The sequence below is a fragment of the Dromiciops gliroides genome, chromosome 1 (genome assembly GCF_019393635.1).
Source record: "Dromiciops gliroides isolate mDroGli1 chromosome 1, mDroGli1.pri, whole genome shotgun sequence".
NCBI classification, from domain to species: Eukaryota; Metazoa; Chordata; class Mammalia; order Microbiotheria; family Microbiotheriidae; genus Dromiciops; species Dromiciops gliroides.
This window is the reverse complement of record NC_057861.1, coordinates 596848864-597389827: the sequence shown is the minus strand read 5'-3', so window position 1 is coordinate 597389827 and position 540964 is coordinate 596848864. Positions and strand designations below refer to the sequence as shown.

The 540964-nt window shown below is 41.4% G+C and overlaps 14 protein-coding genes across 31 annotated transcripts; 6 read left to right on the top strand and 8 right to left on the bottom strand.

The window, feature by feature from the left end:
- Nucleotides 1-9585: 9585 nt before the first annotated feature.
- On the top strand, nt 9586-86961 carry C1H16orf96 (chromosome 1 C16orf96 homolog). The gene is made up of 21 exons (XM_043999284.1): nt 9586-10054; nt 37390-37494; nt 48100-48180; nt 48456-48542; nt 49063-49149; nt 49743-49815; nt 50101-51003; nt 51110-51213; nt 52553-52651; nt 64422-64496; nt 66348-66512; nt 71436-71554; nt 72838-72900; nt 74195-74287; nt 75913-76149; nt 76408-76463; nt 79316-79641; nt 79994-80093; nt 82978-83058; nt 85358-85556; nt 86857-86961. The coding sequence occupies exons 1-21, from the start codon at nt 9620-9622 to the stop codon at nt 86885-86887; spliced, it is 3519 nt and encodes a 1172-aa protein (XP_043855219.1). The 5' UTR covers nt 9586-9619; the 3' UTR covers nt 86888-86961.
- Nucleotides 86962-105652: 18691 nt separating this feature from the next.
- Nucleotides 105653-124884, bottom strand: UBALD1 (UBA like domain containing 1). Its single transcript, XM_043979417.1, is given in 5 exon segments — nt 105653-105994; nt 105997-106092; nt 106095-106229; nt 112056-112118; nt 124038-124884. Coding segments are annotated over 5 exon segments (531 nt in total). The 5' UTR covers nt 124158-124884; the 3' UTR covers nt 105653-105877.
- A 10568-nt stretch (nt 124885-135452) lies between these two features.
- Nucleotides 135453-251128, top strand: MGRN1 (mahogunin ring finger 1). 2 transcript variants are annotated; one of them, XM_043964028.1, is made up of 18 exons: nt 135453-135715; nt 165821-165939; nt 171380-171468; nt 173737-173883; nt 185700-185817; nt 197453-197519; nt 198854-198903; nt 202331-202378; nt 207645-207713; nt 209668-209827; nt 226905-227014; nt 228886-228951; nt 230890-231113; nt 231293-231416; nt 231772-231817; nt 236924-237028; nt 242139-242183; nt 247768-251128. In XM_043964028.1, exons 1-17 carry the CDS (start codon nt 135628-135630, stop codon nt 242177-242179), a joined length of 1671 nt encoding a protein of 556 aa, XP_043819963.1. In that variant the 5' UTR covers nt 135453-135627; the 3' UTR covers nt 242180-242183; nt 247768-251128. The 2 variants fall into 2 exon arrangements, with proteins under 2 accessions (XP_043819963.1, XP_043819969.1); XM_043964034.1 differs by lacking the exon at nt 228886-228951.
- Nucleotides 251129-259620: 8492 nt separating this feature from the next.
- NUDT16L1 (nudix hydrolase 16 like 1) lies at nt 259621-262782 on the top strand. 2 transcript variants are annotated; one of them, XM_043973937.1, is made up of 3 exons: nt 259621-259824; nt 260177-260437; nt 261530-262777. In XM_043973937.1, the coding sequence occupies exons 1-3, from the start codon at nt 259672-259674 to the stop codon at nt 261749-261751; spliced, it is 636 nt and encodes a 211-aa protein (XP_043829872.1). In that variant the 5' UTR covers nt 259621-259671; the 3' UTR covers nt 261752-262777. The 2 variants fall into 2 exon arrangements, with proteins under 2 accessions (XP_043829872.1, XP_043829935.1); XM_043974000.1 differs by having other exon boundaries at nt 259653-259766; nt 261530-262782.
- A 2224-nt stretch (nt 262783-265006) lies between these two features.
- Nucleotides 265007-311601, bottom strand: ANKS3 (ankyrin repeat and sterile alpha motif domain containing 3). Of its 4 annotated transcripts, none has more exons than XM_043987858.1 (17): nt 311462-311601; nt 305049-305220; nt 298443-298641; nt 298157-298278; nt 297053-297134; nt 290128-290263; nt 287096-287257; nt 285329-285460; nt 283909-284021; nt 283263-283439; nt 280427-280551; nt 278927-279068; nt 271824-271996; nt 269211-269296; nt 267180-267263; nt 265813-265904; nt 265007-265495 (listed from the first exon to the last, which is right to left on the bottom strand). In XM_043987858.1, exons 2-16 carry the CDS (start codon nt 305216-305218, stop codon nt 265825-265827), a joined length of 1983 nt encoding a protein of 660 aa, XP_043843793.1. In that variant the 5' UTR covers nt 305219-305220; nt 311462-311601; the 3' UTR covers nt 265007-265495; nt 265813-265824. The 4 variants fall into 4 exon arrangements, with proteins under 4 accessions (XP_043843793.1, XP_043843803.1, XP_043843811.1 ...); XM_043987868.1 differs by lacking the exon at nt 311462-311601 and adding an exon at nt 311093-311380; XM_043987876.1 differs by lacking the exons at nt 298443-298641; nt 311462-311601 and having other exon boundaries at nt 305049-305180.
- Nucleotides 311602-312120: 519 nt separating this feature from the next.
- Nucleotides 312121-348779, top strand: DNAAF8 (dynein axonemal assembly factor 8). Of its 4 annotated transcripts, XM_043987920.1 has the most exons (11): nt 312232-312247; nt 313887-313982; nt 318000-318189; nt 322145-322243; nt 326152-326673; nt 328549-328666; nt 330495-330636; nt 335182-335364; nt 338525-338614; nt 340698-341015; nt 345876-348779. In XM_043987920.1, the coding sequence occupies exons 3-11, from the start codon at nt 318055-318057 to the stop codon at nt 345889-345891; spliced, it is 1623 nt and encodes a 540-aa protein (XP_043843855.1). In that variant the 5' UTR covers nt 312232-312247; nt 313887-313982; nt 318000-318054; the 3' UTR covers nt 345892-348779. The 4 variants fall into 4 exon arrangements, with proteins under 4 accessions (XP_043843864.1, XP_043843869.1, XP_043843849.1 ...); XM_043987929.1 differs by lacking the exon at nt 313887-313982 and having other exon boundaries at nt 312121-312247; nt 326155-326673; XM_043987934.1 differs by lacking the exon at nt 313887-313982 and having other exon boundaries at nt 312121-312247; nt 345879-348779.
- Nucleotides 348780-348903: 124 nt separating this feature from the next.
- On the bottom strand, nt 348904-366732 carry ZNF500 (zinc finger protein 500). 2 transcript variants are annotated; one of them, XM_043987893.1, is made up of 7 exons: nt 366455-366732; nt 364587-365096; nt 357791-357965; nt 357083-357174; nt 355444-355537; nt 353484-353597; nt 348904-350791 (listed from the first exon to the last, which is right to left on the bottom strand). In XM_043987893.1, the coding sequence occupies exons 2-7, from the start codon at nt 364986-364988 to the stop codon at nt 350037-350039; spliced, it is 1632 nt and encodes a 543-aa protein (XP_043843828.1). In that variant the 5' UTR covers nt 364989-365096; nt 366455-366732; the 3' UTR covers nt 348904-350036. The 2 variants fall into 2 exon arrangements, with proteins under 2 accessions (XP_043843828.1, XP_043843837.1); XM_043987902.1 differs by having other exon boundaries at nt 357791-357905.
- Nucleotides 366733-377731: 10999 nt separating this feature from the next.
- Nucleotides 377732-387917, bottom strand: LOC122731060 (zinc finger protein OZF-like). Of its 3 annotated transcripts, none has more exons than XM_043970920.1 (4): nt 387425-387816; nt 385256-385345; nt 383049-383175; nt 377732-379672 (listed from the first exon to the last, which is right to left on the bottom strand). In XM_043970920.1, the coding sequence occupies exons 1-4, from the start codon at nt 387491-387493 to the stop codon at nt 378369-378371; spliced, it is 1590 nt and encodes a 529-aa protein (XP_043826855.1). In that variant the 5' UTR covers nt 387494-387816; the 3' UTR covers nt 377732-378368. The 3 variants fall into 3 exon arrangements, with proteins under 3 accessions (XP_043826855.1, XP_043827026.1, XP_043826940.1); XM_043971091.1 differs by lacking the exon at nt 387425-387816 and adding an exon at nt 387823-387917 and having other exon boundaries at nt 377733-379672; XM_043971005.1 differs by having other exon boundaries at nt 377733-379669.
- Nucleotides 387918-391335: 3418 nt separating this feature from the next.
- Nucleotides 391336-398865, bottom strand: SEPTIN12 (septin 12). The gene is made up of 9 exons (XM_043976761.1): nt 398700-398865; nt 398033-398158; nt 397788-397869; nt 396985-397122; nt 396638-396755; nt 396262-396357; nt 392073-392169; nt 391688-391739; nt 391336-391531 (listed from the first exon to the last, which is right to left on the bottom strand). Exons 1-9 carry the CDS (start codon nt 398863-398865, stop codon nt 391336-391338), a joined length of 1071 nt encoding a protein of 356 aa, XP_043832696.1.
- A 6898-nt stretch (nt 398866-405763) lies between these two features.
- On the top strand, nt 405764-406353 carry SMIM22 (small integral membrane protein 22). The gene is made up of 3 exons (XM_043999283.1): nt 405764-405899; nt 406068-406153; nt 406312-406353. The coding sequence occupies exons 1-3, from the start codon at nt 405764-405766 to the stop codon at nt 406351-406353; spliced, it is 264 nt and encodes an 87-aa protein (XP_043855218.1).
- A 455-nt stretch (nt 406354-406808) lies between these two features.
- On the bottom strand, nt 406809-414097 carry ROGDI (rogdi atypical leucine zipper). Its single transcript, XM_043977680.1, has 11 exons — nt 413969-414097; nt 413664-413735; nt 412692-412774; nt 412130-412184; nt 411190-411270; nt 410420-410515; nt 409631-409729; nt 408663-408776; nt 408410-408459; nt 408080-408206; nt 406809-407506 (listed from the first exon to the last, which is right to left on the bottom strand). Exons 1-11 carry the CDS (start codon nt 414011-414013, stop codon nt 407465-407467), a joined length of 864 nt encoding a protein of 287 aa, XP_043833615.1. The 5' UTR covers nt 414014-414097; the 3' UTR covers nt 406809-407464.
- Nucleotides 414098-416361: 2264 nt separating this feature from the next.
- Nucleotides 416362-454411, bottom strand: GLYR1 (glyoxylate reductase 1 homolog). 5 transcript variants are annotated; one of them, XM_044002144.1, is made up of 16 exons: nt 454176-454411; nt 453185-453221; nt 451868-451947; nt 438228-438366; nt 437696-437935; nt 430744-430830; nt 429979-430035; nt 429284-429334; nt 429117-429190; nt 423307-423406; nt 421719-421829; nt 420852-420950; nt 418225-418387; nt 417711-417890; nt 417197-417321; nt 416362-416822 (listed from the first exon to the last, which is right to left on the bottom strand). In XM_044002144.1, exons 1-16 carry the CDS (start codon nt 454211-454213, stop codon nt 416748-416750), a joined length of 1656 nt encoding a protein of 551 aa, XP_043858079.1. In that variant the 5' UTR covers nt 454214-454411; the 3' UTR covers nt 416362-416747. The 5 variants fall into 5 exon arrangements, with proteins under 5 accessions (XP_043858079.1, XP_043858094.1, XP_043858103.1 ...); XM_044002159.1 differs by having other exon boundaries at nt 421719-421811; XM_044002168.1 differs by lacking the exon at nt 454176-454411 and adding an exon at nt 453792-453943 and having other exon boundaries at nt 420852-420953.
- A 715-nt stretch (nt 454412-455126) lies between these two features.
- On the top strand, nt 455127-493698 carry UBN1 (ubinuclein 1). Of its 3 annotated transcripts, none has more exons than XM_043973985.1 (18): nt 455127-455517; nt 455986-456274; nt 464193-464279; nt 464929-465024; nt 465302-465436; nt 466336-466439; nt 467176-467614; nt 476657-476727; nt 478189-478318; nt 478527-478645; nt 478892-479020; nt 479205-479348; nt 480318-480368; nt 480461-480503; nt 482432-483661; nt 484456-484708; nt 484995-485084; nt 491212-493698. In XM_043973985.1, the coding sequence occupies exons 2-18, from the start codon at nt 456026-456028 to the stop codon at nt 491262-491264; spliced, it is 3423 nt and encodes a 1140-aa protein (XP_043829920.1). In that variant the 5' UTR covers nt 455127-455517; nt 455986-456025; the 3' UTR covers nt 491265-493698. The 3 variants fall into 3 exon arrangements, with proteins under 3 accessions (XP_043829920.1, XP_043829911.1, XP_043829931.1); XM_043973976.1 differs by lacking the exon at nt 491212-493698 and adding an exon at nt 485769-485904; XM_043973996.1 differs by lacking the exon at nt 484995-485084 and having other exon boundaries at nt 455134-455517.
- Nucleotides 493699-493873: 175 nt separating this feature from the next.
- Nucleotides 493874-540210, bottom strand: PPL (periplakin). Its single transcript, XM_043979096.1, has 22 exons — nt 539902-540210; nt 517019-517118; nt 512765-512919; nt 511530-511650; nt 510622-510747; nt 510485-510526; nt 510053-510214; nt 509341-509448; nt 508686-508781; nt 506891-507013; nt 506502-506648; nt 505945-506096; nt 505443-505540; nt 504484-504641; nt 503745-503923; nt 503500-503638; nt 502861-503054; nt 502534-502684; nt 499501-499584; nt 499230-499346; nt 497970-498062; nt 493874-497542 (listed from the first exon to the last, which is right to left on the bottom strand). Exons 1-22 carry the CDS (start codon nt 539961-539963, stop codon nt 494885-494887), a joined length of 5265 nt encoding a protein of 1754 aa, XP_043835031.1. The 5' UTR covers nt 539964-540210; the 3' UTR covers nt 493874-494884.
- Between the last annotated feature and the right edge of the window lie 754 nt (nt 540211-540964).

Genomic DNA, 540964 nt, shown 5'->3' with positions numbered 1-540964 from the left:
CAACCCTACATTCCTGGTATAAACCTACCCTGGTCATACTGTATGACCTTTTTTTTTTAACATGTTGCGGTAAGTTCTTTGATAATATTTTACTGGTCCATAATTTTCTTATTTTGTTTGTTGCTTTGCCTGTCTCTAAAGTAGGCCATATTTATTTCATAGAAGTACTTTGATAGAATCTCTTATTTTCTTGTGTTTTTTTTTCCAAACTGTTTATAATATTAAAATTGGGTTGGGGGCAGCTAGATGGTGCAGTGGATAGAGCTCTGGCCCTGGATTCAGGAGGACCTGAGTTCAAATGCGGCCTCAGACACTTAACAGTTACTAGCTGTGTGACCCTGGGCAAGTCACTTAACCCCAATTGCCTCACCAAAAAAAAAAAAAAGGGTTGGGTTTTTTCCTCTTTTCTGAATGTTTGAAAAGATTCACTTGTAAATCCAGTAAGTATTGGGGTTTTTTCTTTCTTTGGGAGTTCATTTATGGATTATTCAGTTTCTTTTTCTGATATTAGGCTATTTAAACCTCCTATTTTTTGTTTGGTTAATCTGGGTATTTATATTTTTGTAAATATTCATCCATTTAACTTTAAGATATTTGCTTTTTGTCATATAACTGAGTAGTTTCTAATAATGTATTTTGTTTTTTCTTAATTTATTAATTCTCTTTTTTCATTTTGAGTGCTTGGCTTTATCTCTTTCTGTCTCTCCGCCTCCCTCTCCTTCTCTTTCCCTCCCTTCCTCTTCTCTCTTCCTCCCTTTCACAGTCCCCCTCCCAGCCTATGTCTCTCCAGGCTTCCTTAGGACTGAATCCAGTGTGGACCATGTGTGGGTCCACAGCCCATTATAAATTCAGTAGACATTTTAATTGTTAGATTTTTATATGAAACATCAATATCCTTTGATTATTTATATCATAAAGTTGATATTATTACCAAAAAAAGTAAAAGCCAAGGATATTGTACATTTCACTACCTTGCCTGAAAAATAAATGAAATTCTCAAGCAGGGCTCTGAGTCCATGCATCCAAGAAATATCCTAAACATGTCAATACCCCTCGGGGGAGTCTCAAATACTGATGAGCCCCACTGAATGGTAACTTATACTAAGCCCTTCAGACTTTTTGAATTATGTTACTTATTTCAGATTTCAATTCAACCTTCAATTCCCTCCCAGGTTATGATATTTAGACCAAAATGGCAAAGTAGCTCTCTTTTTATTATCCATGGAAAAATATGTTCCCAGATAACTATTCTTATAGGAGATATTCAGAGAGTACAGTAAACACAATTTTCGTTCTTTACTCCTTTTCTAGTATTAAAAAGTATTTGCCTACACAAAGTGGGCAAGTGTCTCTTTACAGTTCTAATTTAGTTCTTAGATTCATCTGGGAAGAAAATAATTTGTTCATTTCCAATCATGTTAATTGGCTCCTGGCATTCAACCAGTCCTTTAGTATGTGAGGGATGACCTTTTCCAGCTAGAAAAAGTCACTCTGGAATACGAAATCTCCTACAAGGACTGAACCAGGGCCAAAACATTCCTATTTAAGTATACAGGGAGGAAAATCCTTCCCCAATCACATCATTAATCCTTGAAAGTATGGCATTGTCCTTCAGGGTCACAAGAGTCATTCCAACATAGTCTCTCACTCATAATAAGCTCCAAGACAAGGTCTATCTACTGAATAAGTACATGTCTTTTGTTCTGTTCAGCAGGGACCATATGAAACTAGTAAGGGACTATATTCTCCCTAGTGCTGAGGACTATCTGAATGTAGACCTTCAACATATATGAGACCTGTTTCTGATTCTGTTCTATTTTTTACATAGCATCTGGAGCTCTCTTCACACATGGGTTCCCTGAAATTTACCTCATGTTTGCAGCATTTTGTAGGTCAGCATCTATACAAGATCTCCATTAATGTGTTTCTTTTTTTTTTTTTTTTTTGGTGGGGCAATGAGGGTTAAGTGACTTGCTGAGGGTCACACAGCTAGTTAAGTGTCAAGTGTCTGAGGCTGGATTTGATCTCAGGTCCTCCTGAATCCAAGGCCAGTGCTTTATCCACTGCGCCACCTAGCTGCCCCCAATGTGTTTCTTTTTACCAACCAACAAGAGGAAACATTTTCTAGGTGGCTTGGTGGATAGAGCACAAAGCCTACAGTCAAGAAGACCTGAGTTCAAATCCAGCCTCAGACACTAGCTGTGTGACCCTAAAGGAAATGGCAAACCGCTTTGGTATCTTTGCCAAGAAATCCCCAAATGGGGTCACGAAGAGTTGGAGACAACTGAACAATAATAACAATAATAAATAACAATTAATAAATCAGTTTGTTAATTCTCTTTTTTTCACTTCATTTGGAAGACAGAGTAAGCTGTAGTCATTTTCAGATGCACTGATCTAAGTTAAACAGATATTTATGAATACTACTATGCTGGGTAACTAGATAAAAAGAGATATAAGGATTGCGAGAATCCCTTTTATAAGGGGCTATACTTCTGGATTCATCAGTCAGCATGGAGACCAGTGTCACTGGACGATGTGGAGGCAAGTAAAGTGCCAGAAGACTGGAAGCAATATAGGTCCTAATTACTCTTATCCATTTGCCATTCTGGACAGAACTTGTTTCTGTAAACTGCAGTGTGTGCTATTTTGCTTCTGAGAAACCAGATTAGACATCTGAGACTTAGGTGACCTATTGAAACGGATTAGCCCTTGTATAATATGGTTGTACTAGCCCCACTCTTCAGGGCCAGGCATATTACAATCTTACAATCCCACCAGGTTCTCCACTATGCTGAGAGGGTTGGAGAGTCTTTTTTTTTCTCTGCCGCTGGCTTGAGTCCCCACCAGCTTTGTTCCCTTCATTCATAGGGGCCCAGTGACTAGCACCTCAGTTCTATTTAACGACTAAGGGAAGGGAAAGTGTAGGGAATAAGCATTTATTGGGTATCTGCTATATGCCAGGCCCTGTGTTAAGCAATTTACAATTATTACCTCATTTGATTCCCACAATAACTATTTGAGGTAAGTACTATTATTATTCCTGTTAACAGTTGAGGAAATTGAGGTAGACAGAGGTTAAGTGACTTGCCCAGGCTAACACAGCTAGTAAGTGTGTGAGGTAGAATTTCAACTCAGGTCTTCCTGTCTCCAAGCTGCTTCTAACATTTAACATCAGATTAGCCTTGGGGCAGCTAGATGGCGCAGTGGATAGAGCACCGGCCCTGGAGTCAGGAGTACCTGAGTTCGGATCCGGCCTCAGACACTTAACACTTACTGGCTGTGTGACCCTGGGCAAGTCACTTAACCCCAATTGCCTAACCAAAAAACAAACAAAAAAAAATCAAAACATCAGATTAGCCTTCACAAAGAGATATTTACTTCAAATACATAGCAAGAAAAAACATAGAAACATTTACCTCAACATCTCAGTCTCTGGAGAAAGGAAGATTAGGCTCATAGCTAGCCCAGTTCCTATATAGCATTATTTCCACCAAGTTCAAATCCAAAATCCAACTGAGCAAGTATTCTTTAGGAAGTCCCTACTGGGCTGGCTGCAACATCCAGCATATACTTTTGGACTCCCCATCAGAGACTCCATTCCTTTCATCAAGACTAGATAAGAATGAAGGAAATGGTTAAAACCTCACTCCAATCTCTTGGGGCCATATGGCCTAAGGGAGGAAAGGAAGGGAGGCAGGAATGTGACCCTCAGATCCTCTGCCTTACTGCATGGTGTAGTAATCTGCTTTGACAAGTGAAGGAGTCTGCATCCCTCCCACAAATGCAAGAATAGTTGCTGAGTCAGCTTGTTTTAAAGATGTCACCAGTTCTGGTCAGTAAAAAAAGACTGCTCCCTAACATCTTACCATCTGGTAGGTTAACACAGAATGCCCACAGATGTGCCAGGCATCTAGTCTTCTAGAGTTAGGTCTCTCAGTCTTTTCCCCATGGGTGATGCTATAGTGCAAGGCTTCTTAAATTTTTTCCACTCATGACCCCTTTTTGCCAGAGAAATTTTTACCTGGTATATAGGTATATAAAGTAGGTATACATATCCTTTTACTGTTGCTAGATTTTTCAGGACCCCCACATTCAGTTACAGGACCCAATATGGGGTTGTGACCTACAGTGTTGTTTTTTTTAAGTGAGGCAATCGGGGTTAAGTGACTTACCCAGGGTCACACAGCTAGTAAGTGTTAAGTGTCTGAGGCCACATTTGAACTCAGGTACTCCTGCCTCCAGGGCCAGTGCTCTATCCACTTCGCCACCTAGCTGCCCCTGTGACTTACAGTTCAAGAAACTTTGTTCTAGTGGATGGTTTAGGCATGTCCCAAACCTGTGTTATACTTGTATCCTTTTATCCTTTTTTTGTGTGTGTGTGTAATAAACAGAATGGCCTCATCCATTCTCAGCTCCACCAACAATGCATTGATGTGTCTGTTTTCTCCTTTAATATTTGTCATTTTATGTTTTCGTCATCTTTAACAATCTAATGGGCATGAGTTGCTCCAATTTGCATGTCTCTAATTATCGGTTTGGAGAATTTTTTTCATATGGCTTTTGGTACCTTGTATTTCTTCCTTTGAAAACTGCTTTTCATCTCCTTTGATCATTGATCTATTTGAGAGTGACTTAGTCATAAATTTGAATCGATTCCTTATATATTTTGGATATGAGACCTTTATCAGAGAGATTTACACAAAGATTTTTTTCTAGTTACCTCTTTCCTTTCAAATGTTAACTGCATTAGATTTGAATGTGCACAAACGTTTCAATTTTATATAACCAAATGCTTTTTCTTAAGTCATGAACTCTTCCTCTATCTAAAGATAAAATCCAAAGGGTTAATATCTCTTAGGTAAATGATGGGATTATTCAAATCACCCTAGGTTATTACTTGTTGCTGCTAATTACTAGTCCCACAGAAGTATTTTCATTCTCTAAATTATCCTTCATTCCTTAGGGGATGCCTTGTAGTTTCATTTTGGGGAAAGAAGGAAAGGTCCTGACATCCAATCCAGGAATATCATATTGCCTAGTTTCATTAAAGGCTTGGCTCAGGCTCCACCTTCTACAAGAGCCTTTTTTCAATGGTTCCCCCTTTTCTAACACGTAGTATCTTCACATCCATGTCATTTTGTATCTATCTTTTATTGATGTTTCTTAACATGGACTGTTTAACTTTCATCTCTCTGTCTCTCTCTGTCTGTCTCTGTCTCTCACTCTGTCTCTGTCTCTGTCTCTCTCACACACACACACACACACACACACACACACACACTCCCCATCCCCCAACTTTCACTCCCAGTACCATGCCGGGCTTAATAAATTAATTTATTAATAAATTAATAAATTTTTGTGTTGTAGACCCCTTTGGTAGTCTGGTGAAACCTATGGACCCCTTCTTAGAATAATAATTTTAAATTCACAAAATAAAATATATAGGATTAAAAAAGAAACAATTTTTTTTAAAAAAATTATGCATATTGAAATATAGTTATCAAAATTTTTTTTTTTTGGTGAGGCAATTGGGGTTAAGTGACTTGCCCAGGGTCACACAGCTAGTTAAGTGTCAAGTGTCTGAGGCTGGATTTGAACTCAGGTCCTCCTGAATCCAGGACTGATGCTTTATCCACTGTGCCACCTACCTGCCACCTAGCTGCCCCCTTGTCTTTCTTTTAATCCTTAGCATTTAGCACAGTACCCAACACATTGTGAGCTCATAGTAAATGCTTGTTGATCGATTGTTTCAATCCATCAGTCAGCAGTCAATAAGCATTTATTGTCGCGAGCCTATCATCTTCCATTTGTTCTTCTATAAAATAAATTGTGATTAAGGTTTGCCTTCAAAGGAAAATGGAATTGGAAGTAAATGCAGATAATTTCCTCTACCTTACTTTGGTATTTTGGAATCATTTTGTTCAGACTCACCCTCCCTGTGTGTACTCTAAGGGTCATTGCTTTATAAGCATGAGTACACATAAGAAATAAATATGGGTTGGGCAGTTTTGGCATTTTGTGAATGCATATAGAAAGGCAGCATGACCTAGTTGGTAGAGAGCTGTATTTAGAATCAGGGAAGACTTGGGTTTGCCTGCTATCTACATGTCACATACTACCCATGTGACACTAGGCAAGTGATTTAACCTTTCACTCTTCCCAGACAATTCACTAAGACTATAAATTGCAGATCAGGGACCAATTTATACCAGTAGAAGGAGTTTCTACTCTAGAAATTCATTATGCCAGTGGTTTTCAAAATGTGGTTTTGGCCTTGTCCCCAAGGTAAATGGGATGGATGATGGATCACAGACCATCATTCCCACAATAGCCAATCATGAGTTTTGTCTACAACACAATACCACCTACCCTTGTCCCCCAGTTATTCCTCCATTCTCCTCCATCATTCTGTGGTATAAACTCCTAGATTCCCCACTGCTGAGCCTGTCATCAATCCCTTAGGGTAGTTATAACTTAATAAGTAGCCAAAGTAACAGCAACTCTGGTGTCATTTGAAAAATGTGTGTCCCTACATCCTGACTCCCAGGTCACCTGGGGCTGTGGCAGGAACCTCTTGGAGGGCAAGATCTGTGTACCACGGAAAGAGCCCTCTCCTCCCTTTTCATTTTGGGTGGCACAGAAGGAGTCACACACAGGATGAACAGGCATAGATGGGTTATGAGCTTTTTCACAGATCTCATTACATTATCTCCTTCCCTGCCCCGAAATAAACCCATCTTCTAAACTTCCCCACTATTGCTGTGGACACTGCCATACTTCCAGTGACCCAGGTTCCCCACTTTGGTGTCATCCTCCACATCTCCTCACTCTCCCTCACCTCACAGATCCCATGAGCCACCAAGTCTATCTCCACAACACCTTTCCCATCTGTCTCCTTTTTGCTCTTTCTTCTGAACTAGGTACCCACCCCCCTACCCCGAGTTCAGGCCCTTATCACCTTTAAACTGGTGCAATTGTCTCCTAATTGATCTCCCTGCTTCAAGTCTCTCCCCTTCACGCAGCTGCCAAAGAGATTTTCCTAAAGTACAAGTCTCAGCCAGAGGTGGGTGTACTGAAGTCAATTGTTAAATTTTCATTATGCATGTCAAAAATTGGCAGTGCTATAAGTCAGGGCTTGATTTATTGTTTTGTTGATTGTCTGGACTTAAGAAGGTCATGGAGAAATTGTTAATAATGCAGATTAAATTTAAAAGGGCATTTTAAGAGAACTGGTTGTTAAACATTGGCCAGCATACCAATGAGTTACTCTTTTACTCAGTAAATGGCCAGTGGTTTCCTATTAACACTAAGATTAAATCTTATTTGAATTTTATCTTATCCTTTAAAATGTTTTCCCTTTATGTTAGTTTTATGATGTATGTTATTGTGTGTGCATTTATAATGTTAATTAAATATGTGTACATTTATAGTGCACATATAATGCACATATAATAATATATGTACAGTATAATAAAACATGTACATAATTTATAAATAAGTTTATATGCATATTGGGGTAGTATGCTCAAAATGTGTTTACTCATTGGGATACATGACTAAAAATTTTGGGAGACTGCTCTATATCAATAAAATCTGATCTAAAACCCCCAAACATATGCTGTCATGGGTTTGTACCAAGATGGAGGATCTCATATCATTCATATTTGTCCAAGCTAAAAGTGAGCCGTTAAATAATGTTTAAAAAGCTGCTAGGTAGTGCAGTGGATAAAGCACTGGCCCTGGAGTCAGGAGGACCTGAGTTCAAATCTAGCCTTAGACAATGACTAACTGTGTGATCCTGGGCAAGTCACTTAACCCTGATTGCCTCCAAAATAATAACAATAATGTGTTTAGTTCTCCTCCCCTAGAGAGAATGAGTTATAATAATAAATGATATTATATACTTTAAAGTTTACAAAAAACTTTAGGATTATCTCATTTGATTGTTGTTGTTGTTTTGGTGGGGCAATGAGGGTTAAGTGACTTGCCCAGGGTCACACAGCTAGTAAGTGTCAAGTGTCTGAGGCTGGATTTGAATTCAGGTCCTCCTGAATCCAAGGCTGGTGCTTTATCCACTGCACCACCTAGCTTCCCCCATATCTCATTTGATCTTTACAACAATCCTAGGAGGGAAAGAGGTACCATTATTATCCTCATTTTGCAGATGAGGAAACTGAGGAATTCAAAGGTTAAGTGATTTGCCTGGGGTCACACTACTAGTGAGTGTCTGAGACTGGATCTCAGCTAATCTTCCTGATTCCAATTCCAAGTATCCACTGGGCTGCCTAGCTAGCTACCTCTGTGTACCTTTCTCATGCCCCAAGATGGGGAGCTACCAACAATGAGGAGTTAACTAATGTTAGGTATACTTGAGCATTCTCAAAGTGAGTTAAAGGCTACCTACCCTTCAACCACAACAGCATCAACCAGCATTTATTAAACACTTACTATAGATATAATACTGTGTACTGTGGGTACTGTGCTGCTTTTAAAGTAGAAAACATATTTTGTCAGTAATTTTAATGGTCAGTTGTTCAAGGGGAGGAGCTTTAAAAAAGGAGATCAGGAAATGGGAAGAAGACTGTTTTGTTTTGTTTTTTAAGTTTCTTTCTTTCTTTAGTGAGGCAATTGGGGTTAAGTGACTTGCCCAGGGTCACACAGCTGGTAAGTGTTAAGTGTCTGAGGTCGGATTTGAACTCAGGTACCCCTGACTACAGGGCCAGTGCTCTATCCACTGTACCACCTAGCTGCCCCCAGAAGACTGTTTGAAAACCACTTCAGCTCTAGAACAGGTACATCACCCTCCCAACAGTGATGAGGAAGTCCAGTTTTAGGAGTATATACACAGACATACATACATACATGTGTGTCTGTGTATATATATATATATGTGTATATGTATATGTATATTTAGAGTATATGTATTATATATATATATATGTATGTATTATGCTTGTATGAAAGGCATATTTTTGTCTTCTTCTGAATCTCAGTTCTCCTAGCAATGGAATCTGTAAGTGAATTGATAGGTTCCCTAGAAATCTTATGTGGATTATAAGGTTATTTTCCCTTCATCTACTTTCTCATAGATCCGTGCTTTCCATGTTCTGAGACGTACTTTCTTGTAGCCATTCTAGAGATCTCTGCTCCATTCTCTGCATCACTATCACCTTTATTGTGTACATAGAATCATAGAATGTCAGGGTTAAGAGGGCTTGCAAGGATGAACCTAATAATACCTCAGCATTTTACAAATGAAGAATTTGAGGCCTCTAGGGATTAAATGAGTTTCCCAGGGTCACTCAGGGAGTTGGCAGCAGAGTCGAGAGGAGGACTGAGGCTTTCTGATTCCCAGTCCTTTGCTCCTAATTGGCATGCAACCTGTAAAAGGGTTCCTAGGCTGTCTGTCTTGTAGACTTCCGAATGTTCCTTGGTATCCTAGCAACATGCAGAAACTTCCTCCCGGCAATGGCTATGGCTCACTAACCCCGGAAGCCTCCGAGGGTATGCTACTCTGGCTTTTGTAGGACAATTAGAATAGGTGAGAGTTTCCAGACTCCCACTGAGGCTGCCCAGAGAGTTTAGAGCAAGGAGCTCCCTTCAAACTAGGGACAGAATGAGCTTTTACATTAAATTCAAGGACCTCCTTAACCTCGCTTTAGGCACCCCAGACCCAGGGGTGGTGAATTTCAATGCCCTGCACATCTTGCTGAATAGCATCATAGAACACCTCCACCTGGAAGAGCAGCTGAAGGTGCTTCCAGGAAATGAGAAGGACTATCGTCCACCTGACCCCTTACAGGTTCCATCTAGGGAGAAGACAGAGGTGAATGAAGAGGATCTGTTGTGCCGTATAACATCCAACAACATCATCGGCACCCTTGAACAGAGGCTCTCTGTACTGGAAAGTCAGGTGGCATTTCTGAAGACGCTGCCCTCCACCGACCAGCTACTGGAAAGCAGTCAGACCTTCAGAAAACCAGCCCAAGAAATGTGGCAGATGCTGAAGCTCAAAAAACAGGTAGAAGGGAATGAAGAAGGAATGACAAAGGTAAGAACATCTCTCCACTGAAAGTTTTTCTTTCCTCTCCTTTCTTCCCCTATTATAGTCAGTTCAAGATCCAGGCCTCAATCATCTACTGGGTGGCACAGTTGGATATAGTGTTGGAGCTGGAATTAAGAAGACCTGAGTTCCAATCTGGCCTGAGGCATTTACTAGCTGTATGACCCAAGGAAAGTCACTTAACCTCTATCAACCTCAGTTTCCTCAACTGTAAAATGAGAATAATAGTACTGATGTTGCTGTGAGGATCAAATGAAATAATATCTATAAGTGCTTAGTAAAGCACTATATAAATGCTACCTATTATTACTCCATGCAAGGCACAAAGTAGATAGAAATAAACCACAGTGGGCAGCTAGGTGGCTCAGTAGATAAAGCACCGGCCCTGGATTCAGGAGGACCTGAGTTCAAATCCGGCTTCAGACACTTGACACTTACTAGCTGTGTGACCCTGGGCAAGTCACTTAACCCCCATTGCCCTGCAAAAAAAAAAAAAAGTACTGAAATAAACCACAGTCCCTACTGTCATAGAACTTATAACCGGGTTGGAAGGATAGGATAGGATACAAGTAACTATGAACCTAGCAGTGAAAAATACAAAAAAGTCGAGGCAAGTGCTATGAGAAGTGAAAAATCACTTTCAACTAGGGGGATCGGGGAAGATTTTTTGTAAGTGGCAACCGAATGCAGCCCTAGAAAGAAAGAGAGGAAATGTGAACAGGCAAAGATGGGAATGGGGAGTTCATTCCAGAAATGGAAGCTAGCACTGATTTGGGAGAGGGTAGAACTTGAAGAAAGAATGATTTACTAACCAGCTTCACTTTGGTCAGAACAGAGAGAGCATGAAGTATTATGTGAGAGAGGCTAGACTGGTATGTTGGAGCCAGCTTACACAAAGCCTTAAGGACCAGGTTGAGGAGTCTGTATTTTATCTAGTAGGTGTTGAAATCTTTTGATTTTTCAGCAAGCGACTGTAGTCAAAGTTATACTGTAGTTCAGTGGTGTCAAACTAAAAAAGAAACGGCTACTAATCCGTGTGTGTGTGTGTGTGTGTGTGTGTGTGTGATCCCCATGGGCCACATATTGTCTTAGTTTTCAAATCTAATATTACCTATGTTTTATTATATTTTAATTTATTTCATTAAATATTCTCCAATTACATTTTAAAATATCTGGTTCGGGCCACAATGGATGGTGTTGTGGGCTGCATATTAGGTATCTCTCTATAGTCCATTTACTCTGACTGACAGCAGGGAAGAGGGATCTGAGCCAAGAGAACAGGGAGACCAGTTAGGACACTATTACCATCCTCCAGAAGAGAGATAATGAGGCCTCACTAGCTTCTGTTCTAGGATGTTCACATTGAGCCAGCTGAGTATTTCTCACATAACATTATTTTCTGAAATTTGCTGTTTATCAGCTCTCTAGCTGAGCCAGTCAGTACTGCCAAGCACTGTGCTAAACACTGCAGATAACAGAGAAAGACAGTCCCTCTTTCAAGGAACCCACAGTCTAGATGACAGAGCCAATATGCAAACAGTTCCATACAAACAAGCTATATTGGAGATAAATAGAAAGAAGGCACCAGAATTAAGAGGGATTGGTAAAGTTTCCTATAGTAGGTAGGGTTTTAGCTGGGACTTGAAGGAAACTGAGGGAAGCCAGAAGAGAGAGATGAAGAAGGGAGGATATTCCTTCACAAACTCATCCTACAGTTCAATTCAAGTCAACAAGTATTTATTGAACATCTTATGTGTAAGTGGCATGTTGGGCATCATGAGGACATAAAAGAAATATATGGCATACATGATCCCTGCTCGCAAGGAACTTAAAATTTTGTTGGAGAGACCAAAATAACTAACATAAAAAATCAGGGAGGAATATAAGATAGAGACAAGACTTTTGAGAGAGAAGACCAGATTTAAGTACTGACTCTGGCATATACTGACTCTGTGACCATGGGCAAATCATTTAGTCCCTCAGTGTCCCCAGGCAATTCTTGCAGCATCTAAGTTACACACTGTTGATAAGCTTGATCAGAAGAAGAAATTTCCATACTAGAAGTTTCCCACAGTAATGAAATCATAGGTCTAAACCAAAAAAAAAAAAAAAAGCAAACAAAATCAAAGGATTGCATATAATTAAGCGCTAAACTGGATATGATTAACTGTCAAAATTGTGTGATATAGATCATATGGACATTCATGAAGACACAACTGTTATCTGTTATGCACACTCTTATCTACAGTTATCAAAAAGGATTTAATAGAAGAGATAGGACTTGAGTTGGAAAGAACCTCAGAGATCATCTCTTCCAACCTCCTTGTTTTACTGATGAGGAACCTGAGACCCAAGGAACTTAAGACATTTGCCCAAGAATTTGAACCTAGGACATCTGATTCTGAATCAATCCAACAATCCTTGTATTGTTTTTTGTTGTTGTTGTTGTTTGTTTGTTTTTTTAGTGAGGCAATTGGGGTTAAGTGACTTGCCCAGGGTCACACAGCTAGCAAGTGTTAAGTGTCTGAGGCCAGATTTGAACTCAGGTACTCGGGACTCCAGGGCCCATGCTCTATCCACTGCACCACCTAGCTGCCCCAATCCTTGTATTGTAACAAAACTGAGACAAATGAAATCATAATCACAGAACTGTAGAATTTCAGAGTTGGAAGGAATCTCAAATGGCCATCAGTCCAAACCATACCCCAAAGTTATTTCTACCTGACAAATAGTCATCCATCTTCTGCTTGAAGGCCTCTGAGGAGTCCATTCTATTTCAACTGCTTTAATTGTTAGGAAGCTTTTCTTGATATAAGGCCTAAATTTCCCTCTTTGCAACTCCTACCCTCTTATTCCTGGTTCTGTCTCTCTGGGGAGGGGCTGATCCCTTCACTACTAAACATCTCCTGTTCTTTCAGCTAATCCTCATATGTCATGGACTCAAGGCCCTTTACCATCTGTCTTGGTTGCCCATCTTTGAACACACTCAAGCCTTTCAATGTTCTTTTAAGATGAACTGACAGGGACAGCTAGGTGGCACAGTGGATAAAGCACTGGCCCTGGATTTAGGAGGACCTGAGTTCAAATCTGACCTCAGACACTTGACACTTACTAGCTGTGTGACCCTGGGCAAGTCACTTAACTCTCATTGCCCTGCCAAAAAAAAAAAAAAAAAGATGAACTGACCACAGAACAGACCTCAATACTCCAGATGCGTTCTGTTTCCTGGAAGCTATGCCAAACTTTATGTAGTCAAAGATAACACAGTCAGTTTTGCTATAGTTCAACATGTGTTTCTAAGAAATCATCATGCTATGGAAAATTGCACAATAAAAACCATATGACTTATGGAAAAAATGCAGCTAGGGGCACAATACTTATTTGTTAATGATACATAAAAAAATATAGGAGCCAAAAAATGGTAGCACAGGGTTTTGTTTTGTTTTGTTTTTACATGTTAAATGGTTAAGAAATACATAGGGACAGCTAGGTGGCACAGTGGATAGAGCACCAGCCCTGGAGTCAGGAGGACCTGAGTTCAAATCTGGCCTCAGACACTTGACACTTACTAGCTGTGTGACCCTGGGCAAGTCCCTTAACCCCAGTTGCCTCACAAGTTGCCTCACACATACACACAAAACAACAAAAAAAGAAATGCATAAATACTCTAGTAAATAATGGTGGTCTTGGTCTGCTGCTAAGCCTGTCCCCCAGTTCCAATAGAAGATAAGGGGAGAGTGGATATGTAAGCAAAAATCCTCAGCCCACAGCTTCTACTGTGTGTGTGCATGTATGTGTGTTGTGTATTCCTATGGGACTAGGTTCAACTGTGCAGTTTGCTTTATTCTCACTGTTGTTTTTTTGTTGTTGTTTTTTTAGTGAGGCAATTGGGGTTGTGACTTGCCCAGGGTCACACAGCTAGTAAGTGTTAAGTGTTTGAGGCCGGATTTGAACTCAGGCACTCCTGACTCCAGGGCTGGTGCTCTATCCACTGCGCCACCTAGCTGCCCCCCACTGTTTTTTATAGACAAAATTAAACATAAGCAAATATGAAATTGGCATTATGCTAGGTGGAGTAATGGATAGAGCACTAAGCCTAGAGTCAGGAGGACCTGAGTTCAAATATAGTCTCAGACTGTGTATTTGTTGTGTGACCCTGGGCAAGTCACCTAACTTCAGGTTCTTCATCTATAAAATGACCTGGAAAAGGAAATGGCAAACCACTCCTCATATGTCAAAGACTCAAGGCCCTTTACCATCTGTCTTGGTTTCCCATCTTTGCACACTCTCAAGCCTCTCAATGTCCTTTTAAAATGAACTGACCACAGAACAGACCTCAATACTCCAGATATGTTCTGTTTCCTGAAAGCTTCTGGCTATTCTTCTATAAAATGAGCTGGAGAAGGAAATGGCAAACCACTCCAGTATCTTTGCCAAGGAAACCCCAAATGGAGTCACAGAGAGTCAGACACAACTAAAATGACTCAACAACAACAAATATCAATGATACTGTAACAAATGAACATATTCAAAAGAAATGTTATAACAGAGCTAACTGTATTAGCTATTTTGGCTGCCACATCACACTGGTTACTGATATTTAGCTTGGAGTACACCCCAAATCTTTTTCAAACAAACTACTAGGTCTCTCCCCTCCCATACTTGTGAAATTTACTTTACACTAAAATTACTAGGCAGCTGAGTAGTCATGTTTGAGACAGACTTTTTAAAGATCTTTCTTTTATCTCCCTCTTTCCTCATTTATCCTATCGTCTGTAATAGTTTAAAAAGTATTTTTAACGGTGCTCAGTAGATACACAGCTGGCTGAGGTTTTGAGGTTTGAGAATTGGGATACTGATGACAAATATGTGAATATTGTTTCCCCATAACATTGTAAACTCCTTGGAGGTAGGGACAGATTAGGAAACATCCTAACAAAAAGCAAGATTGGGAAGAGATGGGTTGTATTTGATGGTGATACTGGCACTAGGGCATAGAACAGGGTTATTGTTAATATTCAGACTAAGTATAGGTAGAGGAGTTAGAGCAGGTAGTTGGAGTCCAGAGTTTTAATATGGTGAGTTATTTTCTACATTCTAAACCATCTGTCTGAGGATTCCATCCAGATAAGTATATGCAGATACTACTCGAGTCTTGACGTCTCCTAGAACAACCTAACTTAAAACTCTAAAAAAGTAAAAGCCAAGGATATTGTACATTTTACTACCTTGCCTGAAAAATAAATGAAATTCTCAAGCAGGGCTCTGAGTCCATGCATCCAAGAAATATCCTAAACATGTCAATACCCCTCGGGGGAGTCTCAAATACTGATGAGCCCCACTGAATGGTAACTTATACTAAGCCCTTCAGACTTTTTGAATTATGTTACTTATTTCAGATTTCAATTCAACCTTCAATTCCCTCCCAGGCTATGATATTTAGACCAAAATGGCAAAGTAGCTCTCTTTTTATTATCCATGGAAAAATATGTTCCCAGATAACTATTCTTATAGGAGATATTCAGAGAGTACAGTAAACACAATTTTCGTTCTTTACTCCTTTTCTAGTATTAAAAAGTATTTGCCTACACAAAGTGGGCAAGTGTCTCTTTACAGTTCTAATTTAGTTCTTAGATTCATCTGGGAAGAAAATAATTTGTTCATTTCCAATCATGTTAATTGGCTCCTGGCATTCAACCAGTCCTTTAGTATGTGAGGGATGACCTTTTCCAGCTAGAAAAAGTCACTCTGGAATACGAAATCTCCTACAAGGACTGAACCAGGGCCAAAACATTCCTATTTAAGTATACAGGGAGGAAAATCCTTCCCCAATCACATCATTAATCCTTGAAAGTATGGCATTGTCCTTCAGGGTCACAAGAGTCATTCCAACATAGTCTCTCACTCATAATAAGCTCCAAGACAAGGTCTATCTACTGAATAAGTACATGTCTTTTGTTCTGTTCAGCAGGGACCATATGAAACTAGTAAGGGACTATATTCTCCCTAGTGCTGAGGACTATCTGAATGTAGACCTTCAACATATATGAGACCTGTTTCTGATTCTGTTCTATTTTTTACATAGCATCTGGAGCTCTCTTCACACATGGGTTCCCTGAAATTTACCTCATGTTTGCAGCATTTTGTAGGTCAGCATCTATACAAGATCTCCATTAATGTGTTTCTTTTTTTTTTTTTTTTTTTGGTGGGGCAATGAGGGTTAAGTGACTTGCTGAGGGTCACACAGCTAGTTAAGTGTCAAGTGTCTGAGGCTGGATTTGATCTCAGGTCCTCCTGAATCCAAGGCCAGTGCTTTATCCACTGCGCCACCTAGCTGCCCCCAATGTGTTTCTTTTTACCAACCAACAAGAGGAAACATTTTCTAGGTGGCTTGGTGGATAGAGCACAAAGCCTACAGTCAAGAAGACCTGAGTTCAAATCCAGCCTCAGACACTAGCTGTGTGACCCTAAAGGAAATGGCAAACCGCTTTGGTATCTTTGCCAAGAAATCCCCAAATGGGGTCACGAAGAGTTGGAGACAACTGAACAATAATAACAATAATAAATAACAATTAATAAATCAGTTTGTTAATTCTCTTTTTTTCACTTCATTTGGAAGACAGAGTAAGCTGTAGTCATTTTCAGATGCACTGATCTAAGTTAAACAGATATTTATGAATACTACTATGCTGGGTAACTAGATAAAAAGAGATATAAGGATTGCGAGAATCCCTTTTATAAGGGGCTATACTTCTGGATTCATCAGTCAGCATGGAGACCAGTGTCACTGGACGATGTGGAGGCAAGTAAAGTGCCAGAAGACTGGAAGCAATATAGGTCCTAATTACTCTTATCCATTTGCCATTCTGGACAGAACTTGTTTCTGTAAACTGCAGTGTGTGCTATTTTGCTTCTGAGAAACCAGATTAGACATCTGAGACTTAGGTGACCTATTGAAACGGATTAGCCCTTGTATAATATGGTTGCACTAGCCCCACTCTTCAGGGCCAGGCATATTACAATCTTACAATCCCACCAGGTTCTCCACTATGCTGAGAGGGTTGGAGAGTCTTTTTTTTTCTCTGCCGCTGGCTTGAGTCCCCACCAGCTTTGTTCCCTTCATTCATAGGGGCCCAGTGACTAGCACCTCAGTTCTATTTAACGACTAAGGGAAGGGAAAGTGTAGGGAATAAGCATTTATTGGGTATCTGCTATATGCCAGGCCCTGTGTTAAGCAATTTACAATTATTACCTCATTTGATTCCCACAATAACTATTTGAGGTAAGTACTATTATTATTCCTGTTAACAGTTGAGGAAATTGAGGTAGACAGAGGTTAAGTGACTTGCCCAGGCTAACACAGCTAGTAAGTGTGTGAGGTAGAATTTCAACTCAGGTCTTCCTGTCTCCAAGCTGCTTCTAACATTTAACATCAGATTAGCCTTGGGGCAGCTAGATGGCGCAGTGGATAGAGCACCGGCCCTGGAGTCAGGAGTACCTGAGTTCGGATCCGGCCTCAGACACTTAACACTTACTGGCTGTGTGACCCTGGGCAAGTCACTTAACCCCAATTGCCTAACCAAAAAACAAACAAAAAAAAATCAAAACATCAGATTAGCCTTCACAAAGAGATATTTACTTCAAATACATAGCAAGAAAAAACATAGAAACATTTACCTCAACATCTCAGTCTCTGGAGAAAGGAAGATTAGGCTCATAGCTAGCCCAGTTCCTATATAGCATTATTTCCACCAAGTTCAAATCCAAAATCCAACTGAGCAAGTATTCTTTAGGAAGTCCCTACTGGGCTGGCTGCAACATCCAGCATATACTTTTGGACTCCCCATCAGAGACTCCATTCCTTTCATCAAGACTAGATAAGAATGAAGGAAATGGTTAAAACCTCACTCCAATCTCTTGGGGCCATATGGCCTAAGGGAGGAAAGGAAGGGAGGCAGGAATGTGACCCTCAGATCCTCTGCCTTACTGCATGGTGTAGTAATCTGCTTTGACAAGTGAAGGAGTCTGCATCCCTCCCACAAATGCAAGAATAGTTGCTGAGTCAGCTTGTTTTAAAGATGTCACCAGTTCTGGTCAGTAAAAAAAGACTGCTCCCTAACATCTTACCATCTGGTAGGTTAACACAGAATGCCCACAGATGTGCCAGGCATCTAGTCTTCTAGAGTTAGGTCTCTCAGTCTTTTCCCCATGGGTGATGCTATAGTGCAAGGCTTCTTAAATTTTTTCCACTCATGACCCCTTTTTGCCAGAGAAATTTTTACCTGGTATATAGGTATATAAAGTAGGTATACATATCCTTTTACTGTTGCTAGATTTTTCAGGACCCCCACATTCAGTTACAGGACCCAATATGGGGTTGTGACCTACAGTGTTGTTTTTTTTAAGTGAGGCAATCGGGGTTAAGTGACTTACCCAGGGTCACACAGCTAGTAAGTGTTAAGTGTCTGAGGCCACATTTGAACTCAGGTACTCCTGCCTCCAGGGCCAGTGCTCTATCCACTTCGCCACCTAGCTGCCCCTGTGACTTACAGTTCAAGAAACTTTGTTCTAGTGGATGGTTTAGGCATGTCCCAAACCTGTGTTATACTTGTATCCTTTTATCCTTTTTTTGTGTGTGTGTGTAATAAACAGAATGGCCTCATCCATTCTCAGCTCCACCAACAATGCATTGATGTGTCTGTTTTCTCCTTTAATATTTGTCATTTTATGTTTTCGTCATCTTTAACAATCTAATGGGCATGAGTTGCTCCAATTTGCATGTCTCTAATTATCGGTTTGGAGAATTTTTTTCATATGGCTTTTGGTACCTTGTATTTCTTCCTTTGAAAACTGCTTTTCATCTCCTTTGATCATTGATCTATTTGAGAGTGACTTAGTCATAAATTTGAATCGATTCCTTATATATTTTGGATATGAGACCTTTATCAGAGAGATTTACACAAAGATTTTTTTCTAGTTACCTCTTTCCTTTCAAATGTTAACTGCATTAGATTTGAATGTGCACAAACGTTTCAATTTTATATAACCAAATGCTTTTTCTTAAGTCATGAACTCTTCCTCTATCTAAAGATAAAATCCAAAGGGTTAATATCTCTTAGGTAAATGATGGGATTATTCAAATCACCCTAGGTTATTACTTGTTGCTGCTAATTACTAGTCCCACAGAAGTATTTTCATTCTCTAAATTATCCTTCATTCCTTAGGGGATGCCTTGTAGTTTCATTTTGGGGAAAGAAGGAAAGGTCCTGACATCCAATCCAGGAATATCATATTGCCTAGTTTCATTAAAGGCTTGGCTCAGGCTCCACCTTCTACAAGAGCCTTTTTTCAATGGTTCCCCCTTTTCTAACACGTAGTATCTTCACATCCATGTCATTTTGTATCTATCTTTTATTGATGTTTCTTAACATGGACTGTTTAACTTTCATCTCTCTGTCTCTCTCTGTCTGTCTCTGTCTCTCACTCTGTCTCTGTCTCTGTCTCTGTCTCTCTCACACACACACACACACACACACACACACACACACACACACACTCCCCATCCCCCAACTTTCACTCCCAGTACCATGCCGGGCTTAATAAATTAATTTATTAATAAATTAATAAATTTTTGTGTTGTAGACCCCTTTGGTAGTCTGGTGAAACCTATGGACCCCTTCTTAGAATAATAATTTTAAATTCACAAAATAAAATATATAGGATTAAAAAAGAAACAATTTTTTTTAAAAAAATTATGCATATTGAAATATAGTTATCAAAATTTTTTTTTTTTGGTGAGGCAATTGGGGTTAAGTGACTTGCCCAGGGTCACACAGCTAGTTAAGTGTCAAGTGTCTGAGGCTGGATTTGAACTCAGGTCCTCCTGAATCCAGGACTGATGCTTTATCCACTGTGCCACCTACCTGCCACCTAGCTGCCCCCTTGTCTTTCTTTTAATCCTTAGCATTTAGCACAGTACCCAACACATTGTGAGCTCATAGTAAATGCTTGTTGATCGATTGTTTCAATCCATCAGTCAGCAGTCAATAAGCATTTATTGTCGCGAGCCTATCATCTTCCATTTGTTCTTCTATAAAATAAATTGTGATTAAGGTTTGCCTTCAAAGGAAAATGGAATTGGAAGTAAATGCAGATAATTTCCTCTACCTTACTTTGGTATTTTGGAATCATTTTGTTCAGACTCACCCTCCCTGTGTGTACTCTAAGGGTCATTGCTTTATAAGCATGAGTACACATAAGAAATAAATATGGGTTGGGCAGTTTTGGCATTTTGTGAATGCATATAGAAAGGCAGCATGACCTAGTTGGTAGAGAGCTGTATTTAGAATCAGGGAAGACTTGGGTTTGCCTGCTATCTACATGTCACATACTACCCATGTGACACTAGGCAAGTGATTTAACCTTTCACTCTTCCCAGACAATTCACTAAGACTATAAATTGCAGATCAGGGACCAATTTATACCAGTAGAAGGAGTTTCTACTCTAGAAATTCATTATGCCAGTGGTTTTCAAAATGTGGTTTTGGCCTTGTCCCCAAGGTAAATGGGATGGATGATGGATCACAGACCATCATTCCCACAATAGCCAATCATGAGTTTTGTCTACAACACAATACCACCTACCCTTGTCCCCCAGTTATTCCTCCATTCTCCTCCATCATTCTGTGGTATAAACTCCTAGATTCCCCACTGCTGAGCCTGTCATCAATCCCTTAGGGTAGTTATAACTTAATAAGTAGCCAAAGTAACAGCAACTCTGGTGTCATTTGAAAAATGTGTGTCCCTACATCCTGACTCCCAGGTCACCTGGGGCTGTGGCAGGAACCTCTTGGAGGGCAAGATCTGTGTACCACGGAAAGAGCCCTCTCCTCCCTTTTCATTTTGGGTGGCACAGAAGGAGTCACACACAGGATGAACAGGCATAGATGGGTTATGAGCTTTTTCACAGATCTCATTACATTATCTCCTTCCCTGCCCCGAAATAAACCCATCTTCTAAACTTCCCCACTATTGCTGTGGACACTGCCATACTTCCAGTGACCCAGGTTCCCCACTTTGGTGTCATCCTCCACATCTCCTCACTCTCCCTCACCTCACAGATCCCATGAGCCACCAAGTCTATCTCCACAACACCTTTCCCATCTGTCTCCTTTTTGCTCTTTCTTCTGAACTAGGTACCCACCCCCCTACCCCGAGTTCAGGCCCTTATCACCTTTAAACTGGTGCAATTGTCTCCTAATTGATCTCCCTGCTTCAAGTCTCTCCCCTTCACGCAGCTGCCAAAGAGATTTTCCTAAAGTACAAGTCTCAGCCAGAGGTGGGTGTACTGAAGTCAATTGTTAAATTTTCATTATGCATGTCAAAAATTGGCAGTGCTATAAGTCAGGGCTTGATTTATTGTTTTGTTGATTGTCTGGACTTAAGAAGGTCATGGAGAAATTGTTAATAATGCAGATTAAATTTAAAAGGGCATTTTAAGAGAACTGGTTGTTAAACATTGGCCAGCATACCAATGAGTTACTCTTTTACTCAGTAAATGGCCAGTGGTTTCCTATTAACACTAAGATTAAATCTTATTTGAATTTTATCTTATCCTTTAAAATGTTTTCCCTTTATGTTAGTTTTATGATGTATGTTATTGTGTGTGCATTTATAATGTTAATTAAATATGTGTACATTTATAGTGCACATATAATGCACATATAATAATATATGTACAGTATAATAAAACATGTACATAATTTATAAATAAGTTTATATGCATATTGGGGTAGTATGCTCAAAATGTGTTTACTCATTGGGATACATGACTAAAAATTTTGGGAGACTGCTCTATATCAATAAAATCTGATCTAAAACCCCCAAACATATGCTGTCATGGGTTTGTACCAAGATGGAGGATCTCATATCATTCATATTTGTCCAAGCTAAAAGTGAGCCGTTAAATAATGTTTAAAAAGCTGCTAGGTAGTGCAGTGGATAAAGCACTGGCCCTGGAGTCAGGAGGACCTGAGTTCAAATCTAGTCTTAGACAATGACTAACTGTGTGATCCTGGGCAAGTCACTTAACCCTGATTGCCTCCAAAATAATAACAATAATGTGTTTAGTTCTCCTCCCCTAGAGAGAATGAGTTATAATAATAAATAATATTATATACTTTAAAGTTTACAAAAAACTTTAGGATTATCTCATTTGATTGTTGTTGTTGTTTTGGTGGGGCAATGAGGGTTAAGTGACTTGCCCAGGGTCACACAGCTAGTAAGTGTCAAGTGTCTGAGGCTGGATTTGAATTCAGGTCCTCCTGAATCCAAGGCTGGTGCTTTATCCACTGCACCACCTAGCTTCCCCCATATCTCATTTGATCTTTACAACAATCCTAGGAGGGAAAGAGGTACCATTATTATCCTCATTTTGCAGATGAGGAAACTGAGGAATTCAAAGGTTAAGTGATTTGCCTGGGGTCACACTACTAGTGAGTGTCTGAGACTGGATCTCAGCTAATCTTCCTGATTCCAATTCCAAGTATCCACTGGGCTGCCTAGCTAGCTACCTCTGTGTACCTTTCTCATGCCCCAAGATGGGGAGCTACCAACAATGAGGAGTTAACTAATGTTAGGTATACTTGAGCATTCTCAAAGTGAGTTAAAGGCTACCTACCCTTCAACCACAACAGCATCAACCAGCATTTATTAAACACTTACTATAGATATAATACTGTGTACTGTGGGTACTGTGCTGCTTTTAAAGTAGAAAACATATTTTGTCAGTAATTTTAATGGTCAGTTGTTCAAGGGGAGGAGCTTTAAAAAAGGAGATCAGGAAATGGGAAGAAGACTGTTTTGTTTTGTTTTTTAAGTTTCTTTCTTTCTTTAGTGAGGCAATTGGGGTTAAGTGACTTGCCCAGGGTCACACAGCTGGTAAGTGTTAAGTGTCTGAGGTCGGATTTGAACTCAGGTACCCCTGACTACAGGGCCAGTGCTCTATCCACTGTACCACCTAGCTGCCCCCAGAAGACTGTTTGAAAACCACTTCAGCTCTAGAACAGGTACATCACCCTCCCAACAGTGATGAGGAAGTCCAGTTTTAGGAGTATATACACAGACATACATACATACATGTGTGTCTGTGTATATATATATATATGTGTATATGTATATGTATATTTAGAGTATATGTATTATATATATATATATGTATGTATTATGCTTGTATGAAAGGCATATTTTTGTCTTCTTCTGAATCTCAGTTCTCCTAGCAATGGAATCTGTAAGTGAATTGATAGGTTCCCTAGAAATCTTATGTGGATTATAAGGTTATTTTCCCTTCATCTACTTTCTCATAGATCCGTGCTTTCCATGTTCTGAGACGTACTTTCTTGTAGCCATTCTAGAGATCTCTGCTCCATTCTCTGCATCACTATCACCTTTATTGTGTACATAGAATCATAGAATGTCAGGGTTAAGAGGGCTTGCAAGGATGAACCTAATAATACCTCAGCATTTTACAAATGAAGAATTTGAGGCCTCTAGGGATTAAATGAGTTTCCCAGGGTCACTCAGGGAGTTGGCAGCAGAGTCGAGAGGAGGACTGAGGCTTTCTGATTCCCAGTCCTTTGCTCCTAATTGGCATGCAACCTGTAAAAGGGTTCCTAGGCTGTCTGTCTTGTAGACTTCCGAATGTTCCTTGGTATCCTAGCAACATGCAGAAACTTCCTCCCGGCAATGGCTATGGCTCACTAACCCCGGAAGCCTCCGAGGGTATGCTACTCTGGCTTTTGTAGGACAATTAGAATAGGTGAGAGTTTCCAGACTCCCACTGAGGCTGCCCAGAGAGTTTAGAGCAAGGAGCTCCCTTCAAACTAGGGACAGAATGAGCTTTTACATTAAATTCAAGGACCTCCTTAACCTCGCTTTAGGCACCCCAGACCCAGGGGTGGTGAATTTCAATGCCCTGCACATCTTGCTGAATAGCATCATAGAACACCTCCACCTGGAAGAGCAGCTGAAGGTGCTTCCAGGAAATGAGAAGGACTATGTCCACCTGACCCCTTACAGGTTCCATCTAGGGAGAAGACAGAGGTGAATGAAGAGGATCTGTTGTGCCGTATAACATCCAACAACATCATCGGCACCCTTGAACAGAGGCTCTCTGTACTGGAAAGTCAGGTGGCATTTCTGGAGACGCTGCCCTCCACCGACCAGCTACTGGAAAGCAGTCAGACCTTCAGAAAACCAGCCCAAGAAATGTGGCAGATGCTGAAGCTCAAAAAACAGGTAGAAGGGAATGAAGAAGGAATGACAAAGGTAAGAACATCTCTCCACTGAAAGTTTTTCTTTCCTCTCCTTTCTTCCCCTATTATAGTCAGTTCAAGATCCAGGCCTCAATCATCTACTGGGTGGCACAGTTGGATATAGTGTTGGAGCTGGAATTAAGAAGACCTGAGTTCCAATCTGGCCTGAGGCATTTACTAGCTGTATGACCCAAGGAAAGTCACTTAACCTCTATCAACCTCAGTTTCCTCAACTGTAAAATGAGAATAATAGTACTGATGTTGCTGTGAGGATCAAATGAAATAATATCTATAAGTGCTTAGTAAAGCACTATATAAATGCTACCTATTATTACTCCATGCAAGGCACAAAGTAGATAGAAATAAACCACAGTGGGCAGCTAGGTGGCTCAGTAGATAAAGCACCGGCCCTGGATTCAGGAGGACCTGAGTTCAAATCCGGCTTCAGACACTTGACACTTACTAGCTGTGTGACCCTGGGCAAGTCACTTAACCCCCATTGCCCTGCAAAAAAAAAAAAAAGTACTGAAATAAACCACAGTCCCTACTGTCATAGAACTTATAACCGGGTTGGAAGGATAGGATAGGATACAAGTAACTATGAACCTAGCAGTGAAAAATACAAAAAAGTCGAGGCAAGTGCTATGAGAAGTGAAAAATCACTTTCAACTAGGGGGATCGGGGAAGATTTTTTGTAAGTGGCAACCGAATGCAGCCCTAGAAAGAAAGAGAGGAAATGTGAACAGGCAAAGATGGGAATGGGGAGTTCATTCCAGAAATGGAAGCTAGCACTGATTTGGGAGAGGGTAGAACTTGAAGAAAGAATGATTTACTAACCAGCTTCACTTTGGTCAGAACAGAGAGAGCATGAAGTATTATGTGAGAGAGGCTAGACTGGTATGTTGGAGCCAGCTTACACAAAGCCTTAAGGACCAGGTTGAGGAGTCTGTATTTTATCTAGTAGGTGTTGAAATCTTTTGATTTTTCAGCAAGCGACTGTAGTCAAAGTTATACTGTAGTTCAGTGGTGTCAAACTAAAAAAGAAACGGCTACTAATCCGTGTGTGTGTGTGTGTGTGTGTGTGTGTGTGTGATCCCCATGGGCCACATATTGTCTTAGTTTTCAAATCTAATATTACCTATGTTTTATTATATTTTAATTTATTTCATTAAATATTCTCCAATTACATTTTAAAATATCTGGTTCGGGCCACAATGGATGGTGTTGTGGGCTGCATATTAGGTATCTCTCTATAGTCCATTTACTCTGACTGACAGCAGGGAAAGAGGGATCTGAGCCAAGAGAACAGGGAGACCAGTTAGGACACTATTACCATCCTCCAGAAGAGAGATAATGAGGCCTCACTAGCTTCTGTTCTAGGATGTTCACATTGAGCCAGCTGAGTATTTCTCACATAACATTATTTTCTGAAATTTGCTGTTTATCAGCTCTCTAGCTGAGCCAGTCAGTACTGCCAAGCACTGTGCTAAACACTGCAGATAACAGAGAAAGACAGTCCCTCTTTCAAGGAACCCACAGTCTAGATGACAGAGCCAATATGCAAACAGTTCCATACAAACAAGCTATATTGGAGATAAATAGAAAGAAGGCACCAGAATTAAGAGGGATTGGTAAAGTTTCCTATAGTAGGTAGGGTTTTAGCTGGGACTTGAAGGAAACTGAGGGAAGCCAGAAGAGAGAGATGAAGAAGGGAGGATATTCCTTCACAAACTCATCCTACAGTTCAATTCAAGTCAACAAGTATTTATTGAACATCTTATGTGTAAGTGGCATGTTGGGCATCATGAGGACATAAAAGAAATATATGGCATACATGATCCCTGCTCGCAAGGAACTTAAAATTTTGTTGGAGAGACCAAAATAACTAACATAAAAAATCAGGGAGGAATATAAGATAGAGACAAGACTTTTGAGAGAGAAGACCAGATTTAAGCACTGACTCTGGCACATACTGACTCTGTGACCATGGGCAAATCATTTAGTCCCTCAGTGTCCCCAGGCAATTCTTGCAGCATCTAAGTTACACACTGTTGATAAGCTTGATCAGAAGAAGGAATTTCCATACTAGAAGTTTCCCACAGTAATGAAATCATAGGTCTAAACCAAAAAAAAAAAAAAAAGCAAACAAAATCAAAGGATTGCATATAATTAAGCGCTAAACTGGATATGATTAACTGTCAAAATTGTGTGATATAGATCATATGGACATTCATGAAGACACAACTGTTATCTGTTATGCACACTCTTATCTACAGTTATCAAAAAGGATTTAATAGAAGAGATAGGACTTGAGTTGGAAAGAACCTCAGAGATCATCTCTTCCAACCTCCTTGTTTTACTGATGAGGAACCTGAGACCCAAGGAACTTAAGACATTTGCCCAAGAATTTGAACCTAGGACATCTGATTCTGAATCAATCCAACAATCCTTGTATTGTTTTTTGTTGTTGTTGTTGTTTGTTTGTTTTTTTAGTGAGGCAATTGGGGTTAAGTGACTTGCCCAGGGTCACACAGCTAGCAAGTGTTAAGTGTCTGAGGCCAGATTTGAACTCAGGTACTCGGGACTCCAGGGCCCATGCTCTATCCACTGCACCACCTAGCTGCCCCAATCCTTGTATTGTAACAAAACTGAGACAAATGAAATCATAATCACAGAACTGTAGAATTTCAGAGTTGGAAGGAATCTCAAATGGCCATCAGTCCAAACCATACCCCAAAGTTATTTCTACCTGACAAATAGTCATCCATCTTCTGCTTGAAGGCCTCTGAGGAGTCCATTCTATTTCAACTGCTTTAATTGTTAGGAAGCTTTTCTTGATATAAGGCCTAAATTTCCCTCTTTGCAACTCCTACCCTCTTATTCCTGGTTCTGTCTCTCTGGGGAGGGGCTGATCCCTTCACTACTAAACATCTCCTGTTCTTTCAGCTAATCCTCATATGTCATGGACTCAAGGCCCTTTACCATCTGTCTTGGTTGCCCATCTTTGAACACACTCAAGCCTTTCAATGTTCTTTTAAGATGAACTGACAGGGACAGCTAGGTGGCACAGTGTATAAAGCACTGGCCCTGGATTTAGGAGGACCTGAGTTCAAATCTGACCTCAGACACTTGACACTTACTAGCTGTGTGACCCTGGGCAAGTCACTTAACTCTCATTGCCCTGCCAAAAAAAAAAAAAAAAAGATGAACTGACCACAGAACAGACCTCAATACTCCAGATGTGTTCTGTTTCCTGGAAGCTATGCCAAACTTTATGTAGTCAAAGATAACACAGTCAGTTTTGCTATAGTTCAACATGTGTTTCTAAGAAATCATCATGCTATGGAAAATTGCACAATAAAAACCATATGACTTATGGAAAAAATGCAGCTAGGGGCACAATACTTATTTGTTAATGATACATAAAAAAATATAGGAGCCAAAAAATGGTAGCACAGGGTTTTGTTTTGTTTTGTTTTTACATGTTAAATGGTTAAGAAATACATAGGGACAGCTAGGTGGCACAGTGGATAGAGCACCAGCCCTGGAGTCAGGAGGACCTGAGTTCAAATCTGGCCTCAGACACTTGACACTTACTAGCTGTGTGACCCTGGGCAAGTCCCTTAACCCCAGTTGCCTCACAAGTTGCCTCACACATACACACAAAACAACAAAAAAAGAAATGCATAAATACTCTAGTAAATAATGGTGGTCTTGGTCTGCTGCTAAGCCTGTCCCCCAGTTCCAATAGAAGATAAGGGGAGAGTGGATATGTAAGCAAAAATCCTCAGCCCACAGCTTCTACTGTGTGTGTGCATGTATGTGTGTTGTGTATTCCTATGGGACTAGGTTCAACTGTGCAGTTTGCTTTATTCTCACTGTTGTTTTTTTGTTGTTGTTTTTTTAGTGAGGCAATTGGGGTTGTGACTTGCCCAGGGTCACACAGCTAGTAAGTGTTAAGTGTTTGAGGCCGGATTTGAACTCAGGTACTCCTGACTCCAGGGCTGGTGCTCTATCCGCTGCGCCACCTAGCTGCCCCCCACTGTTTTTTATAGACAAAATTAAACATAAGCAAATATGAAATTGGCATTATGCTAGGTGGAGTAATGGATAGAGCACTAAGCCTAGAGTCAGGAGGACCTGAGTTCAAATATAGTCTCAGACTGTGTATTTGTTGTGTGACCCTGGGCAAGTCACCTAACTTCAGGTTCTTCATCTATAAAATGACCTGGAAAAGGAAATGGCAAACCACTCCTCATATGTCAAAGACTCAAGGCCCTTTACCATCTGTCTTGGTTTCCCATCTTTGCACACTCTCAAGCCTCTCAATGTCCTTTTAAAATGAACTGACCACAGAACAGACCTCAATACTCCAGATATGTTCTGTTTCCTGAAAGCTTCTGGCTATTCTTCTATAAAATGAGCTGGAGAAGGAAATGGCAAACCACTCCAGTATCTTTGCCAAGGAAACCCCAAATGGAGTCACAGAGAGTCAGACACAACTAAAATGACTCAACAACAACAAATATCAATGATACTGTAACAAATGAACATATTCAAAGAAATGTTATAACAGAGCTAACTGTATTAGCTATTTTGGCTGCCACATCACACTGGTTACTGATATTTAGCTTGGAGTACACCCCAAATCTTTTTCAAACAAACTACTAGGTCTCTCCCCTCCCATACTTGTGAAATTTACTTTACACTAAAATTACTAGGCAGCTGAGTAGTCATGTTTGAGACAGACTTTTTAAAGATCTTTCTTTTATCTCCCTCTTTCCTCGTTTATCCTATCGTCTGTAATAGTTTAAAAAGTATTTTTAATGGTGCTCAGTAGATACACAGCTGGCTGAGGTTTTGAGGTTTGAGAATTGGGATACTGATGACAAATATGTGAATATTGTTTCCCCGTAACATTGTAAACTCCTTGGAGGTAGGGACAGATTAGGAAACATCCTAACAAAAAGCAAGATTGGGAAGAGATGGGTTGTATTTGATGGTGATACTGGCACTAGGGCATAGAACAGGGTTATTGTTAATATTCAGACTAAGTATAGGTAGAGGAGTTAGAGCAGGTAGTTGGAGTCCAGAGTTTTAATATGGTGAGTTATTTTCTACATTCTAAACCATCTGTCTGAGGATTCCATCCAGATAAGTATATGCAGATACTACTCGAGTCTTGACGTCTCCTAGAACAACCTAACTTAAAACTCTTTATCATAGCTTGTTTTCACTATTAAGCCCAGGGCTGTCCTTGTTTCTGAGAGCTCATTAGTCAGAGAATTAGACCATTCTTTGAATAGAGTTGCTATCTGCTATCATTTTTATTTTTATCATCATCATTGTTGTTGTTATTGTAATTCCTCGAGCTTCTCATCTTTATGTTTGATGGGGTTCAGATAGAAATGATCCAGAGACAAATTGCAATTCTCCTATTCTTTTATGTTTAATGTTTGGCAGACTATGTGTAGGTAGATAAATCGTGTACATTTTATATTTGAATAAACATACTGGGACATATGATCATCTTATACTGGCATACAGTATCCCTGAAAGTATCATCAGGACAATTTCAGTAGCAAACAGTACGTGATTTTTATTTTTTTTTTCTGCTAAGTTTCATATTTTGAGAGCTTTTCATTCCGTATAGTTTGGAGATTGTGAGTATTCGATATAAGAATATCTATTAAGAAAGTTATTCCTCAACTGCAAAAGCTAAACTGAATCTTATGTAATTATAAAATGCAAGGCTGAACATAATGAATAGAGGAGAAAATGCACATCCCCACCTTTGTAGAGATAGAGAACTATGGGAATGGAATATTGCATATGCTGTTAGATATAGTTGATGTGTTTTGCTGAATTGCATTTTTCCTCTTTTTATTATTTTTTTCCTTTTTATGAGATGACTCTCAAAGAGTTGGAAATATATTTGAGGATGAAGGTGATATAAAACCAAAAATATTGATAGATTTTTTTAAAAAAGCATTGTTCTAAAGTTTTATGTATCAGTGTTATGTTCAACCAATTACAGTCAACAGTTTTGAGTTGTGTTGGTAATAATGTTCTGGTCATAGTATGGTTTATTTGTTGAATTCTTTAGGATACTTAATGGCTGTTGATGATGATGACAATGAAGATGATGATGATGAAGAAATGAATGGTTGGTAGTACTAGTAATGGTGGTTTTGATTAACTTAGGAATTTTTGTCAATCAGGGTGTATTTAATAGCTTTTCTATATGTTATCAAAACCACAAGGGCAGCCATTTCTATTTACTTCTAGAGAGAAGACGACATTAATTCTAGTACCTAGATATGTACCTATTACTGTAGAAGGATATAAAAAAAGTACAACATTTAGTTTTTACTCACAAAGAACTTAAAACATTATTGAGGAGGCATTATTTGGTTAAAAACAAAATAAATGGTTATAAGAAGTAAATACTGTAGGAGGTGAGAGAGTATCCAAAACACTTTCTCTTAGATGTAATCCTATAGGTCTTATTGGAGAAGTAGATTATCAAAAACTGTTTGCCTGAAGGACAGAGAAAAACATCTGGAAGTTGGTATGGTTCTGGTTCAAATGGGGAGCTACACAGATCACAGCATGTTCTTGAGACAATGAAAGGATTGAGTGGAGAGGGTTTATGTTGGGGAATAGGAGATGTTGTGGCTCTGTGAGTGGGAGAGTTGAGGGAATTATGATGGCCTCTGAAAGTCATTCAGAAGATCTTAAACTTGATATGACTCCAGAAAGCACACTTATCATACATCTTTTTTTTTTTTTAAGTGAGGCAATTGGGGTTAAGTGACTTGCCCAGGGTCACACAGCTAGTAAGTGTTAAGTGTCTGAGGCCGGATTTGAACTCAGGTACTCCTGACTCCAGGGCCGGTGCTCTATCCATTGCGCCACCTAGATGCCCCTTATCATACATCTTGAAATGTGCAAGGCTTAGCTGGGTAGCATTTAAATATGCCTATGAGTAAGGGGAGGCCATCAGTGTCCTTAAGCTCCTAGGTAGCTCTCCTTCCCTTGCCTTCCTAAAAAGTGCTTTTACCTGCCATGGTTGATTAGGTGAGAAATAGGAAGACCATTTACCCAATGGCAACTCTAACAGAAAAACAAAACAACTCAAGAAAAAGTCAAATGGACAAGCTTGGACATGGCTGCATAGCCCTTGAGGACTATTAGTCAGGAAAAGGAATGTTTTATTGTTAATGAATGTTGCCCCTGTAAGTACCTTGGTTGAGGTTGCTAAGGTTCAGTTTGAAGTGGGTTGTCATGGTTGCTAGATTCCAAGTTTGTTCAACAAGATTGGGTATTGCTGTATGTGCCTCCTAACCAATGAGAACACTACTGGCAATGTAAATTAACATTTTCACAGAATCACAGAATTTTATAATTGGAAGGCACTTCAGCAGTTATTCAGTCCAACTGAGTCCTGAAAAAGAATCCCTTCTACAACTTACACAAGTGGTCATTTAGCTTCTGCTTGGGGCAGCTCTAATTGTTGTAAAGTTTTGACTCTTATTAAACCTAAATTTGTCTCTTTCCAATTTTTATCCATTGCTCCTAGTTCTACCTTCTGGGACCAACCCCATCTCTTTGGGAGTGGGGAGAGGGAAGGATTACTGAGGAAATTTTGGTGATATAAAAGAAAAACAAATGATAGCAATGAAAATGCATTTTAAAAAAAGAAAAAAATCCAATCTCTCTTCTAGCCCTTTGATTAAAGCGAAGCTATCCATACTGTGCCCCTGAGGTTTTCTCTTTTATAGGTTACACATCCTGAGTTCCTTCATGTGGCATGAACTAAAAGCTTTTCACCATCTTATGTGTCTTCCACTGGACACTCTAGCTTTTCAGTGTACTTCCTAGAATGTGGCACCCATAACTGAACACAACACTTCAGGTATAGTTTGACTAAAACAAAATATAACAGAATCATTAGCCCTGCATTCTCTACCTTTTTTAGTGTAGTCTAAGATCACAAAATCTTCTTGACTGCCATATCACACTGTTAACACATATTGTAATCTGCTAAGCCCCCAATACCTTTCAGACAAAATGCTTTTTAACATGCCTCCCCCAGGCTGTACTTGTGAAGTTGATGTTTAGAACCCAAATATGAGACCTTACATTTATCTCAATTCAATCTCAAGTTATTTGATTTAGCCCAGTGCTGTAACCTATCAAAAACATTTTGGATCCAGATTCTGTTCATCTAGGTTGTTAGTTATCCCTTTCAGCTTCATGTATACATTTTCACAAACATGCTTTCTTCCATATTATTGATTTAAAACATTAAACGACATAAGATCAAACATAGATTCTCAGGACACTACAGTGGAGACTTCCCACTAAGGTGACCCGTAATCATTAATGATTACCCTTTGATAAAACAAGCCATTCAAGTGTTCAAGCCTTTCAGTACCCAAAGATGTATGTAGCACAGCTATGATAGGTGATAGGAGTTTGTTTTTCTTTTTCTTTAATTTCTTTGTGGGGCAGTGAGGGTTAAGTGACTTGACCAGGGATACACAGCTAGTAAGTGTCAAGTGTCTGAGGCCAGATTTGAACTCAGGTCCTCCTGAATCCAGGGCTGGTGCTTTATCCACTGCGCCACCTAGCTGCTCCCTAGGAGCTTTCTTAATCTCTACTTATAATGCTTTCTTTCTCTCTTCTTTGAGTATCAGTACTCTATTAATAACTTGCATCCTGAATTTGCCTAAACGTAACATAATCTAGCACACACCTCTTTCTTTTCCACAAGAATAGCATGAAAGCCTTTATCAAATGCTTTGTTCAAATCTAGACTATATCCACCCTCATCCAATAGGATATATCTACCCTCATCCAATAGTTAAAATGAGAGAAAAAATTAGTATGGCATATCCCATCCTTGATGAAGATTTAATGGCTTTTTGTGGTGACTGCTTACTTTTCTAGGTGTTCAAAATCCATCCCTTTTGTAATATTTTTGAATTTTGTCAAGTGAAACTCACTGGCCTATAGTTTGCAAAATTTATTCTCTTCCCCTTTTGGAAAATCAAATCAATGGCCCTGCTCCTGTCCTGTGGGTACATCACCCATTCTCCATGATTTTTCAAAAGTCATTGACAGTGCCTCGGGGGCAGCTAGATGGCGCAGTGGTTAAAGCGCTGGCCCTGGATTCAGGAGTACTCGAGTTCAAATCCAGCCTCAGACACTTAACACTTACTAGCTGTGTGACCCTGGGCAAGTCACTTAACCCCCATTGCCCCGCAAAACAAACAAACAAACAAACAAACAAAAAAAAAACAAGACAGTGCCTCTACTAGCAACCCGTCTGCCTATTCTTTCAGCACTCAAGGATGTAATGCATCTGGGCTAGATGACTTTCTGGCTTTCTCCATACTCAGATATAACACCCTATTAGTCATGTTTGTTCTCTCCAGTCCAAAGATTATTTCCTCTAGCAGAGAAAAAAACAGAAGTGAAATAAAGATAAGAAATAAACAACTCCAGGTTCTCAGTGCTATCATTTATCATCATCCCATCTCCTTTTAGTCCTATTGCTTCTGGGATCCTCTTCTTTTCCCACTATTATTTAAAAAAAAAAAAACCCAGCTTTTTTTTTTTTTTGTACTTAGCTTTTCTCCTCAGATTTAGCTTAAACAAAGATTTAATACCTCTGGCACTATTCTTTCAGGATCGTGCCATGCTCTTATATTCCTTCTCTATTACCTGTTCTTGCTTTCTTCTTCAGTACCTAACTTTTGTTAAGGCTAAAATTCTAGCTAGTCTGTCTAAAATATCTAATGAGTGGTCGCCAATAAATTATAAGCTTTAGCAAGAGTTAGACTTTTAAGCATTTATTAAGGAGAATAAGAATTTGGTAAAGAGAGAGAGAAAGGCCTACATTCATCTATCTATTAAAGGGAGAGCACATTTCTTGCTCCCTTCTCCACCAGTGTCCTCAGGAAAGAGAGAGAGAGTGCCCGGCTCCCCCTTCTTCCTCCCACCAACAAACGTCACTCATGGTCTTGCCCTCAAAGACCTTCACCTCATGGGTGGAGCTCTTCTACAGTAAGTCTCCAACGGGTGGCGTCATTCCAATCATTACACTTTAAACTCTAAGTTAATGGGGAATTTTTTTCAGTTTATTAAATATTGAATAAATTGGAGTGGGGAATCAGAGATAATTTTTTTATGTTTTAATTTTTTAATTTAAAATTTTTTTTTCTTTTGCAACAAACATTTATTTTATTCTTTCCAGTTACGTGTAAGGGTAGTTTTCAACATTCATTTTCATAAGATTTAGAGTTCCAAAATTTTCTCCCCTTTCCTCCCCCCTCCACAAGACATCAGCCAATCTGATATAGGTTATATATGTACAATCCACAGGTGCTCTTTTTTTCAGTTCTTTCTATGGGGTAAACTCTAAGTTGGTTGTTAAGTTCCCTATGCATCTTCATCAATCTCTTAGACACTTTCCCTATTCTTCCACATAGGAGTTGGTCAGTCAACAAATATTTATTACTCAACAGCATTTATTAAGTGTTTACACTGTGCCAGACACTGTGCTAAGTGTTGGGGAATTTTTTCTGTTAGTATCTTCATAATTTCTTTCTTGACACCCTTTAAAATAATTTGAGTTACCCTCGTGTATCATAGTATCAGAGCTAATGATCATTGTACCTGTTCCCTCAGGTCTTCCCAGTTTTTAGGATCCCTTTTATAAGACCTCTGTTGTTGATGTTGGGTAGGGGATTGTGGTTGGCAGGGAGGGAACTCCCAGGTATTACAATGCTCCTCCTCTCATCCTTCCTCTGGCCTGTCTTTCAGCATTGCTGAGGCCCAAGACACTCTTCAGAAAAAGAACTGCAAGTCTGGACATGTGCAGATTTCTAGCCACCCCAGATGTGACAACTGCGTGTTACATAAGAAATCCTCTTAAATAGACAGCTCCCTAAAACCCCAGGCCCCCTCTCTACCATGAAGTATTCATGCTGTATAGACCCACAAAACCTACAGGAGAGCCTAGTTGTCAAAGCAGTCCCAGAGAGTGTTGTGGGAGACACAGAGGGCCACTCTTTGCTATTGAGACATTTTTTTGTGTGTTTATGAAATAAAATATTAGGAGAGTTTCTTTCCTTCTTGCCTTTTGGTTTTATCTAATTAACTGTTTACTATAAGGGTCCCTAGCCTTTTTTTGTAAAGGACAACAGGTTTGCATTTTCCTGAAATAATAATAATAGCTAGCATTTATATATCATATAGGGTTTACAAAACACTTCACATGTTACCTCATTTGATTCTCACCAGAACCTTGGGAGATAGGTGCTATTATTATCCCCATTTTGCAGATGAAAAAACTGAGGCAAACAGAGGTTAAGTGACTTACCCAGGGGTCATACAGCTGGTAAGTGTCTGAGGTGGGATGTGAACCCAGGTCTTCTTGACCCCAAGTTCAGCACTCCATCCTATGCACCACCTAACTAACTGCCTCATCTTATGATCCTTTGGCATTAGAAAGGGGTCAAATGCTGAAAGGCCTTGAATGAATTTGGGGAGGGGGTATTGTTACTTGCTTTTGGCCTCTTTCTGCTAGTAATCCTGATAAATCAGGGGTGAGGAGGTGTGGTAGGAAACCAGATAAGACTTTGAAATCATCTGGTCTACTGGTTGGGGATCCCTGGGTAAATTTACCTAATTCTCCAGGAATCTTCCCCATCCTACTCCAACCCAGACTGTCATGGATTTGCCTATCTATGAGATAACGACAACAATAACACTTAAGCAGTTTAAGTTTTGCAAAGCACACTTTACACACCTTATCTCATTTGATCCTCACAATAACCCCACGAGGTAGAGGTTAGTAACATCCCCATTTTACATGTAACCCATGGCTGAAAGCCTATTTACATAAGACTGCCTTTATTGATATGACTGATCACTCAATGCTCTGCAGGGGAGTGATGAGTGAGGGGCAGAGTTGGCAAGAATTTAAGAGAAGAAATACCTTGGGCTTCTGGTATTCACCTTTGAGAAAGAAGACATGTGGCTCCAGAAACTCTTTAGGTCCCTGAAGAGAGGATGACTCCGGGAAGAAGCTGACATGTAGAAGAGCTGACGCCTCTATCATGTCTCTATCCCCAGCTTACTACATTAGAGTCTTTGGGGAATCTTCCCTTGGGTGGGATCTTTCTCTCCCTTGGTTGAGCAGAGATATCTGGCTCCCAATTGAAAAGCTCATTCACTCTATTGTCTGGTATAATTATCATCTGTATATTTGATTTTTGTTTGCTATCGGCTTGGATAAATAGTTTTATTTGCTGTTTTCTATATGTGTTCTTTGTGGAACTGGCATTTGATGGGAAAGGAGTTAAGCCTTGGAGATAGATGGATGGATGGATAGATGAGCGAGTCATTATTTCCTCATTAAGGCATATAAATTAGGAACTCAGCTTGAGCCTAAAAATTATCTCCCCCAGAATAACAATACTTAGGGGAGGCAGATAGATATGATATATATTCTTTCCCTGAGAAGAACATACTGGTTAGCCTCTGACCCCAAGTTCCTGCTTCCCCTCCAGTCAGGAATCATTTTCTCTTGGTCAAGGGTGAGTGGAAGAGATTCTAGAGATGTCCATTCATGCACCCCGGCAAGCCACATCTCATCAGATCTCTGTGGACACACATCACCTACATGTGGAAAACACAACACACACCATCCCCTACAGACAGATGAGGAAATTGAGCTTGAGAGAGTTTAAAGTAACTTACTCATGAGGTACTAAGTGGCTAAGCTAAGAATCAGCTTCAGTTATCCATCAGTAACCTCTGAGCATTACCCACCTAAGGCCTTGCCCTCACAATGCTAGTAGTTTTGGGGCAATCAGATCACCTACCTTTACTCACTCTTTCCTCAACAAGCATTTCTTCTCTCCTTTGTCCTCCTCCTCTATCTCCCATATCAAGTGGACCCTCTCCCTTTTTTCCTTTTATTCCCCTCTTCTCCAGGCCATGCAGACACTACAGGATTTGCTCAGCACTATTTCTAGCCTTCAGTCAGATACAGGCTACTTCAAGATGGAGCTGGATCAACTGAAGGAAAAGGTTGACAAGGTAAAAATCTCCCTGGTGTCTTCTGTACCAACTAAAGAGACCTCCTACCTCTTGTAGGAGGGCTTCAGGTATAAGGAAAACTGTCTAGGAACCTCTGTGTCCTTAAATGCTAAGAGTCCTTAGAGGAGAAGGAAAAGGGCTTCCTGAAGTCTTGTCCTCTGCCATTAGCCTTTGCCAAAAAGCAAGACTCCTGTCAGGATGGATCACAAGACAGGTAAATTTTCAATAATTATAGCTAATACTGATAAACTCCTGCTGGCTCAGGCTGGGCCTAAATAGCAATTATATCTTTTTTGGTCAGAAACCCTGAGGGTCGTCTTATTCCCACCCCTTTTACCTATAAATTAATTAATTTATTTTTACCAGGAAAAAGGTGCCTTTCTTTGCTTCCTTTCTTACTAGCCTTAAATCACTGAATGGGTGTTACCTCAAGCAAACTGAGACGTTTGAAAGGCCTTAGCTTAAAAGGCATCCAGTCCATCTTCAGTTGTCCTGATATATATCTTAATATATACTGATAATATATCTTGCCACTGGACCCAGATGGCTCTGGAGGAGAGAGTGAGGCTGGTGACTTTGCACGGCCCTGCCTCACTTAAATCCAATTCATTGCAAGTCATGACATCTGTCATGGCTGTCTTCAAAAATGAATGGCAAACAACAACAGAACTATAAGGTTTCCAAAGCACTCTATGCTACCTCATTTGATCTGCACAACAACCCTGGAAGGTAAGTACTTTATTATTCCCATTTTATAGATGAGGAAACTGAGGCAGAGAAAAGGCAAGTGACTTGCCAGGGATCTTGCAGCTAGTCTAAGACAGGATTTGAACTCAGGTCTTCCTGATTCCAAGTCCAGCACTCTACACATTTCACCAATAATGAGTTTTGTATTGACTCAATTACCTGAATTTTTTCCTACTGAACACTCTGGTGCTCTGAGCAATTGTTTCTGTTTAGCCATTCCACATGACAGCACCCTTTGCATTTCCTAGGGAGCACTTCCTTGCTAGGTTTGGCAAACTCTGCTCAAATCCCTTTTGTCTCCAGTCCATGCCTTAAAACCTATGAAATTAGTGAGAGGCAATTAGACAAAATTGTAAAGTCGTACAGTTTCTCTTTAACTCTCATCTGGACCTTTCTTGGTTTACATTCCCTTTCAATGGAAAATACTTTCCTCTTAAAACAGGAACTCCTTCATTTCTGACTTTGTAACCCCTGATATATAGTAGGTGCTTAAAAAATACTTTTTAGTTGATTGATTCTAGTACCTGCATACTGCTTTTCTGGCTACCTAGGACCCCATGTAACAGACCTTCCCCACACTCCTACAATATTTGCCTCTTTCCTGCCCATCCCATTAGGACTCTGGCTTTCTGCTTCCCAAAGTGACAAAAGGCTGATCCTAATGGGAGAGGGCTAGAACTCTGCCTTTTCTTTCACCTCTAAGGCAATATATTGGTATTTAAATGGTAACCTTCTGAATATAATACTTTAGTACCTGATGAGAATTTACCCAGTACAAATGTATTGTAATTATACTTTTTTCTCCTATTAGACAAAAAAGTAATCTTATACGTGTTGATGAGTATATGTTAATGTAAATTTTGAAGATATTAATTTTATAAAAAGACAGATGTGATTCACAAGAACATACACATTGACAAGACAAAATATAGGACTGGAAGCAGTTATGATAAAACAGGAAAATGATATTAAAATGATTAACATTGAAAATGGAAAAGCCAAAATAATGTTATTTGTAGATGACATAATAATGAATCTAGTCTCAACCAAAATATTAATGCTCACAAGATGTAAGGTTAACACAAAAACTGTATTCTTACTTATTAATATAGGTTAAGAAAACATCACAAAAAGAAATTCCATTTACAATAACAATTATGACTACAACAACAAAAAACTGGGAAATATCCTAACTAGAAATACATGCACACACATATATATGTATACATTTGGACAAGTATAAAATTATAATGGCCAAAATAAAGGAAGACCTAAATAATTGAATGGACATTCAGTATTCATGAATGGATCATATTAATATAATAAAAATAACATTCCCCAAATTAATCTATTTGTTTAATGCATAATCAATAAAAATGCCAATTCAGTTCTATGATAATTTATTAAGTGCTTGCTATATGACAAGCACTGGGCATTGTAGAGAGATACAAAGACAAAATGAAACATTCTCTATCCTCAAGGGGCTTACCTCCTATTATTTATATGCATGTATATAAGTAAGCATAAAATATTACAGAGTCGTTCTATGAAGAAACTAAGGGTTTAAACAAAAATTGTAATGAAATATATATATGGAAAGATCAAAGGATGAGTGGTATGATAAAAAATGCCAACAAAGGTGGCAATGGCTGGTAATGGGGAAATGGCCCGAAGCAGATCAGTGGAACAGAAAAAGGATATCAGACATCCACCCGGATTTATTATGTGACAGTTACTGTTTGACAAATCTATAGAGAGTGAAAATTGGGGAAAAGATTTGTCAACAAATGTATTTGTTAAAATTGGTTAGCAATTTTTTTCAGGTAGTGGATTTAAACTTGCATTTCATACCATATGACTTAGTGAATTCCACCTGCATGGAACATTTAAATATTTTTAAAACAGTATAAAATAGGAAAAAATATGGAATAATGTACTTTATCTGTGACTTTTGTCTATTCAACAAATAGAAAGAATCATTAGAGACAAGCTAGAAATGCTTGATTTCTGTAATATTCTCTCCAGGATATTTTCCTAGTTTCCTGTTTGGTATTGGGTCCTTAAAGGATATATGGACTCTACTAGGAGAGAAAAATTTCTGGACCTTGTAGTACTAGAATAGTGAGTAGCCTTGTCCATATGTGTTCCCTAAATGTGTACTTCACTCTGTATCCATTCTTCCCATAGATTCTATAGTATATTAATAGGAGAATATCCACCAGTATTATTGGAAGGAATTTCTGTAGCCAGTCATTCCTATGCCTTCTATTATTCCTATGTTTTTATTAAAAGGTAATTATGTAAAAAAAGGTAATTACCTAATTATTAATTATAATTACATAATTATGTCCTCTGGCTGACTTAGTGTAAAGTGTACTGGTGGGGACTCATGAGCTACCTGAGTGTTACAAATACAAGAAAAAAGAAAGACAGTCCTGGCCGTCAAGGAGCTTACATTCTGATAGGAGCTTGTATTCTGACACATTATCACCTTTTAAAATATTCAACCTCAGAATAAGAGTTATTCTTCAGTTGATAAATGGACAAAGGATATGAACAAGCATTTTTCAGAGGAAGAAATCAAAACTTTCAATAGGAAAAACTATCATATCAAAATTTTGATAGCTATCAAAATCTGTCAAAACTAACATATGAAAAAATGCTCTAAATCACTAATAATTAGAGAAATGCAAATTAAAACAACTCTGAAATACCACTTCACACCTACCAGATTGGCTACAGTGACAGAAAAGGAAAATGACAAATGCTGGAGAGGATGTGGGAAAAGAAATCCACTAATACACTGTTGATGGAGCTGTGAACTGATACAACAATTCTGGAAAGCAGTTTGGAACTATGCCCCCCAAATTATTAAACTATGCATACCTTTTGTTCCAGCAATACTGTATTTATACCCCAGAGATATCAAAGAAAGAAGAAAAGTACTCCTATGTACAAAAATGTTTATCACAGTTCTTTTTATGGTAGCAAGGAATTGAAAAGTGAGGGAATGCCTTTCAGTTGAGGAATGACTTGAACAATGAATTTGATTGAATACTATTATGTTATAAAAAATGGTAAGGAGAGTGGTTTCAGAAAAGCCTGGGAAAACTTGTATGAATGATGAAAAGTGAAATGAGTAGAACCATGTGAACAATTTACACAGTAGTAACAATATTGTAAAGATAATCAACTGTGGAAGATTTAGTAGCTAGGTCAACGCAATGACCCACTACAATTCTAATGGTGAAAAATGCTATCTACTTCTAGATAGAGGACTGATGGACTCAAAGTACAAATTGAAGCACTTTTTTTCTTTCTTCTTTCTTCTTGCTTTTTTTTTTTAATGGAACACATCTGATATGGACATTTGTTTTGCATGACTTCATATTTGTAATGATATTTCTATTTCTTGCCTTCTCACTGTAATGATTGGAATGACGCCACTTCCTGGAGACTTACTATAGGAAAGCTCCACCATGAGGAGGATGCCTCAGAGGGCAAGGCCATGCAGCTTTTCCTTGGCATCAAGAAGTAACATTTGCACATGGGTATTGTCCACCAAGGCTACCAGCCAATCAACTTGAGGAGCCTCCCATTTTCTGGGAGGGGACAGGAAGGAGGAAGGAGGGCCTGCGCAGAGAGGTCTGTTTCTTTTGGGTTCCTGACTTGATGGTGGTGGTGGCGGCAGAGGACTTCACAGGAAATTTGAGGAAAGATAGGAATGCCAGGCTGTTGGAATTCTGTTCTCAATCTTTCTCTTTCTATCTTTCAATAAACCCTTAAAAGCCTAAACTCATTTTATCAGTGATTTTAGTCAGTTTCCCCCAAAACTGGGGGAACAGATTAGAACCCACATTTAGAATCTTAAATTACACACAATAAGTAAAGGAGAGAGAATTTGGAACTGGAAATTTAAAAAAAATAAGTACAATTTTCAACCTCACAAACAACCAAAGAATGCAAATTAAAGCAAAATCAAAGGGCCATCTCATACTCATCAAATTGCAAAACAAATAAAAAGCCAGAAAGGTCATTGCTGGTAGGGGAAAGGAGAAACACATATATTTGCTCATTGTTGGTGGAATTATAAACTTGTAGAATCTTTTTGAAGAACAAATTGACAGCACATAGAAAAGATTAGAAAAATAATATCCTTTGGCCATAATTCTATTATGGGACCAACATACTTTATTGGGGAATGTAGCCTGGAAGTGTTATTGAGAGAGACAGAAAGAGACATAGAGAAACAGAGAGACACAGAGACAGTGAGAAAGAGACTTTCATAGTAGCACTCTGTGTGATATAAAGAAAAAAACCTGAAAACAACCTAAATTTATAACAATAAATAAATAAATTATAGTGTACTAATATAATGCAATTTTTCAAAGCAATTAAAATGGACAGATATGAAAAAACATAAGGAATAACAGAAACACCTCTGTTAAACAATGCAAAGTATAGAGGAAAACCAGAACAGAGTAAACACACTAAGTATGACCATGCCAGAAGAAAGGTCAATGGGAATGAATGGACAAATAAAGAATTCAGATAGAAACTTAGAGAGATTGCCTAAGAAAGTGGTCATGATATTTTATGTGTTGAATTAATTTAAGAATAAATCATTACAAAGTAAGCTAAGTTGATTGTATTGATTTTCCATATTGTTTATAGTAAATTTAAAAAAATTTCTATAAATTTAGCCATGTAGACAAAAATAGAGAAAAAAGAACTTATTTAGAAGGAGGGGATGAACTTTTGGGTCTTTTTCCCAAAGAGATCCTGGAAAGGGGAGAGGGACCGACATGTACAAAAATATTTATAGCTGCTCTGTACGTGGTGACAAGGAATTGGAAGTTGAGGGGATGCCCATCAATTGGGGAATGGCTGGACAAGTTGTGGTATATGAATGCAATGGAATACTATTGTGCTGTAAGAAACGATGTGCAGGAGGAGTTCAGAGAAACCTGGAGGGTCTTGTGTGGGCTGATGATGAGTGAGATGAGCAGAACCAGAAGAACATTGTACATAGTATCATCAACATTGTGTGTTGATCTACTGTGATGGACTATATTCTTCTCACCAATGCAATGGTACAGAAGAGTTCCAGGGAACTCATGATAGAAGAGGATCTCCAAATCCAAGGGGGAAAAAAAAAGAACTGTGGAGTATAGATGCTGAATGAACCATACTATTTCTTATTTTTTTATTTATTTTTTTTAGTAAGGCAATTGGGGTTAAGTGACTTGCCCAGGGTCACACAGTTAATAAGTGTTAAGTGTCTGAGGCTGGATTTGAACTCAGGTACTCCTGACTCCAGGGCTGGTGCTCTATCCACTGCACCACCTAGCTGCCCCTAACCATACTATTTCTTTTGGTTTTGGTGCTGTTGTTTTTCTATTTTGAGGTTTTTCATCATTGCTCTGATTTTTCTCTTATAACATGACTAATGCAGAAATATGTTTAATGTTATTATGTATGTATATATCTAGGGGAGGGGGGAGAGGGGGAGGGAGAAAAATATGAAATTAGAAAGCTTGTGTAACAAAAGTTGAGAACTACCTTTACATGTAACGGGGAAAAAAATAAAATACTCTTAAAAAAAAGAAGAAGGAGGAGGGGATGATTTGATCCAGGTTGGAGCATCTATCAGCTTTCGCAGCATTGAGAACATCACTACTGAGGCAGAAAAAGGCAAAAAAAAGACAACGGCTTATCAGTAAGAACATTCTCAGGCAGAGAGGTCCTAAGGAAAAAGACTTGCCAGAAAATTTCTGAGCAAAGAATACGTGACAACTTCTAGATCAGAGTTAAGATGACTACTAAGAGGGTAAATTGCATCCCTTGTGTCAGAGATACAGGGATACTTTGAGAGAGTTTCTCAGCTCTCTTGGTTTATAGTCCCCACCTAAGAAACTTAGGAAGATATATGCATGATACCTGAGAGCAACATGAGACCTAGCATAGCACTTGTGAGCATGCCATTCACAGTGTTGTGGTGGGTGGGGAAAGGGAGGGAAGAAATTTTATTTAAAAGGAAGAAAACAAACTGGAAAACCTAGAATGAATAACCCAGACATCAGTAGCAAAGATAGATGTAATAAATTTCTGGAGTCACTTTAGTCCCTAATATTAGGGTTTCCCTGGTAGAGGCCCTTTTCTATAAGCCTTTCTTTCTTTCTTTTTTTTTTTTTTGCAGGGCAATGGGGGTTAAGTGACTTGCCCAGGGTCACAAAGCTAGTAAGTGTCAAGTGTCTGAGGCCGGATTTGAACTCAGGTACTCCTGAATCCAGGGCCGGTGCTTTATCCACTGCGCCATCTAGTTGTCCCGTCTATAAGCCTTTCTTACGGCCTCTTTGTTCACTTGCTGCTCCAAAAGTGGGGAGATGATAGCATTTCTCTGTTTATTTTCTTTCTATTCCTCTTAATTTTTCCATAACATGGCCACCCACACCTCCCAGTTTCTCAGGCTCGATTGGTGAGTTTTTATGAAATCTACCAGTCATTAAGTGCCATCTCCCCATAGCAAAATCAGAACAACAAAACCAACTTTGGGCATCCTCCTCCCTTACCATAGATCCTTCTTCCCTTTCTTACTCAAGTCTCTTAGTTACTAGCACCATCAATCACCATGAATATCCTTGGAGGCCACCATACATTATTTTCCCCTTTATTTGCACAAATGAGAAAAGGAGAAGGAAGAGGCAAATGTCCCATATGGAACACAAATGGGAAGGACAGAGTTACACAGGATCATTCAGCCATAAGTAGGTGACCAACTTGAAGGAAAAGATGATCACCTTTATACCTACCTATATATTTTGTATCTCAAGATTTCCTTATACTATATAAACTGTTCAATTCTACTTTTAACATTTGTCATTTAAGGAATTTTTTTCTTATATAGTCAGATCCATTCTTTATTTTTTTTATTTTTTTTATTTTTTAGTGAGGCAATTGGGGTTAAGTGACTTGCCCAGGGTCACACAGCTAGTAAGTGTTAAGTGTCTGAGGCCAGATTTGAACTCAGGTACTCCTGACTCCAGGGCCGGTGCTCTATCCATTGCACCATCTAGCTGCCCTAGATCCATTCTTTATATACCATGTCCCAAAAGTCTTCATGTAATTTTGAGCTTTATTACCTTTAAGAATATTCAAGCTATTAAAGTTTAAAACAACACTAATACTTTTGGGACACCCTATTAGATATCAGCTTATTAAATATAAGCTGAACCTTGCTGCAAAGATTTTTGCCCACCTCCCCACCTCCATTTTACTTCTAACTCTTATTGCATTAATTTTGTTTGTGCAAAATGCTCTCAATTTTATTTCATCAAAATTGTTCATTAATCTTCTATGATCCTTTCTATTCCTTGTTTGGTTATGAATTCTTCCTCTATAGTTGTGATTGGTGTTTCCTTCCTTGCTCTTTTAATTTGTTTGTGATATGAACTTTTATATCTAAGTCATGGTTCCATTTGGAATTTATCTTGGTATATGGTCTGAGATGTTGTTCTAAATTTAATTTCCTTTAGAGTAGAATTACCCCAGCAGCTGGTGTCTTTAATTTTATCGGATACTTTAATTTTATCGAATATCTACTACGTAAGATTGTAAAAACAGGACAGCATGATATATTAGAAAGAATCCTGCAGGGGACAGCTAGGTGGCGCGGTGGATAAAACACCAGCAGTGGATTCAGGAAGACAACATCAGACACTTGACACTTACTAGTTTTGTGATCCTGGGCAAGTCACTTAACCCTCATTACCCTGGGAAAAAAAAAAAAAAAGAATCCTGCAACTGGAATCGGTAACAACCTGAAAGAGAATTCTCTGATACTAGTTGTGTCACCATGGTCGAATCTCTTAATGTCTCAGAGCCTCAGTTTCCTCACTGAGGAATGGGGATAAGAATGCCTATAGTACCTCTTTCATAGAGGTACTGGCATAGTGAATAAGAGGGCTGGCCTTTGAGTCAGGAAGACCCAGATTAAAAGTCTGTCTCTGACATAAACTTTATGTGTAAGCACAGATAAATCACTTAACTTCTCAATGGTCCAGAAAACCCTCAAAAACTTTTTTTGGGGGGGGGTATAAACAGGGTAAGTGACTTGCCCAGGGTCACACAGCTAGTAAGTGTCGGAGGTTGGATGTGAACTCAGGTGCTCTATTCACTGGGCCACCTGGTGGACCCCCTCAAAGACTCTTAAGCTAGAGACAGGCTGCTCCCTACATCCGTGTAGGGAGTTTCCCCTTACCAAGAATTCCCTATACCAGTGAAAACACTGATCCAAACAAACACAATAAAAGACAACCTCATAGGGTTTTTGTGAGGCTAAATTAAGGTTTTGTATGTAAACTGCTTTGCAAACCTTAATTCATTAAAACATTTTTTGATTGTTTACTATGTTGTTAGCTATATACTAGGCATTGTGGTCACAAAGACAACAAGGAAAGTGTCAGTCTTCAAAGAGTTTGCATTCTAGCAGGGATTAATTGACATGCACACAGAGGTACAGTAGAAAGAACCCTGAATTTGGAAGCAGAGGACCTGGGTTCAAATCCTCTCTCCGCTGCTTATTTATGTTTTTATGTACATATAGGGTCCAAACCTGTGAAGTCCCTGGAATCAGGGTGAACCCCACTCCTGTGCAAATCATAATTGTTCTGCAGTTTACAGTCTTAGAGGGGAGCTCTGGGCATCTAGGGTTTATGTGGAAGGCCTGAGGCCACTCAGGCTTAGTTAGGCAGGACTTAAACCCATCTTCCAGAATCGGTTTATATCATTATTACAGCCACTCAAGTTCCAACTCCAAGAGCATGAGTCTACAATTCTCACCTAGCAAGTCTTCATTGATGAAAAAATTTATTTTTTTTATCTTCCCACACCAAAGTATGCTTTAATACAATTTAATTCTATTCAATATTTAGCATATCCTCACATAAAAAGTTGAAACATACTCTGAGTTAAGTTTTAGTATCTTTCGGAAAGAAGGCAATAGCAATACATACATAGAGAAGAGGAAAATTGAGGGCTTTGGCTCAGTCATCTCTATTTTAGATGAAAATATTTTGGCATGAATTAGCCATGTAATTTTCTCAATTTTCTAATTCACTTTGCATGGCATAAATTTTATATTATGGGTTTTAATCTACCCTTTTAGAATGCAAAGAAACAGCTTTTTTTATTTTGATATTTTATTTATTTATTTATTTTTGAGGGCAATGAGGGTTAAGTGACTTGCCCAGGGTCACACAGTTAGTAAGGGGAGCCTTCTTTTGAGAGCACTATGGTTAGTTTATCACTGGAAATACTTTGGGGTAAGGCTTGTGCTATCCCTCACATCAGAATACAAGCAAGCTTTTACTTTTCCTACTTCTAAGGCAGGCTCCTCCATCCTTGGCTGGAGCTTAATCAGGAAGAAAGATAGGGTAGAGTCAGATGAAAGAAAGGAGGACTAATGGTAGACCAGGAAAAGTGGTCATGGCTGAGGATAGGCCTTCCTCCTCAAGGGGGGTGGGGAGGCTGGCCTTCTATCTCAAATCCTTAACTGCTAGAATATCATGATTAGAATGCAAACTCTTCTAGTCTAGGACAGGAAGCTGGTGGGGTTGGGTGAAAACAAACTCACCCATTCCTATCAAGAAGGAAAGGCTAGCAAGAATCACCCAGAGCATACTTTTTGGGGGAGGGGGGCAATGAGGGCTAAGTGACTTGTCCAAGGTCACACAACTAGTAAGTGTCAAGTGTCTGAGGCTGGATTTGAACTCAGGTACTCCTGAATCCAGGGCCAGTGCTTTATCTACTTCGCCACCTAGCTGCCCCCAGAGCCTACTCTTTTGCCTTGTTTGATAGATCAGCCTAGATGAAGTAAATCAACACTCCCAAGAATTGAAAGATCAACAGGAACAGGTGAAAAGTCTTCAGCTCGACATGGTAAGATTCTATTTCTAGAACAGTTTTCCCTTCCTCCTTTCCAGACTCCCTCCAGAACCACTTGGCCTTATTCTTTTCTACTTATGGCAAGGAAGAAAAAAAAAAATCACCCAAAGACCTGAGGAGGTAGAGTGTAGGGGGTGTGGGGTGGAAGGTCTGGATAGATTCAAGTTCAGGAATGACAATGTCTGCTATGAACCCCTGAGTATACCACAGAGAAGACCCCACTGTGACTGTTGCACCTTACAGTACTCCTCCTCTCCAAACCTCTACAGGAAGATGTCAAGAATAAGCTTTGCTCCTTCCCTGATGGAAGTGATATCATGCAGTGGACCGCCTTACACGATGCCATGTATTCTCATGTAAGTGACTGGAACTTGGCACAGGAGGATGTGCTAGGGAGGGGAGCAAGGGAGGGTGTTAAGGGCTGGGGTCATATGGTATGAAATAATATAGAGATTAGGCAAGGGCAGCTAGGTGGCGCAGTGGATAAAGCACTGGCCCTGAATTCAGGAGTACCTGAGTTCAAATCCGGCCTTAGACACTTGACACTTACTAGCTGTGTGACCCTGGGCAAGTCACTTAACCCCTCATTGCCTTGCAAAAAAAAAAAGAGAGAGAGATTAGGCAAAGACTGGGGTAGAAAGAAGACAAGGGTTGTTCTATTACCAACGGCCCATTCTTTTCTTCTTGTGGCAGGGAAGAAAAGAAAATCACCTAAAGGCCTGAGGAGGTTGGGTGAAGGGGGTGTGGGGTGGAGAGGGTCATTGAATGTCTGGAGAGACTCAAGTTCAGGAATGATGATGTCTGCTGCAAGCCCCTGAGTATGCTACAAAGACCCTACCATGACATATAGCACCCTTCCTCCCCAATCCTATGTAGGAAGATGACCAAAATAACCTGAGCCCCTCCCCTGATCAAAGTGATATCGTGCAGCAGACCACCTCACAGGATGCCATGTATTCTCATGTAAGCGACTGGGACTTGGGACAGGGGGATGTGTTAGGGAGGGGAGCACAGGAAGGTGTTAAGGGCTGGGGTCATATGGTAGGAAATAATATATAGATTAGGCAAGGACTGGGGTAGAAAGAAGACGAGGATCCAGAACTGAATGGGAGGAACATAGGGGATTACATCATTAAGGTTGAGAGGGATCCATTGGAGACCATTAACAAAGAGGGAGAGGGGGGCAGCTAGGTGGCGCAGTGGATAGAGCACCTGCCCTGGAGTCAGGAGTACCTAAATTCAAATTTGGCCTCAGACACTTAACACTTATTAGCTGTGTGACCCTGGGCAAGTCACTTAACCCCAATTGCCTCACTAAAAAAAACCCCCAAAAACAAAAAAACAAAAAACAAAGAGGGAGAGAGTGACACTGGGACCAGAAAAAGGAGAGGACAAGGGCAGTAACAGGTAAAGAAGTTGTCTGCCCCTGTCCCTTTCCTGTCCTGATGCCCCAGCCTGTGTTCTACCTAGCTCGACTTCCCTCATTACAGATTTATTCCCCTCATCTCCTCTCTTCCTGGTCCACTTTGCTCTCCCCTGTGATACCACTATTCTAGGTTGACACCAAAGAGACTCCTGAAAAGGCAGAGGGTGAGACCTCTGCAGTTACCCCTGAAGTTACCTCTGAAGTTACCCCTGAAGTTACCTCTGAAGTTACCTCTGAAGTTACCTCTGCAGTTACCTCTGCAGTTACCTCTGCAGTTACCTCTGCAGTTACCCTTGAAGTTACTTCTGAAGTTACCCCTGCAGTTACCCCTGAAGTTACCTCTGCAGTTACCCCTGAAGTTACCCCTGAAGTGACCTCTGAAGTGACCCCTGAAGTGACCCCTGAAGTGACCCCTGAAGTGACCCCTGAAGTGACCCCTGAAGTGACCTCTGAAGTGACCTCTGAAGTGACCTCTGAAGAAACTCCTAAAACTCCTAAACCTCCTAAAACTCCTAAAACCCCAGAGACCAGAATGCCATCTGTCAAGACTGTCCAACCAAGATCAGGTACTACAACCCAAAAATCAGATCCCAAGGCATCCCCCCTTGGTAAGGCCCTTGTTGCCATGGGCATCACTGTTGGTCCAGAAACTCTTACTTCCATGGGCATCGCCATTGATCCTGGCATCCTCTCTGCCATGGGCATCACCACTGATCCACAAACCCTTGCTGCTATGGGCATCAATCCTGTCTTAGGTGCTGGCTTGGGGACGGCTAGAAAGCCAGGTGTTACCACTGGACCATTTTCATTCACTGGCCCAACAACATCCACTGGCCCATCAGCATCTACTGCAGAACCACAGGGCATTCCCCCAGGAGTCACTTGGAATGCCTCGTCTTTCCTTGATGCTTTGGGTGTCACCCCCAATGAAACCACCCTTCGTGCCATGGGCATTGATACTAATGCAGACAGCCTCAGTAATTTGGGCTCCATGGTTGATCCAGCCACCCTTGTTGCACTAGCAATCCTCACTGGCAAAGAGTTGCCCCCTCACCTCTATTCTTCAGCTCCACTTCCAACTTTGCCAGAGGTCCCAGACACCACTACTGAATCAAAACCCGCTGTTGTTCCGGAGTTCTTCACCAGTCCAGATACCACAGCTGGTGAGGGCACTTCAGCAGCAGTAACCTCTCAGGCGTCCGAAGGAATTTTACCCTCAACCAGGTCCCTTAAGCAGCTGCCGACAGGTCCATCTTTAAGTGCGGAGGGAAAAAGACTAACTGCAAAGAGGTCTGTGGGAAGCTTGATCAATTTACCAATAGAGTATGATAGCCTAAAGGAACAGTTAGCCAAGTTGGAAGATAAGGTACAGCAGCAGGCTAACAGTCTAGGTGAGTGCCAGCTCCAAGCTGGACTTGAATCTCCCTTCCAGATTTCCTTCCCTCTCTATTTTCCTCCAGCCTGCCTTTAAGAACTATCCCTAATTTCTGCTTTTAGCAAATCTTCAATTTCTAAGTTCTCTTGGGCTCACACCCAAGCTAGAGACTGAGATGAGCACCCTGCAGGACAAGATAACCATTCTCCAGGAAACAGGACAAAAGGTTAGTGCCCTGATCCAGAGGATGCCCTCTGATGATATAATATGGCAGGGGTGGGGGTTGGAGGTGGGGCTTTACCTATGGGGAAAAATGATTTTGCAGGGCTAATGTGAATTTCCTACTGGAGAGAGTTGGGGCAGTCACCCCAAAGCAGTTTCCTTTATATAGTTAATGCCTCTCCCTGTGTAATCCTACAGTATAACAATTAACTTCCTCAAGGCCAATCTTATTCTGTTTTGGGATTGGAGTTTGGGTATCTGTGTGTAAAGGTGAGGCGTTGTGGACATTCCCGATAGGCAAAAGCCTAACTAGAGGGAAGGAAGGTTATTGTTTGCTTTGTGAGCAGTCACCCTTTTAAGAAGGTAAAGGGGAGTGTAAGGGCTAAAATTCTAGCTGTACTATCTAAAATCTAATGAGTGGTCGCCAATAAATTATAAGCTTTAGCAAGAGTATTTAAATGTTTACGTATTTATTAAAGAGCATTAGCGGGGCAGCTAGGTGGCGCAGTGGATAAAGCATCGGCCTTGGATTCAGGAGTACCTGAGTTCAAATCCGGCCTCAGACACTTGACACTTACTAGCTTTGTGACCCTGGGCAAGTCACTTAACCCCCATTGCCCTGAAAAAAAAAAAAAAGAGCATTAGGATCAGAGAGAAAGGTAAAAATCTAACTATTTCTAAGAGACCCTATCATCCGATCTACCATGGCAAGGCCAGGAACCAAAAAGAGACCACACCCCTCTGCCAGTGTCCGCTTCCTACTTCATGTCCCCCTCCCAGAAATGGGAGGCTCCTCAAGTTGATTGGCTGGTAGCCTTGATAGACAGTACCCATGAGCAAATGTTACTTCCTGATGCTAAGGACCTTGACCACATGGCTTGCCCTCAGAGGCCTTCACCTCATGGTGGAGCTTTTCCATAGTAAGTCTCCAGCAGGTAGCATCTTTCCAATTGTTACAGGAGACAGCACTGGGGGGGGGGGGGGCCACTGGATTTGCCCAGTTTGTTGAATACCAATTTAGTTCAGGTCCTTCCTAAGTAAGGCTTCAGAAGCACGGGGAAGGGACCTTAGAGAGTAGGGATTTCAACTCCTTCATTTTACATATGGGGAGGGGGGGAGTATAGAGACGGTAAATGACTTACCCAAGGTCACGGGACCAATCAGTCACAGAGCAGAAACTCTGAAGAAGAAGAAAAAGAAAACAGATCTCTTAACTTTCTATCTCTGCCTGTGGCTCTTCAAGGCGATGATCCATGGTTGTCCACGACTGGCGGAAGCCTACTACTACTACCACCTTAGACATATGGCACTGAGTTGTATCTCACCTTCTTTCTTTCTTTCAGAATAAGACTTATGAGCAGCATTTGGAAAAGGTGCAGCAACACTGTAACCTGTTGGAAAAGGTCACCGAAACTCTGCAGGATAAAATGGAGGACATCAAGGTGAAATGGGGTCCTGGGAGGAGATAGGTGGGAAGAGAGAGCAAGTCCCCATTTGGTTCTATCAGATTGTCTCCAAGGGCTTCTGATTATGAGGAGTTCAGAAACCTCGTCCCACTTAGGCGGGAAAGTGTCTTAGGAGGAGAATATTGAAACGAGAACACAGAATATTTGACTCTATCCTAAGCTCTGCCACAATCCTTTTGGGGGAATAATCCTATTCAGCTCCTCAGTCTCACAGTTTGTACAAGGGGAAAACTAACACCTCAGATCCAACACAAGACAGATATCTGATACTATTTTATGAAATTTGCTATATATAAATGTGAAATACAATTTAACTCTATAAAACAGACAGCCTTAAAATTAGGTGCTTTCCTAGGTTGTGTGCAGTGGTTAGAGCACCAGGCCTGGAGTCAGGAAGACTTATCTTCCTGAGTTCACATCTGGCTTCAGACACTTACTAGCTGTTTGACCCTGGGCAAGTCATTCTTAGCCCAGTTTGCCTCATTTTCCTCATCTCTAAAATGAGCTAGAGATGAAAATGGCAAACCACTCCAGTACCTTTGCCAAGAAAACATGAAATGGGGTCACAAAGAGTCAGGCACAACTGAACACAACTAAATGAGACTGGCTTTAAGCAGACCATAAAGAACCTCCTATTTAGTTGGGCTTGTCTAAGATGCTACTTGTTCTCATGACTTGTTTAGGCAGCGCCATCACTCATTTCCAAAGGTCCAAATGCCAGGATATTAGCAATCACTGTTTGGGGTGGGAATTGGGTGTTGGAGAGGGGGTGCCAGACGATCTTGGAAAGAACTAACTTGTTTTCTAAGTGCAAAGAAATAGCCTTCACAGAAGTAAGCTACCTAGAAAACCTTGGTGTAGTGAGAGATCATTGGCTTTAGAGTCAGAGAGCCTACCTGTGACACTATGATCCTATGATTTTTCTCTAAGAGGTCTTGATCCAATGGACTTAGTTTAGGAAGTATTCAGAAAATATACAAACTCTTCCAGGGCCTTGGATCATCCATAGGAATGTGCAACTGGGCAGATTTTGGGATGAGTTCCTCTCATCAACTGCCAAACATTTTCCCATGAAATCAGGTTGAAATAAATAATGGCAGTCTTGGGGGCAGAAAAGAAGCCAATAATCACAGCCCAGAGAAGGTATATAGCTGTCAGGACATGGGTAATATGGATTGTCATTGGTTACCTGCAGTCATAGTTAATCATTCCATTGACCAAAGTTCTTAAGTCTTTCAAAGTTTTGTCTTTAGAGTATTGTTATTGTACAAATTATTCTCCTAGTTCTGTTTGCTCCATAGCTGATTGTAAAAGTCTTCCCAGGTTTCTCCGAAATGGCTTCACCTTTCATTATTTCTTATACACAATAATATTTTATTATATTCATCCACCATAAATTGCTCATTTATTCATCAGTTTCCCAATTGATGGATACTCATTTGTTTTCTAGTTCTTTGATCCCATAGAGAGTTTATTGTGGAAGTTATTACTGAACCTCTGCTCTCTGACCCAAATCTTATTGCAATAGTTACTGATCCTGAACACCTAAAACTAGGTTTTCTTTCTCAGGTTACTACATTCCTGACAACCATTTCCACTGGTGACAACCCCTCCACTCTCAATGACTCTTTTCAGGGCTGGAGTGAAGGGCTCAAAATACTCCTTGCTCTTCACTACCATTTCCAGCTTTCACTCTGCTACCATCTTTCAACTCCTTTGAATTTCATTCTTTCCACAGATACCACCCCACCCTTGTCTCCATCATTTACTAGCCTCCGGGACACCAGTATGCCTTTCTTAATTCATTTATTCATTCAACAAACATTCATTAAGCAACCATCATGTATAAAACACTTTTAGCTGCTGATGGAAATACAAAGATTAAAGAATAATTCTAGCCCTTGCGGATTTTGCATTTTAATAGGGAACATTTGACATCTTCCAATGTAATGATGATACCAAATAATATATGAGAAAAGCATAAAGTTCCAAGCAAAGTGTTGGGGTAGGATTGGCATCAACTTGGAGGACCAGGGAAGACTTGATGAAGGTCAGAGCATTTAAGCCAAACCCTAAAAGACTAGAAGGATATTAACAAAGAGAGAGAGTTTGGGAAAAGTATTCCATAACCGGCCTTTGCTACTCCTCAGAGGCAGGAAGAAAGGAAGGAATAGGATCTAGTTTCCCAAACTATATTCTCTAATGTGACCAAAAATACTCAGTCATCAATAGATCTGGGTTCTGATAGCTACAAAACTAATTGGGGGGGTTGGGGGCAGCTAGGTGGCACAGTGGATAAAGCAGCAGCCCTGGATTCAGGAGGACCTGAGTTCAAATCCAACCTCAGACACTTGACACTTACTAGCTGTGTGACCCTGAGCAAGTCACTTAACCCTCACTGCCCCACCCAAAAAAAAAAAAAACCCAACTGGGGAAATTTGCTAGCATGCTGAGAGTGTTTACCACGATTACCTAAGACCAAATGGTACCTTGACTGACCCATGACACTTCTTTTTTTTTTAAATTTTCAATCAATAAAAATTCACCTTTTGGCCCTCCTTGCTCAACCCCCACTCTAATTGATAAAGAAAAACAAACCCCCTATTACAAATATATATATATATATATATATATATATATATAGTCAATTAAAACAAATTCCTAAATTGGCCATCTCCAAAAAATATTTCTCAATTAGCATTGCAAGTTGAGAAGATTAAATTACTTCTGTATCATTTATATTGATCCTATTTACAATTAGCTGATTTTGTCCTATAACTGCCTGAGTCGTGGTTATTTGTCTTTGAATTGAGTTCAGAAATTCAGCTGAGTTAAATGAGTTAAATTTAGAAATCCAGTTCTCCTGTTAATCACTGTTCTATTCTTGCCTCAAAGAAATCTGCTGTCCTTGGGGGATTTGGGTGGATACCATGGAGTTTGGTATAGTTTCTTTACTCCACTGTCCTTCAAGGATGTCAGGTTTGCTATCGAAAGAAATCTCGCCTACTATCTCTAACCTTGCTGGTGGACTCAAACAATGAACATTTCTTAGTTATAGAAGGGAGGGAGGGGGTTATTGCTAGCCCTTCATCCCCAATTTCCAATCTGAAAGATTGTTCCCCATGCCTCAGCTATATAACCAATCATGTTGTCCACAGCCCCATGATGCTGCCAACCCTATAACCAATTGTATTCTTCCCCCACATATGAAGTCTTCTTTGTTCTATATTCCCCCAAAACTATCAAAAGGGAGCTGCCTTCTACTCAAGGTCTTTGGCCTAAACTGAGGCAGCCATTGACCTGCTTTATTATCAAGTAGGACTCTTACCTGGAGGGAAAGTATAGTACTTATACTTATCCAGGGTAGCATATGCTATAGGCATAAGATACAGCCAAGTACTCTAGAAAAATTTGAAGAAGGAAAGAACTAGGGGAGGAACTCAAGGTGGTAGGCCAGGGAAAGTTTCATATAAGAGGTAATATTTGAGTTAAGCCTTGAAGAAAAGGATCCTGAAAAGTTGGTGGGGGAATTGAAAGAAATGTGAAAATGTGGTAGGAATAAATTCCAGACATGGAGTATTGATTGAGAAAATCTTGAGAGAGTATGCAAGGGGCAGCTAGGCGGTGCAGTGGATAGAGCACCGGCCCTGTATTCAGGAGGACCTGAGTTCAAATCCAGCCACAGACACATGACACTTACTGGCTGTGTGACCTTGGGCAAGTCACTTAACCCCCATTGCCTCCCCCCCAAAAAAAACAAAAAACAAACAAACCCAGAGAGAGTATCCAAGAGGAAAGGGTGAGCCTCGGTGTCAAATAGTGCCTTAGAAAAGGGGAAGGAAAATGCCCCAAGATTCAATCCTGGGCCTTCTTACCTTTTCTTACCTTTTCTTACCTTTTCTTACCTTTTCTCCCTCTACTTTGTGATCTCATCAGCTACCATGATTTAATTATCATCTTTATTCCAATGACTCCCAATTCCATATGACCAACTCTATTCTCTCTCCTAACGAATAGGGTTAACAACTAAGTGGATATTCTTAACTGGAAGTCCTGAATGCATCTCAAACTCAACTCATCCAAAATAGAACATTTTATATTGCCTCCAAACAAAACTGTCTACCTAGGGCACCACCACCATGCTTCCAGTCATCCAGGCTCATAACCTTATGTCTTCCTTGACTCTTCACTGTTCCCTACCACATACATCCAATCAGTTCATGAGTCTTGTCAATTCTACCTTCACATCCAATGCATTAGTCCTCTTCACTCATACCCACCATCCCAGACTCTTATTTGACTCTTACGTAAATACTTATTTACTCTTAATTGTTTCCCCTCCTCAGTTCTCTGTCCTCTCCAATCCATCTACCACACAGCTGCCAAAGTGATTTTCCTAAAAACTTCATCCGGGGCAGCTAGGTGGCACAGTGGATAGAGCACCAGCCCTGGAGTCAGGAGTACCTGAGTTCAAATCCAGCCTCAGACACTTGACACTTACTAGCTGTGTGACCCTGGGCAAGTCACTTAACCCCAATTGCCTCACTTAAAAAAAAATAGAAATTACACAAACAAGTTTTTATTAAGTGCAGTAAAGATTTTGGGTTTTTTGGGTTTTTTTCAAGGATAGAGGAGTCTTAGGCACATTTGTAAGTAGCATGAAAGGAACCAGTAATTAGAAAGAGATTGGGGATTAGAGAAAGAGGAAAAATGATTAATGAGGCAATTTCTCAAAGGAGGCGAGAGGTAATATAATCAAAGACATAAGCGGAGGGGTTATACTTGCAAGGGGAGAGCCTCCTCATCCTCTGAAGTCATATGCTAAGAAGAGATCAGCCAAAGAGTGGAACTGGGGTCTTGAAGATAGAGAAGGAAGGAGAGCTAAATGATAAAAAGATTGCTCTAAAAGCATCGCAGGCCCAGCTTAGTTTATTTAGAGAATATGAAATTTGTAGTGAACTCAGCAGGAATGGTTGCATGACTTCATCTAGCAGTTTTCAGTAGCTCTTAAGTAAAAGCCAATTGGATAGTGAAGGTGATCCAGGGTTGAGGATTAGGCTATAAACAAAAAAAGGACCAGGGGGCAAGGGATTCTAGGATACAGAAAAATGCCTTATTTAACAGGGAGGGAGGAAACAAAAGGGATAAAGGGAAAGAACCGATGTCAAGGTAGGTAATGAACTGAAAGAACAGAGATTTAGGTGAAAGAGGCCCAGGTGAAGATAAAGAGCAGTTGCAATAGGAGTGAGGCAAGGGAAAAGAGAGAAGAACAAAAGATTTTGATCAGAAAGGACACTTGCAGAATTCAGGTTCTTGGAGGGAAGAATCATTTTTTTTGTTTGTTTTGTTTTGTTGGGGTTTTTTTGCGGGGCAATGGGGGTTAAGTGACTTGCCCAGGGTCATACAGCTAGTAAGTGTCAAGTGTCCCAGGCCGGATTTGAACTCAGGTACTCCTGAATCCAGGGCCAGTGCTTTATCCACTGCGCCACCTAGCTGTCCCCGGGAAGAATCATTTTGACTGAGTTTGAATTGTGACTAATTCTGCATGTGTCTGAAGTATGATGGAAACTGCAGATTCATGGAAGTGTGAGGTGCTGATAGGCTGGGAGGCTAGGGTTTTCAAGTCGACATCAACAGGAATACTGAAGTCCCCAACTATGAGAGTCAGGAGAGGGATGGAGAAGAAGACTGGGGAGCAGGTTTTTAATTCACTGTCGAAAGGGGGGGCCTGACCTGGAACAATAAGGATGTATACAGGGTGGTATGGTCAGATGGTGTGAACATCGAAGGATGACAGGTTGTTGAGTGATTATTGTCATGAGAGGATCTGGAACTGGTCATGGGAAGCACCGAATAAGTCAACTGTTTTTTTTTTTTTTTTTTGGTGAGGCAATTGGGGTTAAGTGACTTGCCCAGGGTCTCACAGCTAGTAAGTGTCAGGTGTCTGAGGCCAAATTTGAACTCAGGTCCTCCTGAATCCAGGGCCGGTGCTCTATCCATTGCGCCACCTAGCTGCCCCATAAGTCAACTCTTTCTCCTGGCACTGTGTATTGGTATACACAAGAGGAGTAGCTAGGGACATGTCTTTAAAGAAAACCAGATTTGGGGCAGTTAGGTGGCACAGGAGATAAGGCACTGGCCCTCGAGTCAGGAGTACCTGAGTTCAAATCCAGCCTCAGACACTTGACACTTATTAGCTGTGTGACCCTGAGCAAATCACTTAATCCTCATTGCCCTGCCCAAAAAAAAGAAAGGAAAAAAAAATCAGATTTTCAGTGAGCAATAAGTACTATGTTACTTAACCCCATTTGTCTCAATTTCTTCATTTGTTTTTTTGTTGTTGTTTTTTCGCGGGGCAATGGGGGTTAAGTGACTTGCCTAGGGTCACACAGCTAGTGTCAAGTGTCTGAGGCTGGATTTGAACTCAAGTACTCCTGAATCCAGGGCCAGCGCTTTATCCACTGCGCTACCTAGCTGCCCCTAGTTTCTTCATTTGTAAAATGATTTGGAGAAGGAAATGACAAACTAGTCTAGCATCTTGGCCAAAAAAACCCCGAATTGGGTCACTGAGTGTTAGACACAATTGAATAATAACAACAACGGTCTCTCAACTCTGCTTTGACTCTCCAAACTCAGCTGTCTTCTTCCCCTAGAAGTCCTCTCTGTCCCAGTGGCCTTCTCAGTCTGGAACATCCCTCTACCCTGCAGCCCCTTTTTCCCTTTGGTGAATTCCTCCTGAAACTTCCATTTTGAGGAAAAGCTCAGACCTCCATCCTGCATTCTCCTCCTGATTGACCACCATGGCTCCCTAATGCTTCCTCATCTCACCCCTGTCTACTTTCCTCCCTTCCCCTCACTTTTCAGTTCCTTTTTGCGTGTTATTTTCCTCTATTAGAATGTAAGCTCCTTGAGGGAAAGAACTGTCTTACTTTTTTTTTTTTAGTAAGGCAATTGGGGTTAAGTGACTTGCCCAGGGTCACACAGCTAGTAAGTGTTAAGTATCTGAGGTCGGATTTGAACTCAGGTCTTCCTGACTCCAGGGCCAGTGCTCTATCCACTGCGCCACCTAGCTGCCCCGAACTGTCTTACTTTTGATTGTATTTGTATACCCAGCTAGGCCTAGCACATAAGAAAGCACTTAGTAAATACTTGTTGACTGATTGTTGTGGTTGGAGTTCTGATTTCATCAATCCCCAGAACATCACCTCCTAAGTAAGATCCTAATCAAGCAGAACATTTCAGCTTCATCCAGAAGGTTGATGATGAAGTATGCTTCCCACCTCTTGGCAGAGAAGTGTTGGACTGCAAGTATAGAATACTTTGCACATTTTCAGGCAGAGCCAATGTGTGGATTTGTTTTGAGTGATTATACTTATTTGTTTTTTTTGTTTGTTTGTTTGTTTGTTTTTTTGCGGGGCAACAGGGGTTAAGTGACTTGCCCAGGGTCACACAGCCAGTAAGTTTCAAGTGTCTGAGGCCGGGTTTGAACTCAGGTACTCCTGAATCCAGGGCCGGTGTTTTATCCACTGCGCCACCTAGCCGCCCCTGATTTCTTTCTTTATAACAAATAAGTATAGGGGGCAGCTAGGTGGCACAGTAGATAAAGCACTGGCCCTGGATTCAGGAGTTCTTGAGTTCAAAGCCAGCCTCAGACACTTGAAACTTACTGGCTGTGTGACCCTGGGCAAGTCACTTAACCCTCATTGCCTCACAGGGAAGGAAGGAAGGAAGGGAGGGAGGAAGGAAGGAAGGAAGCAAGCAAGCATGAATAGCCCATGGCCCACACTGGTAACCATGAAGTGTCAAGAGGTCCAGAAGAAGGCCTCTAATTTTCCTAGTGGACTTCTTTTTAATTTTTTTTTTTTGATGAGGCAATTGGGGTTAAGTGACTTGCCCAGGGTCACACAGCTAGTAAGTGTTAAGTGTCTGAGGCCGGATTTGAACTCAGGTCCTCCTGACTCCAGGGTTGGTGCTCTATCCACTGCACCATCCAGCAGCCCCACCTAGTGGACTTCTCGAAGAAAATTTCCAGGATGACATAGATAAGGATCAAACAAATGGGCAATGGCAGTCTGAGTCATTGGAGGGAATAACTATCTTAATGAGATCACATATCCATCAAAATCTTTGTAATTGTTATTTTTCATAGTTGGAGTCATTGTATATATTACTCTAATCCTGCATTTTTTGCTCTGCATCACTACATGTTTCGCCATGTATTTCTTTGTGTTCTTAATACCTTATTATAGTAAAATAACAGTCATGGGGCAGCTAGGTGGCTCAGTGGATAGAGCACCAGCCCTGAAGTCAGGAGGACCTGAGTTCAAGTCCAACCTCAGACACTTACTATCTATGTGACTCTGGGCAAATCACTTAACACCAATTGCCTCCCCTTAAAAAACAACAACAACAAAAAAGGTCTAGTTTATTTATATCCCATAATTTGTTCAGGAGCCATGCCCCAGTGGTCACAAAAGTCAGTCAGTCAATAAACATTTATTAAGTGCCTACCATAGGCCATGTACCATGTTGAGTGCTGAGAATTCAAAAAGAAGCATAGGACAATCCCTACCCTCAAGGAACTTACAATCTAATGGTAGTGACAACAAGCATATAAATATGTACAAACAAGCCATATACAACAACATTTTTATACAGCTAAATCTTTTCCTCCTATGAATAAACATTTAAGATACTTTTTTCATGATTTTCTTGTATCACTCATTTCTTTTCCCCATTTTTCCTCTATTTTATTTTTGAAATCTGTTTTGAGCCCTTCTATGATTTCTTTTAGGGCCTGAGACCAATTTACATTTTTCTTTGAGGTTTTATATGTAGTAGTTTTGACTTTGTTGTCATCTTCTGAGTTTGTGTTTTGATCTTCCCTGTCACTATAGTAAATTTCTATGGTCAAGATCTTGTTTTATTGTTTTCTTACATTCTCTAGCCTATTTCTTGACTTATAACTTTTAAAGTTGTGTTCTGTTCCCAGAATGGAGCAGGCACAGTCCCAAACTTCAGGTTTTCTATGCAGCTTTTTTCAAAGGTAGTTTTGAGTTATCTGTAAGTTTTTAGTTCTTCCAAGGTATATGATCTAAGGGGATGTATATTACTATTCTCCTGGCCTGTGCTGTGGTCCCTGAGTGACCATAAACACTCTTTTCTTCCCTGGATGTGACCAGGGTCCCTATTTTCCTGTGGCTACAAGCTCTGGTGTGCTAGTGCTCCTTCTCATTTTGGGACTGTGATCCAGGATTGCAACCTGGATCTCTATGAGCAATGCAAAAGAGTTCTGTACCCAGTGCCAACAAAGGAACTCCTATAATCTCCTTCCAACCAGTTTTCTGACTCCATTCTGTCTGTGGGCTGAGAGCTCTGGAAGATACTGATGGGTACTGATTCATTTGTTCTCAAGGTCTGCTGCTGGTTTCCTGGGACCCAGTCTGTAGTGGCACAGCCTGTACTGTACTAGGCTCCACTCTCACCCCAGTGCAACAGACCTTTCCTACCGACCTTTTAAGTTGTCTTGGGCTAGAAAATTGCTTCACCCTGTCTTTTTGGTGATTCTGCTGCTCAGACTTTGTTTTGAGGTTTTATTTGAAGTTGTTTGGAGAGGAAGTTGGGAGAGCTCAGTCAAGTCCCTGCCTTTTCTCTGCCATCTTGGCTCTGCTTCCAATGTTGTTAAATCCATCTCTTATGCCTTCTTTAATTTCTTTCTCTTGAATAGTCAAAAAGTTGCCTCCTTCCCATAATTTCAATAGCAATTCCATTTTCTTTTAATTTTTTTATGATAAATGGAATTTGGTTCCAATGCTTATCAACTTATTACATTAGTCATGTAGGTAAACTATTTAACTTCTCTCGGTATATTTCCCCATCTGTAAAACAGGGATAATAACACTCGACTTCATCAATTTGTAAGGAGGATCAAATAAGATGTCAGCTGTAAAAGCACTATAGAATTAAGGGTTTTGTTCAAATACAAATGGCAGCACAAGATCACCAATAGAAGGATTTGGGAACAGAGCTGAACTCAACTATGGAACTCTCCTCTACCATATACAGGGAGGCATGGACAACATCACTGTATCCAAGCAAGTGGTGCATAATCATCATCCAGGAAGGCTGAAGAAATATATCAAGGATGCCTTCAAATTTACCTTAAACAGGGGGGCAGCTAGGTGGCACAGTGGATAAAGCAACTGGCCCTGGATTCAGGAGGACCTGAGTTCAAATCCAGCCTCAGACACTTGACACTTAACTAGCTGTGTGACCCTGGGCAAGTCACTTAACTCTCATTGCCCTGTAAAAACAAACAAACAAAAAAAACAAGAATAAAGGACAGATGGGGCAGCCAGGTGGCGCAGTGGATAGAGCACCAGCCCTGGAGTCAGGAGTACCTGAGTTCAAATCCGGCCTCAGACACTTAACACTTACTAGCTGTGTGACCTTGGGCAAGTCACTTAACCTCAATTGCCTCACAAAAAAAATAAATAAAAGAATAAAGGACAAACAACAATCTGTGAGTAGCAGTAGCTGCCCCACTGGGGACATAGCTGGCTAGCTCCAGTCGGACAATGCTGCTATTTCCTTCCTTCCTTTCAGAGCTTGAGTCAAAGAGCATTGGCCACTAAGTATCATGGGTGATGTAGAGTTATTTTATACGCAACTGAGAGGTAAAGACAACTTGGTCAGACTTCTCCAAGAAGCAGTACAGTTGCAGACAACACTTCCCACTGGGCAGCCAAAACTGACAGTAACTTCTTTTTTTTTTTTTTTTAAGTGAGGCAATTGGGGTTAAGTGACTTGCCCAGGGTCACACAGCTAGTAAGTGTTAAGTGTCTGAGGCCAGATTTGAACCCAGGTACTCTTGACTCCAGTGCTCTATCCACTGCACCACCCAGCTGCCCTGACAGTAACTTCTGACCTCTCTTGTCTCCTTGGCTGGAAATGTCCATTTCTCAGGATTGCTGTTTAGTGAGTTGGACTCAGGGAAAGAAATATAAAAAAGAAGAGGCAACTAAGAGATTTGGGAGTACAGTCTTAAAGGCTCACCTAGGCAAATACATGTTTCTGAGGTTTGGGTTGCTGTCATTGTTGCTGGGATGATGGAAAGAAACCCCAATCTTGCTGAAAGCCTCGTGTAGGGCTAGCAGAGTCCCCAAAGGCATGCTTAAAAGAGGAGCTTTTCTCCTTGATTCTTGTATAGCCTATTGAATGGGCAACTCTTCCTGGCTCAGGATCCATCCCACCCCCATCCTACTCCTCATTTACAGAGTCAAAGAAGCCAACGAGGAGCCTTTTTTGTCTCCTTGTCCTTTAGCAAGGAGACAGATTGCTTCCTCTATGGGATCTCCCATGTTACATGTTACATGATGAATGAATGAATGACCTCCAGGGCCCCTTACCTACTTACCACTCTGAGATTAGTGTTTCTATAAGAGTTTTCTCCTGTCCAAAATCATAGCAGGAAGGAGCCCTTCTTCCATGTTTGTTACCTTTTTAGGTGTTGCTCCTGGGATCTGGGGACCATGAACCCTCTAAGTCTTTAACAAGCAGACCCTCTAAAATCTCTCAAAAAGGATAACCTGTAAAGCACCAGTCCTGAATTCAGGAGGACCTGAGTTCAAATTCGGCCTCAGACACTTGACAGTTACTAGCTGTGTGACCCTGGGGAAGTCACTTAACCCCCACTGCCCCCCCCACACACACAAAAAGGATAACCTGTTCTTTCCTTTGAAATTAGGGCCTCAAAATAGTGGTGAAACAACTAGAAATGAGAAAAGTGGATAAAGCTCGGATGGAAGAAGAAATGAAAGAGGTGAGCAGGTGATGATATTCTCCCCCACCAAGCCCACCTTACCCTGCCTCCCTCCACAACCTGAGGACTCTACCTAGAAAGAGAAGCAACCACACTGAGATTTAAATAGAATAATGATAAAATCCAGGAGATGGGAGATGGGAGGTGGGTTGTTTCCCCCACCCAAAAAAAAAATTGAGAAAGGTTGGAGGATTTTTTTTTTTTTGCTCAAGTAGATTTATACACCATTCATAGCTAATAGAAACTAATTCTATACATTCCTTCATGAAATGCATGCTTTAACACAATTACTGTTCTGGGATTAATCTGCCTTTTTAAGCAAGTTAGTGTTGGAGGTAGTTTAGAATGAGCAAAGACAGTGCCAGAACTGAATTCTTTTTGTCCTTTCTACCTTCCTTCAGGTCAGGGATCTCAGTGTCCCATCCCCCACCCCCAGATCCTGAAGACCTGGGAAATAGAAGTAAGCCCAGAGGTCTGACTTCATTCCAGTCCAGTCCAGTCTTTCTCAAACAGAGGGCAGCAGACCCTCCCTTCACTTTTACTTACTGGTGGGTCTGCAGTTGTGAGAAAGGAGAAGCAGGACCTTGTAACTCATTTACCAAAAAGTGATTGCTTAAAACAATTTCACCCGATAATTCACTGAACCCTGGAGCATTTTTTTGCATTATTGTTGGCATATTTTACATTTTTAATGACCTTTAAGTACCTGCTTGGTCATTGATGTCTCTTAAATTTTACTTGCATTTTGACCAGCTGATGGAATTTTAGCTTAATAAAATTTTTTTAAACATTAAAAACATCAAAGTAGAAAATTCCACTGAATGCTTAAGGTTCAGTTCTAAGAGGGATAAATTGATAAAACTAGGACGTAAACAAAGTCATCATAATCCAGGCCGGCATTGGGCCATAGTGGGGTGGTCAGAACTGGTTCAGCAGGCTCACAGTAAACAAAGACAGTCAAGGTCTGGTAGGCAGGGCATGGAATTGTGGGTGAGAGAACTACTTTCAGGGCAGTCTCATTCAGAGAGGGTCTAGGTGTGACTTTAATGCAAGTTTTCATCCTGCTAATAATGCCCCAAGTAACTTTTAAGTGCAAGAAGCCTTAAAGTACCCAAAAGCAGGAAAGATGTTTCAAAAATATAAATAATGAAGCAAAACTGCTTAGTAGGAGGCTAAGAACCAAATTATCATATTATATCAAATTATACATCCTTATATGGCTTGACAAGACTTAACATCCTATAAATTTGATAAATGACACATTAGAAACGATAAATAAATTTATTATTATGCAATTTTCTTTGGCAAATTGATTTTAGGTGAATTGATTTTTATCAAATAGGTCATTTGTCAAATAGGTCTGCTAGCTTTAAGTGAAATGTCCTAGGCCCATTTGCATGACCCTTAATGTCTCTCTGAATTTGCACAGGCAATCTGGTTTTTAGATCCTGTTTTGTTTTTGTTTTGAGCAACACTATGGTGCTCCAAAAACAGTATGTCCTATCTCTTGGGTTTCCTCACTCCCCTTTGCCAATTTGTGACCAGGAGAGCAGACTCAGTGGTGATTCTGCCACAGAGAGAAGTGTGTATGTGTGTGTGTTTGTGTCTGTGAGTGTATCAGCGTGTGCTGTGTTGGGCCCGAGATGGAAGGGGTGGATAGAGCAAGACAGATGGCTGGACTGGAATAGGGTAAGAAAAGCACCTCAATGTATTCTAGAGATTTCATAGGTGCCCCACAAACTGCAACAAGGTGGAAAGCATTGTTCAATAGCAGACAACTTTCTTTCACACTCTCCCATCTCTCATTTCCCCCACTACTGCATAACCTTTCTGACATTTCTCTCTCATCAGAAAGCAGATAAGAGTGCCCTGGCCTTCAAAGCAAGCCGGGCTGACCTGGAGTTTGCCACAGTTCAGTTAAATGATATGATGCATGACATGCTGCAGAAGATGTCTGTCCATAAACAGGACTGGCAGAAGGTGCTGGCGAAGCTTTTCCTTGATGTGGACTCTAAGGTTCGATGACTTTTCCTTGAGGGTGGTGGCAGGAGGGGGGCAAACAAGATCTGTATACATTCAGGACCCCTAGGCTCAGCCTCAGGAGAAGCTCATATTATGCTTTTCACAGGCAGCTAACCAACTGTGCCAGAAAAAACAATTCTCTCCCCTCATCAGGCACTTATATCAGGAATTACAATAGGCTAATGGCAACATCAGGGGCTATAGGAGAAACTGGATTAGGATTTGAGGGTGTGTAGGTGCCAGCCCAGACAGGCTGGGGAGAACTGATTCTTCAATTTTTGTGTGTGAGCGCTTTTACACCTCAGAAAACAGCAAATCAGGACTTGACTTATTTTGTTGATAGACTAGACTTGAGAATGTTAGAGAAAATGTTACTAATAGTATTTCATATGAAACTCCCCTCTTCACCCCACCCCCAAACTGGTTAGGGGTGAGAGTTCTGACAGTCATAAAAGTAGAGATAACCCAACTCATAGGCCCAGTCCTAAAAGTGGTCACAGTGAAAAAAATACCAATTCTCTTAATACTAGTGCCTTCCTTGGAAGAAGCTAGGTAGCACAGTGGATAAAGCACTGGCCCTGGATTCAGGAGGACCTGAGTTCAAATTCGGCCTCAGACACTTGACACTTACTAGCTGTGTGACCCTGGGCAAGTCACTTAACTCTCATTGCCCCACAAAAAAATTTTTTTAATTAAAAAAATACTAGTGCCTTTCCCTTGACATCATCTCCAATTTATCCTGTATATATCTTCTTTGTACATAGTTGTTTGCATATCGTCTCTCCCATTAGAGAGTGCGCTCTTGGAGAACAGGGATTGTTTCTGTGTATGCCCAGCACTTAGCCCAGTGCCCAGCACATAGCAGGACCTTAATTAATGCTTACTGACTGAGTAGGAGCCTAAGAACTGGATTCTAGTATTGGCTTTGCCAATGACTAGTTGTCTGACCTCAGGAAAGTTGTGTCATCTTCTCTGCTTCATTTTCCTCATCTGTAAACAGAGAATTGGACCAGTTGCAGGTCCCTTCTAGTTCTAAAGTTCTATGGGCTATGAATCCCCCACCCTGCCCCAACACCTCATAGGATTTTATAGTTGGAGAAGGCCTTAGAAGTCATCCAGTCTGATCTGATCATCTGACAGATGAGGGAAATGAGGCCCTGAGAAATGAAGTTTGCAACAGTTTTGCTAAATGATAGATTGTGAACGTGAGGCAGAAGATGTCAACAAATGAACAGAACCGGGCAGAAGGCGCTAGAGTTTTTCTTCACCCCTTCCCAGAAATCTCCAATGACTCCCTATTATCCTGGGGAGAAAACATAAGCCCCTCAGCCTGGTCTCTAAAGCCCTCCCCTCACCAGTCCAGTCTGACTCCCCCTTTCCCTTCAATACTTATTTCATGTTACTTAATTCCCTCTATCCACTCCAACTTCCAACCAAACGGGACCACCAGCTGTTCTCTATTTTTTTTTCCCTTTCTTTTTTTTTTTTTTTGGTCGGGGCAATGAGGGTTAAGTGACTTGCCCAGGGTCACACAGCTAGTAAGTGTCAAGTGTCTGAGGTCGGATTTGAACTCAGGTTCTCCTGAATCCAGGGCCAGTGCTTTATCCACTGCTCCATCTAGCTGCCCCCCAGCTGTTCTCTAAACTTGACATTGCCTATGGTTCCTCCTTGACTTCCCATAGACCGTCCACTGTATTTGCAGTGTCCTCCCTTTATTAGGCCTGGTCTTTTTTCAAGGCTCAGCTACAGTGTCATCTCTTCTATGAAGACTTCCCTGACTCAGCTTTTCATTTTGAGAAGGTTCTTTCTTTTGCAGCTTGCAAAGTACATGCTTCTCTCTTCAAATGACTTTGTATGCACCTTCCTAATTATATGTTGCTACCCCACTGGGAGTGTAAGCTCCTACAAGGCCAGTAATGATTTGTCTTTATATCTTTAGAGCCTAGAGTAGGCCCTAGCAGATAAAGGGCATCTGATAAATGTTTGTTAAATTCAAATTACTTCCTCTGGGTCATATGCCAAATTAATGCCTTGTTCAGGTGCATGACATACAACTACCACCAATCCTTTTGAGTTAAACTTTGCTCTTTATCCTTAGTCTTTCTTAAAATGGAGATGGAGAATTCCTAGAAAGGTTCCTAATATCTTAGCATGAATTGATTTATGGCCTCTCCTCCCTTATAGGAGGCGGGGAGTAGAGGAAGAATGAATGCAAATCAGGCTGAAATGCAGTATGAAATAAAAGCAAGAATTATAAATATATGTGTGTGTATATAATCATAATAATAGCTAATATTCATATAATGTGTACAATGTGTCAATCTCTGTGCTAAGCCTTTCACAATGATTAACTCATTTGATCCTCCCAACAACCTTAGGAGATAGGTGCTAATCATCTTCCCCATTTTGCAGATGAGGAAACTGAGGCAAAAAGAGGTTAAATGACTTGCCCAGGGCCACACAGCTAATAAAGGGCAGCTAAGTGAAGAAGTAGATAGAGTGACAGGCCTGGAGTCAGGAAGAGTCATCTTCCTTAGTTCAAATCTTGTCTGAGACACTAGCAGTGTGACCCCTGGGCAAGTCACTTAACCCTGTTTGCCTCAGTTTCCTCATCTGTAAATTGAGCTGGAGAAGGAAATCACACTCCAGTATCTTTACCAAGAAAACCCCAAATGATGTCACAAAGAGTCACTCAGACGTGACTGAAATGACTGAACAACAAAACAACTAAGAAATGTTTGAGGCTGGATTTGAACTCAGGTCTTCCTGACTCCAGGCTCAACACCCCAGCTGCCTTATTCTCTGTGTGTGAGTGTATTTAATCCTCAAAAGGGCAAAATACAATTAAGAAAGGCTTTGACTTTTGTCTTTGTGTCCCCAGTGTTTATGGAAGTTCTTCCTGGCACACAGTAGATGTTTAATAAATGCTTACTAATTGACTGAATCATGAATCCTCTGAATCAATGCACAAGTGTCAGGCCCTGTGTATAAATGGGATATTTATCACAGTCCGGACTGGAGAAGGAATCCCTGACTAGCCATGTAAGAGGAAAGCTTGGCAGAGGAGTTTGTCAGGGACTCCCAAGGCCCCTTGCTTGGCACTGGCGCCAGCCAGAGCCTGCTCAGTACCCCTCCAGCCCACTTTGATTCCCCAGATCACTCAATAGGACAACCAGCAAGCGTGTATATACTGTGCTGCACTGGCATGGGGGAGGAGAGGGGAAGTATTCTTAACTTTCCAAACATTTGTTTAGCAATGTCCTTGCTTTTCCGCCTTCTGTACCTGCTTAGATGTGCTATGTCTGAGGCAAGCCCCATCTGTTATGTCTGGCAGGGACACAAAGCTGCCGTTACTTAGTTACTCAACCAAATGGGCGGAGAATTTAGTGGGAAGCTTTTTAGCCCTAACTACAGATAAGGCTGCAGATAAGAAATATGTCCAGGTCCAAGCAGCTTCAAATTAAATCAAGTGTTTTAATGAGCATTGCTATGTGCTGAACACTGACTAGGCCAAGGGGGAAATAAATTCCTTGGGTGGGCATGGAAGGCCCTCCACACTCTGACACCAATCTATCCTCACACCTTTACCTTACTCTAATTCCTGTCCAACCCAACTAGACTATTCACTGATCCCACTTTCTTGACTTTTTGCCTTTGCTCATGGCATTCCTTATGCCTGAAATGTCTTCCCATGCCCTTTTAATTTTTTTTTTTTGGTGAAGCAATTGGGGTTAAGTGGCTTGCCTAGGGTCACACAGCTAGTAATTGTTAAGTGTCTGAGGCCAGATTTGAACTCAGGTCCTCCTGAATCCAGGGCCGGTGCTCTATCCACTGTGCCACCTAGCTGTCCCCTAAAATAAGGAGAATTTTTAAAAGGTGACGGCGGGGGGGGGGGGAACCTGAGTTCAAATCCCGCTTCAGACACTTAACGCTAGCTGTGTGACCCTGGGCAAGTCACTTAACCCCCATTGTCCTGCCCCCCCCCCCAATTCTCCTTATTTTTCCACCAAAGCCTATACTTTATCCTCTATGATTCCTTCTCTGATGCCTCAGGCAGCATGGCATTGTGGGTAAAGTGCTAGACCTGGAGTCGGGGTGACTTGAGTTCACACGTGATCTCAGGTACTTCCTAGATGTGAAGACCCTGGGCCAATCATTTAACCTCTCTGGGTCTTAGTTTCTTTATCTGCAAAATGAAAAGGATGGAATTAATGACCTCTAAAGAACCTTTTGACTCTAAATCTTGTGATCCTATGCCTCTGTACGTCTTGTATGGTTTTCCTTTTTGTATCAGGCTCGAGTGCATGTCTCATCTCCCCTACCAGACTGTAAGCCTCTTCAGAGTAGGCACCATGTCTATGGAGATAATAATTAACCTGTAGTTAATGTAACCTCACCAGCTTGTCATGAGAATCCAATGAAAGAATGGAAATGATGTATGGGATACACTTTGCAAACTTTAAAGTCCTCTATAAATGCCAACTATTCTTAATTTTAAAAATTTTAAACTTAACAAACACCTAATAAAGCAAGCATTTTCACACACACAGTAGAAACTTTAAATATTATGCAATCAGCTATTATTATCCATCTTCAGTGTCTCTTGTATACAGTAGGTGTTTAACACTAAATGTTTTTTGAGTGGATAAACAAATACAAAATGAATGAAGTATGTGATAAAAGCATTTGTGTAGTTGAGAACTATCTTTACATGTAACGGAAAAAATAAAATATCTCATAAGAAAAAAAAAAAAAAAAAAAAAAAAAAAAAAAAAAAAAAAAGCATTTGTGTAAAGGAGTTCCTACCCATAAAGAGCTTATAATCTAGTAGATGTAATTAGAAAATATTTGTCAATGAAATAACTACCATCATGTCCAAACATCCAAAACTAAATCTCTGCACCTACCTTTATCCAGCTGGACCACATGGACCTAGATCCTGTGAAGAGACAGATGGAGTATATCTGGAAATTTGTAAAAAAGAACCTGAGTGAAGGCCCTCGCTTTGACGCAGACAGTGCTGCTGGCTTTAAGAAGTGAGCATCCAAAGTACTCTAGCTCCCTTCCTACCATTACTCTTCCCTTCCCCAAGCTCTCTGATTGCCAAGAAGCAGTTATGTATTAGGGCCCTGGGAAAAAGGGTCCTGGTTGCCTCCTGACCATAAGTTCTTCCCCAGAGTAGGTTTGAAGGTTAAGAAAGGGCCAGAGGTGAATAAAAGAAGAAGAGGCTAAGGACATTGGAGAGGAAATGAGGTCAGTGGCGGGGTGGGGGGGGGGTCCCTAGCAGGGTAGGAAGAATACTTGACCATAGACATAGTTCTTTTGCCTCCCCGCCTCCGTTTTACTTCTGTCTCCAGCCAGCCGTTAGAGTCATTCCTTAGGACTAAGGCATCTTGTTTCCAGAAGGTCCTTGTTAAAATCCACATATGCTGTTGCCTTGATGTTCCTCAAACAAGACACTCCATCTCACTGCTCTGGGCATTTTTAGTGTCTTTCCCCTATACCTGGAGCACTCTCTCTTGCTCTCTCTCTCTCTCTCTCTCTCTCTCTCTCTCTCTCTCTCTCTCTCTCTCCCTCTCTCTCTCCCCCCTCTCCCTCTCCCTCTCCCTCTCCTTCCCTGTCTCCTATCTCTCTTCTCTCTCTCTCTCTCTCTTCATCTCTTCCTCTTCTTGCCTTTCTTTAAGTTCCAACTAAAATCTCATCTTCTGCAGGAAGTCTTTCTCCATCCCTCTTGATCCTAGTGCCTTCCCTCTGTTGGTTATTTCCACTTTATCTATATGTAACAAGTTGGTACATAAGTTATTTATGTATTGTCTACCCCCGTTAGATTTTGAGCTTCTTGAGAGCAGGAACTGTCTTTTCCCTTTCATTGTATCTTCAGCACTTGGCACAGCACCTAGCGTATGGGTTGGAAAGAACAGGTAGAAATGAACAAAATTTAACCCATTTATACGAGTTAGCTTTGACTACAGTACTTTGTCAGATTAACTAGTTCATATAGTAGTCAGGTGTAGTGAGGTAAAGATTTTTAAGTTTTGATGAAGGAAAGATAGATTCAGTGTCTTGCCCCACTCCATTAACACACAGTAGCCAGAGGACAATATCAAAGGCATTAGGTACCTGTTGGTCTTCAGATCCAAATCAGAGCCTCCTTGTGGGTTCTTTGGGTTTGTATGTTCCTCCCAGACCTACAATGTAGCCATCTCTTAGGGGAACCCAGCAGAACAACACCAACCCTCCTCCCAAACACACTCTCTGGTGTTTGGGAAGCTGATCACAACTTGCTGGACTTGGGGGGTGGGGTGGGGGTCTATTTCAGGCAACTCTTTGAACGGGTGAAATGCATCTCTTGTGACCGGCCTGTGGATATGATGACAAGCCCGTGAGTACCACGCTCCAAGGTTTGCTACAACTCAGTATTTCCAGCTGTGTTCCATAAAGCCTGGCTGTTGCGTGAAATGTGAATAGAAGCTCTGTGAGAAAGTGCCTTTACTAGCAATATTTTCCTATCCAAAATATCAAATAGGAAATTAAATAAAATGTCACCTTTTTTGGTCTAGGAAAATAAACTTCAGCTTCTTCTGTTTTGCACCAATATTGACCAGACCCTCTCCCCACTGATCTCTAGGTTATTTCCTACTCTCCAGACCTCGAGAAACACTATTTGTTTTCTCAATAGATTTCAAGCTCAAACATGTTCTTTGACCCAGTGATTTTGGAAATCACAACTCTTGCTTCATGAAAGTCCCTTTCCACCAGGGGGCACCATTTCACATGGTATTTCTCTCTGCTCTAACTCCTAGACACCCTTTCCTTCAAGGCAAATTATTAATAACAAACAATACCTTCATTTTGTAGGGCACTTTTTATTTCCAAAGAACATGAATCTCATTCCAATGCCCTGAGTTAGGTCCAACAGAGATGATCATCTGAGGAAACCCATTCCCAGAGAAGTTAAATGACTTGCCTCATGGTCACCCAACAAATTAGTGACAGAGCTAGGACCAGACCTAGATCTTTCAACTTCTGGTTCCTTGCCCCTTCCAGTACACCATTCAAGGTCATGCCCACTGAGTGATTTTAGTTGCTCTGGGGTTAGCATAGGAGATAGAAAATAAAATACAGGCTCTCTGTCCTCATAGCATTTTTGTTGTTATTTAGTAGTTTTTCTGTCATGTCCTACTCTGTGACCCCATTTGGGGTTTTCTTGGCAGAGATACTGGAGTGGTTTGTCATTTCCTTCTCCAGCTCATTTTACAGGTGAGGAAACTGAGGCAAACAGGATGTAGTGACTCGCCCAGGGTCATACAGCTAGCAAGTGTCTGAGGCTGAATTTGAACTCATGAAGATGAATGTTCCTGATTCCAAGCCCAATGCTCTACCCACTGCACCACCTATGTGTCCCCACTCATAGCACACAGTGATCTTATTCTGGGAAAGCTATCAATAAGACTTTTAGTTACTTGTCAAATGGACATGTCAAGTTGGAGAGGTGTAAAAATCTAATCAGATCTGATTATGAGTTTATTACCTCCTCCCTTCTAATCTATAAAATCTTCATTGAGAAGATGGGCTCCCAACTGTTTCTCCCCCTCTCCATCTCTCTCCCATTATAATAAAGGTAATGGCATTTTGTTGGAAATTCTCATTTATTTCTCTATACTCCTCTTTAACAGACAATTAATTAGTATCCAGAAAGCAAACTTGTGTCCCCGTGCCCGGCCAATCAGTGCAAACAGTTATGAATATCTACAACGGCTGAAATTAAGGTGAGTGGTAATGGGGCCTGAGGACCCACACCCAAAATTTCCCCAGACCTAGGTCACTTTGGGAAAAAGGACATGGAAAGGACTTATTGGGTCCTCAGGCCTTATTCCTTCCTTCTAATGCGTCACCCCTGGAAGAATCCTGGATATACCTAATTCCACTCTACACAATTTATGGGGAACAGAACAGCATCTCTATGCAATCTCAGTCAGCCACTAGGACTCAGGGTTGAACTATCCCCAGAAGGTATGTGCCCCACAAATTATGTAGAAGCCTATGCTTTTCTAGTAGGTGGTAGTGGGTGGGTAGGAGGGTAGGAGGGGGGAAGTTATGAGTGAATGAGTAAACAGTGGGGACTGAACACTGCCTTCTGCCTCCAACTCTACCTCCACCCAGCAATCTTCACTAAGGACTCAAAGTCCCATCTAGTGGCCTGGCACCATTGGAATTTTTCACCAGTTGGGTGGAGACAGTTTGACTCTGCTGGGACATAGTTTGATAACAATAACATTGTGCTTTTGCACTCAGAAGGAAACATAGTTTGACTTGTTTGAACATGTCAAACCCCACGCAATCTGGTTTCCACCTCTACCACTAATGAAGCTGCCCTCGAGAAGGTCAACATTAGCCACCCGGGCACCAAATATCTGCATTCTTCATCCTCCTTGACCTCTTGGCAGCATTTAACACATCAATCACCTCCTACAGGATATTCTCTCCTCCTTAGTTTCAGAAACACCTCACTTTCCTTTTCTTCCTCCTACCTTCTTTTTTAATTGTTATTATAAACTTAATGAGCCTGAACATTTCCATATACAAAGAACAAAAAAAGAAGAGAAAGATGCAGCCATGAATCCCTATTATGTACAGCTTAGCTTTTTAGACTATTACACTGAACACAGTAATACCAATGCTATCCTACTTGCCCAACCTCCTGATCTTCAGTGTATTTAAAAAAATATATTCGATTGACACCCTTCCTTCCTTTTTTGTATTACAAACATTATTCTCCTGAAAACTTTCCTCTTATTCTTCCCCCAACAAATAGAAGCCCTCCCTGGTAACAAAAAAGTATATAGCCAAGCAGAACAAATTTACACATTGGCTGGATCTGAAAATTTATGTTTTGTTCTGTGTCACCTCTTTGCTGAGTTCCTCTGATCCTTCTAAACACAATTCTGTCTCCTTAGGATCATAAGTTTAGAACCAGGAGGGACATTAGAGATCACCTTCAACTCCTTCATTTTACAGATGCAGAAACTAAGGCCCACTGACTTGCCTAAGGTCACACGGGCTATAGATGGCTATTAGGATTTGAACCTAGATCCTCTTGCTCTAGTTGCAATACCTTTTTCATGACCTACCTGTCATTTGCTGGCTCCTCATCCTTTTCCCTTTCCCAAGATTCTGTCCTTGACTTTCTTCCCTCTCAATAGTTTTTCTCCTTTGGGAATCTCATTTACACAGAATGCCCTAAATCTGTCTTCAGCCCTTTTCTGAGCTCCATACTCACACCACCGGCTGCCTCTCGCATAGTTTCATTTGGATGCCACCTGGCCAAAACGGAGTTTATGATGATTTCCCCACCTCAAATTTTCTCCCTTTTATCTCTTTGCTATTTCTGTAGGTTACACCACCATTCCTCAGTCTCATGTTCTGAGCCTGCCTGGGAATTATTCTCTTTTGGAGCCTCCTTCTCCCTCATCTCTCATATCCAGTCCTTTACAGATCCTGTGGATGCCACCTCCACCATATCACTTATAAATAAACGTCCCCTTCTCTTTATTCCCACTGCCACCATCCTACCTCAGACTCTCATTAGAATTGTAGACTTCAAGATGGACGGGAACTTGGAAGCCACCTAGTGCAAATCCCTCATTTGACAAATGAGGAAATGTGGCTGAGAGATGTTAAGTGATTTGCCCAAAGTCACACAGATAGTAAATGGCAGAGCTGTGATTCAGTCTTAGGCTTTCTGACTCCATACCCCACTATTCCTTCTATCCCATTGCACTTTTTTCATTTTCTTTCTCTGCTCAAAAATTTCACTGGCTTCCTATTGCCTACAAAGCAAATTTCAGTCTCCTTTGCCTGGTATTCTGGGCTCTCCACAATTTGGCAGCAGCCTACCTTTCCAGTCTTATTTCATCTTACTGCTCCTCACACACTCTGTAATGAGTAAACCAAAACCTCCTGTCTGTCTCAGAAATATATTCCCTGCACTAGGGGCAGCTAAGTGGTACAGTGGATAGAGCACTGGCCCTGGAGTCGGATGACCTGAGTTCAAATCTGACTTCAGACACTTACTAGCTATGTGGCCCTGGGAAAGTCACTTAACACTGATTGCCTCCCTCCAAAACAAACAAAACAACAACAGTATCATACATATATATGTATGTCTGTATATATATGGTGGGGTGTGGGGGGTGTATGTGTATGTATATATGTATATATATTCTGTACTTTCCCTCCTTTCTGCTTTTGTTCATTCTGTTCCAGATACCTAGAATGTCTGCTTGTTGAATTCCAACCCAACCTTGAGACCCTAACTCAAATGCTCTCTTCTTTGGGAAGCATTCCCTGACCACCTCATTTCTTGTATAGCTCTTTCTCCCCCAACTCTTTTAAAAAATGAAATGTTAACATGACTAATATGAAAAATATGCTTAATGTGATTGTACATATATAACCTATATCAGATTGCTTGCTGTCTTGGGGAGGGGGGAGGGAGGGAGGGACAGAGAAAAAATTGGAACTCAAAATCTTATTAAAATGAATGCTGAAAACTATCTTTACATGTAACTGGAAAAAATAAAATACTATTAACATAAAAAATAAAAATAAATTAAATGTTATTTATTTTAGTTGATGATAATCTACCTTCGCTCTCTTCTGTCTCCCCTTGTCATTGAGAAAAAAAGAAAGAAGAAACCCTTGTTACAAAAGTATACAGTCAAGTAAAACAAATTTCCAAATTGTTCATTTAAAAAAAAAAGTTTTGGGGGCAGCTAGGTGGTGCAGTGGATAAAGCACTGGCCTTGGATTCAGGAGGACCTGAGCTCAAATCCAGCCTCAGACATTTGACACTTACTAGCTGTGTGACCCCGGGCAAGTCACTTAACTCTTATTGCCCAGCCCCCCAAAACAAAAACAAAAACCAAGAAAAGTAAAAAAAAAAGTTTTAATCTCTGCTCTGGGTCCATCCCCTCTTTTATTTATTTATTTATTTTTTAGTGAGGCAATTGGGGTTAAGTGACTTGCCCAGGGTCACACAGCTAGTAAGTGTTAAGTGTCTCAGGCCAGATTTGAACTCAGGTACTCTTGAATCCAGGGCCAGTGCTTTTCCACTGCGCCATCTAGCTGCCCCCATCCCCTCTTTATCAGGAAGTGGGTAGCATATTTCATCCTGGGTCCTCTAAAATCAGAGGACATTGCATGTTCAAAGTTCCTAAGTCTTTCACACCTATTTGTCTTTACAGTATTGTCATTACTGGATAAATTGTTCTCCTGGTTCTGTTCACTCTACTCTGCATTAGTTCATATAAGTCTTCCCAGGTTTCTCTGAAACCCTCCCTTTCATCATTTCTTACAGCACAGTATTATTATATCACATTCCTATACTATAACTTGTTCTGCAACATACAGTGCTTTGTTTCAACCTAATTAATATATTTGGCATATGTTACTATGTATTCTAGATATCTGTTAATGTTTTTCATATCCCTAGTAGACTTTTTTTTTTGTGTGTGAGGCAATTGGGGTTAAGTGACTTGCCCAGGGTCACACAGCTAGTAAGTATTAAGTGTCTGAGGCCGGATTTGAACTCAGGTACTCCTGACTCCAGGGCCGGTGCTCTATCCACTGCACCACCTAGCTGCTCCCCCTAGTAGACTTTAAGCTCCATGAGGGCAGGAACCATGTCTTACCTAAATTATGTCTCTCCCCCAGCATCGAGTATAGCACTGCACACAATAGGGATTTAATTCATCCTTTTAAAAATGAATTTGAACAGTAGTGGATTCGTGGTTTGAATTGAGTCATCTATGTCCTTTGGTCTGGTCCCCATTGTGACCAAGCATACTCATGTGTGAGACAGCTTTGTGAAATGGTGAATCAGGGATGGGGGTACAGCTTGTAACCATAGAATATCTGTTCTTCCTCCACTGTACAATACTAATTGGCCCTCCTGATGACTGAAACTACTACTGGAGCAGCAGTTTACTTTCTTTTTTTTGTGTGTGGGGCAATGGGGGTTAAGTGACTTGCCCAGGGTCACACAGCTAGTAAGTGTCAAGTGTCTGAGGCCAGATTTTTGAACTCAGGTCCTCCTGAATCCAGGGCCAGTGCTTTATCCACTGTGCCACCTAGCTGCCCCTAGCAGTTTACTTAATAGCAGTTTACCCAAGTGGGCTCACTGATCCATTCCTGATTCCCAACTAGAGAAAAAATTAAAACTATCCAAACCCCTGTTATCCCTTACCACTCTCTACTTTCCTTTCCTCCTTTCCCACGATGTGGTTCCCCAGCTTCCCTCCTCCCACCAATCTCTATATAATATGAAAATGATGATATAATTACTCACATTTATATAGCTCTTTACAGTTGGCCAAAAGACTTTCCTCACAACTACTCTGTCAGGTAGGTAGTGCAAGTCTTATTATCTCTATTTTACAGATGAGAAAAGTGACTTGTCCATGGTCACACCGCTAGTAAGTGTCAGAATCAGAACTCTTGTGATTTACAAGTGCAGTGCTTTTTCTAATATGCCATAGTGGATAACAAAAAGCACAGAGAGCCCAAACCAGGGGCATGAGAGGCACCCCAGCAACATTCCCCCCTGCCTCTGTCACCATCACCACCAAAAGGCATCCTTCCCCACGGTAACCCTGATGAAGATGCCACCAAAGACTGAGAGAGCTGCAGCCGGAAGAAGCACAAACCTGTCAAATTTTAGTCTTTACTTTCCTCCCAGAGGCTTTCATAGGCCCAATCTAATAATTGTCTTACACATCCTGAACCATCAGCCTGAGTGTTACTAATTTCCATGGCTCTACCAGCCCTTCCCATGCCAGGCCTCCTGATGCGTCAGGACCCAATGTGGCCTCCTGAGGCTCAGTCTGAGCTGGGAAGGAGGCTGGCCCCCTCCTTATGTTGGCCATCTTTTCCCAGGGAGCAGCAGCGACTGCAACAGCAACAACCAACACAGGAAACGACCAACTTCCCTGAACAAGCCAACATGCCCGCAGGTGGCCACCCATTTTGGGATAACAGTTCAAGCCTGAGGCGGGTCATGAAGATACCAAACCTCACCACCCTTTACCCATATGGGGATCCGTCTGTGTTTCCTGCTGAGAATGTGAGTGCAGCCTGCTTCCAGTTCATTAAGTTCCAGATAGGGAATTTCTGTTTGGGATCATGGGATGGGCATGGGGAGGGGGTTGGCTTGAACTCTCTCCTCCTTTGCTTAGACCCAACCCAGGCCTTAGTGGGGAGATAGGAAGAAGGCTCCTCTTCAGGGCCTGTGAAGGAACTGGGACCTTGGGTAGTAGGGGAGGAGGAAATAAGTTGGAATTGGGAGCAATATGTCTCTGGGAAAGAGAAAGGTGAGCAGCCTTTGAAGGCAAAAGGAACATTGCAAGGGAATCATCCCATTCCCCTTCCCCTAAAGGGACTGAGTCATAACCCAGGGGCTGTCTCTGTCTCCCCAGAGTGAAGTGAACATTCTGGGAGTTGATGGGGTCATGTACAAAGGCAGAATGGCCTCTCGTGGTGCTCCACGACCCGTTATTGCTGAGAAGGACCTGACAGGTATGACTTGTGACAGGTTTGAGTGGGCACTTAAGGTTCAGATGTCCCACCCCCTGAGAACCTCACCTTCCTTTTCACTCAGGTACTTCCTGAGCTCCCAGCCCCAAACAGCCTGCCTAGCTCTGATACCTGGAATAAGGAAGTGACCTGCCATAGGTCCTTCCATCTAGAGTCCCTTGATCAGTGGCATTATCAAAGAAGCATCATCAGTGTGATTTTAATGACCAAGCTTAGCCCCATAGAGCAGAGGGGGAGGAATGTGGGCATAAAACATTGCATAGACTGTCAGACTTGATTGATGTGTGGGTTCGTTGGGTTGAATTGATTTCTTTTTCCTTTCATTTTTATTCTTTGTTGGAAGGGATGACTTGCTGGGGAGGAGAGGAGGAAAGCACATATTAAGAAATGAAGATGATGTAAAAACAGAAGATACTAATAAAAACACTTAAAATTGGGGCAGCTAGGTGGTGCAGTGGATAGAGCACTGGTCCTGGATTCAGGAGGACCTGAGTTCAAATCTGACCTCAGACACTTAACACTTACTAGCTGTGTGACCCTGGGCAAATCACTTAGCCCCAATTGCCCTGCCAAAAAAAACCCCACTTAAAATAAAGAGGTCACATGTCATGGTAGAGAGAGCACTGGGCTCAAACTCAGGAGAGATTTGAGTTCAAAACCCCATGTCTGCCATTTCCTAGGTGTATGACCACAAGCAAATCTCTTCATTTCTCTCAGCCTTTGTTTTCTCACTTAAGAAAGGGAGTGGGGGCAGCTAGGTGGCACAGTGGATAGAGCACCAGCCCTGGAGTCAGGAGTACCTGAGTTCAAATCTGGCCTCAGACACTTAACACACACTTACTAGCTGTGTGACCCTGGGCAAGTCACTTAACCCCAATTGCCTCACAAAAAACAAAACAAAACAAAAAAGAAAGGGAGTGACTGTGATGGCCAATAAGATGAAAAGTGCTTTGCAGACCTTAAAGTATTATATAAATATCAAATATCATTCATAAGGTGATGCACCCACCTTCAATACAGTACCAGGGTGCCAACACCTTTTATAATTAGAGATCCTTCCTGACTTGCCAAAGACCCAAGCCTCAGGAAGAGCACATCAAGGTTGACTGATAGGCAGTATGGTATCACAGACAGAGCCCTGGGTTTGGTTTTGGAGGGCCCAGGTTTGAATCACAGCCTCTGCTACTTAAGATTGTAGCATTTGAAGCTGGAGGGGACCTTTAAGGCCAAATAGTCCAACATTTCCATTTGAGCATGTCATTTAACTTCTCTGGGTCACTCACTTTCAAAAATTTGATTTGTAAAATGACTGGGATGGAATAGATGTCCTTTCCAACATTAAATCTGTGATCCTATGAGTGTAGATATAGGGAAACTCTTCTTCTCTATACATTACCCTTCTAGGGTCTATATACAGGGTGTCCCAAAAGTCTTAATACAGCTTTTTAAAAAATTTTGTAGGGCAATTGGGGTTAAGTGACTTGCCCAGGGTCACACAGCTAGTAAGTGTTAAGTGTCTGAGGCCGGATTTGAACTCGGGTCCTTCTGAATCCAGGACCGGTGCTCTATCCACTGCACCACCTAGCTGCCCCCTTAATACAGTTTTAAATTATTAGAGTTTCTATTAGCAAGTATTATATGTAATGGGGATAACCTAAAAGCCTTTCCATTACAATTAGGGGTAAAACAAGGATGCCCATTATCACTTCTATTATTTAATATTGTATTAGAAATGTTAGCTATAAAAAAATTTTTTAATTTAAAAAATGTTAGCTATAGCAATAAGAGCTTTAATTTTTTTTTTTTTGGTGAGGCAATTGGGGTTAAGTGACTTGCCCAGGGTCACACAGCTAGTAAACGTTAAGTGTTTGAGGCCAGATTTGAACTCAGGTACTCCTGACTCCAGGGCCAGTGCTCTATCCACTCCACCACCTAGCTGCCCGAGCTTTTGAATTATTAAAGCATAAAACTGCCCTAAAGATTTTGGGGACACCCTGTATATATTGGTTGAGGAGCTTCCTTGGAGGCCAGATTTTCAAGTTATGTCACTATGGTGGCAGCTGAAGTTTACCTCATTTAGTGATGACCCACACCTAGCCCCATCTCAGTTGGGGAGTAAGCAATCACCAGAACTCCCAACTCAAACCAGAACCCAAATTCACTGGTTGATTCCTTCAGTCATTGACACCCCGAGTTGGTCCTCAGTCTAGTACTAGGTAATATGGAGGCTACAAAGAAGTATAAGCTATGACCCCTGCCCTCTGGAAGCTTATGGTTTAGTTGGGGAGAAAAGACAAATACACATGGAATAGTTAAGCAGCAGAGCAAGGAAGTGATATATGATGGAGGCATCATGGTCGTATAAAGTGCACTAGATTTGGAGACAGAGGAAAGAGGTGATATAAGAAATCAGTGATATAGGCAGTAAGTGCCAAAGAATGCTGGAAAAGAGGACACATCCCTGTAGGCCAAGGAGGCCTTTAAGGAAGAGGATGATGGGATTTGGATAGGCTGAGAGCAGTGCGGAGAATACTGAGCAATGTGTAGAATGGAGGGAGCAAAGATGGGGAATGGGGAATAAACATGACTTGGATAAGAGACCCCTGTGACTCAAGACAAGAACACCTGTGGGGAAGAACAGGAAGTGTGGTTGTACCCCACTATCTCAGAGCTCTGACAGGAGAACAAGCAGATAAAGGTCTAGGGCAATGCAGGCATGGCTTTGTCGAATGTTGGCTTAGGCCACAGCCCTGAGGGTGGGAGCAGGGATCTGGGGGGGGGGCCCTCCATGGATAGGGAGAAATCTGAGAGAAACCTCAACAAACTCTCATGGGCTCATCCCCTTCCTTCACTTCTCTCCCCTTAGGATTGAAGACCCCAAGGCCCCCATCATCCCGCAGTGGATGTGAGCGAGTACGCTCCAGTATCTCTAATACACTCTACCCTGGTGAGTCTTCACCTAATCCCTTTCTCCTGGGGCCCCAATCCCTGGATTGAATCGCTGTATTCATGGGTTCTTTCTAGTTCCAAATGTATTCCTCACTACACCTCTTGTCCAGAGGGCTTCCTTTGAATGTCTAGCTTCTCCTATTCTCTTCCTACTAAAGAAGGCTTTGCCCACCCTTCTCTCCAGGGGGGAGGAACTACCTTGGATCACACATTGGCAGGGGAAGAGAATGTCCCCCTGAATCTGGTCCCCTTCTGGGGACAATAATTCTAGGACAGTCTTGGGGTGTTGAAGAAAGTGATAAGTAGAACTCCCTGATTCCTGCCTTACTCTCCCCTGCCAAAAAAAGACATTCTTATTCTGGACATTCTAAATAATCTCACCTGTCCCATTAGAAGTCCAAAGGTGCTAGATTCTCCCCTTCTTCTGTGTGTAAACCTAAGAGAGAAGAGTCTGGAAGAGAAGCACAAGCAGCCTAGGGTCAGGGATTGAAATACTTGAAAGGCATATTCCACAGTGGAAAGTGACGCTGAATTTATTTTCTTATATGTAATGAAAAGTGTCAGGACAGCTAGGTGGCAAAATAGATAAGAGTACTCATCCTAGAATCAGGAAGACTCATCTTCTGGAATTCAAATCTAGCCTCAGACACTTACTAGCTGTGTGACCCTAGATGAGTCATTTTTCGATGTTTGCCTCATGTTTCTCATCTGTAAAATGGGCTAGAGAAGGAAATGGCAAACCACTCCAGTATCTTTGCTAAGAAAACCCCAAATAGGGTCACGAAGAGTCAGACACAACTAAAACATCGGATAACAACAACAACAAGAGGCCACTATACACCATAGTACAGAAGAGAGTTGACCTGAGAGTCAAGAAGACCAGGCTTCATGTCCCACCTGGAACACACACAGTGACTTCCTAGCCCCAAGCAAATCACTTTACCTTCCCATGATCTAGGCCAGTGGTGTCAAACTCATAGAAACTGAGGCTACAACTCCATACAGAAGGATCCTTGCAGGAGGCATATTGACTTAGAAAACCACCCATTAACATTATCTACATCTGCCTGTACTTTCATTTATTTTGTTAAATATTTCTCAATTACATTTTTTTTGTTTTGTTTTGTTTTAGGCAGTGGGGGTTAAGTGACTTGCCCACGGTCACACAGCTAGTAAGTGTCAAGTGTCTGAGGCCAGATTTGAACTCAGGTACTCCTGACTCCAGGGCCTGTGCTTTATCCACTGCGCCACCTAGCTGCCCCTCTCAATTACATTTTAATCTGGATGAACCACCTGGACTTGCCTGGAAGAATGTGTGTTTGATACCTCTGTTAGCCTCAGTTTTCTCATCTGTAAAATGGGAATGATAGTCACATCTACCTTAAAGGGTTGCTGTGAGAGTCACATGAGATACTCTACGTACAGTGCTTTGTAAACTTTAAAGTGCTATATATAAGCATTATCTATTATTATTACCAATTTACCTGTGGTTTGTTTAACAGCAAAAAATCCAGAAACCCATAACCTCTCTCTTGTCCTTGGTTCCATCCTCCTGCACTGTCAGACTGGATGAGGTTCTCCGTGTAAACTTAGGTAGGGGACAGCTAGGTGGTGCAGTGGATAGAGCACCGGCCCTGGAGTCAGGAGGACCTAAGTTCAAATTCCGCCTCAGACACTTACTAGCTTTGTGAACCTGGGCAAGTCACTTAATCCTGCTTGCCTCAAAAAAACCCCAAAACCAGATAGAGCACTGGCCCTGGAGTCAGGAGGACCTGAGTTCAAATCCGGCCTCAGACACTTCACACTTACTAGCTGTGTGACCCTGGGCAAATCACTTAATCCCAATTGCCTCACCAAAAATAAAAAATAAATAAATAAATAACAACAACAAAAACCCCCTTAGAACTAGCTTTAACCATAGTACAAGGTAGCCCTCACTTTCCCCTTCCTGACTCCTTAAGCCTAAACATCACTTCCCAGAGATCCAAGGGAAGGCACAATGAGGTATCAGAAAGAACTTTAAGCTAACGGCCAGGAGATCTAGCAAACCACTGAACCTTTCAGTGATCTAGGGCAGTGGTGTCAAACCCTCTGCAGAATTCCAGCTAATCCAGTTCCCTTGGACAAGCCTGCCATTCTTTCTGGCCCTCAGGTTCTTCCTTGACTAAGAGTTGATAATAATATGTTCCACTGGCCTCACAGGGACATTGTGATGATCAGCTGAGAAAATGTATGTGGAAATGCTTTGGAGAAAGGCAAGATTCCAGGGGCTGGGGGCATCTTCTGTTCCGTTACAGCCTCACGCTCCAGAACCAGCATGACAGCCCAGGTCCTGCAGCAGTTCGCTTTGCAGCCTTTGCTGCCTTCAGGAATTCTTCAGCACTCTTCCGCTACCAGATCAGCTACTAGTGGTGGCCCAATCAGCGTCAAGCCCAACTCCGCTTCTTTGCCCTTGAGACGCCTCAATCCCACTTCATCAGAAGAGGGACCCAGCATGTGAGCCCCTTCCACTGATGCACCCCTCCCTCTCCCATTCAGTAGCCCTCCACTCACAGCCCACGCCCCACAAGAGCTTAAGCTGATAATGGACTCCATGGCCAAACAAAGTTGGATGGAATTGAAACTGGAGAACGTGGGTTCAAATCTCAGCCCCTGCCACTATTACCCTGTGATCTTAGGGGTCTTTTGGGGCCTTAATTTCCTCATCTTTAAAATAAGATTGGATTAGAAGACTATTAAGATGGGGGCAGGGGCAGCTAGGTGGCACAGTGAATAGAGCACCGGCCCTGGATTCAGGAGGACCTGAGTTCAAATCCAGCCTCAGACACTTGACACTTACTAGCTATGTGACCTTGGACAAGTCATTTAACATTTAACCCTCATTGCCCCACCCCCCCAAAAAAGACTATTAAGATCCCTCCCACTTCTAAAAAAATTATGATCCCCCTGGGGCCAACATCTCTCTTCATCCTTCAGTATTCTAGTTTATTATACAAATGCTAAGAAATCATCAGTTACTTGAAAGTAAAGTAGATTGTTTAAAGGTTATGAGGAATGGGTCCGCTGGAAATTCTCAGATTGCTGCTGGGAAAAATCAACCCTGTACCTTCCCCATTGGTCATCTTCTCATATAACAACCCTTCTGCCCACCCCAATACTTTTCTCTCCAGGGTAGAGAAGGGAGTGTTGAATGACCCTCAGGAGAACTAGTCCTTGGGGCAGCTAGGTGGTAAAGTGGACAGACCACTGGCCCTGGATTCAGGAGAGCCAGAGTTCAAATCCAGCCTCAGATATTTGACACTTACTAGCTGTGTGACCCTGGGCAAGTCACTTAACCCTCATTGACCCACAAAAAAGAGAGAGAGAGAGATAACTAATTCTAATCCAGCCCTAATATTATGGCAAGAGTTGGCAAACAATAATAATCATAGGCTCCTAGATACAGATTTAAAAGGGAACTCAAAGGCCTTCTAGTCCAATCTCCTTATTTTACAAATGAGGAAACTGAGGCCTAGGAAGCTTCAGTGACTTGTCCAAAGTCACATAGGCAGTAATCATCAAGGGTAGAATTTGAACTCAGGTCCTTTGACTCCCAATCTAGTGTTTTTTACACTGTTCCAGCTCTTTAAGGTTTTCAAAGCATTTTACACATATTTTCTTCTTTGATCCAACCTCTTTGTGGCCTACCATCCAACAAGCTGCTGCCAATCACCTTCTGAGACTCAGTTCTCTTAGTGCCCCCAGGGGATTAGGGCTCATCCTGTCCCTGCTCTGAACAGCCTTTCCTTTCTTCTAGCCAAGAACCTTTTCCTTCTTACCAAGTTTAGTTTCCTGTCTAAATTGCCTTGGAAGCCAGTGACTCCTGGATTCCTGGTCCCTCCTCCCCTTGCTCCTACCACAGATGAATATTTTTGGAAACTTCTACTCAGAATAAAATGTATCTATTTTTTTCAGTCTGGATGAAGAGAAAGTATCTTGGGACCACACACTAAGGGTGGGGCTTTGCCTTCCACACTCATGTTCAGAAAAATTCCCCCTTCTTCTTCTCCAAAGTGATGGGAGGGGAAAAAAAAAAAAGGGAGCCCTACAGAGGATGGCTTCTACCCTCCCTTCAGGGCCTTACACTGTCACTGTGCTTAACTCTGCTCTACAGCCTTCCCAGACCTGGCAATTATCAGAGCCCCTCTGTCATCGTGGCTTGAGGTCATTCCCCTCCCAACCCCCCAGCAGAAGAAAACTTGGTCTCATCATGGGCATTGGTGGGTCAAGTAAGGACACTGGTTGGAGGGGACCATACCAAGTGGAATGCTTGTTCCCAGTTTACCTTAGGAGGGTATTGCTCTCTCAAGGTTGGACTAGATGACTTCTTAGGTTCCTTGGGCTTAAAATCTATGATTCTCTTGCAAGAGGGATACCCCAAGTGAAATTCACATATAGAAACCATGGCTGGGTTCCAGAGAGGCTAGGATTCTGTACCCACTTCCTTTTCAACCCGGGCACATGGTTCAGTCTAATGAGAGGAGGGGCAAGGCTCCCTCTTCCATTGTACCCCCAGCTGCCTTTATCTGATCTGGGTATTTCCCCAAAATGGAGGCCCTGGGAGTAACTCACCAAAAACAGAAGGAGACCAGCATGGAGGAGGGATATTCTGGGGTGAGAAGACCACAGAGTCAGAAGTCCCAAGGTTGAGGAGACATTGAGGAAGGTGCCAGGTTGACACGGCAGCTGAGGCATGGTGTTGAAGTCTAGAAAATCAGAAGCACAGTTGGGAAAGGAATGAAGGTTGGCCAAAATGGAAGTTCCTGGGAGGAATTTCTCAATAAGAGAAGGGAACTGGCACAACCAGGAAAGAAACATGAGTGCTGGCTGCTGGATTCCTGGGCAATGGTTTGGGGCCTTGCCAAGCACTGGCAATAGTGCCCCTTTTATGGAGAATGAAAGTTTAATTCAAATCAGCATACATGAAGAGCTTACTATGTGCACAGCTGTATGATAGATACTGGAGATACAAACTTTGTTCTCAAAGACCTTACAACACCCTGGTGGGGAATACAGTGTGTACACAAGTAAATAATTCAGTGAGTATCAAGCACCCACTTTATAGTGGACACTGTTTTAGGCCTCACGGATGTGAAAATGAAAAAAAAACACCATCCTTGCCCTCAAAAATCCTATATTCTACCAGTAGAAAACGTAGCATGTATAAAAGTAAGTACAATTCCACAAGCACTTATTAAGCACTTACTCTATGCCAACAAAGGCAAAAAAGGAAGAGAAGTTCCTGTCCTCCAGGAGCTTCTATTGAAAATATCTACAAAGTAATAGAATGTGGTGAACCCAGAGGGCTCTCCGTCGCCCCTCTGATTGAGTTTCCCCCTCCCCAGGCTTGGGCTGTGGTCACTGAGGCAGCAAGTCTCCTAGGAAACTTTGTGGTCAAGGCCTGAATTCCTGAGACAATGCTTAGCTGGCCTACCAGGGGTCCAAAGACTCATCTGTACAAACCTTGCTCTGTCTAAGCCTGGAACAAGTTCTGCCAGGTCAAGGCTGAAAGGTTAAAAAATTATTCCTATTCTATTAGAATTATTCTAGCAGAGACTCTATTTGATTTCTTTATGGCTTTCTGCTATAAATACTGAGCTATCCTGGATAATAAAGTGCACATAGTTTATCACACATTATGTGGTGCTGATGTGTCAATGATTAATCGTCTCCGACCCTCAACTTCTGTCAAGGGAATAAGCCTTCGACCCTGACAATAGAAAGTAATTTCAAGACGAGCCAGGGTGGGGCACTTGGAACTAGATGTGTACCTAGTACCATCTTTGTTCTCTATCACTCCACTAGAAACTCTAGAATAACTCTCCTTGAGTCTAGGCCCCTGGGTAAATGCCCAGTAGAATGTGGAAGGAATCCTGGTATGGAGGGGCATCATGGGTACAGTGGGGATGAGGTAAAGAATTCTAGAGGCCCAAAGAAGCTGGCACCAAAGAACTCAGGGCCCAAGCCCAATAGGATCTCCCTGCTCTTCTTCCAGCTTTCAGACTAAACTAGGGCTGTTTTCTAATAAATCAAAATCAAAACATTTATTGTGTCTACTATATACCAGGCAGGCGGCTAGGTAGCACAATTGATAGATCCCTGGGCCCTGGAGTCAGGAAGACCACTCATCAGGAGCTCAAATCTGGCCTCAGACATTTACTTAGCTGTGTGACCCTGGGCAAGTCACTTAACCCTATTTGCCTCTCAGTTCCCTCATCTGGAAAAAATGAGCTGGAGAAGGAAATGACAAAGCACTCCAGTATCTTTGCCAAGAAATCTCCAAACAAGATCACGAAGAGTTGGATGTAACTGAAAACAACAACAAATGTGTCAGGCACTGTGCTAAGCACAGGGGATACAAAAGAGGCAAAAAATAGGTCCTGCCCTTAAGGAACTTATCATCTAATTGATGATCTTACACACAGATGAGGCCCCCCCACGCCCAGTAGATTGCAAATTAGCTCAGTGTTGTCTTGACTTTAGCCTAGCACAGGCTCTGTGAGTCATGGTGTGCTGAAGGAATTAGGAAAGACATTTTAGACATTTCTTGGAGAGAGATGACTTAAGGACATGCTTTCCTCTGTTCACCACCATGCTCCTCTTGTGGGAGAAAGGACTCAGCTTGGAGAATGGCCACATGGTAGAAAGGGACCCAGCTTCAGGGTCCGTGCTGGTAACCACAGATCCAGCAGTGGGGTTCTTCTTTGTTTTTTGGTTTTTGGTTTTTGTTTTTTTTTGCAGGCAATGGGGGTTAAGTGACTTGCCCAGGGTCACACAGCTAGTAAGTGTCAAGTGTCTGAGGCCGGATTTGAACTCAGGTACTCCTGAATCCAGGGCCGGTGCTTTATCCACTGCACCACCTAGCCGCCCCATGGGGTTCTTCTTTGAATGGAGCTGTGGACTCTCCCTAAAAACCACAAGGTCACTTCTCTTTGGGACCTACATGATCAAAGCAGTGGCAGGAAGGGAGAAAGGCTACAAGCTGCTACCAAGCTTTATTGCTCAGAGTGAAAGTGGAGTAAAGAGCCCTTCTGCCCACGGAGGTCATCCCTTCGAAGGTTTACAAGTCCCTCCCTTGATGCTGGATAGGAAAATCATGCTGACTGAACTGGTAATAATTGCCCACCCCACCCACTAGCACAAAATCATTAGGACTTAGGATGTCCTAAGGTCCCCCGGAAATAAAAAATTACACAATAATAAAAGAACTGAAAATCATCATACACAGTTTCAACTAGTGTAATTGAAAACAGCCATGCAAAATAAGGTTCCCAAATTGACTGGCCCACATACTACTTTCAGCAGTCTAAATACAATTCCTCCACTTCCTTGCCACCAGGAAGTAGAAAGGGATTAAAATCAATTCAATCAATATCCTGTAGTTTTGACTCTGGATAAATCAGGATTGTTTCCTAAAGTAGATTTCCCCCTATCCCCCTAGACATTCAAATATCTTTAGGATTGTAGCCTGAACAACTTGAATTTTTAGGTGTAGTCCCCCACAGCTAGCTACCAAGATAGTGGAATTTCCTCTAGCTGAAAAGTCATTTAGGGTTCTAAAAGGAACACACACATTTTGGCAATACCACCTGGAAGACCCACAGAGACCACACAGAGAACCATTTGGTCCTTTGGGCCTATTCCCCTGCATCCAAGCGAGAAGACTCAGACAGAAGAGAATCGAGCCTATTTTTAATGGACCTCCAGAAGAGGAGAAAGCATCACTCCCTACCAGAACTATTCCAACATCTAATGCCCCTCATAATTGGGAAATTATTCCTCACACCCAGTCAAATCTCTCTTCTACCCCCTCCCCACATCCCATTGTGTAAATCCATTTTTCTTTCTTCTTCAATGGAATTGAACAGCTGGATCTTTTTAATAAATGAAGTGAGACTAAACAGCTGTGCTAAACTCAATACATGTCAGCCCATGTCACATGACAGTCAAGAAGACCAATGCCATCATCAGCTGCATTATGACAAGTGTAGTGTCCAGGACAAGACAGGTGATAGCCCTGCTTCCCTGGTCAGGCTGAATCGGGATTATTATGCTTAGTTCTGGATACCAAAATTTAGGGAGTATGAGTGAAGGAAGAATGATTTATTATGTACCTATTTTGTATAAGGTACTGTGCTCAGCTGGTTACAAATATTATCTGATCCTCACAGTGGCTCTGGAAGGTAAGTGCTATTATTACTACCATTTGAAGAAATTTAAACAGATAGAAGTTAAGAAGAGTCCCATGGCTAGTTATCTATCCTAGGCTGGATTTTAATTCAGATCTTCCTGACTCCAGGCCCAGTACTCTATCCACTGTATCATATAGCTTGCCTCTATGAATAAGTAATCAATAAGCATTAGTGCCTATTTTGTTCCAGGCATTGTGCTAAGCACCGAGAATACAAAAATTGGCAAAAGACAGTCCCTGACCTCAAAGTCAAATGGGAAAGACAACAAGCAAACCCATATATTCAAACTATATGCAGGATAAAAAGGAAATGAGAGAAAAGACTTGAATTAAGAAGGGTTCACAAAAGCTTCCTGTAGAAGATGAGATTCGGGTTGGGACTTGAATGAATTAATGAATAAGCAATTTATTAAGTCCTCACTTAAAAATAAAATGAGATATTACTTAAATATTTATTAAGTGCTTACAAAAAACAAAACCGGATATTTACAAAGTAAAGAAAGAGGGGCAGCTAGGTGGCAGTGGATCAAGCACTGGGCCTGGAGTTAGGAAGACCTGAGTTCAAATCTGGCCTCAGACACTAGCCAACCCTGGACAAGTCACTTAACCCTGTGTTTGCCTCAGTTTCCTTATCTGTAAAATGGGGACACACTGGAGCAGTGGGTAGAGCACCGGCCCTGGAGTCAGGAGCACCTGAGTTCAAATCCGGCCTCAGACACTTAACACTTACTAGCTGTGTGACCCTGGGCAAGTCACTTAACCCCAACTGCCTCACTAAAAAAAAAAAAAAAAAAAAAGGGGACACACTGGAGAAGGAAATGGCGAACCACTCCAGTATTTTTGCCAAGAAAACCTCAAATAGGGTCACAAAGAATTGGACACAACTGAACAACAACATAAAGAGGGAACTAGGAGTCTCAGTGGATGGAGTGTAAGACCTGGTTTCAGGAAGCTCTGCATTCAAATCTGCCCTCAGATACTTACTAGCTGTGTGTGACTCTGATCAAGTCACTTAACCTCTGCCTGGCTTAGTTTCCTCAACTGTAAATTAGGGATAATAATAGCACCTACCTCCTAGGGTAGTTGTGAGAATAAAATTAGACAATATTTGTAAGTACTTTGCAAACTTTAAGACACATTAATACTAGCTGCTGCTACTACTGCTGCTGTTGCTGTTGCTGTTGTGTGCAAGGCACAGGTGTCAACTACTGGGCACACAAATAAAAGCAAGGGAGACAATTCCTACCTTCAAGGAGTTTACATTCTATTTATTTATTTATTTTGCGGGGAGAGTTTACATTCTAAAGAGGGACAATACCACATAAAAAAGGCATGAAGATAATGTTAGGGCAGCATGGTTTGGAAAAGGCCTGATTTCAAGAGGAGGCCAACCAGGATGGTAACGGGCCTCAAGCTGTCTTCAAATATTTGACAGTTGTACTGTGAGAGGAGAAAGGGGAGACAGAGAGGGAGAGAGACAGAGATAGAGACAGAGAGACAGAGAAAGAGACAGAAACATAGAGACAGACACAGAGATAGAGACAGAGACAGAGGGAGACAGAGAGACAGACAGATTAGACTTGTTTATGGCTTGGCCTCAGAGAATAGACCCTGAGTATGTGACTTGGTGCTGTGGATAGAATTTTATTGGCTCTGTAGTAAGAGAGCTTGGGTATGAATGTCGCCTCTGAAAGCTTACCATCTCTGTGACCTGAGGCAAATCATTGAATCCTACTTTAGACAGTTACCTTCTTTCCTTCTCTGAAGAAATGAAAGTTATGATCTACCTAAAGGTAATCACCCCCTTCCCCCTTTCCTAAAGGGATTATGCTATTGATGAGAGGGGGGAGTTCTATTTGATTTTCTGAAAGTCACCTGTAACCCAGTAGGGGAAGAGCCTTAAAGGGGGTAGGGTGTGATGTAGTAGGGTGAGTGGTATGCTGTATTAGTTTTAGGAAAATGACTGTCCAGGAGGCATTCCCCAAAGATTAAGCGATGTTTGTTCTATAATATGAAGAAGAGTGGTAGCCCTAAACTATACTTTTAATCATATTGTCACATTTTCCTTGCCCAAGATTTTTATAAATGTTGCTTCCGAACCTTTTGTGTTAGAGACACATCCAAGTGCATGAGGGGAATCTGCCAATTTAAACATCTTTCTTTGAGCTAGAAGTGCTTGGATCTAAAATAATGATAAATTAATACAAATTGTTTCTAACAGGCTTGTGCCTAAAACACAGAGTGTAATAAATTAATGTTTTTTCATTGATAGTAGGAAGCTATATTGTTCAATTCCTTTCTAGACTTCCTCTTTGGGAATTGTCTTTATAGCCTCTGGTATATTCTTTTGAATACCATCAGGGGTGACAATTCTTCATCCTATGAGAGTGGATTTGACTTGAGGAAATAGTCAAAAGCCATTAGGAGCCAAGTGTGGTGAATAAGGTGAGTGATCAAAATGGGGGAAACCACTTTGGTGGTCAAAATGAGCTACCACTATAAGATAATGATTCTTTTGTGCCCCAAGTTCAGAATAAAACATTTGAGCAATTACAGCATCCTTGGAATCCTAAGGTGACTACTCTAATGGACAATAATCATTTGGTAACTGGGTACTCAACGGATATCACACCAGGTCTGCAGTCAAGGGATACCTAGATTCAAATTTAGCCTCAGACACTTACTAACTGTTCTGACCCTGGGAAGGTTACTTAACCTCTGTTTGCCTTAGTTTCCCCATCTGTAAATGGGGACAATAATAGCACCTACCTCCCAGGGTTGTGAGGATCCAATGAGATAATAATTATAAAGTGCTTAGTACGGTACCTGGCACGTAGTAAGTGCTAAATAAATGTTCGCTATTATTACTTGGACATATGCATTTCTGGTATTTTTAAAAAGTGATTCTTAATTACAATCCCAAGAAATTCTTTAATATTTTAAAGATCCTCTCAGATGATTCTCTTTCTTTGACACTGCCTTCCATAGTTCTTATTTCCCAAACATATAGAAGATTTACAAGATACAAAGTTCTTAATTACCTGTTTAGGGTTTGGAGCACATACATAGGTACCCCTGCCATCCCTGTCTTTGAGTTTCACTTGGGTTTGGCTTTAGTTGAGTCTAAATAGGTTTTCCAAGTCTCCCAGATTTCCTTTGAGTCTCTTCAAATCCCCTGGGATGCTTGTGAGCTCCATAAGGGCAAGGATTGTCTTTTGCTTCTTTTTTTTTTTCAGTGATCTATGAAAATATTCATTCTATTATCTTACTGATGCTCATTCTAAGCATGTACATGGTACAGTATTTCTTTTTTTAATTATTAAATAGAATTTTTTTCCAAAATATATGTAAAAGCAAATTTTAACATCAATTTTTTAAAACTTTGTGTTCCAACTTCTCTTCCTCCTCCATTCCCACCCCCTTTTGCTGCTTTTTGTAACCTCAGCACTTAGTACATTGCCTGGTACACACATAGTAGGCTAAGTGTTTAATAAATGCTTATTGGGGGCAGCTAGGTGGCGAAGTGGATAGAACACCGGCCCTGGAGTCAGGAGTACCTGAGTTCAAATCCGGTCTCAGACACTTAACACTTACTAGCTGTGTGACCCTGGGCAAGTCACTTAACCCCAATTGCCTCACTAAAAAAAAAAATGCTTATTGACTCGATGGTAACTTAGTGCCCAACTTACTGCCAGAATATTTTTTTTAAAGTTCAGATCTGATTTTGTTTGTATAAGTGTGGAATCTCATCTGTAACCTATTGTCTTAGAGAGCTTCCAGAGGGCTTTAAAAAGTTAAGTAAGTTCCCCAAGGCCACGTGGCTGGAGTGAGTCAGAGGCAGGGCTTGATAGTAGGCCTTCCTAATTCCTAAGGAAACCATCTCTGCTTTACATTGGTGCTTTGATATGCCAGATATAGAGGAGGTAATAATGCTTATCCCCTAGGATGGTTGCAAAGATCATGACAGTATATGGAGAGCATTTTGCAAACCTTAAAACACTATGAAGGTGCTAGCTATAATTAAATTGTCCTTCTCCAACAGCAGGGGGTGGGAAGGATGAACCGGGGGTAAGGAAGAAGCAGGAAGTAGATTAGACTAACTGAACATGGGTTCTAATCCTGACTCTCCCATTAAGTGGCTTTGTGACCTTGGGCAAATCACTTAACATCCCAGGGACTCAGTTTCTTTAACTGTAAAGTGAGAGGATTAGACTAGAAGATCTCTAAGGTCTCTCATCTCTTTGACATCTTCTGAGAGTAGGTTCAGAGTCAGGAAGGTGATGGTGACACAGCAGATAGAGCTCTGGGCCTAGAGTCAGGAAGACCTGAGTTCAAATGTTACCTCAGACACTTTCTAGCTGTGTAACCCTGAGCAAGTCACTTAACCCTTCAGTTTCCTCATCTGCCTCAGTTTTCTTCATCCTGGAGAAGGAAATAGCAAACCAAACCAGTATCTTTACCAAGAAAACCCCAAATGGGGTCATGAAGTGTTGGACAAGACTGAGCAACAGTATACACTAGCATATAATAGGAACTTAATAAATGCTTGTTTCCTTCCTTGTTTCTTTCCTGCCCCAACACCACTCATAGCACCTCATAGCTTGAGAATTATAATGAAATTAAAGGGCAAGCCTCATTCCAGACTTTGTAACAGCAAACTGAGAAGGTCAAAGATTCCATATCGCAGCCCCTGGTGGGCTTTTCCAGGGCCTCACCTCCAAACGAAGGAGCACTCTCTTGCTGCAAAGACAGGCACTAAGGCAGCCCAACTGTCACTGCATAAATCATCTTTTCTGGCATAGTTCATAACATGCAACAGGACTGAAAAAGTCTAAAGAAAATATACACCAGTACACACACATACATACATATAGAGGCGTGCACAGTGTAATATACATGTACAGGTATATACACAAACATGCATGTATACTACATATATGTAGGTGTGTCTATACCGAATCATGTGCCTGTGTGTACATATATGTGCATGCATACTATTTGTGTGTATGTATATGTGTGTTTGCATACTGTGTTTGGAGAAAGAAAAAAGAAGAGAGGAGAAAGGAAAAAGGAGAAAGGTGGGAGAGAGGAGAAAGAGGAAAGGGGGAAAGGAGGAAGACAGAGACAGAGACAAAGAGACAGAGACAGACAGAGAGACAAAGACAGACAGACAAACACACACACACACATACACAGAAATTCTTCTAAGTAGAGAATTTCAGGCTCTGATCCCAGAGGCATGGGATATGCGAACCATGAATGTCCTCTAAATAGCAAATCATGTTATCACACTTACCTAAGGTTTCACAAAGTGCTTCCATCTAGATTATCTCATTTGAACTTCAAACAGCCCTATAAGGCAGGCAGAGGGGAGATTTTTCTCCCTCTTAATAGAGGATTCTGAGGCTCCAAGAGGTTAGACATGACCTGATCTAAGTCACACAGCTAGTAAGCAGTGGACTCAAATCCAAGTTTCCTGGCTTCAAATCCAGTGGGCTTTCCAAACAATCAAAAGATACTTTGTGTTTGCCATGTTGCTGCTGTCAGTTACCACTTTTCAAGTTACTCTTTTTTTTTTAAGTGAGGCAATTGGGGTTAAGTGACTTGCCCAGGGTCACACAGTATTAAGTGTCTGAGGCCGGATTTGAACTCAGGTACTCCTGACTCCAGGGCCGGTGCTCTATCCACTGCACCACCTAGCCGCCCCTCAAGTTACTCTTGTAACTCTGTCAATGTGTCGCTTTAATGTCCGGTGATACCTTGGGGGAAGAGCTGTGAATTTTGGTATTAGACACCCCTGGGTCCAAATCCTGGCTTTGTCGATTACTAGCTGTGTGACCTTGAGTAAGTCACTTAACCTGTTTTCCCCCATTTATAAAATAAGGAGATTGGATTAGATGAACTCTAACTTGCCTTTCAGCTCTATTTTTTTATTTTATTTTATTTTTTTGGTGAGGCAATTGGAGTTAAGTGACTTGCCTAGGGTGACACAGCTAGTAAGTGTAAAGTGTCTGAGGCCAGATTTGAACCCAGGTCCTCCTGAATCCAGGGCCGGTACTCTGTCCACTACACCACCTAGCTGCCCCTGCCTTTCAGCTCTCAATCTCTGACCTTCTCCACCCCATTCCCTGACATCATCTTCCAATTTAAAATTTGCCCATTGGAAAGACTTTTAATTCCTTGCCTGAACAGTTTCTAAACCTCTAGGGACTCTTCCTGCCTCAACTTCCACTCTACTTTAGCCACACCTCATGATGGTCCCACTTGAGATCTCTTTTTTCTTTTTTTTTGGCGGGGCAATGAGGGTTAAGTGACTTACCCAGGGTCACACAGCTAGTAAATATCAAACATCTGAGGCATGTCAAATGTCTGAGGATGGATTTGAACTCAGGCCCTCCTGAATCCAGGACCAGTACTTTATCCACTATGTCACCTAGCTGCCCCCTGAGATCTCACTCTCACTGGCAGTAATAGAGTCCTTTCAGTCGTGTAGAGCTCTCTACAAACACTAATTTATTTGACCCTTACAATAACTTGTGAAGTATCATCATCCCCATTATAGATGAGGAAACTAAGGCTCAAAGAAATTAAATGACTTATCCAGGTCACATAACTATGTGAGTATCTGAGGCAGGATTTGAATTCCAAGGGCTTCTTGACTCCACACGTGTCCTATCTAGTAAGTATCCAAGGCAGGATTTGAAACCAGGGCTTCTGACACCAAAATCCACTAGTCTTCCCATGACACCACCAGACTTCAAGTCCGGCTACATCCGATCTGATGTCCTTTAGAGGGAAGTGAGTCTCCTCCAAAATCCTGCACTCTGATATTCTATTGTCTAACTACAATCTACTATCCTTCTGCCTCTTACTAAATTAGCTTTTTTGCTTCTGGCCCCCACGTCCCTTCTCCCAGGCTCACTCCCCTTCTTTTGCCTCCTTACCCTTTGACCCTGTTGTCAGCTATGTCAATGGCTTCCTCTCTACTCCCACTGTCCCTGCTCTCATGCAGAGACTTTAAAAAACCTCCCCAAACACCATGCATTTTGACTTGACTGAGCAGCGGTGCTGATTTCGCTGACTGGGCTACAAGCAGCAAAGGTTCTATTTCATGAGAATAAACTGTCCTTAATGTGCTTGCCATTGTGTGAAGCAGAAACTCGTGCTGGAACAGTTATGCCTTTGTTCTCCAGAAACCATATTTATTGTGTGCCTTGTCAAAACTCCCCCACTAAAAGCCTCTTCTGATGCCTCATCACGACTGGGAGGTGACCCCGAGCTCTCCAAGGCTAGTGCAGTCAAACAAGAGGCCTGGAAGATTGCAGACGCTTATTACCTCTCACCTTGACTACTGCAGCTGCCTCCTGACTAAGGATCCCAAACATTGCCGGTCTCCCGCCCTGAAATCCAGTTGTTACCTCACTGCCTGAGGGATCTTCCAAATGCAGAGGGAGATCCAATGTGTCACTCCTCTGCTCCAAACTCTTCAATGGCTGATTACTACTGCTTGTGGCTGTTGTTCAGTAGTCTCAGTTGTGTCTGACTCTCTGTGATCCCATTTGGGGTTTTCTTGGCAAGGATATTGGATTGGTAGTAATAGCAACACTGTGTGATGATCAACTGTGACTGACTTAGCTCTTTTCAGCAATACAGTGATCTGAGACAAAGGACTCATGATGGAAAATGGTCTCCATATGCAGAGAAAGGACTGATGGGAGTCTGAATGCAGATCGAAACTTCCTATTTTCACTTTCTTTGGGATTTTTTTCATAGTTTTGTCCTTTTGGTCTGTTTCTTTCACAACTGTGACTAATATGGAAATATGTTTTACATGATTGCACATATATAATCTATATCTACTGTTTTAGGAAGAGGGAAAGGGAGGGAGAAAAATTAGGAACTCAAAATTTTGTAAAAATGAATGCTAAAAATTGTCTTTACATATATAATTGAAAAAAAATCCTATTAAAAAGAAGATATTGAGGGGGGGCAGCTAGGTGGCACAGTGGATAAAGCACTGGCCCTGGATTCAAGAGGACCAGAGTTCAAAGCCATACTCAGACACTTGACACTAGCTATGTGACCCTGGGCAAGTCATTTAACCCTCATTTCCCCACCCCCCCAAAATATATTTGAGAGGTTTGCCATTTTCTGCTTCAGTTTATTTTTTTTACAGATGAGGAAACTGAGGCAAACAGGGTTAAGTGACTTGCCCAGGGTCAAATAGCTATTAAGTGTCCAAGGTTCCAGACACAGCATTCTATCCATCATGCCACTCAGCTGCCTATTAGGCCTATTGTTACCAAATAAGAAGTCATACCCCTTAGTCTGGCATTCGAGGCCCTCCGTGACCCAGCTTCCCACTTTCCACAAATACTACTCCTTCCTACATGGGCTATAATGGAGCACTCAGCACAACTTTGTTCATGTCCTGTGTTTTCCTGTCTTTGTGTCTGTGCTCATGATATTCCAGGTGTCTGGAACAGCCTCCTCTCCCAAACCATTTCCCAGCTTTTGAGATCCCCATCCCTTGAAGGTTTTCTCTACTCACCTCCAACTCCTAGAATCCCTACCCCACTTCAAGGCTGAGCCCAAATGCCAGGGCTCCTTCAAGAGGCATTTCCTGATTCCTTCAATTTGTAGCACAGCCCACCCCTCCTCTGTTTTTATTATAACTGGTGCTTAGTACATACTTATCGATTGATTGATTGATCCAAGGCCCAGCTCCAAACCCATCACCTCCATGAAACTCTTAGTGAATTCTACCCCATAACTGGAAATTATTTTTCTTTCCTCTGACTTCACATGCTTTGCTTTAGGCCTCTCTCACGTGTTCCTGTCATAGCCTATTTGACACTATATTTATTAGAATGCTGCATATTGGTATCTAGAAGGTAGCTAGGTGGCTCAGTGAATAGCGCACTGGACCTAGAGTTAGAAAAACCCAGTGTGTCCCTGGGCAGGTCACTTAACCTCCCATTGCCTTAATCCACTGGAGAAGGAAATGGCAAACCACTCCAATATCTTTGCCAAAAAAACCCCAAACCAATGATCAGTATGGTCCAATGGGGGTCACATAGAGTCAGACATGACTAAACAACTTTAAGACATTTGTCTATATTGCTGTATATTTGCCATTAGATCAAAGGTTCCATGAGGGTGAGGACCATGTCTTACCTATCTTCTTTATTCTTTTATCTCCCCCCCCCACCCCCGGCCAGCGCAATGAGGGTTAAGTGACTTGCCCAGGGTCACACAGTTAGTGTCAAATATCTGAGGATGGGTTTGAACTCAGGTCCTCCTGAATCCAGGGCCAGTGCTTTATCCACTGTGCACCTAGCTGCCTCTCTCATATCTTAATATTTATTATATCTTCTTTATTATGTCCTTCAGGCACCTATCATAGTGCTTTTTGCATCTAGTAGAAGTTCAATAGTTGTGGAATTAATGAAAGAATAGTGTTTTGATAAATGCAACTGAAGATACTCCAAAGTTGCTAAAATTTACTTCAAACCAGACAATGAAACTGTGAAGTGAAAAGTGAAGACTCAGGTATCCTCAGGAAGATGTTCATTTTTCTCATCCTGACCTCTGTTCATCTCCCTGTTACATAGACAACTTTCCCTCTCAAGTCTTAGGCAAAGCATCAGACTAAATAGAGCTATCCTTTCTAATTAAGTGAGGGTGATTGAAGTGCTGAGATTCCCAAGGCCTTCTCGGCAGTCTGGCTCAGGACAAGCAGACATGATCTATGACACAGGTAATTAACCTTGCATTAGGGCTTGGCTGTCAGTGGAATGCCATGGGTGTCCACTGAGCAAGTGATTACAGAAAGATGCTGGGAGCGGAATGAAGGTTAAAAAAACAACAGCATGGTGAGAGGAACAGGGTACTATGAATTTATTCTTTGTTGTTTTTTGTTTTGTTTTGCAGGGCAATGGGGGTTAAGTGACTTGCCCAGGGTCACACAGCTAGTAAGTGTCAAGTGTCTGAGGCCAGATTTGAACTCAGGTACTCCTGAATCCAGGGCCGGTGCTTTATCCACTGTGCTATCTAGCCACCCCTTATGAATTTATTCTTATTCAGAAAGGGAATTGACTGCTAGCAATGGCTGTATGAGCAAAGGATCTGTGTGTTTATTTATTGTTAATCACATCAAAGGAGGTTCTGATAAACCAGTTAGCTGAGGGAGACAAAGGCCCTGAGTGTGACCATCAGGAGAGGCATAGAAGTAGATGGAGCTGGCTACCTGAATCCTGCTCATTCACATAGCATAATATCTATATGCCATCTCATTTCTACCAACAAGCTGTGAGTTCGAATTTTCACATAAACAGAAATTTAGTGAGAGGCACAACAAGGGGACCTTTGTAGTGAGTGGAAAGGGAAAGGTTGGCTGAAGTTTGATGGCAGCAGAGGCCCTACACCAACTAGCCCAATGGCTTCTAGATCTGACAAAATCATTAGTAGGGGGCAAGTGGGGTACACCAGAACTCCAGCTCAGAGTTTGAGGTGTGAGAAGGGAGACAGATAGCCTAAGGCAAGAGGTTAAAAGAAGAGCTGAGCTTTACTCAAAGAGCATGATAGTTATCTTTTATATCTGGAGAATGCTTTACATCTATAAAGCATTTTCATCTGTTATCTCATCTGATCATCATAGCAATTGGCAAACTGGATGACCATTTTATAGATGAGCCAACAGTCTTAAGACAGCTCAAGTGACTGGCCCAGAGTGTAATACATGGAGGGCTGGAGCCCGAGTCAGGAAGACTCCAGACCAGAGTTCAAATATGACCTCAGATACTTAACTAGCTGTGACCCTGGGCAAGGCATGACTTCTGCTTCACTCAGTTTCCTGATCTATAAAATGGTGATAATAATAGCACCTACCTCCCAGGGTTATTGTAAGGATGAGGTTCTATTTGTAAAGCACATTGCAAACCTTAAAGTGTTATACAAATGATAGCTAACATTATTATAATAAATGATAGGGTTGGGCCAAGAACTCAAGGTGTTCTGATTTGAAGTTGTGTTCTTGCTAATAAACTATACTGTCAATCAGAAGTGAGGGCAATAACTAGTGATCTTCAGACAAACCAAGTAGGGCAGAAAGGAATGGGTCAGGGTCAAGTTAGGACTTCCAAACGTGAAGACCATAGAGATCTCCAGCAGACACACAGTAACTTGTTAGGTCAAGATTGCCTGGGAAAGTCTCCTACAGACTGTTAAAGGAGAAAAATTATTTTTGTGTGTGAGGACTCGACTTCAAAAATGCCCCAAGAGACTAACGCATCCAGGAGGAAAAGAAAATGATTACCATGTCCATACAAGGCAGCATGGAGCCCAGGGAAGCAAGTTTGGGGAGGCCAAATGAGAACTGTCGACCACAATTCAACATTGGATATGACATTGTTGATATATTGATTAGTTTTGCTGAGCTGTTTTTCTTCTTTTTAAAATTCCATTACAAGGGATGCCTCTCTAGGGATATGTTAAGAAATAAAGGTGATGGAAAAACAAAAGGTATTGATGGAAAAACAATGTTGAGAGTGACATGTAGATTTTTTTTGGTTTTTGTTTTTTTTTTGGCGGGGCAATGGGGGTTAAGTGACTTGCTCAGGGTCGCACAGCTAGTAAGTGTCAAGTGTCTGAGGCCGCATTTGAACTCAGGTACTCCTGAATCCAGGGCCGGTGCTTTATCAACTGCGCCACCTAGCCACCCCCAAGAATGTTTTTTAAAGGTAGAATTTTGATGTCTTTGGTTTTTACACCTCTTAGATTTCCCTAGAATCTCTCCTCTTCCCTCTCCCAGAGGGCCAACCTTTATAACTTTTTTTTAAAGGAGAAGAAAAATTCATCAATACTGATCAATACATACGATGTTTTCAATGCAACATTACCCATCTGTGCTCTCCTCACCTCTGCGAAAGAGTGGAGCAGTTTTCTCCTCTCTGCTTTGGGTCCAAGCTTGTTCTTCACAATTTTGAAACATGTATTTCCAATTATTTTGTGGTGGCTGTCCTTTCCATTTATATATCCCACACTCAGAAGAGAGGACAGGGAATTGGGTTCTTAAAAGAGGTTGAAAACCCCACAGCCCTGGCAAACACCAAAAAACTTCAGTTTGAAGATCTAATGGCTTAGGATTGGCTGATTGAATCCAGGAACAAGAGCTGGAAAGGAGTGCATTCTAGAAAGGAAGACCAAGTTCAGATCCAACCCAGACCTGGTTCTTAAACATTTGAATGGAAGACGAGGGCCAGCTTTAAGACACAATTGACCTTCTAATAATATTATAGGAACTGCCGCTCACCCTCTGAGGGAGTTGACAAGGAATCAGAGGCCGGGTCTTCCTTTCCTCTGGGTCAGAAGACACCAGATAATACAATATTTCCATTCATACAGATTCTGCAGCAAGGAAGGTAGCTTGGAATGCTGGATTTTTACTTCAGAAACCTATCCTCACAGGACAGCATTGAGGCTTCTTAAGATGGTCTTCCTGAAACTGTGCTGCCCCCACCCTCATACATTACATAGTTGGCCAGTGCTGGCGATGAGCTTCCCAACATGTAGCTAGCAGGCTTGGTCCTCAGACACGTCAGTTGCCCACCTTTCCCAAGTTGGAGGATCTGACCCTACACAGCTGCTGTTTTGTTTTGGGGTTTTTCGGTCCTATCTCCTTGGGGGACTGTCAATTTGGGCCTCTTTTCTATAATGTGCATCTCTAGCCTTGGCCTCTCAGTTCTGATGTCTCTCCATTTCAGTCCCTACGTCTGCGTATCTCTAGCCCTGTCCACATTTTCCAGGCTCTTGTATGTTTCTCTCCGTATGCTTGTCTCTCAGGATCTAAGAGCTACATGTAAGAATGAAATGACATTTGTAAAGCACTTTGCAAATACAAATGCTAGCTGCTGTTATTATTAATCTGGGGAATGTTTCTGGTGTCCATCAGGATGGTCACACACAGAGCCAGGCCACTGTTTTGGCTTTGGCTCTCCTTACTTTTAAACACTAAGCTCACAGCTACTTGGTCTTTATCTGTAGGTGAAATAGAATAAAAAAGTAAAAACAAGTCAGGCCCTGGTCACAAGGATGAATAACCCAAATTTGGCATCTAGATGGAGGACTGACCAAAAGCCAGTGGGGAGAAGCAAACTGAGGTAGGGTTGCCATTTTCTGCCCTCATTCCTTGCCCCAGGGGGAATGGAGTAAATAGGGGGAGATTGAGTTAATAGAGTAGGGCCTAGGGAACAAAGGCCTTAGCTCCAGTCACAATTTCAGTTCATAGGCTGAAAACCAATATTGCTAGAGAGCTGGGGGGGGGGGAGGGGGGGGGAGAGGGGAAGGAATCTTTTCATTCCTCAGGGGATGAAGGGAAAATTATAGCTTAAAAAAACAAAGAACCACTCCAGATGCTTCTGAATAGCCTACCAGACCTCAAAGGGCTTGACATTTCCTCTACTCAGATATTAGAATCATAGACTGAGAGCTGGAACAGGGCTCAGAGTCCGCCTAATTCTATCCCTTCACTGTACAGATGAGGTTCCCCCAGAGATGGGATTTGAACCCAGGACCCTCTGACTCCTGACTCAGGGCATTTTTCCCTCTGCCAACCTCTGGCTTTCCTCCCTCCTTCTGACCCTCTCACACACCGTGACATGCAAGGGTTATCAGAAAACAATGCAAAACCACAGAGTCTGGTGGGTTTGGAATTCTCTTGTTTGTTAAATGGGAAAGGAGATGGGAAACCCATCCCCCTGGGCTCTGGGGAAGGCATGCAGGTGATCCCAGGGGGGGAGGAGGGATGGACAGGGAGCTGGGGGAAGATGAGAGTCCTGGAGTTTCCCACAGTCCTCTTCTATGCAGGTAAGGCAGTGCTGGATAGGAGAACAGAAGACAGGGGGCAGGGAAGTAGGGTAAAAGGCAAGGATAGGGGAGCCTTTGGGAATTGGTTATTCACATGCAAAATCCAGCTGCCCTGAAAACCTACATTGAGTAGAGACATACATATAAATACATTTTTATATACACACACACAAAGACAGGGCCCCTCCTATTTCCTCCTGTATGTTTGCCAGCATGTATGCCTCGCATGCGTGTGTATGTGTGTGTGTGTGTCGTTGGTGCGCAGTGCGTGCGTTGCATATGGATTACATGTTACCTGAATCAGAAGCTGACCTTTATGGTGACTCTCCAGGGCATCTCTTAGGAGGGAAGGGGCGGTCGCGCGGAATATCAATGTAAAGTCCAGGATAGCTGTTTCAGTCTTTGATGAAGGTCACCTCAGTCTCTAATGTGAGCCCAAACAACCTCCAATCAAATCTATGCAAAGGATAATTAACATGTATGCTGGAGTTGTGTTGTTTGTGTGCGTTGTGTGTGTGTGTGTGTGTGTGTGTGTGTGTGACACAATCCCTGCCTGGCTACCAAGTCCTGTCTCTCCCCCTCCAGGTCTCGGGGGGAAGGGTGAAAGAAATCAACAAGGGGTGCAGAGGAGAAGGATGAGGGGGCCCATAGGAGATGTCCTCTCCCCTGCCCCAGGCCCTGTGGAATCTAGGCCTTGAGGAGGGGAGGGGGGTGGCCTCCCTTATCTCTCCGCCTCCATGGTCGAGCTGGCCTTCTGTTCTGAGGTGGCCTGTTGAGAGGCCGGGGGAGGCCAGGTCCCGAGGGATGGGAAGAAGGCGGCAGGAGTCCATGAGTATTGTTGGGCTGCTGGGGCTGCTGCTGTGGGCCCGGATGTGAGACACCGGTGGGCCAGCTGGGGGTGGGGAAGCTCCCAAAGTGGGGGGTGTGATGCGGAAGGCGGCTGGGGGCGAGGTGGCCGAGGAAGCCATGGGACTGCTGCTGTGGAAGCTCTCGGAGGGCCTTGAGGGGGCAGGAGGCATGGGAGGGCGTCAGGAAGTGGGGGGCGTGGCAGGGGTGTTGGCGGGAGTGCACATCTGTGGAGAGAAAAGAGAAAGAGGGTGAGTCCACCTCCCCAGCCCCAGAAGGAAGTCAGAGGCCCATGCCTCCACAAACCCTCCTGCCACAAAGGGGCAGCTTCCCTGGAAGGCAGAGTGGCCAGCCTAGGCCTTCCTTGTTCTCGAATCCTCAAAGGACCAGCCGACCTCCCTGGGCCCCAGCCAGAGGTCAGTCTCTGCTCACCTACTCGAAGAAGAGTCCAGAGAATCTTAGAATAGAAGTGTAGGAACTTCAAGCTGGAAGAGACCTTGGAAAATCCTGCTGCCCCACCCTTTCGTTGAATAGAATAGGAGTCAGGCCCCCAGATGGAAGTGGCTTACCTGAAGTCACGGGGCCAGTCAGCTTCTTGCTTGCTATTGGAACCACCCAAATGATTCCTCAAGTTCTTCCTGGTCTCACCTAGACACAGTCTAACTCCCGAATACACTCCTGTCCCCAGCCCCAGGGCCCCTCCAGAGCTAAACTTCCAACTGGGGCACTCTGAGAGCTACTTCTATGAGCAAAGGGCAATATGTATAAAAAAAAAAAGACTGGATCTCGAAGGTTCTTCCTGATGCCAAAGTGTGGCATTTAAAGCCTCCCAGGACCTGGCTTTCTACCTATCTCTTTCTCTTTCTCTTACTTATATCATTCCCCTTCACACGCTCTACATTCCAGCCAAACTGGACTGACTGTTACCTGAACTCAACATGCTATCACCTACCTCCCACGCTTGGCACAATCCTGGAATGCATTTCCTTCCTCATCTTCTTATCTTCATGTTTTGTTTTTTATTCATCTTCCTTCAAGGCTTAGCTCAGGCGACATCTTCTTCATGAAGCTTCCCCCAGTTCCCCAACCCCTCACCTCTACTCTCAATTGGTAACAATCTTTTCCTCTTCTCACACTTTCCTAGGGAAACTTCCGTGGATGATATTGATGAGAAAGGTGGATTTAATTCACTTGAATTTTGCAATTCAATTGATTAAGTGCCTACTATGCATCAGGCATAGTAATCAAAGACAAAAAATGAAACTTCTTTCTTACCCCTCAAGGAGGGCCCAATAATGCCTGGTCACAGGCCTAACTGATTCCCCTTCTCACTGATGCATGCCATAGTCCCTAATTCTCAACTCGTGGCTCTCCCTTCCATTTTTTTTTGGGGGGGGTGGGGGTGGGGCAATGAGGGTTAAGTGACTTGCCCAAGGTCACACAGCTAGTAAGTCAAGTGTCGAGGCTGGATTCAACTCAGGTCCTCCTGAATCAAGGCCAGTTGCTTTATCCACTGCGCCACCTAGCTGCCCCTCTCCCCCTACATCTTAACCATGACTCATTCCACTTCTACCAAACCAGAGTTCATTACTTCGCACCTGTTCCCATGCCTCCAACAACCCAAATGGGTGCTTTAATTAGGCCTTGCAGGGTCTGGAGAACTAGGGATCAATCTAGGGGATGAGAAGATCAAGCAAGCACAAGGAAACCATCTGGAATCAAGTCCCATTGAACATCAACAGGGTGTGGGAAAGAATCAAAAGAACTTCTTCCTCCTTCCCCCTTGGTCCTCCCCTTCTCCAGATATACTCTGGCCCAGAGACACTGCATCAGAGCCTGGGGGAGAAGGGCGTTGTAAAAAGAGAGGAGGGCTTTCACAACTAAAGTGAGTCTCCGGGAAGGAGAGGCCTGAATGATGAATGAGCAGAAGAGAAGGAATGAAACTGGCAAGTGAGATCTAGGAGGATCCAGAGGGAGTCATACAACTCTGTAGGGTTAAGGCCCAGAGGATTTTCCCACTTTAAATAGCCCGCTGGGGGTCTGTGTTACCCTAGCAAGGTGAACCTACGAAAAGAATGCAGACAGACCTTTCGAAGAGCATGTGGCTCCGACTCGTGTCTCATCCTCTCCCCCTCTCCAGAGTGTAAGGCTCTGGGTGTTCCCCCCAGTCCCTCATCCAGCTAACTAGGTATGACCTGCTCTTACCCACCGCCTGCTCTGAAGGTCAAGCTATGTGTGCTAAGAAGTCAGGGACTGACAGGGCCCAGCTCCATCTGGAAACAGAAAACCTTTCCCCCTCGCCCCGCAGCCACCACCCCCAGCACCCTCCTGTCTAGAAAGAAAGAACACCTGATCTAGGTCTTAGTTCTAGTTTGGGCTCTGACAGTAACTCACTGAGTGACTTTGGGGAAATCGCCTCGCTTCGTCTTTCCTCCATTACCTCCTCTGTGAAGTTTGGTGTGAAATTTGCCAACTGGTTGAAATGAAGAGACTGGACTGGAGCATCTCTAAAGTCTCCTTCAGTGCTAACAGTCTGTGATCTCTGGAATGGATGAGCACTAAAGGTTCCAGCCAGCTCTAAATCTATCTGATGCTATGATGATTCCCATGGTTTCCATTTCCCTTCTATAAGTAGCATAGCACTGACTACCCCCTTGCTAGGACAGAGTGTTCCTACACTCCAGTTCCTTGGTGCTCAGCTCAGAACCTACATGGTCTAGCACCTGCTAGCACTCTAGACCAGGGGCTCTCTCTCTCTCCCTTTTTAAAAAAAAGATAATCAGGGTTAAGTGACTTGACCAGGGTCACACAGCCAGTAAGTGTCAAGTATCTGAGGCTGGATTTGAACTCAGGCCCTTCTGAATCCAGGGCTGGTGCTTTATCTTAGTTAGAAGTTAATACAAATAGGGCAGCCAGGTGGCACAGTGGATAGAGCACCGGCCCTGGATTCAGGAGGACCTGAGTTCAAATCCTGCCTCAGACACTTAACACTTACTAGTTGTGTGACCTTTGGTAAGTCACTTAACCCCAATTGCCTTGTTAAAAAAAAAAAGAAGTTAATACAAATAAAGGTCTATTTTTTTCCTAAATGAATTCATGGACCCCCTGAAATCTATCCATGATCCCCAGGCTCCAGGTTAAAAACCCTTGCTCTAAGGAGGAGTTCAGAGAAACCTGGAGGGTCTTACGTGAGCTGATGATGAGTGAGATGAGCAGAACCAGAAGAACATTGTACACAGTATCATCAACATTGAGTGTTGACCTACTGTGATGGACTATATTCTTCTCACCAATGCAGTGGCACAGAAGAGTTCCAGGGAACTCATGATAGAAGAGGATCTCCAAATCCAAGAAAAAAAAAAAAGAACTGTGGAGTATAGATGCTGATTGAACCATACTATTTCTTTTGTTTTGGGTGCTGGTTTTTTTTTTTCTATTTTGAGGTTTTGCATCACTGCTCTGATTTTTTCTCTTGTAACAGGATTAATGCAGAAATAGGATTAATGTTATTATGTATATATATATATATGTGTGTGTATATATATATGGATATGGATATGGATATATAGATAAATAGATATAACCTATATCAGATTACCTGCTGTCTAGGGGAGGGGGGAGGGAGGGGAGGGAGGGAGAAAAATCTGAAATTGTAAAGCTTGTATAAACAAAAGTTAAGAACTATCTTTACATGTAACAGAAAAAATAAAATACCTTATATGTAAAAAAAAAAAAAGACTTTCCCAGTGTCACACAGCTAGTAGGTGTCTGAGGCCAGATTTCAACTGACAAAGAGGAGTTTTCTTGATTTCAGGATAAACTATCTATTCACTGCACCACCTTGATGTCCACTACAAAACGGCATCAACAACTAATTAAGCATTTTAGTTAGAGAAAATTAAAAGAGTCTATTACCCAAATAAAAGTGTTAAGTGGGGAAAATATTTGCATCTAGTATTTCTGCTGAAACTAATATTAAAACTATGGAAAATTGACATAAATTTGTGAGCTCGAGAACCATTTTCCAATAAATGAGAAGTAAAAGGATATGAGCAAATAATTTTCAAAAAAAATTGTAAATTAGAAAAAAAACTAGAAAATGTCACTAAATCACTAATAAGAGAAATGCAAAGTAAAAAAAAAGCTCTGACATTCTATTCATTCACTTCAAAGCAGATATGATACTAAATATATATATATACGTATATATGTATAGTTTTATATACACACACAGAAGGATCATGGGAAGATGGACACTCTTATACTGGTTGATGTGCTATACAGGTATTATGAAAAAAACACTTTGTAATTGTGCAAAACTCACCAAATTGTTCTTCCTCTAGCTTATTGTTCCAACTATTGAACAAATATCCCAAAATTATTAAAGAGAGAAAGAAAGCAAAAAAAACAAAAACCAAAAACCAAAAAACCTTGCTTTAGGCAGAAAGAAGATCTGCCTATTCCTACACTCTGGGAACACCAATCACAGTCCCTCTTCCTAAGTCACCTTAGGATACCTACCAGGGGTTAAGAGTCTCCAGCCAAACTTCAGCACCTGCCTATGGCCAGAAGCCTTCAGGCTCTTTCCCCATCAGCCTCTATGCCAGGGGTTCTTAACTTTCTGTGTGTGTCATGGACCTCCCTTTGGTAGTTTGGGGAAGCCTATGGACCCCTTTGGAATAATGTTTTTCAATGCATAAGATAAATGCAAGAAAACAGGAAATTCCAGTGAAAGGTTGTTAGTGAAAATAAGGATGTCATTTTTTTGCCCATCCAAATTCATGGACTCGGACGCTGGGGTATGCACCCTTGCAGAACTCCAGGACTCCAGACCCCGACAGATTCTCCTCAAGACTCTCCAAGCTGCTTAAGTCTTGCCAGACCAAGGCCAAAGGATCAGAGACAGCTTCAGGCAGCACAGAGAAGCTGGGCAAAGCTTGTCTTCAGTTTTCTCTCTCTTTTTTGCAGGCCAATGAGAGTTAAATGACTTCCCCAGGGTCACACAGCTAGTAAGTGTCAAGTGTCTGAGGCCAGATTTGAACTCAGGTCCTCCTGAATCCAGGGCTGGTACTTTATCTACTGTGCCGCCTAGCTGCTCCTCAGCTATATCTCTTGACCCTCCAGACTCTGACCCACGGAAACACTACTGTGCCACAGAAAGGAGTATGGAATTAGGAATTAATAGACAATTTAACATTGTCTACCAACTGTATGGGCTTGGCCAAGTCACTTCCAGTTTCCTCATCTACAGAACGAAGAGGATGACCTAGATGGATAATATCTAAGCTCCCCTCAGTTCTAACATTCTACGTGTGACTTCACTTCTAGAGACCAGTGACTAATAGTGGAGTTCCCAGGCATGGGGGTAGGTATATGATGGGGTACAGATTGCAGAAGCAGCCTTTTGGCACCCCTGAAATCATCTTTTCCTACATGCACAAGGCTAATGCTGGTTGGTACCCTTATCTTAGGATTACATATCAAGAGCCTGAAGGTACCTTAAAAACCATCTAGTTTGGGGGCAGCTAGGTGGCGCAGTGGATAGAACACTGGCCCTGGATTCTGGAAGACCTAAGTTCAAATCCAGACTCAGACACTTGACACTTACTAGCTGTGTGACCCTGGGCAAATCACTTAACCCCAACTGCCTCACACCCCCCCCCCCCGAAAAAATCATTAAGTCAAATTTCTGAGCCTCAATTTCCTAATCTGTAAAGTCAGGGGGCTGGACCAAATGACCTCTAAGGTCCCTCTGAACTCTAAAGCTTTGATCTCTTAAAGATGTTCCATAAATATGGATACAGCCCCTCACTTTGTGAAAGGGTATAGGAACCCTTGCTTCACCAGCTCCCCTTTGGTTCAGAAGCAAATGGATTCTTCTCCCCAACCTCCCCCCACCCCACCCCGCCCCGCCTCACTCTGTCAGTAGCACCATCCCAAAGTGGAATTTGACCTATAAAAGAAGAAAAACAACTTCGCAAACAGAAGAACACTCAGGAGGCTTATCCCTCCCAAAGAACTTGATGATGATGTAAAAATGGAAAGAAACTTACCATCTGATGATGGTGGTGACTATAAGGGATATTGGTCTCTTGGAAAAAAGCACTGAGGGCAATCTGTGGAAAGAAAAAGAAACATTAACCCTCCAACACTCATTGAACACAATCTCTCTCTCCACCCATCAGTCATCCATCAATCCCATTTCAACTAACCAGCCTAGCAGTCAACAAACTTTATTCCATATCATCAATGTCCCACCTTGTGCTAAATAAATCCTCTAAGGTGTAACAATGTAAGACAGTTCCTGCCCTCAAGTGTTTAAAATCTGGGCATGGAAACAAATTAATGCACTGGAAAGAGTTGTATTGAAAACAAAGCAGTTTTTTTTTTTTATTCAAGTTCTTATTCACATCACTCTCAGTGTTGGTCCTGAAGTCAGGAAGACCCGAGTTCAAATTCACCCTCGGGTACCCAGTAACTGTGTTAGTCTGGGCAAATCACTTAACCTCTGTCTGCCTCAGTTTCTTCAAGTGTCAAATGGGACTTACAATAGCATCTAACTCCCAAGACTGCTGTGAGGTTCAAATGAGAAAATATTTGTAGTGCTGAGCACAGTGCCTGGCGCAGGAGGTGCTTAACAAATGTTTTTTTCTTTCCTTCCTCAACCATAAAATGGTTAATAATAATACTTGGTCCATCTATGTCATCTCACAGGTTACTGTGAGGAATCAATCCATCAGGAAGCATTTTTAAAGTTCCTACTGTGTGCTTGGGGCAGCTAGGTAGTACAACAGATAGAGCACTGGACCATGAGTCAGGAAGATCTGAGTTCAAATCTGGGTTCAGGCACTTACTACACCACTATGTGACCCTGGGCAAGTCACTTAACCCCTATTTGTCTCCATTCTTCATCTATAAAATGGGGCCACATTGGAAAAGGAAATGGCAAACTAGTAGCTTTGCCAAGAAAATGTTATGGGCATTGTCTAAGGGATCATAGAGTCAGATGTGACCGAAGGACTGAACAACAACGACACTATGTGCTGGGCACTGTGTTCTCTCTGTACAAAGGCAAAAGTGTAACAATTCCCGCCCTCAAGAAGCTTTCTAGCAAGGGGAGTCAATTTGTACCACAGATAGTATGCAAGAGAGATAGATGCAAGGAAGACACAAGCCACTGTGGGGATCATAGAAAGCCTCACGTACTTGGGCTGGTACTTGGGCTGAGCCTTAAATGTTGTAAAGTACCATGTAAGTGGAAGCAAGTTAGCTGCTTTTGTTATCATTTATTAAATGCTTACTATTTGTATATCCTTGAGCTAGGTGCTGTGGGGGAGATAAAGATGTATAAGAAAGGGTCCCTGCAAGGCACTCCTGATCTAGTGGGGGAGATAAGACATATTTTTGGGTTTTTTTTTGCTTACAGGGCAATGAGGGTTAAGTGACTTGCCCAATGTCACACAGCTAGTAAGTGTCAAGTGTCTGAGACCAGATTTGAACTCAGGTCCTCCTGAATCCAGGGCTGGTGCTCTATCTACTGTGCCACCTAGCTTCCCCAAGACATGTCTATAAAAGATACCAATGAGTCAGTCATGATAAGTGCTATGTGAGAGGTAAATCACAGTGTTATTATCAAAGAATCTCAGAGGTCATCAGCATGAGGCGGTTGGGTGGCTCAGTGGATAAATCACCAGGCCTGGAGTCAGGAGGACCTGAGTTCAAATTTGGATTCAGACACTTCCAACTGTGTTGTCCTGGACAAGTCATTTACCTTCTTCATGTCTCAGTTTCCTTATCTGTAATAGCATCTACCTCCAAGGATATTGTGTGGATCAAATGACATAATATTTATAAAGTACACTTATCTCTTCCACACTGTGACTTTCCCCATTGCAGTTTTGATATTTCACAGGTTAGCATAAGAAATTAAATGGGAATTTGGGGGGGAATTTTGCAAAACCACAGACAACACACCTAAAGACCAGTAGATGACACTGAGCCTGTGACCAAATACTTAACCCAAATTTTACAATAAGGTACTATAAACACCCTATAAAAGAAAAAGAAAACATTCATACTTCTTGGTATGAAGAGAGGGCAAAAAAAATTTTCAAGATTACAGGGGCACTGCACCCCTAACCCCCATGATTTAGAAGGGAAAACTATAAAAGAAAAAGAAAACATTCATACTTCTTGGTATGAAGAGAGGGCAAAAAAAATTTTCAAGATTACAGGGGCACTGCACCCCTAACCCCCATGATTTAGAAGGGAAAACTAATCTGCAAACCTTAAAACACTACAGAAATGTTATTGCTATTACTACCACCCCCACTACCACCTTGAAAAATGTATCTTAACCCAAAACAATCCCTAGCTTGTATTAGAACCCATTGATGAGCAAAGGAGAATGCACTACCTCATGAGACAATCTATTCCACTGTTACCCATCTCTAGTAAACATTTTTTCAGCATATCGAGTATAAGACAAATCACTGGCTGTCTACCATGCCTGGAATTTTCTCGCTCCTCATCTCTGTCTCCTGACTTCCTTGGCTTCCTTCAAGTCCTAGATAGTGCTTAGTACAATGACTGGCACATTGGGGGCTCTAAATAAATGTTTATGGACTGATTACCCCAAATCTGCCCCCTCTTACTTCCATTCATTGAGCTTGGGTCTGTCCTCTAGCACCATGAAGAATTGTATCACATAAAAGAACACTGTAACAAATGCTTAACAATCTCTCAGAAACCAAATCTCAGCCAGAAAAAGCAGGCTTTAGAGTTACCTTAAAGAGTGGGGGGGCAGCTAGGTGGCACAGTGGATAGAGCACCAGCCCTGGAGTCAGGAGTACCCGAGTTCAAATCCGGCCTCAGAACATTGACACTTACTAGCTGTGTGACCCTGGGCAAGTCACTTAACCCCAGTTGCCTCACACACACAAAAAAAGAGTGTGTGGCAAGAAATGTCTGCTTATCTCTCTGGATTCACTTCGGCAACCCAAGATGCTCTAAGCTGAAAGGTCTAGCCAGAGGGAGATCAAGCACTTGCTTTTGTAAGCTGGAGTGAGTATATTACACTTATATTGAAGAACAAAGCACTCACTTTTATGAATATAAATGCTAAATTGTGTGGTTTGGGCAGCAAAGAGGTTAGAGAAGCTGGAGATGAGTGTGGGTGGGAGCCATCAAGGAAGGCTTCTTAGGTGAATGTACACAATTCTCTCCCTTACCCCCAGGGTGGAGATGAGGGGATAAATTAGAGTAACTGAGACTAAATGTGATCACTAAGGTCCCTTCTAGCTCTCATGATCCATATGATTGTGACCTCATTCATTTCAGTAGTTCACTGAACAGCCTGGCTCCCAACAAATAAAACTCACCAAGATGCTTTCACTTGAAAGAATGAAACTTTAATGGTGGAAAATCAGGCAATGTGATAGGATGGTGAAGGATGTATGTTAGAGACATAAGAAAGTAGGCAAGGATAGGGAAGGAGAAAATTTCCCCAACCAGTTTCAAAATTCAACCACACAGGCAGTCTTTCACTGCCTATGGGTAAAGGCAACCTTACAGGAAGGCCCTCGTAATGAACTTTGGGGAAGCTAGGTGGCTGAGTGGATATAGTGCCCAGTCTGGAGTCAGGCCTGAATTCAAATCTTGCCTCAAACAGTTACTACCTAATAATTTAACCATGTGTGCCTCAGTTTCCTCATCTGTAAAATGAGCTGGAGAAGGACATGGCAAATCACTACAATATCTTTACCAAGAAAACCCCAAAAGGAGCCATGAAGAGTTGGACACAACTCCAATGAATGAACAACAAATGAATTTTTCCTTCTTGATCACTTTTGTGATGGCGCTTTAAGGTTTGCTAAGCTGTTATTTCAGTTAACCCTCATAATAACCCTTCGAGGGAAGTTCTATCATTGTGCACATTTTATAGATGAGCAAACCAAGGCTGAACATATTAAGTGCCTGGATTAGGGTCACACAGTTAGTCAGTCTAAGGAAAATCCTCCCTGATTCCAGTCCAGGGCTCTATCCACTATGATACCTAGCTGCCTAATTTACATTTTTTCTCTGGATCTAACTAAAATTTAGCCACCAAAGGATCCCTGAACTGGTGGGACTGGGAGGCAGGGGAGGGGAGGGGGAGAGAAGCAGCAGAAGCTATTCATCTCACAATGAATAAGGGGCAAAGGGATTCTGAAATTTGTGCAGAGACTCAGGAGGTTTAAATGAGCAGCTGGGGGAGTGGGAAAGCACCCCATGGAGGGCACTTCCAGGCTTGACACCCCATTCTGATTTGAGAGGCTTTGCTGGGGAGAGATGACTGAAGGTAAAGGTGCTTTCCCCTTCCTGCTCCTGGGGTGGAAGTCCCACTACTCTTCTATTTGCCTGGCCTGTCTCCCAGCATCCTGAGAGAAAATGTCTCTGCCAAAGGGTTTAAGGCCCTTGGAAGATTTCAGGACATTCTTGGAGATTTCAGAAAAGAAACATCAGTCCTTTCTCTCTTGTCTAAAGCTAACATCCAAAGGAAAGGGTAGGGATGGGGGTGGGAGAGTAGTTAAGGAGCCAGCTGGAATGGCTAAAGGCCACAACTAATAAGGAGGGTCTCTGGGGCTTTCTTTGACATTTGTTATTTTCTGGCTTTGAACCATTTTCTGGGGCCTTTGCAGGAGGTTGCTAGGGCCAGATTATAGACCCACGAAACTGATGAAAATAAGGAAAGTCTGTCGGCTGTTGCGAAAGGATTGCAATATGGAGTGGGAAACTGTGTGAAGGGTCTGGCTCCTGGCCCCACCAAATCCCCAAGCTCAGCAAAACCCCCAAGAACAGGAGCCAACAGGTCCCAGCCCCTCCTTCTGCTCAACCCCTGGGGGTTCCTTCCATCTCCTTGGTTCCTTTTGGATGGTGCTTCCTTGTGCAAGGGAGTGGCAATCCAAGGCCTATTGGCGTTTTGCCATTCTCCACCCTCCCCCACATGCCTCCTCCACAACAAAATGCTAAATGGTATGTCGTTTTTTAATTAAAGTGAATTAAAATTAATTATTTTGAAGATTTCACAATGCTTCCCAAAGATAATTGGAGATGCCCTGGAGTGTCCCTGAACCACAGTGGGGGAAATCGCTGGTCTCCCAAACTGTAGAAGTTCTCTCTTCTATTTCTTCTTAGCCCTAAAAAGCTCGTCCAAACTCCTTTTCTCCCACAGAGCCTCCTCACTCTGCTTTTGGGAAGAAGTTCTGAACTACGAGTCTGGGCCCAGGCTGTGAGGTTCTTGAAATGGGGTCTTGAGAGACAGTGATAACAGGGGTAAGATTCACAACTCTCATCCTTCAGACACTTGAAGCCTCACCCAAACCTATGTAAATGGCAATAAACATCACAAGAACGCACCCTCCCAGTCCCGATCCTCTCCCTCCCCCCACCCCCACCCCTCTCATAGTCTCCTGAAGGCTGCACCTGCAACAGTGCCCAATTCTTATTCTCAGGTGGCTGGGAAATCTGATAGCAGCACTGGATGCAGGGTAGCAGGACAATACAGTCCTGCCTCCCGACATCCGTGGGAATCCCTGGGAGGAGGCTCCCAGGGTCACACCCTAACCCTTGCTTGCTGTTCCACTGTCCCACCCAGTGCTGACTCTCTTTATGGGCAGAGTAGGAGGGAGAGAAGGGGTGCCAATAGATCCTCCCTGAACAGAATTCTTTCTACAGACCTGCCCTTAGCTTCTACTCCTGGCTTGAAAGTCCTGTCCTTTGAATTACTAATAGGTTAGATAACAAAGGCAGGGTCACTATCTCCGAAGGCCCCAGTTAAAATTCGGGTGCTGGGGCAGCTAGGTGGCACAGTGGATAGAGCACCGGCCCTGGATTCAGGAGGACCTGAGTTCAGATCCGGCCTCAGACACTTAACACTTACTAGCTGTGTGACCCTGGGCAAGTCACTTAACCCCAACTGCCTCACCAAAAAAAAAAAAAAGAAAGAAAGAAAATTCGGGTGCTGCTTTCTTAGGGTAGTACTAACACTAGAAACCATAGGGATGCCCAGCTGATGGTAGAATGGCAAATAAATAGTGGCATGTGGGTAAAATGCAGTATTATTGTTCTGTTGGAATCGGAATAAAAGGAATTCAGAGAAACATGGAAAGACTCATAAATTGAAATGTGAAGTGAGCAACACCAGGAGGATCATGATGATAAAAATGTAAATGAAAAGAAAGAAGCTGTAATGACCTCTCAGGGATAACTGAATGATGAACTAATCTGGGTCTCAGAAAACAGATAATGAAATGTCTCTTCCTCCTTTCAGTAGAGTGGTAGCTCTGGCCATAGGATATTCTCAGATGTGGTCACTGGATCACCTGGTTTTGTTTAACTGTTTTCCTTTGTTACAAGGGAAGGGAGAGAGAGAGAGAGAAACTGTGTGTGTGTGTGTGTGTGTGTGTAGTGGATAACCAGAAATAACTACCATGTAAAAACCAAAATCCATCCAATTATTTTTTAAAACTAAAAGTAAATAAATAACATTAATGTATGGGTTATGATCCATAGCTCTCCAAGCCTGTTCCATTAGCACACGCGAGCCCCTGGGATAGACGCGTCAGATTAGCTATGGCCACAAGGGAAATTTTAACGTGAAAAGCATAAAAAGCATATGCCTGAAGTGATGGCTGAGAGGAACCTTCAAGATCATGTGACTCCCTCATTTTGTTGTTGTTGTCCAGTCCTTTTTTTAGTAGTGTCCTATTTTTTGTGACCCCATTTGGGATTTTTCTTAGCATGATACTGGAGGTTTGCCATTTTCTCTTCCAGCTTATTTTTCAGATGAGGAAACTGAGGCCACCAGGCGTTAAGGGACTTGCCCAGGGTTGCATAGCCAGTAAGAGTCTGAAGCCAGATCTGAACTCGGGAAGATGAGTCTACCTGACTTCAGGCCTAGAACTTTATCTACTGCTCCACCCATCTGCTCCCTCATTTTCCAGAGGTAGAAACTAAGTCTCAGAGAAGCAAAGTGAGTTGTTGCCTGTGCTAGGATCTGAACCCAGGTTTTCAGAATCCAAATCCAGCCTTCTTTCCACCTCAACACCCATTCTTCCCGACCCCTTGGACAGGGTTCCTTCCATCTCGGTGGAGGGGCTCACTGATCTTGTTGGCTGTGAGTGACATTTCCTAAGCAGGTGAATAGGGATGGCTGTGTCAAAGACTGAGAGTGACCAGAAGACTCTGGAGTTCAGGCATTTCTTAGAACTCAGCTCACAGAACCTTAACGATCAGGGCTTTGGACAGATCCAGCAAGACAAGCTAGTAGGTATCGTGGAAAGAGAAAAGGATTGGGACACCAGGAAGCCCAGGTTCTAATCCCAGGTGAGCCACTAGAACTAGCTGTGTGACCCATGGTTATTCACTTCCCTCTCTGTAGGCCTCTGTTTCCTTTTCTGTAAACTGATTTCCCTCGTGTTAGTTCTAATGATCTATAAATATGATGGCCAACAAATCAATCAATATTGAACCTGTAATCTTCACAGAACCTACTTGATGCTATTTTTCCTTCAATCCTGTTGCATCCAGGAACAAATACAAAATGCTGTTTGGCACTCAGAGCCCTTCCTGGATGCAACAGGAAGTCACTGGAGTTTATTAAATAGGGGGGTGAGAGTCAGGAAGGCATACACATACTTGGGAATGGACAGACTCCTACAACCAGTACCACAGACCATTGTGTTGTTCAGTGGAAAGGCTCTAACTTGGAGACCAGCTTGCTTTGGTAATGTGGGGCAAACTGAGAACAATGGAAGACATGGGGTTTCCTGTTGTCTCTATTCTCCAGAGTCAATCTCCCTCTTCCTATCTACTGATATACGAAATATAATCACTTACATTTTGTTTAACACTTTGCAGATTACAAAACACTTTTACCTGCTCTTTGTACAAGTATTATCATCCCCTTCTAACAAATGAGGAAACTAAGGCTCAGACAGTGATTTGGCCCATAGTCACATATCTACTAATTCCAACACTAAGTGTTGGAATTTCAGAGTCCAAGAGCAATGCTTTCCTTTCATTTCACCACAGGTATTGATAGAAAAATTCTGATGAACCTGAATCCCACTAGCAAGACTCTCAATGGGGGCAGCTAGGTGGCGTAGTGGATAGAACACTGGCCCTGGAGTCAGGAGGACCTGAGTTCAAATACAACCTCAGACACTTAACACTTACTAGCTGTGTGAACCTGGGCAAGTCACTTAACCCCAATTGCCTCACCAAAAAAAAAGACTCTCAATGAACTGAAGTTCTAGTTTGATAAGGCTCAGCAAAAGCTAAGATCAAGAATATAGCCCAAAAAACAAATGCCCAGGGCTGTCCACGTGGGTGTGGGCAAGTCTACATTTAGTCCAACCTCAATAATCAAAGTTGACATTTTTACAGCACTTTATGGCTTGCTGAATACTTTGCATATATATTATCTCATTCAATCTTCATAACAACCCTGTGAGGTGGGGAGTAAAGGTGTCATTAGGTCCAACCATCAGGTAAGGAAATTAAGATACAGAGAGGTTAATTAAGCAATTTAGCCCACGTAACATATCTATGAAGTAGCAGGGTAGAGACTGAATCAAAATTCTCACTCAAATTCACCCTGCCATAGCTGTGCCTACACTTTGCTCACCTCTCCATCTCTAAGACCAACAATGCTCAGAATAGTCTGAAGCACGGCCTGTAGAATACTCCCTTAGCAAACAAATATTCTATTCTGGTCACCAGATTTTGCTCATTAAGACAGGAAGGGAGACTTAGGCAAGTTAGATTTTTAACAATAAAGGTTGGAACAGAAAGGATTTTGGGGTCACTCTCTTCAGTTACTCAGGAAATTCAATTCACTGTACATGTATATAAGTGGGTGGAGGGTGGGGTTGAGCAGATGGTTAGCTGAGAAGGCTGAGATCTTTCTTCCTTCCCTTATCCATCTCTGCAGTATGTCCCTTACTAGGCTGAACAAGGTTGAGAAACACAAGTCTTTCTAGGCTGAAAGGATTAATAAACCTTCTGTGTGTTCAGCCCCAAACACAACCCCTGGGAGAAAAGTATGGTATTTGCATATGGAAGTACATTGGGGGAGGTTAGGGTTAGGGGTGGTTCCATTATTTATGATTGGCCAGTTTTCCTGCCAATCAGGATTAAAGGACTAGCTAGTATTTTGCCTCTCTGACAAACAGCTCTCAAAGACATTGTAAGTGTTACCTCTGTTCTCTGCCTATGGAAGCTGAGCTAAATTCCCCCTCTGTGTCCAACAAGCCACCCAGGCCCTTCAGGTACACTGAAGGAGATGCGAAGGTTTCTTAGGATTTCTTTTTTCAGGCCAGCTTGTGGTTCCAACTCCCCTCATTATCTCAGGAGACCTAAAAGCGAAGAGCCTTCAAATGGAATAGCACCTAGGCTTCAAATTATTAACTACTATGAAGATTAATACTGCCATTTATTTAGGCCTAGTATATTAACTTTCTTAGTATCTTTAGCCCCATTTTGCAGAGAGGCAGGGTGGTTCCAAAGGCAGATAGCTAGTTTCAGGGTTGGTTCAAGAATCCAGTTTTCTCCACTTCACATTCAGAATGTGAGTTCTGGCCTACTGTTCTCTCCTCTTGCAGGGAAAATATACAACAATCTCTATAAAACATCCACAATGCATGGGGCACCGTACCCCCACCGAATAATGTTTCTAACCCAAACATTAGGCTGAAGATTGATTTTAAATAAAACATCTTCAGAGGTCATCTTGAGTTCTCAAGTCAATAGGGACCTGGAGTTTAGAAGAGTTAGGACCTAGGTGAAATCACAGGCCCCAGCCCAACCCAAAAGTCAAGTAGTTTATCACAGTCCCCCATCAGTCTATGTTAAATAATAATCCCCTTAACTGATCCAGTGCCCAGCCTTGGTGGTAGAGCCAATAACAATTGGCTTGGGAAGTACCACTTGGGAAAAGGCCAGGTTTCCCTTTGGCCAGAAAGACAATGGTAGCATTAACAAGAGAGACCCATCAAGACTAGTTAGCTCTAGGGCTCAGGTTTTGAAGAGTGTTAGGACCACAGGTAGGGCAAAATGATCACCAAGATAGGCATACACTGGACTCAATTATATGTGCCATACACATACACACTGTACTGTGCTACATATGTAAACACAACACACTACACTGTAGTCCATGTATCTACATATACATTCACTGTATTTTACTGCAATTGAATCAAGCCACAGAAACACTGCACTGTACAATTCATGTACACATGAAAGTACACGGTACTGTATGTGTACAAACAGACACCAGGTGGCACTCCTGCTGTCCCACTGCCTGGGACTCCTTTTTCCCAGCCTCCAAAGGAAGCTCCCTAGCCTTGGGGTTTACCACTCCTAGTACAGCTGGGCTCAAAAAGATCCCACTAGGTTCAGGACAGCAAGGGGCCAAGGCTGGAGGATGTGGCTGTCTACACCATACTCAGTTTTCTGGAAGGTGGTAGAAAGAAAGGGAATTTCAATTCAAGCCAGCTGGGGCTTCTTACTACACAACCAACCCATCCCCCAACCCCGCCCCCCCCTTCCCCATCGTGCTCCTAGGCCCATGGGGGCCTCAGGACCCAAAGCATGCTCCGCCTCCTTCCTCCTTCCCCAGTGGCTCCGTTTCCGCACCCAGACCCAGGCCAGAGAAGCTGGAGGGGGAGGGTCACGCTCGAGTGTCACCCTCCCCAGAGGGCCAGTGTAACCCACTTGGCACCAGATTGTCATTTCCGCCGGCCCTGTCCATCCGCTGGCGTTGGCCCCTAGCCCTCTGGCTCGCCCTGACAGCTGCGCTGGAGGGGGTAGGGACCCGTTAGCTTTAGGTGAACAAAAGAAGCGTGTTTAGTGGTGATGATGGTGATGCTGCTGCTGGTGGTGGTGATGGTGGGAACCTCAAATCCCTCCACCTCCCTTGGAAGAAATGACCTCAGCCGCAGAGCCCATCTGCCCTCGGGCTGCACAGCGAGCACCTCCCCGAAGCAGGAGTCTTGGCCCTGGCTCACCCCATCTGCACAACGAGGCCTTGCGGAGCAGGGCCGCTCTGACTCACTGGGGAAAAGGAAGAAACCAATGGCCTTCCTTCCCCGCTGGACATGGCGGAGCCTCGGGCCGAGCGGACCAGCCCAGACACCATTTCCCCGGGGAAGTCAGGGGAGGGCGGGGGGAAGGGGAGGATTGGACAAGGTTCTTGGTCCTAGAATTCTCCGTCTGTTCTCAGGGACCCGGGGTTCTCTCCCTGTCTCACCATCACAGAGCTAGAGCGGCGTCTATCCGACCCCTCCCCGCCCCCCACCATTTTACAGAGAAGGAAACTGAGGCCCAGGAAGACACCACCCCCCCCCCCGCTCTATCCCCCCCCCATCCCGGTCCACAGCTGGGGAGGCAGTATTCTTGGTGGGTGTCGTCGAGGAAGACTTCTTGCCGATGAATCCCCCCTGACTCTGCCACCCCAGGTTGTCTGGTCCGAGCCGGGCTGTGGCACGGAAGGGATGTTCGAATAAACGGTGCACACGGAGGGGGTGGGTGGGGGGATTCGGCGGCAGAGAACAGGCGCACAGACCTGACAGACAGACAGAAACACACACACACACACACACACACACACACACACACACACACACACACACACACACACACACCGCGATTACTATTACAAGCTGTGGTGTGTGCTGTGCGGCGGCACCGGGCTGCAAAACCTCGAAGCCCCACCGCAGTTGTGAACCGCACCATTTTATTATAAATGAAGTCGGCGTCGGTGGAGTGTGTATGGATGTTTGGATGCATAAATGTGCACGAGCCTATTGGAAAACGTGGCTGAGTTTGGTGGACGCAAAACATGGCAGTATACACACACACACACACACACACATTTTATATCTATACACACACAAACCGGTCTCAGCCTGTGCAAGCACACGCGCGCCAGAGAGCGCAGAGACACACATACACGCAAAGGCACACGCACACACACAAGCACGAGGACTCACCTCGAATTGCCAATGTGCTGCCTGAAGAAGCTGCTTCGCCTGGTCCGCGGCGCACCCCGCAGTCAGCACGAACTGATTGATCATGACCTGGTGCTTCAGTTCGTCCATGTTCACCGACATGGTGCCAAGTCGGCTCCGCTCGCTCCCCGGCCAGACAACGGGAGGAATCTCTGGGCGAAGGCTGGGCTCTCCGGCTCCCTGGCTATCCTTTACAGATCCACCATTACAGAGCCGGCTCTTGCTAATACAAATATTTACTGTAGGGTACTGACTCACTGAGCCTTGCCTCTCTGATGGACAGAAATGGGGAGGAGACTAAGCAGGAATGCTGGGAACTGTAGTCTTCTCGGGCGGACCCCCTACCAACCCCCACCGCCCCGTCTTAGCCCAAGTAAACACACTAGAGCCCCCATTCGGCTCTGCTCCGGGCTTGTTGGACCGCTTCCCTTGCTGCGCCCCGGGATCTAGCTCTGATTTGGGTCACCACCTAAGTAGACAAAGGAGTGATTTTACATCCGAAATGGCCAGACTTGGGCTTTCAATTCTGAAGAGGTTTTCTTCTTCACCTCTTCCTCTTGAATTACGATTATTCTTGGGGTCGGTCTTGGGTGACAGAGTTGCCCGGCAGAATTTGCACGATGAACGTGGGCCCCAGAAAAACTAACAAGAATGCTCGAGGCTCTGATTATCTTTGTCTCCTGACCCCATCTCCTTATATACACACCCTGGTTTCGTCCCCCTTTCCATGGCCCCCATTTTCTCGTACAAAATCTTTTGTGGGGAAAAAAAGTCATTGTTTTTGAGAATCCAAACTTTACTTCCTTTTTTTGCCCCTGCCTTCCCCCATTGCAGTGCCTAAAGCCGGGCTGCAAGCCCCGTGGGTAGCAATTTCCCTAGACTACACATCCCAGAAACCCTTTGTTTATTTGCATAGTTCTGTTAGGAATGACGTCAAATGAGTGAGCACGGACTCCTCCAATGAAAAGCAATGGGGTGTTAGTACCTTACCATATAAGGTAAACAAATCTGGTGCCCCCAATGAATTTATGGTAGAGGTGGGAACTGGGCTGGCGGCCGTGGGGGTTGTAGTCACGTGGTCCTGGTTCTGGGACTCCAGCCAGCATGGCAGAAACGCTGAGAAAGGCGCACAGTGTTTACAATCAAGCACATGCGATTTCCTGTTTATGTAGAACGGAGAGATTCCATGGGCAGCATTGCTCCAGCACAATAACAAAGAGAGGAGGTGGGAGAGTTGGAGCCAGAAGACAGATGTAGCGGATGCTCCAGCTCCATTACTCTGCCACTAAGCAAACCCTGCTTTGTCCTCGTTTGAAACTGGGGCATTGCAGTGAGGCTCTTAAGTGTGCACGAATGATTCCCTGGAACCAAAGGATGCCAGGACAATTAGGACTTCCTATCTACCCTCGGCTAACTCAGTTAAGGCAGGAAGCAACCAATCGTTTTCCATTCCAGAGGTGGCCGAAGTCACACAGGGTGTTTGGACCAAAAGGAGTAGAGTTCTTACGAGGTTTTAACTGAACTGAAGTAAACTGAATAATGGAACAACAACAACAAAAAAGTTATATAGTGGAAAGAATATCAGCCTAAACGGAGCAGAAGACTTAGGCTGCACCTTATTCTTTGTGTGACTTTGGTGCAGTCACTAAAAATTCTGTTCCTATTTCCTCATCTATGAAACGTAGCTAATAATACCTCTTCTGCCTATTTCACAGGACTTTTGTATCAAGAAAGAATGTGGGGGCAGCTAGGTGGCACAGTGGATAGAGCACGGGCCCTGGAGTCAGGAGTACCTGAGTTCATATCCAGCTTCAGACCCTTGACACTTACTAGCTGTGTGACCCTGGGCAAGTCACTTAACCCCAACTGCCTAACTAAAAAAAAAATGTGAAAAAAAGAATGTGGGTTAAATTGTTTTCTAAACTGTAATATGCCATCCAAATGCAATATATGTATGTACATACATGTGCATATATGTATATGTATGCAAATATATATGTGTATATGGATTATATGTGTGTGTGTATATATAGACATAGATATATAGATATTAGGTTAACCATCCCTGCCTCTCCATGGGAGAGGCCTCAGGTCTTACCATTCAGAGCAAATGTCCCCAAACTTAGAGGATCAGAGCAGAGATCTAAAAGTTACCCATCCAATTCTGATCTATATATTGAGTATCTTACACTGTCCTCTGGGGTGGAAGGTAGACAATATAATACATGGTTTAGTTGGGGAGACACAAGTAAAAAGGTAATTGTAATACAAGGCAGTATATGATGACAGCTGTTATATTGCTATAATTACCACAGAATGGAATAGTCAGGAATCTTATGGAAAAGGAGAGACTTGAGCTAGTCCTTGAAGGATTCTGAAGTGGGTGGAGGGTGGGGACAGAGAGGGCATTTAGAGAAAAGGTATGAGGGTGAAAATGAAGAGGCAGGAAGATGGGGTGGGGGAGGGTCGGGGTAGACATGGAACAGGGAATACAAAATGTGCTTAAGCTTAAGTAGATATGACATATGTACAAACCAACACTAACACCAAGAGGGGAGGGAATTCTGGAATGCTAACAGCTTGGGGAGAGAAATCGGGAATGTTCTGTGTAAGAAGGGCCCGTCTGAGCTGCCTTTTGAAGGAACCCAGGGGTATAGCGGAGGAGGTGCATTTCATACCTGGAAGACTACTTTACCAGATAAGCTGCTGGGAATGATGAATTTTTGACTTAGTTATCCTAAGTGTTCATACTGGATAAAGACAAGTCTAAGAATCTTGAGATAAAATAATCCATGGTAGGGGCAGCTAGATGGCGAAGTGGATAGAGCACCGGCCCTGGAGTCAGGAGTACCTGAGTTTAAATCTGACCTTAGACAGTTAACACTTAGCTAGCTATGTGACCTGGGCAAGTCACTTAACCTCAATCGCCTCACTTAAAAAAAAATAATAATCCATTGGTGATTTCTTTAGAGAAGTTAGATGTTTGGGACACATCCATAAATAATCTTTGAGGCTACTGTCAAGGAGGACCGCTCTCCCATAAATAAACCTGTCTCTTGGTACACCTTTCATAGAGTCCTGGGCTAGATGGTCAAAGGGTTAACCTAAGGGAAGTGAGGGGAGGGTGGGTCTTGCATTCTAAGACTAAGTGTCCCACTGTAAGTACAATGGAAAGAGCTTTGGCTCTGGGTTCAAATCTACCCCCATGACCCTACCTGTATAACCTTGGGGAAAATTCTTTTTTTTTTTTTTTTTTTTGCTGAGGCAATTGGGGTTAAGTGACTTGCCCAGGGTCACACAGCTAGTAAGTGTCAAGTATCTGAGGCCAGATTTGAACTCAGGTACTCCTGAATCCAGGGACAGTGCTCTATCCACTAAGCCACCTAGCTGCCCCAGGGAAAATTCTTTAACTCTACATGGACTTCATTTCCTCATCTATAAAATGAGGGAATTATATTTGATGGCTTCGGAGGATCCTTTCAGCTCCAGATCAATGATCCTTAGAGTGGCTAAGTTGTGCCTTTAGTCAACTAAAAGCTGAATGTGTGTGTGTAATGCCAATAGTGGTGTTATGGGATGAAGGACCCCAAACCCCAAGGAATCCTTGATCTTTCCCAGGGGAGGGGCAGCTCTGTCTCCTAGTCGGGAATGGAGGTTGCCAAGCAGGACCCTAATAAGCAGATAAGCAATACCAAGGTCTGCAAGATGATATGCAGGATATGGATGGTGCTGCATATCCTACTGATAACCCATTATTCAAAGATCGCACTTCCAGTTATCTTGTCTTTACCAGTTTTTGCATTTCCTCTCACTTTGTAATTTCCTCCCTTTTGTTTTCTACATATATGAAAGGTCTCTCTCACTCAGGTGGGACAGTTTTCCATAGTGATCTGTCCCCCCAGCCATATATTTCTCTCTCCTAATAAATCTTTTTATTTTACAAGCTTCATGATGAGCCTCCAATCCTTTGGGTGATCTAGCCCCACCCCATCTACATCACAAGTCCTCCCAACAGTGGTTGTTGCTGTTCAGTTGTTTAAGTTGTGTCTGACTCCTGGGACCCCATTGGGAGTTTTCTTGCCAAAGATACCGGAGTGGTTTTCCACTTCTTTCTCCAGCTCATTTTACAGATGAGGAGACTGAGGAAAACTGGGTGAAGCGACTTGCCCAGAGTCACACAGCTAATAAATGCCCGTGGCACTAAAGTCACCCTGATACCTTACTGTTCCATGGAGATGATCTTGGTTTCTCAAAATATGTGCCTGTGAAGTGCATGCTTCACCATGGTGGGTCACCCACCCCTGGAAAGGTTTTAAGTCCTAGGCCTGGTGACCAGCCTTCCTAAGTGGAGACAGTCATGACCAGAGAAAAGTGATGGGGGGCAGCTAGATGGCTCAGTGGATAAAACACCAGCCCTGGATTCAGGAGGACCTGAGTTCAAATCTGGCCTCAGAGACTTGACACTTACTAGCTGTGTGACCCTGGGCAAGTCATTTAACCCCCATCGCCTGGCCAAAAAAAGAAAAAAAAAGAAAGGTGATGGATTTTTTAGTCATAGGACTTCCTGATCTATGATGTAAAGAAAAGAGTTGTGATTGGTGTCAGTGGATAGGTTCAGTGTGTCCACACCAATAGAGTCCTGGATCCCTGAAATATAGAAGTAAACATACCTGCATCGATGTAGGGCTGTTCAAAAAGCAGCTGGGGGGCAGCTAGGTGGCGCAGTGGATAGAGCACCGGCCCTGGATTCAGGAGGACCTGAGTTCAAATCCAGCCTCAGACATTTGACACTTACTAGCTGTGTGACCCTGGGCAAGTCACTTAACCCCAATTGCCTCACCAAAAAACAAAAAAAAACAAAACAAAAAGCAGCTGGGTGTGCCAGCCAGCCCTCTCAATCTCAGACACTAGCCAAAGGAGTCAGATCCCAAGGATCACGTTTCCAAAGGCACTGGACTAGGAGTTAGGAGAACTGGTTCATTCTACCATCTAGCCTTCTTCGCTTTTCTTTTTTGAGCCTCAACTTCTTTTTCTGTAAAAGATGAATAACAAAAAAAGAAAGAAAAAAAAGATGAATAACAACATCTGTCCTGTCTACCTTATGGCTGTTGGGAGAAAAAAAAAATTATATAACAGACTCATGAAATGGTTTTGTGAAGTCAAGCACTATATACTCTGTGACAGAGGTATCAAATAGGCTGCTACCAGATTAGAATGGGATTGGGACATAACGAACAAAATAAAGATCCACCAAAACATGGATCAGCTTATATTTTAAAACAATGTCCCACTGGCATGAGGTCCTTTTGTAGCGATTAGTGGCAGTTGGTGATTATCTGGCTCAAGAACCTTCTCTAGCTCCCTGTTTGCCTCTAAGATAAAAATAGAAATTCCTCAGCCTGGCCTTTAAGGGTTTTCCTTTAACAATCTGGCTCCAGTCTGCTTTTTCCAGGTTTCTTTCACATTATTAGGAAAATCAATCTAGAGCTAGAAAAAACCTCAGTGGCCATTGCCTGCCATGCTTTCTTGTTACAGAGGAGAAAACAGGCCCTGGGAGACCAACTTGCTCAAATTCACACAGGAAATAAGCATCAAAATAAGGATTTGAACCCAGATCCTCTGGCTACAGTACCAACACTCTATATATGCTCAGAATTCTAGCCCAACTGATTTACCTGCTATTCCCAGAACTTGGCTTTCTATCTTTTGCTTTTGTAGCTTTGCATCATGAGCTATTCCTCTACCCCTGTGCCTAGAATGTACCTCATTTCTACTTCTAGGAATCCTAAATTCATTCAAAGCTTTTCCTGATCCCCTGGGTTGTTAATAAGATCTCCTTCCTCCTAAAATTGTTATTTATCATTTATGTTCCCTAAACAGAACTAACTCTTTGAGGAAAGCTCCTGTTTTGTCCAGGTTTTCTTATCATCAGTGGCTAGGCCACTGCCTGACTCGTGTTCAATAAATGCTTGTCGATTGATTGATCAGTTTACATGTATTAGTATAAGCTCTTAGAATACCTAGAAGTAGGTGCTTAATACATGCTTGCTGAACACTTCCCTCCTTTCATCTAAGAGGTGGAAGAGATATGAATGTGGAACATGATATATTTTTTTAGATACTTAGATACTTTGCTTAGCTGTTTTCCTTTGCTCTTTGGAAGGGATCAGTGGGTTGGGGGTGGTTTTGAGGGGGAGTAACTGATATAAAAATTAAAATGCTAAATGTTGGTTAAATTGGATTGTAGTAATTATTTTGATTATTATTACTTTTTGGTGCAACACAGGCAACTCTCACTTGGGCGTTCTAGTGCCACAACTCATATAAACTTATTCCCCAAAAGTAACTGATTGGTTGGACAAGAGACATGGAAGAAGCAGGTTGGCTAGACTTTGAAAAGTCTCTGGGGACAATGGGGAACATTGTTTTGGCATCCCTTCATCGTTCTGGATTCAAGGAGAAATCTGCCAGTCAATGTGGGCTGACTAGGATGGAGTGATAGGCATATAATGGAGTTGCTAAGCAGCAACAGATGACAAGCAGATATGAATGCTTGATTCTGGAAGCCCCCAAAACCGGGGGCAGGAACAGGGAGCAAAGGCTCCAAAAGAGCTGAGGGTATCCATTGAATGGAGCTGCCAAGTGTAACCAGAATAAGCCTGTCTGTAGAAGAATTTTATCCTGATTTTTTATTGTATCTCTTGTCATTTGTTGGGATAGCACTACCAAGGAATGCTTAGCCTCTTTGTGGTATTGTGATTGCACCGGAATTCAGACCACATTTCCCTCAGATACTGGATCACAGCTTTATACGAAGGAGACCTGGAAATGAAAGCCTCAGCAGCGTCTGTGAGAACAAAGAATGAATTCAGCGAGCCCTGGCCAGCCCCAGAAAGGCCTCTGCCAGGCGAGGATCTGGTGTAGGGAATTGAAGGGTAGCCAGTCCTCCTGGCAAAGCTGGTGGGGAAAGGGTGGGAGAAAGTCGATCACCAGGCTACCACAGGGTGGGAATGAGGGCCAGGGAGGCAAGCAGGCCAACAAGACACTTTTCTTTTCAAAGGAAGCAGAACCCTGCTTCATAATTTGTTTTTCTTTCTTGAAGGGGCGACACAAGGTGCCAGGCAAGTGGGTGCCAACAGTAAAAAAAGGAAACTCTCCCAAGGCTGTGAGTCAGCCCTCATTCTGGGTGGTATTTATTGAAACAAAGTTCACAAGCCTGGGTCCTACTCTCCAGCTCTGAGCTAGGTTGTTTTCCCACTGGACCCACTGGTAACCAACTTGACAGCAAAAACATGGGGGCCCTGAGGGAGGGGGTATGACAGGAAAGGAAAACAAAATTGTTTTCAGCAAGTAATGATTTGCCCTGGAGACTGGACTTTGGATTCCTCAGTCAGCTAAGCTGGGGCCTGACCGAGGGGCCCTGGGTTTTAGTGGGTAAGTGCGCCCTTCTCTATGGCTGATTTTGTGCACAATGGTAGCAGACTGTGGGTGCCATCAGCTGTTTCCAGGCACCGACAGCTCCCTTCTCTCTCCTCCATCCTACCACCTGCCCTGTTAAGTGGGTTGTACAAGCACAAACTGCTCAAGGAAATTCAGGCATTGGTTTATGCTACTTTGTGTTATGAATAACACTTAACCAATATTAACACTCCCTTTTTATTTTCCTAGAGGCCAGCATTTTTATTCATTCAAAGTACTCTATACCTTTTGGTGGTGAATATTGGTCAACTTTGTCCCTCAACTCATCTACCCCTTTAAGGCAGTAGGTTGGGGCACAAAGAAAGTCAGAGGTTTTCTAAAGGTCACATAATATTTTGTGGGGGTTTTTTTGTTGGTTTTTTTTTTTTTTAGTGAGGCAATTGGGGTTAAGTGACTTGCCCAGGGTCACACAGCTGGTAAGTGTCAAGGGTCTGAGGCCAGATTTGAACTCAGGTCCTCCTGAATCCAGGGCTGGTTCTCCATCCACTGTGCCACCTAGCTGCCCCCACATAATATTTCAGTGGAATTAGGATTAAAACACAAAAGAAGCTGTCTCCTATGTTAGCATATTTCTTTTTCTTCCTTTTTTTTTTTGGCGGGGCAATGGGGGTTAAGTGACTTGCCCAAGGTCACACAGTTAGTGAGTGTCAAGTGTCTGAGATCAAATTTGAACTCAGGTCCTCCTGAATCCAGGGCCGGTGCTTTATCTACTGCTCCACCTAGCTACTCCCGTTGGTATATTTCTTATATGCCCCTGTTGTTTCCTAACCCTCTGAAGATCTGAAATAGTTGAAATTTTGTCTTTGATGCTGGTAGGATATCCTGCTAATCCTGGAAACCCATACTCTCTAGTGGGTACCCCATAGCCTAGCTAATCTTTTTAGCCTTTTCTTCTGTTGCCTTTCCTAAAAACTCCCGATTTCATTAGGGATGAAGATAACCACTGTTTGTCTTCCATTTCTTCTTCTTTGTAGCTTTAGCAAGTCTTCAGTTTTCATCTTCATCTCTGCCTTCTAAGATTTTTCTTTACCAAAATCCTACATTTCTTTCAAGACTCAGTTCAAGATTTTCCCTTCTCTAGTCAAGAAGTCAAATCAACAAGCAGGTACCTACTATGTGCCAAGCACTGTCTTCTTCTTCTTCTCTTTTTTTTGGGTGGGGCAATGGGGGTTAAGTGACTTGCCCAGGGTCACACAGCTAGTAACTCAGGTACTTCTGAATCCAGGGCTGGTGCTTTGTCCACTGCACCACCTAACTGCCCCAGCACTGTTTTCTATGATGCTTTCTTAGCCTAACCTTCTCTCATAATAATCTTTCCCTTTTACATTATATTATTTTTTCATACAAGTTATTTCCTTCCCAACTAGATCATAGACTCCTTAAAGATAGACTGTTCCTCTGTATTAGATGTCTCTTTTAATTGTAATAAAGACTCTTTAAAAGTAAATTTTCATGAATGTTGAATTTTTCTTTGTCTATTACTAGTTGTATGATGTTTGGCAAATTAATCTATGTTCCCTCCTTTGTAACATAATAGGGACTGACTAGATAGATACCTGATGTTTTCTTTTAGCTCTAACACTCTGATTCTACCTGTTTGTGTTATTATATTCTAATCATTGGTTATTGTCATCCCTAATGAAAGTTGCTACAAGTGAGGTAGCATACATAAAGTGTTTTGCAAACTTTATGTAAGTGCTAGCTATTCTTATTACAATTAGGGTCTGGCTATTTTGAAATATATCCCATGCATGACAACCTTATCTAGAAGCAAACTCCATTGGTTTCCTATTGCCTCCGGGAGCAAATACAAGATGCTTTGTTTGGCATTCAAAGGCCTTCATAACCTAGCCTCCTCCTGCCTTTCCAGTCTTTAAACCTTACTCCCCACCATATACTATTTTTTTTTTCCCCTCTGGGGAATGAGAGTTAAGTGACTTTCCCAGGGTTACACAGCTAGTAAGTATCAAGTGTCTGAGGTTGGATTTGAACTCAGGTCCTCCTGAATCCAGAGCTGGTGCTTTATCCACTGCGCCATCTAGCTGCCTTCCATGTAGTAGCACTGGCCTCCTGATTTCCACAAATAAGACACTCCATCTTTTGGCTCTGGGCATTCTTTCTGGCTCTTCACCACGTCTACTCTCCCTCTTCAGCTCTGATTACTGACCTCTCTGACTTCCTTGAAGCCTCAACTACAACACCACCTTCTACTGGAAGCCTTTTCCAACCCCTCTTAATTCCAGTGTCTTCCCTCTTTTTATCGTTTTCGATTTATCCTGTATATAGCTTGCTTTGTATGTATCTGTTTGCTTGTTCTCTCTATCAGTCTGTAAACTCCTCTGGGGGAGGGACTGTGTTTTGCCTCTTTTTTTGGGGGGGGACTTTTTTTTTGGTGAGGCAATTGGGGTTAAGTGACTTGCCAAGGGTCACACAGCTAGTTGTGTCAAGTGTCCGAGGCTGGACTCCAGGGCTGGTGCTCTATTCACCTAGAATTCACCTATTCACCACCTAGCTGCTCCTGCCTCTTTTTTATCCTCAAAGCTTAGCATAGTTCTTGGCTCAGAGTAGGTGCTAATAAATATTTATTTATTGATTGAAGAATATCACCAAATTAGTTCTAGGAAGAATTAGTTTCAATGTAATGGGGGGGGGTTGCATCACAGATTGGATTATCAATGAAATCTGTCAATCAATGAATGGCTCAGTCTACAGTCATAGCAACGATATAATTTCTTCACTACTGAAGTCTTACTCTAATATTTTATTGCAGGGCAGAGGCAACCATGGGCTCCTGAAGGCTACAGCAGCTCCGTGCCGAATCTCATCTGGCGGGGCTTACCAAACTGGAAAGGCTTCCAGTATGACTTGATGATGTACTGTCTCTCTTGTCCCTGAATCAACCTAATAAAGTTGGGGGATTTTCGGGGTGATGAGTTTTTAGCCACAACAACTCTGGGAGACTAATCAAGGCATAAACGGGCAGCGATCTGCATGCATCTGTGGAAGGAATGCCCACATGTATGACATAACTCGTTATGTGAGCTCCTTCCAAATCTTCTCCAGCGTTTAGCACAGTGCATAGCACGTAGGAGATGCTGAAAAAATGTTTGTCGACTGATTTCAGAGAGTAGAATTCCGAGATAAGAGACGGTCCGAGCTAATTGGCAGTCAGTAGAGCTTGGATCTAGTTCCAGCTCTGCTAGTGTCATATGATGATGTCTTTTGTGCCTCAGTTTGTTTATCAGTAAATTGAGGAGAATTATTGCCTTCCCCGAGGTTGTAAAAGTATAGCTACACATTTTCCTGGACGTGCTTCAGGGCAGCTCAAAGCGACTTTGAATACTGATGCATGCCAGCACGGTCACTCCAAACCGTATTTACTGGAGTTTCCGCAGGTCAGCTTGAAAACTTTGGCTTTGGCCCTTCCCTCTTCATTCACATACAAGGTGAAAGTACCGAAGCACCCTCTGCTGGTCCTCCCAAGCAGAGCTGGGGCCCGGGCAAGAGGAGGGAACCATTAGTGCATCGAGTGGGAATTTCGATTGGGGCGGGGGAATGGAAGGGCTATCTTTAATTAATGAATATTCCCCTCAAAGGGGAAAGGGTAACATAAAATTATAAAGAATGTCGATGTGTTAAAACTGAAGAATGAAGGTAGAGTAAGGGATACGTTGAGGAAAGATTTGTTGTTTATCCCCTTCGCGTTTTAGTCCATTTGGTATAGCCCTGAGACAATGTCAACAGTCTGGCAGTCCTCAGTGGTGGGGATTTCTGGGACGTGTAGTTCGAAGGGCGGGATTCCTGCGTTGTGACCCAGCTCATTCAGCAGCGAGAGGACTTTCTTTCCCATAGCGCTCTGGGACAGGGAGCGGGAGGGGAGAGGGCAGTGGCGTAGGGGCCAGGCGTCGCGATGGGGGTGGGGAGAAGGGGGCTGAGCCGCTGCCGCCGTCGCCGCTGTCGCCGCAGTCGCGGTGGGTGTTTGTGTTTGGGGCCGGGCAGCTTAGACCTCAGTCGGATTATGTCCGTGTGAGGATCCCCCGGCACCCCTCGGCCATCCGGAGCCTCCGCCAGCTCTCCCTCCACCCCTGGCGCCATGGGGTCCATCCTGAGCCGCCGGATCGCCGGGGTGGAGGACATCGACATCCAGGCGAACTCGGCCTATCGGTACCCTCCCAAGTCCGGTGAGAAGCGAGCTCTTCCTCCCCGAGCCCCGGCAGAGCCTCTCTTTGTCAGCCTCTCCTCGTGCTCCCTACCCCACCCTCATAAGTAGCCTTTCCTGGCCCGGCTGTCCCCTGCGCCCCCCTCCCCCACAAGCCCCTGCTCCTGTACCCCACGCCCCCTCGGGGCCCCCGTGCGGTCCCGGGGACAGCTGCTTCGTCGTGCAGGAATCTGGGTGCTGCATCCGCGGCTCCTCCGTGGGGCCATAGTGGGGCAACTTTTACCCCCACTGTTCTCACTCAGACATCGACGCTCGCAGGGTTTTGGCACTGAACTGGGAATAAGAAACCCACTGATTGACGCAGAACCCAAATAGTAACCTTCTGCCTAGACTGGAGCCAAGACAGGGAGAGGCTTTCCCTCTCCACTTCTTGTCCCTTTTAAATAAACAAAGCCCCGGTTTGAAACATATTCCTAAAAACTAGTTAAGTTGGCACTAAACTCGAAGGTAGAGGTATTGTTTGAACCGAATCCAGGTTCTGTGTTATGGTGTGGTTTCCTGATTCCTTTCCCAGGAATTAGTAGCCCTAGAGTTCACCTGCTCTAATCCCTGAGGGGTCATAGGACCAGAGATTTTGATTTAGGGACCTCAGGTTATCTGTTGTAGCCTTCTACTGATGGAGAAACTGAAGCCCAGAGGAGTTAAGTTGCTACTTGCTCAAGGTCACCCAGATAGTAGATGAGAGTCAGAATTCAAGGTCCTCTGATCCCTAATCCAATGTTTTGTTTTGTTTTTTTTTTCCAGTCGGAAGGTGGCTTTAATCTAATCTAATCTCTACCACCTCAGTCCACTTCTTGTTGGTTATTAATGGGGCATCATCTCTATTTGGCCTTGGGTTGAGACCATTACTTTTTTTTCGGGGCAATGAGGGTTAAATGAGGGTCATACAGCTAGTAAGTGTCAAGTGTCTGAGGCTGGATTTGAACTCAGGTCCTCCTGAATCCAGGGCTGGTGTTTATGCACTGCCCCAACCTTTACTTCTTGTGCCTAAAATGCCATTATGGATGTCACTTTTCCATTCATCCTACCACTTGATTTCCCTGTTAGTCTAGGCCCACGGTTTTACCCATCTTCCCCTTCCCCTAATTTGTCATTGAGTCGATGGTATTTTTCTTCTTACTCAGATCTCTTCAATCTCTGTCATCTCGGGGTTTCCCCCACTGCAGCAGCTGACTTCCTTCTGTTGAAATGCCAAGTTGGCAAAATTCTGGCATTATTTCCTGATCTTTTTCTTTTTTCCTTTTTTTTTTTTTTGTTTAATCATCCCTGATCTTTTTCAAATATAAGGCTCACAGAAGTTGGTATAGGGGTGAGTGGGTCTATCTCATAGCCACTGACAAAGACTAGAACAAGGGTGTGTTGTGAGGGGTCATTTGGGAAGAATATGTTTGACTGTGATAAAAGACAGAAAGGAGGCCTTGGAGGCCATGGAAGATCTCAGATCAGGTGTCCTAAATCTTCCATGTTTTAAATATTCCTTGAGCAGGTGCTGATTTGGGAGGATAGTAGAAAGGACATACTTGGGAGAAAAGGCTGAAATTGTGAGGAAAGCTTAGTTTTCCTCAGCTTATTGCTAAAATATTCAGGCACAGGGAGAACATTGGCTTCTAGAAATCTGGTTATTGACTGGTGCAAATCACTGAACGTTATCTAGGTGGTGGTTCTGAAGGATAGTGGATACAGCCTTGTACTTTTTTTTTATACTCTTTTACCACACACAATGCCAGAGAAACAACCGAAAGTTAGAACTACTCTTACCAGCTTTAGGCTGTGTAGAGTTCATTGCAACTGATCATGTTTCCTAACATCAGACAGAGCAACATACTTCTTGCCAAAGAATAGATCATTGTTTAAAAGAAAATTAATTTATTTCAGAATTCTAAGGTGGTTGAAAGGTGGCTGGACAGAGTGGTTTTTGATTGTTGCTTTTTCCACACTGGGCAAAACCAAAAGAGGTACCTACTTTTTGTAACCTCTGGGACCAGATGCTCTTTGCTTTGTCAGGTAATTAGTTCTTCTACAAAGTAAAAGTGATTTTAAGTATTCAGAGTTATCATTGCCCTTTTGGGGCCTGCCAATCTCAAGACTCATGCCATCTTTTCAAATAATTTTCTCTGCTCATCTGTTTCCTGTGGGTCTCTATGGTTGTTCACCTTTCCAGACCTTTTGCCTCTTATATGAGTCTCATAGCTCCAACCATGCAGAGTTGGGTGGAGAGATAGGTAGGTCATTTATTATGTGCCAGGAACCACTGTGCTGAGCAGTGGGGAAAAGATGCAAGCAGGGAAGACAATCTTTGCCTTCAAGAAACTTATATTCTACTGGGTGAAGATGACACATAAATGGAAGTTAAGAGAGTAAGAGGTACATGTACTAGTATAGTGATGACTAAGAAATGTTGTAGAGTCCTGGTTCCTAGCAAGATAAGGCAAAAAAACTCACCTTGGAGGGTAGTCCAAGGTTGTAGTGGAGTTAAGGTGGAAGTTATGTTAAGTGATAATGGCTGGAATATAGGCGGCGTGATGAGAAGTTGTCTGAGAAGTGGCTATTTGGATTTTTCCAAGTAGTACAAGAGAATTTTCAGTTGCTGCAAACCTAAACTGAATGAATGATACAGTAGTTGAGTATGTCCAGTCCAGAAACCTTAGGACCCTTTTCTTCAGATGTCCTCAGTTTTCCCTCTCTCTCTCCTTGGTGTTAAGGAATTACTGAGTCTTGGCTGACCCTTCTTTTAGCCTCACAGATAAGTACTAAAAATTTAATTGCTATCCAAGAAAATCCCAAAGGACTAATGATGAAGCATACTATCTGCCTCCAGAGAAAGAACTGATATTGATTGAACACAGACTGAAGCAGGCTATTTTGCACCTTCTTTCTTTTTTTTAACTTGAGTCTTTTTATGTAAAATGACTGTTATGGTAAAGTTTTATATAATTGCACATGCATAATAACCTATACTGATTGTTTGCAACCTTGGGGGGGGGAGGGGAGGGAGGGAGGAATGAGAGAGGAATAGAATCTGGAACTCAAAGCTTTAAATAAATAAATAAATAAATGGGGGGCGGTGCTTAATTGCTACTTAAAATTTTTTCCAGTCTATTCTTGAAGATCTGGGGGAAAAAATTAAAATCAACACTATCACTCCTTTGGTATAAAGTGATTACTTGCCTTATGCTAGGGAGTGAGTGGCAGGGTCTGTCCACGGGACATTTATCTGGAAATCTGACACAAAGTGATAGCTTTTCATTCTTCTTGAGTGATAAGAGGGAGTAATATTGGCCAGAAAATTTTGCTTGAAACTATTATTTCAAGTGGGTTTAAGGGAAGATAGGTGTGTCTAGTGGAAACAAAAAAAACACAAAAAAAACTACATTACACTTTTCAGAATGCTTCCTTTGGCTTTATTATGCCATTACATCATTACAGCAATCTTATGTGATAGGTAAAGCAGATATTGTTATTCCCATTGGAATGGGAAAGTTAAGGCTCAGATGAGGTGATTTGCCTATGGTCATACAGCTAGGGGTAGGGCCAGTGTGTGCTCTTCTATTCAATAGACACTGTCTCCTTTGTAGTTAGCTTGATGCCTGAACAAGCTGTGGCTTGATGAGTTTCTTGAATTTAGAATGATGTTTGGTCTCAGGTGATTTTGTACAGTAGTGGGAGGTTATAACTATGGCTTTAGACTTTGAGCTCATTATGTTTTTATTGCTAGTTTTCTTATAGTAAAACTTCTCTCTGAACTCCTCACGTAATTTCCTCTGTTGTAACTATGCATGTGAGTTGTGCTTGGGTGGCTTGAAAAACCCACAGAATATTTTCTGGAAGGAATAAAGAAAGATGTTTTAGATCAATCATGAAATAACTTGACTGGTAAAAGGTTCATATTTCTGTTTTTGTTTTGTTTTTTTGGTGAGGCAATTGGGGTTAAGTGACTTGCACAGGGTCACACGGCTAGTAAGTTTTAAGTGTCTGAGGCCAGATTTAAACTCAGGTACTCCTGAATTCAGGGCCAGTGCTTTATCCACTGCACCATCTAGCTGCCCCTAGGTTCATATTTCTTATGGTTTGTTGAACTTTTCAACATTACATAAGTTTTACAAACCCTAAAATGTTACCAGCCCAAGCCAGACTGTTCTGAGCTTTTGGGGTTAGGACCAGGATTCCTTTGTTAAGCACAGGGTGTGCTACCCAACTCTGGATTTTTCTTGGTCAGTAATCAATCAACAAGCATTTATGTGTCAGGCACTGTGCTTGGCATTAAGAATACAGATACAAGAAAATGAAAAAATCCTTACTCTCAAGGAGTTACATTCTAATGAGGGGTCAAGTACATATATAGAAGGAACAAAAGAAATAAATGCGGAGTAGTTAAGAACAAGGTAGTTTGGGAGAAAGAATATTAGCAACTGGGGAGATCAGGAAAGGCTTTGTGTTGGTGTTTGAGCTGTATCTTGAAATTGAGAGTTTCCAAGTGGCAAAAGTGAATAGGGAGTGTATCCAGGGATGTAAAGGCATGAAGACAGGAGAGGGAGGGTCATGTGTGAAAAACAGAGAGAAGGCCAGTTTGACTGGACGTCGAGTACAGGAGGTGAGTAATATTTAATGAGATTGGAAAGGCAGGTTCAGGTCAGGTTCTGAAGGGCTTTAAAAGCTAACAGTTTATGTTTTAGTCTAGAAGCAATAGGGATCCATTAGAGTTTATTGAATAGGGGAGTGACAAGGTCAGAGGCATACTTTTTTTTTTCCCCTTGGGGCAGTGAGGGTTAAGTGACTTGCCCAGAGTCACACAGCTAGTATGTGTCAAGTGTCTAAGACTGGATTTGAACTCAGGTCCTCCTGAATCCAGGGCCTGTACTGTATCCACTGTGCCACCTAGCCTGCTCCTCCAAGAGTTGTTGTTATTGTTGTTTTTTCGGGGCAATGAGGGTTAAGTGACTTGCCCAGGGTCACACAGCTAGTAAATGTCAAGTGTCTGAGGTCGGACTTGAACTCAGGTCTTCCTGACTCCAGGGCCGGTGCTCTATCCACTGTGCCACCTAGCTGGCCCCCCTTCAAGAGTTTTTAAAAGGTAGAGGTGAAAAGGGAAAACACCAGGTATGGATATAGCCTCTATAAAGGCAAAGAAGTAGCAGATTGCAGGTGTGAGCAGTGGCACTTAACCCTCTTTGGTAGAGAAAGAGTTATGTGTAATCAGCCTGGAAAGATAGGGAAGAGCCAAGTAACAGAGGATTTATCTGAGAGACATTGGGGAACTACTGAAGCTTCTGACTGTATGCTCTAGGAATATCAATTTGGCAGCTATGTGGAGGCTGTGGATTAGAGTGTGGATTAGCCTGTTATAGTAGTACAGGCAAGAGATGAACTGGGGTACTTGTAGTGTGAACTGAAAAAAGGGGATAGATTTGAGAGATAATGAGAAAGTAGAATTGATAGCACTTGGCAACTGATTGGCTATCAGGGTGGGTTGGGGAGGGTCCTTAGGGACTGTTTTATCCAACCCTCTTATTTTACAAATTAAGAAACAGGCCCAGAGTTAGTATGGGAGTAGGGGTTGTAAATAAGACTTTTCTCCTACCCATTCCAGCCATCTTTCAACCAGGGGGCTGAAATTTGGCCTTCTAAATATGATGAAGGCTCACTGTGGGGTGTCACCCCTTTCTGAGCATCCTTGGTTTCACACCTCAGAATGGGCAGTGAGGGGGAAGGGAGATCCCTTGAATGAATAAATGATTGAGTGAATGAATGAAAAAGCACTTTACGTGCAAAGCATTGTGCTATGTGCTGGAGATATCTATATAGGTAGATATCTATAGATAGAGATATAGCAATATAGATAGAAAAGCAAGGACATCCCTACTCTGAAGGAGTTCACATTCTAATGGGGGAAACAATACAGTGGTTTCAGCTGCAGGTTAGACGGAAAGGGGCTAGGACACAGTGGTAAAGCAGATGGTAACGGATTTTCTTTAATATTATTTCTACTGATAGTCATAACCCTTTCTAGTTTACTTATTTGCAAGCATGTTTCTGAACCATTTGACAACACCGAGGACTTTGGTGGGAAGAATTTTATTTTTCTGAAGGGGTAGGGGCTGTAGCATCTGCAGAAGTAATTGATAAGTCCTATCTCCATAGGGCTTGCTTCCTAGGATGAAGGCTACATTTGGGGTTGGTGGGGCCAAGGAAAGTGCCTCTGGCCTTTACTGGGCAAACTGTGGCCTGAAATCCACTCACCTCAATGAGTGGGGTAGCTTAGCAGCCTCCTAAAGAGGGAACAGGACCTGGACCACTCCAGTGTTTGTACATCCATTGACCCTACCTGTATTCTCAGTCCCATCACTTGGGAGCCTGTCTTGTTGCTCTCACCACTAAGAATATTGGTTCCATGTGGTCAAGTCTGGATCTTTTTTTACCACAACGTGACTGGAGCTGGAGTTAACTCCCCTGAAGCCTCTAGCATCCCACCTGTGTCCCCTATGTAATTTCATGAGATGGAACAACTGTTAAGCCATTTCTCCAGCTGACCAGACTCACAGTCTGGTCCATACCCTGCCTGAGTTCTACTTCACTAATATTGTCTTCTTTCTTCCTTAGAGGAGTACAAGTATAGTAAATGCCTTCTTGATTTCACAATCCTAGGCCAAACCCCCATCGCCCTCCCTTGGTTCCAGGCTCTGAAGCTACCCCCAGGCCATAGTGATAACACTTAATAGAGTTTGAGTATATGGTTAAAGAGAACACATTTTTTAAAAGTCAAAGGTTTGTTTTTTCTTTCCTAGCTCCAGGTATAATATGTCTAATAACTGAGTTTTAGCTCTGTTTAGAATTCCATATGGCTTTTGTTGTCCACTAGTGGGCAGGTTGTAATGGGTTGTCCCATCTGGCATGCCTTCTGTAGGCTACCATTTGGTTGCTGCCTACATCTCTACTCTTTCAGCATTGTTTTTCTTGCTTTTGGTTGCCTGCCAGGCTACCTCTATCATCTTGCTTCTGCCTGGGTGGTAGGGGAGAGGTGGGAGAGGTGATTAAAGCACTGAGGTATAGCCTTTAAACAAAATAGCCCATTTCAACAAACTTCACAAAGCACTATGCTTAAGGACTGAGGAAAATGATATAAATAAGTCTCAGGCCCTGTCCTCAGGGAGCTTATAAAAGAACAAGGAAGATAAACACCTAAGAAAATTACTGTAATATAAAGAAAACAAATATATAAAAAGGTCAAAGTGCTACAGGTTGTGAGTGTTGTAAAGGAAGAGCTTATTTCCAGGGAGGGATCAAGGAAAGCATCATAGGGAAAGTGTATTTGAACAGGGCCTTGAAATTTAAATTGGATTTCAAGTGGCAGAGGACCGGAAGGTGAATTTTTTTTTTAAATCATAAAATATTTTATTATTTTCCAATTACAAGCAAAGATAGTTTTCAACATTTGTTTTTATAAGATTTTAAGTTCCAGATTTTTCTCCCTCCCTTCTCTCCCCCCTCCCCAAGACAGAAAGCAATCTGATATAGACTATATATGTACAATCACATTAAACATATTTTCACATTAGTCACGTTGTGAAAGAAGAATCAGAACAAAAGGGAAAAACCTTGAAAAAGAAAAACAACAAAAACAAGTAGAAACAGGTTCAATCTGCATTCAGATTCTACAGTTCTTTTTTTCTGGATGTGGAGAGCATTTTCCATCATGAGTCCTCTGGAATTGTCTTGCTGAGAAGAGCCAAGTCTATCACAGTTGATCATCACACAATGTTGCTGTGTCTGTGTACAATGTTATCTTGGTTTTGCTCACTTCAGTCGGCATCAGTCCACTTAAGTCTTTCCAGGATTTTCTGAAATCTGCCTGCTCATCATTTCTTACAGCACAATAATATTCCATTACATTCATATACGACTACTTGTTCAGCTGTTCCCCAGTTAATGGGAATCTCTTCAATTTCCAATTCTTTGCCACCACAAAGAGAGCTGCTGTAAATATTTTTGTACCTGCGGGTCCTTTTCAGGGAGGTGATCTTAATGATAAGGAGTATCATGGTGCCAGAAATTGGAAGGTGTTCCTGGACTAGAGGTTTGGCCAAAGTCAGGACTGGAAAGGGGCAGTGATATTAGAAAGGGTGGTTTCGTTCTCAGCTAACAGGTATTGTGTCAAGGCCTAATGCCTAGACAAAGTGAGGCAGTTCTAGCCCTCAAGGAGCTCCTGTTCCATGGGGGGAGACAACATCCTCAGAGAGCTGTAGAGACAAAACGATCTCATTGCTATAGGGAACTCCCCCAGAGGAAACACATTCCTTATGATCTTAGAGTTTCCTGGGACCCTGAGAACTTGATTTACTCAGGGTCGCACAGCCAGGAGGCACACAAGCCTTGAATTCGGCTTTCCTGACCCTGGAGCAGGTTCCCAGCCATCATACCCCTCTGGCTCTCATAAGTACAAAATCAATACAAGGTAAATAGAAGGTACTGGCAGCAAGAGGATCAAGAAAGGCTTGTCGAAAGTGGTTTGTCCAGCTTGCTTTGAAGGCAACTGGGGATTCTGAGAGGCAGAGTTGAGGAGAAAGGGCATTCCAAGCCTGGGGTCAGCCAATGAAATGGCACAGACAGGAGACGAGCATGATGCCCATGGAGTGATAAGAAGGCCGTTCAGCTGAATCCGTAGAATGTTTCACACAGGTAGCAAATTGCTGAGCCTGGGTTGGAGCCTTGTTCTGCAGACTCCAGCTGTCGTACTTTTTCTACGATGCTGCAAAGTGCTGTAGGAAATGGCATTTATAGCAAATAACAGGGACGAGTCTTCATGAAGGAGGTAGCATTTGGATTCAGTCTTGAAGAGTGGGTAACATTTCAGCATGTAGAGAAGGGCATGAGGAAGTCCAGAATAGAGCAGTTGAAATAAGGCTGGGCAGGCAGGACCTCAAGAGTAGGACTTCAAAGTGGAAGGGCAGCTTGCAGTAATACTGGGTTGTTGGGTTTTTTGTTTTTTTTTTTTTTTGGTGAGGCAATTGGGGTTAAATGACTTGCCCAGGGTCACACAGCTAGTAAGTGTAAAGTGTCTGAGGCCAGGTTTGAACTCAGGTCCTCCTGACTCCAGGGCCAGTGCTCTATCCATTGCGCCACCTAGCTGCCCCAGTAATACTGGTTTTATGTCTGTAAAAATGCAGTAAATTGGAAAAATAAGAAAGCAGAAGTAAAGTGGGCTAGAGACGCTGTATCCTTGTGGCTCTTTCGTTGGTTTGTTGTCAGTGAACACAAAATTCTTAAAGAAGTTGAAGATAATCTTTTTCTTTTCCTAAGCCTGCCACATTGCCAGAGGAATAGTGTTATATTTATCTCTCAAAGAACACATCAAAAGATTTAGTGTCTGTGTTCCTTTGCAGGGGATCTACAAAGTGTCCTACCTCGATGCCTCTTCAGAGTGACCCTGGTTCCTCAAACAAAGGCTTTGCAAGTTGAACATAAGCTCTGTAGATGCTACCAGACTAAGAAAAGAGGCTTTGAGTATAGCCCTTAAGACAGACTGAGTTAGCTTTTGGAAGGCTAAGAGGCCCATCACCAGTTAGATGGTTACAGAATTATGAATTCTGTGATACATGAAACAAAAATTAAAATTGGCTTGTAGTCTTGTTGAGGTCTATTTCATTGTCATAGTGATGGTGATGATGGTGAAATGGCTGTTGTCATTTTGTCCTTTGTTCTTGAAGAGGACCATGACATTTGGAGTTGATGCAGTGACCTTGCAGTGAATTGGATTTAAGTGAAGGAGGGCTATGCAAAGTTACCAACCTCACTCTCTTCTCCAGAGCCATCTGGGTCCAGTGGCAAGATATACATCAGGACGACAGGAGATGGCCTTGGATGTTTGAGGCAATTGGGGTTAAGGGGTTTGCCCAGGGTCACACAGCTACTAAGTGTCTGAGGTGAGATTTGAACTTAGGTCTTCCCAGTGATAGAAAAGAGGACGGGGTGGGGGGGGGGAGGGCTAAGAGAGTTTTCAGACTTGTATTAACAACTGTAGGTATTCTAAATGTGAGATTTGGTCCAGTGACCAATGAATTATTGTGAACTCAACCGTATCGATATAAACAAAACCAGAAAGACTGGAAAGGAGGCAGCATGGTACATTACTGTGTTTGATTTTAAGTCAGGGACTCTGCTGCCTTTGATGTTGGGCAGTTCAGTTCAACAAATTAAACATTTATTAAATACCTACTATGTTCAAATCACTGCTCTGGGCTCTGAGGAAACAAGAACATAAACAGTCTCTGCCTGGGTTGCGGGTGGGCATGAAGCTTGCAGTGAAGCGGCGATACAATATACACACAAGGAAATAAATACAAACATATGTGATTTCAAGAATGGAGAGTCCCTTTCTCTGAGTCTCCTATAAAATGAGAGTGCTTATAGATCTATAAAATGAGAGCCTTTAAGGTCCCTTCTAGCTCTGAATCTGTGATCATACATGATACTATGAATCCTTGATTCAATGAATATTAGAATTTCTGGAAAACTCCACTGCTTATAGAGAATTCTAGCCAGTGCTGATTTTTGCGTCCTTGGTCATCATGGCATGCATGTGGCTGTATCATATAGATTGTCACACAATTGAATTGAGTTTCATCATCCTACTAATTCTCTTGTATTGTTTTTCTTTAGTTATTCCATGTGAGTTCTCCATGTAATGGTTCTTATAGGTACTTCAAATATAGGAAGTATGCATACATTTACTTCAGGACTGCCACCGATTGAGGATTTCAAGGGTAGACATAGGCTCTCACTCCATTGGTTTAGGGTGTAGCATCTATGCCTTCTCATCCTGTATAACTCTAATCTATGTCTCTTATAAATCCTCTCCTTCCAGTGTACTTGGGGCAAGAATTTGTGCTGTATTGAATTTGTCTTTCTCTCCTTTCAGGGCCTAAGGTAGGACAGGACACAAAGTGAAGTTCAATAATATTGTAAAAACTGAATTATTGAACTAAGGAAACTCCCTAAAGTTTGGATCTGGCTCCTTTAGGTATCATTTAATTTTAGAGTTTCCAGGGTTGGCATAGTAAATATGGTACTAGGAAGTTCAAAACTTTGTCTTTGACACTGCTTTTAGAAAACTCCCATTTTATGGCAAGAGAAATACAGGGGAAGTGTCTAAGACACCTAATCTTTAAAACAGTTTTATGTATTTATTGATTTTTTTAATAGAGCAAGGTGGGAAAAGGAGAGGTTTGGGGAATAATTCCTGATGAGCCTGCTAGTTCCCATAGGAACAATTTTTTTTTTTTTGGTCTGCATATGACTCCCAAGGCTGTCATCTAGTCCTGATTTCTCTGCTCAGCTCTAATTTTCATTACCAGCTGTCTGCTGGAAATATTCACCTAGATATACTGTCAGTATTTCAAACTTATATTCAAAGAAGGCCTCACTATCTCCTCACCCCCTCACCCCACTTAAAGCAGATTTTCTTAATTCTGCGGAGGACACCACTGTCCCTCCAGTCACCTAAGTTTAAAACCTTGGTGTCATCCTTATTTCTTCCTTCTTCCTCACTCAGTTTGTTGCCAGATCTTTTAAGTTCTCTGCAGAATACCTTTCACCTGTAATTTAGCCATTTAAAACCTCACTTAGATTCATTCAATAGCCTCCTATTTGCTTTTTTTTCCTTCAAGTTTCTTCCTTTTTTGGACAATATTACTGTTACTCTCATGCAAATCTTTCCATGTTTTTCTAAAATCAGCCAGCTTATCATTTCTTATGTGCCATCTATTAACCAGCTTGTGTCTGTCTTAATATTAACACTACTGTGTTATCAATGGCCTAGAATGGTGACCTCCAGTAAGAAAAAAATTCTGAGGTGTCTTCTGAGACTTCAAAGGAAATTGGAATTGTTTTCAGTTTAGTTTGAGTGTTGTGTAATCTATGGTATTACAATTTTATAAAAATCAATAATCCATATGTTATATTTGTGATAAATATCTACTAACCAGAAAGTATGATTAATCAGAATCTCCCTCCCTCATCCCCACTCTCCCCCTCATTGAGAATGATTTTCTGTATTTATATACAGTGCAAGAGAACAACTTGTATTTACATTGGGAAAGAGACTGGTGATGTCTTCCTATCTGGTGTCATCAAAGCATAGCACTTTGAACTGGAGTGGGCCTTGGAGATCATTAGTCTAGTCCTCTCATTAGAGTTGAGGAAACATTCTTAGAGAGAGAAATGACTCGCTCAAAGTCATTCTGTATTGTATGTAAATCTATGGATGATGTACATATATGGATGCGGATACTTTATATGACTCTTTTATCACACATTGTGGTAGATTCAACTTGAGCTCTCTGGTCAGGAGTTGTGCTTTCTTTGATAAATTTCTTGAGCAGGAACACAAACTCAAAACAGCTGCTCCTGGTGCCCATAGCCATAGCTGGATATATTCAAGTTAATCATCAAATTACTTCTTCTCTCTTCCTCTTATTTATCTTCCTTGTTTTGAAGCCTACAATCATGGGTTTTTATTATATGTTGAGCCAAGGCAAAGCTGATGATTAATATTGCCTTAATGTCATTGAATTTGTTTGAAAGAGTATGCTACAATTAGAACATCTGCTAAGTGATAGTACAAAAGAAGGGTAGTTTCTGTCCTCAAGAAAGGCTTACACATTCAACATATATAGTAGTGGTGGCTAGGGAAGAGCATTTGGTCTGGGATGTCAGGGATGGTGAGTGGGTTTATAAGACTGTTGATCAATAGACTCTTTTTAATGTAACTTATTTTACCATTTTTCAGTGAATAAACATTTATTTTCTATTCCCCCACTGATCTACCCCAGTGGAAAAAAGAAAAACAAAAACCTTGTAACAAAGAAGCATAGTAAAGGAAAATGGATTTTTACAATGACTGCATCTAAAAAAATACGTCTCTTTCTGTATCTTGGGTCTGTCACCTCTCTGACAGGAGGTAGATAGCATGGTTTATTATCAGTATTCTGGATTCATGGTTGGTCATTGTGTTGGTCAGTTGTTCATGTAACCTGATGTTGAGGAATTATCAACCCAGTTCCTTATTGGGTATCTTCTCAGCAGTACCAATGACATGGCTTGAGTTTTGCTGATATACTTGAGGGTTCCCTCCCTCTTTTTCCACCTCCCCCCCAATTCCCAACCCCATCTAAATCTATCCTGTTACTGACTTTCCCACAGGGCTTTTTGAGTCATCTCACCTGCATGTAATCAGGGCTGCCAGTGCCCATTTTGAACATAAAACATATTTATTACAAAAATACACCAACGGTCCATGATTTTATCAGTGGTGCACTGGAGCAGATTTTAACATAGTAGGTAAATCTTATAGGTTTGCTTGACTCTTAGAGACTAAGTAACTTGTCTCTGGTAAAAAGACAAGTAACAGAGGCAAGATTTGAACTCAGATCTTCCTGACTTGAAGCCCAGCCCTCTATCCAGTATAGCACATTGCCTCTCTTATTAAAAGCATGTAATGACAGGGATGGAACCCACCTTTAAGTCCAGTAGCAAATAATAAAATTGTTCCCTCCCTTCCTTCCTTCCTTCCTTCTTTCCCTTTCAGAGGGATCCATTTCATATTTCCACAAAGTGAAACACACCACCAATGAGCACAGTCTCATTATTAGCCTCCTGAATGGAGTCACCTCAGCCATCCTCAGAAACATGGCACTAGTACCTGCCTCTCTCAGAGGAAGGGTGGTTCTATAGCCAGGCTGAGTCTCCAATTGGTTTAGTATACCCCCTGGGCTGTCCTCATTATAATTTGGCCAGGCCCATGTGGGTGTTGGGGAGCTCCTAAGTGGGGGTTAGGTACTTAGTTTGATACTTTGACTCAATAAATGTCCTTTGTGTTGTTTGTTCTATAATCTCTTAAAGTACACACCCATCTTCTCAGGCTTTTAAAGCTTGCATCTTTTCAGTCTGACCATAATGAAGCAAAGATGGGGTTATAAAAACTCCAAATCACAATTAATTCCTTACACAACAATGACCATGTGTAAAAAGTGACATTAAAAGAGAAAGGTATCTCAGAGAGCTACACCTCTGTGCCATGCCTTCTCCCCATGAGAAGTCCAAGGACTTCTCTCTTGGTTTCCTTTCTCTAGCACCTAAATAAACTATTATTTTATTCTAATTGGGGAAAAGAAGTGACATTAAAGATTATCACCCAGGAAATGTCTAATCCAAAAAAGAGGTCAGATCAGTTTGGGAACAAGATATGGATGGCCAGATGTTGCACTGGTACCCATAGATAGTTGCATTGAAACCATAAAAACCTCCTTTCTCTTTCTGTAAGTTCCATTTTGTTGACTAGGGCAATGTTTTGCTTTGTTTTGTTTTTTAATTTCTAACATTCACTTTTTTGGGGGGGGTGGGGTAATGAGGATTAAGTGACTTGCCTAGGGTCACACAGCTAGTAAGTGTCAACTGTCTAAGGTCCGATTTGAACTCAGGTCCTCCTGAATCCAGGGCTGGTGCTTTCTCCATTGAGCCACCTAGCTGCCTCCAGGGCAATATTTTGACATTTGACTATCAGAGGAAGCCTCAAGCTTGTTAGGTAGATTGTTTCTAGAGGATTTATAGGAGAACATGGGTTTTTGTAGGTATTTTTTAGGGAGTATCCACATTGGCGAGTTCACAGATAATATTGAAGTATGTTTTGAGTGCACGTTATTTAAAAAAAAAAACACCTGAGACAATGTTCAGGAAGTATTTTGAACTCCTTTAAGAAAGGGATTACTGAGAGGTTTTAAAAAAGTAGTTTTTAAAAAAATTATTATTGCCCAGGCCTGTTGAAAATTTGCAAGTTAGATACTTTCAAGGTGCATCAGGGGAATTGCTGAATGGAAGGAGTAGCGTTATGAGCTGTAGCTTTCTTTAGCTACTGATTTTCTAATTCAAATCACAGCCAGCATGATTTTCTGGTAGCATTGGAATTATCTATATTGTTCAGCTGTGATTTCCACAAGAAATTCTGTATCCAGTTGGATCAAATTGCAAACTGATTTATCTACAGAGCCATTTCTAAGTGTCTCATTAACTGTTTTGGTGAGAAATGTCTTTGTACAGTCGAATGTGCATAAATGTGTGTCCTTTGTTCTTATGAGAGGACACTACTGGCTCATTTCCATTTGTGACCACAAAGACCTGTGTCAGAGGAGCATTCCTTTCTATGCTACTCCTCCCCCTTCCCAACAGGATTGTTTTGTGATTCATAGCTGGGCCTTTGTTTACAGAGCCTGGCACAGTTTATGATGCAGCCTCTTAGACTAGCTAGTGACTCAAAGCCTTCATTTTGAAGATTGAGATTAATAAACTTGGGCTCCATTGTTAGCCTGTAAGAGGAATTTTAATTTTGCCTTCCCCCTCCCACCTCTCACCCCGCCATTTCATTGCTGTAGGGAACTGCAGGTGAGGAACTCCTTCTAACTAAGGTTAGCACCTGCCCTGTATTTCGTAGTCTTGGGTACTTAAGGGCATTGAGATGTTAAGTGGCTTACCCTAGGTGCATGGCTGGTACATCAGAGGTAGGACCCCTACCCAACATGGTCCCCATGCTGTTTATCATTACAGGGATGGTCCCAGATCAAAGACCAAGATCCTAGGGAAATGAAGTATCTGCATTTACTATGGTTTACCACCCTCAAGGAGTCTAAGTAGGAGCCTCAGGTCTATGGCACCTTTATTCTATGATCTTTCTCTTCTAAGTTCTTCCTCTCTTCTTTACTAACCATAGACAAGGGTAGGTGAGCAAAATTAGGTTTTTATGTGCATTAGGAAAGTTACAGGTGTAATCTGCTAAAACCAAAATTATTAGAAGTTAGATTTATACAAACTGTTAAGTTAGAAATTTGTCCTTGGCTTTATAAAGGGATTCACCCATAAGATACCTGTGACGTGCCCTCCTCTCACTATACCAATACTCCTCAGTATGATGGCTGGGGAGATGCAGTGGGAAAAGAGGTGTCTACTGCTGGATGGTTGGATTGGGGGTAGGGAAAGTGTTCTTCCCCATCACATACGTACATACTGCCTGAATACAGATCAATCAATCAAAAAGCATTTAGAGTCTTTGTTCTTTAGATGAGGTGTTGGATCTCCCTTTGATCACTTGTACCACTGCTAGAACTGCTGGAGGGAGAGGGTGGAGGTTGTATTCTGTAAAAGGTCTGGCTCGTTGCCACTGTCTAATAGTTTATGACTGTTTTTCTTGGTTCACACTCAGAGTTGGGATTTAGCTAGGGAGGGGGAGGAAGTAGAAAGAAGATCAGCCCCGTGGGCCATTGGCAGCTGTGACTCAGGAATAGCGTTAGGTAGGAATGCTCCCACCCCCACTCCGGCTTCTTATGATATGAGGTGCTCTGAGATTCCTCTGAATGAATGTATCTCTCTTTCAGAGAATGATAGATACTATGACGAGGCAGGAATTTCATACCAGTGTGGTATGGCCAATAGGGTTGGGAAGCAGTGGGTTAATGAGAATTGAATTTTCCTAAGAGAACATCGACTCCTTGAAGGTAGTACTTGTATCTTATCTTTGTAATTTCCCCATTGCTGGCACAATTGCTTTGCATATAGTAGACTTTTAATAAGTATTATTGAATGAATGAATGAGTTATAAGGACTCAAAAAGCATATACCAGGGAGCCAATCAATGAAACAGGAATACAGATTGGATAAAATGACTTGTTGAATTTTTTTAGATTCTCTGCTTCCTTGTTATGTGGCTGCTCTCTAGTTTCCAGTCCTCACACAGGGAGACTTGTGAACATCTTCTAGGTGAGGAGAAAGAGGCCAGGCAAACAACAAGTCAGAGAAATAGTTGATAGATAGCAGCTCCCTGTGGAGATCGAACTACATGGCAGGGGCTTGGCTGAAACACCTCCTAGAATGTCAGTTGGATGAGAGAGGACGGTCTAGGAGAGTCCAGGACAGCAGCTGGCTTGTCTGCCACTCAACCCAGTCACTATTAATAATAATAACTTTCACTTAGAGAGGGACTTATAGTTTATAAAGTGCTTTCAGGAGCAGCTGAGCTGCTTTTTTGCTCTCCTCAACTATGCTAAGTGTGGAAGGAATAGATGAGGGCCAGATGATGGACAGGAGCGACATTTTATTTGTTTGAGATTCTGTGTTTTTCAGATATAGTTAACAACCGTAGCTACCTGGAACACCTGGGGTAGACTTTTAGATATCCAGATTTTATTTTATTTTTTGGATAACTTTAAAGCACACACTAAAATGATAGGTGAAATTTCAGGGCAGCTTCACTCTAGATAGGTAAATGTTACTGTAGTTACAAAAACTAGCTCTCAAAATTGTGGATACAGGAGGTGGCTAGATGGCACAGTGGATAAAGCACTGACCCTGGATTCAGGAGGACCTGAGTTCAAATGTGGCCTCGGACACTTGACACTTACTAGCTGTGTGACCCTGGGCAAGTCACTTAACCCTCATTGCCCACCCCACCCCCACCCCCCAAAATTGTGGATACAAATTTTCTGGTTCTCTTTATCCCTTAAAACTGCTATCTCCAAATTCCCTGGGTCTAGTCATTAGCTTTTAGGAATAAGGAGACTTGGGAGGAAGAAAATTTACATACCACAACTGGATTGAAATTTTAGAATTCTACTTTATTCCTAAAGTGAAAAGATGTTTAATGACCATTTCCACTTTGTGTTCGTTAGTCAGCAAGCATTAATTTAATGTCTGTAGTGCTAGGACTGTACTAGGTATTTGGAATATAAAGACAAATCAAAATAGCCTGCTCTCAAGGAGCTTACATTCTAGTCAGGGAGTGTGGGAGAAAAATAGGAACCACAATTCTTTTACAGTGTCAACACCCGCAGCTGCTGGTGGTCTAAAATTGGAAAGTTCCCAAGCACCATTGAAGGAGAAATAAAATGTAAGACATTATGCAAGGACATGGTAAAGCAGATGGTCTCATCCACTGGTTTTTTTTTTTTTGTTGTTGTTGTTGTTTTGTGGGGCACTGAGGGTTAAGTGACTTGCCCAGGGTCACACAGCTAGGAAGTGTCAAGTGTCTGAGACTGGATTTGAACTCAGGTCCTCCTGACTCCAGGGCCAGTGCTTCATCCACTGCACCACCTAACTGCCCCCTCATCCACTGTTATAACAGCTACTTCTTTTCTTTGGATAAGAGACCCTGCAGTTTTGTCTCAATTTTTCACAATTGTAAAAGTAGTTAATCATTTCCCCTGGTCTCTCATCCTTGAACAAGGAATGTTTTCTTACAACAAATGCCACAGGTTGTTTTACAAATACTCCTTTTTCCCTTGGGCTGATCTCCTTTCTCTTTCGTCCCTCTCCTGCAAACTGTTTTACTTATCCATCCCAAGTTGCTGATTGACTAGGTAGGTACTCTGGACCTGAAAGGTATGCCCCAGGATGCTGAAGCTACTATTGAGAGAGAGCTTATTCCTTAGGATGCTAATACTTTCAGTTTCTGCTTTCAGTTTGGCCTCTTGTTTTTGGATACCTAATAGTCATCAGATACCATCCTTCCCACCCCCCACCCCCAAGACTATACCTCTTCTAAGAGGCCCCATTTGTCATGACAGGAGACAATACATCCATCCATATATAAACACATACAGAATTAAGATTTTAAACAATACAAAATAAGTAGAAGATAGTATAGGGAAGGAGAACGCTAACCATTGCAAGTGGGGGAGGGGTTAGGAAAGGCTTCATGTAGAAAGTAGTGTTTGAGTAGAGTTTTAAGGAATTAAGGATTTCTATGGGACGCAATTAAAGGAGTATATTCCAGTCAGGAGGGGATGACCAGGACAAAGGCACAAGAGATGGAGGATGCAATGCTGTATGTAATAAACAGAAAGAAGAACCTTTTGGATAGACTATTGAGGGCAAGAAGGGAAGTAATGTATGATAAGCCTGGAAAGGTTGGTTGGGCAGATTGTGTAAAGGCTTTAAAAGCCAACCAAGTTTATATTTGATCTTAGAGGCAATAGGAGATCACTGGAATTTATTGTGTTAGGGTAAGTTAAATGGTCCAACTTTCACTTAAGGAAAATCTTGGCAGCTAGCTATATGGAAGACAGATGGAATGGGGAGAGACTCTAGCCAAGGAGATCAATTAAGAAGCCATTACAATAATCTGGGCAAGAGATAAGGAGGGCTTGAACCAGGGGTGTGCTAGTAAATGTTTAAGAGCTAGCTTTCTTAAAAAAAAAAATGTACCCAGGGCACAGTATTAAGGTTTTATCTTCATTAACATTTTCTCTATTACTTTCTTACATCTAAACAATGAACAAAACAACAAATCAAGCCCTGATTTGTAGTGTTTGCACATTTCTCAGGTGTAAATGCTCACACCAAAAATTTAACAATTCCAATTTGAGCTAGCTCCAGCACACCTCTGGCTGTGTGAATTAGGAGAACCGGAAGGATGCAGAAGATATTGTGGAAATAGAACCAAGAAGATGTGACAACTGCTTCATTATATGGGGATGAGGGAAAGTGAAGAGGTAAGGACATTTCTGAGTTTGTGAACCTGGGAGACTTGGAAGGATGGTGGTGACATGGACAGAAATAGAGAAGTTTGGAAGAAAGGTGGGTTTAGGGGGGAAGAGAATGAATTCTTTTTTGGACGTGAGTTTGAGATACCTATGAAACATCTAATTTGAAATGTTATATATATATATATATATATACATTCAGTGATGGGGGAAAGTAGAACTAAGAGGAGAGACCAAGTCTGGATATAAAGGTGAGAGTCATTTGCATAGAGATGATCATTAAACTTTCATAGGAGCTGAGATCAATAAATGAGTGTAGAGAAAGAAGAGAACCCAGTCCAGAACTTTGGAGTACATATACATTTAGAGGACTGAGAATGAGTGTGAGACAGGTAGCAGAAGTAGCAGAGAGTAGTGTCACTATAGCCAGAGACCAGGAAGAAACTGGTCAACAGTACCAAAAGCTACAGAGAAGTCAAGAAATGATGAGGGCTGACAAAAACCATCAGAATTGGCCATTAAGAGATCATTTGGGGGCAGCTAGGTGGCACAGTGGATAAAGCACTGGCCCTGGATTCAGGAGGACCTGAGTTCAAATCCAATCTAAATCCAATGTCAGACACTTGACATTTACTAGCTGTGTGACCTTGGGCAAGTCACTTAACCCTCATTACCCGGACAAAAACCCCACACCCCCCAAAAAAAAGAAAAAGAAAAAAGATCATTTGGTAACTTTGGAGAGAATTTCAATTGAGTGATAAAGTCAGAAGCTTGAATAGTGAATGAGAGGGAAAGGAAGTAGGGACACCAAGCATAGACAACTTTTTCTAGGAGTTTGAGAAAGTAAGGAGAAAGACTAGATGATAGTTTGAAGGGATATGGTCTAATGAAGGTTTTTTAAAGGAAAATTGGAAAATGGTTGTAGGCAGCAGGGAAGGAAAGAACCAATAAATAGGGAAAGATTGAAGATTAAATAGAGATACAATTGAGAGGGGCAGTCTGTTGGAGAAGATAGAAGATGGGAGCAAATGTCTATGCAGGGGGATTGGCTTTGGAGAGGATAAGGCTACCTTAGTATTAGAGAAGGGGCTGTTGCTAAGGGATTTTGAGATAAAGAGATGGGGAGGGGCAGCTAGGTGGCGCAGTGGATAGAACACCGGCCCTGGAGTCAGGAGGACCTGAGTTCAAATCCGGCCTCAGACACTTAACACTTACTAGCTGTGTGACCCTGGGCAAGTCACTTAACCCCAATTGCCTCACTCAAAAAAAAATTTAAAAATTTAAGAGATGGGGAGAAGAGGGAGCTGAGGCAAATGGTCTCTATTTCACTAAAAGATGAGGTGAAGTTCTCATCTGAGAGGGTGGGCATGGAAGGCAATGTGTGAAGGGACCTGAAAAGTTTAGGAATAGTTTCCCTCAAAAGAGAATCAAGAAGGAGTAAAAAGATTGTCTTAAAGGGAGAGCAAGTTGAGGCTAGAAATCAAAACATAGGATAATAATAGCACCTATCCCATGAGGTTAATTGTGAGGATAAAATAAGATCCTATATGTAAAGTGCTTTGCAAATCTTAAAGTGCTGTGTAAATATAAGTGGTGGTTGTAACTTTTGTTGTTGTTCTTGAGGATGTCTGACTTCCAGGTGCTGCCCATCCCCTCCCTCCATAAAAAGGTTATTTGGACATTTTTCTTGGGCTAAGTCAAACCACAAGATCTGAATCAGCAAAGGCAAAGAGCCAGCAAAGGCTGATAACAAGTCTATAGATAGTCTGATCTTTAGCCAGTTTAAATAGTACTTTGGTTCCAAGCCTCCCTTGTAAATTTGTTGTGACTTGTAGAACAGTAAGTCAGGCAGACTGTGTACTTAAGCAGCCATGCTAAATGCACTAATACTAAGTATATTAAATCTTTAAAGGAAAAACATTGTAAAATAAATCAGCTTTTCAGAGTATCAGGAAATGGTGAGTCAGTCAGGGTTGATGATGCTTTGAAGGCAGGAACCAAGAACCATCTCTGCTGTCTTTCTATGTGGGTAATTAGTGACCTTGTTTGGTCAGAAGTTTCCTGACTTGGTGAAGGAAGACTGGGATTGAATAGTCATATTTTCATTGTAATTCCTCTTAGGTATGCCTCTTAGATAACTTAATTTCCCCAACTGTGTCATTGGCTTTTCTCTCTGAGTTTTATTTTTTTTCTTTTAAATTAAAATTTTTTCCCCAATTACATGTAAATATTTATCATTCATATTTTAAAATTTTGTGGTTCCAAATTCTCTCCTTCCTTCATCCTCACCCCCACCCCCATTGAGAAAGCAGGCAATTTGATATAGGTTATACATGTGCAATCATGCAAAACATATTTCCATGTTAGTCACAGTGTAAAGGAAAATACCAACCAAAAAAAAAACCCCAAGAAAAAATTTTTTTAAGTATGCTTTGATTTGCATTCAGACTACATCAAATTCTTTCTTTACAGATGGATAGCATTTTTCATCATAAGACCTTCAGAATTGTCTTAGGTCATTGTATAGCTGAGAATAGCTAAGTCATTCACAATTGATCATCATACAATATTGCTGTTACTATACATATTGTTCTTCTGGTTCTGCTAATTTCACTTTGTATCAATTCATGTAAGTCTTTCCAGTTTTTTTCTGAGAGCATCAGGCTTGTCATTTCTTACAGAACAATAGTATTCTATCACAATCATATACAACAAAGCTTCTTAAATTGTGGGTGGAAACCCCATGTGGGGTTGCATAACTGAATGTGAGGGTTCTGAAAAATTTGGCAGTAAATGTTTGATTTATATACCTATTTTTTATACCTATATACCCCAGGGTGGCATAAACATTTCTTGGGTAAAAAGTGGTAGCAAGGAGAAAGTTTAAGAAGCCCTGATATACAATGACTTGTTCAGCCATTCCCCAATTGATGAACATCCCCTCAATTTCCAATTCTTTGCCACCACTAAAAGAGCTACTATAAATATTTTTGTACATATAGGTCCTTTTCTTTGATCTTTTCATGATATATACCTCATAGTAGTATACCTTGATCAAAGTGCATGCATGGTTTTATAGCCCTTTGGGTGTAGTTCCAAATTGTTCTACAGAATGGTTGAATCAGTATACCACTTTACCAGCAGTGCTTTAGTGTCTTAATTTTCTCACATCCCCTCCAACATTTGTCATTTTCCTTTTCTGTCATAATAGCCAATCAGCTAGGCATGGGTCAGTAGCTCAGAGTGTCTTAATTTGCATTTCTCTAATCAACAGTGATCTAGAGCATTTTTTCACATGATTGTAGATAGCTTTTGATTACTTTATCCAAAAACTGCCTGTTCATATGCTTTGACCATTGAGGAGTGGTTCTTATTTCTATAAATTTGACTCGGTTCTCTATATAGTTGAGAAATGAGGTCTTCATCAGAGAAATTTGCTTTAATTTCTTTTCACAGTCTTGATGACTATGTATTTCTCTCCATCCTATTTTCCCCTTGTTTATCCTATTCTTTTTCTCCTTTCACTTTGTCCATTCTCAAAAGCTTCTGACTTTTACCTCTCCCAGTCCACTCTCCCTTCTATTACATCTCCCCTCTACGTTCTGATATGCTAAGATAGACTTCTATACCCAACTGAGTGTGTATGTTATTCCCTCCTTGAGCCAATTCTAATGAGAGTAAGGTTCATGTGTTCTCTCCCATCCCCATTTCCCCCTCCACTGTAAAGGCTCTTTAGCACCTCCTTTATGTCAGATAATTTACCCCTTTTTACCTCTCCCTTTCCCCTTTGCCCAGTACATTCCTCTTTCCCACCCCTTAGTTTGATTTTTTTTAGATAATTTCACATCATATTCATCTCACACCCTTGCCCTCTGTCTATGTAGACTCCTTATAACTGCTCTAATAATAAGAACATTTTTAGGAGTTACAAGTATAATTTTACCATGTAGGAATGTAAACAGTTTAACTTTATTAAGTCCCGTATAATTTCTCTTTCCTGTTTACCTTTTTATGCTTCTCTTGAGTCATGTATTTGAAAGTCAATTTTAAAGTTCATTTCTGGTCTTTTTATCAGGCATGCTTGAAAGTCTTCTCTTTCATTGAATATCCATTTTTTCCCCCTGAAGGATTATATTCAGTTTTTCTGGGTAAGTGATTCTTGCCCCAAGGTTGAATAAGCACATTCTAACCCTGTGAATCACTGAAGAGGCTCTTGTTCAGCATCCATGGATGTTGGCTGTCAGGCCTAAGCATGCCAAGCAAGCTCTGTTGTCCTCCAGAATATCATATTCCAAGCTGATTTTTTAAATGTAGAAACTACTAAATCTTGTGTTATCCCAACTGTGGCTCCATGACATTTTAATTGTTTCTCTTTGGCTGTTTGCAATATTTTCTCTTTGACCGTGGAGCTCTGAAATTTGGCTTTTGTTTTCATTTGGGCGCCTCTTTCAGGAAGTTTCAGGTGGATTCTTTCAATTACTATGTTACTCTTCAGTTCTAGAATATCAGGGCACGTTTCCAGGATAATTTCATGAAAGAGATATCTAGCAGTTCCAAAAGACTTACGATGAAAAATGCTATCCACATCCAGAGAAAGACCTATGGAGTCTGAATGCTGATCGATGCATGCTATTTTCACTTTTTTTGTTTTTTGTTTTTCTTTCTAGCAGTTTTTCCCTTTTGTTCTGATTTTCTTTCACAACATAACTAATGTGGAAATATGTTTAAGATGGTTGCGTTGTATAACCTCTATCAGATTGCTTGCTGTCTTGGGGAGGTGGAAGGGAAGGGAGGGAGGGAGAAAAGTTTGGAACTCAAAATCTTATAGAAATGAATATTGGAAACTATCTTTACATGTAATTGGAAAAAATATTATTAAGTGAAAACAAATTTTTGAAAGCATTTATGGTGTCTGAATGCCAATCAAAACATTATTTTCACTTCCTTTTTTCTTGTGTTTTTTTCCTTTTCTTCCATTTTTTCACAAAATGACTAATGTGGAAATATATTTTACATGATTGCACATGTATAAGCTATGTCAAATTACTTGCTGTCTTGGAACTCAATTTGAAAATCAAAATCTTCTTAAAAATGAGTGCTGGAAATTGTCTTTATATGTAATTGGAAAAAATAAGACTTAAAAAAAGAGATGATTTCTAAGCTTTTTTTTTTTTTAATCATGGCTTTCATATAGTCCAGTAATTCTTAAATTATCTCTTGTGGATCTGTTTTCCAGGTCAGTTGTTGTTCCAATAAGATATTTCGCATTTTCTTCAGTTTTTTCATTCTTTTGATTTTGTTTTGTTGTTTCTTGATGTCTCATAAAGTCATTTCCTTTCACTTGCCCAATTCTAGTTTTTTTTGGGGGGGGTGAGGCAATTGGAGTTAAGTGACTTGCCCAGGGTCACACAGCTAGTAAGGGTCAAGTGTCTGAGGCCGGATTTGAACTCAGGTCCTCCTGACTCCAGGGCTGGTGCTCTATCCACTGTGCCACCTAGCTGCCCCCCAATTCTAATTTTTAAGGAATTATTTTCTTCAGTGAACTTTTGTACCTCCTTTTCTACTTGGCCACTTCTGCTTTTTGTTTTTTGTTTTTGTTTTTGCGGGGCAATTGGGGTTAAGTGACTTTCCCAGGGTTACACAGCTAGTAAGTGTCAAGTGTCTGAGGCCGGATTTGAACTCGGGTACTCCTGAATCCAGGGCCGGTGCTTTATCCACTGCGCCACCTAGCCACCCCCGCCACTTCTGCTTTTTAAGGAGTTCTTCTCTTCAGTGAATTTTTGTATATCTTTTTTCATTTGGCCAATTCTACTTTTCAAGGCATTTTTCCCTTCATTGGATTTCTGTGCCATGTTTACCATTTGGACTATTCTGATATATTTTTTTCAGTTTAATCATAAAGGATTTTAATGGAACCAAAGCACTAGACCAGGAGTCAGCAGGTCTGGGATTGATTTCCAATATTTACTAACCATATGACTTTTGGAAAGTGATTTTCCTGACTTATAAAACGGGCATAATCATATTACTAAGAGTTACTATGAACATCAAATAAAAAAATACACAGAAGAGTACTCTCTAATCAACACATCACTGTATTCTTGTAAGCTTGGCTTTGTTGCTGGATTCCAAATTGTACAGTTTCATGCTGTCACCCCTTCCTTTTGTTTTTTTGTTGTTTTGTTTTTTCTTTTGCAACAAATATTTATTTTATTTTTTCCAGTTACATGTAAGAGTAGTTTTCAACATTCATTTTCATAAGATTTAGAGTTTCAAATTTTTCTCCCTCCCTCCCTTTCTTCCCTCCTCCACAAGACATCAACCAGGTTATATATGTACAATCCACAAGTGCTCTTTTTATCAGTTCTTTCTATGGGGGTGGATAGTATACTTTGTCATTAGTCCCTTGGGATTGTCTTGGATAGTTGTATTGCTGAGAGTACTTAAGTCATTCACAGTTGCTCATTGAACAATACCGCTGTCCCTATGCATGATGTCCTCCCAGTTCTGCTCACTTCACTATACATCAGTTCATATGAATCTTTCCAGGTTTTTCTGGTATCATCCTGTTTGTCATTTCCTATAGCACAAGACCATTCCACTACAATCATATACCACAGCTTCTTCAGTCATTCCTCAATTGATGGACATTCACTTGATTCCCAATTTTTAGCCACCACAAAGAGTTGCTATAAATACTTTTTGTACAATTTTCCCCCTTTTCTCTTTTTTCATGATTACCATTGTTAGCTGTTTCCATCCATCTTATTCCCTTCCCCATGATATTGACCATTTTGATTTTCAAGGTGTTTTTTCTTCAGTATTTTTTATGCTTCCTTTACCAAGCTGATTCATTTTTCATGATTTTCTTGCATCATTCTCATTTCCCTTTCCAATTTTTCCTCTACCTCTCTTACCTGATTTTCAAAATCCTTTTTGAGCTCTTATATGAACTCAGACCAATTCATATATTTCTTTGAGGCTTTGGATGTAGCAGTTTTGCCTTTGTTGTCTTCTGAGTTTGTGTTTTGATCTTCTCTGTCACCATAGTAACTGTCTATAGTCAGGATCTTTTTCTTCTGTTTTCTGATTTTTCTAACCCATTTCTTGACTCCTAATTCTATGCTAAAGTTGGGCTCCACTTCTGGAATGGAGGGAGCATTGCCCTAATCTTCAGGTTTTTTGTGCAACTGTTTTCAGAGGTAATTCTGGGAACCTGTAAGTTTTCACTTCTTCCAAGATAGTATGATCTAAAGAGAGGTGTTTGCCACTATCCTCCTCTGTGCTCTGCTCTGTGAGTAACCATAAGCACTCTTTTCAACCCTGGAACTATGACTAGGATCCCAGCTCCCATGAGGCCACAAGTTCTAGTATGCTAGTGATCCTCCTTGCCCTGGCACTGTGACACAGATCCAAGTATAGGCAAAACAATAGAGTCCTGCCCCTGGTGCCAGCAAAGGGGCCCCTGTAATCTTTTTTTTTTTTTTTTAGTTAGAATAAGGTGATAGTTTATTTAGGAGCAAGGGAAGGGAAGGGTGGGGGGAGGGAAACCATGAAAGAAATCCTTGGACTTTTCATGGGGAGACAGGCACAAAGCACATGGCTCAGAGGTACCAAATCTCCTGTAATCTTCTTTTGATCAGTTGTCTGACCTCTTTACCATCTGAGAGGTCCAGAAACCACCATTGCTACCACTGATTGTCAACCCAAAGGCCTATTGCTGGTTTACTGGGGTGTAGTTTGTGCTGAACTGAGCTCCACTCACACTCAGGTGCAACAGACCTATCCTACCAACCTTCTAAGTTGTCTTGGGCTGGAAAATTGTTTCATCCTGTCCCTTTGTGGTTCTGTGCTTCAGAATTTGATCTGGACATTATTTAAAGTTGTTTGGAGGGGTTTCGGGGAGAATTCGGGTGAGTCCCTGCTTTTTCTCTGGGTTTTATTTTTAAAGTGCATTCCTGATTGAAAAGCCTGTCTAACTACAATCAGTTCTCACTTTACCCTGTTAATAGTAGTAGCTCACTTTTACATAGGACTTTAAGATTTACACTGTACCTTCCTTAAAACAGTGCTATGAGGTAGATGCTGGTGTACTGTTATTTCTGTTTTATAGGTAAGGGGATTAAATTACTTATTCATGCTCACTCAGCTGGGAAGCATCAGAGTTTGGGTTTCTATTCAAGCTTCTGATTCCAAACAGCTCTTTCTTTTTCATCACTTCTTTCCTTTGTTGCCTTAATTTCTCTATCCCTTGAACTCCCTTGGCGATGATGGTGGGATTTAAAAAATGCAGGCACTTCATTTGTTATCCTGTATTAGGCTGTACGTTCCTTAAGGAAGGGTATTCTCTTACGTTCTTCTCCTGTGCCTCAAAAGATCTTTATTGGGGACCAAATACTGTTCTTGGCACTGTGAGGAATACAAGAGGTAGGAGTCCTTAGGAAGCATGTTTAGGTCTGACAGCCAGCATCCATAGCTCCTGAACAGGAGCCTCCTTGGTGATTCACAGGGTTAGAATGTGCTCGTTCAACCTTGGGGAGATAGAAAAGAAGACACAGTTCTTTTTTTGGAAGAACTCTTAGTCTTAATGATGAATAGAGGGAACGCAATTGGAAAAGACACAATATTTGCAAAGAAACCCTTAGGTTAGTGAAATTAGTAGAACAGGGGCAGCTAGGTGGTGCAGTGGATAAAGTACCAGCCTTGGATTCAGGAGGACCTGAGTTCATATGTGGCCTCAGACACTGGACACTTACTAGTTGTGTGTCCCTGGGCAAGTCACTTAACCCTCATCGCCCTGTCTCCCCCCCCCCCCAAATTAGTAGAATAAACTATGCATCCTACTGAGGGGACACAGAGAAATGGAACAAGGTCTGGTGTTTTGCTTTCCACTTTTGCCCAGGGTGACAGACCTTTCCCTGAATTCCAGTGCATTGTCTCTGTCACTTGTTTTGTTAACTCTTATGTTATATTGATGTATTTACAGGCCAAACACAGTGCCATGGACATAAGAACATGCTTAAAATTTTTTGTTTTTTCAACTTAGTTACTTAATTGTTTCAGCACCTCATTCTTTTAACAAAGATTGAGAACCTACTTTGTTTAAGGTACTATATATCTTGTTTCTTCAGTTAGATTGGTTGTAAGTTCCTGGAAAGCAGACCCTATCCCTTACCTTCTTTTGTTGATCTTGAAGAGCCTACCTAGCATAGGTCCTGTATACATAGTAGGTGTTCAGTAAAGATTTTCTGAATGAATGGATGATGGATGATGTTATTCAGGGAAGGCCAATAGGCAGTTGGTGATAGGGGACTGGGAACTCAGGAGGTGAACCTAGAAGTGGAAATATAGATCTGCAAGTTTTATCTGCATGAAGATAATAATTGAACTCATGAGTGCTGATGAGGTCATCAGGAGAGAGGTAGAGAGAAAAGGGCCCAGGGCAGAACTTTAGGTTACACTCATAGTTAGTGGGTATGATGTGAGGATGATCCATCAAAAGAGACTAAGAACGAGTAGTGTCATAGGAAGAGAGCCAAAAAAGAGCAGTGTCATTAAAACCAGAGGAGAATATAGTCATCAGTGTCACATGTGGAGCCTAGCAGTACAGGAAGATCAGGATTGAGAGAAGATGATCAGATATGGCAATTAAGATCATTGCTAATTTTGGAGAGAGCAGCTTAGTTGAGTTTAGTTTGGAGTCAAATTACAGAGGCTTTGTAAGAGAGTGAGGGGAGAGAAAGTGGAGGTACCAAGTACAGAAAACTTTTTAATGACAGAGAGTAGAAATATAGGACTATTATTTAAAAGGGATGGTGGTATATTCTGAAGATTTAAGGGTGGGAGAGACTTGGACATGTTTGGAGGCAATAAATAAGCAGACCAGTAGATAGGGAGAAGTTGGAGATTAGAGAGAGGGGATGAAAGATTGAGGAAGCAATCTGATGGAGAAGATGGGAGGAGATGAGTTCAAGGGAACACTAAAGGGATTGGCTTTGGAAAGGAGAAGGGCTATCTCTTGGAATTAAGCTGTAAATCATATTGACTTTCCTTGGATCTTTGAATTAGCTTTTATTTACAGGTATACCCACATTGGCTTGTGTGTATCCACAAAGACAAGAGGGTAGAGGTGAGACAATGATAAGCAAAGCCATACTTCCCAGCAAAATGATACCAGAACTTGCTGTGGTAGCCTACGTGTAGTTCCAGGGGTTGGCTCGATTTACCAGAAGTCATTACAGAATTTGAAATGGTTAATATAGGTCTCAAGGTTGAGCTATTTTACCCAATTCCTTCTTTCATAGTCATGAAAGAAAGTGGGAAGTTGTCAGAAGGGTGAAATGACAAAGCAATGACAAATGCAACAGATTTGAAGAAGTTGTCAATCCTCTGTGTTCTCCTAAAGTAAGATGATGATGGAAACCAGTTGTGTTTCCCAGCTCCTGTTTACCAAACAACCTCTTCAAGGGTTGGGCTGATTTTATCCCTGACATATTCCCATCCTACTCCGATGACCTGCATGATCTGAAGCTGTGTTTTTGTCTTTTTAGGAAACTACTTTGCCACACACTTTTTCATGGGAGGTGAGAAATTCGACACCCCCCACCCTGAGGGTTACCTCTTTGGAGAGAACATGGATCTGAACTTCCTGGGCAACAGACCAGTGCAGGCAAGTCCTTCACCTCGGGACTAGGTTAACAGAGTCCAGAGGGCTGGTTCGTCTTTAAGATTTCATATACTGGTGCACATGGAGTACTGCTGCCGTGAGACAAAGCTAGGACCCCTCTTTTGCTATGGCTTATCAAGTTCCCTGAATTTCCTTATCCAGATCTCATAATTAAGCCAGTGAAATTGTGGTAAATTGATATCAGCCTCCTTTCTGCATGGGTCTGACCATAGCATTACCCATTCAATAAACTCTAGTAACTCCCTAGCACATGCAGGATGAAATGTAAAATTCTCTGGCATCAAAGCCCTTTATAGCCTACCCCCTCCCCCCCCCCCCACTACTTTTCTAGGCTTCTCTCACCTTTTACCCTGTCGTGTACTCTTTGATCCAGAGACACCAGCTTCTTGGCTGCTCCTCAAATTAGATATTTCATCCTTTAGCTCTGGGTGTCTTCTCTGTTTCTCCCCCATACCTGGAATGTTTTCCTTCCTCATCTCTTCTTCTTGGCTTCCTTCAAGTCCCAGCTAAAATCCTGACATCTATAGGAAGCCTTTCCCCATCCCTCTCAATTCCAGTGCCTTTCTTAGGTTGATTACTTCCTATTTATTCTTTTTTTTTTAACTTCCTAATTATTTTGGTATATAGCTTGTTTGTACATAGTTGTTTGCTTGTTATCTCCCCCATTAGACTGTGAATTCTTCAAGGGCAGGGACTGTCTTTTGCCTTTGTATCCCTTGTGCCTGACACATGGTAGGTGCTTAATAAATATTTATCGACTGACTTCATTGAACTATTGTATCAGAAAAAAATGGGATAGGGGTGAAGGGCTGAAGGGTCAGCAAAAATGGTGTTCTCCACTCCATTTCCAACCAGTGCTTAATAGCCTACTTCAACTCAAGAACTTGGGTGACTTTTTTGTTTGTTTGATGTTTTTATTTGTGAGAGAAAAGTTGAGCAGTCCTTGAGGATGTAGGTTTAGTCTGAGACAGGTGTCTTGGATCCCATACTATGCCACTACTGACTGTGTCCACTATTACCATTATAAAATCTTTATAACATGATTTACTTTTCATTTGTTTCCCCTTCTATATCATTCATGAACTAACTATCCCCATTCTTCTTCCAATTGAAATTGAAGGAATCATTCACTTTTGTCAGTAAAAAATAAGGGAAGAGGGGGCAGCTAGGTGGCGTGGTGGATAGAGCACCGGCCCTGGAGTCAGGAGTTACCTGAGTTCAAATCCGGCCTCAGACACTTAACACTAGCTGTGTGACCCTGGACAAGTCACTTAACCCCAATTGCCTCACTAAAAAAAATTAAATAAATAAAAATAAGGGAAGATTGTAAAGTACTTAAGAAGATGCTAGGTTCAGTTCAGGGTGCTTTATAAAATCTAACCTTTGGAGGTTTGGAAGTATGGATTACAATAAATTCTCTTTTTTTTTTCCTTTTTTTTTGTGGGGCAATGGGGGTTAAGTGACTTGCCCAGGGTCACACAGCTAGTAAGTGTCAAGTGTCTGAGGCCGGATTTGAACTCAGGTACTTCTGAATCCAGGGCCAGTGCTTTATCCACTGTGCCACCTAGCCGCCCCCCACAATAAATTCTCTATCATTGGAAATCATAGTATTGTCAAAGGACATAGAGGTAAAATGCACCTTAAAGTTCAGCTAATCTTGGGGGCAGCTAGGTGGCACAGTGGATAAAGTACGGGCCCTGGATTCAGGAGGACCTGAGTTCAAATCCAGCCTCAGACATTTGACACTAGGTTTGTGACCCTGGGCAAGTCACTTAACCCTCATTTCCCTGTGCAAAAAAAAAAAAATCTAATCTGACCCCTTCATTTTTCATGTCATCGAAGTATAGACTTATAGCTAAAAGGGACCTTTAATATCAAACAGGCCAACCTCCTCACTTTATAGGTGAGGAAATTGTGAACCACGAAGGATAAGGGAATAATTAAGAATTAAAATTGGGTTTACTAAAATTCAGATCCAGGAATTTTTCCTCTACAGACAGTTCTTGCTTTATAGAAATTAACCTTGCGCAAATTCAACTTTATGTAAAAAATTCTAAAAGAAATCCCCATATCAAAAAAATGCCTATGTTAACTTTACTGTACAGTACTCTGCTTCCTCTTTGCTCCATCCCCTCAGCTGGTGCTCTGTGCCTCTGCCAGAGAACCCTTTAAATGAAAGCTGAATAATGGACATATGGAGAGACCTCCATTGACCCTGGCACTGGATCAGGGACTTGCCTAGAGACCTCTGGCACTGAGAGAGGAAATCTTTGCCCCCTCTACCCCCTCCCCTGTGTGTCTGTCTTCCCTTCATCCCCTTATCTGGCCCCTCATCAGTCTGTCCCACCACGTTTCTTCTCTTGGTTCCAGCAGGCCTTGATGTGGCTGGTCCCAGCCCCAGCATGTTCCTCTTCCTGCTCTCACTTCGCTGTCCCTGGCCCCTCTGTGTCCTTGAACCTTGTGCTTGTCCTCTTCCTCCCTTCCCCATATCCATGGGCAAATTTGTATTATGTAAAAATCTTTTTATGTAGAGGTCTGTGGAATGGTCCTCTTCTATAAAGCAAGAGCTGTCTATACACTCTTCTACAGAACCAAAGCTGGATGATCATTTGATAGGGGCATTGTAGAAGGGATTCATGTATTGTATGACCCCCCCTCTCCCCCCCCCCCCAGCACCTAGGATAGTGTACTTCACACACTGGGTACTTAATAAATGCTTGTTCAATTCAGTTGATTTTTTTTTTTTTTTGTGAAGCAACTGGGGTTAAGTGACTTGCCCAGGGTCACACAGCTAGTAAGTGTCAAGTGTCTGAGGCTGGATTTGAACTCAGGTCCTCCTGAATCCAGGGTCGGTGCTTTATCCACTGCGCCACCTAGCTGCCCTGATTACATGATTTTTACAAGAGATAATTTCTAATGAGGCTTCATTTTCCATTTCTCTACTTTTTCAGTTAATCAACAGCATTTAAGTGCCTACTATTTGTCAAGTGCCAGGTGCTAGGAATACAAAGACAAAAAGTGAAGCAGTTCTTCCCTTCAAGGAGTTACATTCTAATAGGGGAAACAACATGCACATACATAGGTATTCATAGCTTTCAGGTAGTCCATTGATTCTTGACAAAGAGATGACGGACTCAGAATGCAAAATGAGACTTACTTTTTGGACGTGGCCAACTTGGAAAATTAGTTTTTCTTGCTTATGCATATTTGTTACAAGGATTTTCTTTTTCTTTTTAATATTCCTCCAAGTGAGTAGGAAAGAGAAAATAGATTTTTGTTTGTTGAAAAATAATTTAAATTGGTGGTTTTTTTTAAACTATAAGGTGCTCTATCCAGTGTTATTAATGATCTCCTAATTGCTAAATCTAATGGCCTTTTCTCAGTCTGCATCCTTCTTGACCTCTCTGTAGCCTTTAACACCACTGATGACCTTTTTCTCCTTGGTACTCTTTTTGGCTTAGGTTTTTATAACGTTATTCTCTCCTGGTTCTCTTACCTCTCTGCTCCTTTGCTGGATCCTCATGTAAGTCATTCCTGCTAAACTATGGGGATCTACCAAGGCTCTGTCCTAGGTCCACTTCTCTTGGTGATCTTATCAACATGTATTCAGTTACCATTTCTATGCCTAATGCTCGCAGATCTACTTCTCCATCCCTAACTTCTCTCCTGACTTCCAGTCTCACATATCCAGCTGCCTATTAGACCTCTTAAATTCATCATATCCAAAACTGAATCTTTCTCCCAAACCCTCCCCTCTTATTAACTTCCCTAATACTGTAAAGGTACTACCATTCTCTCAGTCACCCAGACTCACAACCTAGGTGTCATCTTCAGTTCTTTATTCTTACCCTCCCAACCCCATATCCAGTCAGTTTTCAAATTTAGTCATTTATACCTTTGTAACATTTCTCTTGTATATCCCCTTCTCTCCTCTGACACTGAAACCATCCTGGTGTAGACCCTTATTTTATTATCCTTTGCTTGGGCCATTGCAATAGCCACCCTGCCTCAAGTCTCTTTCCTACTTCAATCCATCCTCCATTCAGCTGTCAAAATGATTTTCCTAAAACGCATGTCTAACAGTATTCTCTCTCTTCCCCTCCCTCCATCCCCTCAGATCCCCCCCTCCCCAATTCAGTAGACTCCATTGGATTCCTCTCACCTCCAGGATCAAATGTAAACTCTTCTTTTTGGCTTTTAAGGCCCCTCATAGCCTGGCCTCTTCCTGCCTTTCCAGTCTTCTTATGCTTTACTCCCCTCCTTGTATTCTGCGGTCCAGTGACATTGACCTCCTCTCTGTTCCTAGAACACAGCACTTTAATTTATGACTCCCCAGGAATTGTCACTGGCTGTCCTCCATGTCTGTACCACTGTCTCTTCATCTCCACCTCCTAACTTCTCTAGCTTCATTGGACTTGGGGCCTGGGACCCATTATTAACTGCTGCTGCATCTGTCTTCTACCTTACATGGCCAAACTTGTTGAACAGAACTTTTGCCTGGTGGCTAAATCTCTGAAATATAGAATACTACTATAATCCTTGGCCTAAATTATTCTGTAAACTTGATTGTATTTGAACATTTTGGAAGGGAGATCTTCTGTTTCTTCAGAAGGGTGAATAGAGCATTTTGAAAAAGAGGAACTAAATAAGGAAAACAAAAGCTCGTATCCTTCTCAGGGTTCAGGAATTGTGTAATTTTTTTTTTTTTTTAGTGAGGCAATTGGGGTTAAGTGACTTGCCCAGGGTCACACAGCTAGTAAGTGTTAAATGTCTGAGGCCGGATTTGAACTCAGGTACTCCTGACTCCAGGGCCGGTGTTCTATCCACTGCGCCACCTAGCCGCCCAAATTGTGTAATTTTAAATAATGTTAAAGTGCCAAGGGAGCCCATCATTAAGAATTGACTATGGGAACAAGATTTGAAATGTTTAAATTCTAAGCCTTACTTAAACTACTTTTTCTTCTTGCATCTTTTCATCTCTAAAATAGATGATTCTTTTTTTTTTTTTTAAGTGAGGTAATTGGGGTAAGTGACTTGCCCAGGGTCACACAGCTAGTAAGTGTTAAGTGTCTGAGGCTGGATTTGAACTCAGGTACTCCTGACTCCAGGGCTGGTGCTCTATCCACTGCACCACCTAGCTGCCCCTAAAATAGATGATTCTTTACCCTCTGAGCCCTTGGCAGAATTTGATATTGATGCCAAGTGGAAAGCACAAAATGCTAAATTCTTGTGTTATGTGTTATACACTGAAGTTCCTCCCTAGGAACCCTTATGGTCTAGCTGATTATATTTAGATGGGACCCTGGCTAGGGACAGTGAGACCTATACACTTAAATTTGAGGATAGTCCAGCATAGCATTCACCCCACTATTCAATTTCCTTAGATATTGACTTCAGGTTGGTTTCCATTTCTGTCTTCTAGTTTCCCTATGTCACTCCTGCTCCCCACGAACCTGTGAAGACCCTAAGAAGCTTGGTGAATATTCGAAAAGACTCCTTGCGGCTTGTGAGGTAATTTTTTTGAACATTCTCTCCCTTGAATACAAGACAATAGTGAGAAAGACAGCTGAACCTGGTGCTCATGAGGTTGAAGGGGGTAGTTACGTGGATGAATGGTCAAAATTCTCTACTTAGTGGAAAGAGGCTTACTATTCTAAATGATACGGAAGAAAAGAAGGTTTGAGAGTCTAGAAGGACCATAAACAATTTCCTTGATGATTCCATTATGATTCTTTTATATTTTTTTGTCCTTTCATACGAGCTGAACAGAAGGCTTTGAACTAGATGCAATTCCCAATGTTTCAATTGTTTGAGGGAGTAGTGTTTTATTCATAAATGTTAAACTCTGAAACTGGCTGTTTTGAAGACTGGTGGTATCTAGATGCTTCTCTATGCTGAGATGGACCCACTTTTGTCTCCTGAGAGAAAGGAAGGTGGGAAGAAAGGGCCTTGATTTAGCAGGGAAAAAAGGGACTAGGAGTCTGTTGAAAAAAGAGTAGTGCATCAAAGTGTCAAGTCCAGTGGGAACTCAAAGATCTGATTGTTGTTGGTTTTTTTTAGTGAGGCAATTGGGGTTAAGTGACTTGCCCAGGGTCACACAACTAGTAAGTGTTAAGTGTCTGAGGCCGGATTTGAACTCAGGTACTCCTGAATCCAGGGCCGGTGCTCTATCCACTGCACTACCTAGCTGCCCCCTGATTGTTTTTTGAAGAGGAAAAAAATAATCCCTTTCATTCTGGTGTGAATAATATCACTGTTGGACTATGAGGTCATCTCATAACTTTTACCTTTGAAGCCATGTGTGATTGAACCAAGATAATCACTAGAATCCTCTATCTACTTGAGACATCAGATGTGACCATAGCCTAGATTGGAATCTACCAAGAAAGCCCTTGGATCTACTTGCCTAAGGGTTATCTGAACCTCTTGTAACCTGTCTGGTGCTGGAGTAGAATTTCTTTGATAACTGTGGACTTGTGGACTTGTATAGGTTCCCCCTAGTTTAGGTCTCATCAAAATTTACACTTTCAGAGTAGTCTTCACAAAGACATAACCATCTCAGGTTTTATGAGCTGACCCTTAACTGCTGTAGTGATGAGTAGGTCAGTCAATAAGCATTTAACAAATGCTTTTGTTAACAAAACATGCTTATTGACTGACCTATTCATCATTGTTTACAATAGTAAACCTCTTTCCTACTATATGCTAGGTACTGTGCTAAACTCTGGAGACACAAAGACAAAAAATAATCCTTGCCTTAAAGGAATTCACAATCTAATACATGATGAGTGCCAAACTTGAGATTTTCTAGGTAGAATGTTTTCTTATTTTTCATTAATTTATTTATTTTTTGTGGGACAGTGAGGGTTGTGACTTGCCCGAGGTCACACAGCTAGTAAGTGTCAAGTATCTCAGACTATATTTTCTTTTTTTTCCTTTTTTTCTCTTTTTGAGAGGCAATGGGGGTTAAGTGACTTGCCCAGGGTCACACAGCTAGTAAGTGTTAAGTGTCTGAGGCCGGCTTTGAACTCAGGTCCCCCTGAATCCAGGGCTGGTGCTTTATCCACTGAGCCACCTAGATGCCCCCCTCAGGCTATATTTGAACTTGGGTCCTCCTGAATCCAGGGCTGGTGCTTTATCCATTGTACCCACCTAGATGCCCCTAGAATGTTTTCTTTAAGCAGATGACAATAAACTAGTTCCAGTGTATTACTAATCCAGGTATAGATATCTATCAAAAGATAATATTCAAGAATGACACACTAGAGTTTACATTTAATCCATGCCTCTGAGAAAAGACCTATTTAGAAACAGACTGTTGGTCAAAATATTATCCAGGATGACATGTTTCCTTGTCATATGAATGTGTTTCAGGAATTGGGGGAATGGAAAGTGGACATTTCCTTAAGTTTATCAGTGATTAAAAACCATATAGGATTGCAGATTTATTTGGAGAAAATAAGCAGTTTGACTTTGAAGCGGGATGATGACTACAAAGTGAAGTTTTAGTTTCCTTTCTATTTCCTGGCATCCTGATAATCTAATGGTCCTGCATTTGTTTTGTTTTTTAATTTTGTGGGGCAATGAGGGTTAAGTGACTTGCCCAGGGTCACACAGCTAGTAAGTATCTGAGGCCAGATTTGAACTCAGGTGCTCCTGAATCCAGGGCCTGTGTTTTATCCACTGTGCCACCCTGATGGCCCTGCATTTGGCAAATTTTCTTGTGAGGGATAGGATCTGATTGTTGAATGAATTGACTTTTTTCTCTTGTTTGGGTAGGTATAAAGATGATGCTGACAGCCCAACAGAAGAGAATGAGAAGCCAAGAGTCATGTATAGCCTGGAGTTCACTTTTGATGCTGATGCTCGAGTGGCTATCACAATATATTGCCAAGCAATGGAGGAGTTCACGAATGGGATGGCAGTGTGAGTCTCTGCTGGAATCATAATGTGTTCAGGGACTGAAAGCTCTCTTGGTCTCATTGTTCTGCTAGTCCTCCTAGATTTGGATATTAGACTTATAAGACTGGGGTGATTTCTTATCAAAGCTGCCAGATTTCAAGGCTAGACACACTTACAAGAGACATGGTCAAAGATATGCTCCTTTCCCACTATGGAACTGTTTTGGGAAATGAAATTAAAATTAGAAGATTACTTGATAAATATAGAATCAAGGAAAAGAAGTTATATGATTTCTTAGATTAGCTTTGTTAGACCATCTGATAGTTTGATCAGTCACCCTTCTTTTTGTGCCACATTAGATCAGAAGTTTTGTCATTAGCTCACAAATTTAGAACTGGAACCAATGGTAGAATTCTTTCTCCTGAATGGTAACAACATGGGAAAACATGAACAAATTTGTATTTTCTAGTCCTTTCTTGAGATTTCCTGTGACTAACCTAGACATTTAAATTTTAAAATTTATAATTTAAATCTAGCCAGTCAATGAACAAGAATTTATTAAATGCTTGTTATGTGCAAGGCACTGTGCTAAGCACTAAAGCTACAAAGAGAGAAGTCCCAAGCCTTCAAGGAGCACCCATTCTAATGGGGATACAATATGTATATGAGTAGGTACATATAGACTAGATACATACATTCAGAGTAGCTGAAGATAATCCAAAAGGGGAAGGCATTCGTAGCTGAGGAGAGTGGGAAAGATCTCCAGCAGGAGGTAGGATTTGAGTTGTCTTTAAGGAAGCCAGGGAAACCAAAAGACAGAGGTGAGGGGGCAGAGCATTCCAGATATGGGGGACTGCTAGTGCAAAGGTAAAAAGATGGGAGATCAATTAGCGATGGGAGCTGTAGGTTGTCTAGTAGAGCTAGATCATAGAGGGCATATGGGGTTGTAAGGTATTAGAAAGGTAGGAGGAGCCAAATTATGAAGAACTTTAAATACCAAGCAGAGGAGTTTATATTTGATCTTGGTGGTAATGAGGAACCAGTGAATCTCATGGAGCAGGGGAGTGTTATGGTTGAATCTAAATATTAGCCTTTTGTACTAAACTATTAATTATCCTTCCAAGTCTTTCCTCCAAGGTGCTCATTTCTTTTCCAATTCTTTCCTTTCCTTTAGCACTTTCATTTCATGTATTAATTAATTTTTAATTCCTGAATTAGTTCTTCCAGGACTTCTAGTTGAACTTTGTGTCCATTCTGGGTATTTTTTGTTTTGTTTTTTGAGGTTTTGCTTTTAAGAGTATTGTTATCATTATTTTATTTTGACTTTGTGTCTTGGACATCCCTGTTACCATAGTAGCTCTTTATGATAGGAATCTTATTGTTTACTTATTTTTCCAGTCTTACTCTTAAATTGGGGCTTTATGTTAGGGGTGGGTTGTGCTCTGCACACTTCTAGAGAGAATATTTGAACCTTGTTTGGTACTTATTTATTTTTTCTCTTGCTAGTTTCTCTGAGTATTGAGTGCTTTCTTCTTCAAGGATCTCAGGAGCATCTTGGGCTAGGGGCCTGTAAATTTCAGTATGCCCCGTCTGGTGTAAGGTGAAGTCTCATTACTGACTGTCTGATCTGAGTTTTTCAAGCTCTTGACCCTTGTTTGAGTCGGGGCAACACATTGTATGTCTGCCCCGGCTTGGAGGTCCAGTAAACTGCTGGAAGTCCCAGCTTTCTGTTAGCTAGCTGGAAGACTTTGAAGGTTCAGAGTGAATCCACCTTGATCAGAGCTATTTGCCCTGATTATTCAGCTATAGGCCTCAAAGTAGGTTGGGGGATGAATTTGAGGGCCCCTACCTGTACTAAACCCCACCCTTAGGTCAGAGGCACACGGGTGCTACATGCTTCTCTTCCTGCTCCTTGCCTTAGTACATAGCCTTAGGTCCATGACCATGATCACTCCTTGATATTAATAATCAATTTATTAACTAGGTTAGTCAATAATCAGTAGATTAATGGTCAGTGGTTTCTCTTGGTAACCTTAGATGAAGGGTCTTTGATCATCTTAAATGCACTTGCTATCTTCCTGATAGCACATATTGGACTTTCCCCTGACAAGTGAATGGTAACCCTAGTTGGTAGACAATGAGGAGGAGGTGGGCTAAGAGCTCTCTGCCCCTCCCATGACCACATTGTTGAGGAGGGGAGATCAGCTGAGAATGTGGCCTGGTCATGAGTTTTGAGACCCCTCTAGCAGTTTGGGCACTCTAATCAGCTTCTCTGGTTTTATTTCTTCTTCATGAACCAAGTTTCCCCAAACTCTAATGAAGGGAACAAGGACACACATTTCCCTGCGTAGCAACTCAGTTTGGTCTCTTTACAGAGTAAACAAAAGCCAGAGTTGGGTGGGGCCCAACCCAGACTAGCTAATGATCAGATGCTTTGGGCGCCAGGAGTGATCACATTTGTGGTCAGGCCCTTCAGAGACTGACTGGCCTTTTCAGGATTGGGGCCTTAACTAAAATAGGAAAATGGATTGGCTCACAGATTAATAATTGGTTATTAATAAAATAGTATATTAATTTCCCTCAGGACAGAGTTTTTGGGGGGGACACCAATGTTTAGTGGGTATGACATGAATGAAGAACCAACCATGGAAACTTAGAAGCATTTGAGTGGGTGAATTGATATTGAGAGAAGAGCATTAGACTTGGCATTTGTGATAGTTTCAGTTGAATGATGAATTCAGAAGCCAGATTGCAGAAGGTTCAGAAGAGTAAGGAAAAAATGGAGATTGCTTTCTCAAGGAGTACATCTGTGAAGAGATGGAGAGGATGATAACTAGCTGGGATGGTTAGATCAAATGAGGGTTTTTGGGGGGATGGGGGAGATAAGGGCAGGAAAGGAAATAGTATATAGGGAGACATTAAAGATAAGAAAATATGCAGAGTTGTTAGGGAAAGTCAGGAAGGGGTGGGATCAAAGGTAGATGTAGTGGGATTTGTCTTGGCAAGGATAAGGGCCACCTCTGTTACTGTGGGATAAGGAAAGTGAGTAGTTACATTCAGACAATTTATTTAACAATGCATATAGGAGCAGCTAGATGGCGCAGTGCTTAAAGCACCGGTCCTGAATTCAGGAGTACCTGAGTTCAAATCCGGCCTCAGACACTTGACACTTAACTAGCTGTGTGACCCTGGGCAAGTCACTTAACCCCCATTGCCTACAAAAAAAACAAAACCAAAAAAACCAATGCATATAGTTACAAAAACAAACTTCCAGGGCTCTCAGTAGCCAGGGACATTGACCATTGGTTTCTATACTGCTAAGATACAATTTGGAAGGAATGGAAAAAACAGGATTATAGAGATTGAGATACCTGGTTTCTTTTTGATGGAGGGAATCTGAGAGGGAGAGGGGATGGTGTTCTTTTGGTGAAAGGGAATGGGAAACACTGGGGTGAAAGAGAGAGGGGGAGTTTTGTGGCATTCTTTTTTTTTTTGGTGGGACAATGAGGGTTAAGTAACTTGCCCAGAGTCATACAGCTAGTTAGTGTCAAGTGTCTGAGGCCGGATTTGAACTCGGGTCCTCCTGAATCCAGGGCCGGTGCTCTATCCACTGCACCACCTAGCTGCTCCTGTATCCTAGTTCTTAGAGAAAAAAGTCTGACTCCATTGCTTTCTCAAAATTTACTACTCTATTTAATTAGAAAACTTGAACAACTTTGTTTTGTTCCCTTCTTTTGAGGATATTATCCCTGTATCACTCTAAAAGAATGAGATATTTCAAGGATGTAATGTTATACATTAATATATAGCTATTACGATAGGAATGACAAGTCTCAGAACTCATTTACTTAGTTGCTTAGGATATGGAAATGAATACAAATTTAGATTGAAATAGTAAGGTTTTTTGTTGTTTTTTTTTTTTATATTTGTATCCCATTATAGCAATTCAGAAATGTTCTAGTATTGCAATGAAGAAACTTTCACTGTCCACCTGCCCTGATTATAGAAATTTGCTATAAAAGGAAAAGGAGGGACATCATTATGACAATATCAACATTATCCCCTAAAGGGCACAAACTGACCTGACATAAACCATGATAGGGGGAAACTCCCTTAGCTCTGTTTTATTCTAGGCAAGAGTCACAAAGTGCCCCCTTATTTACATGGTATTATGGTCAGACTCAGAGTTAACCAGGTGGGAAAATTTCATATTCAGAAAGGAAAACATCACAATGGGGAAAAAAAGTCAAGAGGAGCCTACCTTGTGCTTATGCAAGATCAGCCACTCAATTTTCCCAGAAATATATCCACTCGTAGCAGTTCTCAGGCCGACTCTTTGGGCAGCACATAGAATTCCCCTTGAATGGTGGACTGTAGGCTTAATAACAATCCATATAATCATACCTGAAATCAAAACTTAGAATAATATCAAATTATAGTCCCAAGAGTTTTTACTTCAAGTAGCAATTTCACTAATCACAGTTTAGGACTATGTCATTATTTGTCTGATGTTGCAATATATATATATATATATATATATAGTTAATAGTGAGCACGTATAAGGACATCTTATTTGTCTTTCAGTTATAATTTAATAATTACATTCTGGAGTTTCATGTATACAGTAAATACATGATAGTTGACTCCAAACCCCAGAAAAATGCTGACTATAGTAAGCCTCTAATCTGTATCGCCTGTTCACTCATAAGGCAACACTGAACTCTTCGAATCTAAGGTCTGTTGGTAAAAGGTTGACTCAGAGATGTTACTTTAATACAGACTGTTAACAAGTATAATTTCATAATTTTCATAAATGATAGCCAAATAATCTCAGATGAAACTCATTTGTTTTAAACTATATGCAAACGTTTAAGGTTCCTCACTTTGGCTGGAAGTTGGTCCTAGTTTCTCAAACTTAAGTACTTTAGAATTTTACAACATTCATCCTCAGAGCTGATAAGATCTTATGATCCTGTCCAAATAGGAAGGTCCCAAGGAACCGCACAGAAAAGAATGTTAAGAGGATCTTCTGCTCTATTTCTCCCAACAATAAATTATCATGATTATTATTATTATCATCATCATTATTATGATTATCCATTTAAAAATAAATATACCCCATTAAATATTTAACATTTTAAAAACATTTTACCACATTCTTTTAACAGCTTGAATCATAATCTTACAACATCCAGATTAAAGGAAAAGTTACTTTTCTAACAGCATTTCTGATACAGTAGTTTCCCAAATTTCACAATATAAGAAAATTTTCAGAAACACAATAACATACACAATATCATGTTTTTGAAACGTGAAACAAAACTTAATAGCAGTCAGGTGACATTAGTTCAGTTGAATGTATTTTCAAATTATCTCATGGAAAATCATTCATTTTATCACTTTTGGCATTTTATACTGATTGCATTCCAGACCAATATAGTGTACTTTACCTCTACTAACATTTATGTATTGCTCACCATGTGCCAGGGACTGTGCTGTGCACCTTACAATCAAGTAATCTTCACAGAAGCCCTGGGAGATGTATACTTTTATTCTTATCCCCTTTATAGACTAGGGACACAAGCTGAATGAGGCAAAATAACTTATTTAAGGTCACACAGATTTTGCATTATGTTCTAATTTACCACAATTATCCTAATAGGAGAACTGTTCTCACTGTAAATGAGACCATATTATGATTTAGTTGCAGAACAAAATTCCTATCAAATCAAATCTGGATCTGCAGTCACTAACAATAACATTAAATCTCAATTGTCCCAAGACTCCACTGTTTTCAATTAGCTCATATTCAAAAAATTTATGGTGGCCTTTTTCTTTTTTTAAAATCACCCAATGAATTAAATCAATTCCTTTGTGTTCTTAATCTAGCCGCACCCAATGCTTTAAGTAATAAAAGATCTAATTGCTCTTTCATATAACTTTCACTGAATTTTATTATTTTTCTTAAAACAAATTGTACAGAATAGTTCCCCGAAATTCACTAAAACATTTCTGCATTTATAGGAACATTCAAACCACAATTTGGAAATGCACAGTAGTCACAAGTTTAGTCTCTAATTAGTTTACGATGCCATAAATTCCTTCAGACTAGGAGAAAAAAATTACCTTCCTTCTTATCTCTCTTTATCTCTGAAATTTCCAACCTGCCAATGGTTAGAAATTCAGAGAGAGGGGCAGCTAGGTGGTGCAGTGGATAGAGCACCGGCCCTGGATTCAGGAGGACCTGAGTTCAAATCCGGCCTCAGACACTTAACACTTACTAGCTGTGTGACCCTGGGCAAGTCACTTAACCCCAATTGCCTTACCAAAAAAAAAAAAAACGGAAAAAAAAAGAAATGCAGAGAGAGAGAGAGTCTCAATCCCTTTGTGGTCACCATAATTTACCATGGAATAAAGAAACAGAGTAGTTACATCCAGATTATGATTTATTAAGCAGTGAATGTGGTGGCAAAAATAAACTCTGTTCAGAGCTCTTGGTAGTCAAGGACATTGATCATTGGTTTCTACACAGTTAATATACAATTTGGAAGCAGTGAAAAAACAGGATTATAGGGACTGAGACTGTCTTATTATTGGAGGGGATTGAGAGGGAGAGGATAATTTCGTGATTGGTGAAAGAAATCAGGAGACACTAGGATGAAAGAGAGGGAGTAGTTTTGTGACATTCCTTAAGTCAGGTAACAGTTGGCAAAGGTGGTAATCTTGTGACTGCTCCAAAATCAGGTGACTTCCAAGAAGCTGAAACTTAGCTTCACAAAATGGTAGGCAGGGCAAAATGGACTTACTGATGCTATTTTTAATGTGACACCTCTATATGGAAATAGGGATGAAGGTGGAGACAGTGGCAAAAGGCATCTGAGTGATATGGGATAAAAGGAGGGGATGAGAGGGAGCTCAGCCAATGGCTTCATTTTGTGGGGTCAAATATAAGATGAGGTGGTCATTTGAGAGGATGAAAATCTATCCTTGTCCATTTTGCCCTGCCTTTCTCCTGTATGCTTCACCTGACTTTGAGTTTGTGTTCTATCCATTGTGAAACAGTTCTTGAAAACTTGACCTTTGCCAAATTGACCTTTTCCTACTTTTTAACATAAGTTTTGAGTCCATTTTACTTTAGCTACTGTCTATCTGCTACATCTCCTGGAACTGGAATACATTCTTTTGCGGTTCAGTGAGGGGAAAATATTAGTTACTTTGTGATATAAAAGCAATTGAAACAATGTCTTCTTGGATGAAGACCATATTTATTCTTTGCGTACTTTCATTCTGATTTTAGATCCTCTTTTTATTATTTTAGTATCAGGTGTGACCCCCAGGCTTTCTTCACCTTGCTTGCTCACTTCCAACACTTGTAGAGATATCTGCTGTCCAAATCAGGCATTGTCTTTTCTCACCTTCTGTCCGTGGTTCCTAGTTTTGTCGTCTGCAGTCGAGCAGAACGAGTCTAAATTACTCTTCCACATAACAGCCCTTCAAATGCTTGAAAAAAAGCTATCATGTACCCCCTAAATTTTATTTTCACCAGGCTATACATACTTGGTACCTTCAACTGATCTTGATCTTGATACCTTCACCATCCTAATTGTCTACACCTAGACATTTTTTTCCTAAAATATGACACCCGGAACTAAACATAATGTACTAGATGTGATCTAGGACTAGGGCAGAGTGCAGTGGAACTATCCCTTCCTTGTTTTGAATATCATGCTTGTCTTAATGTAGGCAAAGAAGAAATATGACATTTTGGCTTCCATATCACCATGCCTAATCAGATTAAGCTTGTAGTCCACGAAAACCTCCAGTTCTTTTTAAGATGATCTGATATCTAGTCATACTTCCCCATTTTATGCTAATTTTTGAACTAGAGGACTTTATATTTATCCTTATTATGTTATGTTTATCACTATTATATTTCATTTTACGAGATTCAGCACATTGTTCTGCCTATCTGTATCTTTACGCATCCACATATGAGCTAATCTTTTGTTTTCTTTGTGTGTTTTATTTTTCAAAAACATAAAAAGCAAGGACTATTAGAAGCTGAATACCTGGTAATGCTACTTCCCTCAGCCCCCCCCAGCCACCAATCCAGCTTAACAAACACCAACCAGCCATCTTCCTTCCCCCCCCCCCCTGACCCGACTTCTATGGTGGGTGTTGGTACATCAGCATGGCTCTTCATAGAACTATATGGTTAATGCTGCAAGACTCACTTAGACATTAAAAAGTGAGGCAGGGGCAGCTAGGTGGCACAGTGGATAGAGCACCGGCCCTGGATTCAGGAGGACCTGGGTTCAAATCCGGCCTCAGACACTTGACATTTACTGCCTGTGTGACCCTGGGCAAGTCACTTAACCCCAATTGCCCAGCAAAAAAAAAAAAAAAAAGTGAGGCAGCTAGGTAGTGCATGGATGAAGCACCAGGCCTGGAATTAAGAAGATCTGAGTTGAAATCTGGCCTCAGACACTTAATAGCTGTGTAACCCTGGGTGTTTGCTTCAGTTTTCTCATCTGTAAAATGGGGATGATAATAGCACTCACCTCCCAGGGTTATTGTGAGGATCAAGTGAGATAATAATAATAACAAAGTGACACACAGCAAACACTACATAAATGTTAGCTGTTTCTATGAGCTGTTATAAAACAATTAACTTACCTCAATGGGCTACTACTGGTTTTTGAAATCCCAGCAGTTAATCTATACCTGTTTTTCTCCCAAGTTAGGATAAGCTCTAGAAAACCTCATATGAACAAGAAAAGTGAAGAGTAGTTCTGGAACAGGCTGGTCCTTCTCTTTAACTTATATAACATACCGAATAACAATTGATTTAGAAAAGAAAGCCTCAGAAGTTAAAACTTAGCAGCCGGGATAGTAAGGAGACCCAGAACCTTCTGTGAGAGGGTTTGCTGAAGAGACTGGGTATAGTTAGGCCCAGGGAGAGGGAGAAGAGAGAACTTAGGGAGTCAGGTATACAGCTATCCCCAGGTATTTGAAAGGTTGGCATGTGGAATAAGAATTATACTTGTTCTGCTTTGTCCCGTAAAGCAGAGCTTGAATTTAGGGGTAGAAGTGTTAGGGAGACATATTTTAGCTTCGATAATCTGATCTGTGGAAGAATGAAAGAAGGTGTCTTGGGAAGTCACACAGTCTCAGGTAGTGAGTGCCTCATCTCCTTAGGCCTTTAAGGAGAGGCTAGGTGGCTCTGTGGCCCGATGCAGTAGTACTCTCTGCTCCAGGAAAGTTTCATTATGCATATGAAATTGATTCTACTAAAAATATAGGTATGATTTTTTCCCCCCATTCAAGTTCATGGACATCTCCCAAAAAACCTATCCATAGACTTGGGGATGTCTATGGACCCCATGTTAAGAATCCCTGTTCTGATGGAAGAGATTAGAGTATAGTAAAACCTGTTCTAGTGCAAGTGTTTGTGGCAATCTGAGATGCTATTGCTCACTTCACTTCTCACACTGGCTCATTTTCCCTTGCTTTGCTGCATACCAGTCTTCTCTCTCCCCTCCTCTACTCATGCATTAATTCATCTGCTTTTCTACCTTAAAAAAACATAAACAAAAACCGTATTATGCATTCGGTAACTAGGAAACAACAGTAAATATATAACAACGTATTCCTGGCTGTGAATCCTGCTGCCACTTTTGGCAGAATGGCAAATCAAGGTCTCTCAGATCTTATAGGGCAGGTATCTTTGCTCAGGTAAGGGCCATTAGCCCAATAATGATCTCGCATCCCTTCTTAAATCCCCAAGTTTCTATTCCTACCAGATCACCCAAGCTCTTAAACCTTTTCTCTTTCTCCAATTACACATATGCCTTAATTTGAGGTTTAAACAAGAGTATTTATTTACAGGGGGAGAACAAATTCATAATTTATACAAACTTGCTCCCATATTTCAAGGATCTGTGATTTCTTTGGTGTGCGTACTTCCTCTACCTATCCAGATCATAACTCCCCAGTGATTAAGAACTTGTTAAAGTGAGAGTTTGAGAGTTTTGATGTATCTGAAAATTTTTTCTTCCTGCAGCCAGTCTTGTGGTGGGTCTCTCTGAATCTAGCTTAGCAGATTTTCAGACAGCACATACAGACTTTTGCTTGAAACTTCTCCAGCTTGGCAAGAACTTGCATTTGACTAGCATAGCCTGCAAAAACTCGGGGCAATCTTCACACTACACTGAGGTATTAGAGTGGGATGTTAGTGGAAGACATGTAGACTTATTAGAAAATAGAGTTATTAGCAAAGTATCAACACAGTGGCCCACTGTGTAGCTCTTAATTTTCCTAAATCTATGCTTGTTTCCCCTCATTTCCTTATCTCATATTACATTAGCAATGTACATCTTGTCAGAACCTAAAAATAATATTAATTAACATGTATATAGTGTTTACTGTAAGCCCAGTCTGTTTCCTCTTCCTCTAGTATAAGCACACCCTCTTGACATAATTCCTTTAATTCTGGGATGCTGCCTGTGTGCCTTGGCTATACTCAGCTTCATCTTTCCCGGGTGTAGCCAACTGGTGGATTTTTAATCAGTGGCATAGGTTCAGACAATTGGAAATGACCCCTGTCATCAGCCTTGCCTTTGTGCTATGGCTCACACACACACTCATGGGACCACTAGAATATGTGTCGCACAGAGATTAACATAACTTCTTACTGGTATTATCTCCTAAAATTCATAAAGATATCCCAATACTTGAGTAGAGACACACTGGGAAATGTAGCTAGAGGAATCACTCTGGCATCCACTCCATACAGTGTGGAAGATGAATGTGCCATGTATGTAAATGTCTTCCTGGTCTCCCTAAATTGATTTCAACGATAATCATTAAACATTTGGCACAGAGCTCTGTGAATAGTGTTTGCTCAATATTTAGTGAATTGAATTAAAGAGGGCAAAGCAGTCAAAGAAAAATAGTAAAAGTATAAGTTTTTCCATTCTCTTTAAGGTGATGACCTTGTTACCTTTTTTTTTTTTTTGGTTTTGGTTTTTGGGATTGTTACCTATTTTTACAAAGCACTGATAACTGTTTATTGTTGAGCTACAGGGAAGTCAAATGTCTGTCCCTCTTTATATATTTCATACTTGAAGCCTAGATTCTACTCTAATAGTTAGCAGTATTCAGGAAGGAAAAGGTTAGAAGAAAACATTTCAGATTACAGAATAGTGAATTCTGCCCTTGAATCATTGTCAAACATCACCTTGTTTTTTATATTCTTCCTGGTGACCCCACTCAGTTCAGGACGTTCAAATAGACAATTAATGCCAAAGGACATCAGCTTACACATGAGAGAGGAGTTGATTTCTCCTTAGTCCAAAAATTACCAGCCCATTCCCTAGGAACACTGCGTACCAGAAAGGGAGATGTGAAGTGAGAAGAGTATAAGTTATTATTTTTATAGTTGCAAGAAATGGACAGCCAGAATAAAGAAATAACAGCAGTTATTTGATGTTTGAGTGTTCAAGAAGAACATAAATTCCTATGCATATCGCTGTGAATAACAATACCAAACAAATCGTAAGAACTTGGGAAAAGCCTTTTGAAATGGTACCAGTATTCCTTATATCAGTCCAGTCAAAGTAAGTTAATTACTGACCTAATAGAATTTTGAAATGACAGATTATGATTTTGTGTCTGGAGGAAAATGACTCTAGGTCGAGCTTTCAGAGCTGCTGTTTGTGATTCCTGGAAGGCAGATGAGCATCAATAACAATACTGCAAATTGGATATAGAGAAAGCATTTGTAACTGAAAATGTCACCTTTTTCTCCTTTCTTTCCAATGTCCCCGCTCCTCTTTCAGATACAGCACAAAGAATCCTTCTATGCAGTCCGAGACGGTCCATTATAAGAGGGGGGTGAGCCAGCAATTCTCCCTTCCTTCCTTCAAGATTGATTTCTCAGAATGGAAAGATGATGAGGTAATTCTTTTGTCCACTTTTTTCTGTTTCTCCCCAAGAACATTTCTTGAATACTTTTCTGTTCATAAAATACTAGGATTATTTAATCTGCATCCTAATGACTTGCTGTTGGACAATTGATATGTTTGAACAGAAGGTGGCTGAAGGGTTGTGGAAAGTGGTTAGTTGGGTTTTAGAGTAGGTTAGTTAAGTGAGAAGGGAAGAAATATTTAATTAAGGAGGTAGAGGTTTCTGGGAGGAGGAAGGAGCAAGCGAGCTCTCACTTTTGCCCGGGACCTCGGTTTGAGTGGAGCTGAGATGCTGGCTCCCTGAGATGGAAAGATGAAGGAATCTTGGCTTCTTTCTCTCTCCTCTCCAAATTCTTATGCTCCTTAATAAATACTTAACAGTCTAAACTCTTGCTAAAGCTTCTAATTTATGACAACCACTCAGATTTTTAGACAGGTTAGCTAGAATTTTAACCACTGTACAGATAGCAACTTTACAGATGGCGACTGTGGTCTCCCCATACTAAATTTGGCCCTTACACAGGTTAGGTCATTCAGTCTTCCAGACCTATTGTTACTTCCCCTAGGGAAAATGTACTGATTCATGCCAGTGAAACATTCATTGGGTTGATTTGTATGTTAGCATACCTGTTTGTTATTGTTTTATCATAAGGATGTATTTGGCGAATAACTAAGAACACTCATGTTCATTTATATAGGACACTCCATTTCTGGTATCAGTGTATTTAGAAATTAAATGAATTAACAGAAAATTGCTTGGTGAGCATGGAATCAGAGAGAAAGATAATGATTGGTTCTCATGGATATTTGTCCAGCCCCTGGTTACTATTGAGTCATCCTTCCCTTCCCCCAAGGTTCATCTTCCTGATAATATATTCTTATGTATTTCTAAATAGGATGCCCCTCACCTTTGTGTTTCAGTAGTTACACACTGAAAAATTCTTTTTACTTTCAGTCATCTCTTTTTTAAAAAAAATTGCATGCCAAGCAGATTAGTTATGTTACTTTTCAATGCCATTCTGACATATGGGTTTTTATTCAATTGCTAAAGAGAAAAATGAGCAGGGCAGTTAGGTGGCACAGTGGATAAAGCACCGGCCCTGGATTCAGGAAGACCTGAATTCAAATCCGGCCTCAGACACTTAACATTTACTAGCTGTGTGACCCTGGGCAAATCACTTAACCCTCATTGCCCCACAAAAAAATTTTTTTTTAAAAGAGAAAAATGAGAAGAAATAGAAAAATCATTGAATTATGAGGCCAAGAATCTGGATTCAATCCCTGATTGTCTCCGGACTATTTGTGCACCATGAGAAATACCAGGAACAACTTCTCAGGACCTCATTTTTTTCATCTGTGCTGTGAGAGTGTAGGATCAGATGTTCTACAAGCTTCCTTCCAGCTCTCAATCCTTTGAATCTTCTTTACACTATGGAAAGAAGTTTACCTAGTTCCAGATAGCCACTTTGTATAGGCCATTGTCCACTTAATTAACCTGTAGACATTTATAACATGTATTACATATAGAGTCCACTACCCTGAAGTATCTTGTAATCTAAAGGGCAGGTAAGATGTATAAACATATTAACTTCAAAATATGTATTTTGGGACTAGAGAAGCACATCTTTCCAGAGAGAGTAGTTCTCCCCCCCTTTTTTTTAGATAATTGGGGTTAAGTGACTTGCCCAGGATCACACAGCTAGTAAGTGTCAAGTGTCTGAGACCGGATTTGAACTTAGGTCCTCCTGAATCCAGGGCCGGTGCTCTATATAGGTGCTGCACCACCTAAATGTCCAGAGAGAGTGTTTTAATAATGTAACTATACTTCTTGTTGACTGACAAAATAATTCACCCCCCTTTCCTTTGATTTATTCTTTGAGCTATCCATTCTTCAGAATTGGTGTTTAGTCCCCAATTAATTTTTCAGTGGTCTTTTATTGGATATAGGTTTTATTATACTGTGAAATATAAAAGATATGTTTAGTATTTCTGCTTTTCTACATTTGTTTGTGAAGTTTTTATGCAGTAATATATGGTCAGTTTTTGTAAAGGTACAATGCAGAACTGAAAAAATTGTATGCTCCTTTTTATTCCTGTTTAGTTATCTCCAGTTCTATCACATCTAACTTTCCTAAAATTCTATTCAGGTCCTTCTATCTTAAGAGGATTAATTGAGGTACCCCATTATTATAGTTTTACTTTATAAATTATATATTAAATATAGTTTATAGCTGCTACTAGGCAGCTGAGGAGCACAGTGGGTTAGTCACTAGACCTGTATTCAGGAAAACTTGAATTCAAATCTTGTCTCAGACACTTACTAGCTGTGTGATCTTGGAGAAGTCACTTAACCTCTGTTTGCCTTAGTTTCCTCAACTGTAAAATAAGATAATAATAGCATCTACCTCCCAGGGTTCTTGTAAGGCTCAGATAAGATATTTGTAAAGTGCTTAGCACAATACCAGGAACATAGTAGGCACTATATAAATGTTAGCTGCTGCTGCTGTTGTAATTTCCTCTTATTCTAAACTGTTAATTCTCTTTCCAGTTTTTTCTTCCATAGTTTTCATTTATATTCCCTTTTTTTTTCCTCTAGAGCTTTCATTTGATTTTAAGTAATTTTTAAAAAATCTTTCTTCATCTCTTCTAGGAATTCTAGTTGGACTTCTGTCCAAGCCTTGTTTTTCTTTGAGGCTTTGCTTATAGATATTTTGAGGTCATTCCTTTTTTTTTTGGAAATATGTCATAAGTGTCCTTGTGATCCTGATAGCTTTTTATGGTGGGATTTTGTTGTTGTTGCTGTTTGCTCATTCTTCCAGCCTACTTCTTGATTTCAGTCTTTCTATTGGGTCCAGGTTCTGTGCAGTTCTGGAAGAAAGGTCTCAGCTTTATTCTTGGGTCCTTCTGCTGCTTTTGGGGGGTATTAAGGTTGTCTTATTTCAGGATTTCAGGAACAGCACAGACTGGGGATCTATAAGCTTTCAAGGCTTTCAGAGTGATCTGATTCAAGTTAAAGTGGGGCAGCTAGGTGGCGCAATGGATAGAGCACCAGCCCTGGAGTCAGGAGTACCTGAGTTCAAATTTGGCCTCAGACACTTGACACTTACTAGCTGTGTACTTACTGAACTGTGTAAGTCACTTAACCCTCATTGCCCCGGAAAAAAAAAAAAAGTGGATCTAATCAAGTTAAGGTGTGTAATTACTGCCCTCCTCATCTGAGCTTTGCAAGTTCCTGACCTTGGTTTAGGTTTGAGCAACATACCTGTGATCTTGTTCCTAGTTGAAATACAGTAGACATGTTTCCCACCACCCCCCCCCCCCTTCCCCCAGGCTTAGCCACTATTATCATCTGGAAAGCTCTGCTCGTTCACAGTGACGAAACTTCGGGCTTCTCTTTACTCTGGGATTCTTTCCCTGGTTATTCTCTTGAAGGTTTCAAACTGGGTTGAAGATTGGAATTCAGACCCCCTTCTTTTTCTGGTGTCAGAGCACATAGCTAATGTTTACTTATGAATCTGCTTCTTGCTTAGTGCTTAGCCAGGTACCTTTGACAGCTCCTCACCATGTAACACCACCCCTTAGGACAGGTCCTCTCCTGAGCTCCAGATGTATATCCCAGAACTGTGTAGCAAGCAGCAGAGATGCCAATGGGAACTTGTTCCTTCACCTTGTGTAAGGCTGGGCCCTTTTGGGTGAGTTTAGGACTTATTCTTGCCTTGTCTATAGGTTCAGCTTTCATTCAGTGCCTGTGCTGGAATGTTCTGTGGAGCCATTGTTAACTAGTCTCCATTCCCAGTGGCCACAGACATCTCTGCTTGCTGTCTGTGTCAGCCTGAGCTGGAAAAATGACTCACTGTGAATTTCTTCATGGCTGTCACAGTCAGAACTAAATTGAGTGCATTTTCTAGATCTTTGTGGAGGAGTTGGGGGGAGGAGCAGGAAGCTTGGCTCCACTTTCCCTGCTTCTCTGCCATCTTGGTCCCACCTCCACCAATCTATTCTGTCCAGTATTGCCAGAGTCATCTGTTTAAACTAAAATGATCTTTTTACCATTGCTCAAAAACTTGAATTTTTATAGGATAAAAAAGGATACACTCCATGGTATTCATTTAATTCATTCAGTATATATTCAACAAGAATTTATTAAACACATTATATATCACATTATATGTGCTAGGCTGTGGACATACAGAGGCAAAAGTCAAACAGTCGTTGGTCTCAAAGAGCTTATGTTCTATTGGGAATCAACATGTACATAGATAAAAATAAAATACAGAGTAAATATTAATATGAAGTGTAGCAGTACAAATAGGAGAGCACTGGGAACTGAGGGACTCAAGATAGGTCATAAGGCCTATCAGCAGGTGGCTCTTGAAGTGAGTCTTAAAAGAAGCTACGGATTCTAAGAGATGGAGGTGAGGAGGGAGGGTATTACATGGGGGACAGATTGTACAAAGGTATGAAGACAAGGGATGGGGTATTGTGTACAGAGAAGAGTTAGTAGGCTAGTTTGGCTGGAATATAGAGAACATATGAAAGGGGATATGCATAAACAGTCTGGAAATAATAGATTAGAGTTAGATTTTTGAAGGGCTTTAAGTCAAACAGAAGTTTGCATTTTATCCTGAGGGCCATAGGGAGATGTTTATATAGCACTTGACCGTTCTAGATTGTTTTGCATACATTATTTCATTTGATTCAGATGTAATCCTGTGAGGTTCGTAGTGGAGATACGATTGTACCTACTTTCCAATCTCTTTGCCTGCTTCTTTATTTGCAAAGGATTCACACAAGGTTGCAGAGGTAGAGCTGGGTTAAAAACCCAAATGTGCCCTTTCTGCTGCCTTGCTTTTGGGAAGATGCTGTTTTATGGTTCACTCCATAGTGGTTGTATTTACCAAAGACTCTCTTATAACTTTAACATTCATGTGATAGAAACTTCATTGGAGGAGAGAACTTTGTGTGTGACATTCTGCTCAACAGAAGATGACACTTTTTTAACAGACAGAAAGCAGTAGGATGAATATATACTTTTTGATTATATGTTAAATAAACTAATTATATGTTAATTATAACATAATATAATAATATTTTAATTATATGTTAAAGAATCATATAGTCAGTAGTTATTGATGCCTTTTTGGACAAAATTACTCATCTGGTTATCTCAAAAATCATTTTCCCAGTACTTTCAAAATTGTCACATCTAGCACAATTTTAAAAAATGTATTAATTGGTCTACTCTACCTACTTTGCTAGCTTCATTTTCTTTTTTCTTCTTTTTTTTTTTTGGTGAGGCTGTGAGGTTTAAGCGATTTGCCCAAGGTCACACAGCTAGTAATTGTCAAGTATCTGAGGCTGAATTTGAACTCAGGCCCTCCTGAATCCAAGGCCAGTGCTTTATCCACTGTGCCACCAGCTGCCCCTTTCTTCTTTTTTTTAAAAAAAAAATATGCTTATTGGGGCATCGTCATTATGTCACAATCATCTCTGGTGTATATATTACTCCTTCCTATTGAATGGTATTTTATAGCAAAAACAATTAAGCAGAAATATCCTCTAACAGGGATTATATCTGGCAGTGTATACAACACTCAAGCCTATTTTTCATTATCTAATTTCTAACACCATCATTATATGTATTTTTAAATTTTATTTTTCCCCAATTACCTGTAAAGACAATTTTAAACATTCATTAAAAAAATTTTTTGAGTTCTAAATTTTCTCTCTCTCTCTCTCTCTCTCTCTCTCTCTCTCTCTCTCTCTCTCTCTCTCTCTCCTCCCTCCCCCTCCCTGAGATAAGAAATCTGTTATAGGTTATACATGTTCAATCAAATCATTCTCTCTTTTAAATTATTTTTTAATGACCTTGACAATCATCAACATATATATATATATCTTTCCATATATAAAGAACAGAAAAGAAAGATTGTGGAAGAAACTGAATTTCTTTAATGTGCAACTTGTTTTTTAAGTATGTTAAATTTCACACAGTAGCGCCAACACTGCTCTAGTCTGTGTCCTCTTCTGAACTTCTTTCTGCTCACTCTGGTGCATTAAGCCTCATCGATGCTTTTTTCATTCTCTTCTCATTTTTTGGATCACTGTCCCTACCTATCCCTTTTGCACATTCCTTCTCCCTCCTCCCAGACGCTCCCACGCTACAAATAAAAGCCCTCCTTTGTAACAAATAAGTACAGTCAGGCAGTCAATGTGCATATATTAAGTGTTTACTATGTGCCAGCAATGTACTTTCAGTGATACCAAAAGAGGCAAAAGACAGTCCTTGTTGTCAAAAAGCTTACAGTCTCATGGGGAGACGACATGGAAATAGCTATGTCATAACAAGATATAAACAGCATAAATTTGAGATAATCAGCACAGGGAAGACACTGGCATTAAGGGGGATGAGGAAAGGGTTCTTATAGAAGATGACATTTTAACTCAGATTTGAAGGAAGCTAGGAGACTGAGATGAGAAAGGAGAGAATTCTAGCTATGGAGAACAGCCAATAGAAATGAAGTCATAATATGGTGTATTCTTGTACAATGTGTGAGGTGTCGCTGGATTACACAATATGCATGGGTATGAGAAGACTGGAAAGGTCAGAGAGGGCTAGGTTGTGAAGAAGTTTGAATGCCAAACGGGATTTTATATTTGATCCTAGAGATGTTGGGGAACCACTGAAACAGATTGAATAGGGGGCATGGCAGCGACTGCTTTAGGAAAATCAACTTGATAGAGAGTGGATTGTAGTAGAGAGAGACTTGTGGCAGACAGACCAACCAAAAGGCTATTGCAGTAATCTAGGTGTGAGGTGATGAGGGCCTGTTCCAGGACATCACCTCTATGACAGATGCTGAAGCATAAACTGCAATTATTTTCAAGTTAGTCTTTTTACATATGCTTATTACGAGGACTGTAAAACAAGATGAGTGTCCTATGAAATGGTGTTTCTTATTACCTTTCTGTAAAAACAACTTTTCGTGGATAAAGCACTGGCCCTGGATTCAGGAGAACCTGAGTTCAAATCCGGCCTCAGACACTTAACATTTACTAGCTGTGTGACCCTGGGCAAGTCACTTAACCCTCACTGCCCCACAAACAAACCAACCAGCGAACCCAAAACCCCAACTTTTCCATTTTCTCAAAGGAGAACCTGTAAACCATCTTTCCACTTAGCTTCATCTTTCTTACATCTTCTTGTTTTATTTATAATAAGAATGACTATATTTATATAGGCCAGTATCTCTTAATCATGCATTGATTCACTGGTTGTTGGATGGGAATCTCAGATTCAGACCATCAGTAGTTAGGTTAATTTTATGGATGCTCTAAAAACTGTGCTGCTTTATACCCTTGTCTTGTTTTCTGCCACTCTGACAGTGTTGCTTCAGAAGGGACCTGTCTACATAATATTGAGTGGGATTTTGTGGTATTTTTCTTTGCTTTTTGGGTTTCTGTGGCCAAATAATTCAATCCCTTGTGATCAATTTATTACCACAGCAATATTCAAAATTTTGCCCATATAGTAGAACCTGCAAGAGCTTGCGAACTTCTGGCATAGCCTTTAAGAACCCAGAGTCGGGGCAGCTAGGTGGCACAGTGGATAGAGCACTGGCCCTGGAGTCGGGAGGACCTGAGTTCAAATCCTGCCTGAGACACTTAACAGCTGTGTGACCCTGAGCAAGTCACTTAACCCCAATTGCCTCACCAAGAAAAGAAAAAAAAAAGAGCCCAGGGTCACTTGTATTCCATGATGAGATACTGGAGTTAAATTGAAATTTTCTTCACACCCTTCTTGCCTCTAGGTTTTTCAGCAGCTTCTACTGAAAGGTTGAAAGTTTGAAGCTAGGCCCTACAGTAAAACCTGACCATTATTGGTGATCATGTATTGTACTGAAAGCTCAGGAAATCAGCTATTTCTTGTGATAAATGAATACTCTATCTTTGGTTCCCTCCATTTAGTTTCTTCCTAAGACTACTGAAAAGCCTAGCCCCATGTAAGTTGGTGGCAGGGTAAAGTTTTTGGTGTGGAGCAGTCTTATGTGGGGAACCAGCTGATTATGAAAATAAGTTCCCCAGAGTTTTCTTAGTTTTCATGATCTCTTCTGGCTTTCTCATATTTCCTCTCCTCCAGATCCCAAGAGGGGGTTATATAAACAGGGAGTCTGAAAAGTGATTCATTGGAAGAGAGTTTGTTCCAGAAGAAAGAAGACTATAGGTTTTTTTTTTCTTTTTCTTTTTTTTTTAAAGGGAGGGTAGGAGTTGGGGAGAGGCAGACCACAGAACAGGCATTTGTCAGATGGAGGAGTTCCGGGGATAATCAGTAATACATTGCATTTGTGCAGTACTTGATGATGCTTTCCAAAGACTTTCTTAGCCAGCATGTAATTTGATTCTCACAATAGCTTTGTAATATAAGCAAGGCAGGGATTATTGGCACCATTTTAGAGCTCAGGAAACTGAGACCTTGAAAAATTAAGTGATTATCATAAGAGCATACACAAATTGATAGTCGGACCAGAACCTACTTTCCTGACTTAGTCATGAATGGATGACCTTAATGGATAGAAGCATAGCATGATGGGATTTAGAGCTGGAAGGAACCTTAGAGATTATCTAGTCTAGATAAGGAAACTGAGACCCCAGAAGACTAGACTTGAACCCAGGTTTTCTAAATCCAAATCTACTATTCATTTTAGGAACACAGATTTGGGGATTGAGGAAAGGAGAAGGGGATGTCCACTTGCCCTGCTCCATTCTTTATCTTGCAATAAAATTGCTATACACTTGAGTAGAATGTTTTTACCAAACGGAAAAAAAAGCTTTGAACTGAATTATTTTTCTACTCTTTGTATTTTATCCAAAGCTATCAGGACAAGAGACTTTTTTTGGTCTCACTATTCTCTTCCCTCCCAGCCCCCCAAGCATATGAATATTGATTGATGTTACTAATTACCTTCCCCAAGTTACTGCTCTTCCAAAGGCTTGGTGCAGTATGTTAATTGCTCAGATTGTGCCTTTTAAATGCTATGTAATTAAGTGCAGGAAGCTGAAGTTAATGTGATGTTAGGTTGCTCATTTAAATGCCAGAGTCAGGACAAGTGAAAGTGAAGGCTCAGCTCATGAATTCGCCTACACTTCCTGAATTTCCAGTTACTAGTAGTTTGAGTGTAGGAATGAGATCTCCTATGTATCTTGTTTCCATTGTGCCTGACTTCAGGCTTTTGCAGAACCAGTTTACAGGGTATGGCTTTCCCTAATATGTTTTTCTTGGTCTATATATTTTTATGCACACATTCTCAGAAACACACATGTATGTTTCTGTTTTAATTTGTGTGATCATATTTTTCATGGTTCTGCTCCTATCCTTGATTGCTCTTTTTCTTTCTGGCTTCTTTGTTTGCCCTGTGTTCTTGTCTGTATTTTTGATTTGCGTAACATTTTGGGCTATTGTATTCCATATGTTGACTACCTGTTATTTAAAGAGATTTTTACTTTTACTTCCCAGGAAGAGCTCACTAAGTCTTGATATTCTCAGATTTGTTAAAATTTGTTCAAGTTCTCCTGTATTTTTGTAAGTCCTAAGTATAGCTTGGTAAGCTAATTCCCGGATATTTTATGAATTTTGTATTTATTTTGAATGGAATTTCTCACACTATAACTCATAATTGTTTTTGTTAATACAGCATAGAAATGCTGTGGAGTTTTGTATTCTTCCACTTTATTAGTGGTATTAATCATCTTATTTAGTTTCTTTGTTGATTCCTTAGAGTCTTCTGCAAAGAGGTCTAATTTTGTCCTTCCTTTTCCATTGTTTATGCCTTTAATTTTGTTACACTATTGTTATAGCTAGCATTTCTAGAATTTTCAAGGAGTAACAGGGACATGGGACATTCTTATTTTTTTTAGTTTAAATTTAGGGGCAGCTAGGTGGCGCAGTTCATAAAGCACCAGCCGTAGATTCAGGAGGACCTGAGTTCAAATCCAGCCTCAGACACTTGACACTTACTAGCCGTGTGACTTACTGAACTGTGTAAGTCATTTAACCCTCATTGCCCCACCCCCTCAAAAAAAAATTTTTTAAAGTGGGGCAGTGAGGGTTAAGTGACTTGCCCAGGGTCACACAGCTAGTAAGTGTCAAGTGTATGAGTCTGGATTTGAACTCAGGTCCTCCTGAATCTAAGGCCTGTGCTTTATCCACTGCGCCACCTAGCTGCCCCCAAGGGACATTCTAATGAGTTTATTAACTCTGGCAAACATAGTTATCATCTCTAAACAGATTACTCCCAAATCTATATTCAACTCCCACATCTCTCCTGAGCTTTAGTCCAGTATTACTACCTGCTTATTATACATTTCAAACTGGATGTTCCATAGGCACCTTAAACTCAGTATATCCCAAACAAAATTCATTATCTTTCTCTACAAACCTTTTCCTTTTCCGAACTTCCCTATTTCTGTCATGGATGCCCCCAGGTTCACCAACCTTGGTGTCTTCCTCAATTCACTCCATATATCAATTCAGTTGCACAATTACTTTTACATCCACCCCCTTCTCTTTACCTACATAGTCACCAGCTGGTTCAGGCCACCTTCATAACCTCTTTCCTGGACTTGAAATACTCTCCTTATCAACTTCCCTGCCTCGAGTTTCTTGTTACTTTAATCTATCCATCACACAGCTGTCAGAGTGATTTTCCTAAAGCATAGGTTTGACTGTCACTTTCCTCAGTAAGCTGTAGAGGTTCCCTATTACCTCTGGGATCAAATATAAACTCCTGATTGACATTTAAAGCTCTTCAGAGCCCAGCCTCAACCTACCTTTCCAGCATTATTAGACATTATTTCCGTTTACACTCTCTATGGTCAGAGGAAACTGGCCTTCTCAATGTCCTTTCAACACAACACTCTATTTCCCATTTCTGTTTCTTTGCAAGAGGTGCCCTGATAAAAGATAAACTCCTTTAGGGGAAGGTCTGGTTTTTTTTCTCTTCTGTTTTGTGTTCCTAGCACCTAGCACAATGCCTGGCACATAGTAGATACTTAATAAATGCTTGTTGATTGACTGATGTACCAATTGAAGGTCTGTCTAGTAACTAATATACCACTTCTTTTTCTAGCATGTGCTTTTGTCTATTATATCCACTTATGACTTTGTTTTAACCTTGCAGTTACTTTTCTTAGAGACAGGAATCTCTTTAGGATAGAGATTGTGTTCCCTATATCCAGTCCATAATACCTATTGTAAGAACCTAATAAAATGGTCATTTATCATGATGATGACCTACGGGATTATCTGGGCTTTTGTTATAATGGAGACCAAATTCCTTATTTGATTTGTGCTTCAGAGTTGTGATAAGAAATAAAATGGAAATCTTATGTATGTTGAAGAACCCTGTTGCCTTCCTAAGCTCTCATTGTAAGAAAAAAATCAAAGATGACTGGTAGTAGCTCAGTTAACCCATTTCTTTCCTCGATTCTCTCTTAAGCAATCATGCTACATTTCCCTTTTTGTTTTGCTTTCTCCCTTTAAAATAATGTTAGACCTTCATTTAGATTTGGCTAATCTTCCTACTGAATGAAATGAATCTTGATTTGTTTTTCTTTCTTTCCACCTCTAGTTGAACTTTGATCTGGACCGTGGTATATTCCCAGTAGTGATCCAAGCTGTTGTAGATGAAGGAGATGGTAAGAAATATTTTTATAAATTCACTTCTCCCTTAAATGAGTCTCTTTCTAAATGCAAGCTCCTCAGGAAAGAATTTACTTCTTCAGGTTCCCCTAAAACAGTGATACCTTTTATCCCCAAAGGAATCAGTGAGTTTTATAAGCCTCTTTTTGTTATTTTTTTGCATTTGAGTTGTGTATTTTTCTTTTTCATGAATGACTTAATTTACACAGGAAACTAGTTGAGATGAACAAATTTGTACTTTGAAGTTTTGGACTACATTAACCAGGCAATCAGAGAGAAAGAAAAGGCAGCATGGCCAAGAAACTTGTAAAGGGTAGATAGTATGCTGGACATGGAGTCAGGAAGACCAGAGTTCAAGTCCTAATTCTGATGCCCTGTGATTGTAGGCAAGTCACTTAATCTCCCAGTGCCCCAGGTAATTAATTCTCCAAGACTGTGAGATACAGAGCTGGTGCTGGTCTGCATTAATAGAAGGAGTTTCTGTACAGAAAGTTTCTTACACTAATAAAATCATATATCCAGGCCCCCCCCCCAAAAAAAAAATTTCAGACAACATTTGTGGTCCCTTTGGACACTGGTTCATGTCCATTTTTTTTCTCCTGATCAATCTTTTTGAGGGTATTACTGCTTTGTGTGTGGGAATCCTAAATGGAAGCAGCAGCGATTCCCCCAAACCTTAGGGTAAGAATCTTGAACCCTGCTTCACAGCCCAAGATAGTACTGTTGTCAGTTCTTGCCCATGCTATTTGGTAAGCTGTCTCTGAACAGAACCCCAGGATCCCATATTCCCTTGCTCCCAGAGTAACAGCCATGTGTTTGCATCAGCAGGACCCGCCAAAAATTTCCCTTCATGAGCAGAGTGAGGTAACAGATGTAGTATCAGCCATGGGCAGTTATGTGTAAGCAGCCTTGGAGGACAGGTGAGGTTTGGTCATTGGAGAGGGACCAGTAGCACACTCTGGGGGGATGGGTCCCAAACCATGCCAGACCCACCACAGATTCAGCCTCCTGCTCAAAGAACTTGGAAAGTAACAAACCTTAAAAGATGAGGATAGGGGCAGCTAGATAAAGCACTGGCCCTGGATTCAGGAGGACCCGAGTTCAAAGCCGGCCTCAGACACTTGACACTTACTAGCTGTGTGACCCTGGGCAGGTCACTTAACCCTCATTGCCCTGCAAAAAAAAAAAAAAAAAAGATGAGGGTGGAGAGTGGGGAAGATAGAAGAACAGCTTCTTAAAGAACAGGAAACTCATCTGGGCCTTGTCTTATTCCTCGATAGGAGAATTGGGCTGATGCCAACTATGACTTCTCTCTTTTTCTTCCTGGTAGTTGTGGAAGTGACTGGTCATGCCCATGTGCTATTAGCTGCTTTTGAGAAGGTAAGTGTAGTTCTACTAACCATACATTTTCATTGCCCAGGGACCATCAGTGTGTGTATATAGTAAGCACTTAATAAATGTTTGTACAATTCAAGGACTGGCCTTTGGTTAAATTTAGAGACAAGTCCAGAATAGGCGGGCCTGAGATGAGATTAGGGGTTAGAGGGCAGCTAGGTGGCGCAGTAGATAAAGCACTGGCCCTGGATTCAGAAGGACCTGAGTTCAACTCTGACCTCAAACACTTGACACTAGCTGTGTGACCCTGGGAAAGTCACTTAACCCTCGTTGCCCCCCCCCCCAAAAGACTAGGGGTTTAGGATAGGCAGCTATCAGTTAATAAGCATTTATTAAGCTCCCATCATGTGCTGGGTACTGAGCTAGAAACTGGAGAAACAAGGGCAAAAAGGATACATCCTCTCTGCCTTCAAAGAGTTTATATAGGAGAAGACAACATGTACACAGGTAATCAGGGGTGGGGTGGGGAGGGAAGGCACTAGGAGCTGGTGATATCAGGAAATGCCTCATACAATAGGAAGGGGTATTTGAGCTAAGCTTTGAAGGAACCTAGGAGTTCTAAAAGGATGGAGGTGAGGACAGGCTGTATTCCAAGTGTGATGGAATATTATGTGTGAAGAACAGTAAGAAAGCCAGCTTGGCTGGCCCAAATAGTGTGTGAAGGCTAGTGATCTATAATAAAGCTGAAAAAGTAGGTTGGGGCCTGGTTGTAATGGGCTTTAAAAACTAAGTAAAAGAATTTGTATTTGATCCTAAAGGCAATAGGGAGTAGGAGAGTTATATGGAAATAAGGAAAATAACTTAAGCAGCTCTACAGAAGATGGAATGGCAAGGGGAGAGACCTGAAGCATGGAGACCATTCAGTGGCTAATGTGGTGGCTGAAGCAAGAGAACGAGGGCCTAAACTAGAGCACCAGCCATGAGGTGGATAGAAGGGGATGGATGGGAGAGAGATTTCAGAAATAGAATTATCAAGACCTGGCAGCTAACTGATTGGATATGTGGGGCAAAGGAGACCAGGAATTCCAGGTTGAGTCCCAGGTTGCAAAGTTGAGTAATTTGAATGATGGCAGTGCCCTAAACAGAAATAAGGGAATTCAGCAAAGGGCTGTTTTGGAGATGTAGTCTACCTATGTAGAGTACCCTATAGGAATTTAAAATCTAAGGGTATATGAATGGGATCCCAGAGCCAAAGGAAAACATGACAGCAGGCCATTTTGTGTATTTTAGATGGGAGAAGCTAGAGAAGGAGGAAGATTGGTTAAGTACATATATAATTAGAAGAGAAATTCATGGAAAGTCATCATCTGAATTTCATGACTGAATTGAGCAAGGAGAAGGGATTATGGTCAGTTCTTATGTCATCCATAGAAGAGGTAGATTTTCAGAAGCTGTTTGAATGATAAGAAAAAAGACAGTGGAGGTTGCAGGCAGGAATGGAATGTGGTTCTGCTTTGGAGAAGGCTCAAAGGCATTATTCTTGTTGTGGAGAGAGTAAGCCAGTCTGAATTGGTAAGAAAGATATTTATAGAATATATATATATTTTTAAAAATACAGCTTTTGGGGCAATTAGGTGGTGCAGTGGATAGAGCACCAGCCCTGGATTCAGGAGGACCTGAGTTCAAATCCAGCCTCAGACACATAACACTTCCTAGCTGTGTAACCTTGGGCAAGTCACTTAACCCCAATTGCCTCACCAAAAAAAAAAGAAAGAAAGAAAGAAATACAGCTTGTTATTTTAAAGAACTATTATACATATGTATTTGCAATGACACATTATTCTGCCTTAACTTGTTCCTACACTGTGGGTCCTTTTCTGAATTGTGTTTGCCTTATCACCAGGAATCCCTTTTGTAATTTGGCTTTGTAATGGTAAATGCCCCCTTTATGCAAAGCCTGGTGCTTTTGAGAAAGTTGCAGTTGCTTGGTAACAGAGATTGGGTTGCCAGGCATTATAGGTCATTTTCTGTCCATTATTTTCCATTCACTTATTAAGCAAACACAAAACCTAGATAGATAACCTCTCTTGACTGTGACCCTTCTAGGAGCTCTGTGACGGGTTCCCAGTGTGTTTGAAAATGGGCTACTAAATCAGTCTCAGTATTAACCTAGTACCAAGACACTTGTTTTGTGTTTTCACATACACTATCTTATGTTGATCTTTGTAATTGCCTTTTTTGGAAAGCAAGAAAGATGTTATTATCATCTCAGTTTTATAGATGAAGAAACAAAGAATGGCCCATGGTCACAAGTTGGGCAGAACTATCACTAGAACCCAGGCCTCCTGAACCTAAGCCAGTGTGTTTTTCCTTGTAGCGAATTGCATTTTTCCCCCAGACTGTAGTGGGGATAGATTTGGTTTTGTGCCTTGCATTATCACCTCTTCTCCTTATAAGAGAATGAAGGCTTTATGAAGCATCTGGCTGGGGTCAAGAGGGTTTTTTTGATCAGTTGTTCAGTCATGCGTGACTCTGTCGTGGACAAAAAAAATCCATGGGGTTTTCTGGGCCAAAATACCGGAGTGGTTTACCGTTTCCTTCTTCAATAGATTAAGGCAATCAGAGGTTAAGTGACTTGCTCAGGGTCACACAGCTAGTAAATGTCTGAGGCAAGAATTGAACTCAGGTCTTCCTGACTTCAGGCCCAGTTCTCTATCCACTGAGCCTTCTAGCTGCCTCAGGAGGTTTAGTCTTTGGTAAAGCAAACTCCTGAAGTAGGGATAGAACCTCAGCCTCCATTACATGATAATTATTGACTGGGCTCACCTTCGGAGTTGGAGGAGCAAATGATAAATATTTATACTTCCATATTCACTTCCCATAGTAGATTAAATACCCCACATACCTTCTCAAGACTTCTGCATTGTTTTAAAACACAGTGTGATATTACTTTAATTTCATAGTCTAGTATCTTGAGTCTAGTAGCCTTTACTAAACTCTTAAGTGCAGGTCTAAATTAACTCTGAGGAAATAATTGGATATTTCACAGAGCTAGTACCTTGCCTTGTCATTAACCCAAATAAAACTTCTGTTCCACCCTTCGTGTTTTGAGACAGCTTAAACTCTATTTTTCTTTACTCAGAAATTTCCTTGTGTCTTTCAGTTGTGTTCCCTAAGCTAGATTGTAAGTTCCTTAAGAGCAGCAATTAGGCCTTAGCCATTTTGTCTTCCACAAAGCTTGACATAGTACCCTTTTATACAGCAACCACTCAGTGTTGGTGACTGAGTGACTTGGTGAATGAGAGAAAAGGCCAAGGAACATTCTCAGCCATCATGGGGAAAAAAAGGAAAAAGAGATTTGATTGATGCCTTTTCTAAAAATTCCCCCAGAAAACTTGTCAGTAAAAAAAATTACCATAATTGACCTTGAGTATATTGGTTTGTCCATTTAAAGATCTTTTTTTCCTTACAGCACGTTGACGGCAGCTTCTCTGTGAAGCCTTTAAAACAGAAGCAGATTGTAAGTGTGTTATCTTTTTTAATTTAAAATTTTTTAACTATTGTAAATGTATTTGATTTTTTAAAAATAACAACCCCTATTTACTAATGTTCTTGGGCCATTGTATCTTTTTTTGCCTAAATCTCTATAGTGAGTTTACCTTGGATGTCCACAAAAGGAAATGGAGGACACAGGTTCCTTTTCTATTATTATACCAACTATAGAGACTCACAAATTCTGAAACTACAAATCACAGATATCATGATGTTGCTTGCCACAGACAGGCTGCAGCTAAGGGGATAAAAGATGAAGCAGTGTGGAAGAAGTAGGTTGCACAATCCTAGCCAAATGAACCAAATCTGGTATTTTCCAGAGGAAATATGACACCTACCTTTCCTAAAATCAACAGTTCCTGTGAAACTGGCTCTGTTCTTTCAACCCTGAAGCTGTGTTTTGTGTCAGACCTCTGACAGGTGCCCCTACCTTTTCTCAGAAAGGATTCCCTACTGCCAGGAGGACTATCACCAAGCAAGCTTTTTCTGTTGATGGCCAGCTTTAGGGCTCAGGGAAGAGTTCATTTAAATTGAGCCACCAGAGGCAGCTGGGTGGTGCAGTGGATAAAGCACTGGCTCTGGATTCAGGAGGACCTGAGTTCAAATATGACCTCAGACACTTGACACGCACTAGCTGTGTAATCCCGTACAAGTCACTTAACCCTCATTGCCCCCCCCCCCCATAAATAAATAAATTGAGCCACCTTTGATTCACATGTCTCCATTTTCACAAATTCAAATGCCATTGAAAAGTGATTTTTAAAAAAATTGGAGCCCTTAATAAAGTAAGCAGAGCCAGAATAACTATGACTATAGCAATATAAATGAAAAGATTACTAAGAATAAGCCTGTCTGAATTTAATGAAACTAACCTGTTTCTTCTTCGTAGAGATGTGGGGGACTCCTAGGGAAGAATGTTATTCTCAGATGCAGTCACTGTGTGGAATGTTTTTGCTTAACTTGTTTTCTTTGCTATAAGCAGGAATCAGTTTAGGTGGGGAGGGAAAGTGAGGAGGAAAGTATTTCCAGAAGTCATTGTGATACAGAAACAAACTACATCTATAAAATGTATTTTTAAAAATGTATTTAAAAAAAAAATTTGTGGGGGGCAGCTGGGTGGTGCAGTGGATAGAGCACCAGCCCTGGATTCAGGAGGACCTGAGTTCAAATCCGGCCTCAGACCTTTGACATTTACTAGCTGTGTGATCCTGGGCAAGTCACTTAACCCCAATTGCGTCACTAAAAAAAAAAATTGTGGAAGGGGCAGGATCTGATTCTCTGCTGGAGGCAACTTCTAATGAGGAAACTGCCTCTACTAATGAATATCAGTGCCTCTATAAATTCTAGTCTCAGAGAATTTCCTACAATGAATCACAGCTAGAATCAGAAATAGGACTCTGAGCCCAGGACTTCCTGACTTAGGTATCCACTATGTCGCACAGCTTCTTAATATACTTTTTTTTTTTTGTTTGGTTTGGTTTGGTTTTTTTGGGGGGGGTTTGTGGGACAGTGGGGGTTAAGTGACTTGCCCAGGATCACACAGCTAGTATGTGTCAAGTGTCTGAGGCTGGATTTGAACTCAGGTACTCCTGAATCCAGGGCCGGTGCTTTATCTACTGTGCCACCTAGCCGCCCCTTAATATACTTTTATTTCTTTCTTAAAGCAAATTATAAAGTGTGCTTCAAGTACTTCCATTTTAAAAATACACTTAATGGCTGACCTCATTGCACTTGGCAACTGGTTATTTTCAGGAGTCCAGTTTCCCACTGTCACTTCAGCTCCAGAATAGTACTGGAAAAGTATTATTTTGTGGGGAAAAAAAATCAAGATTGGGAGTAGGTATCAAAAACACATACCCACAATGCCTAGAAAATGAAGGCTTTGTCAGAGGTGCTGAGGTGGAGGATTCCAGAAATCCTGGAAGGCAGAGAAAGAGGAAAAGAAAAACAAAAACTGGAGTTGAACCAAAGGAGCTAATGCTGTTAAAAGTTTTAAATACTAAAATATTTTAAATTGAAATCTGGTAATAAAGCTCAGCAAAGATGCAAGTATCAATCAGGAAGGTCCGGAGGAGTATAAAACTATAGAAACTTAGTCTCAGATTTCAATAATATTTGTTGAAAGTGGTCATTGTGAAAAGATCAAAGATATTGGCAAGGCATATCATGTATTTAAAATGGGCTTGGTATTCTTTTTTTTTGTTTGGTTGGTTTTTTTTGTTTGTTTGGTTTTTGTTTTTTTTTTAGTGAGGCAATTGGGGTTAAGTGACTTGCCCAGGGTCACACAGCTAGTAAGTGTTAAGTGTCTGAGGCCTGATTTGAACTCAGGTACTCCTGACTCCAGGGCCGGTGCTCTATCCACTGCGCCACCTAGCTGCCCCGGTATTCTTTTTAAAATTTTTATGGATGGGAGCAATTAGGTGGCTGCAGTGGATAAAGCACTGGCTCTGGATCCAGGAGGACCTGAGTTCAAATCTGGCCTCAGACACTTGACACTTAGTAGGTGTGTGACCTTGGGCAAGTCAGTTAACCCTCATTGCCCCTCCAAACAAACAAACAAAAATTTATGGATATCTTTTATTATATATCACTTGATTTCCCAATATTTCCTTCTCCTTCACCATCCAGAGAATTATTCTCTATAATAAAAAAGGAAAAGGAAAAAAAAATGAAAGGGGGAAAAAGCAGTCCATCAAAATTAACACACCAGCCACATCCAGTAATGTATGAGTGAATGAAAAACAGCATAGAAATGCTTGCTGTGTGGCAATCACTGTTTCCTGGGCCTGCAGATGTAACTACTAAAGCAAAACTATCTCTACCCTTAAAGAATTTAATATTGTAGTAGGGGAAGACAACATATACAAGTGAATAAGTAGTGTCCAGGGAAAAGTATTTTAGTTTACAGTGTCACAAAACTAGTGAGTGGAGCTTATATAGGGGAGTCACTTGATAGGGACAGTCTGTAAAGAAATGGCCAATGTGAACAGTTGGATGGGATCTGAAGCTGTGCTCCACATCTGTTAAGTACTCTACCTCTTAAGACATATGGGGCAATGCATATTTCTTCTTTGGTGCTAAGTATTGTCATTATAATTATACAGGATTCTTAGATTTTTTTTTGGTTGTTGATCTTTCCATTTACATTGTTGTAATCATTCTGCGTTTTCTTTTTCTAGTTCTGTTTACCTCATTTTGTATCAGTTCATATGTCTTTCTCATGCCTTCTTCTTTATTCCTTTACATTTCTGTAGCACGCTTTGCTTAGACATTCCAGACAACTGTCATCTACTCTGTTTTTAAGTACTTCAGAAAATGTTGTAAATATTTTGGTATATATTGAATCTTTCTGTCTTTAACGTTCTTGTTATATATATATATATATATATGTAATAGTGAAGTCCCTAGATCAAAGGCTATGGACATTTTTGTCACTTAATATAATTCCAAATTGCTCTGTGGAATGGCTGATGCATTTTACAAATCCATCAAGTATATTAATCTGCCTATCTTTGCAAAACTCTGCCAACATTAACTATTCCCATCTCTTGTGATGTTTGCCAATTTCCTGGGTATGAGATAAAACCTCAGAGTTGTTTTGGTTTGCATTTCTCTTACTATTAGTGATTTAGGCCATTTTTCCATATGTATTTTTGATAGTTTGTAATTCTTTTGAGAACTGTGTGTTCAAATTCTTTGCCCTTTTATCCTTTGGGGAATAACTTTTTATATATTTGGTGTTTAACTTTGTGGTCTTTAAACTGGAAATTGTTTCAAAACAGATAATAAGATATTATCTTATACATTATACAAGAAAAAGATAATAAAAAAGTAACAACTGAGGATCTCATCTGTTTCCCCTGAAAAGTCCAAGCCAAAACAAGGAAAACTTCTAACTAGATAGGAGAAAATATCTGGTGCCTAATGATCAAAGATATTTATCTTAAGGCATTATTTTGTGAATTTTAGAGACTATTAATGTTTTACAGAGGTGACTCCACAGTGGAATCACTGTCCACACAAAAAACCCTGGGTTTTTTATAGAAATGGGGATGAATTTTCATTTGCATTGCCATACTTCGTTCCTCTTATGATCAAAAATATTAATTCCTAAGATGACTTGTTTAGTCTTCAGCATGCTATGTGTCTGGGGAGTAGAATGAAGCCAATTGGATCATATAGTGGTTGAACCTAAGACCTTGGCTTCATTAATACTAGTTTCTGGGGCAGCTAGGTGGCGCAGTGGATAGAGACCGGCCCTGGAGTGTCAGGAGGACCTGAGTTCAAATCTGGCCTCAGACACTTACACTTACTAGCTGTGTGACCCTGGGCAAGTCACTTAACCCCAATTGCCTCACTTTAAAAAACAAATAAGCAAACAATTTTCTAAATAACTAAACCAGCCTAACTGGCCACAGACACTATATAGCAGAAAAGTCAAACTTGCAGCTTGAAAATTCCTGAGTAGCCCAGGCAATTTGATAATGTAATTAGGAAGTGTTTAACAAAGTAAATAAAAATACAATAAAACATAAAGAATGTTAATTCGTTGTTTTCTATGTCAATATGTGGTTCATGGGGATTTTTTCCTATTTGAGCTTGACACCACTGCTGTATAGTACTAACAAGTCAGAGCTGAAGATTTTTTTTTTTCAGTGTGGTATCTTCTGGCATTAACTAAACCCATTTTCTTGATCTAAGGTTGAGGTTCTTAACTTACAACCAATTACTTTGTTTTTGTATGTGTATACACACACACATACACATATATACACATATACATATGTGGTGTGTATATATATGTATGAATATATGTATATATATGCAAATACATATACATATACACATGTATTTTATAACTATTCAATATATATAATTCTATGTAGTTTATTTGAGAAAGGATTCATAAGCTTCATTAGATTGCCATAGGTGCCCATGACACAGAAAATGTTAAGAGCCCCCCACCCTAGGCTATGCACATGCATGTTGAGCTTGCTCATCACAATTTTCTGATGTGCCCTTTCCAGGGCCACAGTGGCTAAGACTGTAGCTTATTATCTTTCCTTTTTGCTGATGTTCATTCCTATCTCATTTATCTAGAGGTAGGTGCGTATTAAGACCAACACCAAATGCCATTTGATACATTGGGAAGCTTTCTACAATAACCCTTTCCTCTATAAAATAATTCAGTAATAAGGCAAAGTGATATAGAAAGAAATGATTTTGTTTTTTAGGTGGATCGAGTCAGCTACCTCCTCCAGGAAATCTACGGTATTGAAAACAAAAACAACCAGGAAACCAAGGTAGGTTTGTGAGTTAACAACAATTTATTGAGCACTACTTACAAGGTTTTGAGCGATGAGATTTATTTGAGAGAAAGGGGATTGTAATTAATAACAGGATCATGTCCTTTTGCTTTTACAAGGAGGTTCAGGTAGCTTCTATGTCTGTAGAACACAACTACTCCAAGACTAACTCACTTTTCTATTTTAACTTAGCCTCTCAAGGAAAGCAGACGTTTCTTTCTGTATAGGCTGAGTGCCTACTGAATTTTCCAGGCCTTTTTGCTAATTTCTGTCCCATCTGAGACATAAATAGGGAGTACAGCAATAAAGGCTTCTGAGATCTTTTCCTGTCATCCATCACTTCTCTGCCTTATGCGGTTTCCCCATCACATAAGAAGGTTTTATGCTGTGTTTCTACCATTCAGGGATGTTTAGAAAAACAGAATTTGCTACAAAACAGATCTATATTTGGCCCCATCCATGGGGTTTAAGTAATGAAATGCCAAGAAGTGGTCCCACAGCCCACCATGACATTAAGCACAGCATTATGGTGAGTTACCAATGTCTAGAAGCACTGTGAAGACTCTCCTGACATTCACATTGTATGAAGACTTTCTTTGTCCGTTTCCTCTCACAACACTTGCTTTCCCCTCTCTTCAGGGAGATAGATGGTATCAGAATGGTGGGAGTTTTTTATACTCCTGAATAAACCTGATGAGTTAGGTCACCATCTGACCCACTCTTCCAGGCCAGTGTTTCTCATGCTGAGGTCCTGCCATGGGCTGGGTTGTATATTTCACTTGTGTGAATAAAGAACACTTGATGGAGTGGCAAGAACAGGGCTTCCATGTTGGTTCCCAGGGCTGAGGGTTTGCCTTGTCCTGGGTTAATAATGACTCATTTGTCGTTAATATGATGGTTTGGTTTTGCTATTTCAGCAAAAAAGATTTAAATCTGAGAGTTTTAATGGATTGTAGCAGATTTGAGTTGACAGGTCAAGTAAATTATATTTCACATTTTAAACACCCAGCTTCAACCTTTTGATCAGTCTTGAATTGTTTAAAATTTGTCTTGCACAAAGTAAATAAGATTGCCAGCTTGGCTTGATGGGTAGCATAAGAGCTGCAGATAGGAAGAGCTTGCTCTGCTTGGGAAGGACCTGCTTTCTCTTTTTAAAAAAAAAAAATTTAATTGATTTATTTAAATTATTTTTCCAGTTACATGTAAAGATATTTTTAGAGTTCCAGATTTTTGCCCTCCCTTCCCCAAGACAGCAAGCAGTTTGATATAGGTTATACATTACAATCATGTTAAACATATTTCCACATTAGTCATGTTGTAAGTGAAGAATCAAAACAAAAGGGGAAAAAAACTCAAAAAAGAATAAACAAGAACAATAACACAAAAGTAACAACAAAAGTGAAAATAGTATGCTTCGGTCTTCATTCAGACTCCGTAGTTCTTTTTATGAATGTGGAGAGCATTTTCCACCACAAGTCTTTTGACATTATCTTGGATCATTGCATTGCTGAGAAGAATTAAGTCTATCACAGTTGATCATCCCACAGTGTTGTTGATATTGTGTACAGTGTTCTCTTGGTTCTGTTCATTTCACTCAGCATCAATTCATGTAAGTCCAGGTTTTTCTGAAATCCATCTGCTTTTCATTTCTTACAGCACAATAGTATTCCACTACATTTATATACCACAACTTGTTTAGCCATTCCCCAATTGATGGGCATTCCCTGAATTTCCAATTCTTTGTTACTACAGAAAGAGCATCTATAAATATTTTTGTACATGTGGGTCCTTTTCCCTTTTTTATGATCTCTTTGGGATACAGACCTAGTAGTGGTATTAGGACCTGCTTTCTCCATGGTTCTTTGCACCTCCTTGTATTGTGTTCATGTTGCCTCCTGTTTACCTGTGGAATTTTTTGAGAAGCTAACTTGGAAATTATTTGTTGTTACAGCCCTCTGATGATGAGAACAGTGACAACAGCAACGAATGTGTTGTGTGCCTATCTGACCTGCGAGACACTCTGATCCTTCCGTGTCGACACCTTTGCCTTTGTAACTCATGTGCTGATACCCTGCGCTATCAAGCAAATAACTGCCCCATCTGCAGGCTCCGTAAGTATTCTGGGAAAAGGTGATCTCCATTTCCTACCGGGACCCAAACATTAATTCTCAAAGAAATAAGAATAACTAGTTCTGCCTTTGTACGCAGGCAAGGCTGCCTTGTGCTTGCTTGATGTGTATGTATGGTTTGGGTTTTGTTTTCAGTTTTTGTCCATCTTGGCAAAATAGCATGGCGCTGTGCTTTTTAGGGTAATAATGAAGCAATCTTCTATTATAATGACTAACTGTAGGGAGAAGGATGGTTTCTCCTTTAAGATTATTTCTCTTAAATTTGCCACTAAAAATGGAATGTTCCATTTTCAAACATTGCATTTTAAAATATTGGTCCTGAAGCCACCGTTGCCATGCCCAGTGAATCTGAATGAGTTGTCTCATCTGTAGACACTTTGATAAAGTTTCTGTCCTCATCCTTGTGGGATATATCTTGTCTTGGGCAGCCTTTCCCAGTTTCCTCTAACTGCAAACAGGAAGGTCAGTGTAGGAATGACTTTCCTTGTAAAACTTTGCAGAAAAATGCCCCCATTCTAACCTGTATACACAGGAGTAAACCAGGAGAAAATGGGATTTCCTTTAGCCCCCCTGCTTCTCAGTTTGCCATAACCCTGCCCTCTCCATCGTCCTAAATAACCTTCTACTCTGTTGTCTTTCTATCATTCTTATCCTGGTTGACCTAGGAAACCCCTGCCTTCCTTTTCTGTTTTAACTCTCTGCCAGTGATAAGGGAATCTGATTCTTCCTTATGAAAGGCTATAAATGGATTTCTCAGGCTCTGAGCTTATTCCGAGGGCACAACAGTGAATGTCAAGCCTCTAGGCAAAGCAAACAATCTGGGATAAAGGCTAAGTCACCAGACTAGGTGTAGTAACACAAATCACGACTAAGGAAAAGGAGAGGCAGGAGATTGAAATAAAGAGCCGGAGGCACAAGTTTGACATGAGCTGTGTTGAGACTATTCTAGAAGAGGCTGACCCAGAAGAATGAAGCACCTTGTGACCACTTGTAGCTGCTCTTGTCCAGCAAGTCCCTGCCTGCCCAGCCAGTATAAAACCGAGCTGGTTTGGCCTGGCCCTAGGAGATCCAGAGTAGCTGCTCATAACTCTGTCCTGGCTACATAAAGGCAGTTACCGTTTTTCTCCTTTTTCTTTCCTTCTTGGTTCACAATTGACTTCAGCAGTTTGGAATCTGTATTTTTCCATAAGGCTCTGTTGGCTCTTTGTATCCCTCACGCATAGTTGAAAACCTCATATTGTACTTTCTGTCATATCATACATATGTCATCTCCTCAAATCTTACATTATACATCAAGATCATCAAGCATGAGTTCCCTATGTGTCCACTTTGACTTGTCCCTCCAGTTTTCTCCACAAGCCTCAAGATAGTACTTTTCTTCAGAACTAACTGCTAAAGCAGGGCTTCTTAAACTTTTTTCACTCATGACCCCTTTTTGCCTGAGAAATTTTTATATGACCCCGGGTATATAGGTATATAAAATAGGTATACTTAACCTTTTACTGTTGCTAAATTCTTCACCACCCTCACATTCAGTTAAGACCCCATATGGGGAGGGGGATCCACAGTTTAAGAAACTAGGCTCTCGATTACATAACTCCTTGCCTCAAGAAAGGCTTGGCTGGGGGGCAGCTAGGTGGCGCAGTGGATGAAGCACCGGCCCTGGATTCAGAAGGACCCGAGTTCAAAATCTGGCCTCAGACACTTGACACTTACTAGCTGTGTGACCTTGGGCAAATCACTTAACCCTCATTGCCCTGCCCCCCCCCCAAAATAGACTTCTATATTGTTGTTGATATCACTTGCCTCATTTTTTTTTTTTTTTAAGTGAGGCAATTGGGGTTAAGTGACTTGCCCAGGGTCACACAGCTAGTAAGTGTCAAGTGTCTGAGGCCGGATTTGAACTCAGGTACTCCTGAATCCAGGGCCAGTGCTCTATCCACTGTGCCACCTAGCTGCCCTGCCTCATTTTTTTTAACCACTTAATCCCTCCTTAACCATACTTATCAAGCTGGAAAAATTGTTTAAAGGTAACTAGTGAACTAGAGATCTTATCACTTAAATAAAAGGCAAAATAAAAACCATTGAGACTTAGTGGAGTAATACCTGTGACTGAGATATACCTCTGGAAAGCCATGCCTTATTCAAAAGAAACAGAGTTAGAAAAGGGGAGAAGGGGAAAATGGAATAGCATTGTTTATGAAGAAAATATACCGCCAATCATGACTTCAGAGGACTGTTGGGGACACATGTTCTTCCCTCTCTTCAGAGAAGTAGCAGACCGTTGGTCCAGAATGAGGCAGAAGTTTTCAGACATGGCTGGGGCGTTGTTTTCTTGAGTGTTCTTCTTTGTCATAAGGGAGAAGGGTTTTTTTTTGTTTGTTTTGGTTTGGTTTTTGGTTTTGGGGGGTTTTTTGCGCAGGGCAATGAGGCTTAACTTGCCCAGGGTCACACAACTAGTAAGTGTCAAGTGTCTGAGGCTCGATTTGAACTCAGGTCCTCCTGAATCCAGGGCCAGTGCTTTATCCACAGTGCTACCTAGCTGCCCCAAGGGAGAGTTTTATTGGTCAGAGAAGTCATTGGGAAGTGATATTCACAGTAAGAAGAGAACATCAGCATAGCATTTTTTAAAAGATCAACTCATATGAGGAAACCTAGAAATCTAATAGGAGAAGTATGGCATAATGTATTTGGATGGAGGTCAGTGGAGGCAGAGAAAGAAGCGATACTTTAATTGGCATATATACAGACCACCTGGATGGGGAAGAATCAGTTATTTGGACACCCGTCTGCTTGAATGCTTTCTCTGCCACAAGCAGAGTAGCTAACCCTTTCTTGACTTGCTTTAATGATAATTTTGTGCTGAGAAATGATGAAGACCTTGGAGGAAAAGTGCTACTCCATCTCATCATTTTTGCTGGACGAGAAGGCGACTGTGAATTGTAGAACCCTTGATTTGGGAAAGTTAAGGGTTCCAAAAGGTTAAGAGAGAGGTTAGTGAGTATGGCTTGGACAACATTCCACAGAAGAAGTCAGCTCTAGAAGGATGGGAAGCTATCATGAATGAAATTCTGAGGGCACAAAGAGAATTTGAATGAGGAAATGTGGGTGTTGTCTAAAAAGACCAATGTGGATGCACAGAAAACTTACCAGATGTGAAAATAAGTACATTTAATAAAGAGTGAATACAAGGTACCATGAGGGTAGTGCCCAGAGTGTTAGAACCTAGAATGTGCTAAGGCAGGCGAGGAGAGCAAAGGGAGCAAAATAACACCTTGCTAGTTAAGCACCTTCCTTTCTTGGGAGAAAGGAGGATCGAGGGAGGTATTCTCAACTCTTATTTTGCTTTGCTTTTCTCTGCTGAGGAGTATGATCTTTGCAGTGGAATGTGCAGAAGACTATAAAGCTCGTAGGGAGGTGATCCCTTATGTAATTAAGGGGATAGTAAAAGAACACTGAGCTGCTCTTGATGGGTTCAGGTTAGAACTGTTCCCTAGGGAATAGAAGCTACTCCATCATCAGGAAGCTTAGAAGCTTCATAGATCATAGAGAACTGGAAAGTTGTTGCTAGATTGGAGGAGGACTTGAGAAAGTCTCAGTTTTCAAAAAAAAAGAAGAAAACAGTCTGAAAACTATGGATCAGCACATTTTAATGCCTGCTAGAATTCTAGAACATTTATTAAAAGCATAATTAGCAGATATCTAGAAAAGGCAATCGTGATAATAAATACATTCATGGCTTCATCAAGAACAAATAAATCTTCCTTCCTTTTTTGGACAGGATTATGACACCGGTAGGTCAGGAGAATTCTGTAGCCAAATTTTACATAAAATTGATTTTTTTTTAATGGGGGGGGCAGGGAAAGGTCATAGTGATGTTTTTTATTGTTTTGGTGTTTTTTTTGTTTTTGTTTTTTGCGGGGCAGTGGGGGTTAAGTGACTTGCCCACGGTCACACAGCTAGTAAGTGTCAAGTGTCTGAGGCCGGATTTGAACTCAGGAACTCCTGAATCCAGGGCCGCCCCCAATAGTGGTGGTTTTTAACATCACTATTGCTCCCCAACAATACCCCTTCAATAGAATGTGTCCTTGTACCAAAAAGAACAGTTAATGAAAATAAAGCAACACATAAAGCATGTCTGGCTGTATGTGCTGCTGCTGACCATATGTGCAGTCCTCCCCACTCTGTCAAGAAGAGGAAAGTAAGTCTCATTATCAGTTCGCTAGCATTAATATTACATTCCGATCACGTTAATATGAATTCTGATGTCTTTTAGTGGTGCTACTTTGAATATTTTGGTATATGTAGCACCTTTTCCACTGTCTTTAAGTTCTTTGGGGTTATATATACCCAGGATTCATAGACCATAATTTTAGCAAATCTTTTGATAAATTCTGTAATGTTATTATTTTTTTCTTTTTTTTTTTGAGGGGCAATGAGGGTTAAGTGACTTGCCCAGGGTGACACAACTAGTAAGTGTCAAGTATCTGAGGTTGGATTTGAACTCAGGTACTCCTGAATCCAGGGCCAGTGCTTTATTCACTGCGCCACCTAGCTGCCCCCTGTAATGTTATTCTTGAGGACAATAGAGATGGACTCAGCATTGGTTGCATGGGTCAGACCCAATAAGGAGTCATTAATCATTCTACATCAACCTAACAGGTGGTCTCCAGTGAATTGTTCCAGGGATCTGTGCACATGGCTTTCTGTTGTTGAACTTTTAAAATCACTGACTTGGATAAAAGTTAGATGGCTTGCATATCAGATTTGAAGATAATGCAAAGCTTTTAGGGATTTCTTTTTTGTTTGTTTTGGGGACAATGAGAGTTAAGTGACTTTCCTAGGGTCACACAGCTAGTAAGTGTCAAGAGGGATTTCTTTTTTTTTTTTTTTTTTGTGGTAAGAAACATCTTTATTGGCTTTAGGTCATTCATTTTGTAGTGTCCAGCATGGATTATATTTTTAGAGAATCAATCTAAATTATACATACTCACATCCCCCCTGCCCTTGCCGCAGGCCAGGGACCACCCCCCCTTCTCTTTCCTCGATGCCCCCCACCCAGCAAGCAGAAGGAATTAGGAATTGAGGCATCCATTCCTGCCTCCAGCTGCCAACCTCGCCTCAGCCCCTGGGGTCTGCCAGGAGAACCGGGCCTCCCTGTGTCAGCTACATTCTCTCTAGCCTTGGTCACTCTGGGATATGGCCCAGGACATGCATCTGGGGAGGCCAGGAAGAGCCAAGAGGAGGCAGGCTGGGGCATCCCCACACCTTGTGGGCTTCCCTCCCCCCTAGGAGGCTTCAAAGGCTGGCTGGTTCCTGAGCACAGATGGACGGAGGGCACTGAAGGGGATTTCTAATGTGATAGATAACAATCACATTTCAAAACAATTTTGACAGACTAGAACACCAGGCCAAATCTAATAAGATGACATGTAGTCGGGAAAAATATAAAATCTTACATTCAGTTTAAAAAAATGAACTTCTCAACTCAGACACAGTGTTCCACCTCCCATCATTGTGCTGTTGAACTGTCTATTTCTCCTGCCTGAAATGATTGCCATTCATACCTCTGCTTCCTGGAATCACTGGTTTCTTTCAAGAGTCAACTCAAATACCACCTATTGCAAGTGATACCCCTGGTTATTAGTGCCTTTTATACCTCAGTTACCTTGTATTTATGTATATGTATGTCTTGTATGTGCCTATATATGGGTATGTTGTCTCCCTTATTAAACCATATTGTCAGTCCTTAGGAGGTATACATGTAATTTACACATAGCTACTAAATCGGTATTTCTTTCTTTTTTTTTTTTTTTGCGGGGCAATGGGGGTTAAGTGACTTGCCCATGGTCACACAGCTAGTAAGTGTCAAGTGTCTGAGGCCGGATTTGAACTCAGGAACTCCTGAATCCAGGGCCGGTGCTTTATCCACTGCTCCACCTAGCTGCCCCCTAAATCAGTATTTCTAAAGTACCAGGTCCCTCTCCTGCTCCAGAAGATTCACAATCTGACTCCAGCCTAGATTTCTAGCCTTGTTGCAAAATGCTATCCCTCAAAAGAATCTACATTTCAGTCTCACCTGGCCTTCTTGTACATGTTTTCCCACCTTCCAACTTTGCCCAGGCTGACTCCTTCAAAGCTCAGCTCAGGAGCCACCTTCTAAAGGAAGACTGTCCTGTTGCTAGCACCCTCTCCACAGAAATGACTTTGATTATGTGTTGTTATTTGCTGCGTATTATGTATGTGTTGTTTCCCCCTCCTCTCCAGTAAAATATTGAGGGCAAGATCTGTTTGGTTTTTGTTTTTACTTTCCTAATACCTGGTACATAGCTACTTAGCCAGCAAATAAACTTCCTGCCAAAGAGCATGCTTCAGAATGGGACGTGCCATCCCAGAATGTAGTCACATCTCCCTAGCTTGAGGTTTTCATACAAATGCTAGATGATCACTTGTCAGGTCGGTTGTGGAAAGTGGTCATTGGTGGCACAGTAGGCAGAGTCAAATCCAGACTTAGACACTTAGTAGCTGTGTAACCTACCTCAAGTAAGTTTGGCCTCTATTTCCTCGACTATAAAATGGGAATAACACTGGCACCTACCCTGCATGATGTCTGTGATGATCAAATGAAATAATATTTTTGAAAAGTGTTTAACATAGTGATTGGCATATAGTTGGTGCCATGTAAATGCCTATTCCTTTCCCCTTCCATTCTCCTGGGAAGGAATTTTGTTCCTTTATGAGTTGGATATAATAGAAGAGGTTCTATGACTTTGTGACTCAATAACTATATTAAATAGTGACTTTATTTCTTATCTTCTGACCCCTCAATTTCATCTCTCACTTTTGGCCAACTTTTCTCCTTGAGAACTTTGCAAAGCTTAGTTTTGACAGGTAGAGAAATCATCTGACAGTTGGATAAATTATTAAGGAAAATATGAGCAGGTTTATGGTAGAAAGGAGCAAGCCATTCTTTTGCTCTTTCTATCATTGTAATATTCATGCCCCAGCTGCCTGTTCACTACATTTTCCCTTAAAACCACCAGGATCAAAAGATTCCTTGCTGTTCTGGGCCAGGCCTAACTGAGGCCAGTCCTGTAATTCAGGTTCAGAGTTAGAATGCAATGAAGCATTCAGGGACTGTCAAATGTAGTTTAAAAATATTTAAAAGAATACTATTCCTTGGATCATTATATTGCTAAAAAATAACAAGTCATTCACAGTTGTTCCTCAGTAACAATATTGCTGTTACTGTGTCCAGTGTTCTGATTCTGCTCACCTCTCTCTGCATCAGTTCATGTAAGTCTTTACAGGTTTTTCTGAAATCATTCTGCTTGTCATTTATTACAGCACAGTAGTATTCCATTACAATCCTATACCACACCTTGTTCAGCCACTACTCCTTAATTGATGGGATTCCTCTCAATTTCCAATTCTTAGCCACCAAAGAATACTGTTTGTAATTAAATTAAATATAAAATGTTCTTCCTCTCTGTTGCCATCTTCATTACAGCAATGGCAACTCTCAATTAGGAAGTCCTCCTTGTAGGGCAATAAGAATTCTACTAAAACTTTGTCATGATTGAAATTAAAACAAAGTGAGGCAACAAAGTTTTGAGCATGTTCAACTTATTGGTAAGGCTGACAGCAAGCAATAAAGCACCTCAGCAAGCAAAAAACCCTGAATGAAGGCAGGCAGATCATTTTTACAGACACGAGGAGAGACCAAAAAGAATTAAATAAATGGATGAATGAAAGGCAGTATCATAGATGGGGAAAACAGTATGATTGGTTACAAAGCTTAAAACATGATAGATGTGGAGGACAATATGATTGGATGGAAATTGGGAGTTTGGGGGCTAGCAACTCTTTCCATTTTGTTGCTTGGCAATTCTGATTTAGTCTACCTGCCAGAATAACTGTGTGTGTGTGTGTGTGTGTGTGTGTGTGTGTGTGTGTGTGTGTGTGTGTGTGTGTGTGTGTGTGAGAGAGAGAGAGAGAGAGAGAGAGAGAGAGAGAGAGAGAGAGAGAGAAAGAAAGATGGTATATAGATAACAGATTTCCTTTAATTGATCAAGGACAGCTAGTGGTAGAGAGTTAATAGCTTTATTTTAATTAAAGTGATTTCTAGGGAAACTGAACTTTTAAACTTAAGTCAGAGAGGAAGACTAAACTTCTGAACCTATAAACATGATTTAGGCAGTTATGCAAATGTTGACAGTGATAAAGAACAGAATTAGTTACCAAAATGCAGACACTATCAATTTTATTTTCTCAGTTCTCCTCTTTGATCAATGAGACACTTGTTTCCCATGGTCTACTTATCTATAAGCTAGTTTTATAAGATGTTTAACATGGTCATTATTAGTAGTATGCACTAACAACCTTTTCTGGTGCAAGTTTCTAGCAGGCTGTAACACAGCAACTAAGGTAAAGTCTGAAGAGAATAATAAGACAGAAGGCAGTAAGGGCCTCTTTATCAAGGGTAGCTTAAAGGCTGTTTCCCTGCTGCTAAGTGACCCAGGAAATTGGGTTCCACCAGGGATACCCTGTAAGGGGGATTGTTTCTGCTATAACTCATTGGATCTTATGTAGGCTTGTTACAGTTTCTCCTAACTGGTTAATGTATGAATAACAAGATTGGTTAATCATAGCTCAAGCCCTTCCCTTAGATGCAGTAAGAATCTCTAAAACCATGTAATTTTGCAAAGTCCTTTGAGCTATAGAACCTACCTCAATCTAGAGGGAGGAGATGTTCTAGTTTGTGGTCTGAGCCAACTTCTCAGTTTCAAGTGAGAGATTCAGACTACTTGGAGGACACACCAAGGACAAATTTGAGAGGGGAAATTTGTATGTTACTGTGGTAACCATGAAAACTCAGCAAACATAAACACCATGAAACAAAAAGCCAAAATAATACAGTAATGATCATCAATATTAACTAACATCAAGTCTCCTTGTATCCTAGTAATCTACTCCCAATGTCCATTTAATTAACACATTTCATCTTGGACCCCAGATGTCCTACATAGGCTTCTGGTTCCTGGAAACATCATCTTTTAGACATTCTGGAATAGGCCTTGTTCTCATGGCAGCTCTGAAAGAGGCTTCTCCTAAATAGATTTGCTTTTCTGGTTCCAACTCACAGAGAATCCTAGATAATTTTGTTAAAAATCTGCCAGTAATAAGACTACAGACAACTTCTAAATTTGGTTTTCCAATAACTAGCCCATGTAGTGAAAACCAGCTCAAGCCTAATGGTTCTGATCTTATTAACAATAGAGCTCTAAGAAGAATATCAAATTAGGAACCCATAATTTGCCCGAAACATCAGAGAATTTATTTTTACATACAACCTGCTATGTCTTTCTTGGTGGGGGGGGGGGGCGTGCCGACAATGAGGGTTAAGTGACTTGCCCAGGGTCACACAACTAGTGTCAAGTGTCTGAGGCCGGATTTGAATTCAGGTCCTCCTGACTCCAGGGCTGGTGCTTTATCCACTGCCCCACCTAGCTGCCCCTGTTGCTGTGTCTATTTTAACCTAAACCCTGTACCTGATACGGAAATTGCTATTGACAAGCTGAAGACAGAATTTTTAAAACCTGACTTGTAAAATGGATTCTTATGTCTCTTAACATTATCAGACAGATATTTAAAGTAGTTAAATAATTTCACCCTCTTCACAATTATCAATGCTTTTTTGGGGGGGAGGGGGGGGGAGGCAATTGGTGTTAAGTGATTTGCCCAGGGTCACACAGCTAGTAAGTGTCAAGCGTCTAAGGCCAGATTTGAACTCAGGTACTCCTGACTCCAGGGCCGGTGCTCTATCCGTTGCACCAACTAGCTGCCCCATCAATGCATTTTTACATGTAGAATCCTTAACTTATAATCTGATAAGAAATATTTGGAAGCCAGTTATATACATTTATATATTCTAGTTCTTAGAGGAAACAGTCAGATACTATTACTTTTTCAAAATGTACTATTTGGGGCAGCTAGGTGGCGCAGTAGATAGAGCACCGGCCCTGGAGTCAGGAGTACCTGGGTTCAAATCCGGCCTCAGACACTTAACACTTACTAGCTGTGTGACCCTGGGCAAGTCACTTAACCCCAATTGCCTCACTAAAAACAAAACAAAACAAAACCCAAAAAACAAAATGTACTATTTATGTTTAATCATAAAACTTTTACATTTCATCTTTATCTATAAATCCTTTGTTTGATTTCTCCCTTAGGAGGATATTATCCTTATATCAGCTACTTGAGGTGTGACAAATACAAAAATTGATTTACTTAGTTGCTTAGGATATGAAATTGCTTACTAATTGAGATTGAAAACAGTAAGATCTTTCATACTTGTATCCTATTGTAGTAACTCAGAAATGTTTTGGCATTAATCTGTTTGTTAATAAATTTAGTATTGGAAGAACAAAACTTCTGCAGTTCACCTTCCTTGAATATGGAAATTTGCTATGAAAAGACTTGAGGTGACATCCTTCCATTCCCATCCCCATGCTTTTTATCCCAGACTATCTATAGAACCCCTCTTCATTCCACTGTATTTCTCCTTTGTAATTTGGCACAAACGTTTTTTTCTTACACAACTCTGATTAATTATAATACTCTTGCCTTTGGGATTCCTAAGAGTTTACAAATGCATGGTCTTATCCAATTTCTTTTGGTGACCTTGCTTCTAGGTTACCTAAATGATTCTATCATTCACAGAAGAAAATATATTGATAACACCAGAACAGTCTTCCAAATTGGATTTTATTTACTTTTAAGTAGCTTCCTGATTTAAAAAGCTATTCTCTTTTTGTGGTCAGGGAAAGAATTAATAATAGCCAGTCTTAAGTAACAGATGACTTTAAACTGCAAACTGTAACACTTTTTTTTTTCTTTATCTAATCAGGGAATTAACTTTAGCAGTATAGCAATAAATCTGTTACTCTCCAGGGAAAGAGTGACAGAGGTCTAAATATTGTTTTCTGGGGGCAGCTAGGTGGCACAGTGGATAAAGCACCAACCCTGGAGTCAGGAGGACCTGAGTTCAAATCCGGTCTCAGACACTTGACACTTAACAGCTGTGTGACCCTGGGCAAGTCACTTAACCGTCATTGCCCCACAAAACAAAACAAAACAAATAAATATTGTTTTCATGTAATTTTCATAAAGTTTTATTTTTGGTTTTCCTTAAAACAAATCCTATAGAGTGTTAACCCAAAACTCACTAAACTATTTCAGCATTATAAAAACATTCAACCACATTTTGGAGATTCACAGCAGGGAAATTACATTTCAGTTACAAATTTAGTCTTGAATTAATTTAAAATGTCATGAATCTCTGCAGACTAGGGAACAAAGATTCTTGTTCCTTTTGTTTGTCTTTATCTCTACACTTCCTAATCTGGCCAGGGTGTAGAAATGTAGAGAAAAAGACTGTCTTTTTGAAGACTTAGAAAATTCCTCAGAAAAGTTATTTTTTCCTGGGGCGGGAGGTGGGGTGGGGAGGAGAAGGCATAGTTTCACTTAAAAACACAGATAATATGACAAGACAGATACAAAGACACTTAAAAATTGGTGTGCACAGGTAGAAGTCCCTTTTCAGGCCAGATTTGGGACTTTTCTTATACATCTTGGGCAAGTTTGGGTAAGGGCATCTTTGGGTAGTGACTAGAGAGACTTCCCTTATCATTGTACTTAATCTTTTCTATCTCTATTTTTAGTTTCCCTTTCTGGCTGCGAAATGTTTCTGTTTCCAGACTTAAGTTATTCCCTAACCCCTTTTAGAATGGGGAGTGTCACTTCCTTTTTGACTATTATATTGAGGCCTAGGACTTACCCTCCTTTTCTGCCAGTGGTAATGAATGGCCTGGGACTTACTTTATGATTTCACAAATGGGGTGCCACTGATGTGAATCTTTTGATCACTCTTCAATGTCAGCTAGGAGTCTCTATTGGAGAAAAAATTTTCTTCTAGGGGCTTGTCTTTTTGGGGAGTTTTTTAGGTTTTTATTTGCCAATTATTGCTAAATACTCATGCTAAACACAAATAGCACACTAAGACAAACAAGCAAAGTTACAATTTCTCCACTAGAGTGGATAGCTTTTACATTGGCTTGAAAGAGTTGTGACAGAGAGGACGGTCTGGCCTTTAGGACAGTCCTCTGAAGAGAAGTCAGTCCTTCAGTGGAGAATCCCCTGGAATATCCTAGGAAATCCCTCAGAGAATTTCCAGGAAGTTGGGATCTTTGGCCTCCTGGCTGGCTCGCCAACTGTTACAATTGACATTAAGGTTAAGTAGTACCAAGCTCATTCAGTTTTTCTGTAAGGCTAGCAGTTAACAATAATAGGGGTCTTAACACCTCAGCAAGCCAAAAGACCATGAATGAAGTTAGATATTTTTTTACAGACAAAAGGAGGAGCATCCCCCCTCACCCCCAAAGAAGGCTGTATCATAAAAAAGGGGAAACAATATGATTGGTCACAAAGCCTGGACCATCTTAGGTGTGGAGAGCAATATGATTGCATAGAAATTGGGAATTTGAGGCTAGCAGCTCCTTCTTCCATTTTGTCAGTAGGCAATTCTGATTGATTTTGTCCATGTGCAAGAATAACTAATGGTATATAAATAACAGATTTCTGTTAATTGGTCAAGGACAGCTAATGATAGAGAGGCAGCAAGTTTCTTTTAATTAAAGTTAGTTCCAAGGAAACTTAACTTTTAAACTTAAGTCAAAGAGAAGACTGAACATCTGAACCTATGAACTACTGAACTTAACTCAGAGGCAAAGAAACATGACTTAGTTATACAAAATGTCACTCTGAATTTGGACTTAGTTTTAGAAAGAGGTTAGGGTTTGAAAAAGATGTTTTAAAGGATTTCAGACCAGCATACAGATTTCAGTACTGACAAGGTTTCTATTCAAATGGGACTTCAGACTAAAGTACAGTCTGAATATGCTTTTGTACTATGTAGTACAAGGTGGAAAAGTGAACTTCACCATCCTTTCTCATTGATAGTAAAATCAGGTACATCTCAAAGAGGAGAAGGGGACAGCTAGGTGGTGCAGTGGATAGAGCACTGGCCCTGGATTAAGGAGGACCTGAGTTCAAATCTGGTCTCAGACACTTAACACTTAACTAGCTATGTGACCCTGGGCAAGTCACTTAACCCCAATTGCCTCAAAAATAAAATAAAATTAAAAAAAAAAGAGGAGAAAGGACCAAGTTGAACTTACTAAGAACTGCCAATTAGACAACATATACATTTATGCAGAGACTTACTAGCTGTGTGACCCTGGTCAAGTTGCTTAGCTCTACCTCAGTTTCCTCATCTGCAAAATAAGCTGGAGTAGAAAATGGCAAACCACTCCAATATCTTTGCCCAGACAAGACTGCAACAACTGAACAATAATAATTATATTCAGTAAATGCAGGGGATATGTTAGGATTTAAAGTGCAGGAAAATGTGTTAGCTTCTCAGAGGAGACAGAGTTCTTCTGAGATTTCAAAGAAAGCACAGGAACATAGATATAGATACAAAAATGGGGATATGTTGAAGTAGAGAATGAGCTTTTGAGGAAATGGTTATTTTCTTAACAGGGAAGTAAAACAGTCAAGTGTAGGTGAGGGCAGGCAGAAAACAGAAAAAGGGAAGGTGTTTGGAATAAGGCCTCAATCAAAGAACTTTGGTGGGTGAGCAAGAAAAACTTTTGCCAAGGCCTGACTGCATTATACATCCCGATAACATAACGTGAATCTAGAATGAATCATTTAAAGTCTAGGATTCTGTTTTTTTGTTTGTTTTTGTTTTTGTTCACAACACAGTGCAGAAACAGAGGAAGCAGATTAGATGGGAGCTGTAATGCAAGGAATTGGCAAAGTGGACTTTTTCTAGTCAAAGGATTGTTTGGCTGAGAGAGGTCAGTGGATCATTCAGTCCAGTGGGTCACACCTCATTGGATATCATTAAAACATTAGTCCATATGTAACTTAATGTACCTGACTCAGAATAACTGGCAACTTTGATGTTAGCTTGTGGGGGAATGAGCTACCAGCTGTAGTGTTAGATCCTGCCAAAACCAAGTGTAATTCAGCAGTCACTGAAAAGTCTTTCAAGGGGCAGGTGGGTGGCTCAGTGGATAGAGCACTGGCGCTGGAGTCAGGAGGACCGGAGTTCGAATCCAACCTCAAACACTTGTTCTTACTAGCCATGTGATCTTGGGCAAGTTAACCCCAATTGCATTGTCAGGAAAAAAAAAAAGAGGAGGAGGAGGAAAAGTCAAGCAGTCTTCATGTCTCAGTTGGAATACATATAGTTGTCACTTTATGTAAGTGGTCTGTTCTGCAGACCCCTATATAAACTGATTTTTAGGTAATGCCAGTCTGCCCCCTACCTACCCACTTCACTTAGCCTATATAACAAAGGCATACACAAAATGATGCCTTTAAGCAAGTCACTGGAGACTGGAGCAACTTGGGAACTGGAGAAGAGAGAAGGGGACTGCTAGAAAACAGCTCAGGATCTACTGATCTTTGGGCCTCCAACAAGTGATGGGGACCAAGAGCTTGTGTCTTTTTATTTCCATGAACTATGGAGCAGACAGGGAGAAAAATGAACAAAAAACTTCTTCTAACCAACCTGTGGCAGCTGAAATAGCCATCAAGGAACCAGTGTGTTTGCACTTATACCCAATTTATTACCGCTAAACATATTTTGACTCACATCAGCGGGGGAAGGATAACAAACAGCACTTGGGGTGAAGGGGACTCATTGGGATTGGGCCTGGAAGAATTGGGGGATGGTAGTGCAGCCCTGGGCCTGAATGGGACACTCTGCCCTCTGGTCACTGGTGGCCCAGAACTTTAGGAAAACCAGTCAGCAGCCCTTCTTCATTCATCTGCATTTTTATCCCTGCAGATGGAGCTAAGCAGACAACTCTCTAGTACCTAATCCTAGGATTGGAAAGGAGGTGGATGAGCCCACTTCACCTGTATCACCTGTATCACTTCCTCCATTTCCTTCCCTTTCTTCCCCACTCCCACACCAGGTGAACTTCCCATTCTGAAGCTGTACTTTAACCTTCTGACTTCCAGGATGGAGTTTGGGACTGATAGCCTAGGGGAAAAGGAGAAGGGGCACAGAAACATGGGGAGGGGTCTGTGTGAAATCACTAGTACAGTGGAAGTAGAGTACTGACTGAATTGGGGTTGGAATACAAATTTCTTTCAGAATTCTTTACATACTTTACATAAAGCCAAATTTGCATAATGTAAATCTATATAAAGGGAGAAGTGTCTGTACTGTTCTCCCTAGCACTGGGAGATACCACAAACATTCTTTCCAAGAATTTGCTACTTCAGGAGAACTGTCTTCTGGGTAGCCCAGTATAACTTGAGGATAGCCGATCTGATCCACAGTGCTGGAAATTCACTAGATTACCAAGGGAAGACCATAAGGTTACCTAGCCTACCTTTGTATGAGCCAGATGCCCAAAGAACCCAGTGCCACAACCCTCTCTCTGGTCCTGGCACATGGAGGCAGATTGAAATACAGTTGATTGAATTATTTGTCTTTTTAGTTATGTAAGTGAGTAAGGTGATAAATAATAGGCTCCCCTCAAGATTCAGCTTAACTTCAAAATCATTGTAGTGATCTTCCCTGATCTTATTTGACCTTAACATGTAATTTCCATAACTTACTTTTGATCCTTAACCATACAAAATCAGAATACATCTGTGTTCATTCTCTCTCTCTCATATACATATGTCTGTGTATGTATATATACCTATGATATACCCTATATCTAGTACAGATTAATAATTTCACAAGTTCCATAACTCTGTAGGCTGGATTGTTGGGTAGATAGTATTTTCTGTTTAATTGCTGGAGAACTGAGGTCACAGGGAGGTTAATTTAACTGTAGTAACAAAGGAAATCATTGGCAAAGCCACAAAGTGTCTAGATCTCCTTGATTCCCTGAGAGCCCTCCAAAATCTCCATAGAATCTCAGCATTGTTGTTGTTGTTCATCTTTTGTTCTCGGAAGAGTACTGTTTTCATCACAATGGAGATGTCTTGACTTGCACATGAATTGGATTGAAGTGAGGCAGATCTGCGAAAAGTCATCTGCCTCACTCTTCTCCAGAGCCATCCAAGTCCAATGGCAAGCCCTGGGACTTCAGGGGTCATCTATCTCCTGCAGCCCATACTGAACAGGAATCTCTCTACAGCAGACCCAGCAAGTTGTCATCCAGCCTTTGCTCGAAGACTTCCAGTGACCTCCTGGGATAGCCCATTTTTGATAAGCTTTAATTAGAAAATTTTTCTTGGGGCAGCTAGGTGGCGCAGTGGATAAAGCACTGGCCCTGGATTCAGGAAGACCTGAGTTCAAATCCAGCCTCAGACACTTGACACTTACTAGCTGTGTGACCCTGGGCAAGTCACTTAACCCTCATTGCCCTGGGGGAAAAGAAGAAGAAGAAGAGGAGGAAGAAGAAGAGGAAGAAGGAAGAAGAAGAAGAAGAAGAAAGTTTTTCCTTGCATCAAGACTGTCTTTCTCTTTGCAGCTTCTATCCATTGCTCACAGTTCTGGTGACAGGAACCAAATAGAATAAGTCTGATCCCTCTGCCAGATAATAAACCCTTCAAATGCTAGAGGACTACTATCAGGTTGCCCACCTCTACCCCTCCTAAGTCCTCTGTTTTCCACGCTAAACATCCCCAGTTCTTTACTGATTGTCCTCCTGGACATCCAGATGTTTAGGCTTCATTACCTGTAAATGCAGGCTGAATATTAGGCATCTCGTTCTTGTATTTAGGTGCTTTCCAATAAGCTAAAGACATTTAACCAATAGACTTATATACCACTTCTTTTTCAGAACAAGATCAACCACTAGGCCTGCTCAGCCTAGAATACTGTTAATTCTTATTCCTGCACTGGTGGGAGTCATGTTGGTGGGTCATTGAGTATTTGGTGTCACACAATGTGGTGCACATTCTAAATAGCAGCAGGAGCAGCTGTTACCATGACTGATGTGTTTTAAATCTTTTTCTCTAGCTTTCCGGGCCCTCCTACAGATCCGGGCAGTGAGGAAGAAGCCAGGAGCGCTGTCCCCTGTCTCATTCAGTCCTGTTTTAGCACAGAGCATGGACCACGATGAACACTCTGTAAGTGACTTATATTTGCCCGAGCCATCAGAATGGCTTGTCGCTTTAGGGCTTAGAGAGAGGAGAAAGAGTTAAGAGACCGGCTCACTACACAGAAGCCTAGGAGTGTCTTCATATGTCGTGCCAAAACATCCAGGTTATCATCCAAATGTTTCTAAAGAATCAACGGGGGCGGCTGGGTGGCGCAGTGGATAAAGCACCGGCCCTGGATTCAGGAGGACCTGAGCTCAAATCCAGCCTCAGACACTTGACACTTACTAGCCGTGTGACCCTAGGCAAGTAACTTAACCTCCATTGCCCCACAGTAAAAAAAAAAAAAGAAGAAGAAGAAGAATCAACGGTTGGTACAGGAGAAGCAGAGCCTCTAAGTTATAATATGGGGTCTCAGTTTCTTTGTTAGGACCAGTATCTAAGTCTCGGCTGAGAGGAAATGGAAAATAACTGCGCTTAGAAGAAACCCTCCTTTCCATTGTATCTGGCAAATAGTGAACACCTGCTACAGTTCAGAGCTTCAGGAATAGTTTGAGGTGCCTCCTGGCAGAGCTCCTCCTTCTCATCCTCAAAATGCTGAGTGGCTGCCTCTAAGTCTTGTCATGAGATGTCTCCTTTCTTCCCTATGAAAGACAATGATTAAGGTCTGATCCTCCCTCTCCCTAGCCCTGGGTGCCTCTACTGAATCTAGTGAAAGGGTAACTGCTGATCACATCAATTCACATGCGCTTAATATTGCTAATGCAGGTGTCCCTCATTAAAATCTAACCCTGAAAATGGAGGTATCAGGAAACAGCAGAGTGTAGTGGGAAAACGAAGGGATATCACAAGACCTATGATCTAGTCCCAGTTCTGCACTAACCATCTGTGTGACTGTGGGCAAGTCATTTGACTTTCTCTCGGTCTCAGTTTCTTCCTCTGTAAAATGAAGAATTTGAAATAGGTAATAGCTCAGAAGTGCTGTGATTAGGGAGGCTGATGGTTGCTTTACCATAGTATTCTTTGCTTTATGAAGCATACTGATGTAACATAGCAAGCTATTCTGGTCCAGTAACTAGGGTTTGCTTTCCAAACTCAGATTGTACACAACTCTACAGAAACATAGCATAAAATGAAGCACATTTGTAGATTGACCCATTTTTTAAAAAAAGATCTTTAATATTTAACTGAAGGACTTGGTGACCAAATTGTCTTTTACAACAACCCAGTGTTTCTGCTGCATGTAGTTGAATGTTAGAATGTTTGTTCCATGGCTTGATGTCCTCCTACTTGAGTACAGGGATGGGCACCTTCCCATAAAGGTGATACATTAAAGGGACACTGTCAAGCAATGCAGGCCTCGAATTTAGGTTATATATATTTTAAAAAAACAAACAAACCACTCTTCTCACCCTTTAGGTTAGCACCCAAAGCTTTCCTTCCCCTAAAGAGGTTCAGATAGTTTAATAAATAAAATCCATATCCTTTGCCACTCACCTGGCATAGATTCCTTGTTACTTTGGGCAAAAGGCTATTTACAAGGCTGCTCTCAGATAACACAATATGAGCAGAAAAGAGTAAACTTCTCATGTGGCTTAGTAATGAGAATATAGGGTGGTGGGGATTGTGCTTAGGATTGTTTTTGTTTTTAATAGTTAACTTATGTCATAAACTCCCTGCCTGGAGGAACTGACTAGTTCTAGAGTGAAACTGACCAGTGTGTGTTGTCATTCAGTGCCCCAAGGGTACCCAGAAAGTGGGTGGGTGGGTGGGGGTGTTTGGGGGTGGGAAAGTAATCCATCACACAGTCATCAGAAAATTGGGAGATTCCCTTTCAGCAAACTCTAGCATTGTTTGAGGGATGTTAGTTATTGTAAAATATATGATTTTTATCTTGACAGTGTCCCTTTAAAAAATCAAAGTCGAACCCTGTCTCATTGGCCAGCAAGAAACCTAAAAGGGAAACAGTAAGTGTATTTGGTCTATACAGCTACATTATTGCCCCATCCCCCGACCAGAAAGATAGACTCAGATGGAAGGCCATTCTCTTCCCCAAACATTAGGGTTTACTTATGGAGTATGTTTCATTTACTTAACCCATTAAAGCAGGATCAGTTCCCTGTAGTCACTCTGTGCATTCACAGGAAGAGACTGAAGGCCTGTAGGCACCGAGGCTCCTTCCTTTGAGGGGACAGTTTGCCAAGCCATGAGCTACAAGTCCTCTTGCCAGCTTTGCTAAGCTTCTTTTGTTTCTTTTAAATGCTCTTGTTCACCTTTTTTTTTTTTCCTGCTGGCAAATGGAACTAATGTTGAAGGTGGAATTAATATTGTTGCTTTTTTATTGCAAATGGCATTTCTTATACGTGTTTGTTTCTCATCGCCCTGCTTTCTGCATTTGGTTTTTGGATTTACTGGGTTTTGTCTGTTTCGTCTAAGGTCTTGAATTTTCCCAAATGTCCTCTGCAATTTGGCAGCCCCAAAATATAAATGGCAATTAGAGATAAGATAAGCCTCATTGAAATGTCACCTGAATTGCTGTGTCTCCTAGTAGTCACTGATTAGATAGGAGGATAACTCCAAGTTGGTTTTTTGAGAGGAGAAAGTCTAACTTCAAAAGTTTTAACTATTAATATAAGGATATACCTGTAGGAATTATTAGGAGAATGGGTATCTACTTTGAAAGATTAAATCATGTATGAAAGAGAGAATTCCCAAAGCAAGGCATATTAAAAGAAAAAAATACAAAAGCATTTATCTGGCACACCAAATGCTAAACTGACCTAACAGATTAATTGGAATGTTACCTAAAGTATGAAGGAAGGAAATGAGCCCTTGACTCCCTACTGCCTGCCTCCTTTTATAAATTTCCATTTTCCATGCCATGGCCCTTCTTAGTGTTCCCTCTTTCCATCTCCTTGAAAGATCTACCCTGTTTCCAAGCAAGGATACTGGTCAAACCAGAAAAGCAGAGGGAGAGTTGTATCTTATCCCAAATCTCCTTGCTGTAACATCATCAGTTACATCAGGCTTTTCAGCCCAAGCTATGAGCTCTTTTCCCTCTCTTTCGAAAGGTTTGGGGTAGGTGGTGTGCTCTGAACCCAGGTATTTGGCTTGAAACACGAGAGCTGCAGATGTATTTCAGACTCATTTGGTATGTGCTGGAACCTCCTGCTTGCCCTCCCAGCTCTCCTGTGTTCTCCATTTTTCTACTAACCCTCACTAGCTGTCTTTTCTTTCATGATGGTAGATACAGAATGCCAGGTAGGAGCTCTTAGCTCTAGCCTGAGGATGAATTTTCATATATTCCTCAGTAAATCTCACCTTTTTCCTGTCTAGCTTGATGCCATATAGCATGGCCTCCATCTCTGCTTAGATGCGGGTAGCCTCGGGGAGGGCTAAAATTAGGGTTAGTGATATAGTGATCTTCTCAGAGAGCGGTGGGCAGTAAGGAGAAGTCCTTTCCCCAAGAGCCTAGATGATCAGAAAATACTAGAACCCACATTCTCATCCTTCAGGTGGAGGAAGTATTGGCTTCCTGCTTCACCTTGGTCCTGTATTTATTGTCCCTTTTACAAGCACTCACCTTTTTTCCCCTTAGCAACTAAAGGACCTGCTTTTCAGCAGCCACGGGAGCTGCGAGGAGGGTGGTTTCTGTGTTAGTGAATATAGTTCAAGGGTGATGTCATAAATGAGAAAGCCCTTTCTGAGGCCCCAATAAGGAGTAGTTTCCAGCTAGCATTGGATAGGTGGTTCCTTAGAAAATCTATATTCTTAGAGCTGTGATGTCATTGTGGGTACAGGGCTGTCTGAAGGCAGGAATCTCATTCTGGGCCCCATGTCTTAAGGGCTGCATGGTAGTCTAAAAGAAGACCAGCTTTATCCTGAACTCTGCCTGTAATTCACAGAACTCGGACAACATCCCACCTGGATATGAACCCATCTCCTTGCTGGAAGCTCTGAATGGCCTTCGCTCTGTCTCTCCAGCTATTCCTTCAGCTCCTCTTTATGAAGAAATCACTTATTCGGGGGTTTCTGATGGGCTCTCTCAAGCTGGTTGTCCTCTTGCTGGGCTTGACAGAGCCTTGGAGGGCGGCCTTCAAAAGAGCAAGCCAAACAAGTCTCCAGACAGGTCAGTATCACTGGGCGTGTAGGTAAGTTCCAGATATTTTGGCGGGCTAGAGCCTCCCAAGATCCTTTGCTCTGTACACCACGGGAGGACCACGGGAAATGGAAGAATGTGTGTTCATCTTTAGAACAGACAAAGCCTGTGATGCCCACACAACTAAGACTATGTTTTTGTCATCCTAGCACATTACATTCCCCATCATCTCCTATCCATGAAGAAGATGAAGAGAAACTGTCTGAAGATTCTGACTCGCCTCCCCCACTGAGTGGTGCTGAGCTTGTCCTTCGGGAGAGCAGCTCACCAGAGGTATGTCAGATTCCCAGCCTGGGATTGACCTGATTGGTCAGTCACTGTGAATCTGTCAGCCTAGTTCTGGGAAGCTTGCTTTAAGATTGTCTCTGACGTGGTAGGCGATGGGGCATTTACTTAGAAAAAAATCATGTAACAGTCATCTGTTAATCATTCTTTAAAGTGGGGGTGGAGGACAACCACCATAAGTTTTACAGGTGTTAACCTTATGTCCCTGTTGTGCTTTTTACCCTCTTAGATTGTGAACTTGGCTGAGGTGTAATTCTGTTTTAGGCCCTAGGCCATTGATAGCAACTCATGTGTATAGCCAAATGAGGTGGATTTTTCTTTTCTTCCCTTTTTTTTTTTTAAGAGTTTCATAACTGAGGAAAATGAAGAGGTACCATCTCTAAAGCAAGGTAAGCTATCTTCAACTTCCTTCAGAATTATAACTTTGGAGCATGCACTGGTTCTAAACAAGGACCCCACAAGATTCTTGGTAGTCTTAGGAAAGCAATAACACTATGCTAGCACTTCAGTTGTTCTTATCCATACTCTCTGTTGGGAAAGGCTCCTAGTCCCTGGGAAATAGACGTGGCCAAGAAGACCTCTTGTGTTTTCCGCTATTACAGTGCTCATTAGTGATCATGCGCCTCCTGAGAAAGGGCTCTCTGAGACATCTTCTTTTATTAAAACCAAACTTAATCCTAGTGAATTCCCTAGGGCTTTCTCTGCCTTACCACGAGAGAAAAGGTACCATCTCCCTTGATTGTCCGTGTCAGGCTTGGCCCAGTAGAAATAGCACACTCTTGGCTTATACTAATTGATAATCCTTTGGGGAGCATTCAGGCTGTTTTCTCAGTCATAATGCTCTGAGAGTTTTGAAGTCTTGTGGATTCTACTTCCTCAGCATGCCTTATATTCATCCTTACCTCTCTACTCACACCACAATCACTCTAATCTAGGCCTGTATCATCTTACTTGGACCACTGCAATAGCCTCTTAATTGTTTACCCTGGATCTAGGATCTATCTTTCAATCCACAGCAAATGTTTGTTGATTAACTCAGCCACCAAATTTATATTGGGCTGATGACATCACTCCTCTGCTCAGAACTTCAGTACCTGCCCATTTCCTTTAGAATAAAATACAGGTCCCTGTGTTTAAACCCTTCCACAATCTGGCTCCAGCCTATATTTCCAGAATTTCTCCCCTTCTTACACACTGGGCACTCAAGCCAGGCCTAGGCTGATTCATTCCTATGCTTAGACTGCTATCCCCACTCATTTCTGTGCTTTTATTTTTGTTTTTGTTTTGTGGGGCAGTGTTTTGTGGGGCAGTTTTGTGGTTTGTGTGCCCAGAGTCACACAGCTAGTAAGTGTCAAGTGTCTGAGGCTGGATTTGAACCCAGGTCCTCCTGAATCCAGCACCAGCCCTGGAGTCAGGAGGACCTGAGTTCAAATCTGGCCTCAGACACTTAACACTTACTGGCTGTGTGACCCTGGGAAAGTCACTTAACCCCAATTGCCTCACCCCCCCCCAAAAAAGAAAGAAAGGCATCAGTAAAACTTGAAAAATAAGTAAAAGAGGGGGCAGCTAGGTGGTGCAGTGGATAAAGCACCAGCCCTGGATTCAGGAGGACCTAAGTTCAAATCCAGCCTCAGACACTTGACACTTACTAGCTGTGTGACCCTGGGCAAGTCATTTAACCCTCATTGCCCCACCAAAAAAAAAAAGAAAAGGAAAGGAAAAGCAAACTTTCTGCTACAGTTTGAGAGCCAATGGGAATCCTGACTTAGTGGGTGATGATGTAAGGGAGCACTTGTTTGTGGGCTTAGATCACAAAGGAATGTCTGGTGAGATACTTAAATGAACATTTTATTCCTAACAAGCTGTGTCACATGAAAGATTTCACAAAATACAGAAACATCCCTTTTGATGCCTTTACAGTGAGAGTTCTATTTTATCTAGGGTTTGAAAATTATGTATTTTTCTTGTTAGGCTATGAGATCTACATTCTGGCTCTGCCTTTGCCACTAGCTGGGCCTATTTACCTTGGGTAGCTATCTCTGGGCTGTTAAATGGAGGAGGAATTGTACCAGATGATCTCCAAGATCCCCAAGCCTTCACATCCTGTTCTAAATATCTGATGCTGTGTCATTTCCTGCATTGCTCTCCTTATGCCTACAAGTGTGCATTGACCTTTCCTGGCCACTAGAGGGCCAGGAGAGACATTATTACCTTCTCAACATAAACTGGGCCCCTGCATCCTCCTCTCCTTTGTAGCCCACAGGACCGGGCCCACAGTGCTCAGAGAGCAGGAGTGAGAGCTGTTTCTCACGTTCCTGCTGCCATGAAGCTTGCTGTCTTTTGAGGGGAAGGACTGACCCCCTTTGCTCTGGCTGTATGTGAAGTGGTAGCCAGGCTCACTTCCCTCTGTTTCTTAGCAACCTCCTCCACCCCTAAGCTGCTACTCTTTCAAAGAGAAACCAAATTGAGTTTAATTAAATTGTTTTCCATTTAAGTCTGCAGCCTTTCTATAAAGATGTTTCATAACAATGATTCACATTCATACAGTTTGTTATTTCATCCATTCTATCCCATTTCATTTTGACAACAACCACATAAGGTTGGCATGGTAAATTTAGTTTTAATACTTTCATTTCACAGATGAGCAAACTGAGGTTTGGAGAAGTAAAGTGATTTGTCCGAAGTCCCGTGGCTAGTAAATAATGAGGATGGGCCTTGGGCCCAGGTCTTTGTAGTCATAAGTCTAGAGTTTTTATACTATATTACTCTGCCTCTTCACATGTTGAATTCAAATCCAGTTCTAAAATACTTTTTAAGATAGTTTCTAATTAAAATCCAATCAATCTAAAGCCAAGGGAAAACCAAAATTACTTCAAGGTAATGCCATCGTTTAAGCATAAAAATACATTAGGGAGTTCTTGTTACAAGGAAGTACCAAGCCCTTTCTTTCATTTCAGTCAAGGTTTAGTACAGTAGGGGTTCAGTAAATGATAATTATCTTTTTTTTTTTTTAACAAGGCAATTGGGGTTAAGTGACTTGCCAAGGGTCACACAGCTAGTAAGTGTTAAGTGTCTGAGGCCGGATTTGAACTCGGGTCCTCCTGAATCCAGGGCTGGTGCTCTATCCACTGCACCACCTAGCTGCCCCGATAATTACCTTTTCTTTCTTTCTTTTTTTTTTTTTTAGTGAGGCAATTGGGGTCAAGTGACTTGCCCAGGGTCACACAGCTAGTAAGTGTTAAGTGTCTGAGGCGGGATTTGAGCTCAGGTACTCCTGACTCCAGGGCTGGTGCTTTATCCACTGCGCCACCTAGCTGCCCTGATAATTATCTTTTAATGTTCTCTCCCTTCCTTCTCAGAGACAGTAGGTGGCACAGTGGATAGAGTGCCAGACCTAGAGTCAGGAACACTTATCTTCCTGAGTTCAAATTAGGAAGCAAGAAAGAAAAGAAAGAAAAGACAGACAGACAGACAGACCAACAGACTGAAAGAACTAGTAGCTACAAAGAACTAAATTTCAGTTTGATGTCAGGAATAACTTTGTACCAATTAGAGCTATTAGATCCTCAAGCAAAGGCTAGATGACCATTTGTCAAATATGTTACAGTGGAGATTCCTTTCATGTATGGGGTTGGATGAGATGGATGTTGAGGTCCCTTAAAAACTCTCACATTCTTGGGGGTGGTAATCAAGAACACTTCATTGGTGCAGTGCAGAGACCACTAGGCCTGGAGCCAGGAAGGCTCATCTTCATGAGTTCAAATCCAGCCTCAGACACTTACTAGCTATGTGACCTGGGCAAGTCACTTAACCCTGTTTGCCTCAGTTTCCTCATCTGTAAAATGACCTGGAGAAGGAAATGTCAAACCACTCCAGTATCTCTGACAAGAAAACCCCAGTGGGGTCACAAAGCATCAGACATGACTAAAAATTACTGAACAACTTTTCATTTTCATCTGTTACAATATACCATCACCATATCAGTCTGCCTTGCTTGCAACCAGACCCCCATTTATACCCAATCTTCCTTTGATTTAGTAGGGGCATCCTGACATTTGATTGTAAAGTGGCCTCTTTTCCATCCAAAGCAAGGATGAGAGAGTGGAGAATAAGCCCTCTTTTTTTTTCTTTTTCTTTTTCTTTCCTTTTTTGGGTGTGTGTGTGTGTGGGGGGTGAGGGTTAAGTGACTTGCACAGAGTCATACAATTATTAAGTGTCAAGTATCAGGCTGGATTTGAACTCAGGTCCTTCTGAATCCAGGGCCATAGGCCCTCCTTTCTGTTAATAACCAAATAAGCCTTAAGTACTTTGCTACCTTAAAATATTTGGTGATGATTTGCTTTTTGTACAATTTTTATGAGCACTGCCACAGTCTATCTAATGTAACCCTAATCACCCACATTTCTTCCCTCAAAGACTCCCCTCTCTCCACCAAGACTAGGTAATTAAACAGGGTTGGAGAGGAAACGGATTTTTGCCTTTTTGTATAGAAATCATCGTCCCTTTAAAAATTCTGGGATCAGTCTGGAACTCTAAGCATTATTCTACAGTCTTTGAGCTTTGTGTTAGGCCTTGTGAATAATATGGAGAATGGGACAGTCCCTTTCCCAATGATGCCAATCATGCTGTTTCCATGGAGATAGTCAAAGGAGAATTGCCCCCTTGTTGGGAGAAAGAAGGGAGCGATGAGCAGGGGAACTGTTGGCAGTGGTTCCAGGGCCTGTGTTCAAAAGTCAGTGTGCTGTTCAGACTGGAGCAGTAGAGTATCTGTTCACTGCAGAATCACTGCGTCCCCTGCTGCCTAAAGTCTGCAGTCTGGTGGTGCTGGACACCTATCTCCCTGATTTAGGCTTTGGGGATCCCCAGAGGCTAGAAAGTTTAAAGTCTGGGCTCCTTGCCTTTCTCAGCTAAGGAGAGCACTGAGGCGAGTTCCAAGGCAGGTAAGAAGCCTAGGGGGAGGCATTTGGACCATTCTATTTTTAGTCAGAAGCCAGTATCTTCCAGAGATGCTCATTGGTGGGCAGGGAGTCCAGTGGACGGATGGCGAGGCTTTTCTCTCTGCCTCAGCTCTTACTCCCTAATTGTGTTTCCTTCACTCCCACAGAAGAGAGAACACTTAGAATTTAACCTTTTCGGGCAGCTAGGTGGCACAGTGGATAGAGCATTGTCCCTGGATTCAGGAGGACCTGAGTTCAAATCCAGTCTGACACTTGACACTAGCTGTGTGACCCTGGGCAAGTCACTTAACCCTCATTGCCCCACCCCACCCCCCAAAAAAATTAACCTTTTGAAATATCCAAGACATGAAGCTACTGGGACTATGTTAAGTCATGTTTGACCTTAATAGTAGCTAAATTCAAGTATTCTTTTCCAGTTTTCTGCTGTTTTAGAGATGTCCCAGTCAGAGGACAGAGCCTCAGTCCTTAGGGCTACTGAGAGTGTCTTTTCCATTATGAACATTGGTCTCTAATGTGATTCTTTTCCTTTTGATTTAGAGAGCCAAGCCCCATCCATAGAGGACGTCTTACAGGACAGCAGCACCGAGCACAGAAGCCTTAATCAACCTGGGATTGACCCTCCAGCGGACATATACTTACCAGGTAACAATCCCATGACTAGGGAACAGGAAAAAGCCTTCCTTGTTCAGTGGTGCACAGGTGACTTAGTAATATAGCAATCAGTGGGACCAAGCCAAAGTACTGTGTCTCTGGTTCAGGGGCACTTGCAACTCTCGAGATACAGGGGAAGGCTTTAGAAACCCAAGGAGCCTCTGAACTTAGCAAGGATTAAACTTGGTGGGGAGGGGAGACCCTTTAGCACAGGCAGGTGTCAGTCAGCATCGGGAGAAAGAGCCCCCAAAACTACTGCCACGGATAGTGCTTCTTCCTTGTCTGGGTCTTTTCCCTGTCAGCCACTGAATCCAAGGACTTGAGTGGAAATATGCTTGGGGCCTTTAAGTAACTCTTCCAACCAAGACACTACAAGGGAAAGATGTCTTCACCTTCTTTCTCATTCCTCTCTGCTCCCCCAAAGCACAGCAAGGAGAACCTTTTCTTTGTTGTCCTACCTGTTTTGTTGAGGTGCTTTATGTCTTCTACCCTCAATCTGTGGCTTCAGTGAATCCGAAGCAAGGTAGTGTGAGTAGTCCTGAAGGGTAGATAACACAAAGTCAACAAGCGTTTATTAAATGCCTGCTATATACCGGACACTTTGCTGTGCCCTGCGGACATAAAGAAAAGGAAAAAACAGTGCCTGCTTTCTAGGAGCTCAAAATCGAATGGGGGCAAGAGATATAGGCAGGATAAATTTTGAGATAATCTCAGAGGGAAGGCACTGCTATTTGTGTGCTTTCATTGAACATAGCTGTGGCTGACATTTCTAGAAATGTAAATAATGAAGCCATACTATGAAGATGATTTAGAATCAACTATAAAAATGTCTAGGTTCCCCATTTTGTCTTAATGATAAAAAACTTCATTACAGAGAATGAAGTATCACACTGTTATCTGAAACCTGGAACAGAATTCTAGATTCCATTTTAGGAATCAGGAAGATTGCTATTTTTGTATGATACCTGGAGGTAATTATAATTAAGTGGCTGGATTTTAAAATCCCTTGCTTTCTTTTACCACCCTCTCAGTTAAAGTCAGCAGTGATCATCCAAGGGCTTAATTAATAGAATAGTTAGTCTCTAAAAACAAAATTTTTTTGTTGTGCCCCCAAAAAAGAATTGACCTTAAGATCAAAAGCATGGGGCAGCTAGGTAGTGCAGTGGATAGAGCACCGGCCCTGGAGTCAGGAGTACCTGAGTTCAAATCCGGCCTCAGACAGTTAACACTTAATAGCTGTGTGACCTTGGGCAAGTCACTTAACCCCAATTGCCTCACAAACCAAAAACACACACACACACACACACACACACACACACACACACAAAGATCAAAAGCATTATGTTGAAAGAATACAATGCTTTAAAAAATAATTTTAAAATTTTAAATAAATTGTAAAAAAAGAAAATATAATGTTGCTAAATCATACAATAGGATAAACCAGGGCAATTGAACTTAAATTTCATTGTAGCTTTGAAAACAAGTGTTACTGTTTTAAAATGGGGAAAAGCATCTTTAAAAACCTTAAACAGGGGGCAGCTAGATGGCGCAGTGGTTAAAGCACCAGCCGTGGATTCAGGAGTACCTGAGTTCAAATCCAGCCTCAGACACTTGACACTTACTAGCTATGTGACCCTGGGCAAGTCACTTAACCCCCATTGCCTACAAAAAAAAAAAAAAGGAATAAAAACCTTAAACATCCTTTTGTGATTTATCACCTTGTGTTTGATTGCTATTATGACCACTCTGAGGGAAGGGAAAAGAACAAGTATTTATTTGAGCCCTACTATGTGTCAGGCACCGAGCTAAATCCTTTATAGGTATTGTCTTGTTTGATCCTCAGAACAACCCTGCGAGATTATCTTCATTTTACAGTTAAAGAAGGTGAGGCAGGCAGAGACTTGCCCAGCGTCACACAGCTAGTGTCTCTGATTGTTTTTGAACTCAGGTATAAAGCTTGGGGCTCTATCAACTATACCACCAGCTACCTTCTGAGCTCTGAGAAGGAGCTGGGGTTGAAGTCAGCAGCCTTACTATTCAAGGGACTCCTAGACTTGTCTTAAAAAAACTAGCTGAATCGGTCTGAGCTGGCCAACCATGACAATGTCTTAAGCCACTGAATCCCTTGTAGTCACTTACTACAGGAGAAGGTAGCTCATTGTCACCTGTGATGAAATAATGGGATTTAGCAGATACTCAAAGACCCACCTGGAGATTAATCTATACTGATTGAATCAAGTGAGAGTGATTGACTGCTGATTAAGCCTACTTCAAGTTAATTGGATTGTAATCACACCTGGCTATCCCCTAAGAAGGTATTGTTCTCAGAAACTAGACTGTGAACTCAACTGGAGAACACCTTCAAAGCCAATGGATTTGGATGACACCAACCAATCACCTTGAAGCAGTGTGTAAGGACCGCCTCTGTTCCAGATCTATAAAAAAGCTTCCACAAACAGCTTGCAAGGGGGTTCCTGATTAAAGCAGGCTCGTGGAGGAGGACTTCAGGAAGAACCCAACCAGGCTGGAATTCTAGACTAGACTAGACTGGAGCTGAAGGTTCTGATTTAAGGCGACCACAATTTAGATTTTAAACATCACACACCTTTGCTATATACTTATTGGTTGTGTGTGACCTCTCCCCTGGTTTTATTTTTCTTGTCTTTAAAATGAGGGGATGGAACAAGATTTCTAAGGTGTTTTTTTTTTTTCCAATTCCAAATCTGTGATTTTATAGCTTGGTTCCTATTTCAAGGGACAGAAAAATACCAAATGTAATAATAGCGGATGTAAAGGGCATCCATTGACTCAAATATAGTGTAGAATTCAGGGTCACATAGCTCCCAAGAGAGTGTCATTGGGCCCTTTCATAATAATATGGTTTGGGAGCAACATGCCCATAGCAATGACGTGTTAGGCTTTGGAAGGATGTTAATAGGGAAAGGGATATTCAGATCCTGAATCTAAAACTTTAAGTTTTTAAACTCTTATGGGGTTGGGACATATCAAGGAATTTAGGAGTATTAAAGTTTAAACTGGCCAGCTAAACTAAAGAATATGAGTCTGGGGTAACTCTCCTTGCGAAGCTAAACTAAAGGACAGACACCTTGAGAAGTAAGGGACATAAGCCTGTTAGGCGTGGCTGCTGCCTGATCAGTGCCAGGGGACAGAGATAACTCCAAAAGTCTGGACCACCACCTCTCACTCAATCTTTCCCCACCCCCAAAGGGAACTTTCCATTGTTAGGTGGTCACCCCATCTACAATCTATAAAAGCTTTCGTAGGGGCAGCTAAGTGGTGCAATGAATAGAGCACCGGCCCTGGAGTCAGGAGGACCTGAGTTCAAATATGGCCTCAGACACTTTATACTTACTAGCTATGCGACCCTGGGCAAGTCACTTAACCCTCATTGCCCCATAACAACAAAAGAAGAAAAAAAAAGAAAAAAGAGAAAGGGTGAGAGATGGCCTAGAGAAGATATACACAGGGTAGCTAGGTGGTGCAGTAGATAAAGCAGTGGCCCTGGATTCAAGAGGACCTGAGTTCAAATCCAGCCTCAGACACTTGACCACTTACTAGCTTACTAGCTGTGTGACCCTGGGCAAGTCACTTAACCCCAACTGCCTCATCCAAAAAAAAAAAAAAAAAAGGTTGGGCAGGGGAGAAGATATACACATGGAAAGAAGTGATTAGATGCTATTAACAAGTGCCAGCCACTCTCTGTTCTTCATGCCATAGGGCACCTGCTCCTCCCAGTCCTCCCCACCTCCAGGCTCAACCATTGCAGAATCTTCTATCTCGGTCATTTTGTCAGTCAATAAACATTTATTTAGTGCCTACTGTGTGCTTGGCACTAAGCCTAAGCACTGCAATATAAAGAAAGGTAAAAGACAGCCCCTGCCCTCAAGGAGTTTACTACCTAATGGAGGAGGCCCCATGCAATTAACTCTGTACAGACAAGATAGGTACAGGACAAAGAGAAAGTCATCACCAGAGGGAAGGCACTAGAAGTATGAGATATTGGGGAAGGCTTCCTGTAGAAGGCGGGATTTTCCTTGGGACTTGAAAGAAACCAGGAAGCAGAGATGAGGAGGGAGAGTGTTCCAGGCTGAGGGACAGCCAGAGAAAGTGCCGGGAGGCCAGGTAAGTGCTGTCGTACCCCAGGAACAGCCAGGAGGCTGTTGTCACTGTATGATTGAGGCAGTGAAGGGAGTGGGCACATGCTCCTTCTCCTGAGCATGGTTATAAAGCAGGCCCCTTTCTGCCAGAGGTCAGATACACTCAAGAAATTGTTCTGGTGCTACCCAACAGAGGTAAAATCCTTAGAAACACTGGCCCTGGCTTTTCTCTTCTGTCTGCTGATTTCTCTGTTCCTGTCTCAGGCTTTAAACTGTCTCATTAAACAGTATCATCTGACAGGTTCAGTTTACCTGATAGTTCCATAAAAATCATTAGAGAGGCTCATTTACATGAATAGTAATGAGAGAAAGCAAACGTTCATTATTTAATAAAGAGCAAGAGATTTGCATTTCTTAGATTGAGGTACTTAAAACAATAGGAACCCAGTCTTGGGTTTCCAAAAGCTATTTTCCCTCACTTTCTATAGCTCACGGTGTGATGATAAACTCTCAATCCCTTGGGACATGTGGCATCTAGATCTTTGAGAGTAGCTGTGACAAGCTCTTTCTGGTTTTCCAGGCACCTGAGCCTACAACTTGAGTCTATTTGTCTCTTTTGAATCCTAGAAGTGAGAAACCAAGAATTTCATTTATCTCTTCTATGTGAAGAACACGTCTTTCATTTTCAGTTTACCCGCAGTTGAAGAAGAGATACATTGCTTTTGATTTTTGTGCATAAAATTTGTCCCAGGACCCACCCTTTTTTTGGGAGATAAAGAAAGAGGAGTTATGATTTTGTGTTTCCTTCTTTGCTTCTGCAAACCAGTTTTAAGGTTTAAGCTGAATACATTGTTTCCAGACCTCACATCCCTGCCATTTTGCTCTAACTTGATTCGAGTTACTACAAAATTGACAAGTCTGTTCTAAGATCTTTTCTAATAATTCCTTCATTTTCTGTCTCTTCTGCCCTCCTCTCTGGATAGCACTGGGTCCTGATTCCTGCTCTATTGGTATAGAGGAATAAGATGGTATGTTGTCTCCTTTCATATGCCTCATTGGGTTTTGTCTTGTCTGATGAATTCAGTCCAGTTGAATGTTGTTCAGTGTCTGCTCCATGTAAAACACTATGTTAAGTATTTGGGTAGATAAAACATTTAAATAAGTTGCCAAGGATTTCAAATGTTCTAAATGGTTTAATCATTTAGATGAGCATTTCAGTCATTTCTTCTACTCCTTACCCTGTATACAGCCCTAATTTCACAGTTTCTACATCCAGACCTTTTCCGTGTTCTGTAAGCTTTAATCCATAATGCAGCTGAGGTCTGATCTCTAGTTTAAAGCAGGGGCTCTTAAACTTGTTGTGTCCTGGCCCCCTTTGGCTTCTGGTGAAGCCTATGAACCCCTTCTCAGAATGTTTTAAATACACATATAATATAGTACAAATAAAAATACATATAAAGTTTTTTAAAAATCAAAGGGGCAGCTAGGTGGCACAATGGATAAAGCACTGACCCTGGATTTAGGAGGACCTGAGTTCAAATCTGGCCTCAGACACTTGACACTTACTAGCTGAGCAAGTCACTTAACCTTCATTGCCCCCACCAAAAAGAAAAAAATTGAATTAAAAACAAAACAAAACAAGTGTAACAAGCAGTAAAAGACACAAAAAAATGCATAAAAGAAAATACATAGAATTACAAAGGAAACTAGTTATATAGACATAAAGATGTAATTTTTTCCCATTTGAGTTCACAGTCTCCCTTTAATCTGTGGGTCCCAGGTTAAGAATCCTTGCTCTTTGGGAGAAAGCCCAAGTGGCAGTTTGCAGGAAAATGGGGTCATATGATAGAATCAAAAATCAGCCCCCCCTACCATCTGAATGAGGATGTCAGGGACTTTTATGCCTTTGGGGGTCTCCAAAAAGAATGACTCAGCTGACTGTGTCTACAAAAACTAAAGTCATTTCATGTGACTAGGAACTAACAGAATCACCTACACTGACTTGGAGTGATGAAAAGGAAAGGAATCAAATTAACAGAGATTATTGCCCTTTAAAAGGAGATTTTGAATGCAGCAACCTTATTGTATAAATGTGTTTGTGTGGGCATCATTGACTTCATCATAGAAGTGGCCTAGGTCCAAATGTAAATGAACATGCAGGTCTGTCAAGTCTTTCTTTTTCTGTCAGATCAGGGAAAGTCATACTGTCTTGCCCAGTATCCTTGTTATCCTTTATGGATGGTATCATTTGTCCCTTTCATGTTGATGTCCTTGTTTGAACTGAGACATTCTCTTGCCAGCTTCTAGTACTGAAGATCTTGGGATTTTTAGTTGGAAAGGGACTTAGAAAGAGTTTAGACCAACCCCATTATTGTAAACAGGATAAAAATGAGACTCCAAGAAGATGACCTGCCCAAGAACAAGTAGCTTGTGGATACAGAATTCAAACCCAAGTTATCTGCCTCTTAGAGCAAGCATCCTACCCACCAAACCACGAGCTCCCCCACTAGATACCACCTGTGCCTTTGTGGACCCAACAGACTTTTCTGTACTCAGGATTCTGCCCACAGCCTGATACTGAGTTGGGTATTTTCATTTATTCATTAGAATGCAGTTTTAAAGAGACTAAGACAGCAGGACCAGCCTTGAAACAGGCTGTGCCGAAAATATGAGATTTACTGAGCCTCCTTTTCCCTAAGTTCTCAAGGCTAATGAGAGGCAGGTGCCAGGTTATCCAGCATATATTGAGAAATAACTTGTCTTTCAAATGAAAATAACTCCAGTTGGAAATTCAATATAGTAGAAAACGCCTATCACACAAGTGTCAGAAAGCAAAGGGTATCACCACTCTCGTTTTACAGATGTTCTGTTATGCAAACCTTAAAGGACTATAGAAATGTGACATAATAATGAAGCTAAAGACTTGGGAAAATATGAGTGCTTTAGGCAGTTATGCATTTGTATGCCCAGATAAATTCCCTTCTCTTAGCTACTCGCTCTAGTTGGACCTAATGAGATAGACGAGAAGTAATAGCCTTAAATTTTTCTTCTGGAAGCTAAGCCACCAGGAAGCCAAGGCATCTTTCAAGAAAATAGAGCAAGACATAGATATTTGTACCCACAAAGAAGTTTGAAGAAAATAGTCCAACTGGTTTTGCAGATCACCGTGCCCCTCAAAGGCACTCATAAAAGATGACAAGAAATGGGAAATTATGCTTGCCGGGCAGCTAGATGGCGCAGTGGATAGAGCACCAGCCCTGGAGTCAGGAGTACCTGAGTTCAAATCCGGCCTCAGACACTTAACACTTACTAGCTGTGTGACCCTGGGCAAGTCACTTAACCCCAATTGCCTCACTAAAAAAAAAAAGAAAAGAAAATTATGCTTGCCAGGTTTCTTCTGGCTACTAAGGCGAGCAATCATTTTTCAGGAGAATTACCTGAGTAGTCCCTTCTCTCTCTCCCCCATGGTTTGTTCTAATAAGGGAGACCCTGCTTTTGTAATCCTAAATTGGTAAAACTGACTGATCCAGAGAGTAGTAGGATCACCTGTCTAGGATCAAAGGGTTGAGACCTTGGAGATTATCTAGTCCAGCAGTTCCCAACATGTGGAAGCCAGAGTTATTGTAAAGGGGTCTTATCTAGCCAAGATAGTAAGGGCTTGGATTTGAACTCCGGTCTCCTGAGTCTAGATTCAGGGCTTTTATATTACAGGAATCTGGCTCTTTCTGGTGCATAACAAAACCCCCAAAGCCTCTGGTCAAAATAGATGACAGGGAGTCAGTATCATGTCAAATGCTCATGCACTTGACTCAGTGTTGAGAACCAGCTTGTGTTCCAAGTCAGAATGACTCCAGTGTGAAATCCAGTCCAGTAGAAAATGGTTACCAGGGAGTAAAGATGTTACCATCACCCGGAACTTCTTTACACTTAATTAGACACTTCTGACAAGTTTGCCTATATGACTTCTCAAGCCACAGAAGCTGGGAATTAGCAAAACTGAAGTGGGGAGGGTCCAGGCCAACTGGAAGGGGCAGAATTGGTGACAGATGGCAGTCTGACAACAGAGAAAGAGACAGAAGGGACTGCACAGATCTTACCCAAGGATTCAGATATTTAAGGAAGGTGAACATAGCCCTAATAGGGGAAAATAGCTCAGGAACCTGAGGACATCAGCACCCACAAGACAGCAGTTTGTGTTTTTGTGCCACAGTGAGCCACTCAGGGCATGGGGAAAAGATGTTCTGTGTGGGCGTTCTAAGAGAGCAGGGAAGAGGATGAACAGTTCCTTTTTTTCTTAAAGTGGTGTTTCAAGGAATAAAGATGAGCTATTTGTTGTGGGATATCCAGATTCACACAAATAAATTGGGGTTGATCGTTTGCTCTACCGAGGGATTTGTGGTGTTTCCTTTTGGGTTGTGGGCTCCTTGACTACTTTTATCAGGTGGTGTAACTGATGGGCAGAAATCTGATTTATGGCTAAAATCTGTAACATAAAAGATGTTGCCATGATACTTGCTGGCCTTGAAGAAGTCTTTCAATCTATTACTGTTCTCCCCCATACCCTCAAGAATGTCTTTTCTGCGTGGAGCACAGGCTGTAATGGGCTATTCCTCAGCCTGCTCCTGAGGCTTCTTACTCTCTCTGCAGAAGGGAGGCCTTTTCCCTTTTCATCTCTGAAACCTACTGGGCACAGGTGAGAAATGAATGCCCCCCACTCCCAGCAGTTGCTGGACCTTCACACTTACCTCAAGTACTTTTCCAGCTTTTGTTTGGTATGGAGTAGTGGGGTCAAACTCAGAGAAACACATTCCTGTGGCTGAGGAAACCACAAATTAACATTACGTTGCATTGTGTTTTATTTATTTTGTTAAACGTTCCCCAGTTACATTTTAATCTGGTCCCATCCCCCTTCCAAGTTTTACATCTCTGGTATAGGGGAATACCAAGAAGCAGAAGACAGAGTACCCCTTCCCTGGCCCATGAAGAAGAGAACATAAGATGAATTGAATAGGGAATAATTCTAGTGTGACAAGTAGGTAAACTATGGCATTTTGCCACTAGAAACTGAAGGAACTATTTTATCACTTCTAAGCGTCAACTTAAACACAAGAGAGGTTTATACCTCCATGTTTTTGTTGCTGCTGATTATAAGACTTTGCTTAGGGATAGGAAACACAAGGCCCAGGTGTGTATGTAGGCCTTCTAAAAATAGAATTAAATGGGCCTCCCCTGGGTTACAGACCATGGATCTTTCTGTAAAGCAAAGGATCAAACCTGATTTATCTCTCTGTGAATCTGGATGCTTTACAACAAAGTGGATTTTCCAGCAAGCTCTTGTTTACTTCTTGAAGCACCAATTTTTTTTTTTTAATTTAAATGGGGGGGCAGCTAGGTGGCATAGTGGATAAAGTACCACCCCTAGATTCAGGAGGACCTGAGTTCAAATCCAGCCTCAGACACTTGACACTTACTAGCTATGTGACCCAGGGCAAGTCATTGCCCTGCTAAATAAATAAATAAATAAAATTTAGATTAAAATAAAAAATGTTAATAATAATTATCAATTAGCAAATTCTTAATACTTGGCTCCTTTTACTGAAAATAGTTCCCCAAAACTGGCTATTAATGGCTAGAAGCATAACTTGTCCCTGTTCCTTAGGAAGTCTGTCGTCAGATGCCAATTTGGTCATTATTTGACTGAGATGATTTTGACTTCCTTTCATTTAGGTTTGTGGTTCTTCTGGTCTTTGCCCCTGGACTGTACCTGTGATTTCATCTGTGTGGGAGATCTCCCAGTATTTAAACTCCCTCCATTGATGCAGATCAGCAGCTCGTTTGTAATTTATAGCATTAGAGCTTTGCCCGGGGCACTGAGAGATTAAGGGGCTCACCCATGTTCAGGTGGCCAATATGTGTCCAATTTGAACCTGGCCTGGGCTTTTCCACCTACTGCAAGCCTAGCCCTCTGTCTACCCATGCCATGTGGCATCACATCTTCTGTCATGAGGATGTTATGTTAGTTAAATTCTTGTCTGTTTACAAATGATCTCATAAAGCAGTCTCTGATTCATAGTCAGTAAAATTTAAACCAGAAGAGAGGCCAGATGCTCTTGACCCTAAGTGGGCCATTTTAATTCCATGGTAAGAAAGCCAAGAAATACATCTGGGGGTTGTGTTTCACACCCCAAAATATAGTCTATAATCAAAACTAACAAATACAAGGAAGTTTTTGCCTTGTTTGCCTGCTCGTTGACACGTAGAAGTTATCCCTGAGCCCTCCTATCCAGAGTCCCAGTGGTACAATAGAGGCTGTCCACCTGCCTCTCCATGGGTACATTCTACTTTGGCTTCTCTCTCAACATTTGATTTCACCCCTTTGCTGATGTACAGAATTCAAAAGTGTTTGTTTGCCAGAGACCCATGTATAAAAACCAAAGAATTAACACATTGAGTCGATCCCAGGGGGCCCTGTGTTCTCACTCTGACAAGGACAAATCTGAGAAGTCTGTTGTTGTCTTCCACGTGTCACGGACATTTAATACGTAGAAAAATGCAGTCACTAGTGTTTTCCTTTACTGGGAGTTTTCACTTTATGTTCCTTTCCTTTCTTAGGAAGTTCAGCCTCGATGGAGACTCCCCAAAGCCACAGTGTGAATGGTTCTACTCGGCCTCCAGTCTGTGACCCCAACCCTGAATATCGGGAGGCTGAAATGACTGCTCTCTAAGATTTCAGCCAGGGAGTGGTTTGGAGCCTTCAGCTCATTAGGCCTTTGTGAAGGGGCCTTTCGAACTGGACACCAAAATACACGCACAGACTCTCCTCTCTCTCCATCCTCTGTGGGAATAATAGGCTCTGAGATGCCACACAGACTTTGACCAAAAGAGCACAGCTAACCTTACACTCTGATTACTTCCCTTTTTGTATGTAAATTTATTTGTAAATGGTACAAGATGAAGGACAGCAGCTTTTATCAGTGGAGCCACTGAGGGCTTTTTTCCTGCAATACCCCATTGGTTGGGGCAGGCAGGACTCAGGAGGTAGTTCCTTCTCCCAGAGCAGAAGTAACTGCTTATAAGGCCAGCCTGGAGTTGGCACAGTTTGCATTTTTAAAGCCTGGCATATTTCTGAAACTTGGGGATCAGGGCTGCTCAGCTCCCTAAGGTGGCATTTATGTCCACAGGAGAGATTTTAGGGAGCCGGTGAGACATTTTCCCCAAAGGTGGTTTTGAGGGGGGTTTTTAACTTTGGTGGGGTTTTTTTGTGTGTTGGGGGGGGGGACCTTGCAAGAGAAGGAGGGGAATCAAATCAAAGTCTATGAAGGAAAATATAGTGTATATTTTGTAACTCAAAGTGGCTCATAGTAGCCTTTTGCTGTTGCTGGTGTTTGCATCGTCAACATGCTTGTCACAAGCATGATCCTCTTACGGCAGCGCCTGTCCATGTGGTGTCTTCTCGTTCATGCCTCTTTATCATGTGACTGCTCTCTTTGCTTTTTATTTCAGCTGTTGGCCATTTGGGTTTAAGGCAATTAGTCCTGTCCTCCAAGGGGACTCTAGGATCATTTATTTCTTCACCAAGACTTTTCAGGGTGAGAGTTGTAGGGCATGGCTTTCCAGAAGCAAAAGAGACTCTGCCAGGTCTTAATGACCTCCAAGCCCCAAGGGACGCCTGAGTCAAAGAGCGTCCTCTTCTCTGGGAAGGTAGTTCAGACTACATGAATCTGAGTTGAGATGAAGCAGGAAGGTCTGGAAGTTGTTACCTTCATTTGGTTTGGCCTCCCTTGCAAGTGCCCTGGCAAGGGATCCTTGGGTTTGAGATTGTGGATTTTGGTTGGGATTCAGAAGCACAGAAAAAAAAGATTTGGGTTTTAAACAGAGTCAGCACTTTGCCTACCATATGCACCTTCTGCCGGTTAGGTGCCTTTCTCTGAGTGCTGAGCCTCACAGAAGTTGCCAGAGTGTCTGTCATACAGGGGATTTAAGAACTCCTTTGAAATCAGCAGCTGCCAAACTGGCACGGCCAGTCCTGAAACAGGCTGTCTTTCCCGTGGAGAGGCACCTGATATACTTCCTGCCCTTATAATCTAGTATCTCCCTCCTGGTTTGTAGTGGGGGGAGTCTGTTTGAGAGATAAAGGAGGCCCCCTGCCCCATAATTAACACAGTCTGCCTAGGATTTCAGTATCCTCATGATCTTGCCCTTCTAGATGGTATGCAAGATGGATTGCTTCCAAGATAACCTTTTCTGCATTATCATTTAAAAGGAAATGTCTTGGCAGAAAGGGAAAATTCTACAAACCCTGGTACTCACTGTGAGGTCCATACACCAGCTATTACTTTCTGCAGAAGAAGGGCTTTCTTTGAGATACAGCTTGTATATGCTTCAGTTGATCTAGCCATGATATCTATTAAATGATCCCAGTACTGTCTGTTCTTAGTTTTCAATTGATTTAGCTCAACAGCAGCCAAACAGGAATTCAGTGAATGCCTCCAGCAAAAACATTGACCTCAGCAGGTAGATATTTTTACCCATGGGCAGATTTGATTCTGTTTTAGTAAAATGGGAGACTTAGGGGGCAGCTAGGTGGTGCAGTAGATAAAGCACCGGCTCTGGATTCAGGAGGACCTGAGTTCAAATTCGGCCTCAGACACTTGACACTTATTAGCTGTGTGACCTTGGGCAAGTCACTTAACCCTCATTGCCCTGCCCTCCCCCCCCCCATGGGAGACTTAACCTAAATGGGTTGGAATGAGTGAATTCTGTTGTATAATATATAATAAATTTTGCTCACCAATCCCCAGTCCTGGACCCTCAGGATTTGGAGTCTTTAGGTAAATGGCTTTTTCAAAACTAGATTGGACTTAGCAGAGACAGCTTAGGAAGAGACCAAGCCCCATGAATGGGACCTTTTTTTTGACCTTACATCAAAGAATGTCTGGCATTTCTTGCCAGAAGTTGGACCCCCTCCAACAAGTTCTCTCGAGCATTCGTTTGGAACTTAATAGGGAACCTGAGGCACAAGCCATATGCCACAAATTGAAGTAACATTCCAAGGTCACTTTCCTCAATGAGGCTTTTTCAGAAGGTCATTAAGTATTCATGCCGAAATTGACACAAAGACCCTGCCTGCAATATGAAGACTCTTGGGGGGGGGGGGAGGGTAGGCATTCCTCACAAACTAAGCCTATCTAAAGGCAGTGGGGCCAAGGAGATGGAGAAAGGCCCAGTCTTCCTTTTTAAGCTGCAGTCACCAGAAACCTACAGAATTGCCCCATAGTTATTGCTACGGGGTAAAACAGACAACAGTTACGTTCAGTTTACACAAGTATGTTTAGTTTAAACTGCAGGTACAGATTTCCAGATGAGAAGACAGGCTCCTCAGAGTCCAGGTATTGGAGAGTCGGAATAACTGGCTCTTAGAGGTGGCCTTCTAGCAGCCTGTTTGTGTGTGTGTGTGTGTGTGTGTGTGTGTGTGTTGTCATTGAGCAGGCAATATTTTTTTCTCTATCTTCATCGATGCATATAGTTTTGTCCAGAGACCTTGTATCGGGTGCCTTGTTTTTGCACAGTGGGACAGACTGGAGTAGAGTTGTATACTGAAGACACTAACTTTTTTTTTAAACTCTCCTGTAATTGCCACTTGTGGATTTTGCTGTGTGACTTCTACTCATGGCTCTTTCCTGTTTCTGGAGACAGACTACTTTGTGCACATAGCTTTTCCCCACAGCACCCCAGGGTTTTCCCTAGTCCCAATCTTCCTGTCCTGGCTGCCCATAGACACAGTCTGGCTTTCTCCTTCCTGCACGCTGCTTCCCTTTTCCCATCATGACCTGCCTCTTCAGTTTTGGTGCCAGTACTTTGTTTAAACGATGGAGCGCAGATTTGCTCATCCTGGAAACGTGCTATTATTTGATGTAGTCTGATTGGTTAGTTTTTTTGTTTATATTTATAGTAATAAATTCATGCAGCAATATACTATGCGTTTATCATTTCCTCTGAATGGTAGTGAGGTGGGTTGTGACTGGATATCTGGTTCAGGATTTCCTAATCATCAAACTTTCACTACATTTTTACCTTTCTGCAAGACTGATATGATTTTGGGGAGAGGGGCAATGAGGGTTAAGTGACTTGCCCAGGGTCACACAGCTAGTGTCTAGTGTCTGAGGCTGGATTTGAACTCAGGTCCTCCTGAATCCAGGGCCAGTGCTTTATCCACTGTGCCACCTAGCTACCTCTGGACCTCACTTCTTAAAATGGATACCACCCAGGGGCAGCTAGGTGGTGCAGTGGATAAAGCACTGGCCCTGGATTCAGGAGGACCTGAGTTCAAATTCTGCCTCAGATACTTGGCACTTACTAGCTGTGTGACCTTAGGCAAGTCATTTAACCTTCATTGCCACACACACACAGAAAATGGATACCACCACCACCACCCCAAAAACCCACCCCATTCCCCCAACCTACCTCCTTCCCAGGGCCTCAGCCCTGCTGTAGCTGCTGTGCTGAGGCCAGAGCAAGCTACAGTTAAGAAACAAAAGCTTTTGGGCCAGCTAGGTGGTGCAGTGGATAAAGCACCGGCCATGGAATCAGGAGTACCTGAGTTCAAATCCGGCCTCAGACACTTAACACTTACTAGCTGTGTGACCCTGGGCAAGTCACTTAACCCCAATTGCCTCACTTAAAAAAAAAAAGAAAAAAAAAAGTGAAAGCTTTTACCAAACCCCTTTAGTTTGTGTAGAGAAACACTGTTGGAGTTCTCTTTCTTGATTTCCAGGTTGGAGGGGAAATAATGACTGGGGTGATATTCTAAAATCAGATTAGAGTTCCACCAAGTCAGAAATGAAATCCCCCAGGGCAGCACAGACAAGTGCTATAATCCATAACTTTCCTGGGAAAGATGAACATTTTCCTGTACTGAGGTATGATTATTCAACTTGTCTGCTCTCTTCTCTCCAGCATTTTATATCTGTTCCAAGGTAAGCCATATAACACTTTTTTAAAAGTTTCAATTAAATATATCTTACCATCTTTTTTTCAAGTATCATCCTGCTCTGTCAGCTTTTTTTAGTATGAGAAACTCACCTCTGGATACCTCCCTTTGGGTTCAGTGGAGAAGGGAACATCTCTTCACTCTTTTGGCCTGCATAGACATTCATTAACTCACTCTTCTTTTTTTCCCCTCTCTCTTTCCCTGCCTCCCTGCCCATGCCCATCTCTCTCTCTCTCTCTCTCTCTCTCTCTCTCTCTCTCTCTCTCTCTCTCTCTCTCTCTCTCTCTCACTCTCACTCTCACAGCGCGCGCGCGCGCACACACACACACACACACACACACACACACACAATCTAGACTCATACAGTTTTGGGTCTGATAGGTTTATATCAATCAGGTAAGCAATAAGTGCCTGCTGTGTGCAAGCACTGAGGCTATGAGAATCAAAGTGAAACTGCCCAGTATATACAAAATAAATTTATGTGGGGACATTAGGAAAAATGTCATGTAGAAGGTGACATTTAAGTAGAATTTTAGAGATTCAAGAGGCAAAGGTGAGTTATGAGTTCACTCCCGGCCCTGGGGCACAGTGTGTGCCAAGCTGCAGAGATGGAGTGTTGTATATGAGGAAAAGAAAAGGCCAGTTTGGCTGGACTCTAGAGTGCAGAAACAGGAGGAATGTATAGGTTGGAGCCAGGTTGTGGAGGGCTTTAAGCCAAACATGAGCTTATGACTGAACCTAGAGGGAATAGGAAGCCACTGGAGTTTATTGAATGGGGGAAGGAGATAGACTGGTACTTAACCACCCACATCATAGGCCTTTTCTTATGGACCCAAGTGAATCTCCTTGACCTTTCCCCCTCAATACCTGCCACTCCTAGTGCTCAAAAACAACCCAGAAGACTCTCTAACCTCATTGTATTTAATTTTTAGAAGATGAACAAAATGTGTCTTCTAGGATCAACATTTTCTCTGAGTATTCATCTGGTAGTCTGTTTCTTCATTTAGTTATGTGTGTTTTTACCCTCTAGATGAAGGGTGGTTTTACTCCTTCATGATGCTTATTTCTTTTTCATGTTACTTTGTGCAGTACCTGTTTGTATCCACCCTTCTGTCCATTTTCTTCTCTTCCCACCCCCAAACCTTTCTGGGCCTATTGCTACTTGATGGCAACCTGCAAGGCTCCATTTCTTGAAATGATTAGTTTTCCTTACCCTTAAATGGTTAACTTTGGCTACAGAAATTCCACTTTTATACTTTTGTCCACTTTGGGCTTCTTTGTTTTTTAGGCAGGTGAAGAATGAAAGAAAGGGAAGGAATGTGCTAGGTGTAGAGAATGAATATTAATGGACTTCTGTAGTTTGTTATTAAACTTTCCCTCCATTTACTCCTTTCTTGTTTTTCTCCTGCTTTTATCCCCAATTATAATTTTAAATCTTCTACTTTCTCTTTTTCCCCTTTGCCCTTTGCAGATATCCATTTCTAGGCTAGGTGAAGTGGATAGAGCCCCAGGCCCAGAGTCAGGAAGAGCCTAGTTTAAATCTGACTGCAGATACTTTATACTGTATACTGTATGACCTTGTTTGCCTCTTAACCTCTGTTTGCCTCAGTTTCCTCATCTGTAAAATAGGAATAATAGCACCTGCCTTCTAAGGTTTTTTGAGGACCAAATGAGAAAATAGTTATAAAGCACTTAAGGCCGTGTGCATAGTAAGCCTCTACAAATGTCAGCTATTATTGTTACGATCATTATGATTATTATTACTCCTCCCCTTCCATGTGGGCACCTAATTCACTTGGTGCTGCATGTAGCAGTGCTTACTAGCTTTTTTATTATATCATACTCCTATCAGTAAAAAAAAGGTCGAGTTTCCTCTGATGTGTGTATATTTGCTTATTTATAAATTATATACAAGTGCCATTAACAATTGTGTTATAAAACTTATACAAGAATAGGCATTTTAAAAGGAGGAGATATGGGTAAAATAATATTTGATCCTAGAGTCTTTAGGAAGCCATCGAAATTTGTTGGGAAATCACTTTGGTGGTTGTGTAGAAGATGAATCGGAGAGAGGAAAGACTTGAGGCAGGGAGTCAAGTTATAGGACACTGTTGAAATAGTACAAGCCAGTTTGGAATTATGCCTCAGAAGTTGCTAAAAGGTGCATACCCTTTGATCCCCTGGACCACGACTAGGCCTATGCCCTAAAGAGATCAAAGAAAGAGGGAAAGGATCAGTAGGAACAAAAATAGCAGTTCTTTCCATAATAGCCAAAAAATTGAAAACTAAGGGGCTGTCTTCTGACTAGAAAATGGCCAAATTGTGGTATAGGAATGTAATGGAATAGTATAATGCCATAAGAAATGCAAAAATAGGCAGTTTCAGAGGAAAGTAGGAAGATTTCTTTAAACTGATGCAAGGCAAAGTGAGCCACCAGAACAGTTCATACAGTGACAATGACATGATAGAGAAAAACAACTTTGAAAAACTTCAGAACTCTGGTCAATGAAGTGATAAACCATGAAACCAGAGGACTGGAGGTGAAACAAACCATTCACCTCCTACCAGAGAAGTGACAGACTTGGGTATTTGTTTGGTTAGGCTGTGCATGCTAATGATGAAAGGTTTGTTTTCTTTGCTTTTTATTTTTTCCATAGGTGGGGGTAGTGGGGAGGACAAATTATAAATGCATATAAAATAATTTTTTTTTAAATAAGGTCAGGCAAAAGGTGATGACAGCCTGAACTGGAGGAGTGACCATGTGAGGAGAAAGAAGAGGACAGATTTGATTATGGAAATAAGATGGAGGTAGTTGAGTAACTGATTGGATACATGGGACAAAGGAGAGTGAGGAAACAAAGATGAAGCTAAAGTTGCAAATGTGGGAAACTAGATGGTGGTGTCCAACACTAATAGGGAAATTTGGAAGAAAGGTGGGTTTGGGGAAAAGATAATATAATGAGATACACAATTCATAACTGCTCATCCTCTCAGGCTCTGTCTCACTGAAAGTGAAAATGGGGGATACAGGGCATTTACTCCTTGGTCACTCTTCTAGAATATGGGGCTTGCCCTTGGATCCAGACCTCTTGCAGCCTTGCAGTGATATGGGAGCCAGGAGGTCTGTATGAAAGGGAGTGGAGTATGAAAGGAGTGGAGTATTTTCCCAGTGGCCTCTGTTCAGCTGCTGCTATGTAAGTGTACAGCTAAGGATTAGATAATAATCTCTTTCTAGGGTAAAGTAGAAACAACCTAGCTTTCCAACAAGAGAAGAATGGTTAATTATGGTACATTAATGTTAACAGAAAGCTATTCATCAATGAAGGTAAACCAGTATGAAAAATATAGAGAAAACTGGGAAGACACTTATGAAACAGTTCTAAGTTTTTAGGACACCACTCTCTCCTTGGTCCCCTTCTCTAATCTCTCCTTTGTGTCCTTTACTGGATCTTCATCCACATCATGCCCACTGACACTGGGGGTACCCTATGGTTCTGTCTTGAGGCCTCTCTCTCTCTCTCTCTCTCTCTCTGGTATTTCACTCATCAGTTCCTACGGTTTCAATGATCATCTCTATGCAGATGATGCTCAGATCTACTTGTCCAGTCCTAACCCCTGTCATGAGGGGCAGAGTGTTGGGGCTGGAATCAGGAAAATTCATCTTTGTGAGTGAAATCTGTCCTCAGCCACTTAGTATCTGTGTGACCCTGGTTAAGTCACTCTACCCTTTTTGCCTCAGTTTCCTCATCTGTAAAATGACCTGGAGAAAGAAATGGCAAATCACTGCTGTATATTTGCCAAGGAGTAAGTTCATTTGTTTTCCAGTCACATCCAACTCTTCGTGACCCCATTTGGGGTTCTCTTGGCAAAGATGCTGGAGTACCTGGCCATTTCCTTCTCCAGTGTGTCTGCATTTTATAGATGAGGAACTGAGCTACTACAGGGTGAAGTGACTTGCCCAGGGTTACAGCTAGTAAGTGCCTGAGGCTAGATTTGGACTCATGAAGATGAGTTTTCCTGATTCCAAGCCCTATGCTCTATTCATTGTCATCTAGCTGCTCCTTTTGGCAAGGAACCACTCCCCTCTCCCCCCCCAAAAAAGGCTGGGTTTGAACATAAGTGAAAACTACTAAAACAACAGTGCATGGCACTATGTGAGGCACTAGGAGACATGATTAAGAATAATAGTTGAGGGCAGCTAGGCAGCACAGTAGATAAAGCACAGGCTCTGGATCCAGGAGGACCTGAGTTCAAATGTGGCCCCAGACATTTTACACTTACTGTGTGACCCTGGGCAAGTCATTTAACCCTCATGGGGGGGGGGGAAACAATAGTCCTTGCCCATAGAATGCTTACATTCCACTGGGGGGGGGGGCGTGGTGCTGGTGGAAGAACAGATCTTAGGAGTGGAGCCTGTGATATCATTGCCTAAGCAGAGCTTGGATTTGATGGAGATGGGGCTTTTGTAGCATTTTGGGCACAGCTATAACTTCTTACCTTGCCAAGAGGCAAGGAGTGGAGGATGTAATGTTCCATGTAGGTAATAGCAAATCCCAGTTTGACTGGAGAGGGGAGCTAGATTACGAAGGACTTTAAACCCCAGGGGAATTTGTATTTTAGCCTAAAGGCAGCAGGGCACCTCTGAGGCTTCCTGAATAGGGAGGGCAATGAAATGGTCCACGAGTAAACATTTTATAAGTGCCCACTCTGTGCCAGGCCCTTTGCTAAGTTTAGGGGATACAAAGACAGACAAAAGAGGCTTCTGCTCAAGGAGCTCAGTCTAATGGGGGAATTAACAATTGAACTACTATGTACCAACTGGAGATCATGAAAGAGGCACTACAATTAAGGGGGATTGGCAAAGGTTTTCAGTAGAAGGTGGAAGTCTAGTCCGGGCTAAAGCCAGGAGGCAGAAATTAAAATAGGAGAGTATTCCATGCTTGGGACCCAGCAGCCACTAGAAATGCTGAGAGTCTGGAAATTGAGTATCTTATTCAAGGAACATCAAGGAATCCAGTGTCACTGGATCACAGAGTTTGTGAACTGGTATAAAGTATAAGGAGACTGGAATGGTAAGGGGACCAAGTATGAAGGGCTTTGCACAACAGAGGATTTTATTTTTGATTCTCAAGGCAATGGGAGCCACTGGAATTTATTGAGTAGCGAGGTAATATAAGTTGGACCCTACATGTTAGGTAGATCACTTTGGCGTGCATGAGAGACAATGCTGGGAGATCGGCCAACTACTGAAGTAGTGCAGGTGTAAGATGATGAAAGCACGTACCAGGCTGGTGGCAGTGTCAGAGGAGAGAAAAGGGCATATGTGAGAGATGTCAAGGGCTGTCAATCTTACATTTGTAACAACATATTGGACGTGGAAAGTGAGAATTGATGATGACACCTAGGTTGCAAACCTAAGTGATAGAAAGGATGATGGTGCCTTAAGCAATAATAGGGATGTTAGGAAGATGGGAAAGTTAGGAGGAAAAGATAAGTTCAGTTCTGGACATGTTGGTTTCAGTATGTTTATGGTTCAAGATGTCTAACAGAAAGCTGGAAATTCAAGAATAGAAATCAGCAGAGAGGTTAGGACTAGATAAGCAAGGGTAGCTAGGCAGTGCAGTGGATAGAGTACCAGCCCTGAAGCCAGGAAAACCTAAGTTCAAATCCTAGCTCAGACACTTAATCTAAACCAGTCTTTCCCCTGCAGGAGTTCACTTTCTTTTGGAGGAAAGTGACATTCATATTGAAGACTTTAACTAAAATAGATGCCGAAGAACTTCCAGAGGGCTGACACTAGCAACTAGCAACTGGGGGGGGGGAAGAGGAGGGGCTGGGGCTGGGAGGTGGGAGTGAGACAGATCAGAATTGGTTTTCTGTAGGCTAACATTTGAGCTAACCTTTGAAAGATGATGGAATCAATTTTTGTTGCTGCTGTTCAATTGCGTTTGACTCTGTGAGCTCATTTGGGGTTTTTCTAGCAAAGATACTGGGGTGGTTTGCCATTTCCTCTGACAGCTCATTTTACAGATGAAGAAACTGAGGCAAACAGGGTTAAGTGACTTGCCCAGGGTGACACAGCTAATAAGTGCCTGCAGATTTGAACCCAGTCCAGTGGTCTATTCCCTGTGCCATCTAGCTGCTCTAACGGGCATATATATATATATATATATATATATATATAAAACCTTTTGTTTTTTTTAACAGCACCATCATTTTTAAATACAGGATATCCCATTAATAGCTTAAAAGGTCATAATTAATAGTTTAAGCTATTAATGCGTAAAGCTGCACTAAGACTTTTGGGACACCCTCTATCTCCTCAGCCTTACCCTAACCATTGAGCTATCCTTTGTAACAAGAAATGGGGGAGGGGGGCAGCTAGGTGGCACAGTGGATAGAGCACTGACCCTGGAGTCAGGAGGACCCGAGTTCAAATCCGACTTCAGACACTAAACACTTACTAGCTGTGTGACCCCAGGCAAGTCACTTAACCCCAATTGCCTCACCAAAAACAAACAAACAAACAAGAAATGGGGGAGGGGTAGTTCAGCAAAACTAAAGAACACAACCCGAGGTTGGCGGCATATTCAGTGTTCGACACCCATAGTCCACCACTTCTGTAAAGAAGACAATGAAGTGAGTTTTCGCCACACTTGTCGAGTTTTTTCCTTTGTTCTTCCTCTCTTGAGTTATAAGTTGAAGTAACCCCGACACCCCTCCATTCTCTGAAGCCCCTTTTCTCTGGGAACATCACAGCCTCGAAGGGGCGAGAAGAACCTCCTACCCTCATAGCTTTGCTTTCGCGTAAGAGCCGAAACTGACGAGGCAAAAGCAACACCTTGAGGATCAGGCTCCGAACTGGGGGCATCTCTCGGCCCCAGCTCTGCACGAGAGAAGCAACGGGCAAGCCACGGCCATGGCTGCAATGCGCCCTAAACAAACACTGGGAAACAAGTTACTCGAAAAGCGACGAACGAACTACAGGGAGGTTCACACCCGCAACGACCTGAGACCGGGAACAAACACCCCTCTCAACTAAACTGCCCAACTGGAAACGGAACTTTCTGGGGCAGCGGGGGAGGCGCGGCCAAAATACAAACATTCCATTGACTTCCGCCGGCAGGTAGGCGGGATTGGGGGCGTTGTATGTTTGGCAATCACAGTCTCGAAATCCTCCCTGAGACCAACCTCCAGAATCTTCTACAACGATTGGCTTGAGGATAAGTCAATCATTTAGCCACCCCCTCCCCCCCCTCCCTCCTCCTGTGTCCCCGCCTGTAAATGACAAACGGCGAGGAGAAGCCTGGAACATGATTGGCTGCTTTTTAGGACAAAGGCAAACCAAAGCAAGATCGAGCCTATCGATTGGCCACGGTCTGGCAACGTGCTCCAGTGATTGGCGAGATTAGAGGGGCGGGGGAGAGCCCGGATTCCCTTCCGGGGATTGGTGGAAACACGAGGGAGGGGGGTGGGGCCGCGCCTACTTCTCCGCTGCCTCGGCGTGCTGCGTCCTGGCGGGCAAGATGTCGGCTTCGCGGGTGCCGGAGCTGAAGCAGATCAGCCGCGGGGAGGCTATGCGTCTCGGGCCGGGCTGGAGCCACTCTTGCCACGCCATGCTGTACGCAGCCAATCCCGGACAGTTGTTCGGGCGGATCCCTATGCGTTTCTCGGTTCTGGTGAGGGCGGAGGGGGAGTGAGGCCGGACTCCGGGGCGGAGGGTGGGCGGGGCCGGGCCGGGCTGAGGGAGCTGGGAGCCGCGGGCTGAGGCTCTGGGAAGCCGTGGGGGGGTGGGGCAGGACCCGGTTTGGGGAGCGGGGAGCCGGGTGGGGCCGAGGGAAGGGGAGTGCCAGGGATGGCTCGAGGAGGGAGCCGCTCCGCCCGACCGCGGGTGAGGTCTCGAGGCTGAGCGCACCCAGCCCCTGACAGCGAGGATCGGAGCGGGTCCCAGCCGGCCCGGAGTCGGGCGCCGCCGCCGCAGGGCGCCTGCCCGCGCCTCGGGCCCAGTTAACCCGTGCGGTTCTCTTGCAGATGCAGATGCGCTTTGATGGGCTCCTTGGCTTCCCTGGGGGGTTTGTGGATCGCCGGTACTGGTCCCTGGAAGACGGGCTCAATCGGGTGCTGGGCTTAGGCTTGGGCTACCTGCGCCTGACGGAGGCGGACTACCTGAGCTCGCATCTCACCGAGGGCCCCCACCGCGTCGTGGCCCACCTCTACGCCAGGCAGCTCACCCTGGAGGAGCTGCACGCGGTTGAGATCAGTGCAGTGCACTCCCGGGATCACGGGCTGGAGGTGGCGTATCCTGGGCGGGGAGGCGAGCACCCCCACCCCCACCCCTCCCAGGGATTTGGCACTGGCCGCCTGGCGGCGCTGGGGTAACACGGCCCGCCCCGATGGGCCCCGGGGGAGCCGGGCTCCCGCCTGTTGGCAGCGGGGCAGTTGGGGGGGAGGGGTGGCGCTCCTGATTAAGGCCGTGGGGACATACACAAAGGGCTCGCCAGGACCGGCCGCCGTCAGTGCCCGCTTGGCCGGGAGGGAAGGGCTTCGGGGGCCGGGGGCCAGGGGCCAGGGGCCAGGGACCAGGGACCAGGGACCAGGGACCAGGGACCAGGGGACAGGCAGGTGGAAGCAGGGCTTGCAGTCGGGGCCAGGGGCGTGTTACATCCGCTATGATGCTTCTTGCCATTGCCAATCCTGGGAGTGGGGAGTAGATTTGGTGGTGTGGGCCGAGTTTACTAAGGGAGTTTTACTTGGGCGGGGGAACAGGGCGTTGCTTTTGAGGACAATAGGTGGGAAATGTAGGAGTGGGATTTGGGAAGGTTAAGGTTTTATGGGATTGAGAAGATGGTGTGGAATGGTTGAGGGGCATGGGGTGCATAGAGAAGAGTGTTGAATTTGGGTGTGTTTGGGGCTTGGGCTGGGGAAAGGGGGATCATAAGGGTCTTAGGGGTGTTTGGGGTTTGTAGGCTAGGAAAAGAAAGGAAAGCAAAGGTTTGGGAGCTTCCCAGGACAGAGCCTGTATAATCAAAACGTGGAATTCAGGAAGGTGTGGATTTGTAAATTGACATGTAAACTGATCCCCTTAGCTAAGGAATGTCATAAAAAGTCTTGAAATGACTTTCCTATTCAGCAAGCTTCCAAAGGGGTAATCGGAACCTTGGATTCAAGCCTTGGTGTCTACAAGTGGTTAACCGACTTGTGTTTCATCAGCTGGTGCCTTGTGTCTCCCTCTGAGCCCTTGGCACACATTACTGCTTTTTTTCACCACCCTAGAAGCTTGATGTGGCTTCCAAGCTGAGTTCCAGGCCCCTCTCTCAGCAGGAGGGGGCCCAGCCCTAGTTGTCCAGCTGGGTTTCCTGATTGCCCTATCTGCTCTTGTTGCAGGTGCTGGGCCTGGTCCGGGTTCCCCTGTACACCCAGAAGGATCGAGTTGGTGGGTTCCCCAACTTCCTTAGCAATGCCTTCATCAGCACTGCCAAGCACCAGCTGCTCTTTGCCCTGAAGGTGCTGAACATGATGCCTGAGGATAAGCTGGCTGAGGCCTTGGCTGCTGCTACTGAAAAACAGAAAAAAGCCTTGGAGCAACAGCAGACAGCTTCATCATGAAGCTATACAGTCTCCATCCCTTAGGCTGGGTTTTCTCTCCCTGTCTCTTTTCCCTGCCCCATCTTTTTTTTCCAATTTTTCTATACCCGGGGGGCTGAGAAAAGACTCAAGATCATTATCCTTTAGAGGTGTGGGGTTTCTCCCCCTTTCCCCCATGACTGAAAAGGAGTGCATTTCATTCCTTTCTCCAACCTGTTCGTAGTCCTCTTTTCTTTGGCTTCATTTCAAAGCAGCAGCAGCAGCAGCCTGGGCTGGCACTTCAGGTTTGTGTAGAGGGGTTAGGTAAAGATCACAGGGTAAGGAGCAGCACCTGTCCAAGTTTCTGAGTGATCCATTTATTAGCACTAGCTTCAGTGTTTTGGCCTTCACTGGTCAAGGTCAAGACCTTAACATTTCTTTGCATGAATCTTTTGTTTAAGGGGGCAGTTCGGTTTGGGCCCCAGATATAAGGGTGTTCTGGTTTAAAAGATTCCTTAATTCTTAAGGATGCTTTTGGTTACATTGACATATTCCTGCTTGTTCCATTTCCTCAGCCCAAAGAGAGAAGAGAAGGAATCAAGGTTTTGGTGGGATGTGGCTGGGCCTTTTTTTGGTTCTCCTTATTTTGGAATTGTTAGGTTTTATACTTGTGTGGACTATGGATGAGATTTTAAAGTAACTTACCTTGCCTCTGCCTATTTTGAAAGAGCTTGGGCAGTTTAGCCTGACTGGGGTGGATAGGGGATGCTCCTTCCCTGGAAGACTGGGAAAGGGCTATGGCTTGGTTGTGTGTGTGTGTGAACACAAATCTGAGCAGGAAAGACAAATAAAGTAGCTTGACAGCTCTTCCGTGTGGCCCTCCTTTTATCTCCAGCAGAGGGGATGCTAGACAGCCCATCCCTGGAATCCTGGTATTACTCCTTGCTGAGAGCCTCAAAGGTTAGGGGAGAAGTCTGTGAAGATGCAGCTTTCTTAGGAGTAGACCAGGTGGTGCTCACTGAGCCGTCCATATCCTTTCAGATCCCTGGAAGTGTGTATTTTTTTTTTTGTTTGTTTTTTGCAGGGCAATGGGGGTTAAGTGACTTGCCCAGGGTCACACAGCTAGTAAGTGTCTGAGGCCGGATTTGAACTCAGGTCCTCCTGACTCCAGGGCCGGTGCTTTATCCACTGTGCCACCTAGCTGCCCTGGAAGTGTGTATTAAGAAAGCTGACCAGGACTATGGGGGCAGTATTATAGCTGGGGACCTAAAGCAGTTTTTCTTCGTTCAGAGCAGGCTGTATCTAACTTGTGACCTTGGCCTTGTTAATACCATGTTCTAATTGGGTGAAATAATGCTTTGACTCTGGGACACTGATAGGGAGAGAACTTAGCCAGGTCACAAAGGCTCTGCTGTCTTACAGTTTTGAGTAGGAAGAAGTGGGAACGGGGTTGTGCTGATAGATTCACTGGCTTGAGAGAAGTTGGGTGTTAGGTTCAGGACATTATAAGAGGGTGATGGTGTAGGTGTGGTCTCTGCACACCTGGCAATCTTAATGACTTCTGTACTGGAGCTCATACTGACCAAGCTGAAAAAACAGGAATTAGCCTGAGCTCTTGTGGATCTCAGTGGTAGGCCCTTACTGGATCTTCTGTAGTTACAAAACTCATTTAGTTTTAGAACATTTCTTCTACCTGCCCCCTCCCCTGCACATGTAAACCAAACCAACTCAAATCCTAACAATGTACCTTACTTATTTTCAATTTGGGGTAAAATTCAATTCTGTGAAGATTATGGAATGAAGTATAGGGAGTGACTCGACTTGTAAAAAAGTGGCTTGAGGTAATTACACTGAGCAAATGCTAAGGGCAAAATTAGGCTAGGAGAATCGGTCACTTGGTGATCTAAGCAAACAAGGGCCACGGCAGGAGGATTCTCAGCCTCATGCCATTTATTCTGCAGTATGACCTAGGCTGAAAGGAAAGCCATGTGGCCCCAACAAAGAATCTGTTTTGTTCTCCTGTTCCGTATAGAAGGATAACTTCTTTTTCCTAGTGTGGTGGGAACAGACCTCTTACAATTCAGGAATTTCTTCTGGTGGGGCAGGATAAATTTAGACTAATGACAGTTACTTGAGAGCTAGAGCAGCAGGCGTGGCTGTCGTTTCACAGAAGATAATGGAACTTGGTATCTCAAATGGGGGCAGAAAGTGGCCATGGTGGATTTTCACAAGTGGTAAGGAATAAGGAACTTGGTGGGGTAAGTGTGGGTGTGGCATGCATCAGATGCCAAGAACCACCAAAATAGTGATGGTTCACAAAGGTGCAGGACCTTGTAGTAGTTTCTAGTTTTTTTGTGGCTGAACAACCTTGCTGTGAACTAGCTCCAGGTTCACATCTTTCCTCAGTATTCTCTTTAAAAGACTGGCATTCAGTTTTGGAGAGACCCAGTTCTATGACACTGAACACATTGGTTTAGCTCACAGCATGGGTTGTATGGGTAAGTCACTATGAAGAGGGAGGCAGATGCAGCCTCAGTCTGAAGAGAGGGGAGTTGAGTGGGTAAGAGGGATCTGGGCGAGGAAAAGCCTCAAGGCTGATATAAGAATTTAGAAGTTTGTTAAAAATTGGGGGTCCTCTCTGCCGACTTATTATACAAAATGATTCTCCTTGGACACCTGCATATTCTTTGCTAGCCTAATCAAGTCAGGTTGTTGGTAGTAATTCAGAGGCTGTGGTCAGTCTCCCCTGGAGGTAGGAAAGTACACGGATTTCCCTCTCTGCTCCTGGTTGGCTTCTAAGGGGCTCTCCCATCCCACTAGCAAATGTGCAAGCTGGGGAACAGGACTTTGTAGGAAGGAATTCATCTTGGGCTCAGAAAAAGTCTAGGGCCTGAAGAGAAATATGGACAAAACTAATGCTTTAAACGTGTCTTGATTTTTTTTCCCTCCCGTTTGGCCTCCCCTCAAGGTACAGCTGTACCTTGGGATATCTATGAGCCTGGAACCCTTCTAATTCTTGTTTAAAGAATCTGGACATTACATATAGCCAGCTCTAAAAGAGGAGCGGAACCCTGGAGCAGCATCTAGCTAAAGGGGACCATTAGAAACCTGGGGTGCTAGTTGGTCAACACAGCACTAGTGGTTGGCAGCAATAAGCTGGGACCCTGGAAAGGATGGGGGAATGGAAAAAGCAAACTGTTAGCCTGTGGTGTACCCATGGAGAAAGCCAGCAGCCACACCCTTTGGGAATTTTCATTGAAAAATCTTCCAAGCCAAAATGCAACAGCGAGTCCAATGAATTGCTGACAAATTCAAATTTTATTTTACAGAAAACAAAGGAAAATCCAGATTTGGTCCTTGTGTTAGTATCCAAACTAAAGCCCAAGTGGCCACCTGCTGTGGGAAAATGTTTTATTGCAGCCATCTGCAGGGGTGTTGGGTGCTACCCCACACCTAGGATTTGTCTTTGTGCTGCAGGAATGTATTTGGACTCTTTAAGTCTGAGAAGGAAGCCCACAATTAACAGACATTCACATGCCATTTGATTGGCTCTCCTTCATCTGTTGCACCTTGTTCTTCTTCAGTGCTCACAACTGATACGCCCTCCCTCAGTGGGTAGGGCCTGCTCTCTGGCCTGAGGATGGCCTTGTTTCCTGGGCTCCTGGCAGCCTCACTCCACCACCCCCCTCAGGGTGTTGCAAATAGAGGGATGAAACTCTTGGCCCCAACCCACTTATTCTTCCAGGCACACAGTTTCAGGGTGGAATGGTCACCCGACGTCAAATTCTGGAAAGCAAGTTGATGATGATATAGGTCTATGCCAAACAAAAAATTATTAGCCCATGTCTGTCTATATACATTTGGGTTATAAGAAAAGTCTCAACCAATCTAACTTCCACTTTGCTCTCCCCTTCTGGGGCAATCTGGCTCTTTAAAAGGGTCCCTAAAACTACAGAGCCCCCTTTTTACAACTGGCTTGTTATTAACATTTAAAAAACAAACAATGAAATCTTGTCAGCTGGCTTGATACCTTCCTATTTCAATGTAAAGAGATGACCTGTCTTAATTTTACTTGGACCTCAGTGTGCTTCTTCAACACTCACCATCTTGTATGTTTATGGTTCTCTCCAGTTCTGCTTCCCATTTAGGACCTGCAGCTTTTCTAGGTTCTGGTTCATGGAACACAGAGCTTTCCCTAAGGAGAGGGGGGGAAAAAACAACCCACAAATAGTTTTTTACTCTTTAAACCAGTAAGGAAAGAAGGGGGAGCTACTATGGCAGAATGTCTGGCAGGCAACAGTGATCCTACCTACGTCCTTCTAGATGAAAGGCTAAAATGTGGTGCTAAGTGTATAAAATAGCAATTTCCAATTTTGTAGTGGATTATTGTGTTCAATTCTTTATGAAGACTAGATTTATACAGGGAATAAGTGCCTCCTGTTGGACCCCCTTCAGACTCTCTAGGTGCCCCTGGAAAACCTGTGACTCCCAAGGCTTTAATGCTCTTGCTGTTTTACCAAGCGGGGTGGATTTCTACTTAAGGTCAGTAGATACAAGAAACTATTTCTAGGGATGACATCCTTGGATAAGGTGAGGTATACTACAACAAATTCTGGAGATTAGCTAAGTTGCCATAACTGCTCCTGCCAATAGCAGAGGGTTTCTGTGTCTCTTGTCATAGGTGGTATTGTGAGTAGGGCCATAACGGTACTTACTTGCTGCGAGGATCAAATGAGAACAATTTGCAAACATTAAGGTGCTACACAAATATGAGTTGCTATGATGATTCTCTCTGCAAAGCCTTCATACATTCTAATCAAATTTACTATTTGGAGCACCCCGTCAGAGATGGTCACTGTCTCATTCAGTAGAATGTACTATATAAATTACAACCACTTTTTTACATACTCGAGATTTCTAACTTATAGACAAAAGGTTTGAAATAATGGAACACAAAGCAAAACCTTGTATCATTTTTACATAGTCCCTTTTCTATAAAGTGTTGGTTTTAATGTGGACACATGACTAGCGGTGTTACTTAATCTCCAAACATTGGTTCCCTCACCTGTAAAACGGGAATAACAGTACTTAAAACCATCAGTTTCAGGTTTGTGAAGAATGCCCTCAGCAAACTTGCAAGTGCTGACCTGCTTACACTTGAAGATTCAAGCCTCTCTTCCTTAGGATTAAGTTTTTCATAGCTTCAATAAACAGATGCCTACTCTGCAAGTGTAGGGAATACAAAGACAAACTGAACAGTTCTTGCCCTTATTGAGGAGCTAGTTCTTTTCCTTTAAGAAAAAAATCTTCCTATATCTTCAGGCCTTTTTACTGTTAGATCATATTTCAGTTCCTTAAGCCTTTTTAGATACGGCTTCTGTACCAAGTATGATGTGCTCTAAGGGAAAGAAAGGAATCACTCAAAAGGGGCCAAATCACATGCAATTCTTCCCCACTCTTAGAAACTCACCAATGTTGCTGACACAGTCCTCTAGGGCTCCTGATAATTCAGACAGGCTCATGGACTTCAGAGAAGCCTGCCAGCCTTTAAAACCTGAAGGAAGAAAGAGATGGGTAATTGCCACAGGTACCCTGTCACTACAAGACATCAATAAGTCAGGTACTGAAGTCATGTTGAACATGCTTCTAGCTCCATTAAGTAGTAGTCACTGAAAGTATTTGACGTTAGATCAAATATAAAGCAAATCAGTGCAACAAACTGGTCCTTGCACCTTTAGGAGGAATCTTTAGTAAGTGGATCCAAAACTCCATAGTTGGGTAGCTGCTCCAGATAGCTGAAGAGTTCCCTTCCTTTGGAGGCCACACTTTTCAGGTTAGCATGTTCCCTTAATGTCTGTTCCTTGTCAAGTTCACTCATTTCTTGGGGCCCCCCTTATTAACTTTCTTCTCAACACCTAGCAACAGGATACAGCTGGATAATGTAACTCTGCTCCTGCAAGCTATCTCCTTGATAATGGACAAAACAAGGCTGTGCTGGGGAGGAGGGGTATAAGTTGTGCTTAGTGCATCTTATTTCAAATATCAATGTCCCCAGCTCACAGGGCAGATCCTTTTGAATGCGAGCTTTCCAAGAAACTGGCTTCTCAGGTTATAGGAGTATCAGCATGCTAATTACCATCATTCAATCTGACTTCGTTGGCTGAGTAAAGGGGGAAGGAGGGGCATTGAGGGTGGTTTGGGGATGACATGAGGGAAATAAGTAGAGGTGACTCTAAAAGATGATACGTGGCTGGCAGCAAGCAGGGTTGCCTACTTGTGGTCTGAGAGGTACTAAAGGCATCTCCAAAATAAGCATCTGGTCTGAAAGTTCCAAAGTTAGAAAAAAGTTTGTGACATGATTGCCAGCTGACTCTTGTTACAAGCTACTTGGAAACAATTAGAACATGCATTAGTTCATCAATACAACTAAGATGATCCCTAAATCTTTTAATCAGGATAAGGTTATGGATATTTCAGTGAGGAAGCCCTGGCCATGACAGGTTCTAAGAACTTAAGGAACAGCATGAGAATTTGGCATAAATAGACATTTGGGAAAACTACCTTTACATGTAATTGAGGAAAAAACATTTCAAGAAATGGTAACAACTGACAATTTTGCCTTGGGCCCCTTTATCTGGAGAATGGTTTTGCTTTTGGTCTCTAAAAGCAAATACATGCTACCAGCTGTGCTTGCTACTAAAAATTCAGGTGATAGCTGTGATCAGATGAATTCTTGTCCCTCTGCCCCAACAGTGCACTTTTCTCAGATGTCGACTTTGTTACCTACCAATTTCTCCTAACTGGCAAGCTGGGTGATTATACTTGGAGAATGAGTTTGTTTAGAAAGATTATCATGCAGAAGGCAGCAGCTAATTCCTCAGATTTAAAAATAAATAAAAAGTAGGGAACAGAAGGCACTAGTGCTCTAGAATCAGTACTGTCCACAGTTACTTCAGACAGTCATTCAAAGCTTTTAACTTAGTTTTATTTGCAGAGGCCTATTTTGTCTTTCCCTACTTCTCAGGTTGTTTAGAACAAATATTAAGAACTGACATTTTTTGTCTTATAGGACATATGCAAAGAATCAAAGGATGATTCCACAGCAGAAAAAGTAGTGGCATTATGTAAATTATCAGGAAACGATTATTTCTGTGGATGCGAGAAAAGCCTTTGACAAGTATAGCACTCATTTAAGAACCTAAAAGTGTAGGCTTGTAGCCTGTAGGATAGACCTTTTCTGGGGGGGGGTGGGGGGGCTGGGCAATGAGGGTTAAGTGACTTGCTTAATGAGGGTTAAGTCACACAGCTAGTAAGTATCAAGTATCTGAGACCATATTTGAATTCAGATCCTCCTGAATTCAACTTGGAATTACGAGAGAAAAAAGAAACTGTATTGTCCATATGCTTTGGCCCTATTCCAACTAGTAAAGTCTTTCTCTTCTAGGTGATGAGCAAACTGGTCCCATCAGATTCCAAAGGAATCCTTGAGTATTTCACTTACCAGTTCCCAAGTGTGCTTTTGTTGATGGTACTTGGCCTAGGGTATCTTCCTGTTTTACTCGAGATGACAGCTCAGTCTGGCAAGCTCTATCAAGCAGAAAACCAAGTCCCATTAAATGAATAGTCCACACAATCCAGAAAAAGAAATACAACCACAAAATACTCCCTTATCCTTTCAGAAATAAAAGCCAGGAAGAGCAAGAGTGCTACCTTTTCACCCAGTCAGGCAAACAATCATTTACTTTATGAAGAAGGCTAATTACAGTGGGGTCTAAAGGCCTACCTTAAAACAATAAAGAAACAGAGTAAAGATTACAAAAAAACACAGGTAAGTAAGTAGCTATAAGCACCACACCAAGGTGCTATACACCTGACACTAACTGTCCAAAGTGCATCCCCAGGTAGATCTTGCCTTATCCAGAAGTGGTAGGGACTAGTGCTTCTGTGGAGGAACAGGATGATCTCTCTACTGCTTCTGCATTAAGTAAGCAGTCCCTTCAAATTCTTTACCCACCAAACTCGTCTAATTTGACTACACCAAAGCCCCACAGGTTTCCCAGCTACCTGGAGAACCAGAGAAGAGTAAGTAACCTTCATCCTAATAAGAAGTTTCTAAGCCAAATGTCTTATTCAGAATTGATTATGGTCAGACAGTAATGTAGACAGACACATGACAAAATAATAAACAATCTGGTTAACAAATCGACTTAGAACCCTCTCAGCCTTGGTTATGCTTGGTGTGCCAAAGAGGCAATTTCCCAGGCAAAGGTTTGAAGAAGAGGTGCCCGGGCAACCACCAAATGTACTGCCGAATGTTTCAGCAGCAAGATTCCTAACTTTTTTTGGCTTGAAATATAATTATACACTACCAGAAGAAGGTTGGGTCTGGCTTTGTTAGAAAGCAATGCCAAGTATAGTAACTGGAATTTTTTTATGGTAGAATCCACATGGATTAAGCTGAGTCTCAGTTACATTCACAAGGAGTAATATACTAATCCTGCTCTGCTAGGATTGAAAGAAGGGGAGGAAGATGATGGCATCACTAGATGAAGGCACCTCTAGAGGCAGTGGCTTAAGGATCTAATATCTATCCAACCATTTTTAAAAAAATGATGTATGTTCAGGGTCACTCAATGAAAGAAAGCACCTTTGAACGGCTATGTTCTGTCTTTCTTCATCTAGACCAGTCGTCAGTGGACGGAGGAACCGGTGTTGGATACTAACCCAACCTGCTGCCTCTGACAGAAGATTTATTCAGATTTTTTGACATGTTTTGTTTTGCTGAACTTTTCAAAATTTTTTTATTAGGGATTGCTCTCTGGAAGGTGTCAGGGAGGGATACATTGGGAACTGTTAACTGACAAACAAAGATATTAATAAACATTTATTTTTTAAAGTCATTTGGACCAGATATACTTCTCTTCCTTGTGATCACATCTCCTAACATGAGAAAACCAATTCCATTTATACACCTCATCAAGCAATGTGCCTCCAAAAGGCTTTACTTCTCTTAGAAGTCCACCAACTCTAAGGACTTCATGTGGTGCCCCTCTTTCACATTAGATTTAGCCTTTTTTTTCTCCTCCAACTTCCTTGCACAGAATGTTTCTGCCAAACATGAAGTTTCTGTAATGTCTGCAAATGAAGATTCATTTAATCTAAGAGCCTAGTCAGACCAAGAGTGTAGTCCCTCTAACCCAATGTTTTCCAAACTTTTTCAGGCTGATATATATGTGAACCCGCTGAGCCACAATAAGAGGACCATAACTCTCTTTCTCCACCTCTTTAGTTCTTTTTTTTTTTGCGGGGCAATGGGGGTTAAGTGACTTGCCCAGGGTCACACAGCTAGTAAGTGTCAAGTGTCTGAGGCCGGATTTGAACTCAGGTACTCCTGAATCCAGGGCCGATGCTTTATCCACTGCGCCACCTAGCCACCCCTTTAGTTCTTTACTAATCATCTACCAGGCCACCCTGTCTTCAATTCCTAAGCAGGACCAATAATTCTCCCAACCTCCACCATATTGTCTCCTGGTATCCCAGAATTACAAAAACTTAAGGCACCAAAAAGTGAAGTGATTTTTCCCAGCCCTGCAAAGAGTAAGTAGCAGAACTGGGCCTAGAGCGTTTATATCCTAACTCCCTATCCAGTGTTCCTTCCACTATAATATTTTGCCTTTCCACAAAAGAGACTCTGGAATTTTTACAAAGTACCACAAGATCCTATGCTTTGGACTGAAAAATCCTTAGAAACATTATAGGGTATACCCATAAACGGCCAAACATTGACTAGGACACTAGTTTGGCGATTTCTTCACTGAGGTCAATAGGATTTTGTGTGTTCGTGTTTTAAAAAGCAATCTTTTGGGGCAGCTGGGTGGTGCAGTGGATGGAGCACTGGCCCTGGATTCAGAAGGACCTGAGTTCAAATCCAGCCTCAGACCCTTGACACTTACTGGCTGTGTGACCCTGGGTAAGTCACTTAACCCCAATTGCCTCACCCCCAAAAAAGAAAAAAAAAAGCAATGTTTTACAGTAATGTCAGCTTTCCTTGGCATTCATTCCATTGGGATGCACAGGTTACAGGCAGAGATTACATAAGAGATTCTCTACTTACTTGAGTTGGTCCAGAATCAGCCCAATGTCTCTTGTGACAGCCTGGGTTTCCTCAAGCTGGGTATGAACATCTTTCATGGCTATGTTTTGTTCCATTAGGCAGCTTTCGACAATAGCCCGCAGCTCTTGTTCTTGAGATACCTGACCCTTCAACATTTCCAGTTCCTCATATCTCTAAAGAAGAGATCAGTGCTTAACATGGCGGGGAGTATAGAAGATAGGAGATAAGAAGATCTGCTTATTAAAAAAAAAAACACCTCAATTTTAACATGTAAAAACTATATTCTTTTTTTTTTTTTAAGTGAGGCAATTGGGGATAAGTGACTTGCCCAGGGTCACACAGCTAGTAAGTGTTAAGTGTCTGAAGCTGGATTTGAACAGGTACTACTGACTCCAGGGCTGGTGCTCTATCCACTGTGTTACCTAGCTGCCCCTAAAAACTATATTCTTTTTGGTTTTTTTTAATCTTTTAAAAAGTATCATTTATTCAGTGGGTTCATATCACTAATAGGATAAGGCAGGGAGTGAACTCCTGATTTCATCTGTATGAGGAATAATAACAATAGTAACCTTCATTTTATAGCACCTTAAGGTTTGTAAAGTACGTTCTATGCTATTTTATTTGAATCACATGACAACAGCCCTGGGACGCAGGTGCTATTATTACCCCCATTTTACAGATGAGGAAACTGAGGCTGAGAGTTGTTCATTTACTTTCCTAAAGTCACACAGCTAATAAGTGCCTGAAGCAGCATTTGAACTCGGGCTTTTCTGACTAGCAGATCAAGAAATTCGCCTTACAGCCACCAGTTGGTAACTTCACTCCAACTTATATCTTATGCGGTTACCTATTGATAGGTGATATACTTTGTCAAGTCTGATACAAAATATAAAAGGCAAGATTTCAACTGAGGCCTTTTTGATTCTGAGGCGAGCTCTTTTTTTTTTTTTCTGGTAAAAACTATATTCTTAAATATAGGCTAACAATTCCTAGTAGTTTTGGTTCTCTCACTTTCACAGTAGAGTTTGAGTAAAATAGAAGACATAGATATGGTGGCACCTTCAATGAAGGTGACAGGAAGAAACTCTTTATATGTTGATTTCCATATCATTATTACAATCATAAATAAGTCCAGTCTGAACCAAAATTAGCACCTATACTACTATCTTAAGTACTATAGTACCAAATTATTATCTTGGGTCTTTCTACTGTTATTATTCCCTAGATTCAATTTACCCAAACCTCACACTATGGTGATATTAGCATTAACTCTTGGATAAACAGGAGTTCCCTAACATTACACATTTTCATTGGAAGACCAAAAGACAGGGTTGACATCAGCCCAAAAAATGTTGTCATCAACTGCTTTCACCATAATCTAGACTAAGCTGTGTTATGGGCATTCTTGCAGTTCCGTTTTAGATAGTTAATGTTGATATTATCCCTTGGCTAATGTTAAGAGTACATATAGGGGGCAGCTAGGTGGCGCAGTGGATAGAGCACCGGCCCTGGATTCAGGAGTACCTGAGTTCAAATCCGGCCTCAGACACTTAACACTTACTAGCTGTGTGACCCTGGGCAAGTCACTTAACCCCAATTGCCTCACTTAAAAAAAAAAAAAAAGAGTACATATAAACATCATTCTATTCCTTGTCTACAATGATACAGACAAAACAAATCCCTTATGTTCTCTTCCTAATGAAGCAGTGTGATGTAGTAAAAAATAGTGCCAGACTTGCCGTAAGGCTTAGGTTCAAGCACCATCTCTGACACCAGTTGTATGACCAGAAGCAAGAAATTTAACCTCTCCAAGCCTCAGTTTCCTCAGAGCATCTATTTCAAAGGGTTACTGTGAGGATCAAATAAGATTTATATATCTATATATATAACATGCATTATTAGAAACCTTTAAAGCACTAAATAAACATCAGCTATTATTCTTTTTCTTGAAACAGAGCCTGTCTATAACTGTTTTCAAATTCCTAGTCCACAGAAAATTTTTATTGCTTTATAAAACTTTTACTACTAAGTGTGATCCTTTTATGGAAAACCTATAAACTTAAAAGGAAAGCTGATTCCTTTACAGAACAGGAGGTAAGCCAAAGGAAGAATATTAGCAGAGAAGACGGGTGATTCATAAAAGACAATGCCCAAGATAATATGAAGCAATAACATCCACTGCCACATATCTTTACAAAAATGTTTAACAATATGAGTAATGAGATATGTATTATTTTGTATTAACACAAGGAGATAAATGTGACCTCACAGGCTTCACTGAATCTTGACGGACTGTGACTCATGACTGAAATGTGGCAATGGAACAACATCCCCAATTCAAAAAGAACAAGATAAAAAGTGGATTAATAAAATATAAAGAACACATACTCATGCAAGGAAATCTATGAATGAGAGGGGAGAAATATGGTGCAAAACATTTAGCTGAAGATAAGTCAGAGAGAGAGAAATTATATGTGATGAGAATGTATCATAGACCATCCAGTCTGAAGGAGAAAATGGAAAATAAGTACCAAATTGGCAAGGAAATACAGTAGTAATGGAGGATTTCAATTAGTAAACATCTGTTGGAGTGTTCTTCCAGTTAAAATCCAAGAAGCTAATCAATTTTTGACATCTCTTAATGATATCTTTCAAAAGACAGAAGAAGTGATGAGAAGAAGTACATTTTGGACCTGAGTGATATAACATGGAGGGACTGGTTGTAAAGTCAAATTAACAAGAAACTTGAAGGGAAGTGAGTAGTACATCTTAAAGTAGGGAAAAACAAGGGATAATTTTGTTATGCAACCTAGATTTGCAGGTGAAGGGAGAGAGAAGATTCCAGGAATAGGGAATATTATGAGCAATGATATGGCAGGAAAGCACATGTTTGAAGGGGCAGGATAAAGTCGTCCAATTTTACTGGAATTTACATAGAGTAAAGTAATATGAAAAAATGTTGGAAATGTAGGGTGGTACCATATTAGGAGAGCCTTGAATGCTAGACTAAGTAGTTAGAACTTTACTTAGTAGTCAACAGGTAATCATTAAGATTTTTGAGCAGAGTAATGATATGGTCAGATCTCTATATAAGAAAGATTATTATAGTAGTACTACAGAGGTGGGATTGGGAAGGGCAAAAAACAGGACATTAACAGAGACTGTTAGGAGGTTATTACAGTGGTTCAGGAAGATGGTAACAAGGTAATGGTAGTAGGTAGAAAACAGAGTGGATGAATGTGAGAGATGTGGATTCAGGACTTGATAATTAATTGGTTACAAGAGGTGAGGGAGAGGCAAGAATCAAAGATAATGCATAGTTATAAACATGGGAGATAGGTAGATAGAACAAAGTAAGGAAGATTAAAGAGGTTGAGGAGATAAGATAATAAGGTCATATTTGGAGATGTTGAATTTAAGGTACCAGTAGGACATCCAGATAAAGATGTCTTACAGGCAATTGCAGATATAGGTCTGGAGCTGAGATGAGAAGTCAGGATTTGAGATAAAGTTTTTGGAGTGGGCTAAGATAGTTGAAAAGCCTTGAAGTAAATGAGATTGCTAAGAGAAAGAGTATAAAAGGACCAAGGAGAAACCTTTTGGAAAAACATTTTCTAAGACGTCAGAAAGATCAGAGTCAGTGAAGGAGGTAGAAAGAATGGAAAGATAAAGGAGAATCAGAAGAGTGTTGTGTTTCTGAAGTCAAGTAGAGAAAGAGCATTCAGTAGGAGGTTCAAGAAGAATGAAGACTGAAAAAAGGTCTTTTCAATGAAATGTCTCAGAGGTCACAGGTTACATTTAGGAAGAGTTTCAATATGATAATAAAGGAAAAGGCCAGATTGCAAGGAGATAGTGGGCATTAAGGAAGAGACTATATCAGTTGTAGACAATCTTTTCAAGAAGTTTAACAATGAAAGTGAAAAGAGAGATGAAATAGTAGCTGAGTAGCCAATCTGCATTAGTGGAAGGAATTTCATCATTAGGGAGTTCACAACACCAGAGGTGTCAAACTTGTGGCCACAAGCTGGGAAAACTCCCAAGGGGAGCCCCAAGCCAAATTAAATCTAACTGGGTAATGTTTAACAAAATAAGCAAAATTACAATCCAACGCAAATACTGCTAATTTGTGGCTTTCCTAGTCAATATGCTGCCACAGGAACCTGTTTCTATTTGAATTTGTTCGTGTAGGAACTTAATAAATGCTAACTGATGATGCACCATTTTGGAGAGCAATCTGGAGCTATGGTTAAAGGGCTATAAAACCATGCATACCCTTTGACCCAGAAGTACCACTATTAGGTCTGTATCTCAAAAACAGCAAAGAAAAAGGAACAGGACCCAAACGTACAAAAATATTACTCTTTATGTGGTGGCAAAGAATTGGAAATTGAAAGGATGTCCATCGTTGGGGAATGGCTGAACAAGTTGTGGTATATGAATGTAATGGAATATTACTGTGCTAAAAGAAATGACGAGCAAGATGATTTCAGAAAAACCTGAAATGACTTTCATGAACTGATATGAAGTACAGTGAGCAGAACCAGGAGAACATTGTACACAGTAAGAGCAATACTGTATGATGAACTGTGAATGACTTAGCTATCCTCAGCAGTGCAATGATACAAGACAATTCCAAGTTGTGATAAATGCTCTCCACCTCCAGAGAAAGAACTGAGGAAGTCTGAATACAAACTGAATCATACTATTTTTTATTTTCTTTATTTTTTTTCATCAGTTTGGGGGAAAGGGGTATTTTTTTTCTACAACATGATTAATATGGAAATATTTTGTATGATTGCACATGTATAATCTATATAAAAATGCTTACCATCTCAGAGAGGGGGTTGAATTTGGAACTCAAAATTTTTAAAAATGAATGTCAGGGGCAGCTAGGTGGCGCAGTGGATAGAGCACTGGCCCTGGAGTCAGGAGTACCTGAGTTCAAATCCGGCCTCAGACACTTAACACTTACTAGCTGTGTGACCCTGGGCAAGTCACTTAACCTCAATTGCCTCACTTAAAAAAAAAACAAAAAAACAAAAAAATGAATGTCAAAAATCATTTTATGTGTAATTGAAAAAATTATTCAAAATTTTTTAATTAAAAAAAGGCCTGATCTAATAAATAAATAAATGTTAGCTGACTGACTGAAAACTGCAAAACCAGGAAAATAGTAAACTAACTACAACCAAAAGAGGAAAAGTAAATGTGAATAAATGACACACTAAGAATCCTAATGGAGCCTTATAGGATCAACTGAAAAGTTTTCACTGCATTTTATGCATTGAAAGTAATTTATTAAAATGTAAATAGTTGCAAATATTTTTAATGTATCTAATTTTTAATATTAAGCTCATAATAAAGCTCTTTTTGAAAGACTGGTACATAAAAAAACTGACAGCCAAGATCATTTGGTTAAATACCTTATCAGTCAGTCAAGAATACTTGAGGATCTATAGTAAAACATAGAAAACAAAGAGGCATCAGAAAGACAGAAAACTAAATTCCCTGTCTTCAGGGTGTATATAGTCTGACATACATAAGAGACATAAAATTATATAAAAATACATAAACAAGTACAAATATAGCTGTGTACAACTATCTACATAAATGGTGAAAGGGATGCTGAAGTGAATAATAAGAAAAGTTTCCTTCAAGAAAATTCTATAGCAGTGTTTAGGAAGAAAAATGCCCTGGAAAAATAAAAACGAAACAAAATCCAGTAATGGCAGTGAAAGAATACCATGAATGCTGGCAAGCACAAGCAGCTCTGGAGAGAAGGTAGGCAGAGACTGAGGGTCACAACTGAAAGGTACAGCTTTAAGGTACTTTTTTCCAAGCCTGAAAAGTATTTATTTGATTTTCTTACAAAAACAAATAAAAATGAGGAGGGATCGTAGGTTTTGAGGTGGAGGGACTTTATAGATGATCTAATCTATTCTTTTCACTTTACAGATGAGAAAATGGCGGCCCTCGAAGAGGCACTAGCCCAAGGTCACACAGGTTGCAAAAGCCAGCTCCCCTGACTCTAAATCTGCCATTTTCCACATTACATAATGCTGCTCCCTTATTCCATGAGTGCATGAGAGGAACACATCAAGATTAATGTTATACTATCCACTTTGGATTTTAGTTAGGATCCCCCACCAATCCATTTAGTTTTCACTGTGAAGAGCAGAGTGATTTGAAACCCCTATTCTCTTGGGCGGGTTCATATGACCATTAGACACATTTTGAGGAATAGTGTGTCTGTAAATACCCAGAGAGCACCTGCTCAAAGAAAACTGGTAGGATTATTCACTGATTATCACCAACACTTTGCCTAGCTGTGTAAAGAATAAACACCCAACATTCTGCCTAAAGAGCAAGAAAGACTGCCCCAAGAATTTCAACTTTAACCCCCTCTATTAATGTCAGTACTAAATACTCCAAATTCTCCCACTTAGCAGCACAACAGAACCTAAAAGACAGACTTTGGCCCCACATCTCCTATTCTACCATTCTAAATCTCTGAAATGCCCCTACTGGATAGCTACAAACATTCCTGAATCTAAACTTTGCTCCTATAAGAATGAACTGCAAAAGAAAGCTCCAACTAAGCCATTCCCAGTGGATGGGGACCTACTTATTACAAAAATCTTCTGGGGATGAATATTCCACAATCTCTGGTGATCTGTTCTAGTGTTTAACACACTTCCTACAAGAAGTTTTCTTCTATCCCAATTTAAATAACAGCTATGACCACGTAAGGTTTTTTTTTTGAGTTAGAAAACAATTAGTCACTATCTTCTATAATCCTTCATCATTATAAAAAGCATTTTTAGGTTACCCTTTGACCTTTTCTTCATCAGGTTAAATAACCTCAACTCCACCAACCCATATCCTTGAATAAAAGCTTCCTAGCCTCTCTTAAAATTCTCTCCATATTCTGCACCTCCCTCTTTAATTATGGAACCCAGAATCAGGCCTAATCTCTTAATATGGTTATGACTTTTTCTTATATACATGTGTGGGCTGGTATGGAGCTTTTGATTTTGTGCCTTTTTTTAGACAGCGACACTATTTTGTGCTCAACTATATTTCTCTATCATACTTGCACATACTTTGTGTAGCTGAATGGCCAGCTCCTGCATTTCTGCTTCAAGCCGGTCTGCATAGGCCAGTTCCAGGGCATCACTGGGTGGGCGGGCATTACTGTGCCATCGAGCAATGGCAGACGTCATCTTCCGCTTGGGCCCAAACAAACTGCAGATGTAGATCAGAGGACAAATCATATTATCATCTGTCCCCATCCCTTTGGAAATATTTTTCTCTACCAGGTTTTCTATTGCAGTCTCTACAATACATGACCACTTATACAAGAATCCAGTTATCCTGAACTGAAAATGAAAAATAAATCTATATACAAAAAAAGTAGCAATTGTTTAAAAAATACATTTTATTGATCTTTTCATATCACCCTCCCACCTCCCAGAGAGCCACATCTCATAAAAAGAAAAAAAGGAAGAAAAACAAGTTCAGCAAAGCTAGCCATCAAATTGAAACAATCTGATTTTAGTGTTTCCCAAAAAGTGTTCTGCCTCTGCAAAGAAAGAGGGGGAAGATGCCCTCTCCTAACTCTTCTTTGGGTCCTTAGCTAGGTCATTATAATTTTGATGCACTTAGGCTCAATTACTTTGTTGCTCTTTCCATTTATAGTATAATTGTGTATATTATTCTCATTCTACTTCATTCTTCATCAGTTCAAAAAAAGTCTTCATTGTAGGCGCAGCTAGGTGGTGCAATGGATAAAGCACAGGCTCTGGATTCAGGAGAATCTGAGTTCAAATCTGACCTCAAACACTTGACACTTACTAGCTGTGAGACCCTGGGCAAGCCACTTAACCCTCATTGCCCCGCAAAAAAAAAAAAAAAAGAAGTCTTCATTGTAGAAAAGAACTGAAAGCAAAAAAGACTAGATGCTCAAAGACTGGGAATGGCTAAGCAAGTCATAGTACATGAATATTAAGTGGTATATTATTGTACCATAAAATTATGAATTAGAGAATTGAAAGAAACTTGGGAAAACTTTCAAATGAACTGATGCAGGCAAGTAAGCAGAAAAATAATGATCACAATAATGTAAATTAAACTGACAATGAAAGACTTAAACTGTGATCAATGCAATGTCTAATCATAACTACAGTGGTCTGAGAGTGAAGCAAGCTTGCTCTCTGCTGAGAGGTAGTGAAGAAGTATAGAATGAAGCTCATATTTACAGATATCTTCAATTGGTTGATTAATTTTGCTCATATTAACTGGTTACTGGGGAGGGTTGGGGGTAGAGAAAATCATAGGAAAGTGACAGTGATATATAAAGAGAAAAGAGCAACAATAAAACTTTTTGTTTTAAAAGAAATCAACAAAACTTGCATGGTGCCTATTGCCACCTGCCTGGTTCTGCTCGAGCATAACCTTTCACTTAATGAGTAATTAAGCAGCTCTTTAGAGAGATATGTTCATTTCTTTTGATTCTGGAAAGTCAAAAACGAAATTTACCCCGAGTATCTTGGCCAAAACAAAATGGGGAAGGAAACCCACAAATATTCCCCACAGACACTCACGTAATGCCTATTTCTTTCAGATCACTCTCTGTGAGGGTCAGAAAAATGCGGAGGTCTACATCTTGCTCTTCAAAAACTTGCAGGTACTTCAGACACCCAATCTGCTCCAGAAGAGTTGCAAGGTCCTGGGACCCATTCAACCAAAAATGAAGAGGAAGAAGAGATATCATCCCTAAAGAAAAGTGGCTACATGAAAAGTCAACAACTTCATAATTAGGTTTGGTCATAAGACAAAGCTGTTTTCCTCACAGGATGTATATATTCCTGAAATCAGGGAATTTAAGGATTAATGTGGGTCAGAAAGTAACTTGGATATGTGCAGAGAGCCTCGGTGTCTCTGAGCATGTGCAAACGAGGAAACATGTAGGGACCTCCAAGCATTTCTAATTTAGGAGTGCTGGGTTATGGGGAATAGACTGCCTGACTGAAACAGTCACTTAGGCGCCCAAGAATGTTCTAAAATTAAGAATATGACTTTGAGGATTAGATATCTCAATACAGGTGCCTCTATGCTTTACGACTGTTGGAAGGCTGCGGGTCTCCAAGTGGCAAGGTATGTTCTAAGTATATGTGAAATATACTGGAATCTAGGGACAATCTAAAAATGAACAGGTCTCCAGGGGTAGTGCTCCTAGATAGAATTTGTCTCAAGAGTATAAGTGTGGATAACTGTTTCTAGAAAAAGTTTCCCATGGGAAAGTATTATATGTATTCAACAGGATGCTCCTGAAAAAAAAAATTATATTTTGTCCATTTGTTTCTTTTTCTCTTCCCCCAAAATTCTCACCCCACCTTGGCTCCAATTACTGGTTTTTGCATGTTTAATGCCTTGAACTTTAGAAATTTTATATTTCTTCCTCTGCACATACTTGAATTTTCAGAGGGAACTATAAATTCTGCCATTGGCCTCAGGACCTATACACACAAAGGTGTCTAACATTCAAATAGAATTGTAACGAAGCTAAATACTGCTTTGGGTACATGCAGAGTCTAGCCATTATCCTAGATGGGGATAAACACTAATCAGGCTAAATTATATGTATATCAATTGGCCACAAAGTCAAAAGATATACCTTTAAGTCAATCCTTGAACCCAGAGTCCTAAAATCCCTACACAGATCCAAGCCACTTATTGGCTTAAAATAATCCCTGAGCTACAGAAGACGGACCTTCACCCCTTTCTCCCCAGAAATAAAGAGAGGGGAGGAATGTCATGGGAATGCAGTGGGACCCCAAGAAACCTAAAGATCCCAACCCCCCAAGGAATCCTTGAACTCTCCCAGGGGAGGGGCAGCTCTGTCTCCCACCTCAGGAATGGGTGTTGATATGACCCAGGTATACCGATATGCCAGATGGATGCTGTATATCTTACTGATGCCCCATTATTCCAAAATTCCCTCCCTGTTGTTACATTTCCCTCCCAGTTCTTTGTAATGCCCCTCCCTCCCTTTGGTCTGATAAAAATACAAAAGACCAGTCTTTTCTTACTCCAGTGGAACAGTTACCAAGATGATCTGTTCCCCGGCCATATTTCTCTCTCCTAATAAATCTCTTTTTATTTTACAAGAAAAAAAAAAGTAGAAAAAAACCAAACCAAAATAAAATAATTCTTGAGACCAAGTTAAAAATAGCCAGAAAACTACACAAAAGACCAGAAACTAGATTTTAAATTGTGAATCAGGTCCAATATACATGACCAGACTCCTGAAACCCTATAGACAAAAATGAATTCCCAAGTCCAGACCATTTCTAAAGGGAGACCAAGGTACCAGTGAACTTATTATCACACTCTCTGCTGAGTCTTTCTCACTGTGCCTAACTTAACCCAAATGTTTATGTGCCCCAAATTAAGGCCATAAGCAGAAGGGATTTTTGGCAAGGGTCATTTAGAGGGAACAAAACTAGCAAAATACTACAGCTATAGCATTAGAGTTCTTAGAACTTAAAAGACTAAGGATCCTCAATGAATTCCTTAAACATAGCAACACACAAAATAATCACTCTATCCTACTCCATCTGAGATGACAGGAAAGCCTAAGGGATAAGATAGCTCCTCAAAGAAAAAACCAGGAACTGAAGTCAAACAAACAAACAAAAAAACCCTGTTTTCTGATTAATCTAATATTATAGAAGCTTAAGTGTATATCTGAATAGGGGCACCAAATAGACATTTAACTTTATAAACAAAGAGGCGGGCAGCTAGGTGGCGCAATGGATAAAACACCAGCCCTGGATTCAGGAGGACCTGAGTTCAAATCTGGCCACAGACACTTGATACTTACTAGCTGTGTGACCCCTCACTTAACCCTCATTGCCCTGCAAAAAAATTAAAAAAAAAAACTACAAATAAACAAAGAGGCGTTTTTAAAGCATTAAGAAAAGATGATGGGGGCAGCTAGATGGTGCAGTGGATAGAACACCGGCCCTGGAGTCAGGAGTACCTGAGTTCAAATCCGGCCTCAGACACTTAACACTTACTAGCTGTGTGACCCTGGGCAAGTCACTTAACCCCAATTGTCTCACTAAAAAAAAAAAAAAAAGAAAAGATGACAACAGATTTAGTCTTCTCATTTAGAAAAGCAACTATTTTATTAAAACTAAAACAAGACCAAGAAAGTTCAATTTCCAAATTAAGAGTTAAAAGCAGGGGGCAGCTAGGTGGTGCAGTGGATAAAGTACCTGCCCTGAATTCAGGAGGATCTGAGTTCAAATCTGGCCTCAGACACTTGACACTTACTAGCTGTGTGATTCTGGAAAAGTCATTTAACCCTCATTGTCCCGCCAAAAAAAAAAAAAAAAAAAGTTAAAAGCAGAGTTTGGCTGCCTTTTCTCTTACCTGGGGTCCTGAATAAGTGGGTCTCTCTGGTTTGAAGATGGAACCTGGAGGATTCAGTATCCCAGAGGTTCCACTGCCAGGAGGCCAATGGCTCTCATTGTTGCTATAACGATTCTTAGCCTTCGTGTAACTTTTGGTCTGTTTTTTAACGGAGCTTTTGTGCGTATGATCTGAGTCCTGGAAGATAGAAGATTTGTGTTTAGAAGAAGGAGGGGAGGACTCAAGGCCTCTCTCTGACAGGAACAGATGACTATTCTACAGTTGATGTCCAAGCCACAAATGATGAGTTTACCAACTTATCCACTCTTTTTATAATAAAAATAAAACAAAAACAATTGGTCTAATAAGGATTTGGGGCCAGATTCAAGTCTCTCTTCCTCTGTGAAGCCTTTCCTCCAACCATTATTATCTCCTTTCTCTGAATTATGACAGAATAGATCACCTATGCCACTCAATTTGATATTCAACTACCATGTCTCCTACTTCTCTTATCCTCCACAATATCTAATATAATGCTGGATAAATAATACTTACTTAATACTCGTGAATACTTGCTAGCTGGCTGACTCATTTGGAAAGTGTGAACTTCCTATACAATGCTAAGAAAGGGTTTGCAGAGAGGAAATGGAAAGAATCAAATGCTTACCTCATTGCTCTCCAAAGAAGCCTCACTACTGACCCCGAGGGCTTTGGCTAACCCCTCACTGCTACTACTGCTACTCCTGATGGTTACTAGGTTGGTACAGAATGCATTTTCCTCTAGAAATAAATAGAGGGGGGAAAAAGAAATAAATAGTAGACAATGAATAAAAAGGTTGATTGAATGGGATTCTTCTGAGGTCTCTGAAAAACAGAATCCCTATAACACCAAAGCCAACTAATCCCTAAGAAATCTAACTGTAATATTCCAAGGTGCCAAATCCTCTTTCAGTGTAAGTACATCCAAAGCATGGTCATTTTAAAATGTGGAATATTGACCGTAATACATGGAAAAAATTATGGTACCTCAAATTTACAAGCATAAGAGCCAATTTACTAATAATGAGAGAAACACAAATAAATCAATTCTGAGATTCAATCTCATACCAACAAGGCTGGTAAAGATGATGAAAGAGGAAAATGACAAATGAGCTGTGGAAAAAACAGACAGTGTGAATTGATCTTATTATTCTGGAAAGCAATTTGGAACTATGCCCAAACAGTTATAAACTATGTATATCCTTTTACTCGGTGATATTAGGCCTGTACTCCAAAGAGATTTTTTTTTAAAGAGGAAAAAAACCCCATACATACAAAATATTGACAGCAGCTCTTTTTGTAGAAGTGGAAACTGTTAAGATTAGTTATAGACAAGGAACTTTGTCATGATTGAATCTTATTAAACACTGAAATAGGATACCTGCCCAGTATAATTTGATATTATCTTCCATGGAAGAGGAAGACTGGAACAAATGACCTCCTGTCCATCCATTCACACAATTCTAAGTATTTACTGACATGTGAGCCAACCCAGGTGAAAGAATTCTTTATTTTCCCTTCATCCAGAAATAAGTTTCTCTTTTTTTGTCCTATCAACCCTTGTATTGGATGGACTTTTCATGGGACTAGGTCCCACTAAAGACAAAACTTTTATATTGCTCTAGCTTACGGGCTGGTGTTACAAATGATAAATTATTCTTGCTGTACCTCAAATTAAACATCCTATATGGAAGGCTGAATCCCACAGGCAAGGAACTGCAAGCTGGGAGGAACTGATCTCAGGAGAAGGAAGTTTCTCATATTTATATCTACCAACTGAAGCTGGCCGAGGTTTAACATACAATATGCATCAGGGGCAGCTAGGTGATGGAGTAGATAAGGAGGCAGCTAGGTGGTGCAGTGGATAAAGCACCGGCCCTGGATTCAGGAGGACCTGAGTTGAAATGTGACCTCAGACACTGAACACTTACTAGCTGTATGACCCTGGGCAAGTCACCTAACCCTCACTGCCCCGCAAAAAACCAAACCAAACCAAACCAAACCAAAAATACCATACAATATGCATCAAAAACCAAACACTGCCATACCCCTGCTGCTGCTGCTTTCCACATCCTGCTCATTGATTGGAGAGGTGACATCTCGATAGCGGAGATCCTCCCCTTCAATACTATTCCCCTCATTGTTGTTAAAGGTAACATAGCCCTGTGGAGGTACTTGTTCTATGTATAAAATGGGGGAAACACATAAGAATAAGGCACAATGTTACATCTTTCAAACAAACCAAACCGAACCAATAGCCTAAAGGAGCTTTCCAAGAGGCATTATCAACACTAGAAGATACAGTGTTAAACAAATTAAAGAATAACAGTGCTCTTCCAAGTAGGAAAAGAACAGTTAATACTTCTGTACCCACACATCCTCCAAAATGAGTGTGTATGCATACTTTTTTTGGTACTAGATCTGAGATTTCATTGATATATGCAACTCCTAAGGAGGAAACCCCTTCTATCAGCACCTCTCTGTAACTCACACGAGGCAATGAAAGAATGAAAGGTTATGTGACTTGCCTAGGGTCACATACCACAAAGATACAGACAGACAGACAGACACACACACACACACACACACACACAAATATGAATCTCCCTTTCAGGTGGGAGTGCTTCCCTCTGATACACATGATTCACACAGGTTTAGCTGAGATGTATTTATTCCATTTTTCCTGTACACCCTCTGATCATGAACACTGAGAGGCCATAATCAAACAACCCTGTGTCTTTTGGGTAATATTTAAAAAGTTATCTGGCTAAATTGAAAAAACACAAGGCTACAACATTTAGGAAAGAAAAAAAAAGGCTGTCAAGTTAATTGACAAAATAATGAATGAAAACATAAACCTTAGCTGTGTCTACTCCTCAGTAAAACTGAGAAAGGTCCTGAGCAGAAAGCTCTTCTGCTGAACAGCTATGCCCCTGAAGCTGAACCATTTATTTTATTTCAATGCTTAAGATTACTGGATTCTACTATCTCTCTGTCTCTCTCTCCAAGGCCTAGTTCAGTGCATGGTGCATATTAAGCTCTTAATAAATTATTATTGACTGACTGGTTCTTGTGCCTATGAAAACATTTCAGAAAGTACAGACCAAGAGGGGAAAAGCTTTCCTCTGACACCTTAAGCCCAATAAACAGTCCCAGATACTTCTGTTTGCCCGAGCTCCTCAAAATTCTATTTAAACTAAATATCTGAAGTTCTCAAAATTCAGTTATTGGCAATGTCGGCATCTAACTAGAAATTTAAAACATAAAACAAGGGAACTTCAGCAATTTTCAGAGGAATCATGTGACAACCCAAAGTTTTCAGATTGTGAACCTACTACCCTGAGAACAGAGATGAAACCACAACTAATCACTCTTTTTTTCCCCAGTTGAAACACAAACTCACAACAGCAAAAATGCCTCAGGCCATTTGATCAGATGAAACACAAAGCAGGAGAAAGAGGGCTCTAAGTGTCTTTCCCTGATTACCTGGCCACCTCATGTGATAGTGACAAAAGAGATGTGAAATTGCTACTATTACTATAGTCAGAGTAAACATTTCGCATTTTTAATCTTAGATGGTGATGGGAAATCATGGAAAGGGAAGGAATCAATATAACAATGTTATTTTTATAACTGTGAGCAACTTCATCAATGAGCAAAAATGTAAATCATTTAAAGTCTGACTCTAGGCTAAAAGCTGATTGACCCACATTGTAGCAGCCAAAGAGCTAAAACCTCTCTCAACAAGATAGATGCATGAAATGAAATGCTACAGACAGGAAAACAAAAGGTAAGAATTCCTGGTCCAGACTCACCGAGGCAAGGCTGGTGCATCCTGCCTCCAATTCCTATGGCTGTGATCTTAGCCAAAGCCTGAGGCCCTTCATGGATACTAAGGCCCTTCATCTTTCTTGTAGGTCTTTGTCTTTGTGGGACAGAGCAGGATTCATCTGATGAGCTCAGATCTTCATATTTTTCTGTGGATCGAACACAAAAATTGAAAGAAATTTGCTTAGCAAATTACTAGCTCTTTACAGATAAATATAAAAATAAACTGGGATAAAATAGTTGTTATTGGTTTTCTTTTAAGAGAATTTGTTGAGGCAGCTAGGTAGCACAGTGGATAAAGCACCAGCCCTGGATTCAGGAAGACCTGAGTTCAAATCTGGCCTTAAGACACTGATTGACCCACCAAAAAAAAAAGTTTGTTATCAAGGACCTAATCCATAACATGTGCCATAGTCAGTCAAGCTTTATATCGCTAACAAGGGATGTGGTATGGCTAGCTAGCATGGGGATGACCTCAAAAGAAGATAGATTTTTCCTTTAAACAAGAGCTCATCATTATAAATTAATTTAAACCCTTCTTTAATCTCTACATATTTTCTACATATTATGTCCCTCATAAAAAGCATAACTTTAGTGCTAGAAGGAACCTTAGAGATTATCGTGGGAATGAGTTCAGCATCCTCACTACCTACTATGTAAAAACATGATTCATGCAATGATTTTCTTTTTAGTTTTAAGGGATATGCCCTCATTCGAGTATTCTAGGATTTGGTAAAGTATGAGCTACTTGAAATAGGTCATCCCCAGCCCCAAACAGAGTGTCTTCCATACAGTGAGTGCATAATGAATTTTGGTTTTTTTTGTTTGTTTGGGGTTTTTTTGCGGGGCAATGGGGGTTAAGTGACTTGCCCAGGGTCACACAGCTAGTAAGTGTCAAGTGTCCCAGGCCAGATTTGAACTCAGGTACTCCTGAATCCAGGGCCGGTGCTTTATCCACTGCGCCACCTAGACGCCCCCTGCATAATGAATTTTTAAAAACTGAAATAGTAAATAAATGCATACCCCTCCTATCCATGCCCCTCATAAATCATAACCCCTCTAATATAAGTGTAGGTTCTTATAGTTCACGAACTTCATTCTGGGTCCAAGATACAAATGAGAAGTTCAAAAGGGGCTACGGTTAAAGAATGAAAGATCTAGAAGGGAAACTTAGAGAATGAACTCAAACCCTCTCACTTAACTGCTAAGGCATCTTCTTTTGCAATTTAAAATGGCACAGCGATGTGCCAAGGATGTGCAAAGTGTGGAAAAAGGCACATGCAATGAAATAATAGAAATATGACTAAATAAATGCATAAATGAATACAATCTGCTCTTTATTATCTATAAGTGCTTTGGGTTTTTCCTCAAATTCTTGCTTGTATCATTAATTTCTTGTTTATCTCAAGTCTTTTAAAGACAATACAACAAATTCACTTTTTGAGCCAAAAAAGAAAGTCACAGGATTATATATGAAAGGATGGTAGATTTAGAACTCTAAAGGACCTTAGAGATCATCTACTCCAACCACACCCCTCATTTTCCAGATAAGGAAAACAAGAGAGGTTAGATGACTTGCCTAAGGACACACAGGATATAAATGGGAAAGTTGGGATTTGAACTCAGTGCCTCTGACTCCAAATCCAGAGCACCATTCTAGACACAATCAAATCTCTCACATTCAGGAACCAGAAAGACAGCAATTTTTAGTAAAAGGAAACCCGTGCTTAGGCCAGTGTTTAATAGTATTTCAAGATGTGATGTTACCTCCAATATGAAGAAACAGGAACTTGATGAAATATTTAGTAGAGCTTCATTTTAAAGTCTGAAGTATACATGAATTTTCCAGAAAATTGGATATACCTAATTGGGACAGCTGGAAGAGCTACCACTACCAAAAGTGCCCTGTTCTCCCCATCCCCGTCCCCTCCCCTCCCTGGCCTGGACCATCCCAGAACCTGTCAGGAATGCCCTCTTCCCAGTCTGAGCTATGTGAATGCTTACAAGGTTTGAATATAATGGAAGTCAACAACTTCATTCCTTCTGATGAGATGGAAGACCACAAGACCTTGCAATCTGGCTAGCCAACGCCTCCTATATTCCTTGGGATCTACCATCTGCCCTGCCTCTTATGCCTATAACTACTTAAGTAATGTAATAACCTTTGGAACATGCACCTAACCAGTGCATCCTTAGGAATTCTGGGCTTTTCCATCTGCCCTGCAGCTCAACTTTCTTTTGGATTATCCCCCCAATTAGAATGTGAGCTCCTTGATAGTAAGGACCATCTAGCATTTTCTATGTGTCCTCATCACTTAGTACAGTACTTGGCACAGTGAACACTTGATAAATGCTTTTTTATTCATTCATTGTTTCATTAATTTTGGACTGGGGCAACTAGGTGGCAAAGTAGATAGAGTGCTGGCCTTGAAATCAAGTGGACCCGAGTTCAAATCTCATCTCAGACACTTACTAGCTGTATGACCCTGAACAAGTCACTTAACCCCAATTGCCTTAAGCATTTGGGGCCATTTCCAGTTATTCTAATATATATCTTGCCTCTGGAGCCAGATGGCTCTGAAGGAGAGAATGAGGTTGGTGACCTTGTACAGCCCTCCCTCACTTAAATCCAATTCAGTGCAAGTCATGACATGACCTCATGATGTCATGGTCCTCCTTAAAACTAAGGACAAACAACAATCTTAAATTATGATTTATACAGGGCCTAGCATGATACCATGTGTGAGCATAAATATACTTGGGAGGGTAATGATAATTAGTAAAAGGGTAGATATTTCCTTCTATAAGTTCAAATTAACTTTTTTTTTTTTTTGCAGGGCAATGAGGGTTAAGTGACTTGCCCAGGGTCACATGGCTAGTAAGTGTCAAGTGTCTGAGACTGGATTTGAACTTAGGTCCTCCTGAATCCAGGGCCAGTGCTTTATCCACTGCGCCACCTAGATGCCCCCCAAATTAACTTTTGATTTCAACACAATTCTAGATATACATAGTAATTTACCTGGACTCCTGTAAGGAGGCTTGGGCAGAGAAGCAGTATGAATGTCTATCAACCCCACTATCTTCATGTGTCCATATTTCATGGCTAGTGCTCGGGCTGTGGCACCAGTGTAATCCCCAACATCTACTTTCACTCCCTATTGAAGACAAGAGTTAAAAAGAGTCAAAAATACTGTAAGAAAATAATGGGCTTTGCCAACTGCCAAAGGCCCCAGCTGGGATTGATTTGGACTGACTGGATTGACTGAGATTGACTGACTTATTTGGTAAGGTACTTAAAGTTTATTCAACTGAAACCACACCTGTCTGGCCCTCAAGAGGGTATTGCTCTCAGAAGAATATGGACTATGACCTCAACATGGAACCACCCTCAAGTCCAGTGAACCAATGGATTTGGGTGATGCTAGCCAATTAGCTTGAAGCAGTGTGGAAGGACTGTCTCTCCTTGGGACAGAGAGGAAGCTTACTCTTTCAGTTCATGTCTCAAACAGCCTTGTGGTAGAGGACTTGGGAGAAGAAGCAGGCCAGGCTGAACTCTTATCTCTCCTCTAGGGTAGATAGGCTTTTTTCTTGGATTTCTGACCCAGGTGTTCTCTTTTTGACTAGTAAATGCTTAATGCCCAAAACTGGTGCTAAAGCTTCTAATTTATAAGTAAACCCTAGCTAGTTTTCTCTACACTTGGAACAGGAATCAAGCGACCACACATTAGATTTTAAATGTCACAATACATACAATGACCTGACCTAAGGCACACAGTCACTCCTTTTAATAGGTGACAGGGGTAAGGAAGAGGAAAAAAGGAAAAGTACATTTCATAATAGCCAACCCTTATTACCTTGGTCTATGAGGCTATCTCCAAATTTTCCTGATTTAGAGTGTCCATTACAGAGTGAGTTTAAAATTAAAAAAAGATAAGAGTTCCTGAAGAAGCCTTATTTAGAAATAGAAGTTTCCTCACCCATACTTTATTTTTTTTTAATTTTTTTAAAATTCTGAATAGAATTTTATTTTCCAAAATATATTCAAAAACAAAATTTTAACATCAATTTTTAAAAAGCTTTGTGTTCCAGCTTCTCTTCCCCCCTCCATTCCCACCCTCCACCCACAAGAACTCAATCAATTCAAAATAAGTTATACATGAATAGTCATGGAAAAATTCCCATATTAGCTAGTTGTGAGAGAAAACAGTCAAAAAAACCAAAACTTCAGATTAAGGAATTATCAATGAGGAAATGAAAAAAAAAATTAAAATGTGTTACCATCTGTTTTCAGATACTATCAGTTCTTTCTCTGCAGATGGGCTGCAATCTTCATAAGTGTTTCAGGGTTATATTGGATCATCGCCTTGCTGAAAATAACCACATGCTTCCCAGCAGATCATCCCCCACTATTGCTGTTATTTTGTATACAGTACATTTCACTCTGCTTCAGTTCATGTAGGTCTTTCCAGGTTTTCCTGATAGTATCCTGTTCATCATAACCTTTATATAGTACCTTAAGCTTGACAGAGAATTTTCTTCATAAAAGCCCAGCAAAGTAGGTACCATACGTTTCGCCATTATAATCAATCATCATAACTATTTCCCTCCATCCCACTCCCTTCCCATGACATTTACTCTATCTTCTTTTTACCTATTCCTCTTCAGAGGCGTTTTACTTCTGACAATCCTCTCCCTCACTCTGTACTCCCTTTTTTCACCCTTCCTTCCTTGTCCTCTTCCCCTCCTATTTTCCTGCAGGGTTAAATAGATTGATCCTCCCAATTGGGTATGAAAGCTATTCATTCCATGAGCCCACTCCAATGAGATCAGGGTCCCTGAGCTAATTCTGTGTTCTAAATTTTCCTTCCTCCCTCCCTCCTCAACCCTCCCTTATGAGATCAAGCAATTCAATATGTCATACTGGTGCAGTAATGCAGAACATCTTCATCTTCCTTAAAAGTGTTTTGCTTTTAACTGCTCTCTCCCCCAATCTGCCCTTTCCTCCTTCCCTTCTTCCCCTCCACCTCTTTTCCCCCTCCCCCCTCCCAGGGCAAAAATATATTACTATACCTACTTGAGTATGTATGTTAGTCCTTCTCTGAGCCAATTCTGATGATATTAAGATTCACTCACTCCCCAACTCCTTCCCCTTTTCTACTTTCCTCCATAAGCTTTCTTCTTGTTTCCTTCATGTGAACTACCTCTCCCCAAACCATCTCTCCCCTTCTCCCTCCCTCAGTTTATTCCTCCTACACCTCAACCCTATTTTAATGATGTCATCATGGATTAGTTAGGTGGCACAGTGGACAAAGCACCAGTCCTGGACCCAGGAGGCCCCAAGCCCAAATCCAGCCCCAGACATAAGACACCCCACCCTGTCTGCCCTACAAAGAACAAAACATAAAGGCTTTACAGATATCATCCCTTCATATTCAGTTCAGCCCCGTCTTCTGTGAATTTCTTGTGAAGACCTTTTGTTTTGTTTTGGTTTTTGGTGAGGCAATTGGGGCCAAGTGACCTGCCTAGGGTCACACAGCTAGTAATTGTTAAGTGTCTGAGGTCACATTTGAACTCAGGTTCTCCTGAGTCCAGGGCCGGTGCTCTATCCACTGCGCCACCCAGCTGCCCCTGAATTTCTTACTGAGATAGTTCTTATGATTTCAAAGTATTATCTTCCCATGTAGGAATGTAAACAATTTGATCTTTTAATATCCCTCATGAAGTCTTTTTCCTGTTTACCTTTTTATGCTTCTCCAGGATCTTGTATTTGAAAGTCAAATTTTCTATTCAGTTCAGGTCTTTTCATCACAAATGCTTGAAAGACCTCTCATTGAAATCCCATTTTTGCCTCTGAAAAATTATACTCAGTTTTGCTGGGTACGTGATTTTTGGCTGAAGTCCCAGTTCCTTTGCCCTCTGGAATATCATATTCCATGCCCTTCGGTCCTTTAATGTAGAAGCTGCTAGATCTTGCTTTATACTTATTGGAGCTCCACAGTATTTGAATTCCTTTTTTCTAGCTGCTTGCAGTATTTTCTCCTTGACTTGGGATCTCTGGAATTTGGCTATAATATTCCTGGAAGTTTTCCTTTTGGGATCTCTTTCTGGAGGTGATGGGTGCATTCTTTCAATTTCTATTTTACCTTCTGCTTCTAGAATATCAGGGCAATTTTCCCTGACAATTTCTTGGAAGATGATGTCTAAACTCTTATTTTGATCATGGTTTTCAGGTAGTCCAATGATTTTCAAAGTAGCTCTCCTGGATCTATTTTCCAGGTCAGCTGTTTTTCCGAGGAGATATTTCACATTGCCCTCTATTTTTTCATTCAATTGGATTTGCTTTACTGTGTCTTGATTTCTCATAAGGTCACTAGCTTCCATTTGTTCAATCCTAATTCTTAGGCAGTTATTTTCATCAGACAGTTTGTTAATCTCCTTTTCCATTTGGCTTCTCAAACAGTTGACTTTTTTCTCATGCCTCTCCCGCATCACTCTCATTTTCCTTTCCATTCTTTCCTCCTTTTCTCTACATCTTCTATTTCTCCTACTTTCTCTTTTTGAGAGTCAAAAGTCCCTTTTGAGAGCTTCCATGGCCTGAGACCAGTTCATATTTTTCTTGGAAGCTTTGGATGTTGGAGCTTTGACCCTGTTAATATCTTCTTCTTCTTCTGAGGTTGTATTGTGGTCTACCTTACCCCCAAAGAAGTTTTCGATGGTCTTCTGCTTTCTCTGCCTACTCATCCTGGCTTACTATTTCTTGGCTTTTAACTCCTTCTTAAAGTGTGGTGCTGCTTCCAGGACACACTGTTCAAGCTACAGCATGGCCCGGGGGATGGTTGGGCTTCTTCTCAGCCTGCCTGGCCTCACTTTCATTTGATTTTAAACTCTCCACTGGGGGGGGGGGGGGGGGGCTGCTTCTCGGCTCCACTTCTGTTCTCAGATTCAGAGGGTCCCAGGTGTTTTGGGTTGAGAGGGGGCAGGCTTTAATCTTACCTGGCCTGTTCTTCGGAGATAACCTCAGGCCTACTTTACTAAGCACCCAACCAGGAAAGCAAAGCTTTCTGTGGTGTGGTTCTCAGCTTCTGATGAGACTGCTCCCCTCCCCCACATGGGTCTCCCGCCACTCAGGATTTCTTCCTGGTTCTCTGCTGGGGTGGGACAGTTGAATCCTTCTCCCCAGTCCACTGGTACTCCTGCACTTACCCCCCTGGGCCAGCTGTTCAGTCTGACCACATGCTCGGTTCCAGAAGACGCCAGTGCTACAGCTGATTCAGAGGCACTGGGGCAAATTCCTCTGATGGGTGTCTGGTGTGTCGGCCCAATTGCGGGGTTAGACTTTATTCATGGCCCAGCACGGCCCCCTGAAATCTATCTATAGCTGGAGAAAACTCTCAGCCCATATTTTTGTGTGTTTTTCTGTCCCAAGGGTTCTTTTACTGCTATTTTTGGGGTTATTGTATCAGGAGCCCTGTGGGTTTAATGTCTTTCCTCCGCCATCTTGGCTCCGCCCTCACCCATACTTTATGAACGAAATTCATCTATCCATTTAATACCACTTTTTAGGCGCGTTCAATATACAATATAGCACTGGTAGACAATGTGAGAAGGGATACCAGTGGATCAAAGATAGAAAGAAGTATGATAGTTACCATCTTATTGCAGAATAAGACAAACATTTTTGGACATGGAAAATATGGAAATTAGGTCTACTTGACTATGTATTTGTTACAAGAGTTTAATTTTTCTTTTTTTTAATTGGAGATGGGGTGGGAATGAAAGACTATAGATATTTGTTAATTGAAAAAATAAAGGATAAAAATAAAAGGATAAAAAATAAAGGATAAAAAATTAAAAATTTTTAAATACAGCATCAAGTTACATTTGCTGAGCCATTTTATATTCATTATCTCATCTGATAAGACAATTATTTGCTTCTATTTAACACTTCATAGAATTGCAGAATTTTAGGATGAGATTCTCTAACACCCCTAAGTTTAGCCATTCATTTTACAGATGAAGAAACCAAGGCTAAGAGTGGGAAAGAAGCAACTCATCTGAAGTCACAAATTAAGCCCCTGGGATAACTGTGAATAAAAGAGGAATACAATATCCTAAAGAAATCAACCTTCATTATAATCCATCTGCCCTCTGAAATGACTCGAGATTATTTTTAAAGAACAAGAGCACTATAGAATCCTACTTGTTAAAATTAAAATACAGGGTTTTAAACTGAATAAGTCAACCCATCATCACTGGATTAGTTTCAGCATTAATGTACCTATATAGCTAACTGCAAAAAAACAACTCTGGTTTCCTGGTGGGGTGATGTGGTAACAAGAATGTTTCACTGGCAAGTTGAAAAAGACTTAGATTTTTTTAGTGGCCTCTAATGTCATCTAATCTGAACAAGAGGATGCCACTAGTGCTGTCTACATCTAAAAACTGAGGCTATTTAGGGAACTCTAGAGCCATCCTCTTTTGGTTGGCCAACAAGTATCACAGAAATCTTCAAGTATAATCATATGATGGTTAAAATTAAGTCTCTCTGGTTGTGATTTAAACACAAACCTTCCAAGAAAGCTTTTTTTTTTTTTTAGATCCTAGAAATACAGTGAACATTACTTAACCTGGACCTTATACTTTTAAAAAAAAATTAAGATTATTGCTCTGGGTAAAAGGAAAAAGAATTTAGAAGAATCTTATCTGCTCTAAGATAATCACGTCACCAACAATTAGGAGACACAGACAATAAAAGATAAATAATTGTACAATAATAATAACAACCACAAACCTTTATAGAGTACTTTTAAGGTCGGCAAAGTGTCATTATGTCATTTGATCCTCACAACAACTCTGTGAGATATATTTTATTATTTTCATTTTATAGATAATGAAATAGAGAGGTTAAGTGACTTACTTGCTCAGAATCAGTTAGTGGATATCTGAGAAAGGCTCTGGACTCAGGTCTTCCAGGCTCAAAATTCAATGCTCTATCCAATCTACCACTACCAGCTTCCAATTATTCCAAATCAAATAGGCACTAATTAAAATTAATAGATAACCCACCTGATTGGATCAAGGACATGAATTAGTTCTCTGAGATAGGAAAATCTGACATGAACATTGCTACTTCCCTCACTCAGACTGGCAGAAGGGAAACTATTTCAAAGGCCACTTCCCCCACTCCTACTGTTGAGTTTGCTGGCTAAAAGATGCCTGGGCTGCATGGTCCAAGTTTGCTTCCCAGGCAGGAGCTCTTCCTTTGACCATGTTCTGGGCCTGGATGTACTCTCTACTGTAAGCTGACTGGTTAGTGAGGAGGCTGCTGCTGAAAAGATAAAAAGTGTCCCCAAAGTAAGATTTTACAATGCTCAGATGTCACACTGGTTAAGTCAGAAGCATTGTCCCAGGCTATGCTACTACTTAATCCAATAGGCTGGAGAACAGCTGGAAGGCAGAAGGAGCTCATATGATATGGTCATTTAAACACACACAGTAAGCTGCTATTGACTACTGCCAATTCTTGATGAATAGCACTAACGAAGAGCAGTACACATATAATCCAAAACAACAAATCTTCAAATACTTTCTTGTACAATTTACTGTCCCTCATATATCTGGATTCCTTTGCACACACATATTGACTTAATGCTGGGAACATGATCTACAGTGAGGTGGCAAAAATACTAGGAGCTAGAAAACAAAGGGAAGTAGCCTTGGCATCTAATTAGTTGCCAACAGATCATGGGTCATGTAAGTAATCTGCAAAGCAGATAAGCAACAATTGATCATACATCATTCATAGGTATATAATATGCTACTATACAATCATTGTGGTAGGAGGCAGAATTCTTTTTGTTTTTAATTCAGGAAAGGTGGTCTACTACATTTGACCCCTACATGCCAAGATTCCTTACCAGCTGTGGTTAAATATGCACACTTACATGATTCAGGAGATACTGAACAATTATTTCATGGCCAGAAGCAGCTGCTTCCATCAAAGGAGTAAATCCATAAGTTGGTTCCCTGCAAGATACAGGCTAAGGTCAAAGGTCACCATAAAGAATGAAGTTCTCTGTTTTCATTCTAACAAAAAACATCCACCATCTCCCATCCCCAAAGACAAAATCAAAAGGGATCTCCTATCCTCCTCTGAAACTCTTATAGTTCTCTCTTACGTATTTACCACATTCATTCATGTATCATAGGTATCTTTCTTGCCTAGATTATAAACCCTGTGAGGACAGGGAACTATTTCTTCCTTATCTTTTTATGTATCTTGGCACATGATGGGCATTCCAGCACTTACATGTGTTTGCAGATTTGAAAGACAAATTAAAACTTCATTCTCCCACATTTTATCAAATACAAAAAATACACTCCTTTTTATAAGTATTAAATTCCCTGTTTTTATTTCCATCAGATTCCCTTTCTAAAAGGAGACTCTAATAATTTCAAAGATGACTTCATTGTATTAACTGATCTCAAACTATGTTATAAAGCAGTAATCTTCAAAACTATTTTGTACTGCTTGAAAAATAGATATATGGAACAGACTAGATACAGAACTAGAAATAATTGAATTTGGGGGCAGCTAGGTGGTGCAGTGGATAGAGCACCGGCCCTGGATTCAGGAGGACCTGAGTTCAAATTCAGTCTCAGACACTTGACCCTTACTAGCTGTGTGACCCTGAGCAAATCACTTAACCCTCATTGCCCTGTGAAAATAAATAAATGGATGAATGTGTGTGTGTGTGTGTGTGTGTGTGTGTGTGTGTGTGTGTGTGTGTGTGTGTATGTATGCTGGATGTTTCTTTTGCATCCCTCACTATGGTCATTCCATACCCTTTTCTAGGTGCTCAATAAATACTCATACAACTGAAAGTTACTCTTTATGGAAGAGTAACTCTTAACTGGTAAGGGCATTTGATGATAGAATTATCCAAAGAGGTTTGTGTTCCTTATGGTTGGAAGGGGCAGAAAAAGTTCTTACGGTCACCTGACACTTTGAAAGAAAAATAAAGAACACTCTGTTGATCCTACTTTACCTTAAGTTGGCATTAGCTCCATTGTCCAAAAGAAACTTGACCATCTGTTGGTGCCCAGCACTGGTACAATGGAAGAGGGCAGTCCAGCCATGAATATCTTTCATTTCTAACTCTGCACCTTGCTTTGAAAAAAATTAATAATGATTATTATTGCAATAGGTATTAGTCAAAGGGGCTTCATAATAAGATAATTTATAAATGAATCTATATAATAATCCACTGAATGGCTTAGTTCCGTGCTAATGGTTGATCCTGTTAAGTGTTCTGAATTCACATCTTAGCTCACCTGGAGAAGAAAGTAGGCAATGCTTTCATTTCCACAACTGGATGCTAGCATCAGGGGTGTTTGGCCTTCAGGGGTTGGTACGTTGACCTTGACTCCTGCCTCCAGCAGCAGGTGCACAATGGTGTCATGGCCAATATAGGAAGCATACATAAGTGGGGTCCAGCCACCACAGTTCTTCTTATTTAAATCCAACTCTCTCCTAAGCAAACAAAGGAACTCTAAATAGTACCAGTAAAAATGGTCTCTTAATCACTTACTAAAAAAAAAAAAACCAAGACAAAACAATGAGAAACCCAGAAAGAAAAGCCAGGGAAAGAACTGTGATACTGAAAATAATTATATATTTTTTAAACAATGATTTTTTACAATCATTGTATATTTCCTTGGGTTGGCAGCCAAGGAAACATCCTATCTGTTTAAAAAACGAAATAGTGGTTCCCACAATCCCATAGCATCTGGTTCACAAATCCACTTATGTTTTCACACTTAGATTTTCTACTGCCTTTTTTTCTATGGCCAATATTTCTTTCATAGAATCAAAGAATTTGAGAGTTCAAAGGAATCTCGGCAACCATCTAGTCCAACTCATATACAAAATTAATCCCCCTAGGACACATTTAACTTTCATAAGGCTAGACCTTTTATCTCTACCTCTTCTGTATCAGAAAACTGCCATCCCTCTCAGACGAATGGTAAAAACAGGAAAATGGCAAGAAAATGAGCTTCTTCTTTTTTCTGTCGGCTCCTTCCTGCTCCCAGGAAGCCTCCATTCCTACTCCAGCATTCCAGCCAGCTTCACCCAATTCAGTAAAAGATCAAGCCATTTACCCCTCTGAATCCTCTCAGTCCATAGTACAAAGCATCGTGACTCTGGTCAGTAATGACAAACAAAGCAAAAAAGTTAAATTTTAAATTTTAAAGGATGTGCTTCTGTTTGCCAGTCTTTTCATTTAACTCTCAGCCCTTTGTGGCAATAACTATGGACTTTGGGAGAGCAGGATCCAAATAAAAAGATTATTTTCTGGCCAAGAAGTTAAGGCTGAAAAGGTTGTTCTATACTTTAGGGTATAAGAAGTCTGATGAAAAGCAGTCTTTTAGGGAGTACAAAAAGTAGACAAATATCACTAATGAATATCTATGTAAAATATCAAACAAAATGTTTGTCAAAAGGCTAAAATAGGGGCAGCTAGGTGGCACAGTAGATAAAGCACCGGCCCTGGATTCAGGAGGACCTGAGTTCAAATCCAGCCTCAGACACTTAACACTAGCTGTGTGACCCTGGGCAAGTCACTTAACCCCAATTGCCTCACCCAAAAAAAAAAAAAAGGCTAAAATAGCATATTAAAAGGATTGTGATTTATGACCAAGTCTTATTTATACTAGGAATGTAGGATTCACAAAATCAGAGATTTAGAGCTGGAAGAGACCTGGGTTCAGATTTAGCCTCAGATCTAGGAGTGATTTTTGGCAAGTCACTTAACCTGAGACTCAGTTTCATTATAAAGTAAAGATTTTAAAAGGATCTGTATTGTTACAAATTCTACTTGACTCTGTAAAATTAAAATGCCTAAGATATGGGCTAGTATGTTGTACATATATATTGGGTATCATAATGCTTACCCTCTCAATGGGTAGGGGAGGGACTATAAGGAAGAAAAGAATTTGGAATTCAAAATTTTAAAAATGAATGTTTAAAAATACCTAACAAATGATACTAAGTATTTTTAAAATTATTTTGTATTATGAACTAGAAAACCATCAATAAACATAAACATCTCCATATATAATGGCTATAAAATGAGTACTAGATATGAAACTAGGACTGTTACACACAACTTGCTTTTTAGATATGTCTACAAATTTTAAATAATAGTGCCAATATTATTCTGCTTATCTGTGTCCCCTTCTGAAATTCCTTCTGCTCAATTTTGTATATTGAATTTAACAGATATCTCTCTGCTGACAGTTCTCTGATTTACTTATCCAGCCCTAAACTCCCGACTTGCATTTCCAACTACCTACTGAACATTTCACACCAAATGCCCCAAAGACATCTTAAATTCAACAAATGCAAAAGTGAATTCATTAACTTTCCCCCTAAAACCCCCACCCCTTATGAACTTCCCTATTGCTGTCTGGAGCACCATCAGTTCAGTCACCTAGACTCAAATCTTAGGTGTTATCCTCAACCCCTCACTCTTCTCACCTCCCCATAGCCAATCGGTTGCCACGTCTTGTCAATGTTACCTTCATAACATCTCTCCTATATGCCTCCCTTCTTTTCTCTGACACTGCAACCACCCTTCCTACCCCAAGTCTCTCCCTACTTCACTCCATCCTTCAACTCAGCTGTTGTATTAATCTTCCTAAAGTATTGGTCTGACCATGTCACCTTCCCTAGTAAATAAATCCCAGTGGTTTCCTATCACATGCAGGATCAAATATAAAATCCTGTTTGGTTTTCAAAACCCTGCATAAGGGGGCAGCTAGGTGGCGCAGCGCATAAAACACAGGCCCTGGATTCAGGAGGACCTGGGTTCAAATCTGGCTTCAGACACTTGACACTTACTAACTGTGTGACCCTTAACCTTCATTGCCCTGCAAAAAAACAAAACAAAACAAAATAAAACAAAAAACCCTTCATAACATGGCCCCCTCCTACATTCCCACCCATGTACTCTACAGTCCAGTAACATTGGCCTCCTTCCCTTCTTTGCACAAGACACTCCATTTCCTAACTCCCTACATTTTCATTGACTGTCCCTGACATTTGGAATTCTTTCTATCCTAATTTCTGCCTATCTTCCTTCCTAATGCCCCCCAGTGCTAGTGACTTCCCTTTGTTGATTATCTCCAACTTATCCTTTATGTATCTTTCTGTAAAAGTTGTTTGCACGGGGGCAGCTAGGTGGCGCAGTGGATAGAGCACTGGCCCTGGATTCAGGAGGACCTGAGTTCAAATCCAGCCTCATACAATTTACACTTACTAGCTGTGTGACCCTGGGCAAGTCACTTAACCCCAATTGCCTCACCAAAAAACAACAACAACAACAAAACACAACAAAAGTTGTTTGCATGATCTCTCCCCCATTATACTGTGAGCTCCTTGAGAGCAGGAGCTGTCTTTATGCCTGTCTTTGTATCCCTAGTGTTCAGCACAGGGTCCAACACATAAAAGGCACTTATTAAATGGTTGTTGACTTAACTTGACACCAAATAAAATGAGCATTTCCATGTACATAGTAAAACAGAAAAAGATGATTTTATAGAAAACTGAAAATTTTAATTACTTACAACTAGCTTTTTTATTAGTATATAATAAATTCAACACATAATTTTCAAAGCAGTCACTGCTTATCTATAGTCCTTCTAGACTGGCTATATCTTTAGCAGAAGTTGATGGTTAGACCAATCACATTAAGATGCTTTCTTGAAAAAGAGAAATCGAGAGGCAACTAGGTGGTACAGTGGATAAAGCACAGGCCCTGGATTCAGGAAGACCTGAGTTCGAATCTAGCCTCAGACACTTACTAGCTGTGTGATCCTGGGCAAGTCACTTAACTCCAATTGCCCCACAAAGAAAAAAAGAAAAAGAAAAAGAAAGAAAGGGAAAGGAATTACACGGACAAAAATATTTATAGCAGCTCTTTTGGTGATGGCAAAGAACTGGAATTTCAGGGGATGCCTGTCAGTTGAGGAATGACTGAACAATTTGCGGTATATGATTGTGATGAAATACTTTTGCACTATAAGAAATGACAAGGGGGGTGCTTTCAGAAAAACCTTTTGGAACATGAACTGATGCAAAGTGAAATGAGCAGAGCCAGGAGAACATTGTACACAAAATAGCAATATTGTAATGATGATCAACTGTGAAAGACTTAGCTATTCTGATCAATAAAATGATCCATTATAATTGCAGAAGACTCATGATGAAAAATGTTATCCACTCCCAGAGAACTGATGAACTCTGAGTGTAGACTGAAGCATATTTTTTTCACTTATAATTTCACTTTTTTCATTTAAAAATTTTTCCTACCCTTGTTTTTTAGGGGGCCAGGGAGGAACAACATGGCTAAATGTGTTTTGCATAATTTCATATGTATAATGGGTATCATATTGCTTACCTTCTCAATGGGTGGGGAGGGAGGTGGAGGAAGGGAGAGAATTTGGAACTCCAAAAAATGAATATTTTAAAAAATGATGCTTTCAGTTATAAATGACAGTTTGAAGGCCTAGGGAAAATTCTGAAGTACATGAAGTCTGTCTCTGCGGTCTTCACACCCTTTCAGTCCCAATCTTTTCTCTGCTTCCCTTCAGGAACCCACCCTTTGTCCATTCTTGCAGGTCTTAACTCTTAGCTCTCACATTGCATCTGCTTCTTCACCTGCTTTGAACTCCCTACACTTCTTTTTTTTTTTTTTAAGTGAGGCAATTGGGGTTAAGTGACTTGCCCAAGGTCACACAGCTAGTAAGTGTTAAGTGTCCGAGGCCGGATTTGAACTCAGGTACTCCTGACTCCAGGGCCAGTGCTCTATCCACTGTGCCACCTAGCTGCCCCTCCCTACACTTCTTAACTCACCACCATGCTGCTAACTCAAGCACTAATGGACTCTATCTCCCTCAGCTTCCTTTCCCCTTGAATTGGAAGGCTGGAGGGTAGAGTCTTCCTTTATAGAGGGCAGAAACTAGACTCTCAGTTTTCTTCACTTTGCCATTGGCTGCCCTGCCTAATTTCAACTCCATGGAACAAGACTCTGGGTACCCTCTGGCGTTCCTCCCTCCCCTTTCCCCTTTCTTTTTGCGTTTTGTCTCCCCTTTTAGTCTGTAAGCTCCTTGAGGGTAAGGATTTTATTTCTTTGTATTAATTATATTCCCAGCACTTGGTACAGTGCCTGGCACATAGTAAGCACTTAATAAATGTTTATTGGAAATTGTAGCTATCAGAACTCACCTAAGTTAATTAACCTCCCCATGGGTCTTTGTATTTTAATTAGTTGTTGTTTTTGAGTCATTTTTGTCAGTTGCTTCTAACTCTTTGTGACCTCATTTGAATTTTTCTTGCCAAAGATACTGGAATGGTTTGCCATTTCATTCTCTGGATCATTTTACAGATAAGGAAACTGAGGTGATGTTAAGCAACTTGCACAGGGTCACACAAATAGTAGGTCTGTGGGGCCAGATCTGAATTTACAAAGAAAAGTCTTCCTGACTCCTGGCCCAACACTCTATCCACCTCACCACCTAGCTGTTCCTTGTATTTTAACAGGGTAATGTCAAATAATGGTCTAATGAGGAAAACAACCTGCAAACAACTATGTACAAACAAGATATACACAAATTGGAAATAATTTAAAGAGGAAAGGCACTAGCATTAAGGCCTTCAAAACCTGAATGAATTAATCACTAAGTAGGAACATGGAAAACAGAAGGAGATATTTCTGAACAAAGAGGTCTGCTTAAGTCCTTCAAATCATAATTGCCTTCCTATAAACTCACATTTCTATGGTGTTTTAAGGTCTACAAAGTACTTTCACCATAACATCCTTGTCAGGTAGGTAGTATAAGTATTATTAGCACCATTTTATAGTTAAGAAATTTGAGGCTCACAAAGAGGATATGATATGTCCATGGCCATGAAGCTACTAAATTCAAACCCAAGTCATACTCAATAGGTAAGCCACGTACACATGAGATCAGCCCTCATAAAGGAGGAATATCTCCTAAGAAAAACTTCAGAAGGCTCCAATTCATTGCCCTTTGACAAATTACACATTTACTAGAATAGTTAATTATTTTTTCAAGAGGCTATTTTTTCAGGGGGCATTTTGCTGGTGCTTTTAAGGTTTTGCTTCTTCAGTTCCTCAGAAATCAGAAAAATTACCTATATGGTCATGGCTGGAATTTTGGCGCAAAACCAGAGGAAATTAAATACAATCTGTGAAAACACTGTCACATATATCAAGAGGCTGAGTTTTGCTGTTGAGAGAGCCCTGATTTAGAGTTAGAAGACTCTGGTTTGAAGTCTAGCTCTTCTGTTCACCATGGGCAAATCATTTCACTGGTCAAACTTCAGTTTTATGAACTGTCAAATGAAAGGACTAGCTAGACTAGACAGTCTACACAGCTCTAAATCTTATGAAACTTAGGAAAGATTTTAATACTCAAAAAAGTTCACATTTAATATTTCAGAGAGGGATATATTGCTAGCACTGACATTTTCTCACTCTATTTACACTGGATTGAAGCCCATGGTTCCCTAACAGTATGATCCAATTTCAAACTTAGACTTTGGTAGGGAGGGAATTAGTTAAAAAATTTTGCAAGTCTTAAACAGAAGCTACAGAATTACACAGTGTTGAAAATAAAGCACAAACATTTATCAATCCAAAGGTCTTTTTCATTAGTTTTCCCCTCCTGTCCTTAATTACTAAGAATAGAACCCACCTCATTTCCTACTTTTCTAGCAAAAATAATTTACGGCCCGGAGGCAAGTGAGCATTCATTCACCCAACACAGTTATTGCGCAACTACGATTTGCAAAGAAATGTGGAGTCAAAAGAGAAAAATCTAAGAGAACGAACATTTCCCAGTGTGATGTCTTACCGCTGAATACATTCCTTCACCACTTCGTACTGCCCAATTGAAGACGCTGTATGAATATCCAGGGGAACATCCAACTCTTCTCGACAAACTAGATGACCTGGTCCGTGCCATATGGATAAACTACGGTTGAGCAGCTCAGATTCACTGGCTTCATCACTAAGCTCTGACATCTCTATAGTGAAAGAGAACACAGAAAGTTTGTGTTTTTCCCATTCTGAGTGAATTTTTAATATCCAAATGCTAATTCCCAAAAGAGTTCAAATTCAGTGCTCTGATAATAAGGCTGACTTGGTATATGTGTGCATATATACATATATGTGTATGTATATATATCATCCTGTGGTTTGATTATCTCCTTCACCCACCTTTCACATGGCTGTCATATCAGCGTATTGAGCCATTATATTCAAGAAAGTTAGCTATAACAAAAAATTTCCACATACAGAATTTCATTTTCCCTCCAATTTTCATTTTAAATACTCAGCAGCTAGACGATGTTTAGTCCGCATAGACTGCATAATCTATTTGAAAGGATTCCCAACCCATCAGCTCTAGACAACTTTTGTCATCTCAGTGGGTTATTCCATCATTCCAATGGAGGAAATTTGGATTCTACAATATTGAAAAGACAGAAATCTGAAACTGCCACAACTACAATTCTTTTAGCTAAGTAGGTGCTATATCTGTCCTTGTTTCGTCAATTTCAAGAAATAGAAATTAAATGATCTTATTAAAAGGAGATATCTGAGGGGGCAGCTAGATGGCGCAGTGGATAGAGCACCGGCCCTGGAGTCAGGAGGACCTGAGTTCAAATCCGGCTTCAGACACTTAACACTTACTAGCTGTGTGACCCTGGGCAAGTCACTTAACCCCAATTGCCTCACTAAAAAAAAGGAGATATCTGTGCAGTATCCTTGGAGAAAATCTTTTCTAAAAGTTGGAGAAAGATCATTTCTCCATCACATTTTACAAGGCATCCACATGATGAACCACATCACTGAATGCTTCTCACAGTTACTGACTCGTGAACTAAAATATGCCCCAAGTGAATTTACTTAGTGTTTGAAGCAAATGAACTATCTCACTCAGCACTGTATTTTGTGCCCAAATATATTAGGAAATAAAGATTTATTAAGTTATCAAACAATATAACCATATAAATTACCAGTCACTCTCTGGGAATTTATAAAGCAGAATTACAAGGATTAGTTCTTAAAAACAGTCAAGCTTTGATAAAACAAAGCCTTTTAACATGAGGAGGAAGCTCTGGCCAGTATTGTGCTTCATCAACTGTTCTCCAAAGTACTATTCTTGGATAACTAGTTATCCAAGACTAACATTTCCAAAAGGCTCCAATTGAGCCTTATTAACTCTTTAAGTGCTCCAAGATTTGTACTAGTTAACTTCAAGACTTCTGTAACTAAAATATAACTTTTAAGGGGCAGCTAGGTGGCGCAGTGGATAGAGCACCAGCCCTGGAGTTAGGAGGACCTGAGTTCAAATTTGGCCTCAGACACTTGACACTTTCTATCTGTGTGACCCTGGGCAAGTCACTTAACCCCAATTGCCTCACTTTAAAAAATGTATGTATGTATGTATGTATATAACTTGTGATTCTATGATGGTTGGATAAAACTTGTATTTTAGGAGTCACTGGATTTGGCTCTTACTAGGATAGACACAAACCTGTAACCAAATTCATAAAGTATGACTATAAATAGCTCCTTCAACTAAGCTACAAAGCACATTTTATTCCATTGCCTGAATCACAGAATCAAAGAACTTTTGCGCTAAAGAGAAGGTAGAGGGAGCAGCTAGGTGGCGCAGTGGATAAAGCGCCGGCCCTGGATTCAGGAGTACCTGAGTTCAAATCTGACCTCAGACACTTGACAATTACTAGCTGTGTGACCCTGGGCAAGTCACTTAACCCCCACTGCCTTGCAAAAAAAAAAGAGAGAGAGAGAGAGAGAGAGAAGATAGAGATGATCTAGTTCAACCTATTCACTTCACAAAGGAGGATACTGAGATGCACAGAAATGAAGCAACTTGCCAAGGTTACCCACAGTTCCTATTTAGGAAAAAGAAGCACCTCTAACTCAGTCTAACAGATGCTGGTTGGATATTCAATTCACCAAGCATTCAATAAAAATCTACTATGTACTGGGGCAGCTAGGTGGTGCAGTGGATAGAGCACTGGCCCTGGAGTCAGGAGGGCCTGAGTTCAAATCTAGCCTCAGACACTTGACATTTACTAGCTGTGTGACCCTGGGCAAGTCACTTAACCCCAAATGCCTAACCAAAAATAAAATTAAATTAAAAAAAAAAGAATCCACTATGTACAAAAACCACTGTTAGATGCTGGAGATAAAGAAATGAAAAACAATAATTTCTACCCTGACAAGTCTTATGATCTAAACTGTGCTACACATATTTAATGTGATAAAGCCAAATAACAGGTATAGAAAAAGTGCTATGGGGCACCTAGGTGGCGCAGTGGATAAAGCACCAGCCCTGGATTCAGGAGGACCTGAATTCAAATTCAGCCTCAGACACTTAACACTTAATAGCTGTGTGACCCTGGGCAAGTAACTTAACCCTCATTGCCACCCCCTGCAAAAGTGCTATGGAAAAATCACTCAAGGAGGCCATATGATGCAGTGAAAAATAGTGGTGAATTTGAAGACAGAACCTGGGTTCAAATCCTAATTATGACATTTTACTAGCTGTGTGACTTTGGGGCAAGTCACTTAACTTACATAGTCCTCAATTTCCTTCTCTGTAAAATTTGAAGGTTGAGTCAGAAGACCTCTAAGGTGCCTTTCAACTCTACTATGATCCTACTTTTATTTGGGTAGGGAGAAAGGTCAATTAAAACTTCAAGCAGGAGATAGCACCCGATCTTGGGCCTTGAAGTAAGATTTCAAAATTCAGAAATGTGGAAGGACTTAATACAATCTTCCAGGCATGGGGGGCACAGTGTGGCTACATTTCAGAATCAATATATGGGAGGTGAATGAAATAAGACTAGAAAGGTAAGCTAGTGTCAGGTAGTGAAAGGCTTTAAATGCCAAGTTAACCAGTTTGTATTTTGTCCTAGCTCACATACTGACAAAATCATAGATCCTTGATGTATTGACAGTTTATCCTGGAGGCAATGAGGAATTATTAATGGTTTCTGTTCAGTTCAATGACAGCCAGACCTATGTATTAAGAATATTATCTTTACAGGTAGGAGCTCTAGAGAAAGAAGAAAATAAAAGTAGGAAGGGGGAGGGTAAAATTAAGTAAGCTGTGATAGGAGGTCAGGCAAAATGTAATAAGGATATGAACTGGTAGCAACATAAGTGGAAAGAAAAACAGGTACAGAGATCATGTAAAGGTAGAATGGACAAGATTTGTCACCTTAATGGATGTGAAAAATGAGGTAGAGGGAAGAGTCAAAAGAGGAAGATGAGGTTTTGAGAACAAACGACATCTCTTCAACAGAAATAAGGATGGTGGGAAGAGAGGTAAGATATTTAAGACATGAAGAAATAATGAGTTCAATTTGGGATATCTTACATTTGAGGTGCCTATGAAATATTCAGATGGAAATGGCCAGCAAGAAGACAAAAATATAGGCCTGGATTTGAGGAAAGAAATTCTTTATATGCTTACTAATAATTGACATTTATATACCACTTTAATGTTTGTGAAGCACTTTACATGCACGTTCAGTCATATCCAACTCTTCGTGGCCTTGTGGGCCATACTGTCCATGGGATCTTCCTGGCAAAGACACTGGAGTGGTTTAGCTTTTCCTTTTTCAGTGGATTAAGGCAAAGAGAGGTTAAGTGACTTGCCCAAGGCCACACTTCCTGACTCCAGGCCAGGACTCTATCTACTGCGCCACATACCTGCCTCGTTTACATGTATTAGTCATCCGCAAATAGATCCACTTTAACCACAGGACTATGATAAAAAGAATGTAGAACGAGGAAAGGCCAGAGAACAAGGCCTTGGGAGATACCTCTATATAAGAAGAACCAGGGGACAGCTAGGTGATGCAGTGGATAAAGCACTGGCCCTGGATTCAGGAGTACCTGAGTTCAAATCCGGTCTCAGACACTTGACACTAGCTGTGTGACCCTGGGCAAGTCACTTAACCCCCATTGCCCTGCAAAAAAAAAAAAAAAGAAGAAACTCCAAAATAAGAGTTCAGATAGGCAGGAAATGGCAAAGTTTACTAAGCTGACATGAGGATCACAGATCTACTGCCCTAAAGGACTTCAGAGGGCATCTAGTTCAATCCTATTATTTTACAGATTAGGAAGCTTTCTCCAAAGAAGTGTCTCCAAGATCAGAGAATGAGTAAGTAGCAAAAGCAGGGATTTGAAGCCAGGGTCTTCTGGCTCTAAATCTCATTCCACTGCACTATGCTGCCTCACCTCTACAATGCCTGGTAATGGAGCAGACTGGGAAAAAAAAAATTTAACAGCCTGTTTACTTTGGTAATGAAACTTTCCCAAGAGTTGAATAGTGCTGGTCATTAATGAACAGATAATAAACATTTTGTTATGAGAATTATTTATCCTAGAAACCTTGTCTATATTATGATCAATTCATTTGTTTACTGGTTGAATCAAGAAACTGATAGTCTCCTCAGCTACTATTGTGAAAAAGGGGTGTGAAAAAGACAAGTTGAGGGGGCGGCTAGTAGCTAAGCACCGGCCCTGGATTCAGGAGTACCTGAGTTCAGATCCGGCCTCAGATACTTGACACTTACTAGCTGTGTGACCCTGGGCAAGTCACTTAACCCCCAATGCCCCTCCAAAAAAAAAAAAAAAAGACAAGTTGAAATAAAAAAACAAAAGAGGAGAAAAAAAAGTCCATAAAAGTAAATTTTAGGGGTGATTCAAATATTAGCCCAATACAGCAGTATAATTATTGCTATAATTTATGCTACCAAAAAGATGTCTAGGGGCAGCTAGGTGGATAGAGCACCAGCCCTGGATTCAGGAGGACCTGAGTTCAAATCGGGCCTCAGATACTTGACATTTACTAGCTGTGTGACCCCGGGCAAGTCACTTAACCCCAATTGTCTTGACAAAAAAAAAGAAAAAAATTCTAAAAAATAAAAATAAAAAAGATGTCTAAGCAATAAGCCTACTTAGTGGAATACCAGCTTGATTTTGGTAAGTTGTTTGCAATACTTTATAATAGAAGCAGAATAAAATACTGACAGGTAAAAGGACAGAACTGTTACTAAGTTTGAAGCTACCTTCTGCAAGGAATAGTGACCTTGGGCAAATCACATCTCTTAATCTGGTCTCATAAACTGTTGAAATAAACCAGTGGTTCTTAACCCGGGACTCATTCACTTAAAACTATTTTGACTATTTTATTTCAACAAAATTGGTGTTTTCTAATCTTATGTATTTTATTTTATGCATGTAAAAACATCATTCTAAGAAATCCACCAGACTGCCAAATGGGTCCATGACACACAAAAAAGCTAAAATCTCCTGGATTAAAAAATAACTGACATTTACCTAGCACTTTACAGTTCTGCAATCAATCAATCAATCAAAACAATAGCTACCTAGCATTTATATAGCAATTAAGTATTTGCAAAGAGTTTTAAAAATACCACATTTTATCCTCACGAGAACCCTGAAAGTAGGTGCTATTATCACCATTTTACAGATGAATAAACTGAGACAGACACCTTGCAGCAAAACACTTTGCATATACTATTTCTTTAATTCCTCATAACAACTAATTTTTTTTGGTTTTGTTTTTGCAGAACAATGAGGGTTAAGTGACTTGCCCAGGGTCACACAGCTAGTAAGTGTCAATTGTCTGAAGCTGGATTTGAACTTAGATCCTCCTGAGTCCAGGGCTGGTGCTTTATCCATTGCACCACCTAATAACAACTATTAACAGCTAGGTGGTGATGTGGAGGAGGTGCTGGACTTGAAATCGGGAAGCACTTAGTTCAAATTCATTTTACGTACGTGCCCTTGGCCAAATCACTTAATTTCTATTTTCGTCAATTTCCTCACCTGTAAAATAGGCATACTGACAGCATTACCTCCCATGGTTGTTTCGAGAATAAATGACAAAACCTCTTTGCAAACCTTAAGGCTGTAATTTTTATCCCCATTCTACAAATGAGGAAACTGAGGCTTAGAAGGATCGAGGGGATTTGCTCAGGGTCACGAAGCTAGGAGGTGTAAGAGGCAGCTTGGGTCAAAGTCCAGCGCTGTCCACTCGGGCAGACCGCCTCTATTGATCCCTGAGGTCCCTTCCAGCACTGAGCGTCTGCAGACAGCTCCACGTCATTCCCGCCTCCTGCCGAGCGGGCTCAGCATTCAGGCCGCTGGGGCCGATCTGGGCACAGGCAGGCAGGTGCCCCCACCCCAAGGTGGTACCTGCGCTGGGGACTCATGAGCCTCGAGGCCTCCGTCGGGCCGGGGCCAAGTCCAACGACAACGGTCCTTCCTCAGCTCCCTCTGCCAGTGACGAAAAGGCCCCCACGCTGCGGACTCAGGAAACGAAGAGGAAATCGGCCCGCCGGTCACCTAGCGCCCACATGCGCCGACAATCCCTTCCCAGCCGGCACAGCCACAAGGCGAGCCCCCAACCTTGCCTTTGGCGACCGTGACTCCGCCAGGGCCCAAGGAAGAGGAACAAGTGCCCGGCTCCACGCCTTGAAAAGAGCCCAACGCACAGACAGCCGCTCCAACGCCCGGAACCCACACCCAGGGCCCCACGCCGGAAGTGATTGGAGGGACGCAGGGGACGCTGGGACTCTTAGTTTCCCCTTACGCTTCCTCCGATCCTTGGGACTGAAATTTCAAGTCTCAGATCTGTCGGAAAAACTCATGCCTATCTAAGTGTTTGACGTACGGTCAACCAGTGAAAAGTTAAAAAAATACTAAGCCCCACCTACTAGGCCGGGGCCAAGTAAGCCAATTGTATTTGAAGAGTGGGCGGGACCCTAACGGTCTTGGAAAAAAGAATAGAATAAAGAAGAGGGAAAAAACGCTAACGGAAGGAAAACAAAAGGAATTTGCAGAAGTAAAAGAATTTTATCGTGTAGCCTCGGCTCGGAGGGAAGGGATGCGCCTTTGATGACGTGTTCCTATTCGGAGTATAGTCCGTGCTATATACCCCTTACAGGACACAGTGAGAGGTTGAAGTAAAAGAAAATCGAGGTAAGTTGAGGGGATCCCAGTTTCACCTGCAGGCAAAGGTGTCGCATGCTTAGGAAAAGAAGTAGAAAGAGAAAGGATGGAAAGGTGTGAGAAAATAACAAGCAGCCTTTCGCTCCCCCAAATGTAAAAGAAGAAAGAACAGCTTGGGAAGGCAGTTAGCGTCCGGTTGCCATGGTAATAGTCGGCTTAGTGGTTCACGTGGTAAGGAGTTGAAGTAAGCCAGGAAAGAGGCATGATTCTATCCCCTCACCTCCCTTCCACCCCTCCTCAACGGTAAACTCAAAAATAATCTATTAATCGATGATAATTTTTTTAATGCATTGTCAGATCTCAGCTCTAGCTTACTTCTGCAACTAGAACGTTGTAGGGCTGTGCTCAAGTCACTGCCATTCATTCAGCAACATTATTGTTCGCATGGCACTGTGCTACTTGCTGGACCAAGGACAGACGCCCCCCCCCCCACCGAACCCCCCTCGTGCCTGCACGTTTGATCTCAAAACCCTGTTTTCTGTGAAATAATAAATTAGCTCGGACAGTGTCTCACAGGGTTGTTTTAAGGGTGAGATTACATATGTGAAAATGCCATAAGAAAGTAAAGATTGCTATGCAAATGTAAACATTCATTAAATTATTGGTTTTATTATTATGACTGCATTGGTGGAAGGAATTTCCACACCAGGAGTTCCTTATGCCAATGATATCACAGGTCTAGAGGATACAGGGTGTTCCCAAAATCATTGCAGTTTAAAGTTTAAATATCTTTTTAATAGCCAAAGCATCTTAAAAATGCACTTTGGGAACACCCTTAATATATAGATAGAGATATATTTATTTCTACAACTCAAGATAAGACTGTTGTAAATAATTGTTTGATCAGTCTACAATTACAATAATCTTTTTGAGCCTGAAGGCAGGCTCAGGACCAGGTAGGTGGTCCCTCAAGCACCTTTCCATTGCTATAATTCTGTGAAAAATGGTGATTTAGCAAATCTGAAATATCCCCAAAATAGAAAGTGTCTCAGATTCTTATAATGTTAGCAAACATGATAGAACCCCAGTTTCACAGCCTCATAGACTGTTAGAGCTAGAAGATAATTTGAACTTAGAGAACATCTGGCCCAATTCCCTCATTTTACAGGTAAGCAATTAAGCCCCAGAGAGGTGAATTGTCTTTTTTCCTGTAGTGTCTAATATTAAATAAAGAGCCTCAGTTCTTTACTATGTCCAATTAGTATATGTCAGTTCAGTTCTATACTTTTTTTATGTGGTCAACATTGTGTTGGCTTTTATGTTCTGGTACTACATGTTATTGACCTGAGGCTTTTCAAGAAATTCAAGGGTGAGCCAGCCATGCTGGGGAAACTAAGTTTAATGGATCTCTTGAGCTCGGGATTTCTGAGCTTTGGTGGGCTAAGCCTGTCAGGTGTCCTCACTAAGTTTGGCATCAATATAGTGAGCCCAGGAGATCAGATTTCCTAAGAAGGGGTAAACTGGACCAGGTCTGAAACAGAGCAAGTTAGAATTCTGGTACTAATCAGTAGTAAGATTGGATTGTAACAAGAAAAGGAGATAAAGGAAAGAAATTCAAGGAAATCATGCCATGATTGGCCAAAATAATGTAATCTGTTACTATAAACAGCCATGATGCCAGAGGACTGTCAGATTTACCATATCTTTGTAAGACACAAGTGTTACATCATCGGCTGCCTGTTGGACTTCTCTACCTGGATATCCTGTAAGCACCTAAAATGGAATTCCTTATCCCCCACCCCAAATGACAACCAGCTCTCTTCCTTATTTCTCTATTACCCCTATTCCAGTCACCCAGATTTACAACCTCAGCATCATCCTAGACTGTCCACTCTCTCTCACCCCACCCCTTATCACTACAAGCTCTCTACAAGCTCTTTGACATCCATCTCCCCTCTCTGCTAGTTATCGCCTTTCATCTGAACTGTTGCCTTAGCTTCATCATTGAACTCTCTGCCATATGTCTGACCATGTCCACTCCTTTGCTGAAGAAGCTTCAATGGTTCTCTATTGCCTCTAGGATAAAATACAAACTCCACTATTTGGCATTGAAAGCCCTTTATAATCTGGGTCCAAACTATCTTTCTTGACGTACCTTAATCTCCCTTTGGACACTCTAGGTTTTGGCCATCTTGGCTTGCTTTTGGTCCCCAATGCACACTATTCCACCTCCATACATTTGCATAGACTCTTCCATATTCTTAGAATTCTTTCCTTTCTCTTAGAATCCCAATCTTCCTTCAAAATACAGTTCATGTACCACTGTCCTCACAAGGTCTTTCATGATTCCCTTCCCTTTTCACCACCCACCCCCTTAGTGTTCTCCCTCTATCATCCCGTACATTCCTTTGGCATGTGTTCATATGTGTGTGTTTCCCCAATGTGGGATGTAAACTCTTTGAAGCTGGGGCTATTTTGAGGGGGTGGGTCTTTGTATTTCCAGAACCTGGCCCAACATTTGGCACTTAGTAGAGAATAACTACTGTAACTGTGATTTCCCTGATGGAAGGATCTCATAGTTGTGGAAACTCCCTCTAGCAATGGAGGCCAGCACCTTCTAGGTCTTAGAGAGTCACCCAGAGCAGTGGTAGTGAACTCAAATAGAAAGGAGAGCCATCTCATATCTAAAATATATAGAGAATTGAATCAAATATATAAGAACACAAGTAATTTCCCAATTGAGAAATGGTCAAAGGATATGAACAGGCAATTTTTAGATGATGAAATTAAAGCTATCTATAGTCATATGAAAAAATGTTCTCAATCACTACTGATTAGAGAAATGCATGTTAAAACTACTCTGAGGCACCACTTCACACCTATTCAATTGGCTAATATGACAAAAAAGGAAAATGATAAATGTTGAAGAAGATGTGGGAAAATTGGAATACTAATGCACTGTTGGTGGAACTGTGAACTGATTCAACCATACTGGAGAGCACTTTGGAACCATGCCCAAAAGACTTTAAAACTGTGTATCTCCTTTGATCCAGTAATACCCCTACTAGGTCTATATCCCAAAGACATCATAAAAAAGGGAAAAGGACCCACATGTACAAAAAGATTTATAGCTGCTCTTTTTGTGGTGGCAAAGAATTGGAAATTGAGGGAATGCCCATCAATTGGGGAATGGTTGAACAAGTTGTGGTATAAGAATGTAATGGAATATTATTGTTCTGTAAGAAATGATAAGCAATAGGGGTCAGCTAGATGGCGCAATGGATAAAGCACTGGCCCTGGATTCAGGAGTACCTGAGTTCAAATCCAGCCTCAGACACTTGACACTTACTAGCTGTGTGACCCTGGGCAAGTCACTTAACCCTCATTGCCCCACAGAAAGAAAGGAAGGAAGAGAGAGAGAGAGAGAGAGAGAGAGAGAGAGAGAGAGAGAGAGAGAGAAACAAAGAAAGAAAGGATAAGCAGGCAGATTTCAGAAAAACCTGGAAAGACTTACATGAATTGAAGCTGACTGAAATGAGCAGAACCAAGAGAACATTGTACACAGCAACAGTAACATTGTGTGATGATCACCTGTGATATACTTAACTTTTCTCAGCAATACAATGATCCAAGACAATGCCAAAAAATGCCCTCCACATCCAGAAAGAGAACTGTGGAATCTGAATACAGATTGAGGCATGCTATTTTCACTTTTGCTGTTGCTTTTTTGTTCTTGTTCTTGTTTATTCTTTCTTGCATTTTTTCCTTTTGTTCTGATCCTCCTTTTACAGCATGAATAATGGGGAAATATATTTAACATGATAGTAATGTATAACCTATATCAGATTTCTGGTTGGCCTCAGGAGTGGGGAGGGAAGGGAGGGTGGGAGAAAAATTTGGAACTCAAAAAATATCTTTACATGTAATTGGGAAAAAAATTAAAAAGAAAAAAAGGAGGGCCATTAAATCTCCTCAAGGATTCCTTCAGGCCACATACTGACTTGGAAAACCACCTATTAACATCATTATTGTTGTTCAGGCTTTTGTAACCCCACTTTGGGATTTTCTTGGCAAAGATACTGGAGTGGTTTGCCAATTGCTCCTCCAGCTTACTTTACAGATAAGGAAACTGAGGCATACAGGGTTAAGTGACTTGCCCAGGGTCACACAGCTAGTGTCTAAAGCCAGATTTGAACTCATGAAGATGAGACTTCCTAATTCCAAGCTCAATTGGGCCACCTAATTGCCCCTTTATTGATGTTATCTATGTTCTATTGTATTTTTATTTATTTTGTTAAATATTTCCCAATGTAAGGGCCAAATTTAATATGGGGGAATTAATTGGGCAGCTCGCCTTAATATTGGGGTAAGAAAGGAAATTAACAGCTTCTTTCAGAAAAAAACAAAACAGGGTTTATTGATGGGAACAAATTTAAAACACAAGTAAGTTTAATAAAAATAGGGACAAAGAAAAAGGGAATAGGAGAAGGAAAATTATATGGCCTGCAATCACACCACCGCCCGGACTCAGCAGTTCCCAAAGAGCAAACAGCTGCATCCCTCCCTCACTCATGCCAGAATGCTTATCTCTTCCCTTCTCCTTCCCAGAAAACACCCCTCCCAACAGGAAACTGGGCAGTCCATACTCGGCCCCAAGCTAATTGGCTGGCAGCCCTGATTGACAGAATTAACAGGCAGTTGCCAGCCTCCCCAGCTTCCAGACTCCAAAGGTCACCTGACTGCCCTCACCAGGCTTCTAGTCATGGTAATTTGGCCAGGCCCATGTAGGCAGCAGTGTGTGGTGATGACGTGAGCTACAGCACCATGGCAACGGTCATAGCCAGTGGATGGAACACCATGCTGACAGGGAGGAGGCTGTGCCTGAGGCCAGCCAGGGTGCCCACTGGGGCTTCTAATTTTAGCCAAAGATGGGGTCATAAAAACTTCAAATCACAATTAATTATTTGCACCAGTTACATTTTAATCAGGCTCAGGCCCCTCTTAGAAGTGTTTTGAGAGTCACAAAGCAGTTTGCAGGCCCATACAAACTGGCTCTGGTTTAGACCCTGGAGAGATTAAGGTGTTCATTTATTTAGCTGGTATTTACTTATTTACCTGGGGTCACTTGATTAGGATGTGTCAGAAGCAGAACTAGACCCTAGATCTGTGTGCCTTCCTGGACAATTCCCTCTATACTATGCCATCTATCTCTTAGAACCCATCCATACAGTAGAGGTTTAATAAATGATTAAGTGAATTAAGTCTATCTTAGATCTTTTGGAGAAGCCAGGAGAGCCTGTGTTGTACAGAAGCAAGATTTTTGGCCTTGAAGTTGAGGGAAATAGCACAGCCATGCCATTAATATTCTGTGTGGTCACAAGGGATGGAAACAGTGTGGTGCAGTGGATAGAGGGCCACATTTGGAGTCAGGTAGGGTTCATCCTTGCCTCCTGTGGCTCAGACTGACTGACTGTGATCTGGGGAAATTCATTTAACTTCTCAGTGCCCTAAGGCGATTCTCTCCATTGCCAAACTACATCAATGGAGGGAGTGTCCACCCTGGGAGTTTGCCAAACTGATGAAATCACAGGTTTGGACCAAACACCACCCACTGTTTCATAGAAATAACTTTAATGATGTGTAATTTGGTTTCTTTGCCTGTAGGATGAAAGGATCGATAACATTTCTAAAAACCTCTAAATTTTATAATTAAATCATCCAAACTCTGACCTTTACGTACATAATCCATTATTGTTTTCTTGCCTTGCCCCCCCCTTTTTAGAGTTATCCTCAAATGATTTCCTGTGGATGGGGTACGTGCATGGTAGTTGTTTCCTATGGCATCGAATGATAAACAAGATCATCTCACTGGCCACAATCAATTGCCTTGCCTATATGATACATCAATGTGGGGATCTATCTTGGCTTCAGTGAAAGAACAGCTCCCATCTTTCGACTCAGATTCTTCCTCGGTAAGTAAAAGTTGCTCAATGTGGATTCTGTGGGTAAAAGAACTTCTTTCCTATGATGAACAGAACATTGACTTAAGTAACCATTTCTCCATATTTTTGTATAGAAGAAGTACTATTCCTCACCTTTTCAATTTTTTTTTTTTTTTTTAGTGAGGCAATTGGGGTTAAGTGACTTGCCCAGGGTCACACAGCTAGTAAGTGTTAAGTGTCTGAGGCCGGATTTGAACTCAGGTACTCCTGACTCCAGGGCCGGTGCTCTATCTACTGTGCCACCTAGCTGCCCCCTTTTCAATTTTGATAAATTTTCACAAATTACAATTAGAGGATATTCATGTTTTCAACTTAGCATAAATAATTTTGTTATCCCTAAATCTTTTCTTAATTCATTTTTCTTTAATTTCTCTCATACACACACACACACACACACACACACACACACACACACACACACTTTTTTTCCATATCCTTCTTTTTCATTCTCTCAATTCATTTACTGTTGCTTGGTTTTCCTAAGCGACATTTCAATGCTCCCAAGCATCCTATTGCGAATTCATGTCACAAGTCATGCTGCTGAACTGAAGATGAGGATGGCCCTTGGCAGAAGCTACTGGCAAAGTTCCACTGGGATGAACTCTATACAAAGAAGCATTCTAAGTGGTCAGTCACACTGTTTTCTGTCCCACTGAATGACCCATAGTGCTTTGCTGATCAGGTTACAACAAATTCATTAAGGCAAAGAATAACAAATAGCAGTTGTTTTCTTCAACTCCATATTTTCTGTAAATCTCTCTGTAAAGAAAAGACATTTATTTTCATATGTAGGCCATTTGCAAAAATAGGAACTTCTTTCTTTGGGCTTCTATTTCCCTATCAATAAGTTAAAGGTGTTGGGATTTTGAACTCTAAGCTAACATTGTTTTGTTTACCACACTTCTTTGGTTGCTAACCACCTCCAAGGACAGCTGAAGTATAATTGAGTTCCTAAAACTATATTTGTTCTCCTGGCAAGCAACTGTCATCCTTCATATGCTCTCACACTTCAATTTAGGTATTACTTGAATTAGTAAGGGCTTAACGTAGAGACACCATACATCAGCAGCAGCTTCTGAACACAGATTGAAACTGTTTTCATAACAAAGCTACCTCCTTTCCAGTTTTCATAAACTCGGACTATCATTTCTAACAAGTTACTCATCAAAGGAAAACGACACCATAATGGTGTCACTGTAATGGGATTTGGCCTATAATATACTTTATGGGGAGACAATGAGGAAGAATGGAAAGGGGGCTTGAGTTAGAATCGGAAGACTTGGGTTTGAATCCCAGCTTTGACTTTATGTATCTGCTGTCTGCCTCATTAGAGTGTAAAATCCTCAAATGCAGGGATTGTCGATTTTGTCTTTGTATTCCCAGTGCCTGACACATAGTAGGTACTTAATAAATGGTTGTTGATTGATTAGCCCTGTGACCATGGTCAAGTCATTTAACCTCTTAGAGCCTGAGGTTCCTCTTCTGTAAAATGGAGATGCTAATACTTATATTACCTGCATCACATGGTTATCCTGAGGAAGGAACTCGCTTTGCAGACTTTAAAGAGCTACACAGAAGTGAGCTATGATGGTGTAATCCATGGCCCAAAGCAGCTCTGGATTCACACAAGCCTGAGTTTGTCTTGGGGGCTCTCAGCAATCCCCCTGCATCTCTTTAGCACATGTCTCTACCCATGGTTTAGCTCAATTGCACATACCCTTAGAAATACCAGAATTTGGTTGATTTCTCTGCAGGAGCTCTTAGCTTCCATGAGGGTCATCAAGGTAACAGAAGATCAAATATCAAATATGTTTTATTTAACCCAGTATAAAATGTAAAGGACTTTACCTCAAGCTCATGAACAGTCAAAACAACTCTCCTTCCTCTACAGGGTTGCTAACAAGTCAAGCAACAACCTCTCCATGCAATCCCTCATTTCTTCAGAGACCTGTACAATACAATATCTCCTCTCCCCCAACCAACCCCTCTCTGAAAAGAGTAAGAACTTATAACTGCTGGAGAAATCAAACCACCCTCCCCTCTGTTGGTCCCACCTTTCCTTGGGACCAGTATAGCCTACATGAACCACAAAACAGTAAAGGGACCGGACCAGCTCTTTCCTTCACATTGTGCCTCCTTGTTCATCCCTTCATGTCTCTGATTATCCGTGTTTCCTCCTCAGACATGGTCCCTTTTGGGGCTGCATGGATACATGGTCCTCCCTCCAGGTGTGCGGGCAGCCTCCGGTCTGTCTGTGTGATTCATCTCCCCGGGAGAATGCTAGCTCCATGCTGCTAATGTCCTTTCCTGCAGGAAGACCTTTCTACTCTCTTCCCTCTCGTGGATGCAGCATCGGTTCAGTAAGAAGAACAGTGGATCTGGAGTCAGAGAATCTGGGTTGGAATCTCAGTTCTGCTATTTGTTACTTTAAAAAACAACAACAACAAAAAAAACCTTTGGACAAGTCTCTGAGCCTCAGTTGTCTTTTTATCAAATGAGGAAGCTACAAGATGAATGCAGAGGTTTCTTCCTCATTTAAATCTTTGGTCTTAGGAAGGAGGAAGGGCTTACCAGGACCTTCTAGAGGCATAGCCGGGCACAACCACTAAAATTATGATTAGGCCTGATTATTGAACAATTAAAAGTTTTCTTAGAGAACTTTATAAAGCTTTCAAAGCACTTAGCTCATGACAACCCTGTAAGGTAGGTAGTGTGAGAGTTATTACACACTTTTTCCATCTTGGGATATTAAAGCTTTGGGAAGTGACTTGCCTGTAGTTACATAGCTAGTAAGAGTTGGAGCTTAGATTCAGATGCACATCTTCTGACTCCAAACCCAGTGACCTTTCACACCACCCCACTGCTCCCTCCATAGTTGGTATAGGGATTCCTAGACTTAACATTCACCCATACACATGAAGAGCTAGCTATGCCAAGGGTGTGTTGCTATAGAATTGTTTCTATGGGGAAATGTGTGATCATTTCCAGATAGCCTGTTTGTAAATTAGGGACTTCCTATATGGTTTATGGCAGGTATTAAATTGCCAGTAATGATAGGCATTGAGCAATCATTGTGATTCCAAAAGTCTAAGATGTGGTTAGTTCTCAGCATAGGAAAACATAATTGACTGAAATTTCCAACTGACTTAGCCATTATTTTATCACAGGAATCATTTGCTTCCTGCCAATGTGTCATGCTATTGCTGACAGTTTTCCTTTTGAAAACCCTGTTGTGGACAGAGTTCAAAAATCAGTCGTCGTTATCATCATCATTAGTCATTATTCACTATCAAGAAGGAATATTTTACTTTGGTTCCAAATTAAGTTTTTACTTTAGATATGCTCCAGTGTGCACCACGGTGGTCTGCACACAGTAGGCACTTACGACACATATATACATATATGTGTGTGTGTGTATAAACATTTTAAAACTTTTTTTGGATAATAAACATTTTTATTTAAAGTTTTAAGTTCCAAATTCCGTCCCTCCCTCCCCTCCCTTCCCCTCTCCCTGAGACAATAAGCAATCAGATATGGTTTATACATGTATAATTATTACAATATATTTTTCGCATGAATGAATGGACCAATGGTTTATTTGCTTATTTACTTTGTTGTTAGGGGAGCTAGAGCTGGAGATATGTGATGGCCACCAGATGGCTCTGTTTCCATTTCTACTGGAAGTAGCAGAGTTAAAACAAACTACAGAAGGTTTGCTTGTAATACGCCTAACCCTGACCTTGGTCATCTTCATCACAATTTTAATACAGGTTGGGCCCCCAAACCATCTTCTGTGAAGGCCACTGGATTGAGCTACTAAGGGTGGGCTCAGAGGGAGTACTGAAAGACCAGAAGCTTCTGGGATTGCCATTTCCCTGTTAACCTCTTCTTGTGCTCATCCTAAATGTCCATTGTTTATTGACAGTCTGATGACGATGATGGGGAATTATTCATCTTCCAGCGAGACGAGGAAGATCTGATTCCAGACTTAACTGAAGAACTGGCAGATGACCCAGATATTCAGGTGCTCCTTATACTCCACCTTTCCCATTTTACTCTTCCAATTTATGACATTGATTCTCCAAGACCCAGCCACTTTTTCTCTGTCTGTAAAACCCAACTTGTTTAATCTGGAAAACTCTGTCAATTTGTGAACCAGTTCTCAAAATGATTCTCATCATTCCTATGTTATGGTTGTTTTGTTTTGTTTTTTGAGGGACAATGGGGGTTAAGTGACTTGCCCAGGGTCACACAGCTAGTAAGTGTCAAGTGTCTGAGGCCGGATTTGAACTCAGGTACTCCTGAATCCAGGGCCAGTGCTTTATCCACTGCACCACCTAGCTGCCCCCCTGTTATCTTAATAACACTAAGCATTAAAATAATATCAATGTTGTGGGTCATATTTCAATTTTAGCAGGATATTTGTTACCACTGTAAGAATACAACAATAAATTTGTTACCACTGTAAGAATACAACAATAAATGAAATTAAAATCAATAAGGTCACATACTGTAAGGGCCTAAAATTCTAGCTATGATGTCTAAAATCTAATGAGTGGTCACCTTAAATTAGAAAACATATAGCACCAATTGTTGGGTATTTAGTATTTATTAAAGTATATTAGGGGTTAGTAAAGAGGAACATGTGGATAAAGTATGAGATTTGCCTGCTCTCCCTATCCTGCCTGTCTCTGCCACCAAGCCCCCATCCAGAAACGAAAAAGGGCTTCACTCCTCCCAGAAGCCTCCTGTGAAATAGGAAACAGGGCCGTCCACACACACACACACACACACACACACACAGCTCCAAGCTAATTGGTTGGAAGCACTGATTGACAGGACCCACAGGGCAGCAAACGTTTCTTTTCAGGCCAGAACTCGAAATGTCCCTCCCAGCAGGAGGTGTCATTCCAATTCACACACGTATAGAATCATTAATGCATACATTAATAAAGTATGCCCTTTATTAATACACATCAATATATGTTCAATGAATAAAATATAAAGAACACAAGCAAATAAATATAGTAGTTAAGAAATTATAATCTTATTTTCCTAGAATTCAAATTCATGCAGGGGCAGAGCCTGTTGACCAGCACTTATTTGTATGGTTATATAAAATTACTTTATATTCTAAGTCTACTATAATGGCTTCCATTTTGTTGCTACAAATCAGAACCATGAAAGAGTAATGGGGATCAGCAAAAAGAAGATAGAATACAGTACATGAAGGATGATAGGGAATTAAGCCATACTCTAGCTATTTCTAGATATTCATTTAAGCTATGGTTTCTATGGAATCCATTGTTTTGATCAGACCCTTTTGGGAGGGCATGCATCTACCTGGGACAGCAACAAAATTATTTAAAGAGTAAGAAAACTCTTTTGAGTCGACCCATCTTCATGCTAAATAGTATAATAGGTAGCACCTTGCTGGGGGCTAGAATGTTACTGGATTGGTACATCAGACCTTCTATTTATGCAGTCTATTAATTAGTTTTGGCCACTAGCCAACAACTAAACCAGATTTTAAAAATACAAAAAGAAAACAAAACAAAACCTAGTCATCCATATTTGACTGTCTTGCTATGGTTAGATCTCTTGTTTTCAGTAAAAACATTTTAGATAACACCTTTACTTTTAAATGTACTGTCATGTAGACACAGCCTTATTGTGTGTGTGTGTGTGTGTGTGTGTGTGTGTGTGTGTGTGTGTGTATATATATATATATTTGGGGGGGGGGCATTGAGGGTTAAGTGACTTGCCCAGGGTCACACAGCTAGTAAGTGTCAAGTGTCTGAAGTTGAATTTGAACTCAGGTCCTCCTGAATCCAGGACTGGTGCTTTATCCACTGTGCCACCTAGCTGCCCCTTATTGTACATATTTAAACAGAAATGAAGAACCAGCTGTTCTCTTCTAAAAATCACTTGATCTGTGGCATTTCCTAGGCCAGGTGAGTTGTCAGTACATCTGCTTTACTTATTTAATTAGCATTATTGATAATGATGTTAATACTTATCATCATCATTCCTCAGATGAATCTAATGGTAACTCATTATAACATCATACCAGTACATGGGAAGTGAGTGAGGAGGCTGCAGTGGAAGGAGCCTTGGATTGGGAATCAGAGGACCTGAGGATGCATCCTGCCTCTGTAACCTGTGTGATCATGGACAAACCCCTTAACCACACTAGGCCTCTTTTTCTTCATCTGTAAAATGAAGGGGCTAAATGATCTCTTAAAATCTTTCCCAGCCATGAATTTATGACCATATGATTCTATGTCCCATTGGCCAACAACATGACAACATTCCATTGTTGGAACAGGAATGTCCTGGTGATATGGCAATGCCTATCGACATGACATGTTCCATTATGTATACCCCATTTACATTAATGCACAAACAAAATAGATTCTTTATTCCTTAAGTCAACAAGTTTAATTGGATACAGCCCCATTCACTTTAGTGTTCCCTTATTTCTACTAAACTTTGCTTATTTATAAGTTTAATATCCACGAATTACATCAGTAGATTCTATTGTATTAACAGCTTTATTAACTAGCATGATAATGCTTCTGTTGGCCAAGGTTCTGTTTTCTTATTCCATCCCAGGTTACTCTAAAATGGGTATTTTGTAAAGCCTTCCTAGGTTTATATTTATAATCTTGGTTTTTTTATTAACCTCTATTTACTTACTACCTCATAGCAACAACATTATGCCTATCACCATGGGTTCAATTGTTTCAAGTCAGACCCTGGCTAAAACAATAGTTTTCATTATTTAAATTCCACAGCCTTGGTATTCTCAAATCAGAAGAAACAGTACTGTAATTTTCGTAGTCAAGTAAGTTTTCCAACCTGCAGCATTTGTAATAGGGTATCATTAAACTGTCCCTGGGGCAGCATTCCTAGAAATTTTGTATTTTGTAGCAGAAGCATCTTAAATCTTAGTACATTCTGTTTCTAGAAATAATAATTAAGTGTATACTTTCTATCTCAGTACCAATATTCTCTTTTTTTTCAAAATTGTTGTTGTTTATTTAATTTTAATTACTTTTTACTTTTTTTTAACTTAAAAGAAAAACATGGGCATTGCTATATTCAAAGCAGAACAGAAAAAAAAGAGGTTTATATACTGAATGATAAAATATAACAGACAAAGACACAGAAAAGGAGATGATTGCATCTGTGGTTATAAAAACTGTACAGTCCTTGCCTGTGGGAGTCACCTGTAGCCTTGTTCAGATGGTTACCTTAACTCTGCTATCTCAGATCAACAGCCATCTTTAACTGTTGTAAACGTGTCTGTCATTAACAACATTTTCAAAAAGGGCAGCTGACTGTCCCATCAGGATACATACATAGGCAGTCTCCAGATCAGCAATTTAGAACCCACAGCACCCTGTTCTAATTTTAATTTGTTTAGCTTTTTACTTTAACTATGCAGAGCATATAGACTTTCCAAGGAGCTCAAATCAAAATTGGAATGTTATGCTTAGTCCGGGTGTAGCTTTAATGAAGCTATCTTTTTGGGGGGTGAGGAGCAGGCAATGAGAGTCAAGTGACTTGCCTAGGGTCACACAACTAGTAAGTGTCAAGTGTCTGAGGTCAGATTTGAACTCAGATCCTCCTGACTCCAGGGCCAGTGCTTTATCCACTGGGCCACCTAGCTGCCCTTAATGAAGCTATCTTTAATGCTCTGTATAAAAACCGACTTCAAAAGAAAGAAACCTGTACATGTTTTATTTCTGGTGCTTTATTTTTCATTCTTGGACAAGGGAGCCTAAAATGCCATCCAGAGTTGTCAGCAGAGACAACCCACAACCTAGAGAACCTGAACAGTGCAAAAATATTAGCATAAAAAGAAGTTAGATTACATTAGATTCTTTTTTAGTGTACTTATAGCACATGACTTTTTTTTTTTCCTAGCAGCTTCTGGAATCTGTGAAGAACTGGTATGGAGGGCAAAAAGGTTCAGCCATTCCTGAAGGGAAAGATGCTAGCAAGACTTTGCTGGTTGGCCCGGTATTTACAGACACTGAAGAAATTCAAACAGGCATTCATCTTAGGATCACTGAAGAAAGTACCAAGTGGCAGAAAGGAGATACCAAGGACTTGTTTAGATCGAGAGGTCAGGCTCTTATCACGGGGCCCCAAGTGGAAGAGTTCCCAACTCTGACCAGTAAAAAAGGTCTCACAACTGACAATTTAGGGATTGGTCGTTTATCTCCCCCTGAAGAGTCAGATTCCACAAGCATAAAAGCTATCAGGAAAGAGAGAAGAAGGATGATAGAGAAGAGCATACTTCACAAGGAAATCAAGGAGCCTCCACTTGACAGTTTAAATCGTTCACAATTCACAAAACCCATAACCCCTGAATCCACTGAGTCAGAAGATATAGAAGAAAAGCTGCCAGCCAAACAGGAAGGCTTGAAACTACGGGCTCTTGAGGTAGGCCCAGCAAACTGCTACAATTGCCTTCAGTACCTACTGGATTGTGCTCTCGGTGTGACGAGAGCTCACTGTCACTCCTGGTATTATTATATTAACTCTAAGAAAATCCATTTTCCTACATCTTAAGTCAAAGACTGACCTCATTAAATGAGCAACTATCCATGTTTGAGGTGGAAGACATTCCTTAAATCAAGCCAACTTATTTAAAAAGCCTTTTTCTCTAGGGGCAGCTAGGTGGCGCTGTGGATAGAGTACCAGCCCTGGAGTCAGGAGTCAGGAGGACCTGAGTTCAAACGCAGCTTCAGACACTTAACACTTACTAGCTGTGTGACCCTGGGCAAGTCACTTAACCCCAAATTGCCTCACTTTAAAAAAAAAAAAGCTTTTTTCTCCATGCTTAAAGCTTTGTCATTTTAAAGTGAAATGTCTAAGCCTTTGGTAAAATAGGCCCCTGTATACTCACCTACTGTCACCTCTTATTATTTGCTGAAAGAAAAGAAGAGAAGGAAAGGTATGCCCTGGATAGAAGCAGTGCCATTCAATCAATTACATTCAAAAGGCTCCCTGCAGAGGGAAGAATGTAGGCTTTGGAATCTGGATATCTGGGCTCAGTTCTGAGTCTCAAATATCAGGGTGACCTTGGGCTTAAGGTTCCTTTATCTGGAAAATGTATGTTTTGGAGGTAGGTGTGGGAATGATTCAACTAGATGATCTCCAAGGTCCTTTCTAGCACTAAGTCCTTTAAGCAAATATTTACTTCCATTTACTGTAGTGTATTCCTGCACTGGTCCAACTAGTATAAGGGTTACATAGACACATGAGACATAGTTCCTCACCTCAGGCAACTCAGAACCCCTAAATAGCAGCGCAAAGTAGATGATGATAAATCCTATAGTGCTGGTTCAGACAAGCCAAAGTGGACTGCTTATTCTTGGTTCAAGCCATTCTGTGAGTCTGGGGTGGCTTAGCAGACAATATATGCAGCTATTCAGTCTTAGTCTTACCCTCTATCTTGCAGGTTGCATATGGGACCATCTAACTGATTTAGCAAAAAAGTTAACCTTGCAGCCTAATTATTTGCCCAATTATGGTCCCTTCTCATGAATACTTGATTGACATTAAATCATTTCTTTCCTAAACAGTGGAGTTTTATAACCCCTTCAGTCAACCTATTTTTTAAAGTGTTCAAACCAGTTTTTCCCAACCATTTAAAAATTGATATAAACAAGCTACTTTTGAAACAAATTATACAGTAGTTTTCATCTAGCTTGAGTAGAGCATTTAGTGAGGAGTAGAGCATTTAGTGGAGCAGTGGATTGTGGTCAGAACCTTCGTTCATATCCTGATCCTACTTGTCTGACCTTACTCTGTTACTTATTAGTTACCAGTCTGACATTGAATAAGTCACTTAAATTCTCTGGGCCTCAGTTTCCTCATCTCTAACCTAAAGGAATTGAGCTAAAGGAGTTCTCAGGTCTTTTCCAGCTCTAAATCTATGATTTTACAATCCATGAGTGAAAATAGGAAATCCTCCAAGAGAGTGTTCCTCCTTTCAAAGGAGAATTATCAACAAATTAAGTGGACTGTGTTGAAACTTGGCTTATTTGTGTCTTTAAGATTGTAGAGGGGCAGCTAGGTGGCACAGTGGATAGAGCACCAGCCCTGGAGTCAGGAGTACCTGAGTTCAAATCCGACCTCAGACACTTAACACTTACTAGCTGTGTGACCCTGGGCAAGTCACTTAACCCCAATTGCCTCACTAAAAAAAAAAAAAAAAGATTGTAGAGACATTGGTTTTAGAAATTGCTTATCTTTGTGACAGTGTAAAACTTGCACATAAAATTTGACTTACCAAGTGGTTTTATTTTTCAGATACTTGAAGAGTGGGATTTGGATAAAATACTTCGAAATCTGGAGACACAAAAGGGCCAGAGAGAATGTGTAACAGGAGCCACATACTGGGAAGCTGATCCTTCTTTTAAAGGCCAAGGTCTAACTTTTTTTACACAGTAAAAATTAATTTCATGGTATACTGTGCCTTGTATGAATTGTCAAGAAGCCTAAACTCATTAAAATACTGCTAGCTGATTCCTTGGTAACTTTTCATGGTTCTTTTTCTATTCTTCCTCTTGAATAATTCTACTTTTTCTTTTTCTTTTTCTTTTTTTTTGCGGGGCAGTGGGGGTTAAGTGACTTGCCCAGGGTCACACAGCTAGTAAGTATCAAGTGTCTGAGGCCGGATTTGAACTCAGCTCCTCCTGAATCCAGGGCCAGTGCTTTATCTACTGCATCACCTAGCTGCCCCCCTACTTTTTCTTTTTCTTTTCTTTTTTTTTCTTTTTTTGCAGGGCAATAAGGGTTAAGTGACTTTCCCAGGGTCACAGAGCTAGTAAGTGTCAAGTGTCTGAATCCAGATTTGAACTCAGGTCCTCCTGACTCCAGGGCCAGTGCTCTATCCACTGCACCACCTAGCTGCCCCCTCTACCTTTTCTTATACTGTTTCTGACTATCTTTAAAGTTCATGCTGGTAGAGCCAAATTCATTCCTACCAGCATTTTCCTTGTTTATCTCTTTCAGTGATTTATGTGATTTTAATGAATGTCCCCTATTATCTCACTTCAGTCTGCTGTTATAAACTCGTTTTAAAGATCTAATTCCCCTCCCCCCACTTCTCACCATAGAAAACTGGAAAAAAATTAGTAGGCTTAATGAAAAATAATCATTTTTGCTCTTGAGAAGCTTGTAAATAAAATAAAAATGCTTACTTAATCATCCCCATGACACCTATTCATCCTCTCCAGTTTTCAAAAAGTATATAGAGGTAGTTAGTCTTGGAGGAGAGAATATAAGGTTAAGAAATTATGATAATACAACATTTTGTGTTGATCAACTGTGATAGACTTGACTCTTCTCAGCAGTACAATGGTCCAAGATAGTTCTAAGGGACTCATGATGGAAAATGCTCTCCAAATCCAGAAAGGGGGAATTGTGGAAACTGGATGTGGATTGAACCATACTATTTCTACTTTTTTTGTTTTTCTTTTTTGAGGTTTTTCCCTTTTGCTCTGATTCTTCTTTCATGGCATGACTAATGCAGAAGTGTGTTTAGTGTAATTATACATATATGACCTATATCAGATTGCTTGCTGTCTTGGGGAGGGAAGAAGAGGCAGAGGGAGGGAGAAAAAATTGAAACTAGAAGTCTTGTAGAGATGAATGTTGAAAACTAAAAAAAAACAAACCAGAAAGATTGGAAGCATTCAAAAGGAAAAAAAATGATGATAATAATAGCTAGCATTTATTTAGTGCTTTAAGGTTTGCAAAGCACTTTACAAACATCTCATTTTACTCTCCCAATAATAATTACCTGGGAGGTAGACGCTGTTTTTATCCTTATTTTACAGATGAGGAGACTGAGGCAAAGAGAAGTTAAGTGTCTTGTCCAAAGTCACATAACTTGTGTCTCAGTTCAGATTTTAACTCAGGTCTTCTTGACTCTAGGTACAGGACTCTGTCTACTGAGCCACCCAGCTGCCATTAGTGGTTTCTGTTACTACACAGAAAATACCTTATAGTGGTTTATATTTTTTAAAAAATGCTTGAGGGGGCAGCTAGGTGGCGCAGTGGATAAAGCACTGGCCCTGGATTCAGGAGTACCTAAATTCAAATCTGGCCTCAGACCCTTGACACTTACTAGCTGTGTGACCCTGGGCAAGTCACTTAACCCCAATTGCCTCATTTAAAAAAAAAAAAAGAAATGAAGCAGGGGAGAGCTGGCAAATCACTAAATATTTTTGTTCTTGTTTACCAATCTGCAGAAAGCCTTGCATCCAACTCCCAGGACAGGCTCATGGAGCAGCTAGTCGCCATGTGTGCCAAACAGTCTAAAGGTCTATCCTCACCCCACAAGAAGCCTTCTGATGAGCTTTGCCACCCTACGCAGGATGAGGTCAGAAGCAGGTAAGCCTTCTTAGAATTTGGTTGAGTCAATTCTGATATCTGATTAGTTTTACCACACATTGCCCCACACTGCCAGCCTGGAGGAGCTCGGTAAATGTTAGTTTAATTAAATTGACACAAAACAGCGTTAACATTGGCAATGGAAATGCCACAAACCATTGAATTCTTTTTTTTTTTTTTTAGTGAGGCAATTGGGGTTAAGTAACTTGCACAGGGTCACACAGCTAGTAAGTGTTAAGTGTCTGAGGCCGGATTTGAACTCAGGTACTCCTGACTCCAGGGCCGGTGCTCTATCCACTGTACCATCTAGCTGCCCCAAACCATTGAATTCTTAATCATTGGTGACTGCATCCACGTATTCAAATTAGAGATTGTTAGAAGGGAACTACAGGAAATGTTGGTACAGAGAACAAGGAGGTTGGACTGGGTGGCCTCTGAGCTCCCCTCTAGCTCCACGTCTCTGATCCTATGACATTCTTTCTCAGGTCCTCTGATCTGATCATGGCAACCTGGTTTGGAGTGATCACAATAATTTCGCAGAATCACAAACTCTCAAAGCTGAAAGGGCGTCCAGTCCAATCCATACCTAAGCAGGAATCTCATCCCCAATAAGCCATTGTTCAACCTCTCAGACTTCCGGTGAGGAGGAGCCTACTACTGCCCAAGGCAGCCCATTCCTCTTTTGAAAGTCTTTAATTGCTTTAGAAAATATTTCATTGGGGCAGCTAGGTAACACAGTAGATAAAGAACCAGCCTTGGGTTCAGGAGGACCTGAGTTCTAATCCGACCTCAGACACTTGACACTTACTCGCTGTGTGACCCTGGGCAAGTCACTCAACCCTCATTGCCCTGAAAAAAAAAAAAGTATTTCATTTCTCCAAACCTAGATGTGCCGCTCTGCTACTCCCACTCAATTGGACTAGATGACTTCTGAGGTCCTTTTTGGCTAGAAGTCTATCTTTGTCTTCTTAATTCTGTACCCTAAAGTCAAACTAAGTCTAATCCCCTGGGTAAACTGAGGCTCAACTCAGAGGGGTGTTAGGTCAGGCTGTCAGAGGTCCTCTGACAGAGGTCAGACTCACTCTGAAGTCCAGTGCTCCAAGTCCATACTGCCTCTCAAAATAGAACATTAATTCAACTTGTAGTCCAATTCCTGGGTAGGACTCAAACCCACAGCTCTTACTCTGGGGAGGCCAAAGCCTAACCCATTAAGTCAGTGTAGTTTAATAAATGTTCATTGATTTGGTTTGAATTCAATTGAATCTTTATATCACTTGCTATTTAGGAGAGTTACCTTCTTCCCATTAGGAGGATATTGCGATCTGCTAGACAGGACTATCCAAGCATATCATTCAAAGACAAATTTCACAAACCAGTATGGAACTAGAGCAGAAAAATGGCATTGAAAAGAAGAGGGATCTGCTGGTAGTCAAAATTCACATCCCTGTCAGTTGGTGTGGGTAGACAGAATGATGACTGCTGCAATTTGAACAGCCAAACATGGACACTGTATGGTTAGAATTCTTTTCCATAGCTAGGAGGAGATGTTGAAGAAAAGAGCTCAATCCATCTATCTCCTCCCTTGTCACAGTTTCTTTCTCTGGAAAATCTTTACAAGTAGAACAAGCCTCTAGTTTTCTCCTGAAATGGCTACACTTAAACCTAGGATAAAGAATCTTGATTAACTCCTTCTAACTTCCCCAGCTTCATTTGTCATTAGTTCCCTATGCATATGTCAAATTCACCTGTTGGCCATCCTCGACTCCCACTCATCTTCTCTGCCTATATACCAGCCATGACTTTTGCCCAAAAGGACTTCACACCAATCCATGTTTCTCCTTCTTCAAAACCATCCAAAAGTGAAATATGCTGCTTCATAAAACCATGAGTTCCCCCCTTTCATGGAGTTGTTCTGACGGAGGGAGGCTGGATGGCTACTGGGGCCTTGTTGCTCAAGTAGAGGTTGAATTAGATGACCTCTGAGTTATATGCATAGTGGGTATAAAATACTGTGGTTTTGAGTCAGGAAGGCCTTGATGTGAATGCTGATTCACACAGTGACTAGCTGTGTGATACTAGGGAAGTCACTTAACCTGTCTAGGCCTCAGTTTCATCATCCATAAAATGGGATAATAGAACCCACCTCACAGGGTTGTTTCAAGGACCAAATGAGATAATTTGTCTAAGGTGCTTTGTAAACCTAATGGACCAGACCAGTGCCCAGGCAGCCCTCCCACTCCTAAACCACAGCAGAAGAAAGGGCCAGAGCAGCTCCTGGGAGCTGCCTTCTCATCTATGATCTTGCAGGAAGCCTGCTACCAGAATAATCCACAGCCATCAGGGTCCCAGCAAAGGACCTGAAGTCAACTTCAGGTTTGGGTCCTTTCAAGGAAAAGGAGACAGAGAAGGGACTTAAGCCAAAACCAAGTCAAAACACCAGGAACCTGAGACCAAACCCAGGAGTTCCTGCAGAGGGCAGGGCCTAGTCCTTGCAACTTCATCCAAATCTAAGCAGGACCTGACCACAACATCCAGGAGTGAGAGAGGGCAAAACTTGACTTAAGCACAAAGCCCCAATCCAGAAAATGATGCTAGAAATAAGTAAACAGAAGAAAATGCCAAACACAGTGGATTGATAGAAGCCCAAGGTGTAAACATATAAGAAGAGAGTAAGTCCACAACAAGTCCAGAGAGAGCCTCAGAGAAAAGAATGACCCAGCCACAAGGATTCCAAGAGTACCTTGGAGAAATGAAACAAACAAGAGACATCTCTACCCTCCCATCTCAGAACTCCTCCATGTTTTTACCTACCCTCTCCTCTCTGATTCCAGTCTCAGATGATATGTCCCTTCTCTTTCTCCTTGTCTAACACTTATGTCCATTCTCCCATCCTTTCATCTCCTTTTGAAGCTTGACTCATTAGTCATCTCCTTTTTCTTTCTCATCTTCTAACCACTGGCTTCTTCCCCATGACCTCCAAACCTTCTCAGCTCTCTTCATCCTGAAAAGGCCTTTCTTGGATCCTGTGAGCTTTTCACTTTATTTATTTATTAATTTGTTTGTTTTTAGCATTCTTTTTTTTTTTGGTGAGGCAATTGGGATTAAGTGACTTGCCCAGGGTCACACAGCTAGTAAGTGTTAAGTGTCTGAGGCCGGATTTGAACTCAGGTCCTCCTGACTCCAGGGCTGGTGCTCTATCCACTGTGCCACCTAGCTGCCCCAGCATTCATTTTTTAAAATTTTGAATTCCATATTGTCTTTCTCTCTCTTTCCAATCCCTTCCCAACCCATTGAGAAGATAAGCAATATTCTATATCAATTATACACGTGAAGTTGTGCGAAATATATTTCCATATTAGCCACGTTGCAAGAAAATAAAGTGAAAAAAATCTGTAATTAGAATTCATCAGTTCTCTGGAGGTGGATAGCATTTTTCATCATGAACCCTTTGGAATTGTCATGGATCATTGTATTGATCAGTCTAAGTCTTTCATATTTGATTGTCATTAAAATATTACTATTGTAAATATTACTATTTATAATGTCCTCTTGCTTCTCCTCACTTCACTTTGTATCAGTTCATATAAGTCTGCCCAGGTTTTTCTGAACCCATCCTGCTTGTCATTTTTTATAGCACAATAGTACTTCATCAAAATTATATGCCACAAGGCAGCTAGGTGGCGCAGTGGATAGAGCTCTGGCCCTGGATTCAGGAGGACCTGAGTTCAAATCTGGCCTCAGACACTTAACAATTACTAGCTATGTGACCCTGGGCAAGTCACTTAACCCCAATTGCCTCACAAAAAAAAAAGGAAAATTATATGTCATAGCTTATTCAACCATTCTCCAGTTGATGGGCATCCTTTCAATTTCCAGTTCTTTGCAACCACAAAATCAGTGGGGCTTTAGATACTTTTTCATGTGATTATTGATAGCTTTGATTTCTTCTTTTGAAAACTGCCTGTTTTTAATCCTTTGATGGTTTATCAGTTGGGGAGTAGCCCTTATTTTTATAAATTTGGCTCAGTTCCCTATATATTTGAGAAATTCTCTTTATTAGAGAAATTTGCTGTATATTCCCCCCTCTGTTTCCTGCTTCCCTTCTAATTTTAGCTGCATTGATTTTGTTTGTGCAAAACCTTTTTAATTTCATATATAATAAAAATTATCCATTTTCCTTCCCATGATCCTTTCTACCTCTTGTTTAATCATAAATTAATCCATATGGATAAAATAATCCATAGATCTCACTGGTAAATTGTTCCATGTTCACCTAATTTGCTCATAATATCACCCTTTATGTCTAAATCATGTACCCATTTTGACTTTATTTTGGTGTATGTTGTGAGATATAGGTCTTTGCCCAGTTTCTGCCAAACTGCTTTCAGTTTTCCCAGAAATTTCTTGACTAGAGTTCCCACTCTTGTATACAACTTTCTGAGTTTATTCTAACTTTCCTTATCCATTTTGATCCCAGGATGATGAGAATTTTGCCATGAATAATCCAAGGGAAATGTTTAAGGAAACATTGCTTTGTCTTCCCAGAAATTGTAGGTGTATGTCCTGCCTAACACCAGGGCAGAGTCAAGATGTGACTAAAGGCATAAAGCTGCAGAGGACCATGGAGCCTCCCACAGTTTTCATCGACCTCAGGCAAGCTGAGCCAAAGAAATCAGTGCTTCCACCTAGGTCAGAACACAGATTCCAGAATCAAGAGGATGAGCTCAGGTAATGGCAGCACAAAAAATACAGGTTCTGCTTTTACTTGGTCTCAGTTTGAAGAGATTTATTCCTCATGGGATGAGTATTTCCCAAAAGGGGGTGGGGAGGTGGGGAAAGGAGGCTGCTTCTGGAAACTGGCAGAACTTCAAAATATTAAGTAGAGAGTCTAGAGTTAGTTACAATGGTATGGGGACACAGGACTGAAAACCCTGAGTTTGGAGATCTAGTCCCAGTCAAGTAAAGTCAATCAACATTTTTAAAGACCCACTACAAATTTGATCTAGGAGACAGAAAACCCAAAGAGTTGGCTGAGAAGAGGTCACATGATTAGACAAAAGACCAGGGATCCTTATCATTATTAGTCCCATTCAAACACAGTGCATAAATTTGGATGGAGGTACTTTATTCTAGGCAGCTAAGTGGTGTAGTGGATAAAGTGCTGGCCTGGAGTCAAGAAGACTCATCTTCCTGAGTTCAAATCTGGCCTTAGACACTAGCTGTGTGACGCTATATAACTCTATTTGACTCAATTTCTTTATCTGTTAAACGGGCTGGAGAAGGAAATGGTAAACCACTGCAGTATCTTTCCCAAGAAAGCCCCAAATGGGGCAGCTAGGTGGCACAGTGGATAGAGCACCGGCCCTGGAGTCAGGAGTACCTGAGTTCAAATCTGGCCTCAGACACTTAACACTTACTAGCTGTGTGACCCTGGGCAAGTCACTTAACCCCAATTGCCTTACTAAAAAAAAAAAGAAAGAAAGAAAACCGCAAATGAAGTAATGAAGAGTTGGACATGACTCAACAACAACTTCAATCTATTTCTTCATGTATAAAATGGGGGTAATTGTCCTCCAGGACAAATGGGATAATACATATAAAGAGGCATTGAGCTCTTCACCGAAAAAGGCTTTGTGTGAATCCAAGTCATTGGGTTCACTGTTCTTTATAAACACAAAACACAGGCTGGAGACACTGACTACCCAAAATGCTTGGTTTAATTTCGTAAACTACAACTTTTGGGGCAGCTAGGTGGCACAGTGGATAGAGCACCGGCCCTGGAGTCAGGAGTACCTGAGTTCAAATCTGGCCTCAGACACTTAACCCTTACTAGCTGTGTGACCTTGGGCAAGTCACTTAACCCCAATTGCCTCACTAAAAAAAAAAAAAACTACAACTTTTAACAAATCATATTTTAGGATTACAAGACTTAGAGCTGGAAGGAACTTTAAAGATCCTGTAGTCCAACTCTCACTGTGTCTGTTTCTGCTTCTGTCTCTTCTCTCTTCTCTCTTTCCACCCCTCTCTCTCTCTCTGTCTCTTCCTTTCTCTGTCTCATCTCTCTCTCTCTCTCTTTTTCTCCCCCCCCCCTTTTAACAGATAAACTAAGACCCAAAAAAGTTATGACTTGACCAAGGTCACTTGGTTTTTTTTTAATCACTCAATCAGAAAGCCTTAATTAAGGGTCCGGTATGTATGGGGGACGCAAGTACAAAGATATAAAAGTAACAGGTCAGATTGAAACTCAGGTATTTTGACCTTAAATCAAGAACTCTTTGAATGAAAGAAGAAGATGGGAAGTAGGGTTATGAAATTGGGACAAATATAAAAGGTAAAAAATTTTTAAAAGCAAAAGGAACAAGTAAGAGCCAGTGTGGTATAATTGTAGTGGAAAGGGAAGGATTGTATTCCATGCCCAGGCAGGTATGAATAATGGGCCTCTACCTTTCCCTTCCTGGGTCTGTCTCCTCACCTATTAGAGAGGTGATGAAAACCTTGCAGCTCTAAAATGTCTATCATCATAAATCAAAATTTAAACTATCAAAATACAAAAGTGGTATTATTGTCAAATAACAATTTTGAAGTATAGATTATGTAAATCTTTGGGATAGGTTTGATCTTTACCAAGAATGGGCTCATCCCTTCTCATTTCCAGTTACAACTATATCTGAAGAAGCTAATTTTGGTCCCATTTCTATAACTGATGTTCCTTCCTTCCACACTTATTCTGATGATTTCTATTTTATATGTCCTGCATTTTTATACTTTTAAACTAATGTTTCTCATATTTTTATGTCTCCTAAGTCTCAACAATCACATCTATATGATTTCTCATTTCTTCTTTGAAAAAATTTTAGGAAAGCAAATTTCCTCTCCTCAGAAATCAAAATCAAACCTGGCAAATTGTCTAAAAACGAATTTTGTAAAAGAGGGTATAACTGAACTCCCCTATTTTTTTTCTGAAAAGGCAGCATGTTGGGGCAGCTAGGTGGCACAGTGGATAAAGCACTGGCCTTGAATTCAGGATGACCTGAGTTCAAATCCGGCCTTAGATGCTTGACACTTAACTAGCTGTGTGACTCTGGGCAAGTCACTTAACCCCAATTGCCTCACCAAAAAAAAAAAAAAAAAGGCAGCATGTAGAACCATTTTGATTGCTGTCAGAGCTAGCTAAAGAGGGAAAGAAGAAGGGGAGGGCATAGGATCTGGTACAAGTACAAAAGCAAAATCTATGTCAAAAAAGGTAGATTCTAAACCCTTTAAATTGAGCAGATTTCATTTTTTAAAAATCACATATCCAACCAAGAAACCCAGTTTGCAAAAATGCGACATAGGGGCTGAAATAAGCAATTTCATTTCATGGATAGACTGAAAATCACTTCAAGTTGAAATAAAAGTTAATTCCATCCAGGATTGCACACACATACGTTCATACACATACATTTGCCTGGAAGCTCAAATTGCTGAACTCTGTACCCCAAGAGGTATTTCCAATTCAGTTCACTTTTTGGATCATCCAAATGACTCTGTGTGTGTGTTTTCAATTATTTAATGAATTATTTAATGTCTGGCCACTTAAAGGTTTTTAATATTTGTGCTGCCCCACTTTCTCACCTTCCCACCTCACCAATAACACTTAGTTGAATACCCTTGCAGAACGCTGAAAGTGTTAACCCATTCAGTAAGAAGTTCTAGTGGATAAAGCACCGGCCCCAGATTCAGAAGGACCTGAGTTCAAATCCGGTCTCGAATACTTGACACTTACTAGCTGTGCAACCCTGGGCAAGTCACTTAACCTTCATTGCCCTGCAAAAAAAAAAAAAAAGTTATAGCGTTTTTAAGCATGCTGTAAGATGATAGAATTAATTAATATTTCATTTCTTTCTAGCTCCAGTGATAGCTCTGATGAAAGTGAGGAGGAGACTCCAGATGTGAGAGATGAGAAAAAACCCAGAGAGAGAATTTCACAAGGACCAAGGTAGAAAAAGGAAAGGGTTTTCATTCAGCTCCAGAAACATGATCTGAAAAGTTTCAAGAATGACATCTTGGGGCTTTATTTTTCTTCTCTCTTAGTGATTTTTTTTTCAACATCAATATCGATCTAGCAATTAAAAATCAAGATGTCTCTTTCCTGCTTTTACATCTTTTTGGCAGGTTTTTTACTAAGGATATTTGAATTTTATCATTATCTTCTAATGCGTAAATACTTTGTGTGTTTCAAAGAAAAGATTATTTTTCTAGCATTCAAAAGAATGCCTGCTTCATATTCTAGGCCCTTCGGTGTCCATATTGTGTTCTTCTCTTTTTTTTCCTTTGGAGGCTCCCATTCTAACAAACCTCAAAAGAAGGAAAGGCTTTCTGGAGTACCTAATGTACACTTCCAGACAGTAACATAAAATTCCCAAATAAGTTCAGACATTTATGGAAACTTCTAATAATAGCTGAAAACTAATGTGGAAGGTTTTGTTTTGTTTTTTTCCCTGTGGTGTTTTTGGCAATGATTCCTTGTTGACAACCATCTCCATAACAGTTTTGTTATATCTGACATAAAAATGGCCTGTTAAAATTCAACTCCCCAACTTAAATAGATTCATTTCAAGTATATATGATGTTTTACATCTTTACCAATAGCTATTCTTGATTCTAGACTATTATGCTGTTGAATTTTACCTAATTGTTTCAGTCATTTCTACCCTTGTTCACTCATTAATTGACTGAATAAATGAATGAACAAGCGTTTTCTTGAGCACTGCCTACATCACCAGTTCTGAATAAGGTACTTTGGAAGTATAAAACAATTAGAAGAAATGACTCCTGCTTCTGAGGGCCTCACAATCTAATGGGAAAGGCAGGACGGTACATAATCAGACACCTTTGGAACAATTGTAAGGAAATAGAATGTACACGATAACACTGTAAAAACAGCATGTGAGGGGGCAGCTAGGTGGAGCAGTGGATAAAGCACCGGCCCTGAATTCAGGAGAACCTGAGTTCAAATCCAGCCTCAGACACTGACACTTACTAGCGGTGTGACCCTGGGCAAGTCACTTAACCCTCATTGCCCTGGGTCGGAGGGAGGAAGGACACAGCATGTGCTGGGAGCATATCCTGACATACCCCAAATGTGGCACAACTACATAGGCCCAAATTGTAGCTTGTCCCACCCCTCAAATAACATTATTTACATACATTATGCAAATACAAATACATAATAATAACATTTTTGGCATATCAAGAAGTTCCAGCAAATGAGTAGGCACACTACTAGTTGCTTAAATTTGTAGATTTACCAACAGCTCTGATATTCTCAAAGAGTTTCATTTGTGTTTGTTCTATCTGTGGATTCATAGAGTAAAGTTCTTGAGAGTAACAGTTGTGTTCCGATTTTCATCATCAATTCCTATAAGCTAGGATCCAATATAAACAGAGTTATGAAACATGTCTTTAAAGTTATGCACTAGAAGAATTTTGTCCCCAGTTTCCCCAGAATCTTCCTGTCTCCTATTGCTGGTACTACATTCTTCATTTCCCAGCCCACTTTGACATCAAGACAAAATGTATTCATTCTCTCTCCCCAGTTTCCTATCAAAAAATTTCTTTCAGATCATTCATCACTCTGAGATGTAAATGATTGATAACATCTGAAGATATTATCACTTTTGGTGGAAAATTGCATTTTCCTATTGCAATAGCCTTAAGTTAAAGGGATGAATGAATAGCTCTAAAGGTGGAATCTGGGTATTAGCCCAGCCTAACAGGGTTGGCCCTGATCGTGTAAACTAATCCCCCTTCAAGTAAGACAGCACATATAGGCTGTTCGGTGTTATTGATGACGTGATGATTATTAGTGTTCTGGGTCCCTAGTGTTGTATTTGAGTGGTTGCTGGGAGGCCTCCTGAATGACTTACTTTCTTCCTTACATGAATAGGTTGTTAAAATTGAGCAATCAAATATTTTTTTTCTTCTCACATATACTGCTCAGCCTTTAAACCACGAAGTAAATTGTCAGAATGCTTTGCTCTGATTTGTTCTTGTTTTTCTTGGATTCTGTCTCTTACCAGAAACCAGACGGGTAAAAGTTACCTGCTACAACAGCTCCGTGCTTTTCAGAAGACCTCCCGGTCATGTGGCACTGAAACGAAAGTGACTACCCAAGAGGGTCATGGTACCTGGGATGCTGAAACTTTTGAAGACATGGCCAAATCAGGAATCAGAAGGAAACAAGAAGTGAAAATAAGAGACACACAACAGAACACTTCAGTGAGGCCACTGAAATCTGAATACCTTCCTCTGCTAGACCAGGAGACCATAGGTAGAGGAGAAAATCAAAAGGGCATTCACAAGAATCTAGATCCTGAAAGAACAAGAGAAACATTAAGGTATAGTTATTTGAGAACTTGTCGATGATGTGCTAGTTATTAGGTTCTAGTTATTAGATAGATACCCAGTCCTATGGGTTCTCTTTGCTCTGTACCATTGTTTAAGACTCAGGCCAAGTCTTATATGTGACCTACAATGTTGTTGTTGAGACCTTTCAGTCATGGCTGACTATAACCCCATCTAGGGTTTTCTTGGCAGAGATACTGGAGTGGTTTGCCATTTCCTTCTCCAGCTCATTTTATACATGAAGAAACTAGGGCAAACAGGGTTATATGAATTGCCCAGGGTCACAGAGCTAGTCAGTGTCTGAGGCCAGACTTGAACTAAGGTCTTCTTAACTCCAGGCCTGGTGCTCTGTGTACTGTGACACCTAGCTGCCCCACTCAACTTCTAATGAGCCTCTATTTCCTTATTTGTAAAACACAGGTGATCTTTGGGAAGATCAAATAAGATAATATATAGAAGGGAGCAGCTAGTTGGCACAGTAGCTAAAGCACTGTCATTGGATTCAGGAAGACCTGAGTTCAAATCCAGCCTCAGACATTTGACACTTACTAGCTGTGTGACCCTGGGCAAGTCACTTAACCCTCATTGCCCCCCTCACAAAAAAAAAAAAAAGATAATACATAGAAAATTCTCTGAAAACCCTAATGTTATGGGGAAAATTTTGGTAGGGATCCTTAGGAATTCCTCTTTAAAGAATTATACCCTCTCACACACAAATCCAATTAGAATAAAATAATCTTTTATTTAGGCACTTGAGGAAGGAAACCAAGAGAGAAGTCAAACTTTTCTCATGGGGAGATAGTTCCAGAGACATGGTTCTCTGAGATAGCTATCTCCTCATACAGGAGAAAGGCCATGACTTTTATAGAGGACAGATGGTGGAGGGACTGATGGGATGATCATCTGACTATGGAAAGTTCCCTTTGGGGGTGGGGGAAGCTGGAATGAGGGGAGGTGGTTCTGACATCTGGAGTTATCTGTCCCCTAGGAGCCACGCAGGCAGCAGCCACACCTAACAGGATTATCTCCCTGAGGGATGGGGGAGACTGGAATGAAGGGTGATGGTCCTGGAATTAGCTCAATCCTGATCAAGTGCTGCTTATCTCTTTAGGTGTGTCTGTCTGTCCTTTGATTTAGCTTCTCAAGGAAAAGGTTCCCAGAGTTCCCTCAGAAAACTTGAGGTTCCCCAGGTCCATAACATTTAATATACTATATAAATGTCAGCTATTATTTGGGTCACTTCTAACCGTATTTCTGCAGTTCCTCCTTCCCCTTGCAGCTCTACTTTCATATTTCTATCCACCTGCTGGACACTCACACCTGGATGTTCTTGCCAGCACCTTAAACTCCACATGTCCAAATCTGAAGATGATAAATCCTCCTCCTATAATTATCCCTTCCCCTATCAAATTCTTTCTGTTGATTGTGCCACTTTTGTCCTAGACATCCGGGCTTGAAACCTGAAAATCATCTTTACTCTTCTTTTTCCAACAATTCCTCTCCCCATCTAAATCAGTTACTGAGTACCATAATCTCTGTGTCAATAACAGATCTCACATCTCTTCAGTGCTCTCACTGGGACCATTCTAATTCAGGTCATTTTCATTTGGATGACAGCCTCCTAACTGGTCCTCTTACCTCCAGCCCCTTACCAATTCATCATCCCACTCTTGCCCTTTAATCTTCTTAATTTATTGTTCTAATCGTATAACTCTACTATTCATAAATCCTTAGTGGCTCCCCACTGCATACTGAATAAAAGTGTGTGTGTGTATAAGAATGTTTTACCTTGGCATTCAAGGCCTCCAATAATCTGGCTTCTAGCCCTCCTTTGTAATCTTCTTTCACATGACACCCCTCCTTGTACTTTATATTCCAGCCAAACTGGGCTTCTCACTGTAAACTATTTTCCTTCTTCATCCTACCTTGCCCTGTCCCCCATATTTGTTTTTTTTTGGGGGGGGGCAGGGCAATGAGGGTTAAGTGACTTGCCCAGGGTCACGAAGCTAATGTGTCAAGTGTCTGAGGCCAGATTTGAACTCAGGTCCTCCCGAATCCAGGGCCAGTGCTTTATCCACTGCAACACCTAGCTGCCCCTAAACCTATGGGTTTTTTTGTTTTTGTTTTTGCAGGGCAATGAGGGTTAAGTGACTGTGATTATATCATGCTAGACAGTCTCTGGGCAAAGTGTTTGGAATTCTGCTCTAATATGCATTCTACAATTGTGTCTACCCTATGCAGAAAACCCTCCACAAAGCCATCCTTTAGCAAATAAAAGGCACTAGCTCAAGAGGCAAGAGCTGATTGTTGTCATCACCTGGCCTCTTTCTATAAATGTACTTAAAAACGGAGAGACTATGTCTGAGATACTGTTCCTATTTGAAGCATGCTTAACACGATACTTCTTTGGGGGAAGAATGGAGAGGGAACAGAGTCAGACTTATCCCCAAATGAAAAAGTACATTAGGTCTTTCTTTACCTCCCCTTAGTTTCTTTATTCAGGATTCTTTCTTCCTCTGCAATTGAATAAATATTTATTAAATCTATACTATATGCTAGGCACTCTATGAGTCCTAGGAGAGGTAAATAGGTTAACTAAGTCAAAGCCTCTTAACTCAAATAGCTTATGATCAAATCAAGGAAATGTCATCCACAAGGAACATGAGAGGGACTGAACCTATGGTGGTTTTTTTTTTTTTTCTGGGACAATGAGGGTTAAGTGACTTGCCCAGGTTCACACAGCTAGTAAGTGTCAAGTGTCTGAGGTCACATTTGAACTCAGGTCCTCCTGAATCCAGGGCCAGTGCTTTATCCACTGCGCCACCTAGCTGCCCCTGAACCTATGTTTTTTTATTTTTGTTTTTGTTTTTGCAGGGCAATGAGGGTTAAGTGACTATGATTATATCATGATTAACAGTCTTCATTCAATAAACATTTTTATTGAAACTCCTATGATGCTCTAGACTCAGCAATGAAGGGGATATAAAGACAAACGAGTTGGTAGCCTCTGCCCATATGGAGCTTACTTCTCTGTTGGAAGAGACATAAGATCCTCAAGAATATATAATCTGGGGGCAGCTAGGTGGCGTAGTGGATAAAGCACCAGCCCTGGATTCAGGAGAACCTGAGTTCAAATCCAGCCTCAGACACTTGACACTTACTTAGCTGTGTGACCCTGGGCAAGTCACTCAACCCTCATTGACTTGCCCCGCCCCCCAAAAGAAAGAATATATAACCTACTTCAAATATGCTTTGTGTTCACCTCAGTCACTAGACAGAAGCTTTTTGAGTGGAGGGAGGAAAAAAGTGTAACTAACACTGGGCTCAGAAACAGCCAGTCTGCTGTTCTAGGCTGATCTTAAGCTAGCCCCAGGACAAATGGTGAAGTCATCAGCCACATTTGCCTTCCCCTTTCAGTTTCAAATCCTCTTTCTGATTCCCACATACCATCCATCCTTCCTGCTCTAACTTGTTCTCCAGGCTGTTGGCCAGAGTGGCCAGAGTCTACCGTTAGCTGGTAAGGCATACAGGGATATTGGAATTTTCATGAGGGATTTTCAGGATCCAGAAAAATTCATCCATCCCTCCAGCATTTTTTTTTTTTTGGTGAGGCAATTGGGGTTAAGTGATTTGCCCAGGGTCACACAGCTAGTAAGTATTAAGTGTCTGAGGTTGGATTTGAACTCAGGTCCTCCTGAATAGGCCAGTGCCTATCCACTGCGCCACCTAGCTGCCCCCATCCCTCCAACATTTACTAAGTCCATACCAGTGCCACTCAGTGTGCTGTGGGGAGTCACAGTCCATTTTCAAAGACGAATTCCTTCTTCAGGCTACAGTTGAACAATTGCTAGTGTAATCTCTTCAATTCAATTGTAGGCACTAGGAGACTATATTTGTTTTGATATTTATATTGCCTCGTGTTTAGAATGCACTATATACCTACTTATTTGTCATTTGATGCTCACAGCTCTTTGAGGTAGATACCAACACCTTGTGATGGGGGCCGTAGGGAATGGGAGAGGTTGCTGCCTACTCTGTGACCCCTGAAGGACAATCCTGCCTCCTTTCCATGGGCAGGAGAAGGGGCTTGCAGACTTCTTTCAGACCCATCACCTACCTGTACAAATGGTCAAACCTAAAGTTTTATTTTGCTTTTGCTTCTGCTCTTTATGAATCTAGTTTAACACATGAATTAAATATGTAGATCCTTTAGGACTGGGAAAAGTTGAAATCTGTTTTCTCCATTTCTGCTTTGGTTAAGACACAGATATGTCAGTGTGGACATTGTAAAACCAAGTCCACTACACACTTGAGCAGATGCAAGCTTTGCTTCCAAAATCAAGGTCATGGTAAAGCCACTAGGTGCAGGCAGTCACTATTGTGCATTAGTAATCACTGAGAACCTGAAGGAAGAGTGGGCAGGAAAGAGTGCTACTGAAAAATGATTATTCACCATCCTTCTTTTTTTTGAGGGGGAGGGGGCACTTAAATGAAAGTTGAAGCATTTCTTAGAGAGAAATACTGGAAGAAAAAAAAGGCTATATTTTTCTCCCTTTCCCTTCTCAGCCTGCATGCAGTCCCTGGGTGAGCTGAAGAGGTGGGGGCTGAGACATAAATCAAAGGCACAAATGGGAAGGAATCTATTGAATTGGAAATTTTAATTCTGAAGGAAACCCCAGAGCAAAACCTTGAATTAGTAACACCTCAGGGTTTCACCAAACTAGATATTCCTAAAATCCCTTCCTATACAATGATTCTATAAGTCTGTGACAACAACCAGCTGGAACACAAAATAATCTTACTTTTTCAAAGCCATTATTTATCATTGTCATTTCCTGTCCCCTTTTCCTCAGCAGTTGGAAGAACTAATGTGGAATGGAACTGTCTGCCTAACTTTCAAGGGTATTCACCAACATAAAACCCACAACTTCTCTCAAAGAAGCAATTCAAATAAGCAGTCCCTTGGCACAACAAAATGAGTTGACTTCATGGAAGGAGAGAGAATTTCAAATGAGTCTCATGCACTGCACTTTGCTCCTGGCAAAGATGTTGTAACTCTCCAGTATGACCACTTACACCATCAACAAGCTCTTAAACAACTTCATTGACGAAGGAAGCCTTGCTTTCTCACAGCATGGGATGCACTTTCATGTGTTTGCCCTATATGCAACAAATGAAGAAACACATCACAGCCTTTGACACCTGCCGGAATATGAGAGCCCCAAATTATAAGAATCACTCTTCAGTCATCACTTAGGTTTCTTTTTGTCTCCTAGAAGTAAGGAGACCTGAGCCATGGCTCATCGCACATTTGAATATGCTCTTTCATCTCATCTAACCATGACCCTGACTGTGCAGGAGCTAGGACAGCAGAAGACCCAGTCACTGACCCAATAAACACTAGGTTGAGTAAGGGAATTTAAACTAGTTTCCAAGTAGGAAAACAGAAAACCAGAAAAAGATTTTTATAGTTTTGACTAAGACCAGGAACAGGCCCAGACTGCCTTGAATGGCTTCCCTGGGCCCTCCAAACCTCCACCCACATCTGTATGCCCCTAGACTACCTTAGGACGTGAGCTCTGAATGGAGCTCTTCAGCTTGATGTAGGCATAGCCCAACATTCCACTACCTGGGTATTCAAAGGCTTCTTGTTTCTTAAGTCCAATGTTTCGCCCCCCCACACTTAATATCAGCAAATGTAGTAAAATAACTATTTCTCAAATAAAGTAATAGAATATCAACTTTTAGTTCCATGTTCAACAGCAGTTCCAAATCATCTATTTGTTACAGAAATTAAATTAAGACAAGGTCAGTGGGCTGGGAATTGCTTTTTAGGGCTAAGTACCGTTAAGCAAAGACATTTTTTGTAAGGTTTTTAAGTGTGACAACTCTTAACACTGCCTAGTGGTGTATTAGTAAATGTTTAACAACCAATTCTCTGAAAACCCATAGCACACTTTTAAATTTAATCTGTATTCTTACTTTATCCATTACTTTCTTAAATCTAGACAACCAACAAAATAAATCAAGACTTGATTTGTGACCTTCCAAGGTGCTCACGCTGAAAATTCAACTGATTGAGCTGGTATGAACTAGCTCCAGCACACCCCTAAGTTTGTTCTACTGCTTTATTAGCTTTTCCAGCTATCAGTTTGACCAGCTGACTAGATGGTTCTGTTCTTATGGTTTGGTCTCAGTACTTCATAGAGTGGTGATTTTGTTACATATCATTTGGTTTATCTTTGTAGCATTTGTGTTCGTTCTTTTAGCAGCCCATGAGGTCAAATTACTAGTGAAAAATCTAAGTAACACTAAGATGCCTGTTGGTATATGCTGCACCAAGGCAGTGTATCTTGCAATCATATGTTTAGTTATTTCACTTGTCAACATTTATTTCCTCTACTTATAATATAAAAAGTTTTGTTAATAAAAGAAGTATAAAGTTGTTCTTTATGAAAGAAAATTAGGAAATGTTTATTACGTTCCAACAAACATAAAATTCCCAATTCTATTCATGTCCTGGTCTCTTCTTGAGTACTAGAACATTTTTCAGTTTAGTTCATTACACTTTTGGGAGATTTGGAAAGAGACTGAAGGGCTTCTCTATCAGACCCCTATTCCCGGGGAATGGAGATCAGGTGTTCCAGTACCGTTAGGGTCTTGAATAAGTCCTTTGAGGAAGACAGTGGGAGTGAAGGGATGATGATCTTAAACTGGCATGTTAATAACATGAGTTTGAGGACTCAGAAGAGAACCTGTCAATTCAAAATGAGGAATGAAGAGCCCTAGGAACCAGGAAGCAGAACTAGGAGGGGGTTGTGGTGGTTTACTGAAGGTAAAACATCCTCCTGAATCCTAAACTAGAAGGAAGTGGGCAGAAAGTATTGGTGAACCAAGGATGTAACATTCTTACATGAGGTGGTAGTTACAATGATCTGGCTCACAAATTTGGGACACCCTGACCCACACCTTCAAAATCTAGGTGGGCTGGTTACTGCACTGGAAGGGCAGTCCTCGGCCAGGCTGTGCCTAGGGAGCCCATCCAGCCTAATCTAGAGTGGTTTCAAGATGTCTTGCTATGGTATCAGGTGAGGGGTAAGTCCTGCGATTCAGGATCATTCGTGGTGGTATGAAATATCCATATATTCCATTCGTTACAAGAACTATGTACTCTCTCAAGATCCTACCCTGTATGGTCAACTGATAAACAGCTTGAAGCTTCAGGAGAAGTCATGTATTAAACTGCATTCAGGTCCCAGTCTTCTAAGTCAACATGATGTAATGATATCCCAAACCAGGGAGCAAATTTAGGACTGCACAGCACAGTATGCTAAAATGTATTAAAAACCTGGTCATAGCGACCCATCTAACCCTGAGAATTTCACCACTCGTGCTTATAAAGCCCCACTTTGGGGAGAGAGAAGGGAGGATTACAGTTGGGCACAATGGGTAGAGAAATAGAGCCAGCAGGTGAAAGACGGAAAGATTTTGTTTTGGTTTCTAAATTTGTGCACCAGAGAAGTTCCTAAACCTAAAGCAGAAAAATGAGTTTATCACATTCAGCCTAATACTTCCAAGGGTCTGATTTCTTGCATGTGGACCCTCTCCTCATTGATGCAGATCCCTCATTATGGGCAGTTAAGTAATTAGACTCACCAAACTTGGCCCAACTGGTCCTTGGACCCTATATAGTTCTTCAGCAGGCCATACTGAAATCCTTCCCAGTTTAGCAGGACCTGCCAGAGCTTGTATATACTGGTATAGCCTTCCTGAAGCCTGGGTCGTGACCCTACCACAATGAATTATCAGTGGAGGAGGACTTGATCACATTTAAGGCCCATTTAAATCCCACTCTCCAAAAAAATGTACAAAAGCGAGAAGAGCAAAAAAAGTATTGCCTTTATTAAAGGGGTAGGAATTGTATGTGCTTTAGAGTCTTACTGTGGCCCTAGGCTAGGTTCACATGAAGGTAAGACTATCAAATGTGAAAATATACATATAGATTAAGTGATGGGAAAAATTGAAAGGATAATAAGGCTGGGTGACAATACGGTCCCAACAGAGGAATAGCTGCTTCTAGCACTAGTTCCTCCCTGGCAAGGACTGAAATCTACCAAGCCTCATTAGCTGTCACTGGGAAACCAGCTCTCTTAATTTAACAGAAGAGTTATTCTCTACTAATCCTCATGAGCCATTCGCCATACCATAGATACTAAACAGCTAGAAGACAAACCTTATGAGCCTAAATAAGATTGAGAGTTGAACCAGAAGCTCCAGGCTGATCTCTTTTTTTTTCACTTTGGAAAAACCCAGGCAGAGGAGGCTATAAAAAAACCTAACAATTCAAGGATAAATCCAGAGCTAGGAATGGAAGTCCTTGACTCCAAGCTCTCAAATTGAACAGGAACAATTCAAAAAGTAAAGTTCTGAACTTGCTAAGTGGAGTGGGTGATGTTCCAGCATGTAAGAATGATCACTCTTAGCTATCTGCACTTGAAAAATATCCCTCTACAAAATAGATAGGTTCTAGCAAGATTGGCAACTAAACACATTTCTATAAAGTAAATCCTACTTTCTCAATGACATCCACTAAAAGAGCAGAGATATGTTCTTATGGCAAAAAGTGCAATAGATTGAATTGAAAATGGTTGGCAAGAAAGGATCAGTATGGTGGTGAGGCCTGAGACATGCAATACATGGAAATATGAGGAATATTTCTGCAACATTTTCCCAATTGGAAATGCTATTTTCACCTTCACAAAACTTCTTGGGAATCTGTAGCAGAATCAGACTGATATGCCATGGTAGTAGCTGCCACTTAATAACCCATAATGTGTTCAAGTCTAAACATTCCATAAGTTAATGGTTTCTGGTTCTGTAAATGTTGTAAAGTTCAAAATCCTAACAACATATATCCTTCAAATAAGAGAGTTCTATATTGGTCAAAATTCCCACCTTCCACCACCAGAGGCTCCTGGTATCTCTGAAAAGTGGAAGATGACTGGAAACCCAAATCAGTGAACATGACTCTCCACTATGTGAATCTCCTGGTGTGTTACAAGCTGGTGTTTCCGTGTGAAGCTTTTCCCACACACCTCACATTTATAGGGCCTCTCTCCTGTATGGGTTCTCTGGTGTTTATTAAGGTCAGTACCTCGACGAAAGCTTTTCCCACAATTCTGGCACATGTAGGGTTTCTCACCAGTGTGGGTTCTCCGGTGTGCACTAAAATGAGAGCTGTTATTGAAGGTTTTCCCACACTCCCCACATTTATAGGGTCTCTCTCCAGTGTGAGTTCTTCGATGTATGACTAGGCTTGAGCTCTGGCTGAAGCACTTCCCACATTCGTTGCATTTGTAGGGTTTTTCTCCAGTATGAATTCTCTGGTGGGTGCTGAAATTGGAGCGGTCACTGAAGCCCTTTCCACATACAAGACACTTGTAGGGCTTTTCTCCTGTGTGGGTTCTCTGATGTTTAATCAAATGAGAACTTTTGTTAAAGCTTTTTCCACATTCAAGGCATTTGTAGGGTTTCTCTACTATACAGGCTCTCTGAAGACCTCTGTCCCTTTCCTGAACAGGAGTTTGGCTCTCTCTCTCTACTAGTGGGCAGCTCCGGTGCCATTCTGGCTGAGTCACACAACCCTGTCCCTGGCAAGCTGACTGAAGACCATGCCCCCTGGACTTCCCTGCCAGGGTTCTACACAACTCCATTTTCATGGCAGAATCCTCCATGGAATCTTCTTTATTCTCAGTCTTGATCTTACATCCTGGAAAAAAAAGAGAAAGTGAAATCCCTGATCTAGAGGGTAGTGAATTGAAGGTAAAATCAGTCAATTTGTAAATATTTATTAAGCACCTACTATCTCTCAGTTGCTGGGGTTACAAAGAGAAGCAAAAGATAGTCCCTGCCCTAAAAGAGCTTACAATCTAATGGAAGAAATAACATGCAAACAAATATATACAAAGTAAGCTATATACAGGATAAATAGGAAATAATTAACAGAGAGAAGGCACTAGAATTAAGAGGGATTAGAGAAGGCTTCCTATAGGAGGTGGAATTTGCGCTAGAACTTAATGGAAACTAGGGTGGTCAGTAGTTGGAAACAGCCAGAGAAAATGCCCAGAGGTGAGAGACAGAGCATCCTATTCATGGAACAGGCAGGAGCCCAGTATTACTATAGCAGAGTACATGTCAAGGAGGAATGTTTAAGAAGACTAGAAAAAGGAAAAAGCTAGGTAAAAAGGAGAAAGTTTGAAAAATTATAGTTGTGGGGCAGCTAGGTGGCGAAGTGGATAGAGCACCAGTCTTGGAGTCAGGAGGACCTGAGTTCAAATCCGGCTTCAGACACTTAACACTTACTAGCTGTGTGACCCTGGGAAAGTCACTTAACCCCAATTGCCTCACCAAAAAAAAGAAAAAGAAAAGAAAGAAAAATTATAGTTGCAATTTTTGTAATATGTAATTACATTTGAAGATTTGTTATAAGACAGACTTTTAGAAGTTAGAGGTCATTCTTTTACAACATCTATTCCCATATCTAAATTACTGTTTTTAGAAAAAAGTATCTAGATAAAAACAAGGTTTAGGTAGCTAAAGAAAAGGTAGAAGTATCCTCCTACTATTTATTAACCACTTATAACACCTCTAGGTCCTTGTAGCAATTTCTTCTAAGGATCTCAGAAAGCTAAGGCTCCCATGTGAACTGTACTATACATAGTAGGTCCTTCCTAAATACAGAATGAATGAGGTGTGGAATGGAACCATTCACTAGTATTTTGAAATCTTTAACTAAAAGGAAACAGATGAATGTAGGATTACTCAGTGTGGGATTCCTTGGTGAGTGGATCTGCCATCAGACTCAAGAGCAGATTCTCCCAACTCTCCCTCCCCTACCTCAACACAAATTTTATGAGGCTAAATGTGAACATACACTTTGATTACCATAAATCATGTCAAAATCTAGACTCAGTGAATCAAATAAGAGTAGGCAGGAACCAGAGATTTTTTTTCTTTTTCATACTCGTGAGGTTCTCTATATGTCAGCAAGGACCAAGCTTTCAATTCTTTCCCTTTTGACTGTGTTACAAATCCAAACCACTGTTTCAAAGTGGATTTTGACTTACAATCATTTCTTTTATTTATACAACAAACATTTATTAAATACCTACCAAGTACAGTGCTTGGTACTAAATAATATAAAAAAACAAGTAAGACACTATTCCTGCCCTTCAGGAATTTACAATCTAGTAGAGATGATCAAACATACACACAAAAGAAGGGTTCAAAGTGCTAAGATAAGGAAGTAAAATAATGAGGTGAGGGAAAGGTCATGAAGGCTGGGGTCTTTTCAGCTGTGCCGTGAGTGGGAAGCTGAATGTCAACACACAGGAATGGGGACAAAATATGACTCAAGTATGTGAAGATGCATGTCTTCAAGACTCACTGATTCATGAAATTTTATGTCAAAAGCTTAATCTAAAAGTCATTTCCAACTTCTTTTCCTATTAAGATCTTTTTGTGGAGCAGCTCGGTGGCACAGTAGATAAAGCACTGGCCCTGGATTCTGGAGGACCTGAGTTCAGATTCAGCCTCAGACACTTGACACTAGCTGTGTGACCCTGGGCAAGTCACTTAACCCCAATTGCCTCAAAAAAAAAAAAGAAGAAGAAGATGACAGTACGAAGCAGGCTATTTTAGGGGCAGCTAGGTGGTGCAGTGGATAAAGCACCGGCTCTGGATTCCCAAGGAACTGAGTTCAAATCCAGCCTCACTCAGACACTTGATACTTACTAGCTGTGTGACCCTGGGCAAGTCACTTAACCCTCATTGCCCTGCAAAAATAAATTTTTTTAAAAAAAGGTCTTTCTGTTATTTTCTCATAAGTTGTCCAAATATGCTCAGATAACCAGAATTCAAAAATTTTGGCACAGGCTCAAAGGATTAAAAGCTTCTGTCTTCCCCAAAAAAAACCCAAAAGAAAACAAAACAAAAAGCTTCTGTCTTTTTAGTATTAGCTTTCCATCTCCATTTAAAGGATAAATGCTTTCCCAGGTCCTACTGTTCTGTGCCTCTTATTCAATATTCTACACCTAGCAGGTGCTGAATAAATACTGAGTGATTGAGTGATGCTTTTATACTGCATTTTCCCCCGATTATGTTCCTGTCAACCTGTGCTATTTCTTAGTATTTACGATTATTCACCTAGCCTAATCTTCTTCCTTTGGGAGCTATTTTCCCTTTGAGCTTTTTATGAAGTGTTTCATTTAGCAAACCTGATTTATTACTTTCAATGTTACAAATAGGAGCTTTTTCTTGTGCCTTAAAACTTTCACTAGACAATAGTCATCTCTTTGTCTCTCATCTTCTCTTACCTTACATGAGGCAACATTTCATTAGCAGAATCTTCAAAAAACAAACTTCCATGAGAGTTGAAATCCTATTGTTGCTGGTCTCCTCACCTGTGTGATTATCTCTTGGAATATCCCTCTCCTTGAAAGCTTGTAGATTTGAATTCCATAGTCCTTCCCTTCGATCCAGTTGAGGAATTAGATTTGGTTTGGGAACAGGAAGCCCTGTCCATAAGGAAGGTCAGTCAGTGCTCAGTAAAAGGAATGAGAAATTCCATTTACATACAGAATCTGCCACTAAATAAGAGGGTAAGTTCAGGGTCCAGAAATGTAGCATGTAGCTTCCTATCTGGAACCTTCCATAATAGCCAAGACCCCAAAATATATGATTAATCGTTGGGTTCGGGAACTTCTACAATCTAAGAATTCACATGCCCCAGTGTGAAAGCAGTAGTTAATGCTGAAAGGTTATGCAAAGCAAGTTCAACAGGCATAGATTGCCCTTTCCCCTCAGGAGTTTACAGCCTATAGTAGAAGATTGACCTTTTTTTGGGGGGAGGGGCAGGGGGAATCAAGATTAAGTGACTTGTCCAGGGTCACATTGCTAATAAGTGTCTTGAGACCATATGTGAACTCAGGTCCTCCTGATTTCAGGGCCAGTGCTCTATCCACTGCACCATCTAGCTGCCCCAAGACTCACTTTAACTAACACAAAAGAATGTGGCAGACAGCTAACCATATATACACATCAGATTTGTTTTGGTTCATAAAAAGAAGATATGAACAATTCAGTTATTTCCAAACAGACTAGATGTCTGTGGAAACAGGTGTATCAATATCAGGTAGGATTTTAAGTGCTTTTGATTGATAGAATGGAATTTGGTAAACTAGAAAATCCTAATCACAAAGAATTATAACTCTTTCTGTAGTGGGAGTAGAAATGGATAAAGAAGGCCAGGAGTAGGTTTCCTTAATGATCAGGTAATACAAAAATGAGAAATAAAGGACATTAAGAAGGTGAGGAACTTGAAGATGTAGTAGAAAATCTTGTTCCTGAAGCATCATGCTGTCTTGTCTGCAAGACTGACACTAGTAATTAGAAGAGCATACGTTAGGAGTATGTTATTCATTAGTAGTGACAGATTTTAATTGATTCCATCTCTTATCCAGTCTCTCTTAAGACCACTGGCACATGCTTCGAGATTGTTGCAGTCTGTGGCTATTGGCCAAAACAGAGCTATTCACTGGCTCAACTGGGACTTGATCCATGTCTGTGTTCTGATCATCATGTTATAGAGCAAAGATTCTTATCCTTTAGCAGTCTAGTGAAGCCTATGGAGCCCTTGTTATAGAGCATACAAGTGGTGACTCAAGAAGGTATCACTATAGATGTGGTCTGTGAGACAGATAAATTGGCCAAGTTCAGTAATGGAGGCCAGGTGTGGCGGCACACTCCCACTAGACCTGTTCCTGGGGGAGGCTGAGGCTGGCAGAGCTCTTGAGCTCAGGAGTTCTGAGCCACAGTAAGGCTAAGGACAATCCAATGTCCCACACTGAATCTGCACCAATGGTGAGGCCCCCCCAGAGCGAGGGGTTACCAGGCTACCCAAGGAGGTATGAGCTGGCCTAGGTGGAAGCAGGTCAAAGCTTCTGATCCACAGTGGGACTGGGCCTGTGAATGACCACTGTACTTCCAGCCTAGGAAGGACAGACTGAGACTCAAAACAAAAAAAAGTAATGGACTATTAATGAGGTATCTTGTATACCTCCTATATTATCTGGACTACTCATATGCACCTTTGAATTGTTAGTTATCTTCTCATGTAAATGTCTTATCTCTTACTAATTAGCTTAGCCCAGGAGCCCCTCATACTTCCTCCTAACTCCACCACTCAGGACAGTGCCTTGCACAAAACATATCTATTAAATGTTTATTGACTGATAGACACTGAGGTATAGTAGTGAGGGAAAAAGGGAGAAGACAGAAGAATGACACCTGTAGAAACAGCAATAACCAAGCATCACAGAGAGCCAAAGGGAAAACAGGCTTGACTTAGCATAATCATCTTACCATCATTCTCCTGCAGGACATCCCTGTAGTGTTCTCTTTGAACTGGATCCTCCTGGTACAGGTACATAGCCATGTCTTCAAATGTTACTGGCATCTGTAAGAATCATATAACTCCACTCAGTCATAGCTACCTCAGGTTCACTCTAGGTCCTGACTTACAGTGAGCATCAAGTACTCTCAAAATGATCTACAATCCTTTCACTAATTGCCCAAGAACTCCTAGGATCACTTTTGATTCTCCTACTCTACATATCTAATCTGTAATTAAATCCTGAAACTCTGACTTTCATTTTGGTCAGTACTTTCAGTTGTGCCCCACTCTTCATGACACCCATTTGCAGTTTTCTTGGCAAAGATCCTCTAGTAATTTGCCATTTCCTTCTCCAGCTCATTTTATAAATGAGGAAACTGAGGCATGCAGGGTTAAGTGACTTGCCCAAGGTCACACAGCTAGTAAGTGTCTGAAGCCAGATTTGAACTCAGGAAGATGAATCTTTCTGACTTCAAGCCTCGCGTTCTATACACTGAGCCACCTAGCTGCCTTCAAACTACCTGCTAAAACTTTGTCTTTGTATAAAAGCCAAGTCCTATTCATCAGACTCCCTATCTCAGGGCCTTCCTTTTACCTTATTCTTTTGTTCCTTTTTCTTTGTTGTTTCTCACATTTTCATCCTCTTTTACACCAATGCTTTGGGCTTTTTTGCCAGTATATTCCTCAGTTCTGCTGACAGCAATCAGAGCAAAAGAAATTGCTACCTGGTTCTACGCAAGGACTACCTAGGAAGATGTGGAATGTGTAGGAAGTATAGATAATCTGGCCAGATTAGGGACATTTTCTTGTGCCTAGGACAAAATATGACAGCACCAGGAGGCTGACAAACTGAGGCTGTTACTCCTTGATATGAAAAACACTTGGGCAAGACCCCAAAGCCATATGAACATTTTGAAAGAAAACCTGAAAGGTTCAGAAAGAGCTGGACAAGCTAGATGATATATCTGAATGGATGAAAGACACTTAGTTGACCATCCCTAAGGCGGAGAGTGGCTGCCAGGAGTGGCAGAGGGTGATAGAACAATGTAGTTAATCACTATAAAACAATGAGAGATTGGAACTGATTTTTTTTTTCTTTATGGAGGGAGGTGTTGTAGGGGAAGGGAATGGTGAGGAAGCTTCAGGAAAGATGAAGACAGCAATCTGTCTCTTGCAGCTTAATTTAAAGTTTTGCTTGCATTACTGTATATAGAGCAATTTTGTTTTAATCTTATTTGCTAGGGAGACTGATTCATGGGTGGGATCACAAGAGAGAGAGAGAGAGAGAGAGAGAGGGGACTCATTTGGGCTCCCCGTAATTCTTAGCTACCCTTGTGAACTGACCCAAACCAGTAAGACTCATAGAAGCTAGGCAGAATTCTCTAACATCTTGGGCTTCAGTTCCAAGTACTTCAGTTTATTACTTGAATCCTGGATTATCAAAGATAACCTCTAGGATGAAGAGATACCATGAGACTATTTTGGACCCAAGTTCCCAGGAAAGTCAATCTCTGAGTACTGAAATAATATTTATTATTTGTATTGGAGGTGAAAATAGAACATAAATAGCTGGAGTAGGGTGGAGTGGGGTGGGAGAACATGCTTCACCTGGGACCAGGCAGAGATTAATGCAGTTGCTGTTTCTTGATCTCTAGTGCTCTCCTCCCTGAAAAGAGCAGAAACCCGGGAGGCAGGTGAACCTATGGAAGGAGAACAGAGAACAGTCATACCTTACTCATCTAGGCTGCCCTTTCTCATCACTGAGTTCAAGAAGTCTACCCTAAACCATCCTGAAGTTTGTCTTAGTGCTTCACCACAGGCTGTTCTAATGCCACATAGTTGGCCAATGTGCTGGGAGGAACCACTAAATTCTTTTTTCATTTGTTTTTGTTTCTGATATATTTTATTCGTTTCATTAAATATTTCCCAATTACATTAAAAAAAAATTTTAAGACCCACTAAATTCTTACTCCTACTTGGCTCTATGTCTGTAATTGCACAATCAGATATAGAGCTGGAAAGACTTCAGAGGCCATGTGATCCAACCTCCTCATTTTACAGAAGAGGAAACTGAGGCCCAGGAAAGTTACATAACTTGCCCAAATTCACAAAGGTCACAGGTGTCAAGAGGTGTGATCTGAACTGAGGTCCACCAATTAGAGTCAATCCTCTTTCCATTATGACACCTCCTCATCTGGCCTATTTTCTACTCACCAAACCCACATACTTGTCCCGATTCTTCCCACACACCCTCTTTTCCTTTTCCTCCATGCCAAACATCTACTCCTTTCTTCCCAAGGAAAGGCAGTTTCTCACCTCTCTTTGGCCACAGTTGGGCATTCTTTCTGGATCTACAGTTCAGCTGCTCCTTAGGTCCAAGGCAGGTCCGTGCTCCCTCCTCTTGGGACCTTTCCTCATGTTGCACTGCTCCCTGGAACAGCAAAGATTCCTGCGCTGTTCTCTGGGGCACCGTCTCTTCTGAGAGTACCTCCTGTCTTGGCACAGAGATTGTAATCTGGGAACTGCCCACATCCCTTCTCTTGTTACGAAAGAATCTGGGAAATTCAGAACTCGATTCCCCTGGACCCTTTTCAGTCCTTTACTACCTTTAAGCTCCTTCTCACCTTCCCCCTTACCTCAAACTGTTTCTTCTCCACTGTTCTTTTTCCTCTGTTCTCTAGCATTTTTCTCCAAGTTATAATCTTTTGCTTCTCACATTTCAATCTGTGCCCAATCACATTCTCTACTCTGTGACTACTAGAACCTCTCACTCTTCTGCTGCTTTCTAGTTTGTTTCTTAGAGTTGAGGAGAATTTACATGGTGCAGAATTTGCTAGGTGCAGAAACAATCAAGTGCCTAAGGTAAAAGGTATGTATGATAACTAATATAAAGCCAGTATTCCCCGGCCCTGGCCCCCCAGCAGTCCCTGCCCTACTCTTTCTGAGGGCACCTGTGTTCTTGAAATCCCTACCTCAGGATAAACTTGTGGAAAACAGACAAAGAATAGATGTTAAGGAGTAATTTGGGGTACTGAGAGGTACATCCTTAACTACTTAACTCTTTTTACAAGCCATTCTTTTCTGTCACTTTTAGAGATGTCATGGGGCGCAGAGCACCCCAGAATTTCTCTGGGGCACACTGAGGAATCTTCTCCTTGAGAAACTAAACCAGAGGACAGATAACGCCTAGAGGAACCAAATCGGACTGAGCTAGCTTGGGATTCCTACCCTTCATTCCGGTCTCCCTTATCCTGGGGAGATAAGTTTGGGTGTGGCTTCGGCCTTTGTGTTCTGAAGAGGGATCCGTAGCCACCCCTCACCCAATTCCTCTAGTCACTACTAGTGGGGGATGGTCCTCCACTCCTCACCCAATTCCCCCAGCTACCACCAGTGGGGGATGGTCCTCTCTCACTAAAGGAACTTTTCATGGGCAGATGGTCCACCCCCATCAGTCCTCTATAAAAGTACCTTCCAGTCTCCTGTTCGAGGAGATTTGGTACCTCTGAGCCATGTGCTTTATGCCAAATCTCCCCATGAAAATCTAAGGATTTCTTTCATGGTTTCCCTCCCCCCACCCTTCCCTTCCCTTGCTCCTAAATAAACTATCACCTTGTTCTAACTAAGTTTTGTGTGCAAGAGGGTGTAATTCTTTAAAGAGGAATTCCCAAGAACCCCAACCCCAACCCGTACCCAATTTCCACTATATCATCTGGCGCCCGAACGTTGTAGGGATGTGGGATTTTCCTCTTTCCTCTTAACACACAAAACTGGGGGGTGGGAACCTCCCTTCTGGGTTTCCTTTCTCCCTCTCCCGCCTGACTCAACCTCCCGTTTGAGTCACAGAGAGGTAGAGAGAGGGTCAGCTTTCGCACGCGACAGTGGAGGGCAGCCTGAGTCTCCCTCCCTCGCTGAAAGCTCAAACAGACGTCTGGACCACACTCGGCACAGAACCTGGAGGTAAGACCCTACCTTCTGGTTTCTCTTCTCCCTCTCCCACCGGACTCAACCTCCCGTTTGAGTCACAGAGAGGTAGAGACGGTTGGCGTCTGCAGGACAGCAGAGAGCAGCCTGGGACTCCTAGATGTCCGAACCACGCTCGGACTCTCAGACTACACGTTTTTGGGTAAGAACATTTATGCTTATGTGTATCCCTTACCAGTTCTCTGCTCTTGGTTCAGACTATTCTCCTTAGACAGTAGTTATGGGACAGAAAGGGAGTGTTCCGAAAAATTCACCTCTGGGGTGCATTCTAAGAGATTGGACTAGACTGGAACTTAAAAACCTAAGAAAGAGATGTATGATACATTTTTGTAACAATTTATGGCCACATTATCCTCTAGGAAGTGAAGGAAATTGGCCTGTACACGGCACCCTTAATTATAATACCATCTTGCAATTGGACAAGTTTTGCAAGCGTGAAGGGAGATGGACAGAGATTCCATACGTATCGGCTTTTATGAGTTTGAGCCAGAAGTCAAAGGGAAAGGATGAGGTCCCCTTGCCGGTTGAGAATCACCACAAGCCCAAGCAATTCGCTAACTCTTTGGGCACCTACTCTGAGACCTCAGCCTCCCCTCCTCCTCAAACTCATTCCCTACCTGTTTCTCATTCCACTCCTTCTCCGCCTGCTTCCGTACCTATGGGTCAACCACAGTCATATCACTCTATGACTGAAACCTCTCCTTGCCCACCGGCTGATCTCAGAACCAATTCCCTGTGTCACACGGGGAGTGGATATCAGTCTCCTTCTATCCTGCTCTACCCCATTTACAATCGGGGGGAACTCCAATATGTTCCCATTTCTCCTGTTTTTTCCATTCAGCCGACCCCATCTGCTTTACCTAATCTGCAGTCACCTACGGCTATCTCCCTTTCCCCATCTCCACCCATGCTGCAGCCAAAGACTGTTTTCCCTCCCCCACCTACTCCACAGCCAAAGGCTGTCACCCCTCCCCCACTGGGCCCTGTGCCCAATCCTCTGTCTCCACCTGAGCTATCTCCCCAACCCAGGTCTTTACCAATGTCTCCCACTACTTCCCTGCTTCCATTAAGGGAATTTCCCATTGGGAAGGGCACAACAGTAAGGCACGCCCCTTTTTCTATAAGCAGGTTATCTCAGATTAAAGAGAAATTGGGGAGCTACTCAGAGAACCCCACAAAGTTCATAGATGGCTTTAAGTCTGTGACACTGGAGTTTGACCTTTCCTGGACTGATTTGCAAATTATTCTTGCCAGCTGTTGTACCCCTGATGAGAAAAAACAGATTTGGGACCTGGCGGTACAAGTTGGGGATGAACACTCACAGGTTGGAAATTGGGTTGGGGTCCCTGGTTTTACAGCTGTCCCGGTCATAGAACCGAGATGGAACTATGATAACAGGGAAGATAGGGCTTGTAGAAATCACATGATCACCTGCCTAGTTGAGGGAATGAGAAGGGGGGTTAAGAAACAAGTCAATTATGGAAAGGTGAGGGAGATAACACAGGGGTCTGATGAAAATCCTGCTGTCTTCATGAGCCGCTTAGCAGACTCTCTGAAGAAATATACTAACCTAGACCCCCAAAGAGATGTAGGAATTACTGTCCTCAATATTCATTTTATCAGCCAGTCTGCTCCTGACATTAGGAGAGAGCTCCAGAAGTTAGACTGGGGTCCCCAGATCCCATCCTCACAACTCCTTGACATTGCTTTTAAGATTTTTAATAACAGGGACCTTGCAGTAGCCAAAGAGAGAGAAAAGATGGCTCGTGCCCGCTCCATAGACCAAGCTCATATAATAGCAGCAGCCATCACCACATCTGCTACCAGCAGAACTCCGGCTGGCCGAGATTCTGGCAGCTGCAGTAAACCGGGACACAGAAGTAGGGGACGCCGCACGAAGGTGAGGTCAGCTCTCCTACCTCTTTGTCCCCAGGGCAGCACCCGAGAGATCGGCTTAGCAAAAATCCAGGGCTCTGCAGCTTGCTCTCCTGACCAGCATCGTGTCAGGCCTATGGCCAAGCTGGATATAGGAGGCAAGCCTAGGAATGGTTTTGGGGCCACCTCTGTCTTACTCTCTGGTTCAGGTCCTAGCATACAATCAAGGCACAAAGTGGGGATGGGATAAAAGGACCCTTAATGTAGACAGACACTGCCTATCACAGAATTAGGCTTGAACTCCCTCCTGTAAAGCAGGCCACACCCTGTCCTGCAAAAAGGTCCCACTTGACTCCTGATCTGATAAAGTCCCTTTTCCCTTTTGCTCTGGTCAGTTTTAATTTTTTTGTTCAAGTCTGTTCCATCTAGGCTCAAGGATTCATGACACTGTGCCTACGTGTTGCCTCTGGACTCTCTGGGCCCCTCACAACTCCGAGCATTCCAGGCCTTCTCCACTTCTCTCCCCTCCCCCTCCCTTGCGCCGTGATTTCTTCGACCCCCGGTCAGCATGAAGCAGTTTCAGAAGAATCTTCGTCCCCTTTCCTTATATATAGAGAAGTGGGGAATGTCATGGGGCGCAGAGCACCCCAGAATTTCTCTGGGGCACACTGAGGAATCTTCTCCTTGAGAAACTAAACCAGAGGACAGATAACGCCTAGAGGAACCAAATCGGACTGAGCTAGCTTGGGATTCCTACCCTTCATTCCGGTCTCCCTTATCCTGGGGAGATAAGTTTGGGTGTGGCTTCGGCCTTTGTGTTCTGAAGAGGGATCCGTAGCCACCCCTCACCCAATTCCTCTAGTCACTACTAGTGGGGGATGGTCCTCCACTCCTCACCCAATTCCCCCAGCTACCACCAGTGGGGGATGGTCCTCTCTCACTAAAGGAACTTTTCATGGGCAGATGGTCCACCCCCATCAGTCCTCTATAAAAGTACCTTCCAGTCTCCTGTTCGAGGAGATTTGGTACCTCTGAGCCATGTGCTTTATGCCAAATCTCCCCATGAAAATCTAAGGATTTCTTTCATGGTTTCCCTCCCCCCACCCTTCCCTTCCCTTGCTCCTAAATAAACTATCACCTTGTTCTAACTAAGTTTTGTGTGCAAGAGGGTGTAATTCTTTAAAGAGGAATTCCCAAGAACCCCTCCCACCAACCCGTACCCCATTTTCCACTATAACAGAGACAAGTCATTAGATAGACAATGAATCTGACCCATTATCATATTTCTGATGCTTTTATGAAAGTAATTCCCATTCTTTTGTTTTGTTTTGTTTTTGGGGGTTTTTTGGGGGGCAATGAGGGTTGAGTGACTTGCCTTGGGGTCACACAGCTAAGTAAGTGTCAAGTGTCTGAGGCCAGATTTGAACTCAGGTCCTCCTGAATCCAGGGCCAGTGCTTTATCCACTACTCTACCTAGCTTCCCCCATTCCCATTCTTTTGGATCTGTACCACTCTATTGTTTGATGCCATGCTACTCTCCCCCCCTTCTGTTAAAAACACCGTATAGCATATATTTTAAGTGATATTTTATTGGTAATTTTGTTTTGTCCCAAGAGATTTTCCAACACCCAAACCATACCACTGCAAAGAATGTTCCCCCAACACAGTTACACAAAACTGCTTAAGTTAAATTCATAGTACATGACACTTTCCAGTTTTGAAATTTATCAACTTAACAAAAAGGACAGATGTGCCATTAACTTTGATAATCTGGTAACAATACTGTCTTCTAGCATACATCTATTTTAAAAATTAATATTAATGTGATTCTGAGAGCTTAAGTATCCTGCAAAACCCCCCAAATTATGAGATATCCTAGGACACCCCACAGGTTGGATGTCATTTTATCAGACTTTACCAGTTAATCCCCTTAGCACTTATGGGTTACTACTGCCTATTGTTTCTATTCACCAAAGGGATGCCTGGTTCGGCCTTCTCTGTTCTGTAATACAATAACCATTAGGAAGGCTTGGTTAGTGATTGGAAAGGACAGTCCTGGAGTATCAGAAGAGAAAGACAGAGAGTAGTGTTTTTCCCTAAAGAAAGCACATCTCCAACTGAATAATGAAATCAATGACAGTAAGTAAACTAACTTTATAGTCAAGTTTTCAGGAATCCACCTGTTTTTTTTTTTTTTAATCAAGAAACACCAGGGGCAGCGACGTGGCACAGTGGATAAAGCACTGGCACTGGATTCAGGAGTACCCATGTTCAAATCCGGCTCAGACACTTGACACTTACTAGCTGTGTGACCCTGGGCAAGTCACTTAACCCTCATTGCCCTGCAAAAAAAGAAAAAGAAAAGAAAAGAACACAAGAGGGAATGAGCACAGAATAGGAAAGAATTTTTCTCCTTTCCCCAGTTCTGTAACCCTAACCCCCATAGCCCTGCAAAAAAAAAAAAAAAGAAAAGAAACACCAGTGCACAACATTACCAAGGGGAAAATGATGACCTGTTCTGAGGGGAGAGGGAAGCTTAAGTCAATCAACAATATAGGATACAATTGTTGTTGTTTGTCCTTCGTTCTGGAAGAGGACCATAACATCAGGACATGATGTCTTAACTTGCAGTGAATTGGATTTAAATGAGGCAGGCAAAGTTACCAGCCTCACTCTCTCCTCTGGAGCCATCTGGGTCCAGTGGCAAGAGACAGATCAGGACGACTGGAGATGGCCCCCATTGGGGCTGGGGGAGGTACAACAGGCACCATGGCAAGATTTTTTAAAAGGGGGAAGGGGCCTAATTCCTTATTTCATGTAAGTTATTGCTTGAAAATAAAACAAGAGGGCAGCTAGGTGGAGCAGTGGATAAAGCACCAGTCCTGGATTCAAGAGGACCTGAGTTCAAACCTGACCTCAGAAACTTGACACTTACTAGTTGTGTGACCCTGGGCAAGTCACTTAACCCTCACTGCCCTGCAAAAAAAGAAAAAGAAAAGAACACAAGAGGGAATGAGCACAGAATAGGAAAGAATTTTTCTCCTTTCCCTAGCTCTGTATGTTGTTTGGGTTGGGTACAACTCTGATGGTAAACCAGGAGTAAACTGATCACGGCCAGTTCTCAGTAAAATGGCATCGCCAGTGAAAGAACTTACCTAAAGAGCTGAAGAATGGGATCAGAAATGGAATGGATCCCATCTCTTATTAATTAAATCCTCACTACCCCAGCCCCTCCAAATTAAAATCTCTTTCTCACCCGTTGCCTCTGTTTCCTGGGCTCTCTCTGCAAACCCTCGACCAGGACCACTGCCTCCTCACCACTCTCTGGATGCTGTTCCCGTACCCAGGCCTGGATTTCCCCTGGCAATACTGTCAGAAACTGCTCCAGCACCAGCAGCTCCAAGATCTGCTCCTTTGTACGCATCTCTGGCCTAAGCCACCGACAACAGAGCTCCCAGAGTCGGCTGAGAGCCTCCCGGGGTCCCGCCACCTCCTGATAGCAAAACAGCCTAAAGAGCTGACGGAAGGTCTCAGGACTGGGATCATTCCTTTGCAAAGGAGTCTCTTCTTCCCAAGGGAAATCTTCTTCCACCTTCACAATAAGGATCTCTTCCTGTTCCAGTGGAGACTGGAGTGGCAGGCCAAGGGCTGTAGACATAGTCTTGAATGGAACCAACTCCGTCACAGGGCTCTGAAGAGCAGATCTGTCTCAGTTATGGGAATGGCTGGGCTCTTGTGAAAGGAACTTTTTTTTCCCTTTGGGGCTCTGAAGAAGAAATAGCAAAATCTGTGAAACCACAATCTAGTTCTCATTGCCATCCCTATCTTACTCCACTCAGCTCTATGACCATGGAAAGACCATTTAACTGAGGCCCAGAAAAGTTTTCTTATCTGCCAGATAAGATTACATTGGGGGGCAGCTAGATGGAGCAGTGGTAAAGCACCAGACCTGGATTCAGGAGGACCTGAGTTCAAAATAGATCTCAGAAACTTGACACTTACTAGCTATGTGACCCTGGGCAAGTCACTTAATGCTCATTGCCCTGCCAAAAAAAAAAAAAAAAAAGATTGCATTAGATGATATAGTGGAAGGAGTACTTTAGTCAAAGGACCTGGGTTCAAAAATCTACCTCTAATGCTACTTGTGTGACTGTGGGCAAATCAGTTCAATGTCCTAGGCCTCAGTTTCCTCATCTGTAAAATGAAAGAGTTGAACTAGATTAGAGGCTCTTAATCTGGGGTCTATGGATAGATTTCAGGGGTTCCATGGGCAAGGATGGGGAGGGGGGAAAAATCACATCTTTATTTTCACTAAACTCTAACTGAAATAGCATTTCTTTTAATTAAAAAAAATATATTCTAAGAAGAGTCAGTAGGACTCACCAGACAGTCAATTAGGGTGAAAGGAGGGAATAAGCATTTATTAAACACCTACTGCATACACTGCAGTAGTAATAATAATAATAATAGCTAACATTTATATAGTGTTTATTGAGTTATAGGCACTACACTAAGCACTTTACAATTATTATCTCACATGATCCTCACAGCAACTCCCAAGGAGCTAGGTGCTGTTTTTAACTCCATTTTACAGTTGAGGAAACTGAGGCAAAGATAAGTGACTTGCCCAGGATCACAAAGCTAATATGTGTCTTAGGCTGGATTTGAACTCAGATCTTCCTAACTCCGGGCCTAATAGTCCCTATACTACACTATTGTCTATACCTTATTGCCCCTCCCACGAAATGCTATGCCATAGGAAACTGAGGCACACTGAGGTTAAGTTACTTGTCCAGGGTCACACTGATAGTAATCGACTGAGGCCGAGTTTGAACTCTGAGCTTCCGTTGCATTGCACTACCAGCTGCCCTTAGTTTTCTCATCTTAAGGATGGGTCTGTATGAGTCCCTTATTAGATAAGACAATTGATACAAGCCAGCTATCATCATTCTTCCCTGGGTTTTTCTCCTCCCCCCCCTTATCTCCCCTCCCCACACGTTCCCGTGAAAAGGTCATGGGTCACGGTTAAGCGCTGCAGCTGACACCTCGGCCTCGGGGCCCAGGGATGGGGTGCAGAGCCCAGGGTCCAACCTGGCTCCGGGTCCCTCCCCCTCCCCCACTCACCGCTCGAGAGGCGTCAGGCCCGGGGCGAGGGCGGGAGGGAGGGAGCCTCGGGCCTCAGCCTCGGGGCGGGGCGGGGAGGGGCGGGAGGCCGAGGAGAAGGGCTGAGCTCCCTGGCCCGTCAGGAGGCCGGAGCACGAGCGCGGGAGCGCGTGGAGCCTCAACTTGACCCGCCCCGTGCTCGTTTCCGGCCTCCCGCCCCTCAGAGGAAGAACCCCGCCTCCGAGCCCGGACCTGCCTGGAGGCCGGTAATGACTCGTCCGGGTCTCCGTTGGGCCCGAACGGACCGAACTACAGGGTTGTGATTGATTGGTTTGACCATGGTGTCACGGGCAGAGAATTCTGGGTAATGTAGTTTCACTGGCGCTGACACGCCCCCGCCCCGCCTCCTAACGGGGTGCGCACGTTCTGCTACAGGCGCTCTTCCCGCCAGCCTCAGTTTGTTAAGTATCGTCATTTTTTGGATGTGTTTGCCGTTTATTTTTTGTATTTCTATAGGATCTTTAATCCTAATGTAATGAGTTAAAGCTCATTACAGATAGAAAAACCGTAAAGCAGTGCCCCATATTTAAGTATGAATTAAGTATGAATTATATACATATATACAATCCATATGATACTGTTTACATATATGTATATATACTGTATAAATATGTATATATGTTTTTCTTTTTGTGTGCAAGGGCTGCATCTTTTTTTTTTTTTTAAGTGAGGCAATTGGGGTTAAGTGACTTGCTGCATCTTAAAGGAGGGGGGGCTATGAGGCAGAGGCTGAGAGGGTGTGGGTTCCAGCAATGGGAGATGGCCAGGAATAATGCACTGTGAGGGGAGATGGAGTATCATGAATGACAGAGAGAAGACCAATTTGGGGGCAGCTAGGTGGCGCAGTGGAGAAAGCACCGGTCCTGGATTCAGGAGGACCTGAGTTCAAATTCGACCTCAGACACGTAACACCTACTAGCTGTGTGACCCTGGGCAAGTCACTTAACCCCAATTGCCTCACCAAAAAACAAAGGAAAGAAAAGAGAAGACCAATTTGGCTGGATCACTGAGGGCAGACAGAATGTCCACTGAGGCTGGAAAGATCAGCTGGGGCCAGGCTAGGACTTTAAAAACCGGAGAATTGTATTTTTTTATTTCTAGAGTCAATAAAGATCCACAGAAGCTTATTGAGTAGTGGAGTTACATAGTCAGATCTGCACTTAAGGAAAATTGCCTTAGGGGCAGTGTGTAAAATAAAGTGGGACTGTGAGACTTTTAGGCCGGGAGACTAGTTAGGAGGATGTTACAATACTCAAGGTGAGAGATCATAAAGGCCTTAATTGAGCTGATATTTATGTAAGTGGATAGAAGGGGTAAGATGTGAGAATAGATAAAAATGTCAAGATTTTGCAACTGATTGGATATGTTGGGAGCCATAAAATGTGGTATCCAGAGCTGTGTGACCCTGAGCAAGTCACTTAACCCTCATTGCCCTGCCCCCCCCCAAAAGTGGTATCCAGTATAATGCTGAAATTCTAAACCTGAGTCTCTGAAGGGATGATGGTACCTTTGACACAAATGGGGAAATTGGAAAGAGGGGAAGGTTTAGAGGTAAAGATAATAAGTTCAGGTTTAGAAATGTTGAATTTAAGATATCTCAGTTTTAAATGCCCAATGAGGAATTAGTGACCTGTAACTGAAGCTGGGCCATTGGGGAAAGGAGGGAATATAAAATCAGATGAAAAGGGAAAAGCAGCTGCAAAAAGGTTTATGGAGGATGTGAGAAATCTGGAGAGCATTCCATTGCAATGCTGGATAGTGGTCCATTTCCAAGAGTAGGATATATTTGCAGGGGCAGCACCAAGGGAGTGCTCACCCAAACCAAAGCTCCCTGATATCTCCCTGTTTCAATCAACTCCCAAATTAATTCAATGAACTTCCATATCAATAAGCTCTGAGGGCTAAGAATCCCTTTTAAGTGAACTGGAAGAGACCTTAGAGATATCTAATTCAAGCCTTTCCTTTTACAGATTGAGAAAAAGATGTCATAGAGGGTAGCTAGGTGACGCAGTGGATAAAGCACCAGCCTTGGATTCAGGAAGACCTGAGTTCAAATGTGACCTCAGACACTTGACACTTACTAGCTGTGTGACCCTGGGCAAGTCACTTAACCTTCTTTGCCCCACAAAAAATATAATAATAATTATTATTAATAATAATAATACCTGCATCTTTACCTCTATAATTTCTGCGTTGTGGTAGATTTATTTTGGCAGCAGTAACCTACAGGAACTCAAAGAGGAGTTATTTCTCTCATAACAGCAGAAAATCATCCTATCAGTCTAAGGAGATAAGGTGGTATAGAGACAGTGTGTTGTTATTAAGTTTTCAGAGAGGACAAATGACATCATAGGGTGACATCTCGACTTGAGAGTAAACTGGATTTAAGTGAGGCAGAGTTTCACAAAGTCATCAGCCTCACTCACTCTTCCTGAGTCATCAAACCCCAGTGGCAGGACAAAAGGCAAGATGAATGGCACTGGATGACCTTGGCATCCTCATTTCTGACCGAGCTCTAAGTGCTCCACAGATCCTGCTTCAGCTGCCTTCATGGCCATTGAACTAATTGTTCTCTTCTGCCCATTCTACTGGGGAAGTCTTTACATGCTGGGCGTAGATATCCCCCTAATTCCCCAACACGTTTGAGCCATGTTAGTTCCCCTCAACTCGGTATAGCCCATCTGCTGAGGCAATTTTACCAGCATGTGGCTGCTGTGCATGCTACAGCTTCTTGGAGACACACGTGAGGGTTGGGTGGCAGGTGGACACCAAAGGTTGGATGAGCAGCCCTGAAAAGGGCTCAGCAAGCCCTCACACCAGAAGGGCTAGTCCTCCCTGAATACTCCACAAATCCCAGAAACAGCCTATTGAAAAGAACCCTTAGCTGGGAGTCAGAGGATCCTGAGTGTTGTTGCAATGGGAGAGTGGAAGTTAAAACACTTAGGAAGCTATAGAAGGATTACAGCAATATACGCTGTTATGGTGAAGTTATAAAGAAAATTCCACATTCATTACAACTATTAGTTCACAGGCTACAGGGTGAACTGATCAGTGGTAGTAGAAAAGAAGCTATGGGTGACTTTTTTTAAAAACAAATTTTGTACAGGTATGGTTTTTTGTTTGCTTTGCAGGGCAGTGAGGGTTAAATGACTTGCCCAAGGTCACATAGCTATTAAGTGTCAAGTGTCTGAGGCCCGATTTGAACTCAGGTCCTCCTGAATCCAGGACTGGTGCTTTATCCACTGTGCCACCTACCTGCCCTTATAGGTATGTTTTAACATGAGCAGAAATATCCCAATGACTACCCAACCTGAGGAGCAAGGTATGCATGTTCCTCTGAGTTAAGGAAAACCACTGAACAGAGTGACCGAAGATACTGTTTCTTGTTATCTCTCCATTTTGAGCACTTAGTAGGATGCCTGGCACTCAGTGTTTAACAGGTGTTTTGTTGAATGAAATTGCATGACACTTTCCACTTGTGGACAGTCAAATTTGGGGATTTCAAGGAACACGGACAAAACTGCACTAAAGTGGATTGTGCCACTGGTGGTCTACTCATTCACACAGTAAAAGGATGTAAGATATGTGGATCCTGGGCTTCATAGCTATTGGGCGCCCCCCCCCATTTAGCTTGGAAGTGAAATTGCACTTCTGCATAGCTGAATCCAGGCAGCCAGCCCAGCCCAGACAACTAATACTGGATAAAATACACACACATGGAACAGCTAGGTGGCACAGTAGATAAAGCACCAGCCCTGGATTCAGGAGGACCTGAGTTCAAATTTGGCCTCAGGCACTTGACACTTACTAGCTGTGTGACCCTGGGCAAGTCACTTAATGCTCATCACCCCGAAAACAAACAAGCAAACAAAACCCCAAAATAAATAAAATACACATACATAGGGGGCTATGAGGTTTTAAAACAATAAATCAATCAACGTTTATTAAGCATCTACTATGTGCCAGACACTTTGCTAAATGCTGGGGATACAAACCAAAACAAACCAAAACAAAAAAAAAACCCAGCAAAAGTCTCTGCCCTCAAGGAGCTCACAATCTAAAGTCTACAGTTGTAAAAAATAAAATAAAATAATAAAAAGAAGCACTGAATTCTCAAATACTGGATGGAGAAAACTCACCTTCTTTGGAGTACTCCAGCTTGAGTAGATCAAACAAATTAATTTAACCTAGAGGTTGGATGAATTCCTTTAGAATCTGGGGCTTTACTTGTGAATATTCGTATTTCACTATCTATAAGTCCTTTCTGCTCAGCTGGGTGAAAGAAGAATAACCTAATCTGCCTACATCAACACCTTTGTCATTTGTTTACAGAATGGTACAGAGTGTACCTTAACTTTAATAGGATGATACCAATATTGTCCTTTGCATTTTCTGTGGTCTTTTAACATTGTCTTTTCATCCATTGTTGTAATCATAATATATATTGACTCTTGGCTCAGCTTTCTTTACTCGACATCACTTTATCTCTATACTTTTTTTTTTGTACTTGCCATCACTTTATACAAGTCATCTCATATTTCTTTAAATTATTCACATCTAACGTGGTTAGTTGTGGAAATTTTTGACAAGGCCTACATCCTTAAGAGATGAAAATCCAGTGGTGACAGGCCAGAACTTACAGGTTGTATGGAACAATTGCCTCAGTTTACCCAAATAATTTGAGGAGACCACCAAGTCAAGCAGAGACAGATTTATTTCATTCTCATGAGAATAGGTGACCCCATGCAAGAGATAAAGAGCACACTGATGAGCTCATGAGTTGGGTTTTTATGGGAGTTTTGAGGGGGCAGTCCCCTCATGCACAGGATGAGCTCACAATCTAACATCCAATTCTGTCTCACCCAGTATGCGTGTTCAGCACATGATCATAGTGTGGATGCATGCTCAGCTAGGTCCGAGAGCTGGGGGGAAGGGGAGGGGGAAAGGGTGAAACCACTCTACCCACGTAAGGAGGGCGAAAGGGGGAAGAAGGGAGAGATGGTACCAGGATCTGGTACCAGGAGCTAGGGCTTAGGAATGCAAGAAGGAAGAGGTAGTATCAGGGTGGGTCTGCGCTAACAGGAGACAGCTCTCCTGCTTGACCACAGAGCAAGGGGGAGAGAGGTGTGTTCTAAACATCAGGATGGAATACAGACAGAATGATCTAACAATAACAGGGCCTGGGGGCTTTGGAATGGAAGCAGGGAGGGAGGGATGTGTACACCAAGTTCAGCAAAGCAAGATATATGATTACTACAATATTCTGTTATTCGCAATGGGATGAAACATGGACAGAATGATCTGGTAATAAGCTTCAGAGTCTAAACTGAATCAAGTCCATCAAAATTCCCACTCACAGGTGAATATAATAATGTTTTAACGCTTCACATTTTTTAAGTGATTGCTATGAGGGGGAAAAACCCCCCACTTTATTAAGATTGTCAGTAGAACAAAATTTGGAACCAACACAGTAGAAGCATTGTCCTTTACAAGAATGTTAACCTTTTCATTCTTTTAAAAGTTATAGTAGTGGGGCAGCTAGGTGGCACAGTGGATAGAGCACCGGCCTTGGAGTCAGGAGGACCTGAATTCAAATTCGGCCTCAGACATTTAACACTTACTAGCTGTGTGACCCTGGGCAAGTCACTTAACCCCAATTGCCTCACCAAAAAAAAAAGTTATAGTAGTAATTAAATTTTCCTTAATACACAAAATTTATTTCACACCTTTTCATCTCTCACTGGAAATTTTATTTTGTATTTCAGATACCATAGAGATGTAGGTTCGATTTAATTTAATTCAATAAACATTTTTTTCCAATTTTTAAAAAATAAACATTTATTAAACACCTACTATGTGCCAGGCAAGGCACTGTGCTAAGCCCTGGGGATACAAATAAGAAAAATTAAGACAGTCCCTGCCCCCAAGGTTAAATGCAAAGGACAATATCAGTATCATACTAGTAAATTTATTTATTTATTTTTAAAAGACTAATTTTATTTTTGTTTTTGTTTTAGTTTGGTTTGGTGGGGGTAATGAGGGTTAAGTGATTTGCCCAGGGTCACACAGCTAGTAAGTGTGAAGTATCTGAGGCTGGATTTGAATTCAGGTCCTCCTGAATCCAAGGCCAGTGCTTTATCCACTGCACTACCTAGCTGCCCCCCTTTCCCAACAATTTTTGCCAAATAGTGTGTTCTTATGCCAAAAATTTAAATCTTCATATTTGTCAAACACAAGGTTACTATAATCATTTACTGTTGTGTATTGAATGTCTACTCTGTTCCACTGATCCACCTTTATATTTCTTAGTCAGTACTAGATAGTTTTGATAATTACTGCCTTATAATATAATTTAACATCTGCAGGGGCAGCTAGGTGGCACAGTGGATGGAGCAATGGCCTTGGATTCAGAAGGACCTGAGTTCAAATCCAGCCTTAGACACTTGACACTTACTAGCTATGTGACCCTGGGCAAGTCACTTAACCCTCATTGCCCTGCAAAAAAAAAAAAATTAACATCTGCTACCACTAAGCATCCTTCCTTTAATTTTTTTCCATTTATAATTTTGATATTCTTGACCTTTTGTTCTTTCAAATGAATTTTGTTATTTTTTCTAGCTCAATAAAATAATTTTTTGGTAATTTAATTGAATAAGTAGATTCATTTAGGTAGAATTGTCATTTTTATTATATAGTCTCTGACCACCCATGAACATTTAATATTTCTCCAATTATTTAAATCTGACTTTATTTGTATAAAAAGTGTTTGCTAATTATATTCATGTAGTTCTTGGGTTTGTCTTGGTAGGTATATTCTCAGGTATTTTATACTGTTTACAGTTACTTTAAATGGGGTATCTCTTACTATCTTTTCTTGGTTTTCTTGGTTGATATATAGAAATGTAGATGATTTGTGTGGGTTTATTTTATATCTAAAAGATCTGTCTCCACCCAATCTTGAGTAGAACACAATGAGCTTCTCCACCCTAGATTAAATTCCAAGGTTGGATGGGCCTGACCAAAGTTGAGGAGAATCAATTTAATCTCACCAAGCAGGACTTTGGAGTGGGTGGGAGGTCAGAACTCTGAAGTAAGCAGGAAGAATCGAATCTCCCGAAGATATTGGTTATTAATAATGATTTCTCATATTGCTTATTCTGATTCCTTCCATTTCTTTTTCTTCTCTTATTGCTATTGCATCCTCATTTTACTCCCAATCTTATTGGGAAGGCTTCTAGTTCATCTCTTTTACAAATAATGCTTGCTGGGGCAGCTAGGTGGCGCAGTGGATAGAGCACCGGCCCTGGAGTCAGGAGGACCTGAGTTCAAATCCAGCCTCAGACACTTAACACTTACTAGCTGTGTGACCCTGAGCAAGTCACTTAACCCCAACTGCCTCACTAAAAAAAACAAAACAAAAAACAAATAATGCTTGCTTATGGTTTTAGGTAGATGCTTCTTATCATTTTAAGGAAAAATCCATTTATACCTATGCCTTCAAATGTTTTTCTAAAAAATAGGACTGAGTGTTGTATTTTATCAAAAGCTTTTCCTGCATGTATTGATGAAACAACATAACAACATGCCCAATCATATTATTTTTGTTACTTTTGTTGTTGATATAATCAATTATGTTAATAGTTTTCCTTATGTTAAACCATTCCTACATTCCTGGTATAAATCTCACTTCATCACCATATATAATCTTTGTGATTTATTGTTGTAATCTCCTGGCTAGTGATTTATTTAGCATTTTTTCATTCATATTCGATAATGAAATTGGTCTATCATTTTCTTTCTCTGTTTTTGTTCTTTTTGGTTTAGGTATCAGCACAATATTTGTTTCATGAAAGGAGTTGGTATGACTCCTTCTTTACCTATAATTCCAAATAATTTATTTAATATTGGAATTAGTTGATCTTTAAATGTTTGGTAGAATTTGCTTTTTAATCCATATGGTCCTGATGCTTTTTTTCTTAGGATGCTCATTATGTCTTTTTTTTTTTTTTTTGGTGAGGCAGTTGGGGTTAAGTGACTTGCCCAAGGTCACACAGCTAGTAAGTGTCAAGTGTCTGAGGCTGGATTTGAACTCAGGTACTCCTGAATCCAGGGCCAGTGCTCTATCCACTGCGCCATCTAGCTGCCCCTAGCTCATTATGTCTTGATCCATTTCTTTTTCTAAAATGAGTTTATTGGGCAGCTAGGTGGTGCAGTGGATAAAGCACCAGCCCTGGATTCAGGAGTATGTGAGTTCAAATCCAGCACTTGACACTTATTAGCTGTGTGCAAGTCACTTAACCCCCATTGGCCTGCAAAAAAAAAAATGAGTTTATTTTTTTCCTCTTTTGTTAATCTAGGCAGTTTATATTTTTGTAAATATTCTTACATTTCATGTAAATTGCTAAATTTATTGGCATATAATTGGGTAAAATAACTCCTAATAATTGCTTTGATTTCATCTTCATTAATGGTATATTCGCCCTTTTCATTTTTGATACTAGTAATTTGGTTTTCTTCTCTCTTTTTAAAAATAATATTAACCAATGGTTTAGCTATTGGTTTTTTTTCCATAAAAACAACTTCTACTTTTACTTATTCAATAGTTTTCTTACATTCCATTTTATTAATCTTACCTTTAATTTTTAGGGTTTCCAATTTGGTGCTTAATTGGGGATTTTAAATTTGTTCTTTTTCTAGTTTTTTAAAATTACATACATATTATCTTATTGATGTGAGCATTTAGAGATATGAATTTTCCTTTGATTACTGCTTTTGCTGTCTCTCGTAGTTTTTAGTATTGATGTAGGGATGAATTTAATTGACTGAATTGATTGTGAGACATCCCAAAGAATTGCAAGACTCAGTGACTCCGTTTCTAAGTTTTATTAAAAGACTGTGATGGCCACAGGTAGAACACCAAAAGAGAAACGTGTCTCGATTAGGGAGATGAAAATGGTTATATAGTGAAAAATGTAGGTTATTTCCTCATTATCTTAGTCTCCTCCTTGTGGGAGGTTCATATCCTATTTTGTAATTCTTGGGGTGCTAAGACATCCTGAAGTAGGTACCTTTCTCACTAGGGGTGTGGTGTGTTGTTGTTGTTGTTTTTTAGGGGTGTGTTTTGGGGGTTTAAATGTCATAAAGTGAACTTAAGGACACATTTGGTCTTTCTGAGCATGTTCATAAAACAAATTTAGATTTGTCATTCCCCAAGGGTATATCTGTTGAGGCTATCTCTTTACTTTAAGATTTGTTTTCTAGGTACAATTTCTGTTTCCTGTCATCTAGGAATGCCAAATTAAACATTCCAGTTATTAATGGCTATTTAGGGTCTCTGGCTTCTGTTTCCTTATGCTTCTGTTGATAGTGTTTGTTGATAAGGACTGGAACCCTCTGGTTACTGTACTGTTGATAAGAACTCAAGTCTTAGGTTATCTGTTAACCCTTCTGGCATTCTCCATCAGTATGTTGTTTCATCGGTATCATTCTCTTTAATAAAATTATTTGTTGTTTCTATGACTTGTTCTTTAACCCACTCATTCTTTAAGATTAGGTTATTTAGTCTCCAATTAATTTTTAATCTGTGTCTCCATGGTCCCTTATTAAATATATATATTTTTTGCCTTATGATCTAAAAAGGTTACATTTAATATTTCTGCATTTAACAAAAAAGTTTTTTATGTCCTAATATTGTAAGGGTACAATATAGCACCGAGAAAGAGGTATATTTCTTTCTATTTTCATTCAATTCTCTCCATACAACTAGCATATCTAACTAATCTAAGATTCTATTCATTTCTGTGACTTCTTCCTGATTTACTTAGTTGTTTGTTTATTTATTTAGATTTATCTAGTTCTGAGAAGGGAAGGATACCAAAATCCTAAATAAAATACTAGCCGGGAGACAACAATTATATTAAATTTCTGATGGTGAAGTATTTGACAGTGATAAAGACTTTGATGCCAGGTACTCTTTTCTGCCTCTTTAGTAGCTATGGCTACTGGGAAGATGGGGACTACAGGATCTGCAAAGACAGTTGAGCAACTGGGTTTCTATAGGGGCTACTCCCATGGATAATGGTCAAGGACATCAGACTGCAAACACAACATCCAGAGAAGAGTGACATATTGGTAAGTGGACTTAAATTCGTTGCCATAAGAGGCTCTTCTACTAAAGGAACTGGAGATGTTTAGCTCTTTGAATCTATGTTCTATTTCTTGTTTGTTATTTATCTGTTGATGGGTAACTTAGTCCAAAAGCATTTGTTAATGTTTTCCTAATCCCAAGGTACTAACCCTTTCCAATAGGTACTCTCTACTTCTATAATTTGGATTTGTATAAATCTTTTCCATCTAATTCAGTCCTAGTATGTTTTAGTTCAGATTCTGCCCCAACTTCTACTCTGTGGCAGGGTCCATGCATGAACAGTGCACAGAACGACCAACAGACCAAGTCTTGTCCTCCTGACACCAAGCCCCCAAGAGATAGCTTCACCCCCTAGCTCTATCTTATATATGCACATGTTCTGTTTTTCATGAGGATGCAAACTCCTAGAAGGCAGGGACTGTTTTCACTTATCTGTATCCCCAGTGCTTAGTATAATGTCTGGCATATAGTAAGTATTTAATAAATGCTTATTGATTGAATTGTAAAATTTGCTCTTTAACTTTCACAGTGCTTCCTAATATCTTTATTGCTCCAAGTAAATTAGCTATCTAATTGGCAATATTTAGAATGCCTAAGTGCCTTATTAGTTTGAAGAGGAAACTGAGATTTAGACACCTTTGGGACTGGACCAACACTGAAGTCTTGTTCTACATACACACAAATGCCTAAAAAGAGACCACTGATTGGGTACAATTTTTAAAAGTAACTGGTATTGTGATAGGAACCCAAATGAATCAACTTTAGGTGGGTTTGGGAAAGCTTCACATCATTTCTGTACTGAGTAACCATAAGTGAACCCTCCTATCACTACTAATAGGTAAAATGATGACCTCACTCACCAGCACTGATCTGATAATTCAAGCAAACTGCTTGGAGAAGGTATTTGGCACAGAACTACAGTACACAATGGCTCGACTGGCAAAGGCCAACAGTGAAAACAAATGAAAAGGCCAGTGGCTGGTGTTTCAGAGCAAACAAAGGCTCTTCTCAAAGCCTAAAGCTATGTTGGATATAGTAGCCTATAATTGTCCTAGGTGTAAACTGCTTATTTGTTCTTGCCAACTCAAAAGAGCTAATGGCACAGGAATAAATATGCAGAGACTCCAAGGCTATGAAAGCCACAAGTTAGTCAAACAAAAGAGCTTTATTGAGAATCTATTATATATAAACACACTGAGGAAGAGTTGGATGATACTAATGTGATTACAACAAGTAATATAACTTCAGCTCTACAAATAGAACTCACACCTAGCTTTTTTCCTTAAAAACAAAACAAAAAACCCTTTACATTTTAGCTAAGTTTTATGTTTTTGTGACTCTTAACTCTAATGAAGCACATGCTTGTTTGAGAAGAAGTGGTAATAAAAATGCAATCTTGGAAACAGCTTTAATTTATACAAAGGATAAAAGATATCTCCCATCCTTGGTAACTTTAGCACATTTTAATGCTGCTCATTTCAGAATAAAATTTAACATCTTGTCTTCTTATCACAAAATTTCACCTACCTAGTTTCATAAATACTTTTTTTCAAGCACTTCAAATAGTAAAACCATCACCAAAAAAACAAGCTAAAAAACTTAGACAAAAACAAAACTAAATGTGCATTTTTTTTCCCCTCCAGAGGACATAAGTCTTGTCAAAAATTGTTATGTGATGTGCATTAGTTTCCAAAGATGTTAAAGACAGCCAAAATATTGGAAATTGCCTTATAAGGTATATAAGTTCTCCCGTATATGGATCTTTCTGTGCCGACTGAGATGTGAGCTCCGACTAAAGTTCTTCCCACAGCTGGCACAATGATAAGGTTTCTCTCCGGTGTGGAGTCTCTGGTGAATATTGAAATCAGAATTTTTACAAAAACTTTTATCACACTCAGAACATTGATAACGTTTCTTTTCTGTGTGGTTTCTCTCATTAATAATAAGGTGAGAATTCAGCCTGAAACTTTTTTCATATTTGGGACATTTGTTAACGTTTTCTCTTGAGTGGAGTTTCTGGTGAGTAATAAAGTCTGATCTCCAACTGAAGTTTTCCCCGCACTTGTTACAGCAATATAGCTTCTCTTTCTCATGAATCTTTTGATGACGCACAAGCTCAGCACAGAAAGTGAAGCTTTTCCCACATTCATTACATTTGTGTAATTTCTCTCCCATATGGGTAATTTCATGTCGAGTAAGGTGTGAACTGCGGCGGAAAATTTTCCCACACTCAACACACTTATAAGGTTTTTCTCCTGTATGGGTTCTCTTATGAGTAATAAGGTTTGATCTCTGACTGAAGCTTCTTCCACATTCTAAACACTTGAAGGGTCTCTCTCCAGTATGGATGCGCTGATGAGTGGTAAGGTCTGAGTTCCGACGGAAATTTCTCTCACACAAGAGACATTTGTAGGGCTTCCCACCTGTGTGCACTTTCTGATGATGCAAAATTTGGAAGTTCCAAGTGAAGCTTTCCCCACATTGGTCACATTTATAGGGCTTCTCTCTCGTGTGGATGGTCTCATGTCGGATAAGATGTGCACTTCGACGAAAAGTTTTCCCACAGTGAGTACACTGGTGTGGCTTTTCAGCCAGGTGAATTTTCTCATGAGTAGAAAGGGTAGATCTTTGAGTAAAACTCTTCCCACAATAAGCACATTCATAAGGCTTTTCTCCTGTGTGGATTCTCTGATGTGAAATAAGTCGAGAGCTCTTAGTGAAGTTTTTGCCACATTCATAACATCTATAGGTTGCTCCTCCACCCAGCTCTGGGAGGTAAATTTCCCTTTCAGAAAGTATTATGTTTTCTATGCACTGAGATAATTCTCTTAATGAAGAAGGATTTTCAATGGTAACTGAAAGGTTTATAAGTCTCTTTTCTTGGGATAAACCTAGTCTTCTCCCTTCAGGCCTTCTTGGTTTATCAATAGCTACATTTTCCAGCTCAGAAATCAGAGTTGCAGATACTTCTAGTGGTACTATACTCTCTATATTCTCTTGTTGTAGAGGCTCCTCTTTGTTTCCATCTTCTGCTAAGACAAAGACAGAAATTCCAGGTATAATTATTTCCCTGGCTGAAGAAAGTGGAAGCTTCAAATTATAAGACTGAAAAACCATTTGATAGTTCAATCCAAGATGTAAATAATATATAATTAATGTAAATAAATCCAAGAAGCAAGGATAAAGGGTAAAAATTCATGACATTAACATTTTTCTTCTTTCTGGACTAAGGCTGACAGATTAATTTAAGAGAAATCTGAAGAAAAATGTGTAGTGAAAAGAATGTTACTCTGAAGAAAAATGTGTGGTGAAAAGAATTTTAATGGCCATATGGCTGAAGGTATCCATCAAGAGGATGGTCCTGCCTGGTCCTGCCCCTCCTTTCAATCGGGAGGATGGCTAAGTGATCCAGAAAAAAAGGCTGCTGTTTTTCCTTTCTAGGGGAAGATAACTTAAAATTCCTTGGCTGTCATTCCCAGGATTTTAACACTATTTTTTATTATGTCTTGCCTAATCTCAAACAAGATAGGTTTACTTCTCTTATTTGATCTTTATTTATGAAATAAAACTAGTTAACACTTTCCTCTTTTTTTTTTTTTGGTGAGACAATTGTGGTTAAGTGACTTGCCCAGGGTCACACAGCTAGTAAGTGTCAAGTGTCTGAGGCCGGATCTGAACTCAGATCCTCCTGACTCCAGGGCCGATGCTCTATCCACTGAACCACCTAGTTGCCCCTAACACTTTCCTCTTAATAAAAACAAACACATACACACACTCAACAAGAAGAAGAAGAAGAAAGAAAAGAATTTTCAATCAAAAGAGCTACTATCAAGTCTTAACAATACCTGTGAGTTTATAGGAATGTACTGAAGAGCCTCAGTGGCCTATGAGCTCAACAAAGCTTTTGGGGTAAATTAAAATTATATCTTGTTCTGGCCCCTCAGCATCTCACTTCTAGACAATATAGTAAGTTTATAAGTAGCCAGTATAAAGTTACAAAAGCAAGAAGTAAGATTGCAAAAAGGAACTGAGGAGTCATGTAGAGCCCACCCCCAAAGATCAAAGGAAAATAATTTGCAAACTGTATCATAAATTAACCAAAAATCTGAAAATATGCTAAATCAGGGAAACTATCTAGCCTTGGGATCAGGGCCTTTTGATTCTATGATATGTAAATCTCAGATAAGTTCCAGACATCCATAGATCAGTAGAGCATTCCAGACCAGCAGAACACCAAATGGTGCTGAGATGACAGATATATCTTAACTTTAAAGTTTTACTGACAATTTGGAGATGACTTGGATATATTAATGTGCAAAGTGGCACAGATAAGAGGTAGTCTATTTCCTCTACCAAAACCCTATAAAAATGAAGACCCCAAATTTCCATTTTCCCCTACTCCAAATATTCTTCCATCTCCATCAGTTCCATGCTGCCAAGTGCTCCCAACTCTAATCCACAGTTATGGAATTATCTGTACCTCTGTATCTCTCCCCTCCCCATGATGCCTGCTTTCCTCCATCCACCTATCCTCATCCCCGTACCATCTGCCTTTGTACCCTGGCTCTTTCGCTGCTAGTCTCTGTACTTTTTGTGCCTGTTTGCCCCTGCACCTTCTGTGCTTTATTAGTATGACTGCAGACTCTCTTCCCGCTGCCATTGTGGTCTTTCTCAGAGAGTACCCAAAGAACTGGATGTGCCTGCCCACATTTCATAATTCTGTAAATTGATTAGCAGTTCATGAAGAACTTGACTAATACAGGAGAAGAAAACAGGAAACATTCCACTAATAGTCTTGACTGAACCAAGGGAATTTGCTAAAAAAAATTAACTGCCCCCTCACTTCTTAGTAACTCTTCATTTTTAATCACTAAAATTCTAATATGGAACTGAGAAGTATATAAGGAAAAGAAACCTCCATAAATGATAGTAGTTTCTTCCTTTTTAAAGAAAAGGAATTGGGGCAGCTAGGTGGCGCAGTGGATAGAGCACCGGCCCCAGATTCAGGAGGACCTGAGTTCAAATCCGGCCTCTGACACTTGACACTTATTAGCTGTGTGACCCTGGGCAAGTCACTTAACCCTCATTGCCTCACCAAAAAAAAAAAAAAAAAGGAAATGAAAAGGAATCAACCAAAATCAAATTTTGCCAACTAGTACAGCATCTACTATAATGCCTTGAACGTTGTTGCCACTTTTTTTTTTTCGGTGGGGCAATGAGGGTTAAGTGACTTGCCCAGGGTCACACAGCTAATAAGTGTCAAGTGTCAGAGGCCGGAATTGAACTCAGGTCCTCCTGAATCCGGGGCCGGTGCTCTATCCACTGTGCCACCTAGCTGTCCCGCCACTCGCTAATAAATATCTGCAACAGTTCCACTAAAACAACACATTAGCAATGTAAAGGTGTGGAATCTGTCCTCTTTCAGGAAAGGGGAGGAACCTTGAGGTTAAAGCCCCATCATCAAACATAAGAAGAGCTACTAGCCACATGATGGTGACTGATTTTTCTGTTACCACTGAAAAACATTAAGGAAAAAATGGGCTGAAATTGCAGTGGAAGGAAGAGGTTTGCCAAAATGAAGAACTTGTTGACTGTCTTACTATGTGGCATTGCTCTCATTTTGCCAGGTTTTTCTTAGACTAATCTCTCTGCTTCAACACAGTAGGCAAACAAATTAAATATCTGAAAGGCTGTTAAAAACAACACAGTTCCTTGTCATTTTTTATTGCAAATGAAAATGGCATAAGAAAAAACAAACTCAGAACAGAATAAAATATTTATATTAGCCATAAGAAAATATTTCCTAGCTGTTAAGAGCTATTAAACACTAAAACAAGTTACTGAAGAAGGTTATAAAATAGCTTTCCCTGGAAATCAGGATAAAAATGTTTTTATCCAAGACAAAATCTTCTTTGGAGGCAAAAGGTTGAAATAGAGAAATTCTAAACATGTTTTAGCTATGATTCTAAAATAAAATACTAAATATACATATAAACAAGTCAAGAATATAAGACGTTAGATATTCAGCTTGTTTACCCCATGGAAATATTAGCTTTATCTCTTCAGGCAAGTATGGAGAGAAAAGAGTACATATTCTTTTTAGTTTTTTTGTTTTTTGTGGGTTTTTTTGCGGGGCAATTGGGGTTAAGTGACTTGCCCAGGGTCACACAGCTAGTAAGTGTTAAGTGTCTGAGGTTGAATTTGAACTCAGGTCCTCCTAAATCCAGGGCCAGTGCTCTATCCACTGCACCACCTAGCTGCCCCGCATATTCTTTTAAAAAACAAACTATTTGAAGGCCACTTAAAGGGAGAAGCTATTTCTAGAATAAGGTCAGAACGGTAAAAGCACTGAAACAAAAGGAAAGAAATGGAAAGAAGGGGGTGAGAAAATCACTTTCAAATCTTTACCCAGTGGTAGCTCATCCATGAAACTGTTTTGCTTGATATCTGAGCTGAGTTCCTTCTGAATGGGGTGCAGATTAACACACTCCTCTTGGGAGAAATACACATCGAGATCCTCAACGACCACCAGTTCCTGAAACCATGTGTAAGAATTTATTGTCATTTGGGGGACCCCATGTTTGGCTAAGATTAGAAAGCCCTGGGCTCTCAGGGTTTTTCTCTGTATGAGCTGGGCTGGCACCCCTCCCCCTCCACTCCAGCAGCTGAGCTAAGAAGCCCCTTGGACTTCAGAGCCTTCCAGGTGGCTGCCTAGCTGGATGGCTGCAGAAAGTCCCAGCTCCCTCCGCCCAGAGGGGATATGCCCAGGAGATACCAGGCTTGCCCAGGCCACCCGGGCATGCCACAGGGGGCACAGCCCCTCGACCCCCCAGGCACAGCCCTAGGGCTGCCTACGAATTAATTAGCTTGGTGTGCCTGGATGTGGTCAGCCCGAGTTTCAGGGGAGAGAAGGTTTTTATAGCATGGGGGGTAGAGACGTAAAAAGTTGGTCAGTAGGAGGAGTGAAGAGGAAGCTATGGGAGGACTGAGAAAGGAGATGCAGGGAGATGACAGGGAGAAAGGGGGGTGTGACAGAGGGGGAGTGGAGAAGGAAAGAGCGGCAGTTGCAGGGGGTGAAGAAGGAGCTACGGGAGGACTGAGAAGGGAGGACTGAGAAAGGAGACGGCTCAGGTGGCAGCTACAGAGCAAGCAGTGAGAGGGGTGTAAGAGCAGGTGGTCATAGCAACAGCTAGACACACCCACAGGGGAGAGACAAGGGAGGAGATTTCACAGCAGCAGGGATGAAGTTAAATGCAGTCAGGTCGTATTGTCCTATTTTTCTTTATCCTTATCTCTAAGTTTATTCTTAACAACAAACCCTGTTTTTGCTTTAATTGAAAGGAGGTTTTAAAATCTTGTTTCTTGTTAGTCTGGGAGAAGCAGTGGGGAAAGGGGCAGGCCCTTACAGGTTGGGTCCTCATCCAGGGCTTAACGAACCTGGGGGATTTTTTAAACCCCCAGGCAGATAGGAGTTTACAGATTGGGTTAGGCAGCTAATAGCCTACAGATAGGTTGGCAGCTAGCAGCCTTCAGATGCCAAGCCAGCTAAGGCAGTTATAAAATTTTACAGAATGTCGACCACAAAGGGATTTACGGGCCAGTTATAATTTTTCAGATAGCCTATAGTTATAATTTTTCAGATTGGCCAGCCAGCCAAGATGTTACAGATTAGAAAGTAGTTAATTTTTTTTTACACATGCAAGACCCTTATTCAGCACTTTATGATAAATTCTAAAAGGATGGAAGGAAATCATATGGAGGCAAAATATAAAAGAATTTAAGGAAATAAAAGATGGGAGGCAAAGGGAACAACACAGAAATCAGTCAAGATCTCCTTAGATAAATGATTTAGGGAAGTTTCTTTAAAAATTTTTTAAATCCCCTTAATTTACAAATATGTCCTTTCCTCTTCAGAAGGCAAACCCTTATAGGTCTTTCTGCATTTTTCATATTTGTCATTTCTGATATCCCATTACATTAATGTACAATTTATTTGTTTCTCAAACAATGGCCATATTTTTTATTTCCAGTTCTTTGCTGACACAAAAAATGCTACTATAAATATTCTGGTGTAACTGGGATATTTGTTTATACCTTTCACCTCCTTGAAGTATTATGCCTAGCAGTAGGATTTCTGAGTCAAAATGCATGGACATTTTCATCATTTCCACAGCATAATTTGAAACTGCTGTCCAAAATCTTTGGACCTCTTCACAAATCCACATATGCATATATTTGTCTTTCCACAAGCTCTGCAACAATGACCTATTCCCTACTTCTGTCATCTTAGTCAATGTGCTGAGTGTGATGTGAAACCTCTGAGTTGTTTTGCACGACTCTTATTAGTGATTTGGAATGATATTTTATATGGTTATTAACACTTTGTAATTCTTTTGGTAATTATTTGTTCATATCCTTGGCCCACTTATCCAGTGAGGAATGGGTTATATGTTTGTGTTAGGTACCTACATATCTTGGATATCAGACAGCAGTCTTTTTCATCAGAAAAACTGGAAAGTGAATTTTCAGTATATGTGGGTAGACAAGGCTTTGTGGGAAAAGAGAAAGGAGGAAGCAAAGAAGCCTTAGATAGTACAAGAGAAATCATAACTCACCTGGGATTCCACTGCACAAAGAGCCACCACCATTTCCCGGTCTTCTGTTGGCTCTTGAATGCCCTTCACTAACAAGGTGGGAATCCCCAACTATAGGAAGAGAAAGAAGTCATAAGAGGTTACTACTCATAATCCTGGGGATTACGTGTCCTCAGGACTGTAGTAGGAAGAACCCGAATATGAAAATGACTGTACAATAGCTCATTTGCAAAGAGAGCACCTGGGTGAAGAATATCCAGTCATTTCAGCACCAAAGAAAGCCTCTTCATCCTGCTCTCATCCTAACAACAGTAAGCTCATAGGTAGCTTTAACTCTTACTGTTCCATACCAGAAAAATACTTTTTTTTTTTTTTAAGAGAACAGGAACGGATCCTCAGCAACTCTTGCCTAGACTGTTACGATAGCCTCCTACTTGTTCTCCCTTATTCAGTACATCCTTAAGAGCTAGAAGTCCTGCTGACTATTAAGAAACAGGCTAAGGGGCAGCTAGGTGGCACAGTGGATAGAGCACCGGCCCTGGAGTCAGGAGTACCTGAGTTCAAATCCGGCCTCAGACACTTAACACTTACTAGCTGTGTGACCCTGGGCAAGTCACTTAACCCCAATTGCCTCACTAAAAAAAAAAAAAAAGAAGAAACAGGCTACACGTTAAGGGGCTCTAGAAGCTCCAGGAGCTCCTTATTGCCTTTAGAATAAAATACAAACCCACTGTTGTGGTTTGTCCTTAATTCTCGAAGAGGACCCTGACATCAGGGAGGTGATGTCACGACTCGCAATGAACTGGATTTAAGTGAAGCAGGGCTGTACAAAGCCAGCCTCATTCCTCCAGTCATCTGGGTCCAGTGGCAAGATATAGAACGGGACAAGCGGAGATGGCTCCCACAAAAACAACAACAACAAACAAAAAACCCTACCCACCACTTTTTAGCATTTAAAACCCTTCACGATCTGTTTCTAACCTTCTTTTCCAGACTCACTGCATATATTCTCTGTTACTGCAAAACTGTCCAGTAATGCAATTCCTCCTGACTTCTGCCTCCTTAGAATCCCTAGCTTTTCAAAACTGAGAGCAAGTGCTACCATCTTCTTCTACAGGAAGTCATTCCTGATCATCAAGTCGTTAGTGCCTTTCCTCTGGTCAAATTACTTTTTATACATTTGATACTGATAAAGCTGTGTAAATATGCCCTCTCACTGCCCCTGATGCTTGAGAGCAAGTACTGTTTGGGTTTTGTGTTTGTAAACCGAAGACCCAACACAGTTCCTGTCACACATTAGACTGCTAATAAATGCTGGTTGAATAAAGTTATATCCCTTACACATGCCCACTCATGTAGCCTGAAAACTCTGCCAGGTTAGTAATAATGGGTAACATTTATGTAGCCATTGTTACCTGCCAGGCACTGTGTTAAGTACTTTACAATTATTACCTCCTTTGATCCCCACAACCCTCCTCCAATCTAGGTGTTATCCCCATTTTAGAGATGAGAAAATGAGGCAATCGCAGGTTAGCTGACAAGTCAGCTATGTAGGTGCTATTGCCATCCCCGCTTTACAGAAGAGGAAACTGAGGCAGGGGTTAGGTGACTTGCCCAGGGTCACAAGCCTACAGTGTTCGAGGCCACATTTAAATTCGGGTCTTGGGGGCAGCTAGATGGCACAGTGGATACAGCACTGGCCCTGGAGTCAGGAGGACCTGAGTTCAAATCCGGCCTCAGACACTTAACACTGTAATTAGCTGTATGACCCTGGGCAAGTCAGTTAACCCCAACTGCCTCACTAAAAAAAAAAAATTTTAATTCGGGTCTTGACTCTAGGTCCAGCTCTCTATCCTCTTCACCAACTAGCTGCCCCCTGGAACTGGAACCCTGGAACACTGGGTCCAGAGAGTAAGAGAAGTCAGTGTTCCTCAGTCCCTTGCCCTTCTTGGCTAGGTACTACAGCACTCAAATGACTACCGTATAGAATGAAACATATAGTACTCTGAAGAACTGTCCAAGATCAAACGGCCAGGGCGTCGAGGGTTGCTCTAGAACCCAGATCTTCCAGACTCCAATACCGCTTCCCTGCTGCCTCTCAACACTGGAGCTGGTCAAGCTAAAGTTAACAGAGGTTTTTGCGCCCCCCCCCCACCCCCCCACCCCCCCCCCCCGGCCACGCACACGGACCTGCCGGCCTCGCCCTTCCATCTCTTTTCTGCCACTGGGTCCCCCTCCTTCCTTAGATGCCCCGGGCATATCCGCGTGTTCGGGGTGGGGGGTGTCCCGGCCCCAACCCACGCTTTAGCTTTTATACCCCCTTTTTTGCTCAGACGCAGGGATGGTCTTTCATTCCTTTCTCTGTCCCTCCAGGGTGGGGAGGAGGAAGGGTAGGTGAACGGCCAGTTCCTCCAAACACTGAGGGGGGAAACTGAGGCAGAGGACGCTGGGCGTGCCGCACCTCCATGACCCGATACCCAGGCCTGCACCTGCTCGACGTACAGGTCCAGAGCCAGGCGAGACCGGCCCCCACTGAGCCTGGACGGCCAGTGTAAAACCCAATTCCCCGCTCCCCACCCGCTGCTCACCGCCCGTGGGAGCCTGTAGAAAGCGGTCGGCAGCCGCCCTGGGTTCTAGGGGGACCGAGCCCACGGAAACGGAAGCAGCTGTTATTAGAAGGCAGGAGACTACGTACCTGGACTACAAATCCCAGGATGCACCACATTTCACCCCCCCCCCACACACACACACATACACACACACATTCCCCTTCCCCAGCTCCACCCCTAGGCCTTCTGCAGTCTGGGTGTGCTTACTGTACGGTCCCCTCCCTTAGGCGAGAAGTGAGTTCTACCTGGGGCGGGGGTCGGACCACCCTCTCTCGTGACCTTCCAACCTTCTTCAAAAATTGGAAGCCAAAAAGAAAGGGGAAGTGGGGTAAAAAGATTAATGAGAGGCAGCTAGGTGGCGAAGTGTATAGAACACAGGCCCTGGAGTCAGGAGTACCTGAGTTCAAATCTAGCCTCAGACACTTAACACTTAGTAGCTGTGTGACCCTGGGCAAGTCACTTAACCCCAATTGCCTCACTAAAAAAAAAAAAAAAAGATCAATGAGAGGAGGATTTCTGGACCTGGCTTTTGCCTGGCGAGTAAGTCCTTGGACTGGATGCTTGGAATATTTTATTCCCTGAATTGTTGGTCGCCTCTTACCACAGTACTTACGGGAGATATAAAAACGAATAAGATTTCTGTTATGAATTGCTAGTCATAAAACACAAATCCAGCCATGTGACACACATTTCCTTTATGAAATAAATCTTCCATGGCTGCCTATTGCCCTTTTGATAAAATTCAGTCTCCTCAGCTTGGTGTTTAAGACCCTGTACAAATTGGCTCCCACCTACCTTTCTAGGTTTATTTCATGTGTGCCCTGTTACACGCTCCTTATCAAATCGGTTAGTTTAGCTGCCTCTCCTATAAGACCCTCATCTCCCCTCATGTGGTCCCCATATCTGAAATGTACTCCCCTCTTTTATACCTCAAAGAATCACTAGCTTCATTCAAAGGATATATAGCTCTTATACACGTTATCTTGAAATTGCTGTGTATATTTTGTGTTTGCTTGCCGACACATAGTACCTCTCATGTGCACATCAAAATTATTCCAGGGTCCTTGAAACAACTTTGTTCAAGGGTCCCTGCACATTAATAGAAGCTAGTGGTGCAATGGATAGAGCTTTGGGCATGGGGTCAGGAAGACCTGTCTTCAAATCCAGCTATATGACCTTGGGGGAATCACTTAAACTCCATTTGCCTCAGTTTTTTCAGCTATAAAATTGGGATAGCACCTACCTTGAAGAGTTTTGGATAACACTGTTTTAGTTGCATCAATATCGCTTGATATTTCAATGCTTCCTGAATGGAAATAACCACTGAAAAGAATTTGGTCTAATTATACACATGGACAAAATTAGTGGAGGAAGAATGCCTTTTATCTAGCGGATAATTAACAATTAAATGGACAATATCTGAAGATCTTAAACATTGCTAATGGATGATGAACTGCATTCAGGAGGAGCTAGGTTATTATATGTCTTTATCATAATCCTAAACTTGTCTTTTTTTTTAGTAAGGCAATTGGGGTTAAGTGACTTGCCCAGGGTCACACAGCTAGTAAGTGTTAAGTGTCTGAGGCCGGATTTGAACTGAGGTACTCCTGAATCCAGGGCCGGTGCTCTATCCACTGCGCCATCTAGCTGCCCCTAAACTTGTCTTTTAAAAAGGGCCTAACATTCTACTGCTGTTACTACGTCTGTTCCTGCTATTCCTGGTAAGAGAATTGAAACCAAGTATTGGGGGGAAGGGGAAGAGGTATTCTGGAGAAGTACCTTTCAGGTACTTCAGAAATAAATAACAAAGGGATTAGGAGGCTTTGAGTGAAACTGGACTTGAAATATACCAGGAGGAAAGATGAGCTGGTGATGCAGCAAGAATGTGCTCCAACAGCATTCTTTTTTTTTTTGCGGGGCAATGGGGGTTAAGTGACTTGCTCAGGGTCACACAGCTAGTATGTATCAAGTGTCTGAGGCTGGATTTGAACTCAGGTCCTCCTGAATCCAACAGCATTCTTATGATGTCCAGAGGAAGCAAGCTCCCAGAATGGTGGGTGAACCCTGGGGTAAACTGTGAGCATAGCGTGGATAAGGATAATAGAGTGGGAAATATCTGCATCCTTGAGATCACAGACCTATTTCAAGTATTTGAAATTACTAGCTATGGTAATATACACCTATAGTATATCCCCTCACCTCCACTCCCCAGTAGATCTTATATATAGTAAAACCTCCTTATTTTACTTTTAAAAAATTTGGGGGAGGCAATAGGAGTTCAGTGACTTCCCCAGGGTCATATAGCTAGTAAGCATCTGAGGTAAAATTTGAACTCAGGGCCTCCTGACTACAGGATCAGTGCTCTATCCACTGAACTACCTAGCTGCCCTTAACCCCTTTATTTTACAAATGAGGTGGCTGAGGCCCAAGGAGATTAATTGGCTTGCCCAAGGCAATTCATTTAATGTATATTATTCATGACATAGCTGGGGTGTTCATTGATGCCAAATCCAATGCTCATTCCTTTCACTAAATCACTGGGAATTCAAAAAGACAGAAATCACTATGGCTTGGGAGTCATCAGGGAAAGCTTTATGTAATGGACAGGATTAGATGACTGAGTCCTTTTATACCCATTGATGCTTTATATGGAATATAGGCTGCAATATTTATGGACAGAACCTGGAATAAATTTTAGTCCCATAAAAGATTTAGGGCAGTAGTTTTTGCTCAACAAAGTGAATACTGGTTAATGATGAAATTGATTACCATTTGGGATGTAGAGAGCAAAATGTCTCCAGTTCTCATGAGCTGGAGAACCCAAGTTTTAATCTTTAGGCTGGTTGAGGCAAAGCTTTTCAAATATCCTAGTAAGCTGTGACACACATTTCTTATGGTAGAAGGAAAAGGTAGAGAGAGGGATATGAAGGATATAAGATACTGAAGAACAAGTAGATGAAGGAACACTACTGGGAAATGCAGTCAAGGTTAATAGTCAACTGAAAGTCAACAAGTACTGTCTATAGACCTAGCACTCGGTCTTTGGAAGGAGATTGGAAAGAATAACTTGTCCATGAGGAAATGTGTAACTTGTTTGGGGTTACATGTGTAACTTCTAATTTGTATTGGGTTAGAGGGAAGACCTGTATGTCCTGCAAGACTCCTGGCAATAGGGTCCAGAGAGTCTTTTGGTTATAAAAACCTTACTTTAAAAGTTATATTTTTATTCATAAAAATTCATCGAAGCGCAAAAATCAAGCAATTTACAAAGCACAACTTTTCAAAGACAAAATTTCTAACTTGATACTCCTATAGTTAGTACAAAGATGATAGAAGAAGGATGGTTGGAGAGGGTAGGACCAAGGCTTAGTGTCTTGGGAGAGCCCAGCTGTATCTGATTGTGGTAAAAGGGAAAAGCACAGAGAAGAGTTGGGAGATTGAAAGTCTGAGTGGTCTTGAGTACGAGGGGTTGGAGAGGTTCTTGTTGGGCATTCAGGAGCCGCTTTCTGAGTCATCTCGATTCCAGCACTGGCCTCGGCTGGGTCCAGCTGTGGTCCTTCGGGGGGGTGGGCTCAAGGTCACCCATCCAGCCCCCTTGGTTAATAGGTGGCTCTCATTTAATCTGTGCACTCGATAATTTTCATAGTGAACATTATGGGTGATGTCTTTGAGGTCCTGCATATGGGAGCTTGAGAGAGAAAGCTAACTAGTCACTTCAGACATCCCTATGTCCCTATCCACCCTCCCCCATGCATCCCTCTTCCTCTCAAGGTCCAGCTGAACCCAGCCTGTCTCTGCCCTTCTTTCTATATGTCCAAACAACCTCCCCTGGTTTCCCTCTTACCGGATGAGCAGGTCTCTCAGGAGAGGGAATTCACAATGAGCCATGTTCTCCACTGGAATAATAAAAATAATAGCAGCTAACTTTTATATATAGCACTTTAAGTTTACACACCTGAACAAACTTAGTACAAGGGCTCTGTCTTCCCTGGTATCATTTCATTCGTTTGTTCATTCATTCATTCAACCATTATTTATTGAGCTCATAATTATGTTCCCACTTCAACACTAACCCATCCCCCACTAATGGTTCTTTTTTTTCTTTTTCTTTCTTTTTTTTTTTTTTGGTGACCCTCTGACAAATGGTTTTTTCCATTGAAGCTTAACTATCACTAACTCCATAACCTCCATCCTTTCAGATTCTCCTTCCCCACCTGTCCTGCACTCACCTTCAATGATTCCCCATTTTGTCTTCCGGCCCAGGACACATTTCCCATTAACTATGTGCTCACGGTCTGCCCCAACCACAGCAAAGGGGATCTTCTCCTGAAGGAGTGGTCACAGAATTACAGGATTACAGAATTTCAGTTTTAGAAGGGACCTCTTCAGCCTTCTAGTCCAACTTGGATCTGAAAAGGAATCCCCACTACAACACACCCAATATGGCGTCATGTAATCGCTGCTAGAAGGCTTCTGTTGAGATGGAACCCTCTATCTTTTAGAAAATTTTCCTCTAGCAAGTCTAAATCTGCCTCTTTGCAACTTTTAGCCACTTTTTCCTCTGGGGCAGAGCAGAACAAGGATTCATTCTTACATCATATAACAACCCTTCAAATAATTGAAGATAGTTATTATATCCCCACTTCTTCTAGGCTAATTACTCCTAGTTTCTTTACTATCCAGGCCCTCTTCTGGACAATCTCTAGCTTATCAACTTTCTTCCTAAATGTGGCACCCAGCATTGAAGAGAATGCTTCAGGTATGTTCTGGCCAGGTCAGAGGACAAAGAGAATTTCACCTTTCTATTTCTAGAAGCTTGTGCCTCTCTCTCAAAGCAGCCAGCATTTGAAGGGCTCAGTGGGTGTATGGAACCTGGGCTGGGGGAGCAAAAGGGGAAAAGTAATTTGGGCAGGAAAAAGTGAATGAGGACACTGGTGTATGGGAAGGAGTATTTATATGTGAGGAGAAAGTCTTCAGGCAAATTAACTGGGAGGAATCAGGACAATGGGTGAAAATTACACCCAGGATTCCAAAGGAAGGAGAGAAGAGTGAAGGACAGGAGAAAATCAGTGGGACAAGTGGTGGTTGTTCTTGAAGAGGACCAAAATGACATCACTATGTTGCAGTTAAGGTACAGTGTACCTGACTGTGGCTGATCATACTAATGTGAGCTTGGAATGCTCTACCATAGGTCAGGCATAAATAGTCCATATGAATATTTGGGGTAGATTCTTTAAATTTGTGTGTCTCAAGTTTCTTTTGAGCTGCTGCAATTCTGCTTTGCTTATAGAGCACAGCACATTCTTTGATGCGGGCTTGACATGATGGGTGGTCCTTTGCCAGCATCTCCCATGTCACATAATTTCAGAGTTCTTCAGAGAGACCTTGAGAGAGTCCTTGTATTGCTTCTTCTGACCACCATGTGGGTGTCTTCCTTGCACCTCTGTAAAAGTCTTTTAGGCAAGCATATGTTTGGCATTCAAAGTGGCCAGCCAACTGAGATTCACTCTCTGCAGTAGAGTTTGAATGCTTGGCAGTTGAGCTCAGAAAAGGAAGTAAAAGACTTTCTAGAAGAATAGATTAGCTAAGAGCTAGATTTTTTTGTTTGTTTTTTGTTTGTTTTTGTTTTGCGGGGCAGTGAGGGTTAAGTGACTTGCCCAGGGTCACACAGCTAGTGTCAAGCGTCTGAGGCAGGATTTGAACTCAGGTCCTCCTGAATCCAGGGCCGGCACTTTATCCACTGTGCCACCTAGCTGCCCTCAGAGCTAGATTTGTAATGGCATGATTTATCTACTGTCTTCCAAAATACATTGTTCCCACCAACTGAAGGATGACTGGAATTACAGAACAAAGCTTTTCAGCATTTGTTCCCGCCCCCCCCAGGAAAGTGGGATGAGGAGACTTAAATTCACAGCAAGGAGTGAGTAATTGGTACTGGACTCTTTCTTGAGAACAGGTTTTTAGTAGCAGAAAAGAGAACAGGAGGCTATGGGAAATGAAATGATTAGGAAGAATGGGTACCATGGGATCTGGAGATTTATTAAAGGGAAGTCAGGGGGCTAAACAGAAATTTTGCTAACTTTACGGTGTTGCTGATGGACAATCCATGTTTGCCAGTGTCAGGGAGGATGTCTTTTCAACTCAAAAGAGTAGAGGCCCCCCGAAACAACAACAATAATTGCTGACATTTATTATGTTGCCATGAGGTTTGCAAAGCACTTATGCACATTACTTTGATTAATTCTATAACTATCTAGGCACTGAGATTATCTCCATTTTACAGATAAGGAAACTTATACTCAGTGAAGTTAAGTGACTTTTCCAGGGTCGCCCAAATAGGAAGAATCAGAGGCAGGATTTGAAGCAGGGTCTTCTTGATTCTAATTTTAGCACTGTCTGCTCTAACATGCCACCTCTTTCTTTGGGGGTGATACTTTTAGATTGCTTGCCATCAAGCCCCAGAACACTTCTCATGAGACAGTCAGTAAAAAGAGATTGGTCGGGGGCAGCTAGGTGGGGCAGTGGATAAAGCACTGGCCCTGGATTCAGGAGGACCTAAGTTCAAATCCGTCCTCAGACACTTGACACTTACTGGCTGTGTGACCCTGGGCAAGTCACTTAACCCTCATTGCCCTGCAAAAAAAAAAAAAAAAAAAGATAGGTCTAGCTGTCCAAATGGGAGGTGGGAGAGGTGGAATGGATGAGGAAAACCCATTGCCTATTCAACATGTAGTTGGATGAGCAGCCCAAAGGCACTTTATCTGTATGCATATCTTGGGCCGCTGCTATAGCTGAACACTGACCCATAGCCTGGAAATGGTTCAAAATTTAGTAGGAAAAAGAGACCAGGTTGGATCACTCTTGGAAAATTATGCAGCCCTTTGGTTGAACCCCAGCTGCCCGATACTATCAGAGCTAATTTTCTTTTTTTCTTTTTTTTTTAGTGAGGCAATTGGGGTTAAGTGACTTGCCCAGGGTCACACAGCTGGTAAGTGTTAAGTGTCTGAGGCTGGATTTGAACTCAGGTACTCCTGACTCCAGGACCGGTGCTCTATCCACTGTGCCACCTAGCTGCCCCCAGAGCTAATTTTATTAATACCAATATTTTCCCAGGGATATTGCAAGGTTGAGAAATCATGAAACAGCATGACTTCAGAAGAGTCTAAAATGCAGATAACCCAAAGGTCAATGTAAAAATTCTAAGTAGGAGGGGCCAGCTGGGTGTCACAGTGAATAATCCAGCCTCAAACACTTGACACTTACTAGCTGTGTGACCCTGGGCAAGTCACTTAACCCTCATTGCCCTGCCCCCCAAATTCATAGTAGGTCTATAAAATGGATACACTATAAAAAACATTATCAGCAACAGAAAAGAAGGTGAGCCTGTCTGAGGGATAAAAGACAAGGTTGCTCTAGTATCTATGACACATGTTAAAAGAATGAAAGAAAGGCCTGCATCATACTGAATTTTCTCTGGGAGATTTTTACTGGCAGTACAGCTTCTTGTTGCTGCTGTTATTCATCCTTCATTCTTGAAGAGCACCAATGACATCACAAGGGTGATGGCTTGACTGCTATGTGAATTGGATTTAAGTGAGGCAAGGCTGTGCAGAGCCATCAGCCTCACTCTCTCCTCCAGAGAGCTTACAGGAACCTTACGAATCCTCTATTCTGAGGCTCTCATTTTGTAGATGAGGAAACCAAAGTTAATAGCAGCAAAAGAAACCCAAGGTATCTGATTCTTTGAACTACATTATACTATTGGGTTGCGAATCCTTTGAGAGGGAACCAGGGGGGTCAGGGGTTCCCTGGGGATATAGTTCAAATTGAATTTAAGGGTAGAACCTATAGAAAAGGCCTGTTTTCATCAGGAACCAAGAAAACTTAGAGAGATGGTTCCAGAATTGGGCTGAGGTAGGAAGTCAGATGGAAGCAGGAAGTCAGGCTTCCGGAAGGGTTGCATAGAGAAAGACTTGGAATTACAAACAAACATACATATCTCTAAGAAAGACTTCTCTCACACTGGACAAGGAGGGCCTCTTTGACTACACTGTGTCCTTATCTTTTGCCTGTAGTCCCCTCAGGTTCCTCATGCAATGAACATAATTTCTTTTTTTGTTTGTCTATTTGTTTTTTGGGGGGAGGCAATTGGGGTTAAATGACTTGCCCAGGGTCACACTGCTAGTAAGAGTCTGAGGTCAAATTTGAACTCAAGTCCTCCTGACTCCAGGGCTAGAGCTCTATCCACTGTGCTACCTAGCTGCCCCAATGTAATTTCTTGCACTTGAGATGATGTGTTCTGAGTGTGTATGATAATGAAGAGGGGTAGGAAGTAGGCTTCCATTTTGAGGTGGTTTCTCAAAAGAGAGGTCCCCAACCCTTCAGTGATCCCATTACTGTTATTACATGCACCCTCACCCGGATCTTGTCATTCAAAGTTTTGTCATTCGTGTCTTCATCAAAGCACTTCTGGGGGTAAACAAAGATGCCATTGTTCTTCAGATCCTCCTGAATCTGAGGGGGGGCAGAAGCAACTTCAGTCATGCAAGGCTGTGGGCCCTCTCTCCCTAATATGGCTCTCCCCCCAAACCCCGAAACAACCCCACGTGAAGCTCTTTCTTAGCTTTTCCATCTCTCATCCAACTGATCACCCTTCTCCCGATTGTGGTCTTTATTCCCACTTATTGATGAAACTCATCCCTAAGCCTGGGGATGAAGTCTCCTGGTCAGCTCCCTAAACTACCCAGCATTCTGTTGATAATGGTCCTCCAGGTCTGTCCCAGTTTCCCCTTACCTGCCACCTGAAAGCTTCCCTCTCTTCTAAGGTGAGGCTGTCCGCCCGGGCAATAACAGGAACAACATTTACCACCCGACATAGACGCTTCAAAAACTCAATGTCTAGAGGCCGGAGGCTAGGAGGCAGGAAGGTGGGGGAGACAATGAACCCCTTTTCCAGTTCAAGTCAATCTAGACTTTTTTCTTTACCCCAAACTCTGGTAGTACCTGGTACTTTCAATCAGCAGTATTAGCTGGGATTAGGGCATTGAGACGCACAGTCTAGTCCCACAGATCATGTGTGCTTGTCTAATAGTACCATCCCCTCACCCTGCCAATGGTGGCTTCCCTTTGCTCTCTTCTTACCAGTGGCCTGTGGGAGGCACAAAGTACACACAGATGTGCACTCGTGTGTCGGGGATGTGGTGCTGTCGAGTGATGAGAACCTCCTCCTGTAGGTAGCGCTCATACTGATCATTGATGTAGTTCAGGATAGGGTCCCAACTGAGAAGGAAAGGGGAAGAAACAGTGGAAAAGCATCCTGAGGAACCTATCCAACCCCCCCTACCCTGTTGATACAGGGTGAGGTTCACTGGAATACCACCTTCCTCACTCTGCTCCTATGATTATCACCACCAACAACTGAGAATTGACTTCAAAGGCTACTGGATAGTCTAAGAAACAGTTCCCTCCCTGAAGGGTATAATTCAGATGAGAAGGAACATACATAGCTGAATATAAATAGCAATAGTATAAGGTAGCCTTTAGTAAATATTGAAAAATAGTAGAGATGAGTACTTCAGGATTCTTGAAGAAGTGGTCAGTGAAGCCTGAGTGGGTGGGCAAGTTTTTGTGCACAGGGTGGGACTTGAACTGGACCTCCAAAGAAGAATCATACCTCCCACAGACCCTCCTCACACTAATTATAGGAACCTTAAAATAGCTGCCTTCGCCATAGGGTTCTCTAAAGCAGAGCTAAACTCCACCACCCAGCCATCTCTGTTTGTGAGTAGGGTGACAGTGGAAAAGCTTCTGTGTCAAGGATTGGACATAGGACAGAAGGAGGGATGGCAAAGGGTTAATGAATAGGGACAGGGAAATAAAATAGTGTGGAAAGGGGAGTCTCCCATTGCTTTGAACGGGGATAGGATTCCCAAGAAGGAACATACCATTTGTCATTGTTGATCTGGTCCCCAAATCCAGGTGTGTCTGTCACTGTCAGCTTCAGTTTCACCCCCTTCTCCTCAATTGCTATGGAAGGAGGGTTGGGGAACATCATAGGGGGGCCTCAAACTCTGAGGAGCCATCAGGACCAGAGGAACAGTTGAAGGAGGGGGATCAGCTCTGGAGGGAGGACAGTTTTAGGAAGTTGGGACAGGTTCATTGGACAGGGGAGATGAGGGTGGGTACTCACTATGGGTAACAGATTGCAGTTGAAGGGTTTGAGGTAAAGGCCCCAACTTGTTCACTGGTGATGATTTCCACACCTTGGACTTGAACAAAGTGTTTACCATTGTGGACTTACCCAATCCACTCCTCCCTGGGGATATACCAGAAGGACACATTCATGAATGTGGGATAGGGAGGGAGTGGAGATACCTAATGCAGTGCAGAGGAGAATGGCATGCATGGTTACAGACTAGGTTACAGCCAGCTCACACTTGGGGCTATGGTTGGAAGCAGCATGTTACAGTGGAAAGAATGTGGATTTTGGAACCAGAAGAGCTGGGTTCAAAACTTGTCTTTATCAGGTAATACCTGTGTGGCAAGTCACCTAACCTCCATGGATCTCAGTTTCCTCATCTGTAAAATGGGGGGAGGGGAGGTTAGCCTAAAGAGTCTCTGAGGTCCCTTCAAGATACAAATCTATGCTTTTATGGTGCTCAAAGGAAATAAAATCATGGAGGAATTGGTTTTAGGGATAGGGCTAGTACAAGTTGATGAATGGCTTGTAGACCACAGAAAGTTGAATTAACAGAAATGGAGGGAGTCCAGAATTTATTCTATCTTGTTTCTTCTCCCCTTCAACTTGTTTTTATTCCTCTCTTCCCTGCCATGGCCACCCATTCACTTTTGCTTACCAACAACCATGATGTTGAATTCAAAACCAGTTTTCATGGCTTTGATCTTTAGTTGGTCCAGCACAGCCTCAATCCCCACATAGCCAAACATCTCACAGGAGGAAGTCCTTGGGCTGGAAGGTTGTGAGGACTGGGGGGATGTGGAACGCTTTGAGGTCCCTGCCATCGTGGTAGGTCTGTGCGACCAGTCAAGCCCTGTTGTTGTAGGGGAGGGGAGGAAGGTAAGAGAAGGGTAGTTTGGCTCACAACTCATGTGAAAAGCTGAAGCATGATCCCTAAATTTTGAGGCTTTATCCTTCCTTTTTATCCTTGACCTCTGGCACCTGATCCCTAACTGTACAAGGTACACTATGCCTTAGGAACACTAGCTGATTGTCTAAAGTCCTAGGAAGTATTGGAGTAGAGCTAGGTTATAAAAGATAGCAAAAGAGATATGGCAGGGAGGTTTGGTAGGTTAGTGGATTAGTGGAAGAAATACCTTATTTTAGAAAATGCCCAAGTACACCCATTTCAAGGAAGAGAAAAACCTGAGCTAATAACTGCCCAATTCTCCTCCCCCCCCCCATCAATGGGCTATTGCACAGGGTCCCAGATGCACAGACCACCTGCATGGGGTAGAGGTTTGATGTTTCCTCTACAGACACTCCCACTAGAATAGTCAATGGTCAAAGTCTAGGCATATTCCAGTGTTACATATTCCATATGTTAAAGTAGAATGTAAGCTTCTTGAGGGTAAGGAATTTCACTTTTCTATTTGTTTCTCTAGCACTTAGTACAGCACCTGGCAGATAGTAAATAAATACTTCTTGATTGCTTGACTGATTGGGAAGTATACTCAGTTTAGAGAGTATACCATGACCTGTTGGTGGGTGGGAAAGGGATGATTTCTCCCCATCAATGGAAAGGTGACAGCTCACCTTCTAGTAGTAGAAGTAGGACTCATCAAGGGGATATTTGTCCTGACCAAGAATCCATTTATCCTGTTGGAGGTAATAGTTGAGAAGACAAATAAACAAGGAAATTAGATGACAAAGAGATAAGAGATATAGAGATGCAACAAGACAATGACAGAGGCACAGAGACACAGAGGCAGATGAGAGATAGGAGCAGAAAATGGCAGACACCAAGAGAAAGACACAAATAGGGAAGACAGAGACACAAATGAACAAGAGGCAACAAAAGATAGACCAACAGGAGAGGTAGAGACACAAAAACAGTGACAGATGGAAAAGAGAAAGATAGATTAAGCACTGCCCTCTCTCAGTCACCTGGCCCTGGTCCCTCTGTAGGGAGCCAGCTATGGAGGGAGTTCACCTCGATCTCTGAGGTTCAGTGCTGGGTTGGTGGGGGAGCAGATGACAGTTAACTGAAGAATCTGAGCTCTTCCTCTCCCCTTCCCCCCTTCCTATGTGTCCCCCCCCACCCCCCAGCCCCCCACAACAACTTCCCACCCTAGGACTCTAATGGTCTAGGAAGCATCAATGTTAGATAAGAAGTTTGTTTAGGATAGAAACATTATAGAGCGTAATGACTATTAAGTCAGGCATCTTTGGAAGGTGCATGTCAAACAGCATCTGTATGCCTTCAGCATCTTGGTGTAGTGGAAAGGGTCCTGGGTATGAAAGCAGCAAGCCTTGACTAAATCTTAGATTGGATATTTACTAGCTGTGTGACCTTGGAAAAGTCATTTCAGCTCTATCTTATTTTTCTCATATATAAAATGAGGGTGGATAGACTAGGAGATTTCAAGAGTCCCTTTCAGGTCTCAATCCATGATCCTAAATGGGAGCAGAGGAGGGGAAGGGTAGGAAGTTAGGAAGTCCTCATGCTTTGATCTCAATCTCTCTCCTCCAACCAGCCCCTGCTCCCTCTTTAAGTGAACTTCCTACTCCTGTCCATCCTCCTTGGATTTAGCCCCAACCTCCTCCACATCTGACACTGCCCCTCCCCCAAAAGATAGGTCACAAAAGTACATGTTTAAAAAAATATATATATATATGTATACACACATATACATATATAATATATATTCCATTTGTAAATGTGTGAGAAACAGGTGCAGACCACCTCAAAAATAAGTTCTTTCAGAGGCAACTTTGGTATGACAAAAGCCTTTTATTGCATTTTCATGAGAATGGGCACCCACAGCAAAACCAATTAGTGAGTGCCAATGCTAAGAGTGTGCACCCTGTATTTATCCTAAGCCCTGACTCAGTAAATCCCTCCCCTGAACCACTATAGGCTGCTAGGCTAAGGTTCACAATCTTTCCAGAAGAATTCTAACTAAATTCTCCTTGATATGTTACCCCTCCCATCCCCATACACCTTCATGCAACCCATGATCAGAAAATTGGGTGGAGATTTTAGGCAAGGAAGAAGTTAATATTAATAAGTTTATTAAGGAAGCATAGTAGTGACTAGGGTTGAACTTTTACCTACTTTCTATCTAATCTAATCTAATCTAATCTATCTATCTATCTGTCTATCTATGATTTCCCCCACCTTACATGTAAAAACAAATTGTAACATCGATTAAAAAAACCCTTTTACCTACTTCTACTAGAGCACTGGCGAGAGTCAGCTCAAACTGGTTTTTCTCAGTTCTCTCTCTAGCCCTGAAAAACTTACTTTTCTCAAATTCTTGACTTGACCTAGTTTACTAGATAATATTGCATTGCTGTTCCTTATATGGACATGCTTTCCCCTAACTGAGAAGAGCTCACTACTTTAACAGGTTGTTACTGTATCTCACAAATGGAAGATGGGAAGATACATTTGGGAAATTTACCTGTGGAAATATTTCAGAATGCTTTCCATCATCATAATGCAAACTGTTGATGAGAAAATTATAAGAAAAAGGGGACAGTAATGGAAAAAATGTCTAAGAAGAAAAAAACAGCTCCAATAACACCCATCTTAATCTTTGTAAGAAACAGAGGTCACAGAAAAGAACAGTATGTACACATTCATTGACTACAATGTAAATAAAGTCAGCACTCAGTGTCAACAAAACTTGAGCCAAATAGAATGTCCAATGTTAGTGTTATGGCAGGTGAAACATGAAATGACGAGGAGACAAAGGTTCGATCTGCTGAGTGTATCGATTTATTAAGCCATGCATGGCAATTGTCCAACAAATAGGGACCATGCTCCTTCTTTGGCTTAGGCCTGGACCGTGAATACAGGAGGAGACAGGCTTTTTATACATTAAAAACAATTAATCAAATAAGGCCAATTATTTAAAAGGAAATTCTATGGCATTAGGTAATCTGATTTCTAATTGGAGGAAACATTAGAGACTTTCCAAGTTGGCAGGGGGAGAGCAAGCAGGTGCAATTTCCTGAATTCAGAAAAAGAGGTGTCCTACTCCCCAGAGTGTCTGTAAATAATGAAAGGAACACGGAAACAATACTGATTGATCGGTGTGGGGCCAGTTTCCAGATAAGACATATGGGTTGCTTGAGGTGTACAATTGTGAGAAAATTCCTTGCATCAATCTTTGGATCTGACCAGGTTTCTGGTCAGCATAACTTAGGTGCTTGGTTAAGGGTCTCTTAAGCAGTAGGTAGTGATGGTCCAGTTTCTCAGCCATGCTGGGCTAGGTTTAAACAATGCAATAAGGTTTTCTCCCAGTGCCCACAATTGAATGAATTTTTCTCACAAGACAGAATTTAGACCAGACCTATAATGGAATAGAAAGAGAACTGAACTAACTCGAGGAGTGGTTCACTCAATTCCTACAAATGACAACCATTTGCTGTCCTAATCCCCTTAATGCAACACTGACAAAATTAAAGAATACATGAATAAACTACAAAAATGGCAAGAGGCATGTGTTATCAGTAGGAATCATAGCTTGTCTTTGTTTTTCTGGGAATGTATTCTATGGTTTCTTTCTGTATTTCAATTGTGTTTTTAAAAAAAATTAAAAATTTTTTTGCGTGTGTGAGGCAATTGGGGTTAAGTGACTTGCCCAGGGTCACACAGCTAGTAAGTGTTAAGTGTCTGAGGCCGGATTTGAACTCAGGTACTCCTGACTCCAGGACCGGTGCTCTATTCACTGCGCCACCTAGCTGCCCCCAAAATTTTTTTAAAAATGTAATAAACATTTTTATTTATAGTTTTGGGTTCCAGTTTTTATCCTTCCTTCCCTCTCCTCTCTCCCTTCCCCCTCCCAGAGGCAGCAAGCAATCAGATATGGGTTATACAGGTACGATTATGTAAAACATTAGCATATTTGTCATTTTGTACAAGAAAACTTGATTAAAAGAAAAAAAATGAAAGTGAAAAATAGCATGCTTCAGGCTGTTTTCAATCAGTATCAATTCTTTCTTTGGAGGTAGACAGTATACATCATCATCATGTCCTCTTGGTTCTGCTCACTTCACTATACATCAATTCATACAAGTCTTTCCAGGTCTTTCTGAAATCATCCTGCTTGTCACTTCTTATAGCACAATAATATTTCATCACCATCAAATACCACAGCTTGTTTAGCCATTCCCCAATTGATGGGCATTCCTTTGATTTCCAATGATTAGCTACTATAAAAAAATATAAAAAATACTATAAAAAGAGCTGCTATAAATATTTTTATACAAATAGGTATTTTACTCTTTTCGGGGGATGTCTTTGGGATATAAGTCTAGCAGTGGTATTGCTGGATCAAAGGGTATACACAATTTTATGGCCCTATGGGCATAGTTCCAAATTGCTCTCCAGAATGGTTGGATCCATTCACAACTCCACCAACAGTGGATTAGCATCCCAGTTTTCCCACATCACCTCCAACATTCAATATTTTCCTTTTGTGTTATATTTGCCACTCTGATAGGTGTGAGGTGATACATCAGAGTTGTTTTCATTTGTATTTCTCTGATCAATAGTGATCTAGAGCACTTTTTACATACGGTTATAGATAGCTTTGATTTCTTTGTCTGAAAACTGCCTGTTCAGATCCTTTGACCATATATGACTTGTATTTTTATATATTTGACTCAGTTCTCTGTATATTTGAGAAATGAGGCCTTTATCAGAGATAACTTGTTTCAAAAATTCTTTCTCAGTTTTCTGCTTCCTTTATAATCTTGGTTAGCAAATTTTCTTTTTTTTTAAGCTTTAAAAGAAAAGCCAAACCAACAAAAGATAAGGCAGTCAGAGGTGTAGAGCAGAAATTAGAATATTTCACATTGACATAACGTTTTTAATTTTTTTATTTTTGTGAGGCAATTGGGGTTAAGTGACTTGCCCAGGGTCACACAGCTAGTAAGTGTCAAGGGTCTGAGACTGGATTTGAACTCAGGTCCTCCTGACTCCAGGGCCAGTATTCTATCCACTGCGCCACCTAGCTGCCCCAACATTTTATTTTATTTTATTTTCAGGGCAATGGGGGTTAAGTGACTTGCCCAGGGTCACACAGCTAGTAAGTGTCAAGTGTCTAAGGCTAGATTTGAACTCAGGTCCTTCTGAATCCAAGGCTGGTGCTTTATCCACTGAGCCACCTAGCTGCCCCTCAACATAACTTTTAAAGTCATATGGCTGTATCCCATATGTTGCTCATTTGGTTCTTATTATCATCCTTGGGAGTTAGGCAGGGTAGAGATGAGAGGTATCTAGATAGAATGCTGGGCCTCCAGTCAGGCCCAGTTCAAGACCTCAGTTCAAATCCAGCTGTGGACATTCAGCTGCTGTGACCTTCCTTGGACAAGTCAATTAACCTCTGTCTGTCTCAGTAAAATGAGGATAATAACATGTACCTCCTGGTGCTGTTGTGAGGATGATGTGATATTTGGAAAGTTTAAGAGTGCAGTGCCCAGCACATAGTAGGCCCACTATGAATGCTAGCTATTACTGTTGGATTCTTATTCGCAGCAGCAGGCAAAGGTAGGTTAAACCTATTTTATAGATGAGGAAATTGGAAGGTTATAAATGAAGAAACATTTATATCTGGGTAGAGGTCACACCATTGGTCAGGGATAGAGCTTGGATAGAGCTACTAATTCAGGCCTCTTTCCCTTACAAAGGGTAGGGGAACTATTGAGTTTCTTGAAGATGCTACTTTGAGGCCAAGGTAGGGAAATCTGCCCTTCTTCCCCTCTTCAGTTCCCCTCATGCCATTTTAGTCTCCTGGGTCCTGTTCTCTCTGCTCTGATTCTCTTAAGTTTTTTCTAAATCTCTCTCCTTGTGGGCTACAAGCTGGAGAGAGAGAGGTTGGAGTGGAGGGGAAGAGGGAGTTTCACTGAGGACCTCACCTTCCCTAGGGACTTATATTACAAGGACATGTTTGGGGATCTTAGAGAGAGTATATCCCTTTGGGAGGGAGGCATGCTCCCCTTTCCCACTCTCAACATCTATCACTGTGGTAAACCTGGACAATTGAGGTCCTCAGCTCTCTGTTCCTTGACACATTAGCTGTGGCTGTAGCTGAGCTGAGCTGAGCTGAGCTGAGCTGGGCTGGGCTGGGCTGGGCTGAGCTGGGCTGGGCTGAGCTGGGCTGGCTTAGAGGCTGGAGGAGGAGCTGGATAGGCACAGGTGCAGGCGGACTAGGAAGTGGAAGCCAAGGGCTGTGTCTCTAGCAGAAGGGATATTTGTCTCTAAGGTAAGAGCATAGGGATTTCATTGGGGGACTCGGTGAAGACTTCCTTGAGAGTCTGAGGGAGTTAAGATGGGGGAGAGGTAAAGTCAGGTTACGGTCCTCTGGCTTTTTGTACCCCATGAAAGGACAACAAAAGAGGGAAGAGGGAGGTGGAAATTGGAGCTTCCTGTTGGCATCTATGCCCAGGGCTAGACTTAAGGAAGGAACGGAGAGCCTTTGAATCTTGTGATTCAACTCACTTAAGAGTCACATATCCAGAGCCAGAAGGGACCTCAAAAGACCTCTCCCTCACATTATGAAGAATGTGAGGCCCAAGGAAGTTAAGTGACCAAGGTCACACAAGGAACTGGAATTCTTTCCCCAAACTTGGGCTGAGTTAGGGCCTGTGGGCAGGGGAAGGGGCTAACTGTGCTGTGGTGCTCTTGGCTTTCTTGGTGGGGATGAGATAGGCACCCAAGGACTTGCAGGGATGGCCCCATCCATTCAGGATGTGGGGAGTGAGCTGCAGTACACTGCCCAGCAACTGCTGAGCCGACTGGAAAGCCACCATCTGTTTCAGTCCGAGTGGGACATTGTGGCCCTTGTCATCTTTCTCACCTTTGTTGGTGAGTATGGCTGGAGCCCTCGACATCTACCCCTCACCCTTGCCATCTATCACTGTGGCCTTGGTTCTTGTCCTTCCTCACTCAGACCTCCGTGGGTCAGTGTGACCCAGCTTCTTCCTGCTGAGTGATTTTGTTCCCAGTGACCACATCTTTCCTCCTGCCCCTCAGGGACTGTACTGTTGCTGATACTCCTTGTCCTCTTTCACTGCTGCTGCTGCTGCTGCCGCTGCCGCAACTCTTCCAGCCTCCCAAAGGTAACCTCTGTCCCCGAGGCCCCTGCAATGGTCCTCATATTCCGGCTCAGCTCTTTTCCCATCTCATTTCTCATAGGCCCAGCGACTGTCCTGTAGTTGTCCTTTGGAGCTGGTTGCTCAAACCACAGTGTCTTTAAAGACTCTTCTCTTTCTTGCAGAGAAGACTCAAGGGAGTGGACAACTTAGCCCTGGAGCCATAGTCCTGAGCCACCTGATGGCCTTGGATCCAGGCCTCCTGATAATCAGGACCAGCACCAGCTCTCCCATAGCCCACAATCTGAAGCAACATTAAAGAAGTCACACTCCATCTCTCCAGAGCTTCTCTCTAGCAACCTTAGTCTCTCCCCATCTTCCCCATCTCCACACAATCTTACACACACACACACACACACACACACCCACACACCAAGTTTGCTACTGCTGCATTCCCAGCACCCCTGGCTCCAGAGGGCTCCACCTTAGGCCCATGGAACACTACTGACAGCAAGCTAGGCCACTGGGGAAAAGAGCAAGCATACCAAAACAAAAAACAACTTCTGTCCCAGGGGTGCTTACAGACATCTCCAACAGAGACACCCCCACACAATCCATCTTTGCATAGGAACATCAGCCTCCGTGTCCTCCCCTCCCCCAAGACAGACAGAGACACTCAGGCTTGGGTCTTGATGCTTTATTTCTCAGTGGATGACTGATACCTTTACAGAACAACATTCCCAGTTGCAGGCAGCCACGCCTTTACATGCATCTCCACACCCCTAAGCCTGGAATGCTGTCCCCATGGCTCTGGATTTCCAGGGGAAGCTCTGGCATTAAGGGGAAGGGAGGAGAACTGGAGCACTTCTGCCTATGCTCCTCCTTCCCTTTGGGTCCAAAGGTCATCAACACTCCGGGAAGCTGGGGCTAGGAATGCAGGGCTGGCCCTTGGGCCTCAACCTTTGGATTTCTATTTTCACCATGTGCTTCCTCAGCCAGTCTCCAGTAGCCCAGGGCTCCCCAGCACCGGCCTCCATCACCCAATGCAGCTCTACCTGAAGAATTCCATTCAGGTCCTATTCTGGCCTTAGAACCACTTCTCCAGCGTTCATTATCATTCCTGCAACTCTAATGGGCAGAGAGGGCCTCTCAAAGCCTGGGGGCCGGGAGGGAAATAAATAACACGCTGTGCCCATGCAGAGCCAGCTGCATGCTGCACCTTGTCTACATTGTACCCTCCAGGGATTCCCTCCTGGAGTCAGCTAAGCCTCCTTAGGGATCAAATCCATGGGCTAGGCACCTCCTTTATCGGGGAAGTTTGTCAGAAGCTTCTCTCGCTCAGAAGGGTCTGTAGCTCCAGTAGCTGGAGAAGACTGAGATCTGGGGGCAGAGCAGAGCAATGTCAGCAGGAGCCTCCTCACCCCCGCCCCTAGCCTGACATCCCCTTCACAAGCTCTCAGCACTTGGGCTTAGGGACATTCCTAAATTGGGTAGAGATCACGGCAACAATCTCTGACGGGAAACTTCAGTGAAGAGCTGACGGATGCAGCTGGAAGATGTTTGGGCAAAGGGGGGTGGGGTGGGGGAGATAAAGAATACTGCCTATGTATGCTGCTTAGTGATTGTGAGGGTTTTATAGAAATGCTTCCAAGCTTTTAAAAGTATCACCTACGAACACAACCACCTTTTCTACCTAATGAAAACTGCCTTCCTTCTGGAGAAGGTCCCCAAAAGTGGCCTGAGCACCTGAAGATAAGGCCTTAGCTCACTGTTTTAATTTGTTATACCTGGGCTTGGACCTGCCCGGACCCTCACTTGAGGGTATGCTGCACATCAACGAATTCTGCTTTGGTTCTAACTCCCCTGTTAGGAAGGCTTTTGAAAGCTGACTAGGGAAAGCCCCGCAGTCTCCCAGTCTTGTCACCCCAGGCCCCACAAACTCTGGCTGCCCACCTTGTCCTTGAGCTGCTGGCAGAGCTGCAGGGAGACAGTGAAGAAGACGAGAGCATCATTGAGCCAGGGAACCACACACTCGACCTTGTGCACATGACTCACCTCCAGTCGCTGGGTGCCCCACTCACTGCAGTCAACACAAGGAGGTAGGAGTGGGAGAGGTGACAGGCAACCCCAGGAATGGGGAACACAGAGAGGGAGGGCCTCAGCTGGGACCCTGGCTGGGGCTGAGGGGATCCAGGATGAGCTTTCAGTAGGACATGGGGAAAGGTGTCGAGGCCTGGGGGACACATGCTCCTTCCACTCATCATCCTTAAAGTGAGTACTTACAACATGGCTCCTGGGCTGTGAAGTACAGCACCCCCCGAGGGACGGAAATTCTAAACAAAGTATCAGAGATAATGAGGTCAGTGCCAGGGCAGAACATATCAGCCGACATCGCCTCTGGTCTCCCCATTCCAGAGTAACCACAGGATTTCTCTCAATGGAAGCAGAGTCAGGGTACAGCCATTAGGGTCTGAAGGTGGGCACAAGAGTACTGCAGGGCAGTGTCGGGGCGGGGGTGTCTCGGGGAGCTCATTACCTTGGTGGAGCTGGGCTGCAGAGCATGCAGCTGGTACACAGTCAGGCAGAGCTTATTGAGGTTGATGTAAAAATTCACCAGAAGGTCTGCAGGCAAAGCAGGAGCAAACATCCTCTGTGGGAAGTAGGGATGCAGCCTCTGGTCAGTGCAGCCACTCGAGGTGGCAGAAGTCACAATCAGGGTATGGGAAGAGGGAGCAAGAGTGGCCTGCCCTTTGGCTGGTGCTCTATCTCCCACCCTGTCCTCCCTCTGCCCAGCCCAGGCCCCAAGAGGGAAATGCTACCAGGCCCTTGCCTGATCTTCCCAGGCACTGAACTTAAAGCTGTCTCCTGCTCTGCCGTTGAGGCGGAGCTGGGATCTTTGCTGAACTCCAGGCCTGCCTCTCTATAGCAGGGATTCTTTTTTTTTTTTTTTTGCGGGGCAATGGGGGTTAAGTGACTTGCCCAGGGTCACACAGCTAGTAAGTGTCAAGTGTCTGAGGCTGGATTTGAATTCAGGTACTCCTGAATCCAAAGCCAGTGCTTTAACCACTGCGCCACCTAGCCGCCCCTATAGCAGGGATTCTTAACAAGAGACTGACTGTACCAGTGGATGAAGACTTCTCAGAGAAATGTTTTAACAAACACATAAAAGTAGGATTACAAAGAAAACCAAATATATTGAAATAAGTTATCAAAACATGAATAATGACCAAAAGAACAATACTGTAATCCCCAAACCAAGCCAAGGCCCAGATCCCAGGTTTAGAATCCCTGAACTAGAGAATGGGAAAGACATGCAGGTAGAAGAAAGGCAAAGAACTTCGGGATACTGGGCTGTCTTCTGCAAACCCCCTTGGTGGGCTACCACTCAATTCTTTGTAGGGATCCCCTCACTTTCCTAGCTACTCTTCACCTGGGAATAATGGGGACAGGGCCCTCTACCCCAAAGGAGCCACATAATGCTGCAAGTCTCTTCTGAGCACTGACCGTCAGGCCACTGGAAGCGATCTCAGGCAGGGTAAGTGTAGCTGGAGTGGTGAGCCGATTCCGTGCTCGGGTTAGCTGCAGCATCACTGCATCCATAAGCTGGGGACAGAAAAGACTGTCAATGGAGCTCCCAGGGGAGGCGTGTTCAGAAGCCTGAGTGCCAGAAAATCCCTTTTCTCAAATGGGAAGGTGGGCTAAGGGCAATTGATTCCTTCAACTCAAGCTACAGAGATCACGGGAGCTCTGAACAGAGTCCACCTAGTTAGTCCTGGAACTGAGGGTCAAGGTTCCTTTAGGCACTCTACACACATCCTGAAGGCTCTGAAGCTTGTGGGTGAGCACTGCCTTCCCTAACCAGGAGCTGTCAGGAGGAACTGGGGGTTTGGGGGACAGGATGAACTCATTTTTCCTTGGGATGGTGACAACCTTATCCCTTTTATTGCCATCATCTGAGGACAGTAAAAGTCAGTATTGAGGCGATATAGTTGAATATGGGAATTAGAGTAACAGAAAAAAAAAAGAGGAACAGCCCATTCCTTCCCTATAATAACCTATTTTCCACTTAGTACTCCTAACTGATCACCTGTTCCCTGCTGGTACCATAAAAATTCCCTGGAAGCAGAGATCTGAAGGTTTTCAGAGTTACAGGATTTGTCAGAGTAGAGAAAGACATGGAAATAAGACAGCCTTTAGGATGGAAGGGATTCAGGTATAAAAGGGAAGCCATCACCAGGTAAGCATTCTCCCCTTCACTTCAGAATCTTTTCCCCAGACTCAGTCTGTGCTCACCTTGAGAACTTCAGCTCCTGTCTTGAATTGGTAGCTCTCATCCCGATTGGCAAGGAGATAGATCGCTTGGCTAACATGATTCCTGGCATCCTGGATCTGAAGACATGAAACCCACACCATCCACCCAAGTGTGGGTTAGGGGGAGGGACACTCTACTGGGAGATGGCTTCCCAGTTCATTTATCATTAGTCAGAACTTGAATTCAACTCAGAGCCCTCTACATGACTTGATTCACTGCCCTCTGAATGCAGGGTGTTAAATCTCCCCCCAAACTCAGTGCCTAGAGCTGTTGGGTGCCACCTCTTCCCCATCCCCTCATACATTTGAGTGATAGAGACTGTGTGTGTGTGTATGTGAATGACAGAATTCCTCTTTGTGTGCAGAGTGGATGTGCACACATGCATGAGGGCAGTTTTGGGGAAGCATGATGACTTATGCTTCCCAAATATGCATGCTCAACACTCATTCCTGAACCAAGTCATTGGTGATGGAGGAATACCAGTCACAGAATCCTTGGGGCCACAGATTTCAACAACTAAGTTCTGCTTTGAGGGAACGACCATCTCAGGCCGGCACTCTAGTGACAATTAATACCCAGAAAATCTTCCCAGTCTTTTGATGTCCAGGGCCCTTGACTCCTGAAATGCCACATCACATACATCCAGCCACAGTCTTCTGAGATTATGGCTGTGTACAGCTGGTGAGGCCCTGAGGGCCTTAGGTAAGGGGAAGGGACTGGAATACAGCTGCATAGATAGGGAGAGAATTACCTGCTGTAGCTTCCACTGCTTGTCTTCTCGGAATGCAAAGTGTAACAGCTGATTATTTCTGGGCATTTTCAGATTCACATCCTGAGAAACAACAAATAGCAGCAGCAGATAAAATGGGAGATGCTTGAATTTCCTATGTTGGCCTACTGTGTGTTTTATTTCTGCCTTCCACAGAATCACAAGAGCCCTTAGGATAAGAATATCATCAGGGGCTCAGGGGCAAAGGGCCCACCACACTCACTATGGGCTGGATGTTCATATGGAAACTTGAGATCCCAGAAGGATCTGAGATCCTGGGGAACGATAATAGATCCAGGCTCAGAGAGAAGCCCACAAAGAGGGGAGACAGGAGAGCTCTTCTACTTGATTTGGTGATAGTGATCTTGGGAGGAATGCAGCAAAGAGCTAGACTAAGTTTCCTGAGGGCAAAGGCTGTATCTTACATCATTTTGTGTCCCTGTCACTTGCCTTAGCCAAATATATATATATATATATATATATATATATATATATATATATATATATATATAGTAACACAAATAAAAACCTGACCCTTGGTAAAAAACCAAAAACCAAAACCCAAAAACCTAGCAGAATCCAAAAATATGGTCTTCTCAGGATCTAGCACCTTTGCACAAGTCCCTGTGCTAGGATGCTGCCCTCAAGAAGCTTAACATCTAGTAAATGGGGAAAGGAAAAATATACAAATGAGGGTCACACAGCAAAGAGGTACAAAGTGCTATGGAACTTCAGAAGGAGAGACCTCACATGATTGAAAGAACTAGGAAAGGCTTCAGAGAAGAGGTGGGATTTGAGCTAGGCCCTAAACAATGTATAAGGTTTCAGGAGGCAAAGATGGGAGGAAGGCATTCTAATTTGAGATTATATAAACAAAAGGAAAGAGGTGGGAAAGGGTAGGGTCTTCCCCTTAAAGACTCACCGCTTGGCTCAGGGCGTCCCCTTGCAGAGTCAGCACACCCTTCACCTGGTCTGTGCTGTAACACATGACTGTCAGGGCAAGCCTGTTCACTGTTCCCTCTTCAAGCCCAGAGACACCTCCCTCTGCTTTAGTGTAATCCTTGACCTTCCCTCAGCCTTCTCAACTCACCTCCCACCCCCAATCTCAAATCCTCATGGTTTGTGAAGAGCTACCAGAGACTTTAGTACCCCTTGTAGGAACAGACACAGTTAGAAGGACATAGGTAGGCTTCTAATGTGGGCAAAAATAGCTGTTATCTTCAACCTTCTTGTATGCTAAATAGACATTGAAACTGCCAAGGGTTAAGATGAGATAAGACAGAAAAGGTGTCCAATCTGGGTTGTTATCCTCCTATTACTGTCCCTAACTCTCTTGGCCCTACTTTCTACCCAAGGTAAAGACTTGGTGATGATGCAATAGGGCCCCTCTGCATTATTAGTGATTCTGTACTACCAATGACCTTAAATCTCAATGCTGACATGTTTACATGGAGTTAATCAACTTCAGCCTTCTCCAAACTTACGTGGAGCTGCCTAGGATGAAGTTCTCTTGCCGGGCTGGTCCTTCTGTTCCCGTCCCAGGCAGAGTGAATCGGTAAGAGGCTTCCTGTTGTGGATTAGGGGAGAGGGGTGGTAAGTTAGGAAAAGCATTAAAGTTAATGCTGCCACAAAGAGATGAGTTCTAAGCCCACTGCAAAAACAAACCACTGGCAACAGAACTTCCTTCTCAAAACCTACTCCAGAGACCTTAATAAGCAGGTAAAGCCAACACACCCACAAGTCTATTCCTCAATCTAAGGCCAGAGGTCCATCTCACAGTCTTTTCCCCAGGGTAGGTACTGCCTGGCAACCCTCAGTTTTAGGATAAATAAGTCATACTCCCCGTTTCCCCGCCCCCCCCTTCCTGGGGGTGGGGTGGGCAATTAAGTGCAGGAAGTGACGACAGAAACACAGATTTAGTGTTGAAAGGAGGCAGTGAGGTCTCAATGGAGTCAAACAGACCCGAGTTCAAATGTGGCCTCATACACTTAATGGTTGTGTGATCTTTCGAAAGTCACTTAACCTTTGCCTCAATTGTCCTCACCTGTAAATGGGGATAATAACAGCACCTACCTCCCAGGGTTGTTGTGAGGATCGAATGAGTATGAAGCCTCTAGGCACAGTGCCTGACACACGCAAAGCCTTAAGAAATGCTTATTCTCTTTCCAACCACCTCAATTTCTCGATGAGGAAGCCGAGGCCCCGAGAGTTTCCGTGACTTGCTCACGGTCACACAGGCAGTGAGCGGTATAGCTGGGACCTGAGTCCCTGGGCATCAACTACAAATCGGGTCCTTCCTGGTTGGACATCGGGTCTCTCTCGCACCAGATCGGCCATCTCAGTGGGATGTGGCTGCTGGGTCTCAGCTTCTCGCCTGCTCTCTCTCGGGGCCTCACCACGGACGGGGAGGGGAGTGCAGGGAGTTGGGGGGGGGGTGAGGGGCGGAGGAAGGTTACCTTGAGAATGTCCTGCAGCTGGCGCAGCACGGCGTGGACCTCATCGTGGAGCAGCCACCTGAACTCCTCCTCCTGCCCAAGGGGAGAGGGAGATAAGCGGCGTCCCCCGCCCGGCCCTGCAGGGGCACAGGCTGGGTGCGGGGGCCGGGCCGTTCCAGGCCCCGTGGGGAGTAAACAGGCCCTCCTCCTCCGCCGGCCTCTCTGCCTCAGGTCGCGGGACTGCCAGGGGCCCCGGGCTGGGCCCGAAGGGGCAGGCATCAGTCTGGAGGGAGCGTCCCGGAGCGGGGCCAGCCCGGGAGACTCACCAGAACTGCCCGCTCCGCCGCCGTCGCAGCCATAGCAGTCGCCATCACGGCCAACCCCGAAAGCGTCACTCACAGCGGCCACCGGCCGTCCCCCTAGGCCCGGGACCCGACGCGAGTGCCGGGCCCCGCCTCCCAGGCCGCCGCAGCCAATAGGTTGGCGGGCTCCTGGGAGCGGATAGGCCGCCTCTGGAGCTCGGCCTTCGCTGATAGGTAGCCGAGACGGCTGATTCACAGTTGAATTGGTTTGACTCCCTCTTGCTCCCCTCCCCGTTTAGTGAAGCTCGCAGATAGACCGCACCCCTCCCTCCACCCCCTCCTCTCCAGTCTGGACAGGCTGTCCTTTGGTTCCCGGTATATACCCAAGCTATTCTGGGTAGGAAGCACTTGGTTGCTGTCCCCGCTACTCTGACTGGACAGACCGTTTCCACTCCAAGGACTGGCTGACCGACAAGTGGAAATGGAGAAACCAGCTTTTGGCGGAAGATGGTTGGCTCTCTCTGCAGCCTCTCCCTCGAGCATGGCAGGGCCCCCCCAACCCTTCAAACCCTCTTCCCATCTACTGATCCTGAGACTCTAGGTTCACACAAACACATGGCTTTACCAAGAAAGGTTTTATTTTCTTGCAGTAGCTTTGTTAATTGCACAAAATCATATTTTATTTTGCCATTTAAACATTATCACACCATCCTATTCTGAATGACAAACGTTAATTAAAAACAAAGCAAAAATAAAAATTCACAACCTTAATTACCTAGAGGGTTTGTCATTGAAAGAGGGTAAAGGAAAACTGCTTTTCTTACAGGCTTTTCACAAATGTCACATTTTCTTTTTAAAAAGGAGTCAAAAACAAAAGCGAAATAGCTAAAACAGAAAGTCATAAAAAGGAACTTTACAGAATTGTCAACAATATTAAGACAACACTGACTAGCCAGTTTCATTACAGCATCTCCCAGATCCAGAGTTTCTCCCCTCCCTCCCCACACCCCTTACCCCTCCCACTATCCTGGCCAGGAACAGAACTGGCATGGTCAGAGACAGATAAGGACAGTATTGCCAGTGAAACAAACATCTGGCCCAGAATTTGATACTGCATCTTCCCTGTGTCCCCTTTCTTCTTCCACAAGTTTCATTTCTCAAACCCAGGCTGTAAGAGATAAAGGGGAAAGAGGGGCAAACCTCCAGATGCTGGAAAAAGAAAAAACCCCAAACTACACCCATAGAGCTGTCACTGAATCCCCCCCCCCCCCATGAATATCGACCTTAAGCTTTATGTGACTTCAGAAAACCACCCACATAAAGGGGAAGGTAGGGTTAGGATTTCAGGGATGACAGCCTCTCCTTGTTCCTATGTACCATTTCAGCATTTCAGTCCCATGCAGATACCCTTCCCAAAGAATACAGGGATCTCCAGGATGCACTTGGGTTTACTTTTCTAGTTTGTCAGGACCCATCTCAGGCAAAGTCTTCTCTTTCCCCAAACGGGCCCTTGTGGCCCCAGAGGCACAAAGAACATGATGCTGGCTGGAGTGCAATTACTCATTCCTTTACTAAGAACTGATCCCATGATTGGTCAGTGTTGGTGACCCAGGGCAGGGGAAGCTAGGTCTGGGTCAAAGTAGGTAGAAAGACGCCCACTGCCTCTTCAAAGGCAAGGGTGGGTAGGAAGAAGAAAGAGGTGGTGGCATGCACAACAGGGCTCTCTGTATGGACACAGATGGAAGGGCCTAGAGGGGATATCAAGAGGACTCCACAAGGAGTCAGAAGAGCATGTGACATAACGGAAACAGAAAGGAGTCATTCTTCCACACACACCTCACTGCTCTCTCGTTGGTGTGCTCACCCCCCTCCCCCCCCAAGCTGGAATGCAAATCCAAACACTAAATCAGGTTAGTGATGGCTAAATCCCATCTATATCGGATAAATCCCTTCCGTATTCTCATAAGGGCCAGGGATTCCAAGTTCAGCCTGGGCCTTAGCAGATGACGGATGCTGTGATAGGATGGTGATGGTGGGGCGGGCCTGTTCTTCACTCAAACCTGCAAATCTTTCCAGTTCATAAAACCATGTAAGGAGGAGTTACTTTCCTAGTTCTTTTTTTCAGAATGTTGGTGGCTTAAACACCCAAATGCTCTCCAACTGGTTGCTTGTAGCCTGAGGTACTGTGAAGGCCCCTTTCTGGGGTCTGTGCCACCTCATTGTCCTCTTCTCTGGGGGCTGTGCTGATATGGGAGACCTGAGTGGCCTTCCAATGGAGCAGCCTGTATTCCCAGGGAATTCAGGGCAGGATCACAAGGAAGAAGAGCCAATCCCAAGAGTTTGAGGAACTTGGACTTCCCAACTAGGACACTATGGAAGCTGCTTCTTACAACCCCAATGAAAGAGGGCAAGAGGGCAAGATGGACTCTGGCCCTCTTTCCTAGGAGGAACTCAGACTCTGACAAACTCAGGAAGGAGAAAGAAGCCAAGCAGATTCTGGCAGCATCACTTCTTGGGGGTCCAAGGGGGTGGGGGGCGGGGCCTGTTTGAACCCACAGCCACCATTCTGATCCAGGCAGCAAGTGCACAGCAGGGCTGCTCATCAGCTTTCCCAACCCCCTCCCCCGCCTTTCCCCTGAGCCCCCAGGGGAGGCCTGATGCTGCAGCTGCACTCATGGCAAATCTTTTCAAAGTCTGTGTATAAAAGGAAACGTAGAGACAGATGGACTGGTCCAGAGTTAAGTCCCAGGACCCTGACCCCATGTGAGAAATGGGGATTAGCAGGAAGAAAGGGCCACAGGGCTTAGTGTATGTAGGCTCGGTACACAGCAGACATGTCATTGTCAGACTGGTCCAGTGCCTTGGCTCGTTTATATACCTGAAATGACAGAGTTAGTGTTAGTTCTTTGTCCTCAGAAACATTTAAAGGTCATAAGGAAATTACTATATAACTGCAATCAATAAGCATCTACTGTTTCTGAGAAGTTACCATCTAGTTTGTCAAGTCAATTCTATCTGACAAACATTTATTAATAAATGCCCACTTAAGGGAGATAAAGAGTGGGAGGTGAATAGCCTCATGCTTCATTCAAAAATGGTAGTGCCCCTCTTGCTTGCTCCCTAGATAAACTGACCCAGTCCTACCTGTAGCATTTTCCCCCTTACTATATTCCCTCCTGACAAATTATTTAATGGTTCTTCAGACTTTAATCTTCCCTCCCCAGAGTCTCAGAATAACAATCCTGAATGTACCTCATTTGCTGCAGCTGCCATAGGAGTTGGGTGGTTGACAGAATCACCTAGTGCAATGGCTAATCTGAGATCCTTCTGGATATACTTCAGGTAGAAATCAGGTTTAAAGTTACCTTGTAGGATATCTAGAGGGGGGAAAAATCAGGGAGTTAAAAAAAACCCATAAAAATATAAAAAGGGAAAAAAAAGGGTGTGTGCGCCAACTTTTGGTAAAAGTTATCTAGAAAATAAACTGAATCTAGAAAAGCACACCCCCTCAGAAATTCAATAAACTGAATGCTGATTCCAGAATGCACAAGTTCCATCACTGAACTGTGCTGTAGTCCCTCCAGCACAAAAGAGTACAGAATGGAAAGGGATGAGAAAACTTATGAAGGAAGCATTTAGGCTTCCTCCACTTAACATGAACCCAAATCTTCATGGTTAAGATGTCAAGCTCAGTCACTGAATCACAACACAAGGATGTTTGATGTAAAACAGGAAGAAGAACATGACAAACAAAAGTGGACTTTACTTTGGCACTTCTGATCCAGGAAAATGCTAGCCAGTTGTCCCTGATTGAGGATGTCAAGCAATGTCTGTTGAGACTGTCCTGTCACTTGGGCCAGCGTCAGTCCTTCAGCTATGGTAGCCATGAAGCTCCCCTGGACCATATTCACAATCAACATCATTTTGGCTGCATTCCCAACCTCTCCTGCCCAAGGCAAAGAAACATGGTCACTTCACAAAGGACTCCCGTAATAAGTGGCTTTCCACCCTCATCCCTGTTCGGATACCCATCCACCTGGACCCACCTCTAAACTCAGGGTAGGCCCTATTCACCTGCCCCTGACAGAACTGTTTTTGACCCTTCTGGACCTTTGCATCTTCCTCCTTCCAGGTACTGACTGTGCAAATCAAAGAAAATCTTCCTACTGGGGCAGCCAGGCAGAGATGCTGTAATTGATGCTGTCATCAGTGCAGTCTATAGGGTATATGGCCCAACCCAGAATCTAGGTCTGAAGTGGTGGGATGGGCAAGCATGTTACCTAGAAAGAAGGAGGTCTTCCCCATTGCCTGGAAGCAGCTGCTGCAATCTTCATATAAGCCCCTGTCTCCAGCTGCTAAGATCACCAGCATCCCATCATTAGACAGCTGCTGATTTCCTGAGACTGGGGCTTCTAGAAATCGACCTCCCCTGGACACAATCACCTGGAAAGGAAATTCACAGGTTCTGAAGGCTGTTCCTCCCACAGGTGTCCATGTAGGGTTGATGTTCTCTAGGCATAGAACACAATGGACAAGGGAAGATGGCAGAACCTACTGGAAAATGTTGCTCTCCCATTCCCACCTAGACTTAATCTTCAAATGAGCCTGGATTGTTCATCATCTTCTTTACATGCATGCATTGAGAGGTAAAGGAACATAAAAACTTGGCTCTCTATGCTTGGGACCCCCAAAGCTCAAAACCTGTGCTATAGTATAAGAACTGAAGCTGTGACATGAAGATTACTTCCCCAAAGACAGACACTACTTCAAGTGGAACTAACAAGAAACAAGAAAAAACACTTGTGGTCTGCCTTTCAAACCAACTGGCACTTATTAAAGTATATGGAAGCACAGTGCTAGGGAGTATGCATATGAAGACAAAACCAAGTCTGTGACCTCAAGGAGCTTTTATTTTAGTGAGGGGGTGGGAAGTGTAAACAAATCGATATATACATGATCATTTGAGGAGGGAGACAGCACTTACAATTAGGACAATCAGGAAAGGCTTCCTATAGGAGATAGCACATGACCTGAGTCTTGAAACTAGGGACTTCTAAGAGGCAGAGGTGATGAGGGAATATATTCCAGACATCCCATACAGTCATGGAAGTGGGAGATGGAATGTTGTATTTAGATATGAAGCATGCAGAGTGTGTGGAAGGCAGTTATGAGAAATAAAACCAGTGACCATATTTTAATGGGCTTTAAATGGCAAGATAAGGAGTTGTATTAATCTCAAGGTAAGGAGGAGTTATTAATGGTTCTTGAGGTGGGAGTAAAATGGTCAAACTTGAATTTTAGGAAGACTGTTGGCAATTGTTTAGGAGATGGAGGGGAGAAGGAATATGGGCACAAGTCTAATTAGGAGGCCCTTATTTACTTAGAAAGTAAAGTATGCCAGGGGCAGCTAGGTGGTGCAGTGGATAGAGCACCAGCCCTGAAGTCAGGAGTACCTGAGTTCAAATCCGGCCTCAGACACTTAACACTTACTAGTTGTGTGACCCTGGGCAAGTCACTTAACCCCAATTGCCTCACTAAAATTAAAAAAAAAAAAGTAGTAAAGTATGCCACATGTACAAAAATATTTATAGCTGCTCTTTTTGTGGTGGCCCATCAACTGGGGAATGGCTGAACAAGTTGTGCTTTGTGAACATAATGGAATACTACTGTACTGTAAGAAATGATAAGCAGATGGATTTCAGAAAAACCTGGACTTACATGAATTGATGCTGAGTGAAATGGCCAGAACCAAGAGAACATTGTACACAGTATCAACAACATTTTGTAATTATCAATTGTGATGGACTTGGCTCTTCACAGCAATGCAATGATCCAAGACAATGCCAAAAGACTTACGGTGGAAAATGTTCTCCACATTCAGAAAAAGAACTATGGAGTCTGATTGCTGACTGAAGCATACCATTTTCACTTTTGTTGCTTTTGTTATTCTTGTTTATTTTTTCTTGCATTTTTTCTTTCCTTTTGTTCTGATTAATATGGAAATATTTTTTAACATGATTGTATAATGTATAATGTATAACCTCTATCAAATTGCTTATTGGCTTCAGGATCGGGAGGGAAGGAAGGGTAATTGAGAAAAATTAAAATGAATAAAGAAAAAACCCCACAAAACTAAAGTATGGTGAGCATGTATATACCATTGCCAAAAACTCCCTTGCTTCAGTGCCATTTACTCTCCCTCACAGTCCTGTCTTTCACAAGGCATGCTCAAGTGGCCAGTCACATTAGACTCTGACTTCAACTACCCTCAAATGGAAAGGTTTTGCAGAGGCCAAGAGAAAATGTAAGAGCTGATGGTTCTGGAGGAAGCCAAACCAGTCTTCTGAACAAGTATATGTATGGAAGAAATGTTTTTATATACCTGAGTCAAGGAAGGTCTGGGGATTTCTAGAGTGTTAACCCAGCTTGTTCCCTGGGAGAACAGAAACACTTTTTTTTGTTATCAGAGAAAGCCTATTAAATTAAAGCCTACACGGGGGCAGCTAGGTGGTACAGTGGATAGAGCCCTGGCCTTGGATTCAGGAGGACCTGAGTTCAAATCCAGCCTCAGACACTTGACACGTAACTAGCTGTGTGACCCTGGGCAAGTCACTTAACCCTCATTGCCCTGCAAAAAAATAAAAAATAAAATTAAAGCCTACATTTTGAGAGGTTATGATGGGATGTTGTCAGTAGTCTCAGGAACTGATGCTCCAGACATTTAGGTAACAGCTTCTCCAAAGCAGATCAGACTCACTATTGCTTTGAAGGTTTCACTAAAGACAGATAACATTGCTGAATCTATTTTCTATGGACCAGTCTCTACAATGGCCAGGTGAAAGAATGCTCAGTTCTGGCCACGTACTTCACTTAGGAAGGGTGGAAAGAGTTTGCATTGGACTGCTACCTGGGCCAATTCAGTGACCGTGTCTGCATCCACCGTTGACATGTCTACATAGCATTTTCCAGGGCGAATTCCTTGAAGCACGCCACTAGGGCCCAGCACCAGCTGTGGGAACACAAGGGGAAAGCAATAGCCCAGGCCCTCAACAGCTTCAAGGCTTGTTTCCCCACCCTTCAGCTCTCAAATAATTTTTGACTCTCAATATTCCTTACTCCCCCAATAATATTAAAGGAAGCACTGACTGGTGAAACCAGACCCAGACATCAGGCTGACTGTAGAGCCAAGTCAAAGCACCAGCCTTGGAGGATGTGGTCTGCCTGAGCAATATCTTCTTGAATGGCGATTGTACTATAAACATAGTTCAGAGTCATGTTGTTCCCATACTACCTTCCCACATGTCTAAGAGCTAAATATTGAGCTTAAAAAGGAAGAAAAGGCTTTGTTTACCTTTGTTTAGAGCTTCCCTTGATTTACTCAGATCTTGGTCTTAAACAGTTTAAAAAGGTGACCACTGTCATTTACGCATATAGAAACAGACACAAGGAGCTACCAAACACAGAAGGAATCCTTTGGCTTATAGCCTATAGGTATAATAAGAACAAGGATTTAAAGCATATAAGGAAAAGCAAAGATTTTTAGTAATAATTGCAAGGCTAGCCCTCTGGAGATAACAGGGTTTTAAACCCATGTTTAGAGTCAAAGAAAGTACAAAAATCTATCTTATACAAATCAATTTCACACAAGTAAAGTGCCTAGGAGAGCTGAAACTGAATTCCTTTGGAGTGTGATGTACATTCTGAATGGGAAAAGGAGAAGTGACCAATCTCTCAAAAGAGAGGCAACTACAGAGAGGAGAGAGGGGATCCTTACGTCCTTAGCTGCTTTGGGATCCGATACACAGGCGAAGGTGATGTCACAGGTGGAGACCACTTCAGCGGGGGTTCTTCCCAGTCGGGCCCCCTCCTGGATGAACAAATCACACTGCAAAAGTCACAGATCCAAACGTAAGGGGAAAGTAGCACATAAAAAACATGCCTCCTAGGTTTTGTGGCTTCTGGTTGCCTCAGCTTATTTCCAAAGGTCCCACAACGCAGAAGACTTAAGGGTTCACTGGGTCAATGATAGCATTGGATCAGCAGCTGAATATATCACTAATTAAGGAATGGTGACTTTCCTGACTAGATTATAAATGAGAGTAACTGTATATCATTTTTAACTAAGTTCAGTGCCTTAATTATAAGAGATGGTTAATGCATGTTTGCTGCTATTACTTGTCTACTATTTAAAAGGGTGAAATGGGGACAGCTGAGTCCATTTGGGCACATTATTAGGGATGAACCCAGTGAAGCCAATGTGGCCAACTGAAGCAAGAACCACCATGGTAAATTGTGCAAAGCTCTAGTCAATTCTGCAGTTAGATCAGCTCTTGGGGAAGTTCTGTCCAAGCCCTGATTAATATACTATATGCAGCACAAGAGAAAAAGTACTAACAGTTTCCACTTTTTGACTTGTGGGGGGGCTGGGAGAGTGTCAGAATCTGAACTATACCCAGCAGATTAATTCTAATGGTCACATATTATAAAAAACCAACTTTTCACAGGTCCCTTCTAACTATTCCAAAATTTCCATTTGGTTACTTTGTCACAGAATCATAAATTTAGAACCAGAAGGGCCACTACAGATGAGGAAACTGAGGTCCAGAGGTTAAATGATTTGCCCAGCATTATAAAGATACTAGATTCCATTAATTCTTTCATAATTTAGGGAAGAATTTGGAACATTACTCAAACAACATTTCATCATATCACTCTTCCTCCTTACAGATCTGACAGTTTCTTACTGTCCATAGTACCCAAAATACTTAGCCTGGCTTTCAACATTTGTCAACATCTTCTTTCCAATTCAGTTATTTCTCATTATTTTTCAACATGACTGGCTGCAGTCAAAACTAATGTACAGACAATAATTGTTCCCTTCACTTGGAATATCTTCTACTTTCACTTTTATCATTCTAAGTCCAAAATTTCCTTCACAGACTAGCCCCAAACTCTTCCACTCCAGGAAGCCCTTTCCTGATCAGGCCTATCTTCATTCTGCTTACTTCTTCATTCCAAATTCTTTCAACATTCAACATTGTTTGCAACATTTTAGTTTATTCTAGTTAATTTGTTAAAACATTATGTGAACATTCTGTTTCCTTATCAAGAGCTTAAGCTCCTTGGAAAGATCTGTTTCTCTGGTACTCCCTTCTCAGTTACTCTATATAATACTGTGAAAAAACCAGCATTTTGACTCTCCTATCCCTACTACACGTACAATTCTGTGTAGGGGCCCAACTATGTTTCAAATTTAGGTACAGGCAGAGCTCTCTTTATTCAAAGTCTGGTTTAATCTCTAAATCAAATATCATCTTGCCTCCCCATCCTGTCCTCTAGTCCCACTGCCCACATATCCTTACTTTTTCTGCTGTCCGGTTCCAAACAGTGACTGTATGACCCATTTTTAGTAAGTTGGAGACAATGCCACTTCCCATGAGGCCAAGGCCCAAAAATCCTATCCTGGGGAGAACAGAAAGGTTAGTATTTGGGAAAATAAGAGTATGTATTTATATATGTATGTGTTATATATATTATATATGCATATGTGTGTACACACAGACATATGCATATACATACACAAACATGCACACATACACCTATATACATAAGTGTGCATGGGCAAACACAAACACAGTGGAGCAAAACTGACATCAATACCACTGAGAAGTGAATTTAGGTCACTAGGCAAGAGAAAACTGGTCCCTAGACTGTTTAATACAGTAAATTAAAATGGGCATTTATAAGTTTTAACTGACATACAGAGACCACTGGGGAAAATGTGATCAATGTGACTTAGAGTAAGGATACATTTTCTCCTACTTTGATAAAGGGTCTTAGTAATAATCAAGTATATATGTTAGTATGTCTAGTTCCTGAAGCAATTTCCTGGGATGAACCTTGGGTGTTGGGCTTTCAGATGCCATTTTTAGTTTTCCTTTGTTTTTTTTTTTGGGTGAGGCAATTGGGGTTAAGTGACTTGCCCAGGGTCACACAGCTAGTAAGTGTCAAGTGTCTGAGGCCGGATTTGAACTCAGGTCCTCCTGAATATGTCCAGGGCCGGTGCTTTATCCACTGCACCACCTAGCCGCCCCTCAGATGCCATTTTTAAACACAAAGAAACTTCTAGGAGAGGTTTTATATTACTTTAAGAAATCTTTTTGGTTTGAATGATCACTATAGGTAGTACCTTCAATCCCAAAGCCTCTATTCAAATGGCTCTTCTCAAATTTTACATAGAATCCTAGAGCTGGAAGGGATCTAATCAAACAACTCTGCCTGAAGAACAGATCTTTTATACATCTTTACCAAGTAGTAATTTGGCTTTTGTCTGAACTCTTTCAGTGATGAGGAATTCATTACTTACTAAGGAAGTCTACTTTGTTATTAGTTCTCATTATTAGGAAGTTCTATATATTAGGCTAAAATAATCTCCCTGTAGCTTCCAACTCATTGGTTCTAGGGATTCTAGTTCTGTCTTTGTCACATGATAGCTTTTTAAATATTTGAAGACTGTTATCGTGACCTATGTCTTTTACTCTTCAAGTGAAGTACTCCTTACTCCTTGAACCAATCCTTATGATATGACAGTTTGAAAGTGCACTCATTATTATAAATGAGTTCTAAATCTAGGATTTTCCTACTAAAATGTGTTATCAAGAACTGAACTAAATATGTAAGACATTTTGGTCTGATTATCACAGCATAGGAACACTTCCCTTATTCTGGACATTGTATTTCTTTTCTTTTTGCAGGGCAATGGGGGTTAAGTGACTTGCCCAGGGTTACACAGCTAGTAAGTATCAAGTGTCTGAGGCCAGATTTGAACTCAGGTACTCCTGAATCCAGGTCCGGTGCTTTATCCACTGCGCCACCTAGCTGCCCCCCATTGTATTTCTTTTAAGAACCAAATTTTTTTTTTTTTGGGCAAGGCAATGGGGGTTAAGTGACTTGCCCAGGGTCACACAGCTAGTAAATGTCTGAGGCTGGGTCTGAACTCAGGTCCTCCTGAATCCAAGGCTGGTGCCTTATCCACTCCGCCACCTAGCTGCCCCCTGTATTTCTTTTAATGTAGTTTTTTGGCTGTCATATCACAATGCTGATTCATACACTTAGCTGAAACACTACTAAAATTCCTAATTTTTTTTATATCAATTGCTGTCTGGAAACCAAGAGCATCTGAAGTTTTATCCTTTTCCATTTTGAGATCAAGACATCTTTATTTGTCTTTTACTTCTTTCTATCACTAAGTCAATTCCTCCTCCTACTTGGTTTTGCATCTAATCCTTTACAAACTTGTGAGAGCTCTAGTTCTCAAATTCACCTGTAAAACTAATTTTTTTCACTTTTCCCATTGACTTTCCCATGCTTTGAATTAGAGTTGGGGTGAGGATGTTTGTGGAACCCAGACCACTTGGTTTTTGGACTCCACTGTTCTTACCAACTACTATCCCATTTCTCCACAACTGGCCATATCTAAGCTACTTTTAATGGTAATATATAGTAGTTTTATCCAATTCCTTATCATTATCTGCTTAACTTACTTATTTGCCCTTTATCTTCATCACTCCTCTAAAATTGGGCCTGCTTATCCATGTAGCGTCACCAATGATTTTCTTTTGAACAAGTTTAATGATCATTGCTAGTTTCTTCTCCTTTCTGATTTCTTATCTGTGTATAACATGGCTAACCACTATTACTTTACTGGTTCTATGACACCTTGTTTTGGTGATGTTCTTATTTCTCTAATGCTATTATAGACTTCCTCCTTTGGTTATTCATTTTCATTTTTCTGGCCTTTCACTGGGTGTTGATCAAGGTTCAGCTCTGGACCTCTTGTTTTCATTCTTTTCTTTTTACATTAATTCCTTTGGGAAGCATTCATTCTCATTTTTTTCTTTTTTAAAGATGCCATCTATATATAGCTTTTACTCAAATCTAAATCTCCAGTTTACTTCTTAGCCTGCCATAAATATTATACATCTCAGAAAAAACTTGTCCTGCTAGTTGAAACTTAGGTTGAAAGCTTAACTAAGCAACTTTTTCAATAGGAACTCCTCCCTTCTTGCTACCAATATCCAAATGATAATCATCTTGCTAATTCCTCTAGTCTCAGATTCATTTCCTTTCCATTCAGCCACCACCCTAGTCCAAACCCTCATTATCAATTACACTGTATTACTAAAATGTGACAGTTCTCTTCCTAGCTGATCTCTTTGCTTCTAGTCTGTGGATTTTAGAGTAATCAGTACACAATTGCTAGAATATTTTCTTAAGTACTTTTTCACTTTTAACTTCCTTAAGTGTCTCATCTTTTTAGTAGCATATATCCAACTCCTTAGCCTAGCACTAGAGGCTGAAAAGAATGAACCACACTACCTGCTCTCCCTTTTTATTCAATCATTCCCCAGTCATTAGATGTTATTTCCAGTATTCTGTGTTATAAAGGAGATATTTTGGGTTAATATATCTTTTTTTTCTATTTTGGGGGAGCAGGGCAATGAAGGTTAAGTGACTTGCCCAGGGTCACACAGCTAGTAAGTATCAAGTGTCTGAGGCTGGATTTGAACTCAGGTCCTCCCGAATCCTGGGCCTGTACTTTATCCACTGGACCACATAGCTGCCCTAATATATCTTTCTATTTAGGATGTAGTCTCAACAATGGGACTGGCCTGGGCCCAACTGAGTTACTGTATGTTGCCAGACCAATGTAAACTTTTTATATAGAGAGACCTACTAGCAATGTATCTGAGATGAGTTTCCTTGCATTTCTGATCTTATTAGTTAAAAATGATAAAACAATTTGATGAGAATAAGGTGATATAATAAAGATGTTTTTGTTTGATCTCTTTGTTCAATTTTATCTTTTATCACTCCCAAGCACAGCCTTTCTACTACTAACAAGTTAGCTGGATCAACAAATACTTGTAGAATATTCTTTTAAAAAAAAAAAGAACAAGGTAAAGCATGAGCTAAGTAAAGGGAATAATATCTGAGAGTCCCATAATTCTAGGCTGAATATATTTTAAAGTACAACCCACATGGCTCCTTAAAAGGCAAACAAAGCAACAGTTCCAACTCTAAGGTTCCAACACGATCTGATCAGATTCTAAGCAATTTTATGCCCCAAAGCACTCCCTCTTCCTAGGAATCAGAGAGGAAGAGCTTAAGGACAGTAGAGTCCTCAGAAAACAAGTGGTAAAAGTAGTTCAAAGCCAGAGATTGTCATCTTCCTCACATCTCGGTTTTCCACCCAACCCCTTCAGATGCTCCTTTCCAAACCAGCTCTTACTAGCATTTTTATTAGGGATATGCTTAGCATTTGTTAACATGGTTCAGTTGAGGAATAATCTAATAACTAATCAATTTTTTTTGGTTTTATTTTATTTTATTTTATTTTTGTGGGGCAATGGGGGTTAAGTGACTTGCCCAGGGTCACACAGCTAGCAAGTGTCAAGTGTCTGAGGCTGGATTTGAACTCAGGTCCTCCTGAATCCAGGGCCGGTGCTCTATTCACTGCGCCACCTAGCTGCCCTCTTTTTTTTTAAATCAAATATTTTTTCAGTAATTTAGTTTTGACTGGATCTCATATTGAAGGATGGGATATTAATGTCCAATAAAAACCTTTGCTCCAGAAAAAAAAAGGACAGATAAAACTCACAAAAATATTACTATCCAAAATATATAAGGAAATGATAATTATATATAAACTTAATAGCTAGATTCTACTTGGTAAGTGTTCAAAGGTAATTAGAAACATATGAGGAAAACAGCAGCTCTTCATGTGAGCTAAAACTTGGCTTCTCAAACAATGAAAACATGTAAATGGAAACAGCTTATTATATATTTACACTCATGAGATTATCACCTATCCTTAAAGACTAAGTTTAAACAACACCTTCCCTGATCCCCTAACTAGAAGTGATTTTTGCCTTTTTCAAACTCTTTCACCATATTGTACTTTTTTTTTTTTTGCGGGGCAATGGGGGTTAAGTGACTTGCCCATGGTCACACAGCTAGTAAGTGTCAAGTGTCTGAGGCCAGATTTGAACTCAGGTACTCCTGAATCCAGGGCTGGTGCTTTAACCACTGCGCCATCTAGCTGCCCCTTTATTGTACTTCTTATTGTGTAACACTGATAGGATCTTTGGTATTATTTTTGCATCGTATATCCCCACACATTCTTATAAGGCCAAGGAATCTATCTTATTCCTCTCTAGTACACTAAACTCATAAACATAATACCTCAATAAATACTTACTGAATGAACACACCTATTAAATTAGCAAAAATATATAAAAATGGGAAGATACAATGTGGAGTTTTAAGAAAACAGGTACATGTATATATTGTTGGTGGCACTAAAAATGGTACAAGCTTACAAAAGAACACAAAATCATCCATTCTGAGTACATTAATCCAACTTTCCCACCCCCTTCTGGGAATATATCCCAAGGAAGTAAGCCCCAACTCATATATATATATATATATTTTTTGGTAAACAACTCAAATTCTCAACAATAGGAGAATGGCTATGCAACCTGTGATTTCACTGGCAAAGGGAATGAAAAAGTGAAAAAACTTCTATCAATGCAGGGTCAATGATTTCTCTGCAAGTTATAGTCTTAAGAGAAGTGCCTAAGATAATAAGAGGTAAGGTTGCTTGCCCAAGGATCACATATATTTGTTTTTTTTTAAATTATATATGTGTGTGTGTGTGTGTGTATTTTTTATTTTGCAGGGCAATGGGGGTTAAGTGACTTGCCCAGGGTCACACAGCTACTAAGTGTCAAGTGTCTGAGGCTGAATTTGAACTCAGGTACTCCTGAATCCAAGGCCGGTGCTTTATCCACTGTGCCACCTAGCTGCCCTGATCACATATTTGTACAGCTATTCAAAATAAATATGTGGGCTGTCAATACATAACAATATGTAAGTATTAAAAAGAAGCAGAATAAGCTATGTAATTACCAAGTAGGTAAAAATGTATGAACAAAATTGGAAAATAATTAGAAATTATGCAGTTTACAGAATTTAGCATTCAACAGATTAATTTTTTTCTTATAAAGTTGTTTCAGTTCCTAATTAAACCCCCAAACCCCAAATGTTCTACCCTGGTCAAAGCCAAAGCCAAAGCCAAAGCCATAGGGAGCATGCCCATAAGGGGTTATACTTTTTGTCTGTGGGAGTGATGCTGCCATTCACTGCTGTGCTATCTGCTGCCTGGATAGATGTGGATCCAGTTTCCTAGGGAAATAAATTAGGGAGTCATGAAGTTAGAATGCTCATGATAAAATCCCCATTGAAACATGAAAATTCAAAGGAGAGAAATTTGCATACCTCTTCACATACTTTTAACTTCTTTGTTATTGCCTGATAACAGACAGCTGGCTAACAAGAGAAGAAAACAATCACTTATTAAGCAGACATCATCCTTCATTATAGAATCAATTTATAAACTTTCCCCGAAGAAAAAAGGGAAGCATAAAAAATAAAGAACATTTGGAGTCATATTCTGAAAACATCTACTAAACCATGTTTCCCTTCAAGTCTTCAAAATACCTATATTGAAAGTTTTAGCAAGCTGTATACAATTATTTCACATGCAAGTTGTGGTTCTTTTAGATTCTATGGAGTAAACATTAATCATGTAACTTGTTTGGTTAATGGAGACTAAAAATATGGCTTATGAATATCATGGGTTTATACATACAGATCAGTTCTAATGAACTGCCTGATCAACTCAAGTACACAATTGACTAAATCAATTCAAAAAGTCCATTATTCTTGTCTACATGACATCAATTAAACTGCTTGACTGAATAATCTCTCAACTGTTTGCTTTGGCAAAATTATATATGGCCTAAGTGAACCCTGAGAATAACAGGATAATAGGGTATTTCCTATGAAGTATTACAACCTGACATCTTTAGTTTGACATTTTATTCAGCACTGACTGACCTTTTTGCTAATCCTCTCCCACACAGCCTTGTCCCTGACAGACTCAGAATCAATAATTCTAAAGATCAACTTACCTTCTCTGTCTGGCTGAGCAGAAAGTGATGAAAATGTGGGTCCCCATCTTTTACAGGCTGAAATCAGAAAATGATTAAATCAGAAACAGTTTCTCTGCCATGAATGGTGCTATCCTTATGCCTTATTAACTTGCCTTTCCTAAGAGACATTAAGGAGACCTATTCTTTTTTGTCAACTGTTTGGGAACTGTATTGAATGTTCATTCCAATCCCTTTATAAAATGAGAATACACTCAGAAAACACATGTAATAATGGCACAAGAAACAAAGGACTCATCTAATCTAAGACTATTTATGGATCTGTAAACCACCTAGATTAAAAAAAATTAATAAACATTTTTATTTAAAGTTTTGAGTTCCAAATTCTATCCCTCCTTCCCTCCACCCTCCCTGAGGGGGTAAAGAATCAGATATAGGAAAAACCACTTAGATTTTAAAATACCAAGATATACTGTAGTTGGATCAGGCAACACTGGAAATTTTGTCTTAAAGTATATCTTGCCCTGAATGATTTAGACATTTATCTGCCTGATAAAGGTACAGGAGATCACATATTTCTTAATATTCATTCCATTTCTGTGATTCTATGATATGTCTTTTGGAAGTTAATCACTTCCTTAAATACAGAGTCCTGCCTTGCATCATTCACCCAGGAGTGAGACAGGATAGAGCCTATAGGAATTCTAAGTGCCTTCCTTTAAGTATATTAGAAATAGGAAACCTCTTCTGAAATTGCTGGAATCATTTAAAGAAAGAGCTTATTACCTCACTTACACTTGGTTGCCATTTAAACCCAGCCATTGTTCCTGCTACCATTCCTTTCACTGTACTGGATTCTGGGATTGTGAGGTCCTAAAGGAAGAAAAGCCAGATTAGCAAGATGTTGTGACAATCTCAGCTACAGACATTATCTACCCATAATTAGATAAGCTTTATAACTCAAATCAGATTCGACTGAAACAGAATAGAGAATATAGAAACTTTGGATTCATTCCAGTGTCTAAAGGAAGGGTTTTTATCTGGTCAAAAAGGCCTGACATGACTAATTTTTATCTTAAAAAGGAAAGCATTTTTGTGAATTACAAAGTAGCATAATGAGCTGTTACAAAGAGAGAACAAATTAGTCACATCAACAAAAGGAATTGTGATTTTCTTGTTTTCATTTTTAAAAAAAAATGCATCTTCCTGTCAATATAGCACAAGAACAGTAATGATAAGAAAAAGGAACAATGAAATGAAATACAATCAATAATCAATAGCAAAAGTGGAAAGAATGTGACATTTGGCTGTATCGGGTGACCTTGGGCAAGTCAGTCTCTATGGGCCTCACTTACTTCCTATAGATAATGAAGGGACAATCTTGAGGTTCCCAACTATTTTGAGTTGAACAGTGACATGGAAAATACAAAACAGTAGTTAACCTAAAAATCATTTTAAAGTATTGTTTAGCTTTAAAAGATGTTTCTGCAACAGAAGTCACTGACAAGAAGAAAATTCCCATATACAAACATAAAGTAGCTATATTATTATAAATAAAATAAAAATAACAACAAGCCAAAAACTCAGAGCTGAATCTGTGTAATCATAATAACCAAGCTTGGTCCTGGGAGAAAAGCTAAGAAAATTCACTTTCTTCCTTTTATTACAGGGGAGGGAGGGACTATAGATGTGGAATATAGTACTCTGATATGGTCCATATGTTGCTTGATTTTGGTAAACATCCTTTCTCTTTCTTTTTAAAGAGGGGAAGAGATATAGTTGGCAAGGAATGTCATATAAAAAGAAAAAATATCCTTTAAAAAATTATATTTTTGACAAGAATACTTGAAAATTTTTAAAAAAATGGGGGCAACTAGGTAGCATAGTGGATAAAGCACTGGCCCTGGATTCAGGAGGACCTGAATTCAAATCCAGCCTCAGACACGTGTCACTTACTAGCTGTGTGATCTTGGGCAAGTCACTTAACCTTCACTGCCCCATCAAAAAAAAATACTTGAAAATAAAATACCGATATTATAAAAGTCTAACCAGATTCTCTCATATCTTTCTTCCCATGCTTAGCATTTCTTCTATAGCTTACTCTATGTTAAGACTGTATTCTGAAGGGAGCGGCTAAGTGGCGCAGTGGATAAAGCACCAGCCCTGGATTCAGGAGTACCTGAGTTCAAATCCGGCCTCAGACACTTGACACTTGCTAGCTGTGTGACCCTGGGCAAGTCACTTAACCCCCATTGCCCTGCCCCCCCCCCCCCAAGACTGTATTCTGAAACTGATGCAAACTATGAGAGATTAATGGAGTTGCAAACCTGTTGGTTCAAATCTTCCCCAGCGCAGACAAAATAGCTCTAAAATCTATTTAAGTTTTTCTAGGCTAGAGGAAACAAAAACCTGTTTATATATTTTAAATGCCCAATTAAACAAATATATAAAAGGTGAAAGTAATTATTATTTTATATGTGTATAACATTTTTTCAACTTTTTAAAGTGTTCTGACATACACTGCCATTTGATTCTCAAAACAATCTTAAGGATCAGACTGTAAAGGTATCAAGCTCATCTAACAGATGAAATGGATAACTTGGGCGGCAGCCGGGGGTAGGGTGGTGGTTAAATGACCCATATAAAGTTATATTATATTGCTAGTGACATAAATGGGACTAGAACCTACATCACTTTGATCCTTACCCTAATCGTTTCCCACTAATTGATTTGACTCTACCTTCAAGCAAAGCTAATACTATTTTGTTTTCTGTATCCTCAGAGTTGCAAACCTCAATAAATCATCAGGAAATATGAGTGAGAGAGCTACTCTTCAGAACTCTCATTAAAGACATTCTGTTTCACCTACCTTCAAGAAAATGACCTTGCTGTTATTAATACAGTATGACTGGAAGCACTGAAGAAACAGAGTTAGGAAACCATAAATTCATTTTTTTTCTTTCTTTTTTTTTTTGTGAGGCAATTGGGGTTAAGTGACTTGCCCAGGGTCACACAGCTAGTAAGTGTTAAGTGTCTGAGGCTGGATTTGAACTCTGGTCCTCTGGATTCCAGGGCCAGTGCTCTATCCACTGTGTCACCTAGCTGCCCTGAAACCATAAATTCAAATCGTTCCTCAGACACTTTCTAGCTGAGTGAACATGAGCAAGTCAATTAACCATTCTATGCCTCAGTTTTCTCATCTGTAAAATGAGGGAGCTTGACTTTATGGTCTCTAAGCTTCCATCCAGTTCGTGTTAATCTTTATTCTCAGAGAAATGCAAAGAGCCTGTACCTCACAAGTTGATTACTCTATACTAGACTCCAAACAGTCACTAAATCACAAAAATTGAACTACATATTTATAGTACTTCTGTGACTAAATATTTGGATTAAGCCCAATGTCCCATTCTAGCTGGAGAAAGTACTGCTGGCTAGTTCTTGGGCTAAATGATTTCACTTCAGCTAAATTAAAAGACAGGATAAAAGTTGGGTTACAGAAGTTCCTTGAAGATACATCCATCCTACAGTACAGTAGTAGTACTTTGGGCTTTACTCTCAAACAGTAGCTTAGTACCTCATCCCTACAAATTAAGAATTAAGATTTGAGCTCTTATACTGAGCTGAAGAAAGCATAATTTTCATGGTCTAATAACAATATAATACCGATAGGTAATTACATTAAAGAGGTGTTTAAAAAAAAAGTGCTGGGTGATATTCCAGAAGTCTTTCCTGACAGAGGAAGAAAGGAAGACTTCATGGAGGAGATGGCAATAATTTAGACTTTAAAGGATGGATAGGAACCAAAAAAGTGAATTGGGAAGGAGGACATTCCAGGCATAGGGATTAACATAAGAAATGGAAGTGGGGTAAGTACAGGGTGAAAGCAGTTCAGTTTGGCTAAAGGAGGGGTTTTGATGGGGAGAAATAAGTTGAAAAGGTAGGATTAATGCCAGATTGTCAATGGCACTGAATGTTAGATAAAGTCAGAACTTTATTCAACAGGCAAACAGGAGCCACAAAGAATTTGTGGTCATGACATGACCATATTTATGCATAAGAAGATTCATTTGGTAAGACTATGAAGAATGGCCTTGGGAGTTGGGAGAGCAAGAATGAAAGAAGGAAGACTTGTTAGGAAGCTGTAATAGATGGGTAGTAAAGGGAGACTGTACAAGGGTGGGAGCAGTGAGAAGGGAGGAGGATGTGAGAGATACTGAGTACACAGAACTGAAAAAACTTTGGTAATAAGTTAAACATAAGGGAGGAGGAAACTAAAAAACAACAGGTTTCAAACTGGTCTATTTACTGTTGTTTCTCATTTGATACATTCTATCTCCCATTTCTGTCTTTGTAAATGCTGTCCCCTATGCCTGGAGTACATGCCTTCCTTACTTTCCACCTCTAAGGATTCCCTTGTTCCCTTTTAAAGCTCAGCTCAAGAGCCACCTCCTAGATGAGTACTTTCTTGATGACTCCAGCTACTAGCGTCCCCTGAAATTCTTTTATGTTTATCTTTTATACAAGTATTGTTTCCCCTGCTAGAACATAAGCTCCAAAATGTAAGCTTCTTTTGCATATCTAGACCCAATCTCGGGGCCTGGCACAAGGTAGGTGCTTAATATTTATTGAGTAATGTGGAATACTAGGCATGTATGGATTTTCTACAGGCACAAATAGCAAAGAATGAACATATTTAGTGGGAAAGATAAGCTAAATATAAGAGGTACCAACATAGCATTGAGATGGAAATGTTCTATGGGCAATTGGAGATGTAGATCTGGCACTTCAGAGTTGAAGATACATATTTGAGAGTTGATACATAAAGACATGAGTAAACAAAACTGATGGGGAGAGAAGATAGAGAGAAGAGGGCCTAGGAAAAAATTTTGGAGAAGTTGAGGACAGGGTGAAGAGTCACTGAAGAAAAAAAAGAAAAATTAAAGAGAAAAGCAGGTTGGGGAAAAAGGAACATAGGGTTTGTTGCTGAAGTTAAGAAGAAAAGATCCAGAAACAGGGAGTAGTTAATGGTATCAAATGTGCAAAGGTAATATAGGGACTAAAAAAATGGCCAGTGGATGTGGCATTTGAGAAGTCCTGAGTAATCTCAGAGCTTTTTCAGCAGAGTGGTAAGGGCAAAAGTGAAATTACAAATGAGAAAAGAGTAAGTAGTGAGACAGGGAAGGTATTTGACCTAACAATTTTTCAGATTTTGGCAGAAAAAAGAAGGAAAAAGGGGAGGATAATTGGATAGGATAGAAGGATAAAATACTTTTTTGGGTTTAGAGAAACCTGAGCATAGTTATAGCAGATAGAAAGGAACTAGAAGAGAGGAAGAAGTGGAAAATACATGAGAGTGAAGATTATTATTCCAACAAGGGTCCTGAAGGTTTCTGGCAAGTATGAGATCAAGGTGACAGGTAGCAAGTGGGCTTAACTTTACTAAGGAAGAGAGGCACCTCTTTGTAACTGGAGAGATGGAAGAGTCAGCGATGATGTTAAGAGATTCTGGAAATTTTTGTAGGGCTTCCTTCAGATGGACTTAACTTTTCAGTACATCTTTAAAAGATAACAAAGCTTAATTTTGAATATGCTGACTTTGACTTACCAGTAGAACACCTAGTTAGAAGTATATATTCTTTATCACAAATCTGGTAACATGACTGATAAAAAAATCAGTGGTTCCCTACTGCCTACCAAGTAAAGTTCAGAATTGTTCCGCAAGGCCTTCCACAAACTGGCTTGATGAGAGGGAAAGGGTTCTGAAACAAGAGCTGTTGGGAATGAAATAGGGAGTTAATAAGAGACGAGTTGAAAGAATATTGGGCACAGTAAGGGCCCAGCTGAGCATAAGTACCATAAATCTAACAGGTAAAATCAGTTTCATCTTGTGGTAGTGGTGGGACAACCCCACAGGGAAAAATAATAGGCTTAGAAATGGTGGAAGGCTGTGTGTGTTTGTGAGAGAGAAAAGATTCCAGGTTCATAGATATTCAAACATGAAGATAGCAGATTACTTGGTTAAAGTTGGGTACTGACAAAATGCATAGAAAATAAATTAGAAGGGCTCAAGGGATGACAGACTAAATAGAGTGAGGGTGTAGGGCATGTTTAGCCTAAGTGAGAAAGGATAGAATGTTGTGTTCAGATTTCAGCATCTTAGGGATTTTGTCGTTTCATGAAGTGGTAAGGGCAAAGGTTTAAATAATAGCATCACATGGCTAAAATAAGATAGAGGTCACTAGAATTGAGGAATTATGTGGTTAAGGCTCTCCCTGGCCCTGATGTCAAAGGCAGTGAAAGTATTTAGGTGGCTCAGTGGATAGAGTGCCAAGCCTGGAGTCAGGAGGCCATAAATTCAAATCCAGCTTTAGACAATGACTAGCTCTGTGACCCTGGGCAAGTCACAATCCTGTTTGCTTCAGTTTCCTCATCTATAAAATAAAATAAGCTGGAGAAGGAAATGGCAAACCACTCTAGTATTTTTTTTTTTTTTGGCGAGGCAATTGGGGTTATGTGACTTGTCCAGGGTCACACATCTAGTAAGTGTCAAGTGTCTGAGGCTGGATTTGAACTCAGGTCCACCTGACTCCAGGGCCAATGTTCTATCTACTGTGCCACCTAGCAGTCCCCTCACTCCCGTATTTTTGCCAAGAAAATTCCAAATGGGGTCATGAAAAGTTAGACATGACCGAAAACAACAAATAATTATTATTATATCCCATCTGGAGTACTAAAAAAAAATCTCCTAATTGATTTTCTTGCCTTTAGTCTCTTCCCTCTACTCTGAGCCATTCTACCCACACAGCTACAAAACTGATATTCTTTTTCTTTCTTTTTTTTTTTGTGGGGCAATGGGGGTTAAGTGACTTGCCCAGGGTCACACAGCTAGTAAGTGCCAAGTGTCTGAGGCCAGATTTGAACTCAGGTCCTCCTGAATCCAGTGCCAGTGCTTTATCCACTGTGCCACCTAGCTGCCCCCAAAACTGATATTCTTAAAGCATATATAAGACCATGTCACTTCTCTGCTCAAGAAGCTCTAACGGTTCCCAATTGTTTCTAGGACAAAATACAAACTTCGCTATTTGCCATTTAAAACCCTTCACCATCAGGTTTCAGCCTATACTTCCAAGTGTATCAAATGTTTCTCTCCTTCATGCACTCTCTATTCTACACAAATGGGCTTACTTTGCTTTTCTCTGTACAAAACATTCCCTATCTCCTCCTTCCTGGCATAAATCCATCCCCATGCCTTGAACACATTTCCTCCTTACACCTCCCTCTTAGAATCCCTAGCTTTCAAGAGTCAGTTCCAATGCCTTTCCTGACTCCCAAATTACTAGTTCCTGTCTTCTTACCTAGAAACAACATTGTATTTACTTATCTGTTTATATGCAGTTTCATAACATCAGGTAAAGTGCTAAAGGGCAGCGACTACTTGGTTTTTATTGTTCTATCTCCAGAGCTTAAGACACGGTAGGTGCTTAATAAATGCTTAATGAGTGAATAAAAGTATGCAGTGTACAATTAATGTGAATGATTAAGGTTGAGGAATCAGTACACTACAAGGCTAATTGGAATGGCATGTTGGAAATATGGGAACACACAGTCAAACCTGTAAGTCAATTATATAAACACATTCTAACTTGCTAATTTTTGAGTTAGTCATTATCCTCCATTCTATTTTTTTTTCCAAACAAAAGAATGAGACTAGTTTCAGAGACCTCAGATATATACAAACCTTCTCATCCTTTGGGGGGCGACCTCGCTTTCTGGGACTCTGTTCCTGGGCCCTTTTTAGAGGTGATTTGGAACCTCTTTCTGCAGAGGCTGAAGATACTCTCTTCTTTCCTTCTCCCATATTCTTCCTCATCTTCCCTTCGGACAGGCCAGCTTTGCGTTTCTCATCTCCTGAATTCTGCTTACTTCTTTCTTCACTGGAATTACGCCGATTCTTTTCTTCAGCAGAATTATGGGATGACTGAAAGATTACAGAGTAAAAACAGAGGACAGATTTGTATTATTTTTAAAAAGGCTGAGAGCCTACTGCTTCATTGAAGGAGCTTTGCAAAAAAGTCAGAAAATATTTAAGAAAGGCCATGGATTTTCTGGATTGTTTGGCATAATGGATTTCACAAACAGGAGATAGCTCTGAAGGGGTAAATTTATATCAGCATTCTAGAAGCTGATAATAGTTGATAAGATTCAATGACATTATTACATATATAATAGTCTAACCTGCACTAAGAGTATATCAAAAAAAGCATTCTTACCTGGTCTTTGCTTTTGGCTTTTTTGAGAAACTCCTCCACAGCATCCACGGCCTGCTGAAATCTTTTACCCTTGTTAATCTTTATCATTTCCTCTTTATGGGGATGATATGGCTTTAGCTGTTCAACCTTGATCCAAGCACTAGCAGAAAAAGTGAAAAATTTTGATTTATAGTATATCTAATGCAGGGACTTGAATAGAAATATAACTTTTAACATCATAACAAACTTTTTAAAAAGAACTTTTTTCCCAAACTCTAAACTGAACTCAAATATCAATTATGTTTTTCTGAATTCTAAACAAAAGCCATTTAAAAAATCCACCACAAAACAAAGCATCTAATTTATTCAATTTGGAAACATGATAGGCAATTAATTTAAAAAACATTTTCCTCAGTTAGATGTAAATTTTTTAAAACATTCACTTAAAAAACTTGAGTTCCAAATTCTCTCTCTACCTACCCTCTCTCCCTTGAGAAGGTAAGGAATTTGAGATAGATTATATATGTGAAGTCATGCAAAACGTTTTCATATCAGCCATGTCGCAAAAGAAAACACAGACAACCTCCCCCCCCAAGACCCCAAAACAAGAACAAAACAAAAAAGTATGCTTTGATCTGTACTCAATCTCCTTAAAGTTTTTTCTCTGAAGGTGGACAGCATTTTCATCAAAAGTCCTTCAGAATTGTCTTGGATCATTGTACTGTTGAGAACACCTAAGTCATTTACTGCTGATCATCATACAATCTTGCTCTGTGTACAATGTTCTCCTGGTTCTGCTCACTTCACTTTGCATCCGTTCATATAAGTCTCCTCAGATTTTTCTGAGATCATCCTGCTCATAATTTCTTATAGCATAATCATATACCATAACTTGTTCAGGCATTCCCCAATTGATGGGCATCCCCTAAATTTCCAATTGTTTGCCACCACAAAAAGAGCTGCGATATTTGTGTATGTGTGTATGTATATATGTATATAAAATTTTCCTTTTTTCCTTTACCCTCCTATAGCCCTTTAGGTACAGTTCCAAGCAATTAATGTTATTGAATAGAAATGGAGTCCAACCTCTATGATAATATATATATACACACACCCTAACAATTATTGAAATGTTAAAGAGCCACACTAATACACTGTTGGTAGAGTTATGAAATAATCCAACTAATTTAAAAATAAATTTGGAATTAGGTGAGAAAAGTTACTAAACTTTTTTTTTTAAGTTACTAAACTTTTACTGACATAACTACTCCAGTAATAGGTTATGTAGATCAAACAGCAAAGGAAAATCCCATTTGTAAAAAAAAAAAAAAATTGTAGTAGCATTTTTTTCAGTAATAACAAAACGGAAAACAAAACATGTCTCCAATGAATTAGTGACTGAACTGTGTAAGAATTTAATGGAAGACTATTACATTTTATGAAATCATTAATGAGGAAATCAGAAAAATGGGAGGACATGCAGGAACGGATGCAGAGGAAAGTAAACAAGACCAAGAGAAAAATATACATAATCACAACAATGTAAATGAAAACAACACTAAAAGGGAGATGAATTCAGATGAACTGATGACCAAACTCCATCAAAGAAAACAGATGATAAACATGTGACTAAAACAGAATGTAGCATATGCTATTTGATGCATACATTTTGTCTGTCGGTCTTGCTGTGGTATAGGAAAGGTTCAATGGAGGAAAGGAGGGTGAAATAAACTGGGAAATGACTTTTTCCAAAAACCCATATGGGATCAATAACAAATCCTCCTCCCTCCTTCATCCTAATAATAAGAAACAAAAAAATAGAAAACACTCTACAAATTAATTTTTATTTGAATCCTTGGCATTAGAGGCTTATTTTTCATGTTTATTCAAGTGCACCCAGTTATACACCAATGCATAATCAGAGATGCTCTTACATTCTAACCATCAAGTACTAATATACCCATGAAACATGGCCACACAAAGTTCTAAAAATTGGGATTATGGAGCCTTTAACACATCTCTTGCTTCCGGGGACAGATGTCTTTCAATAATGAGTGTCAATCTAAGAACTCTCCAATTGAACTGGATTCAGAAAAGTTAATAAAGCTAAAGAAAAGCACCATCTTCCATAATTATACAAATACGCATCTACACAAACTACTGATTCTATGCTTGAAAGTGATTTTATCTAAGACATTCAGAACATAGGATATAAAGTTTGGAATGTGTAACAATGTCACAGTAACAGAATGAGGGTTTCAAAGAGGAAAATTATTACAATTTTGGGGTAGGAGAGCAGATGGGAAACATTCCACATTTAACCTCTACGTTGGAAAAGCAGCTAGTGGTTGATTTTGGCATATTTCCAAGCAGTATTCAGACCTTTAGTCTAAACCACTATGACTAGTCACTTGTACTTATTTTTAAAATCCCAGATCCTATACTCTTTTCCAATATACCATTTTGCTTTTCAAGGCTAAAAGAGCTAGAGCTACAAGGAAAGACCATTTAATTCCACCGTTTCATTTTACAGATAAAGAAAATGAGTCTCATGAAGATTAGGTGATTTACTCAAGGTCCCATTAAGTCAGCTTCAAAGGCAGGATTTAAACTCAGGTCTTCTGACTCCCAACACATTAATTTTATCTCTGTGCCATTCTGCCTATCCCATCTTGGGAGGGTCTGATAAAGAAGACATCAAGCGATATCAATTTTACTAAAAATATTTAAAAGTTTCATAGTATAGCCTTCAAAGTAACTACAATGGGTTAAGGATATAGAAACTGAGTTACTAAACCACCTCAAGGTTTTTCTTTATAGAACTGCTGGTTGATGATAAACAATAGTAGTAAAAATGATGTCCATTAATATACACAGATGATACCAATGCTCTACCAATAATGACTTTTGAGCTGCTTTTCCAGTATTACTGGTACATTTTCACTACTCATATACCCCTGTCCTGATACTTTTTTTTAAAAGTAAAAGCTGGGTGAGGTTAGTAGGACAACCTGTGGGAAGGAACACAGAAAATCTAAATGACACAAATGGGGAATGAACCCACCAAACTGTTTCATTAGGTAAGTACAGTACTCCAATCAACAATCATGTACATATCTTATTGCCTTAATTCAATTCCTAAATATTTATTAAGCATCTACTTTGTGCCATGCTCTATGGAAGGCACTAAGATTATATTAAGACAAAAATAAAACAGTCCTTGCTTTTGAGGAACTTGCATTCCACTGGGGAGTTGTGGGGAGGGAGGAGTGAGATATGGACAGAACTAAGTAAATATAAAATACAGACAAGGTAAATACACAGTAATTTGGGGACAGGGACACTAATCACTCAGGGGAGAAGGAAAAGCCACTTGAAGGACATGCCATGTGTTCGGAGACTTGAAGGGAGCAAAGGATGCTAAGAATTCTATGGGAGTTTGGAAGAGTATGCTAGGGATGTATGTGAGCAAGGAATATTGTGTTCCAGAGAGCAGCAAGTAAGACAGTTTCGTTGGGAGGCAGAGCATACGAGGTGGAGTAATGTAAAACAGTTTGGAAAGACAGGGTGCAACCAGACTGTGAAAAGCTTTAAATGGCAAACAGAGGTCTTTGTATTTTATCCTATAGGCAACAGTAATTGAAGTTTCTTTAGCAGAGTGTGCTTTTGGAATATAGCTTTGGCTGCTGGGTAGGATGGACTGGAGAGCAAAGAGTCTTGAAGGCAAGGATATCAATTGGGAGTCTAGTGAGAGGTGATGAAGGAGGACTGAACTAGGGTAGTGGCTATGTGAGTGAAGAGAAAGGGAAGAATGTGAGAAATATAGTGGGGATAAGACTTGGCAAGTAATTGGACATAGAGGGTGAGAGAAAGAATTACTCTAAGTTTGTGAAGAAGAGTGGCTTGGAAGGACAAAATGAGGAAGTTAGCAAGAGGGGTGTCATTTGGGAGATTTCTAATAATTTCTTACTAGATTGTAAACTCCTTGAGAGCAGGTATGGTGTCTTATCATCTCTCTGTCTCTTCCCCAGTGCCTACATAGAGTAGATGCTTAATAAATGTTTAATGAATGTTAAGTGAGTCAAATGAACTAACAGCCACTAATGGATACCACCCACTGTTGATCATAATACTTAGCAATTTGAAGATTCTTGGGGAATGGCTGAACAAATTATGGCATATAGGAATCTTGGTCTTATGTAGTACTTTATTTCAAGAGAAAAAATTAATTTTATTTGGTAGTATAAAGAGATTAAATATATTACTACCAAGAGGGAATCAAATTTTTGATCCAGATCCATATTTTCTGGCAAGTGTTAACACTATACAGATATTCAGCCCCTCTCTATATAAAATTTGTTTTTGAGGGCAAGACCTTTGTAAATTAAGTGTAGAAACAGATGTGCTCCCAAAAGTAAATTAAAATGGCAAACTGAATTGTATCTATTTTAAAGATCACACAATGCTCAAAGTTGTAGGGTCAAACAACAACAAACCAACGGTGTGACAGCATAATGGGTCTTTTCCCTCAAAGAGCGTCTGGTCCCCATTCTAAGTTCAATATATTTTCCTCCCCACCAATTTTTAGCCTGAATCTTTTTAAGCCAAATATAGAACATAACTGCATTTGGAATTTTCCAATTTCCTTAATGAAAAGATTGTAAAATCTTCCCTTCCCATCCATCTACTCTTTCTTGACACTGGAGGAGAGAGATAATAAAAATCAAAATACTTTTCCTGAGAATTACTAGGAAGACTGCTGCTACAACAGAAAACATACCAGTGAAATGTCAAATGTACTTCATCATTAGGCTGGAAACAAGGTAATACATTTCTTGGCAACTTGAATATCACTACATTAAGTGGATGGGATCTGTGTTGGTGCTGACACACCAATGAAATCACAGATCTTTTAAGTATAAGACATGTAAGACTGGGCTACATTGAAATAAAGGCATCAAAATAACTGAATGATTTTTTCAACCCATTTAAAACAAGAATTATATATGTTGAAAAAAACCTTGCAAACAGGTCAGGTGTGGTAGATTTTACTTTAATCTAAAATATTTTTCAAGGTTACAACTCACCAAATGATTGAACAAGCTTTCAAGCTATACTGTCTACAGCAAACTGAGCCAGAGCTTTTTTTCCCATGGAACTTTCAGACACATTACACACCACCTGCTATTGAGCCTAACTCATCCATCAGAGGAATTATTTCCCATAGCATTAAAGTATTAATAGGATTAGGACAGAGAATTATTATTTAAGTTTTCCTAGGTAGGGTAGCTTTTGTCAAACTCTGTGAGGCCATAGGTATCAAACTTGATACCCCCTGCCACCAAAAACCATATGAAAGTGGCCTTCATCATTTAACTCCACTATCTTCAAGTTTCTGCTGCTCTACCTAACCTGGGGATTGTAGGTCAGTCATAAAGAGAAGCAAAGAGGGGGCAGCTAGGTGGCACAGTGGATAAAAGCACCGGCCCTGGATTCAGGAGGACCTGAGTTCAAATTCAGCCTCAAACACTTGACACTTACTAGCTGTGTGACCCTGGGCAAGTCACTTAACCCTCACTGCCCCGCAAAAAGAAAAAAAAAGAGAGAGAAGCAAAGAAGGAAAAATGAAGAAATAACTGACAATGTAGAAAAAGTAAAATTGTTCTTATGAAAGCTGAATGCATCACAGGTAGGGATAAGTCTAGTTGCTGTGACTTAGGGCAAATCAAACTCTTCCATGCCCCACCCCCATCCTTCCTCAAATACCCTAAAAAACCCAAAAATGTTTTAATGAAGGTGAAATCTAGTTACAATGAACGTGAATGGGGGGTAGCTGGTGGTGCAGTGGATAAAGCACCAGCCCTGGATTCAGGAGGACCTGAGTTCAAATTTGGCCTCAGATACTTGACACTTACTAGCTGTGTGACCCTGGGTAAGTCACTTAACCCTTATTGCCCTGCGACAACCCCCCCCCCCCAACAAAAACAACAACCAACCCCTACAAAGAACATGAATGTTAGAAAGGGAAAAAAATGGAAAGCTCTCTCTTAAACAAGTCGTCTGTACTTAGTTGGGTAAGGGATAATATTAGGCAACCAAAGGCTATAGTATCATTTCCACTTCTTGGTGCTGACTGCATACATAAACTAAGTATCAGCTGAATGAACTACCTTCTGTCCCTTGCTTTCATAGATTCCCCTCATGCAATGAGCCACTTTAATTTTTCCTATGTTAGGGTCAGCTCTGATTAGAGAAAGCCAATTGGGGCTTCAGCAAAACCTTAGTAGATGATCTGAACTTTAAAGAGAAATTGGTCCATTATTTCTCAGTAATACTTTTTTGAGAATAACCTTTATGAAATGGCTATCAATTTGAAAAATCAATGAGATTGTAGTAATTTCTTTACTGGTGAGATAGTGTATGCAGTGTTATAGCCTCACTGAAGTGACCCTGTAGAAAAATCCATATTGTGGTTCTTACTTCATTGAAAATTTCTTCTGACTTTCACCACAGAATATAGTGGTGATGTTTTAGTTTGAAGAAAGGATGAGTGGAAACACGATCTCTATTGTCAAATATCTAATGATAAATCATGTGGAAGAGAGATTAGACTTTCTGTTTTGTCAGAGGGGGCAGAACTAGAAGTAGTAAGTAAATTACAGAGATTAAAATTTGATGTAAGAAATAACATCTTAAATAGTCAGAGCTGTCTTTAAGGGAAATGAGGTACCTTGGGATTTAGTAGGTTCCTCATGAGTAAAGATCCTGGATCACAGCTCAGTGAGTACTTCTGAAGAACACCTTTGTTCAGGTATGAGTTGTAGAGCAGAAGAGAAAGCTAGAGAGAGGATGATTGAAGGGGATTTCCAGGAGAAGATGGGACCAAAGATATAGGCAGACTAGTTGACCTTAAAAAGTTTATCTCGGGGCAGCTAGGTGGTGCAGTGGATAAAGCACCGGCCCTGGATTCAGGAGGACCTGAGTTCAAATCCAGCCTCAGACACTTGACACTTACTAGCTGTGTGACCCTGGGCAAGTCACTTAACCCCCCATTGCCCCGCAAAAAAAAACAAAAACAAAAAAAACAAACAAACAAAAAAAAAGTTTATCTCAAGAATGCAGCAAAGAAGAGAATGGGAGGTGGGATTCTGAGGGGATTTGAACTTTTATGTGATTTGGTTTGTTTCTAGCTACTTTTCAAATTTACTTAAATAGCTTTGAATTCTGTTTTTATCTCAGATAGTGCAGACCACAGCCCCACCCAATGCCTAGCTTAATCACATCTTCAAACTTAATGAACACATACCAACCACGCCATCCAGTTCCATCACCTAACTTCAGTATGAAAACTTCAAGCTCTAAAGCCTGAGACCAGTGGGGGAGGAGGGAGGGAAATAAGGGAGGGGCAAAAGCTGATCCTGATTAACCTGAGAATAATCCTTTGCACACGCCCCTCTAGCCAAAGGCACTCTCACCGGTAGTTTCTCAAATTAGATCAAGCACTCATTATCAAAAGTCTTATTAAAGTCAAGATCTCTATCACATTGATCTAGAACTCTGTCAAAGAAGGTTGGAAGGCCTGTAATCTGAAACAAATTATTTGAAATGATTTGGGGAAATTTATTTCTGGGGTACTGGGATAAAGAGAACCAAGGCTTTCATAAATGAAACTGACCACAAAAGAGTAAGACTATGTTTTGGCGTTCTTGATTATATTCAACATTTCTTGACTTTTTTTTGGCTGAAACAGCACAGTAGACTAAGATTTGCAGGGAATAACCTACTATGACACTCCCTTCATGAGTTATGACCAATAACTTAGTCTTTCATTTTATACTTTTAATAAGAACCCAAAGGATAGTAGAAAGTTGGAAGATAAATATATAAGTAGGTTGAAGCATGTTACTGATAACTTATGAGAAATCATAAAGGACACTATCAAGGACCAGAAAATAGATGTGAATCCTTTACCAGAGGATTTATAGAAACACATGGACAAAAACTACAGAATTAGAAAGCATGGAAAAGTGGTGATCTGCACCAAGGGAGGAAAGGGACTACTTACTCACACCAATGAAATCATGACTCTACCAGTTGTGTATTAAGCTTGTACACAATAAAATTCATCTGCAACTTTTTTTGGACTATTCACAAAGATGTCCAAGATCTCCCTGTAGATTTTCTCCATTTCTCCAGAAGAATTTAGTAGCATGAGAAATTTCTTCCTCCAGAGAAGGATGTTAAATAAGACTAATCCTAATTACAAAGAACCTTCTCTTTAAGATGTATCCAGGAATACCTGTTCATCCTTACTCTTAGTTTTCACACTTTAAACCAGTTTCTTAGTTATGACAAAACAATTCTTCCTCCCTGTAATTCTCTTAAAACTTAAGTTTTAAGGCAGCTTTTGGTCAAGATCCCTGTTGAAGACTTTTAAAAACATGAGTATCTGACATATTTAGAGATCCTCCCTAATCCACACTTAATCACCCCTCAAATAATTCTAGTGAATTCATAAGGCATGCAAAATCCATGTTGCTTTTCCCTTAGGTTATTTTATAGTGCTTTTCTTTACAAACTGTCAATTTCCCCCAACTCAGCCTTGACTTCAAGTTGTCAGTCACATTGTTTCATCCTGACTAAAAGGTCCTTGCTTCTCTGGGTATATATATTGTAACCATCTTTCAGGGCCCAACTGAAATCCCACTTCCTCTAAAACGTCTTCAGGTCTTCTCTTGACTCACTGATTTTCTTTCAACTGCTATAGTAGTCACTATTTTTTAAAAAATAAGTTTTTATTGATATCATCATACTTATCCCAAGTATACCTATTCTCAGAAAGCTATTTTGTAGAACGAATAGTATTTTTAAAGGAAAAAATCCCAATACTACCGATCGATACAATGAAAAAGTCCAAAACACACATAATCACTAATACCTGTGAACTTCCCATCTTGACAAAGGGGTGGGTTGGAGGGCAGGGTGTCCTGTCATATCTCTTCATTTGAGTCCCATTCGAATTTTATAATTTTGTTATATTTACTTTTGACTTTTGGTATGTAGTTCTTTCCATTTACATTGTTGTAGTTACTGTGTATATTGTTTGCTTTGCTTACTTCATATAGATTATTCCATGTCTGTTTTCATCATATGCATCATTTCTTATAGCAGTGACATTTCATTACATTTGAGTACCACAATTTGTTTAGTTATTCCCTAACTGATGGTCATCTACCTTGTTTGTAATTTCTTAGCTATGACAAAAAGTGATATAAAAATAAATATCTGGGGGCATATATGGACTTTTTAAATGGAGTCTCTAGTTGTATCAACTTTTTAGTCACTTAGTCACTTTATTTGCATTAACTCCAAATTGCCTTCCAAAAGATACCATTTCACAGCTCCACCAACAATGTATTAGTGTGCCTCTCTTTCCACACTCCCTCCAATATTGACTTGTGCCATTTTGGGTCATTTTTGCCAATTTGCAGTGTATAAGACAAAACCTCAGGGTTGTCTTTTTTTTAAAGTGAGGCAATTGGGGTTAAGTGACTTGCCCAGGGTCACACAGCTAGTTAAGTGTTAAGTGTCTGAGGCTGGATTTGAACTCAGGTACTCTTGACTCCAGGGCTGGTGCTCTTATCCACTGCGCCACCTAGCTGCCCCATATCATTATGTTTTGAAGATGTGGTAAGAGCATTATCTCCTAGGCCCCTAGCATGCTGGCTGGTCTAGTTTTTCTTTAACAGGTATTAAATAGTATTTGAGACACAACTGGTTCAGGGAACTAAGTTTCAAACCACTGACCTAGTTTGCTGGTGGCCTAAGCACAAAAGCCTGTATAGGAATAGTCAGGACCTCCTCTTTGAGGTTTCTGATTATCTGACCAGCATGGCCAACAAAGAGGCAGGGAAACTGTACCCAAATGAATTAATGCTTCATTCTTGCTGAATGGCTTTTCAATACTAAGGTTATACAACTACTCTTGTTAATCCGCTAGCTGTTTGACAAATGTCTCATTTAGTTCTAATCCTGGTCTGAGTTAAGTATGGCCTATGAGAAGGGAACAGGTGGGCTTTCACAAATGATCATCTATAGCAGTTTACTTTGATAGTCACATAACTGAGCAGTGAATACCAGTCTTATTGTTTTATGATCACATAAAAAAATCATTTGGTAGAACAAAATGTGGATTTCAACTCTCCTCCTTTTAACATGTTTCCCATGCCTATCTTAAAAACATATAAGATTTCTTGAAAAATATAGCCAAAATGACTGTTCCTTGACTCTTGGATGGAAAATATCAAGTAAGGTGTTTTTAAAACAAGGAGATTATGACTGCTAAAGGTGTCTGTCAACATTATAGAAAATGTCCAAATGAATCCAAATGGAAGGATTCCCTATAGTTGGTGAAGTCTTCCAGATGCTCGTTTGTAGACCAGAATTATAGGTACAGAGTTGGAAGGGATCTTAAAGCCCATCTAGATCAAACCACCTTTTATAGATGAGGAAAGTGAGGCCCAGAAAGGTGAGATGTCTTGCCTGAATCCTGGTCTTTCTGATTCTAAATCCAATGCTCTTTTGACAGTGCCACTCAGAAGACATTGTGCTGTGTGCATCAAGCCCTGGAACACGGGAAAGCTTCATAAATATATCTACAGCCACTCATAAGAATTCAGCCTAATTATCCACAAAGAAAAAACAAGTGGACGAAGAAAGTTTATTGTTCGAACAAAGACTTGGATGATATACACTTGGATGGGGGAATCAAGAGACACAGCAGATGCATAATATGTTGGGCCTGGAGCAATTATTTATTTTTTGTTTTGTTTGTTTGTTTATTTGTTTTGTGAGACAGTTGGGGTTAAGTGACTTGCCCAGGGTCACATAGCCAGTAAGTGTTAAGTATCTGAGGCCGAATTTGAACTCAGGTCCTCCTGACTCCAGGGCCGGTGCTCTATCCACTGCGCCACCTAGCTGCCCCAAATGCATTTTTTTGGTGGGCTGGGCAATGAGGGTTAAGTGACTTGCCCAGGGTCACACAGCTAGTGTCAAGTGTCTGAGGCTAGATTTGAATTCAGGTACTCCTGAATCCAGGACCAGTGCTTTATCCACTGTGCCACCTAGCTGCCCCCCTGGAGCAATTATTTAAACAATAATAAACTCCAATAAAACTTTTAAGTTTTGGTCACAACATACCTATAATGTTAGTAGAGCTAAGTATTTTAAACATTATTCCTACTTTATAGATGAATAAAGAGACTCAGATTAATTGGCACAGAACTGGAATTTGGAGCTAGGATTTGAAGCTGTATCTCCTGATTCTAAGGTCTGCTATGTGATCTTGCTTTACTCTACTACACACATAATAGGTATTTAATATCTATTGAATGAACTCTCTTTTTTTAAAGCAGTGGGGTGGCCTTTTATGGCATTAAGAAATCTTGCTTTGACTTCACATATATAATGGCTATCATATTTCTGGCTTTCTCAATGGGTGGAGGAAGAGAAATTCGAAACTCAAAATTTTAAGAAAAAAGAAATATTGCTAGTTAATATTTTACAACATCAACATAAGCCTGTTTTTTGTCAGTTTGTAAGATAAACAAATCACCCCTAACTTCTGGAGGTAGTATAGTATGTACTTTTTTAAAGGTACATCCATTTTGTAAAAATTCACAACTAAATCTATTAAAAACACCTCTGACAATATCTAAGTTTCTGGTATCTGAACAGTGTTCATTAAGTGTCATAATAAACAACAACTATATTTGATCCTGCATATAGTTTTCCAGGACTTAGGCACCCAGGGCTAGGTTTTTCATAAAATAGTTGTAGATAATTTTATAACTTAAAGCTCTATTTCCTTTAAGACTCAACAACACAAATAAAACTACTTCAAAGACATCAAAAGATCTGTTTCATGTACATAAAACAATTCTATGATAAAGCTGCTCAGAGAACTGTAGAGACGACTGAAAAAGCTGGTGGTAGACACTATACTTTAAAAATCTGGTTTGTTGTAGGACCTTGGTCAGGGCAATGAATTTCAAATTAATGGCTTTAGTGTCCTGATGTCTAAAACAAGGTTAGTCAAATATTTGGTAATGATTAGAATTTAAGATTAGTCACCTGTTTTCAAAAAACAAAGAATAGGACTAGGCAACTAGTAGAATGGAAACAGTTTTGGATTTGTAATCAAAGGACCTGGATTCAAATCTCAATTCTACTCTCTAATCTTAGGCAAGTCACTTAACCTCTACAGATTTGTTTCTCATTTGTAAAATGAGAGGGTTGGTCTAGATGGCTTCTAACCACCCTTTCAAATCTAAATTTATGATTCTATTAACTACTTCAGAGAGAAACCATGCCTTAAATATGTACACTAGGGCATACACAACAACCTATCAGAAGCCACTAAAGGAGAACAAAATAACAGCTTCTACAGAAATAAACTACTTTCAGGTTTTAGTTTTTCACAAGTCAGCTTCTCAAATATATTCAACTTCCTCTATACCAAAATTGGCAGCCATGCATTGCCTCCAGTTATTTACAGCTTGTACAAGACTAGTATCAAGATCAGTGTCTTTCTTCTAGAGAAGAAAGTCATACTATTTTCTGGGCTACAAATGAGACTGATGTTAGGAACTAATTGATAGACAATAAATTCCCCACTAGCTGGTTCTGTGGGCTATTCATTTTTTCATCAGCTAGCACTGACCACTATGCTCTGAACATAAGAGCCAAATCAATTCTTGTTTGATCAGACTGAATCCAGAGCTCTTTTCTTCAGAGAATGCCTGCTTGTTTGTAGGTTGTATACTATTAAGAGAAACTTACCAAAGTCCACAAAATGGAACTTACTTATGAGGGATCCTTTGGTGATCTCATCCACTTCCATGGCTATAATTATGTCTATGCAGGTAACCCCTAATTTTATATATCTAGCCTGAAACTTTCCCGAGTTTCAGTTTTGTATTTCCAATTAGCTGCTACATACTCTAATCTCATCATGTCCAAAATGGAATTCAACCTTCCTCACCCAAATATGTTTCTCTCCTTTCAATTTTTCTATTTTTATTAATAGCACCATCTTTCTCCTAGTCACCTAGGTTTAAAATCTCAGAGCTATCTTTGATTTAAGTCCTGTTAATTCAGTTCCACACTCCTCTCACAGATATTTTGATCTCACCTATCAAACTGCTACCATCCTAGTTCAGGTCATCATCATCTTTCAGGTTGGCTACTGTAATTTTCTCTTCATTGACAGTCTTTTCAATTCTCTTCCACTTCAAATTAATCCTTTCTATAGCTGCCAAATTAATCTTCTAAATGTACAGATATGATGACCATGTATTACTGCCTCCTTAAAAAGTTGTGGATCTATAATTGCCTATAGGTTAAAAGCCATTTCTTCCTTCTAAGAAGGCTCACCTTATGTACCACCTCCTCCACAAAGCTTCTCTCACTCCTTTAGATCAAAGTGATTTTTCCCTTGCCCATATCACATTGTACATTGTATCATAGTTATATACCTTTCTTAATCCCTCATATTAGGTTGTAAGTCCTCAAGACCCAGGACTGTGTTTTTCTTTACCTTTGAATCCCTTTGAATCTTATACAGGAGCAGGTGTTTATTAAATGAACTGAGGTCTACTCACTGATCTTCTGTTCCAAAAAACTTCACAAAGAAGCACTTCTTTCCACGAGGTTTCTTCAAATCTTTGGGTGGATTTACAATCTTAAAGGACAAAAGGGAGAAAAGGTTCAGTTATGACAATTCAAATAATATTTATTAAGCATATAACATGTAAGGTACTATGCTAAATGCTGGAGACACAAAGAAAAAATAAAACTCCTGCCCTCAAGAAGCTTACAAAGTCTACCATTAGAAATTTTTCCTGTATCTCTAGCTTTCCAGAGAAAAGCACATGAAAAACACAACAAAATATATTTTGCCCAAGGCATGCCCTTCCACATGCAATATTATTTTTCTATTGTGATCACCGAAAACTACTAAATATACAAGAGCTTATAGACAGATGTCTATCATTTAACAGAGATGTTCAGCTACTTCAAAAGAGATATCTACTACTTGGTAAGATTACTTGGTTATTACAGCCCATCAGAGTAATACCAATAATACCTGACAGTATGCCATCTCAATAAGGACCATGTACATGTTGTTAGAAAAATGTCAGAATTCTCCAAAAGTTGATCAAAGTACAGAGGGAGAAAAAAGTGACAATTAAGAATCGTGGACTCTTAAGGACTCTAGATTAAAAAAAAAAAAGACTGACAGAAACATTTTATTAACCTGTGTCAAAGAAAATAAAGGACTGAGTAACATATGGAGAGCTATGATGAGTTCTTCAGCATTGCATCCAAAATGTCAAATTTTGAGAAGTTAATTGTTGCTAGAATCAATAGGATTACAGAACTGGAAGTGATCAAGATTATAGTGATCAACTTCCTCAGACAAAGAAACTGAGGCCCATAGAGAAGTGACTTGTCTAAGGTTATACATGGAATAAGCAGCAGTCAACATTCAAATACAGGTTCTCTTGACTTCATATACAGAACTCGGTCTACTACATATGTAGTATGTAGTAGGCCCCTTCTCTACCATTTTGTTGGAACCAAAGATTTTTAGACAGAAGAGAGTTTGACTTTTGACAACAAACCTTACTTTCCCTCCCTTGTGATTTAAGTCTTTTCAAACATTTAAAAATATGGAAACCTAAAATAATGTTAAAATTTTGTTTGCTGGGTAATTTTACCTCTCCCTCCAAGTTACTTCTCCAACAAAAAAGGCTAGAGATTCCCCTATTTTCTGAATCAAGTGAAGATTCTAATAGGCACTGCTTCATTCACACCAAAGTCACAAGATTTGTTACCTAGGAGGGCTTCTGGTAATAAATTTTGGTTTTTCCCACAACAAACTTTTTGAAATGTTCTTCTAGTATAAAGACACTTACCTTTCCTGGCCAAGGAGGATACCTGCCCAGCTTCCCCCTAAAGAAAACGCAGAGAGTCAGCCACTTATACTCGAAAAGCCTGCCCATCCACTTCAACCCACCTTGCCTATAATTTAGCTCGCAAATCTATGTTCACACCTCCCAAGTCCAAGAACAAAGCTTGCAACCCTTCCTACACGAGACTTCTCTCTTCTCTTTCAAAGTGCAGTTTTACTGTTTCAAACGAAGCTTTTTAGTATCAAGAAATGAATTGTACAAGCTAGTAACAGTAACAGTAAATCTTTTTTCTCAGGCAGTCCAGGGGCCAGGAGGGGAGGATAAGAACATACTGCGATCCTTGCCAGGCTTAGAGAGCACAAAAGTCCCTCCCCCCACTATTTCTTCATAGAACTAAGCCAACGGTCCGGTTTCAACACCACAGTTGGTTGGTTGGTCCCCACGGAGTCTCCGCCGCTGCGGTTCGGTCCGGTTACTTCGTTGCGCAGCTAGATAGAGACCCGTCCCACCAGACGAGCCGCAGGGCTTGGCCACCTGAATATTCCTGCCAGGGAGTCCCGACTCGACCCCTGGGACACGGTGACCCGAACAACGTACGGTCTGAGCTCACCCCATAGCACCAGCTGGCGCCGGCTGCGCCCCGCCGGCCTCAATCTCTCTCTTCCAAAGCTGGGCGCCCGGAGATGCCCCAGGGAGAGTCTTCGCAGCGGGGCTTCCGAACGGAGAGGCAACCCATTGAGGCCACCCTTTACCTCCGGCCACCCCTCCTCCCCCCAAGGCCGGGCTGCCCCTTCCGTCCGGCGCCTCTCCCCACCCCAGCGCCCCCTCCCTTGGTGCCGCCTCCGTCCCTCAGCTCCCTTTCTCGCTGCCAGCACCTAGAGACAAGCCAGAAGGCTCAGAGTCCCCAGAGCAAAGCTCGGGGTCCGTAGCTTGGGGTGGAGACCCAACGTTCCCTGCTTTCCCATCTTCCCGAAGGGGCCCCGCCGCTACTCACCATACCAAGTCTCCGAGCCGCAGACTCACAGTCGCCATCTTACCGACTTAACCACCCACAGCGCACGGGCTGCCGGGACTTCAGGCCGCCCCGGCGCCGCCCATTGGCGTGGCTCTTTCCACGTGACAGGGGCCGGCTGTCATTCCCACGCTGCTCCGTGACGCCACCGCGCCCCCGAAAGGCATTGGGTGGTTTAGCGGCACGTGACCTCAACGCCGGGCCTCCGCGCGCCGAACCCCTAGACTTCCCGTTACCCCTCCCCCCCTTTTCACTGCCCCCCCCCCCCCGCCTCCGGCGCGTGATAAGCGAGCGCCCCCCGAACCGTGACGGCTGTAGCTGAGAGGACGGGATCATAACGGGGGCGGCTACGACTGTGGGGACGCACGGATCCGAACAGCTGACAGATCCGGCCGCGCGCCTTGCCCCGCCCCCCCCCTCCCCGGCAGCGCCGGTAACCCTCCCCCGCCCAGGGCCCCGGGACAGCAGTTTTCCCCCTTCCGTCCGTTACGGCGGTTGGTCTCGAAGCGCCCCATCCCCCCGCCCCCACCCCCGTGGGTCCTGGGGCCGCCCACACTCTCTCTCTCTCTCTCTCTCTCTCTCTCTCTCTCTCTCTCTCTCTACTAGCTCCCATTGCCCGGCCCGAGCCCGAGCCTGAATCCTTGTTCTTTCCCCGACCCATCGCTGGGCTAGTCCGCTGCTTTGGCCCCCGGAGTCCCCGGACCGCGGACCCTTGGACTCCTGCCCTCCGTGCGGCCTGGAGTCTGGTCCTTAGTCTGCACCTGCGCCTTGGGCTGTCCCCGGCCTGGGGTGGGTTGGGGACGGTGTACCGCGCTCCTTACGTCAGTGTAGCTGCCCCTGTGCCCCGGGGCGGGGGAGGCTGCCGGGGTCACCGCTCCCCCCGGAGCTCTGGTAGCCGGCGCTCTGGGATGCTCCCTGCCCTTTGGCCTAGGAGCCGTGGCGCGGGCTGTGCCTGGCTGTGCGGAGCGCCCCCCGGCCCCGTGCCTCCCAGGGCGATGAGCACCTCTAGAGAGCCACCCTAGCCGTACTCGTAAAGCCTGCGTCCGCCACACCAAGTTCACAGCGATAACTGGAAGTCTTCCTCTTCTCCCTTTAGTTGTTTCAGGTGTCTTGAGGGCATTTCTTCTGAAAGGGCTTTCATAGGACTCGCCAGCTCTGGGAATGGGCATTGAGGCTAGATGGGCGGCACGTTTGTAGGCATGATCCAAGACCCAACGGACAGACAAAGTTGTGGCATATGGGTCTCACCCCATCATGAGGAAAGCCGGCTGGAGATCAGGTCCACTTCAAGGTGCTATATCTCAGAACAGCACTTGTGACAAAGGTGTGTTTGATATTCTTTTTTAAACGCTATGTTCTGTAACCTCAAACTGACTTTAGAAATAAAATCTGTTATGATGGGGAGAAGTTAAAATGTAGTTAAATATACACTAAAGAATTGTAACAAACTCCTGTGGACTATCCAGACTCAATTTTGTACTGGAATTTTGTTATTTAATTCCTGGAAATGAGTAAAAGGATGATCTTTTGGGGATTTTGTGACCTTGTTATGCAGGTTTTCTTGTAATGTTATTTGTTGTAATGACATGTTATCTGTGTGTGCATAACCTAACTTTTCTTTGGAGATTAGTTTCTATGAAGTGACAAATCAAAGAAATATAATTTAATTTTTCATAAAAATTAATTCAATATTTGAAATTTCCTTAAGATTTAATTTTCTTTTTTTGAGATTGTAGGCTGTTTTTAAGGCTGTTACCTAGGTTTGACCTGTTTTTCTTTTCAATATTGACAGAAGCCATTGCAGTAGCCACTGCCAAGACTTGAGCTTAGCCATGACTGAGCCCCACAGGGTCCAGTTTACCTCTCTCCCAGGCCCTCTGAATCCTACATTTCTGAAAAAACCCCGAAAGGAGGAGATTGGGGGAGCAGAGCAGCACCAGGACTCAGAACCTGCTGCAGCAGCTGTTCGCATCACACTTACCCTCTTTGAACCAGATCATAAGCGCTGTCCGGAATTCTTCTACCCAGAGCTAGTGAAGAATACCAGGGGGAAAGTGAAAGGTCTTCAAGTCGGAGACAAGGTATACTTCATGACAGTATGTCATTCTGCTCAACTTTCCAGAGTCCAAAGTGTACAAATATAGTTTTTATTCTGCCAGGCAAAAAAATAAGATTAAAGTGGTTCTAGCTTTGTACAAGATCATAATATCAAATTAAAAATAAGAACTAGGATGGTTGCCATGTTTGTTCTCTCAAGGACACTAGAATACTAATCTTCCAAGTTGCTTTAGCAAAAATGTGAGAGATGACTTAGGCTAACTTAAGTTGTATGGTTAAAGATAAATGAAAAAGAAGATATAGGGACAGAAGAACTTCTATGCTGACCCTGTGAAAGTTACTTTTGAGGCAGTATGGTATGGTGGAAAGAGCTCTAGACTTGGAATCAGAACAGACCCAGGTTTAAATCCCATCCCTGACAATTAATAATACTGTGAATGTGGGCAAGTTAGTTAGACCACTCTCAGGTTCCTTGTTCTAAGACTTCATCTGTTTTCTAATATTATCTTATAGCTCTTTTCCATTTTACAGCTCAGTTTCTTGAAAAGGCTGTTTGCACTAATTCCTTTCCTTTTTCAGTCTCTTGCATTGTAGCTTCCAACCTCAAATCTCAACTTGCAACTTCTTTCTCTAAAGTTGCTATTGATCTTTTAGTTGCCCACTCTAATGAGCTCTTCTCACTCCCCTTCTTTCTTGACTGCCTTGTACCATTTGACACTGTTGAATACTCTTTTTTTTTTTTTGTGGATTCTTTATCCTATTTATGTTGTCATGATACTGATTTCTCTTGGTGTTCCTCCTACCCCATCTGGCCACTTCTCTGCAAAGGTCTGGATTGTCATGCATATTCTGTCTCCTAACTGTCTTAAGCTCTGTGTGTATGCTCTCTCACTTGGGACCCATTAATTCTCAATGAAGTTGACTCCTAATTTTACCTCATCTTTCTCTGCAGCTCCAATCCTATATAATCAACTATAAGACATTTGAAGGGTTTCACTTTCTGTACAGTCAGCCACGTTTACTACCTTGGAAGTATTGTAATTCTTCATTCTTTGTCACCTGGCAGTCTTCCCTCTCCCCCCCCTTCCCTTGCCCAGTAGTAGGGCTCGTCAGTTTCCCTCTAATATTTCCATTCTATCTTCCTCTCTCAAAGCCACCACTCCTGTTAAGCTTTCATCATGTCTCTCCTAGACTGCTACAATAGCCTCCTAATTGATTTCCAAGTTTTTAGTCTCTTCTCTTCCCAATCAATCCTCCACACAGTTGCAAAATCAACATTCCTAAAGCACAAGTCTCACCATGTCACTTCTTTTTCTTAGAAGCTCAGATGGTTCCCAGTTATCTCTATGATAAATTACAGACTCCTCTAGCATTTCAAGCACTTTACAACCTAGCTGTAGTTTGCCTTTCTCTACTTATTACATATTCTTTTCTTTCATGTCCTCATTCAGGCCAAATTGATCTACTTGCTTTTCTTCATTCTTAACATTCCATCTCCTACCTCGAAGCCTTTGTACAGCCTCTCCCCCCATGCATACAGTGCACTCCCTTCTCTGAGATACCTCTTATGGTCCCTACCTCCCTTCAAAGCTTAGCTCTAGTGCCACTTCCTTCATGAGGCCTTTCTGATTTCCTCCCACTCTTGCTTCTCATTCCTCCACTGCATCTCCCCAAATTACCATGTATATATTTGGTATTTGCTTTTCTGTGTTCATATGTTCCCCCAATTGGATGTCAATTCCTTGAGTGCAGGACTAACTTGGTTTTTGTCTTCATTTTCCAGTGCTTACTGATTGGTTGACTGTTAAATGGGGATAAGACCTTTAGTACCTATCTCATAGGGTGATCTTGAGTATCAAATGAGATAATATATATAAAATACTTTGTAAACCTAAAGTGTTGCATGTAATAATCCTAACAACTAACTATTTTTAGAAGTTCCCTTTTTATCTCAAAGAACACCATCGTGTCCTGGCTTCCATTTGGAAAAAGTGTCTGCCTGGTGTGGGGGCAGAGAAGAGAGGGCAAAAATCTTAGCTCTTCTCTAACTGTATAAGTACAGTGGATGGTTTTCCTTCCTTGGATAGTTATAGATCTTCTGTGTTTGCAGAATTGTAGCTTTTATTAATTTTTGCTTCAATAATAATTCTTAAATGTTAAAATTTATATAGTAATTGAAATATCCTAAATTCTTTGTTACAATAATATTCTTGAGGCCCATGCTATGGGACTACCTTGCAGATTAATACTGATGATGTTCTTTTTTTTTTTTTTTTAGTGAGGCAATTGGGGTTAAGTGACTTGCCCAGGGTCACACAGCTAGTAAGTGTTAAGTGTCTGAGGCCAGATTTGAACTCAGGTACTCCTGACTCCAAGGCTGGTGCTCTATCCACTGCGCCATCTAGCTGCCCCCGATGATGTTCTTTTTTTTTAAATTTATTTTAGTTTTTAAAAATTAATAAAGTATTTTATTTTTTCCCCGTTACATGTAAAGATAGTTCTCAACCTTTGTTTATACAAGCTTTACAATTTCAGATTTTTCTCCCTCCCTCCCCCCTCCCCTAGACAGCAGGTAATCTGATATAGGTTATATATACACACACACATAATAACATTAATCCTATTTCTGCATTAGTCATGTTATAAGAGAAAAAAATCAGAGCAATGATGGAAAACCTCAAAATAGAAAAAAAACAACAGCATCAAAGACAAAAGAAATAGTATGGTTCATTCAGCATCTATACTCCGCAGGTCTTTTTTTTTTTTTCCTGGATTTGGAGATCCTCTTCCATCACGAGTTCCCTGGAACTCTTCTGTGCCATTGCATTGGTGAGAAGAATATAGTCCATCACAGTAGATCAACACTCAATGTTGATGTTACTGTGTACAGTGTTCTTCTAGTTCTGCTCATCTCACTCATCATCAGCCCACATAAGACCCTCGAGGTTTCTCTGAACTCCTCCTGCTCATCGTTTCTTATAGTACAATAGTATTCCATTGTATTCATATAGATGATGTTCTTTCGATAGTTCAGTTAGTGAATCTCCTTGGTTTGGAGTTCATGTTCAACTCACCATATTGTTTTTCTTTGTTAAGGTTTTACAGTTCAGTTCTACTGTACAATATTCTAGAATGTCAGTATCTTCACAAGTCAAACCTACATAAACATTGAAGATTTTGGAAGGAAATCCAAAAGAGGTCCTATCAAGTATCTAAAATCTTGCAAAAAAATGATCTTAGTTATTTCCTACATGTGCTATATTTTTGTTCTTTTTAGAAAAAAATTATATCTTTTTATTTATATTTATTATATGTTTTTATCTTTTATTTTTATATCACCTTAATTTCCATATATATATATATATATGTATTCCTTTGCCATCCCTCTTTTGTAGTGGTTCTTTCCACTTACATTGTTTAATTTTTAAAAAATAGTTCAGTGAAACAGGATATTGAATCTGACAGTATATTTCAGTGTGTTCCATATCCACACTGTCTCTCCAAGGAAGGAAGGCAACTGACTGTCTTTTCTTTTTCTTCTCCAAGTTCAAACTTGGTCATTATAATTTCATAGTACTAAATTTTTTTAAAATTCCATTTATATTGTTGTCCTTGTATATAGATTGTTTTCCTGTATTTGCTTGCCACTCTGCATCAGTTCATATGAATCTTTTCATGTTTATTTGAATTCTTCACATTTATTTTTTCTTGTAGCACAATAATATTCCATTACGTATATGTATCACAGTTTGTTCAGCAATTTCCTAATCAATGGAATCTTCTTTGTTTGTTGCTACTACGAAAGAATTGTGGAATATTTGGGGCTTTTTGTTTTGTCTTTGACTTCCTTGGGGTTAAATACTGAGTAGTATCTCTGGGTCAAACTGTACGAATACTTTTATCTTCCCCCCCCCAAAAAAAGTCTGAATTGCTTTCTAGAGTGGTTGTACCAAATTGCAATTTCACCCACCAGTATATTAATGTGCCTATATTTCAGCAGTCTATTCAGCATTGACTATTTCCATCTTTTGTCATCTTTGCCAATTTGCTAGGTGTGAAATGAAATCTTACTTGCTTTGATTTAGATTTCTATTTTTAGTGATTTGGAACAATTTTTTTGTGTGGTTGTTAATAAATTGCAATCTTTTTGTGAAATGTTTGTACCCTTTAACCGTTTATCCATTGAAGAATTGTTCTTGGTTTTTAATATTTGTATTAGGTTCCTATGTATCCTGGATATCAGACCTTGATAAGAGATATCTGATGGAAAGAAACAAAAAGTTCACAGATAGGTCCATGAAATAGGTTTGGAATGGAAATAGGAGTTGAACATGAGAGGATAATAGGTGACAACTGCTACTTAGAAGTAAAGAGGTTTCCAAGAGTAGAGAATGTCACGAATCAGAGGATGGATGTGACATTTAATAGCACTGAGAACAGATGTACAAATGTAATCTTTCTAAAAAGAAAGTAAAGATACAACATTCCTGAGTAGCTCTAAAAATTATTCCTGTAATCTGATTGAAGGCACTTTACCATTAGTCTTCTTCTTTTAAAAATTCTGATTAATGAACACCAGCAAACACTCATTTCCATATACAAAGTAAAACACAAGAAGAGAATTGTATATGCAACTGTGATCTTTTAAAATACTTGCTTTTTCAAAGACATATCATAAAGTCAATTTGTTACTTTTTAAAAATAGATTTTTGTTGATATCTTTTTTATGTCATCTATAGGTTTCCCTCAATCTTTCCCCCTACCCAGAAAGTCATTATAACAAAGAGAAGAAAATTTAGCAAAACTGTTCAATCTGTCAAAAAATCTGATATCATATGTGGGCTTCTATACTTGTGTGTGGGGCAGGTGTGGGGGTGGTGGGGAGGAGAGAGACTATTTCTGTGAAGGAATGAAAGGAGGTGTCTTCTCATATCTCTTCTTTGGGGCCAAGCTTATTCTTTATATAATTTCACAATATTAATTTTTGGTGGTTTTGTGGTGGTTCTTTCCACTTAAATTGTTGTAGGCATTGTGTATATTCAACTCATTACTTTGAAAACTGTCCTGCATTTCCCTTTCTTTCTGAACTTCCTTCTTTTCTACTACTCTGTGCACTTAAAAAATATTTCAATGGCTCTCCTCTTTTTTATTTTTTTCTTCTGGTTGGAGAGGGGGTGGTGGTGGTGGTGGTGGTAAGTGGTGGCACAGTGGATCACCATTACTACCCCCTCTCCTAATTAAAAATAGGGGAACAATTCTTATAACAAATAAGCATTGTCAAGCAAAATGAATCCACGTTGTCCCAGATGTATGAATTCTTCCCCAACTTGAGTCCATTACCTTTCAGGAAGTGGGTAACATATTTTACCATAGGTCTTTTGAAGGCTAGTTGATTGTTGTGTTGATTAAAATTAAGTTTTTCAAAGTACCCCCCCCCAATGTTGACATTGTATAAATTGTTTTGGTTTTGCTCCCTCTGCATCAGTTCTTACTTCCCAGGATTATCTGAAATGATCTTTGTCATTTTCTATGATAGATTTCTTAATTTTTTTTTTTTTTTTTTTTTTAGATAGGCAATTGGGGTTAAGTGACTTGCCCAGGGCCACACAGCTAGTAAGTGTTAAGTGTCCAAGGCCGGATTTGAACTCAGGTACTCCTGACTCCAGGGCCGGTGCTCTATCCACTGCGCCACCTAGCTGCCCCTAGATTTCTAATACATTCATATATGACAGTCTCTTCAGCCATTTCTACTTAATGGGAACTCCTTTAGTTTCCAATTATTTTCTTTCTCTTTCTTTTCCTTTTAGTAATCTCTGCTTCAGGAAGTTTTGTATTTGTGACTATTCCTTCTTCAGTATTATCATTTCTCCTAGCTTTCCATCTTCCCTATCCCACCTATTTTCATGTTGACTTCCTTGTGTGTTTTTGTATGAACAGGTTTTCAGCCCTCCTTTTGTCCACATCAGGTAAGAGTGAGATTCATCTGATGCCTTCTTCCTCTACTCTTTCTGCCATGTTTGTATACTTTTCTTATCACTCTAGTTGCAAGAAAAGCAAGGTCTACTCTCTTTCTACACTACTGTATTCCTTTTAGAACCGATTCACCCCAGGTCCTTTTTTTTCTTAATCAACTCTGCCAATGTCCTTTAAGACATAAAGGTTCTGAATTGACACTTGTTTCTTCTTTCCCTATTAAGTTAGCACTATTTCATCCTATTACCCCTTTTATATCCTCAAATAACTTTACTTTTCTGGGTTTCTTTTGACTCTTGTGTTTGTATTGAAAAGTTCTTACTCAGCACTATTTTTTTTTTCATTAGGTATACTTGAAAGTCTGCTATTCCATTGAAGATCCATTTTCTCCACTGTAGGATTATATTTTACTTTACCTGGCAAATTATTCTTGGTTGTAAGCCTACTTTTAACCTTTTGGAATATTGTATTATAAGATGTAGTTTCTTGGTAATTGAGCTCCTTTATGGATGCTTGGAATATTTTTTTCTTTGACCTGGAAGCTCTGGGTTTTGACTGTGATATTTCAAAGACTTTTCTTTTGAGGTTTCCTTTAATCTGTGGATTCTTTCTTTTCACTTTTGTCTTTAGTTCTGATAAATATGGTTTTGTTATTATTTATGATTTCTTGAGATAGAATGTTTAGGCTTTGTGATTTTCAGGGAATCTTATGGTTCTTAAATTACTTCTTATTTTGTTTTCTAGGTAAGTTGTTTTTGATACCAGAAACCTTGTATTTTCTTCCTTATTTTCTTCAATCTTTTCATTTTTGTTCTAATATTTCTTGCTTTTTTCATAGAGTTGTTGATTTTTGCTTGTTTGGTTCATTCTCATTTTCAAGGAGTCCATTACTTGTATAAGATTTTGGACCTCCTGTGGTAAATTGTTTTCCCACTTAAGTTTTTTCCTCCAGAGCTTTTATTTCATTTTTTATTTCTTATTTAATTTCTTCTAGGTATTCATATAGTCCTTGTGGAAAATCCATTTCCCCCCCATGGGTTGAGGAATTACTCTGTCCTTTTGGGGTTATATTTGTAGCTATCTCTGCATCTGTTGAATTATAGTGGTCAGTATCTTCTTTGGTTTACTCATCTCTTCAGCCTTAGTTCCTGAATTGGTTCTTGACACCAAGGCCAGGCTTCTTTCTGTGTTTGGTTTCAATGAGGATTACCTAGGTTTCTGAGCCAATCTCCTTCTCTAAAGTTTAGATCGATCTAGGATCCTTGAGAGAGATCTTCCTAGCACACAGTGGCATCTTAAGACAGAATGCTAAGGACCTGTGAGCTTTGACTGGACTGGTCATTGCTGCTTCTTGTGGTTTCCAAGATCAGTGCTGTGGGTTTGCAGCCATCCTGGGACTTTTTTGGGTGTGCCCTTCATTCTTTCTGCCTCAAGATACAGATCCTTGCAGGCTACAAATTTTTATTTCCTAGTTCTGATCCCACCGTGGAAGGCTTTTAGGTTGTTTGCCTAGTCTGGCTTGTCTGTTATGACCTTGTATTGCTTGCTATGGTCTTCTGACTGACTTTTTATGCAGTTCTGGGGAGGCTGAAGTCACTGTAATTTCTCATTAGATTTATTGATCATTTTTCAGTCTGATACTATTTATGAGTTTTTACTGGAATAGATATGTGATAGCTGGGTGCTTACCTCAATTCTGGCAGCCATCACAGCCAGAAATCTTTAATCTTTTCCAATACATGCCATGCACAAAGTAGGTACCCCTTTATTCCTTGTTGAACTGAAATTTTTTTTTTTTTACTGTCACCAACATGAGTGTCAAAAGCATTGTAAAATGTAATCTATCATTCCTTTTTGGAAAAATAGTTCTTAATTGACCATTACTCTGCAAATTACAAAGAAGATTCTATAAACTCTCTTTGTCCAACTTATTTTTATTTTGGGGTGGTAATTATCTTTTTTCCACAGAAGAAAGATGTCTTGGACCCTTTCAATGATGAAGAAAAGGAAAGGCATAAGGTGGAGGCTCTTGCTCGGAAATTTGAAGAGAAATATGTAAGTTTCCCTTGTTAGGCTAAATTAACTTTTATTGGGGGAAGAAGAGGTTCTCTGGGGGTTTATGATATAAGATGATATGAATATAGAAAAGCAGGGGAAAAAAAGAAAAAAATGAAAAACAAAAAATACAGTGCATAAAGCCCTGGATTCAAGGGGACCCAAGTTCAAATTCATCCTCAGACACGACACTTATTTAGCTGTGTGACCCTGGGCAAGTCACTTGACCTTCATTAACCTGCCCCCCAAAAAAAGATAGAAAGAAAGAAAGAAAAGAAAAGCAGGAGAGAATAAAAATATTAAACCTGTGCATTCATGATTAGTAAAATACCATTTCTTGTGGGGAATATTCTTTATAGGTAAACTAGACTGAGGAAGGAAATTTTTTTTTTTATCATTTAGAATCTTAGAGCTAGCAAGGACTAGAAGATATTATTTATTTTATTCCTTTCCCTTTATTCCCTTTCCCTTGCTCTATGGATTAAAAAAAATCTATTGTGCTTTAAAATATCTTCAAGGAAGGGAATTTTGTAACCTCTTTTGGTAACTAATATTTAGCAATTCTTAGTCATTAGTCATGATATAAGGTGGTACCAGCCAATTACAAGAAATTTGGAAGGTAGATATGAATGATCTTCTTTTATTTTAGGGTGGAAAAAAACGCAGAAAGGACAGAATACAGGACTTAATTGACATGGGTTATGGGTACGATGAATCCGATTCCTTCATCGATAACTCTGAAGCAGTGAGTATTCAGTGAAAGTGATAATAGAACTTGAACCCTCTAGATACTAATAATAAACACCAGGAAATTTAGGGTTATGGTAACAGGGTGGGTATTCTGAGATAAGAACATAGCAGTTTCATGAAGGGGGACCATTACTGCTTTTGGGGAACATAGGGGATTATTTTGTCATGCTGTCTCAGAATGAGAGACTAGCATTAACTTTTCTTGGGTCTTCACACCCTTAATATGTATTCTCTAATAACTTATACCTAAAATTTTATGGGTTTCCCCCCAGTATGATGAACTTGTTCCTGCTTCTCTGACCACAAAGTATGGAGGATTTTATATTAACTCGGGAACACTACAATTCAGACAAGCATCAGAATCTGAGGATGACTTCATTAAAGAAAAGAAGAAGAAATCTCCTAAGGTTAGAAATTCACTTTTTAGAGATGTTTTATTATATAAACTTTTAAGAAAATGAATTGACTTTGCCAAAAGGAAATGTAAAGTCCTAGAAAGACCATTTGAGTTCTTAATGGCTTAGGAAATTGGTTGTAAATAGTTGCTAGTTCAGATCCTACCAGGTTGGTCCACCTCTCATGCTTATTCAATGATAAATGAGCCGAGCTGGACTTTGGAGCTGTTTGTTCAGCTCCTGGTAGTCAAGTGTCCAAATTGTGAAGTTTTCCTGTCAAAATTGGTACTGACATTTCAACAAAGGCACCAGTGATTGGGCCTTGAAGATGGATCCCTCAGGGTAGTCTTTTTTGAGGCAGGGCTGTGGTTCATAAAAGGTGTGGAGCTAGGGAAGTTTGCACTACCCATGCTGTATCTGTTCTGTGGACATGTAGAGGACTTCAGTTCCCAGGGCTGTCAACCCACTTCTTTTTACCAGCCCTAAGATATTTTTTAAAAATTGTCTTTACACATATACATTAATATGTATATTTTTAAAAAGATTAAGATTAAAAAGATTAATTTTTTTTTAGTAAATACATACATATGGGCTTTACTTGTATTTTGTCCTTTTAGGAAGCTCATTTCAACCTGAGGGGGTTCCTCCTGAAGGGCTAAAGAAATACCCCACTGTTGCCTCAGTCCCAGGCTTTTCCAGCAGATATTGTCAACAGGATTTTTGCGTTGACTTGCTGCGGGTTTGTGGTATAGAATCTTGTTGACCAGGGACTGATCTGAAAAATCACTGTTGATGAAGGACATGAGGCTGGTTTCAGAGTGTGTCCTGGGAGGAGCAAGGCCAGTGCTGTGTAATGCACTTGCTCCCTGAGTTAGGGAGCTGTGTAACTGTGCCTTGTCTTTAATTCTCAGAAGCGGAAGTTGAAAGAAGGTGGTGAGAAGATAAAGAAGAAGAAAAAAGATGACTCTTATGACAAGGAGAAGAAATCGAAAAAGTCCAAGTTTCCCAAAGCCGGGTGAGAGGCAGCAGCTTGTGTTTGATAGGATAAAATTTGAAATGTTAGGGCTAGACACCTGGGAGCTGACTTACCCCTCTTCCACACAGTATCAGAAGAAGCAGCAGGGACTGACCTTCCCATCCTCTCTCACCCCTCCCCACAGTGTCATTTCTGGGCATATTCAGTACTCTCCTGTCTCTGTGTGGTCAGGTATCCAAAGTTGTATTTGTTACACTGTCAGTGTTAGCATCTATTTCTGTCTCTAGATGATTGCTAATGTTTCTTATTCTCTTTGGGCACTTCTCTGTCTTTGGCCCAATTCCGTTTCTGTCTTTCCTGTTTTCCTTTGTCTCTTTTCTGGTCATGCTTACTTCTCCTCACTCAATCTCACCCCTAGATGCTCCACAAGTTGCTGCTGTTCTCTGCTGCTTCAGCTTTCCACTTTTAAATCTTTCTCTTGATTTCTTTTGCGACCTTTTATTTCAGCCTGGCAGTGGTTTCTAAAAAAACACACACCATCGGATATTAGCATTATGTGACATTGTTTTGCTAACCTGTGTTAAATTTTAAGCTTTGGTCTCAGGAAGAAGGAGCTCCATATGCCAGGAGGAGGGAGGAGGATAACAGGGTGGACTTTTGACTCTAAGGTCCACGTGGAGACTGTTGAGTCTGGGAGCAGGTGTGAAGTGCCTCTGTGCGTTTCCCTCTGGGGGTTTTTTGCAGTCATTGTAACCTATTTCCTCTTTGCTTTCAGCTTCACAGCACTGAATGCCAGTAAGGAGAAAAAGAAAAAGAAATACTCTGGAGCTCTAAGTGTTAAGGAGATGCTAAAGAAATTCCAGAAGGAGAAAGAAGCCCAGAAGAAGAGGGATGAGGAACATAAGCCAATAACAGTGTCACCTGCTGAAACTCAGAGTACACGGGAGGTGGAAAGCATGCCAGATCCCTTGCTCTCATTCTTTGGCTCTGCTTCTGACAATGACCTGCTTCAGGCAGCTACTGCCATGGACTCACTGACTGATCTGGATTTAGAACAACTCCTCAGCGAGTCTCCAGAAGGAAGTCCATTTCATGATGTGGATGATGAAAGCGATTCCCTTGGGGTGGGATTGGACCAGGAATTCAAACAACCCCCTTCCCTGCCAGAAGGCCTGCCGGTGTCCCTGGAGAAACGTATCAAGGAGCTGGCTCAGGTATGGTGACCAGATGTAATTAGAATTAAGGTTAGGCCAGCAACCCAGGAAACACTATATCTCTAGTAACGACCCTAGTGAGATGTCAGTTTTAGTGGTTTTTTAGATTTATCTTTCTTCATTCTTGGGTATGAGGCATAGTATAAGCTTAACCTTTCAGCCTTAAAATTCTTTGAGATGTCAATATAAATTATTCCTAGACCCTATTGTATTGGAAAATATGCAAGCCAATCTTTGTTGCCATGTTGCTTTCCCTCTGTGTATTCTGTTGCTTCCTTTACCACATGATGTCCACTCCCTTCTACAGTAGGTTTCCCCTCCATTTGGCATGAGATAGTCTGCAATGTTTCACATTGAGTTTTATAGCATTATCCTGCAGGATCATTTGAAAATACCTGAAGAGGAGAAATACATAGGGACTATTACTTCTCAATGAATTCCAGCTATTACCTTGAATTGCTTATTGCCAGTGATGGGCATTCAATCCATTGGTGTAAAAATGCAAAGCAAATGTGTATGGCCATTGTGATAGCCTTTCTACAGACAACCTCTTTCAGAAGTTGAGATAGCAAAATGCTGAGAGGCTTCATTTTACTGGATATCAGACCATAAAAACAATTTTAAGAATCTAGCATCCATTAGATTTCTGCTATTTTTCCCTCTAGAGATGGAGAACATCCTCCATAAAGTGAATTATTTTTAAGTTCAGTAACACGTTACTAAATTTATAATTACACATAGGCCATTAGTCATTTTGACCTGTAATATAGCCAATGTTTATACTCACCATAAAGTTACTAAATCATACCTTTATATAAATTCCTTTTTTAAAAATCTCTATTAGTGTTGTATAGTAGAAGCCAAAATCTTTAATTGACATTTAATGATAGAAATAAATGATGCCATAGTGGGTAGGTAGTCAGACCATATCTTAATGGTGTCTAGTTGGAAGGAGACGAATCTGAAATTGATGCTTTTGGCCTCGCTGTCCTACATTTGCATTCAGATCAGGTGAGAATTCACATACTTTCCTATTCCTTGCATTGGATAGCCTTGTAATAGGCTATCCTGAGGATTTGACATCTTGGAGTTAGAATTTCATGGCCTCCTTTGGGAGTTACTCTGAATGAATGACTGTTTTATCAGATGATATTGAGTTACTGTGCTAAGATTTTAGCAACAGAATTCTTTTGTATTTATCACAAAGGCTTTAACTCAGTAAATGGAGTCTGTACAGCATCAGCCAGTGGTTTCCAGAGAAGGAACGAAATTGGATCCCTGATTTTTTTGCCTTTTTTCATAAGCAAATTATGTTCTTATCATCAGTTAAGTGATACTCATTACTTTATAGTTCTTGGGAAACACTTTTGAGCAGTTTTCATCAGAAAAATGAAGCATATGTTGCTTACATACACTGCATTAGTGCTCTTGGGTTGTGGTACAGGGAACAGTTGTTTTTGGGAAGGCTATTGGGTAAACTTACAGTTATGAAGTTGTATTAATTTGTTGTTGGTTACTTTTTGGTTCTTGTTCACATATGTTGGAGGTAGAATGAAGATTGACAACATTAAGAAAATAAACACCGACATTTATATGTGGTACTTTAATGTTTACAAGGCACTCTTTGTATATCAAAATACTGAACAGTTCATGTCCTGATGGTGAGGTGAAAGGGAGAGACTCATATTTGATGTGAGAGCATTTAATTTTGAAAGCCTGAAGTAAAAACATCTGGAATTGCAAAGTCTTTTTTCTACCTCTGGTCAAAGAAACTTATTTTAGAAAATTAGTGACCTCTCTATTTTAACGGGGATATCAGATTTAGGTGGGGCAAATTGATGTCCACAGACTTGGTCCTGACTCTTCTCATTTGTAAAGTGAGAGAGTTGGAATCAGATGCCCCCTAAAACCACTTTTAGTTTCAGATCCTATGATTCTCTGACCATCCTAGCTAATAGATCTTTCCCAAATGAGACATGATTTCAGATTTTGAAATGGACAGTGCATTTTTGCATTGAGCTTAATCTATTGAGCATATGAAGCTTACTGTTTATAAGTATATTAACAATTTTGTGAGTTCTTTCCCTTCTTTTACTCCTGAAATAGTATTTTGGCTGATGTTTAGACTTGGCCAAAGAAAATTCATAAACTGGCCCTAACATGATTTGATGCATATTGGTCTTCATTGCTGTGGGGGAAAAGGCAGCTTGTTGTATATCTATATCTATAACTAGATAGGTTCACTTCCTGCTTCAGCACTTACATCTGTGTGATCAAACTTTTAAAAAATGCTTCTAGTGTGTAGGATAGGCTAGAGGGAGATCATGAATTATGAAGATACCATTTTAGGTAGGCATTTGAGAGGTAGAGGTGAAGCAGGAAAACATTCTAGGCATAAGAGAGAGTCTGAGCAAAGGCACAGAAATGGAGATGATATATCTCTAGTGAAACAGCAAGTAGGCCAGTTTGTCTGAAATATAAAATAAATAAGGAAGAATAAATTACTCCCCTTTATTTACTCTGTATTTCTGAGAGAAGACAAAAATGGGATTTGTCTCTGCCCTCAAGCAGCTTATATTAAACTTCTTTTTTTATCTATAAAATTGGGGTAATAATAATTGCACCACCTACTTTACAGGTCTGTTTTTGCCAAGGAAAGTGCTTTGTAAGCATTAAAGTAGTATATAAATGTGAGGTGACTATTGATATTCATGGGAAATAGTATTAATTCTTAGTATGGAGCAAGAAATAAGTTGCTTTAATGAACAAACCAGAGTACAGAATTTTGTTTTTGTTTATTGGACAGTTCAAAGACCATTGGAGGAAAAGCATGGCCCATTTTTATAATCTTTTTTATAGTCTTCTTACCTTACCCTCAATTTCTACCTGAGGTTGATGTAGAAGTTCCTAGCTGAACATGGCTTTTGACTCTGGAGGTACAGCTGAAAAGGGAGCCTTCAGTGTCAGGTGGTCTATACACTTAATTCATGGATCCTAGTGAATCTAGGCATTTTGAGATGATGACCTTCATTTTCATTCAATTTACTTTGACTATATTTGGTCCACTTTGTTGGCATAGCCCCTTTAATTGTTGTTAGAATGTTTAGAGAAGGAGAAAACAATAGTTTGGGGCTAATTCAGACTGTCATCTTAGGTAGTGTCTTTTTTTTTTTTTTGACAGGGCAATGAGGGTTAAGTGACTTGCTCAGGGTCACACAGCTAGTAAGAGTCAAGTGTCCGAGGTAATATTTGAACTCAGGTCCTCCTGAATACAGGGTCAGTGCTCTATCCACTGTGCCACCTAGCTGCCCTTAGGTAGTGTCTTGCTAAAGTTTTAGTATGTTGGCTGTTCGCCCACATTGTACTTTTAGGTGACCCAGGGTCTTCTTGGACTTTTCAGTTGGGCATTAATGTTAAAAATGCCAAGCACAGAGAGTGAACAAAAACAAAGTGATTAAAACTTTTTTTTGAGCACTGACAGAATTAAGCATCAGAAAAAAGTCTGTTATTTGGAGTTAATTATAAAAGCTTACAGATTTCTTAGAAGTATGCCTGTCCATGTTGAAACTAGTATTTCCTAAAGTTAATAATATAAACCAGGGGCAGCTAGATGGTGCAGTGGATAAAGCACTGGCCCTGGATTCAGGAGAACCTGAGTTCAAATGTGGCCTTAAACACTTGACGATTACTAGCTTTGTGACCCTGGGCCAAGTCACTTAACCCTCATTGCCCCACAAAAACAAAACAAAAACAAAACCATCTCCCCAACCCCCCGCCCCCACAAAGTTCATTCTGTTAGAGTACATTTTCATGGTCTAGGTATTCTGATTATTTTCCCCTGGTTATGGATGGCTCTTCATAGACTTGGGGACCTGTCTTAACTTTGGTGCTTTTGGTGAATTAATTCTTCTGATATGGATATAACTGTTCATCAGCTATAGATAGAAATTAAAACCTAAAAGTAAAAACAAAATCCATAAAGCTTCATACAACTTTTGAAGTTCATAAGAGATGGGCGGTACTAAAAAATACAAGTATAATTAGAAATAATAAGCTATATAAGTGGTTCCAGCTGATAGTTGGAAAATAGTTGTTAAATTAGATTTGGAGAGACATTCACAAAAAAATAGTATGATGAAGCTGCTTTTTTATTATTAACTAGTGAAATAAACCTAAACCATATGGAGTGAAGATTTTTTTACACAAAGCTACAGTTTTTGTGGGATAAAAATATCAAGATAGAAAGCAGGAAGTAGTAGAAGTTTAGATAATGGCAGATTAGGTCCATCAAGTAGCTAATAATAATAATAGTAATAATAATAATAACAATAACAATACCTAACATTGATATGAATGGTAGCATGGCACAGTATATATAGAAAGCTAGCCTTGGAAATCAGGAAGACCTGTGCTCAAGCCCTTCTTCTAATTCATTCTTAAGGTCTTTGTGACCTTGGGCAAGTTATATAACCTCTCAGTTTTCCAGGCACTTTACTAGGGCTATAAACTGAAGAGCAAGTGCTGACCTGCCTTTATAGAGGGACTTATTGGTTCAGTCTCTTTTCCTATCCTTAATGTGGATGCTTTAAGATTTGCAAAGCACTTTACATATTATCATTTGATCCTTACAACTACTCTGTGAGGTAGATGGAATTATTAGCACCATTTTAAAGATAAGGAAACTGAGTTTGAGGGACTTATCCAACATTTATATAACTACTAAATAAATATCTGGGAGATAGACTTTGAAACCAAGTATTTCTGACTCCAAGTTACTGCTTCCTTCTTAAAAATCCTAGCATTTGGAAATTCCAGTCATCTGCCTTTGGTTCCTGGATCCTGTATTTCTGACCTCCTCTCTAGAAGAGTCATTTCTCTATTGTGCTTTTTGATTAGATAATGGCAGTTCATTCACTCTGTTATAAAATCCCTAGTTAACAGAAGTTTTTTCTCTTCTACACTGTCTCAGCCCTTGGTGACTAATTATCATACATAAAACCTTGCAGTGTTATTTCTTTCTTTCTTTTTTTTTTTTAATTGAGGCAATTGGGGTTAAGTGACTTGCCCAGGATCACACAGCTAGTAAGTGTTAAGTGTCTGAGGCCGGATTTGAACTCAGGTACTCCTGACTCCAGGGCTGGTGCTCTATCCACTGCGCCATCTAGCTGCCCCGTTATTTCTTTTTTTAAAAAATAATTTATTTTTCTCCAGTTACACATAAAGACAATTTTTAAGTTCCAAATTTTCTCTCTCCTTCACCTCCCCCCCCAGACAGTAAGCAATATGATATAGATTATATATACATGTTGAATCAAGCAAAACATTATATTAGTCATATTATATTAGTATATTATTTTATATTAGTGATGTTGTAAAAGAAGACACAGACCCAAAGGGAAAAGACCCCCACCAAAAATACAGAAAATGAAAAATAATATGCTTTGATCTTGTGGTGTTATTTCTGAAAGTTTTTTTTTCTCTTTTTTGATGTCCTCAGGCAATACTTGTGTATTTATTCTTGCAGCATAGATTTTTCTGGCTTATACTTTCACCTTCAAGGTTGTAGCCTTGTAGATTCAGAACTGAAAGGGACCTTAGTGGTCATCTGATTGAACCTCCCTATTATCCAAATGTGAAAAATAGGTGCCTCACTGCTGCTAAGCAGTCTTACTATATCTCCCTCATGAACTCACTATCCTGCTCTCCACAGCTCTTCTAAACCTTTTCATTTCACCTCAAACTTCCTATGCCTCCCCCTCCCTTCCTCCTCTCAGCTGAGAACCTCCATACTTCTTTTCTTTTTGCAGGGCAATGAAGGTTAAGTGACTTTCCCAGGGTCACACAGCTAGTAAGTGTCAAGTGTCTGAGGCTCGATTTGAACTCAGGTCCTCCTGAATCCAGGGCCGGTGCTTTATCCACTGTGCCACCTAACTGCCCCTCTTGCTCCATATTTCACAGAAAAAAATTGAGGCCATTCACTATGAGCTCCTTCTTCTCCCCTCTGCCTCATCTAGTGTTCCTCAGATGCTTTCTGCCACTCTCCTTCTTTACTTTTGCCTTACATGATGAAGTGTCCTTACTTCTTCCTAAGGCTACCCACCTTTACTTGTTCAGGTGGAATAGACTGGATGGAATCATCCAGTCTTCACCAGTAGACTGCCATCTCTGTCATCCCCACTCTCATTTTTTTTTCTCTCTCTGCTGACAAATATGCCCTTGTTTTTCCCAAAAACCCAAACCAAACCCTTTCTTAATCCTTCCATCCCTGCTATCCTATATTTCTTCTGCCCTTTGTAGCCCAACTCCTCAAAAAGGCATTCTACAATGGGTGCCTCCATTTCTCTCTGCTCTTAACCCTTTACAATCCAGTTTCTAGCCTTTTCATTCCACTGAAACTGTTCTTTCCAAAATTAATAATAATTTCTTAATTGCCAAATTCAATTCTCTTTTTTTCCTGTCCTCATTCTCCTTGACCTCTTCACAGCTTTTGATGCTGTTGATCACTTTCTCCTTGATATTCTTCTCTCTAGGTTTTCCTGATACCACTCTCTCCTGATTCTCCTCCTATCTGATGATCTGCTCTGTATCCTTTGCTGGATTCTCTTCCAGATCACACCTTCAAATCATAGGTGTCCCTCAGAGTTCTGTCCTGGGCCCTCTTTTCCTTCTATATTACTTCATTTGGTGATTTCACTAGCTTCCATGGATTTAATTACCATCTCAAGTTGATGATTCTCAAATCTACCTTTCCTACCCCAGTTTCTCTGCTGACCTTCACTCTTAAATTTCTTTATCTTTTTTGTGAGGCAATGCGGGTTAAAGTGACTTGCCCAGGGTCACACAGCTATTAAGTGTCAAGTGTCTGGAGCTGGATTTGAACTTGGGTCCTCCTGAATCAGGGGCCAGTGCTTTATCCCCTGTGCTACCTAGCTGCCCCCTGCTCTTGAATTTCTACCTGTCTTTCAGACATCTAGAGCTGAATGTCCAGTAGACAAATTAAATATGTACAAAAAGTATCTTTCCCCCCATAACCCTCCACCCTTCTACTTTTTCTGTTACTGTAGAGAACAACACCATCTTCTCTTCTCCCTTGTCTACTGCCAAGACCTGTCCATTTCACCTTTGCAACATCTCTCAAAAAATCTCTTTCTCTCCTCTGACACTGCCACCACTATAGTGTAGGACCTCATCATCTCACACCTAGATTATTTCAATAGTCTGCTGGTGGTTCCGCCTGTCTCAAGTCTCCCTCCCTACTCCAATCCATCCTTCAACCACTAAAGTGATATTCCTAAAGCACAAGTCTGATCATGTCATACACACCTAGTGCCCCCACTCAGTAAACTCCAGTGACTCATCATCACCTCCAGGATCAAATACAAGATGCTCTGTTTGGCATCCAAAGCTCTTCATAACTTAGGCCCTTCCAACCTTTCCAGTCTTCTTAAACATTTCTTCCTGACTTGTATCCTTTGATCTAGTGACACTGGCCTCCAGGCTGTTCTACTACAAGACACCTTATTTCACAACTCTGAGCATTTTTTCTGACTGTCCCTCATGCCTGGAACACTCTCTCCTCTGCTCTGACTACCTTCCTGGCTTCCTTTAAGTCCCACCTTCTACAGGAAGCCTTCCCCAGACCCTCTTAATTTCAGTGCCTTCACTCATTTATTTTCTATTTATCCTGTATATATCTTGCTTCGTATGTATTTGTTTGCATGTTGTTTTCTCCATTAAGTTTTAAGATCCTTGAAAGCAAGACTATCTTTCACCTCTTTTTGTATCCTCGGCACTTGGCACAGTGACTGGCACATAGGTGCTTAATATTTATTTATTGATTGAAAGCAGACCTGAGAATTTGAATGACTTATTGAAGGCCACACATGTAGTAAATGACAGAAGTAGGATTTGAACTAGGTCTACTGTACCATGCCGCCCTCATAAATTAATCAATAAGCATTTAAGTATCTATTATGTACAAGACACTGGGGATGCACTGGGGATACAGTTGGGATAAATGAAGCAGTATTCTCCTTCCCCTCAGGAACTTACATTCTATGCAGAGAGACATCTGTGAACGTACAAAATAAATTCAGATCTGGAGTGCATTATAATATCTTTTTTTTTTTTGGAGTGCATTATATGGAGGTCCTGGGTGATATTTTTGTGAAGAGCAAAATATCCCTGTTTAATGGCCTACTCTGGGAATGGGATGTTCTAGATATAGATTGTTATTGTTCAGTTGTTTTTCAGTCATGTCCAACTAGTAACTGTAAGCTTGTGCCCAGATTTGAACTCAGGAGATAAGTCTTTCCAACTCCAGGCCCAGCACTTTATCCAGTATGCCACCCAGCTTTGTGGCCCCTTTCGGGGTTTTATTGGCAAAGAGAGAAGAGTGGTTTACCATTTCTTTTTCCAGCTCATTTTACAGATGAGGAAACTGAAGCAAACAGGATTAAGTGACTCTCCCAGGGTCACATAGCTAGTGTCTGAGGTCAAATTTGAACTCAGGTCTCCCTGCCTCCAGGCCTGGTACTAATATGGTATATCCCATTAAAACTAAACCAAGTACTTTCAGGCCCTAAAAGATCATTATTATAAATATTTCTTGTCATTTCTTAAGTAGATGTGTTAAGTGATAGATACCAGTTCCGTGCTGTATTGGTTTAAGGAGAATCCTGTAGTTGGCTCTAACTGGCTTGACTTCAATTTTATCAGTGCTTAGAGTTCAAGAAACATTCACACTTCCACCCTTCTGGTTTTCTTTGTGTGGCTAGTTTCTCTAAGTCCTGGGAAGTGTAAAGATAATTTTATACTGCACAGGCATTGAGGAAGAACTTGGGTATACCTTCTCTGGAGAGTGTTGGTCCTCAGTGTACTTGGTTTTTTTGAACCTAGGAGAGAATAAAGGGTTTTGTTGATGAAGCCTGTTGGTGCTCATGTTTGTTCCTCTTTAAAGACTGCTTGCTCTTGTGCCCTTTTTTGTGTGTGTATGTGTGTATGTATGTACACTAACAGATATTACTGTCTAATGTGAACCAGGCTGCCAGAGCTGCAGAGGGAGAGAACAAACAGAGGTTCTTCACCCAGGATATTAATGGCATCCTGCTGGAGTGAGTATTCTTTACTTCTTTATATGCGTTCCTTACTTATTTGTATTTGTATGTATTTGAGTTGGAGCAAGACTTGGGAGGTTCAGGAATAGGAATATATACTTAGGTCAAAAGTATTTACTTGAACCTGAAAAGGGTTTCACAACCTGGGAAAGTAAAAAAGAACTGGAGTTGTTTGGTGGTGTTTTGTTCAGTAGCAATGTTTGTACGCTGACTTCTCTGCCCCCAAGGAACTGGACTATGGACTCTTTTTGCTGATCCTTGGTAGAATGCATTCATTTTAGGAGTGTACTGTGGTTGTGGTAGTCACAGACTACTGAAGGAAGGTGTGTTTTTTTCTGGATTAAAAGTCTCTAAGTCTCTTGGCATGCATGAAATCAGAAGAGGATATGCTTTCATTTTATTTTTTTTCTGTCAAGCCTCTCTGGGAGTCTAGGCATTGGATTCATAAGAATAACAAGACTGAATATCATGCTAATGAAATTACAGGAGTACTTTCTCCATCCAGGGCTCATCATCATCCCTGGCCACTTTGTCAAAGACTTTACTTCTTATCAACTCTTGAGCCTCTCTGGGTATCATATAGGAGTTGACTTTTGGATCATCAACATTCTGTTCTCCAGATTGATTTTTTTTTCTTTTTAATGAAGAAGTATATTTTTGGCATTGATTTGCATCTGGTGGCAGAAAAGATTGGTGTCTTCCCACCCCTTCTCACAGTTTCATTGCAGCACAGAAAAGGATTGGTCATTTTCCATTTGGAAAAGTTTGTTGTGATTTTGTAATGTGCTAGAAAATGACCTTGATCATCATAACTCTATACTGATCACTCTGAGTTCATGGGATTTTGAAGAAAGTTATCTAGGCTTTGTACTTTAAAGGAGACTTATTTCATATGAATAGAATCTTGTTGGGTTTAATTGAAGAAGATAGGTATTTTCTCTTTTATATAGGTTGGTAAACTGAGGCCTAGCAAGGGTAAGGATTTCCCTGGTACCTAGTCTTGAGTAAAACTGAAAATTAGACCTCAAAGCTGCTGAAATATGCTGTGATATTTTTTCATATGACAACAAACAGGCCACTACTTTGAACTTTTAGTGCCTTTTCTTCTGTGGAATAGAATGCTATGTATTTAAGACTTTTCTAATAGAGTATACTTTTCCCTTAGACTTTGTCGTGTTGTCTTTTTAGCCATCCCTTGTTTCTTATTGTTTTTTGAAATGGTAGACTTGTCTTTTTTTAAATTACTCTGATTAGGAAAGCTTCTCAAGTTTTGGAGTTGCTCTCTTTGTCTGAAAATTGCTACGTGTATTGCATTGACGGAGTTTTGTCAAGTGATTTGGGATGGATTGAGTTTTCACTTCTCTTGGCTACTCAGAATGATTTTCTGTAGTAGATGTCATTTGATGAGACAAGTCATAGTGAGTTGCAGGCCATTGATCACTTTGTTCTGTTCTTCAGCATAGAGGTGCAGTCTCGGGAGCTGAATAGCCAGATCCGTTCTGGGGTGTATGCCTATCTCGCTTCATTCCTGCCCTGCAGCAAGGATACCCTGGTCAAACGTGCTCGCAAACTTCATCTCTATGAACAGGTGGGTCATCTTGGAGTGGAGCATTGTGGCCCTGCAGCCAGCTTTTGAAATTTAGTTCTGGGTGTTTGGGGCAGTTTCTCTGAGCATATGTGAAATCAAGGTGCCATATCTGTACTGTACTGGCAGTGACTAAGTTGTTGCTTTGGAGTATCCTTAATATAAGAAGTAGAGAGTAAACTAGAGTTCTGGTATATAATGTTCTCTGCAGGGAGGGCGTCTGAAGGAACCTCTTCAGAAACTTAAGGAAGCTATTGGCAGGGCAATGCCAGAACAGATGACCAAATACCAGGAAGAGTGCCAGGCACATACACAAGCGAAGTTTGCTAAGTAAGTGTTCTCCCCTTCTTCTGTGTTACCTTGCTCTCCTCTTTTTTTCTCACTTTCTTTTCTCCACCATCCCATTTCTTAGGATTTTTGCTTGTGATTTCTGAATGGGACTGTGAATCTTTCTCAGCTTTTTCATCTTCTGGGTGGTATGAGCTAGTAGCTTCAGTCACCATGAGACCCTGGGGAGGAGGTGGTTCTTCTGTGGTGACCTCAGGGTGCCACTTAACAATTCCATTCATCCTGTAGGATGCTAGAGGAGGAGAAAGACAAGGACCAGAGAGAACGGATTTGCTCTGATGAGGAGGAAGATGAAGAGAGAGGGGGTAAACGCATCATGGGACCCCGGAAGAAATTCCAGTGGAATGATGAAATCAGGTGTGCTGAGACATTGGAGCAGTTGGAGGGTTTGTGGAACAATTATCTAAAGCCATATTCCTAATGGCAGCTGACGGGTTAGGATCATTCACCCTGATCAGAGCTACTGAGAGCAAGTATTGGAAACATTGAAGAAATATTTTTGGTAGCCTGATCTGAAGTCTGATTTCTGCCTCTTCTTCAGGGAGTTGCTCTGCCATGTGGTGAAGATGAAACTGGATGGCTATGAGTTGGAGAGGAACAAGGCCCAGTCCTGGGAAGATTACGTGAAAGCTTTTCTGGATGCTGAAGTCAAACCTCTCTGGCCCAAGGGCTGGATGCAGGCCAGGTGAGGGACAATGTACAGCTTGCAGTACCAAGATCTTCTGATGAGGTGTAGCATGAATGGAAGCCATGAAGAATAGCTTTTAGCTGTGGTGTTCATTTTTTATTCTTTAGGAAAGGGCAAAGTATCTGTTGTGGGCTTTTGTGCTTGTTATTCTTTATCCTCTTTGATTTTGAGGTCTGTTGAATGTGAGTTTTAGTCTTTCCTTCTTGGTTTGTTCTCTTCTCTTTTGAACAATGTCTTAGAATAGCCAGTTGGGAAAGAAATTCATCTCGATTAATATTCTTAACATGATTTACACTTCGGTAGAAAAACCAGGCATGAGCATAACTGTTAGGGAAGGTGCTTTTTTTTTACTTCTTTTCAGAGACTATCTTAATTCTACAGTAGAATACTATGTGTACAGTGTGTCTTAATAGGATATAGAAAAGTGGTGTAGGGAGCATATATAGCATTCTGTATGACAGGATTATAGTCTTTGTGTGGCCCTGATTCAATTTGGATAAATATTGAGCCTCTCTGTAATATGAAAATTGTGTTCTCCCCTTATAGTTCAGGAAAAATTATTGAATTAATGTCTATAGAGATTTTAAGGAAAAGGCATAGTGTGGATAGCAATTGATTTTGTCTTTGAGAAGGAAAGGGTAGACTAACAGAGAAGGAATGTTGTCTACAGAAAAGAACGTTGAAGAATTGGGGTCCACCTAACGGCTGTCCTTCACACAGGACTGACTTAATTGGCATAACTGCAGGGATTCTATATCTTTTACTTGAGACCAGTCCAACTGGTCATTCAAAATTTATTGAATATATACTCTGTGCAAAGCAGCATGCCTAACTAACCACTGTAGGAAGATAAAAAAAGAAATAGAAGATATATGGTACCTGCTTTTAGTTATCTCGCGTTCTTAAAGTTTCATGCAGACCTAACTATGGCAGCCCAGATTGCTTATTGCCATTTGACTGTTTCAGGACTCTGTTTAAGGAGAGTAGGCGAGGACATGGACATCTGACATCAATCCTGTAAGTGTTTGATATCTTCACCCCTTGGATAACTTTCAGTTTTTTCTTATGGCTATTCTTTGAACCTTTTTTGTGTTAATGTTTTTGAATAGGGCCAAGAAGAAAGTCATGACTGCTGCCAAGGTCAAAGTGAAGGTGAGTTCCTACTGTGTGATATTCTTTATGTCTTAATCCCCATCTAACCAGGCTCACGTGTTGAGTGATATTGTGACTTTAAATAGTTGGTACTTCAAAGTGATAAATGTTTAGGTATATATAGCTCTTGATATTGTATTGAAAGGCAGCATAATCCAATGAAAAGTGCCTGAGAGTGGGAGTCAAGACACTTAAGGGAATTCCCTTATTTTCACTGGGTCTCAGTTTCCCCATCTATAAAATATGTATACTACTACTCTACTTATCCCACAGGGCTTTTGCAAGTATCAAATAAGATAACAGATTTGAAAACCCTTTGAAGAATCAAAAGACGTATATAAATGTTAGTCTGGTATTCTTGTTCTGTTTGTACACCTAGGAGTTGCATTGGCCAAGGAAAAGTTGATTTATCATGTTAACGGTAGTAGAATGGAAGTAGTATGGTAGAAAAGAGGATAAAATACACACTTCTCAACTTATTGAGGTATGGCAGCATCCAGCTAAGTTGGCTGTGTGGAAAATATGTGTATCTTTTGAGAGGCATTGATGTGTAGAAAAAGAGTATTAGACATAGGATCAGAAGGTCTGGGCTGCAATACTGGCTCTTATACCTCTTAATTAGTAGTGTGACCCTGCACAAATAACTTCATTTAGCCTTAGTTTCCTCTGTGTATAAAGTAGGAATAATAATACTTGTAAGGTTGTGAAGAAAGTGCTTTGCAAACCTTAAGGTACTATATAAATTTGTTATGACCATAGTCCAAACTTAGTTATGCCATGTGTAAAATCTAAAGGAAAAAGTTAATTTAATTAATTTAGAATCATTCCCAGGCCCTTCAGTCAGTCAGTCCACAAACATTTGCTAACTTAACTAAGTGCTTAAGATGTGTCAAGAGTGGTACAAGGGGCAGCTAGGTGGTGCAGTGGATAGAGCACCGGCCCTGGAGTCAGGAGTACCTGAGTTCAAATCTGGCCTCAGACACTTAAAACTTACTGGCTGTGTGACCCTGGGCAAGTCACTTAACCCCAATTGCCTCACTAAAAAAAAAAAAAAAAAAGAGTGGTACAAAACTGGAGATAGAATGCAAAGCAAAAACAGTCCTTACCCTCAAGGCATTCTAGGAGTCACACTTTGCATTCCTTCCTCTCTTTCTCTACATCTTCGTTCTATCTCTTCTACTTTCTCTTTAAAGTCCCTTTTGAGAGCTTCAATGGCCTGAGATCAGTTCATATTTTTCTTGGAAGCTTTGGATGTTGGAGCTTTGACCCTATTATTATCTTCTTCTTCTGAGGATGTATTGTGGTCTACCTTTCCCCCAAAGAAGTTTTTGATGGTCTTCTGCTTTCTCTGCCTACTCATGCTGGCTTACTGTTTCTTGGCTTTTTACTCCTTAAAGTGTAGCGCTGCTTCCCGGACACACTGTTCGTGCTACAGCATGGCCCAGGGGCTGATTGGGCTTCCTAGGAGTCACACTTTGGAAAAAAAGTGTAAATATCTGTAGGCCAGGCTTTTCTGTTATTTTTCACAGTCAGAGAGTATAATAATAGCTGACATATAAATAGCCTGACGTTTTGGAAAGTCCTTTGTCTATATGCTCATTTGGTCCATGACAACAGTCCTGTGAAGCAGCAACCGTAATGCCCGTTTTGTAGGTGAGAAAACTGAAGTTGAGGGAGGTTAAATGACTTGCCTAGGATTATATAACTATATTCCAAATTTCACTTGATTCCACTGTCTATCCCTTACACCACATCATATAGTAGTGGGACAGGCATGAATATACAAAATCCTAGACAGAAAAGTGTGGAGCCTATATTCTTTTTCATTTCTCATCATATAAAGGAGCATAACTAGTTGATTGAACCTTTTTTTCCAGTGGATATTTAATAATTACTAATTATTAGTGTTTACCGTTTGTTTGTTTTAGGATTCCTCCACCAAACCTGATAAGAAAGTTTCACTTCCTTCAGGACAATCCAGTGGCTCCATTGCTTTGCCTTCAGAGCAGCATCAGGGAATGGGTATGAGCACTGGTGCTCCAGCCAGGGAGTTGTCATCTCTGGGTGCTTCTCAAACATCCAGCAATATTGCTAATCCTGCTTCTTTCAACCTGGAGGACTCACTGGATGAGGATTTAATTCATAATCCAACCTCTTCATTGGAAGCAGTGTCCAAGGAATTGGCTGCATTGAACAGCAGAGCAAGTGGGAGTCCTGAATTCATTCTTCATGCGCCCCCAAAGACCCCTACAGATAAAGTAACAGGTCTTACAAGTACTGAGGAAAAAAGAAACTTTCCTAAGTCCAATTCTTCTGCTCCATCACCTGCTAGCTCGCTACAGTCACCTCTTAATTTCTTGGCTGAACAGGCACTGGCACTGGGGCAGTCTTCTCAGGAGAAAAAATCAGATAATTCTAGTTACAAAGAACTCTCTTGCCAGGCTTCCCCCAGTAAAAGCTTGTCTGAAGCACACCAGTCTAAACTCAAGCACCATAATTTGCCACGGACATCTCATGGACCACAAACATCACCTCTGGTGCCCACCCCCCAAGTTAAAGTTTTTCACTCGAGTAGTCAGCATCAGAAAAGCTTCACTCCCCCAGCTCCATTTGTCAATAAGCTCCAGAGCCCAAAGGCTGCCTCCCCTCTGTCCCAGCGATCCCTCCTCCAGCAGGTCAAGACGTCGACCAAAGGTCCAAGCTTTCATTCCTCAGCATCTCCCTCTTCAAGTAGCACCCCAGCCTCTAGTAGTACGCATAAGAGCCCTGGCTCCTCCACAGCTTCTTTGGGTTATACAGGGAAGCACTCATCCAGTTCTTCAGGACAATCTTACAAGTCTCCCTTTGTTGCTGGCTCTCTCTCTAAACATGGGGTTTCTTCTGGCAGTTCTTCATCTGGAGTATCTTCAGTCCAAAGCTCTGCATCTGGGAGCTCGCTCTCTGGTGTACAGGCTTCCTCCTCTAGCCAGCCTTCCAGCCGGCCAGTACCAAGTTCTACACTGAAGAAACCTCCAGTTTCCCAGAAGTTGACTTTAGTGGCACCACCTGGTGGCCCCAATGGAGATTCTAGTGGTGGGACACAGGGGGTGGCCAAGTTACTGACCTCCTCCCTTAAGCCAGCTGTGGTTAGTAGTGCTACATCATCTACCTCCTTGCCAGTAAGTATTACAGTTGAACAAAAAGTCCAGCACATTTTTCCATATATTTTTAGAGAAGCAATTTTTGTCATGTCCAGTTTCTGAGTTGAAGGTCACATGGTAATAATAAGCTGGCCTCAGAAATCCACTGGATAGACTTTATGCTTTGATGTTATTGAAATACTGTATTGTTAAAATGACTGCTTCTGTGTATGGAAGCAATTCGAAGGACTGCCTAAAACCCTTTTGTGAAGAAGGAACTGAAAACTCCGTATGATTTTACTTAGTAATTTGAGGGCCTTTGGGGAGTTGAGGGAAGGTTAGCTTTGCTAATAAAAAACCGAACTTGGTTTTCTGGCTCTGAGCAGCATAATATGAAGAGCCAGCAGTTTTTCTTTATTACATGGGTTACTCTTATGCCAAAACATATGGAGGAAAAATTGAGTTGTTTGTAAAATCAATAGTTGGGGTGGAGAAATTTATTTTCCTGGGAAAACATTTATGGTATATGGTGTTAATTCTGTTGAATAGATTGAAACAATCTGTAGGTACTAAAATGAGGGATGATGGAGCAGATTAGACTATTGAATCTTGTTTGGGGTATATGTGGCTGGACTTTGGAATTAGGGTTGAGAAACATAAAGGATCATTTATATTTGGGTTTACTCCTGTGTACAGGAAGTCTGTATGTTTTTTATGTCAGTGTGTGTGTGTGTGTGTGTGTGTGTGTGTGAGAGAGAGAGAGAGAGAGAGAGAGAGAGAGAAAACACTGTTAACTACCTGAACTTTGACCACTTTCTGTATTGCTTTCCCAGAAAGGAACAAGTGGAGCTGTACTGCTAACCAGCTCCTCTTCCTTAAGTGTACTGTCACCATCCTATAAGTCCAGCACTTCTAAACTGTCCGGAGGCCTGAACTCAACATCACTGGGGATTTTATCTCCTCTCCATACTTTCCCTCTCCATGTGATCTCCTTTAGTGCAGACTCATCTCCCAAAGCAGGAGTCTCCAAGGATGCCATTGTTACTGGCCCTGCCCCCGGAACTTTCCACCATGGCCTAAGTCACAGTAAGTGCTTCTCCTTTTTTCCACTCTGGAAGTCCAAAAGGTGCAACTCATTGCTTATAACAAATGAGTTTGCTGTTGTGTTCATATGTTTTGTGTCTTTGGTGTGTGACTGTGGGGATGTTACTTTGAGAGCTTTTTTGCTAATTCTGATTTTGGGTTTCTCGCTCATAAGTGGCCCATCAGTTTGTTCTGGGCTCTCAACAGCTATAGCTACTTTTCTGTTTTCTGTCTTCAATGTGTGTGTTTGTTCTTTTCTTCCCCCTCCTTTCTTTGTTTTTCTCTCTAGGTCTTCTGGCTGGCTTGCACTCCAGCCCGCACCATGCAGCGCCTCTCCCACACTCTGCCTTGTCTACCCATATTCCGCAGAGTCTGCCAGGTAATTGTCAGATAGTCTGTTTGCCATGAGCACTGTGAATCATTTCTTACCCTTCACCCTTTACATCCCTTGTCTGGTACCAAAACATTCACTGTCTTTTACCTTGTCTTCACTGGTTTGATTTCTGCTATTTTATTCAAGGATTACTAGGGTTTCAGAAGCTCTTTGGGGCAGCTAGGTGGCACAGTGGATAAAACACAGGCCTTGGATTCAGGAGGACCTGAGTTCAAATCCAGGCTCAAATATTTGACACTTACTAGCTGTGTGACCCTGGGCAAGTCACTTAACCCTCATTGCCCTGCCAAAACAAACAAAACCAACCAAACAAACTAAACAGAAGCTCTTTTAAAAGTGTTTTCCTGGGAAAAAAAAAGTGTTTTACTGGCCTTGTGGGTGAGAGTAACTAGAGTATAAATATAAAAAGAAATATTAAAGCGTCTTATAATTTTTTCCTATTACTCCTTACAAATGTTCCATGAAATAATTTGATGAAGGTTATATTGGTTTTGGATGTACTTTCAGCCTTATACTTTGGACTAAATGTTTAATAATCTTCTACGTTCTCTTCTGAAATGGTCATTAGAATTTGAGCTTTCGTAAAAGGCAAGGCTGCTTTTGTCAAAAGTAGAGGTGTTCCATGGAGCACCAGGGACTCATCTCAACTTTTTCCTTTGCTTTTTTCAGTAGAACAGCAGGGGAGGCAGTGCACTATCCCCATAGGGGCCAGTAAGGCCATGGAAAACTTCCTAAGGCCTGTCTGCAAATACCATCTAGACTTCATCTGTTAAGAGCTTTCTGTGCCTAGGTTAAATAAGAGGTGACATTCCTAATGACTCTTTATCCTCTTCCTGATCCCTTAAGGTGGGTTTGACCAAAATTCTATATTTAGCCTCCTTTTCTCCTTTCTCTGTGTTCTTTTTCTTGACCATCTCATTCATGCCTACTGGTTCAATTTTCACCTTTACTCCCACATATGTATCTTGCTTATTATTTTCTTCTTTCTTGAGCTGTAAACTCCAAGTTTCCTAAGGCTAGCAAAATGTCTCTACCAGCATATCAAATCACTGTGGTCAAAACTGAGCTTATCATCTTTACCCTGATGCTTTACTTGCTCCTTCTTTTGACTTGACTTTTTCTGTCAGCATCATCACTGTTTACCTACTCTAATATTCACAACCTTGGTGCTGTCTTTGACTCTTCTCTCTCACTCACTTCTCCTGTCCATTCGGTTACCATGTCCTATCTGTTCTGTCTCTGTTATATCATACATTCCTCCTCTCTATTCTGTCATCATTCTAATACAGATCCTCATTACCATCTTCATAGACAATCACATGGGAATCTAAATAGGGTCTTTTTTATGTTTACCAAAATAGAATCTACTCTGTAAGGAGCTTACATTCCACTTTGGAGAAAGAATATGCACACAAAGAAGTCACTGCAAAGTAATTTTGTATGGAAGGACACTTAATAATTTGAAAGAATCAAGAAAGCCTCATGGAGGTGTCAGGAGGTGGCATTTGAGCTGTAGCCTTTGAAAGGAAGCTAGAAATTTTAATAGGTGAGAGGGAGTGCATTTCAGGCACAAGGGTGCAGCTTGTGTAGAGGCACAGTGGCCAAAATATGGAAATTAGTATATGGGGAACAAAAGCAGGCCAGTTTGGCTGAACCTTAGAGTATTGAGAAGCAAATTATGTGAAATCAGGTCTGGAAAGGTAGGTTGGAACTAGATTGCTAAGGCTTTTATACTTGGCAGGGCAACTAATTTAGAGGCTATTGCAAATAGTTCAGGTGTAGGTAATGAGGGCCTGACCTTGGGTGGTAGCCATGTAGGTAGAAAAAAGGGAATGGATACAAGAAATCTTGTGGAAGTAGAATCAATAAGATTTAGTAATCTAGATGTGGGAAGTGATCGAGAATGGAGAGATGAAGATAGCTCTAGGGTTATTAACAATTAGTTGCCTGCCATGTAAAGGCATATAAATAAGTTCAAAATCTTTACTTAGCCTAGCATTTGAAGCCCTCCATAATTGTGTGCTCCCTACCTTTTGAATCCAATATATGTTTATTAAGCATTCTAAGCACTGGGGATACAAAGACAAAAACAAAACAGCCCCTGCCCTTCGAGAATTTATGTTCTGCAGGGATTGGAAATGTAAATAGAAAGATAAATGTGAGGTAATTTGAGGCAAGGGAAATCATTAAACTGTTGGGGATTTTGGAAGATGCTTCTTGGAAGAAGTAGCATCTTAGCTGAGCCTTAGGGGAGGAAGCTTGGAAGTTCTGAGTAGAGGCAGAGAATGAGTACATTTCAGGCATAGGTGACATGATATGAATAGGCATAGAGATAGAAGATGTAATGTTAATTCTGGAGAACAACCAGTTTGACTGGAACATAGACTACGGTGAAAGACTAATATGAAATAAATTTAGAAAGTTAGGAGTTGTATTTTGGAGGATTTTAAATATCAGGCTGAGCATCTTGTATTTTGTCCTTAGAGACAATAGGGAACAAATGAAGATTTTTGAGCAGGAGGAAGTAGCATTATTAGACTTGTTGATTTAGCAGATGTATGGAGAATGAGTTGGAAAGATGAGAGAATTGAACCAGAGTAACCAATTACAATGCTATTGTAGTAGTACAGCTGAAAAAGTGATGAGGGTCTCGCTTATGTCAGTGGGAGTGATGGACAGCTTGGGAAGGTGGTACATAGCAGGATTGACCCTACTTGGCACATGAAGGAGAAAGAACAATGAAGGATGACTCCAAGGTTGTGAATCTGGATTATTGGGATTATGGTGATATCTGAAACACAAATAGGGTATTTAGAAGAGATTCAAGTTTAGGTTGAGTTTAGGGGGAGCTGATTTCCATTGTAAACCTATTAAATTGGAGATGCTGATGGGATATCCAGGTGGAAGTGTCAGGCAGTCAATTTGTGATTCATGAATTCAGGAGAGAGAGTAGGGGTAGATCTAGTACTTGAACCACTAGGGAGTTTTTGAGATCAAAAGAGAATGAAGAGGAAAAAAAGTCCCAGGACAGAATTGTCAAGACATTCATACATGTTAAGTAGGCCGAGATGGATGACAATCCAACAAAGAAGACTGAGGCAAGAGAACCAAGAAAGCTGTATCATGAAACCTCAGAAAGTGAGTGTTCAGTTACAAAAGCAACAGAGAGGTGTGATAGGACAAGCCTGAGAAAAGGCCAGTAGATTTGTTAGTTAGGAGACATGGATAAACTTGGAAAGAACAATTTCAGCAGCCTAGAGGTGTCAGAAGCCATGTTACAAGGGTGTGAGAAGTGGATGATTGGTGTGGAAAAGGATACAATGAGTGTAGACAACTTGTTATGGGAGTTTGCCTTTGAAAAAGAGAATGGACATAGGATAGTAGCTTTGGGGAGAATAATAGGGTCAGTTAAAATTTAAGGATGTGGGAGACCTGGGCATGTTTGTAGGCATAAGGGAAGAAGACAATAAAGAAGGAAAAATTGAAAATGAGTAAATATGTAAATATTTAAAGGAGAAATGTCCATAAGAACCTAGAGGAGATAGGATCAGTCAATCCATAATCAAGGGTATAATTAGATTGATTGGATTTCAATCAATAAGGAAAAGGGCCACTTCTTTTTTAGAGATTTGAGCAAAAGAGGAAAGAATGGAAGAAGGGGAAGAATTTTGAGGTTTGGAGCAGTGGGGAAGAGGGAGCTCTTGGTAGTCTCTATTCTTGAAAAGTGGGAAATAAGATTTTATGCTGAGGAGAGAGAGGGAGAATGGGGAGCTTGAGGAAGGAAGAGAAAATTTAGATAGTAGCAATGAGGGCCCAGTTAATATTAGATCAGCAAATTTGTAGTAGACCCAGTGAGCAGAGTTGTTCGACTTTTCTAGCTACATTCATTAGCGTATGAGTAGTTATGGAAAAAGAAGATAGTAGGGGTAATCCAGGGCAGAGGATGGCATGGTTCAACTAGTCAACCACAGACTCAAGACTAAAGGTGAGAAAGTGGGACCAGAGCAGGAATAAGGAACTGAGACAGCAGGGAGAAATAGAGGAAGTAGGAGACATGGTTAAGATGAAGGTTTAGGAACAAGGCAGAAGCACAGAGGTAGAAGGACAGAAGTTAGGATCAGAGAGAAGAAATTTTAGCATGCAAAATCGTGGGGGTAGAACAGTTAGGGATGGGGGTGAGATCAAAGATATGACCTGTGTGCATGAATGAGGCACAGTGAAGATGTAGGTCACAGGTGAAACACTGTGTTTGAAGGAACAACAGCATCTATATATTGAATTCACAGAATATTAGTGTGGTTGTCAGGATGGAAAAGATAGTAAATCAGGTATTGTTGAAAAAGGAGGGAGAAAAGGGGGCAGCTAGGTGGTACAGTGGATAAAGCACCGGCCCTGGATTCAGGAGGACCTGAGTTCAAATCCGGCCTCAGACACTTGACACTTACTAGCTGTGTGACCCTGTGCAAGTCACTTAACCCTCATTGCTCCGCAAAAAGAAAAGAAAAAGGAGGGAGAATGACTTAGAGGCTGGTAGATAACTAGATCTGAACTGGATAATATAGATGAATAGGGTGAACCTTCAAGGAAGAAAGGCTGATGAATGATGTTTGAAAAGGATTGATCTGAAAGTGGTAATTGGGAGCGTGGTGTATTCCAATCCCTCTTCCTCCTGGCTGAGTGTGTACAGTGCATGAGAGTACTTGAAGCATACTCAGACCTCGAAGAAGATAGGTAGGGATGATGAAGTGCTTTGCTGAAGGAATCAGATTTCTGCGTTTTCAGAAGACATAGTGAAAGGTAAGGGATGATGTAAGGGTAGGACTGATGTAGGTGGGGATGATAAGTGGTGGTAGGAAAGAGGATTTTCACTTTGCACAGTGGATTTGGGAAGGAGGTAGAAACAGTAGCCATGTGAAGGGTGGAGTGCCAATTGACATTGCTTGTCTTCTCTCAAACAACAGGTAAAAAGGGGTTGAAACAGCAAGATAGAGGATTGGTAAATAGTCATACTTGTCACCAGTTCCTACTTAATTCTGATCTTCATTTGGAGTAGGTTCCTTAGTATACCTTATAGTAGAGATTTAGAAAGAAGAGCAGCTTTGACTTACTAGCATTCAGATATTTAAATATTGAGGACTGATTTTAAAACCATGCAATTTGGCTTTTCCAAGAAGACAATATGAGAAGCTTTTCAGTTGCTTTCATGTTTTTCCATCAGAAACAATAAAAGAGCAATGGACTTGTGCACAGGTTATTTGTCTTACTGGTAGATGAATGATTTAGGGAATTGGGTATCTATCTGGCTTAAGCTTTAAAAAAATGACACTCAAGGAACAGGGGATCATGCTTTGGGGACAATATAATTATTTTAATCTGAGAAATCAAATAATTGATGAGTTATTGGAAGATTTGCTTGTCTTTGTTGGGCCAGTAGGACTAGCAAAAAATGAAGAACTAAGATTAAAATGGAACAAGAATTGAACTATTGTATTCCACTTAGCATATTTTATAAAGAGCAAATTTTTTTCTTCCTTTGCACTTCAGACACATGTCAGGGTTAAAAGACTAAGCCTTTAATGATTCAAAACTAAGAACTACCTTTTCATTTTAGCTTTGTGATTTTTGTGCATTTGCTTTCTTTAGTGCTTTTGCTAAGCTTTTCTTCATGTTTTATGATTTGTAGTGCCTTTTGTAATTCTATTCTTACAGAAACTTAAGAATACTTTGAAAATAAAAGAACTTCAGTTTAATACCTTGCATTTAATATGATCTTTAAGCTTTAATACCTGCACTGTGGAATACCAGCATCCTGAGGGAGGGGTGGGTGTAGTTGAAGTTGGAGATTTGGAATAGCCCTAGATCTGGTGCAAAGTCACATTTCCTGGGAATTTTGTACTTCAAGAAAACCTGTCTTTTTATCTTTGGTAGTTCTCAGAACTACTGCTTTCACTATGACTGCTAATAGAGATTGTCAAGTAAATTTCATAGCTCATTTGAGTTCTAGGAGACCAAAATTCAGGCATTTTTTGTGTGATTTATTCACTACACGCTTGTTCATGCCGAAAAACAAATATCTTGAAATTTTTTTCCTTTTTTGCTTGTCTCCTTTTAGATGCTTCTCAGCTTCATGGGAAAGGGACCAATGTGCAGCAGCGGAAGTTGTGACATCTGCAGAAGAAAAGCTAATCTAGAACAAGGCAGAACCTGAATGAGTAGGTCTTGAAGACTGGATATTGACTGTATTCTTTCTTTCTGCCAACTGTGTTTCTTCTAGCAGCTGGAGTTTCTTGGCACTTCTAACATGCTCTCAGAGTTAGTGGGAGCTTCATGGTCTTTTAGAGATGCTTATGGTGCTCTGTGCTTCACAACCATGTCATTTGACAGTGATTGGAGTGGCAGATACTAAAAAAGGAGAAAATGTTGGACTTGGGGTATGAGAGTATGTGTGTGTGTAATGACTCCACTAGGGTGGCAGATCATTTTTATCTATATTTTAAATCTGCCAGGAACCTCTGTATTCAGTTAACCATACCTCATGACAGTCCACAAGATGGTGGTTTGTTCCAGCTACCCTAGGATCACTGCCTCTGGATTCGGACAGTTATGGTGTCCTCATTTTTAAATTGTATGCTCAACAAGAAGAAAACCCATGCTGGAGCATGATGAGGGGAAATTTAGCTTTGTCTCTTTGTGATTATATAAAGGAGATGACCTGATATGCTCATTGTGCAAAGGGAGGTGGAGGGAAAGGGTCAATTTCCCTCCTGAACATAATAATGAAGCTCTTTATAGAAAAGACCTCTGTGGATTTCGTTGGAAAAATTGTAATAGGATTTTCAAAGTTATTTTTGGCTCAACTTTCATTATTACCATTAAATGCATTGGATAGCATGGGGCTGTTCTTCACATGTCACCTGTAAAGGAAGACATAATTCCAGTGCCTTTATGGTGGAGCAAAATTAGATAATTCACATCCATTTTAGCCCACTACCTGCTCCTGAAAAGAGATTTGTTTTTTAAAAAAATAATTCTGTATTTAAGACATATCCATTTATATTTAATTGAGCTTTTCATGATTGCACATTGAAAGCTGCACTGTCCTGACTTGAAGGTGATTTGGATCCTGAGAGCCTGGTTCCAAATCCAGGAAGAGCACCAGTTCTTTCATCATATATATATATATATATATGTGGGTTCTTGATCCCAGAAGCCATTCTTGATAAGAATTTTCATCTCTGTGGGTAGGCGTGAGGAGTTCAGAGTCACTGATATACATTCCATTTTGTTTTGTTCCTAGAAATCAGCAGTCATAGCACTTCAGTAAAAGGCTTCTTTAGTGTTCATCTAATGGACACAGACTTCAAAATCCTGGAGGCTCTCCAGGTAATTGATTGGACTATGCATTAACTTAAGGGTAATATGCAGTTAGGTTTGGAGAGTCAATCAAAGGCCAGATGGTTAGGCACCAGCTAGAACTGGGCATATAGCTAGAAGAGCAGTTCCCAAATTGCCAACCTGTTCACACTTATTTACTATCTGTTTCACAAGAAAGTGCTTTTCAAAGTGCTTTCTTATTCCTGTGAAATTTGTGCTGTAAGGTATGTTTGAACTGGCTATTCAGACTGAGATAGGAGTAAGATAAGTTCAGTGTGAACAGCATTATCTGTGGCACTAAAATTGATTGTACACATTGTGTGAAAACACTAAGTTGTTTCCAGGTTTCCTTTATTTAGACTCATTCTTATAATTTCCAAATTACAGTGTATAAAGTATCAATAACTCATACTTTGTTCTAGGAAAGGCTTATAGGCCTTTCTAAATTTGCATCTAGGAACAACAGACCTTCTGTCAGCTGCACTGGTAGGCCTCTGCTCATACTTTTATTTGTTTGCTTTGGTCAGACCCAAGACACCTTTCAAATTCAAGCTAAGCGACTCCTTAAGATCACTTTATTGTATTTGTTTTTAATTGATTGAAACTTGTATTTCCAGTTTGTTTACAGAATACTCCTAGGTAGTAGCAAAAGAGCCAAAGATGAGATTTGTATTGCTGAGCTCAAAACAGAGCAGTTATCAGTGGACTCTGAGCAGATGGGATTCTCCAGAATTCCCTTCCCATGAGCCCTCCCAGGTACCAGTCCCACTCCCTCTCTTTGCTTTCCTGCCAGTGCTCCCTCTGTACCACATACCATTGAGTTTGTAGCTGGAGCAGAATACCCTCATTTTAGGAATCTAGTGATGCCTCTTGCCTCAGGGAAATGTTTCTTTGATGGGGATTCTGTGGGATTTCTTTTTCTTGTTTATGCTTTACTTGTGGTAATGAACGAGTGAATGAATTAAACAGAGCCATGGCAAGGCAGAGCTACAGCCTGACACTGTAGCAAAAGGATGGAAAATGGAGCATCCCAGGCCATGTGCCCTGGATGTAGCAGCTGTAGATGTTTCCTTTGGTGAGGGGAGTCTCTGAGCACTTACTGGGTATGGCAGTTTCTTTAGTGTCAAAGGGGCTGCAGCTTTTGTGCAGGGACCGTTGGTATTGGGGGTGGTGGGAAAATTGTTAATCTTGTATAAAGCAACTCAATAAATTGTTTCAAAGTTTCCAAAACATTCTTTTTCATTTTTTTCTATGTCACCAAATTTATAAGTGTTGGGGTTTTTTTTTTCCCTCCTGTGAGTGATTCTGAAGGTATTGATCTTTTAGGAATAATCAAGTGGAAGTGGGAAGAAAGTTTTCTCAAAAGAAAAAGGTAAAAAATGGGTATCAGAGAAACTAAATTCAAGCCACCAGATTTTTATTTCCATACTATAAATAAAATTCCCTATCATTTCCCATTTTCATACAGAATAAATGAGATACACTTAACTAGATATTCATTCCGTAAATAATCAACATGTTTTTACCTAAATGCTATGAGGGCAAGACTCAAATGGCACTGCTGCCACTGTTTATAGTAACATCTTTTACTATTAAAAGATTTCAATTTTACTGTAACAAACCACTCTATTATATAGCATATTTTTCAAGGACATAAGGTGGAAAAAAATAGCAGTTAAATCAAATTCTGCCTAAGTTTCTTACATTTGCTGCTGGTTTTTGTTTTTTTCACCATCTCCAGCAAACATCCAGTATTTCTTGTCAGCAGAGTAACAACTGAAGATATTCTGGACAGTAGATTTTTGACCAGAAATGTTGAGGAATGTGAATATTAGTAACTTTGGATATGTCCAGTTGTTTGAATGGAAAAGTGTATAGATTGAACTTTTTATCTTTGAAAAGTTAATCGGTTGGTTTTAAGGCTTGTGCTACTATTATGACATCTTCTCAGACTGTCTCTTTTCCAGGCTTTGTTGAATCAAATTTTCATAGCTTTGGAATATTTTTATTCCAAGAAGGGAGAAGGTCACAGAAGGAAACCAAAAAGAATATATCGAAAGGAAGAGTGTTTAGCAAAAGGGGGGGGGGCTAGGTACATATTTATTAATTAAACTACTTCATCAAAAAGTAGGATTTCCCTGGGAATATATCCAGGCAAGTCAATAGTTTTATTGCTTTTCATTCATTCTTACCCAATTGCCCTTTCCCTTTGTGGCAATGTTAGCTCTTCCCTGAGCAACACTACAGCAAAAGTGTAACTAAAATGTTGACATGCATACACACAGGGTATGAAGGCATGTTGGAGGCAGAGTGGTAGAAACACAGTATCATCTTAGGTGAGACAACACCAATCACCTGCTTTTGGGGGTCAAAAGGAAGGCTATTAGCTTGAAAAAATTGAAGCTTTATGTTTACTTTTGCCCAGACACTAAAACAGCTAGCTCCTGAATGGACATATCCTTGTTAACATATCGATCATACTGAGCTGGGGTTAGCCTTCCATTCTTTAAGGCATCTTCAATCGAGAACTTCTTTCCAGACTTCCTGTCATGTATCACAGAAGATTCTCCATTTGGTCCTTTGACCGATATCTCTTCCCAGTCACACTCCTGGCTTCTGAGCTTCACAAACATGTTCCAATCAATGAGACCAGCCCTATGGGCTTCCTCTGGGGAAAGCTCTCTACCAGTATCAGGGTCAATAACCACAATGGAGCGGCGTAAATGGTTCTCTCTCTGCTCCCTCTTAACTGCCACTGACCCTAGACGCTTATGTAACTCATCAATCTCATTATCTTTATCTCTGGAGAGCCTCTTGAGATCATCCAGCTCCCTTTCCAGGGACCAGAGTCTAGAGTCTAAATTTGCCCCACAGTCCACTGAAGTCATGTTTCTTAAATCTCGAGTTTCTGTTGTGGTCATTTCAATTTCTGATTGCAGCCTTCTGGTCTCCATTTGTAGATTCTGCTTTTCTAAATGAAGTTTGTGGTTTTCTTCCCTTAAAAAGTCTAATTCCTTGGATGATTTGGAATTATGGAATTCCAGTTCCGATAACTTGGCTTCTAGCCGGCTCACCTCGGCATCCAGCTCCCTCTTGATCCGACTCTCTTCCTCCAAACTGTTCTTCAGTTTCTGAATTTCTTGTTCTGTATCACCTTTTTCTACTTGAACACTTTCGGAGAAGACCACTTTTTCTTTGACCTCCATCTTCTCAAGGGTAAGGAGTTTCTTTTTCAGGGCTTCAAGCTCACTCTCCAATATTTGCCGCCGGTGCTTTTCTTCTTCCAGTTGGAGTTTGAGAAGAGAGTGTTCCTTTGCCTGCTGGGGGTCCTGCTGGAGAACCACTTTCTGTTTTAGGGTTACCTTTTCTTTGGTCTCCCCCTCCTCTTTCTCCAGATCAGCTAGCCGAAGCTTTAGCCGCTGAACCTCAAGCTCAGCCTCCCTTCGAGCTTGTCGTTCTCTCTCCAGCTCTTCTAGCTGATGCTCCAGCTCAGCCCTTCTCCGCTGCAGCCTTCGAAGTTCTCCTCGAAGATTGTCAATCTGCCTCAGTTCAATGTCAATGCTTTCTGTGAAAGAATCCACCTCAGCTCTCATGGCAGGGTCTTGGTCATATTTTACAACTTCTTGCTCAACCACTTTCTCCTTCACCTGTGACAGTTCCTCTTCCTTTTGTTTGATTTTGTCTTCTTGGGATAACTTTTCTCTCTCTAAATCTACCAGTTTTTTCTGTTCTTCTGATAATTTCACTCTAAGGGACTCTACCTCCTCTTTGGTTTTAGGGTCTTCGCGGAATTGAAGTATTTCTTGGACTACCTCTTTGGTCTGCACTTGGGGTTTGGTATCCTTCAAGGACTGGATTTCTTGCTTCAGTTGGTAGATTTCTAAATCACATCTTTCAATCAATCTGGTTTTGTCTACAATTTCTTCTCTCAGTCGTTGAAGTTCCTTCTCAGTCTCAGGGTCAGTCTTATACTTAATTACTTCTTTTGTAACTTCTTTCACCTCTATCTGGGGGCCTCTCTTCCGAAGAGCCTCCAGTTCGCTTTGGTAGCTCTTCAGCTGCTCCTCTGTACCACGGTACTTTCTCTCCTGTTCCACAAGTTCCAAACGGAGATTGGCTACTTCACTTTCAGCCTTGGGATCCGGACGGACAATCTCACGTACTTTTTCTTGCACAACCACTTTGGAATTTTCCTCTTCTAGGGCCCAGATCTTCCGGAGGAGTTCAGTCTTTTCTCTCTGACTAGAACGAGATTTTGATGCTTCATCTTCATACTGACGTTTGAGGTCATTGACTTCTCTTTCTGTTGCTGCATCTTTTTCCACTTTTAATACTTCTTTGACTGTAATTTTCCCCTCAGCCATGGCTCGTTCTTTCTCCAGTCTCTTGAGCTTGTCTTGCAGAAAACTGAGCTCTTCTTCTTGCTTTTCCCTTTGGGCACTCTCCTGTTGCTGCTGCTCCTGGAGCAGCCTATATTCTGCCTCTAGCTGGGGGTCATTCTGTAGTTTCACTACTTCCTTCTCTGTGACTTTCTCCTGTTCTTTATTCTTCTCCTCAGACAGGGCAGCGATTCGCTGCTGCAAGAGAATGACCTCTGTTTCTCGGGTTCCTTTCTGTCTTCTCAGTTCTTCTAGCTCCTCCCTTAATTTTAGGACTTCATCGGCCTGGGCTTTATCTTGCTCAATACGCAATACTTCTTTGACCACATACTCTTGACCCCCTTCCCTCGTTTCATGCTCTAGTGAGCGGAGCTTTAGTTTCCTATCCTCTAGCTCATCCTGTAACTCCTTGTTTTTACGCTGTTCCTCAGCTAGGGTTTGCTGTATCCTGTGGAAGCTTTCTTCCAGATCAGGATCAGGTACCTTCTTTAATACTTCTTTTCTTATTACAGATTCCTGGGGCTTCTTAGTCTTTAGGATGACAATTTCACCCTGAATGCTTTTGACTTCGTTCTCCAGCTGCTGTCTGCGCTGGGTCTCATCATCTAGTGCTTTCTTAATTCTCCAGGTTTCTTCTGTCACTGGTTCTTTGCCTTGAATGGCTTCATGTGTCACTTCTATCTCTGGCTGCTGTTATTGAAAAGAAAATGCATCATAAAAAAACAGAATTTCACTGATGGTTCTACTCCTTACTTCTACTCAGAGCTGACCTGAGGCATTTAAGGGGGAATTTGTCAAACTGACTATCTCATCTATACAAAATTCCCTTGGGTTATATTGGCACGTGCAGGTTCAGTATTTATTAGATTTGCAGTATGGAATGTAATTGTTAACTTCTAGTGTAACAATCATTTGTTTAAATTGTTTTATAGCAGTATTTTCTGTTTTGACGGTTCAGTACTAAGGATGAATATTAGTAGCTTTTTTTTTTTTCCTGAAATACCAACAAGTGATCAAAACATCACAGACTGCTGCTTTGGAGCAAGAAAAGGTCATATAATTTTTCAACTGCCTAGGGTTAGTTTTTTAATTTTAAAATAAGCCATATGTCTTTTACCTGTCTCAGAAGATTCTGAGCAAATTCCAGATTCTGTAGTCTTTGTCTGTTGATAGCGTTAACTTCAGTGAATTTGGCAGCAAGAGAAGCTTCCTAGAAAACAGGTTTGTTTTTTTTTTTAATGGAAGAGAAGTCAACACAATGAAGTGATAGTCTTAGGTGAGGGGTTAAAAAGCCCATGAACACAGACACAGAGGAGCTTCTACTCTTGGGGCTTCAGTTCAGTCATTCACATCTTTCCTTTGGGAATATAAAAGTAAGCCCTATAATATCTGTCACTATACAACACACTTATTCTAGGAGTTTTGTGAGGATTGGTCATGTTTAAATAATTTTAAGTGCACTACGAGAGCTTGGTATTTAAAGAAATTTAATAGTGAATCTTTTTGTAGATAAAGCTCAGCCTTCTCTTTTTTTTTCTTTTATCGGGGCAGTGAGAGTTAAGTGACTTGCTCAGGGTCACACAGCTAGTAAGTGTCAAGTGTCTGAGGTCAGATTTGAACTTGGGTCCTCCTGAATCCAGGGCTGGTGCTTTATCTAGTGCGCCACCTAGCTGTCCCCTTCTCTATTTCTTACATCTAGATTTTAGTATTTCAAGTTTCCTTAAGGTGAGCACAACTACAAAAAATGTGTGTCTTATTTTCTTACTGAGACAATGGTGTCATTACCTACAAAAGACAATATAGCATAGAAATTATTTAGTCCCAATTCCTGCCAGTGAATAAATGTCATCTACATTACCCTCCACATGTTCTCTGCTTGAAGACCTCTAGTGATAGGAGCCCCATTACCTCTTGAGGTATCCTTTTCCATTTTGGGACAGCTCCAATTGTTAGAAAATTCTTCCTCATATGAAACTTAAATTTGCTTCATTATAACTTCCTCCCACTTTCTTTGGGAGGCATGCAGAAAACAACTGTGGAACAACCCTTCAAAGAGTGAATGCAGGGAATATGTGATGGCTAGGTCTATTTTCTTCCCTCCAGGCTTACTATCTCCAGTTTCTTCAACCAATCCTCAGTGCAAGTTTCAAGTTACTTCAATATCTTGGTCCCTGCCCACTTAAACTTCACTTTGTCCATGTCTCCTTTAAAATTATTCTTGGAATTGAACAGAGCACTTCAGATGTGACCTAAATAATACAAAATACAATGGAACGGCCATCTTCTTATTCTTACTATTTGTTGTGGCAGTTGCTCTGTAACCAAGGTTAGGATATTGCTTGGACTCTGTGTGAATATTCCATCTGATAAGTTTTACCTCTTCCTTCACTTTGGCTGCAGGTGATTGGAGTCTAGCCCTCTTGTTTGTGTGGACATTCCTTCCATTTTCCAGGTCAAGAAGGGATCTTAGTTTTTCGGCTTCTAATTCATAGTCCTAGGTAAATTAACAGAGATACTAGTGAGTCAACAAGAGCAGTGAGTTCCCAGATTGATTTCTGGTGTGCTTCATCCACCCCTCCCAAGACTCCCCTAAAACTTTAGCTCTCATACCTTTTTAGTGAATCTATCAGGAAGTTTTTGAGTCTCACCTTCACAGCCTGCTGGTACTGCTGAGCATGCTCATACACTTTTTGCACCTCTTGTTCCCATCCTCCAATTTCATCTAGGAGATTCTGCAAAACAACAGAAATGTCCACAAAAATCTCATCCCACAACAAACACAGCTGCTGAAAGAGCTTGGTGCTTCAAATCTGTAATTACCACTCTGGAGAAGGAGACATGTTAAAAGATCTTGTAAATTTAGCCCCAAACAACTTGAAGGTCCTGAGTTAGAGGGCCAAAAGGAAAGTGGGAGGGGAGAAAGTACAGAAAGGCAAACTCTTGGAGCAAAATTTCCCGCAATGGGCCTTCAATGTCATTACTAGAGTCCAGGGGCTTTGCTTTTTTTTTTTTTTTTGTGAGGGCTTTTATTCTAGGAGGGGTACAATCCATTTACAACAGAGGCAGGTCTTTTGTTTCCTTGATGGAAAGAATTGTGGAGGGTGCCATTCCTATCCACTGATACCTATTTTTGTAGGCACATATACTTAGAAGAAATTCCAGGTTAACTAATACCAATCCCAGGATCTAGGAAGAAAGCCACTGGTCATTATTAGTAATCCTAGTGGGAGGAGATTTTTTAGGTCATCTAGGTCAACCTGAACAAGAATCTTACATCATCTCTTACCAGTGGTTTATAACCTGCACTGGAAGACTTCTGATGATGGGGAACCAACTACTTAAAACAACTCATTCCGTTTTGACATGGCTCTGATCAAGAGTAAAGTTTTCTTTATCAAATTGACATTTGCCTTTCTCAGACTTCTACCCATTACTTTTTTTTTTTTGGGTGAGGCAGTTGGGGTTAAGTGACTTGCCCAGGGTCACACAGCCAGTAAGTGTCAAGTGTCTGAGGCCGGACCTGAACTCAGGTCCTCCTGACTCCAGGGTCAGTGCTCTATCCACTGTGCCACCTAGCTGCCCCTACCCATTACTTTTAATTCTATCCTCCAAGGTCACACAGAACAAGTCTAATCACTTCTGGCTCAAGATCGCTTGCTGAAGAGAGGCAGCCTACCCAGCTCTTACATTATTGTTCCAGCAAAACCTGAAATTCAAAGCATAATGATGAAAAAATATGAGAACTAAAGGAAGGGACTTCTGTACCAGAACTGCACCAAAAAGTCAGCCTTCTGGAAGCCAGTGAGCAACAGGAAAGGGGCCACCAGCAAAGCCATAACTAATATAAGCAAACTAGCCTTCAAGGCTGCATCTAGAGGCAGCAAGGGTAGAGAGCTCGGTGGAGAAAGCCCCAGAATAGTCAGAAATCCACTGAGGAAACTCTGGAAGATACCAAGAACAACAGCAAACAGTTCTGCTCAGGAACTAGACTCCAAGGTCCCTAGTAGTCTGTTCTGAGATTCCAGAGAGGGCACTGAAGACCAGTACTTTGAACCTCAAAGATAAAGGGAAAGTGGGGGAGGCAACACCAGAATACCAGGTAAGACCACACAGGGCCCACTTGCCCTACCCAAAAGTGCAGCAGAAGGTGGAGCCTGGTCCTGGAACAAAGTCCCAGTTCAGGAACTAAAGATAGAAAGATGAGTCAACCAGAGAAGACACCAACCAAACCAAGTCTAATCTCTCTTCCACATGACTGCCTTTGAAATACTTGAAGACAATTATTTTCTTTAAGCCTTCTCCACCCCAAACATCCCTGTTCTTTCAATTATCCTTTCTATGGTCTTCAAACTCTTACTACTACGTGATTCTGGGATATATGGTGTGCTTTTCTTCCTCTACTCGACCTCAAAATCCTGAGTTTTCTTTAAAGCACAGCTCAGGTGCCATCTACCACAGAAGGCCTTTTTGATTCCTCAGCTGTTCATGACACTCCTCTAACCTGAAATTACTTTGTATTTATACTATATAGTCTATATACACACTTATCTGTGTACCTTGTTTTTTCCCCAAGTAAGCTCCTTGAAGGCAGGGACTCTTACTTTTATCTAGCACAGTGTCTATAACTCACTATTTGCTTAATAAGTTCACATGGAATTGAAATAAACTTCACTTTATTAATGTCGCACCAAAGTATGGCATGAATTATTGAACATAATACTTTATTTTAATTTTATTTATTTATTTTTTGGTTGGGCAATAAGGTTTAAATGACTTGCCCAAGGTCACACAGCTAGTAAGTGTCAAGTGTCTGAGGTCGGATTTGAACTCAGGTTCTCCTGAATCCAGGGCCGGTGCTCTATCCACTGTACCACCTAGATGCCCCCCGAACACGACATTTTAGATGCAAAGTATGACAGAACTGTAGCTTCTCTCTTTCTGGATACAGTGGTTCACCCTAAGGCCACATCAGCTTTTTTGGCTGGCATACCACATTGTTAACTCACTTTGAGTTTGTATTCTACCAGACACCTCAGATCTTCTTCACATAAACTGTTGCCTAGCCATGTCTCTTATTTTCGTACTTAAAAAGTTGACCCAAGTATAAAACTTTACCTTTATCCCTTTCAGTGCAATCTTAGATTCAGTCCATTCTATTCTTTTTGATCCTGATCTATTTGTCCAGTGTATTAGTTATTTTATCCTAAGTTTTATATTATTTGTAGATTTGATAATCATGCAAACTATGCTTTCATCCAAGTCACAGATTTTAAAACCTTGAACAGAACAGGGTCCAGAACAGATTTCCTGGAGAAGGTAGCCAGAGACGCCGTTCATGTAGATAATACCAATCATTAGTCACTACTCTGGGTGCAGTCATTCAGCCATTTTGAAACCTACCTTTTTAATTTTTTTCTTTCTTTTTTTTTTGTGGGGCAGTGACTGTTAAGTGACTTGCCCAGGGTCACAAAGCTAGTAAGTGTCAAGTGTCCGAGACCAGATTTGAACTCAGGTCCACCTGAATCCAGGGCTGGTGCTTTATCCACTGCACCACCTAGCTGTCCCGAAATCTACTTTTTTCCCATCTATATCTAGCCTTTCTGTGATAGTGATCACCCATATTCTCCTTCATTTCTGCTTTTTGGTATGATCTCTATAAGGAGAGGAAAGAGCCTTCTCACCTTTTGATTCTTCAGCTTTGTTTCAACCTGACTTAAGCTGTCAGTCTCTTGGGGCTCATAACTGGGAATATTGGACAGAAATTGGGTCACACGATCATAGCCGCTGCGGTAGTCAGCATAGGCACCCTTAGCTTTCTGCAGACTCTGGGACCTAAAGTGAGGAAAAGTCACAGTTGGGCTTTTGTTTTTAATACTTTATTGGTTTCTGCAGAAATTTCATGCCTTAAAACAGGAAGACAAGAGACTTGACATTGTGTGTGGTTTCACTTCTCCCCAACCTGAGGTAAAGGAGGCCAGAAAGCCCTTCCTTTTATCTTGTTGTTTTACCTGTTGTTGATTTGCTTAATGAGGTTGTCAAACCGTTGATTGAGCTTGTTGACTTCGGCTTCCTGCCGCTCAATGTCTGCACAGTGCTCCTGGAACCGGCTTGCCAGAGTACTAGAGCACTTCTTGGTCTTTTGCAAGTTCTGGTCAGCCTCACTGAGGAGAGATCTCTTGGTTTGCAGTTCAGAGGCAATAGCCTGGAAAGGAAGGAAGGAACAAACAGAAAAGGGAGTAATGACATTGTAACCAGAATTTTTGTGAGCCCTGTTCAAACAATTTAAATTCAAGTAATTTAAACTGTCTCTAGCAGTTGAGAACCCTTGATTGGAATAGAATTCACTTCTTAATAGAGGAGAAGCTTTCTGTTCAAAACCAGTTTACTCACTCTGGTCTCAAAGGTAGTATAGATTTTGGAAGGGAACTCAGAGATGGATCATCATTTAGTCCAACTCCCATCTCATTTTATAACTGAAGAAACTGAGGCTGAGAGAGATTAGGTAACTTGGTCCAGGTTACTGGGATAGATCTGGGATTCAAATACAGGTCCTTTGACTCTAAATCCAGTGTTCTTTTTACCACAACACTCTGTAAGGGTTCCTACCCTGAGCCCTTTCAGCCCACATAGCATAGGGGATCACTCACTGCTAACTCCTGCCTCTTGTCATCCAGTGACTGTTCATTCTCAGGTACTGTATCATCTAAGGATAGCTGGTTCTCATATTTGGCCAGCAGCTCTCTACCTTGCTGAAGGCTGCTTTCAAGGCGGTTGGCTCCATCTACCCTGTAACACAAAGATAAGAGTGCAGACTTGGTGGAAGCTTATTCCTTCCCCAATGACAAGACATTTCCCCAAATATTGTCAGGTTCCATGCCTCCTTTTCACTTACTTTTCCTGAGCTGAATTGAGTAGTTGAACAAGACGGTCATATTTGTGGTTGGTATCTTCCACCCGGGTCCTTAGCAATGGGGTGCTGCCACTGTCAGGGAGTGCTCCAATGAAGGCGTCACACTCCTCAGTGCTCCGGGTCTTCTCTGGCTCAATTCGACGAAGTTCATTGGTGATATTCTGCAACAAGCAAGGCACCCTCAGGATCCTGTGCTAAATTTGCCATTATCTAGGCACTCTAATATGAGGATTTGGGCTCTCAGGATAGGATGGGGCCAAGTTGGAAAAGTGGAAAAGAGTAGCCATATTGCTTTCTGGAGTTTGGGCTGACCAGGTTTCTAATCTCAAGTATTAGTTGGGGCTATCTTGAAGGACACACAGATTCTCTACTCGCATTTCCATTTGTCAGGATCAGATCCTCTGAAGGAGTAAGGTCAAAGGTCTGAAATTTTACTGTTTCTACTTCTAGCTGGTATGTGACTCTTGTTTTAAAATGTATGCTTAAGTTCCATGGGAACATAAAGTGAGGTGTCATAGGAATCATTGGAAACGTGGACTTCCCTTACTGGCACAGATGAGGGAAGCTGAGTCAGGCCAGAGCTTTTCACCCTATAAGGGGACATAGAGGCTCTAGAGGGTTCTGAGTAAGGGTGTTTTCACTTTTCCCTGTAAAGGAGCTGGAACTATAGTTAGTTATACCCTTTCCCCAATTTAGCTCTTTCCTTTGCCATGTCTGGTACCTTGAGATCCTTGGCCCGTTCAGCACTGTCCTGTACTGCCCGACTCTGTTCAAGGGGAGGCCTCAGGATGGCAGTGATTGCTTTTTCCTGTCTTTCCAGGTCGCTGTTCACCTTGTCCAGGCTGGCAAGCAGCTGCCGTCCCTGGAGGTCAGATGCATCTAGACAGAAAAGAAATAGTTAAATACCGAGGAGGAATAGACTAAGCCTTTGGGGAATGTGGACAGGTCATCCAAGTAGAAGGAAGGGACCCTGCCTAAGGCAGAGGGAAAGTCGTGCTGCAGTTTTTTCAGTAGTGATACCCTGACTTCATCTGGATAACAGAAAAATGGATGATGGGATCTGCCCATATTTTATTCTCTTTTGAGTAAGAGAGGGTTCTGTTGTAAGCAGCAGAAATGTCCTTCCCCCCACTCTCCCATGAACTATATAGTTGACACTATAACTATAGAGCTGACACTTTGGGAGCAGTCTTCCAGCCCCTTCAGTCTACAACCCTCATTTCTCCACTCCTCACTTCCACCCTTTGTGTTGTGGCCACTTGTGCTGGTGACAGAGTATTTCTCCAGAAATAAGAGAATCATTTAGGTAGAGATTTATTTCCCAGCTCTGCTCCTAAGTGCCTCATTTTATGTACCCTTATGGGCTTATAGCTTTCAAATGAGAAAGAACCTTTTCTCTGGCAGTTTAGGACTTCATGTAGCACTCCTAGCCCCCTACTCACACCTCAGAACATACCCACTAGAGCCAGAAATGTTAGTTCTTGGAGTTTAATTTACTGCTGCTTTCAGATTCCAGGTTAGTTATAGCTTCTCTATACATTAGTTTCTCCACCTAGGACACAGAAGTTCAGACCCTCCTCAAAGGAGTCTGAAGGGAAGAGTTGAGAAATGTGTTAGACTTAGAAGATCCAGGGCTGCAGGCCCAGAAGAGGGAGGGAAGAGATACACTTGTGTACCTACCTCCAGGGTTCTCTGTCTTGAGTACCTCATACCGCTGCTTTAGAGCAGCCTTACTCCCAGCTGCTTTTTGCTTCACACTTCGGTATTGATTGCTTAGGCTGAAAACAAAGCAAATACCTCTGAAGTATATTGTATGTGTGAGCTATTCTTCCCCAAATGTGAACACCCACCCACCTAGGTATAATATTCAAGTGCATACCCCTTTACATAAACCAGGCTTATAGAATCTGTCTCTTGTCATCTCCTGAGCCATCATGAGGGTACCAGCACCAGCCCATATAGTATGATGATTAGGGTGGCAGTGGTGCTATCAATATTCCCCTGAAACCAGGGGTGGGCTAAAAACTTCAAATCAGTCATGGTTTTGGATAAAAACAGACCCATCAAAGAGCCCAGAGGAAACTCCCAGGGTAAGATGGTAGATGGGCAGTCTCTAAGATACCCATTGGCAATTGCTAAAATCTCAACCATTCTTCTAGAATAAGGAGACTGTGTAGCATACCTGTCAATGAGTGCAAGGGCCTCAGGGTCAGTAGGAGGAATCATGAAACAGACAGCAGGGGCGCTGAGCTTATTCCCAGAGCTATCTGTAATATCCCAGCTGTCTCCATTGTTCTTCTGCAGAGTGTAGCTATATCCACGAGAAATCAGGCCCTAATAGGGACAGGCCACAAGAATTAGAGAAGAGAAGACATTTCACCCAATTATCTCTGGCAGAAAAACTCTTAAGTAGTGTCATCTTTGTGTCTGCCTAGAAGTTGCTTGTTCTCCATTTGTTTTGCAGACAGGATGGGGACATTTCTGGCTGCTACTAATCACTAAACTGCAGAATGAGCCTAAAAGGGACAGTGTCTTTGGATCTTGGGAGATTATGTCTTCAAACATAGTAATTTCACAGCAGAAATCTATTTCCTTAAAGAAATGATCTCTGTGCTATCTGTCAGGGAAACCAAGTCACTCTTTCCAACTTCCAGAATGTAGATCTTCATCCTCTTAAACAGAATTATTCCAGTTCATGCCAAGCTGAGGAATCCCTGAGTGAGGGGCAGGCTGGTTTACCTGCTCACTTTCAAAATCACAGAGTGCTTCCACAGGGATAGGTTTGAGAGGTGTTTCACGACGGTACTTGAGGGGTACCACTTGCTGGCCACGTTTCTGAAGAGATCGTATCACATCATCATACTTGTCCAGAGCTTTTTCCTGATCCTAAACAGGAAGACAAAGGACTGAAACTAAGCAGTTCTCCCTGGAGATAGGTGGAATGTGTCTGATATCACTGGGCAGAGAATATTCTCAGGGTCACTGTGTCAAAGGGCAACTGGAATGTTACTGGTAGACTAGAATCCCAAAGCGATGTGAAGAGGGGTAGTTTCCAGGCATGGGCTGGAAGATTGAGAGAGGGAAAGTATTCTTAAGCCAGCTTTGGGGTGGTTGACCCAAACACTCACATCTAGTTCCCGTAGCAAGGATTCAATTTGGTATTTGTCCTTGAATTCAGGACTGTATTTTTGGTTTAGGTCTGTGTCTACCTTCCTCAGCAACTCCTGGGCATCTTTGACATCTTTGTGAAACTGTGGAGGACAAAGTAACAAATCCATCACAAGCAGGAAACCCACAGCCCCTAATGATTTCTGAGAGCTACAGCTTTGATATAAAAAAAACTGAGAAAAAAAATTTGAGGGAGAAACTAAGCATCCTTCCTCAGTTTAAAACACTGATGTGGATAGGTGGATTGGCTATATAAGGGGCTACCACTCCCTACTGCTTCTATTTTGGGAACTTGTCCTACCTTCCTTATCTTGAGACCACTGTAGCCTGAACAAGAAATTCTGGGGTCATCCTTTATGCAGAAATTGCAGATACAGGAGAACACTCGGGCTTTAGGACTTTTTGAAGGGGTACTGAGACCCCCTCCTCACAACCAACTCACTAAAGGCCCTGTTTCTAGTAACACAAAGTTTTTGTTAAATAACCACTTGAGTAGTTAATGTAGAAGCTTTACTGTTCAGAAGTCATCAGAATAGTGGATCACACCAGCATGCTAATGTTCCACAACCTTCCTATTAGCTCAATTATTAGCTGGATTCCTCTTATATTTTGCTGACTCTTTTTCATTCTCCTGTCCCTTAAATGTGGACATAACCTAAGGCTCAGTCATCTGCTTTTTTCTCTTGATACTTTTGCTCCTGGAGATTTCACTCATTTGCTTCAAATATCACCTCTACATAGATTATCACATACATATCTCTAGCCCATGACCTATTATTTTTGTTTTAGTCCCACCTTTCCAAATTTCTTCTTCATATTCCTTAACATATCCAAAAACAGACTTGACATCTTTCCTTCCTAATCCACCTCCCAATAGCCCTTGTTTCTGTCAATACATTGTGCCATCATTTCCCATTCATTGAAGCTTGGAATCATCCTTGAATTCTTTGTCTTTTTTGCCTTCCATATCCATTTGATCCCTAAGCCTTGTTGATCCTTTCATAATGCTTTGCTTCTGTTTTTTTTCTTTCAATTCCTATTAACCCTCCTTCTCCCACCCTGATTCTCCTCATTCCCCAGTTCTTATCACTTCATTCCTGGAGAATGGCTTCCTGTTCTTCCTACAAAATTCCATCAAATGAATCTTCCTCATACACCATTGTCATGTAATTTTCTTATTTAAACACTCTCACTCAACTTTAATAATAATAATGCTTACAGTATAGTGCTTTAAGGCTTGCAAATTATCTCATTTGATCCATACGACAATCCTGAGAGGTAGGAAGTACTATAATCTACATTTAACAAATAATGAAACTGAGGCACAAAAAGGTTAATTTGCCCTAAGATCATATGACCAATACTATTGTTGTTGTTTTTCCTTCATTCTTGAGGACCCTGATATCAGGAGGTAATGTCATGACTTTCAACGAATTGGATTTTAGTGAGGAAAGGCTGTGCAAACCACCAGCCTCCCTCTTTCCCCCAGAGCCATTTAGGTCCAGTGGCAAGACATACATCAGGACAACTGGAGATGGCCCCAGATGTTTGAGGCAATTAAGGTTAAGTGACTTGCTCAGGATCACACAGCTAGTAAGTGTCAAGTGTCTGATGCCGGATTTGAACTCTGGTCCTCCTGACTTCAGGGCCAGTGCTCTATTCCCTGCACCACCTAGCTGCCCCAACCTTGGAAACTTTGCCATATCATCTGTCTTAGGAACAAATGAAGTTTTTAAGAGTCAGTTCCCACAACACCTGGTGATAATCCTCCATGTATTTCAAGTGACTCTCCTCACAGATGAGTAGGTTCAGATATTCCTTCCAGTCAGCATGGACTGCCTCCATGTGAGCCTAGGAGATGAGGGAAGACACAGTATAAGCATTCAGCTTGCAGTAGAGTCACAGTTGGTAGGCATGTTTGGGTAGAGTTCCTGAACCCAGAGAGCTAGGTCGGGAGCCCTGGTCAGGATTGGAAGCTGCCAATCAGAAGAATGTTTACATGGAACTTCTGTTAAATCAGACTGTCATATAGAAATCTGGCCCTACCAACAGAGAGAGAGAGAGAGAGAGAGAGCGAGCAATGATGAAAAAAAATGAGGGGAAACAGGGAGGTCACTCTGAGGTTGTCTACAGTACAGGTTGTCTAAAAGATGAAGTGAGTGAGAAGAACAGAACTGAGGCTTCAGCACAGAGCCAGAAAAAAACGAGAATGCGTTTTTGAGTGTGCACACATGGGCAAAAGGCGGTGCGGTTGGGAGAGGCAGATGCATACACTCATTGAAGAGAGTGAAAAACATATCAATTATTTGAATTGCTGAGATGTTTGAGGACTTGGGAGTGACTGACTCCTGGTTCTCATGAGAGGATGAAATGGAGAAACTGTTCTGGATATCTTTGAATTGCATAGTACCTCAATTGAATTCCTCCCTGGATGTTCAGCAGCCAGTAGCTGATCGCCCTCACTGTGCAGCTTGTTAATTCTCTCCTCTTTGGCCTCAAGGTTCCGGTTGATGAAATTCTAGGAAATGCAATAGTATATTTCTCTGAAGCCCCTCTATCTTTATTCTTACTAATCTTTACAGATTCTTTGTCACCCACTCAAGCTCTCTTAAGTCCATTCTAAAGTCTGAAGACCCTGCATGGTTTCAAATTGGACCTTTTCTAAGAAAATATGACTAAGACCTTGAGACGTGTGTGTGTGTGTGTGTGTGTGTGTGTGTGTGTGTGTGTGTGTGTTTAAGGAAGAAATGTTCTCATAGTTCCTGAATGTAGAGCTGGAAGGACCTTCAGAGGCCATGAAGTTCTACATCCTGATTTTACAGATGAAGAGACTGAAGCCCAGAGACTAATTTGTTCAAGGTCACATAGTTAGTAAATGCCAGAGGTTGGCTTTGAACTTGGGACTTCAAATTCATTGCTCTAATACTTTTTTCCTTTTGCTTCTGTGGTTGAGATGGGGGCCCCAGCTGGCTCTTAGACACTAGGGCCTCCTAGTAACAGTAAGTGCTATGAGTTTGTGTTGGGAGGTATACACAGGTCTTAATAGCACTGTAGGCTCAGTTAATCACTTGTTCTAGACACATCAAAAGCCACTATCCGAAGGGGCAAGTCTGAGTAAGTACCTCATACTGACGTCGGCGACTAGGATAGTCTAGGTTTCGGTCACTCCAGTCATATTGCATTCGACCTTTGGCCTGCTGGTCCAACCAGTACAGCTCATTGGTACAGCGCTGCATGTAGTCTTGAAGTGAGCTCAAGTGCTGCTGCCTTGCCTGGGATCCTGCCTGTTCAGGACAAAAGAAACAGGGATGGGTCGTGGCCTACTGCCCCTACCTTCTTCTGCCATACTGGCATCCTTGGGGAGCTTCCCCATCACTGACATGGTATCAGGAGAGTACAGTTTCCCAAGTGATGGCCCCAGTAGGAATTCTCTTCTGTTCCTACTTATTAGGGATATCTCTACCCTCTGACTGTTCCATGGCCCCATCCTTCATTCTTGGTCACCACCTCCTCATTTCTTGTTAACTTTTTACCAACAAAAAGGAATTTCTCACCAGTAGTTTTTGATACTTGGACTGGAGGTCATTGCTCTGTTCCTGTGAGTAAAAAGGCACTGATTAGAACAGAGAAACCTCCAATTCCCACCCTCTCCCTATCCTTGAGAATTTTCTTTTCGTGATTTCTCCTGTACCTTATCTCCTTCCTTGGTGATGTGGGCTCCAATAGCTTTGACCTCATTGTGAAAGATGTTGTGTTCCTCTACCTGGTGGTCAACTAATGGCAGGTCTGTCCCAAAGTTCTGATTGCTAAGTATGTCCTGGAGTACAGGGAAGGCAAGGGGATTTGAAGGAAAGAGAGAGAAGGTGAGGACATGGAGAAGGTCTGTGCCCAAAGCTTAAACAGCATTATTTAAGACTGCCTCATAGCCATTCACCCAGCCTTTACCAGACCCTACAGTGAAGTCGTTTCTGCCTCAAGAGGGTTTTTTTTTTTTTTTAGTGAGGCAATTGGGGTTAAGTGACTTGCCCAGGGTTACACAGCTAGTTAAGTGTTAAGTGTCTGAGGCCGGATTTGAACTCAGGAACTCCTGACTCCAGGGCTGGTGCTCTATCCACTGCGCCACCTAGCTGCCCCAAGAGGGTATTTCTAACTAACCCAGAGTTGTATAGAGAAACCCTGTTGAATTCCCATTGCCTAATCTCCCCCATAAGTCAGGCAAGGGTTCCTACGCTTGGCCAATGATAATAAGAACATTAATATAGCATTTCATATACATCATTTCATTTGGTCTTTGCCGTAACCTGTGAAATAGGGAGCGCAACTATTATCCCCATTTTATAGGTGGGAAATTTGGAGCACAGTGAAGTTAAATGACCTTTCCCTAAGGTCAAATAGCTACTAGATGACAGATTCCATGCTGCCTCTTAAGGGAAAGACCCCATCCAGGGACTGTCTCTAGAAAGCACTGAGCAAGTTCTGCCTTTCACATAATAGTCCATTTTTCTGCTGCCTAGACCTCACTGATGAATAAGCATTTTCAAGGAGTGCATTGAGGGCTTTGTCACTTGCAGTTTCAGCCTTGTGCAGGAAGGGTCATACCAGTTTCTCATCAACCACAGATGACCAGTTGACCTTTGGATCCACCTCCTTAACAGTCAAATTGTAAATCTGATTGTGCTTCGTGCGTAGGTTTGCCACTCGTTCTTTCAATTGCCGGATGCTGAGGAGAAAGAGAATCCATACTCGTCAACTGGATTCTGTGAAGTGCTGATTTTGGCTTGTATCTCCAAAGTTAGCATGAAATAAGGGATAGAGAGCTAGCCTGAAAGCCCACAAGAACGGAATTCAGATCCTGCTTCTAACACTGAGAATTCTTTAAGATTACAAATTGAAGAGAAGGTGCCAACCTGTATTGTTAGAGGGAATTTTCCCATCTAGGAATTCTCTATACCAATGAAATTATAGGTCTGGTCCCAGTCCCTGTTTCCCAACTGATAGCCTTACCACTCTCTTGGGCCTTGTGCTCAAGATTTGGCCCCCCTATACTGGGTATTTCAGGTGTTCCCTGATTCCCTCCCTCACCCCCCTCCAGAGTAATCCCAAATTCTGAGAAAATTTTTTTACTTCTACACTGATCTCAAATTCAAAGACAAGGAGGTTAGAGCCACTACTCCATGGTTCTGGGTTGGTGGAAAGCCCTGAAGAAACTTCTGAGAGAAGTTACTGTTGTTGAAGTGTAGCAAATACATTGGAGTCAGAGGACAACAATGGTTCTTATAAAACTAACAAATTATTACTGGGAAGTATATAAACCAAATGAAAGTAACTACAAAGTATTTATCTTATCTCTCCCTGGCCCTAAGTGAAGTTGTTTACCGTGGATGATCTCAACAAAGAAGATTGAATAACCTACTTGGTTGAACAAGCCATACTCCTAACAGAGTCAGAAGCATAGTTTTAAGAGTTTGGGGATTAACCTGTACCATTTTGCCCTTTTCTAGGAGGGGAAATTTACTCCTTCCTCTTGCCTTTCTGCCTCCTTTGCCTTATTTCACTCTCCTCTCTTCCTGAAGTCTTCCAATGGTCCAGAATTGATCCAGAATTGATCTGACTTAGCTCAGCCCTGCTAATGAACTACCAGGACCAAGGTTCAGATGGAATGTGATGGCCTTAGGTGAATGCAGCGTTGGCAGTATGCAGCATAATCCCACAAAGCAATACTGTAATCCCACAAAGCAGTACTGGCCTCCCGCATCCCTCATGCCTCTGGGCAGAGAGCCCAGCATCTGTATCTGATACTAATAGGATTTAAACAAAAACCAAACTAGACCTACTCTTCTGCAATCATATCTCCCTGGGGGTGTTTCATGTGCTTAGCAATAGCTGCATCTCCCTCCAAAACGTAGAGGAGTTTTTCAGATTCAGAAATCTTCTGGAGTGAGTGTTCTCGGTGCTGAGCAGGCTGGCCCTCCTTAATCTTTGCCAGGTCCTGTGGGCAAAGAAAAAAAAAAATGAGGGTAGAATGGGGAGCACTGTGTTAATAATAGTACAGGAAAAACAGTGTGTGGAGTCAAGAGGGGGAAGGAATTTCTTACAAAGAATATCTTATCAAACTCAGCACAGGGCAATCAGCAGGTGTGTGTGTGTGTGTGCGCGCGCGCGCGCACAACTCCATCATTAACCCAACAGTCAGAGTTTGTTAGACCTTGAAGGGATGTTAGAAATCATTGTGTCCAACATTTTCATTACATGAAAAAGGGCTATTCAGGCTGGCTGAAGTCCTGGCAGAGGTAATTTTTTTCTATTTAATGTGTGGGGGTTTTTTTTGTTTTTTTTTTTAGGGCAATAGGGGTTAAGTGACTTGCCCACGGTCACACAGCTAGTAAGTGTCAAGGGTCTGAGGCCGGATTTGAACTCAGGTCCTCCTGAATCCAGGGCCGGTGCTTTATCCACTGTGCCACCTAGCTGCCCCTCTATTTAATGAGTTAGCAAGTGTTGGTGATGGTTTACGCTTATACTAGATCAGTGCTTCTCAAGGCAAGGTTCAGGGAGCCTAAGGGGTTTGAGGGGTCAAAACTATTTTCATAATAGTGGCAAGATATTTTAACTTAAAATACTGTGTACATATATACCTGTACACATGCATATATATGCATATAACATAAAAGCTCTTTGTGAGGGGATCCTCGATTCATAAGGGGTCCTGAGACCAAAAAATTTGAGAACTGCTACATTAGATCATAGGATTGATCATGATTTTAGAACTGGAAGGGACCTTAAAATCCATCACTTTCAACTCCTTCATTTTTGAGATGAAGGAGTTGAGGCACAGAGATGTTAGATGACTTGCCTATAGTGACACAACTAGTCTAATTCTGGGGCAGGACCCCAAGTCCAGCACTCAGTAGAGTGATATTATGGGAATACCCTTATTCACTGTGCTGTCTAGAGGCCTCCACTAAGTATCTTTGAATGATGTGGATTAAAAATTTATCCAATTGGGGAAGCTAGGTGGTGCAGTGGATAAAGCACCGGTCCTGGACTCAGGATGACCTGAGTTCAAATGCGACCTCAGACACTTGACACTAGCTGTGTGACCCTGGGCAAGTCACTTAACCCTCACTGCCCCAGCCCCCCAAAAAAAGAATTTGTCTAATGCAGTGAAGGCAGTTCTTATGTCTCTTCTCAACAGTGCCTACTACAGTGATGGGCACAAAGCAGGTGCAAAGTATGTGCTTGTTAACTAACTCATTGCTATCCCTTTTCATTTCAGTACAAACATTTCCTTTTGGGTATAAAGTCAGTTTTTTGGTTCATTTGGTGTAAATTAGTTTCTGCAAATTACCAATGATCAGTTGTTCACAAAGAATAGTTTACAAAAGGTATAAAAACATTAAAAAGTAGTCTAAAGTAGGAGAGAGAGAATATGAACAAATGGAGAGCCCAAGTCTTATACCAGGGGCCATGAAATAATAATAATAAAATAACCAAAGGAAATATTGTGGGAATATCTTCTATTGAGGATTTATAGAAATTCATGGAGAAAGATCTTATAGTACAAGGTGTGAATGGGTTGAGATATATATCTATGAAGGAGGTATCCAACCAAACTGATGGGATCACAGTCATCAAAGTATAAAACCAGTTTTTGCATCTTGAGCCATCTAGGATCCATCAGAACTTGGCGAGCACTCAGCCTTGATGAGACCTCTAACGTTCTTTGTGCCCCATAGGATTGGAAAAATCATGATTACCCCTTCAGGAGGCTAGCCTTATATCAAGGAGAAGAGTACTGCTCAGTATCTACCTCTCTACCCTGAAAGAACTGTGAAGTGTGGGATGGTAAGGTGAGAAACGAGACATGAAGAATGAGATATGAAACCTGAAGGGGGAGGTGATTTTAACTGAAATCAAAGGACAAGGTGGGAGCTTTAAAAAAAGGTAAGTGGTGGAAAGATGAAGGGTCGAGTATATAAGGTAAGACGGAGGAAGGAGGAGAAAGGTGGAGTATATCTGGAGCTAGGTGTCTAGCTCTATATAGAATATACGTGTGTATATGTATGTATGTTGTATACTATATATACACACACATTCATATATAGTTATCCCTTCCACATTGGGGGGGCTAGGGGCATGATACCCTATGATCTGGAAAATCTGAGTAAAATGTTTTGGCCCTCCCTTTGTACCAGAGAAGTCTGAATTGTTATGGTATTAGATGATAAAATATGTTGATATTATACAATACTACATATGTTTTTATGCATTTATGAGTTTCTAAACTTTTTTGTGTCATCAGCTAGCCTTAGCAAAACTCCCCCCAAATTCTCATTTAATTTCTTTTGCTGACCCATAATATAGCAAAACCAAGATGGGGAAAGTTGTGATGTGGAAGGGATAACTGTATGTATATCGTATCCTCTCTATACACATATGTGTATATGTGTATGTGTGTGTATATATATGTATGTATTTTTATCCTAGATACATATATGTGAATGTGTATATATACATATATGTATATATTGGGTTAATCTGTATAGATGATAACTGAACCCATGGGAGCTGACATGATTAACAAGGAGAGAGTGTAGAGAAAAAGTCTTAAGGACAGAGCCTTGAGGAACATTCATGTTAAGGGAGCAGGAGATTCATGATGATGCAGCAAAGAAGATTCAGAAAGAGTGGAGAAAAACAGATAGGAGAAAAACTAGGAGGGAGCAGTATCATAGAAGCCAAAGGAAGAAAGAATATCCAGGAAAGGTTGGTCAACAGTATCAAAAGTATGCAAAACTCAAGTAGGATGAGGACTGAGAAAATACCATTGAATTTAGCAGCCAAAAATCACTAATAACTTTAGAGAAAGCACTTTTAGTCAACTGGTGGGATTGGAGGTTAGAGAAGTACATGGTAAGAAGTGAAGGCAGTAATTATAGAAAATCCTCTTTAAGAGTTTAACAGTGAAAGGGAGTAGAATTAGAACATTTTCAGAGCCAGGAGTGAAAACATAGAAGGGTGTTAAAGTATAGAGCAGGGGAATTGAAGGAGCTCATGATATCTCGGTGGCTCAGATTATTTTAGTAAAGAAGGTAATAACACCTAAAGGAATAACTGAGGACTTCAAGAAAAAGTTTGGAAAAGCCACTGGGAGCACTGACATGGACATTCAATCAAGGAAGAAAAAAGTTTATCACAACCAGGGAACAGTTAGGATTGGATAATGTGAATTTGTAATGGACACAATGGTATGATTTCTCACACTGGCATTCAGAAGGTGGGGTAACCCTATGGTTGAATACCAGTAGGGTGTGAACACTGGTAGAACAAGATAGTAAGGGGATCAAGAGTGGAGGACAATGTATAGTTGAATTGTTAACTAGTGGATCAAAACTGTTAAGGGAGAAAAGTGAAGGATAATGAACAGAATAAATGGAGTGAGAGGGACTGGAAGCTGTGATGATGATGAAGAATAGTTACAGAAGGAATAAAGCACAGGTAGAGATCAAAGGGCAAGAGAAGGGAATTTCAGATCAGAATCATGGATAGGGCTTAGTTATAGTTTCTGGTTGAGTTGAGGTCTAAGGTATAATCATCCTTGTAGGTGGATGAGCTAAAGTGAAGCTGTTGTCCAAGTGCTCAGATGTCCTCAGAACTCATCTTTCCTTCTTGACTGACACAGCTGACTTCAGTTTTTGCAGGAATGAGTCAATTCAACACGTTATAAGTTAGAGGTCTCATTTCTGATGCCCTTGGACATGGGATTAGATGCAGAAGGAGATTCTTCTTTTCCTCACACTCACTAAATTTAGTTTAAATTGCCTTCTTTCTTTGAATAACATTCAAGATCAGCATGAAATCCTACCTTTTCCCAAAGAAGTACAAAGGCAGTCAACACCTGAGATAGTTAGATATTAGGGAGAAGGAAGTTGGGGATCATGCACTCAGAAAAGGTACAGAGGAGGGCCAGCCCTGGGGCAGATAGCACTTCACAAAGAGGAATCACACAAGAGGGGTGACTTAATTTGTAACAAGAGCAGTATGGTGGAATAAGATGGTGATTGTTGCACAGCAAAGGGCCTGATACTTACACTTTGCATCTTGGAGTCAGTGTCCACGATGTTTCTCTCCACTTGATCAGCATTTTTTTGAAGTTGCTCAATCAACTCTGATAACTCTTTACTGGAGATACTGTGAAGACAGGAGCTGATGTTTAGGGCTGGGTTTCAAAGGTCACCATCAGAAACTTGTTCCTATCTTCCCCCTTTTTTTTTTTTTTTTTGGTGAGGCAATTGGGGTTAAGGGACTTGCCCAGGGTCACACAGCTAGTAAGTGTTAAGTGTCTGAGGTAGCATTTGAACTCAGGTACTCCTGACTCCAGGGCCGGTGCTCTATCCACTGTACCACCTAGCTGCCCCCCTATCTTCCCTTAATGCCAGAACCATGGCTTCTCAAATGGTCCCTCGATCCTTCCTGATACTTTCCCTTCTGGGCAAGCCTCTGAGCTTATTCCTGGTTTCTTGATATCCAGGCTAAGAGCCACAGATCTGAGTGGAATCTCTCTCTGCTCTTGATAATCTCCAGAGTAGACCCAAGACAAGGTTCTGTTAAAGAGGATTGGTCCTCAGGGTCCTCCTGAGTTGATCTCCATTGCAGGACTTGAGTAATTGAGCCTTCAGGGTTACAGCTGACCCTATGCCTAAAAGCCACAAGTGTGGCACTAATAAGATTCTTTCTTGGAATATTGTCTGCCTCCCAGGCCACATGACCTGGAGTATGTTTCTGTTTAGAGGTATATCTTTGCACTAATTCATTAATCTAGCCATCCCACCAATATTTATTGGACAACTGTTATTCAACAATACTACACTAAGTTCTGTGGGACTATAAATATAATAATTATGATGAAGATAATGATCACACACTCGGGAAAAAATTGAATACCATCTCAGACACTAGTTTACTGGGCAAGTCTGAGCCTCAATTTAATGTGTTAAAAAGGACTAACTCTATTTCACAGGGTTGTGGTAGGGATCAAATGAGATGTGTAAAGTGCTTTGTAAACCCTACAGTAGCATAATAAAAACATCTATTGTTATTATTGTTATTACATAGCACCTTTTGATTAAAAAGTGCTTCATATCCACCTTGGAAAATATGCAGTATAAAGGCCACAATTCTCATTTTACAGATGGAGAAACTGAGGTTTAGAGAGATATGATTCAGGGGCAGCTAGTTGGCACAGTGGATAGAGCACAGGCCCTGGAGTCAGGAGTACCTGAGTTCAAATCCTGTCTCAGACACTTAACACTTACTAGCTGTGTGACCCTGGGCAAGTCACTTAACCCCAATTGCCTCACTAAAAAAAAAAATAAAAAAATAGAGATATGATTTAAACAAGGTTTTATAACTGGAAAGTAATAACACTGTGATTTGAACTGAAATCTCCTAAGCATGACTCCTTTCTATGACTTCACAGCATGCAAAGGATAGAGTCTAAAATGTTTCAAATGAATGATTAGTGAACATCTAGAAAATAAAATAGTGATCCAAAAAGCCAGCATGACTTCATCAAGGTAATGCAATTATAGAAGAAAAGCATGAAACTGGGTAAAAATATTCGCCATTAGTATCTCTGCTTAAGGTCTCATTTCTAAAATATATGGGGTGGGTAGACTGAACCAATATAATAAAAATGACAATTCTACCTAAATTAATATTTTTATTTAGTACCATACTAATCAAACTATCAAAAATATTTTATAGATCTAGAAAAATAATAATTCATCTGGAAGAACAAAAACTCAAGGATATCAAAGGAATCAATGAAAAAATATGAAAGAAGGTGATCTAGCCATACCAGATCCCAAACTGTATTATTAAAGTGGTATTTATCAAAACAGTCTGCTACTGGCTAAGAAATAGAGCAGTGGATCAGTGGAATAGAATAGGTAAAAATTACACTATAGTAAATGACTATAGTAGTCTAGTATATGAGAAATCCAAAGATTCAAACTTTCAGAACAAAAACTCATTGTTTAACAAAACCTGAGAAAACTGGAAAACAGTTTGGCAGAAACTAAGTATAGACCAACATCTCACATCATATACTAAAATAAGGTCAAAATGGGTACATGATTCACACATAAAGGATGATACCATAGGCAAATGGAATAAATCTGTCAGATTTATGGACAGGAGAAGAATTTAGGACCAAAGAAGATATAGAGAGCATTAAAAATGTAAAATAGATAATTTTGATTATGTAAATTAAAGCTTTTGCACAAACAAAACCAATGTAACCAAAATTATACAGAAAACAGAAAACTGGGAAAGAATTTTTGCAACAAGTATCACTGACAAAGGTCTCATTTAGAACTATGCCCAAAGGGCTATACAACTGTGCATGCCCTTTGATCTAGAAATATTACTGCTAGGTTTATATCCCAAAGACATCCCAAAAAAGAGAAAAAGGCCTATCTATGCAAAAATATTTATAGCAGCAGTTTTTGTGGTGATTAAGAATTGGAAATGAAAGGAATGCCCATCAGTTAGGGAATGGCTAAATAAGTTGTGGTAGATGATTGTAATGGAATGTTATTGTGCTATAAGAAATTTCAAGCAGGATGATTTAAAAAAGACCTAGAAAGACATATGAACTGAAGTATAGTGAAATGAGCAGAACCAGAACTTTGTGCACAGTGACAGCAATATTGTTCAACGAAGAACTATGAAGAACTATTCTCAGCAATGATCCAAGACAATCCCAAAGGACTAATGATGAAGCATACTATCCACCTCCAGGAAAACCCACCTGATATTGATTGAACACAGACTGAAGCATGCTATTTTCACTTTGATTTATTTTTCTTTTATTTGAATTTTCTTATACAAAAGGACTAATGTGGTAATGTTTTACATAATTGCATATATATATATATATATATATATATATATATATATATATATCACCTATATCTGATTGTTTACCGCCTCAGGGAAGGGAGAGGGGAGAGAGGGAAAGAGGGATAGAATTTGGAACTCAAATCTTTAAATAAAAATGTTTATCTAAAAAAATAGAATAAAATATATGGGGAACTGAGTCAAATTTACAAGAATAAGAGTCATTCCTCAATTGATAAAATGGTCAAAGAATATGACTAGTCAGTTTTCAGAGGAAAAAATAAAGCCATTAATAGCCACATGAAAACATACTTTAAATCACTAATAATTAGAGAAATGCAATGAAAACAACTCTTGAGGTACCACCTCTCACCCAACAGATAACAAAAAAAGGGAAACTGACAAATACTGGAGGGAATGTGGGAAAACAGGCACACTAATGCACTGTTGGTGGAACTGTTAACTAGTCCATTTTGGAAAGCAATTTGGAACCATGTCCAAAAGGCTATTAAATTGTACATACCCTTTGACCCAGTGATACTGGGATATATGCCAAGGAGATCAAAGATCCAGTGGCAAGATATACATTAGGATGACTGGAAATGACCCCAGATATTGAAGGCAATTGGGGTTTAAGTGACTTGCCCAGGGTCACACAGCTAGTAAGTGTTTGGGGTGAGATTTGAAGTCAGCTCTTCCCAACCTCAGGCCCAGTGCTCTATCCACTGTACCACCTAGATGTCTGGCTACCTTTTTTTTTTTTTTGGCGGGGCAATGAGGGTTAAGTGACTTGTCCAGGGTCACATAGCTAGTAAGTGTCAAGTGTTTGAGGCCAGATTTAAACTCGGGTCCTCCTGAATCCAGGGCCAGTGCCTTATCCACTGTGCCACCTAGCTGCCCCCTGCCCAGTTACTTTTATTCTGGTTCCAGCTGCCCTCAGGAGTTTTGTGACCATCAAGTTTGATACCTCTAAAGTTGTGAGTAGAGAGCTAGCCTTAGAGTCAGCCAGGAAGACTGGGGTTGAAATCTTATTTCTGATATATGTTGAATATGTGGCCTGAGGCAAATCACTTACTCTAGGCTTAAGACTTTAAGTTACAGAGAATGAACCTACCTGCATTGGTAGAGGTATTCATCATCTGGTTATTCCCTTTGACAATGAAATCAAAGGTCCACTCTCTATCTCTGTCTTTACTAAACTAGTAGATCAGTGGAATGTTGTAGATATAGTTTACCTAGATTTCAGCAAGCATTTGATGTTTCTCACGGTCTCCTTTGTGTGTAAGATGAAGAGATGTGGGTTAGATGATAGTTCAATCAGGTGGATTTAGAACAGGTTAATGACTCAACGTCAACTTGGAGAATTTTCTGTAGTGGAGTGCCCGTGGGAATTGTCCTTGGTCCTATGTTGTTTAATATTTTTATTATCATATTTGCAGATGTCACAAAGCCAGGAGGGGGAGCCAACACTTTGAGTAATAAAATTAGGAACCCAAAATATCTCAGCAGGTTAGAACAATGGGGCATGCCTAATAAAATGATATCCAATAGAGATAAATGTAAAGTCTTATATACAGAATCAAAAAAATCAACTTTAGGGGGCAGCTAGGTGGCACAGTGGATAAAGCACCAGCCCTGGATTCAGGAGGACCTGAGTTCAAATCCAGCCTCAGTTACTTGACACTTAGCTAGCTGTGTGATCCTGGACAAGTCACTTAACCCTCATTGCCCCACCAAAAAAAAAAATCAACTTTACAGGTATGAGATGGCAGAAGGGTCAGTTACACTGTAGTTCATATGGAAAAGGTCTAGGGGTTTTAGTGGACTGCTTAGTGGACTATGAATCAATAATGCAAAATGGCAGCCAAAAAATCTAATGTGATCTTAGGCCAATTAAGAGAAGCATACCATTCAGAATAAATGTGAAGTGTTGTGTTGAATTCTGAGCACTACGTTAATGTTAAGGACATTAATAATCTAGAGAGCATTCATTAGAAGGCAAAAAAGATGGTGAGGGAGCTTAAGTATGGTTGAAATAACTGAAGATGCTCAGTTTGGAAAAGGGAAGTTTTAAGGGAGGGGCCAGTAGCTATTCAAGAACTTTCAAGTTAGGAGGAAGGGGTTTTAGACTGCTTCTGCATGGCCCAAGAGGACAGAACCTGCAACAATGGATAGAAGGTAGACTATAATGAGATGAAAAATTCCTAATGCTTAGAGATATTAAACAATGAAATAAGCCATCTCTAAAGGTAATGGGTTCCTCCTCAGTAGAGGTCTTGAGGTGGGGAAGTGTCAGAGGGGTTTAGGTTTGTTTTGGATTATATGGTCTGTGAACTTTCTTCCAATTTAGAAATTCCATCATTCTGCAAGTCCCTGATCTCAAGAAACTTAAAGCCCACTTGGGGAGATAAGACACGTACAGAAAAGTGAACAAGACAAGAAAATAACAGCACAAAACAGTAACATAAAAGATATTATTGCTTAGTAAGTACCAAATGAGTTGGGTAGAAAATAAGTCTGATGAATTCAGAGAAGGGAGAGAGAACTATGGGTTGAAATTTTCAAGGAAAGCTTCATAGGAGAGGCAGATCTTGAGGATTATATAGAATGTGGACAGGCAAGAATTGTGTCTATTCTGCAATGCTCTTAAGGAGATTATAGAAAGGCTATAAGGAGGCTACATTGAAAATGTCAGTGCTAGAAGGACCCCAGACAGTATATAAAGTATTATAAAATTTTCACCCAGTGTCCCTTAACCCAAATATGCTTGCTCCACTGTAAAATTCTTCCCTGAGAATTTTAGAGCTGACTGACCTTGACTGCATTGACCTTGACCAGATTCTCAGTGTTGGACCTGCAAATAATTCTAATCCCAAATGATCCATTCTTTGCCCAGTTTGGCCACAGTGTCTGTGATCCGCCTCCTCCCAACCCCTAGTATCACAACACAGAAACTATGTCCTTACTCAGATAATTCAAATAATTAACCAGTGACTGCTCTCTTCTCTGAAGGACCTAAAGTATTGGGAGGGGGACTTTGGCTGTCCTCTCATTCACTCATCCAGCCTTAAGCCTCAATGTCACAGACACACCAGGCTGGTTACCAAACCAGTTCCCCAGTCTTTGCCACCCCATTAGCTTCATCAGGTGTAGGAAGGGTTAGGGCTTTTGGACCCCACCCTCAGGCTATTTTTCAAACAAAGAAAAGCCTTTGCCACCCAAGATTTGAATGATCCTGCTGAGAGAACGGTCAGTTATATGGGCGTTGTGGGTTTGCGTTCAGGAGAAGGGAGGAAAATTTGAGCCTAGCAGGATTCCAAGGCCAGTGACTGCAGCCTGTCTTTTGACACCCTCGTAGCTCCAGACACCACCCAACACTGCTTGAGACCAAGAACATTTAACTTCCAAATGCCCACCCTGGCCACAGCTTTCATGTGGCCCTGGAGCACAGAAATGGAGCAGGTATCTCGTAAAGCAAAATGGTCCTAAATCCCTCTTCCTTTTCTGTGGGTGAGGGTGACCTAGAATTATATAATCCATAGACTGTTAGAGCTGGAAGGGACCTTGAAGAGATGATCTATACATGTGAGTGTGTTTATGCATTTTGTATGTAGTTTTGTGAGTGGTCTGAATTCTGGTGCCAGGAGGTGCCTGGAATGTGGGAGGGACCTGGAATTTGGAGTGAGTGAGGAATAGCTCCTCCAAGTCCCAGAAACCCGTAGAGCCAGTCAAGGCCCTTTCATCTCTGTAATGAATATGTATTTGGGCAGCCAGATGTTTCACCCACAGTCTGTCAGAATGGCTGATGGAGCTGATAGGGGCCCCTCCCTACCATCCACCCAGCACCATCTCTGTTTCTGTTCCCACCCTCCCACAAAGTCATTCAGTCCAGCACAGAATGGGACTCTTCCTAGAAAAGGATAGGAAGGACCCCCTGGGGAGGCAAAGCAGGGCTGGGGCTGAAAGAAATAAGGCCCTTGGATATGAAGTAGGAGGAAATGAGAAAAGGTATGTGGGTCCCAATGTGGACAGGTAATCTACTCATTACTTTATCCATTCCACTCACTGCTTTTTTCCAGGACCTAACATTGTTTGGCACATAGTAGGCACAAAGAAGTCTTGTTGATAGATTCATTTTCAAGAATAAAACAGTAGGAACCAGCCTGTAAATTAGACTTGTTTTCCAGCTTACTCACCCCAATGCACTTTTGGATAGAAGGAATAACCCTCACTTTTCCTATTCTTATTCAGAGGCTGAGAGCAGGTAGAGGTAAGAGAGGTCTGAAGCTTGGACCATCAACCTCATCCCAAGCTGGGTTCTTCCCTAAAATCACCCTCCTCTCTCCTAGTGAAGGAAGAGATGAAGAGGGCTATAAAGGGGACCCCAATTATCCAGAACCCAGCTGTTTGTATAACTAAAAATAAAGTCCCATTTTCACAATTTATTGGGAAAATTTATTTACTGAGACTGACCCAAGCAGATGAATTAAGCACCCTCTTCAAAGGAAGAATTGTAGAAAAATAGGCAGGGAGGAAGGGAAGTAGCGAAGCAGGATGGGGAAACCTCAGGTCTAGTGAGAAGGACTGATCACTTTAAATAAAACCCCACCTTCCTGAGATGAGACCAGCATCAGTCAAAAGACGACCCTGGAAAGGTGGGGTGGAACTGGAGCTGGGTCTTAGTATATTTACTGTCTCCAGGAGGTAGCCCTTTTATGCCTCTTCAATTTCCCTATCATCTCTGAGCTGGGGTTCTTAAGAGTCAGTGCTGAAGCACATGCAGTCTGCAGAGGCCAGGGGATTCCAAAGCTTTATTTCACAATCGCAGTCAGGAAGAGTGGGTGTAATAATGGAGAACAGATTCAGAGCACATTTCTCCAGAGGATTAGGCCTTGTTTTCTTCTCTTTTGGCTCATTATACTAGAACATGGATTGTTTCCAGAGTTCAGGGAGGGTCTCTGTCCAGGGTGGTAAAGAGGAACTCTTGTTTACTCATTCTGTTTACAAGTCTATTTACTATATTCCCTGGTAAAGAAGGGAAGACTTGGTCCAACTCAAGGCCCAGAAGGACCGAACTAACTGTTGGCTGTTGGCCTGGACATGGAAGTCATAATTCTCTGGACTGGCTTTTTCAAAAGTTGAAGCTGCTCCAGGAGAGTGTTTAAAGGACACAGAATAACCAAACCCAACTCTATCTGGGTTTGAAACCTTAGGTGCAAATGCAAAACAGCCTCTTCTTTGTCTTCTGTGGAGTGGGGGAGGAGGGTATTTGAGGAACCAAAGGGGAAAAGAAACAAGGATCTCTCCAGCACAGATAGAGTTCCTACTTTGCCTTCCTCAAGACTGGGAGAAATTGTCAGCATCATTTACAATCAGAAGCTCAACGTGAAGGCAAAGCAAAGCAGGAGATTAGAAAAGTTGGAAACGAGGTTTCCCCCAGGTCCCATTAACTGCCCAGGATGGAAGACATGGCTGTTGTTGAAAAAAGATCACGTGTTCTTGGATCCAAAAAGAGATGAGAAAATGGAACTCCTTTTCTTTTTTTTGGTGTGTGTGTGTGTGTGTGTGTGTGTGTATAGAACATTGCATATGCTATTAGACCCTGTTGAACTAAAGAAAGATGAACTTTTTCTCTTTTTTAAACCTTTGTTTCAGGTGATGGTTCTCTGAGTAAGAGAAGGGAGAGGGACGTATTTGAAAATGCAGGTGATCTAAAAACAAAATGTAATCATTTCCCCCCTAAAAAACCAGAACATTTCTGATTAAAACAAATTGGAAAACTCTTCTTTTTAGGTTTGACTATAACTACCTTGTCCAGCTTACTATTTCTACAGAGAAGCCATAGCTTTCAATTCTGGAGAAATTCTGTCAAATCCTTATTTTTCTCAGCATACCAGAGAGTCCTATTTTATCCATAAGAAAATTGAGATGAGGTCTGACAAGTGACTCCTCCCCACACAGTCTGTCTGACAGAACTAGAAAAAAACCCCAATTTTGTTTCATTAACCTGTCCTCTAGCCTCATGCATACTTTGGAGCTGGGTCTGTGATCCTTTTATGGATGTTATAAAAGCCAGTACCCATGGTACAACGTCAGAACCAGCTAGTGCTTTAAGAACGAAAAGAAGGGACTTGGGATGTTCAGACCATTTGAACTGAGTCTTTAGCAGGCTGGAGCAGGCTCTTGTTTGGAATTCTAGAAGTATCCTTGACACTGGAGTAAAAAATTTGGAAATAACAGCAATATTTAGAAATCTCCGTTCAAACATCTGGAGCTGCTTTTAAAACAAAGAGATGAAATGAAATACTTATTGGAAATGGAGATTTAATTAGGACTTTGCAATTCTCCAGCCCCAAACTTTCAACAAACTATACAACAGAACCAGATTAGAATGCAAAATATTAATCTCATGCAAAATTATCTAGTGTTTTCTTCTTCATTTGACAGTTATCTAGATTGGGTAGGTTTTTCAGGGAGTTAGTGGGTTAATATTCATCACTAGGAGTCGAGAAAAGAAGGTGGACAGGAACCTGGAGGCAAATCTTGACACTGCTACTTACTAGCTGTGTGACCTTGGGCAAATGACTTAACTTTTCTGGGCTGAGGCTGTATCTGTAAAATGAGGCAGTTGGTAAGATGACCTGCTGTCTATTTAATGTATGCATGTATGTATATGTGTATATATGTAATGTATATAATATATAAACACACATCTATATATAAACACACATCTATATGTACACACATATGTCTGTCTACCTATCATCTACCTACCTATCTATCTAATCTACCTATCTGTCCATCTACCCATCCATCCATGTCCCTATCTCTCTTTCTCTCCTTATCCATCCTTCCTATCTATCTATCTATCTATCTATCTATCTATCTATCTATCTATCTATCTATCTATCTATCTATCTATCTATCTGTCATCATCTATGTATGATTTGTAGTGTTCTTGCTTTTCTATCCAACCCTAATCTGTTTGCAGTGAAGGGGGAAGTGGTGGAGGGAGGAATCTGGGTACAGAAGCATTCAGAAAAGCACTGTCTTTTCAAACTACTTTTCATTCTTGTCTTGGGAGCAGCTAGCAATAACCTGAGGAAAGAGAGATGCTGTCACTAAGTGCTCTGCTCCTAATGAAAGCTGGTCCTTCTACTTGCTGTGCTAGATGAGTTGCCCTTCTTGTTCCTCAGATGAAAAAACCTAAGGAAGTGAGTTTGGTCTTCTCTGGAGGCCACCATCATTCCCAGAGGAGGATGAGTAACTAAAATAGGAGAGGAGGTGCAACCTGGGGCCATTTCTGTGGGGGTGTGACTCACAGAGCCCACACTTTGAACTGAGGTCACCTTTTGCCTAAAGGCTTTGACAGGACCTCTAGATATTTTTGTACCTATTTCAGAAGAGCAGAGCAAAGGCCTGAAATACCCAGAGTGGAGCTTCTGGCTTCCCACCTTTGGGTAATGGTCAGTTCTACTGGACTTCTCCCTCTGGAGCCCTCCACCCAGGCTGTGTCAGCCTGTCCAACTGTGACCATCTGTGACTGAGAGAAGCAGTCTCTGAGCACCTGGATGGGGCCCTCCTCTCAAATGCACCCAACCGAATCTCACTGCCTGGGCTGGGAGCACCAAGTCACAAAGTCCATCCATGATTAAAATAGACTTGTTGGGCCATATCAACCATCCACAATATTTTTGACATTTTCTTATTCTCTCTAGTTCTGCTGGAGGGGACTGCTAAGAACCAGAAAGCTCTGTGCCCTCTCCAAATCATACTAGTGCTCTCCCTTTTCCCAACTGGGTCTCTTTTGCCATGGGGTGGTAGAAGGGTGCTTGGCTTAGATTCTACAATGTGAGAATGGGGCCACCTTCTTGACAGGGCCAGCTCACCTTACTCGGGGGCTGCTGAACAGTCCTCCTGAGGGACCAGGCTTGAGTTCTACATAATCTGGGCTGGATCAGAGCCCAGAACACAGAGAGAATGTAGCTTTTCATCAGGCCCCAGGCCAGCTATTTTTACCTGCATAGTCTCTATCTCCTGGCACCACCCCTCCTGCCCCCCCCCCTCTTAAAACACCCCCAAGTGCAGTTTTCTAAGTTTTGTTCTCTTTCGGTATGAGAGAGTCGGCTGTTCCCTCTTGGGGAGGTTCAGCAGAACACTGGCCCGAGAGCTTAGGTACAGGGTGTGCTCTATGGAAACACTTTGTGCTATAACCAATTTCATTTTGTGTTTCTGGCCCTGAGTCAGTCCCCAGCTCTTAGTCACTTCTATAATCTGGAAGAATCCTCCCTTCTGGGGTTAATTTCATCTCAGAAACTTCATGAAGGGCCAGGGAAGTTGGGTGGCAGAGGGATCAAAGCTCTAGCCTACAGAGCTGGTATTTCAGGAATGTAGCTATGTCCACACCTCTCTGACACCCATTTCCACCTCTTTCCCTCTTCACATTCTGCCGTGGCAGGTATTCTGGAGTGATCGAAGATCAGAGAATGTTAGAGCTAGAAGGGATCTTAGAGCTCATTTCAACTCACCCTCTCATTTTTCAGATGGGGAAACTGAGACCCAGCAGGGATGAAATGGGATGCCCCAGGATGCACTGCCATTTTAGTCCCAGAGACTGGGATTCCAACCTAGCAGGCCTAATCCTCAGCAGGAGTGTCCTTTACACTACAATAGGCTCTTGCCCCAGTGGACTTTGGCCCATGGCATTTGTTTCGTTCAATCAGTTGATCCTGGCTCATTAGAGTGTCTGGGGTGACTTTTCCAGAGCGGATGAGGATGGCCACACTAGGTTCTAGATGGGGGGGGGGATTGTTTTTCCCTCTAGGATCAATTTCCCACAGGTCATCCTTCCCCTTCCATCCATTCCCCAACTCCTCCAGTGTACCCCCCCCCCCATTCAGGTTTTAGAGAACTAACAGCATCATGGGGCAACTGACTGGTGTAGTGGATAGAGTACCTGACCTGGAGTCAGGAAGACTCATCTTCTTGACTTGAAATCTGCCCTCAGACACTTACTAGCTGTGTGACCCTGGGCAAAGTCACTTAACTCAGTTTGCCTGGTTTCCTCATCTGTAAAATGAGCTGGAGAAGGAAATGGCAAAAACCACTGCAGTATCTCTGCCAAGAAAACCCCAAATGGGGGTATGGAGGGATCGGATATGACTGAACAACAAATAGCACCATAACTTTTCTATACTGCTTAGGGGGTTTTCATTAAGTATAATTCTTATTTAAACATTGTTTGGTCTAGAGATTAAAAGCTTGGCCTTTGAATATTTTATTTGCCATATACCTTCCTTTGTTCCTGTGGTCTGCATACTGAATCTCCTGAAGCAAAGAATCATAGAATCAGATTTAGAGCTGAAAGGGACTCACAGGTCATCTACTCTAATGCATCCTCTTTTTTTTTTTTTTTTTGGTGGGGCAATGAGGGTTTAGTGACTTGCCCAAGATCACACAGCTAGTAAGTGTCAAGTGTCTGAGGCTGGATTTGAATTCAGGTCCTCCTGAATCCAGGGCTGGTGCTTTATCCACTGTGCCACCTAGTTGCCCCCTTCTAATGTATTATTTTAACAGATGAGGGAATACAAGGCTCAAAAATTTGCCCAAGGTAATACAAGTAGCAAAAGTAGCAGAGATAGAATTTGAACCCAGATCCCCTGACTCTAAATTCAGCATCCTTTCATGGCTCCACACTGAGGGATAACCAGAACTTTATGTGATAAAGCAGGACAGAGTGTCTAGCACTGTGCTTTATGAAGAGGTGGTGCTTAAGATTAATGTTTGACAAATGGAAATTATGCTAAGAGCTTGCCCTAGACTTACCACTGACAGGACATCAAATTACTTCCCTCCCCACTATGTTGACCTTCTTATCTGCTAAATGCTGAGAATGATCTCCGTTTCTCTAGCTTCATCTCATAAGGCAGCCTTATTGACTAATATGGCACAGGTCAGATATGTTTGTTGGGTATTATTGTCTAAGTCAAAGCTCTTTAAGCTGTGGGTCTCGACCCCATATGGGGTCTTGTAACTGAATGTGATGGTGGAGAAAAATTTGGTTATGTATACCTATTTATTATACCTATCTACCAGGGGTCGTGTAAAAATTTCTCGAATGAAAAGGGGTTGAAGATGGAAAAAGTTTAAGAAGCCCTGGTCTAAGTCGCTGGTCTGGATTTGTGATTTCACTGGGGGTAGGCAATATCAGGTGACTGCCAATGTGTCATCTATTCAATAATTGATTGCATTAGAGAATTTCCTGAGGTACTGACAAGATAAGTGACTGCCCCAGGGTCACCCAACCAGCACTTATGGACTTGAACTTACTGGACTTGAACCCAGGCCCTCCTGATTTGAGGTAGCACTCCCTCCACTTATCAGACTGCCTCTCAGATAACATAATGCTGAAATAACAATAGTAATGAACAGTCAGTCAGAACCTATCATTAGGACAATTTAATCCTCCAAGTGGAATAGCATATATAGTTGAGGGGGAGGAAGAGAGAAGGGTGGTAAATTGAGGCTGAATCACTTTTCCAAGGTGCCACAGCACGTTCACAAATGAGAAACCAGGCCTCTGACTCTTAGGCTGTGTCTAGATTACAAGGCCTCACATGCCTCATTTCTTCAAACAGGTTGTTCTGGTGAAGAATGAAGAATTCTTCCAGCTGGTTCCTCTTTCCTTGCCAGAAGACGCTGAATAGTATATTATCTCCCTAAGTCCTTCTCCTTGTCTATGGCCAGATGTCATGGAATTTAGAGCTCAAATGGATTTTAGATATCATGCCCAACTCCCCTCATTTTACAGATGAGGAAACTGAGGCAAACATGTGAAGTGACTTGCCCAAGGTCACATGGGTGATAAGTAGCTGAGGCAGCACTTGACTTTGGGCTTTTGACTCCAAATTCAATGACCTTTCCATTTACTGTGGGAGGGGGTGGGCTGGTTCCCTTATCAAGGCTTTGGCAAATTGGAGAGCAGTATATTGTTTGTTAAGCCAAAGTACATAAAACCAGAGAATTGAATTTGAATTCTGACTCTGTCTTTGTAACCTTGGGTAAGTCACTTAGCTCCTCTAGGCCTCATTTTTCTCATCTGTAAAAGGAAGGGGTTTAACAACATAATGGGATCATAGATTGAAAGCTTAACATTTATTGAGTACTTTTTCAGGCTTGCAAATAACTTTACTAATAGAATCTCATTTGATCCTCTAAACCACCCCAGGAGGTAGGTGGTGTTATTATTCCCATTTTACAGATGGGGAAGTTAAATGACTTGCCCAGGGTCACACAGCCAATAAATGTCTAAGCCTTGATTTGAGCTTCGGTCTTCTTGATTCCAGATCTAGTGCTCTACCCACTGCACCACACAGCTGACTCTTGCTAAGTAGCATAAGGAGAATTCAAACCCAGTTGTTCTGTTTCCAAAGCCATTGCTTTTCCCATTGCACCCTACTAGGGTGATCCTATGAATAAATACTTGTTGATTGATTAATTAAAGTAATACTCTCCCCACAGGAAATTTCTAGGTAATTATAGTGAATTACCGTAATGATAGGTATTAATCAGGAAGGGGGAATGTAATTGGTGAAGCAGCAAAGCTTTGCTTAGTTTAATAATTGGATCCTTTCCCTCTCCACAACACCAAAGCCAACATGACATAAAGTTTGAAAAGGCCACCACATTTCCCATGGCTCAAGGAAGATAACTTAGATCTCCTGGCCAGAGACAGACACTGGTACCTTCTGCATTGCTGTAATGGGCACACAACATAAATCCCCTGTGATAGGACATGGGAAGGCTAAAGGTGACAATTGCCTCTTCTAGAGTCCCAGCCTCTCTTTCCTTAAGGAGGTGGTCAGAGAACAACAAAGCCTTTTAGAATACAGAGGTATTAGACTCATCCTGGAGCAGTTAGGTGGTACAGTGGGTAGAGCACTGAGCTTGGAATTGGGAAGATTCATCTTTACGAGTTCCAATCTGGCCTCAGGTAATTACTAGCTAGGTGACCCTGGGCAAGTCACTTAACTCTGCTTCAGTTTCCTCATCAGTAAAATGAGCTGGAGAAGAAAATGGAAAATCATTCCAGTATTTTTGCCAAGAAAACCCCCAATGGGGTCATGAAAAGTCAGACACAACTGAACAACAACAACAATAACAAATGCTTACTGAATCGAATCATAGGGTATGTTGTACAGGGATTTTTGTTCAGGTATGGACTATATTGGTCCTGAGGTCCCTTCCAACACTGAGATTCTGTGACTAATGTCCTTAAGGAATTTGCAACCATTTAGATTTAGCTCAGGCTGCATTCCTCAGTTCCCTTGTAGATTTCCCAGTATGTTAGTTATTTCAAAGGCAGTACAGTAAACACAAGTTCTGCTTTTCCCTCACTGACATTTGCAGCATAAGAACAGTCTCAGACTTTTAAACCTAGTTCTGTCAGTGAAAAAACACACACCAAAAAAAACCTCTCTTTCTCAAGACAGAAGATCATTCAAATCTTCAAAGATGTCAGCCCCAAACCTAAATCCAAACAAATAGAGAAGGAATGAATTTTGAAAAGTTCAGTTCTGCTCTAGTCCCATATGCATCTTTTCAGAAACAAGCAGAATGGCCAATTATTTTTATCCTAGATTCTCTTGTTTATCTAATAGGACTTGACACAAACCCTCTGCCTCCAGAAGGAAGGCCAACTTTAGAAGTGTTTCTCAGGGGGGAAGCTAGGTGGCGCAGTGCATAAAGCATCAGCCCTGGATTCAGGAGGACTTGAGTTCAAATTTGACCTCAGACACTTGACACTTACTAGCTGTGTGACCCTGGACAAGTCACTTAACCCTCATTGCCCTAAAAAAATAAAGTGTTTCTCAGTGTAGGATGGAGATGGTAAGATAGAGTGACTAGCTCACTCTGATGACCCACTCAGTGTCCTGGGGAGGTAGACAGGTGGTACAGTGGATAGAAAGCAGGAGTCAGGAAGATATGAGTTCAAAACTAGCCTCAGACACTTACCAACTGTGTGACCTTGGGCAAGTCACTTAACATCTCTTTGCTTCTGTTTCCTCAACTCTAAAATGGGGACCATCAAAGTACCTATCTCCCAGGGTTGTTGTGAGGATAAAGTGGAATATTTGTAAGCACTTAGCACAGTGTCTGGCACATAGTAGGTGCTTACTGAATGCTTGTTTTCTTCCTTTTCTATCTCCCCACATTGTGTTACAGTGAGGAGAAAAAACACACCAATCACTAATTCTGGAATAAAAAGACATGGGTTCAAATTCTGCCTTTGATTCTTACTACCTGTGTGATCATGGAGAAGTCAATAACTATCCTGGACCTCAGTTTCCTCATCTATAAAATTAAAGGCTTAAACTAAATAACTCCTGAAGTCCCTTCCAGCCCCAGATTTATAATTCTATGGTCTTTAATAGTTCTCTGGTATGGTTCATAGGCTAGTGACCCAATAGAATCAAGAATAGTTCATTTCTGCACCCTAGAGAATTTGAAAATTGTGCTCCTATAGCTTCATGGACAGTCACCATCGCATAATACAGAGAGAGTCAGGAAAAGCTAGGTTCAAATATTGGCTGTGTGATCCTGGGCAAATCATTTAATGTCTCTGTGACCCAGGAGTCTCTCTTAATACTATCCTTTGCAGAGCAGGTGTCTGACCTGTATTGAAATTTCCTCCCTGGTAGTTCTCTCTTCCACTGAAATATCAGGTCTAGTTTCCAAAATAGAGGTAGATGATACCAGAAAGTAAGTACCTGCCTGCCATGGAAAGAAGAATTTTCTGGAGTTTCAGTATGTACTTTTGCAAGAAAGTAATATTTAAAAGTATCCTTCAGTATATCCCCATTTGTCCAATTCAATTAAAGCACCGTGAAGCATAGTAGGTGTGTATTTACCTTGACTGGAACTAATCTTGGCTCTGTTCAGAGTTCCTCAACCAGAGGATACTCCACCTTTTCTGCCCACAATCCCATTAACCCCATTAGATTTTATCCTATTAGGGAGGACACAATTTACTCCTAAACTTCCTTTCCCCTTGTGTCCTTGAACCAGTTTCTTGGTTCATAACATCTACAGGAGCTTCTTGTTTCTCCTCCCTCTGCTCTAATATGGCTTCTTTCATTTAATTCTTCCCGCTTTTGACTCTAGTCCCTGCCCCTCCTTCTTCTGGGTCTCCCTTCCTCCCCAGTCCCTATCCCAGAATTTTCTGCCACTAAAGACCAAACTTTTCAATACAAGCTCATTCAGGGAACATGTGAAAATCAATCACCACTCATGCAGTTCACATGCCTTTCTTCCCAGGCCACACAGCCTGGAGAAACACCCTATACCCACCTTCTGACTATAACTAGCTATTTCATGGCTTCTCCAAGAGTTTAAAAAAAAGTGTGTGTTCATGTGCACACACACACATTTACTTATTTAAATGGAAACAGCAGATATTCTCATTTTTAATTAGCATATATGTGTTCCCATCTACAGACAAGGGGCTTCCTCAGATGACCCCTTGAAGAGTTTAGGGCATAGTTATCACCTCGGAGAACATGTATTGAACTAAAACAAAAGGTACAGTTTTTCTGCTGCAGTACTTAGACAGGTTTCGGCAAGCCTAGAGGGAGGGGTGTTGGGCTATCGGAGGCAGAACATCTACTTGTAGAAGGGAGGGTGTGGCTCTTTCTGGATTTTAAATCCCACCTCAATAAAACCTGAAATGTCATCTACATAATTCCCCTATCTCTTCCCCTGCCTCCCCCCTCCTCCAAGTTTCCAGTCTTCACCTACCGGACTTTTCTCCTCCCCAGGCCTATCACAAGGATCACCTCTGGAGTAAGGGGGAGGTAGGGTTAAGTGATCTGTTTTTAGGGGTGCTGAAACTTTTGCAGGAAGTTCTGGTTAAGCATTTCCCAAATATCGTTTTAAAAACATAAAATGCCAAACAACAACAAAAAGTAAAATGTAGATACTCTTAGAAGTAATAACTCATTAACTCTCTAATACTTTAAATTGAATATATTCCCTTCTCTCTTCTTCCTGAGGGAAAGAATGGGGTGGAGGGGAGGAAAGTGTGATTGAAGGAGAGCCGCACAGAGTTCTTAGGGAGTGGGGAAAAGGACGGGGGAAGAGAAGTTATTAATTTTGCTTAGGGCTAATCCTACCATTCCTACCATCTTGTTCCTGGTGAATGGGCATATAATATAGGTTCTGTCTTCCCTCACCAGACCCTAATTCACCTGATTCAAATAGCAAAATAGGAAGAAAGTGGGCTGCAGAACCCCCAAATAATACAAGTGTAGCAAGAACATGAAGCTCTTCATTCATATTTGAGTCTGCTCAATCTTGTCCCCTCAATTCTTATTTTTAAGGGCAAGGTGGGCATGTGTCCTGTTGCCCCACCCAGCTGTTAGTGCCTCTCCCTCCCCAAATGACCTTGTATTTATTACATTTTTGTATAGATTTATATGTAGATACAGCTTCACTGCCCTTCCTTCCCCCTCCCCATATCTCCTATAGAATGTAAGCTCCTTGAGGACAGGGGCTGTTTCACATTTGTCTTTATTACCCCAGCCTGACACATAGTAGGTGCTTATTAAATGCTTGTTGGTCAGTTGGGGTACAGGTACTTTTCCACACCAGTCATCCTAGTTTGAGCCAGTGTGGAATTGATTTGGGGTGGGGGGGGGGAAGGGGAATGAGGGTTAAGTGACTTGCCCAGGTTCATACAGCTAGTAAGTGTCAAGTGTCTGAGGCTGGATTTGAACTCAGGTCCTCCTGAATCCAAGGTTGGTGCTTTATCCACTGAGCCACCTAGCTTTCCGGAATGATTTTTTTTTAATCCTCCATAACCCTAATCATTATCACTAGGGATCACATTGGTATTTTTAGGTGGGGGACGGCCAATACATGAGGCAGTTGTGGGCTTAACCCAGTTTACAGAGCTCATTACCTCCTGGGATCTGGGCAGATGGGGAAAACTGAAGTACAGACAGGGATTCCCCAGTCAATGTTTAACAACAGGATCCCCAAGAAGGTACAACATACTTTTAAGTTTAATCTGCATTATCAACACTTTCTCCATCACTTTCTTAGGTTGAAGCAATCAACAGAACAATAAATCAAGCCCCAATTTGTAGTTTGTCACTTTTCAAGGTATAAATGGTCACAATAAAATTTAACAACAGGCTCTCAAGGATCACTCGGTTTGAGCTGGCTCCAGAGGACCCATTGGAGAACCCAGATCAGTTCAATTAATGAAATGCATTGCTGAACTGGGGCTAGAGCCCCAGAACATGGATTCTCACCTTCCCTAAACACAGCCCTTTCTCTCTGGTTAGAATCAGAAAAGTAGTGGCTATATGCTTTGTCACCTGAGGAACAGTCCCAGACTTTCAGAGAAGTCAGTTCCCCCACCCCTCTATCCAGCCTAAAACTTGACACCAGCTCTGTCATCCCTGCAGGGCTCCCATAATTGGAAGCTCAGCCTTCAGATCTCTATTCCTTTCACAGGCTTTCACAATCAGAAGAAATGATAGCTGCTCCAAGACAACGAGGCACTTCATACTCCCATGGGGCCATTCTCTCCTATAGCTGAGCTTGGGACACTTGAGCCGGCTCTGAAAAACATCTCAGATATTCTCAATGTGAAGCCTCTCCAAGGAATTTCTCTGGGTTTCTATATATAATGCCTGTTATCTGGGGCCATTTGTTTGATTCTTCTTTGCATTATCATTGAACATGTCCACACATCTTAACTCCATGAATATGTGGGCTCCTAGAGAGCAGGGACAGCATCTTCTTTGCACCTCACCCCCTAACAGAAGGGGTGTTCACTAAGTATATGATGAATGAAGGAAAGAAGGAATGACAGGCCTGGGAATAAGCCACCCCTTTCCTGTCAAATTTCTGACCTCTCATGACCTGTAGAGCCTGAGGCACCAGGGCCCCACCAGAGCGCTCACACTATTATTAGCTGATTGTTTTAACACCCAGAACTTCCAGTAGAGCCCCACACCTATGATTAGGAGGATAGACAATAAGGAAGATGTTTCACACTTCGACTTCTCCCCAGTTTCAGCTGCTAAAAGATTGACGATCAGGGAGGGAGAGGCCCTTTCCTCTTGTGCTCAGCCATGATGCATACTGCTCAGAGGATCACAGATCTAGAGGTTACCTAGTCCAACCTGGAGAGGTAGAAGGACTGGTTTCACAAATGTAGAAAGTAATAGAGTCAGAATTCGAACCCAAGACAAAGAGCTCAGCACTCCCCCTTCTTTCCCCCTCCCCCCCCCAATTTACTAATGCCTTGGGTGGAGAACAAAGGTCTCTTAGCAGGCAGTTTTTCTGTCTTCTATGCTGGCTAGTATAGTGCTAGACATATAAGTAAGGACTCGATAAATACTGGCTGAATTGTCTTTCTTTTGGCTTCTGGGACTCAGTGTTCTCTGTATGAAGAGTCTCGAGATTTTGGAATAATCAAAAAAACCCCAACAACCCCCAACTCTTCTGGTAGACACCTCCCCTCTGATCACCTACGACCATGATTTTATGAATAAATACTTGATTGGTTCATTAAAAAACACAGGAAACTTCTAGGTAGGGTGGGCACTTCATCATGTGAATTTCTTTGATTGACCAATTGAAGAAGATCCATATAACCCTCTGCCCGTCCTGTTGCTTCTCTTTCCTTTCTGATGAAGCTATTCATTTCTGCAGTGATCACTTTTTCCTGGAGTTAGAACCTTCCCTTTAAGTGTGCCAACACCTACCTTGGTGGCTTGGGGAGAGGCCCCACATCCACCTGCTCATTTATTTTGAGGAGGGGAGTGTGATTTACCCAGCCTTTGCATATCTCGGTAGGGTGAGGGGTGGGGCAGCTGGATGGTATTCTTTATGTATTCCATTCCCCACCCCCATCTCTGTGCCATCTGTTTGCCCCTCCCTCCTACCCTCATTCCCCCCTTTCCTTTCCCTACCAGCAGAAAAGAATCCTGACTCCAAATAGGTCGCAAAAGGGCATTTCTTTCCACTTGCTTTGCCCAGAGGACCAGAGCCAGATTTATTTCCCATTTCCTTCAGGGTTTTTTATAAATGACCAGGATCTTACTCTAAAAGCCTTAAGGTGGTGAGAGATAGGGAGAGAGGTGGGAAAATAGGATCTAGGCTACCCAGGTTTTTTTGTTTGTTTGTTTGTTTGTTTTTGAGCAGGGGCAGTGTAGAGTAAAGCAAGGCAAGGTGAAGGGAGTTCGTTAAGGAATGGGGGTAGGATGGAGAATGCAGGGGCCCCTTGAGGGAGAAGAGCCTTCTGAGGCTGGCCCAGAGCATCTGATTGTGCAATAATACAGAGAACAGCAATGAGGAGCTGACCCTGGCCTGGCATTGATAGCTGGGTCAGGATACAGCTAGCTGAAAAGAGAATTGTCTTTTCCTTTTCTACTGCTTAGCCCAGGCTCCATAATCTTTTGGGAATGGGGACACGAGGAGACCTGAGAATTTGTAGGGAAAAGGAAATGGAGGTGGAAAAAAATGTTACTTCTCTAGAAAAAGTCAAGGCATGAGATTATCAGCACTCTTTCCCTTTAAAAATTAAGTTGTATTATTTTGTATATATTTTCTTTCTGGGTTTTTTTTGTTGTTGTTGGGTTTTGATTTTTTTTGCTTTTCTCCAATCCCAGCACAGTCCCTAGCAAACAGGTGCTCAAAAATAAAGCATGTCCGAATAGAGTTGATTAGGAGTCCTTTGGAAAGTGCTTTATAAATAAGGGGAATTCTGTGACTACACCCCCACCCCTCTTTAAAATCTCGTTTATAAAGATGTCCAAAAACCTGCCTGATGACCCAAAACAGCATGAAATCCTGGGCAAAGACCTGGGCACAAACCTGATCAGGGAATCTGAAACCCACCTCTAATGGGAAAGTTCTATTTTTCACCCAGTCCCTCACGGGGAAGGGGGCAGTGAAATTGGGGACGGTGAGAATGGGATGGGTTAGACACACAGACTGAAGAGAAAAGAGGTAAAAAAAAAAAGCCATAGACATAGGGGACGAAAACTGTTATCAGAGAGAGGGGTCACTATTTTTAGAATACTGATATTTTAGAAAACTGATACCCCTTTCCTATTGGGAAGAAAGTTAATGTAGTTTAGTGGAAAGATTCCACTTGGAGTGAGGAGACTTGGCTTGGCATGTTGCGTCTAATGTGACTTTGGTCCTTCTAACCTGAGTCTTTGCTTTTCCCTTCTGCAAAGTGAGGATAACAATACCTGCCAGATCTGCCTCACAGGATTGTTGTTCGGAAAGACCAGTATTAAACTCTAGAAATGCGAGTTATTTTTCCACCACCGTTAGAAATCCCTCCTAACCCCGAACTCTCCAGGACCCACTTCGGCCAGAAGCTGGACAAAGCTTACCCCGGTGGGAGTCAGAGGACCCCAGGAGTCCTTGCCCTGTCCTGCCCACCCTTAGGAGGCCAGAGGAAGCCCAGAGTGCCACCACCCCCTTCCCACCCCTCTCCCATCCTCCCCTCCCCAAGCTGGCTCTGCCTATGTGCCCAAGCTCTATATCTCAATGAGGGTTTCCCCAAACCGGTTATTAAGTGAATACATTAGTACTTATCAAACCAACGTGGGCTGTTGCTTTAATCCAAACACATCAAGACATGTTATTCTCCATTCTCAGGCTGCTCTTCAAACCTGAACTAATGAGGTGCCTGCCAGTTTCGGGGCTGCAACCACACCCCTGCCAGGACGGAGCGCGGACTCCGCGAAGGCCAGCCCCAAAGAGAGCGCCGTGCCTCTGGGCCCCTATCTCTCCCCCGTCCCCGCAGCTTCGGCCTTCCCTCTAGCAGGACCCCTGGGCTGCGGTGGCGGCCGCGGCTCCCGCGGCAGGTGGCCGGAAGTCATTCGACAGGTGGCCTTACGTCCCCTCTCCCTGCTCCTCTCCTGCTCTCAGCTCAGTAGGATCCCTTCCCCTCTCATGCCGCCTCCCGTCTCCCAGCAGGTTTAGAGCTTCTCCCCAGGGGGCAAAGGGGCCCCCAGGTTCCAGCCCGCAGTCGCTTCCTCACCTCTTGGTCTGCACGGTGGGGCTATATTTGCCTTTGTTTCTCTTCCTGAACAGCGAGTTCATCCTGCCCTCGGTGTGTGCACAGCTCCTGCCCGCCGGTGTCTGTGTTTGTGTGTGTTTGAAGGACTGGGCGGGGGGGGGGGGGGTCTGGGCCGGGGCAGTGGCGCAGGGAGGGCGGGTGGCAGCCCGGGCAGGTAGGTGTGAGAGCGGCTGTCAGGAGAGCCCCCGACTGCCGCTCACAGCTCTTGCTCTTGGTCAGTACTCCAGGGGGGCGGGGTTGCACCGCCGGGCTGGGTCTGGCTCCAGAGGCTGTCTGTCCCTCTCCCTTTCCTGGGAGAAGGTGGTGCTTACCTTCATGTCACCCAGGTGGGCGGAGCTTCCCACCCTCTTCCCCTCCCTCTCCCTTTTACCCACACTCGGTGGGAGGCGGAGACCCAGGACCAGTGCGCACATGCACGGGGTGAGCGTGAGAACAAATTTTGTCAACTTTTGCATATGCGCCCACCGTTTAAAAGGAAGACGGTGGCGTAAGCGTGGCACTAGCATGGGTGGGGGCAGAGCAGACGGGCACTCAGCTGCAAGTTCAGCTGTAAACTCTGCGGAAGTGCCAGCCAAGCTCCCTCCCCTTGGCTTGGAATCCTGGCTGTGACCCAGCTTTACCCCACACACTACAGATCCCCAGGGGGTGTCTGGGTCTGGCAGCAATACCCGGTGAAACCCCTCGTAGAAAGGGCTTCCTTAATTTGAGCACACCCAGACAGATTTTAATCTCAGAGCCGGCAAACCCAGAATATGGGTTAGTGGGCATACGGTTTGGAGGATTAGGGCCTATGTGCCTGCTTTCTCTACTTTGGAAATTAAACAACATACCTATGACATAATACTCTTCCGATCCTTGTGCACTTTTTAGGTTTAAGAAAATAGATTACAGGCATGATAGAAACAACCTGTCTACAACATCTAAAAACAAAGTCACTGAAGTTTAGGACAGCTACATTATACATCATACTCTTATTTCAGATGCTGTTTCATATAAAAATGGATGCTACAGATAAGAATGTATA

Excerpts from the sequence above, each read along its gene's own strand:
- C1H16orf96 (XM_043999284.1), top strand. The coding sequence starts at position 9,620 with ATGAGCTTTTACATTAAATTCAAGGACCTCCTTAACCTCGCTTTAGGC. Across the intron at positions 52,652-64,421 it reads ATAAAATGGAGGACATCAAG|GGCCTCAAAATAGTGGTGAA; the intron begins GTGAAATGGGGT and ends CTTTGAAATTAG. Across the intron at positions 80,094-82,977 it reads TGCTGAGAAGGACCTGACAG|GATTGAAGACCCCAAGGCCC; the intron begins GTATGACTTGTG and ends CTCTCCCCTTAG.
- GLYR1 (XM_044002134.1), bottom strand. The coding sequence starts at position 454,213 with ATGGCGACTGTGAGTCTGCGGCTCGGAGACTTGGTATG. Across the intron at positions 429,335-429,978 it reads TGCTCAGCCAGACAGAGAAG|CCAGCTGTCTGTTATCAGGC; the intron begins GTAAGTTGATCT and ends TTCTCTTGTTAG. Across the intron at positions 417,891-418,224 it reads GAAGACCTCCTTCTTTCTAG|GAGAGGTTGGGAATGCAGCC; the intron begins GTAACATGCTTG and ends TGCCTTGGGCAG.
- LOC122731060 (XM_043970920.1), bottom strand. The coding sequence starts at position 387,493 with ATGCCCGGGGCATCTAAGGAAGGAGGGGGACCCAGTGGCAGAAAAGAG. Across the intron at positions 385,346-387,424 it reads TGGAAGGGCGAGGCCGGCAG|TTGGGGATTCCCACCTTGTT; the intron begins GTCCGTGTGCGT and ends CTCTTCCTATAG. Across the intron at positions 379,673-383,048 it reads CATGGATGAGCTACCACTGG|CAGAAGATGGAAACAAAGAG; the intron begins GTAAAGATTTGA and ends TCTTTGTCTTAG.
- MGRN1 (XM_043964028.1), top strand. The coding sequence starts at position 135,628 with ATGGGGTCCATCCTGAGCCGCCGGATCGCCGGGGTGGAGGACATCGAC. Across the intron at positions 165,940-171,379 it reads TGGGCAACAGACCAGTGCAG|TTTCCCTATGTCACTCCTGC; the intron begins GCAAGTCCTTCA and ends TCTGTCTTCTAG. Across the intron at positions 237,029-242,138 it reads AGCGGACATATACTTACCAG|CACTGGGTCCTGATTCCTGC; the intron begins GTAACAATCCCA and ends CTCTCTGGATAG.
- ZNF500 (XM_043987893.1), bottom strand. The coding sequence starts at position 364,988 with ATGTCTACAGCCCTTGGCCTGCCACTCCAGTCTCCACTGGAACAGGAA. Across the intron at positions 357,966-364,586 it reads CCAGGAAACAGAGGCAACGG|GAGGTACTCTCAGAAGAGAC; the intron begins GTGAGAAAGAGA and ends GTGCCAAGACAG. Across the intron at positions 357,175-357,790 it reads CCAACTGTGGCCAAAGAGAG|GTTCACCTGCCTCCCGGGTT; the intron begins GTGAGAAACTGC and ends CTCCTTCCATAG.
- DNAAF8 (XM_043987914.1), top strand. The coding sequence starts at position 318,055 with ATGGCATCGAATGATAAACAAGATCATCTCACTGGCCACAATCAATTG. Across the intron at positions 318,190-322,144 it reads TCGACTCAGATTCTTCCTCG|TCTGATGACGATGATGGGGA; the intron begins GTAAGTAAAAGT and ends GTTTATTGACAG. Across the intron at positions 328,667-330,494 it reads TCCTTCTTTTAAAGGCCAAG|AAAGCCTTGCATCCAACTCC; the intron begins GTCTAACTTTTT and ends ACCAATCTGCAG.
- SMIM22 (XM_043999283.1), top strand. The coding sequence starts at position 405,764 with ATGGCCCCATCCATTCAGGATGTGGGGAGTGAGCTGCAGTACACTGCC. Across the intron at positions 405,900-406,067 it reads CATCTTTCTCACCTTTGTTG|GGACTGTACTGTTGCTGATA; the intron begins GTGAGTATGGCT and ends CCTGCCCCTCAG. Across the intron at positions 406,154-406,311 it reads ACTCTTCCAGCCTCCCAAAG|AGAAGACTCAAGGGAGTGGA; the intron begins GTAACCTCTGTC and ends TCTTTCTTGCAG.
- ANKS3 (XM_043987858.1), bottom strand. The coding sequence starts at position 305,218 with ATGTCAGAGCTTAGTGATGAAGCCAGTGAATCTGAGCTGCTCAACCGT. Across the intron at positions 287,258-290,127 it reads GCCTCCTTACAGGAGTCCAG|AAAAATATGAAGATCTGAGC; the intron begins GTAAATTACTAT and ends TTCGATCCACAG. Across the intron at positions 284,022-285,328 it reads GGAAAGCAGCAGCAGCAGGG|AGGAAAATGCATTCTGTACC; the intron begins GTATGGCAGTGT and ends ATTTATTTCTAG.
- PPL (XM_043979096.1), bottom strand. The coding sequence starts at position 539,963 with ATGAACTCGCTGTTCAGGAAGAGAAACAAAGGCAAATATAGCCCCACC. Across the intron at positions 508,782-509,340 it reads CAGGGAGGAATTCAATTGAG|GCTCACATGGAGGCAGTCCA; the intron begins GTACTATGCAAT and ends CTCATCTCCTAG. Across the intron at positions 507,014-508,685 it reads ACATGGAGGATTATCACCAG|TTTCACAAAGATGTCAAAGA; the intron begins GTGTTGTGGGAA and ends TGTCCTCCACAG.
- NUDT16L1 (XM_043973937.1), top strand. The coding sequence starts at position 259,672 with ATGTCGGCTTCGCGGGTGCCGGAGCTGAAGCAGATCAGCCGCGGGGAG. Across the intron at positions 259,825-260,176 it reads CTATGCGTTTCTCGGTTCTG|ATGCAGATGCGCTTTGATGG; the intron begins GTGAGGGCGGAG and ends GTTCTCTTGCAG. Across the intron at positions 260,438-261,529 it reads CCCGGGATCACGGGCTGGAG|GTGCTGGGCCTGGTCCGGGT; the intron begins GTGGCGTATCCT and ends CTCTTGTTGCAG.
- SEPTIN12 (XM_043976761.1), bottom strand. The coding sequence starts at position 398,865 with ATGGCAGGGACCTCAAAGCGTTCCACATCCCCCCAGTCCTCACAACCT. Across the intron at positions 398,159-398,699 it reads ATTCAACATCATGGTTGTTG|GGAGGAGTGGATTGGGTAAG; the intron begins GTAAGCAAAAGT and ends GTATATCCCCAG. Across the intron at positions 396,358-396,637 it reads GGGAAGCTTTCAGGTGGCAG|ATTCAGGAGGATCTGAAGAA; the intron begins GTAAGGGGAAAC and ends GCCCCCCCTCAG.
- UBN1 (XM_043973976.1), top strand. The coding sequence starts at position 456,026 with ATGACTGAGCCCCACAGGGTCCAGTTTACCTCTCTCCCAGGCCCTCTG. Across the intron at positions 467,615-476,656 it reads GTATCAAGGAGCTGGCTCAG|GCTGCCAGAGCTGCAGAGGG; the intron begins GTATGGTGACCA and ends AATGTGAACCAG. Across the intron at positions 480,504-482,431 it reads CTGCCAAGGTCAAAGTGAAG|GATTCCTCCACCAAACCTGA; the intron begins GTGAGTTCCTAC and ends TGTTTGTTTTAG.
- ROGDI (XM_043977680.1), bottom strand. The coding sequence starts at position 414,013 with ATGGCGACTGCTATGGCTGCGACGGCGGCGGAGCGGGCAGTTCTG. Across the intron at positions 412,185-412,691 it reads TTCATCCTAGGCAGCTCCAC|CACAGACCAGGTGAAGGGTG; the intron begins GTAAGTTTGGAG and ends CATGTGTTACAG. Across the intron at positions 408,207-408,409 it reads CACAGCCCAGGAGCCATGTT|TGAGTGGGGCACCCAGCGAC; the intron begins GTAAGTACTCAC and ends TGTTGACTGCAG.